Source organism: Chlorocebus sabaeus, chromosome 12 (genome assembly GCF_047675955.1).
Source record: "Chlorocebus sabaeus isolate Y175 chromosome 12, mChlSab1.0.hap1, whole genome shotgun sequence".
In the NCBI taxonomy this organism is placed as follows: domain Eukaryota; kingdom Metazoa; phylum Chordata; class Mammalia; order Primates; family Cercopithecidae; genus Chlorocebus; species Chlorocebus sabaeus.
The window spans coordinates 85,952,088-86,528,803 of NC_132915.1; the positions used below are offsets into that span (position 1 = coordinate 85,952,088).

Sequence of the window (576,716 nt, forward strand, 5' to 3'; positions counted from 1 at the left end):
CATCCCAGCCCGTCTCTCCCAGCCTACCTTTCTTTAGTCCATTTCCACTTCATTCATCACTCTAGTCCCTCACCCTGTTTCATTTTCCCCAGTCTACCTCCCCCAGACTATCACCCTAGTCCACCTCCCCTCATGAGCCTTTCTTTTGTCCATTTCTCCTTTGTCCATCACTCTAGTCTATCACCCAGTTTCACTTCCCCCAGTCCATCACTCCAGTCCCTCGCTCTGTTTCACTTCCCCTATCACCAACGTAGCCTCACCAGCCTCGTTACTTGTTTCCCTGCCTCTACATGAGTCCTTTAGTTTGTTGTCCACTTAATGGAATGACAAATATATAAAAAAGACAAGTCAGATCGTGTCAATCTCCTAGAACACTTGGAATCAAATCCCCATCAAGGGCTCACAGACGTTCAAAAAACTATCTAAGCTCTACTTCCATTCACAAAGAACTAAAGGGGATAGTTTTAACCTGACCTGGCCATATTATTTTTATGTTTCTTAACTTCATCACAAAATAATGTTCTTAAAAGTTTACTCGTTAGTTTTTCATCTAATTACAAGTTTTCCTAGAAAATGACTCAAAATAAGCATGATATAAACATGTTTCTCCATAACCAAACTTCCTTTTCTACATATATAACTATTTAGAAGCAATGTGTGTGAAGGAAGAAATGAACATCTTTTTAAAAAGCCCAAGAAGGTAAAACTTGAGAGACTGCTTGGTATATCAGAAAAAACTTAATCTCTGGAATGAGACCCATTTGAATTCAAATTCTAGAACCATCATTAACTCATTGAGTAGCCAGGTAAAATTTTAACACCTGGCTGAGATCTACTACCCTCATCTATAATATAGAAATAATTATCACTTCTGTTTCTGTGTCCTAGTTAGGATTAAATAAAATACCAGCCATAAAAGCCACCTAGAACTCTGTCTGATGTGGTCAGTAAATAAAGACTGGTTTTATCTGCATTCTTATCATATTGGTGACTACAGCTCTTCATTCCAAAACCTTGTAGAGAAAGCACATAGTGGAATAAAGAACTGTCCTCCAATATATGAGGTATCATTTTTATGGAACAAGGGTATGCTGTTAGGACAGAACTAAAGTTACTGTTTAACAGACCCTGACCATGAAGAAACTTGGTTCTGCCAGGTAGCACTACCCAGCAAATAATGGGACTCCCCAAAAAGGAGTTTAAAACTGAAGCCCTCAAGAGGAGGCAGGAAGGACAGTCATAGGTAAAACTAGATCCTAGATAATGTCACCCCTGAAGTGTTATCATCCTTAAATTTCTTTTATCAGTGCACCTCTGTGTTGCTTGACAATGGCAGATACTTGAAAGAAGATTTTCCCAGAATCTCTCGAGCCATAGCTCTCTAACAATCTTCTTCTCCATTGAGATAGAAACTTGGTGTCCATGTGCAATTATGAAAGTTTATGAACTCCAACATGCATTTTTAGTATCTCAGTAGTTTGCCAGGAGCGTAAAAAATGCCAATATTCTGTGAACATTCTTGTTTACTAATATAATTTAGAGCTCCTAAGTCCTTTGATTGTCCCTAGATTATAATAAGAAAATATCACTTCTTGTGTTCTAGTACTCCCAATGCAAGCCCAGTTTCTTCTTTTAACAGCTTTCCATCTTCAGTAGTAAAGTCACTGCAGTAAGCTGTTTGTTGGCTGGAGACTAAAAGGAAGTAGAGGACTTACTGATGTCTACCCAGTAAATAGTGCCGTTTTGCATGTTCTCTATAACAGCTGGTACATATCTATAGTCTGAGTCCTATAGTAAGACATCAGAATTTAACCAGCCTGCTCAGTCAAAACACGTGGCATAAGAGAAAAAGATGGCTCCAGCCCCTGTGAAACTCTTGCTCACTATGTGACCTTGAGCAATTTGCTCTCTCTCAATCTCCATGCATCCTGATTAAGAATATAGGCTTCGAATTAGGACAGATATCTAATGCATGCGGGGCTTAATACCTAGATGACAGGTTAATAGCTGCAGCAAACCACCATGCTACATGTATACCTATGTAAAAAACCTGCATGTTCTGCACATGTATCCCAGAAGGTAAAGTAAAATAAAAAATTTTGAAAACGAATATAGGCTTTGAATCACACTGATCTGTGTCCAACACCTGGCTCTGCTACTCACTAACTTTGTGACACTGGTTGATTTTCCAATCTTTCCGAGCCTGAGTTTCTTTGTTTCTAAAATGGCGATTATAGCAATCATTCATTCCCCATAGAAGAATTCCTCTAAGACTATTATGGTCATAACTCATAACTGCTAATTGCAATACCATATGTACAGTGCTTAATCAAGTGCCTAGTACACTGTAAGTGCTCAGTAAATGTTCCATCATTATGATAATTAGAGAAACATATTCTAATCCTAGAGAAACCCTATGCATATCAGCTAGTGTCTTCAATTCTGTGTCATTAGTTGAATATCTGGCTGCGACATCGCTATTTTCTCAGTCGTTCAAGCTAGAAATGTTTGTTTATTTAACAATGGGTCATTTGGGCTCCTATCATGAGTCAGGCACTTTGTAAATTGTTGGGATATTTTGACCCCAGGACAGATGTATTTCTTCCTCCCATAGTTCTTAGCACTTGCAGAGTTGTCACACAGTTACCAAAATCAATTGATTTTGTTGCCTAAATATCTTTCAATCCCACCTTCTCCTCTTACTCCATCTCACTCTCACTAGCTCCTCAGTGCTAGTTCGTCATCTCTTTGCTGGATGATCACAGCAGCCTTTTCACTATGCTTCCTTGATTCCAGCCTCACACTTCTCCAATCACTCTTCCCAATCAGTCACAAAGTAGTGCTTTACTAAAATACAGGCCTCGTGCTTCCCAGAACAAAACTCAAACTCCATGGAATTTTATATGCAGTCCTTCATTATCTGCCTCTGTTGACCTCTAGCTTGTTTTTTGACCACTTTCCTACATGGGCAGGCTCACGCCACACAAAAGCAACTTAAAATTACCTATTGTGCATTTGCTTTTCATGTTTCATGCTTCTGTGTCATTGGAGATGCAGTTTCCTCTCCTCAGAATACCTCTCTCCCTTACTTCCTGGGAAAACTAGTCCTTTAATATTTATTTCAAATGTCTCCTTGAGTGTGACTCAGAGTTGATCACTTAATCTTTTGAGCTATCTTTGTTCCTTGAGCCCACCTCCAGAGTAAAACTTACTACTCTTGGTGGTGGTTTCTTTTCTTTCTTTCTTTTTTTTTTTGAATTATTTAATCGTTATCAGCTCAAATGTCATCTCCTCTGGGAAGACGTCACTGACCACTCCCTACCCCCAGGGACCCCAAAGCCATAAATTTCCATGCTATATTGTTTTTCATATGACTCCTTGCTATTTACAAGTATAGCTCAATGAATCTCATAATCTTTTGCAAAATAACCATATATTTATATAACTATAAAGCAATTAGCAAATTTTCTCATACTAAACATTAAGAAACAGTACGCATCTCATTGTATGTAAAAACAAAACAAAAGCATTACCATCTCAAGTAAATACTGGATTAAAAACATGCTGACTATTCAAACCTTAAAATTCTCCACAGTTTTATCCCTAGGTGAAGCCAGATCAGCAAAGAGTGGTATCCATGGACCATATTCTTTGAGGTCCCTAAAGATTGTCTTTGTGGAATTATGATTTAGCACTAATTTTTCAGTGTTCATTCAGACTAAGGCTATATACAAAAAAAACAGATATTTGCAGAATATCTTTTGGACTCTTGGTTAAAGTGCTGCTGAGAACATCTTCCAATGTATTCCTCAGTATCCTTTGTGACAAATTCATCTCAGAAGTGGAATCCAGGATAACATGTGTATCTGTCTATACTTTCTTCTACTAGATGCCAAAAGATAGATACCCATTATGTTTCTCTCCTTGCCTAGGGTTACAGGAAGCTCAATGTTAATTTTGGCACTAAATTGTTGAAACCTTACTCAACCAAGATTTTTAAAAATATGCTTTTGTCTTTCCTTTACTAACTCCTTGCTTCTTTTCTAGCTCTTAATATACGTCTTTTCTCCCCTACTGATTAAAGGATTTGTGGCAAAAGGAGAATAAAGAATGTGGTAGTAAAAGCAGCATGCATTTTGCCTTTGTTTTGTTCCCTTTTGTTGTTTTTCATTTTATTTCAAAATGATTTCAAACCTACAGAAAAAGTTTCAAGAATAATATGAAGATTTCCCATATACTTTCATCCTGATTCTCCAGTCATTAATATTTTGCCACATCTGCCTCTCTCTTTGTCTCTCTGTCTATCTGTTTCTGTGTGTGTTTCTGTATCTCAGTATGTCTACAGTACACACTCACACACATTTACACACACACACACTTTTTTCTCCTGATTGATAGTTAACTGCTCACATCATGGCCCTTTACCTATGAATAATCAGGGTATACATACTAAGAAAAAGGATATTCTCTTACATTACTAGTTATACTGTCAAGTTCAGCCATGTAGTATTTGTTTATTATGTAATATACAGTTCATTCTCAGATTCTGCTAATTACCCCAAAATGAAGAACATGTTTTTGGTTGTTTATTTGTTTGTTTGTTTGTTTTTGAGACAGAGTCTCCCTCTGTCCCCATTGCTGGAGTGCAGCGACAAGATCTTGGCTCACTGCAACATCCACTCTCCAGGTTCAAGCAATTTTCCCACCTCAGCCTGCTGAGTAGCTGGGATTACAGGCCTTACCGCCATGCGCAGCTAATTTTTGTATTTTTAATAGACACAGGGTTTCACATGTTGTCCAGGCTGGTCTCGAACTCCCGTCCTCAACTGATCCACCCACCTCGAAATCCCAAAGTGCTGAGATTGCAGGTATGAGCCATGCGCCTGGCCGGAAGCATGCATTTTGGAGTCACACAATACTAAATTTCAAGGTCATTTCTGTCCGTTGCTAATTGTATAACTTTAATCAATTCTACTTTAAGTTATTTCACTCAAAATCATGATAATAACATCTCTAGGTGTGGTTTTAAAGATTATGTGTAAAATAATATTCACATAAGCGTATCTACCACATTGCTTAAAATTTAACAGGAAACAATTTTAAATTATGCGTGTGTCTCCTCAAATCCTTTGGGAAGTGGGCAACAAATGCACAAATGGGCAAATGATAAAAAGGTGAAATAACTATGAAGACAACAAGATTTTTCATCATCAAATGTGTAGCAAATGATAAAAAAATTGACTGTGATGGCTAGAATGGCTTCATAGAGAAATAAAATGCTGAGCTTTAAAGAATGCATAGGATAGAGATCGAAATTCTCTAAAGAATAGCCAGGCACAGTGATTCATGCCTGTAATCCCAGCACTTTAGGAGGCCGAGACAGGCAGATCACTTGAGATCAGGTGTTTGAGACCAGCCTGGCCAACATGGCAAAAACCCATCTCTACTAAAAATAAAAAAGTTAGCAGGGCATGATGGCAGGTGCCTGTAATCCCAGCTATTTGGGAGGCTGAGGCAGGAGAATCACTTGAACCCGCGAGGTTGGAGGTTGTGGTGAGCCAAGATTGGGTCACTGCACTCCAGCCTGGGCGATAAAGTGAGACTCCGTCTCGAAAATAAATAAATAAATAAATAAATAAATAAATAAATAAACAAAATTTTAAAAACTTTCTGTAAAGAATAGAAAGAGGATATTCTGGATAGTGAGACTTAGCAGGAAAGAGTAAAGTGAGGAAACCCAAAGCAGGCAAACCTCACTGCAAGTTTATCAACAAAAGTACCCCAATATGTATTATAATAATAAAAGTTAAAAATTCTGAAGACTCCTGCTCATACGACTGAGAGTCACTGAGCACACAATGAAAAGTTAATTTCCTAGAATATTAAATGGGAAAAGAAGGATGATGTTTGATACATTTCCTCCCTTCCCTGATTTCAAGTGATTGAAAATGTAAAAATGCAACCAGAAGTAGCTCTGAGAAACACCAGGATTACCTATACACCCTTCTGAAACTGAGAAGCAGATTTACGGAATCAGAACAGGGACTGGACTGGGTGCTTAGCACCAATTAGGGCTGCACATGTGAAGAAGGGAAGAGAAAGATCCAAAATCTCACAAGATAGGAGGAGAGTGTAGATCAGAACCCACCACCTTCTCTGACTCCAAATACAATGCTCTTGGCTTGTCTGCACACCAATTCTTCTCCATCTCCAGGTCACTGCATTTAATTCTATCCCATCTGAGTATGTGAAATGGAAGCTTATTTAGAAAAATCTTTTTATCTGCCACCTCCTGAATCTTAATTCATCGTAGTGCCAAAATGTATAGTAATCCACAAAGCTGAAGAAGGCTGCATCATGTTTAGGACTTGTTCCTTGCTCATTTGGATGGCTGGATCAGAAACAACAGAAGAAAGAATGCTTGTCTCTTGTGAGTTTGCCAACTGAGTATTTGGATTCAGATGGATCACACGCAACACATCAAATTGTTTTTAGCTCAGTAACCAAACATTTGATTTTTTTTATCTGCACTAATTCCAAATTTTATAACGTTGTTGAAAGTTGCTTGTGGATAAGTTCATACATACTTGAAAAAGACGCAACCAAAATACATTTCTACTTGTCGGGTGGGGCTGAGACAAAGGAAAGTGTGTTGGTAGAATGAGGGTAAATACTTCTTCCCTGGCAACAGATTTTTTAAAAAATTTAGAAAAGATGTAAGTGATGATCTATTATGGAGATGAATAATAGATTTTAGCAGACAACTACTCTCTATTGGAAAATGTTATGAAGAATCCTGAAGCTATACTCCAGCAATGCATGAGAGAGGGTCTCCATAGATTGAGGATTTCTGCCATGAACATAGGAGGTATCAGTGGCACACACAGATCAGGCATAAACCACCTCTGATCTGACCTAATGAAATCCTTTTCTAATGACAGACAGGGACAGTGGCTAAACAGACTCTGTACTTAGGTACAGAGCCTAGATTTCCTGACTTCACTTTCATGGTTTTCATCATTCTAGCACAACTTAAAACGTGGTATCTTCCAGTTTGACAAAGAGAAGACTCACCAACATCACCAACATATCAAGCAGTTTCTTCAAGTGTTTTTTTCTTTGAAACAAAACCAAAACAATCAGTAACATAAAGTTTCCTCCTATTCTTGAAAAAAAATGGTCCAGACAGGCTCATAGACGTCAATGTGGCCTTTCCACAACATCTCAACTCTTAGCCACACTCCCAAGAAGAACTTGTAGATTCCTCATAGATGTTCTCAAGTTAGAAGGCAAAGCACAACCCTTTTTGACTTTTTCTAATTGATGTTTGTTTGCAGAAAGAGTAAACAAGGCCCAGATTTTTATTCATCTGTGAGGATGTGGGTAGCTAATTTTTCTTTGAGCCTGCCAGGTTCTACATTATATAAGGAAGACTTTTAAAAAGAGGAACCCTGCATTAATTTAGAGAGAAACCAGTTAGACCAAACATGCTTGTAACATATGGGAAGAGGCACAGAAGGCATGAGTTGTTCCGGACAGATGAGCAGAGGAGGGAGGGTAGGGTAGCAGAATTCTCCCTCCATTTTCTGATCACTGTGGCTGATCTCACCCAAACAACCTCTTCTTAGAACTTCAGAGCCACAACTGGACAGAAAGCTACCTAGTCTCTCTGCCTGCCACAGCCTCACTCTCTTCTTTTTTTTCTTTTTTTTTTTCATTTGACAGAATCTGAGCCAAATGGCTCTGCACTTTCCCTGCACTGATTCAGAGCATATTCAAGTCATCTAGGGAAATGCATCTCCCTACATGCGCTCATGCAGAAAAATAAACATGTAATACTAAAATCAAATTTAGGATTTGACCCCAATTTCTAGGATCTACTGTGTCTTCCAGGAGGGGATAATGGTATAACTTGGGGCTACATAAAAACAAGTCCTAAAAGTATAGCTTATAAAATTAAAATGGTAGAGGCTGGGGTCAATGCTAATGCCTGTAATCCCAGCACTGTAGGAGGCCGAGGGTGGTGGATCTGTTGAGCTCAGGAGTTCAAGACCAGTCTGGGCAACATGGTGAAACCCCGTCTCTAAAAAAATAATAATAATAAATAAAATTAAATTAACATTAAAGTGGTGAATAGTGAGCAGTCCAGTGATCTGCCACCTAGGTTGGACTTGACCTAGAAGATATGAATACTAATCCTGTCTTTAACACACACAAAATAGCTGTATGTTCTTGGGTGAGTTATTGCCTTTTCTGGGGCTAATTTCTGGCTCTATAAATTATCTCCGCCATCCAGCTTTGTTGCTCCCAGTCTCCTACAGAACCCTATATTCGCTTCCATTGTCCCATTGTTCCTGCTGTACTAGGATATGATTATGTGCTTGGTCTGCATTTAAAGTGGAGAGAATCTGGGCCTTAGAAGCAGATTTGGATTGGATTGCTGACACCAGCCCCCAAGTGTATAATCTTGAGCAAGCCATTTAAGCCAAGCCTAATTTATATAAAGGGGAGTAAACACCATGGTATAATGTCTCCTCACCAAGGTTCTTTTAAAGGTTAAAAGTCAGAGCACATATAAAAATGCCTAACTATGCATAAGTATAAGATTCGCAAATCTTACCTTCCCCCATCTTTCCTTAATATGTAGCATAAGCTGAACATATGGTGGGTATTCCACAAATCTTATTAGGGAGAATGAAAGGGAAGGAAAAAGAAGGAAAGAAGAGAAAGAAAGAGGCAGATGTGGAAGAAAAGAGGAAATGGTATTAATCATGCTCCCCTCATGAGCCTGTCAGTTTCTAAGAAGCAGCTATGGCATACTCATATCTCCATCTTCAATTCCTAGTACCAACATTAGTATTTGCATCTGCTCAATTAATATTTTAAACTGGATATTATTAATCTTTAAAATGAGGAAATGATATATGCTGTGTTTCACCCTATAGGTGTTCTATGAGGATCTAATGAAATGTTGATTGTGAAAGTGCTTTGTAAACGGTGAGAATCCTGATGACTGAGTCAAGGTCTAGCATGTATTATTAGGCCACACTATTTGTCTCAAGTACCTGTTTGTGTCATCGAATAAATTTAGAACTGAGGAACCTATTTAAAACAGGCAGCACTCAGAAATAAAGGAAAATACACAGAAAAATTTCATAGGACTTTATGGAAGGGATGCATAGAGAACAGAGATAAAAACCGGATTAGAAAAAAGAATTAGACCATGGGTTGGCTGAGAAAGAATCATATATTACATTATATAAAGAAGACTTTTAGAAAGAGGGGCGCTGCATTAATTTAGGGAGAAACCAGACAGACCATACATGCTTGTAACATATGGGAAGAGGCACAGCAGGCAAGAGTCATTCTGAAAAGATGAGCAGAGGAGGGAGGGTGGAGAGGCAGATTTCTCCCTCCATTTTCTGATCCTTCTGGCTGATCTCACCCAAACAAAGTCTTCTTAGAACTTCAGAGCCACAACTGGATGGAAAGCTCATAAAGAAGCTGAGAACAATATAGGGGCATGGGGAGAAAAAGGATGGGGAGGGTGGGAAAAGTTGTCTAACTAAACCCTGTATCACTTTGGGACCCAAACAAGCAGCCCTGCTCTCCAACTTCCCCAAATGAAAGAAGGCATACTTTCCTCCATTTGCAGGAAGGTGATGAACTACCACATAGGACTGGGGGGATGAATACCACAGTAAGTAAGTGTAGATCTGGGCCTGGTACAAAGAAAACATCCAAAGAAGATGCCTGTGTGGACAACTTTGTACCAAATCCTCAATGCAGAAGTGAGAGACAATGCTTTATCAAAGGCCTTGGTAGTAGACCCTAGTGGTTCGGGGCAGGTAGACTGCACTGATTAATAAACATGTAAGACAACTCTGAAAGCCAAAAATTATAGGGTTGGGAAGGGGGTACATGGTAAAAGGATAGAAGAAACTTGATTTTTTTTTTTTTTTTGGTATATCTTATTGCATTAGAAGCCAGTTTTAATGTAGCTATGTCTTTTTTTCCACCTTGAAGCTTCTAAGTAATGTGGATATTTTTTCATTCATAGACAGCATTTGCCTGAATCAACAAATATACGAACTGTTAATTTAGTTGTCTTGATTTTTATGTTTCCCTGTGGCTTTGCAGAGAGCTGGTCTAATTATTATATATATATTTCACTTCACATATCGTTAATGTCACCTAGTTGAGGCTGTTGTGGCCAGCTTCATTTTAGAGATTAGTGTCTGCTGCCTAAAGCAATCCATGGATTTCCTGAGGCCAAACTGTTGTGATCCTAGAGATCCTTACAGGGAGGTAAGAGCAAGTTCCCTCTTCCCCATGTATTTTTCCAGAACCAGGATGACCTCGGGAACTAGATCTCATAGGAGACGATGCATCTCTAGGTGGAGGTTACAGTCTGTGAAATGTAACCACGAGGGAGAGGGTGGGCAAGAGATATTTCCTAATGGTCAAGAGCATAGGCACTGGAACATTGTACCTGAAATCTCTGAACTCACGTCAGTATGACCTTAGGAAATTTAGGGATTGCTTTAGGCAGCAGACATTACTTTTTTTTTTTTTTTTTTTGATATGGAGTTTCCCTTTTGTTACTCAGGCTAGAGTGCCATGGCAGTGACAGCTCACTGCAACCTCCGTCTCCTGGGTTCAAGCAATTCTCCTGCCTCAGCCTCCTGAGTAACTGGGATTACAGAGGCCCGCCACCACTCCTGGTTAATTTTGTGTGTGTGTGTTTTTAGTAGAGATGGGATTTCACCATGTTGACCAGGCTGATCTCGAACTCCTGACCTCAAGTGATCCACCTGCCTTGGTCTCCCAAAGTGCTGAGATTACAGGCGTGAGCCACTATGCCCGGCCACTAATCTTTAAAATTGAGGTGACCATAACTACCTCAGCAATATGGCATTAAGGATATGTAAAATAAATAATATAAAATAACTAGATCAGTAATTAGCAGGAATAAGCTCTCGATAAATGACTAATAACAACACTATTGTCACTTCTGTGGTTTTTTGCCAACAAAGATCAGAATTAGGGAATAAGTTTGACCAAAAGAGCTAATCCTTGCCCAGGAGACAATCCTACCTTACTAAAGGATTCCTTCCTTTCAATTCACTGAAATTTCTGAGCTCTTAATATTGATGAGGCATTACAAAGGTTATAAAGATTATTGAGGCTTGCCTGTTTTTTAATCACCAGAGCTCAAGATCCATGAGATGAAAAGACACATTAACAAAAATTCTGTGAGACAGAGCAAAGAGTAATTGCACTCAGTAGTGTTAAGTACCGTTTTGGTCATTCAAAAAAGGGAATTATTTTACCTGACTGGGGAGTTAGAATAGGCTTTATGAAGCAGGGAGGTGTTTGACAGTACTGGAAGAAAGCATGGAGTTTGGATAAACTCCATGCTTTTGGGTATGAAGGAAGGACATTTTTGTTTGAGGAAACAAAGTGCAAAGATACACAGATTAGCTTATATATTATAAAAGGGTTGAGAAATGAGGCTGAAAATGTAGGCTAGGAGTACAGGGCAAAAGGTCTTAGAATTTTCTAAATACTATAGGCAATGGAGGAACATTAGACATCTTTCTTGAGGGGATTGTAAATTATCTGAAGATGGATTATTTGAATATTTCAACATCATAATGTTTGAGCAAATGGTGGATAGTGGATGGATAAATGAAGACATGGATGGATGGATAGATGAATAAATGAATGAAATAATGGTTATGGAAGATATACACCCAGCTGTCTTGTACTCATCTGCTTGCCAATTAAATCATAACATTTAGTAAATGTTAAATAAATTAATTGTTCACAGACTGTGCTATACATTATTTGTGTTTTGAACTTGGAGTAAATTCTCTCTTTATCATATTAAGCCCAGGAAAGACTATCTCCATACTTTGGAGAGATTCATTTTCTATGTACTGTACTCTACCTATTGGAAGTCAGGGATTTTTTTTCTTAGTCATTTTTGTTGAGTCATTGTCTTTATTTTTATAAGAAGGAGCACAGTTCTTTAAAAATTTGGACCCCCAAAGCCAATTTTTATGTTTCCCCAAGCACTGCAATTGAGGCCATTCTGCCTGGCTATTAATACTCTAATGGAACATTGTGCCCTCTTACAGAGGGGAAATCAGACATTGTGCTGAGCTGATTAGAAGTGATGGCATGGAGCTTCTTCCTGAGAACGGAAGTCTTGTAACCTCAAATACCAAGGACTATAAATCTCAGCAATATATAATGGTAATTGGTTTGAAAGGCCTAATCGACACAGAGAACGGAAGCCAAGTGCAGAATACTCAGGACTGGAAGCTCCAAGCCTCTGCCTCCTTCCAGAAGGAGATGTGTCATTTTCTCCCTCGGTGCTAGGAACAGCAATAAAGGATTTCAAAAGTTGAGCCTCGCTAAATGTCCAGACTAGAAGCCCTGGGGGGTGGTCAGTAGGGTCTAAGATTGAAGTCTACCTGCAGCACATTAATCTGGGGACCTGGTAAAAGCACAGATTCCTAGTTATCATGTTTGACATATTGAATCAGAATCTGTAAATTTTAGCCCAGTGATTAGTGGGAATTTTAACAAGTTTCCAGCTGATTCTTATGCACAATGATGTTTGAGGACCATATTGGCAAACATCAACCCCTATATACTCCATGAGATCTTCCTACGTCCCCTACCTCTATATTATAATGAAAATATCTCTGTTCTTGAATTTAGCCAACCCATGCTTAAATTTCATGTGAGTCACCTACTTAATGAGCAGGCTATAGGAAAGCTCTGCTTTCTTTAATCATATTTTCTTCATTTGGAAAATGAAGAAATTAATGTTCACCAAGCTAGATTCTCGTCAGGATCTAAAATGATTTGATAGTATTTGAAAATGCTGGGACATGGCAGAGATCCAATAATAGTAGTCACGAGCTTGAAAACCATGTATAACTTCAAAGGGCATTAAAGACAGATTTGGCTATGCACCTCTGAATTTAACGAAGTCAAATCTGTTTTGAATACAGATACAATACAATTGAGATAGAAAGAGTTGGAAAGACCTTGACTGGACTTCCAGTTTCATTGTTTATTAGCTACAGAGACTTAGGCAAGTCACATAGCTTCTTTCAGACTCCAATTTGTCATCTGTAAAATGGGCATATACCGCCTGTTTCTCATACTGTGAGAATTAAGGATATTTATGAAATGTAGTTGGCATGTGTATTAGTTCGTTCTCATGCTGTTATTAAAAAATACCTGATACTGGGTAATTTATAAAGAAAAGAGGTAAAATTGGCTCACAGTTTCATAGGCTGTACAGGAAGCATGGTGGTATCTGTTTTGGGGGAGGCTTCAGGGAGTTTTTACTCATTTGGGAAGGTAAAGCAGGAGAAGGCATCGTATTCGAAAGGAACAGGACCGAGAGAGAAGGGAAGTGCAACACACTTTTAAACTACCAGATCTCATGATAACTCACACACTATCATGAAAACAGCAGCAAAGGGATGGTGCTAACCCATTTGTGAGAACTCTGCCTTCATGATCCAATCACCTCCCACCAGGACCCACCTACAACACTGGGGATTACAATTTGACATGAGATTTGGTGGGTACACAGATCCAAACCATGTCATTCCACTCTTGACCCTTCCAAATCCCATGTTCTTCTCACATTGCAAAATATAGTCATGCCTTTCCAATAGTCCCCCAAAGTCTTAGCTCATTCCAACATTAGCTCAAAAGTCCAAAGTTCGAAGTTTCATCTAAGAGAAGGCTAGTTCTTTCTGCCTATGAGCCTGGAAAATAAAAAAATAAGTTAGTTACTTCCAAGCTAGAATGGAAGTATAGGCATTAGGTAAATACTCCCTTTCCAAAAGGGAGAGATAGGCCAAAGGAAAGGGGCCACAGGCCCCATGCAAGTCAGGAACCCAGCAAGGCAGCCATTAAACCTTAAAGCTCCAAAATAATCTATTTGACTCCATGTCTCACATCCAGGGCACACTGGTGCAAGGGGTGGGCTCCCAAGGACTTGGGCGGCTCCACTCCTGTGTCTTTGCAGGGTTCAGCCTCCATGGTTTCTCTCATAGACTGACACTGAGTGCCTGTGGCTTTTCCAGGCACATGGTGCAAGCTGTCAGTGGATCTACCATGCTGGGGTCTGGAGGATCGTGGCCTTCTTCTCACAACTCCACTAGGCAGTGTCCCAGTGGGGATTCTATGTGGGGGCTCCAACCACATTTCCACTTTATACTGCCCTACTAGAGGTTCTCCATAAAGGTTCCACCCCCGCAACAGGCTTCTGCCTAGACATCCAGGCTTTTCCATACATTCTCTGAAATCTAGGCAGGTGTTCCCAAGCCTTGACTCTTGCACTCTGAGCACCCATGGGCTTAACATCATGTGAAAGCTGCCAAAGCTTATGGCTTGTGCCCTCTGAAGTAAGGGCCAGAGCTATACCTGGGACCATTTTAGCCACAGCTGGAGCTGGAGTGATTGGGATGCAGGGACCAGTGTCCAGAGGCTGTGCAGGGCTGTGGGGCCCTGGGCCTGGCCCAGGAAACAATTATTCCCTCCTGAGCTTCTGGGTCTGTGATGGGAGAGGCTGCTGTGAAGGTCTCCGAAATGCCTTTGAGGCTTTTTTCCCATTGTCTTGGCTATTACCACTTGGCTCCTTTTTACTTATGCAAATTTCTGCAACCGGCTTGAATTCCTCCCCTGAAAAAGGGCTTCTTTTTTTCTTACCACATAGCCAGACTGCAAAAGTTTTCCCAAGTTTTACACTCTGCTTCACTTTTAAATATAAACTCCAGTTTCAGATCATTTCTTTGCTCATCTATATGAGATAAATTGTTAGAAGCAGCCAGCTTACCTCTTGAACTCTTTACTGCTTAGATAGTTTTCCTCCAGATACCCTAAATAATCATTCTCAAGTTCAAAGTTCCACAGATACTTAGGGCAGGGACACAATGCCTCCAAGTCCTTTGCTAATGCATAACAAAAGCAACCGTTAGTCCAGTTCCCAATCAGTTAGTTCCTCATTTCCATCTGAAACCTTCTCAGCCTGGATTCACTGTCCATATCACTATCAGCATTTTCATCACAACCATTCAACACGTCTCTAGAAAGTCCCAAATTTTCCTTCATCTTCCTGTCTTCTTCTGAGCCTTCCACACTCTTCCAACCTCTGCCCATTACCCAGTTCCAAAGTTGCTTCTACATTTTCAGGTATCTTTATAGCAATGCCCCACTCTGTATTAGTTCATTCTTACACTGCTATAAAGAAATACCTAAGACTGAGTAAATTATTTTTAAAAAGAGGTTTAATAGTCTCATGATTCTGCAGACTGTATAGAAAGCATGGTGACATCTGCTTCTTGGGGGGCCTCAGGGAGTTTTACTCATGGTGGAGAGCAAAGCAGGAGCAGGCATCCTATATGCAGGAGTAGGACCAAGAGGGAGAGGGACGTGCTACACACTTTTAAACAACCAGATCTCAGGATAACCCAGTCACTGTTACAAGAACAGCACCAAGGGGATAGTGCTAACTGATTCATGAGAATTCTAGCCTCCTGCTCCAATCACCTCCTACCAGGCCTCACTTATACCACTTGGGATTACAATTCAACATGAGACTTGTGGGAACACAGATTCAAACCATATCAGTATGTATTAATTCTAACAGATAAAACCAGTGATTATGCCACAAACTGGCTTGAGGTGGGACTACTGTAGCTTCTCTTCACCTTCTTTAGCCACAGTGCAATTACTTGCTGTTGAACAACTGAAGTTTTCTCAATTACATATAACAGTTCATGGAAGCTAAGTTTTATGTTCCCGAGCTACCTTTTCCCAAACAGATAGCTACATAAATCCCTCGCTACACACACCTCAGTAATGAAACTATGGAATCACTACAAACTGTACCTATATATTACTTAATACCTATGTATATTAGTCCAATCTTGCATTGCTGTAAAGAAATACCTGAAGCTGTGTAATTTATAAAGAAAAGATCGATTTTTCCCATGATTCTGCAGGCTGTACAAGAAGCATGGCACCAGCATCTGCTTCCAGTGAGGGCCTCCTGAAGCTCACAATCATGACAGAAAGTGAAGGGAGAGCAGGCAGTCACATGGCAAGAGTAGCAGCAAGAGAGGTGGAGAAGGTGCCAGTCTCTTTTAAAACAGTGAGATGACGCATGAACTGAGAACTCCCTCATCACCAAGGGGATGATTCAAAGCTATTCATGAAGGATCCACCCCCACAATCCAATCACCTCCTACTAGACCACCTACCCGACATTGGGAATCATATTTTGACATGAGATTTGGAGGGAACAAATATCCGAACCATATCCCTATGGGCACTTGAAGAAGAAGTTAACCTCTCTAAGCTTCCCTTTCCTTCTCTGCAAAACAGTTACAGTGATTGTACCTTTATTATGTACCTATATTAGCTAGGATAAGTGATGTTTGATGTTGTAATAGATAAACCTTGAAATTCGAATAGCATTCTTATCACAGTAAAAGACTATTTTTTTCTGATGATTTCTGATCACTGCCTATAAAAAAGTCACTTAACTTCTCTGTTCCTCAATTTCTTTGTTAGTCAAAATAACAATTGGCTGTTTTTAGGAGTTATTTGTCAATGCCATCTTTCAATGACCTGGGCTCCTTCCACTTTGTTGCCTCTACTTTCAACACATTATCTCAAAGTTTACTGTAGAAAGAGAAGGGAGAACATTAGTATGGAATGCCAGAGACTCAAGTGCCTTGGCCCAGAAGTGACACACATCCTTTCTGCTCATCTTTTGTTGAACAGAACCATTCACATTGCCCATCTAGATGCAAAGAGGGGCTGGAAAAAGTCCCTGGCAAGGAAGCTGTTTACCAACAACAACTTTCCTTTGTGGAAAGAGAGCACAAATCTCTGTAGAAGGAGAGCACAAGTCTCTGTCTCAGCCAACATTACTATCTTGTAAAGTTGTTGTGAAGACTAAATGGGAAAACAAACATCGAATGCTTAGCACAGAGCCTGGTACATAGAATATAATCAATAATTGTTAATGGAAGTCATCATCTTAAAACTGCAAGTTTAATTTCATTCTTTGAAAACACTGGTGGAATCCTTTGGATATTAATGTATTTATTTATTATTATTATTATTATTATTATTATTATTTTGAGATGGAATCTCACTCTGTCACCCAGGCTGGAGTGTAGTGGCATGATGTCTGCTCTTTGCAACCTCTGCCTCCTGGGTTCAAGCAATTTTCCTGCCTCAGCCTCCCAAGTAGCTGGGATTACAGGCGTGCACCACCACACCCGACTAATTTTTGTGTTTTTAGTAGACACAAGGTTTCCCCATGTTGGCTGGGCTGGTCTCAAACTCCTGACCTCAGGTGATCCACCCACCTCGGCCTCTCAAAGTGTTGAGATTACAGGCGTGAGCCACCATGCCAGGCTGGATACTAATTTAAACACCAGATTGACTATCGTGATGATCTATCTGATTTTTGTTTAATTTTTATTAATTTATTCAAAACACATTTATTGAGTGAACCAGACATTTCCTGTGACCATGCATTATGTAGAATGGAAAGAAAATGAGCATTAACATGCAGAGAATTACATAAGTCATTATTTAAATTACAGTTTTGATGTTACATGAAATGGAAGTATAGAATTTTTTTTTTAATTCTTTCTATCTAGAGGACTTATTTAGGATATCAAATTTAATAGTCTTCTCTGAGACCCAAAGAATAAATGGAAATTAGCCAAGTGAAGTGAGGTACAGGTTTTAGGCAGAAGGAATGATGTGAGTTTTACTTCTTACTAACTCTGTCCATCATTCAGTTTGGACAGCAGACCTGATGGAATATTCCAAAGCATCATCAGCTTTAAAAATATAAATACATTTTAAAATTCTGGTAAATGTCTACAAGGAAAACTCACAACTTACAAAGAACACATAGCATCCAAACACTTTAGTAGCCCCAAGGAACTTACAAATGTTTTCATCCACTTACAAACATTCTTCTTCTCTAATCTTTGGAATTGTCGACTGGTTTTTCTGTACGTAACTTTTCTCAGCCTGGTTCAAACCTCTGAGTGTGTTTGAAACAGAAACATTTCTGTGATTTATACTACCCTTGGATGAATATCTAGTCATCGCCAGTTCTATCACAGCTCTCAAAATGCAGAAATAGTGTGTGCATATAGATTCCTAAGCACACACACAACCACACACATGCATTGTATTAGTCTGTTTTCACACTGCTATACAGACCTGCTGGAGACTGGGTAATTTATAAAGGAAAAAGGCTTTGTTGACTCACAGTTCAGCATGGCTGGGGAGGCCTCAGAAAACATAATCATGGCAGAAGGGGAAACAAAGCACCTTCTTCACAAGGTGGCAGGAAGGAGAATGAACGCAGGGGGAATTACCAAACACTTATAAAACCATCAGATCTCACTACCATGAGAACTGATCTCATGGAAAACTACCCCCATGATTCGATTGCCTCCACCTGGTCTCTCCCGCGACATGTGGAGATTATGAGGATTATAGGAAGCTGCAATTCAAGATGAGATTTTGCATGGGGAAACAACCAAACCATATCATGCATGCACACACAGAGTAGGAAAGTGTCACTGAGGGTGGTAGAGAGCTAAGTAGGCCTAAGGAATTCAGGCCCAGGCTCTGCCACTTACTAGTTGTAGGGTCCAAATTTCTTAGCATGGCATTCAAAGCCATTCATGATTTGAAACCTACCAAAATTTGACAGCTAAGCTCCTTCCACCATTCTCCCCTCTGTGTGCCCTTGGTTACAGACAGAGCAAGCCTCTACAGGTCCTTGGCATTTTCTTTATGCATTTTTTTTTTTAATACATGGTGTGGACATCCACTACCTGAGATGCTCTCCATAAGCTCAGGCTTCTGTCCTCACCACTGCCACACACACTTCTACTCAACTCCTACTCAGTCTTAAGATGGATATCAGCCCTTTCATTAATCATTTTCCAACCTTGATTTGCCTCATACACTGCACCAAGTAAATTAGGTTCCCATTCTCTGTGACCCTATCCCTGTACTTACCACACTAGTGCTATTTTCTAACCACTTATGTGTCTTCCTCTCTCAGTAATCAATACAATTACCATGGCATGGGCAGATTGTGTGTGTGTGTGTGTGTGTGTGTGTGTGTGTGTACATATATATAGTTAATCTTGGCACCTAGCATGGGATCTTATACATGATATGGGCATTTAACCCAAGGTTGTTAATCAAATGCCTATTCTAGTCATTTGTCCACCCCAAACCTCAGTTTTCTCACCTGTTGAAATGAAAAATCATACTTTCCCTATGTAGTTCATCTATCCTCACACTAAATGAAAAAATGTATGTAAAGTGCTTAGCAAAGATTCTGTCACATGGTAAGGAAAAGTGAGTGAGTGAATCAGCAAACATTTGAGTGCCTACTATGTCCTGGATCACGAATGTAAAAATATTTTTCCAGTGATAAGCACTCATAAATAGAATCGTACATTTAATAATCACAGTGTGATTGTTACAATATTAAGACAAACAGGTACATATGTTTTTTGCCTGTTTAATTATAATAATGCTAATAATATGAATAACCCTGTTCAAGTTCTTGAAGAATAATGAGGAGAGTAAGAAATGTAGAGTTTGCAAACATTGGAGTTCTGAACCAGATGATAGCACTCAATGCATAACCAGTTATGAATTCCAGGGTTAGTGAATTTAATACATTTTATATCATTGCAAATGTTTGCTCTACTCCCAGGGAAGATTAAAAATAAAAAATTCCTGTGTTTGGCTCAGGAGCTTCCTTCTCTCCTGGCAGTATGCATCAGACTAAATGTCACAAGAATATTTCAGCATATGTGGGTAAATATTTACACTCATTTTAAGCAGATATTCCAAATTCCTTGTTGTTTTTCAGCAGAGGCCTAAACCTGGTGGTAAAAGTCATGAATAGAACTTTTTCATTCTCACTAAGTGAGAAGGGGATTTTCAGCATTCTTTCCTCCAGGGTGCTCTATTTTTCTCCTTCCATTCTCTTTGGGTTGAACTATTGGAAGGGAGAACTGGCCCTCTGCCATGGATCTCTCTACCACGCCACTTCAAATTATTGCTCCACGGTCCCTGGGAGCCACTAGAAGATTCAGCTGCAAGCTCAGGAAAAAAAAAAATATATATATATATATATATATATATGCAAAATATATACATATGTATATGTATATGCAAAATACAATGTTTCGGCCTTGGATTACAAAATGTGAACAATGACTAAGCTTCTGATTCTATGAGTAATGAGAAATAATGACTGGAACAAATTAAAGATTGTACTTGTTCTAATGTGGAGAGCAGAAGGGTATATCAATGGGAGAACACTGCTGGGATGACAGGTTGATACTACACAAAACTTGGGTGATAGAGATTTTTGTGTTTATGGTACACTGAAATGCTGTCTCTCTGTGTGTGTGTGTGTGTGTGTGTGTGTGTGTGTGTGTGTGTATTTTCCTGGAAATTTCCCTTGCTTTCCAAAATCCCCCAATAGTAGAAGCTCTCCCTTGCAGAAAAGGCATAAAGATCTCTGTTAATAGAGCAAAAGAAGACACTAGGCAAAACTTCACCCTGGTCCAATAGGCAGGTGAATCTTCACTGGTGCCACAGAGTTGACCCATGATGAAGCAAGATGACTCAGTTTTATGCCCTTGTATTTGTTGGTTATTACCTGCAGGGTCCCCAAGAAGTTTGAGGTTGAGGGCCATCAGCAGTATGTAGAACTCCTTCAAAACTAGGTAGATGAGAATTTGAGACTTGATTCTCAAAACAATGGGTAACCACGAATGGATTCTGAGTAGTAAAAATTCGTCACCACAGCTGTCCAGTGGGAGAGTAAGTCAGCAATGCATACTACAGGATGGTTAAAACAGGCATTCAATAAATATTAACAGATTGCATGTTCTTATTACAAATTAATTTAGCATAGCTATAGGGTACTGCTTAAGAATGTTGGTGTGGAAATAAGACAGCCCTTAGTTGAAGTGTTAATTCTTCCTTTTGCTTTTACTTTGTGATATTGACCAATTCATTTTATATTTTTAAACCTTTCTTCTCCCATGTAAATTGAGAATAAAAATAGTTCCTCTGCCATAGGGTTATTGTGAGAAGTAGATATAATATTGTATGGTCTTAGCCCCAGTTCTCCAGAAAACAAACTTGTTGCAAGAAATAGGTGCTAATGCTTAATTTGGGCAGATACAATCCCAGGGTAGCAAGAATGTAGGAGAAGGAAAGTGAGGCATGGAAAGGTGGACAAAAATTCAAAGTGACACATTACTGAGCTGCTCACTGTTTCATGATGAACTGTAAAGAGACACAGCTGTACTATGAGAGATGAACCCACATGGTCATATGAGCCATCTCAAGGCAGTAGTATAAAGAATCTACATCCCAGAGCATTCCATGTGATAGGATTTATTCTTTTGGCTTTTGTTGTCCATAGTTAATACTCTATATTTCTGGAATGCTCTATCTATCCCTTTGGAAAGTTGCTAAGAAAACTTAATTTCCCACCCCAACCCACACTCCATGCTGTGCATTTCGTTTGTATCTGAAACTGGAAAGAAAACCTGAAATTCAGGGCATGTAGTTGTTGGGTATGGCTTTGCACAGAAATTCAAGGGGTAGGGGTTGATCCTTCTGGGGAAGCTGCCGGTCAGCTCCAAATGGAGCCAGACAGACCCGAGCAGATCTTCTTGGCCATTGTATTAGTTAGGGTTCATAGCGTAGAGAACATAACAACATAACAAATAGGATACAGATATAGATATAGATGATATAGCTATAGATATAAATATATAGATGTAGACATAAATATGGATATAGGCATAATATTTATTATGGAAATTGGCTCATGTGACTATAGAAGCCAATAAATCCCACCACCTACCATCTGCAAGCTGGGGAACCAGGAAAGCTAGTAATATAATTCAGTCTGAGTTCAATGGTCTGAGAACAATGGGTAGGGTTCTCCCAGTGGTGTAGCTCCCAATCTAAGTATAAGGGCTGCGGAATCTGTGAGTTGAGGTGGAGGACCCCACTAGTATAAGTCCTGGAGTCTGAGGGCCCAAGAATCAGATGAATGATATCCAAGGGCATGAGAAAATGGATGCTCCAGTGGAAGAAAAAAGAAGAAAATCGCCCTTTCTCCAACTTTTTGTTCTATCAGGTTCTCAACCTACTAGTGCTGCCCACCCACATTGGTGAGGATGATCTTCCTTACTCAGTCTACAAATTCAAATACAACATCCTCAATGACACACACAGAAATAATGTTTTACCAGCTATCTGGACAACCCTTAGTCCAGTCAAGTTAACACATAAAATTAACCATTATGGCCATAGAGGCAAGCTTGTGAATAACACTTTAAAAATGATGTGATTTGCTGTGATTGCTGAGGTGCTACCAGCATTTTGAGGTCCTGCAGGGATTAGCACTAAGAGAACCCAATATGGCACAGAAGATGTGTCCAACACAGCCAGCCAATAATTGAGCACAGTGTCTGGCACATAAAAGGCACCTCATTTAATAAATATTAGTTATTATTTTCTCTTTTATTATGCAGTTAAGAACTTTGATTTAAAATTATTATCTTTATGCTAAAGAGCATAGATTGAATAGAGGAGAATAAGACTTTCAGCAAACTTTGGAATAGTTTTTTTCTTTTTTTTTTTTTTTGAGACAGAGTCTCGCTCTGTCGACCAGGCTGGAGTGCAGTGGCCGGATCTCAGCTCACTGCAAGCTCCGCCTCCTGGGTTTACGCCATTCACCTGCCTCAGCCTCCCAAGTAGCTGGGACTACAGGCGCCCGCCACCTCGCCCGGCTAGTTTTTTTGTATTTTTTAGTAGAGACGAGGTTTCACCGTGTTAGCCAGGATGGTCTCGATCTCCTGACCTCGTGATCCGCCCGTCTAAGCCTCCCAAAGTGCTGGGATTAAAGGCTTGAGCCACTGCGCCCGGCCCAGAAGATATTTGTGAATCATAAGTTGTGTTGTTATGAGGACTTCATGAGTTAATCTATGTAAATTGCTGAATATAGTGTATGGTACAGAGTATGGACTGAATAAACATTGAATTTTATTGAAATATTTATTGAATAAATGGGTAAGTGAACAATGAATGTCAATCTTGGTTGGTCTGAATTGTAGAGCATTAGAACTAGAAGAGTTCTTACATATTGGCTGTTCAAACTTCCTCTTTTTATAGAAGACAACATTGAGGCTCATAGAGGCAAAACTACTCTTCTAAGGACCAACAGTTAGCTAATGGCAAAACACTCAAGGATAATTGATAATATTTTAATGTCTTGCTCAAATTATCTATTGATAATACTCTGATAATACAAATAAATCTGGTAATTATAATAATAATAGTTATCATTTCTCTACTACTCAGAATGTGTCAACCACGTTATGCTTGTGTGGGGCGTTTACTATCCCCATTTCACATACAGGGAAAATGTGATTTCAATAATGAAGTACCTTGCCCAGCTTTCCAAAGAAAGGTCGGAAATCAAACATAAGCTTTGCTGTGTCTAATTCTCTTATGCTTTATCTCTGTGCTACACAGATGTGGTGTTTGATGATAATTATTTCATCTTGTCATCCTTGCAAGATTCACGTGAAAGGAGGAGATGGAAGTCCAATAACATATGACAGGAAACAGGGGCATAGAAAGAAAGCAAGAGAAGTGAGCCATGGACCAGCAGAAAATTTCAAACCAAGATTCCTCTTGCCTCCATCTGCTGAATTTGCCATTTGTTACAACAACAACAAAAAAAATCCCTTCTGGGAAAGACTCACTCAATTCCAGATACTTTTCCAAGACATTCTTGGAGCTGAGACTAGCATATCCAATTTGGCAGTGCGAAGTGTGATTTTAATTAGGCCATTTCCCTCTGAGGGCTGGGGGCTTTGCTGGCTGAACTTCATAAGGGAGTCTGTGGGTGGGCAGTACACAAGGAGCTCAGAGGTGAGGAGCATTCAGAACAAGCCTCCCAGAGGGTCCTGGCTGTCGTTTTGTGAAATTTCCTATATTTCTTCCTCCTCTTAAAGTAATTGGAAATTGCTGTACTTGGGGAGAAATGTGGCTTCCCTTGGATAGGAATGGGCTTTAGAACTTTTGGATAAGAGCCAGCTAATATCCAGGGCATTTGTTTTCCAGCCACGGGACTCCTGTGTGGATCAATCACTCAATTCAGACAGGTGTCCACCTTTCTTGCTCAATGAAGTCCCTTCTAGGCCAAGAGAGGCTGGTTATGCCACTACCCAAGTAAAAAGTTCATGTTTCCTCTGTCCATGAAATAATGTAGTCCCAACATTCTCTTCTTCAGCATGTCTAGTGATTTAAGGGTTTTGATTTCTACAAAGGAGAAACATACAGAGATATATCGTTGGCGTCTGACTCTATCTCTTCCATGCTACAAACCCAGCTGCACAAGCCAAGGTTGTGATCACTCAAAAGGGACTGACTAAAAGCTGCCCAGAGGATGAAAACCAAGTAGCTCTCAGAAAACCTGAGACTCGGGAGAGAACCTCTTACACATCTTCCTTGATTCGTTATCATTCTTTTGAAAACTGGATATTCACCTTTCATTTTGAGAGGTTTGAGGGAATTTTTAAAATGCAAACCCATTCACATTGATTTTCTGCTTTAAAATACTCTAACAGGTCCTTAGAATACTCATAGTAAGGACCTTGTGATTGCATCAAGCTTTCTTTTTCTTTTTTTTTTATTGATACAAGACATTTGTGCATTTATATTGGGTACACGCATATTTTGTTCCATGCATAGAATGTACAATGATGAAGTCAGAGTCTTTTGGATATCTGTCATCCTATTTGTTGGGAACATTTCAAGTTCTCTCTTCTATTTCACAATAGCACCAAGCTTTCTTTTTGCTGTGACCTTCACATTGCTCTCCAGCTTTGTTTTCTCTTCTTCCGCCCCACCCCCCATGCTTCCCAAACCAAATTTTGCCCTTGATATTTTCATACATTATTTTCACACTTACTGCAATATCCTTTAAGCCCCCTCTCTCTCCATCAGTGGGCTCCCCTTCGCCTTCATCCTCATCTCTAGTCCTGTCCCACTTGCTTGGCCGAACTTGCTAGGCTAACTTCTCGTTCTTCATATCTCAGATTAGAAGTTACCTACTCTGAAAAACTTTGCCCAAATACTCTTCTTTCACTCACTGAAAAACCTGGAACACTGAACCACACCCTCTTGCAAGGACCTGTCTTAACATCTATTTTAGCATTCAACATGCTATATTGTAATTGCCTGTTTAATTTGCTCTCCTCCACTAAATTGTAAGCTCTCGTGAAACTAAAGACCAAGCTTGTGTATTTTTTATTTTTTTTTTTAATCATTGTATCCCTATTTCAGTGTCAGGTATATTGTAGACATGCAATAAATATGTGCTAAATTAATGAATGAGACCCCAGAGGGTATCATGTAAAACATTTAATAATCTTTGTTATTTCCTGGGGATTAAATACTTCTCTTAAAGATATGCTGAATTGGCCAGGCACAGTGGCTCACACCTGTAATCCCAGAACTTTAGGAGGCCGAGATTATCTGAGGTCAGGAGTTTGAGACCAGCCTGGCCAACACGGTAAAACCCCATCTCTACTAAAAAAAAAAAAAAGTTAGCTGGGCATGGTGACGGGCACCTATAGTCCCAGCTGCCCTGAAGGCTGAGGAATGAGAATTGCTTGAACCAAGGAGGCGGAGGTTGCAGTGAGCTGAGATCGTGCCACTGCACTCCAGCCTGGGCAACAGAGTGAGACTCTGTCTCCAAACTTTTTTAAAAAATGCAGAATTGGAGGGTTGGTGCAACTGTTTTTTCAACCAACTTCAGGAGTACATGTGCAGGTTCATTGTATAGGCAAACTCATGACTTGAGTGTTTGATGTACAGATTATTTCATCACTAAGGTATTAAGCAGCCTAGTACCTGTTATTTTTTATGATCCTCTCCCTCGTCCCACCCTCTGATAGGCCCCAGTGTCTGATATTCCCCTCTATGTGTTTTCATCATCTAGCTCCCACTTACAAGTGAGAACATGTAGTATTCAATTTTCTGTTCCTGCATTAGGTTGCTAAGGATAATAGCCTCCAGCCCTATCCATGTTCCTGCAAAAGACATGATCTTGTTCTTTTTTATGGCTGCATAATATTCCAAGGTGTATATACATTACATTTCCTTTATCCCATCTACCACTGATGACCATTTAGGTTGATAATTTTTAAGTAGACAGTAAGGGCTGTTGGCAGTAAACACTGAGATTTTGGAAAATTTTTGGTAAACACCGAGTTTTGATAATATTTTAAAATATTGACCTAAAGTATGGCAAGTACAAGTGTGAGTGAGTTGTATTTGGTCTGGAATCCTATTTATGTGGTTGCTCAAAGAATATGTATAAGCACATTAATCTGATTGTATACCTTCGTATTCACCAATAGAGAACTAAGGGCCTAGGACACAGAAATTTTGGTAGAGATGAACCTAGGTATATCCAAGAGGTCATGAAACTTAGCTAAGGTGAGAGAAGCTGCCCTTCTGTGTTTCTTCAAAGGGAAGGGTGCTAAGCTGAACCTAGAAAATTATTCAGCAAATTTAAGAATGAGGGAATAGCCAAAAAGAGAATCTGGCTAGAGGAGAGCTTATATGTGGTTGAACTAAGACAATAAGAATAACTGGAATACAAGAATTATTCAGAATTAAATTTTATAAATGTTGTCTTTCTAGTCTGTGTAGCATCCTATACTTTAAGGAGCATTGACAGATTCCTAAAAGTCCTGGGTAAGTTCAAAGCTGGTTCATAACCATCTCTTAATCAGTGTTAACAACATGAATGATACAATGCACCATAATCTTATGGAGATGGTTATAGAAATAAAGACCTCATGTAAGAAGCAATTTCTAAGCATCAGGCAAAGCATTGACATTTGACTCCTCTCTTAGTAAGAGTTCTTCAGAGAGAAACAACTGATAGAATAGATAGATAGATAGATAGATAGATAGATAGATAGATAGATAGACAGACAGACAGACAGATACATGTACATACAGACAGGAAGAGAGAGAAAGGAAAAGGAATTTATGAATGAAATTAGCTCACTCCACTATGAAGACTGCTAAGTCCTACAATAGGCTCTCTGCAAGCCAGAGAACCAAGGAAGCCTCGAGTATGGCTCAGTCCAAATCCAGATGCCTCAAAACAGGGAAGCTGGTAGTGTCACTCAGTCCAAACCTGAAAGCCACAGAACCAAGGATACTGGTGGGGTGACTCTCTGTCTAAGACTGAAGGCCTGAGAGCCTAGGGGGTCACTTATGTGAGTTCTGGGGTCCAAAGGCCAAATAACCAGGAGTTCTGATGTCCAACAGCAGGAAAAGAAAGCAACATGTCACCCTTTCTTCACCATTTTTTCCATTCAAGCCTCTGACTGATTGACTTATCTGACTGCTCACATGGAAGGCAGCTCATTCCCACTCAGTCTGCCAACTCAAACATCAGTCATCTCCAAAAACACCTTCACAGAAACACCTAAGGCAACACAATTATTCTAATCAAATGCCAAAATACCTGGGTTTCCCTTTTAGCCAAAAAGGGACCAGCGCAGTGCCTAGTGAAGCATTGAGAATAATTAATTATTTACCAGCTGCCTGGATATTCTTTAATCCAGTCCGGTTTACACCCAAAACCAATCATCACAACTTCCAAGTTCAAATAACCACCATGACTCAAGTTATTACTCTCACTGGCTTCTGTTCTGATACATTCATTTTTTTCATCAGAGAAAGGAAAGAAATTCTTTCTTCTCTTAGGTATCCTCTATGGCTTCTTAACTTAGCAGAAGTTAACAATAGCTGCTCATAAAAATAATAGGCACAAAAAAGCAGCAGAAACCTCGGCAGAGGTAAATGCCCCATCTGACATCTTTGAAGAGAGTAGTGGATCCCCCAGCACGGAGCTTGAGATCTGAGAATGGACAGACTGCCTGCTGAAGTGGGTCCCTGACCCCTGAGTAGCCTAACTGGGAGACATCCCCCCCAGGAGCAGACCAACACCTCACACCTCACATGGCAGGGTACACCCTGAGACAAAGCTTCCAGAGAAAGAATCAGACAGGAACACTCACCGTTCAGCAATATTCTATCTTCTGTAGCCTCCGCTGCTGATACCCAGGTCTGGAGTGGACCTCAAGCAATCTCCAACAGACCTACAGCTGAGGGTCCTGACTGTTAGAAGGAAAACTAACAAACAGAAAGGGCACCCACACCAAAACCCCATCAGTACATCACCATCATCAAAGACCAAAGGCAGATAAAACCACAAAGATGGGGAAAAAGCAGGGCAGAAAAGCTGGAAATTCAAAAAATCAGAGTGCATCTCCCCCTCCAAAGGAACGCAGCTCATTGCGAGCAACGGAACAAAGCTGGATGGAGAATGACTCTGATGAGTTGAGAGAAGAAGGCTTCAGTCCATCAAACTTCTCAGAGCTAAAGGAGGAACTACATAACCAGTGCAAAGAAACTAAAAACCTTGAAAAAAGAATGCATGAATGGATAACTAGAATAATCAATGCAGAGAAGATCTTAAAAGAACTGATAGAGATGAAAACTATAACACGAGAACTACATGAAAAATGCACAAGCTTCAGTAACCAACTCAATCAACTGGAAGAAAGAGTATCAGCGATTGAAGATCAAATGAATGAAATGAAGCGAGAAGAGAAGTGTAGAGAAAAAAGAGTAAAAAGAAATGAACAAGCCTCCAAGAAATATGGGATTATGTGAAAAGACTAAATCTACGTCTGATTGGTGTGCCTGAAAGTGACTGGGAAAATGGAACCAAGTTGGAAAACACTCTGCAGGATATCATCCAGGAGAACTTCCCCAACCTAGTAAGACAGGCCAACATTCAAATTCAGGAAATACAGAGAGCGCCACAAAGATACTCCTCGAGAAGAGCAGCTCCAAGACACATAATTGTCAGATTCACCAAAGTTGAAATGAAGGAAAAAATCTTAAGGGCAGCCAGAGAGAAAGGTTGGGTTACACACAAAGGGAAGCCCATCAGACTAACAGCAGATCTGTCAGCAGAAACTCTCCAAGCCAGAAGAAAGTGGGGGCCAATATTGAACATTCTTAAAGAAAAGAATTTTCAACCCAGAATTTCATATCCAGCCAAACTAAGTTTCATAAGTGAAGGAGAAATAAAATCCTTTACAGACAAGCAAATGCTTAGAGATTTTGTCACCACCAGGCCTGCCCTACAAGAGATCCTGAAGGAAGCACTAAACATGGAAAGGAACAACAGGTACCAGCCATTGCAAAAACATGTCAAAATGTAAAGTCCATCAATGCTAGGAAGAAACTGCATCAACTAGCGAGCAAAATAACCAGCTAATATGATAATGACAGGATCAAGTTCACACATAACAATATTAACCTTACATGTAAATGGACTAAATGGTCCAATTAAAAGACACAGACTCGCAAGTTGGATAAAGAGTCAAGACCCATCAGTTTGCTGTATTCAGGAGACCCATCTCACATGCAGAGACACACATAGGCTCAAAATAAAGGGATGGGGGAAGATCTACCAAGCAAATGGAAAACAAACCAAAAAAAAAGCAGGGGTTGCAATCCTAGTCTCTGATAAAACAGACTTTAAACCACCAAAGATCAAAAGAGACAAAGAAGGCCATTACATAATGGTAAAGGGATCAATTCATCAGGAATAGCTAACTATCCTAAATATATATACACCCAATACAGGAGCACCCAGATTCATAAAACAAGTACTTGGAGACTTACAAAGAGACTTAGACTCCCATACAATAATAATGGGAGACTTTAACACCCCACTGTCAACATTAGACAGATCAATGATACAGAAAGTTAACAAGGATATCCAGAAATTGAACTCAACTCTGCACCAAGCAGACCTAATAGACATCTACAGAGCTCTCCACCCCAAATCAACAGAATACACATTCTTCTCAGCACCACATCACACTTATTCCAAAATTGACCACATAGTTGGAAGTAAAGCACTCCTCAGCAAATGTAAAAGAACAGAAATTATAACAAACTGTATCTCAGACCACAGTGCAATCAAACTAGAACTCAGGACTAAGAAACTCAATCAAAACCACTCAACTACATGGAAACTGAATAACCTGCTCCTGAATGACTACTGGGTACATAACGAAATGAAGGCAGAAATAAAGATGTTCTTTGAAACCAATGAGAACAAAGATACAACATACCAGAATCTCTGGGACGCATTTAAAGCAGTGTGTAGAGGGAAATTTACAGCACTAAATGCCCACAAGAGAAAACAGGTAAGATCTAAAATTGACACCCTAACATCACAATTAAAAGAACTAGAGAAGCAAGAGCAAACACATTCAAAAACTAGCAGAAGACAAAAAATAACTAAGATCAGAGCAGAACTGAAGGAGACAGAGACACAAAAAACCCTCCAAAAAATCAATGAATCCAGGAGCTAGTCTTTTGAAAAGATCAACAAAATGATAGACCACTAGCAAGACTAATAAAGAAGAAAAGAGAGAAGAATCAAATAGAGGCAATAAAAAATGATAAAGGGGATATCACCACCGACCCCACAGAAATACAAAGTACCATTAGAGAATACTATAAATACCTCTACACAAATAAACTGGAAAACCTAGAAGAAATGGATAATTTCCTGGACACTTACACTCTCCCAAGATTAAACCAGGAAGAAGTTGAATCCCTGAACAGACCAATAGCAGGCTCTGAAATTGAGACAATAATTAATAGACTACCAATCAAAAACAGTACAGGACCAGAGGGATTCACAGCCGAATTCTACTAGAGGTACAAGGAGAAGTTGGTACCATTCCTTCTGAAACTATTCCAATCAATAGAAAAAGAGACCAACTCATTTTACAAGGCCAACATCATCATTTTACAAGGCCAACGTCATCCTGATACCAAACTCTGACAGAGATACAACAAAAAAAGAGAATTTTAGACCAATATCTCTGATGAATATCGATGCAAATATCCTCAATAAAATACTGGCAAACAGAATCCACCATCACATCAAAAAGCTTATCCACCATAATCAAGTGGGCTTCATCCCTGGGATGCAAGGCTGATTCAACACACGCAAATCAATAAACATAATCCAACGTATAAACAGAGCCAAAGACAAAAACCACCTGATTATCTCAATAGATGCACAAAAGGTCTTTGACAAAATTCAACAGCCCTTCATGCTAAAAATGCTCAATAAATTCGGTATTGATGGAACATATCTCAAAATAATAAGAGCTATTTATGACAAACCCACAGCCAATATCATACTGAATGGGCAAAAACTGGAAAAATTCCCTTTGAAAACTGGCACAAGACAGGGATGCCCTCTCTCACCACTCCTATTCAACAGAGTGTTGGAAGTTCTGGCTAGGGCAATCAGGCAAGAGAAAGAAATAAAGAGTATTCAGTTAGGAAAAGAAGAAGTCAAATTGTCCCTGTTTGCAGATGATGTGATTGTATATTTAGAAAACCCCATCATCTCAGCCCAAAATCTCCTTAAGCTGATAAGAAACTTCAGCAAAGTCTCAGGATACAAAATTAATGTGCAAAAATCACAAGCATTCTTATACACCAGTAACAGACAAACAGAGAGCCAAATCATGAATGAACTCCCATTCACAATAACTTCAAAGAGAATAAAATACCTAGGAATCCAACTTACAAGGGATGTGAAGGATCTTTTCAAGGAGAACTACAAACCACCGCTCAGTGAAATAAAAGAGGACACAAACAAATGGAAGAAGATACCATGCTCATTGATAGGAAGAATCAATATCTTGAAAATGGCCATACTCCCCAAGGTAATTTATAGATTCAATGCCATCCCCATAAAGCTACCAATGAGTTTCTTCACAGAATTGGAAAAACTGCTTTAAAGTTCATATGGAACCACAAAAGACCCCGCATTGCCAAGACAATCCTAAGCCAAAAGAACAAAGCTGGAGGCATCACGCTACCTGACTTCAAACTATACTACAAGGCTACAGTAACCAAAACAGCATGGTACTGGTACCAAAACAGAGATATAGACAAATGGAACAGAGCAGAGCCCTCAGAAATAATACCACCCATCTACAGCCATCTGATCTTTGACAAACCTGATAAAAACAAGAAATGCGGAAAGGATTCCTTATTTAATAAATGGTGCTGGGAAAATTGGCTAGCCATAAGTAGAAAACTGAAACTGGATCCTTTCCTTACTCCTTATACGAAAATTAATTCAAAATGGATTAGAGACTTAAATGTTAGACCTAAAACCATAAAAACCCTAGAAGAAAACCTAGGTAATACCATTCAGGACATAGGCATGGGCAAGGACTTCATGTCTAAAACACCAAAAGCAATGGCAACAAAAACCAAAATTGACAAATGGGGTCTAATCAAACTAAAGAGCTTCTGCACAGCAAAAGAAACTACCATCAGAGTGAACAGGCAACCTATAGAATGGGAGAAAATTTTTGCAGTCTACTCATCTGACAAAGGGCTAATATCCAGAACCTATAAAGAACTCATTCAAATTTACAAGAAAAAAACAACCCCATCAAAAAGTGGGCAAAGGATATGAACAGACACTTCTCAAAAGAAGACATTCATGCAGCCAACAGACACATGAAAAAATGCTCATCATCACTTGCCATCAGAGAAATGCAAATCAAAACCACAATGTGATACTATCTCATACCAGTTAGAATGGCAATCATTAAAAAATCAGGAACCAACAGGTGCTGGAGAAGATGTGGATAAATAGGAACACTTTTACACTGTCGGTGAGACTGTAAACTAGTTCAACCATTGTGGAAAACAATGTGGTGATTCCTCAAGGATCTAGAACTAGAAATACCATTTGACCCAGCCATCCCATTACTGGGGATATACCCAAAGGATTATAAGTCATGCTGCTATAAAGACACATGCACACATATGTTTATTGCAGCACTATTCACAACAGCAAAGACTTAGAATCAACCCAAATGCCTATCAGTGACAGACTGGATTAAGAAAATGTGGCATATATACACCATGGAATACTATGCAGCCATAAAAAAGGATGCGTTTGTGTCCTTTGTGGGGACATCGATGCAGCTGGAAACCATCATTCTCAGCAAACTATCGCAAGAACAGAAAACCAAATACCACATGTTCTCACTCTCAGGTGGGAATTGAGCAATGATATCACTTGGACACAGGAAGGGGAGCATCACACACTGGGTCCTATTGTGGGGAGGGGGGCGGGAAAGATAGCATTAGGAGATATACCTAATGTAAATGATGAGTTAATGGGTGCAGCACACCAACATGGCACATGTATACATATGTAACAAACCTGCACGTTGTGCACATGTACCCTAGAATTTAAAGTATAATAATAAAAAAATTAAATACTTATGTATAAGTCCAATAAAATATGTATCATATATGTATTGTAAAAGTTATAAAATGCAAATGAAATAAAATTAAAGAAGACTTAAATAAAAAAAATAATAGTAATACGCACAATTCTTTCTATTTTCTAGTGTAGTAATTCCCAATGTGATTCCTCAAAACACCTATTGTAAGAGATGTTAATGAACATGAAGCAAAAACCAAAACATTTCCCGGCAAAAAAAGTTTGGGAAATGATATAGCCCCCTCTTAGGAAGTCACATTGCATTTCAGGATGTTCAGAACCTTGATAAGTCCTTTTAAAGAAAACTATCAGTCTAAAAGAAACTATTTGACCTTAGAATTTATCTTTTTGAGAAATACTAAGTTAATATTTCACAGAAAAACATGTATGGAAGCTCTAGAACCTCACCTAAGGACTGTGATTGTATGTTCCCCAATATCTGTACCCAATATTATGTTTATATATTTTAAAATCAATTATTTATCTATTGGCTTGTCAAAAATTATTTTATGAACACACAGAGTGGAATGATAGACAGTGGAGGCTACAAAAGATGGGAGGGTCTGAAGAGGGCTGAGGGGTGAAAAATTGTCTACTGAATACAGTGTTTAGCATTTGAGTGATGAGTATACTAAAAGCCCACTTTTTATCACTATACAATGTATGCATATGAGAAATCTTCCCTTGACTCTGAAAATACATAAAACTTAAAAAACTAAAGTGTAAAAAAATTATATTAGCTAGTCATTTATTATTATAAATGTGGTCTATTTTGTATTGTCTTTACCGATTGAGATAAAATATATATTCTGCTTTATTAGGAGCTAGAAAATTAAATTCCACAAAAGTGTTCCCTAAGTGCAAGATGCTGAGTTATACATTGATAAAAGGTCAAAAATAACAATAGTATTTTAAATAATAATGGTTACCTTTTACTGAGCTCTGAAACATGGGTCAAAAATTATCTTGAGTATTTTTACAACTGTTTTCTCATTTAGTACTCCCAACAGCCCTATGAAAATGGTGTTATTATTATTCCAGTTTTACAGATGGAGAAACTGAGGCTCAGAGAGGTTAAATAACTTGCCCAAAGTCATAAAGCTAATAAGTGGTATAGTCTGTGACTAGTTAATTGATGCTCTTAACCTCAAGAAATTCATCATCTATATCACAGAAGGGATGGGGTTTAAACATACCAAGTCTATTTTAAATTGCTTCCAGGAAAATAGTGCTTACTGTTTCAGCTAAGACCAGTGTGGATTCTCTGCCAAGGATAAGCAAAAAGTTATGGAGCCTCCCAGCCTTCATTTAAGCAGCAACATACAAGGATGAGATGCAACAGATGCAACCCAAGTTGAGCACTGGCTTCATGGATCAACCTTTCCTGGTAGCACTCAAGAGAAGACTTTCTTTTTTTCAAGTGTGAGGGTAAGTAAGCTGTAACCAAGTGGTTTTGTATTCTCAAAATTATGAGTTTGGCTTTGAGGTCTAGCAATCTATCAATGGTATAGTCACACATAATCTTAATTAACTTCATGCAATGCATATGAGAAAATATTTGTCATTTGAAAGCAAAGCAAAATGGGCAATGACTCTCGGTTAACTTGGAATTGTGAAACAGATGAAAGAGATTGTCCTTATTGTAAAAGCTCCACATGGGCCGGGCGCGGTGGCTCAAGCCTGTAATCCCAGCACTTTGGGAGGCCGAGACGGGCAGATCACGAGGTCAGGAGATCGAGACCATCCTGGCTAACATGGTGAAACCCCGTCTCTACTAAAAAAAATACAAAAAAAAAAAAAAAAAAACTAGCCGGGCGAGGTGGCGGGCGCCTGTAGTCCCAGCTACTGGGGAGGCTGAGGCAGGAGAATGGCGTAAACCCGGGAGGCGGAGCTTGCAGTGAGCTGAGATCCGGCCACTGCACTCCAACCTGGGCGACAGAGCGAGACTCCGTCTCAAAAAAAAAAAAAAAAAAAAAAAGCTCCACATGAGATATGAGGAACCTTCCCAGCTTTTGACTAATAGAAGTCCTTCAAAAAGGCAATAGAGCTGCTTTCATTTGAAGGCAGAGGAGCCGTGAAACAAACATGATCATGGCATTTTCTTCTTAGAATACTTAGTAACTTTCCATCATACTCAGTGTCATGAATCCATATATTTGAATTATGAGGACTTACATTAGTGGGCCCTTAATTCTCCAGCAATGTCTACCACACTCATTCCTTAGACATCTAAACTCCCCAGTGAGATTGAATTCCCTGCAGTACCTGGAAGATTCCCAGGACACTCTTGACTTTTCACATGCCTTTCTTTTAAAGCCAAAATTCCTTCCCACTCTTTCCCCATTCTGCCTGGCTACTTACTATCACTTCATTTATTTTTTTAAATCATGATTTTTTTTAACTTAGTCGACAACTTGTTTGGGGTATCTAAAATAATGTCAGAGCAAGGCAGACTTGAGAAAATTGACCGAAAGAAATGAAAAGCAGTTAAAAAAAATAGAAAAGAAAATGTTTATGAGAGATAAAGGAAATAAAACATAAATACAATTGGTGTCACCAAAAATGTGATCTAGATAAATAAAACATAAAAATAAAATAAATCAAACATTTGATTATATCACACTGTTGTTTAATACATCAAAATGTGTGCTTTACCAAGGCTGAACTGTATCTTCAAAGACACATGAAACCCTCAAATTTTCTGCAGTGCCCTTCCTTTCTAGTGGGGGAAACTAATATTTATTAAATCAATAACTTGGAGTACTCTGAAAACAAATTAGATTTCCTCAAAAGATAGAAAGTTCCCTACCACAGACAATGTTCCTCACTACAGATAATGTTCATGGAACTGCTAAAAGTATGGGTACTTTTCTGGTAAATGCAACAGCATTATATGCAAACGCAGTAAGGAGAGTAAGTGGAGATGGAAGGAAAGAAGCAAAAAGAAGAAAGTCTCCATTGGAAAGTACACAGGAGCATACCATGAAGAAATTTGTCAATACAGAAAGGCTTTGGGCACTTTTGTCAAAAGTTGGCAATTTTTTTTTTTTTTTTTTTTTTTTTTTTTGAAACAGAGTCTTACTCTGTCACCCAGGCACCCAGGCTGGAGTGCAGTGGCATGATCTCAGCTCACTGTAACCTCTGCCTCCCAGGTTCAAGCAATTCTCCCACCTTAACCTCCCAAGTAGCTGGGACTAAAGGTATGTGCCACTACACCTCACTAATTTTTGTATGTTTTAGTAGAGACCGGGTTTCACCATATTGGCCAGGCTGGTCTCAAACTCCTGACCTCAGGTGATCTGCTCACCTCAGCCTCCCAAAGTACTGGGATTACAGGTGTGAGCCACCGTGCCTGGCCAAGGATTGGAAATATTTTGACATTTTATACAAAAGAGGGGACATACTCAAATATTTGATTTGTTTTAATTTTCTTTCATTTTTCCTGATTGTATTCACAGTGACACCAATTATATGTATATTTTATCTCCTTTGTCTTTCATAAACATTTTCTTTTCTAATGCTTTTAAACTGTTTTGTATTTCTTTAGGTCAATTTCCTTAATCCTACCTAGCTCTGATCTTATTTCCACCAATAAAGATGGTGCTTTTAATGCAGGTTTAAACGACTGTTACATTTTTCACTTTTATTTCATTACTGATCTTGCTTGCTGCCTTGCTATCTGCTTGCTTGTTTATATTTCTGTTGTTCCTTGTGTCTTCAAATATTTTTGATCCCTTAAATCATTAAAACAATTGTTCATATTCTATAAATTCAGCCAAATAACTGGTAACAAATATAATTTCATCTGACAATATTTTCAAAAGTATTTGTCTTAATTTAATTTAATGTAACTTAATTTAGGAGAGCTAAGTAATTAAACATGAGGCCAAAGTACATAAGAAAGTGGCAGTCTTTTATTGCAAATATGCACACACTCTCCAGGAAGGTTCTCTGGTCCTCAGGTGTGGGGGCCAGGGAAGTTGCCCCCGCTCTCTGGTGAAGTTCTCCAGTCCACGAATGCGGGGGCAGAAGAAGTCACCCCGGCTCCCCCAGCAGCGGACTTTTATGCATTGGTACTGGAAGGGGGAGGGCAGTGGGCGGGATAAGGGCATGATACGGGCGTCTCCATAGGCATCGCCGGGTAAGTTTCGATTTCTTCGGATTGACGTCAGCAGGCGCCTGCTCAGTTGATCTGCATTTTCCCCTGCGCGGGTAAGTTGGTGATGAAGAACCCGGAAGCAACATGGATTGTGCCTTCTTGTTCACCTTCCTCCATCTTGTCCCTTCTCCCTCACCCAAACAGTATTCTTCAATTGCCTTCCCTTTGTAAGTTTTGTTTTACCTTTTCTTTTTGTAGGTATTAGTCTAAATTCTATGCTGTCTCCCCTTGTATTATAATCTTCATTGAATAACATTGGTTTTTTTTCTTTATCGGTTTTGTAAAAAAATTAATGGTGGTGGGAGAAAAGTCCTAGGAGTAGTAGGAGAACTCACCAACTCATAGTCTAATACCTTCTAATATGGAATAGTATGTGTATATGTGTACATAAAGGGAATGTAAAAATGAGAGACAGAAGCATAAGGTTTATGTTTCTCCTCTTTGTTTTCACTGAATTCTGTTGATACTGGAGAGAGGAAGGAACTACAGCTACATCTATTTTTCCATCTTAAAACTCACCTATGCAAACAAAGAATTTCAAAAGATCATTCTAGCTACACTAAACAGGTTGAAAGTAAGATGGGAAAGGAAGCTGTAAGAAAAGTGTAGGTAAAAAATGATGATTGCTGGATTGGAAATAGAATGAAGGGAATGGAAGTAAAACTGACAAAACATGATGATTGTTCCAGACTCTACCGCCAATAGCCTGTGATGTTTTCAAGAGTGGAAGCTATATGTATCCATACATATATATTTCCAAGCATTTAAACCAATCACTAAGTAAATAGCAATAAGTCTTCATTAAAACCAGACAAGAATTTATATTTTAATTCCCATTAATTTAAGTATTGTCCCAAATTAAATATTTTCTATTTCTTTTCAGAAACAACTCAGGTCACAGCAAGAGGATTTGTTTTCACAGCAAAAAGGATTTGTGTGAGAACTTTTTCTTGGGGATTGCTGTGAGATATTTTATGTCTGTTTTCCTAAAAGCACTTTAATGCTTTGGAAGTAACCATTGTGGATAAGTCATTTCACTCTAAATGCCTGTTTGCACCTTTTAAAAAATGGGAATAAAAGTAATAGTATTTATTTGACAGGTTTTACTTGGAAAGAGTAAGTAAATATTCAGTGTGCTTCCCACAGGCCTTATTTGGTCTAGACATTTCTCAAGGGAGCTCCCACTTGCTCTTTCTTCCTCCTTTCTCAGAGAAGCTATCAGGCCTGTTTAGACTGTCATCTTGGACGTTTCATTATAATTTTTGCTTCCCTTTATCATAGCCCTTCTCACAGAGGTATGCAATTATATGTTTATGTGCTTGTACCTCCATTAGGTCACAGACTATGCCATTTTATTCTCATCTCTACCAATACCTAGACATAGTAAGTCTTTAATACATTTTAAATGATTAAAAATTGATTCTCAATTTCAGGCTTCATTTATCATAGGTGGGGATGCAAACACCCCTCCTGGTCCCTTTTCCTAGAAACCTGAGTTAAAGAAAGGCCACCCACAGCCTTTGATCTCTGGGGTGAACAGTGAGGCTCATCAGTGACAGAAGAAAAAAAGAGTTGTGTCCATATTTGGAAAAGCATGTCTCTCAGACATATGGGTTTCTATGAGCAAGAGTCACAAGCTATCATGTTTTGATGAGTCATAAATATCTTTGGTATCAACCAGTTCCAGAAGAAAATTGCTTTAATTCATGGAAGAATACATTCCATCAGAGAAGAAACATATTTCTGAAGCAGAATATAGCACCTTAGGAAAACAGATTCTTTAAAGGTATAAAATAAAGCAAAATTGCAATATCATCTAATAGCAAGAGACTTTTTGTTGTTGTTGTTGTTTGTTTTTGTTTTGTTTTGTTTTGCTCTTTTGAAAGGGTAATTTGTTACTTAGTAAGCCCTTTATTTTTATTTGGGAAATTAAATAGTTGTAACTAACCCAATGGAATTGTGTTTTGTAAATGTTGGCCTCTTATAAATCAATTTTACTTCCTTCTCTCTAGTGGTGCTGTAGCTCATCCTAGGAAGACAGTCAGTTGGCAATTGTTTTCTGAACTCCTGCAGGGTTCTCAGCAGCCCATTAAGTGATGGATGGTTAGAAAACTGATGACTGAGAATGTGGGGGAGGTGTGTCTACAGTTAGTCTAGTCACCATTTTATTGAAGCTGGCAGAAGAATTATTGCGTTTCTTGAACTCTAGAAATTATTTGATGAAACCAGAATATTTATAAGCTAATTTATTCTTATAATCAAACTAAATCATATTAACTAAATTTTATCCCTTCTTTATTATAATGAGCAGATTAGCTGTGTTTTTGTGAAGATTCACTATGCACTGGATACTTTTAATTAATGTAGATATCATTTAACTCTTTTTTTTAAGGTTATTGGGGGTGAGTTGGCCAAATTCAGCGTGGTCCAGGGAAAGTCGGAATTGTCTTATTTGATTGATAGATCGATTCCATTTTTCTTTAAACAATTTTTTAAATTATGCAAGCACTACATTATGTATTTTTTAAAGACCAAAACATTTTTAAAAAGAAGTAGCAATCCCCTTTTGTTACTTGGATTATCATTTTTGGAATGGCACTTTTTAACTCTCTTACCTTTTCTTAAAAAACATATTATTTATTTCTTTGTTGTTACATTTTCTTTTGAGTTCTTACAGAACACAAGGATTTATATTTTTTTGCAAACACACCCATCATCTTTCAATCATGATCTTACAAGTTTAATTATATCACAGTTTCTGGTTTAAATAATTAAACCACTCAATGTCTAGGATATACCCAGATTAAATATCTGGATATAAAGTGTATGCCACTGCACAAACTTTCTTTATTCTATTGGATAAAATTGCATTCACAACTTGTATAGTTCTGATTATGTAAATATTGTGCTTGGCTGAGTGCTATGAATTAAATGTTTCCCCACCAAATTTCAGTTGTTGCTGATGTGATAGTATTAGGAGATGCAGCTCTTAGGCTGTGATTAGGCCTTGAGTACTTTGTCCTCATGAGTGGGATTAAGGTGCTTAAAAAAAAAAAGGGCGGCCGGGCGCGGTGGCTCACGCCTGTAATCCCAGCACTTTGGGAGGCCGAGGCGGGCGGATCACAAGGTCAGGAGATCGAGACCATGGTGAAACCCCGTCTCTACTAAAAAATAGAAAAAAAAATTAGCCGGGCGCAGTGGCGGGCGCCTGTAGTCCCAGCTACTCGGGAGGCTGAGGTAGGAGAATGGTGTGAACCCGGGAGGCGGAGCTTGCAGTGAGCCGAGATTGCGCCACTGCACTCCAGCCTGGGCGACAGAGCGAGACTCCGTCTCAAAAAAAAAAAAAAAAAAAAAAAAAAAAAAAAAGGGCTACATGCAATTTTAGTTTCCTTGCCCTTCCACCTTCCTGCCATATGAGGACATGATATTTCTCCTCTTCAGAGGATGTAGCCTTCCCCAGAAAATCAAACCTGCTGGCAACATATTTTGGGTTTTCCAGCATCCAGAATTGTGGGAAATATTAAAAACAAAAATCATATGATGATGTCAACAGATGCAGAAAAATCTTCCAATAAAATTCAACATCCCTTTATGATAAAAACTGTCAACAAACTAGGCATTGAAGGAATGTACTTCAAAATAAGAAGAGCTAACTATGAAAAACCCACGGCCAGCAACATACTGAATGGGCAAAAGCTGGAAGTATTCCCTCTGAAAACCAGAACAAAACAAAGATGCCCTCTCTCACCATTTCTATACAACATATTACTGTAAGTCCTAGCCAGAAGAATCAGGCAAAAGAAAGAAATAAAAGGCATACAAATATGAAGAGAAGAAGTCAAACTATCCCTGTGTGCAGAAAATATGATTGTATACCTGGAACACCTTGCAGTCTCTGCCCAAAAGCTACTTGATCTGATACACAACTTCAGCAACGTTTCAGGATACAGAATCAAAGTACAAAAATTAGTAGCATTCCTAAACCCCAACAACATCCCAGACAAGAGACAAATCAAGATGCAATCCCATTCACAATAGCCACAGAAGAATAAAATACCTAGGAATACAGCTAGCCAAGGAGGCGAAAGACCTCTACAATGAGAATTACAAAACACTGCACAAAGAAATCATAGATGACACAAACAAATGTAAAAACATTTTGTGCTCATAGATACAAATAATCAATATTGTCAAAATGGCCATACTGCCCAAAACGATTTACAGACTCAATGTTATTCCTATCAAACTACCAATAGGATTCTTACAGAATTAGAAAAAAACTATTTTAAAGTTCATATGGAACCAAAAAGGAGCCCAAATAGCCAAGATAATACTAAGCAAAAAGAGCAAAGCTGGAGGCATCACATTACTGGACTTCAAATGATACTTCAAGGCTACAGCAACCCGAACAGCATGATACTGGTATAAAAACAGACACATAGACCAATGAAACAGTATAGAGAGCCCAGAAATAATGCTGCATCCTTACAACCATCTGATCTTCAACAGAACTGACAAAAAAAGCAATGGAGAAAGAAAGCCCTATTCAGTAAATGGTGCTGAGATAACCGGCTAGCCATATGCAGAAGATTAAAACAGAACCCCTTCTTATATGATATACAAAAATTAACAGAAGAAGGATTAAAAATTTAAATCTAAAGCTAAAAACTATAATAACCCTGGAAGATAATCTAAGAAGTACCAATCGGAACATAGGACCTGGCAAAGACTTCATGACAAAGATGCCAAAAGCAATTGCAACAAAAACAAAAATTGACAATAGTATTTAATTAAACTAAAGAGCTTCTGCACAAAAAACAAAACAAAACAAAACAAAAAAAACACTAACATCAGAGTAAATAGACAACCTAGAGAATGGGAGAAAATTTTTGCAAAATATGTATCTGACAATCGTCTAATATCCATAATTTATAAGGAACTTAAATTTACAAGAAACAAGCAACCCATTACAAAGTGGGCAAAGGATATGAACAAACACTTTTCAAAAGAAGGCATACATGTAGCCAACAAGCATATGAAAAAATGCTCAGTGTCACTAATCATTAGAGGAATGCAAATCAAAGCCACAATGAGATATCATCTCACGCCAGTCAAAATGACTATTACTAGAAAGTCAAAAAACAACAGATGCTGGCGAGGTTGTGGAGAAAAGAGAAGGCTTATGCACTGCTGGTGAGAATATAAATTAGTTTAGCCATTGTGGAAAGCAGTTTGGTGATTTTTCAAAGAACTTAAAACAGAACTACCATTTGACTCAGGAATCCCATTATTAGGTATATAGCCAAAGGAATATAAATCATTCTACCATAAAGACACATTCGTGCTTATGTGCATCACAGCACTAGTCACAACAGCAAAGACATGGAATCAACCTAAATGCCCATCAATGGTAGACTGGATAAGGAAAATGTGATACACACCATGAAATACCATGGACACAAAGAAGGGAACAAGACATGGAGGTCTATTTGAGGGTGGAGGATGGGAGGAGGGTGGTGATTAGAAAACGACCTATCAGATACTATGCTTATTGCCTCGGTGATAAAATAATGTGTACAGCAAACTTCTACAGCATGCAATTTACCTGTATAACAAACCTGCACATGTAGCCTTGAACCTAAAAAGTTAAAAATAAAAACAAAAAAACAGAACTGTGAGAAGTCAAGTTCTGTTTATTATAAATTTCCCAGTCTCAGGTGTTTTGTTATAGCAGCATAAATGGATTAAGACACTAAACCACCAGTTTTTGCTCTGTGATCACATTTCTGTTTTGGTATACTTTTTTGTTTGTTTCTTTTTATTGATGTTAATGATTGCCTTGAGAACAGCAGGGGGGATGTTTGTCTCCATGATTCAATCACCTCCCACCAGTCCCCTCTTCCAACACTGGGAATTGCAATTTGACATGCGATTTGGGTGGGGACACAGAGCCGAATCATATCACCTCCTCACAAATACACCTGTAAATGTTTTAACAGCTACCTGAGCATCACTCAGCCCAGTCGTGTTGATACATAAAATTAAACATTGCACCTTTATTTTCAGTGGAACACCTTTCAATAATGCTTTTTCCATTAAAAGATGTGTGGTCAAAACTAGTAGTTACTCAATCAGTTATAACGTTTTAAAACTTGAATATATCTCTTCCAGCATCCTCTGTCTTCTGGATTCTATGTGGATTAGATTTTCCCTAAGCCTTTTAATCATTGGTTATCCTGAGATTTTTTCCCCTTCACAGTCCTAGAGATTTGTATTTCCTCTTTTCTCCTACATTGGAACCTAAGATTTCTTGAGTTCTTGCTTTCCTTTTTCTTGGTTTACTGTCTCTTTTTTTGGAGCATACCCTCCAAAAATATTTTTGGAAAAAGTATGAGTAAAAGGCAAATTCTTCAAGATCACGAATGTCTAAACCTGTTTTCATTTGAAAATTAACAGGTAGAGATAATTCCCATATAGAAATTAAAGTTGCAAATCATTTTTCATCGGAAGTTTTAATGTATCACATGCATTACATGCATAGGAAAATTCTAATAATATTTCTTTTTTCTATACTTTGTTTATATCCTATTACACCTTTTCTTATTTTTCCTATAACTTTTGGTTTCTACTTTATGTTTCTGGGGTTCTGAAAGTTTGCGATGATTTTCCTTATTGTGTGTATCTTTTGATCTATTGCAGAAGTTATCAAAGCTTTTTCGGAAGGATCCAGATAGTAAATATTGTAAGCTTTACAGGCCATACATTCTCTATCTCAATTACTCAGCTCTGCCATTGTAGTGTGAAAGTAATTGCAGCAATATTAAACAAGTGGGCATGGCTGTGTTTCAATAAAACTTTATTTAGAAAAATAAGTCGCAAGCTGAATTTGATCTATGCTCTATAATTTGCTGCCTCTGATCTATTGTGTCATAGACCTAGTGTTTACTTTCAACATGAAAATTATTTAGATTGGGGATTTGTCATTTTTCTCTGACATTGTTCTTCCTTTTCATCTGTCTTCTATTTCCGGAACTACAATTAAATAGATTATGGTGTAAAAAGTTTGATTTTATGTATTTTCTCCTTTTTTCCACATTTTTGTATTTTTGTTCTTTTGTATCTTCAAATTTATTTAATTAGGAATTTTCAGAGAAAGAGAATCAATGGGATGAGAGGCTTTCTGTCTATCTATCTATTATCTATCCATCTGTTTCTCTAGATTCCAAATCTAAAATGTGGATCAGCATGCTTGAGACTTAAAAGAGTTTATGATCCAGTTTCATTCCAAAAGTGGCAGCCAGAGTTCCACGGAGAGCTGATGATGCAGATGAAATTTAAAGGTAGAGTCTTGAAGACTTTTTTACTCAGGGGAGGCTCAGTATTTTATGATCTAATCAAGCCTTCAATAGATTGAGACCAATTCCCATTATGGAGGGCATCTTGCTTTAGTCTTATTCAAAAACACCCTGTCAGAAACATCCAGTATAATGTCTGACCAAGTATCTGGGTATCCTGTGGTCCAGTTAAATTAGCACATAAAATTAACTAACACATGTTTCTTCTATCCTATCTATTTAAATTTTGATTCTGCTATTATATATTTAATTTTCAAAAGCTTGTTCTTATTTTCTGAATACCCTTCTTTCATAAGATCCTACCTTTTTGCTTATTTGAATGCTGTATATTATCTTATTTCTATAAGAACACTATATTTGTTTAGCTTTCGCTTTTTATTTTTAGTTTGTTTTTCTGGTCTTTACAGAAATTCTATTTTTTGAGCTTCCATTTTTAGTTTGCTCTGGTTTCTGCCTTTCATGTTAGAGGATTTACTCAAATATCTGCCAATCCTTGAGTATTCATTCATCAATACGATTTAAGGTAGTGAAAATTTACTTTGAATTTCAGGTTGTGTAAGTGGGACTTTCTGACTGGTGGGCCTCAATGAATGATGCTAAAACAGGGACCTGGCCATATTATTGGGGATTCCTTCAAATGTGAATATCTGTACAGTTTTAGTCTGGTCAAATTTCTTAGACAGACACCTTTCACTTTCCTTGATTTTGGGCATATAAACCAGCTTCCATCTCGAAGGAAGTCAAGTTGTAGAAAAGGGAACTTAGCAGTCTTGCTATTCAGGTTGTAGATTTTTGTTTAAGTTTCCTATTTTTAATATATGTCTTATCTAAACCTCAGCTTTGTCCTGGGTACCCACATCAAGAGCATCTTTAGTTTCACTTCTCCAAAGAGTAAGATTCCCACATTCTTTCGGCCTGGTTGGGGGAAGAGCAGCACCTGGCATTCTGGCCAGGGGAAGATATCTGTAATTATAAGTTACAGATTTATTTAAAAATTAACTTTAAAAATTAACTTTCAGTGAATCCTCCTCTTTTCAACTGTCTCCTCATTCCTCCCTTGTAAGATACCAGGTGACTTTCCTGAGTCTTTGCAAAGTTTTGTGGCATGAGTCATCTTGTTTCTTTTGATCTTCATGCTCCTTCAGTCATTTGGGTTTCTGCTTCCTCCCCACTGATGATGTGGTTTTCATTAATCCATCTGCTTCCTATCTTCCTAAATTTTGTTGACATACCTCATCTGCTTACTTACACCTTCTCTTTTTTTCCACTGGGTACTTCTGGATTTATACCATGTTTATTCCTTTACAGGCATGATAATGGCATTTCAGAAGATCTAAAGAAAAATGTACGTCCTAAGTACACCATACTTAAATGAAAAACAATAACAAATATTTATTGTTTTCCTGACACATTCCACATACTTTTATATGCATCATAAATAGAGCAAGAAACAAATGGCATATTGTCTCTGCCCTCTCAAATCTTTATTGTAGTAGAGGGAAATAATAAATAAAGAAATAAATGTACAAAATAGTTTTTGGTACTCATAAGTATTGTTTTTAAAAGACAAAGCAAGGTAAAGGGTAACTGGGTAATGATGGGAGGGATCTAATAAGACAGGAAATCAAAAAATCTTTCTCTGAAGAGGTGATATTTAAACAAAAACCCGAATTAGTTAAGGATATGAGGCAAGTTAGAAATTGGGGGAACATATTTCCAAATAGAGGGATCAGCAAAGGCCTCATGGCAAATATAAACTGGACACTCGAAATGGCAAAAAGACAAATGTGGCTGGGAGGGAATGATCATGAAGAAACAGACCACAAAACCACAAAGGCAAGGAAAGACCAGATCATTTGGGACCTTCTGGATCTTGGTAAGAAGGTTGAAATTTGTTCAGAATGAGAAGGAAATGTTAAAATCTAATTTTCTTTCTTTTAAAGAAATTTATTTTTGCCATTCTATAAAGACTAAACTCTTGGGAGCTTAGAAGGAAAGCAGAAAGGCCTGTTGAATACTATTGAACTAATCCAGATGAATGAATTTCATGTCTTGAACCCAGCTGGCAATGGAGGATAAAAGTAGTGAGGTGGTATCAATAAGGCATAAATATAAGGCACTTATATTGCTGGTAAAAAAAAAGACTGAGAGAGAAAAACAGGTTGAGGAATAGATCAACAAAAGTCAAAAGGTTCCTTTTAGTACATACTACTTTTGAGAGATGTCAAGTATCAGTTTAACTATCTCAATTTATAGTGGTCAGTAATGACATTTAAAGTTGTAGAACCAGATGAGATTACATAGAACAGGGATCTACAAACTATAACCATCAGTCTAAATATGGCCATTGGTTGTTTTTATTGGAACATGAAAACATTTGTTTTTGTATATTCTATATGGCAACTTTTGCACTACAATGGCAGAGTTAAGTAGTTGCAACAGAAACTATATTGCCCTAAAGTTTGAAATATTTACTATCTGATCTTTTATGGAAAAAGTTTGCTGACTTTTGACCTAGGGAGTAATCGAAGACAAATAAGAGAGTCAAGGATCAAGTTCTGGAGTTCACAAACATTTAAAGATTGGAAAGATGAAGGTGACCCAGCAAAAGACACTGAGAAGAAACAGCCGGCGAGGAAAGGAAAACCAGGTAGATGTGATATCCCAGGAACCAAGTACATTCTTAGGAAGAGTATTTAACTATGACAGATGTTGCTGAGAAGCAATCCAACATGAGGATGATGGGACTTGGCAAGATGAATTTGTGGTAACCTTGACAAGAACAGTTTCTATGGAGCAGCAGCAATGAGGTCTAATTGTTGTGTGTTCAAGAGAAAATGGAAGGTAAGGATGTGAAAACAATTAATATAAAAAAACTTTTCAGTTTTGCTGTAAACACAAGCAGAAATATTAGATTGTAGCTGAAAGGAGAAAAGGTGTGAAAGGAGAAGAGGTGTGAAAGAAGAAAGTACAGGTTGGTTTGCTAAGAAGGAGACTTTAAGACAGAAATCAGAGTACAGAAAGGTTGTATTTTCAGAATCAACATCTATGGAAGGGAAGGCAAGATTGGATAAAGAAACAACCAATGAGTCAAACAAGAAATCACAAGGGAAATTTAAAATTATATTGAGGCAAATGTAATGGAAACAGCAAAACAAAACCTATGGGATGTAACAAAAGTAGTTTTAAGAGGGAAATGCATAGCAATAAATGTCTACATTAAAAAACAAGAAAGAGGGGCCAGGCGTGGTGGCTCACACCAGTAATCCCAGCCCTTTGGGAGGCATGGGCAGGTGGATAACTTGAGCCCATTAGTTCAAGATCAGCCTGGGCACCATGGTGAAACCTCATCTCTACAAAAAAATACAAAAATCAGGCCATGGTGATACGTGCCAGCAGTCCCAGCTACTCAAGAGGCTGAGATAGGAGGATTGATTGAGCCCCAGAAGTGCAGGTTTCAGTGAGCCAAGATTGTGCCATTGCACTCCAGCATGGACAACAGAGTGAGACCCTGTCTCAAAACAAAACAAGAAGGAAGATTCAAAGTAACTAATCTAACATTGCACCTCAAGGGACTGGAAAAGAGGAGCAAACTAAACTCAAAGTTCGCAAAAGAAAAGAAATAGTACAGATCAAAACAGAAATAAATCAAATAAAAAATGGAAATACCATAGAAAAACAAATAAAACTAAGAGCTTTTTTAACAAAAATAAAATCAACAAACTCTTAGCTAGACTAAGTAAGGATAAATTAAAAACAATAAATAAAATCAACAATGAAAGTAGAGACATTGCAACAGTTTCCTCAGAAATAAAAAGGATCATAAAGGTCTACTATGAACAATTACATGCAAACAAATTAAATAGCCTAGAGGAAATGGATATATTCCTAGAAAAATACAACCTACCAAGATTGAATCAGGAAGAAGTAGAAAGCTTGAGCAGAACAATAACAAATAAAGAGATTAAAGAAGTAACAAAACACCTCTCAACAAAGAAAACCCGAGAAGCAGATGGCTTCATTGCTAAATTCTACCAAACATTCAAAGAAGAATTCATACTAATACTCCTGAAATCTTTCACAAAATAAAACTAAAGGGAGTACTTCCAAACACATTTTATGAGAAAAGTATCACCTTAATACCTAAACCAGACAGATATATCACAATAAAAGAAAATTACAGGCCAATTTCTCTGAGAATCATTGATGCAGAAATCCTCAATAAAATATTAACAAATTCAATGTAACAAAAAGATTATATATCATGATTAAGTGGAATTTATCCTCGGCATGCAAGTTTGGCTTAACATATGCAAATCAATAAGTGTGGTACATCATATTAACAGAATGAAAGCTTAAAACCACATAATTATCCCGCTTTACACAGAAAAAGCATTCGACAAAGTTCAACATTCTCTCTTGATAAAAGTCATCAACAGTTTATATATAAAAGGAAAGTTTCTCAACATAATAAAGATCATTTATTTAAAAAACTTACAACTAATGTTATGATCAATGAAGAAAAACTGAAAGGATATTTACTACAATCCTACACAAGGCAAGGATGTTTACTTTTGCCTTTTTCATTCAACATGGTACTGGAAGTACTAGCAAGACTAATCAAACAGGAAGAAAATGAAAGAAAAGGCACCCAAATTGGAAAGAGAAAAAGAAGTAAAATTATTTCTATTTGCAGATGACATTTTATCTCTAGCAAACCCCAGCGTGTACACACACACACACACAAATATACAAAAACACATACAAACTGTTAGAACTAATAAATGAATTAAGTAAAGTTGCAGTATACAAACTCAACATGCAAAAAATTAGTAGCATTTTTATACATACATAACAACCTAACTGAAAAATACATCAACAAAACAATCACATGTATGATAGCATATAAATACCTAGGAATAAATGTAATGAGCAAATAAAAGATATGTACAATAAAAACTATAAGACATTGATGCAACAAGTTAAATAAGACACAAATAAATGAAAAGCTATCCTATGCTCATAGATTCAAAGAATCAATATTGTTAAAATGTTCTTGCTATTCAAAGCTACATACAGATTCAATCCCTACAAAAATAGCAATGGCGTTTTTCACAGAAATAGGAAAAATAATTCCACAATTTCTTAGGAACTAAAAAAATGCCACAGCAATTCAAAGAAAGCAAAACAAAATTGTAGCATTATACTTACTGATTTAAAATTATTTTATAAAACTATAGTAATTGAAACAGTATGGGTACTGCCATTAATATAGACATATCAACCAGTGGAATAGAATACAGAGCCCAGAAATCGATTTGAACATATAGGGTCAACTAAGTTTTGACAAGGGCACCAAGAGAACACAATTGGGAAAGAATAGTTTCTTTAATAAATAGCACTAGGAAAACTTTATTTCCATATGCAAAAGAGTAAAATTGGATCTTTATACCATATGCAAAAATCAACTCAAAATAGATAAAAGAGTTAAATGTAAGACCTGAGACCATAACATTCCTTGAAGAGAGCACAGGAGGAAAGTTCCTTGACACTGGCCTTGGCAATGATATTTGGATACTATACCAAAATCTTAGGTTGTATAACAATAAATAAAAAATATTACTACATCAAACCAAGAAGCTTCTACATAGTAAAGGAAATAATCAAAACATGAAACAGCAACCTATGGACTGGGAAAAAATATGTTTACAAACCATATCTCTGATAAGAAGTCAGTATCCAAAATGTATAAAGCACTCATACACCTCAACAGTAGAAAAACAAGCAACCCTATTAAAAATTGGGCAAAGGACCTGAATAGAGAAGAAGGCATATAAAATGGCCCACAGCTGTATGAAAAGGTGCTCAACATTATTAGTTACTAAGAAAATGCAAATTAAACCCACTATGAGTTATCACCTCACATTCCTTAGGATGGCTATTATCAAAAAGTCAAGAAATAACAAATATTGGCAAAAATGTTGGTGTGGAGAAAAGGGAACCCTTGTGCACTGTTGGTAGAGATGTAGATTGGTGTAGCCATAATGGAAACCGTGTGGAGCTTCCAAAAGAAATTGAAAATAGAACTATCATATGACCGAGCAATTCCTTTTCTGGTCATATACCAAAAGGAAATGAAATAATCACTCCATAAAGATATCTGAACTCTCATGATCATAGCAACATTATTCACAAATAGCCAAGATATGGAAACAACCTAAGTGTGCCTTGACAAATGAATGGATAAAAAAATGTGTGTGTCTGTGTGTCCTCAATAGTCATTCAATTTTGTCATTCAATTGTATATTGATTATCTGCCTTATATACACACACATACACAATGAAATGTTATTCAACCTTAAAAGTGAAGACCCCAGCATTTGTCCCAAAATAGATGCGTGTGGATGATATTGTGCTAAGTGAAATAAGACAGGCACAAAAAAATTCCATAATCTCACTTACATGTGGAATCTTTAAAGAAGAGTAAAAATATACAGAGATGGAGAATTAAAGAGTTGTCACCAGGAGCTGAGGGTGGGAAGAAAATGAGAAGTAGGTTAGAGGTTACAAAGTGGAAGATATGTAGGATGAACAAGGCCAGTGATCTATTGTATAACATGAGAATAATAGTTTATAAAATTGTGCCGTATTTGCAGAGAAAAGGGAAGTGTGCAGTTTTCTATACCAATGTAGATCCATGTCAAAAATTAAAAGTGAACATTCAGAATGATAATGGCTACTGAACATATTTCTAAATTGGATAAATGTGCAATTATTTTAAGCATATTTTAATTGGTACATCTAGAAAATATTTTTTCACATTCTCATAAAAAGAAATTTATTTTTGGTCCAATTTCCCATTTTTATCTCCATGGCATATAAAACACATCTTTTAAAATTGCAATGGAAGAAAACTTTTGGAGGTGATTGATTTCTCTATTACCTTGATTGAAGCAATGGTTTCACAGATATATGCATATATCCAAAGTCACTCTATTTATACATAAATAAGTACAGTTTATTTTATATCCATTATACCTCAGTAAAACTGTTTAATAGTAATAATAACACAAAATCACAGAGAAACAATCTGTTTTGGTAGTTTTTTCATATAAATACAGTGATCTTAAAAAAATGATTGAAGAAGTTAGCTGACACAAAATCCAATAAAAATTTCAGTCAACTTCATGGGGAGCTCTGAAGCTGAGATGGCCTTCAGAGACATCCCTGGATGATAGAAGCATGTCAGACCTTTTGATGCAGTCATTGATCAATCAGTGGATGTGGGTTGCTCAAGAAAGGGAACACCTGTGGGCAAGGTGGCCCTGCTCCACTCAGGCAATTCCTGAAGAAGCCTGACAAGTTAGAGCTCTCAGCCAGCAGCATTCCAAGCCGCTAGAATATTAAATCTTTCATTCCCAAGGATGGAGCTGGGAATGAAGGCAAGATGAAGCTAGAATTCACTTCAAAAGGGGTTTTAAAATAGGAAACCTCCTACTCTCTTCTTCCCCCATCGCTTCAATGCCTCTCTTGCATTGTCCTTCATAGTCCTGAAAATTTTAAATTTCCCTTCAGACTCGAAATAAACTGGACTTTGTCTTCTGCCTTATCCAAAAATGATGGAAAATGCTTGCTGTTTTACTATCCTGGCTTGGCTTTCTTTCTTCTAAAGAACATTAATATGATTATTAGCTTTTTCTTAAGGAATTATGGATTATTGTTTTGATCCAGAGGTGCTTCTCAAAAACTGCTGGTCCTCCTCCATATAAAATCTAGCATAAGGGAGAATAAGTGTAATGCAAATTCAAGGGCTCGTAGCTTTGGCCTTTGAAAATAGAGCTGAGTTAGAAACTAGATTAGATAGGAAGGAATTCTTATACTGCTTCATGTCTCTTCTTAAATTGTATCTATCACGTTCCTTTCATCTAATAAATGTTTCTTATTTTTAGTCTCTTTAACAAATTTGGAATCACAGGTGGAAATAAATTCATCAGACCTCTAATCCAACCATCTCCCCAGTACAAAGACACCTTGTGTAAATGATTTGGCTAGGTGTTATCCATCTCTGTTTGCATGAATTGAGGAGTGGGGACCTCAGCAAATGTTCAGTATTGAGTAAAAATGATTCTCCCTATAATTTCTATCCCCTAGTTCTAGTTCCACATTTACAGAATAGGTGTAATTTCTCTTCTGCATTAGAGCCTTCCAGATTTCTAGGTAACTTTCAATCCTCTTTCCCTGCCTACCTACCTTTAATACTCCTCTTCTGGTGGCTAAATATGTCCCTGATGTTCATTCAATGTAGCCACCCAACTGCATATTGATTATGTGTCTTAGGCCAGGCACAGGGCTACATTCTTGAACTGTATATAAATCCAAAACACCAGAAAGTAGTTTATAGTATTTTCATTATTCTAGTTGCTCTCTTGGGTCATTTCTAACTAAAATGGGGTGTTTCCTCTTGGTTAAAAATTTATTCCTTGCTTCTCTTTCTTTCTCAGGTTAGATTCTTTCCATACAAAATCTTAACTAACAGACACCATTTACTGAAGACTCACCCTATAAAATGTGCTATGTTCACCACTTTACAATCATTTCCTCAGTTCATATTTACAAGAAACCTGGAGGTAAGTATTTGTATTATCCCTTTTTTAACAGGTTAAGAAACTAAGTCTTTGAAATGTTAGGCGACTTCACCAAGATCTAAGCCAGTCAGTAATGGAACTGATTGTCAATCCTAGGTCTGTGTGGATTGATAGGACCTGAGCTCTTAGCTACAAGGCTGCTCTTCTCTATAGCCTTGGCACTAAATAGCATTCAAATGCCAGTAACCCCCAAATGTATATCACTTCTGTTGTGGGTGGAATTATGTCCTCTCAAAAGTTACACTGAAACACTGATTGCTTTAATACCTCAGAATGTGAACTTTTTTGAAAATAGGACTGTGACAGACGTAAGTAGTTAAGATGAAGTCGTACTGGAGTAGTTGGACCCTTTATGCAGCATGACTGCTATCCTCATAGGAAAAGGGAGATTTGGACTCAGAGTGAAGGCCATGCGAAGACAGAGGCAGACACTGGGGTGATGCTACTGCCAGCCAATGATCACTTGGGCCCACCAGAAGCTGCAAGTGGCAAGAAAGAATCCTTCCCTGGGGCCCTTCAGGGGGTACAATCCTGCCAATACCTTGATTTCAGACTTCTGGTCACCAGAACTGTGATACAATAAATGTCTATTGTTTTAAAGCACCTAGTTTGTGGTACCTTATTATGGCAGCTCTGGAAAATTAATCCCCTCAGGCCTCTGTTTTGAGTTTCAATGTCACATTTCCAACTGCTCCACAGCATTTTTCTTTGACGGCATCGTAGGCAGACACTATTTAAATAGCCAGTGCTGATTTTGCAAGCTTGCCTGCTCTCTCTTCCATGATCGTCTTCCAGTGCTTCCTCTTCTCTGTGCATTACACCAATATCCACACAGTAACTCACACTTGAAAGATTTCCACTTACTTTTCAAATATGTATTATGTGGCTGCCGGCACTGGGAGAGGTGCTAGGGACAAAGAAGAAGAGAACAATTAAAGTAGCTATCACTGTGCTAGTGCTTACTATAAACATGACATCCTTCTAAAGGCTTTGAATATATTACCTAATGTATTCCTTGCAACAACTCCATGAAGTAAGACTAGTCGTATCTCCATTTGACAGATCAGGAGATGAAGACACAGAGAAGTCGATTAGCTTTTTTTGGATCACACAGTTGGCCAGCAGCAGAACCAAGATTTGAACCCAAGCAATCTGGCCCCGTGGTGGTGTACTTAATGACGGAGATTTTCATTTTCTTGGGAGAGAACAGCTCCTGCTTCAAGGATTATACATCCTTGTAGAGGAGCTAAACTATTAAAGTACTTTATAAGTGAGTGAATATAATGTTATAAACTGTGATACGTGACGGGAAGGGAAATTAAACAGCATTAGAGGAAAGGCAAGAGGATCAATTTCCCTGGAGAAGAGATGCTCAAGCTGAGACCTGATGAAGGAGCAACATTTCGCCAGGTTAAAAGAGGGGAAAAGGGAATTATTAGGCAAAGGGAACAACATATACAAGGCCTTGTGATGGAATCAGACCAGACATTTCTCCCTTCCTCATACCCCAAGTCCAACTGATTGCTGAGTGTTATTGAATTTGTTTTCTAAATATTTGTCACTTCCCCACAAGTCCACAGTCACTTCTAGACTACTATAATAACCTTCTAACTCTCTCTGTGCATCTACATTTGACTCTCCAATCAGAATGCTGTACAGCAGCAATGTTTATAATTTACATGCAAGTTTTATTGGGTCTCTCTTCTGTTGAAAACTCTTCAGTAGGTTCCCCCTTCCATTAAGCATGCAATCCTAACTATGTATCATGATGTTGTGTACATCTGAGATTTCAAGCTTCTACTGTCTTTTCCTTAGCTCTGATAATAGCAATACGTATCCCCTGACTTTGCCTTTGGAGAACGCTTCTTTACCAAATACTTCAGGAAATCATGGTGGCTCTCTCAGTTGCGGGATTTTCTCTCTAGACTGCAAGGGCAAGCCCGTGACCAAGAATTGTTTGTTTACTGCACAGCATCTCATGCTGCTCTGTTTGATGTTGATGGTGAAGATCAAGTTTAGGCCAGAAGCAAGATGCAGAGGTGTATATGTACTCAGTAGAGGAAACTTCTCTTCTTCCATTGGAATATATAGCTAGGAAGTTGTATGGGGCCATATGTAGCCAAAATCCCTCAATCTCTAACACCTAGAAAGAGTCCATCTGTAGGATGAGAGAATGTGGCTAAAATAAAGATAAAAACACATATGAGAGTTGAGAGTCTAGGCAGCATGATCTGAGTTCCTGGATCTGATTATTTCCAAGGCAAGTGTTACTCTTACATTTTTTTCAATATGAGCAAATACATTCCTTGCTACCACCCCCCACTCCACCACCCCTCCAACACACACACCTTTTTCCCATGCATACTTTCTTATTCTCATGAAAGTTAGGTTATTTTTTTCAGTAACTTGCAACAAGCTGGCCATTATTATAAAGGCATGGCTTTCAGCACCCTGTCTGATCTGTTTTGGGTCTATTTCACTCTGTTGCATCCAAATTTGGCAGCCTTTCCTTGTCCCTTCACTTTCTGCAGGGGCTTCACAGATTCATATGTTTATCCTGGAAGCCTGTCTCCAACACTCCTCTCATCCCTTTCTATCTAACTCCTGTATAAAAGACTTTCAAGTCCTCAGTTGGTCTTCTCTCACCCAATAGGTAAGGTAAGCTTGGTCAGTGCATTCATAGCTTTACTTACCACACAAATAAGTATTTGTGTAGTTAATTGTTAAATTTATGTCTCTTCTACCAGAATGTATAAATTCCACACAGGCACAGACCTGACATCTTATTTAAAATTGAATCAGAAAAAAAAAACTAGATAAATTGAAGTTAAACAAAACTAAAAGCTTTCATGATTCAAAAGACAGTATCAACAGTTAAAAGCAATCATAGAAAGAGAGAAAATATTTGCAAATCACACACCTGATAAGGGATTAGTGTCTAGAATATATAAAGAACTCCTACAACTCAACAACAACAAAAAAAGAAGCTGGTATTAAAAAAAGGACAAAATGTCAATAATAGACTGGACAAAAAAGTGTGGTACGTATATACCATGGAACACTATGCAGTCATAAAAAGTAACAAGATCATGTCCTTCGCAGAGACATGGATGGAGCTGGAAGCCATTATCTTCAGCAAACCAATGTAGAAATGGGAAACCAAATACTGCATGTTCTCACTCAAAAGTGGGAACTGAACAAAGAGAACACATGGACACAAGGAGGGGAACAACACACCCTGGGACCTGTCACTGGGGTAGAGAGGTGAGGGAAGGAAGAGCATCAGGATAAAGAGCTAATGCATGTGGGGCTTAATACCTAAGTGATGGGTTGATAGGTGCAGCAAACCACCATGGCACACGTTTACCTACATAAGAAACCTACACGAAGATGGCCGAATAGGAACAGCTCCAGTCTCCAACTCCCAGCGCGAGCGACACAGAAGACCGGCAATTTCTGCATTTTCAACTGAGGTACTGGGTTCATCTCACTGGGGAGTGCCAGACGATCGGTGCTGGTCAGCTGCTGCAGCCCGACCAGCGAGAGCTGAAGCAGGGCGAGGCATTGCCTCACCTGGAAAGCGCAAGGGGGAAGGGAATCCCTTTTCCTAGCCAGGGGAACTGAGACACACAACACCTGGAAAATCGGGTAACTCCCACCCCAATACTGCGCTTTAAGCAGACAGGCACACCAGGAGATCATATCCCACACCTGGCCGGGAGTGTCCCACACCCACGGAGCCTCCCTCATTGCTAGCACAGCAGTCTGTGATCTACCGGCAAGGCAGCAGCGAGGCTGGGGGAGGGGCGTCCGCCATTGCTGAGGCTTAAGTAGGTAAACAAAGCTGCTGGGAAGCTCGAACTGGGTGGAGCTCACAGCAGCTCAAGGAAACCTGCCTGTCTCTGTAGACTCCACCTCTGGGGACAGGGCACAGTAAATAATAACAAACGCAGCAGCTCTGTAGACGCAAATGACTCTGTCTGACAGCTTTGAAGAGAGCAGTGGATCTCCCAACACGGAGGTTGAGATCTGAGAAGGGACAGACTCCCTGCTCAAGTGGGTCCCTGACCCCTGAGTAGCCTAACTGGGAGACATCCCCCACTAGGGGCAGTCTGACACGCCACACCTCACAGGGTGGAGTACACCCCTGAAAGGAAGATTCCAAAGCAAGAATCAGACAGGTACACTCGCTGTTCAGAAATATTCTATCTTCTGCAGCCTCTGCTGCTGATACCCAGGCAAACAGGGTCTGGAGTGGACCTCAAGCAATCTCCTACAGCTACAACCTACAGCTGAGGATCCTGACTGTTAGAAGGAAAGCTATCAAACAGGAAGGACACCTACACCAAAACCCCATCAGTACATCACCATCATCAAAGACCAGAGGCAGATAAAACCACAAAGATGGGGAAAAAGCAGGGCAGAAAAGCTGGAAATTCAAAAAATAAGAGCGCATCTCCCCCGGCAAAGGAGCGCAGCTCATCGCCAGCAACGGATCAAAGCTGGACGGAGAATGACTTCGACGAGATGAGAGAAGAAGGCTTCAGTCCATCAAATTTCTCAGAGCTAAAGGAGGAATTACGTACCCAGCACAAAGAAACTAAAAATCTTGAAAAAAAAGTGGAAGAATTGATGGCTAGAGTAATTAATGCAGAGAAGCTCACAAACGAAATGAAAGAGACGAAAACCATGGCACGAGAAATACGTGACAAATGCACAAGCTTCAGTAACCGTCTCGATCAACTGGAAGAAAGAATGTCAGCAATGGAGGATCAAATGAATGAAATGAAGCGAGAAGAGAAACCAAAAGAAAAAAGAAGAAAAAGAAATGAACAAAGCCTGCAAGAAGTATGGGATTATGTAAAAAGACCAAATCTACGTCTGATTGGGGTGCCTGAAAGTGAGGGGGAAAATGGAACCAAGTTGGAAAACACTCTTCAGGATATCATCCAGGAGAACTTCCCCAACCTAGTAGGGCAGGCCAACATTCAAATCCAGGAAATACAGAGAACGCCACAAAGATACTCCTCGAGAAGAGCAACTCCAAGACACATAATTGCCAGATTCACCAAAGTTGAAATGAAGGAAAAAATCTTAAGGGCAGCCAGAGAGAAAGGTCGGGTTACCCACAAAGGGAAGCCCATCAGACTAACAGCAGATCTCTCGGCAGAAACTCTTCAAGCCAGAAGAGAGTGGGGGCCAATATTCAACATTCTTAAAGAAAAGAATTTTAAACCCAGAATTTTATATCCAGCCAAACTAAGTTTCATAAGTGAAGGAGAAATAAAATCCTTTACAGATAAGCAAATGCTTAGAGATTTTGTCACCACTAGGCCTGCCTTACAAGAGACCCTGAAGGAAGCACTAAACATGGAAAGGAACAACCGGTACCAGCCATTGCAAAAACATGCCAAAATGTAAAGACCATCAAGGCTAGGAAGAAACTGCATCAACTAACGAGCAAAATAACCAGTTAATATCATAATGGCAGGATCAAGTTCACACATAACAATCTTAACCTTAAATGTAAATGGACTAAATGCTCCAATTAAAAGACACAGACTGGCAAACTGGATAAAGAGTCAAGACCCATCAGTCTGCTGTATTCAGGAGACCCATCTCACACGCAGAGACATACATAGGCTCAAAATAAAGGGATGGAGGAAGATTTACCAAGCAAATGGAGAACACAAAAAAGCGGGGGTTGCAATACTAGTCTCTGACAAAACAGACTTTAAACCATCAAAGATCAAAAGAGACAAAGAAGGCCATTACATAATGGTAAAGGGATCAATTCAACAGGAAGAGCTAACTATCCTAAATATATATGCACCCAATACAGGAGCACCCAGATTCATAAAGCAAGTCCTTAGAGACTTACAAAGAGACTTAGACTCCCATACAATAATAATGGGAGACTTCAACACTCCACTGTCAACATTAGACAGATCAACGAGACAGAAAGTTAACAAGGATATCCAGGAATTGAACTCATCTCTGCAGCAAGCAGACCTAATAGACATCTATAGAACTCTCCACCCCAAATCAACAGAATATACATTCTTCTCAGCACCACATCGTACTTACTCCAAAATTGACCACATAATCGGAAGTAAAGCACTCCTCAGCAAATGTACAAGAACAGAAATTATAACAAACTGTCTCTCAGACCACAGTGCAATCAAATTAGAACTCAGGACTAAGAAACTCAATCAAAACCGCTCAACTACATGGAAACTGAACAACCTGCTCCTGAATGACTACTGGGTACATAACGAAATGAAGGCAGAAATAAAGATGTTCTTTGAAACCAATGAGAACAAAGATACAACATACCAGAATCTCTGGGACACATTTAAAGCAGTGTGTAGAGGGAAATTTATAGCACTAAATGCCCACAAGAGAAAGCAGGAAAGATCTAAAATTGACACTCTAACATCGCAATTAAAAGAACTAGAGAAGCAAGAGCAAACACATTCGAAAGCTAGCAGAAGGCAAGAAATAACTAAGATCAGAGCAGAACTGAAGGAGATAGAGACACAAAAAACCCTCCAAAAAATCAATGAATCCAGGAGTTGGTTTTTTGAAAAGATCAACAAAATTGACAGACCACTAGCAAGACTAATAAAGAAGAAAAGAGAGAAGAATCAAATCGACGCAATTAAAAATGATAAAGGGGATATCACCACCGACCCCACAGAAATACAAACTACCATCAGAGAATACTATAAACACCTCTACGCAAATAAACTGGAAAATCTAGAAGAAATGGATAATTTCCTGGACACTTACACTCTTCCAAGACTAAACCAGGAAGAAGTTGAATCCCTGAATAGACCAATAGTAGGCTCTGAAATTGAGGCAATAATTAATAGCCTACCAACCAAAAAAAGTCCAGGACCAGATGGATTCACAGCTGAATTCTACCAGAGGTACAAGGAGGAGCTGGTACCATTCCTTCTGAAACTATTCCAATCAATAGAAAAAGAGGGAATCCTCCCTAACTCATTTTATGAGGCCAACATCATCCTGATACCAAAGCCTGGCAGAGACACAACAAAAAAAGAGAATTTTAGACCAATATCCCTGATGAACATCGATGCAAAAATCCTCAATAAAATACTGGCAAACCGGATTCAGCAACACATCAAAAAGCTTATCCACCATGATCAAGTGGGCTTCATCCCTGGGATGCAAGGCTGGTTCAACATTCGCAAATCAATAAACATAATCCAGCATATAAACAGAACCAAAGACAAGAACCACATCATTATCTCAATAGATGCAGAAAAGGCTTTTGACAAAATTCAACAGCCCTTCATGCTAAAAACGCTCAATAAATTCGGTATTGATGGAACGTACCTCAAAATAATAAGAGCTATTTATGACAAACCCACAGCCAATATCATACTGAATGGGCAAAAACTGGAAAAATTCCATTTGAAATCTGGCACAAGACAGGGATGCCCTCTCTCACCACTCCTATTCAACATAGTGTTGGAAGTTCTGGCTAGGGCAATCAGGCAAGAGAAAGAAATCAAGGGGATTCAGTTAGGAAAAGAAGAAGTCAAATTGTCCCTGTTTGCAGATGACATGATTGTATATTTAGAAAACCCCATTGTCTCAGCCCAAAATCTCCTTAAGCTGATCAGCAACTTCAGCAAAGTCTCAGGATACAAAATTAATGTGCAAAAATCGCAAGCATTCTTATACACCAGTGACAGTCAAACAGAGAGCCAAATCAGGAATGAACTTCCATTCACAATTGCTTCAAAGAGAATAAAATACCTAGGAATCCAACTTACAAGGGATGTAAAGGACCTCTTCAAGGAGAACTACAAACCACTGCTCAGTGAAATCAAAGAGGACACAAACAAATGGAAGAACATACCATGCTCATGGATAGGAAGAATCAATATCGTGAAAATGGCCATACTGCCCAAGGTAATTTATAGATTCAATGCCATCCCCATCAAGCTACCAATGAGCTTCTTCACAGAATTGGAAAAAACTGCTTTAAAGTTCATATGGAACCAAAAAAGAGCCCGCATCTCCACGACAATCCTAAGTCAAAAGAACAAAGCTGGAGGCATCACGCTACCTGACTTCAAACTATACTACAAGGCTACAGTAACCAAAACAGCATGGTACTGGTACCAAAACAGAGCTATAGACCAATGGAACAGAACAGAGTCCTCAGAAATAATACCACACATCTACAGCCATCTGATCTTTGACAAACCTGAGAGAAACAAGAAATGGGGAAAGGATTCCCTATTTAATAAATGGTGCTGGGAAAACTGGCTAGCCATAAGTAGAAAGCTGAAACTGGATCCTTTCCTTACTCCTTATACGAAAATTAATTCAAGATGGATTAGAGACTTAAATGTTAGACCTAATACCATAAAAATCCTAGAGGAAAACCTAGGTAGTACCATTCAGGACATAGGCATGGGCAAAGACTTCATGTCTAAAACACCAAAAGCAACGGCAGCAAAAGCCAAAATTGACAAATGGGATCTCATCAAACTAAAGAGCTTCTGCACAGCAAAAGAAACTACCATCAGAGTGAGCAGGCAACCTACAGAATGGGAGAAAATTTTTGCAATCTACTCATCTGACAAAGGGCTAATATCCAGAACCTACAAAGAACTCAAACAAATTTACAAGAAAAAAACAAACAACCCCATCCAAAAGTGGGCAAAGGATATGAACAGACATTTCTCAAAAGAAGACATTCATACAGCCAACAGACACATGAAAAAATGCTCACCATCACTGGCCATCAGAGAAATGCAAATCAAAACCACAATGAGATACCATCTCACACCAGTTAGAATGGCGATCATTAAAAAGTCAGGAAACAACAGGTGCTGGAGAGGATGTGGAGAAATAGGAACACTTTTACACTGTTGGTGGGATTGTAAACTAGTTCAACCATTATGGAAAACAGTATGGCGATTCCTCAAGGATCTAGAACTAGATGTACCATATGACCCAGCCATCCCATTACTGGGTATATACCCAAAGGATTATAAATTATGCTGCTATAAGGACACATGCACACGTATGTTTATTGCAGCACTATTCACAATAGCAAAGACTTGGAATCAACCCAAATGTCCATCAGTGACAGATTGGATTAAGAAAATGTGGCACATATACACCATGGAATACTATGCAGCCATAAAAAAGGATGAGTTTGTGTCCTTTGTAGGGACATGGATGCAGCTGGAAACCATCATTCTTAGCAAACTATCACAAGAACAGAAAACCAAACACCGCATGTTCTCACTCGTAGGTGGGAACTGAACAATGAGATCACTTGGACTCGGGAAGGGGAACATCACACACCGGGGCCTATCATGGGGAGGGGGGAGGGGGGAGGGATTGCATTGGGAGTTATACCTGATGTAAATGACGAGTTGATGGGTGCAGCACACCAACATGGCACAAGTATACATATGTAGCAAACCTGCACGTTGTGCACAAGTACCCTACAACTTGAAGTTTAATAATAATAAATAAATTTAAAAAAAAAAAAAAAAAAAAAGAAACCTACACATCCTGCACATGTGTCCTAGAATGTAAAACAAACTATGATTTAAGAAAAAAACTTTCCAAAAAAATGGGTAAAAGACTTGAATAGACATTTCTCTAAAGAAGGTATACAAATGGCCAATAAGCACATGGAAAAGCCCTCAACATCTCTAATTCCTAGGGAAATGCAAGAAAAAAAAATCATGATAAAACACCACTTCACATCTCTTCTGAAGGTTACTGTTTAAAAAAAAAAAAAAGCAGCAAATAAGTGTTGGTGAGGAAGTTGATATATTGGAAGTCTCACACGTTGTTGGTGAGAATGTGAAATGATAAAGCTGCTGTGAAAAGCAATATGGCAGTTTCTCAAAAATTTGAAAATAGAATTACCTTTTGATCCAGCAGTTCTACTCCTGGGTATATATCAAAAAGAGCTAAAGCAGACACTGAAGCAGATGTCTGTATGCCCATGTCCACAGCAGCATTATTCAAAAGAGCCAGAATGTGAAAGAAAACCAAATGTCCATCAGTGGATCAATGAATAAGCAAAATGTGGTATGTAAATGCGATGGAATATTACTCAGCCATAAAAAGGAAAGAACTTTTGACACATACCACCACATGGATGAACCTTGAAGACATTATGCTAAGTGAAATAAGCCATACTCGAAAGAACAAATATTGTTGTATTTCATTTATATGAGGTACCTCGGAGCCGTGAAATTCATAGAGACAGAAAGAATAATGTTATTTGCTAGGGACTGGGAGTAGGGAGAATGGGGAGTTATACTTAATGAGTACAGAGTTTCAACTGGAAAAGATGAAAAAGTTTTGGAGATGGATGGTGGCGATGGTTGTACAAATGTACTTACTGTTTGTGAATTGTACACTTAAAAATTGTTACAATAAAAATTTTGTTATGTATATTTTACTACCTCAAAAACTCCACTGTGACATAGAAGAAAAAAATGTACAAACTACTTTAAAGCCAAAAATAGGACAAAGACATTATGTATATATGAGTATAAGCCTATTTTCCTAAAGAAAAAAGTGTAATCAAATATATACCTAGAAAAAAAAAAAGTCTAAAATCAATCCATTAATTGTGGTTATTTCTGGGTTGAAAGTATGGGTGATAGATTTTTAGTTTCTACTTTATACACTTAGTTACTACTTAAATGCCTTAAAATAAGTATAAATTGCTTCTAGTGTTAAGAAGCAATCAATAAACATATTTTCATTTTGAAAAATAAATGCAAAGCCTGAAATGAAGTACAAAACTTTCTGTGTGGGCTGGCCAGAGCAGGTTGAAGATGGCTATCAGTTGCCAAGTTTGGGATGCTGTGCTTCTAATTTAAGATGAATATATCATATGCCAGGCCCCCAACAAGGTGTTTTCTAGCTTCATGTTAATTCTGGAAAGGTAATTACTCCCACAGCCTGGCAACCTACTCTCTGGGGATTTTTCTGGACAGAGCATGTTTTTCAATACAAAAGCAAAAATGATGGGGAGGTTGGAACTTTAGGAGACTAAGCTTAGAAGTAACCTTTTGTGGCTGGGCTATTTTAACCCTTCGCCATTCATCCCACACATAGCATACCACAAGTTTGTCTAACCAGGAAACCCGACCCATGAAAATCAGGCCACAGGTGGAAAGTGAGAGGTGGCATTCGACTGGAAGAAAGGATGTTATTGTTGGTGAATCACATCCGGTGGGAGCTTAAGGGACAGCTAGGGCACTGCCCTGGTCTTGATTTTGTCACTGATGGGACATAAAGTTCCCAATGAAGTCAAGGATGAGACTCTGCAAACCGTGTTGAGGAAAATGACTACGTATGCAGAGAACAAAGTAGATTCTTTAATGATGCCATGGCTTTTAGTGAATGGGAAAAGGACTATGAAGAAGAGGTTCAGGTGTGAGTTTGTTTTGGAGAGAATATGGGGAGGAAGATAAAAAAGGGTCCTTATTCATAAGTCAGACACACCTAGCACTAGTTTTAGGTCTGCCTTAATTAGATCTGGGGTTATGGGCAAATCATTTAATATCCTTGAATTCCATTTCCCTCTGTGAAATGAGGAAGTTGTACCTGGTGACTTTCAAAGTGTATCTTAGTGTAGAGGCTACAGCTTAATTGGGCTTCAGCTCTCAGCTGTGCCACTTACCAGCTGTGTGTCCTGCTTAGCCCTCCTGCATAGCAAGGCAGGCCAAGCCTGGGGCCTGGTTCACTGCAGGTGAGGTGCTCACACCAATGCTGTTCACACCACCGTGAATGTAAGTGTGTCCCACCCACTATATTGCTTTCGTAGTGTCTGTAATAATTATATGTGTTTATGTATATAGACTACCCAAATTGTGGCTAGTCATGATCATGTGGACCTACCTGAGTGTGCACAAGGCTTTAGAGATCATTCTTACTCCTTAGCTAATTGAGGCACAGAAAGGTTAATGAACTTGCCCAAAGTCACACAAGCACTAAATATAAGAGCTGGGATTTGAACTCAGATTGTGTATTGTCAGATTCTTTGCTCCTATTGTGCTACACTGCTGCTTTTGATTAAAACGTCTCAAGAGCACCTCATTCATTTTTTCTGTGTAACACAAATCAAAAGCAATTTAACACAAGAAAACACTTTTTAGCTGCCTTGACATTTGTGCTACTCCAGACCTTTCTGCAAAGTGTTCAAACCCCCACCATGTTCGAATTATCCTAGCTGGAAGTTTGCATTTAAGAAGCTCCTACTTGAGCTGCAGCATGCATTTGACGTGCATTTTTGAAAATGTGGGAGTTTTCAAAATATTCTAAATTACTTACCTAAGGAAATAAGAGAGAGAAAATGGAGGAGTCATGCTGATTAATATTTGAACATAAACAATTATAAGGAAAACGTACAGAGAATGTGAACTGATAGAATTCCTTGCCCCATACAATGCATTTCTAAGCCATGGAGGTTTGCCTTCCTCCATACTTCCTGTGTACCCTTCTCATGGCTTTCCTGCTGCTTCAACTGAAAATCTAGATGAGCCCTCATTACAGCAACTCCATGATTGGTATCTCCCTCACATACTAGACCAAAGCTGGTTGCTTAATTCCTTGGTTTTTCCACTTCTTTGCTCCAGAACCATCCACGATTCCTGTTTCTCTGCTGATATTTAAGTTTGGCACTCAAAGTTTCTGTGATCTAGTTCTAAGCCACAGTCTCTATATGATGCCTCACCTGTTTCTCCTTTACCTATTCTTTGTTTCAGCAAATCTTGCCCATCCCATGTTCATTGAACATGTTCTCTATCCTTTATGCTTTTGCATATACTATTCTTTTTCCCTGGGATGTCCCTCTCTTCATCCTACATTCTCAATTTCCACTTTTTTCCAAATCCTACACCCAGTGTTATCTTTTAGATGGCCCCTTACACACAGACTCTGTCACCGATTCTCTCTCTCAATCTCTGAACCCCCATCTGCATGGCTGGTTTCTCTGTTACAGCTCTTTCCATTTTATTCAGTCTCCAAAGTGGAAAGTTTAGGCATGTGATTGCCTTACTACTCCATCTAGCTACCATCCTCTCACTCACCCAAGACAGAAATAGAAAATGCTGAGTGTCTGGGAGAACTGAATACAGGACCCAGATATTTTGATGTCCCTATTTCTGCATCAGGAATATGTATTCAACATTCATTCCACACATATTTATTGAGTAACAAGAAGTGCACCAGAACTTGGAGACTCATTCAGAGTAAAAGCCAAAACTTTACAATGGCTTACAAAGCCCTGTGCAACGTTTTAGTCTGCTCTGTCCTGTCCAGCCACACTGGCAGCCTTACCATTCCTCGAACATGCGTGGTGTAGCCCCACCTCTGTGTTTCATACCTGTCCCTCCTTCCTGCCCATGATAATGTTTCTCTAGTACCAACCTGCCTCATCTTTCACCTACTTCAAGGTTTTGCTTACATGACCCTTCTGCAATGAGGCCTTCTCTTACCACAGAAGGTAAAATTGCAATCACCCCTGATCCTGACACTTCCTGTCTTCCCCTTGATTTACTTTCCTCCCCAGTGCCTACTATCTTCTATGCTTTTTCTATTTATTTACTGATTCTGCCACTAGAACATTAGCTGAAACCCTTAGGTATAGAAAAATACCTTACACATAATGAGAGTCCTATAAATATTTGTTGAATAAATCAATGATTACAAAGTTAGAAAAGACATGATCAGTCTTCACCCTCTTGTTCCTCATGGACCACTGAGAGGATGTGGTCTACTCAACACTCAATAGGAGAAGTGTTCTTGTAAAGAAATAAGGGTAGGTGATACTGACGAGGACAGTCACAGAAAATAAGCAAATCATTGTCCCTGCCTTAAAAGAGTCATAATTTTCTGGCCAGGCTCAATGGCTCACACCTGTAATCCCAGCACTTTGGGAGGTCGAGGCGGGCGGATCACGAGATCGGGAGATCAAGACCACAGTGAAACCCCGTTTCTACTAAAAATACAAAAAATAAGCTGGGTGCGGTGGCGAGCGTCTGTAGTCCCAGCTACTCAGGAGGCTGAGGCAGGAGAATGGCGTGAACCCGGGAGGCAGAGCTTGCAGTTAGCCAAGGTTGCACCACTGCACTCCAGCCTGGGCGACAGAGAATCCATCTCAAAAACAAAACAAAACAAAACAAAAAGAGTCATAGTTTTCTAGATGAGCTAATGATAATTAATAAATAAATGGCAAGTGATGTGAAAATGACCTTATTCAAAGATAAAATAAACTCTCTTTTTGTGCACATCTTATCCTTTCCACTTGTTTATAAACTCCTTGAGGACTTAGTTCACAGCGAATGCATTATTTTGTCCCCATTGCTCACTTCTCATCTCCCAGTTACAATGTCTAGAGGGAGGGAGCATGAAAGAAGATGCTTGGTGGATGAATGAATGGATTCTGAAACAATATGCAAGCATATGATCCCTCTCCCCCTTAAGCATCATAAATACCACTGGTGATTTGGCTGTGAGATGACTATATTTTTCTGTTTATCCATTTGGCTGGCACAGTAAGAAGGGATTTCACAGTCATTCACTCACTGATATATGGTGTGATAAAAGCAGGCATCTGCCTGTGAGCAGCAGTTCTCCATAAAGCTATTCTGAGAAAAACAGGTCCAGTAAGCTGAGCTCACACCCATTACTGGAGATGTATCCAAATTTATTACTGGAAGTAGTATTAGAGGAAAAGTTGACACAGCCTTATCCTGGTCAATTTCATCAATGATTTGGAAGACATGAGGTCATCTAAGCCAAGGAAACCATGCTGCCTTCATACACCCACTGAAAGGCTTGATGTGGGCTCCTGGATGGTGAGGGGATACTGCCTCTTTTAGAATGACATTCTTGTTTTAGAGAAATAGATGATAAAACTGGGGCCCAGAGAGAGGAAGTGATTTGTCTAAAGTCACAGAGCTGCAGCAAGGTTAAGCCTGAATTAGATCCTAAATGTGCATTCTGAAGAGTCCAGGATTTTGCTTTACTAGTCTGCTTCTAGTTGCAAGCTTTTCAAAATAGTTTTGTGCCCAAAGCAAACTCAAGACACACACTTGGTAATATTTTATGTGGTTGTCTCATTTAAAATGAAACATGGCTTCTTCATAAAAAGTTTCCAGTTACATGATTCTTGGGGTAAATGGCCCCATAAAGATAAAAATGGTGATGATCTTAGTAGAGATATCAGAAAGGCCACTGTGCTCTCATTAACACACACACACACACACACACACACACACACACACCACACAGTCTAATAAGGGTATCTTAAATCACCCTGGAGACAGAAGTCAGGTCATTACAAAGGAAGCTAATAATCATGAACATCATCCTCACAAAAGACAAAAGTCAAGGACATGTAGTCTAACTCACCATCTGATACATATTTGTCATTGCTTGCATATCACCAATGACAGAACCTAATACCCACTGGAAGCTTTCAGTTTTAATACTGATAGCACTAGTACAGCTATTTTTTAATATTTAGTTCTTCTATAACAAGAAGCCAAAACAAAAATAATAAAAGTCCAGAAAAAAAATTAAGTCAAGAGAAGACTTAGTGTCAGGATGATACACAAATCAACTTATCTTCTATCCAGCACATATAACATATCTACCAGTAGTGACCTGTCCCAAGTGCTAGGGATGCCAAGGTGCCCCTATCTGCCAAGGTGGTTTAGAATTGCAGTTCTGAGAGTACTAGTAGCAAAAGTAAATAAGTAAGTTTGACTCATACACTTATAGTGTCTATAGGGACTGGAGAATTGGGAGGAGGAAGGGGACCATGATTCAGGGCAAGAGAGATGCCCAAGAGTCACGGCTACATCCTCAGATGCCTGGTCTGGACACCTCATTTTAAACTTCCATAAAACACGTTTGAGATTACTTGGCTAGCCAAGATCAGGATCTAGAGTATAAGTTCCCCCTAATCAAGGATTATTCCTGATTCATTCCTGTCTCTCCAATAATTAGCTAGCCTTGACACTTAGATGATACTGAACGTGTGTATCCTGAATTACTGAAGGTGGCATTGGAAGAATTACACAAAGAAACAGATAATTAGGAGACAATAAAATGTGGTTTAGACTCCAAGTGCCAATAAACTGCAGACTCAAGAAATTGGTGATGGACGGAATATCAAGAGAGATGTCTTGGGAGGAGCATGGTTTGTGCTGGATTTTGATTAATGATAATCCTTCTCGTCTGTTTGGTAATTTATAAGGCATTTCTGTATTCACAATTTCAATCTAGCTCACAAACTGTGAAGTTGGCAGGGCTTATGTATCACCCCCACTGTAATGGGGGCAACCGATCCTTGAAAGAATTCACTCACAGATGTGCCTCGCTACAGTATTATTTGTGCTTCACATAGGCATTTAGCCATGATTGCCTTCTTAATGTGTTGTAAATGTGAGCAAAATTAGACAATATGGTAAATTGCTTGCCAAGATGATCACAATAATTCCACTGTTCTTGTATGTCCACCCTTTTCAATATGTCTTGGTCATCCTTCCTATTAAAAAGTAGAGATTTGCATTTCTCTGATGGCCAGTGATGATGAGCATTTTTTCATGTGTCTGTTGGCTGTATGAATGTCTTCTTTTGAGAAATGTCTGTTCATATCCTTTGCCCACTTTTTAATGGGGTTGTTTGTTTTTGTTTTTTTTTTTTTTTTTTTTGAGATACCATCTCACACCAGTTAGAATGGCGATCATTAAAAAGTCAGGAAACAACAGGTGCTGGAGAGGATGTGGAGAAATAGGAACACTTTTACACTGTTGGTGGGATTGTAAACTAGTTCAACCATTATGGAAAACAGTATGGCGATTCCTCAAGGATCTAGAACTAGAAGTACCATATGACCCAGCCATTGCATTACTGGGTATATACCCAAAGGATTATAAATCATGCTGCTATAAAGACACATGCACAAGTATGTTTATTGCGGCACTATTCACAATAGCAAAGACTTGGAATCAACCCAAATGTCCATCAGTGACAGATTGGATTAAGAAAATGTGGCACATATACACCATGGAATACTATGCAGCCATAAAAAAGGATGAGTTTGTGTCCTTTGTAGGGACATGGATGCAGCTGGAAACCATCATTCTTAGCAAACTATCACAAGAACAGAAAACCAAACACCGCATGTTCTCACTTATAGGTGGGAACTGAACAAGGAGATCACTTGGACTCGGGAAGGGGAACATCACACACCGGGGCCTATCATGGGGAGGGGGGAGAGGGGAGGGATTGCATTGGGAGTTATACCTGATGTAAATGACAAGTTGATGGGTGCTGACGAGTTGATGGGTGCAGCACAGCAACATGGCACAAGTATACACATGTAACAAACCTGCACGTTATGCACGTGTACCCTAGAACTTAAAGTATAATAATAAAAAAAAAAGTAGAGATTTATTCCCTCCACTTTGATTTTGGGCTTGGCCAAATTGTGAGTTCCTTTGGTCAAAAAATTATTAGCAAGTGCAACAATGGCAGAGACTTGAAACGTATTTATGCATCATATTTTGCACTCTTGCCTCTGATGAAATCCTGACACTACAACTTGTAGGAGCTCAGGTTCACCTGATTGAGAGGCACCCCAGAGAGTAGTCTGCCAACTGCCAGTCCTGAGGGTGAGGCCAACTGAGATCATCCAGCTCTAATTGAATTGCCAGCTAACCTCAGTCATTGTAAGTGACCCAAAATTAACCCAGCAGAAGAAACACCCAACAAAAATTGCTAACTCACAGAACTGTGAAAAAATAAAATGTGTTCAAAGCCTCTAAATTTTATAGTGGTTTTTAGAAAATGATAGACAACTGATGCCCGGGATATCAGTAAAACATGAAACAATTAAAAATAGACCTTCTTGGACTCCCTGTGCCATTAAAAACAGTAGAAAGGTTTTCTAATGAAACTAAGTAGTTTGCAACTATTACTCCTCTCTATTTATGGACAGATTAAAAAGGTGAATTAATCTGGAAAAGCACCCATTTCTGATGTTAAGAAGCCCTCAAAGCAAATTATTTATGTAGGACCATTGTGCCTGGCATCCACTGAGATATTCATTCCAGAGATCCTGTTCAACCACAAGTCTCCAAATACTAGTGACTGTGGGAATGGGGTGAGAGGATAGCCCCTAGAATTGATTTGAGGAAAAACGTCTTTCATTATATTCAAGATTGTGATAGCAGAGGGACTGTAAGAAAGTCTTGCCTTAAGATACAACATAGCCTTGGTCAAAGAGATCAAGGAAAAGTAAAAGGGGCTTTATAAGAAATAATCACATAATTCACAGTGCTCACAGGCGCACTTCTGAGCACAAAGCTCTTAAACTATTAAAATAATTATATAATTTTTCAAATGTTTATTTGTTGCCTGACAGACTGGTTTTATTATACTGTCAAACCTATAAAATCATTCTTTATAAAAGCTGTTTCCAAAAATTAAATTATCTTTTAAAATAGCTTAAGTTCACATATACTTACAGAAATTATTTTTTAAATTCATGTATTGATTATTTGAAAAGAGGAAATGATAACTTTTATCAGTGGATATTTAGCTGATATAATGACTTTCTTAGTCATATTTTTATCTAATTTAGCATCACTGATTTTTCTAATGCTTTTTGTTCTCGGTATGGTCCTTTTAGTTTTGATATTTCCACTAAATTGCTTGCAGTTTTTCTCAGAGATCTGCATTATGGTCAAGAAATGTAAAATTGTTGATACCCTCAATTGACTTTACTTAGTAAACCTTAGTATTGAGAAAATACACTCTACAGATGCCAAGACACCTGCACATCTCAGAGCAATTTATGCTAAGTAGGAAAAATTTTCAACTCTATTTTTTCACATTTAAATGTGTAAATATTTCAGCACAAATATGTTTTACAAGTACTCTTTTCTCTCAATTTAACCAGATGGTTCTTTCATCAAATATTTTTACAAGACAAAAACTTATAAAATAAGTATCTCTATTTATGATGCTAAATTTAGGTGCTACAAAATTGTACATCTTCTCAATTTCATTCTAATTCAGCACTAACTATAAATTTATCTGATTAACAATAGGATCTCCTTTAAAAGATTGTAGCTACACAACTAGATGCCCCCAAATGGCATTCGACTGTACCTTCTGCCACTGCCCATATTTAAGCACCGTCATCTAGTCGTTTTCCCAAAATAACCTTTACAAATCTCTTGAAATGGTTTCAAGAATCACAGTATTTAATTTCTGTTTTATTAAAGATGCACTTTCATTATTCGATTTTATTAAGACTGGAAGGCTTTATCACAAAATTAAAAACCATTGCCAAACAAAGCAATATGTAATTATAGATTTACATCAAACAATAAATGATTTTTAAAAAGACTGCAGCAAGGGCATTTCAGACCACTTTCTGTGGAAGGACTACTCAGCCTTTGTTTCCCGTCCGTATTCATGCACATATCACCTCTTTATTTCTCACTGACCTGCCTGGCCATTTCCTCCATTTCCTGGGCTGTGGCAGGGGCCATGAAATTATTGCATGGTACACTGGTGGCCAGCAGGGGCAGCATTGTTGAATTATTTTTTCAACACCTCCAGACACAGGAAAGGTGGATTTTGCTAGCCAGTCCTGCTTGTGTGCTGACTCTGAAAGGAAAATGTTGGTTATTTTGTGTGGAAAGGTTCTAAAAACAACAACAACGACAAAACGGACTACGGATGATTGTCATTCAGATGTAACTGTAAAAGGAAGTCTGTGTTAAAGGAAGTCGTCTGCATTGAATGTGTCTCATACACTACAAGCTGAGGCCATGGTAAAGTCTGAATATAATGTGGAAGCCTTACACACCCTCCCTAATTCAAATGCAACTTTTAATAATGATACTTTACTAAAAATGAAAAAAACCTTGAACAAATTGTAAATTGGATGGGACAATAGGATAATTTGTCCCAGGTGAATTAAAGTATTTGGTCACCTGAATTTAAGGTGTTTCCCTTCTGTACAGTATATCTAAAAAATCTCAGCTGAAAATATTATTATTTAATCAGCCTTGAGTAGATAAGGGAAAAATAATTAGTACAAATATTGGGAACCATAAAATGTTTGCCTTTATAACCAAAATCAGACAATTTTTATGGACATTCTACCTATGTTAAAAATGTGTTCAGAAAAGAAGGATGACTTCTCTCTTGTTTGTACAAGTACCATACAGAGGCAGGCTGAAATACAGATCATGCCCTCCTTCTAGTGTTTTTGCTTTTGTTGTTGTTTTTGTTTACTGTTTCATTGGATTTTCTTGTTATTGTTTTAAGATGTTTAAAACCCTTCAACAGGCGGCCAGGCGCGGTGGCTCAAGCCTGTAATCCCAGCACTTTGGGAGGCCGAGGCGGGTGGATCACCTGAGGTCAGGAGTTCAAGATCAACCTGGCCAACTTGGCAAAACCAAGCTCTACTAAAAAACCCTTCAACAGATGCTCCATAGTTGCAAGGTCAATGTTCGAAATCCTCAACATTTTCCTCAAGGTCCACCATGATCCAGTCCCCACCTATCACTCTAGGCTTCTCTTTTATGGGCCTCTCCTTTATGTTCTTTCTTCTAGCTATGCATGATTATTTTCATTTCTTGTAATGTGCTACATGCCTATATGACTTTGCACATTGCTGTTTCTGTCTAAAATATACTTTAGCTCTTGCCTTTTATTCATTTAACAAGTAATATTTTTGAGTGTCTATGATGCATTTAAGACTATGTGCTAGACATCCTAATTCACTTCTGTATCCCTAGCGTCCAGTACAGGGCCTGAAGCATAGTGTGTTAGTATGTACATAATGGGTAGATAAATAGGCACTAAGTGAATTAGGCATTTTTATTAATTTGAAGAATGTACAGGAAGCACAATGGGATGAATCACATTTTTCCAGGTAAAAGGGATCACATGAGCAAATAGCATAGAAATAGCCTGAGAGATTTCCTTCTTTTCCCCCTCTTACTCTTTGGCATTCTGTCATTTTGGTCTATCACAGCCGAGAAGGGCAAAAGCAGTAGTAGGAATGTGATCTTGACCTCACACCATATAATCATTCTTAAATTTTAGCTAATTACATAAAATGTCTTAATATAAAATTAAAAAGCGGATGATCAGGTGGTTACAAATGACAGTATCACTGGTGGAAATATGACCCATCTTCAAGGACAAGTTTCAATTTCACCTCCTCCAAGAAGCTTTGCTTCATATGCAAACCCACTACAAAAGGTTGTGATCACTTCTTCCTTTTTGTTCTCCATAACCCGTTATATGTACTTTTATTTATTTTTATCTTGTATTTATAGTGATTGGCTTATTCTTGTATCTTTCTATCCTTCAGCACACTGTGAACTATCTGAGGACAAAGTACCACAACTCATTCATTTTTGTAGCAGGTGGCAACATGTCCTCAGTATTTGGTAATTTGATTGGAAAGTTTAATCTATTATTTTGATGCATTTTAATATCAGCATTCTCACTAAACAGCTTGAAAAATGTAGGACTATCATATCTTATATGTGCGTAATGCTTTTCACCCATTTGTCATTGGCCTTCAGTCACATCAGTCTGTATTTGGTTCCTGAAATACACCAAACTTTCTTTTATACTTAATATACTCCACACAAATTGGTTCTTCTGCTCATAACATCTGTCTTTTCCCCTGATGTGTGCACTTGTACACACACACACCACACACACCTCCTTCATGGCTGCCTCTTTCTCAACTTTTAAGTCTTAATTTCAGGGTTAGCTGTTCAGAGAGGCATTCCTGGACCACTCTACACAGACTTCCATTTCCAAATATCGTTATAGCCCAAACCCTTCAGAACATTTTTCAGTTTATAACTATATACTTATAGTATATAAGTATATATATATAGTATATAGTATATACATTATATATAGTATATAGATATTGTATATCATCTGCCTACCCAACTATATTATAAGTTGCATGTTGGCATGTAGGCCTGTTTTATTCACCACTTTATACCTGGTGCTAAGCACAGTATTTGACATATATTCGGTGCTCAATACATATTTGTAGAATGTATGAGCTTCAAAGTGCTTTTACAAAACTTGGTACGTCTTCCAACGCTTCCTGCATTCCTGGAAATTAGAGATGAGGGATGAAGCCATTCTCATTTTACACAGAAGGATAGTGAGCCATAAAGGAATTACTAACACCCCGCAATAAATCTGTGGAGAAGCTATTCCAATCTCCTGGCCTGTAGCCCATTACATACAATTCCAGTTCAGGTCTCCCACTCCTTCTCCAGTCTGTTTCCAGTTTGAAAACAAAGTTAACAAGTGCCTTTAGCATGACTTTGACCAAGGACTTCTCATGAGACATGTTGAGGGATCTCAAATGCCTACTTGGGAAAGCAGCCTTCAATCAGAAGCAGGCACGTGTTGCAGGCTGTGAAAGGGGAAACCTTCTCTGTGTCACAGCTGAAAGCACTACTCTAGATATTTAAAGCAAGCCCTCTTTTTAAAAATTAATGACCTGAAAGGGGAGAGAAGAAGCTGCCTATGTAATGTGGAAAGAGGAGCTGAATGACCACAGCCCTGGGCCCTCTCCAGATGATATCATCAGCCTAGATAATAAATTTGTAACAATGTGGCTGAAAGAAAGGAGACATAATTTCAAAATAAGTTAAAGAAGCTGGTAGCAGTAGAACCAAAACTAAGGATTTTTTAAAAATCTGGTAGACACAAATCTTCTATCGCCTGGGTAGTTAGATTATCCAGAAAGTAGAGCAGAAACTACAGTCATTTCTGAGTCTTGGAGCCTACTTGTTACCAGCCCATCAGAGCAGGCAGAGTGGTAAGTGGGCCTGTCTCTTTTGTGTGTCTGCTAAACATGCCCTTCTAGTTTCAAAAAGGATAAAGGAGAGAATGTTTAAGTTATGAAAAATCAGTCACTCACTTAACATGAACCATTGCCTAGGGATTCTCATAGATCCTCATAATTATAAATGTGTGATAAGTTAAAAAAAAGAATGAATGCATATGGTTGAACATTGTAATTAGTTATGATGTAATCAATTGTGAAGCACAGATCACTACCTCTCTCATGTCAACTCCAATATTCTGTGGTGATTCCCCTGCCCCACAGGTAGACTGGCAGCAAGAGGTTACATATATTTATGACGTGGTCATCTTAGCTAAGCACAGTCAAAGGATTTACTGGCAAAGTGCATTTTTTTTCTGTTTCCTTCTTTCTCCAAGCCACTGTCATTTCTCTCCTAGCCTACTATAGAAACCTTGTGATGGTGTTCCTACCAACATACTTCCTTCCTTCCGATACAATTTTAATAGTCAGTTGGCATTTAAAAATATTAGTTAGGGAGTTGGGGCATGGTAGACCATGCCTGAAGTCCCAGCAACTCGGGAGCCTAAGTTGGAAAGATTTCTTGAGCCCAGGAGTTCCAGACCAGCCTGGGGAATACAGTGAGTCACCATCCCCTCCCTCTGAAAAAAAATGTACTATAAGTTCATTTTTGTTACTGCTTTGCCTGAACACTTAAATGGTTGCCCATTGCTTCTTGAATAAAGACCAAGCTCCTTCTGTGGGTGCCATATTATACCCTGTGTCTTCTGATATTCATCTACCTCTCCCATCTCTCCTTAATTTTCTTGAAATTTAAAAGATGATGTGGCTAAAGTGAACAGGAAGCCATGTGTCTTTAAGACATATATCTTTCTTAAGACACATATCTAATTAAGAAATGTCTTTAAGAAAGACACATTTCTATTCTATAGTCTTTTTATATCTCTGAGCTTTCACATTTACTGTTCCTTTCATGTGGAATGTTCACTTCCTTACTCAAACCTGGTTAATTCTAATACATGCTTCACCTACACACACACACACACACACACACACACCTTTTCTCACAATAACCTGGCATCCCCCTCTCACTTGGTCGACCACTTTCCATTTATAACTGTATGCTAGTTTCTATGACTAATTGTTTAATTGCATGTAAGGCAGGAGTGGAGGGGCAATGCCCATTTTATGTACACTGCTTCTTTCCAGAGATTACGCAACAGGGTGGTCAGTAAATATTTGCTGAATGGCCAAAAGAAAATTTACCACATTTTTTATGACTTTGGGAAGTGAAAGACATGAATTCAATTCTGAGGAGCCTCAGCACATTACACTAACCCATAACAAAGATGATAATGATGATGAAAATTATGATCACCTACCCTTTATTAAGCCCCTTATACCTAATACTAGGTAGTAGGCGAAGAGATAAGGATTTTCTCTATATTTCTCACTTAACTCCTTCAAAAGTGCTATGAAAACAGAGGCTCAGAGAGATTACGTGCTTGTACAAGATCATATAGTTAGAAAATGCCAGAACTTTGATTTAAAACCAGGGCTGGTCAACTTCATAATCTGTTTTGTTTTTTTTTTTTACAGCTCACCACAGGGTGAACTATACTTCTACTTTAGAAGTAGTTTCCCTGCAGTCTGGGAATAACTAACTCAAGGAACATAGCTGTGGATGTATGGCAGAGATGTGATCCTTATGGATAAAGGAGAGAAAGTCACGAAGAAGAACGGGGATTTTGTAGAAGAAAGTGTGCACTGTGTGTTGGTGGGCACATGAGGAGTAAACACAATCTCACTGATATTTTCTTGACAGTAAAAACTGAGTTATGATGGTGTATTACTATTTAGAAATATTAGAATATAGGGTGTAAGTTGCAAGAAAGAGATTGATATCTGTCTTTTGAGAATCTTGCCAGATGACTGGTGGAGAAAAGTTTAACAGAAATCAAACATCTGGTAGAGATTTTCCCAAATTTGCAACCCTCTTCTTACCTACCCCCACTCTAGCCTCAGTAAAGTTCTTCCTGTAGAAATTTCTAAAATTGATGAGAAACCAAGTATTTTTAGAATGAATCAATAGCTTTTTAAAATCTGTTTTTATTCTTCTAAAGTAGCTTAATAAAAATAACTTCATGAATTTTTCTTAATATTTTAAATCTTAGAAAAGTGAACATAAAATATTCAGTGGAGACATGTAAATGAATGACGTTTACCACTACATTATTTTGAGAAAAAAGGATTTGCTTATCAAATAAATACACAATTTTGATATCATTGGAAAGAATGTTTAAACACTAAGAGAATGAGCTATTCTCAAACACTTTACGTATCAACTACTGATAAATTTACTACAAATCACTCTTTTTTATTGACTAAGGTACGTCCCTAGAGACACCTACTTGGCAATTTGTTTGAATTAACATATGTTTTTAAAAGACAATCTACATTTATTTTTAAACTTTGTGTAAAAATTTAAACTTTGTGTAATTCAAAGCACTACAGATTTATACCAATAGCTCTGTATTAGACAAAATTAAGAAGGCTTCAGAATGTTTACATGTCTTCCATTTGGAATTCTAACAAGAGCCACAGAATCTAACCCTTCCTTCCTTCCTTCCTTCCTTCCTTCCTTCCTTCCTTCCTTCCTTCCTTCTCCCTCCTTTTTTGCTTTCTTCTTTTCTCTTCCTCCCTCCCTCCTCCCTCCCTCCTTCCCAGCTCCTTCTTTTCCTTTCTTTCTTTTCTTTCTTTCTTTCTTTCTTTCTTTCTTTCTTTCTTTCTTTCTTTCTTTCTTTCTTTCTTTCTTTCTTTCTTTCTCTCTCTCTCTCTCTTTCTTTCTTTTGTTCTTTCTTTCTTTCTCTTTCTTTCTTTCTTTCTTTCTTTCTTTCTTTCGTTCTTTCTTTCTTTCTCTTTCTTTCTTTCGTTCTTTCTTTCTTTCTCTTTCTTTCTTTCCTTCTTTCTTTCTTTCCTTCTTTCTCTTTCCTTCCTTCCTTCCTTCCTTCCCTTCCTTCCTTCCTTCCCTTCCTTCCTTCCTTCCTTCTTTCTTTCCTCAGGCATGAGGCTTTTATGAAATATTTATTATGTTAAACTGCCTTTAAAAAAGAAACTCTACTTCTATTAGATTGCTTCTGTAAGAATCTAACCCTAGAATTGGCTGAGAACGTTTCCGGATAATATACCTTCCCCAAACAAAATTTGTTATTCAAAACATGGTAATTGAGAGAGCATCACAGATTCTCAAATCAAAGGAACAATTTTAAGAGGAAAAATCTGACATGGTATTGAGGAATGTGCAGTGCATTTTATCATTGAATCTTAACAGCAACCCTTTAGGTTGGCCTGGTTATTCACATGGTGACAGAAGTTCAGTATTCTGATGGAGCAATGCCAAGGTAACATATTGGAAGGAGCTCAAGCACAACTCACACCCAGGTCTCCCAGGCTGTGAAGACCAACCTAATTTGCCTTTAACCAACTATAAAGACATTGCAGGGGGAAGGTGAAAGCATAAGCAAAGGAGTGATTAAAATTCCCATGATATTTCCTTGCTCAAGTTCAACTTCCTTTGCACCAGTGTCAAAAGCAGTTGCTGAAATAAATAATATTTTGCTTATTTTTTACATTAGATTAATTCATTTAACATTTCAAAGTTAAGAACATCTAAAAAAAGATTAGAATAAGATTTATATACTGAATATCACCAATTGCCCAAATCAATACTAGACAAAAATGTTGAAAATTTTCGTTTTAAAAGTAAACAACAAAAATAAAGGTTTAAAACAAAATAAAGAAAATAAAATGTTACTTTCATCAAAAGCCTTTGAATTATCTTCTTCCCCATGATAAACCTATCCAATATAGCTTTCCTAAGTATAATTTGAGTTATCACTTTCCTCATTAATATAATTCCTACATAACAGTGCTGCTGCGAGGGTTAGAGGAGATAAAATATTTGAGCACAGTGCACTTGGTCTGGTTCACAAAAAGCATTCGGTCAGTGTTTGCTCCTGTGCCTTTGTTCTATTATTTTCTGTTTGTTTCCATGTTCAGACCAATAGTGACATTTCAGGGATAGTATAATAGCAACACATAAGCTGACAATATTTCTATGGGTCCAAATGAAAAAGCATTCAACATGATTATGCTTTATGACCTGTAAATTTTCCATGATTATTCATGTTCATCTAAAGGGAATGTTAGAGGCTTCCTGATCCAAAAGTCACACATTACAGGTTCAGAGATTGGAGATGACTTTCCCAAGGTCATCAGTGTTTAAGTGGTAAGTGTTTAAGAAAAGTTTATTTTGAAGAGGTCTGGAGTGTGATAACATTCTTGATAATTCATTTTCAGAAGACCTAAAGTGACAAAAAATTTAATTCCAAATTAGGATCTTGAATTCCATTACATAACTTAGCCATCTTAAAAACTCCACTTTGCCCAATGGATTCTCGTTCTTAATTCCATGCTGCTTAAACCTGGCCATAGTCAACCAGCAGAAGGCAACCCAATTTCCTTTCTATATTCCACTACATATTGGCAAGAGTATTGAATTTTTATGAATGCAGACCTGTTTGAGGCACTGGTAATAAAAGACTAAATGGAACCATTGAGTTGCTAGCATTCAGAAAGATTTATCAGTTCCTTAAACACAATGAAATAAGTATTGCTATTCTCCATGATAATTAAAAGAACAAAGTTGCTAGAAGGAGCCTAATAGATTACCTTCCCAACACAGTTGTGGTGTAGGTGGGAGAACAGAGGTCTACCCAAAGAAGAGGTATAAGTTGCCCAAGGTCATACAGTGAATCATGACAAAGCAAGAACTAGAGTTCACAACCCTTGGGTCTCTAGTAAATAAACAGGCAAAAATACATGCATGCATATGTACATAAACATTCCCTTAAAAAGCATTCTTCAGCCACTTATAATTCACTTTGACATCTTCTTTGCACAAATCCCATTGTATAGCTATGACCTGAACAGGAAGAGAGTGACATCACTTCTAGAACATCTGCCCCTAGTGGATAGCATCAAAGACCCTAGCCAAGGACACCTCGGATCTCCTTGGACATGCTGGTTCAGCTACTTGCTTGGCTGCCATCAGCCTGACTCACAGCTTCAGAAATGGCAAGATGTGCACAGTAAGGAATGGAACAAAGTCATGCCCAAAACTGAGTCGAGTTTGCCAAAATCATCCCTAAACCCCTTTAGCTAATTGGATATTGCTGGAGGGGACCTCCATTCTGCAGCTGAGCAACAAAAATGCCTCCAATGAAGACTTAACCTCCCAGAAGTGAGCTGAGATCATTTCTGGCAATGTAGTACTCCTTATTTATTTTTAGATCAATAAAACAGAACTCATTGGCTGACTGCTGGGCTCACACAAATTATTTGGAAGCTACAGCTCTAAAAAAAAATGTCTTCCAAATAAGTGTTTATTAATTTGTCGCTGTCTACATTATTAAGAAAAGAGATTAATTAAGGTATTCACCAAGTATGGCTTTATTATTTTGTTCACCAAATATTTATTGAATTAACTTCAATATGTCAGGGGCTATGTTAGATGCTAGAAAATATAAGTTAAGAACACCTTATTCTATCTCTTCTAGATGTCTATGGAGATGCACCTTTGAAAATGTAACTAACAATTTTTCTGCGGTTCTAGAAAGAGGGGATTATGTCAGTACTAGGAGAGTACACAGTAAGGTTATCTAGCCATTCCAGGAGGTGGTGGAGAGGTTTTTATCAAGGAAACAACATTTAGGATGAAACTTCAAGGGGAAGTTCAATAAAAACTGAGAAGGATGTTTCAGTCAGAGGAAAACATATCAAAAAGATCCAAAGATGAGAAGACTTGGCAAATGTGAGGAATTGAAGGGAATTATCATGTCTAAAGCAATGCGATGAGACTGGGGAAAACAAGCAGAACCAAAATTATAAGAAGCCTTGAAGGCCGCACTAGAAAACTTTAACTTAATCCCAGTAACCAATAAAAGCAAAGAATGGTTGGGAGCAAGAGTGGTATAATCTTACATTCATTATATACAAGTCAGTTAGACTGCAAGAGAGGAGTTATTTAGAACTGTAATGGCATGGGGACTAGTTAGAGACTGCCTTAGTAATCCAGGAGAGAAATGATGTTGAGCCGAGACCCAAGACCAGCACACATAGGGACAAGTGAAACTTTCTGAGCTCCTTCAGAACCACTCAAGCAGGAAGAAGCAAAGGGCTTCCAAGGAAAGGATAATCACCAAAGTGAATAGTGACTGTAGAAGCCTTCTGGAAGAGTGACACATTTGGGTGTCACCAACAAAGAAGAGAACCAAGAGAACTAGAAAAATATTTTAAGTGGAGGGAATGGGGGCAAGAAGTCCTACATTGTGTTTAAGAGCAGTGAGTAGTTATGTTTTGGGAAAGTTCTTAAGTGCCAAGCCTAGGAACTTAAAGAATAGCTTAGAGGCTGGGCACGGTGGCTCATGCCTGTAATCCCAGAACTATGGGAGGCTGAGGCAGGTAGATCACAAGGTGGAGACCATCCTGACCAACATGGTGAAACCCCATCTCTACTAAAAATACAAAAAGTTATCTGGGTGTGGCGGTGCATGCCTGTAGTCCCAGCTACTTAGGAGGCTGAGGCAAGAGAATTGCTTGAACCCGGGATGCAGAGGTTACAGTAAGCTGAGATTGCCCCACTGCACTCCAGCCTGGCAACAGACTTCGCCAAAAGTCTCAAAAAAAAAAAAAAAAAAAAGAGAGAATAGCATATAGGTAGTGAGTTATTTAATAATAAAGAAATTGTTTATTTTTTTTGTTTCTTGTTCATTTGCTGAATGTGTGTGTGTGTGCGTGTGTGTGTGTGTGTGATTAGCAAATGCTTTTGTTCAAAATTTATTTTTAGTCTTTTTGAGTCTCCTTTTTTCAGGAATAACTCTTGTGAACTATATATTAATAAACTTTCTTCTTTTTAAAACTCAACTTGGTAGTACTTTAACTTTTAAAAAGGACTTATCTAAGCTATATCCCTGCCATATTTTTTGTTTCTATATTTATCTTAACTTTTTGTTTGCTCATGCTTCTCTCTTCTCTAACACAAAAACAAACCTTAGACTAGGAAATATGAACATTTATTTAACATTATTGAAGTAACCTAACTTACACTAGCAACCACTATCACTTTCAGTACTGCAACTTTAATAGAATCATTTCTCTTAAAATTTCACAGGACATACAGTTGTCCATTATCATCATTGTCATTAACACTGTTACAGCCGTTGCCATATGAAAAGAAGATATAGAACATTTAACTATTAATCAATATAACAAAAATTATCTTTACACATATTATTATTCACTTAGAAAATTCAAATTATTAAAACTTTTAAAACTGCCACAAACTATTAGTAAATTCCCCCAATTATATAAAACTCAATTTGATAAACTAGTAGAAAAAAATAAAACAAAGGTAGATCCTTGCCTAATTTCAGAGTATAATAAAATTTCACTTGGACTTAAGATTTGGCTGAAAAAGGGCCGGGCGCAGTGGCTCAAGCCTGTAATCCCAGCACTTTGGGAGGCCGAGTCGGGCGGATCACGAGGTCAGGAGATCGAGACCATCCTGGCTAACCCGGTGAAACCCTGTCTCTACTAAAAAATACAAAAAACTAGCCGGGCGTGGTGGCGGCGCCTGTAGTCCCAGCTACTCGGGAGGCTGAGGCAGGAGAATGGCGTAAACCCGGGAGGCGGAGCTTGCAGTGAGCTGAGATCCCGCCATTGCACTCCAGCCTGGGCGACAGAGCGAGACTCTGTCTCAAAAAAAAAAAAAAGATTTGGCTGAAAAAGTAAGAAAAGAGGAGGAAGGAAGGGAGGGAGGGAGAAAAAAGGAAAAAAAACTCATTGGAATAAATGAAGCCACAAGAAAATAGAGATTAACATTTTTACATCTTGACATTCCAAAACATTTTTATATGTGACATCGATGGTAGAAATCATAAGGAAAAGGAGTGATATTTATGATTATATCAATTTTAACTTTATTGCTAAGGAAAAGACCTAACATCAACATGCTTAAAACACAAATAACAAAGAGCTATTACCAATTCAAATTTAACAATAAATCTCAACAATGATATAATTACATTCTTACAAGAAAAAAATGCATGTATTTCAAAAATTCTGGAATGATTTTCAACAAAACATGAAAGAATATTATCTTTGAGTTGTAATATAGTGAGTAATTGAAGATCAATTTAAGATTTCTGCCTTAGTCCATTTGGGTTGCTACAACAAAATACCATAGACTGGGAAATGTAAAAACATCATAAGTTTATTGCTCACAGTTCAGGAATCTGGGAAGTCAGGGCACAAAGTCAGGATACCAGCAGATATGGTGTCCGGTGAGGGCCCATTCCCATTAAATGGTGCCTTCTATGTGTCTTCACATGACAGAAGATGTGGACAAGCTTTCTCGGCTTTCTTTTATGAGGGCACTAATTCCATGCATGAGGGCAAAGCCCTAACGAACTAGTCACCCTCCAGAGGTCCCACCTTATAATACTGTCACATTAGCATTTAAGTTTCAACATATGAATTTGGGGGCATGGGGGTGCAAACATTCACACCACATCATATCCTTACATCCATTTTCTTTTTTTTTCTAAAATAAACATGCATCATGTGAACATGCGTGTGTGTGACTCTGTGCCTGCTTCTATGTGTTGAGATGATGTGTAAAATAGAGATCACCCCATAGAAAATACTCAGTAAATGTTACATCTCTTTCATTTATTCTTACATTCATTCAGGCATATATAATAAATGATTATCTTGCAGTATTTCATTATATGATGTTATGAGGTATTGGCTAAAATAAGATAAAAGAAACAATAGAATAATTTCTATTAATCAAAGAAGTGTCTACTAAATTCCTACTCTGTGGCAGACATTGTACTAAATGCTCAGGACATAATGGTAAGTAATATAAAGTCCCAGCAATGGAAGAGGGCATAATTTGGTGACAGAAGTAGCTGTACAAAGGAAAAAAAAAAAAAACCATAATACAATGTGGTAAGTGACAGGACAGAGGCTGCACAAAGTGCTAGAGAGCACTTAACTATGCTCAGGAAAATCAAGGAAGGTTTCCTGGAGCAGATAACAACTGGTCTGGGGTCTTTCCATGCTTGGGTGGAACAAAAAGATAACAAAAGAGCTTTTCAGGTATAGGGAAAAACCTACCCTTCTTTGTCTGGAGGACTGAAACTTCCTGTAGAGAGAAAGACTGAGAAAGCCCCTGAAGATACCCTCCCTGACCCATGGCCAAGAAGAGAGCCTCAGTGTCTACAGCACTCTCCATCTGGGCATCTCACAGCAGTCCAAAAATTACTTCTACTGGGGGAAAAAAAGAAGAAGAAGAAGGAACCCCTGTGGGTTTGGAAGGTACTTTTCCTGTGAATCACTGCTCTGCAACACCCAAACAGAACCTCAGGCAGAGGCAGAATGGGATTTCCCTAGCGCCAGCCAAAATAAAGGTTTGTTCAAACCTAAGATTTAGAGGAGAAAAATGAGGACTTTGTCAGTCTGATGCTGGTATAATCAACCTCATCTTTTTCAATTCAGTCGTACTGTTAGTATACAGATTTCAAAGGATTTGGAGTGGTAACATAGTTGGGGTGGGGGCTACGGAGCAGGATTTCAGAATTAAAGAGACTGTGGGTTAAGCCCTTGACTGTTTTAGAGATCTTTGTTCTAATATCAGTTCTACTATTGTTAGTTTGGGGAAAATCCTTCCTTAGCACACTTTTTTTCCTATTAAAATATGGCAGTTGAATTACACTTCTTTGTGTGATTCTTAAAGCTAGGATTCTAAGAGTCTGTTTAGATGCATTGCAGCCTAACAGATCTCTATAGATTTGCATCATTTACTGGGAGACCCAACCATGTTGGCCAGACCATGATGAGACCTGTCTTTGCAGGAGACAGATGAGCTCACATCTTCACAGGTACAGATGCCCTTTGGTGATAGATTGTATTATTTGTCCACAATTTTTCCTTCCCACCGTGACCTTGACATTCTTCTTGTAGGTCAGGGCGCTTTTCTTGGTTCCAATGACTAGAGCTGAATCTTGTCACTGACATGGGCCAATAGAATATGGGCAGAAGTAACTGTATGTGTCAGCTTTAGTCAATTAGCCTTAAGAGATGTGGCAAGCATGTATTAGCCTTTTGGAGCTTCTTTTCTCCACCAGAAGAATAGTATGTCCCATAGAGTTATTGCTGCTTCAGTCTGGGTCATGAAATAAAGACATGTGGAGCTGACCTGAACCCACTCCTAAGCCAAGACCCCAGTATAGCCCAGCCAAGCCTAGCAGAGCTCAGCCACATGACGATACACAGATTCACATATATCCCACAACTGACTTTCAGCAACCTATGAGCCTACAATAGATTTTTATTATTGTAAACCACAGATTTAAGGGTTGTTTGTCATGCAGCAACATTCTTTTAGCCAGAAGTTGACCAATGCAGTAATCCTTTTTGGATTCGATTCCATAGATTGTCCTATAGTACTGGGAAATGGGGAACTGCATTAATTTTCCATTGCTATTATAACAAATTAGCACAGATTTAGTGGCTTAAACAATACAAATGTATAACAGTTCTGAAGGTCAGAAGTTTGAAATAGGTCTCACTGGACTAAGTTAAGGTACTGTCAGGGATGCATTCCTTCAGAAAGCTCTAAGAGACAATCCATATTCTTGTCTTTTCCAGATTCTAAAGATGACCAGCAGGCCGAGTGCAGTGGCTCATGCCTGTAATCCCAGCACTTTGGGAGACTAAGGTGGGTAGATCACGAGGTCAAGAGTTCAAGACCAGCCTGGTCAAGATGGTGAAACACCATCTCTACTAAAAATACAAAAAATTAGCCGGTCATAGTGGTGGGTGCCTGTAATCCCAGCTACTCTGGAGGCTGAGGCAGGGAACTGCTTGAACCCAGGAGGTGGAGGTTGCAGTGAGCCGAGATTACACCACTGCACTCCAGCCTGGGAGACAGAGTGAGATTCAAAAAAAAAAAAAAAAAAAACTACAACAACCAAAAAAACAAAAACAAAAACAGCATTCCTGGTTCTTGGGCCTTCCTCCAATCACCAATGCCAGCAATGTTCTTTTTGTGCTACCCTCTTTCTGATTCTTTTCTTCTGCTTCTGTCTTCTAGTTATAAAGACACTTGTGATGATACTGTACCTACACAGATAATCCAGAATAACCTTCCCATCTCAAAGCCAACTGATCAGCAATCTTAATTTCATCTTCATCATTAATTTCTCTTTGATCTGTAACCTAACACATTCACAGTTTCCATAAATTTTTAGGGGGCCATATTGGGGGTCGAAGAGGGTATTATTCTGCTTAACACAGGAACCACAGCTAACCCTGTACTCATAGAAGAATCAGAGTGGAAGAAGTATTTATTTATGGGGCTCTTGCTGATTGCTCAAGACTTCAGCCTAGAAAGCAAATCAAAACAAAGACTAGGTATAACAAATCCTTTTAGTGCCCCACATTTTATACCCTTATCCTATCTATTACCTTAGTGCAGCTATGATGGACAATTCAAAATGCACTCAAAATGCAAAATGCAACAAAAATGCACCTTCAGCAGTACACCACAATATCTCTCCACATTTCTTCCTCATGGCCTTCTCTGGAACTGTAGAAGTGTACTCAACTCTTATGCAAGCATAGCCTTGACCAGTTAGGTGGAAGCTGATGAAAGAAGCCCCCAGCCTTCTGGGAACAAGGGGCCAATGCTCAATTTTTAAGATTCCTCCAAGCATGTCAGCAGGACCACAATAATTATAAATTCAACAGCCCACAGTTGATTGGCGTTTCCTCATTTCCTGCTACTCTCTGTCCATTCTCACTCTACTTCCTAGGATCATCTTCCAATTAAACTGCCTGATACCCAGTCCTCAGACTCTGCCTTGGAAGGAGAACAAGCTTAAACACAGAACAATTGATATTGATGGAATTGACTGAGAAGCCATGTATTAAGGTTGAAAGAACCCTAAAGGACATCTAGTCTAGCTTGTGTGAGACTGTCTGGTCCAGCTTGTGTGAGCCAGCAAGGCTTAGTCTATAATATCCCGTACTGTGAATTGTCTATTCTCTGTTGATGTACCTCCAGGGATGGGAATACCACTTTTGTGAGGCAAATCTTTCTCATGCAAACAGCTCTCAATGAAAATTTGCTTCCTTGAGAAAGGCTCTCATTTTCCCTAGTTTATGTTTTTAAATGCATCCATAATGTCATATATTCTTCCTTATGAAAATACTCTGAGATTTAGAGACAAAAAGGGATATAATCTAAAACTTCTTTGTTTATGTTAATGCCCCATGGCTTTTGACCATACCACACATAATCAGATATTCTTACTATTGATGGAATCTTCTTTTAAGTATAAAAAGTTCATAACTCAACTGTTTCATGAGCAAACATTGAATTTTTGCTTATGTAAAACAATGTGAATTTTTTTCTTAAAAACGTGGATTTCAAAAACCATCTATGTCACTTGTTTGCTCTGTCTCCTTGGGGAAGTGTTTCACTCACCAATCATCAGTGTCTTCATCTGTAAAATTAAGATAATGATACTCACGTCAGAAGGTTGTCATGAGGACAAAATCTGTTTCCTAATGAACTACCTGGAAAAGCCTCTGAAATGTTATGCTCAAATAAATGATTCAACTTTAGTTCAAACCTCTAACCAAAGAATGGAACTTTTACACATGGGACTCGAACAAGATTTACAATACATTATGTCTTCACTTTGAAAAGACTAAGACATTTCACATTGAAATGACAAAGGCCATGGTTAATTATAGTGCTAAATGTTTAATGTGTCCTTTAGTTTGATCTGGTTATTGATAATATGAATCAATCCTATTGCATGGGACCAAAGTATTGTTCCATGTGCTGACACTTTTGCAGTCTGCAAATCCTGGATTTTGCCACACTTGTCCATTTAGCACCTCCCTTATATAATAAAAATATAGTAGATTTCCTTTTTGATCATTATGTAGAAGGAGAAAACTGAGGGTCAGAGGGAAAAGTACTTATTGATTCCGTGAACTGTTAGCAAAAAGCCAGTTGAGGATATGAGGCAGAGCAGTACTGACCAGTGTAAAGGTCCTGAGGCCAACCTTGGCCTATTCTGAGTAGCACAAACACTGATGTGTCATTACACAAGTGAGTAAGGGGAATAGTGGTAACAAATGAGGTCAGATCAGCAGGGGTCCGATTATACGGAACTTTTTAGAATATGGGGAAAAGTTTACAGTTTACTTTTAGTATGATGGGAAATCTCAGGAGGTATTCGAAGAGGGGAGTGGCAAGATCTGATTTCTGTTTTTTAGATCACACAGTGTCGTTAATTGACTGTGGAGAGTGAGTGTGTCCAAGGGAGACTGGTTAGAAGGTAATCACAGTAGTCTATGTGAAAGATGATAATGGCTTGGAATAAGCATGTTAAAGGTAAAACCCAGTCAGGTTCAAGAAATATTTTAAAGGTAATGCAGTTAAAACGTGGGGTTGAATTGGATGTAGAATGTTAGGGAATGCAAGGAATGAAGGAGGATTCCTGCATTTTTGGCCTGAGGAATACAGAAAACAGTGGTTTCATTCATTGAAAGTGGGAAACTGTGTAGAAACCATGAGGAAGTCTCATTTTGGAGATACTACATGTGAAATGTTTATTCAATATGTATGCAATATATTTGTATATTTACATATATGTCACTTATGTAATTGAAAGTATCAACCTGAAGATAATTGGTGAGGTCACACTAAGTAGAAAAGATATGTTGATGTCATCAGCATATACATGGTATTTAAAGCGCATAATCCAGCGGGGTGTGGTGGCTCACGCCTGTAATCCCAGCACTATGGGAGGCTGAGGCAGGTGGACTGACTGAGGTCAGGAGTTCAAGACCAGCCTGGCCAAGATAGTAGAACCCTATCTCTACTAAAAAATAGCTAGGCATGGTGGCAAGCACCTGCAGTCCCAGCTACTTGGGAGGCTGAGGCAGGAGAATTGCTTGAACCTGGAAGGCAGAGGTTACAGTGAGCTGAGATCATGCCACTGCTGCACTCTAGCCTGGGTGATAGAGCGAGACTCAGACTCAAAATAAATAAATAAATAAATAAATAAATAAATAAATAGTCCATAAACCAAGATGACTACTCAATGAATATGTGTGTTAAAGTAAGAGAGGACCTGAGACTGAGGCTCAGTCTCCTCAGGTTGTGGAAGAGGAATTTAAAGTCAGTGGAGGATACAGAGAAACAAAGGCCAATGAAGTAGGAGGAAACCAAGAGAGGGCAGCAACTTGGGAGTTAGTTGGAGAAAGTATTTCAAGGAGGGTGTAGGTGACAGTGTCCATTGATGCTGGTGTAACAAATAACAGGAGGATTGAGAATAAGTATAATGGCATCTAGCCTATCAGTGTTCTCTGCAGGAAAAAGACCTCTTTCATTTTGTTAAACCCACTTCTCAAACTTGTTTGTCCTAACAGCACTTTTCTTGTTAATATCAATGACCATGCCTCAGAGTAGTCAGTTTGTAAAATGTTGGTCTAGACATAAGGAAAAGAGAAGGACTAAACTCCCGTAACTCCTATTCTACCTGTTTCTTCCATTTTTGTTAAGAAAGCCCTGTGAAAATCATCAAGAAAGACAAGATGGTATGCAATCTTGCAAATGTGTGTGCCATTCTGTCTGATTTCGATTGGGCAAGGCCTGGTTTCTTGGGCATGAGAAGACCTCACATATGAAAATTAAGCCACAAGCAAAATCCAAACCACAGCATTCAGAGGTTCCCTTGTCACAAGCCAGGTCTGAAGTTTGGCAGGGGTGCTTGAGAGAACCTTATGAAGGGTGAGCAATACCTTGCCTGGCCTCAGCACTGCCCTCCCTTCCCAGAGTCCAAAGTTCTACTGTTACTTAGAGAAGTGTCAGGAAAAAAAAATTCTTTTCCAGATCATTGGCAAATGTTTGCTCAGACCTATTTTTGGGTCATTAGCTCAACACTGCTGTCTGTTCTTCCCAAAGAATTAGAAGAGTGTTTCAAAACCACATTCATTTGCATCCTTGTCTTTTTATTCCTCTGTTGTCCTCTATTTGCTTTTATCACTTTTCTCTGTCCTTCTTTATTTCTTTATCTGTTCGGATTCAAGATGGATTGTGTCTGTCATGGCATGGAAAAGGCCTGTTGTAGCCAGAGCAAAGAGGAGTTGCTTTGCTATAGCACCGATCCTTGGCTTTCTTCGCAACCATTGCAAATGGCTAGGTCATTGCATACAATCTGCATAAAAACAGCTATGCAGCTGCAACCAATGTAGAAACCTCCACCAATCAAGACAGAGCCACTTATCCCTGTTTAATGTTATGCTCATGCTCACTAATGACACACTTTTTGTGAGACAGGATCTTTGCTATAAAAGCAAAGGACTGGGGATGTACAAGTAATGAAAATATAGCTGCAAGTTTCCATGCAGGTTGCTGTCACAACATTCTCATTGAATCCTTACAATCACTCCTTAAGGTACAATGTAAACATCATTATTCCCATTTTACAGTTAAGGAAACTGAGGCATATTGAAGTGATAGGACTTGCCCACGCCAGTAACAACTGGGCTATCAGCTCAGGCCTTCCTTTCTCTCTGGCCCAGGGTTTTCACTTATGTTGACCTGAGGAGGGGTAGAGAGAGAAAAAAGAAAATAATTTCTGTCTTTTAAGAGCTTATAGTGTAGAATGGGAATTTACTTATGAACATGAATTGATATAAGATAAAATACCTATATCATTTTGGTAAAAATAGACTTCAAGCACATTTGTTTTTATGTGGTTCATATCTACTACACACCATGCTGGGCACTTTTCATGATCCTTGAAAGCCAAACAAGCTTGCCATGTGTCCTTTTATGTAAATAGAAAATGCATACTTTTTTCTTTACCTTCTTCTTTTTGTTAAAATTCCCACTGAATGTCCTGTTCAGTGACACAGAATATTTCTATTGTCATTCTGGCCATAAACAAACATACCACATAAGAGTAATCAATATTTACTCCCAAATTATTTTTCCCAGATTAGAAAAGTACTGTTTTGATTTGACAGCTTAAAAATTATATAAAAGTGCTATTAAAAATTATATCACTGAGAGTTGCATAAATAGAAGCTCTCTCATCATCTTAAAATATCTTCCCAAATGTTTTTTTTTTTTTTTTCTGAGTCAAAAGGTCTCCCTAATTTGGCATCACAACTTGTACAGGGATGGAAGAAGAAGCTTTGATTTACCACAGCAAAATACAATATACTCTTGTTTTGAATTACCTTCAGAAAACTAGAAATTTGGTCCTACAAAATCATGTTTCAACTGCAAAAGGTGGGGACGTCGATGTCTTGATGAACTGCAGTAAATATTAGATTCTTTTGGGAGGCTTTCTTCTCAGCTCCCACCAGCAACCTCAGTACTAAGTCAGGTTATATTTTAAATAAGGATGTTAGCCACTGTTTCCTGGATCTTCACTCAGGCTATGCAGAGAGGGGTGAAGGTAGCTTTTTTCTAGCCACCCTATCTCACTAAGGATGATGGATGACCTTGGTGAATGTATGGTACTCTGGTCTTTTATGCATCCCTCCTGACTTCAAAAATAAGGCAAAGGGATCAAGTATGACCATGGAATGAATGTGAAGTGGCCAAAGAAAAAAAGAGAACAATAAGGAAGGAAGGAAAGAAGGAAGGAAGGAAAGAAGGAAGGAAGGAAGGAAGGAAGGAAAGAAGGAAGGAAGGAAGGAAGGAAGGAAGGAAGGAAGGAAGGAAAGGAAGGAGGGAGGGAGAAGGAAGGAAGAAAGGAAGGAAGGACAGCTTTCACTCTGTCCCTTAGGGAGGTTTTCCTGCTCACACATCAACTTCAGTTAGGTGACTATTTATTTTCTTACAGCATCTCATGCTTACTTCTATCAAAAAAAAAAAAAAAATCACAGCAATAACAGTCATAGCTACCACTGAGTCCTTACTATGCGTTATTTACATTTTCTATGTACTTATCTAACTGCTTTGTCAATATTAACTTACTTAATCTTTGTAATGATCCTCTGAAGGAAGTACTATTTTTATCCCAGGAAGGAAGGAAGAAAGGAAGGAAGGAAGGAAGGAAGAAGAGAGGGAGGAAGGGAGGGAGGGAGGGAAGGAGGGGAGGGAGGGAGGGAGGGGAGGGAGGGAGGGAGGGAAAGGAAGGAAGGAAGGAGGGAAGGAAGGAAGGAAAGAAGAAGGAAGGAAGGAAGGAAGGAAGGGAAAGAAAGAAAAGGAAAGAAAGAAAGAAAGAAAGAAAGAAAGAAAGAAAGAAAGAAAGAAAGAAAGAAAGAAAGAAAGAAAGAAGGAAGGAAGGAAGGAAGGAAGGAAGGAAGGAAGGAAGGAAGGAAGGAAGGAAGGAAGGAAAGAAAGAAAGAAAGAAAGAAAGAAAGAAAGAAAGAAAGAAAGAAAGAAAGAGAAAGAAAAAAGAAAGAAAGAAAGAGTCCAATTTCCAGTAAACTGTTTATAGCTATTTATCAAGACATTCATTGTGCATACAGCTAGAGAAGAATGAAAGTCATGGGCTTACTCCTTTAGGAGGCCAACTAATCCTTCTTTAATGGCTGGTACAAGGATTTGTTTCTCTCCCATCAGTTTTAGGCTCTGAAGGGCACTCATGTGTTCCACTGAATTATACCGGATATATTAAATTAATTCTATTAACCAGCTTATCCTCTAAATCTTTAACCAGGCTCTAATGCATATACATTCACTGGTATAAATGACTTCAAGCAATTTTAGAAATTGCTCATTGGGACTGTAGTTACATTGAAAGGTGAGCCAGTCTCTGACCTTACTGCATTCCACAATGTTAAATAATCGGCTAAATGATTGCAGCCCTTTTTCGAAAGGAGTTACTGCATTCTCCTCTTACCCCCTCTCACTCCTTTTCGAGTTTGGAATTTGCCTTCAAACCAATTGTAGTACTTATGAACTCCAACCAGCAAAAGCAAGAGATGTGAGAGGCAAGGCCTCCACTGAAGTCTGAATATAAAGAAATGCAAGATGTGTTATTTCTAAATCTCCCATTTCTCTGGCTGTTTCCCTGCTCATCTCCCCACACCTGGTCTACACTTTCATACTGTCCTCTAGGAAGTTTTTCCTGCTCACACATCACAACTTCAGTTAGGTGACTGTTTATTTTCTTACAGCATCTCGTGCTTACTTCTATCCAAAAAAATCACAGCAATAATAGTCATAGCTACCACTGAGCCCTTACTATGTGCCAGATACTTATCTAAGTGCTTTGTCAATATTAACTTACTTAATCTTTGTAATGACCCGCTGAAGGAGGTACTATTTTTATCCCAGTTTACATGTAAGAAAACAGAGTGATTCAGTAACTTGCTCAAGAACACAAAATCAGTAGGTGGTAGAACTAGTACTAGACCTAGGTAGGTGGTCTAATTTAATCATAGTAATTAATATTGTTGAGTGACTCTAGGTGCAAATACTAAGTTGTTTATGCACTTTATTCCATATCATTATGCTAGCAGTCCTGTTCTGTAGGGATTACATAATAGACCTATTTTATAGATGTAAAAGTAAAGTGATCTGCTTGAGTTCACATGCTGAATAATGAAGCCAGGATTCCCAAGCCCAGGCTCTTAATCACTCTGCTTTAATATACAGTTTTGCAGTTGCTTATTTATTTCTCCATCAGATTTCTTTGTGTATAAATCATCTTTGCTGATTCCCGTCCACAATACTTGTGATATGCAACATTTATAAATACTGGCTATGCTCACCTGAACTGAATATATTTTGAAAGTTAGCCCTGTAAATTTGCCTCCTCAGGGGAAAGAGAACTTCAAAGAACAGGAGTCCATTTGTCTTAGCTTTTTCTATGTATTTGCTCTGCTTGTTTCACCTTTCTGAAAATTGGTGGACATACAGAAACCTCCCTCTCTTCCATTCCCATGACAACATGTAAGTGTAAGTTGTGTTTACCAATGCTCCATTGTATAAGACAGGACTATGCTGATGTGATGTGACACAATTCCTTGTGTGTCATGCCAAAACTGTACCAAGCAATCTTAGGAAATGTAAAGATTGTGTGTGTGTGTGTGTGTGTGTGTGTGTGTTTTGACACAAGATTCTTCTCTATCAGCAGGCTGGAGTGCAGTGGTGCCATAACAGCTTACTGCAGCCTCGACCTCCAGAGCTCGACATTCTCCCACCTCAGCCTCCAGAATAGCTTGGACCACAGGTGTATGCCACTATACCAGGCTAATTTTTTTTAAATATATATTTTTGGCAGAGATGGGGGTATCACTATGTTGCCCAAGCTGGTCTTGAACTTCTGGCTTCAAGAGATCCTCCTTCCTCGGCCTCCCAAAGTGCTAGGATTGCAGGCATGAGCCACTGTGCCTGGCCTTGTTGTTGGCTTCAGAAGAGCAAACGTAGAATCAGAATATCTCACATTTGAGCCTATTTTCTGGATGTCTTACTCTGGATAAATTACTTAACTTTGCTGTGTTTTGATTGCCTTGTACAAAAAATAAGAACAGTATTTACCTTTTAATATTCCATGGTGATTAAATAAGATGATATTCATAAAGTGCTTGACACAGTGCCAATAAGAGATAGCAACGATGATGATTATGCATAGCTAAGCAATCTTTGCTTTTCTCCTACTCACCTCCTGAACATTTTCTTTGCGGCCATGTGCCCAGATTCATTAGGTGTGTTGTTACATACACAGAATGTTTTATGGGTGAGAAGCAAGAAACTATTTCAATAATAGTCTTACATGTATTGAGTCCTTGCTATGTGCCAGGCACTGTGCTGAGCTCTGTAGATAAACACACTTAATCCTTACCACATCCTATGAAATTGGCACAGCCATTATTATTCTTTACTTTACAAGTGAGGAAACAAAGGATTAGACAGTCTAGGCAACTTGTCCAAGGTCATGCAGTTAGTAAGTAGCGTGAATGGGATTACAACTGAGGCAGTCAAACTCCACAGTCCGATCCCTTAACCAACCTGTTATGCTACACTTTCTTCCATGTAATCTTGGGTTGAGTCTCTGTTTTTAAAATGGGTGACAAAGAAGAACAAACACTTGGAAGGTCAAATTTACCCAGCTGTAAGTAACATTTGGGACTTGGCTTGCCAACGTGGAAATCTGTTTGTTTGCAAGCTTTTATGAGTTCATTATTCAGCTCTCTTCACTGGCTGTCTCCTGTGTATTCCTTACAGATGATCTTCAGTGGACTTGGGGGTTCTGGGAAGCAGCTGGGTGTTTCCCATAACTGCCTGTGCACTTCTCTGGCACAGGTGTTAAATGTTCTCAAATTTGACACAGATAAAACCTAATGACTGTCAATTGGATTCTTGACACGGGACTCTCAGTTTTCCTTCTCTCGTATTTTACTACACTTCACAAGTGATGTTGATGACTTTCTAAGCCTGCTTTGAAATCTTATTGATCATGTAATTAAAAGATCTCCCAATCTATGTCAGAAATCCAATTTCAATAAAACTCCTGCTGCCTAGTTTAACATAATTTCAATCCACAATTCTGCAGAGATGCCCTTCTCAGGCTATGCAGCCATTATGTTCAAAATATGTAGAGAGTTTGAAAGGCTAATTTTAGCATGGGTCACAGCCTACATTACAGAAAACATTGCCAGCATGCATCTTCTCTTATGTTTCTCTCACTTCCAGGAAAGCAGTATTCTGATTTTTAAATAGTTCCACATTCAGAAGGCAATTCAACTGGAACCAGGAACATGTGTTCCAAAGTGGACTTGCAACTTCTAAGAGGCATTATACTCTCTGTGCATGGCAAAATGGCTCAGTGAAGGACCAAAGGGACTCATGGGGAAGCCACAATTTGAAAGATGGCGAATGTACATTGTCCACTCATTCATTAATCAAATGTGTTACAGGTTGTTGAGATCCAGGCCACATTTAGGTGATGGTATAGTTAGTTAATCTATCAACTACGCACTATTTAGAGTGATAGCGAAGACTTTCATATATGAGATATGGCAAAGTAGGAAAAAATAACTGTAGCCTGAGATTCAAGACATATGGGTTATAGTCTTTCATAACTCCCAGTGTCAGTATCTTAGCTCAGGCTGCTATAACAAAATACAATACATTGAATGGTTTAAACAATAGACATTTATTTCTTACAGTTCTGGAGGCTGCAGAGTCCAAGATCAAGATGATGACAGATTCATTGTCTGGTGAGGACTCGCTTCCTGATTTTCAGATGGCCACCTTCTTATTGTATTCTCACACAGTGACAAAAAAGAGGCCTGTGGTGTCCTTCTCTTTTTATAAGGATACTAATTCCATCACAAAAATCCCACTTTCATTTACACATTTAAACCTAATTATCTCCCCAAAGCCCCACCTCTAAATACCATCACATTAGGGTCTGGGCTTCAACAAATACATTCAGAGTGGTGGGACGGACACAATTCAGTCTATCGCACTCAGTAGATCCTGCCCCCTCTCTGTGGCTCAACCTGACAATCTGAATTGATAACACGGGTCTGAACATCCCCTCTGTATGAACAGGTTTCTCCTTCTGTGTAAAGCCTGCATGAAGCATTGTGTACTCCCACTCTCAGAGCAGTTTGCAGCAGGATGCAAAGTCTGAAATCACTAAAAAGCGAGGAAGAAAGGCATGACTTTCAGCTCTGTTTTCAAGGAGAATAACCTCACCACTCACTGGCCCAAGGGGGCAGCCAATGTTTCCAGAAGTCTGGTGTTAACTGATATCAAATCTGAACCCTAGTGAATTATAAGGCCAATTTTCCAATCAATTCTGGCTGAAATGCAGAACGTGTGTTGATATTTAGGAACTGGTGAGCAGACTAAGCAATAGAATTGCCAGAGTTAATTCCTATTACCATGTTCTGGACCCAGAGCAAGTCCTACTAAAAAAAAAAGTTTTAAAAGTCTGGCAGTATTGCAGAGTAAAAGTAATAGTAATTCAATCTGGATGTAAGGAATGCATTCAAGCCCATTTCCAAATCAGCAACAGGCAGGCAGAGTTCAATCTTTGATGTATTTTTAACATCTCATAAAACGGGTGCATTTAGTGTTTTAGTTATTCTTTAAAGGAGGGGATACACAGTGAGAAACAATGGCAAAGTTTTCCTTCACTATAGAAATGAGTTACAGACGGCTTTCTAATGTTGGTCCACCCAACCAGTAGTTGGAGGCTTTATATTTTATTGCTGCCATTTAAGGTTACAGTGTAGGAATTAGAACTCCCCAATGTCATGCCAGTGTAGGGTGATTCAGTAGCTCTAAGTGTCAATTCAAAATTCCATAATCCTCTTAATGATTACCAATAGTTGAGCACCTACTGTTTACCTGGAATAATGATGGTCATTTCACATAGAGCTCCAACTACTTAAGACATCATGAAGAACTGTTATTATCCTATTTCATAAATAAGGAAACTAAGACTCAGAGTAGCTAGGTAATTTGTCCAAGGGCTTATAGCTTTGGGATTTGAACTCAATTCTGTCTGATTCTGGAACACATGCTGATTGTCAAATTCATAGTCACAGAAAATGGGTCACAGGTACACTCTGGATCAAGCACTTTGGGTACCTGTGACCCGTTTTCTGTGACTATGAATTTGACACCTTGTAGTATTTGAAGCACCTCTCATGAAGCTTGCCTCTTCACCGGGTCATGGTGCAGAAATAAAGTAACTGGCCAATTAATTAATAAAGGTAGAATTGAGCATAAGAAGTTTTACTTCATTTAGACAACTTAAAATTTAGTGCTGAAATAATGTTTTTTTCTAGTTATAAAAGCAATATGTATTCATTTTTAAACTTTTAGAAAATCACAAAGAAGAGCATAGAAGTTATGCATCATCTTACAGCTATGAAAAACATAGCTAACATTTCTTTTTCTGAATTACTTAATGGTTAGGTGATCAAATTATAGAGTCAGACAGGCTTAGGTTCAAATTCTAGCTCAGACAATTAATTGCCAGATGGATTTGCATAGAGAGGATTCATTTTCTGTGTGTTACAAATAACTTCACTTTTAAAATTAAAAATAATAGCCAACACTTCTATAGTATTTACTTTGTACCAGGTAATCTTCTAACACTTCATAGATATAAGTTTTTTAATTTTTACAAAAAATCCTATAATATGGAAACAAATGTTGTCCCCCCTTTGCCAATGAGGAAACTGAGACAAAGAAAAGTAAGGTAATTTCCAAAATCACATAGCAAAAAAGGAGGGCTGGAATTTGAATCCAAGGTTTCTGACTCCACAGCCTATGTTCTCAAACATTAATGACACTACTGCTGGTATTGTTTAATGTTATTTCTTTCGTGATTTTTATTTTACAAAATTAGAATCATATTGAACATACTGTTTTGTTATCTGCTTTCTTCATTTAACAATATGCCTTGAACTTCTTTCCAAGTCATTAAATACTTTTAAGGAATACAATTTTTTTTTTATGTCTGTGTGGTATCCAGTGAATGTCTAAAATGTAACTAACTTAGCCAAATTTCTATTGTTAAGCATTTTGGATGTTTGTGATTTTTCACTGTAATAAACAATACTGAGATGAACATCATTGTGCGTGCATTCTCTGGTTATTTCTTTTGGACAAATTCCTAGAAATAGAATTGCTCTGTCAAAAGGATACAGCATGTTTTATATGGATATTGGTATTTTTTGTGATTGTTGAGAAATTGTGGATCTCTCTCTGTAACCTTACCACATCAGGCATACTGCTGTGACAAGGGAACTGTTAAAAAGTCACATAACTAGAGTTAAGACACACATTACACAGAATGTAGTATTGATTATATACAAAACCAATGGTTCATGAGACCAAACTTCTTGCTAATTCAGGTTGGAAAAATGTAATAACTACTTAACCCTACATGTTGAAACAACCCTACTTCAGGGTCTGGAGACAGTGATCCATTGTATCCATTGTTCAATTTCCCATTGTATAAGGTTCACAGCCTGCTGAAGGGAATAGTGCTTGGTTGAGCAATTACTATGTGTCAGGCACTTAATTAGGACCTGTAATAGTGCTTCATTTGGCATTGGAAAATATGCTTCACAGACAGGAAGCTCAGGGGTCATTTTACTTGCCCAATGCCATAAAGATAGTAAGAGGCAATTAGAGTGAGACCCAGACCCACCTGTCCCCTAGTTTGCTCCTTCTGTATGCCACCACATCACCCTAAAAGTTTACCTTCCAGGAGGAAGTGCCACTGTGATCCTTCCCCTGCTTCTAATCTTAGTCTACTATGCAGTTCTGGTCTCCCATCCAGTAACCTTCACCTGAAATCTTACCTAACCTAAAAACCTCACTGAATCAATTTCTCCTGTTATCACTATCAATATCAAGAAAATTGGGTGTGTATAGGGCAATAACCTCATCCTCATTTGCCCAGGAATATCCTGGTTTTAGCACTGAAAGTCTCTTATTTCAGAAATTCTTGGTCCCGAACAAACAAGGAAAACTGGTCACTCTCAGTGTCAACTAAACAGTAAAACCTGGGTCAAATATTCACAGATTTGTTTCTGTATGAATTAACTAATTTTTTTTTTACATTTATTCACTGTCTCCTTCATTCACACCTGTTCACTGAGTAGCCATTTCATGCTTAAGTTTGTACTCTAGCTGGGATTCAGAGAGTGGTAAAATTTTACTTTCTTTTTCCCCTGGGTTAACAGTTTCCAGGAGAAAAGTATCAGGAAAGCATAATTAAACTGTGGGATAAATGCTACAATACAATATGGAATAGGCACTAAAGGGGCACTGGGAGGGATCACCATTTGGGAAGATCAGAGGCGGTTTCCCATAGAAGGGGATATTTGTGCTGAGTATGGTGGGTTCTGTGGGATTTATGCAGTGGAAAGCATGGGGTGACAACGGAGGACAGGGTGGTCCAGGAGGAGGGAACAACAAGAATAAAGGCTAGGAGAGAAAGGAATGGTGCATTTAGGAAACTTTAAGTGGTTAAGTATTGCTGGGACATAAGTGAAGTACTTTAATAGCAGGATCCTGGTAATTGAGAGAAGGGAAGTAGAGGTAGAATGTGGTGAGCAAATTGCTGTCCATTACAGAAAAGGATAAGATTAGGAGGAGAAAAAGTGATGAAAGCCTATATTAGGACATTATGCAGAAAACAAGAGGAATTGGGGCTTGGTATTTGGGGACTTCATTCAGCGGGCAACAGTCACCCATTTGTTCATTTATTCTCTGATTTGTTTATTCTATAGATATTTTTGAACATCTACTAAAATGCCAATAATATTCTAGGTGCTGGTAATACAAAAATGAATAAAAAAGAGGCAACAGTTCCCCTCTTATGAAACTAACATCCTAATAGAGATCTGACAAAGAACAGAAAGCATATACAAGTAAAGTTCATTTCAGAGAGGAATAAATAGAGCATAAATATAAAAGGAGTGATGTGACAGCTAGTGGCTGGATAACAAGTTCAGATTGGGTTGTTAGAGTAAGCTTATCTGAAGAAACGTCATTTGCACAGTAACAGGAAAAATAAGAAAAGCTAGCTATGCTAAGGGAGTAGAAGATTGTTTTAGAGATAGAAAAGAGCAACAGCAAGACAAAACCTAGTTCAGCATGTTGGAAGGATAGACACAAAATTAGTGATACTGGAATATGGAAAAGAAAAAGGAGACAGGGCAGGGACAAAGTTGGAGAGATGAACAAAGGCTAGTTAGAATAACGACCTGTGCAATGGAAACTTATTGGAGGTTTATGAATGAAGGAGTGATGTCATTCAAGCTAGGACTTTCTACACACACAGACACACAGAGTCACATACATCCATGTCGACCACCATTCAATTTCTCATTGCATAATTCTTCAGTTTTATGGCTGTGGGGAAATCATTTAACTTACCTACTATGTGCCAGGCATACTACTAGTTCTGTGGACATAGTGGTGAGGAAAACAGATACACTCCCGTCTCCGCAGATTCTTGTCTCTCTGAAGCTCAAGTTGCTGACCCAAAATTGTGGTGATGATAGCTCTCATGTTGTAAAGATGGTATGATGATCAAATAGACAAGACAAATGATAAGTAAGACATCTAGCTCAGTGCCTGATACTTAGAAAACGTCCAGTAAATGTTGAGAAGTTTCCACTTCCATTATGAACCCATCATTTATAAGGCAGCTCAAGGCCTTCTCCTATTTTTAGCTAACGTGATCTTAGTTCAGCTCAGTTAAATTTTTCAATCACAGATCACCCATTTAGTGAAATGATACATCCATACTTTGGTACTCCCATTACTCCCTCAGAGTTCCAAGGGCTACTAATTCATTTCAAACCCCAGTTCTGATTATTCTAATTCTTTTTCTAAATAATTTGTTACAAAGTTATAAATATAATGAGAATGACCAGAGGTCAGCGTGTCACCAAATGTCTTGTGTAGCAATGATCAAGAGCAGTGAAACATATATGTTCAGGGTAGAAGGTGAAGCTGAGGCAGATGCCATATGGAGAATCTTTTAGGCTCTGAATTTCTATTCATTAATTTATTTTATTATTTATTTATTTATTGCAGGTTGCATTTTTTTATTTGTAAACTATATTTTCTTTGAAACATACAAAAAAACACCTACTTACTTCACTTCCTGGAACCAGCCTTTTGCAGGGCCACGCACTATCTACTAGCTATCGGGAAAGTTTACTAATTACCAGTTCAGTGCATGAACAGGGTCACAACATTTTTGAAAGAGCTATCTCTGAAGTTTTTTCCTGTGCTTATTTTTTCATGTTAAAGAATTATTAGAAAAGTGAATGTTTGTTGCAAGTTTTCAGAATTTCTTCCAACTTGCGTCAACTCCAAAGGGATTTTGCAAGTTCCTCCAGTCATGCAGGTTCTCAGATTTGGAAATCTCGCATTATCAAACAACCACTCCTCAAATTCTACTGTGTGCCAGATATTACATGCCAGGAAGTGGTTCACGAAGATGACATGAACTAGAATTCTGCCCTCAAGTCATTTGTATTCCAGTAAAAATGACTTCCCACTGCCTTCAAGCTAAAGCCCAAACTCTAAGCAAGGCCTCGGAGGCCTTGGCAGGCTGCTTCTGCTCCACTTTCATACTTCTTCCTCCTCTGATCAAATAAGAGCTCTTCTTCCTTGGACATTTCTTTTTTTATTTTTTAAATTAGTTTTTAAAACTTCTGTGGGTATATGGTAGCTGTATACATTTACAGGGTACATGAGATGTTTTAATATACATATGTAATGTGAAATTAGCACATCACGGAGAATGGGGTATCCATCCCCTCAAGCGTTTATCCTTTCCATTACAAATGATCCAATTACATTCCTAAAGTTATTTTAAAATACATAATTAAGTTGTTATTGACTACTGTCACCCTATCATGAGATCAAATAGTAGGTTTTTCAATCATTGCAATCTTTCCTCTCTTTGAATTTGTCTCAGGTGATTTACCAGAAACAATTTCATGCAGTGAAAAGAACACAAACATCAAATTCACACCCTGAAACTCATTTGTTGTGTGTTCTTCTGTAGGTCAATTTCCCTTACTCAGTCTCAGTTTCCCTGGCCGTTAAATGAGTAGGTGGGGCTATATTATCTCTACTCTTACTTCCATCTAGGATTCTAGTGTCAAAAGTAGAATGGACAGGACATATCAAGAAATGTTACTAGACGTCTTCTCAGACAAAGGAAAATGAACTGACTTTCTTCTGCTCATTCAAAGCCATTTTCCCAGAATGATGACGATGAGATCAAGAAAGATGGCTCAGAACTCTATGCATGCTATTTTTCTCCTTCTGTTTCCTAGTGGACATCTAATAACACTGATTGAAGACTTACTCAGTGTCAGGCATCAGCTCTCACATCCTCACATCAATATGGCGATGTGTGGATTAGTATTTCCAAGCTACATGTGGCTAAATGGAGGCTCAGGCAGGAGACTTGACTGAAATCTCATAGTAAAACCATGAACTCAGGATGCAAACAGGAGCTCAGGCTCCTCCCAAGGCAGCACAAAGTTTCCCCTATTCAGCCCATGTCCTGTCTTTGGTCCTTATGCCCGAGCCTCCATGCAGATGTGACTGCCTAAGGAGACCACATAATAAGAATCTCAGTGACTAAGTGCCGTGCCAGCACACGTTTACAGTGCCTGGCTCCCTTCTTCATGGTGGGTAGGGGAGAGATCTGGCTCTGTACGTGATAAAGGGAAACCACAACAAGGCAATCCTTAGAACTATAAAACCAAATTAAATCATGGGTTCTGGCTGGGGATTTAAACATCTTAGCCGCTCTAATTTCTCTAGAGAAACTGGGAGATCAAGCCAAGTCCCATCATGCGCTCTCTTCTCAGTTATAGAGTGTTTTGTCCTAGGTTTTCAATCTGGTTTAACTGTGTCATTTGGGGAGGTGAAAACTTTCCAGGATGGAAGAAATTAATTTTCTGAGCTTGAGAAGGACTTTCATCCCTCAGTACGCTCTGCTAACCATGCTGGAAAACTAGGACACTGGTGGGGTAAGTGAATAAGGTGGATGGCTCCTGTTTTCTGAGCGTGGGCCATTCTCTGATAGCTTTACACAGGTTAATTTTCACAGCAATGCCATCATGTCATCACGTAAGTATTATCTTCATCCCCAATTTAAGATAAGGGAACTGAAGCTTAGAGAAATAAAGTAAATAATCTAAGGTCATGCTGCTAGCAGAGATGAAGACATGATTCTAACTCTGGATCATCTGACACAAACACCTTTCCTTTTAAACCTCATGACTATCTCACCTGCACCTCCCATTTTAGAATGACATGTGGATCCCTGAGTAGAAATGAAAAACAAGAGCCCAACCTGCCTCAAAGGAGACGTTTAGTTTTACAGTTACTTGGACTTGAGGAGCACAGGGAAATGCAGATGGGCAGTTAAGACAAATGTTCAGAATAGCATTGACACCAACATAGAAAAAAACTCCCACCACAAATCATTTGGTTGGAGGAAGTGCACAACCAAAGCAGAATTTAAGAAGAGAAAAGGGCATAAAGATAGAGGTATATGCATGTTTTGTAATTGATAAGAGGTGATATACATAGTAAATAAGCATGAAGATCCTGTATCAAGATCAGAATCTCAGCCCTACCCTTACTCAAACAACCTTGAACAAATTATCTGTTCTCTTATTCTTTCTCTTTATCTTTAAAGAGAAAATAAAAATATTGCAACCTAACAGGATTGTAATGAAGACTAAATGAATTCATATCTATAGAGAACTCAGAAGAGTATCTGGCACATCGTCAATGATATACATGTCTGCTAGTATTATTTTGAACAATTGTATATACATGTAATTTATATGCCATACAACTCACCCATTTAAGGTGTAAAGTTAAATGCTGTTTGCCATATTCATAGAGTTGTTCAATCATCATCTCAATCAGTTTTAGAACATTTCCATCACTCTAAAAAGAAATGTTGTATCTATTAAAAATAACTGTTTATTTCTAACCCCCTTGCCCTAGACAATCACTAATTTACTGTCTCTGCAGATTGGCCTATTCTGGATGTTTCATATAAATTAAGTAATACAGTATATGGTCTTTTGGAACTGGCTTCATCATTTAGCATAATGTTTTCAGGTCTCATACACGTTATGGTATGTATCACTACTTTATTCTTTTTTATGACTGCCTAATATTCCACTGTGTGGCTATACAACATTTTATTTATTCATTTATTCATTTATTAGTTATGGGTGTTTCTACTTTCATGGCTACTATGAACAATGCTGCTTTGAATAACCTTGTTTTATTTTCATTTTTCTTCCATATAGAATCAGGAAGGAAATTGTAGGGGGATACAGAAACTTTAACTTCTTCAGGAGCTTCTAGACTATATTCCAGAGTCAGCGATACATTTTTGTATTCCTGCCAGCAATGGATGTAGGCTCCAATTTTACACACCCATGTTAAGACTCGTTACTGTCGGTCTCTTTTATTTTAGCCATCTCAGGTGACGTCATGGGTGGCTGTGATGGTAACTAATTATGGTTCTGATTTGCATTTCCCCAATGGCTAGTAATGTTAAAGTTGACAATCCTTTTATGTAGCCACTGTATATCTTCTTTGACGGAATGTCTATTGAGATCCTTGACCCATTTTTTAAAAATTAGATTATTTATTATGTTACTATTGAGTTGTAAGAGCTTATTGACACAAATCTCTTATTAGATATATGATTTGCAAATACTCTATCTCATTCTTTGGCATGTATTTTCAATTTCTTTACGGTGTCCTTTGAAATACTGGATTTACTTTATTTTGATGGAGCCCAATTTATCTATATTTTTTCTCTTGTCATGGGGGCCTCTGGTGTCACAGCTATAATGACTTTGCCTAACCCGGGACAATGAAGTTGTACTCCTATATTTCATTCTAAGGGTTTTACAGCTTTAGAACTCTCATTTAGGTCTACAATTCATTCTGAGTTAATTTTTGTGTATGGTGTGAGAAAGGGAGTCTAACTTCCTTCTTACCCATGTAGATATCCAGTTTTCCTAGCATCATTGTTGAAAATATTATTCTTTTCTCCACCAAATTGCCTTACACCTCTGTCAAAATTAATATGACCATAAATACAAGGGGTTTTCTTTGAGACTTTAAATTCTGTTTCATTCGGCTATATATCTGTGCTTATGCCAGTAACACACTGTCTTGAATCCTTTATTACTATAGCTCTGAAATAAGTTCTGAAATCAAGAAGTATGAATTCTCTAACTTTGCCTTTCTTTTTAAAGCCTCTTTTGGCTTTTCTGGCTATATATATATATTTTCACATGAATTTTAGAATCAGCATGGCAATTTCTAAAAAACAAACAAACAAAAATCTACCTGACATTTTTATAAGAACAGTGTGTTTAATCTGTAGATCAAATTTGGTGAATATTGGGGTCTTAACAAAGTGTCTTTTTATTCATCAACACGTGATGTCTTCACATTTATTTAAGTCTTGTTTGATTTTTTCAACACTGTTTTATAGTTTCTAGAGTATAAGCTTTCTATTTCTTTTGTTAAACGTGTTCATAAGTGTATTATCTTTTACGATGATATTATAAATTAAATTATTTCAATTTTATTTTGGATTATTTATAGAATTATTATGAAGATATAACCACACTCAGTTTAATCATTTTTAAGTACTGCTAATAAAAAAAATACATATATTTAAAAAATTCTATTACACACACATAATTTAGCTTGGAACACATGAAATTGCTGATTTTTTAACTTTTTCTGGTTTTCTATTGTTCTTGACTTTTAAAAATAGATGTTTCATATGGTCAATCAAATAAGTAGTGTATCTTGGAAATTTACTCCAGACACTGTGTTGATAGTTAGTTGCTTTATTTCATTTGTTTCACAAAATAACCCTGTGAGGTGTATTATATGCGACCCCCCCATTTAAGCTTTCTTATTTCTGAGGTTCAGGGATGCTACATAACTGGCTCGGACATAGACAACAGGTAAATTCAGAGTTGGGACTCAAAATCGATATGCCCACCTGCAAGTTTATACATTTGGAGTTTGTCTATATGGTAGAATATTATGCATGTTACTTAAGATCATGAATTGCTAAAAGAAAGGGGTTGTGCTTATTACTTTGGAACGTGAGCTTTGGAACTCATTCTGAGTTTGAACGTCTAATATCATCATTTACTGGGTGTTTGACTTTGAATTGAATACTTTTCCTCGGTAAAGTGAAACTACTAATTCTGGAGCCTCAGGTTGTGAAGATTAAAGCTGATTATACCCACTGCATATGACACAGTACCAAACATATAAGAGGCATAGAACAACCTGGATCTGCCATTACTATACAGTTTATCAGAGCATTCAAAGAGTTTTTGTAATAATTGACTCATTTATTTTTAAGACAATTAAGATACCTAATAAAACATTGATAATTGCAATGGTTTTATAAGTTAATTGTTTGGGGACATTAAACTATAAATCAAGAAAAATAGCAGTTACATGATAAATACAAAACCCAAACTCCTATCCTCTGACTTGAAGTTTAATGCTATGCTCAAAAGACTAGCTGTAATGCACAGTGGTCTGTGCATGGCCGGAAAGTAAAAACCTCTGGGAATTAAAGTACTGGTATAAATAGGCAGTTTGCAAGCAAATAAATTAACATAAAATTAATAAATCAATCAAATTATTTCTGGTCACAGCAACATCTCCCACCTCAAATGCTATCTTGCAATGTGGCCTTGTCATTCTTTCATCAATAGGTAATGCTCTTTCCTCTTCAATTAAAGCTGAGCTGGTCATCTAATTTTATTTGACTAATACAACATCTCAGAATTGATGTATAACTTTCAAAGCTAAGTTTTAAAATATATGCGGCTTCCACTTTCATATTTTGAAATGCTTCCTCTAAGAGAAAAGCCACCATGTTGTAAGCCCCGGGTAACCACACATATAGTAGTAACCTACATGAAGGACAACCATAACCTACATGAAGGATCCTTGGCTGATAGCTCCAGATGAGCCTCTAAACAGTAGCCAACACTAACTGCTACCCATCTGAGTAAGACCAGTTTAGACTAAGCCTAGTCAATATCAACTGAAACAAAATAAAATGTCAGTCAAGCCAAACCCAAAACTTTGACCCACTGAATCATGATCAATAAAATGTTTGCTGTTGTAAGCCACTATGCTTCAGAGTAAATTATTATGCAGTAATAGATTGCCAAATAGCCTGAAATTCTCAGGTAAGAAAACAATGTTAGAATGTTATTTATTTCTAACTTGACACTGCTAAAAACATATACCTTTTCTACTTTAACAACCCTATTCATTCAACCATGCCTCCTTGCATACATCTATCCTTCCAACAAATATGTTATGTCTGCCTGCTAAGTTTTAGAAACAGTGTTAGACCCTATGGATACAGAAATGAATAGGAAACATACATTCCTGTTCTTGTATATCTGTATCACTAAGAAGAAGGAACAGACATTGAATAGTAACTACAAGTTAATAACCTGAAATCACATAGCTTTTAATAGAGAGTGCTAGGCTTTCTACAGGTCAGGGCTGACTCTCCCATCAGGGGCCACTGGCTTGCAAGGATGGCTACTTATATTTCAGTTATTACTATTGGATAATAACAACCTCCTCCATCCCCTTTTTCCAACAAAACAATGGCATAAAACAAAAGTCCTATTATAGCGATGAATTCTGTGAGACAGGGCATAGAGAAGATGCTGTGTCTCTGCTCTATGATGCCTGGGGCATTAGTTGAGCAGAATTTTAAGCAAGGGATGACTTGACAGCTGGGGGCTGGAAAAACCTGGAGACACCTTCCCTTATGTGGTTTGCATTTGATGCTGATTGTCAGCCAGGATCTTGAATGGGCTCCTCAGCCTCAACCCCTCTATGGACTCTCCATGTGGTATCTCCATATGGGCTCATTCAGGCTTCCTCATGGGATGGTATCTGAATGCCAAGAGTAAATGTCTCAAGAGAGATTGAAGTAGAAGCTAGGGAACATGACTTTTATGACCTAGCTTCAGAAGTTAGCAATATCACTTCCATCACAGTGACAATCCACTCGTATATAAGAGGAGAGAACATAGACCTACTACTTGATCAGAGAAATAGCAAAGTTTCATTGTGAGAGAAACACATGAAATAGGAGAAATTGTTGCAATTATCTTTAGAAAATATAATCTGTTTAAAAATATATTTAAATGCTATTTCTTTTAGATATCCATAGACGAGAAAAACAAATTTATAGTTCTTAATTCTGAAATGTAAAAGCCACTCGCATGCTAAGCCACATGAAGGTTTAAGAGCATCTGTATCTCTTAGTCCCAGAGTGCCTTAGGAGGAAAGCACAATTTTCATCATTGCTGTAACTCCTTCCTGAGAAAAGAATCAGGGGTCTGTCTCTTTATTCATGATGTGATGATGGAAAGACATAGATTCTTCTAATTGACTACAGCTTCTGAAGGAAAGTAACCACTAAAATTACAAGAGAGGATCCATGAGAACATATATTTGAAGAAATCACAAACTTTTATTAGATCAGAAGGCCCAAAGGAGTTACCTTGAGTATAAATTCCTCAATACATTCATCAGTTCACCTCCAGGATATTTTCTCTGCTTCAGTTACATGACTGTCTTTCATGTTTCCCTCTAATCCTAGAATTACTTACCTCCACCCTGGCATCTACTCAATGTATTATGGTTGCTTGTTTTTTTGTATATGTCATTAGACTGTGAGCTCTCTGAGAATAGGCCATAGTTCTTATAAACTCGTATGTCCTCAACATCTAATTATCTTATTGTTTAGAACACAGTGTTTTTCTATAAATATTTGCTTCACAAGTGCATGAGATTTTCAAGATTAAGCAGTTGGAATTATAATCATGTGCATTATCTCTCACTAACTGCTCTAACTAGCTACTGGGTCCGGGTTCTACTACCCGTGAGAACTATACAACCAGTGAGAATTTCCTCATTAGGACTACCTGAGTTATAACAAAATTTCAAGAAAAGAATTGGCTGATTCTAGGACTGTGGAAGGAAATATAAAAGATGAGACTGGAACATTCTGTAGTGCCAAAAAGGAAAGAACTCAAACAAACAAAAGAAACAGACAAATCTCACAATGATGGGACATATCAAAAGGACACAGAAGCTAATTGAAAGAGTTTGCAATGGCCAAAACTGTAACAATTTGAGCAACCAAATAGATAAAACAGTATTGGAATATAACCTTAAACATAAGATAAACATCCATGACTCTGTACTGATGCAAATAAATGATTGAATAAGTAAATTGGGGAGAAAATACAAATGCCAAGACAAATTTCAAATAATTTATGTAGTTACTCTGCCCTCAAGGAGGTGGAGAATAATTTCCACTTCCCAATGTGGAAACTACGTTTCTTCTTCTTATAGTGGCTTCTTCCAAAGAATATGATATGGAAGGGGGAAAATAAAGAGTAACTTTTCTCATGAAGAACTTGACAAATGGTACCTCAGCCAGGTGTTCAAGGTTAACATCCATAGTCACAAACCAGATTGATAGTATATATAATATATGCTATGGCTTTAATGTGTCCCCTCCTCTGAAATGTATGTGTTAAAAATTTAATTCCCAATGCAACAGTGCTGGGAGGTATAGAATTTTGGAAGATGTTTAGGTCATGAAGTCTTCACCCTGATAAATGAATTAACACTGATGAAAAAGGCTTATGGAAGTGAGTTCTCCCTCTTTTGCTATTCTATCATGCGAGGTCACAGAGTTCATCCTATTTTGCCCTTCTGCCTCATGCCATTTGAGGTGAGGACATGGCTAGAAGGCCCTCACCAGATGCACCAGATGCTGGATCCTTGAACCTGAACTTGCTTGCCTCCAGAACTGTGAGAAATAAATTTATGTTCTTTATAAATTTCCCAGTCTGTGGTATTCTGTTATAGCAGCACAAATAGACTAAGACAGTACTCTCAGTATGACTTGATGAAAATATCTCTGTGATTTTCCTCCTCAAAATGCATACGTCCACTCTAATCATGAGAGGAAAAAAAAAAAAAAGACTGAAGGACATTCTATAGAATACCTCAGCAGCATTCCACAAAGCTGTCAAGGTCATCAAAACCAAGGAAAGTCTAGAAAACTGGCACAGTGAAGACAAGCCTAAGGAAACACGAGGACTAAATGTAATGCATTAACCTGGATGGGATCCTGAGACAGAAAAGGGACATTAGGTAAAAACTAAGAAAGTCTGAATAAAGTATAGACTTTAGTAAATAATAGTGTATCAATATTGGTTCATTAATCATGATAAATTTATCATGTCAATGTAAGAAGTCAATCAATAATAAGGGAAACTGGATGTGAGGTATATTGTAACTCCACTATCTTCACAATTTTTCTGTAAATTTACACCCATTACAATGGAAAGATTTATATTTAAAAAAAAAATCCCAAGGAAACACATACTTTAAAACCCAGAGTTTTCCAGTTGAAAACAGAACCAGTGTAAGCCATCAACACAGCAAAGCCAATAAGTGGAGGACTCTTTTAATCTTTCAATATGATGAAGCACTAGCAGACTTCATGTTCTGATTGTCCTCTTGGTCACTGAAGGAATTGCAGCAGGGGAGTATGGGAGGTGGGCATAAAATTATCTGAAAACTTTTGTTTTAAGATCTGGTGCAAAGATTTTCTGAAGTCTAGAGCAAAACCAGTTTCAATCTATGTAAATATCAGGAAATTAAATTCCATATGTTGCATGCCAGATGCTTTTAGCTGCCGCAGCTGTGCACAAACAGGGAGCAGACAGTTTGGATTTCTAAAGCAATAGAAGTGCCATTCTTTGCAAAAGGGAAGGCTATGGCTTTCAGTTGGAGATTAAGGGGTAACATGTATGAGTGACTTGATTCCAGCAATCTGACAAGTTAAATCACTGGACAGTTGGGAATTCCATGTGAGGCTTAAAGTTGGAAGAATCTACTAAGGGTGTCATAGTCTTTGGAACCAGAGATTGCTTTGAAACATGTTTATTCTAGAAATTGTATTTAAAATGCACATGTATAACAAGGAAAAGATGGGAGGGAGATTTCCATTATAATTCAATATGGAAGATCAGCATGGAAAAATAAGAACTTCATCAAAATGTAAAAAGAAAAGGATAATAAAATTTGCTTATTGTGGCCAAAATTGACTTGTATGGGACAGCTTTTAAACTTTCAGCAGGTGTCCCAAATCTCTCCAATGCCTGTCCACTTAGTTTAAATGCTTTGCAAAATCTGAAGATAGCACAACCCCTGGAAGTGCTAAATGAAATAAAGAGTAGAATAGGAACATTTAGGAATTAGACATAAGAGGTGACATATAAAAATTAAAGGTCTTACTATCTCATGGGAGGATGAGGAGCTTGGAGATGTAGAAAAGGGACTGATTTTTCAGGATTTCTCAGAATAGAGACATCAATTATGCTTTCAGCTCTTCCTCTAAACACATTGTTTCTCTTGAGCATAAAATAGAGCTTAGACATTGACATTAAATTTCTGAGTTTGAATCCCAGATTGTCACATTGTTAACTTTGTGACTCTCGACAAGCAATTTGATCACTCAGTACCTCAGTCTCTTCACCTATAAAATGGGCACCACATCTTTCTCATGGATTGTGTAGAAAATTCAATTAGCAAATGCCTTTAAAGAGCTTACCCCAGTGTTTGGCACTTACTCAATAAACACCACCTATTATTTTCTTTTCTAGTACTGAAATGATATTCAGAGTGCCCTTTACAGTCTAGAATGCTAATCTGAAACCAACAAAGAAGGATTTTAAAGAAGTTAGTGTGAGATCCTGAATATAATCTCAAGCAAATCAATTGCACAAGATTGGAATGGTTTTGTGGATTTGGGTAAGGATTTGTGGAATAAGAAGCCTAAGTCAAAGTCGCATTTCCAAAGACAGTGCAACCTGGTTAGACTAGTAGGTTGTCTAATAATTTATGGAGTCAAAACACATTCAGAGCATTGACTTTATTTTTGAGCATCTCATTTTAGAAAGATATTGAAAATCTAGAGTCCTCAAAAAAGACTAAGTAATATCATAAAATTCTGAAAGTCATGTTGCATGGAACAGTTGCCTGAGAAGTTTGTAACCAAGGAGAACAGATACTTCATGGGGTACACAATTACCTTCTCCAAACACTTGGGAGATATCTATGCAACTAACTGTCAGAACCACTGAAGGGCGCTTTGAATGACAGGATTGGAATCATTTTTAAAAACCTCTATATCTGAGTTGGCCCTTGCTTCTGAAATCCCCAACACCCTTTTCTCCATCCTCATTCACAGCAGAAGCCCTTTTGTTCTTCCTGTTTCATTAAGAAAATGGAATCAATCTGAAGATAATTTCCACAACCTCTCACCTACCTCCCTGAATATATAAGAATATCTACATTCTAACCTATTAGCTATCCAAGACCAAGATTTCCACCTCATCAGTAGACGCTATCCTCTCTCTCATCTAGTCAAAGACATTACTCAGGCAATTCTCCCCTCTTTTCTCATGAATGATTAATTTTCTCTCTCTTCGGGATTCCTCCACTGAGCATGCAAAATTGTTATTTCTCCTATTAACAAAAAAAAATGAGATCATTTTTTCTTGTATCACCTGCATATTATTTTTCTTTGTCTTCATGGAAAAAACTTTGGTTACCAATTTCTCCCCTCCTCTCCTCTTTTAAACTCTTTTTAGTGAAACTTTTACCCACACTAACCACTCTAATCAAAGTAATCAGTAATTGCCATGTTGCTAACTTCAGCAGTCAATTCTCAGTACTCACTTTACTTTACTCATCAGGAGCATTTAATAGCGTGTATCACTCTCTTCTTTGAAGAACTTTCTTCATTATTTGCCAGGACAGTCCATCCACCTAGTTTTCTTTCTTCTTGTCCAGACGCTCCTTAGTCTCCTTTGAAGATTTTTCCCAATCTTTGCTGTTTTTAAACATTGAATGTCTAAGATTCAATTCTGGGATCGTTTATCCTTATCTATACTCCCTAGTTAAGTTCATCCCATTTCTGGTCTTTAAAATACCACCTTGGCCAGGTGCGGTGGCTCACGCTTGTAATCCCAGCACTTTGGGAGCCCAGCACGGGCAGATCACTTGAGGTCAGGAGTCTGAGACCAGCCTGGCCAACATGGTGAAACCCTGTCTCTATTAAAATTACAAAAGTTAGCTGGGCGTGGTGGTGCATACCTGTAATCCCAGCTACTTGGGAGGCTGAGGCAGGAGAATCGCTTGAATCTGGGAGGCGGAGGTTGTAGTGAGCCAAGATCATTCCTCTGCACTCCAGCCTGCATGACAGAATAAGACTCAGTCTCAAAAATAAAATATAAAATAAAATAAAAATGCCATCTTTATGATGACTCCTAGATTTTACCTACCGCCTGGAAATATTGCACCTGAACGCCAGACTTTTATAACAATTGCCAACCCAACAACTGCATAGAGATGTTTCATTTTGCATTTAAAATTAACTTTTGAGAACTTAATTCATAATATTGTCCCACTACCCTTGCACTAAAACTGCCCTATCTGTAATTTTCCACATTATAGCCAATGAAAATGCCATCCTTTTATTTCTTGCGGCCAAAAAACTAGCAATCTTGTGATCATTCTCTTTCTCTCTCTCTCTCCAACACATCAATCCTCATTATTGAACCTTTACAATATATCTAGAATAATATCACTTCTCACCACTTCCATGCCTATCTCCTTGGTCCAAGCTGCCATATTCTCTCACCTGAACTATTAATGATCTGTTTAACCTGACTCTTTGCTTGTTCCTTTTAATATCTTCTCAACAAAGCAGCTAGCATAGTCCTTTTTTATAGACTTTTTAATTGACAAATGAAAATTGTACATATTTATTGTATAAAACATTTTTTGATATATGTATACACTGTAGAATGGCTGAATTGAGGCAATTAACATATGCATTACCTCACATACTTGCTTTTCGTGTGGTGAGAACACTTGAAATCTATTCTCTTAGCAATTTTCAAAAATACATTTATTAACCATAGTCAGCATGTTGTGCAATAAACCACTTGAACCTATTTCTTCTTTCTAACTGAAATTTTGTATCCTTTAACTAACATAGCCCCAATCCCCCACCTCCATCCTCTGTAACAAGCATTCTACACAGTTTCTACGAGTTCAACCCTTTTACGTTCCACGTGTGAGATCACTCCATATTTGTCTTTATGTGTCTGCCTTATTTTACTTAGCATTGTCCTCCAGGTTTATCTATGTTGTAACAAATGACAGGATTTCCTTTTTTCAGGCTAAATAATATTTCATTTTGCATATACACATTTTATTTATCCATTCATTCACTGATGAACACTTAGTTTGATTCCATATATTATCTATTGTGAATAATGCTGTAATTACTGTGGGAATGTAAAGTAGTCTTTTAAAAATGAGTCAAATTGTGGCACTTCTTACTCAGAACGTTCCAATGGTGATCCCTCTTACTCAGAATGCAAACCCGTGTCCACACCATGGCCTGCAGGGTTCTGCATAGTTTCCTGCCCCATACTGTCTCTTTGGCCTTATATCCAACTACAATCTTCATTTTCTCTCTCCACTTCAATGGTGTGTTAGCCTGTTCAACCCAATAGTCAGTGTCTCACTTTTGAGTCTTTATAGTCATTGTTATATCAATTTTGAGCTTTCTCCAAATAGCATCATAGTTTTATTTCTAATATTAACACAGTGATATCACTTCAATTCTGCTTCTGCCTCTGTTTGCAGATGACATAATCCTATATGTATGAAACCCTTAAGATTTCCCCAAAAGCTATTAGAACTCGATAAGCAAATTTAGTAAAGTTTACAAAAGTCAACATACAAAAGTCAGTTTTGTTTCTAGATAATAACAATAGCTTATCTAAAAAGGAAATTTAAATTTAAACATGATTCCACGTACAATAGAGTCAAAAATATGATACTTAGAAATAAATTTAACCCAGGAGGTCAAAGACTGGTACATTGAAAGTTCAACTGATCTTTGACAAGAGTAACAAGAGCGTAATGAAGAATAAGGAGTTTCTTTTATAAAGAGCATTGGGGAAAACTGGATATACACATTCAAAAGAATGAAATTGGACCCTTCTCTTACCTTAAGCTTAAAACATGAAACAATAATACTCATGAAAAAAACAAAGAGAAAAATAAACCTTTTACACATTAAACCAGGCAATGATTTCTTGGATATGATGACAAAAGCACAAGCAACAAAAGCAAAAATAGACAAGTAGAATGACATTAAACTGAAAAGCTTCTGCATAGTGAAAGGAACAACCAACAAAATGAAAACTCAATCTGTGGAAAAAGAGAAAGTATTTACAGAACATATATCTGGTAATGGGTTATTATATAAAATATATATGGAACTCCTACACCTCAATAGTAAAAATCCAAATGATCCAATTTTTAAAATCTAAAAAGGACCGGAACAGACATTTCTCAAAAGAATACATACAAATAGCCCACAGATAAATGAAAAGGTATCTAACATCACTAATCATCAGGGAAATGCAAATTAAAACCACAATGATATATCACCTCACACCCATTGGGCTTATCATTATCAAAAGAACAAAGTACAACCTGCTAGAATTACTATTATCAAAAAGACACACGATACAAGTGTTGGCAAGGATGTGGAGAAAAGGGAACCCTTGTACACTGTTGGTGGGAACGTAAACTGGTGCAGCACTATGGAAAAAATGTGATAATTCCTCAGAAAAATAAAAACAGAATTGCCATTCGTTTCAGCAATCCCACTTCTGGGTATATGCCTTAAAGAATTGAAATCTAGACCTTAAAGAGCTATCTGCTCTCAGGTTTATTGCAGCATTATTCAGAGAACCCAAGATATGAAAACAACCTAAATACTCGTTGATGGCAAGTGATAAATAAAATATGGTGTATACATATAATGGAATACCATTCAGCCTTAAAAAAGAAGAAAATCCTACCACTTGTGAAAGCATGGCAGGACTTGGAGGACATTATACTAAGTGAAATTAGCCAGACACAGAAAGCGAAATACTACATAATCTCACTAATGTGTGGGATCCTAAAGTAGTCAGACTCATCACTTGCTAACCATGTGACATGGTTGCAAGAGGCTGAGGAGATGTTGAAATGGAGAGGTACTGGTCAAAAAGTACAAAGGTCCAGTTATGCAAAATAAATATATGCTACAGATCTGTTATACAACATAGGACTTATGATTAACAATACTATATTGTATCCTTAAAATTTTGCTAAGTGGATAGATCTCATGTTAAGTGCTTTGACCACAAAAAACAAAGCAAGTGGGAGGTGATTTTTGGAGGTGATGGATAAGTTTATGGCATTGATAGTGATGATGATTTCTGGGATATATACTTATCTACTTAACATATCAAATTGTATACATCAAATATCTACAGCTTTTTGCATGTCAAACATATCTCACTAAAGCTGTTAATAAAAAGAAACATGATATATTGTTTACATCTTAAAATAATCAAAAAATCATAAGTCATCCATTTTATGGATGAACCACTTATGTTCTAGAGGTTGAAAGTAATCTGTTCCATGTCACATGGTTAGCAAATGACAGCAAAGGAAACTAATGAAAATAGCTCTTTCCATTAAACCACTCTTAATCCTGGCATGAAGTTTGTATTTGTGTAACATCTTGCCAGAAATAACTACTTTCTTTACCTATTCTCCCATAGTTGAAGTTTAAGTAAAAGAAGGTTCACTTTATTGTGTTTCTAAGGATGTGTTTATTGTATTAGGCACATGCGTCTTTTTAACCTAAGCAAAATGTTATGGTTTTTTTTTTTTTTTAATTTTATTTATTTATTTATTTTTTACTACAGTGTTTCTGAAGAAAGAGAAAACATAAATCCTTAAATAATTTCATGCTTTATTATATATATGTGTGTGTGTGTGCGTATATATATATACACACACACACTTAAGGAGATAAGTGTGTGTGCGTGTGTGTGTGTGTGTATATATGCATGAGTAGACAACAGCACTTTAAAAAACACTGTGCTTTATTGCCATTAGCTGAAACGTAGAAACTAAGTCCCATACAGTTATATCTACCAAGGGTTATAGATTTGATCACAGGAAGGTGAACTAATGAGGGCCCAAGGTGATGATGATTCAGTAGCTGAGCCACAGACAGAACCTTAAAAGCTCCTAAATTGGAGAGCTGAGTGCTCAATTTATTTGATGGTGACAAGGGAGAGACCTGGAGCTTGGTTCATAAATGTCTTTTTCCTTGGGATTGTGTAAGGAGCACATGCAGCTGAAGTCTTGGGTTAGCTGACCTCTGGCAAGGGCAGGAAAAACATCTTAGTCCCCCCTCATGTAGTTTGTTCCTTCCCTTAGGCACAATGTATATTCTGCTAATGCTTTGAAATGAAAATAAAACCACACATTTCCAGCTACTGAAGGAGTTCCCAGAGGAAATCCAACAACCAACATCAGGGATAGTCACATCCTAGGCATTGCATCCAAAGTCTTCATAGAATTCAGCCTAGCCACCGGGCCTCCACTCCATCCCTCACTAACACCCCAGTGATAATTTTAAAACCTCCTCTCAACCTACATTCTCCATGTTAAGACACTGCATGACTAGATTTGGTCCTAATTTCTTTACTTTTCCTTTTTTTCCAACCCAAATGGAAAATTATCTCAAAAAAGAAATATCATGGGCCTCTGATGTCATTATGAACAGTGTATGTGTATCAGAGTGATGTGGATGGTGATGCATTTGCTTACAAAAGTTGGGAGGATAAGGAGTGTGTATGTGAGTTAATCAACGCAAGGTGAAAATACTGGTGGAAAAATCCAGCCACCTGATGACTAAAATTTCTTTAAATATAGTATCCATGACCCACGTTTCCAGAGAATTTAAAACAGTGGTTTTCCATTGACCACACAAATCAAATTTCAAAGAATCACATACTTAAGTGTGCTTTTATGGACTTGACATAAAAAGAAGGACAGAGAGAAGGGACCAACACAGTTCAGAATGATATATAAATAGCCCTAGCACACGGTGTGTGTGCGTGTGTGTACGTACGTGTGCGTGCCTGTGTGTACGTGTGCATGCATGCATGCAAGAACTCTAAAACTTGTTAGCCTCAAGGAGAATATGAAATACATAGGGCCTGCCAAGATATATGGTTTCTTTTACATTACCTTATCTTACTGGGAAATCTCTCTGCCTCTCCCAGCATTCAAGATACAAAGGATTTAAAACTCAAGTTGGCCAAGAAAAACTACCATTTCCAATCTCACTCCTGTGGGGCCCAAATCAACACTACTTGTCAAAGTAACTTCCGATACCCATTGCTCACCAAATATCCTTTGCTTTTGAAACATGCATAGATCACAGTTTTGGAAGCCAACATTTTCTAACTGTGGCTTTCTGTTGATGCTGGAGGAGGGGAAAAGGGCAACACAACCATGGGTTTCCTAAATGATTCTGAAGTTTTTGTCGGCACTGGTTACAAAATCTTGGGACTCTTCAGCTGTTTTGTGCAATGCAAATTCCTCTTAGTCTTTCTCCAGTTATCTTTATCTTGTTAGATGTAGGTGTTCTGTATGACACACATTCCCCAGTTCCTCTTACCTCCCTTCATTGAGGAACATCTTAAAACTATTTGCTTTTTGTACTTACTCTTTGTATGCCATATTGAATTTGTGAGTTTTTCTTATGGCTTTTTTGTATTCCACATTTTAGAATATGTTTCTATCTTTCAATCAGATTTTATAATTATTTTATTTCCAGATTTTCTAAGAGCAATTGAGGTGGTGTGGAAGGTAAAGTGGATCTCTCTGAAAAATAAAGTCAGGCAGTCTTGGCCTATAAATTTCCATTCTCCAACTTTTTTCCTGTTTTGGTCAAATTTTTCAGGAAGTTGATCCTTGATATTTTTAACCTTACTTTAACCACAATTTAAATAAATACGTAAAGTTTTATTAACAGAATCATTCATGTATGGAGTCCAATTATGAGTTTAATTGTTATTTCTCCTCCCCAACATTCTGCTTTGAACAATTTTATCTCTTAAACCTACTGCATCTAACAAATAAAACATTGTTTTTCTCATGCAGATAACCCACATCACTACAATTACTTAATGTAACTCTATTCTAGATACACAAATATTACATTTTACTTAGTCTTTATGACATGCTAAGAATGAATGCCTTATTCCACAGGGCTTTTTGGAACAACAAAAGTAGTTGGTAACTCCAACATAACATTCAATGTCCCAAGAGGTCCAGAGATAACCTATTATAACATGCATGTATTCAGTTATATCACAAAAAAAGTTTTTAATATCTCAAACCAAATTAAGTTCAATGAGCCTTTGAATCTTTTCCACATTTAAATTTCTCGCCCTCTTCTTTTTCATGAGCTCCATAACTACATATTCCACTGCTTATTAGAGAGCTCTTAGATTCCCACTAGAATCTTTACATTGGCATGAAACTGAGCTCATTTTATCTCCCTTCTAGTCCCTATCCCAATGAATTGTCTAATCATCCATGAACCACTTAATCAGAAACCAGGAAGTTATTCTCAACATGCCTTTGTCCCTTAGCCCTCATGCCCTGTCATTCCCAGAATCCTCGTAAGACTACCTCTTCTACCTCTTCAATCTTTCTCATATATGACATCCCCACTCGACTCTGCCTAAGTTAGGCCTTTTGAACCTCTCATCTCAATTTCAATGACCTTTAACTCCTCTCTGTATTTACAATTCTGTCTCTTCTGCTCTACATAGTAACCAGCGTGATATTTCATTATCATTTATTTTACTCTGTTATTTTACAGCTTAAAACTCTTCACTTCGAAGTTCCTCATTGCTCTCAAGTGAATTTCAAGGAATTCTTTTTATTAGATTCAGGCCCATCTATCTTTGGGCTCATTGCCTTCCATAAGCACCCTCTGCTACAAACATACTATAAACTTCTTTTAATTCTTCATACCAGACCCGCTCTCGCACTCAAAGGTATCCAATCCTTTATATACACTGCTTCTTTTGCCTTGGGCACAAAATTTTTTACCTTTTTAATACCTGCTGGCTCTGTGCATTTATTAAACAATGATTAAGTCCTTTCTCCATGTCAAGCATTGTGCTAGGAAGTTGAGATAAAGAATCAGACACCAACTGTGTTAGTCTGTTATCAAACTGCTATAAAGACATACCCAAGACTGGGTAATTTATAAAGAAAAGAGTTTTAATTGCCTCACAGTTCCACATGGCTAGGGAGGCCTCAGGAAACTTACAATCATGGTGGAAGGTGAGAGAGAAGCAAAGGCACATTTCATGTGGTGGCCGGCATGAGAGAATGAACAAGCAAATGGGGGACAAGACCCTTATAATACCATCAAATCTCATGAAAATGCACTCACTATTACAAGAACAGCACGGGGGAACTTCCCCCATAATCCAATCATCTCCCACCTGGTCCCACTCTTGACACGTGGGGATTATGGGGATTACAGTTTGAGGTGAGATTTGCATGGGGACACAGAGCCAAACCACATGACCATTCTTTTGCTTCAAGAGTCAGAGTGTAGAAAAGGAATGAGAGAAAAGTATAAACAAATATGTTAGATGGTAAGCAGGAGCAAACAAAATAACATAAAGAAAAAATGTATGGTAGATAAAGAAATTTAGCTTTATAAATAAACAAAGCTAAGAGACACAGAGATAGAAATTAGGTGTGAAAGGTTTTACAAGTCTGAATAAACACTGCTCTTACATGCCAAAGATTAGTGCATCCATCCTTAGATGATGACTGGGGACATTGGTTCATAATCACAGTATAAGCAGTTGTAGCAAATTCTGTTAAGGGTTTCTTTCTTTCTTTCTTTCTTTCTTTCTTTCTTTCTTTCTTTCTTTCTTTCTTTCTTTCTTTCTCTTTCCTTCCTTCCTTCCTTCCTTCCTTCCTTCCTTCCTTCCTTCCTTCTTTCCTTCTTTCCTTTCTTCCCTCCTTCCTTCCTTTCTTCCTTCCCTCCTTCCCTCCTTCCTTCCCTCCACAATTACAATAATAGATAATCTCGGAATTAGAGCAGAACTTGAGGTTATTTTATCTTATTTTTCAACAGATGTTTTCATCGTAATAAAATTCTCAGCATGGGGTCTTCCAATCTCTGCTTGAGTATCTCCTATGATAAGGATCCCCTTCAACTTTCAAGAAACAAATAATGCTAAGTCTAGAATTAAATAACATGTGTTCAAATCCTGGCTTAGTCATGGATTGATCATCAGAATGCAGCCACTTCAATTTATCTTTCGAATGCTCCTCGTGTATATTTTAGAAATGAACCCTAGATTACAGGGCTACTGTTGAAAAATAGAGAGATAAAGTATGTGAAAATTCTCAGCACTATAACCAACCTTAGTAGGTACACAACAAACAGCAGTTCCTTGAACTTTATGATGCTTTCCTCTTTGGCAAAATACCTGTTAAGATTTTACCTGTGCTTTTAGGTACCCAAAATACCCTTGATATTTCTGCTTTCATACATTGCCAGTAACTATAAAGTTTGCCATCTTGCTCATTAAATCTAACACACACACAACACACACACACACCCCTAGAGATGCATAAATGAGTGATTTTGGTGTGTAAAATAAAATACAACAAATGTTACTGTTATAATTATTCAGCTGCCAGGGTGTTTTTTAATGGTACTCAGATGATATGTGACAGAGGAAGCTCTGAGGTAAATAAAATGAAATTTTGCAAACTTGTAAATGGTTCATTCAGCCTTATTCTTTAGAGAGAGAAGAAACCTTCACTTTTCTCTCTCTTTAAAGAATGAATGTTAAAATACTCTGCAAAATTTTACATTCAGCAATTCAGGAAGTGTTTTTTTGTTTTTATGGGAGATACATATATGTGTGTATATATATATATATTTATATTTATATATATATATATTTCTAGGCCAGGACTCATTCAGAGAGATAGGAAAAAAAATATTGGAGTAATTGCATTGTCTTTTACAAGTCTTTATTTTTACTTGAAAGTTTTGTAAAGATGACAACTTTATGTATATTCTTCAATGTAGTGTCAGCAGCAACCTAAACAGTGCTTTGCCTAGAGTAGTTGCTTAAGAATTATTTAATAAAATAATTCTTGTAACATAGGCTGATATTCAAAACATTCTTAGAATGAAGGGTAGCTTGCTAAAGTAAGATGCCAATGATTCATGCATTCTTGTTTAGGTGATGTACTTTAACATGATAGCCTTCATTCTAAGATTGTTTTGTAAAGGGTGGTGCCTTGAAACAGAAAAATAAAGGAAGTGTTCAGACACACATGTACGCGGCTTGTATCAAATAATGTGGACAATACATTTTTGATTGAGGAAGGTTATTAATATAATGACATGTTACATTTTTTGTCTTGTGATAAAGGATTTTGGATAGTTTTGTTTCCTTCCCTTTGATTGTCCTATGTTTATAAAGATTGGTGTTTTAAAATGATATATATATTTTTACATGAAGTTGATTAGAAAAGTCTTTCTCATCCCAAGAAAAATGTTCTGTCATAAGTATATTTGTCATAAGTATATTTGCAATTGGCATTGCCCCACATCAATTTCCCCTAAAACATTTTATTGAAATATACCTCGCTAAAATATCCACTTAGCCCCAATCATCCTACTAACTTCTGAATATTTAGTTTTAAATAATTATTTTTATTGGGTTTGTGTAATACAGTTGTCCTTCGAAAACTTGATTTAAGCACATGTTAAGAAATGGTCTTGCATTGCCCTATCTAAACAATAAAATTCTCTAATTCTTTCCACCCCAAGCCACCCCCATTCTTTAAAATGGTGTTGACATAAAATCCACATTGCTTCTAAGAAGAAAAAGTGGGGATGAGGGAGTGGAGTATCAAGCATTTCTCAGTAGGAAAAAAAAACATACTATAAAAGTATCTTAAATTTGTGTTTTCGTTTTCCAAAGACACAAAAAAAGCAAAAAATTCTGGTGATAATAATAAAATGTGATGTTTGTTGTTGATTATGTTAATTTTAAAAATCAATTCAACAAACATTGAATGCCAAGGTTTGTGGGGCATATCGAGACAAATATATCATCATGGTCATTTTTCGTACAGTCTTCAAACAGCATACTAAAGACAGAGCTACAGATAAGCTTAATCTGGCACAAAATTAAGTGTAGTAAGACCAGTAATGCAGGAGGCAGAGGAAGAGACTTGCTATCAGCTAAGAGCAATTACGGGATGGCTTAAAACAAAATGGTAGTTGGAGTAAATCTTGAAAGTTGGCTTTCTTTTAGAAATACAAAAATAGTGAAGGATATATATTAATACATATGTGACTTATGAAATAACATGGTGAAGATGTGAGTGCAGAAATGTTCTGGACTCATTTGAGATTTCGTAAAAAAGGGGAGTGTTTTCAGTGGATATAAAGTTTCAGTTATACTAGATGACTGAATTCTAGAGATTTTCTGTAAAATATTGTTCCTATGGTTCATAATACCGTGTTGTGCATTTCAAATCGTATTAAGAGAGTAAATCTCACGTTAAGTGTTCTTACCACCAAAGTAACAAGTACAAAGACAAAAACAAACAAAAACAAAGGGATACAAGAAAACTTCATAAGGTCTTGGATATATCTATTACCTTGATTTTGGTAATGGTATCATGGGTGTTTTCATATGTCCAAATGCATCAAACTATACATTATATATGTGAAATTCTTATTATATCAATTATACCTCAATAAATTTCTTAAAAATAGTACCTTGAGAGAGTCTAGCGTGGCATGTGGAGGACAGAGGAGTACAGTGTGAAATGAAACTGAAGGCACAGGTTCAAATGGGACTCCGGAGTCTCGACACTCTTGGTAAACTTTAGACTTAATCATGTAGACAATAATGCATTTTGAAAGAAGTACATGCTAGAGATTTCAGAAGAAAGAGAGTTCGGAGGCAGGACAGCTATCTGGGAGGCAATTTCAACAGAGCACATGGGATGATGAAAGTTTGGACTGCGTCACATTCAATGACGGTGGGAGGAGATGATGGAAGAGGTGAACCGTGGAATGGAGGAATCAAGGAAACATCAGTGGAACTCAGCCACACATTACCTTGTGTTGTGGGTTGAATTGTTTCCCCCCCAAAAAAGATACATTGAAATTATAACTTCTGGTAAATCAGAATGTGATCTTATAATAAGAGTATTTGAAAACATAATCAAGTTAAAATTAGATCATTAGAGTAACCTAAATCCAGTAACCAATATCCTTATAAAGGACAGAAAAGAAGACACAGAGACACACAGAGAGGAAGTCCACATAAAGACAAGTAGATATTGGAGTGATGCATCTACAAGCCAAAGAACTCCAAGGAGTCCCAGCAGCCACCAGAAGCTAGGAGAGAGGCATGGAATAGATTATGTCTCAGATCCTCCAGCATGAACCAACTCTACTGACACTTTGGTTTTAGACTTCTGGGTTCTACTGCAAGAGAATAAATTGCTGTTGTCAAAGCCACCTAGTTCATCGTACAGCAGTGCTACAAAATTAATACAAACTAATGTACCTTGGTATAAATTTTTTATCTTTATACTCTGTCATTTGGGTTCTTTAATGTTCTACTCTGGGCCAGACTTCCATACTTCCCTCATAAGGCAAAAGAAATAAAGACACAAGAGTATTCTATGTATGTAGTTAGGTTATCTAGTACCTTGCAATACTTGCAATCAAAGCCCCATTGGCTCCTCTCACAGCACAAGTCTGATTCAGGCCTCTGGATGGTGTCTTCCTATCACACAAGGATGCTGGGACACAGATAGGGTGCTGCTCAGATCCCCTTACAGAAATAAAGGACTTTTTTTTTTTTTTTTTTTTTTTTTTTTTTTCCCAGCTGCTAAAAATGCTGCTGGCTGACAGCCTAAGCTGTCAGCTTTCTTTAAGAATTGCTCTTCGATGAAGAAGGTAGCAAAGCACCCTTTCAAATGAGTCTCCATTCCTAGTCTGCATCCAGTTATTGGTCTATGCAGGAGTATAAATGCTCAGCCTTCAGCCACAGCTCAGGACAATTCTTTTTCTTTATTATTATTATTATTATTGTTATTATTATACTTTAGGTTCTAGGGTACATGTGCATAACGTGCAGGTTTGTTACATATGTATACTTGTGCCATGTTGGTGTGCTGCACCCATCAACTCGTCAGCACCCATCAACTCGTCATTTACATCAGGTATAACTCCCAATGCAATCCCTCTCCCCTCCCCCCTCCCCGTGATAGGCCTCGGTGTGTGATGTTCCCCTTCCCGAGTCCAAGTGATCTCATTGTTCAATTCCTACCTATGAGTGAGAACATGCGGTGTTTGGTTTTCTGTTCTTGTGATAGTTTGCTAAGAATGATGGTTTCCAGCTGCATCCATGTCCCTACAAAGGACACAAGCTCATCCTTTTTTATGGCTGCATATTATTCCATGGTGTATATGTGCCACATTTTCTTAATCCAATCTGTCACTGATGGACATTTGGGTTGATTCCAAGTCTTTGCTATTGTGAATAGTGCTGCAATAAACATACGTGTGCATGTGTCTTTATAGCAGCATGATTTATAATCCTTTGGGTATATACCCAGTAATGGGATGGCTAGGTCATATGGTACATCTAGTTCTAGATCCTTGAGGAATCGCCATACTGTAGACACAATAAAAAATGATAAAGGAGATATCACCACCAACCCCACAGAAATACAAACTACCATCAGTATAGAATACTATAAACACCTCTACGCAAATAAACTAGAAAATCTGGAAGAAATGGATAATTTCCTGGACACGTACACTCTCCCAAGACTAAACCAGGAAGAAATTGAATCCCTGAATAGACCAATAGCAGGCTCTGAAATTGAGGCAATAATTAATAGCCTACCAACCAAAAAAAGTCCAGGACTAGATGGATTCACAGCTGAATTCTACCAGAGGTACAAGGAGGAGCTGGTACCATTCCTTCTGAAACCATTCCAATCAATAGAAAAAGAGGGAATCCTCCCTAACTCATTTTATGAGGCCAACATCATCCTGATACCAAAGCCTGGCAGAGACACAACAAAAAAAGAGAATTTTAGACCAATATCCCTGATGAACATCGATGCAAAAATCCTCAATAAAATACTGGTAAACCAGATCCAGCAGTACATCAAAAAGTTTATTCACCATGATCAAGTAGGCTTCATCCCTGTGATGCAAGGTTGGTTCAACATATGCAAATCAATAAACGTAATCCAGCATATAAACAGAACCAAAGACAAAAACCACATAATTATCTCAATAGATGCAGAAAAGGCTTTTGACAAAATTCAACAGCCCTTCATGCTAAAAACTCTCAATAAATTCGGTATTGATGGAACATATTTCAAAATAATAAGAGCTATTTATGACAAACCCACAGCCAATATCATACTGAATGGGCAAAAACTGGAAAAATTCCCTTTGAAAACTGGCACAAGACGGGGATGCCCTCTCTCATCACTCCTATTCAACATAGTGTTGGAAGTTCTGGCTAGGGCAATCAGGCAAGAGAAAGAAATCAAGCGTATTCAGTTAGGAAAAGAAGAAGTCAGACTGTCCCTGTTTGCAGATGACATGATTGTATATTTAGAAAACCCCATCATCTCAGCCCAAAATCTCCTCAAACTGATAAGCAACTTCAACAAAGTCTCAGGATACAAAATTAATGTGCAAAAATCACAAGCATTCTTACACACCAGTAACAGACAAACAGAGAACCAAATCATGAATGAATTTCCATTCACAGTTGCTTCAAAGAGAATAAAATACCTAGGAATCCAACTTACAAGGGATGTAAAGGACCTCTTCAAGAAGAACTACAAACCACTGCTCAGTGAAATACAAGAGGACACAAACAAATGGAAGAACATACCATGCTCATGGATAGGAAGAATCAATATGGTGAAAATGGCTATACTGCCCAAGGTAATTTATAGATTCTATGCCATCCCCATCAAGCTACCAATTACTTTCTTCACAGAATTGGAAAAAACGGCTTTAAAGTTCATATGGAACCACAAAAGACCTCGCATTGCCAAGACAATCTTAAGTCAAAAGAACAAAGCTGGAGGCATCACGCTACCTGACTTCAAACTGTACTACAAGGCTACAGTAACCAAAACAGCATGGTACTGGTACCAAAATAGAGATACAGACCAATGGAACAGAACAGAGTCCTCAGAAATAATACCACCCATCTACAGCCATCTGATCTTTGACAAACCTGAGAAAAACAAGAAATGGGGAAAGGATTCCCTATTTAATAAATGGTGCTGGGAAAATTGGCTAGCCATAAGTAGACAGCTGAAACTGGATCCTTTCCTTACTCCTTATAGGAAAATTAATTCAAGATGGATTAGAGACTTAAATGTTAGACCTAATACCATAAAAACCCTAGAAGAAAACCTAGGTAATACCATTCAGGACATAGGCATGGGCAAGGATTTCATGTCTAAAACACCAAAAGCAATGGCAACAAAAGCCAAAATTGACAAATGGGATCTAATTAAACTAAAGAACTTCTGCACAGCAAAAGAAACTACCATCAGAGTGAACAGGCAAACTACAGAATAGGAGAAAATTTTTGCAATCTACTCATCGGACAAAGGGCTAATATCCAGAACCTACAAAGAACTCAAACAAATTTACAAGAAAAACAAACAACCCCATCAAAAAGTGGGCAAAGGATATGAACATACACTTCTCAAAAGAAGACATGCATACAGCCAACAGACACATGAAAAAATACTCGCCATCACTGACCATCAGAGAAATGCAGATCAAAACCACAATGAGATACCATCTAACACCAGTTAGAATGGCAATCATTAAAAAGTCAGGAAACAACATGTGCTAGAGAGGATGTGGAGAAATAGGAACACTTTTACACTGTTGGTGGGATTGTAAACTAGTTCAACCATTGTGGAAAACAGTATGGCAATTCCTCAAAGATCTAGAACTAGAAATACCATATGACCCAGCCATCCCATTACTGGGTATATACCTGGAGGATTATAAATCATGCTGCCATAAAGACACATGCACATGTATGTTTATTGCGGCACTTTTCACAATAGCAAAGACTTGGAATCAACCCAAATGTCCATCAGTAACAGACAGGATTAAGAAAATGTGGCACATATACACCATAGAATACTATGCAGCCATAAAAAAGGATGAGTTCGTGTCCTTTGTAGGGACATGGATGCAGCTGGAAACCATCCTTCTCAGCAAACTATCGCAAGAACAGAAAACGAAACACCGCATGTTCTCACTCATAGTTGGGAATTGAACAATGAGATCACTTGGACATGGGAAGGGGAATATCACACACCAGGGCCTATTATGGGGAGGAGGGAGGAGCGAGGGTTGGCATTGGGAGTTATACCTGATGTAAATGATGAGTGGATGGGTGCTGACGAGTTGATGGGTGCAGCACACCAACATGGTACATGTGTACATATGTAACAAACCTGCACGTTGTGCACATGTACCCTAGAACTTAAAGTATAATAAATAAATAAATAAATAGTAAAAAAAAAAATTTCTTAAGTATGTTGAAATCATTATTAGGATACAATAAAAAATTGTGAAAGATACACTTTTTCAAGGAAAGGCTATGAGTTGAGGAGTATGTGAGATATGGCAAGGACACGAGATTTGCAAAATTAACCTAAGTTCAATTTCTGATTAATAGCTGAATGACCACCCCCTTTCCTGCCTTCTTTTCTCACTCTCTCTCTCCACTCTGCCATCTGTCTCTTCATTTGCAAATGGGATATTTACTGCACAAGAGGGTCTTGAGATTTGAGCCAAGTGCCACTTTTAGGTTGATTGAACAGAGACTACTAGGAGGTCTCTTTTAGATAGGGCAATCACCCACGCAAGCTTGCTGATACAGTCCTAGTTTATCTGTTACACTGATTTAATTATTAACACTTCCTCTTTCACTGTCAAAAGCGTCCCAGTTTGGATGATAAATTATATTGTCATCCTATTCATAGGAGACGTTGAAGAAGGGATTCATAGGTAACAAGACAGGTAATGTTATTATAGTAGAATTTCAAATGTGTTGGGGAAAGAAAGCCGGGAGAGAATGGTCTTTGCAAGAAAAGCACTTAAGGAAAAAAGGAGATTGTATATCCTGAGATCTTTACAACAGGAAGCAGCATTGGTCAAAGCCCAGAAGGAAGACATAGAAAGGACTGCTGAAGGATAAAGACATGGGGTAGAAGAAAAGAGGAAAGAGACATTCGTTGAAAAAAACTAACTGCTCTGTGATATGGAGACAAAGATGGGTTGGGAATTTTTGTTGTTTGTTCTGTGAAATAATTTCTCTTTTATAGGTTTATCAACCCAATCAAGAGAATGACCAATCCTACTCTGTAAACCCTTTGGAGACAGAATTTTCCTCTGGATGCAATGAAATTCTCAGACTTTCCTGTAAGGTTGTCCAGTGTATTCAGACGACTTAGGCCTCGGAAAGAAAAATAGACAACAGGGGTTTTTATCGGTGCCGGGACTCACAGAAAAGGCATCATAATCTGTAATCATGAAGAATAGAGCTGTCTCTAGAATTGCATTTGGGATTTGGTGCTCCTGATACGTTCTAGCAAACAAAGCAAAGGCCAAACATGTATTTGAAGGGGCCCAAAACAAGGCAGATTTTACCTAAACAGAAAAACCTCAAAGTATAAAGGTTTAAAAGACAGCTAACATTTTATGAACCTGCCATGAGCAAGATACTGTTTTAAGAATCTTTATGTACATACATAAGGAGTACGTGTACTTCTCCAATAGCCTTTTGATATTAGGATCTAGATGCCATTACTAATTTTATTTTATAACTGAGGATAAGGAAACAGGCCAGAAAAGACGAATAATTTGCCAAAGTTCACAAAGATGAATAAAGTTAAACTAGTATTCTAATTCAGGAATTCTGACTCAAAACACCAGCTTCTGTCTCTTTGTTATATTTCCTCTTGATAGAATCTACAACAGGAATGACTGCAAGAATCAGGACTATCTAGACTGAAGAAGAGAAGATTCAGGACAGACTTAAGCTTTGTCTTTCAACCTCAGAAGAACTGCCATGGGAATAAAGAACTCAGGACAAGACAAACTGAAAGCTATAGGAGAAGCATTGCTGTTCAATATGGGAAGCTCTTCCAGCTATTGAGGCTGTGGGACAGTCATCCAGGGAGTCTCCACAGGCCAACACTGAATGCGAAAATTGCCTGTAAAGGATGCAGAGACAAGCATTTTTCATTGAAAGAAATAATGTACACTTTTCACCCCAAAATTCTCAACTCTTAAAAAAAAATCCCAGAAAGCTATGATTTATGTAGATTCCTATGATGTCTTCAGTAGGGGAAAAAAAAATGAAGAAAAATACTGATGGACAAAATAAGTATTCGACCAGTCAAATGCAACATTGGCATTGAATATGACTGCACAAAATGGATCATTTTGTGATTTCCCCCTATTCTGGTTTCTGTCACCTTCTCACACAATGTATTCTAACCCTAGATTCTTGCGGGAACTAAAATTAAATCATTTAAGAAAGAGAGCTCTGTATGTTTAGTTAATCATATCTTTTGAGAAAAAACTCACAAATTTCCACAGATGCCTTTGGCAATACAATTTGGAATTGTGTACCCTTTACAGTAATGTTTTTACTTAATGTGTGGCTGAATTTCACCAAACTCACTCTTTGTCCTAGGATTGCGTGTCTGCTATGTGCTGAAATTGGGAGTAGAGATATTAATGTGGGGAGTTTCCTCCCTTAAGGAGCTCACAGTCTCCTGAGGAAGAAGGGCAAGCCAACAGGCCCCAAAACACATGTAATAAGGGTTGTAAAAACAGTAAATACAAAGGCCTGTAAAATATCATCTCATCCTAACAAGGGCATGTTGCTATTACCACGGTGAGAAAAAAAAATGGTGTTATAAAGACCAAGATGTCATAGTGAAGAATCTAAACCTGAGTTCCAAGGACCACATCACAAAGAGGCAGGAAGTGACTCAAACTTGGCAAACAACATAGGGTCAAACAGGCTGTAGTCCTGTCCTGCTCCTTATTAGTGGGTGATTGGACAGAGTATTGGCTTGAGAGAACTTGCTGTTCTTTCAGTGAAACGGAGTGTTTTTCTGCTCAACACCTCAAAACAGATGCAAACAGCATCCACACCAAACAAATAACTGTATGGAACCTTCCCAGAATATTTTTTTCCTCCCTTACTTAGAGTGGTGATGTGGAATTCACACAATATTGTGATAACCATAAAATAATAATAACAACAAACTCCTGGATTTGATCCCAGCTCTGTCCTTAATGGGCGATGGACGGTAGGCATGACAGTGAAATACTGTAAGCCTTTATTTACACACCTAGAAGATGAGAATTGTTATGTGACCCACAGTTCTCAGGGTTATTGGTAGGATTCAATGAGATGCTGTCCATAAAACTACTTTCTAAACTGGAAAATGTTACCCCAGCAGTGAGATGGAACAACTGATACAAAACTAAATTGTTAGCTTTGTTCAAAGGAAAAGTCTGGTTTGAGAATGCAGTTAATTACTGTTAATGAGGATCATATTCATAACACCTTTTTAACAGAATGAAATTAGTCACCAATCTCAAGATGCCCCCCTTATCACACCCTATCACATCAGTCCTCGATGTCTGTGGTCACACTTTTCAGTACTTGATGTTTCTTGTTTATTATTTTGCCGTGTTCATTTGCCTGCATTAGAACATGATTGCCTCGTAAGTGCTGACTCTATCATAGTCAGTGCTCCATTCCCAGTGCCTGAAATAGTCATGGTCATGGAGTAAGCACCTCATGTGTGATTATGGAGTAAATACATAGGTGCATTCATAAACAGACTGGATAGAAAAGTCACTTTGAATTAGTCACTTTCACAGTTTAGGGTCTGATTTTCCTTTTCAAGAAAATGAGATCTTTGGACTCAACATTTTTAAGAACTCTTTAAATTAGAATAATAACACACCTAAAAGTCAGATAAACAAAATAAAATTGATTTTGTCCCCAGAAAGAGTATATCAAAAAGTCCAAAATAAGTTAAAACCCAAATTTTAACTAAGACACTAAAACCATACTAGAAGTCTCTTACATTTCTTTCTTTGTCCTCTCATTTACCTCTTTCACTTCTGTCCATGTCTTCACTAAAGCAGTGACTGGATTCTAACAAGATTTAGAGTAGAGGCTGCATATGAACAAGGCCCACTGGGACCAGGACCTGTGATGAGATTTTCTTCCTTAAGGTAGCTCTTATGAGCCATCTCACTTCCTTCTCCATTCTTAGTTATCTGCTTAATTCCCAAGACATGGAGAAGGAAGCACTATCACTGGTTTGAAATATTTCAGGGTCTAGGATGGAAGAGATAAATGCAACAAAAGACATACATGTGGCACCAAGGAGGAAGAGAGAAGGGTCAGGAGGAATCCAACAAGGCTCTCCAATAGAGATGACCCCTGAAAATAGACACTACATGAGCAAAGGCACAAAAACTTGAAGCAGCATGATGAATTCCACAGCATGAGGAATTCAAGCAGATGCCTATGAAAAGAGGACACAGTGAGAGGTGGGTTGTGGTAAGACAGAAAAAAGGGATAGATTTCTCACAGTCTACCCCACCATCTGAGATGTTCTGACAACTTTCACTGTCTGATCCAGTTCTTGGATTCCTGTGAAACTTCTAAGTATTTTGCCTTGTCAGTCCCACCCATTCTACTATGTTTGTTCATGAATTCTCTATGTGAACACAGATTCTCCTCATTCAATTTACAATCCAGTCCCTCTGCACAACTAATGAAAAAAACAAGTAATTGTTGTCAGGACAGAAAACCAACTTGAATTAACCTAGGCAAAACGAGAAAGTTGTTTGTTTTTATCTTATGTAACTGAGAAGGATAGCAGTTGAACTGGGAAAACTGAAAAAATCGTTTTCCCATGAAGCCCTTATCAGCTTTCAGGATTAAATCTTCTCTGATTTAACACCAAGGAAAAAAAGACAGAAAATTTCTTTTCCTCCTAGTTTCAGGGCTTTTTGTTTGTTTGTTTGTTTGTTTGTTTGTTTTTAAGCACAGTCAAGAGTACTGGTTGGTTCAGCTTAAGTTACATATTCACCCTCTAAACCCATTGCTTGCTAAGTGAGATTCTGGTTTTAGTCCAAATTGTTTTGGAAACCCAGTTTTGGAGGAGTCGCTGTGTTCCGTAACATTTCCACTAGAGCACTTACTACTGAGGAAGGGAAGGTAGGAGTTGAAGCAGAGGAGGAATGGTTGAATGGTTGCTCAAAGAAGGGAGGAGGACAGCAGACGTGGACACTGGTACAGGTGTCTTGAGCTAGGTTTAAGCTAGGAAACCCTCCTAATTTGTGTCAGCACATTATCCCTTCCAACTCCCACCAACGGTTATTGTCTCTCTTTACTTTTCTTATAGTGTGATCTGTGCATCGCTGACTTTAAACCCTGGATACAATCATATACATTACCTTGAAAATTAGTCTAAATATGGCTACTAATCTGGGAATCTGGAAGAAAAAAGACTTTAGAATATAAAAAGGATGTCAGAAGCCCATGCAAATGTTAATACCATGGGTCCTCACAAAACCTATTCCTGAGACTCAGAAATTTTACTAAATCTTAATGAACATCTATCACTGACTTTGTGCCCCACAGTGAATGAAGAGAAGACCACCACAACTGTGGATGGTGAAGTAGAAAGGGGCATTACTTCAAGGCAGGTACAGACACTGGAAGAGAGGAAGAAACCGTTTGAAAAAGTAGAAGCATCTGATCCCCTTAATGGAAAAGTGAACAAATCTAGACCCCTCAGGAAGGCTCTGAGAGTATCACTACAGGTCCAAGACATTGCTACTCTCACCGCAAGAATGAACATGCAGAGAGATTAGGCTCTTGGTTCCAGAAGAAGCACCTGGGACATCCCTTTTTCCAGACTGTAGCATCTGTGGTGGCTCTGATGATACTCCTCCATACATGGCAAGGAATGTATGTCAGGGAAGCCTTCTCTGTAGGGCAACACAAGGTCAGACTGACTTATACTTGAGTTCAGACCAGGTTTTTGGAGTCAGGTGGGTGTGTGTAGATATTTTTAAGCTACAAGACTCAGTGTCACCAAAAGAGCCAAACAGCTAGCCTTTCTTCTAGTTTCCAGAAGACACGTCAGTGTACAGGTTTGAGTGAGGAGTATGTTCCCTTGGCCATGATCCCAGGCCCCTCTATGGCTCTGCCAGAGTTGGGATCCGTGGGAGGACACAGCTCATTGTGGCAAACCTCAGCTCCCCGGCATGTCTGGCTCTGGCAACCACCAAAGGTTAAAATAATTTTAATAAAGTCTTAATGAACAGCCCAAAGCCTCAGAGTTATTCCTGGGTCAATGGAGTTTAAGGCAAAATTCTGGCATCAGTCCATTTTGTTAGAACCATTTGCCATCATGGTTCATGCTATCCACTCATCTATGAAATATTTGCAGAACACTAAAATGAGTATTTATAGTAAGTGTAGCAGGGATCACTATGTGCTAAGAACTGTGCTAAGCACTTTGCTGACATTATTTCATTTAGTCCTCAAAACACAGCTGTGAGGTAGATCTTATTATTACTCCTGTTTTACAGATGAGCAAACTAAGGCTTAGAAAAGTGAAGTAATTTTTCAACAGTTACCTGGAGAATAAATGAGAATGAGTAGATTCAAATCCAAATCTAAACAACTCCTTTTCAGGGAAAAGGCCTAGGAAAGAAAAAAAAAAGAAGAAGGAAAAAAAATCTAACCAATTCCAAGTCTGTGTGTTTTTATGCTATGTATGTAATACAAAGTCCTCACATATGAGTCAGGCCCCATGTTAATTATGGGGACATAGAGATAAATAAAATAATGTTTCTATCCTCAACCTTCTCATAGTCTAATAACATAGACAAATAAGTAAATAATTACAATACAGTAGCTTATGAATAATGTCCTATGCAAACCTTGGGAGGCTCTGAAACTACTGAGGAAAGGCAGTTAATCCAGTTTAGAGGATCAGAGAAGGTTTCCTAGCAGGGGTGATTCAGAATGGGATTTAGAAGAATGGGTAGGGCTTAGCCATTTGGACAAAACAAGAATGGAGGGGTCAAGACATGAGGAATAAAGAATTTGATATGTTTAGGAGACTTCTGGGTAGTGCAGTAATGCTCAGATTTACATCAGGCAACAGGAAATCAGCAAAGGAGTTTATTTGGGGAGGGCTGATAGCTGCATATTCAGAAGCTCACTCTAGTAGCACCTTGGGCCGTGGGTTGGCAGTGGAGATCCAAGGGCTAGAATCCCAGTGAAGAGCTGGGCAGGCATGTGTACTCTGTCTCTCTTGGCGTTGACGAGCACATTGTCTGTTTTAGAACTGGCGCACGTGGCTGTTTGTTTTCTATCTGCTCCTTCATACCTTAGTGGTCCTAACTAGTCTCCTGCAGGTCCCTGCAAAGCTATTCAGGCATAGAAACTGAAAAAAAAATCCTAAAGTTTGTGATTTTTTGTGGTTGCAGCTGATTAAAACCACATTTGACAATGCGTAAGGAAGAAAATACCCTGTACTTGATGGCAGCATGTTAGAAGGGACATGAACGATTAGGTGCCTTCCCCTGTATTACGATATCCAATGCTGATCCAGAATCTGGCCTGCTGGAATTCCTTCTGATGCTGGACTATAAGGAAAGATCATCATGAGTCACAGAAAGCCTCTACCTCAACCCCTTCTCACTCTGTTGGGACAGTTAAGCAATCCATATCTTCTGGTGAGCTGATGTCTTTCTTCTCCCCTAACTGCTATGAGTGTGGCAAAGTTTTACATCCTGCTTTGCCTCCAATAGGGGAAGAAATATAGTAAATCACTTTATGGAGGAAAAGGACTGTTGGGATTGATTTACAGGAAAAGAAAGGTTAAAGAAACTATGCAGTGCATAGTTGAACACAGTCTTAAAGAAAACAACAGGAAAGTTTGCAGATTTGGGAGACAGCCCTAGGGTGATGTTGAGGAAAGTAGTACAGGTGATTGGAGATAGAATTCACAGAGAAAACAATGAGGAACTAAGAGGTATTGCCTGTCTGAAGATGAGGATTGTACATATACACTGATTTTCTTATTCCTCATGGTAATACTGTAAGGGAAGTATCGTTAAGCTCCCTTGTGGGAAAAAAACATTCAGAAGAATTGAATTATTCGTCAAAAAAAAAAAGTGCAGCTGTTAAATAATGCAAGTGGGATTTGAACTCAAGTCCGCTAGACTCCTAACCCCTGTTTCTGAACTTACCACATAAGTGAATGAAGTATATTTTTGTGGTTGGTTAATAAGAAATAGACCCTATAATTTGATTAGTCTGATTTTAAACTTTAATAGTATTCTAATTGTGGAAGCAGAATTTTAGATCTTACTCTGTAGCTCAACCACGTAAAAAAGAAATATCATTAGGAGATTCACTCAACAGAGAAGTCAAATTTTCCGTACCCCAAAACCATGAAGAGTAGCCTAAGAATGATCCACCTCATCTTTTGAAAGAGTGTGATAAAGAGAAAAAGTGTCATATTGTCCTGAGTTTAAATTATATCTCTTTCATTTTCAAGCTGAGTCATCTTGATCATGTTATATTTTGTTTTCCCACTTAACTCAGTTATTTCATCTATAAAATTGAGATATTTTATACTTCACAAGTCAATCATTAGAATTAAATATGATAATTTTATTAGAAAGAAATACCTAGGATAGGGTCTGGCATACAGCAGGCACTCAATAAATTCCTCGTGACTTTAATGTTTGTTAACAGGATTAAATGATGATTATGTTATTGCAATTATATTATCACTATTTCCACTGCTACTATTATTGTTGATGTGTCTAAAGTCATTTTCCTTGAATAAATAAATTCTGTTGATTACTTCTAATGAAAATTTAATATCTCTCTTTCTTTGACTCTCCCCTCCCCCACATTCCTTTGGCATTTTTCCATGGAAACAGAAGGAGACTGTTGGAAAAGAAATACACACACACACACACACACACGTACGCAAAAAATTTTGACAGCCAAAATGGTGGAATGCATCTGCCAAAAATCTACAATTTTATGCCAGGGCAAACGTGTGACTTAACTTTCTCCCACCAGGATGGACTTATGCTGTCACAGCAAAAATTGATCTTCTGTTTGTGGGAAATTATAGACAGTTTGTTCTTGTCTGTGCTGGGGGAAAATTCAAGTCTAAAACCTTGCTTGAACATTCCGGCAAATGCTTTCTGCTTCATATCTGTGAATTTTTTTCTCCCACAAATGTTTATTGAACAACTACTATGTGTCAGGTATGTGTCTAGTCACCAGAAATATAACATGAGCAGAAGCATACCTAACCCTTGTCTTTGCAAAGCTTATGGCTCAGGGAGATTGGTGGTGGGATAAATATGAATCAAACACTCATTTAAATACATGACTGGAGCTAGAATGAGAAGCATAAGTAGGGCTTAAATAGGTGAAGAGAGAGGGAAGAATGTTTTCGACACAGTCACATAAGCTAATCTATTCTCTTCCCTACTCATAAGAAATACTTTGAGTTATAGAGAATAAAAGGTTGACAAACTAAGTAGGAGTAACATGAGTTAGGAAGGGAGTGTAGCTCTGATGTATGACCTGGAACCCAATCCCATTATTGTCATTTATAGCTTAATTCAATCTCTCCAAACTTCAGTTTTCTGATCTCTGAGTTGTAAATAATCCCTTCAAGTCCCCAGATAACTAATATATATGTATATAAATCTTCTCTTTCTATCTACACAGCTCTCCATATCTCTGCTGCTTTATTAACTCCTATATACCTCTAAGGTTTTCTTGTAAGTGCTCCTTCCTCCGGAAAGTTTTCTTTGACCTTCCCAGACTAAGGTAGATCCTTCTGCTATATACCCTGATAGCACCATTCCTTTTGATACTGACTACACTGATAATAAAACATTTTTTCATGTATATAATTGTTCAATGTCTGTCTTTCCCACTAAACTTTATGAAGACAGGGATCTTGCCTGCCTTGTTCATCAGTGTACTTCCAGTTTCAGGGACAAGTTTGGGCTTCAATAAATATGCTTGGAGTGAACACTGAAAAAGCCTTTAACACATGCAAGGTACAGAAAAGGCCAGTAAATGGATCTTCCTGTTACTGTTACATAGTTGATGTCAGCAGTACAGAATAACTTAGCATAATAAAAATCTCAGTCAATAATAATAAAGGTTAATTATGACTTAGGTTCACGATGATGGCTTCCTTTTCTCTTGAAGTTCTCAACTTTTCTACCTTAGTTACCTTCTCAGAGGCAAACACTACGTGAACTTCCAACTTCTTTACTGTATTATCTTGCCTCTCCTCATTGCCCAATGCTTCTTACCTCTGAGTAGACCCTGAATTTCCTGAAGGCAGAAACCACCCTACTTGTTCCAATACTCCAAGTGTTTGGCTTGATAAACTTGTGACAGGGAGTGTGAGTTGCCCAAACTCACCAGTAATTATAAACTACTATGCCTGTGCACTTGCCCAACACTTCATAGCTCCCAAACACTCACTTAATCCTCACATTATGCCTGTTTTGTTGATAAAGGAACTGAGATTCACTGACGAAACTGTAGTGCCCATATCAAGTTTCACTGAAATGATTTAAATTAGGAATCTTAAACCTCAATGCCCTGGAGGACCAGGAAGGTACTTAGGTGAAAGTAGTGTTCTGGATAATGGTGTGTAGGTGGGAAGGAAGGTGGGATCGGAGGACCCACATTCAGAGACAAGTGGCTGCTGTCAGTCGCTGGCAGGCCATGTTGCCAGATATTCACTTTTTTTAAATGAGAAATCTGGATTTTTATGTGAATCTTACCACTTTCCAATGTTGGCATCTGATTGAAATTCTTTTAAAGCACATTGCAGTCCAAACAAAACAGCCACAAGCTGAACTCAGCCCCTGGACCACCAGTTTATAAGCTATGATTTAAATTTTAGAATCTTCAAAAATAGTTCATATCGCCTTTCACAGTGGGGAGAATATCAGAGCTGGGTGACCCTGAGATTCAGTGGTGGCTCCTAGGTGTAGGCCACTGACTAACAAAATGACAGAGATTATAGTAGACATTTAAATGTGCTGACCTGGGAAAATTAGAAGCATGTTGCACCCACTCTTAATTTTTAAAAATTGTTGTAGTCCATGAAATCCAGAAGTCTGGAAACCAGTGGTTTAGCACAACCCGCCTGTTTTATGGAAGAAAACACAAAGATCCAAGGATGTTCATTAGATGAGCCAAGCATCAAGTCCAGGAGCACTCACCTCCTGTATGAGGCATCTTGCTTTTCACAAATCTCAGCATCTTCAAGAATATTTACCTTCTGGGCCAGGCACAGTGGCTCATGCCTGTATTCTCAGCATTTTGAGAGCCCAAGGCAGTAGGATCACTTGAGGTCAGGAGTCCAAGACAAGCCTGGGTAACACAGCGAAACCCTGTTTCTGCTAAAAATACAAAATTGGCCAGGTGTGGTGGCACAAACCTGTACTCCCAGCTACCCAGGAGGCTGAGGTGGGAGGCTCACTTGACCCTGGAAGGTTGAGACTGCAGTGAGGCACGATTGGGCCACTGCACTCCAGCCTGGGTGACAAAGTGAGATGCTGTCTCGACAAAAAAATAAATAAATAAATTTTTTAAAAAGGATATTTATGCCATCTCCTTAAGGGGCAGGAGCCCTTGCCAGTTGACATCACTTGAGCAGGTGTGACAGATGCTTTTTCAATACTTATAGCCCAAGTTCCTTCTTCATCCCCTACTGTGAAGCCCTGCTTGGAGGTTCAAAATTGTACTGTGTTGAATTTAACTAAATGTTGGCTTGAGGATATCTATGTATTTGAGTCCTTATGTGCAAAATGCTGACTAGCTGAAAACCTGAGGCAGGAGTAGCTGATTTAAGAGTAGCTGAAAGCCTGATTTAGGAGTAGCTGACTTAGGAGTTGCTCAAAGCCTTAGGAGTAATTGATTTAGAAGTAGCCAAAAGCTCCTACTGACTTAGAAGTAGCTGAAAGTGTGACTTAGGAGTAGCTAACTTAGGAGTAGCTGAAAACCTGACTTAGGAGTAGCTGACTTAGGAGTAGCTCAAAGCCTGATTGCCACAAGTGGCTGAGTCTCTGTCAATGTCAGTAGCCAAGTCCTAGTCAATGGCAAGTGTTCAGCTAATTCAAACAAAGCAAAATGCCAAGTTGTAACCAATTCAGCTGTCTCTGTACCTAATTCATTGAATGTCCATAGTGGTCTACGTTGCAGGCCCCAAATTTTTTAAACTTGCTGCCCAGTTCTAGAATTGTGAATAAAAGCCAGGTCAAATCTTTAAATGAAACTTGTTTTAATTTTGTTTTTTGACAACTGGTAACCCACATCTTTGACAAGGCCTCCTCAAATCCCCTCAGTTAAAATGATGGTTTTTTCCCCTTTCCTGTGCTCCTACAAGGTATGTCTGTCTTTCTGTCATAACTAGAGTCTTATGGAAGAGTTATTTTTGACATACCTGTTTCCACAGAAAGACTGTGAGCCAATGGTGGGCACACCCGTGTGCTATTCAACTCTGCCTCCCTTCCACAGATATGAGCTCAGCACCTTGTCTGAAGAAGTTACTTTAAAATACCTACAGAAGCACCTGTTTTTTAAGGCCTTGTATAGAACTGGCACATAGTGGGTGCTTAATAATGTCTTTTGATTGCTACTCCCTTTGAGAACCTAACACAGTTCCCTGAATGTGCTATGTACTCACTCAAATTTTCTGAATGAATGAATGAATGAATAGGAAAACGCAGCCATCATCAGGTTAAACACAGATCCCTTTTTTGAAAAACCCCAGGGAACTTCCAGAGAGTTATAACCTCAGTTCAAATGCCCCTATCATGAAGTTTGAGTGGGTGTTCCGTGCCAGGTGGTCTCTTGACAGTTGTCCGGGGTGGAGCTGGGACGAAGTTGAGGCGCCTCAGAAGGGCTTCAGCCCAGGGTTATAAGGACCTGAGGCTGCCCTGTGGTCATGAGAGGGAGTGCCTCACTTGCTCCATGACCCCATCCCAGCCTGCCTGATGTTTTTTGTTGTCCTCTGCCTTTTTTTTTTTGTTAGGCAGCATAACAAAACACCATTGACTAGGTGGCTTAAACACTAGAAATTTATTTTCTCATAAATCTGGAGGCTAAAAATCCAAGATCACAGCATGTAGGAACTTGTCCTCCTTCTCTCTGTGTCTTCACATGGTCATTCCTCGGTTTTCTTGCTGCCTGTGCCCTCATCTCCTCTTCTTATAAAAGCACCAGTCATGTAGAATTAGAAACCCCCAACAATTTACTTTAGTGACCTCATTAAAGGGTATTTCTAAATACATAACCCCATTCTGAAGTACTGGGATGGGGAGAATGTAGGACTTCAGTATACAAATTTGGGGGTGAGAGATCAAATTCAGGGCATAACAGCGCCCTCCCGTGCCCCACCAAGCACCATAGCTAACAACTTGTTTTGATCTCTCTGAGAATGGTTTCTACCTTGGGATATTTGCAATTGCAATAAAACCATTAACAGTGTCCATTAAAAGCCAGTTAATGTGGACTTTTACGCAACTCAGTACTACTTGTCCCCACAAGAGATAACAAAATCCCTCTTCTTGTCTTCCACCCTGTACCAGGCCATCACCCTTTTGCACATCCATATCCTACCTACAGCATCAGGCAAAGAAAATTTAGTGTGGGCTAGACATCTCTGGTTATGATATATGATTATTTGTGATGCGAACAGACAAGAAAAGGGGAGAAAGGCCCAGAATCATTTATGTTGCCCATAAAACACAGTTACAGACAGTACCTAGGTTTAAGTGCCCATAAATTCCTGTAAAAATGACTTATATTATAACCACTCCAGAAATAACTAACTGAAGGATGACCAAATATTTAATTCACTGGTGGAGGCTGTCTGTGGATTCTGAAAGGTTGGAAGAGAAAGAACTCTTTACTGAGATCTTCTTCAACTTAGATAACCATGCTAAAAATCAAACCAAAAAAACAAACAAACAAACAAAAAAACCTGCTTTTTTAAAAGTATAATAACAGAATAGGGAACATTGTGATGTTGAAGATTTATAGCTCTATGCAGTTCAGAATATTCCAGAAACGTGCTGGCATGCTTTCTTAGGACATGCATTATAACTCGAGTTGTTCAAGTAGTTCTTGGAATCTCCCCTGTCTTTCCTAGCACTGGAATCACCACCTCAACTCTAGTGAGCCTGCCACATTTTGGCAGGAAGGACGGAATGAGTTAGGAGGAGAGTAAATACAGTTTGAGATGAGAAGAATGGCAAAAAGCAGGACATTTTGTTGGGTCAAGAAGCTATGCCCTTGGAAGGATCAAACCATGCAGGCTCCTTATCTTACAACTTTGTTTTGAAAACCTTTAGGTTGCTGCACTACTCTGAGCAATTTTCTAAAATGTATTTTATTTTATTTTGTGTTTTACCAGTTCTTTCTTAAGTTGTGTTTAAAACTGTCTACTGACTTCATACATTTCAGATTATAAAGTTAATTTTCAGACTTTATGTTCTTTTTTGAAAATTTATTTTGCTTTTATAGTATTTTTTCATAATTGTTTCTATTTCTTGGAACATATAAATCTTATATATGAACATATATGTTTATATAATATATAGTATGTATAAATATACTATGTATTATATAATATAGCATATATTAAATGTATACATTATAAATTTATACATATTTAATTTAGACTGTTTTGTTATCTCATATGCTTGGAGTTGTTAACTATTCTGTTTGTGTCCTTTATAGTAGGTTATTTCCATACATGGTTTTTAATATTCTTGTTGACCTCATTCTATATGGAGGTTTTTGTGTGTGCATCCAGGCAGGGGGAAATTCTAACAGTGGAGCTCAGAGTATAGTGACTGAGCCTAGTTCTGCTCAAAATTTCCAGGAATTATTTAGAGAAGGATAATTAATAACACTTACCTATTCTGAAATGTTCTTTTTTGAAAATTTATTTTGCTTTTATAGTATTTTTTCATAATTGTTTCTATCTCTATTTCTTGGAACATATAAATCTTATATATGAACATATATGTTTATATAATATATAGTATGTATAAATATACTATGTATTATATAATATAGCATATATTAAATGTATACATTATAAATTTATACATATTTAATTTAAACTGTTTTGTTATCTCATATACTTGGGGCCCAGCCTAGTTCTGCTCAAAATTTCCAGCAATTATTTAGAGAAGGATAATTAATAACACTTACCTGTTCTGAAATGAAGATTGTATAGCAAGCATAGTTAATACACCGGACTAGAGTCAAGGTCCCAGAAGATTCAATGGCTCAAGTTTAACAAGATATGAGAAAACCGGATACCATGCTCCAGTGATGAAAAACCATCTACCATTTACTGAACTGGCCAACTTCCTTTCTGCCCTTGGCATTTGGCACATAGTTACCTTCATGGTCTACCCCTTCACTTTTTAAAAATAAATAGATCAGACGGTACAAGAACGGATTTCCTACATGCATAAAGTGAAGTTAGCCCTTCGCTTTAACACGGTTAGCTGCTGCTAGTTCTGCAGGTCTAATTCTCAACGTCATTTCTTCTGGACAGTCTTCCCTCTCTATTTTCCTCAAGACTGGAATGAATATCCTTCCTCTATGTCCCCATGGTATCCCACACTTTCCTCCATCATGGAGTTCATTACAGCACTGATGCTTTCTATCTCTCCCACGATTCAGTAAAATTCTTAAGGACAAAGATCACATTGTTTACAATAGTGCTTTTTAAAATAGCCATAGTATCAGACACTCACTGTATGCCAGAAAGCTGCAGTAAGTTTTTCACATATATTTTATCTTTCATAACCTACAACAAACTTATAAAGTCACACATTTTCATCTCTGCATTAAAAATGATGAAACGGAGGCTCAGAGGTCAAGAAACTTTCTCAAGATGATTCAGCTGATGACTGGCAGAGCTGGGATCCAAATCAAGATCTGTCTCCAAAACTTGTACTCTTAATAATTATATATATATATATATCCAAATAATATATATTCCCCCACTGCCTCAGCATGGTATAAAATGCATATTTAGTGAATCAACTCATGTGAGCTTTTGGGTACTGAAATTTAAAAGAAAAAAAAAGAAAAAGAAAAAAACACCTTTCTAAATGGAAGGGAAAAAGGGGGAAATACAACTTTCTGATTATATATTGCCATATGTGAAACTACCCTCAGGTCTTAAAAAACAGCATTTCCATTACAGCTCATAATTTTGTAGGTCAGAAATTTGAGCAGTTTAGCTGGGCAACTCCTCAACTCCATGTAGCACCACCTGGGATCACTCAATGGTATTCAGCTGATGGCTGGGCTGGTCTGGAGGGCACCTTGGTGGGGAAGTCTGAAAGACTGGGTTCATTCAGATACCTCTCTTTCTCTTTCCATTAAGTCTCAAGGTGCTTCTATGTGGTCTCTCCTGCAGGATAATCATATTTTCTACCTGGCAGTTCAAGACTCAAGGTGAAATCTATCAGACTTCTTCAAGGCTAGACTTGGAATGGGCACAGCATCACTTGATTCTAGGGGAGGAAAATTGACATGCATCTCAGATGAAAGAGTGTCAAAGAATTTGTAGCTATCTTTATTTTACTACCTATGGTGAATTAAATGACAAAGGAGAGTTGTGCAGTAAAAGACCTTTGAATTGAGGGTCTGCAGGGCTTCTCTGGGCTATATCAGGTACCTCATTATATTTTCTCACAGCACTCTGATCTCCTACAGTCTTCTTCACAGGGTATGTAATATGTTCCACTTGACATTACTTGATTAGAGTCTGTTTTCTTCTCTGAACTGTTAGCTCCAAGAGGGCAGGGAACATTTCCATTCTGTATGCCACTGTACACTCAGCAGTCAGCACAGAGACTGACTCACAAAGGGAACTTAAAACATAGTTGTTGGAAGGGTGGATAGATGGGAAGAAGGACGCATGAATCGTTCTTCTAGCCACTGAACTGGATGGCTATGCTTCAATTCACCCTTTGTCAAAAAATGATCTTTGAGGTTTCTCTTAGCCCTGACATTCTGTAATTCACCAGCTGAGGCATATACAATGACTGGAAGGAAAGCATGAGCCAATGATGGGATAAGGTTGCCAAGAAAGCTAATGGGCTCTTAGGCTCTTATGAATGAGGATGCTGAGTCCAGGACAGTGTCTGCTGCACGGTGTTCTGGCCTCTAACTGGAAACCACCTCTGCTTCTGGGCACAGTACTTTAAGAAAGATATTGACAAAGTATAAGCTGTCCAGAAGTCACTATACTGGTAGGTGAAGGACCTAGATGTCATAGAGAAGTTGAAAGCCTCAGGATTATTTTTCCATAGAAGAAAAGTCCTAAGGCTCATCACAAATGTATTCAAATATTCCAGTGGTAGCCTCAAGGCAGAAGTAGACTTGCTCAGTGTAAACCCCAGATTGCAGAACTATGACTGATGAATGAAAGTTATATGAGGAGAAATTTTGGTCCAACAGAAAAAAATTTATAAGCAAGAAGTTGCTTGATAAATACTGTGAGGTTTAAAGGAGGCATGCGTCCTCAAACACCAGAAGTATTCAAGAAAAGAGTCTCAGTGCCTAAATACAGATGCTAAAAAGAGAATCAAAACACAATTAATGATTGGACCAGATGGCCCATACTGCTGAAGTACAAAGCTCGGTGGTATTTGTGGATTTGAAGCCAGAGGACCAGGGTTCCAACTATATCTCTACCACTTTGACATGGTGTTAGGCACATGACTTTGCCTCTTCAATAAGAGACTCTTGAGAATTAAATAGAATCATGCATATAACTACCTAGTATATCAAGTAAGAACAGAGTAGACTTGTAATAAATGGTAGGATTTTTTGTTTTGTTTTGCTTTGTAACAGAGTCCCATTCTGTCGCCCAGGCTGGAGTGCAGTGGCGTGATCTCAGCTCATTGCAAGCTCTGCCTCCCAGGTTCATGCCATTCTCCTACTTCAGCCTCCCGAGTAGCTGGGACTACAGGTGCCCACCACAACGCCCGACTAATTTTTTTTATTTTTTTTATTTTTAATAGAAACAGGGTTTCACCATGTTAGCCAGGATGGTGTTGATCTCTTGACCCTGCGATCAGCCCACCTCAGCCTCCCAAAGTGCTGGGATTACATATGTGAGCCACTGTGCCCAGCCAACAAATGCTAGTTTAAAAAAATTATTTCTGTTAGTATGATTACATGAAAGGAAAAGGAAGGGAGAAAGAAAGCATTTCCCAACATCTGCTTTAAGCCAAACCATGTATGTATACATACATATATATTTAAGCCAAATTATATATATATTTATATATATATATATAGAGAGAGAGAGAGAGAGACTCAGTGTATATATATATGGTTTGGCTTATATACATATATAACTTCTTTTCCTGTTTACAAATTCTCCTTTTGCAAATGAGAAAACTGGGACTCAGAGAACAGAAACAGTTCACCCGAGACACACATATAGGAAGTGGTAGAGAAAAGATGCAAACCCTGCTATTCTAAACACAGAGTCCAATTTCTTAATAAATCAGCCTATATAGCACTCTACAAGTATGCCCTCTTATTCTAATAACCATATTTTCATTAAATGTTATACAAGCATTTGTCCTATTTTCTCCACTAAGCCAAAACCTTTGCAGCACAAGGACTTTTTTCCATATTCTGTTTGTATTCTGTGTCTCTAAGTAAGTCTTTAAATGCCTAAAGGGTCTTAATATTTCTCACAAACTGTAATTTTACTGCAAATTTCTTTCTAGAGAAGATACTTTCGTATAATATTTATGTGGGACTGCTGGTTACTAGGCATTGAAAGCATATTCTCCAAATCATAACTATTTTAATATTTTGGGAGTCATTCTCACTCTACCAACCCAACCTGAATATGCAGATATACCTCCCTCCAAGTTCATCTGTCTGTGCTGCCAATTCAAAACCTGGGCAATTAAAGGTAATTTAAGGGATGCCAGCTTGCCTATTGCTAATTATGTGAATTTGGGCAACTTATTTAACAGTTGTAAACTCCAGCTATCTCATTTGTAAAGTATTTATTATAAGCTGTCTTGTAACAATTTTATGAAGATTAAATGAGATAATACAAGAGAGCTAAAACTGTGCTCTGCAAATTTTTTTTATTTTCCTTCTGGGCACATAAGTAGTTTTTATTGCCCAGGTTCTTTATATCTAAGTGAGGGCATCGGTGCCTAAATCTAGCCAAAAGAATGGGACAGTTGTGGCATAGGCCATTCCCTTCCCTGGACCTCAGAACTTTCTACCCACTAATCCTTCCCTAGTTACCAGTTGGATGTTTAAAAAAAATCCAGGGAAGGACGCTAAGATCCTAGAAGAGATCTGAAATGAAAGATGTCACCCAGAGAAAAGCTGCTCTAGCCACATTGGACTGTGATCACTGTACATAAGTTTTTATTTGGGGATTGTTAATTACAGCAACTAGTATTTCTTGCTATGGCTTACAGAGCTAATAAATAAATGCACCATGCACCTAACATGGTATCTGCCAAATAATACTTTATCATTGTTTGCACTCTTATTTTTCCTCTCATAATTTCCTTATTTTTGGCACAAGATGCCAAAATAAGAACATTTTTAAATAGCAATACTATTACAATTTATAAAGCTTCTCATCTCTGTACAAAAATATATATTTATTTGAATCATGCAACTCCCTAGAACTGGCATGAATTTATTGCCTTCATTGCAGTTAAAGAGACTCAGTACAATTATAGGGAGAGGAAAACATATTTTGTATGAACATTATTTGTGGGCCTGATCAACAAATAAGTGCTTCATTTAGTGTCTCATACCTGGCCATACAGGTAGTTAATGACTATTAAATCACTTCATGTGAGCACACTGGTACTCAGAGCACAGCCCAAGGCTGTATACCTAGTAAGTGATCAAAATAGAAATTTAACTTGAGTCAATGTGTATCTAAAACCTGTGCCCTTTTGAATACACAGGCAGTCATGAGACTGCCAAGATTACACAAGCAGGCTGCCACTGAGCTCATAGAAGACTACAAAAGTGTTGACTCCTAGCCTAGTTCCCCTTTCACTACCTCACATTGCCTTCCTCTGGAGACAAATGATCTATCCCATCTATCCCCTTGTAATTGGTTTCTCAGCTATCAGGAGGAAGATAAAAATCTTTTCCATCTGCATCCCTTCTCAGTGACAACATTGTAGCATAGCAGTTTTTGAGTGAATTAATCAGATTTTAAATATTTAGAATTTACTGTGGTTGCCCCTTTATGAAATCAAATAAACCAAAGGAAATATGCTTCCGACTTTGTGAGTACCAAGAAATAAATATATCTTCTGCAAAGGAAAATATGGGTGCCTTTTGCCATTGAGCAACACAGCAACAGATGGAAGTCAGCGTGAGACACAGAAATCCATGGGTGTTTCCTGGTGGAGATGTCATTTGCCAGAAGAAAGCTGAATCGTGAGGCTGTTTTACAGCAATGAAAATAAACAACTTTATTCAAACATAATTAATCTTCCCCAAAATATTCTTCCTTCCTTGGTGTTTTTGTTCTCACCAGTGTTTGAGGAATCTCTCCCTAGGTTTGAGTCACCAAACACCTATTTTGATTTTTTTAATGTTTTATGTTTAGATACAGACATGTCATTACCCACTGAGAGCTTAGTCATCCTTTCTCAGGGTCACATCAGTACCTCCACCCATCCATGAGTCTAGCTTTTCAGTTTCAATTACCCCTACATCTTTATGTCCACCTTCAACTACAGCTCACCCAGTTGTAAACTGATCCCTATGTATGGCTTGCAGCATTTCATCTTTGTATCTGTGTCTCTGTTCCCTCACTTCTGTTTTTCTTGCCTTTATATTCCTCTACAAAAAATCCTCCCACCTTCCCTTTCTGTTTCTTTTTTTAAAAAAAATTTTTTGTTTTTTGTATAATAACCCATTACCAGAAAATTGCTATAAATACTCTTTTGCCTGCGTTTTTCCAATTCCATTAGTTTTTCACATTAAAAAAAAAAATACATTTCTAAGATTTGTTGAAAGCCAGAAGGCAAAAAAAAAAGAAACCAATATATTTGGAGTGCTTGGTCTGTGCTCAGTGTTGCGCCATGCACCTCACAGAAATTACTTTGTTGAATGCCCACGATGACCTCGCAAAGTAGACTGACATGCTTCTTCACTATTTAACAATTAAGAAACATAGGGCTCAAAGCGTTTAAAGAATTTCCCAAAAGTTATCCAGCCATAAAATAAGTGGGGGAGTGCAGGATGCAGAGCACAATCTCTTTCACTTTTAAATCCCTTAAAATTCCTGGAACACTGCTGTATTCAGCTTCTTTCACTGAGCAAACCAAAAGCATAAATACTGAAAGGATTGTCAAAGAAAAAAGAAACATCCATAATTAACCTTTCTATATGAACCACATTATCCTTCCTTGGCTTCATGGAGACTTGGATTCATTGTGTCTGCATGACATATCAGAGGCTGCTTGACAAGCCAACCATCCCATCAACTTCCTCATTGACTTCCCTGATTTGAACCACAAAACTGGAGAGCTTCATTAATCCAATGTTGCATAGAAGACTTTGAAGATATTCTTGCTCTGTCTTTTAATTTGGAGTCTGTATTAGGTTAAACCCAAGTACATTTTCAACACTCCATACTCAAAAGGTAAAAAGAGAAGAAATAGGAGAAAAAGAAAGATATGGAGAAGAAAAAGTGTACACTATTACTACTTTTTCTATAAAGCACTGTCCTATTCTGTTTCTTCTTACCTTACGTGCTTTTTCATTAACAGTGTGAAGGTGACCTCCTTTGGGAAGAGGGAATATTTTTCTAAAGAAAAAAGTGTTTCATATGCACATTAAGTTCCCAATAAATAAATGTGTGGCCTTTAAATGATTACTCGTCCCAGAGCTCTATATGAGAGTGGTGTTGAAATTCTCCCTGAAAGTTCTATATTTTGTCAAGGACCTTTACTTTCTCAAAGATTTAAAAATCTGGGCCTATCTTATGCCTATAAATCCCAGCACTTAGAATGGCTGAGATGGGAGAATTTCTTAAGCCCAAAAGTTCAAGACCAGCCTGGGGAACATAATGAGACACCATCTCTACAAAAATAATAATAATAATAAAAGTTTAATTAGCTGGGTGTGTTGACACACACCTGTAGTCTCAGCTACTCTGGAGGCTGAAGTGGCAGGATTGCTTGAGCTGGGGAAGCTGAGGCTGCAGTGAGCCATGATTGCACCACCGCACTCCAGCCTGAGCAACAAAGCAAAACCCTGTGTCAAAAAAAAATTAAAAATTAAAAAAAAATCTGATTAAATCCATCAAGTACATTTAAATTAATGTAAATAGAACTCAACTTCATAATAAGATGAGATTAAAACCAGTTCATTACCTTGAAAATTGGTGAATAAAGGGAAAGACTCAACCATTTATCCTGCCCTTCCTATAGCAACTATACCATGGGTTAACTAAATAGTAGGTAATGGAATGTGACTTTTTATAAAAATATCCCAGTAGATAAATGCAAAAAATAAAATAAAATTAGAGTATTTTGAACTCTCCTTCCCCAGTGAATTGATAGATCCAATTACTGATCTTCAACAGCTCTGAACATTACAAGAAAAACAACCAGCAGTCAATGCAGTTGTTGATGGAAGAACTCATCACCACTTCCAATGTTACTAAAGGGATTGAATAGAGTCTTATCAGGCCTTGGATCCTGCTGCCACTTTGCAAGAAATAGGACAGGGGAACACGTTGTTCTGTACTATGAGTGTGTATCAAACACAATCCAGACTGTGAGAGACTTCTCAGATGCCCTAAGTACTCTTGTAGATGAAGAGTAAGGAGAAGTGAGAGTTAGAGGGTGAACCTATAGATTAATAGACTCAACATTAAAAAAAAATAATGAGCAAGCCTAAATTATGGTCTCTAGGGGTGGATACTTAGGTGACAAATCTATAAAGAAACAGAAGGTGATATGGCTTGCTTTGTGTTCCCAATCCAATCTCACCCTGAATTGTAATAATCCCCAAGTGTTGTGGGAGGGAGCCAGTGGGAGGCAAGTGAATCATAGGATTGGGTTTTTCCCATGCTGCTCTGGTGATAGTGAATAAGTCTCATGAGATTTAATGGTTTTATAAAAGGGCAGTCTCCCTACACAAGCTCTTGCCTGCCACCATGTAAGATGTGCCTTTGCTCTTTCTTCACCTTCCTCCATAATTGTGAGGCCTCCCCAGATATGTGTAACTGTGAGTCCATTAAACCTCTTTCCTTTATAAATTACCCAGTCTCAGATATGTCTTTATTAACAGCATTAGAACAAACTAATACAGTAAATTGGTGCTGGTAGAGTGGAGTGCTGCTATACAAATAACTGAAAGTGTGGAAGGGACTTTGGAATGGGGTAACAGGCAGAGGTTGGAGCAATTTAGAGGACTCAGATGAAGATAGGAAAATGTGGGAAGGTGTGAAACTTCCTAGAGACTTGAAGAGCTCAGAACACAGGAAGATGTGGGAAAGTTTGGAACTTCCTAGAGACTAGAGACTAGTTGAATGGCTTTGACCAAATTGTTGATAGTGATATGAACAACAAGGTCCAGGCTGAGGTGGTCTCAGATGGAGATGGGGAACATTTTGGGAACTGGAGTAAAGGTCACTCTTGCTATTCAGAGACTGGTGGCATTTTGCCCCTGACCTAAATATCTGTGGAATTTTGAACTTGAGAGATATGATCTGAAATTGGAACTTACGTTTAAAGGGGAAGCAGAGCATAAAAATTTGGAAAATTTGCAGCCTGATGATGCAGTAGAAAAGCAAAACCCATTTTCTGCAGAGAAATTCAAGCCTGCTGCATAAATTTGCATAAGTAATGAGGAGTTGAATGCTAATTGCCAAGACAAAGGGGAAAATGTTTCCAGGGCATGTCAGAGACCTTAGCAGCAGACCCTCTCATCACAGGCCTGGAGGCCTAGGAGGGAAAAATGGTAACCTGGGCCCCCCTGCTGTGTACAGCCTAGGGACTTGGTGCCCTGAATCCCAGCTCCTCCAGCTATGGCTAAAAGGGGTCGAGGTACAGCTCAGTCCATGGTTTCAGAGGGTGCAAACCCCAAGCCTTGGCAACTCCCACATGGTCTGAGCCTGTGGATGCACAAAAGGCAAGAATTGAGGTTTGAGAACCTTCACCTAGATTTCAGAGGGTATATGAAAATGCCTGGATGTCCAGGCAGAATTTTGCTGCAGGAGTGGGGCCTTCATGAAGAACCTTTGCTAGGGCAGTGTGGAAGGAAAATGTGGGGTTGGAGCTCCCACATAGAGTCCCCACTGGGGTACTGCCTTGTGGAGCTATGAGAAGAGGACCATCATCCTCTAGACCCCAGAATGGTAGGTCCACTGATAGCTTGCACCATGCACCTGAAAAAGCTGCAGACACTCAACGTCAGCCTGTGAAGGCAGCCAGGGGCTGCATCCTGCAAGGCTACAGGGACAGAGCTACCCAAGGCCATGGGAGCTCAACTCTTGCAACAGCAGGACCTGGATGTGAAACATGGAGTCAAAGGAGATTATTTCAGAGCTTTAAGATTTTACTGACTCACTGGATTTTGGACTTGCATGGTGCCTGTGGTCACTTCATTCTGGCCAATTTTTCTCATTTGGAATGAATGTATTTATCCAATGCCTGTACCCACATTTTATCTGGGAAGTAACTAACTTGCTTTGGATTTTACAGGCTGAGAGGCAGAAGGGACTTGCCTTGTCTCAGATGACATTTTGGACTGTGAATTTTTGAGTTAATCCTGAAATGAGTTAAGACTTTAGGGGACTGTTGGGAAGGCGTGATTGTGTTTTGAAATGTGAAAGAGACATAAGATTTGGGAGTCACCAAGGGCAGAATGATGTGGCTTGACTCTGTTTCCCCACCCAAATTTCACTTTGAATAGTAATAATCCCGCATGTTATGGGAGGGTCCTGGTAGGAAGTAATTGAATCACATGAATGGGTTTTGTTTTGTTTTTTACTTCATACTGTTCTCGTGATAGTGAATAATTCTCACAAGATCTGATGGTTTTATAAAAGGTCAGTTTCCCTGCACAAGCGCTTTTGCCTGCTGCCACGCAAGATATACCTTTGCTCTCCCTTCACCTTCTGCTTGACTGTGAGGCCTCCTCAGCCATATGGAACTGTGAGTCCATTAAACCTCTTTCCTTTATAAATTACTTAGTTTCAGGTATGTCTTTATTATCAGCATGAGAATGGACTCATACAGAAGGAGATGACTAGAAATAAGTCAGGAAAGTTGTCAGTTTTGTGAGAGAGAGGTTGGGATACAGGGTTGATTTGAGACAGGGCACAAGGTAGTGCTATTGGAGTACTGGCAAGATTCTATTTCTTAAGCCAGGTGGCAGTCACAAAGTTGCTTTATTTACAGTAACTAATTTTTTTTGTTTTGTGTGCTTTTTTGTATCTCTATTATATTTTATAACTGAAACAATAAAATACCCAATTAAGCAGCTCTCTAAGACTCTAGTTAGTAAATTGAATAGTCATCTTAACCACATATTGAACTCAATAAAGGAGAGTGTTCCTAAATATAGGAAGCATTAATTTTTTAAAAATGAGGTAAGAAAACATTTTCTCCCATGAAATTTGGAATTACACATGCCTAGATTCAGAGTATGTATTAGTCCTATAACTTGTTACTACCTCCTCCACCCCAAGATGTAGTTTCCTCATATTTAAATGAAGAAATTTAAATTTAAATGTAAAAGGGGATAGTAACATCTTCTTCAAAGTTTTTTGGGAGGATTAACTAAGACAATAAGTGAAAATTAAATTAAATGTAAAATGCCTAAAATAATGTTCCTACACAGAAAAACCTCAAATGGCACCTCTGCTTAGTAGAGACAGGCTTTTATAATAGTGCCCTTTTGACTGTGAAACAGTTTCAAACAAGACATAAGTCAGGTATTAGAGTTAGATGGCAGATTTAAATATTTAAGTTCACGATGCAGGTGATGCTCCAGTGCCCAGGTGCATATTCACAGTGTAGTCAACAAGAATCTAAAACAGTTGTCATTAAATGAAAAGCAGACACTGTATGAGAAAGCATTGCCCAGTAAAAAAAAGATACAGACCTCGCAGAATAAAACTAAGCTTTCTCTTCTAAGGCAGGGATTTGCATTTCTACATGGAAAAGTCAAATTGCTACCAGGTACTGCTTAGCAAGGAATTGAGTTTTCTGTTTCTGGAATTCAAGAAATAATCAGTCACCTTCTTATCAGGGCTGTTGTTTAGGTAATTCTTTCATTGGCAAAGAGTTATCCCAGATGGCCTTATGTTCTTTCAAACATCTCTGGTAGAGATGTATTATATGGAGATGCAAAATATGACTAAATAGCTACTATATACAAGATACTAAGCTATATGCTAAACATGCATTATCTATTTTAACACATACACAAGACCAAAGATTCAGATGTTATGGTCTCCATTTCAGCTATGGGAAAAAAATGGAGGTTCGAGAAGTTTAGAAGGTTTGTTCAAGGTCACAGAACTAGTGAATAGTGGAAGTGGGATTTGAAACTAGATGTCTGTGGTGACAATTTCCAGACTATACTGCTTATTGCTTAACATCTCCAAAAATACATAACACCAAATATGGGTAGTAAAATATATATATCGACCTGGGTGGCAGTCACAAAGCCTGTGTGTGTGTGTGTGTGTGTGTGTGTGTGTGTGTGTGTGTCTGTGTGTTTACAGATTTCACAATATATACTGGCTCAAGGCCATGAAGCAATTAAATAACTAGATGATAGAGACAGAATTTTGACCCAGGCAATCTGATTTAAGAAACCTAACCTACATACACACTACCTCTAAATAGAACATCCTCTGGATGCAATTTTTCTTGGGAAATCAGAGAAGCATAACTCCAAATGGAGTTATACACGGAAAAGACATTATACATTATACACGGAAAAGACAATAGTAGATGTACTAAGAAGTAATATAAGTAAAGTGAGATAATGAAGGCTAGAGAAAAAATAAACCAGTGTGAAGAGATGAAAAATAATGAAGATGAGTTTGGGAATAGAATGGTTCAAATAGTCTCTTGGAAAAATTAAAGGAGTGTGAACACTTGAATCAAATGAGATATGGGAGTCCCTTTTCTTTCTTTTAGTGTCTTTCAGCACCACACACCCACACACACACACACGTGTGTGTGTGTTCACATAAACACATATACATTAAGGCATGCATATATACATACACACACAAACATATCCTGCCTTCCTCCTCTAGCCCAAGCCATCAGTCTTGATCAGTTCTGCCTTCATAGCCTGAGGTCACCAGCTCTACATTCACTGTTTCTTTCCCGAGAAGGTTTTACATTCTTCGTTTCATAAAGTGCTTATAAGACATAAACATGATCAGATACCTATGATGATGTTCACAGGCATCATCCGAAAATCTCATTACAACGCAGATCTCTGGGACTCAACCCCATAGACCCCAAATCATCCAGTCTTGTGTGAGAACCAGAAATTGCACTGTTCACCTAAACCCTAGATGCCTCTGATGTAGTATCAGGAGCTCAGTGTCTCATTATTTGGAACTGTTCTACCTATGACACATCAGAAAGAAAGTAGCGTCTTCTGGACTAGAAGGGTAGATTGACTATTGACTTTGAAGCCAGCAAAACTTGAGTTTCAAATCTTCTTATTCAGTTTTTCTGAGCCTTGTTTATCTAATCTATCTATAAAATGGAAAAAATGATACCTACCTTATTGGATTGCTGAAGATTAAATAAGATAATACATGTAAAGTATGTGATAGTAAGTTTTTAGGAGGACCTCAGAACATTCTACTCTATTTCCTCTTCATCTCTCTCATGACATTATCTAAGTAGTTCTGTCCCCCTGATATGGAGAAGGATCTCAGTATGCTTATTGAGTGAATGAATGATGAATGGACTTCCAAAGAAGCACAATTTTTGGAGTTTGGAAAAATCATCTGGAACTAGCCATAAGAGAAGGATTAGGCTAACTACCTGCCAGATTATTAGGCAAGACATGAAGGTTAGAAGACTTGAAAGGAAACAACCCAGTGGGGGTGGGGAACCCAAGAAGAATCTCTACCACCTGTAAATCTTTAGCAAGTTAATTATTCTGTCCGAAAACAAGTTTTCTTATGACTAAGCACATTTCCGTTCTTTGTGCTTAACATAAAGGAGAGATTTAACATACTTTTATCCTTTGGGACATAGTGTAATGAAGTAGTCTAGAGCACAGCTCTAAAGTCAGATTGCTCAATTTTTATTTTGACTCAACCACTTCTTTACTGTGTGACCTTTGGAAAGTCACTACATCTTTCTGAGCCTTAGATATTTTATCTGTAAAAGTGGATAAAAATAATATTTACATTATAAGGTCACTGGAAGGAATACATGACAAAATTCATGGAAAACATTTAACATTGTGCCTATCCCAGAGATAGCACTCTTCAAGGATTATCTTTAATATTATACTGATTTTAATCTTATCTTTTCTATTTTCTTTCTGGAATTATTTAGATAAGTTCTGAGCTCCACACTTTATCTCTGCAAAATGGATTGCAAGTGATATCTCCCACATAAAAGCCATGATCCATGCAATGCTTGCATGCCACCAACAAGAATGAACTCAAGAGAACATCCCAATAAACTATGAAGACTTCCCAGTAGTGCAGTCTACTCAAGAAGGAATGCATTCTTAAGTACATGTGTCAGGTACACTCACCAGTAAGAGTCAGCATGGCCTGACTCTGCTTCCTGGCTACATGGAAACTTTCGAACAAAACCCTGGGATCAAAATTTACCCCAAACTGGTCCACAAAGAGCGGAGCCACAGAGATTACTCATATTATGTGCAGGGAGTTTTATTCTGCTGACATCATGACCTTAAAACTCTTTTTCTTTACCCAGCCATAACCTGATGTTGATCATAAATGTCAGCCACCCTATAAAGGTGCCTCTGCATACCTGCCAAACCCTTGGGTCCCTCACAAGTGCTGCTCACCTTGAACCAGAGGCAGCTGCTGCTTAACCTCTCAGGAGAATTCTCAGCTTTAACAACAAGAGGGACTTTATTTCCACAATCACTTTCCCCTCTTTCTACACTTCCTTCACTGTACTAGGTCACATTTTCGGCATCCCTTCTGTATAAGTCAGGATGGATTATGTTGTAGTTACAGACAACCCTGAAAACTCAATTGTTTAAATTGGCAAACATTAATTTCTTACTCATGTGCCTCTAATGAGATGTAGGCTGATGGAGCAGTCACCAACTTTAATGTTGCTTGTCTCTGTTTCAAAGAATAAACTGCTCTGGAGGGACTTACTGTGACAATTAAATGCTCAACTCACAAATGATACTTATGTCTCGTTGGCTGGAACTAATTACTTAGCTCACCCATCTACAAGGGGGCAAGAATGTGCATTCTGCCACATGATCAAAAAGCATTAAGTGACCAATTCAATGAATAGAACTAATGACTGCTGCTGCTCCTGAAAGAACATATTTATTCATTCATTCAAAACACATCTCTCTACTGAATTCCTACTCAAGCATTGTGCCTGCCCTCAGGAAATTCCTAGTGGGAGAGGCAGACTAGTAACCTGATGCGTGTTCTATTCATGGGCACAAAGAATATATTGGAGTATAGCCAAGTGCCATGGGAATGAGGCTAAGGAAGTTTTCTTAGACAGGGAAACCTTCTTCAAGGTTTCTCAACCAAGCCTTGAGGGATGAATTGAGGTTGACTAAATGAAGGGCTAGGATATTTTTGCCTGGTAAAGGACTCAGTATTGGCAAATGCAAGTAAATACAGCCCGTTTGCATAATCAAATCAGTTCAGTATAGTTGAAATGTTTAATTTAAAGAGGAGACTGGCAGGAGATAAGGCTAAAGTAGTCAGAGAGGCACATCCTGAAGTGCCTTTCTGGTATTTCAAGCCATGAAGGGAGCTTGGTCTTTATTCTAAGAGCAATGGGGTCCCATTCAAAAGTTATCAGGAGGAGAGTTAGTTGCCGTTTTGGAAGATGACTCTGGGAGCAATGTGGAGAATGGGTTAGTGAAAAGACCAACAGCAGTTAAGGAATAGCCAGAATGGTGTTGGAGCTGAATGATGAATGATGATGCCCAGGAAAAAGGCATCACGTTGAGGAGAGAGAGAAATATGTGGCTAGAACCAGAAGGTAGTGAGAAAACAAAATCACAGTCAAGACCTGATCACTGTGAGATTTTCTAAGATACATTAAAGATAACCTTCATAGAGCTTGTACTTTCTTTCCAGAAAATTAATAACTCAAATTGTACCAACAGTACTTAAATGTTGGCAAAGATCATTATTTGTTCAGGAGGAAAGGCAAGATAACTTAAAATTTTAAGCACTTTTCATATGTTTGGTGAAACTGTAAAGTATACTTTAATATTCACTACAAGGTTATGTGTTAGTATTCTTATACCTATTTTACAAAAAACAAAAAACTCAGGTAAATTAACATGCCAGGTTTGCAAGATATGAAGGGAGAGCTGAAATGCACACCATACTTTCCTGAACTCTAAAACCTATGTATTTTCCAGGAGTGTCATATTTGAAAAGACAGAATAAACATCCTTACAGTTATAAGCTGCTTCCCTGATGCTAGTCCTTTTAATAATCATTATTAACACATATTATGGGTCACTTTTTGTGCTTGGTTTAGGCATACATAGTGATGGACTAATTTTATGACTTTAGGGAGCTTGGAACTGTATATACATACAGAAAATAGAAAATGTCTTAGTGTCTTTAGAGAAGTATGGTAAATAAATAGGAGCAGATTGAGTTATAGGAAGATCATGAGATCTTCCATATTGAACTATAAATGTCAGAATAACATTCTATGTGGGGACCTCTAAGAGTGAGGAGTTATGTATTTAGAAATAAGCTGCATACCTGTGGTGTTTGAAACCTAAAGAATATATAGGTTTGCTAAAGACAGAGTCTAGAATATCATACTCCAATTTGCTTCAAAGTGTTTATAGAGATTTTCTAAGATGAGGCTAGGGTAGGTAGTGCTGTCCAGAGTTTATTGACAATAGAATCCTTTTAATAGATAACCTCTCAGAACTGATGTTACAAAGAACACACTTTAATGCGTTTTCATCTAGACCAGCAAAGAGAAGAAGGTTCCTTATTCAGAAGAAAGTAGGGTCTGTTTCAGTAACAACCAACCTCCATCTCTCAGTGGTTTAAAATAACAAAGGTTTATGTATTGCTTTCATCACTGGTTGACAGGGAAACTCTCCCATACGCTGTCACTTAGGAAACCAAGTTGATGGAGCAACCACTATCTTGAATGTTGTCTCTGCACCAGAGGGAAAAAGACCTCTGCTGGATGGGTCTTCAGTTTATCCCTTAAATATTCTGGCATGGAAAAGACACATAATACTTATCTTTACAACTTATTGGTCAGGACTAGTCTCATGTTCCACTGCACCCCAGAGAGATTAGAAGTGTGATCCTACTATATGCAAAGAAAGTTTATCCTACCATGTGGTTATAATTATTAGGTGAGCAGCAGTAGCATCAATTCCAAGGAGAAAGCCTTGAAGAATTCCCTTACTTATAGAGCAGGAGAAAGGATCTTGAACAAAGGAACAAAGAAAGAGATGCATGAAGGATTTCTGGTATAGTTCAAGACACAGATTTTCCTGGGCTCTGATAAAATGCTCTTTCCAGACTTCTCTTCCAAATTTATTTCTCCTTGCAAGGGGGGAGTTGTGTTGCGAGGGAAGTACTGGAAATTCTGTGCTGTCCCATGTTTGGCTATGATATTCCTATTTTAAACCATTTCTCTTCTTTCCCACTTAAGGTCACACCTTTTTTGGATGGGAATGTTGATTCACCATGTTTCCAGCCCTCACCTGTGTCATTCTTTCTTCCTGAAATCCCTCCTTGTTTTTACTTGGTGATCAACTTTTCCTTTCTTTCATGATTTAAGAAGGTTAGACAAGAATCATCCCACTTGACCTTTATTGCTGTCACTCTTGGTGTTCTCTTGCTCAGACTTTGGTGCATGCCTTCACGGAGCCCCACCCGTGGGTGGCCTGCTCTCCTGTCTCCACTATGTTCAACTCTTGTCCCACAGTCAAACACCCTGATCAACCCACAAGTCATTTTTTTTTTTTTCCACCTTACTCAAGGTAGTGTGACATAGTATGAACTACATAGAATTTGGAACAGACAGACAGAGTAAAGCCTTGACTGTACCACTTCTGGTCCCCTGACCTTGGGTACATTACTTCTCACTTCACTAAATCTTTCTTTCCTCATCTCAAAAATGGGGTCCATGATGCAAAGTCTCACAGAGCAGTTGTGATGATGATAGGAGAAGATGGTATACAGGAACAGAATACAATTCCAGTATCAGTTATCTATGACTAAATACCAAACCACTCAAATACTTTGTGGCTTAAAACAAAACAATTTCTTACTGCCCACGAGTCTTTAGGTTTTCTGGGAAGTTCTTATCTGTCCAGGCTGTGAAGACATCAGCTGGCCTCACACATGTGTTTGTAGTCTTCTGGTGGGTCAACTGGGGCTGACTAGTCTAGGATGGCCTCATTCATTGCTTGGCAATTGACTGTCAACTTGGGAGATGGGTCACTTGACCAACCATGTGTCTTACATTATCTAGCTAGCCTGGGCTGGTCTTCATGGCAGCTGGCAAGGATCTAGGAGACAAAGTAAATGTATGTAATACCTCATGGACTTATACTCAAAACTAGCACAGTCACTTCTGCCACATTCTACTGGCAAAGCAAAATCCAAGGCTAGCCCAGATTTGAGGGTTAGAGAGAAAGACTCCACTTAATGGGGGAAGCTGTTAAATAGCATTGCAAAAGACGTGGATACAGGAATAAGTGGAGGTATTAGAACTATTTTGTAAACAATCTATCAGAGTTCCATTTTCTTTCTTCCTCTCTCAAGTCTTTCCTGAATGGTCCTACTGATTGTGAGTTTCTTGAAGTCAGGGGCTACATTATATACATTTCTATTTTTCATATTCCCTAAGCATCCAATGAACAGTACCACTATCATCACTACCATTCATTAAGTGCTGACTATATTCAATGCTCTGTTTTAATCACTTTTTAATACATCACTTTGTCCTTATGACTATTGTCTTTGTAATTGCTACTCTTGACTGTCTTCCCATTCCCATATACTTAGTATATTCCCAGTGTAAATCTACTAAAGGCACTTTTTTTTCTGCCTCAAGCTATTCCATGGGGTTAACACTTGCTTTGTGGTTCCAGGAGATGGGGCCAGAAGTGAATCAGTGAGTCAATCAATCCCGTCTTTGACTTCTTCCAAAATCCACTTCTGTGTATCACCTGTCTCACCTCCAGTTCACCCTACAGACTTGTTATCCTGGGTTGAATTCAGCCTCCCATGAACTCTTGTAATACTTCTCATGCCTCACAGTACCCATATTACTCATCTTGCTCACCCACACACCGCCTACTCCCCTCCATTCACGTCTTTGCATACAATCCTCCCAGCCCTTTGCTTATATGAGTTTATCACAGTTATTTTTCAGATAGAGATACCATAAACTCTATGCTTAATCATAAAGAACAATGATAACAGCAATGTCTTTCTATTGCCAAGTGCTTGTCCTGACATCTCATTTGATTTCTGGAACCACCCAGCTAGATATGTGATGCAAGTACAACAGTCCCTGTTTACAGGCAGGAAAACTGAGGCATAGAAAGGTTTAGTGCCTTGCTCAAAGTCACACAATATATTGATGTTCAAGACAAGAGGAAAACTTGGGATTTATAATGTATAGACCAGCAATGGGTCTACCCTCTTGTCGTTCAATGTGATTTATTTGGAAGTTTCTTACTTTTGTCTAACTTTTTTTGTCCACTGTGCAGCAATGCTAACTCAACATAAACAAAGCACATCTAGTGGACATTGATTATATGCTAAGCACAATTCCAACATGGAAAGCATGTGAAGTCTGTCCATCCAAGGAGAAACACTGGTGTGTTGTATACAAAAGTTATTTGTATTTAGGCAACCCTGGTTAAGCCTCTATCTCTTACTCATCTTGAAATCTTGGGCAAATTGCACAATATGGTTGATCCTCAGTTTCCTCCTTCTTCAGAAGTGAGAATTAACCTTCACACCATAGGTTTATTAGGAAGATTAAATGAGATGATGCAAATAAAGCTCTGACACATTGGAGCCCTTCTGTAGACTATTATTATTGTCAATAAATATGAATGAGGTAAGAATGAGTCATGTTACTCAATTGCTCAACTGTTCCCTGTTCAATCTTCATCACATTTATGTCCCTGTTATTCATTCCATGTTTGTCTGCAAAAGATATAAACCTTTTTTTTTTTTTTTTTTTTGTCTTGCATGCCAAATTCCCAGATGACCCTCCTAGCTCAGAGGGGTATTATGAAACATAAATGATAAGTGACATATTCATTCCAGTAAGTGTCTTTTTTTCACTTAGGTGAAGGTGAACAAGAGATTGAAGGAGCAGTAGCTTAGGAAAACATTGATATCCAAAAACATCAGTAGGGACACAATACTGAGTTCTTGTCAGGAGACCACTACAGAACTGAGCTTCTGATAGTAAATACAGCAGCCTGTATTATGATGCTAAGGGCAATAGTCTGTTCAAATCTAAAATTCTCTGAAGTCAATTTTACATGTGTTGTTGCTTTTCAGATGTTATTTAGATGGATCAGAACTCACTAAAGTTAAAGACAAGTTTAGACAAATGATAAGGATTTCCTTCCAATGCCTCAATGTTGTAATAGTAAGTACTGTGTACATAAAATTTGCTTTGTGCTTCTTTGCTTACAAGCAGTTTTGCATATATTTCTTTCTACTTAGTTATCTAAAGACCAGTGTTAGTTAAAGTAATATTACAGTTCATCTGTAAAATTTGGAGGAGAAGAAATTGGACTCAGGAGGTGAAGTAGCATGTCCAAGTTTGTGGTGTTAATGTGGAAAAGTTGGAATTTGAATGCATGTTCCCTAGCACTAGTGCTTTCCCGCCCCAACCTAGCCACCTTTCAACATCGACGGCTGTATTGGAATAGCATAAAATGGGACCAAAGATGGTCTGATCATTGAATTTTCTTCCAAACTTAGCTATACAGGAAAGTTTACAAAGCATGACTTCCCTCTTGAAGAGTGGAAAGTTGGAAAGCACTGAATGGATCCGTAAAAGACAGATCACTCTGCGAAGGAGCAAGGAAGAAACTGAATAATTCAGTGAACGTTAATGGGCTTTTCAGAACATGACAGCCGTCTGTTCCCATTTCCAAACCAGACGGTCACTGAGCCAGCATTCTTCCTGTCTGATTCTTTTGGGCAGCCTGGAGACAAATAAGGAGTGCTTTCTAGTAGGGTGGAGGCTCCTCGACTTGTGAGAATGGTTGTCTTCCCCCTTTCTGGGTGCTGATTTACACAGATGTTGATTTGCTGGGTGCTGATTTACACAGATATTGGTGGGGCTAAATGAGGTGGTAAGAATCTTGAGGGCTTCTCTCCTTTTGGACCTATTGTTATACACCAGGGCAGTGGAGATATACGAGATACAGTTTCCTGGCCACTTTGTAGCTAGATCACATCTCTGATATCATGATGTCAGTTACCATTATGGATGTTATCTTCCCATCTGTAAAACAGGAAAGCTAGGCTTCTATCTCTGAGCACCCTTTGAGTTCCAAAATGTTACGGTTCTCACTTACCAAATTTTTTCTTGTCAACACCAACAGATCTGTATCATTATTTTTAATGACCACATTGAATACCACAGTGGAAAGTCTTGTTTTGTGTTGCTGTTTTGTTTTGGTAAAAAGCCTTTAGCGATAGACATTTAGATCTTTTTTAGACTTTTGATGTTACACACAATTTTCTAGTGTACTTGCATATTAGTGTATTTGTGCAAATACTTTTGAAGGTGGCTTTCTTGAAAAGGATTGGAGAAGTCAGGGTACATGATATTTTAAAATTAAATTGATATTGCCAAGTTCACTTCCCAAAAACTAATGCCATGAACATTTTATTGCATTAAATCTCAAATGACTCTAAAGACTACTGTAGAAGCAGAACCCCTATCAGATCTTGTCCAGAATATTGATGATGATGAAGATGATGATGATGGTCATGGTCAACATTTGTAATATTCTTACAATGTAGAAGTATTATGCTCTGCATCATTCAGACCTTGTAGGTATTGCACATGAGATAAAGGAAGCACAGAGAAATAAAAGTAACTTGTCCAAAAATAGATAGCTAGTAAATGGAAGAGCCATGATTTAAGCCTGTTTCTTTATGACTCAAAAGCCTACTCTACCACTGCAAGAGTACACAAGTGCTTACCATACACTAGTATTATGAGATGTTCCGCTAGGAAAAACTGCATAGTAAATGAAAGGGTTCTGTGACCAAACAATTTTTGGAAACTTTTTATATAGCCTGTACAATTTTGGAGATTCACAGTACTCATTAACTAAATAAATGCTCTAGGAAGGTGTTTAACCAAGCCAAATAAGCATTTTTCAAACTTACTTGATTGAAAAACCCTTACATTAAAACATGCCTATTCTGAGGAACACACTTTGAGAAATGTTTTCCTGCTTGTACAGTATCTCTATGATTCATCCATAGAATCTCAGGAATTTTTTAAGTTGCTTAATGTCATTTCCAATAAAATATTGACATGGATAACATTCTTCCCAACAACATTTGTAGAAATGGGAGCTTACTACCATATAGAGCAGTGAATTCCATCTTAGGATTCCTCTGTTGTTAGAAAGTTGCTTCTCACAAAGTCGAGCCCACACATCTTTGTGAAATGTAATCATTGGATCTAATTCTATTCATTTGCAGTTTCATAGAATACACTGAATCCCACTTTTCAGATTTGTGTTACCCGTGATCACATCTTAGTCCATTCCTCATCATCTTATCCCTTCAAGGCTCGAATTTCTTACTTGTTCTTATCTGGCTTGTTTTTGTCATCACTTCACTGTCAACATGATTCCCTCTTTAACATACTACTCTTTGTCTGTTTTGGTAGCAAAGTATAATTCCCACAACTGGATACTCCATTCTGACTATAGGTTGACCAGCCGGAATCAGAATAAAACCAGATTCTCTTGCTCTAAGCATTCCATTTCTACTAACATGTCCTAGTTTGGAATAGTTTGGTTTTACAGCCACAGCACGCTGGAAACTCCAAGTGAACGTAAAAGCAGTTCAACTTCTTAATATCTATTAATTTGAAAGGGAGGGGGTGTTGATTGTAGCAACCATTGAATAAAGCAGACATATAGGTGATTATAAAGTTTTGTTCAGTACAGCTCTGACCCCAAAGTAATATTTAGTTTTGTGGTCTCCTGGCTTAAAGAGTTCTCTCTATACTTAGATAAGTTAATAAATTAAGGTAGGAAAGGTGAAGGGAAACAGTAAAAGATGAATTATAGCAATTATTTGGCAAAATTTGCAAGAAAGATAAAAATATTGAAAGTATAGACCAAAGGAAAATAATTACAAACAAAGTAAGAAGAGAGTATAACTTGTATGACCTGGCATTTTGCATATGTCTTCTCTCTTAATTTTCATATCATCAACTATTTTTAAAGTGCAGAAACTAAGAATTTGAAAGGTTAAATGACTTATCCATATATCCAGCTGGTAAAATACAGAATCAAGTTTTCTGCCTAGTTATATTTAACCTTAAAGCCCTAAAATTCTAGAATTACAAGACTTTCCCTCAGAACCCCTAGATGAACCCCCGTGGTCCTGGGGCAGAGCAGCAAAGTCCAGAGAGCTCCACTTCTGAGATGTGCCAAGGGTGCATACTGGGCAAGAAACAACTTTCAAAGACCTGAAATAGTCATGGGAAATTGCCCAATTAATCAGCCTCCATCAAGGCTCTCAAGAACGAACTCTTTTAGCTGACACAATACGAATTAATTCCGAAAACCATAAGCCTTATAGACAACATGTTGGGGGTCCTCTATTAGGCTGCCTTGGACTCCAGGGATTTGGCCTATGAATCTTGTCTCCCTTTGAAATTATCTTATTGCTTCTTGTAAGTTCCTCACATCCCAGGGACACGGCTCCTCTGATGGAGAAGGAGCTACACAGGGCTAGATGATATAATTTTCCTGTGTGGAGGTTGGGATTTGCAAAGTGATTTACCTATGAATTTGATATTATCAATATGATTCATAAATACCATCATTATACATCTATTACATGTCATGTACTATGTTAATTGCCTCATATATAGCATCTCATCCAGTTGTAGGAATCACATTTTGAAGTATTATTATTATTCCTATTTATCAATAAGGGAATTACAAAGTTAACTTGCCTAGAGTTACACAGTGAATAAGGAGTGGTGCTAAAATTTGAATCCAAATTTGTCCAAACCAAAGCCTAGTTAATCAATACATACACTGAAGCATTTCAGATGTTGGCTGCATTGTAATCTCCTAGGTCTTAAATATACCCCAAATCCAGATTCTGATTTAGTGAGTTTTGCGATGGACCAATCACATTTTGAATCTACATTTTGACAAGCACCACGGGATAATTCTGAGCATCGATTTTGCAAAGAAAACTCCCTGAGACTATAAGAAGAGACCCCTCTAACTATGAATTGTCACCTTTCCCTTTCCCCAAAACGTGAATATGATGTTCTTCTAATAAGGAAATATCTGAAAAGCATCAAGGCTGAAAAAAGAAATGCATTCCTGTCTGGAGAGAAGAAAAGTGAGTGAGGCTAGGATAATGAAAGAGGATGAAACGATCCATCCTGAAATCCTAACACTCAGTGATTTCTAAAAGTTTAACCTACTGAGTGGGTTTTAATCACAGTGGTCTTCCTTGGCTTTATCCCACAGGCTTCCTGAATTGCTGGTGGGAGGATTTCCTGGACCAGTAACAACACAGCAGCAAAATGTCGGGAAAGCCATGACTGGTCAGGGGTTCGATTTACAAATCAAACACCTCCCCTCTCCTGCTCTTTTCCAGACTCCTGTACCCAAGAGCAGTGAACAAAACTGGGAACAAAAGTAGCCATGAACAAAAGTAGAATGAGCAGTTTCCCATGGAATATAAAATGTATAACTTATGCATTTCCTGGAAATGCCATAAGAAATTAATATTTGTTACAGAAACAGTGGGGTTGCATTAATATTTTAATGGTGAATGAATATTTAATTCAAAACTCTGGATGGAAGGCAAACAAGACAACCATGGCAGGAACAGTTACACTACCCGGTTAAGGATGCTAATGACTCATTGGATTTGTCAGTGGTAATAATGCCACACAATTTATAAACTATATAGTTCCTTTAACATACTGGTAAACACACCTCGGAATCAAAATCAGGACAAGTTTTTTATTCTTCGAGAGGCAACATGACGTATTGGTTGGAGCAACTATTTGCAATCAGGGGAGCCTGACTTTGGGTACCAAAGCTTTCGTTTACTGGCTGTGCAACCACAAATAAGTTCAATCACCTCTTTGAGCATTATCTTCAAGATAAAATGACTGTCTACTTTAGAGGATTGTTGGCAGCATACATTGTTCATTCAATGTTTCCTTTTTGTTCCTACTAATTTTTGCAATATGGTAGAACAAAACAAAACAAAACTGTGGCTGAAATTTCTCTTAATTTAGCCCCAACTCTATTTCTTTGAGATAGGAAATAAAATTTCAATTTTTCTATTTCCCCTGAATACTTGTATGTGCCTTTCATCATTTCTCTTCAGTGGAAATTTCTGTAAATAGTTGGAGAAAACTATCTTGCTAATTAAAAACCCAGTTCTATCTATGACCACTAAAATTAAATTACAATACATTGACAATACCTGTTTTTTAAATGCATTAAGGTGTCTCCATATGGTCCCACTGTTAATGATTATGTTTAAAATCTAATTGCAGAAAATCAACAAGCTACTCCTGGCAGGTAATTCTACTTTATTTCACGGCTAGAATATGGCCTTGTAGTACATGGTCCCTCTTATCTCTCCTTTGTGGTCCTGCTATACTTTAATAACTTCTGTATTCTGCCAATTTGGACTTTCTATAATTTAATAGTTAAATGCATGGGCTTTAGAATCCAACAACCATTAGATACACATCCTCTCTGGGCTTCTTAGTAGTAGTATAGTCTTGAGCAAGGTAAACCCCCTAGGCCAGGGGGTCCTAAGTTGTAACATTGAAACAATGACACCTATCTCATCACATTATTAGCATCTATGAAATATACAAATATAATAAAATATATTGTACCATTCTAAGTTTCCAGCTTAGGAAACTAAGATTTAGATATCAAGTAACTTACTTAAGTTCATTCAGCAAGGACTAAAACCAAGTCTTCTTGAACCCATTTCCTGTGTACTGAATTTCTATAATACACTAAGAAGACATATTTTTTAAGTGTAAAGTTACAGTCAAAAGTTAACCACAACTCAATGCCATACAATGCATTCTATCTAAGGGCAATAATCCTCAATGTCTTTAGACTGTAGTATTTAAGTGTAGTGTGGTAGTTGCTCATCTCACATGGCCCAATCTGGAAACCAACACACAGAGTATAATAGGCCATTCACAAGAGCTAGAAAGATTACTTTATTGCTTCTATTCATTTTTTAATGAATCCAGGTATTACTGAATTTATCAATTTTTTTCTCATATTCACTATGAATAAAAAGTATTCTAATATTAGATGTTTCTTCCAATCCTAGCTATTGTCTTCTGCTATATCAGTCCTAAGACTCTGAATCTCAGTTGTTTATTTCTTAAAGAGAACATGTGCAGTGATGACATCAGGCCCTATTTAATTCTCACTTCTCTAAGAAATTAACTAAGTGGGACATTAAGAGAAGAATTTTAAAAATAGTCTAGATGGAAAACCCCATTGACTCTACAAAAGCACTCCCAGACTGTTAGGTAAGTTTAGCCAGATTGTACGATACAAAGTAAAAAGAAAAGAAAATCAACAATATTTCTATCTTCTAAAAATGAACAATTAGAAACTCAAGTTTAAAACAAAATACCACCTATCATAGTTCAAAAAAAAAAAAACAAAAAACCCCTGAAGTTTTAGGTTTAAGTCTCCGGTATAAATCTAATAAAATGGCTAGGCACAGTGGCTCACACCTGTAATCTCAGCACTTTGGGAGGCTAAGGTGGGCAGATCATGAGGTCAGGAGATAGAGACCATCCTGGCCAACATGGTGAAACCTCATCTCTACTAAAAATACAAAAATTAGCTAGGCGTGTAGGTACGTGCCTGTAATCACAGCTACTCAGGAGGCCAAGGCAGGAGAATCGCCTGAACCGGGGAGTAAGAGGCTGCAATGAGCCAAGATCATGCCACTGCACTCCAGACTGGCAACAGAGCAAGACTCCGTCTCAAAAAAAAAAACAAAACAAAACAACAACACTAATAAAGCATGCACAGGATCTTTATTAGTACCTGAAAACTACACAAAATTTATGAAAAATAATAATAAATACTTCAATGGTAAGACATACTATGTTCATGAATTGGAAATCTCAACAAAGTAAAAAAGTCAGTGATATGGTTTTACTCTGTGTCCCCACCCAAATATCATCTTATAGCTCCCATAATTCCCACATGTTGTGGCAGGAACGTGGTGGAAGATAACTGAATCATGGGGGCAGGTTTCTCACATGCTGTTCCCATGATAGTGAATAAGTCTCACAAGATCTGATGATTTTTAAAAATGGGAGTTTCCCAGCACAAGCTCTCTTCTCTTGTCTGCCACCATGTGAGATGTGACTTTCACCTTCTGCCATGATTGTGAGGCATCCCCAGCCACCTGGAACTGTAAGTCAAATAAACGTCTTTCTTTTGTAAGTTGCCCAGTCTTGGGTATGTCTTTATCAGCAGCATGAAAAGGGACTAATACAGTAAATTGGTACCAGTAGAGTTGGGCACTGCTAAAAAGATACCTGAAAATGTGGAAGTGACTTTGGAACTGGGTAATGAGCAGAGGTCGGAACAGTTTGGAGGGCTCAGAAAGAGACAAAAAATTGTGGGAAAGTCTGGAACTTCCTAGAGACTTGTTGAATGACTTTGACAAAAATGCTGATAGTGATATGAACAATAAGGTCCATGCTGAAACGGTCTCAGATGAAGATAAGGATGAACCGGAGCAAAGGTGACTATTGTTATGTTTTAGCAAAGCTAATAATGATATTTTGCCCTGCCATAGATATTTGTGGAACTTTGAAATTGAGAGAAATTATTTAGGGTATCTGGCAGAAGAAATTTCTAAGGAGCAAAGCTTTCAAGAGGTGACTTGGGTGCTGTTAAAAGCATTCAGTTTTAAAAGGGAAGCAGCACAAAAGTTTGGAAAATTTGCAGCCTCACTATTTGATAGAAAAGAAAATCCCATTTTCTGAGGAGAAATTCAAGATGGCTGCAGAAACTTGCATAAGTAATGAGGAGCTGAATCTTAATCCTCAAGACAATGGGGAAAACATCTCCAGGACATGTCAGAAGTCTTCATGGCAGCCCCTCCCATCACAAGCCCAGAGGCCTAGAAAGAAAAGATGGTTTTATGGGCCAGGTCGAGGGCCCCCTGCTCTGTGCAGCCTAGGGAATTTGTACCCTGCATTTCAGCTGCTCCAGTCATGGCTAAAAGGGGTCAAGGTACAGCTCTGGCTGTTGCTTCAGAGGATAGAAGCCCCAAGCCTTAGCAGCTTACATGTGGTGTTTAGCCTGCAAGTTCACAGAAGTCAAGAATTGGAGTTTGGGAGCCCCTACTTAGACTTCAGAAGATATATGGGAATGCCTGGATGTCCAGTCAGAAGTTTGCTGTAGGGGCATGGCCCACATGGAGAGCTTCTGTTAGGGAAGTGCAGAAGGGTAATGTGGAGTTGGAGCCCCCACACAGAGTCCCCACTGGGGCACTCCCTAGTGGAAGTATGAGAAGAGAGCCATTGTCCTCCAGAACCCAGAATGGTAGATCCACTGATAGTTTACACCATGCACCTGGAAAAGTCACAGACATTCAAGGCCAGCCCATGAAGGCAACTGGGAGGGAGGCTCTACCCTGCAAAGCCACAGGGCAGAGCTGCCCAAGACCATGGGAGCCCACCTCTTGCATCAGCATGACCTGGATGTGAGACATGCATTCAAATGAGATCATTTTGGAGTTATAAGATTTGACTGCCCTACTGGATTTCAGACTTGCAGGGAGCCTGTAGCCTCTTTGTTTTAACTGATTTCTCCCATTTAGAGTGGCTGTATTTACCCAATGCCTGTACTCCCACTGTATCTAGGAAGTAATTAACTTGCTTTTGATTTTACAGGCTCATAGGCAGAAAGGACTTGCCTTGTCTCAGATAAGACTTTGGCCTGTGGACTTTTGAGGTAATGCTGAAATGGGTTGAGACTTTGGGGGGCTGTTGGGAAGGCATGATTGGTTTTGGAATGTGAAGACATGAGATTTGGGAGGGGCCAGGTGTGGAATTATATTGTTTGGCTCTGTGCCTTCACCCAAATCTCATTTTTAGCTTCCATAATTCCCATGTGTTGTGGAAGGGACTTGGTGGGAGATAACTGAATCATGGGGGCAGGTTTCTCCCAAGCTGTTCTCATGATAGTGAATAAGTCTCATGCGATCTGATGGTTTTTAAAAAATGGGAGTTTCCCTGCACAAGCTCTCTTCTCTTGTCTGCTGCCATGTGAGACATGTTTCACCTTCCACCATGATTGTGAGGCCTCCCCAGCCATGTGGAACTGTAAGTCCAATAACCCCTCTTTCTTTTGTAAATTGTCCAGTTTTGGATATGTCATTATCAGCAGTGTGAAAACAGACTAATAAAGTCAGTTTTCCCCATTTTGACCTGTTGGTTTAATAAAATTCTTGTTGAATCCCATCAGGAATTCTTGTAGATATAGACAAAATGATTCTAAAATTTGTATGGAAAGCCAAGGTATTAGAATAGCTACAATAATTTGGGAAGATAATATAATTGAATAAATTATACTACCTTATTTTAAAACTTATTATGTCCTTACAGTAAACTATACTGTGTAGCACTGATGAAGGGATAGACACAAACATCAGGGGAACAGAACAGAGAACCCAGAAATAGACACACACAAATATGCCCAACTTACTTTGAATAAAAGTTCACAGCATTTCAGTAAAGAAAAGATAGCCTTTTCAACAAGTTGTTTTGGAACAACTGGACATCCATAGACCAAAAACAATGTACCTTGAACTAAATATTACACCTGACACAAAAATTTACTCAGAATGGATTATGGAGTTAAATATAAATCTTGCAACTATAAGAACATTTCACATAGGTGAAAATCCTTGTGACCTAAGGTAAAGTGAAAAATTCTTAAATAGGACACCAAAATCATAATCCATAAAATAAAAAAAGTTAAAACTGACCTTAAAAAATTAATAAGTTTTGCTCTGTTAAAGTTATTGTTAAGAGAATGAAAACACAACCGTAGACTAGGAGAAAATAAGCAAATCACTTGTCTGGCAAAATATTTTTAATCAGAACATGTAAAGAATGCTCTGAGCTCAACAGTAAGAGAACAATCAATCTTATTTAAAAAAAATGGCGCTTTATCACACAAGGAATATAGAGAGAAGATATATACATAAAATATCTTCAACTTCATTTACCATTAGTGAAATGAAAATTAAAGCCACAATAAGATACCAGTACACACTTAATAAAATGGCTAAAATAAAAATTTTCTGGCAATAAGCACTATTAACAATAGCAAAGACATTGAATCATCCCAGATGTCCACCAATGTAGGACTGGGTAAAGAAAATGTGGTACACGTAAACCATGGAATACTATGCAACCATAAAAAGAAACAAATAAACAAAACCATGTCCTTTGCAGCAACATGGATGCAGTTGGAGGCCATTATTCTAAGCAAATTAGTGTAAGAACAGAAAAACAAAATGCCACATGTTCTCACTTAGAACTGGGAACTGTACATTGGGTACTCATGGACGTGAAAAATATTTGTTGTTGTTGTTGTTTTTTTTTTTTTTTTTTTTTTTTTTGAGACGGAGTCTCGCTCTGTCGCCCAGGCTGGAGTGCGGTGGCGCGATCTCCGCTCACTGCAAGCTCCGCCTCCCGGGTTCACGCCATTCTCCTGCCTCAGCCTCCTGAGTAGCTGGGACTACAGGCGCCCGCCACCGCGCCCGGCTAATTTTTTGTATTTTTAGTAGAGACGGGGTTTCACCCTGGTCTCGATCTCCTGACCTTGTGATCCGCCCGCCTCAGCCTCCCAAAGTGCTGGGATTACAGGCGTGAGCCACCGCGCCTGGCTTGTTGTTGTTTTTTAAGTCACCTAGTCTTTGGTACTTTGTTATAGCAACCTGAACTGATAAAGACATACTTTTATTTGCAAGTTCAAAAAATTGAAAATAACTCAAACATCCTTCAACTAGATGGATAAACAAACTAGTATATCCATACAACATAATACCACTTAGCGTTAAAAAGGAACAAACTATTGATACAACCAAAAACTTAGACAAATCTTAAAGACATTAGGCTGTGTCTTTATAATCTTAGAAGATTACATATTGTATGCTTCCATTTATATAAAATTCTTGCAGTGAAAAAATTCTAGTGATAGAACATCACTTAATCAGGTTAGTGGTTGTAAGAGTCAGACTTGGGGAGGGTGTGGCTACTGAAAGTTAGCATGAGGGAGTTTTGTGACGGTGTTGCAACATTTCTATATCCTGATTGTAGTAGTAGTTGTACAAACGTATACAGTGTTAAAATATCATAGAACCATACACCAAAAAAGTACATAGAAAAAGCTGGTGAAATATGAATAAAGTCGGTAGTTTAGGAGTGTTTTGCCAATATCAATTTTCTAATTTTTAAATGTACTATCATTATGTAAAATGTGATTATCAAAAGAAACTAAGTAAATGGTACCTTGGAACTTTCTATGCTATTTTTACAATTCCTAAAATGAAAGAACAAAACTAACTTGAATATCCTACTCATTATCATTTAAGTCTTACTGATTTTTTTCTTTTTTATCTGCTCCTATGAGACCAACAGCTACTGTGTCCTCATAATCTCAACAGTTCTTTTCTCCCTTTGCTATCGTAGACATTTTCAACCACATAAAATCACTAGGTGATTAAGCTAAAGGTGAAAACACTGCCCCCTACCAGTAGTGGATTATTTCTTTTGATAAATGTTCATTGACTGTTCATTATGTGCCTAATTTTACAGTATGTGTAATGGTGAGAATGGGAAGATGGTTACTTAGATAAAGAAAACCAAGTAAGTGGGATAAGAACATAAATTATTGCAATTCAAAGCAGAAGGCCATTTTTGGCAAAGGAAAATAATATATTGCAAATTGGAAACAAGGTAACAACTTTTAATTCATGTATTGGGGCTCTATCTATCATTTCACCAGGAGGAAAGTGTCAACAATAAGAAATAGAAAAAAAAAAAAAGCCAAAAAACACTATGATAGATGATGTCAATGAACTACAACCAAACTTTAAACATCTATCATTCTGTGTCTTCTTCTGGATAGAATTAAGTCATGGAACAGATTTCTGTGAATGCTTACCTTTTTGTTTTTCCTGGAAGAATGCATGAAGTTTACATGGGGGAGTGAGCATGATGGATAGACAAGAAAGGGAAAAAGCCAGAAGCCTGCGTTTGTAAGAGAGTATGCAGTCCTGTTACAAAGTTTCCGTGTTGTCAAGAAAGGAAAGGATCCATACCATTCCCTGCCAGGAGCTGTGCAAAATGCTCTACATATCTAATTTCTTTTAATCTCCAAACACCCCTAAGAGGTGGGAATTGTATCAGCAATAACAGAATTCACCTCTGCCTCTCTTAAACAACAGGTTGTTGTTGAGCAGAGGAAAAAGAGGCATCTGTAGACCTCCCCTCTATGAATGCTGACACTGAGACACCTCCGCTCCAACTGAGAATCCCCTCTCCCTCATTCCACTGTATCTGACACATTCACTTGACCTAGAAAGTCCAAGGCAGAGGCATCCAATGAGCCACTTCAGAGTTATACCATTCATTCCAGGACACATGAAAAGATGCAAATCTCATACTGACTTTTCTGCTTTCCTTCCAGACACACAATGAAGCCTCCCAAATGGGGAACAAGTCATATGCATGGTATACCAAAATGACAATTGTCTACTGTAGGTACTATCATCCCAGTTTTACAGATGCAGGCTTCAAGGTGGAGAGAAGTGAAAAGAAAAATGTCCCAAGGTTGCATAGCTAGTTTTCATGATTCTAGATTTTAGACTATGTAACTGGTTCTGAACACAAAGCCCCAGGTCTTTCCACTATGATTTTCACACCAGTTTTTCTCTCTCTGATGTGGTGCTTCTTATTTTATTTTTACCATTTCCATGCACGCTAGCCTGATTTTCCAACTCCCAAGACTTCCCCTCTCTCAATTCTTTGTGTGTGGGCTTCCTCAGGCCAGAAAGCCCACTTAACTTGTGCCTGAAACAGACCAAAAGTAAAGTGGGAGAATCAATATTTTGGGTGCATCCCTCAACCAATAACAGGTGTTGGTGTGTAAATAACACAGCTTCCTTGCTCCTCCCATAGGTGTTTTTTTTTTTAATGTGGTAAAATACACATAATATAAAATTTACGCTCTTAACCATTTTTAAGTGTACAGTTCAGTAATGTTTAGTATATTCATTGTTGCGCAACCACTTTCCAGAACTTTTTCATCTTACAAAACTGAAACTAAACTCTATGCACATTAAACACTAACTGCCCATTTCCCACTCCTGCCAGCCCTTGGCAATCACAGTTCTACTTTCTGTCTGTAATTTTGACTACTCTAGGTACCTCCTGTAAGTGAAACCATGCAGTGTTTGTCTTCCTGTAACTGGCTTATTTCACTTAGCCTAATGTCCTCAAGGTTCATCCATATGGTAGCACGTGTCAGAATTTCCTGTTTTTAAAGCTGAATAATATTCCATCATATGTATATACCACATTTTGTTTATACAATCATCTGCTACTGAACATGTGAGTTGTTTCCTCCTTTTGACTATGGTAAATAATGCCACCCTGAACATTAAGTGTACAATTATTTTTTTGTTCATTCTTTCAGTTATTTTGGGGTATATGCCTAGAAGTAGAATTCCTGGATCATATGATGATTCTGTTTTTAATTGTCTGAGCAACCGCCATACTGCTTCATATGGAGGCTGCACCATGTTTACGTTACCACTAACAGTACACAAGGGTTCTGATTTTGCCACCTTCTTACCAACACTTGTCATTTTTTGTTTTTCACTCTTATTTTTATAGTAGCTGTCCCAATGTGGGTATGGTCATCCATAGGATCACTTTAAGTGCATGTTCAACACTGACTCCCAGACTTCCCCAGTAGGATGAGAGCTCTAGATGTCTATAGCAGTGATTTACTTAATAACTTATTTTATTGGTTTCCTTTCCTTCCTTGTTATGCTTCCCCACTTCATTACTGCTGCTTTATTGTATTACCTCCTAAAAAAACTATCTACACTAGAACTCTTACCTCAAGATCTGCTTCTGGGAATCAAGACACATATTTAAGATTATTCAGTATCCCTTATAGCAATTGTTAACAACATGTACCTTGATCACTTATGTTAGACTGAGTTGCTTTTCAGCCTCAGTTTGCTGAAAGGTTATCTCCTTCCACATGCAGTATAGAGTCAATATTTTCCTAATTAACTCCATGAGCATAACCAACACTCCTAAGTAAATCCAGGATTCATGCAGCCTACCACATGGATAAGAAATCCCTCAATCTTCACTGTACTCAAGATTCTTAAAACTGTACAACATCAGAAGTAAATGGGAGCTTATGGATCTCTAGAGCAGTTGTTTGAAAATGATGTACCATGGACCTCTAATGTTTCAGAGACTCTGCACATGTCTAAATTGTGCAATAGAAGAAATAAATTAATTGTACATAAAATATCAAGACATTTCAAGTGGGCTAACTTGAATTGCCAAGTTCATGGCTTTTGGTGCAAAACTCTTTTCACCATTTCTCCAATTATCTCTGTTAGTTTAAAAGTATCCAAAGTCTCTCAGGCAATTTTTTTTTAATGTTGTTATATATAGTCACAAATCTATGTCACTCAGGACTTTATCAATACTGTGTCATGATACTGTGACTCCAGATCTCTTATTTTTGTATTAATCAAGACAATAAAAATATTAAATAATTTTCCAAGAAATGTATACCACTGCTTTTATCCTTATATATACACTGGGGGTTCCAGTATAGTCTGATCAAACATAGACAAAGAGAAAATTTTTCATAGCCACAAAATCTTGTAAACCATAGATTTATGTAAAGCCTTCATTGAATTCATAATGTCTTTCAACAGTATCTTGACATGTGTGCTTAAACATACCCAGTTAAAGAAAGCTTCTACCTTCTGGAGAAGTCTCTTTTATTTTAGGATATTTCTAATTCCTATGAATATTTCTGTTTTTACCCCTATTTTGCTAAAATATGCCTCCCTGCAACTTCCAGTCTTCAATCCAAAGATTTTTTTCTCCTTACTCTTTCGGAGCAGCCTTGGGACTTTGTTGTGGTTTCCCAGTGTTCTCCCTCAATCAGGCAAGAACTGCTGCAAGTGTTTGAATCTCTTTGCCTTTTGGCACCCAACAAGAAGAAAATTCCCCTTCTCCAGTGGCTGGCAACAAGGCTTCCTCTCCAGTTTATCTATAACCTATAGCAAAGTGGTGGCAAAGATATGGATTTCACCAAACTTAAGCCTTAAGTGAATCAACAAGAGTAGGGGTAGGAGGGAAGTTAGAAGTGAAGAGAAGGGATAGGCAACTTTCCAACCCCAAAACATATGGCAATCATTTTGAAAGTTCAAGATGGTATTTATTTCATGCAGCAACATTGTCCCAAGAAGAATGCAGGCCAAATTTCTAATACATTAACCCTATATTCAAGTTTTCAGATCATCCCCTTTTCTTCCCCAACCCCACTTCACTCGATGTTAGTTACCCCTCTTTATTTTTTAAAGACTCCCTGTTTTTCTCGAAAACTGAGGCAGTGTAACTGGAATGTTTTAATCTACTATAGCGCCTCTGAATCAATTAATTTCTGCTCATTCTGACAACCGAGGGGTTGGGGTAAAGGCTGAGAGACAGCAATGGTTGGGTGGTGAGAAGTTAGAATGCAGCAGGGAGTGAGGAGAGTGGGAGATGCAACTCCCTGGAGGACTTTAGCCAGGGGAAGATAAATTACCCTTGTGCTTGCTGTTGAGAAAAAACGACTGGAGACTCTGGTATATGAGATGAGCACACATGAGCATTGGGGGAGGGAGTAATTCCTGTCATTCAGAAGGTTAAAAAATAGAAAAAGAAAGAGGCTATTGTACATGAGATTGAGTTCTTGATTTGATTCTCAGCTTGGTTGTTGTTGGTATATAGCAGGGCTACTGATTTGTGTACACCGGTTTTGCAGCCCGAGACTTTACTGAATTAATTTATCAATTCTTAGAGTATTTTGGAAGAGACTTTAGGGTTTTCTAGGTACAATATGATATCAACAGCAAACAGGGATAGTTTGACTTCCTCTTTTTTCCAATTTGGATGCCCTTTATTTCTTTCTTCTGCCTGATTTCTCTGGCTAGGACTTCCAGTACTATGCTGAATAGAAGTGGTGAAAGTGAGCATCCTTGTCTTGTTCCACTTCTTAGGGAGAATGCTTTCAACTTTTCCCTGTGCAGTGTGATATGGGCTATGGGTTTGTGATATTTGGTTTTTATCATTTTCAGATATGTTTCTTCTATGCTTAGTTTGTTCAGATTTTTATCATGAAGGATGCTAGATTTTATTGAATTATTTTCTGCATCTGTTGAGACTATCATATGGTATTTGTTTTTAATTGCTTATGTGGTAAGTCACATTTATTAACTTGAGTATGTTGAACCATCCCTGCATCTGTGGGATGACACCCACTCGATCATGGTGTACTGTCTTTTTAATGTGCTATTGGATTTGGTTTGCTAGTATTTTGTTGAGGATTTTTGTGTGTATGTTTATCAAGAAGATTGGTGTTTCCCTTTCTTTTGTTGCTATGTCCTTTCACAGCTTTGGTATCAGAGTGATACTGGCTTCATAGAATGAGTTGGGGATGCTCTCCTTCTCCCTCTTTTGGAATAGTTTCGGTAGCATTGGTACTTATTTTTCTGTGAATGTCTGGTAGAATTCAGCTGTAAATTTGTCTGTTCCTAGGCTTTTATTTGTTGGAGGATTTTTTTATTATTTATTCTATCTCACTGCTTGTTAGTGGGCTGTTCAGGATTTCTTTTTTTTTTTTTGTCAGCTTTGAAATGTATTTTATTATTATTATCATCATTATTATTATTATACTTTAAGTTCTGGGATACATGTGCAGAATGTGCAGGTTGGTTACATAGGTATACACGTGCCATGGTGGTTTGTTGCACCCATCAACCCGTCATCTACATTAGGTATTTCTCCTAATGCTATCCCTCCCCTAATCCCCCACCCCCAGACAGGTCCTGGTATGTGATGTTCCCCTCCCTGTGTCCATGTGTTCTCATCGTTCAGCTCCCACTTATGAGTGAGAACATGTGGTGTTTGGTTTTCTGTTCCTGTGTAAGTTTGCTGAGAATGATTTCCAGCTTCATTCCTGTCCCTGCAAAGGACATGAACTCATCATTTCTTATGGTTACATAGTATTCCATAGTATATATGTGCCACATTTTCCTTATCCAGTTTATCACTGATGGGCATTTGGGTTGTTTCTAAGTCATTACTATTGTGAACAGTGCTGCAATAAACACACATGTGTATGCATCTTTATAGTAGAATGATTTATAATCCTTAGGGTATATACCTAGTAATGGGATCACTGGGTCAAATGGTATTTCTGGTTCTAGATCCCTGAGGAATCGCCACACTGTCTTCCACAGTGGTTGAACTAATTTGCACTCCCACCAACAGTGTAAAAGCATTCCTATTTCTCCACGTCCTATCCAGAATCTGTTGCTTCCTGACTTTTTAATGATTGCCATTCTAAATGGCTTGAGATGGTATCTTATTGTGGTTTTGATTTGCATTTCTCTAATGACCAGTGATGACGAGCTTTTCTTCACATGTTTGTTGGCTGCATAAATGTCTTCTTTTGAGAAGTGTCTGTTCATATCCTTAGCCCATTTTTTGATGAGATTGGTTATTTTTTTCTTGTAAATTTGTTTAACTTCCTTGTAGATTCTGGATATTAGCCCTTTGTCAGACGGATAGATTGCAAAGTTTTCCCCCATTCTGTAGGTTGCCTGCTCACTCTGATGGTAGTTTCTTTTGCTGTGCAGAAGCTCTTTAGTGTAATTATATCCCATTTGTCAATTTTGACTTTTGCTGCCATTGCTCTTGGTATTTTAGTCATGAAGCCTTTGCCCATGCCTATGTCCTGAATGGTATTGCCTAGGTTTTCTTCTAGGGTTTTTATGGTTATAGGTTTTACTTTTAAGTCTTTAATCCATCTTGAGTTAATTTTTGTATAAAATGTAAGGAAGGGGTCCAGTTTCCGTTTTCTGCATAAGGCTAACCAGTTTTCCCAACACCATTTATTACATAGGGAATCCTTTCCCCATTGCTTGTTTTTGTCCGATTTGTCAAAGATCAGATGGTTGTAGATGTGTGGCGCTATTTCTTTTCTTTGCTTTGCTTTTTTTTTTTTTTTTTTTTTTTTTTTTTTTTTTTTTTTTTTTTTTTTTTTACTTTAAGTTCTGGGATACATGTGCAGAACATACAGTTTTGTTACACAGGTATACACGTGCCATGGTGGTGGTTTGCTGCACCCATCAACCTGTCACCTGCACTAGGTATTTCTCCTAATGCTATCCCTCCCTTAGCCCCCAATTCCCAGACAGGCCCTGGTGTGTGATGTTCCCCTCCCTGTGTCCATGTGTTCTCATTGTTCAGCTCTCACTTATGAGTGAGAACATGCGGTGTTTGGTTTTCTGTTCTTGTAATAGTTTGCTGAGAATGATGATTTCCAGCTTCATCCATATCACTGCAAAGGACATGAACTCATATTCTTTTATGGCTACATAATATTCCATGGTGTATATGTGGTGTGGCATTATTTCTGAGGCCTCTGTTCTATTCCATTGGTCTATATATCTGTTTTGGTTCCAGTATCATACTGTTTTGGTTAGTGTAGCCTTGTAGTATAGTTTGAAGTCAGGTAGCATGATGCCTCCAGCTTTGTTCTTTTTGCTTAGGATTGTCTTGGCTATATGGGCTCTTTTTTGGTTCCACATGAAATTTAAAGTAGTTTTTTTTAAATTCTGTGAAGAAAATCAATGGTAGCTTAATGGGGATAGCATTGAATCTATAAATTACTATGGGCAGTATGGCCATTTTCATGATATTAATTCTTCCTATCCGTGAGCATGGAATGTTTTTCTATTTGTTTGTATCCTCTCTTATTTCCTTGAGCAGTGGTTTGTAGTTCTCCATGAAGAGGTTCTTCACATCCTTTGTAAGTTGTATTCCTAGGTATTTTATTCTCTTTGTAGCAATTGTGAGTGTGAGTTCACTCATGATTTGACTCTCTGTTTGTCTATTATTGGTGTATATGAATGCTTGTGATTTATGCACATTGAGTTTGTATCCTGAGATTTTGCTGAAGTTGCTTATCAGCTTAAGGAGATTTGGGGCTGAGATGATGGGATTTTCTAAATATACAATCATGTCATCTGCAAACAGAGACAATTTAACTTCCTCTCTTCCTGTTTGAATACATTTTATTTCTTTCTTTTGCCTGATTGCTCTGATCAGAACTTCCAATACTATGTTGAATAGGAGTGGTGAGAGAGGGTATCCTTGTCCTGTGCCAGTTTTCAAAGGGAATGCTTCCAGCTTTTGCCCATGTGGTATGATATTGGCTGTGGGTTTGTCATAAACAGCTCTTATTATTTTGAGGTATGCTCCATCGATACTTAGTTTATTGAGAGCTTTTAACATGAAGGAGTTTTGAATTATATTGAGAGTCTTTTCTGCATCTACTGAGATAATAAGGGTTTTTGGCATTGGTTCTGTTTATGTAATGGATAACGTTTATTGATTTGGGTATGTTGAACCAGCCTTGCATCCCAGGAATGAAGCTGACTTCATCACAATGGATAAGCTTTTTGATGTGCTGCTGGATTAGGTTTGCCAGTATTTTTTTTGAGGGTTTTTGCATCTATGTTCATCAGGGATATTGGCCTGAAATTTTCTTTTTTTGTTGTGTCTCTGCCAGGTTCTCATATCAGGAAGATGCTGGCCTCAAAAAAATAGTTCAGATGTGGATATTGGGGAAAAGACTAAAAACAGGCCAGAAAGATTTGATGTCCGGAATGGCAAAAGGAAATCCTAGTCTCTGATAAAACAGACTTTAAACCAAAAAAGATCAAAAAAGACAAAGAAGGGCATTACATAATTGTAAAGGGATCAATGCAACAAGAAGAGCTAACTATCCTAAATATATATGCACCCAATAAAGGAGCACCCAGATTAATTAAGAAAGTTCTTCGAGACCTGCAAAGAGACTTAGACTCTCACACAATAATAGTGGGAGATTTTAACACCCCACTGTCAATATTAGACAGATCAACAAGACGGAAAATTAACAAGGATTTTCAGCACTTGAACTGAGCTCTGGACCAAGTGGACCTAACAGACATCTACAGAACTCTCCACCCCAAATCAACAGAATGTACATTCTCCTCAGCACCACATCACATTTATTCTAAAATTGACCACATAATTGTAAGCAAAACACCCCTCAGGAAATGCAAAAGAACCAAAATTATAACAAACAGTCTCTCAGACCACAGTGCAACCAAATTAGAACTCAGGATTGAGAAACTCACTCAAAACTTCACAACTACATGGAAACTGAACAACCTGCTCTTGAGTGACTACTGGGTAAATAACGAAATTAAGGAAGAAATAAATAAGTTCTTTGAAACCAATGAGAACAAAGACACAATGTACCAGAATCTCTGGGGCACAGCTAAAGCAGTGTTTACAGGGAAATTTATAGCACTAAATGCCCACAGGAGAAAGGGGGAAAGATCTAAAATCAACACCTTAATATCACAATTAAAAGAACTAGAGAAGCAAGAGCAAACAAATTCAAAACCTAGCAGAAGACAAGACATAAATAAGATCAGAGCAGAACTGAAGGAGATAGAGACATGAAAAACCCTTCAAAAAATCAAAGAATCCAGGAGCTGGTTTTTCAAAAAAATTAATAAAATAGATAGCCAGACTGATAAAGAAGAGAGAAGAATCAAATAGGTACAATAAATGATAAAAGGGATATCACCACTGATCCCACAGAAATACGAACTACCATCAGAGAATACTATAAACACCTCTATGCAAATAAACTAGAAAATCTAGAAGTGGATAAATTCTTAGACACATACACCCTCCCAAGACTAAACCTGGACTGTTCAGGATTTCTATATCTCCCTGTTTCAGACTTGGTGGATTGTATGTTTCCAGGAATTTATCTATTTCCTCTAGTTTTTGTTGTTGTTGTTGTTGTGTTGTTGTTGTTGTTGTTGTTGTTGTTTGAGACGAAGTCCTGCTCTGTCTCCAGGCTGAAGTGCAGTGGCACCATATTGGCTCACTGCAGCCTCTGACTCCCTGGTTCAAGCGATTCTCCTGCCTCAGCCTCCTGAGTAGCTGAGATTACAGGAGTGCGTGACCACGCCCAGCTAATTTTTGTATTTTTAGTGGAGATGAGGTTTCACCATGTTGGCCAGAATGGTCTCGATCTCCTGGCCTCATGATCCACCCACCTTGGCCTCCCAAAGTGCTGGGTTTTACTGCGCCCGGCCTCCCTTAGTTTTTCTAGTTTGTGTGCATAGAAGTTTTCACACTAGTCTCAAATAATATTTTGTATTTCTATGGTATCAGTTGTAATGTCTCCATTTTCATTCCTGATTAAGCTTATTTCAATCTTTTCTCTTATTTTCTTGGTTAATCTAGCTAGTGGTTTATCAATTTTATTTATCTTTTCAAAGAATCAACTTTTAATTTCATTGTTCCTTGGTATTGTTTTCTTGGTTTCCATTTAGTTTAGTTCTGCTCTGATCTTTGTTATTTCTCTTCCTCTGCTAGCTTTGGGTTTGGTTTCTTGTTGTTTCTCTAGTTCCTTGAGATATAACATTAGGTTGTCAGTTTGTGACCTTTCTATCTTTTTATTTCAGTCCCTGAGCTTCCCTAGGACTTTTTGTCTTTTTGTTGTAGGTGTTTAGTGCTATAAACTTTCCACTTAGTGCTGCTTTTGCTATATCCCAGAGGTTTTTATAACTTGTGCCACTGATACCATTCATTCTGAAAATTTTTTGAATTTCCATCTTGACTTCATTATTGACTCAAAAATCATGCAGGAGTATTATTTAATTTTCATGCATTTGTATAGTTTTTAGGAAAGCCATTACCTAAGTGAGGTAACTCAGGAATGGAAAGCCAAATACTATGTGTTATCACTTATAGTGGGAACTAAGCTAAGGGTAGTCAAAGACGTACAGAATGGTGTGATACACACCGGAAACTCTGAAGGGAGGAGTATGGGAAGGGAGTCAGAAATGAAAAATTACCTATTGGGTATGATGTACACTTTTTGGGTGACAAGTACACTAAAATCCCAGACTTCATCATTACATGTACATCATCCATGTAACCAAAAGTTATTACTAGCACTAAAGCTATTGGAATAATTTTTGTTTAACAAAAGACAATCTTATTCCAAGAAGATAGAGGACTAAGGTATTAGATGTCTCCCCCACTCCCCTGCTCCCATTCTGTCTTGGGTTGCCTGAAGCCATAATTATGTTTTGTTGCCTATCCATTTACTTCTGCAGAAGTAGCTCCACCCGAGGTGAGCAGCAATATTTCTCAAGAGCAAATATTCAAGAATTCTGGTGGAAAAGACTGAATGATGAGGCTTTTTTTTTTTTTTTTTTTTTACCATTTCCTTCCTTCCTTCCTTCCTTCCCTCCTCCTTTCTTTATTACATTCTCTCTCTTGATCACTCAGTCATTCACTTTCAAAATGTACTAAACAGCTATTCTATGAGAGACTTCATATTAATCATGATAAGAAAAACCAGACTTCTAATATATAATAAAATTCATTTCAAAAGCATTGCCTCATCAAGTCCTCTGCTAGATGCTGGAGATGCTGGGTCTAAGATGACGGACTCATCACTGATTGTGATCTCAAGAAATCCATTGCTCTGTAAGGGGAGACAGATATGTTACTCATTTGTTCAATCATTGAATCCCTAGGTGGGATGCTGGGACTGTTGGCTCTTTTCCATCTTTAACATGCAGGACCATGCCTGGACTCCAGTTGATATGCAATAAATGATGAAACAACTACATTTATTTATTAGAACACCTGTGATGTGTCAGATATTTTACATGTTTTATTGTTAATCCATTTCCCAATCTTGTGACAAAGATGTGGTCAATCCCATTTCATAGATGAGGAAAAGTGATACAGAGAGGTTAGGCAATTTGTCAATCTTAAACATCATTAAGGGATAAAATTTTAAAATGGTAATTCAGGTCTGCCTGATACCAGTGCACATTATTTTCCTACTTTTTCATGTCTTTTTTTCAAAAATATGTAAATAAAAAACTATTAGGTATTTTTTATTTAACATTGATGAGACCTTTCAAATTTAAGAGAGAAACAATGTTCTTAATGGGCAGGAATTTGGGTTGTCGTCTATTTTTTACGACAGAAACCTTAACAAATAAATATGTAAATATAACTGGCATGTCCCCTATGTCATTCATACTAGCCTGAAGTGTCTATAGCATGAATACCCAAATTTTGTTATTTCAAAGGCTCCCACCTGCAAGATTATAGGATCTTAGCACCATCTAGCTAAAATCCCTTTCCAATTATTGTTGCTATCCACATACATTCAGTAGTAACTTATCTCTTATTCTTCTATTTTGGTCCCTTTGTTGACATCTCCTGTAGAAAGTCACTTGGGGTGGTTGTCGCCATTAACATGGCACTCAAGATCCTGAATAACAATTCTGTACTCCTGCTGAGGAAGATTTATGCTAAGGTATTCCAAAATATACTTCCAAAGATTTGTTTATGATTATGACTATGTGCCCAAAGCAATTTGTCAAAAAGATTTTGTTCATGGAGTAACTCACTCATCACATGCTCCCACCACCACCTCAATAGTGAGTTGAGAGCTCCTGGAGTTGCCAACCCCTGCTGTATTTTCTACAGTACACATTGCATCAGACCCAAGTTACATTCCAGGCCTAAAGGAGGAGAATGCTCCACTCCTCAACTCTGCAAGATCTTTATGACATGGCCTGAAGAAAATGTGCTTATATGTAGTAGATTGATTGCAAAACTTCTCACTCCTCTCTGAATCCATGTCCATTGATAGTAAATTCTCTGAATCTGAGTTTTGCCCATGTGATTTGTCCAATGAGGTAATAACAAACTTGATGTAAGCAGAGACTTGAAAAAGAACTTTCAACAACACGCCTAGACAGGACTGCTAGAGGATGAGACGTGAAACAGATGTAGCTGTCCCAGCCAAGGCAATTTTAGATTTGCCAATACTCAGATGATCACCTGAGTCCCAGAAAGACCGGAATGACTGCCCAACCAAAACCAGCCTGATTTAGCAGAACTGCTCATTCAAGTCATAGACTTGTGAAAAATAATTTACAATTTTTCAAACCACTGTATTTTTAAAAATATATATTTTTAATGTTTGTGGGTACATAGTAGGCATATATATTTATGGGTACATGAGATGTTTTGATATAGGTATTCAATGTGTAATAATCACATCATAGAAAGGGTATACATCCCCTCAAGCATTTATCCTTTGTGTTACAAACAATCCAATTATATTCTTTTAGTTATTTAAAAATATACAATTAAATTATTATTGACAATAGTCACCTGTTGTGCTATTGAATGCTAGGTCTTATTCATTTATTTTAACCAGTTTTGTATCCATTAACCATTCCCACCTCCCCCAATCCCCCTACTACCCTTCCCAGCCTCTAGTAACCATCCTTCTACTCCTTCTACTATCTATCTCCATTAAAAACACCACTATTTTTTTAGTGTAATTTATTATACAGCTGTAGCTAATTGATATATTTTGAGTTGTATCACAAATTATCTCATTGAAACAGATTATTTAGCTCCTGCTACCAACATTTCTCTCCAGACAGTCATCCTCCTGTTTCCATTCTCCTGTATCACCCCTTTCCTTTCCACCTTTCCCCCCACAAATCTGCTTAAAAATTCACCTACAGTGCTATCAAAAAGCAGGCGCACATGACCTATTGCCCACTACATTCTCCTGTTCTTAATCCCCAACCCTTCTCCAGTCCCCACTTCTGCATTCACTAAGATCTCTTCTCCTTCAGTAAGAGAGAAAAATAAACACAAGCCTCTCATATAAGTTAATTCATGCAAATAGATGTCTATGGGTCTGCTAAATCTTTCATTTTTATTAAGCAGACATAAATAAGACTAAATTATCTTCAGACTAAGCAAGGATTTCACAACAGAAAAAAGAAATACATATAAACATAATTTACATACAGTCTGCCCTTTGTATACAAGGGTTCTGCATATGCAGATTCAACCAACCATGGGTTGAAAATATTGGAAAACAAAACAATTAAAAAGTACAACAATTTATATTTTATTCTCCTAACACTGGTCTCTTCATTTTTATTTTTTTATGGGATTTTTAATGCATATAATTTCAACTGATATTTTACGCTTAGGAGGTATAGGTACAGGTCATTTACATGGGTAACATGATGTTGAGGTTTGGGACATGACTAATCCCATCATCCAGACAGTGAGCATAGTACCTAGCAGTTTTCCAAATCTTGCCCTCCTCCTAGTAGAAGACTCTTCCTAGTAGATAGACTCCTCTATCTAGTAGTCTCCAGTGTCTATTTTTGCCATCTTTATATCCATGAATACCCAATATTTAGCATCCACTTGTAAGTGAGAATCTGCTGTATATGGTTTTCTGCTCCTGCATTAATTCACTTATGATAATGGCCCTTAGCTGCATTCATGTTCCTGCAAAGGACATGATTTCATTCATTTTAATGGCTAAGTAATATTCCATGGTGTATATGTACCACATTTTATTTCTCCAAGTGACCATTGATGAGCACCTAGGTTGATTCCAGGTCTTTGCTATTATGACACATGCTGCAATAAACATATAAGTTCATGTGTCTTTTTGGTAGAATTATTTTATATATATATATATATACCTAGTGATGGGTTTGCTGGATTCAATGGTAGTTTGTTTTAAGTTCTTTGAGAAATTTCCAAATTGCTTTTCAAACTTGCTGAACTAATTCACATTCTCACCGACAGTATGTCAGTCTTCCCTTTTCTCTGCGGCCTCACCAGCATCTACTGTTCTTTGTATTTTCAATAATAGCCATTCTGAGTGGAATCGCATTGTGGTTTTAATTTGCAGTTCTCTGATGAATTGTGATATGTAGCACTTTTTCATATGTTTGTTACCCACTTACAAGCCTTGTTTTCAAAAGTGTCTGTTCATGTCTTTCACCTACTTTTTAATGGCTTGTTTTTGCTTGTTGAATTGTTTACATTTCTCATAGATTCTGGATATTGAACCTTTGTCAGATGTTTAATTTGTAAATATTTTCTCCCATTCTGTAAGTTTTCCTTTTACTCTGTTGATAGTGTTGATAGTTTCTTTTGCTATGTAGAAGCTCTTTAATTAAGTCCCACTTGTCAATTTTTTGGTTTTTTTTTTTTTTCAATTGCTTTTGGGGACTTAGTAATAAATTCTTTCTCAAGACCAATGTCCAGAATGGTGTTTCCTAAGTTGTCTTCTAGGATTCTTACAGTTCGAGGTTGCACATTTAAATCTTTCATTAATCTTGAGTTATTTTTTTTTTTCTTATGGTGAAAGGTAGGGGCCCAGTTTCATTCTTCTGCCTGTGGCTAGCCAGCTATCTCAGCACTATTTATTGAATATAGAGTCCTTTCTTTATTGTTTGTTTTTGTCAATTTTGTCAAAGAACAGATGGCTGTAGGTGTGTGGCTTTATTTCTGGTTTCTCTATTCTGTTCAATTGGTATATGTGTTCATTTTTGTATAACAACCATGCTGTTTTGGTTACTGTAGCCTTATATTACAGTTTTTAGTCAGATATGTGATGCCTCCACCTTTGTTCTTTTTGCTTAAGAACAATGGAACAATGTTTAAAAACAAATGAGAAAACAATACCAGCATAACAATAATTTACATAGCATTTACATTTTATTAGTTATTATAAGTAATTTAGAGATTATGTAAAGTATACAGGAGGATGTGCTTAGGTTATATGAGAATACGACACCATTTTATGTAAGGAACTTGAGTATCTTCAAATTTTGGTATCTGTAGGAAGTGCTGAAAACAGTCCTCCAAGGATAATGAGGGGTGACTGTACACAAGTATATCATGGACACACACACACTTAGATGTGACTTATATGCATTACGCAGATACCATAAGATTAAATCAATATGAATAAGTAGATGAGATGATGAAGAGTGAAGTCAGAGAAGATTGCATTATGCTATAATACATTGTTACCACTAAGGGCAGATTTTATTACTTATTTTGGCTTCTGCTATACATGAGCATCACACATACCCTTTCTTAACTGCAGCAGATGCTAAATTAGCAGAGTATAAAGTGAAGATGTGTTCACGCCCTCATCCTAAATTGTGATTTTGCCAAGAATACATGAAAAGCTTTGGCTTTCCAGGAACCCATCACTTTTACCTGGTGGGAAACCAGGCCCAGCCTTGCCAGGCTATCCTGGTGGCATAAGAGAAAATCAGTCATGCTCTTATTTCTAAGAAGCTTTTCCCTTTAGCCTCATCTCTCAGATACCTGCAAACAGGTCCCCTTTTCCTTTGATCCATGCTCTTATTTTACCTAAAATAACCCCCAACATCAAGAACAACATATCTTCCTTCTTTTCTTAGTCAAAATGGTCTCTAGATTTTGTGAGCAATATTTTGCTTGTGAAATACTTGATAAGGGCCAACTATAAGCATGCGAATACAGTAAAAGAAGCACTGTACTGGGTGTCAAGAGGCACAGTTCTAATCACAGCTCTATCACCAACTTACTGTGTGAGCATGGACAAGTTATTTTAGGCTGGATTTTTGTCTTATATTTTTGAAATGCAGTGCTTTTGTGAAATGTTCTCTAAGACTTCATCTAATTTCAAAAACTGCATGAGTTGATCCTGAGGTTCTCAAATTATGTCAGAAAGCTTGAAGTTGTACTGCTTCAGGGTCTAGATCTTAGACTCTATTATTATGCCCCTGGTCAGGCCACTGTGATCTTTGGCCTGATCTGCTTGAATAGATTTCTGTTTTGTTTTCCTGTTTCTACTTTTGTATTACTAGAATTAGTTACCCACATGGATTATCAAGTAATGTCTATAAACACAAATCAAATCATGTATCTCCTTTGCATAAGCACTCTAATTGTTTTTTATTGCCCTTACAACAGAATCCAAATGCCAGCTAAACTCAAACTGGCCCTAACCTCCATTACCAACCTCATCTCCTGCCATTCTCATAGGCTGATAACCAGCAAAGAAATAGAAATGCCAGTCTTAAAATGACATGGAATTGGATTTATCCTGCAATCTGAATGAGCCTGGAAGTTGATTCTCACCCAAGAAGCTCAATAAGAAACACAGTCTTGATGACACCTAGATCTTGATATTGTGAGACCTTACTCAGAGTCCACTGGACTTTGTGTGAGATCCAGCCAAGCCAAACAAAACTTACAATCCACAGGACAGTGAGAAAATAAATTTGTGTTTGTTTAAAGCCACTAATGGGGTAATAACTTTTTTAAAAACAGCAACAGAAAATTAACACAACAAATGACAGGACTCATCTGTAAAGATTCCATGAGGAAAGAGGTCCCAAATCTCCTTCCATCTCTTATAACTGTTTCTTCTCTCTTAGAGGCTTTCATCCTACTTTTATGCCAAACAAATCCTAAAATTCAAATTACTCCTAGTCCTGGATGAAATCTCAGCTGATATTACTGACTTGCCCTCATTCATTGTAACATGAAACCTGGGCTTTAGATGTAGCAGGTTGATTCCACTGAAGTCTCAGAATTCATTCTTTTTCCCACCATTGAAGATGGTAAGGATACAGTAGGGCATGTCCAACATGGAGAAGACCCTGTCAATTATAAAATAGAAGAAGCTAGGTGATATTTTGCAAAAAGAAGGGAGCTCAGGGGAGAGAAATGTCTGCAGGGCCTCAAAGTGCTGAGAAAACAGAGTTCTTCTAGTACCAGAGAATATAAATTATATGCATAGGTATGTATCATAGATAACTGTGTCTAGGGGAAAAAATGCTAACCATAAAAGGTGTTCAGGATTACTTTTGGAGGTACTTAGATTTAGGATATTGTATTTGGAGAGCATAGCTAAATTGACAGAAATTTGGAGCATTTCAGAATCTCTGGTCCAACATTCTCATTTTGTCAATGAGTAAACCAAGTCCCAGAGAGCAAGACTTGCCTCATGATCTTTAAAGTCTTTTGGTATCATGAAATTTAGTTTAAATTATTCCTGTTAGACCAAAACCATATGATCATCTCAATAGATGTTAAAAAGAAAAGCACTTAATGAAATCTAACATCCTTTCATGATTAAAAAAAAAAACTCCTAACAAATTAAGTATAGAAGGAAAGTACCTCAACACAGTAAAGGCCATGTGTAACAAACACAAAACTAAAATTATACTTAATGGGAAAAAGTCAAAAAATTTTCAATAATATCAGAAATGTGACAAGGATGTCTACTCTCTCCACTTGTCTTCAACACAGTACTGAAAGTCCCAGTCAGAACAATCAGGCAAAAGAAAGAAATAAAAGGCATCTATGCAGGGTGAGGTGTCTCACGCCTGTAATCCCAGCACTTTGAGAGGCTGAGGTGTGCAGATCACTTGAGGTCAGGAGTTCAAGACAAGGCTGGCCAACAAGGCGAAACCCCATCTCTACTAAAAATACAAAACAATTAGCCAGGCATGGTGGAGCGTGCCTGTAATCCCAGCTACTCGGGCATGAGAACCGTTTGAACACAGGAGGCAGAGGGTGCATTAAGCCCATTTCTTGCCACTGCACTCCAGCCTGGGCAACAGAAAAAGACCCTGTCTCAAAGAGAAAAAGAAGAGGAAGGGGAAGAGGAAGAGGAGAAGGAGGAGGAAGAAGAAGAAGAAGGAGGAGGAGGAGGAGGAGGGAGGAAGGAGAAGGAGGAGGAGAGTAGTAGTATTGGAAGAGGAGGAAATCTCAAAAAAAAAAAAAAAAAAAAAAGAAGAAGAAGAAGAAGAAATAAAAGCCATCCACTTTGGAAAGAAAGAAGTTAAACTGTCCCGGTTCACAAGCAACATGACCTTACATGTAGAAAACCCTAAACTACACACACACACACACACACACACACACACACACACACACAATTGTTAAAACTAATAAGGTGGTTTAGTAAAGTTGTAGGATGTAAAATCAACAGACAAAAATCAGTAGTATTTCTATACACTAACAGTGAACTATCCAAAAATGAAATCGAGGAAACAATTTTATTTACAAAAAGCAAATAAACAAAAAATTTAGGAATAAACTTAACCAAGGAAGTGAAGACCTATACACTAAAAACTATAACATATTGATGAAAGAAATTGAAAAAGACACAAATAAATGAAAAGATATTTCATGTTTATAGACTGGAAGAACAGAGGAACAATAAAATGTCCATCCTACCCAAAAAAACTCTATAGATTCAATGTAGCTCTTATCAAAATACCAAAGACATTTTTCACAAAAATAGGAAAAAATTCCAAAATTCATATTGAACCACAAGAGAACATAAACAGCCAAAGCAATCTTGAGCAAAAAGAACAAAGCTGAAAACATCATACGACCCCAATTCAAAATATAATACAAAGCTATAGTAATCAAAACAGCATGGTACTGGCATAAAAAGAGACACATAGACCAATGGAACCAAATAGAGCCCCAGAAATAAATACATGAATTTACAGTCAATTGATTTTCAGCAAAGGAGACAGGAATACACAATGGGGAAAGGATGATCTCTTCAATAAATTGTATTGGGACAACTGGATATTTAAATGCAGAACACTGAATTTCTCACACCACATACAAATATCAACTTACAATGGGTTAAAGATTTAAATGTAAGACCTCAAGCTGTGCAATTACTAGAAGAAAACAGGGGAATAGCTCTATGACATGGGTCTGGGCATGATTTTTTAGACATAAACCCAAAAGCACAGGCAACAAAAGGAAAAATAGAAAAATGGGATTACTCCAAACTGAAAAATCTTCTTCGCAAACAAGGAAACAATCAACAGAGTAACCTATGGAGTGGGAGAAAACATTTGCAAATCAGATATTTGATAAGGGGTTAATATCCAAAAATATATAAGGAACTCAAACAACTTAGTAGTAAGAAAACACATCACCCAAATAAAAAATGGGCTATGCACCTGAAGAGACACTCTTCAAACAAAGACATACACATACCCAATTAAAAAAATACTTAATATCACCAATCATCAGAGAAATGCAAATTAAAACCACAGTGACATGTCACCTCATACCTATTAGAATGGCCATAATAAAAAAGATGAAAGATAACATGTCTTAGAGAAGATATGGAGACTAGGGGCCCCTTGCACAGTGATGATAGAAATGTAAATCAGTAGAGACATTATAGAAAATATGGAATTTCCTCTAAAACTTAAATCTGTAATTACCATATGATCCAGCCATCCCACTTCTGGATATATATCCAAAGGAAATGGTATCGATATGTTGAAGAGATAACTACATTAACATGTTCATTACAGAATTATTCACAATTGCCAAGACATGGAGTCAACTTAAGTATCCATCAATGGATGAATGGATAAAGAAAATGTGGTGTATATACAAAATAACATACTATGGGCTGGGTGCGGTGGCTCACACCTGTAATCCCAGCACTTTGGGAGGCTGAAGTGGGTGGATCACGAGGTCAGAAGATCAAGACCGTCCTTGCTAACAAGGTGAAACCCCGTCTCTACTTAAAAAAAAAAAAAAAAAAAAAAAATTCGCCAGGCATAGTGGTGGGCGCCTGTAGTCCCAGCTACTTGGGAGGCTGAGGCAGGAGAATGGCGTGAATGCGGGAGGCAGAGCTCGCAGTGAGCTGAGATCACGCCACTGCAGTCCAGCCTGGGCAACAGAGCGAGACTCCGTCTCAAAAAATAAAAATAAAAAAAACAGCATACTATGTTGTTGCAAATGAAATGATTTTCTTATTTTTAAAGGTTTATTTTCAACAATATGAATGAATCTGAAGGACATTATAAGTGAAATAAATCAGGCACAGAAAAATAAATACTGCATAATCTCACTTGAATGTGGAATCAAAAAAGGTGAACTCATAGAAGTAGATAGCAGAATGATGGTTACTAAGGACTGGAGTAGGGTGGTCTGAAGGACATGGTGGTTAAAGGATACAAAAATTCAGTTTGAAAGAATCTGTTCAAGAGATCTATTATAAGACATGGTGGCTATAGTTAACAACAATGCATTGTACTCTTGTAAATTGCTAAGAGAGTAGGTTTTAAATGTTCTCAGAACAAAATTGATAACTATATAGGGTAACATATATGCTAATTAGCTCAATTTACCCATTCCACAATGTATACATATTTCAAAGCAACATGTTTTACATTATAAATTTATACAATTTTGTCAATTAAAAGTATTAATTCAGTAAAATAAATAAATAGTACTAAATAAATGATTCCTGCTGTATGAAATTTTAAAAGGCCCATGAGAAAAACTATCTAAAGAGATTATGTTGAAGCTTTTCAGTAATTGCAAAACCTTATTCATACCATTTTTCTCTAATTCATACTCTGGTCCTGTTTCTCTCTAATTTGAACTCTGAATTTACAGTATGTACTCTTGCTGTCCATGTGCTGAAAAAAACCTGAAGGAAGTACAGTTCTCATCTGAGTCTTCAAATGAAAATCTTTCAGATTTCAGATGTGCTTGTGGCTTATCCTTCCTTGTCACTTGAAAAGGGATTTATATAGCCAAACAGGGGTTCAATCAAGATGTTCAAATCCTGTTTTATCTACTGAGCAATATTTGCACTTTCCCTCATTCAATCACATAAAAAAGCATTAAGTCCTTCCGTGATTAATAGAAGTATTATAGAAAAGAGTAACACAAAATCCCCACCCTCTAGCTCATAGGCAAATGACATGGGAAGAGACTGCTGCTATACCATACCATGTCATCAGTACTACAGTGAAGGGCTCTCCAAGATAAAGATGAAAGGAATAGAGAGTGTAGAGCCTGAGGCATAAAAGAACAAGGTGGGCTCCTTGTACAGAATGATTGCTTCATAGGCAGCTTGGGGATAAATGGACAGATAACAGATGAGGCTGGGAAGCTTGGCTAAGGTCATGAATGCCATGTTAAGGAATTTTTATTTTATTCTGAAACTAATGTACATTAGAGGATATACCTAAAGAAGAGAGGTGACATGGTGATATTTTATTTTTAAGAAAATAATTCTGGCACAGTGGGGAAGACCAATTTCCCATAATTCCCTTAGTCACAGCCATTTTTTTGTTATTGTACTAGAAATTATTCTCCTCATTACAATATGCCCAGTGAGGCTCCTCAGTTGTTTACATAATGTTAGCTACTAATCATTGCTTTCAAAGAATATATATTAGCCATGATTTTAAAAATATTTCCGTAGTATCTGTGCACCCGTATTTACAACAGCATTATTCAAAACAGCAAAATGTGGAAGCAACACAAGCATCCGTTGGTGTATAAATGGATTTTTTAAATGTGGTATATACCTACAATGGAATATTATTTAGCCTTAAAAAGGAAAGACATTCTGATGCAATTATAACATGAATAAACTTTGAGGACATTATACTAAGTGAAATAAGCCAGTTACAGAAAAACAAATACTGCATGATTCTATTTATACGAGATACGTAGAGTAGTCAAGCTCATAGAAGCAGACAGTAGAACTGGTCTATCAAGGTCTGTGGGGCAGGGGAATGGGAGGTTAGCGTTTAATGGGTATACAGTTTCAGCTGGGAAATATTAAAAAGATGGAGATGGGTATTGGTAATGGTTGCATGACAATGACAATATACTTAATGCCACAGTACTGCACGCTTAAAAGTGATTAAAATGACAAGTTCTAGGTTGTTTTGTTGTTGTTGTTGTTTTGAGATGGAGTTTCACTCTTGTTTTCCAGGCTGGAGTGCAATGGCACAGTCTCAGCTCACCTCAGCCTCCACCTCCCAGGTTCAAGCGATTCTCCTGCCTCAGCCTCCTGGGTAGCTGGGATTACAGGCATGTGCCACCATGCCCAGCTAATTTTGTATTTTTAGTAGAGATGGGGTTACTCTATGTTGGTCAGGCTTGTCTCAAACTCCCAACCTCAGGTGATCCCGCCTCAGCCTCCCAAAGTGCTGGGATTACAGGCATGAGCCACTGCACCCTTCCCTGGTGTTTATATTTTATGACAATAAAAAATACGTATATAAATTACTGGCCAAGTGCGGTGGCTCATGCCTATAATCCCAGCTCTTAGGGAGGCAAAAGCAGGGAGATAGCTTGAGCCCAGGAGTTCCAGACCTGCCTGGGCAATATAACAAGACCTCGTTCTCCACAAAAGAAACAAACAAACAAACAAAAAAAGACCAAAAAAAGTGTAAAAATACATATGTGAATTACAAACAAGAGGCAAACTCTAAATCCAGTTTTGTCAGAGTCCTGGAGTATACTTGATGCTATACAGCCTGTCAGTGATTATGCAGCCACTGTCTTCAATTCTTTCTTCCTCTGGATTCTTCCCAGCTGCATATCCCTCCTCAAAATGTGATAGACTTTTCCTCTTCTGGCCTGTATAAAACAGGGACCAGTTCCATTGCTCGGCAAAACTAAAATGACAAGGGAGCTTGTGAGATCGTTTCATACATCCCACATCTTTATCTGTACCAAGAGACAAGCCTGGGCCAACTCTTGCTCATTTTGTTCTGCTGAATCAGGGAAATTCCATCTTTCTTATAGTATGTGGTCACACTAATAGGGCCTCAGGTAGGGGGACAATCTACCAGACGTCTCTGTGTCTCTGGCCTTCTCCCTTGTATTTGGCATGAGACCAGTAACCCAGGTATTTTTAAAGAGAGGGAAAGGGATGACCTGCAAATTGAGCCAGACCAGAGGCCTGAGTTGATAATTTTTAGTCAAAAACCAGAGAGGATGCTTGGTGTAGAGTAGGACTCCAGAAACCTGGTGCCTGCTGAAACGGCACCAGAATACAAAACACCTGAAAAATGGGAGATGCTAGCAGAAACAAACATAATAAAGACAGGGAAGGGAAGCCCAAGTGGCCCGGGTGCAAATTCTGCTCCACGATTTTGGGAAACTCTCTTACCTCTCTGAGCCACAGGAAACCTAACTTATAAAATAAACACTTTATTCTATAGAGTTATGATGCGTAAAGGGATGACAAAATATTGTGTATGATATGCTATAGGTGCCCACAAATGTTAGTTCCTCTCCTCCTGGCATCATATCAAGAGGAAGTCCAGTTCCAAATGATACACTGGTCTCCCCTTAATAGACATCTGTGCATCTCTGTTGCAAAAGATGGTACCACTCAGTTTTCCCCAAATATGTCATCATCTTATTAAATGTCTACTGTGTGCATTGTGATTGTTCATCTCAGATCTCATTCTAGCCTTACGTCTAGCCTTACTTCTGATGCTTGAATTGCTTTTGCTACCTTCCTTTTACTTCTTGTAAGTCCATCTTGTCTTGCAGGTTTCAGCCCACGTTTGGGTTAGGATTGTTGTTGGATGCCTGGCTAGGGCTAGGTGACACAGAACGATTCTTCTGGGACTTCTGGAGCTCTTTCTTTCCTTGCTCATGCCTAAGTGGGTTTGTGCTTCAGTTTCCATGCTACCCACTACTCTTAACTATCTGCTGAGGGGTCATGTGAAATGGGAGAATAGTCAGGGCCTTACCAGTCAAACCAAACAATAATTTAAATTCTCCACATGATTCCAACTCCACCTTGAATACTATCTTCAGAGAATCACTTTTTAAATGCACATTTGAAAAGTGTTTGCTCTACTGGGGAAAAAAAGTCAGTAGATGACATTTGTTCTTCATTTTGTCACATTACCAGGGGCTGGCCTCCAAGGATTTTAAATGTGGACAGGACCTTTGAGATCATTTGATGCACAGGTGGTAAACTTCAATGCCCACCAGGGCCAAGCAGGGAAGGTAAATGAGTGATGTCAGTCAGGAGAGTGAACTGGAAAGGCCAGGTTTTATCTAAAGGCAAAGCTGCTACAGAGGTCCCAAGATTGATGCCCTCTGTGATTGTAGGAACTCTAATGCACCCAAATATTTATATGTTGGCAATTAATATCCTTAAAAATATTAATGTTGGCACTAAATACAAGTGTTTTAAAGATAATGCGTAAGCCAAATAAGCATATTAATACAGTCCTGAACCACCAGTTGGCAATTTCTGACTTGTCCAAACCCTACGTTTTATAGAGATCCAGGACATAGACATATGCTGTCCAAAGTCGCAACAAACAATCCTGGCAGACTGGAATGAGAGCTCAGATCCAAGGCTGATCTGCAGTCTGTCCAGTATACCTCCAATTGCAGGGCCTCAGTGATTCTTTCATCCCATTTGAGAAGAAGAGGAAAGAGAGGATGAAGTGCACTTAGAATGAGGGAGTAAAAACAGGGGTAACCCTGAGGTGGAAAATATGATACCTTTCTCAAAATTTCATCAACTCAACACATTTTTGTTGAACAAATGAAACCTGCTGACACTGTCCTAAGCACTGGGAACTCTACAGGGAACAAAGCAGAAGTCCTTGCCCTCATTACTGAACTCACTTCTATTTCTTGAACGTCTCAATATTTCACTTCCACACTTTCATAATACTCTCCCTTTGATGAGAACAGGCTTCTCATGGCAAAGCCTGGCTAGACTTACTCATTCTTCAAGATTCAGCTTAGATTCTACTTCTTCCAGGAAGCCTTCTGGCATGCACACACTCCTAGACCTGTATCAGATAAACGTCCTGAGACCTCTCAGTGCCTTGCACTTCCCTACTGAAACACATTTCACAGGCAGTCTAACGTCCCTTGTCTCCACTAACTTCTGAGCTACTAGGAGAATATATCATGGCTATCTTGTGCACAACTTACTCTCAGCACATTGAGCAATCTGTAGCACAGAGTTGGTGTTCACTAAATGGAACAGTATCCCTCCTTCCAAGAATGGCAAACCAAGACAATGAGAGTTCCTCAATACCAACCTCTGATAGATTCCATAATGTCCCACAATCCTGGTCTCCTAAAAGCCTCTCCATTATCCTCTACTAGGGACCCCTCCTTGTGCCCAGATCTTCCTGCCTCTCTTTGTTTCTCCTTCCAGTCCCATGTTTTAGTTCTGGAATCAGTCTTTGCTTTATTAGGCTTGTGTTCCCTTTGAAGCCGTGACTACACATGGCCACACAAACCCTGGCATCTCGGCCCCAATCATCAAGATCCTTGGTGACCTGACAACAAAACATCTGGGCAACTGACTCATCTTGGTTTTCTCTTCATGCACATGGCTTGGCACTACTTAGGCACTGCCTGAAAGTTGGGTGCTGAATCCCTGATGCCGTGACAATTTTTCTTTGGTCTCTTGAAATCATCAAGAGCTTGTATACATGGGTAAGGTTTTTTTAATCAGGGAACAGCTGGTTGTGGTGGAATCTATTTGTTGTGCCCACTATTAATTAGTAACATTTTAGAAAGCAGAACAAGAAGAGCAAAGTTTATGACTAGAAGGGAAAATTGGAAGCCATATATAAAAGCTGTGGGTGATGAATATTGGATTAACGTGCCGTGATTGAAGGATTTTTCAGGTGAAAGATGAAGATTTCTTTTCCATGACTTTAAAGGATGAAACTATGATTAGAAGTTTCAGGGAAGAAAACGTTAGACTTCATTCTTTCAACAAAAAGGACCAAATTATAAGATACTCTTTTGTTGTTTTTCAATAAACATTTGTAAAATTCCTGTATTTTGAGCCACTTCATGAACCAGGCATGAAATGAACAGTTATCAAACAGAGTTCTTGCTCTCAAGGAGACTGCAGTCAAATGAGGGAAACCAACACTGAAACAGGAAAATTTGATCATGCAACGTTGAAGTGCAGTGACACATAAACTTTGTGGGAGCAGAGGAGCAGGGCACCATTTAGGGTTTTCAAACCTGGTACTACCAGCTACTGGTGACGTGATCTTGAGAAAATCTCTTAACTTACCTGGTAGGATGATACTAGACCTAAAAGGATTTCATACAAACAACAATTTGTAAACTAAAAATTGACTAAAAAATGTTCGTGTCCACCATTAAATTTTCCCAAATTCACACAGGACTGTCTTGAAAGGTATTGAGATTCTGGTCTTAGGAAGAATTTAAGGAAGCCAGCACCTTCCTAGATAAGGGATGTTTACAGAGAAATTCCTACACTGGGGAGAGGCTTGTATATATTGAGAACCTCTTCTTTACAGTGCCTTGTTTTAAATAAGATTAGTGAATTTGTTCCAGGAAATAGAGAATGTGTTGAAGTTAAGCTAGTAGCCATGTGGCACTAAAAAATAATTCACCTCTAACAATGGAATTGAGATGGCTACCCCTCAACCCTGCCCTGATTAAGAATATTTCAACGTAGATCACCAGCAAGCATAAGTGGTGAGTCCCCTTCTCATTCTCCAGTGATATTCTATCTAGTTTCAGAATTTATTTTCCAAGACTTTGCCTTCTTTCTTTCTTTTCTTGCTTTTCTTGCTTTTCTTTCTTTCCTTCTTTCCTTCTTTCCTTAAGATTGAGTTTTACTCTATTGCCCAGGCTGGAGTGCAGTGACATGATCTCTGCTCACTGAAACCTCCATCTCCTAGGTTTAAGTGATTCTCCTGCCTCAGTCTCCCCAGTAGCTAGGATTGCAGTTATGCACCACCATGCCCAGCTAATTTTTGTATTTTTAGTAGAGACGGGGTTTCTCCATGTTGCCCAGGCTGGTCTTGAACTCCTGACCTCAGGTGATCTGCCAGTTTCAGCCTCCCAAAGTGCTGGGATTATAGGTTTGCAACCTGTCCTTCTGTCTCATCACTCCACCATCAGCAAGTCCTGTTGATTTTACTTTCTAAACCGATTTTTATTCATCTTCAGGCATTTTCTTTGTGCAGCCTTCACTATCTGTCATCTAGCCTCTAGTCCTGTTTTCTTACCTCCAGTGTCCAGTATAATCCCTTCTTTGAACAATAGCCAGAGTGATCCTTTGTAGATGTAAATCCCATCATATTAGCTGCTTATAGAAAACCATTCATTGCCTATCACTGGCCTCAGGATCCAGTCCAAGTTTTTTTAACAATGTGCAAATTATGCTCTGACCAGCAAAAGCAACTGCACTTCTCAAATTATCTATCTCGGCTGTTCCACAGGGCCTTTGCACATGCTGTTTCCTGTGCTTGAAAACATCACCCTTCTCCTAGTCCGAGTGAATCTGTGTTTCTTCATTTTTGAAATCTTCTCAAACTTTTGCCCTCCTCAATTCTCATCTATGTTAGAATTAACCACTTATCCCTTGAGGCTCCAAATGGCTGTATGTATACCTCTATACAGTGTTTGTTAAATTAAGAAATTAAATTGCCCACAGGACCACTTGGTGGAAAAAAAAAATCAGCAAATTCATACATTCGTTCTTGAGCATTTTCTTATTATAAGAGGTCCCAAGCACTTAGCATTGAGCCAAAGAAGAAATTCAGCAAATTTCAAGATTTACTCCCTTTCTTCAACTGGCTCATGATCTTCATACAGGAGCCTGCTAATTAGACTATATAATTAGTGTCATCATGGAGATCTGAAGAATCATCAAGTGAGGTGAGATTTTTCATTTTCCTGTGCCATCTGGGGACATCGAAAGCATAACTTTCCGATGTCATATCATTAACAAAACATTTATTCAAGCAAGAGATAGTACCATTTATGTTTCTGTAGGACAAAGGTACAGAGTAAGCATGAGCTGTTCATCCTTAAAATCTTGACTGTCCCCATAGAGTCTCAGTTGGTGGGCAGGTGGCAGTAGCCAGCCCTTGCATTCTCCTCTGTGGAAGCTGCTGGCCCGTGGCAGTCCTTTCCACCAGGGACCCTATTGCCATGAAGGAGGAGGATTCAGGAGCATATTCGGCTTTTGATGGGCCACCATCTGGAGCTGTTACATTTCTTTCCCCCAGGCAATAAAGGTGTTGTTTGGAGCTTATTAATCCAGAATAACAACAACAAAAAGTATATAACTACATGGAGAATTTAGCTGGCTGGGATGGGAGTTGGCATATGAGTGCTTAACTTTTGAGGGAATGTGACAATTTTTTTTAGGAAATGTGAAGGGCAAGATAGTTACTTCTCAAGGACATTGAAAACCAATAATAATAAGCACCTTAAAATGGCATGTTAATCTTTGTAGCAACCTTTCTTCTACATTGTAAAGATGTACAGTTCCTTGGATTAGAGTCACCTAGACAGGAGAACATAACTGGTGGGAGTCATGGCATTCCCTGATTATGTTGTTGTTGTTGTTGTTGTTATTACTATTGATCTTATTCAATTCCTAATGAAATTTCTAGGCCTAAAATGTGTTTCATTAGCATACTTCATCAAAAAGATTTAGCTGAACTCGTGCTATCCACAGGAATTGTGAAAGAGTAGATTGTGCACTTATATAATAGAACTCAAGAGACCTGGATTTTGTCCTAGCACAGCCCAGGGTGAATTGACATCCCACCCTGTTCCTGCATTTTCCCATCTCTAAGACTAGGATGGGATATATTGGTCATGACAAATTTCTTTCTGGCTCTGCCTTTCTTGGCATCTATATTTCCATGAGTTTTATTATCTCAGCTATATTTCTCTTAACAATGATACTATAATAGAATATTATAAGGAAATAATCAGAGAAAGTTCACTGGAACATCAAAATTTCCATTGTGTTGATCAGGAATACATAGCTCTGAGTTCTGTGACACTTATAAAGAAAGCCTTATAATCAACATTAGTGAAATTGGATGTTCATTAAAATATTGGTAACATTTCTAAAAATAATGATAGCCATGTCAAGCAGGCCACAGAATATATCCATTACACAACTATGGTGACCATAAGGTATCAAATCAAGTGCATTAATTGTACTTGAGTGGACCAGTTATCACTATAACCTTGACCAGTATTGAGATTGTTAGTAATCATAATTAATAATAATAATTTCTATATAGCTTTAAAGTCCATTCAGAACACTTTTAAATTCATACATAGTATTTCTCAGTGAGTAAAGAGAGCAAGCTACTCAGAGGTGAGTTATCATCTGACAGATATTAGGTATGTGACATCAAGATACAATGGTTATAAAGTTTACAGCATGGTGTCTAGCATAAAGTGAGTGCTTGGTAAAAGTTGGATCAATTGTCATTTTCATGGGACAGGTAGGCAGGAGGAGAAATAGTTAGATCAATTTTCCAAGTGCCCCATTTACCACATCTCCTTTAGAATCCAATTCTCCTTATTTCTGAGCCTATGTACTATTTCTATAATAGTATATTAGGAAGGAAGGAAGGAAGGAAGGAAGGAAGGAAGGAAGGAAGGAAGGAAGGAAGGAAGGAAGGAAGGAAGGAAGGAAAAGGAAGGAAGGAGGGAGGGATGAAGAGAGGGAAGGAGGGGAGAGAAGGAGGAAGGGAGAGAGGGTAAGCGATCGGGAGAGGAGAAGGAAGAAAGAAGGAGCAAGGGAAGGGAAGGAAAAGGAAGGGAAGGGAAGGGGAAGGAAAGACGAAAGGACAAAGGAAGGAAAGAAAAAGAAAATTTAAAGCAGGTCTAATGAAAATATGGAGCGTTATCTCTCTTTTTCCCTCATGAAATATAGACTGAGAATGAATCCATTTGGATAGAATGGAATTTCTTGGAACAAGTATTTGTGGTTGGAATGGCTCCTGTAAAAGTTGTGTAACTCTCTATCATTCAGTGGGTTTTGAGCGTTAGAAATGGGCTGAGTGTGGTGTGAGATATGGACACCTATCACAGACAGCTTCATCTTTAAGCACGTACTCTGTGCCAGGCACCGCGCCAGGGACTTTAGTGCACTATCCCATTTGTGTCTCACAATGGTGTTGAAAAGTGGATAATTTTAAGCCTATTTACAGATGAGGAAACAGAGACCAAGTGAGCGCTTAAGTAATTTGCCCAGGGACATGTATCTTGTAAGTGACCGAGCCAGAATTTAAATCCACACTTTTTGTACTCCCAAGTCTGCTTCTAAGTCACAAAGCTTATTCTCTAGTCTTCACATCCTGCTTGGCCAGAGAGGACATTTACATAAGAGGCAAAGCGAAGGAGCTGCCTCTGTGGAGAGACTCCTTTGTATATTGGATCATATCATTTTTTAGAATTGAGTTCTGTGAAGTGAAGGAGGCATTGTCATTTCCATTTCTCAGATGGTGAAACAGGTTCAGATGGGTAGAGTGGCTGGCAGGAAGATGAGGGCAGGACAACTGCTCAGGTGCTCTGGGAATGTTTTCTCAGGAGTTAGCCTTGAAGTTGAGTTAGTGTGGGTTTATTTTCTCCTTTCTAATGGCTGGCAAGAAAGGCGTTAGTGCAAAGTAGTAAAAGCAAAGTCTCTTTGCTTTTATGACTTTGGCTGAAACCCTACCATAACCTCCAGGGAGTCAGTCAGCTTTTGCTGGTAAGCCCCAGACTCTCCATTAGGAAAATATGGCTAAGAATTGTGCTTATTTCAAATGGGTGATGAGAAGATTTGATGCTTTAAAGTTTAGCAGTGTGCATTGTCTTAGCAAGCACCATAGAAATTTTAATTAGCACATCATCGCCATCATCATCATCATCAATTTTACTGTCTAGCAGCAATGGGAACTTGAATTAGCCAGCCAAGATGGAGTCAATTCATGAATTAATGTTCACATGAAAAATCCTAGTCTTACCACCTCTTTTCTGTTTTATCTTAGGTCAGTCACTTGACACTCCTTCCCCTCTTTGGGCTTCAAGATTCTCATCTCTAAAGTGGGGCTAATAAAGATTCCTGCTGTTTCACCCCTTTGGAGGGAGGTCCTAATTTTTCAGTGAGGTAATGAAAGAGAAAGCCTTTTTGCAAACTCTAAAGCGGACTGGGTATATAAAGAGCCTGTGTTGCTAATTCATCTTTAAGTATTTTTCTATTTTTTAAATAACTAAAATTTATGCATAAATATACTTTCATTGTGGATATAAAAGACAAAAATATAGACAAAACGAAAGTCCTCTGGACTCATTTTTATATGCTTACCCTGGGCTCTCCCAGTCTCTTCTTCAGAGGTCCCCCAGTATGTACCATCCCAATCACTGTTTCTATCATACTCAGTTTGCTGTTGTTGTTACTTAATATTTTGCTTTTCTAATGAAATATATGGCAAAGTGGTTAAGTGGTGGGTTCAGGACTCAAACTGCCTGAGTTTGAATTGTAGCTGTATCATATTTTAACAACGTGAATAAGTTGTTTTTCCTGTCTGGTCAATTTTCTTCTCTGAAAAGTGAGTGGAGTGCACAAACTCAGGAGTCTGTTGTGAGGATTGACTAGGTTAATGCAGCACCCAACATTTAGTGATTCTTAGTATATGTTTATTAGTATTATTATTGGACAGGTGAGTTAATGAAGACATGGGTCATACTTGAATCCTTGACACTTAGCCTATTGCCAGGTGCCCAGTGGGGTGATTGATAAACATTTATTCAGTAGAAAAATGCTATGTTCATTTTTATCTGAGGATGCCACTAAGGAGTGTAGAAAGCTCAGTAGAAAGACTATTAAAATGAAAATAGTTTCCATTACTTGAGTGATAACTCTGTACCAGACAAGCCCCAACTACTTAGTAAATACTGATTCATTTAACACTCACAGAAACCCTAAACAGCAGATCTTCTTATTACTGCTCTTGTCTTATCAGTGAGTGAACTGACTCATAGGTTAAGTCTCTTGCACATAGTCATATAGTCAGGATTCAAACCTAGCCAGTGTGTGGCAGGGAGGAACTTTTGTTCCTGGCATAGGAACTTTTCATTTCTCTGCAATCTTGCTTCTCTACCCACAAGAGTTTGTTAACCGACTTCTCATGAAGATGCTGAGTAACTTGGCTGGTAATAACCACCCAATGGTTTCTCCACTTGTCTATCTGGGTTGATAGTGTTCACTCTCTCCCCTCTAAATGATGAATATCATGATGCAGGACATAAAAATCAGTTAATACTGCCTTTGAGAACGTACGCATGACAGTGACCAGGTAGTCTGAGAAAGGTGTTGAGATAATTTGGTAGGTTGAAACCTGATGGGCTGGGTAAGGCTGTTGTCCAGAGAACCGCTTCATACTCATAGCCCATTGAACTTCAAGACCTAGATTACCATCCTGAACTGTGTTCAGAAGTAATACGGAATGACTCTAGAGTGCTGATGAGAATCAGGTAAGAACTGAATGGTTAGGACTCTTAGTGGGCACATCATCTGGGAGTCTTAACAGGATTATCATTGGAATCAGGAAGGAAATTACCAAGTCTATAAAATAAGATGTGAAATTGTGTATAAACATGGGGTAATGTTCAGAGTCATTTAATAATGTATAGGAAAGTGGGTAATGTTTAGAGCCATTTAATACTGTGCAGTTCATAGACAACCAACCAATCAGAAAGGACTTTGATTCTATAGAACAGAAAGGACAGTGGTCCTAGAGAACAACTATACTAGGGCTTATCTGTTGCCCATAAGAGCAGGAACCATATCAGTTTCCATTTCCAAAGTCCTGGCACGTTCTCAAAGAGAAAAATAAAAGATCTGTCTAAAGCAACACAGGAATTTAGTGGCAGAAGTGAGACCAGAGCCTGGACTCTTGAGTCCCATTAGAGTTACTCAATCAGTCTAGTCTCTCCCATGGCCCTACTGAACACTGCAAGAGCAGATCCAAGTGTGAGCTCATCATTTCTCAACATGACAGTGTAAAATAAGTTTAAGTTTCCCTTTCTTCTGAGGAGCACAAAGTAATCTCCATAAACTAGGGCCACTGTCGAAAGTTATTATTATTTATTAACTGTTTGAAATTAGCGGTTTCACTATTCACAATAGCAAAGATATGGAATCAATGTAAATGCCCATCAATGGGTAGACTGAATTTTTTAAATGTGGTTCATATACACCATAGAATACTATGCAACCATCAAAAAAAAATCAGGTCATGTCTTTTGTAGCAGCACAGATGGGGCTGGAGGCCATTATCCTAAGCAAACTAATACAGGAACAGAAAACCAGATACTGCAAGTTCTCACTTATAAGTGGAAGCTAAACATTAATACATGTGAACACAAAGAAAGGAACCACAGACAACAGGGTCTACTTGAGAGTGGATGGCAGCAGCAGGGTGAGGATCGAAAAATAATAGGTACTATGGTTTATTACCTGGGTGACAAAATAATGTATACATCGAACCCTGCAACACACAATTTACTTACGTAACAAATCTGCACATGTACCTTTGAACATAAAAGTTATAAAAATATAAAAATTAAAAGAAAAAAAATAAAATAAAATTAGTGTTTTTATGCATGGTCCAAGTCAATCCAGGGTCTGTATGCTCCCAGGATTATGTGATGCTTTCTCTCAATGTTCATTGTAACAGTATCGCATATGGACCTAAGTTTGAAGGGCTGGCCACTGCTGGTTCCCTTTATCAGTGAAGTTAAGGACTGACTTGAGGCACTGCACAGTAAATCTCCAGTTATCATGAAGGAAATTTCAAATTTCTCATTGCTGTAGTTTATCTTAAAGGTTAAGAAATATGAACTTTGGAGCCAATTGTACTTGGTTTTTGATTGTTGCAAATTTATGCAGTACTCTAAAGATGTTTTTCCCTATAAAATGAAGATAATCATATTACTTGCATCCTAGGGTTCTTATAAAGACTAAATAATGTAATGTATAAACACTCACCCCATAAAACACCAATAAATGTCCACTATTCATAACAATACTAATAATAATTTTAAGAATGAAAAATCATACTAGTCAGCTAGCCAGGCATTAACATATTGTTGGGCACATAATTGACAATTGATAAATAATTATTGATAAATAAATGAATTATCATCATCTGCAATAACAGAAGCAGCATTTTAGTAGGAAGCATATTGGTTAGGAAATTCTCACTTTGGGATGGTTTGGATGTGTGACTTTGGGAGAGTCCTTTCTCCTCTGTGGATCTTTATTTGTGAATCAAGAGTGTTAGATTTAACAAGTTGTAAAGCACTTTCTGTTACACACACACACACACACACACAAACTACAATGAGATGGTGTGTCAGATACTAATGGCTAACATTGTCTTTATATGCCATCTAGCTAAGGTTATGTCCACGTGACAAGTTAAGTAGCAACATAAGGCTGTGCATGACAGTGCTGGCTCAATGGCGTGGGGATTAGGTATGAGAGCTTCAGAAGAGGGAGAGATTAATTCCAATTGGTGGAAGGTATAAGGAAACTTTCCTGAAAGAGTCAGGACTTTCTTCAAATGAATTTTAAGAATTTGTAGGACTCAAGCTAAGGTGTAGGAGAAGCATGACAAAATTCTGGAAGTCAGACATAGCTAAGGGTTATGGAAGTTTCACAGAGTTCACCAAATGTTCACTCAACTCCTATTCAATATAAAACACAGAGGGTAGGCCAGGCACAGTGGCTCACGCCTGTTATCACAGCACTTGGGAGGCCGAGGTGGGCAGATCACCTGAGGTCAGTTCGAGACCAGCCTGGCCAACACGGTGAAACCCTGTCTCTACTAAAAGTATAAAAATTAGCCAGGCGTGGTGGCAGGCACCTGTAATCCCAGCTACTCAGGAGGCTGAGGCAGAAGAATCGCTTGAACCCGGGAGGCAGAGGTTGCAGTGAGCTGAGATCCTGCCACTGTACTCCAGCCTGGGTGACAAGAGCAAGACTCCATCTCAAAAAACAAAACAAAACAAAACAAAAAACAAAAAACACAGAGGGTAAATCCCATGAAAAGTTGCAAAAGGCAAAAGACTCAGGTCTCATCTTCCAGAAGCTTGAAGTGTGGCATAGAAAGGAATACAGGAGTATAAATCTAAAATACAGGAGACAGGGATAAAAACTAATCCTCTAGGAATGATTTCTTTTAATGTTTCATCAAGAACAATGTTATGAAGATATTTGCACTCGATTGAAGTCAAAGCACATAGGTTAGAGTTCTGCTTTGAACATACATCTTTTGGCTAGGTGATTCCGAGTAAATTGCTGCCTCTTTCTGAACCTGGGTTTCCCATCTTTTCAAACAGACAGAGCAAAACCTACCTATTTGAGTTGCTGTGAGGCTGTAGGTTAGGTCCACGCATGGCACAGAGAAGGGGCTCAGCAAGTCATGCTATTCTCAATTGCTGTAGATTGAGCTCATCACAAAGCATTGCTGAATTAGTTTCCCATGAGAAGGTCTTCACTGAAGAAAAATTGCACGTCTTCAACCTCAGTTGATATAAAACTGGCCAATTAGACAGAGATTCTGCAATTTCTGAAAAAAAAAAATTAAAAAAAAAAAAAAAAAAAAACAGATCTGAAAGCATTGTCCATTATATGACTCAAGGCCTCCTCTCAAATAAACCACAAGATACATTTGTCCTGGAATTAAGCAGAAGGGGTTATCAAACGTTTCATTTTCCACTCAACAAAACACTGCAACATGCACTGAATGAAGAGAACGCCCACCATTGCCCATTTCTGATTTCTCACAAAGCTTCCTTTTCCAGGGGATATCGAGATATTTTCCTGATTAAAATTTAAAACAATAGCAAGATTAAAGGTGGATTAGAGGCAGGCCAGCCAAACAGTTAAGAATGTGAACTTTGGAGAGAGATAGCCTTGGTTCAAATGTGTCATGGAATCTCACCAACTTTTTAAAAATCTCATTATTTTCAGCTTCATTTTTTTAATCTGAAAAAATTGAGGAAAATAAGAAACATTACAGATCATAATTTGAGGATTAAATGAATGTAAAATTAAATATATGTAACCAATCAGAATAGTGTCTGTCATACTAAATCATACCTAATTATTATTACTAAAGGAATAATAAATGAAATTTATAAAATAATATGCCTTTTTACAATTTTTTAAATGCATGCAGTGTAAATTAGTGGTCTTCATCTTTAATTTAAATTCTATGCATAAGAAATGCCTTGGGCACCTGAGATTAACAAAATAGGGCACCTTGGCATGAGTCAAAGGACCAGGGTTGTAATGCAGACATTTCTGTTTCAGTTTCCTAGTCTTAAACCTGCAGGAAGGTTAAGAGAGAACTCTAGTTGATTCTAAGCCAACCACCACTGGACACAAAAATTTCAAAAACATACAGAGGAAAACATCCTGAGGTCACCATCTTCACTTCTAGTTTCAGAAGTCCCTGACTCCCAACCCCCTACCTATCCCCTACAGGCAAACAATCTGATCACCAGCTCTCTTTCTGTGCGGCTCTAACCTCAGAACAGCAATACATAAATCACTGTATTAATTTTTGTTTCCGAAGGATCTTGGAGATTCTGAAAACTACTCTGCGCTGTGGGTAAATTTATTTTTCATATGATTTAAGAAGACAGAAGGACAGATAGAAAATTTACGGGCAATTCAGATAAACTGGATTCAGACTTACCTCCTAGTCTTGTGAAGTTAAAAACTTAGTACAGGGTCCAACATACAGTGGGTGCTTAATATGAGGGAGTCATTATGACTGCTGGTGTGATTATTACAATTGTCAACTCTAGTATATATGTTAAATTAATACAACTAAAGTACTGTTGGGGGGAAGTAAAGAAGTTAATGTTTATCCAACACCACTGACATATGTACTCATCACTGTGCAACATGATATCCACGTCTTATTTAATCTTCTAGATAACCCCATGAAATCCATAAAAATGAAAAATGAGATTCAAAAGGTTAAGTGGTTTTTCCTATCGCCTTGAGCTAGTACACAGAGTGCTAGATTTGGATTGGCTGGGCTCTCCACTATTTATTTAGTCTCTCCAGTTCAGTGTTGTTGTTTTTTTCTCCTGCAAAATGGGATGACTGTTAGATCTCCTCTGTAAGTTTGTTATAAGGATTAGATGGGATCGTTCCAATAAACAGCGCTTATATATTGCTTGGAACACAGTGCACACTCAATCAGCATAAGCTGTTACTGTAATTGCTATTTAGCAAAGATAGGATTTGAACCCAATTTATTCTACTCCAAAGTCTACATTCTTTTTAATGACCATCACTTGAGCAACTGATGAACTGTATCTGTCAGGGTGTTCACAGATGCATCATCTGGGAAAACTGAGGCAGAGAAAAAAATTAAATTAATTGTTTATTAAGAAACTAATGGACTCATAGCACTATGATTGGCACCACAGGAGAAAATAAAGAAGCTCTACAATATATATAAATATATATACTTAAATTCAACAGGGGTTGTGGACAAACATCTTTATGCACAGCGCTGAGCTAGGCAGCTGGGAAAGAACACATATGAATGCAACAGTCTCTGACCCAAATGGAAAAAAGAAGCATGCCAATATGTAATTATGCCTAAGAGTTTGCTTTCAGGGTGTGCTGATAGAAATTCAGAGGAAGTTCGACAAGAGCCCAGAGGAGGGAGCCCTTCAGGCCGCTCCGGGAGGGGTGCAGTTAGTTGAAGATTCTCCGAGCAGGTGACAGAACTGGCCCTTGAAGATTCTTGCCTTTAAAGGTCTTCACCCTCGAAAGGTTCTAATCTTGGAGGAAAGATATAAACAGTACACTACACTAAGAACAATGGGAGATCCTATCTCAGTGAGTTCCAGATTCTGTGAGACAGACGATGTTTGCTTTAGGAATTCTAAGATGAGAATTATCCATCTGGCTTGACATAAGAAATACATAGGGCTCTGGCTCCAGAGAAAAGCTGAGGAAAAAAGCTCAAAGGGCCATTAAAATTGAGATCTGTGGAAATGAAGAGAGGGTACTTATTTATTGAGGACCTACTATGTCATGCAACACACTAATCTAGTCCTCATGACAACTCCATGGTAAGGTCACGGAGACTCAGAGAAATTAAGCAATTTGCTGAGAGTCATAGGAACCCAGGTCAGGGTGACTCTGAAACGTACTTTGAACCACCCTCACCCACATTAAAATCAGTATCAATCTTTAGGGCCCTACTTTGACGTTACTGTTCTAACTTCCAATAGAACCTTATGTCCTTTCTGGAAAAATGCTTTTAGTAATTACCAAACAAAATGAACATTGAAGAAGTATATCATAAGAGTAAAGAAACAGAGTCAAAGTACCTTTTAGGACAAAAATCCCCATGAACTTAAAGGAATCCCTGGGGAGGGGGACTGGATGGAAGGAAACTAACTGAATATGGGATGACTAGATGGGAATTGTTGCCTTACTCCAATAGTTAGAGGCTCCATTATATCTCAAATCTGGAAGTGATCTTAGGAATATTTGATTCCAGTTTTTTTCATTTTACATGAGAGCAGAATGAGATCTAAAGACCCTACACAAAGCAGAATTAGATTCTGAGTCACCTGATATTCAAATGATTGCTCCTCTACTAAAAATGATTAAAAGAGAGGGAACACATCCATAAAAGATCAAGTGTTGGAGTAAAAAAGGGATAGCAGCACATGATACATTTTATATGTATATACACACACACACACACGTGTGTGTGTATATATATATGAAAGTCTTATATATATACATATATATATGAATGTCAGTCATAGATCAAGGGTTAGGGTGAGTCATGAACCAATAATTAAATTTTATCTAATTTTATGCACTAAATTAAAAACAAGCAAATACATACATACATATATGCATAAAGCGTTAGAATGGCTTCCAAGACAGATGGAAACAAATAGTCAATGTATGTTCAATGAATCGATAAGTGAAATGTCTTGCCAAGTGATCCCAATGCATTTGGGGACTGAGATCAAGGAGCTCAAAGAGCTATAAGACATGAACTTCATTGTCCCTTCGTTTGCCTGCCTCCTAGAGGAGAGAAATAACTTGGCCTCTTCAAGTTTTGTTTGTCTTTAAGAACCTGAGGAGCACTTTGTCTTTGACAACAACAATAGAACAAATGGTATTCATATATCATTTTTATTGTTTAGATTATACTCCAGAGTATATCTTGTCTTCAAAATAAATTTGCCAAGTAGATATTCCCATTTTAAAGGTAAGGAAGCGGAAGGGAAGAGAAATGAAGTGACTTACTCAAGGCCAAAGAACTGATATGAGTTGAAGGGAGTAGGAAATGAGAAGGAAAAATCTTGTGCTCCCACTGCTGGTCTGAGAATTGAATAATTCCCAGTTGTCTAGGAATACTCAAAATTACTGCATACAATGACTAAAAATCCCCCTGGAAGACATGCAGTTTCTAAATGCCTAATTGCCACAACTGAAGTAAATCAGTAGTCATGATCCAGCCTCTATTGGAGAGGAAGCGGGATTTTGAATGATACAATTTGTGTTGTTCAACACAGCTCTCTTTTTATCCAATGGCAACCTTTTACAGATGACTTGGAGTTGCAAAAAGTCAAAGATTTGCTTAGGCAAATTCTTTATTCATGACATTGTGCATCCAAGATTTTCTTTCCTCCAGCCAGTCTCTGGAAACACATTTAGGTTATGGTGCTATTTTCATTTTATGACTACAGAAACAGAGTTCAAACGTTCTTAGTCTAAGACTATAGAGCAATTTCTTTCTAAACTAGGAAGGTATGAATCTGAGATCTCCCATTTTCAGAAAGCTTCCATGATCTTTGCATATATCGCATTCCAGCTTTCATAGAGGGGATGTCTGAGTCATTTGCTCATCCGACAAATCGTCATACTTTCACCAACAAACATTCTTCCTCCCTGGTTTTCTCTCTTCCTGAAGCGTGTAGCAATGTTCCCAACTCTCAAGAAAGATCTGGAGCAGCTCCGAAGATAAGAGCACTTGGAGAAGAAAGTTACAATTTAGTGGAGTTAATTTCATTGCAGGCTTTCAGCACGCTATTCACATGCAAACTTCACACAGAATATTTTTATCACTACCTTATTGGAATAGATTGGTAATTAATAGTTTGTAATCCACCACTGCTAACACGTTTTGACTTATTAAACACTTGGACAAAATAAAAGAAGATCTGTTTTGCCATAAGGGGGAGCTTTTGAGTTCCATAAAGAGGGGGAAAAAAGAAGAAAAAAATATATTACATGTATGTCCCAGTTCAAAAACAGACCTACAAAGCAGCAAATAGTCAGATCCTTACCTGTGACTTTAACAATTTCAGAGGACCTGAATTGCTTCAGTTGAAAAAATTAGGCAAATTAATATTTTTCTCTCATTTTCTTCCTATAAAATTAAAATAATTTCTAATGACCAACAGAGTATTTTAAAGAATATTCGGGGGAATTCAGAGACCCAGTCGCACTGGGACTACAGCTTCTGAAAGGCGGATGTCCTGGACAGTGCCTTTCTTCTATTTTCTTCTGATGATTCCATAAGGACTTTGGAAACATTTGAGTTAGCTGAAGTCAGCCTTATCTGGGGGCTCAGAAAAGAGGGAAATGGTTCATCATTGTACAACTTTAAGGAAATTCTGAGAGGGAAAAGGACAGAGGAAGCAAAAAAAGAGGGAAAAGAAGAAGGAAAGAGGTAAAGGGAGAGGAGAGAGGAAGAGGGGAGAAGAGTGAGGGGGAGACTGAGAAAAAGAGAAAGAGGGAGAGAGGGAGGGAGGGAGAGACAGAGAGAGAGAGAGAGAGAGAGAGAGAGAATTTTTAAAAATCTAAGAATCAAGTTTCAAGACTCTTTATGTGCTATAGAAAAGGATGAGGTTTACCGGCAAAGTGCAAAGGGGATCCTAGAGAAGAGAGAGATTTTTCTTCCGCCATCAGAAATAATAATAATAATAATAATAATAATAATAATAATAAGTGGGGGGAGTGAGGGAGGGAAAAAAAGCAAGCAAAACAAAACAAAAACAGGAATGTGTGTTTTGAGCAGGAATGAAGAGAGCTGGGAGGACCGTAAGGGGGTGTGTACAGAATTTCATTAAATTGTTACTTTAAGATTGTCTTCTTAAAAAAAAAAAAAAAAAAAGGAAGAAGAAAAGGAGGGGGTGGAGAAACGGGAGCGAAGGAAAGGAGGCAAACGGCAAAGTGAAGGAAAGCTGGGTAGCTCGGCCTCTCCAAACTGATTGATTAGTCATGATCCCCGCAGTTTTAACAGGGACTCATTCAATTGGGAAGGTGGAGCGCTGGGGAGCAGATTAGCATACGCTTGTTTACTCATCTTCTGAGGGATTTTTTCCCCCTCTTTCCTTTCATTTTGAGAAGAAGGAGGGAGGGGAGGGGGGACTGGGGGGGGAGAAGGGGGCTGTGGCTTGTGTTATAAAGGACGCAAAAAATAAATAAATTAGAGCATCTTTTGGGGGGAGGGAATTCAGCGGATCAGTCTTAGAGAAGCTTTTTTTTAGGAGAGAGAAATCATATAAAATAAAATGAAATAAAACAAGGAGGAAGGCAACCAGCTGTTGGGGGGGGGGAATAAGGCAGATAAAGGAGCGGGGAGAGAAATTAATTGCCAACCAGGAGGAGTTGGGCTGTATTTTTCAAAGGTGGGGAGAGTGGAGCACACACCTTGAGGAGGAAAGCGAGAAAGAAAAGAAAAAAGCAAGTGGAAGGGGGGGGCTCGCCCAAGAAGGGTGAAGAAGCGAAGAAAGTCGAGGCGCCGAGGCTCCCAAAGCTGGCAGCTCCGGGCGGCGGTGCAGGGGCGAAGGGGGGGCGGGGGGAACCGTCGGACATGCGGCTCTGGAGTTGGGTGCTGCACCTGGGGCTGCTGAGCGCCGCGCTGGGCTGCGGGCTGGCCGAGCGTCCCCGCCGGGCCCGGAGAGACCCGCGGGCCGGCCGATCCCCTCGCCCCGCCGCCGGCCCGGCCACCTGCGCCACCCGGGCGGCCCGCGGCCGCCGCGCCTCGCCGCCGCCGCCGCCGCCGCCGGGCGGTGCCTGGGAAGCCGTGCGCGTCCCCCGGCGGCGGCAGCAGCGGGAGGCGAGGGGCGCCGCCGAGGAGCCGAGCCCGCCGAGCCGGGCGCTCTATTTCAGCGGGCGAGGCGAGCAGCTGCGCCTCCGGGCCGACCTCGAGCTGCCCCGGGACGCGTTCACGCTGCAAGTGTGGCTGCGAGCGGAAGGGGGCCAGAGGTCTCCGGCAGTGATCACAGGTAGGCAAGGGCGCCCCGGCGGGCGCTGCACCGTCCCTGCGGCCCCAGAAGCGCGCGGGTGTCTGGGCGCTGGTGGCGGGCGGGTCGGGGGCTTGCGGGCGTGTCTGTGCGGTAGCTGCCCCGCGAGTGTTGCAGAGACATCCGGGCGAGCTGAGAGCCTCACTTTGCCCCATCAGTGGAATGGGCACACTCGGAAGGCGTCGCTGCCCGATCCCTGGAAGGAACCTGGGGAGTCCTCCTGGCGGCCCCGCGGACCTTCGGCCAGTGAGGGCTGCTTCCCGGAGAGCCTAGGGCACATAACCCGTGCTCCGAATGGTCAGATGCACTCTCTCCGTTTGGGATGAAAGGGAGGATGACCCAATTGAGATGCTTGTGAAAGGGGACTTGGGGACCGTTGATTTCTTTGACATTTTAATAGAGGTAACTCCCCTACATTAGGCCCCATTCCCCCGAAAGCCGGCAAGGGCAAGGTTATTGTAATAGCCAGGACTTACAAGTCCTCGAAGTACCCCAAAGTTGCTCACTGATTGAAGCCTGCCTCTGGGACTCACCCTCACCCCCTCCCCGCCATCCTATGTCCTAGCTTTTAAAGCACGTTGCCTGTCACTCGGGGCTGGGACGAGACCTTCCTAATGCACACCCCGCCAGCGTTCCCCAGACGCGGCTGCGAAACGGGGCGCTTTTCTCATTTGGAACTTTATGAGCCCGTAATGAATTTGAGTTCTCCCTCCTCAACCTCCCTCTCTCTCCCCTTCGCTGTTCCACAGCAAAGCCTATAGTGAAACCGGACACTTTGCGAGGATTGCAAACCTTAGAAATGCTCCTGCATCCATTTTTCCCCCTCTAAATGAATCTGTGGAAATGCCTTTAATAAAACTGGGGAGCAGAGGTGGGGGCGGCGCTGGAAGAGAGAAGGAAAGTTTTGCCTTTTCTGTCTGGGAGATTCCCTTTCTGCACAAACAATCTTGCCATGTCCTGGGACGTCTTAAAGTGAGAGTAGGGGTTCCCCCTTCACTGCAGCCAGGAAACGTGTGAAGGCGTTTTGCGATCCCACCCCCTCACACACACACTTTCTTAGAAGGGAAAGCTCTGAGCTCTTCGGGCAATTCTGCTTCTTCCTGTCTTTCCATGGCTTGGACTTTCACAGATGTAGCACTGACTATCCAATTGACATGAAGACCCCTTTAGGAGACACACACTCTGCTGCTATCCCAAGAATACGTCTCCCAAAGCCCCCGCTTTCCAGCTATCAAAGGAGAGCGATACAGTGATTCCCCCCAACAACCCACAACTGACGTCATCGCCTGCTATTTTTCCTTTTTTTTTTTTTTTTTCCCCGGGAAGAAGAAGGAAACTGAACTCATTCACTTTTAACTCGCAAGCCCTATTTACCCAGAGGAGGGTCTAATTTGGAACAGAGGAGATGTTATCCTTAATAATAAATGACGATGGTGATAATTTAGGGCTGTAGTGTGTTGAGTTCTCTTTCCAAACATGTGAAAAAGCAAAGAGACTGCTGCTTGGAGGTGATTCTTTTTTAATCTGTAGGTCTGGTTTTTCCTAGTCTTTACCTGTCGTATCAGTGATTTGGAAGGCATTCCCCGGAGAGAGGAGAGCACAGGGTTATGCAGACATCATCAGTGAAAGGGTAGTGAATGCATTTTAGCTATGTAAGTGTGTCTACATAAATACATGTATATACATATATACACATATATATAAAACACCTGGGATTCCACAGGAGACTGCTTTATAAATGTCTATAATTCAGACAAGCAGCCTCTCTTCACACGCATTCTCTTGAGCACTCATTCACTCTCTCACACAAAGATTGTTGCAGTAAAATACTTTAATTGGATGGGGGACGTTAGGTTATTATTGCTTGTATAAAATGCCTGGTCCATTTTATGTGTGGAAATAACATTCCTCTCAAAACGAAAAAAAAAAAAAAAAAAAAAAAAGGCACTGCTGTCGTGTAGCACCAGAAAGCCAGGAGCTTTTCTCCTGAGGATTCTGGTGGATTTCTTTTCCCTCCCCTAGTTGAGTTGGAGCCAGATTTGGCGGTGTGTAAACACCTGGCTCTGAGCCAGAAAAGACTCATTCTGCATATCCTCCACATGGTACAGGCTGTTGGACTAAAAAGAACCTGCTTCTCCTTGAATTAAAAAGCAAACAAACAGAGGTTCTTTGCAGAAGTACTTTTTCAGCTCCCTCCTTCATGTAAGTTTGGGCTGGGAGAGCCAGGATCGAGGTGGGCAGCAAGGATCCGGTGCTAAGGCTCACCCTCTCGCTGCGACCTCAGGTGCCCAGTTTGCTGCCTGACCTCTGCTGGCTTTCTCTGGCTGGGCGTTGCCACTTTCCTAGGAATCCCTGGTCACCTATCTTGAGAGAGCAGTCATCGCTCAGCAGGGACCGCGCTGCTATTTCAGGCAGAGAGTTGCTGTCTTGCTGTCAGGCCAGGCTGCCTTACATCACTCTTTGCTGCAGGATTCAATTGGGTTTCGTAAAGGTCTAATTTTACGGTGCTGTTAACCGGGTCTGTCGTCTGGCAGAGGCAGGCCTTGCCTCTCCTGGTAGGCGGGCTATGCTCCCAGATCCGCCCGGGATGCTATTTCTGCCCCGGTTCAAACTTCACTGACACCAGTTCAGACAGGCGCTCGGAGAGACGGGGGAAGGAGCGAAGGAGCAGTTTGCTTCTGAAGCTCAGAAAACATGCCTTTTATTTTTCTGAAAGGAAAGGAGAAGAATATATATATTAATACATAAAAAAAGAGAAAGGCTTATGCAGGCAAAAACAAAGCCAAAGTTAGAAAGTGCCTGTGTGTAGGATTCTCTGGAGGGTCCACCCGTGGATGGTCTCCAGGACTGAAGAATCCTTTAAGGCTACTGTGAGAAGGGTCCTCAGAGGTTACCCAAGCCAGTTTCCCTTTTGGCCGAATGGGGAGAGAGACACACAGAGAGGGGAGGGGCGTATGCTAGATGACACAGCTCCTCAGCGGCAGGAACTAGGATTTAATCCCTGGCATCTGACTTCCAGGCCTTGCCCCCCTGCACTGCTGAGAGAATGTGTCTCATAAACACCATCACCTCTCACCCCACACGGACCCACCACCCACACACAGCCTTCAGCCTTCATGCATAGCAATTTGGGTTCCCTTTCAAGTAAGGGGATGGGGGGTTGTTTCTGACATATCCCTTTGCTTTTGTACCACACCAGGCAGGAGGAACCAGACCCCTGTTCCTTATCCCCCAACTGCCCCCCCAACACCCCTCCAGTTCGAAAGAAAAGGAAAACAAAAGACTCAATTTGCTCCATCGAGCAGAGGCCTTGAGCAGCAGTTAATCTTGTTAAAGTTTCTCCTGACCTGTTAGATAAGTGAAATGTGGACCCCACAAGTACTGCCCTCCTCCCACCCCTGTCCCACTCCCCTTCCCTTAGTGATTCGGAATTCCTGCTCAGGAGGAGAAAAGGATTTACCTGAATCCCACCCAGCACCTCTGCTGGCTGGCCCTTTTTCTTTTGTTCTAATGGTTGGACTGGATTAAGTGTGCTGGTTACTCCCAGGAATCTTTTTTTCCTTCCCTTCTGCAGCCCCCGCTTCCTAGTATCCACCCAACCCTCATAAAAGAGTGCCCACATTTTCTCCACTTCAGCATTGCTGTAACAGTGAAGGCTGGGTTTAAGTATACGGCTAGGAGTCCATATATATTAACAAGGCTTTCTCCCAATATCTGTAGTCCTACCTGGGATCTAGAATATTGTAATAGTTAGAACTCAGTTTTAGTAGCCAGCTTACGTAAGTAGAATCTCTGCCCCTAACTAACTGTGTGACCTTGGGCAAGCAAGCTAGTTGACTTCTCTGGACTTCATTCACCTTCCTCATGTACAGAATGATGATGGCACAAGTACTCATCTCATAGAGTGGTGTAAATGCTAAGAGAACTTGGATGTGGAAGGTACTTAAAACTGGACGTGGTATGTAATAAGTGCTCAACAAACTTCATTCTTATTAGACATGATTTTCCAAAGATCTCAGTCTTGGCTTTCTGGACTGGGGAACACTTGAAGGTATGAAGAAATTCAACTCTACTTGGGTGCTCCCTTTCCTTGTGCCTGCATGTTTTGCCCTCACAACTACCCTGAGAAGTGTGTATCATCGCCTGTACTTCACAAAAGAGGAATCTGAGTTTCAGAGAGTTGAAATGACTTGGTCTAAAGTCCCACAGGTTCTCAGTGGACAGAGCCTAGATGTGAACCCAAGTCCTTGTTTCCTCTTTCAGCAGTCTTTCTGGAGAGAGAAGAAATGATTCACATGCTCTTCCTTAATCTTTCTGTGGAACATTTCCATTCCTTTCTGCATCTCTGTATGTTGACCATACACCTACAGATTGAAGAGGATGAGAAATGGGTATAAATCTCAACTGAAGCCCTGGATGAGACCTAGCAGGTCTGTTTTTCTTTTCACATCAAATTATTGGACAGACAGGCTGGAATTTCTCTTATATGCTGTGTGATTTGAGTCAAGTCACTTCATCCATCTATCCCTTGGTTTACTTATCTATAAAATGGGCAAAATGACATCAGGATATTTCAATGAAATAAGCATGCAAAAAGTACCTAGAGCAGTGTCAACTTGTATTAGGGACTCGGTCAAGGGTAGCCAGATCTAGGAAGTAGCTGCATCTCTTTTTCCAGTTTCCGGCTTTGGCTTTCAAAAAGTGGGGACTGTTTGTAGGACTTCCTTTCTTGAGTTACTGGGGAGTCTCTCTAGAGTAAATAATGTATCTTGGGGAATAATTAGATTCCTTCAAATACCTTTCTTTCACTTTGATCTTCTCTTCTTTGACATGCTAGGATGACCCCTCGGTAATAAGAGCCAAAGGAGGCCCAGAACCACTGGAACCTGTTAACAGGAAAACGAGTTAGCATTCAGAGAGAGCAAGCACCTCCAAAAAAGGAAGCCACACAGATCTACTGTCGACCTCTTGCTCCTTCCCCAGGTGCTCCCCAAACTCTCACCTTCCCTTGAGCTGCCACTCAGTGAACAACTAGAAGTGATAAAGGCTGTGAAACCTGGGAAAGCACCTCCCATTATTCCCTGCACAGAGGAAGGCAAAATTGAGGTCCATAGATACAGAACTCGGGAGTATGGGTTGTGTATGGCCAGCCTGGACATGAACTCGGTGATCATCTGGGTCAAACAGCTCACTGTGCAACACGAAAGTTGAGGACCAGGGTCACACAAAATTAAACTGTATTCACAGATGGTCCCCTCTAAATAGTCTGAGAGATCATTTGGTCCAGCACTTCCCATTACTGGCTGCACCTGGAATAACCAGCTTTTAAAACATCCTTTGCCCAGGCTGCACCCCAAGGATTCTGATGTTGTGGGTCTGGGGTTGGCCTGGGAACGGGTTGGCCCAAAACCTTCTCAAGTAATTTTGAAGGACCACTAGTGAAAGTAATTACCGATGTAGTCTGACATCCCCTTGTTCCGCAGAGGCCCAAAGGGGAAGTGATGTTCCCTGCTTACTGAGCTGGGTAGTAGCTAAGGCTTTAGGAAAGTTCTGGTGCCCCAACTCTGAAGGACCCCTCTTCCATCCTGAATTCCTCTGATCACTCCAAACCCCTGGGTGCCACAGGTTCTGACATTTCATTTTTTCCAGTGCCATTCCTGTGTGGGACCATGGTGGTCCCCATCTTTACAGGATGCACCTGATGTCAAATGAATCTCTCGGAGTTTTGGAGACAGAAGCCTCTTTGAACAGGAAGAAGGATTATAAGAAAGGGAAGCCCAGCTCTGAGGCATTCACCATTCACTTTGCCCTGGGCTAGTTCTTTAGAAAGATGTGTGTTCCTATTACTTCAAAACCTCTCACCTTGAGATCACTGTAAAACCAGCACTGGCTGCAGGTGTCTCCAATAAGGAAAAGAGAAAATCTCCAGGTACCAGAGGTAGGAGGACTCCCTCTATGGGCAGCTTGTATCTTATCTACCTATGGCCGAGGGCTCAGGAATCCAGTAGGCATCTATTTCTCTCCTCACCAGCCTCCCCTTCTCTGGAACTTAGTTCCCTTTCCCTAAGGTTCTCCTAACTTTCTTCTTACTGTAGTAAGAGCTCTGCTTCTTGCCTTGATGCAGTTACTGGAAGTGCTCAACTGTGATTCTGACACCAGCAGCTGAGAACTGACTTGTAAGTTCCTTGGCTTTTTTGAAGATCTGTAAGTAGGGATTAGGAGATCAGAGTTCAGGTCCTGGTTTGGCTTCCTCTGAGCTGCGTGACCTGTGGTCTCTGACTTAACCACTGGGGCCTTGGGGGAGAGGGTTTGGGGGATGTTTACTCTCAATGTCCCCATCTCATGGGCTGTCATGGGAACCAGGTGAGACAATGGCAGGCGAAGCTGTTGGCTGAGGTCAGACCACAGTGCACAGGTCAGCATGGTTAGGAGGAGCTAGAAGGTGAGAGATGCGAAAGATTAGTGCAATCAAGGTCATTCCTGGAAAGGTGCTTTTATTGTCATCATTCACACTGTAGATGATAAACAGTTATGGAGTTAGCAAACCTTTTCATGCCTGTGACCTCACTGGAGTTCTTTGATGTTGGGACTTCGTAAGTCTGCCAAATCCTGCCACTTACTACTTTATGACCTTGACCATTTACCGCTTCTCTCTGGACCTCAGTGTTCTCAGGATGCAAAAAGAGGGTCAGGGGTGAAATAGGGACTTTCAAACTGTGCTCCCCAATCGTAGGACGCCTCTGGGACAAGGATGAAGGGCAGGACTCTGTCTCTCTCCTTCCCTTCACCTTATCCCACTTAAATTGTGTGATTCTACAAGCTTCTGTTTAAACGAATATGTTCCTCCATTACAAAGAGTTTAAATGGACGTGGACTGACACTGAGGAGTTATTGTTAATCATGATAGGTGTGACATGATATTGTTCTTATGTTTTTTTTTAAAGATCCTAATTTGTTAGAAATGCATAGTGAAGTACTTGTGGGTAAAATTATGTTTTGTCTATTTTGTTTGTTTATTTGTTTAAAAAGCTCCAGAAAAAAAAAAAAAGGTTTTCTGGGGGTAGTGGTATGTGAGACATTAGCAGACTGCTAACAATTGTTGAAACCAAGTGATTAAACCTTGGAGCTTTAATACATTTTTGTTCATGCTTTGGTGTGCCATTGAGGATTTCCATAATACAAAGGTAAAAATACTAAAAGTGTTTGAGAGCCACAGGAGAAAGTGAAGTCTCAGTTCCCTGCGTGTTCTGTGACCTGAAAGGTTTGCAAATACGGAGACCACCGCTTAGAGAAGGTTAGGGACTCTCCCAAGGTCGCACAAAGATTAACTGAAGGTGGTGATGCAGCCCAGGCTTCAGATCTGAGGAGCTCCCCATTCCCTCCTCTCTGTACAGTTGCAAACTCAAGTGAAAATGATTATCCAGGGAGAACTTGAGGGGAATAAAAGTGAAGAGGGGAGCCTTAGGAGGAGCATGGAGAAGGGGCAAATGGAGACTTGCTCTGCAATAAGAAGCTTTTGAGTGAGAAAATTATTTGCTGTATGGGACTGCCCTACATATTGTGAAATGGCTCTGTTCATGAGAATTTCATGGGATCTGCTAGTGATTATGACAGGCCCCAAAGTATTGTGACAATACACACACACATACTCATATACCCACAGGTCCACATACCCTTAGTCCAATTTTTCTGGTTCCTTATTTCTCTCCATCCCTAACTACCTGGAGAGCAATTCTAGAGTGTTCTAGAGCCCTGGGGCAGCGACCTGAGGGAGCACATGTTTACTGAGGAACTATTTTGCAATGGTTGATCACCAGACTCGGGAATCAAACTGCCTGGTCAAATCCTGACTATTGCACCTGCTAGTTGCATGACCCTGGGCAAGTTACTTAGTATCTCCCAGCTTCACTTTTCCCCTCTGTAAAGTGCAGATAGTACTAGCTGTTACTTTGTAGGGTTGTTTTGAAGATTAACTGGGCCTCCATGTGGAAAATGCTTAGTAATGGAATCTAGACCATGCGGTAACCCAGTAAATGTTAACTCATATCAGTATTATGTGTGCCAGTCATTGCCACGTGTTATTTCTAATACTCTCACTAACTCTAGGAGTTAGACATACTTTTCTCTTTTGGCAAAGCCAGGAATTACCTTTTCCTCCCTTACAACTCAGGAAAGAGTTATTGCTGTCATCTTAACATTAAAAAAATTAAAAATTTAAAAAACTAAAATGAAAGGCAAACAAGATAAACACATTATTATGTCATTAAAAAAATTAAAAATAACAGTGCATGCTCATTGTAAAAAAATCTCAGAAATACAAACAAAGAACAAGAGACCAGGTAAAATTTGTCTATTTCCTGCCCAAGCATGCAACAAGTATCTTTTGAGTTTCTGCTCCATGCTGGGTACAGTTTTAGGCCTTGAGGACAGAGTAGTCAACAAAAGAGAGAAACATCTCCGCCCTCAGGGAGTTTATATTCTGGGCAGTGGGTGTTGGGGAGAAGGTGGAGACAGACTATAAATGAATAAGTATATATATCTCATAATGTCAGGTGAATGTTTATAAAGAAAGAGTTGAGAAGGAAGTCTAGGAATGCTGTGTGGGAGTGGGGATGCCGGAGGAGTGAGGAGTAAGATTTGAAAAGAGTGGTTAAGGGAAGCCATCCTGAGAGTAGCATTGGAGAAGAGACCTATGAGCAGGCCTGAGGCTTTCTGGAGAAGGCCACGGTGTATCGCAAAAGGAGGAGCAATGCACTTTGAGCTAGGAGATGTCAGTTCTAGACACTAGCTTGCTGTGTGACTTTAGGCAAGTCACTTTCCCTCTCAGAATCAGTTTTCACATCTGAACATTGTGGTAGCATAGGGATTATCTTCACTAAAGACACTTGTACAGACACCTCCTAAGATTCTATAATCCTCATCAAGGCTGTCCTCAGACAAAACTGTGAAGTCGGCAATAGTTTCAGTTTTCTTCCTTTTCTGGTGTATTTTCCTCCACTAGGTGGTGCCTGTGCCTGTCACCCTCAGGGGCCAATTGTGGACACATTTTTGGCTTCCACGCCTCAGCAACACTGGGAGAAAAAGAAGATGGTACACCTTCTTGCTAAGTACCATTGACTGGTAACAACTTGGAATGTTACTACTCCATTGGTGGATACTCTTTTATGACTGCCCAGAAAGCTTTGTGTCACAAAGCAATGCACCAGTGGTAGAATTTCTAAGACTGACTGAAGACATTATTTGGGGAATATTGGTACTTCCTAATAGCTGGAAGCCATACTATTAATAATATAACTAATTATAGCCCCCACAAATATCCAGAAAACTCGCTGAGCAACTTCCAGTCATCACTTACTGGGTGAATGCTAGCATATTCATATTTTGTAATTTCTTAGGATATAAAGGCCATTCCAGACAAATTCCTGGACCTTTTAGTATTGCTTATCATTTTAATCAGATAACTCAGTGAATTAAAATACCAGAACTCTGGAGTCTGTCATCATTTTCCAGATTGTTTTCCTCTGAAGTATATCCTGCTTCCTCTCAACTCCCTCCTTCTTCTCTCTCTTCCTACTCCTCATACCCAGCTTATTTGCTTTGACCACTTGGATTTTTCTCCAAACAAGATAAAGAAAATGTGTTTGGTTTTCAGTGTTATTTGCCACAAACCCAGGGTCCACAGAACCTGGAAGAATAGAAGAGGTTGCCCTCTTCTACTGTAGATTGTAGAGAACCCTGGTCAGGTCTCAGATTCCAACCCACTTGGAGGAAACTAAGACATAAAAGCTGGGCAGTAACAACTTGGTATATCAAAGTATGTGAGTAGGGGCAGCGTACCAATAGTTGCAGAGCCCTGGTATAGCCTTGTGCGTTTAGGAAGCCAGCGGTCCAACCTGTACCTGTTATCCTTGTAATTAAGAAGTCATTCCTATGTCTGTCCCATATCCATTCCTGTTGCTCTGTGAACATGAAAGGTGGCTCGGTAGAATATGGCCAAATGCATTTGTATGGAGGGGGTTATTTTCCCCAGTGTGACTGCGGATCTTTCAGCTCAGAGGCTGATGAAAGAAGAGAGAAAGCTGTGTTAATAGGCCAATCTTAAGATGCAAGGCACCCAGGCAGAAAACATAAAACATTGGTAAATGTGATACTCAGTTTTGTGAAGTAAACTCCATTTAAGTCCAAAGAAACAAGGTGTGTCAAAGTCCAAAGGACTTACCCAAGCCATTTATTTCATAGATGAGGGACTGAGGGTTGATGAGGAAAGTGGCTTGTCTAAGTCAGTGACCAAGCTGGGTAAGGCTGAGTACCACTGACTGATAACAATTTAAAATGTTACTCTTCCATTGTTAGATACTATTGCATGACTGCCCAAAAGCTTTGTGTCACAAAGCAGACAACTTAGAATGTTACTTCTACATTGGTAGATCCTCCACTGGTAAATACTTTAAAGTCTTAAGCCAGATCTGGGACCACTTGTTTCCTGACTTTACACCCTTTCCCATAGATTAATTACCCATCTGTCTACTAATGGTCATTATTTGTACAGACTCCACTGGGCTCCAGACTGACAGATCCACCTGTCTACTGGAAATGTTAGCATGTTCTACAAACTCAACACTTCCGAAACAATCATCTTTCCTCCAAAATTCCTTGCATCCTCATCTTCATTGGTGTCACCCACTCTAGATTACATCATCTACCATGTTCAATCAGTCTTCAATTCCTGACTGTCCTGCTTCCTTAAACTGTTTATAGCCAACCTCTCTTCTCTGTACCTTAAATCCTCTTTATTTCTTGCTGTGACTATTTCCCTAGTATTACAATGCCCACTTCTCTGAAATTCAATCCCTGCACCCCCTTCAACCTGCTCACCAACATCCAACAGTCAGATCTTTCCAGAATGCAAACCTGACTCTGTCACCTCTAGCTAAAAGCTTTTCAATAAAATCTGAATTATTTGAATTTCCCCCAAATGCACCTGGCTTTTTAATTATCACTTTTTTTACTTGGCTTATCTTCTATTTCCAGTGCAGCATTTTGCAGAATGCTTATGCCTTTACAGGATTTTGCCAGAGTTTTCTGTCTTCTGAGAAGCCCTTCATAACTTCTCCCAAAGTGTAACTTGTTCCGTACCTTATTCATCTGTTCCCACTATGCTTTCTGGACACTTTAATCAAAACACCTGGAATTACGACATTTAATTGTGTACATATTTGAGATCTCATCCATCTCAAGTTCTCTATTGCCTAGCTCAGTATCTGACCTATAAAGGGGCAATATGTATTTTTGTTTAATAAATGGCTGACTGGATAAGAGAACCAGTTGAATATCTAATGATTCTGGGAGAAAGAGCTCAGGAACCTTAGGCATGTTGCATTACGTAACCAAAGCACATGACCTAGCATGTGCGTCACCGTCAGAAACATTACACAGTGGTTAATTCCATTTACCCCTGAGCAAAGAAGTCAGAAGGGAAAAGAAATCTGGCCTTCCAAAACAGAAGGGGGAGGGGAATAGTGTATTTAAGGGCCTCCTCAGCTCACATTGTGGCCTTTCTAATCCAAGCCACATTTTGGCCTTGGTCTTCGTCTCTCAGCCCTGTGCCTGTTTGCAAAGCGTTTGTTTTGTGTGTGCATGGCAGCACATAATCTTAGGCTTTGCTTGCCTCTCAGATTTCCCTCTCTCCCCCTTATCAGTGTCTTTCTGAGCCTCAAGCGTCCTGGCAGTCATATCTGTTACTTGAGTTTTCACCCATTTCCCTCCTTTCTGATAGTGGGGCTTTCTATCTGCTTTCCTTGATTTTCCTTGATCTTGTTAGACCTTGTGATGACCTCAGGATCTGGAATTCTCTATCCACTGTTTATATACCCCTAGGAGAGAAGACACATTCTCAGCAGTAATAACAGTAATGAAAGCAGCTAGCTTATAATAAGCACTTACTATGTGCTGGCACTATGCTGAATGCTACACTTTGAACACTCTGAAATTGGGTTATAAAGTTGCATGACTCCCTGAAGTACCCATGGCTAATGGGTGGTGAAACTGGAATTCTAATCCATACCAGTTTAATTTTATCTCTCTTCATCCTCAAGGCCTAACACATTGCTTGGAACACCGCAATTACTCAGTAAATGTTCCATGAGAGAATGAATATATGAATGACTGAATGAATGAATGATGGTGCCCCCCAGTGGCTAATGCAAACATTTGAAGAATGTAGAATGAAAAGGTAAGGAAGAGAGGGAGGCATAGAGGAAGAAACAGAGGAAAAATCTGAATGAATATTATAAGATTTCAAAGAGATTGGCTAAGAAATCTCAGATATGCAAAGTATATTTTATTTGCAGGTGATTTTCAAACAGAAAGACAATTTACATCCATTAGAGCATTTCCCACCTTTAGTCCTTTGGGAGATATACGGTTGTCCCTCAGTATCCACCGGGGATTGGTTCCAGCACCAACCCCCGCAATGCCAAAATCTGAGGATGCTCAAGTCCCCAACGTAAAATGGCATATTTGTGAATAACCCACACACATCCTCCCATATACTTTGAATCATTTATTGATTATTTATAATACATAATCCAATGTAAATGCTATATAAATAGTTGTTATGTGGTATTGTTTCATTTGTATTATTTTTATTAACTATCATATTTTAATTTATTCTGGAATATTTTCAATCTGAATTTGGTTGAATCCATAGATGTAGAGGCTACAGATAAGGAAGACCAATTGTACACTGATTTCAAAGATACTCTCTTTGCCAAAAATGTTTTTGGATTCCTCTTTTGAGAATCAGTGCCTGGGACATGTTTCCCCAGATATGCTCAATGGAGCCTCCTTGTCATCCTCTGATGAGGGCCCTGATGAGTTCTCAGGCAAATCTTGGAATTATGTGGGTGACCATGCTGAGTGAATATGAGCTTTTGAATAGAAGAGTGACTCTGGAATAACAAGGCTGATTTTGAGGAGACTATCATCAGAACTGATTAAGCCTTGATAGAGGCAGTATTAAGCTCTCAGGACGACCCCTTTACAGAACAGCCGCCCAAGAGGCTGATTAAATCTGCTAAAAACAAATACAATATCTTTACCTTCCCTTTCCTAAATTCTAAAGCTGGAGTAACAGAAACTGCTTTTATCAAATCTGCTCAGTTTACAGATTGAAAAACTAAGATCCATGGATGTTTACTTGTTAAGATAAGCTAAGTGAGTAAGGTTAATCAGCAAATTGGTAGCAAAATTGAAACTCAAATTTAGATCTGTTGACTTTCACATCAATGCTCTTTCCACTGGGTCACTTTATTTTCCCTTACAGTGTGGGGTGATAGTTATAATTATGGGTTTATATTAGTAAGATTATTAGAAAACATCATATAGCTATTGAATAACTTTTTTAAAGAACTTCTTATATGCCAATCTGCTGTCCTAGACATTCTTTAAGGTTCGATGAGAAATGCAAGTTTATTAGGAAAGGTAAATATTCCTTCATTTCTTCCTTCTTTCTAACCATTCATCCTTCTATTTCATATATAATTATTAAGCAATTTTTATATGTTATACATTGAGTTAGGAGATGAGAATTAAAAAGGAGAACAAGGCATAGTTCCATGCCTTGAGGAGCTCCCAGTCCTAGTAGTGGAAGCAGACTGGTAAACAGATACATGACATCATGGTAACTGCTATAACTAAGCAATTAATAGAGTTTTGGGGAAGCACAGAGCAGAAACACTATGTTATGAAACACCCATGTTTATCATGAGGTCTAAAAAGTGCTCTGAAATTTCAAAGGCATAAGTGATCTTTTCCACCTGGAAGGATTGGGGACTTGTTCATGAAGTGAATGTGTATGTAGTTAGAGTGTGTGCTCTGCCTTGTGTGGGGGTATAGTCATGTATGTAATTTTAAACATGTAGCCATAAATCAAATGAGAATAATCAACACTTCTGGATTCATGCCTCAGCTGTAGATAGTTACTCAGAGTATCTTTTAGGACCATGGTGTTAGGAAATTATTGGACAATTCAATATCCATCACCATATGAATCAAGCCAATACAACTCCTTATCTTACCATCTCATAGCATTTATCACACTCTGTTGTGATTTCTTTGGTGTCTGTCTGTTTCTCCCCAATTGTCTCTGAGCTCCTTGGAGCAGAGACTATTTTGGTCTTCATCTCTGCATTATTCCTATTATTTCGCAGAATACTAGTCATGTTGGTAAGTGCTGGGTAAACACTGTTAAATGAACGAACAGATTAGAGATGGCTCCAAATGAGGAATAAGATAAGGTGAATTGAATGTGAGTGCTGTGAAGGAAAGGTGCTTTGAGAATTAATAGCATAGGCCTTAGAAAGACCAAACAGTGAAGGCAGACACATCGTGAGTGGCATTGACTGTGAGATATGGCCCTGGGCTCTCTGAGCTAACCAGTTACCTGTTGAAATATATATGCTTATCATCTTTCCCTGTCTCTCTGCCTCTCTTTCTTTCCAGTGAACCAGTATACCATCTATGCTAGCTTTAAGTCCCTTCCCTGTGGCTGTCCTTCAGCCTCTCCAAACGCATTTTTTTTTTTTTTTTTTTTTTGAGATGGAGTCTCACTGTCACTCAGGCTGGAGTACAGTGGCACCATCTTAGCTCACTGCAACCTCCACCTCACAAGGTCAAGCAATTCTCCTGCCTCAGCCTCCCGAGTAGCTGGGATTACAGGCGCCTGCCCCTACACCCAGCTAATTTTTGTATTCTTAGTAAAGACGGGATTTCGTCATGTTGGCCAGGCTGGTCTCAAACTCCTAACCTCAAGTGATCCGCCCGCCTTGGCCTCCCAAAGTGCTGGGATTACAGGTGTGAGCTACCACACCTGACTATCCAAACTATTCTTAGAGAGAGCTGCTAAAAGCTAGGTGGAATTGTAAGGGATATGTCCATGCTCCTCCTGCAGTCTTCACCTAGAATATAAGAGGAGGAGGATGACACACTAGGTTTTTTTTTTATCTACTGTGCCAAGAAGTTATCAGAGAGCTTCAAACAATGGAGTTACTGGATCTGGTTTATGGTTTCCAAAGATCACTCTGACTACTATGTGGAGAATGGATTGTGTGAGGCCAAGAGTGGAGTCTCAGTTACAGCAGCATCATAATATGGATCTATTGCTGATGTTATGACTTAGTATTTTGGTTAATATAATTATAATTTATTTCTTATTAATATGAATACCAAGTGAAATACCAGAAAAGCACTCCTATTTTAGATCAACAGAGGATAGGGGAGTTTTTGCACTTGGGTTCAGAAGTATTTGATTTGTAAACCCCAAGACATTTTCTGTAAAAATTTGAGGTTGTGCACATTTTTCTGGAGTCAAAGTTCTTTTAAGTTTCTTGAAGGGATCTATGTCCCCCAAATGGTGACTTACATGCTGAAAAACAGGGGGCATACCAGGTCATTTCCTGAAGCTTGTTCCCAGCTCTAAAATATGAACACTGTAGGGGATCTGTGAAAATGAGAATGTTGATGTTGAGTTGTCATATCAGACTGAGCAATTGCACTTTCCTTCATCTGTACCCTTGTTGGAGTAAATAGAATTTGGACCTTTTTTTCCTCTGAGGAAGAATTAGTTTATTTCTTAGAAATATAATCTACAACTTTGTTTATTCAAACTCTGCTTTCTGAGTTTCTCTGAGTTTTTAAATAGGCAAGTTCACTTCAAATGTGGCCTGAAGTGGTCCTGCTCATAAGCATTCACTGTGGACTTTGACCATGAATCCACAAATCCAGCCATCTATCCACCCTTCCGTCAATCTACTCTTCCATCCATTACCCATCTATTAACTCTCCTTCCCTCCCTTTCTTCCTTCCTCCCTGTCCCCTCCTCCCACTCCCTCCATCCCTCCCTCCCTCCCTTCTTTCCTTCCATCCACCCTTCCATCAATCCATCCCCTTTCATCCCCATTCATTCCCTAATCCATCCACCCTTCTTTACTTTCTTCTTTTCTGCTATCCGTCTACCCATCCATCCATTCATCTGTCCATCCATCCTTCCATTCTTCGATACATGTAATCTTCCATTTACCAGGCTTTGTGCTAGGACTGGAGGAAGAGTTAGGAGATTCCAATTCTTGTTTTTATGCCGCTGTGAGTTCTTAAAAAAAAAAAAAAATTCCCTGAGACATCTTCACTGAACCTTGTGCTTCCACAGAGTAGAGTGTGAAAACCACTCATTGAAAACTAATTTGAAAAAGTTAGTGTTCTTCCTGCATAGTTCTATCATTATAAATATTCCTGGTAGTGCTCTAAGTCTGGATCTAGATTACCAGAGGCTCCTGTATCAACAGTAGTATATTAGATCAATAACAGTTTCTACCCTTAGGTTAGTAGGTGCTGGAAAACCAATAGAAAGTTTGAAATGGAGCCCTCTCTTTGAGAAAGGGCAGGCTGAGGTGAGACCAGAGAGAGGAGCTGCCAGTCACTTAGCTTCTGGGACTCTCTTTTCCCACAGCCTCCCAAAGTCCTTGTTTAGTGATGCTGAGCCTTCACGTTCGGTGTATGCCTCTGGATGTATGATGTAGCAGAACACCCTTGTGGCATGAGGTTGTTTCAGTTTCCAAAGCATTTTCGACATGTACCTATCATATTCCCACTCGCCTTGTAAAACAAGCATTTTCATTTAATACAGTGAGGTCTTTGTATTCTCAACAACAAACACATGGTCTAAGGCTCTAGGACACAACCTGCCTTTTTCTCCAACCCCCACTTTCATCCCCCCCACCGCCCGACTCTGTCCACCCTTACAAAGCCCAGTGTTAGCAGAAATATCTGTTTACAAACAAGGGTTCCAAAAGAACAGTATCAGTAGCTCAAACAAGCGTCTGAAACATGCCCCTGATTCTATACTTGGGATCCCTGTGAACAGTGTGTATCACTGGCAGCAGCTTTCACAGAAGGCTTCCTGCCTTTCCATCTTTCCGTCTGTCCTCATGTCTGACTTTCTCTATCTCCTTCTCCTTATTCATTGAAACCATGGGGAGCCTGAACTGGAGAGGCAGTCAGATGCTGGCCTGGGCATTGTGGATATCTAGGAGACAAAGCCCAGACAGGGAGTTGTTTGCAGACAGCAAGACAAACCCAAACACATCCGCCTGCAGTGTCATCTGAAGCAGAAGCTGATTGAAGAAGGATTATTAATTGGGTGGATATAATAGTCACATGATAATCATGCAGCTCTAAGCATTTTTCTAAGGAATCATCAACTGAGGAGCCGCTATTGCTGCTCTCTTGAACTTGAGTCTACTGTAGCTCCCTATTACCTATGCATAACAGCTAATATATTTAATGCATTATGTGTATCGGGCACTGTTCATAAAATTTTGCATACATTAACTCTTTAATCCTCACCATGACCCTCTGAGGTGGGTACTATTATTACTGCAATTTTCCAGATGAAAGATGAGGAATGTTAAGTGAATTTCCCAAGGTCCACACAAGTCAGTGGTGGAAGCAGTCTTCAGAGTGCATATTCTAACTCCTCCACCATAAACCTGTCTAGATTGGGTCTAAATTCTGCAGCCTCACATTCACCTTCCTCCCTAAGCATTGTTTACTACCATAACTTTCCCTCATTGCTTCCACCAGGATTCTCAACCTCAGCACTATTAACATTTTGGAATGCATAATTCCTTGTTGAGGAGTTTGACAGCATCCCTGGCCTCTAGGTACTAGACACAGTAGCCACACCCTCCTCCCCAGTTGTGACAATCAAAAATGTAGACATTGCCAAATGTTCCCTGTGGGCAAAATCTACTGGTTGAGAACCACTGACTTACATGGATTCTTCTGATTAAACGGAATCACCTGATACTCCTAAAACACATATTTCTCTCTCTATGCTTTTTCACATTTGTTTTCCCCCTTGACCTTACAGTGTCCTTGGCCTCCTCCTCATCAATCTTCTCTGTTTCATAGTCTTTCAGTTTCTGAACATCTTTTACAGCCAGAGGAAATACTAACCTGTCTGGTTTCTGATCTGCTTGTTTTTATACCTTTTTTTATTTAAAAAATGGTCACCACTTCCAAACTTTTGATTTAAAGTCCCTTCAAGATCCCTGGAGTCTTGAGTTTAAAATTTAGTTTGTACCATGAATTCCACAATATTTTACAGTCTACCATGTATCAGATCTCAAGCTAATCAATGAGGATATGAAGTCAAAGGAGATAAAATCCCTTTCTTTCAAGGAGTTTATGAGATAGACTCTCAGAGAAATCAAGGGATCTGAAGACCAACTCTCCATCCTCCTTCAGTTGAATAGATGGGGAAACCAAGAGACAGAAGGTAGATGACATTTGCTCAAGGTCAGCTAGAGACCAGGATCAAGGCTGAACTAATCATCCTCTACCTAGTGGAACAAAATTTAAATTAGGAAGCCCCAAAGAGCATCTAAAAACTATTTATCCATTTAGAGCCTTAAACGGTTTTTTGAGTTATTTATAATTTATGATTTTCTAACAGATGTCAAAACAATAGAAATTTAGTAGTGTATCAGACCTCTCTCTTTGAAAATGTGCTCATATTTCACCCTCTTCAGTAATGAATCTTAAGGCTAAATGACTCCAGATTGCCACATGAGCACTGGACAGGAGTCCTGAGACTTAAGTCCTGGCTCTGTTAGCTCAGTGACTATCAAAAGGGATACCATATAATCCCCAGCTAATGATCCCCACCCACCCCTGTGGACTGCCCAAAAAACACCAAAGATTCATTCTTTTCTATGGAAGAAACTTTAGAACTTTTGGCATGTCATTCACAACCCTTTGTGAGTTAGCCTCAGACAGCCATTGTACTTTATTTCCCTCAGTTACTCTGTGCACCCTCAATCCTATCAAAAGCAGATGTCTTTCTCATCTCGAGAGTTACCTTTAGGCGGACTTCACAGCTCTTACCATTGCTCATGCTTCACCTTGTGCTAGAAAGTCTTGGCCCAGCCTCTCCTTCCCCAAATCCTGTACCTCATGCAAGGTTCGGCTCTTTTGAGACTCATCCAGGAAAACTTCCCGGCACCTTCTTGTCAGAATCAAGCAGTCCTTCTGCTGAGCTCTGTTTGCTTATACCTCTACTATAGAACTCGATTTATTTCTCTTTATTTATCATTAAAAGCAGCCCCTTGTCCTGGTGTAATCAGCTTTCTCCTGACTAAGCAGAAATATTTAGAAGTTAAAATGTGAATTCTGGAATCTGATTGCTTGGGATTAAACCCCATCTTTGTCAGTTGGCCAACAGGTTACTCAGGATTAGGCGAGTTATTTGGACTCTCTGAGTCTCAGTTTTCTCATCTGTAAAATCTGTAAAATGGTGATAATAATAATATTTCCCTGTTCGCATTATTGTGAGAGTTACCTAAGTTATCTAGGCAAAGAGCTTCACACAACACCTGGCACATAGTAATCACTCGGTAAGCGTCAGCTGTCATCGCTCTCCCTGACTAGAAGGGTAATTCTGGAGGGCACCAGCCCTGCAAAGCAGAGATCTGCCTGTCTGGCCTTGTCCCTTTCTTATCTCCCTTTGCCATCTTTCTCCTGAAAGGCTCACCCTAGGCTGTGTGGGCCAAGATGAGGTGATGGCAGGCTCATCCGAGAGAGGAGCTTTTTCTCCAGAGCTCAGCCCACACTGTGTGGGCTGTGTTTTTATACAACTTGCTGTAGGCCTGCATCAGGTATGAAATTTATATCATTTGACTTTCCCATGTGGGAATCTTCCCCATTCCTCTTGGCTGCTTACATTGGGTACAGGTGCTCAGTGCCTCCTCCTCCCAGTGCTCTTCGGCAGATGAGGAACCGAGGTCCAAAGATGAAAACAAGGCTGATGACTCATCTGGAGACACAGTTGGCACAGTGCCTGAGGTCTATGGTTGTTAAACTGCAAAAATGGATTAATTCTTTCTTTTAGAATTAATGGATTTCTTTTAGATTAATATATTTTAGAATCAGAAGAACAAATAATATAGTAATAATACATCTATAATAAGGAATCCAGCCTCTCAATTACATTTATTTTTATAACAATGCAATCATAAATCATAATTATATATATATATTTAATTCATTTGCTTTTGGAATAAGGAGCCTATGAAGGTCATGAAGTGACCATGGATGAAAAGAAATTTGCTCAAGATTAATAGTGGCAAATTAAAGCAGAAGTTCATGTCTTATTACCCTCTATATAGAAATTTTTTTCTCTGCATTTTTAAGAAAACTGGTAGAATTTATTTTACCACAGTCATCTTCTTTCACAAATAAGAAAATGGACACCCGAGAGAGAATGTGACTTGCCTAAGTTCTTGCCAACACACAGCTAAGCTGTGTTTTCCTAACTCCCTGTTACTCTTTCACTATTTATACATTCAAACCTAGTGACCACTGATGCCAACCTCCCATTATATAGATGGAAAAATCGAAGGCCAGGAAGTTGAAGGAGCTTATGTGATGTAACAAGGACCCCCACTCTTGCCTCTAAATCAGGGTGACCTCCAGTACTGAGAGGAGCATTTGAAAACTGGATACACAATTTTAGTTAGACAGCAGGAATCACTTCGAGAGATCTATTATACAACATGGTGACTATAGTTATTATTGCACACTTGAAAATTGCTAAGAGAATAGATTTTAAGTGTTCTCACCACAAAAATTCTAATAAGCGTGTAAGATAATGCATACTTAATTAACTTGGTCCAGCCATTCCATAATGTATACATATTTCATAACATCATGTTGTACAGTATTAATATACATAACTTTTGTCAGTTAAACATACAATAATACAAATTTAAAAGAAGAAGAAAAGACTGTTTGAAACCTAAAAATCCACCCAAATTAGGTTTCCTCACAAACCTTGGTCACACAAATCTTTCATTTATTTATCCATTCAGCAAGCATTTATTGAGGTCTTATGTCCTAGCCACAATATGGAGGGTTCTATATAGTGATACAGGCTCTATATAGTGATACAGGGTGGTGACAGACATGTACTCTGTGCTCTCATGAGGCTTACAGTCTAGCAGGGGAGAGAACCATTGGAGGTTGACCTCAGAAATGAGTCATGCTGTCAACAGTTATCATTGCCATAAAAAAAAATTAGATCAACAACTAAACAACCAAAAACAGTATTAGGACCCCAGAAAGACTCAGGAGAAAAGAGACGCTATGCCCTCAACAACTATGTGTGTGAACTATCAAGAAACAGCCCAAGTGTCCTGTGGCTGGTACAGAAAGATGTGTGGGTCAAAAACTGACTACATCTGTGTCAGATAGCAGGTGCTTATCAACATTTATATAACTGATGGTGGAGACTCATGAAGACTGAAGGTCTGCTGGAAGAAATAATACTGGTATTGGTCTTGAAGATCAGAAAAGAGAAAGGACAGGGACAATAGGGAGACATTTCCACCTGTAGGAAACAGTGTGGGCCAAAGTGAGGAAATCTTACTGGGGTCTGTCTACATATTCAGAGATAGGTTGAGACCAATTTCTGAAATGTGAAGTTGATATTGGCCTTTACTCTGAGGGCATCAGAGAAAGAAGTTTGTCTGTTTGAGGGAATAGTGAAAAATAGGATTTTAAGATGATGAATCTGGTGATGCTTCACAGTCTGTATCAGGGAGCGATGAAACTTCTGGACCATGGGCCAGTTAGAAGAGTTTTCCAATAATGGTAATGATGATGGATTAAGCACCAGCTGTTTTTTCATACCCTTTATGGTGCATAATAGGATGCTCATTTTACCAAGTAAGAGAAGAAAAGCTCAGACCAAAATTATGACTTGCTCTAATCTCTGCTCCATGGTAGCAGAGCTGATATTTGAAATCATATCTCACACCCCAGCTTGGAAAGATAAATATCTCTCTCTCCTGATAGTCTGTAAACTTGTGGATAGAATGCTATAGTATCCTTATAACTACATATACAGCATTCATTCAGTTAGAGTCTGTTGAGCACCTACTATGCACCACCATTATGCTAGGCAATATGTGATATATTATTTTAAACTTTAAACATATGTGCATGAACATACACACAAGCAAAGTTACACAGAGAGATAAAAATGGAGTTGACAAGATGAGCCAAGGTCTGATTATAGCAAAACTGAGAGAAAGTTATCATATCAGGGAAGCTTCCTTTACTTCTCCAATAGTATTAATGGCTATTGATGTCTTGCTTTCTGGAGTACTGAGAGGAAAGACCCCCCCCTCCAATATTTTTATTAGTGACATTAAATTGACATGTCCATGTGGCTCTGTAGGGACATGTAAAATATGTTTCTGAGCTTATTAGAAACAGTTCTCTCCTTCTTCAATTCTGTCTCATTTCTCTGATACTTGTCACGTGCATTTGGTTTTTCTTTCCTCACATACATCCTTCATGATGCCCATTTCTTGGATGCTTATTGTACACCAGGCACTTTGATAAGTGTTCTGTGAACAGTGTCTTATTACATCCTTCCAACCAGAGCTACTTCAAGGTCATCACAGAGCCAAAACTTAAAACAGCTGTATTCACTCCCAAATTGTGCTCTTCACTACCAGACTGTCCACTGTGCTTTCACTCATGCAAACACCCTCACATGCATTTCTTTATTTCCCCTTAAATGCATGCATACTTATAAGCATTTTGTCAACTTAATTGGTGCTTTCTACTTGCCAATCATTGTGCTGGCCTGGAAATATGAGCAGTCAGTCATGTGTTAAAATGTTGTCCAGGTGATTCAAGTATGAGGTTAGTTGTGAAAGGGGATGATTAAATAACAAGTAAGAGAACTTCCAGCCCTGACTCTGCCTAATTCAAGGAATGGTGAAGGGTCAGTCTTGGGGCTTCCATGCAGGATATGACAGCAGGATGAACTGATCCTTGACCATTTTCTGGCAAGTGGTATCATTGTCTCCAAGGCTTGATGAGTGAGTGGAGAGAGGAGCTTGTAGATTCTCAAGTCATTGAAATGACCGAAGGAAAGATCTCTCTTCCAAGACAGCCCCAGCATCAGCCCTGCTCAGTCCACCAGGATCTGGTTTGTGCTGTGCAACTTTTAAGCATGAACAAAACTATACTGTACTTCGTTGACCCCATCCCCCGCCGCTTCTTTCTTCTTGGTCTTTTTTTCTTGTCCTTCTCCACTTCCTTTCTTACGCTGATGTGCACCAATTTTAGATGCACTGATTTCATCAATAATGTGTGAAAAAAGAGAGGAATAAACATGCATCTTCATTTCAGAGAACAGTGTCAGAAAGAAAACTTTATGTGTGTATTTAACAGCACAAAAAAGGGGGGAAATAATCCCAATTCTGAAAAAGAAGGAAAGATATTCATTATTTTTTGTGTGTTTGTTTGTTTGTTTGAGACGGAGTTTCGCTCTCGTTGCCCAGGCCGGAATGCAGTGGCGCGATCTCGGCTCACTGCAACCTCTGCCTCCCGGGTTCAAGTGATTCTCCTGCCTTAGCCTCCTGAGTAGCTGGGATTACAGGCATGCAATACCATGCCTGGCTAATTTTTTGTATTTTTAGTAAAGACAGGGTTTCATTATGTTGGCCAGGCTGGTCTTGAACTCCTGACCTCAGGTGATCCGCCCAACTCAGCCTCCCAAAATGCAGGGATTACAGGCGTGAGCCACCTTGCCTGGCCGGAAAGATATTTATTATTAATATACATTTTTGAAAAGTGTAGCTACAATGATCCCTTTCTATGCAAATCAGTATTTGGATTCTCTTACTAAATCGTGGAAATGGCATTATTTATTAGGTGCTTGTTATTGTCAGTTTACATATGAGGAAACTATCAAGGAGATAGAGATTTTGCCCAAGGCTACACAGCTAACAGGGAGCAGAGCTGAGATACACAGACCAGCCTCATGCCACTGTCCATGTGTTGTAACACTTGTTTTGTTGCCAGTGGCCATGTGCCAAGTGCTGTCACATTTGTATTCTCATTAGTTCCCCCACTACAACTGTCAGAGGAAGATGTATCATGTCCATTTTACAGATGGGGAGACTAATACTGGGAAAGGTGCCCTGACTTTCCCATCCATAGCTAGTAAATGGCAAAGCCAGCATTTGAACTCAGATTTACTGGCCTGTAATCCCCCAACCTTTCTATGTCCATGCAGACTGCTTACACATGAGCAAAGGAGGAAGACTGGAGACACAAGAGCCAAAGGGAATTACTGGTGCACCTTGAGCCCTCAAGAGCATTTTGCTGTCACAAATGCATCACATAAGTCTGTGTATTATTAAAACTTACGGGTTTCAGGAACCCTCAGGCATACTGTTCTCAAGCTTGCCTCACATCTGGATAGCCTTAAATAGTTTACAAGGAAATATGCATACATTTATCTCTTTTTTCTCTCAGAAGACATCTGTGAAGTGTACAGAATAAGATTCTTCATCCTAGTGTACATGTGGGAAAACTGAGGTTCAGAGAGGTGAATTAACTTGCCTGATGTCACGCAGCTAGTAAAAAGGGTGAGCAGACCCATGTAGTCAGGGTACTTTCAGGTAACAGTTCCCAGCAAGGAAAAAGAATACAGGCAGGAGAGCAGAGACAGGTGCCATTGAGGGTGCTCAGTCTACTGCTCCATGCCATCCTGAGAAGGGCAGTCTTGTCCTCCTCCTACACTTGCGTGGCCAACACATGGGTAACACCTGAGCTAACCTGACCTTGAGAATTGTTCCATGTAGTTACTTTCAATGCTCCTGCCTCTGTTGTACAAGACACAGAGATGTCCAGAACCCAGTATAACTTGGTATAATCCTCCAGTCCTATATGTCTCCCTTTAAGCCTCCTCCTTCCTCTGAGCCTAAGGCAAATCTTTTGACCCAGGGTGGACCCAGAGGGATGAGGATGCTGAGGAGCAGTCCCCCAGGTACCCTCCTCAGTGACATCCCAGCCTTCCTCTGAATGCCTGATGGTGCTGAGTCCTCCAGGTCATTTTGGTGGGTCTCCCCCCGACTGAACCAAGTGCAGGGACCATGGGTATACTTAACCCAAATCTGTCTGTTTTAATCACTCTCCTCTGGACAGATAAAAGCTTTCCATAGGATTGCTCTCTCAAGCATTCCTCTGTGGCTTTGATACTAGCGATTAAATCATGGAAGGGAAAGCAAAACAAAACAAAACAAAAAAGGAACCAGCTCCAACCTTTAGCTTTTAATTTTTTTAGCCTCATGAAAGAAACCAGATTGTTGACCTAAATTCCCCCTTTCATCCCCTCATCCTCTCACCTCTTCTTGTATTCTCCTGGCAGATGTCCCACAGCTAGTGGGCATCCTTTAATTGAAGGGTCTGAAACTGCCTTTTACCCTGCCCCGCAATGACCTTACGTCTCCCACAGGGGGACCAAGGCTGGGATACCTGGAGTCACTGGGATCTTGGAATCACAGAATGTATATGGAAGGGACCTCTGTGGCCGGGTCTAACACTCTCATATCCTAAGGAAAGGAAGTGAGGAAGCCCAGAGTGGGGAGCTACTCACCCAGAGACCACAGCACAGCATGGCAGACCTGGACATTACAGCCTTCATGGTGGATTGAGAACACCAATCCATCATGGAAAGCATCTTGGTGGGGAGCTTTGGCTCTGGAGTGAGAGCGATGAGAGTTAGAATCGTGATTCTCCCAATCCCTCGCTGGATCCTTGGAGGGAAAATCAATTAACCTCTCTACATCTCAGTTTCCTCATCTATCAAAAGAATGCTAATAAATCCCACTTAGTCTGTGCTTAGTAAAGAGACTACTACATAGAGGCTTTCAGAAAGTGTTTGTTATTATTATCATTATTTATTTTAAAATACCACTTTTTCACAGCAGAAATGTCCTGGTAGAGTTTTTTCTCCTTCTAGATCTGCTCTCCCAATGACAGAAAACAAACAATAACACGAATTGCATATAAATTGCCATCCTTTGCTAATTATCTCAGCCCCCCCTCCCTGCCCCCAGACGGTGATGGCAGAAAGTCAAATGTTATTAGAGATAATTTTATGTTGACTTAAAGCTTCCCAGGAAAACATCCTAGGCAAGACCACAGGAAGAAAGCATAGCTAGAGTCCCCCTCAACTGTGGGGGAGCTTTTGAATTTGAAATTAGGAGACTCAAATTCCAGTTTTTCCTACCCCTTAGTGCTGTGGGACCTTAGGCAGGGGACCTCGCCTCTCTGACTCTCCAGTTTTCTGATCTGTAAATAGTACCTATTGTAGCAGATTATTGTGAGGATTCTAGGAGACACCTTGGGAGGGAAGTTGCTGCCCACATGCCCAACACACAGCAGGTGATTCAGAAACACAGAAACCCCACTCCCCAGTGAGGAACGTTTCCTGTATGCGATGAACACACCACCAGTTTTGCTATCTTTCTGATACACCTTGCTCTACTCAAAACACCCATTGAGTAAATTGAGACATTGCATTGTAACAAGAGAAAAATTTTGAACTGGGAACAGATATTAGGAGATAAGATAGATTTTAGAAAAATTTCAGTGGGAGAGCTTAGAAAACTGGTTGAACGATGGTTTGCTAGGGCAGTCATAACAAAGGACCCCAACCTGATGGGCTTAAACAACAGAAATTTATTTTCTTAAAATTCTGGAGATCAAAAGTCCAAGATCAAGGTGTCAGCCGGGTTTGTTTCTTCCAAGACCTCTCTCTCTCTCTTTCTTTTTTTTTCTCTCTCTCACTGGTTTGTAGATGGCCGTCTTTTCCTTGTATCTTCACATAGTCTTTTCTCTGTATTACTTGTGTCCTAATTTTCTCCTCTTATAAGAACACCAGTCAAATTGGATTAGGATCTGCCTTATAACCTCACTTTAATTTAATTACCTTTTAAAAGACTGTATCTCCAAATACAGTTAAATTCCAAGGTACTGGGGGTTACATCTTTAACATATGAAGTTTGGTGGAACACAATTTAGTCCAACACAATGAAAAAGAAAATGGGAGGCAGCCAAGAGTGTGGGAAGAAAAATCAGTATAGACCTTGGAAGTTAGAGGAAACCTGAGTCAGAAACCATCAGGCAGGTAGGCCAGTAACGGAAGTCCAGATGCCGAAGGACAAGCTCAAGGAGGCACTCCAGATGGACAACTATGCCTGGACAAACTTTGGATTCTAGTGAAGTGGGGTGAGCCCAGTGGAATAGATTACTATTTAGCAATAAAGAACTATCGATTCTTAGTTAATTGTTTAGGTCCATACAGTAGAATGATAAAGACAGCAGCCTCCTGGCTTTCAATTCAATTCACCTTGCTTGTGTGGGTGCTGTAGAACTTACAGAAATCTTTCCAGAGGGGGCCATACCTTTAAACAGCCTACAACAAAACATTTGGCCTTTGACACTTAATGTGGTGACCATGACTAAGAGTCTGGGTATGGGAATTCTATAGACCTGGATTCTGAGCTGTGTTGCTTTGGGCAACCATTTCCCTATCCTGAGCATCAGTCTACCCTGAAGAGGGAACAATGCTGATTGATTTGTTGTGAAGATTAAGCAAGATAATTAACATAGAGTAAACGATAGTAAGTTCTCAATAAAGAGTAAGATACTTTTATAGAGAAGGCAGAAATAGGGAAGTATCTTCCCTTTCTTTCTTTACATAACAAACTCTTTCAATAACAAACTCTACAGCGCACTTACAACATACCAGGCTTCAGGTTGGATGTTGGGCATTTATAAATGAAGCAAACAGCCACATATGTGGGAAGCACAGATCTTGAATGAGTAATTACTCGGTGATGAGGTCGTTTTAGAATGGGGAGGAGTATGAGGAATATACAGGGGGAAGATATGCCTGAGTGGCATGGGGTCTTCAGACAGACTTGCCTTGGGGTAATATCTACCGTGATGATCTTTAGAGAATACCCCCAATGCCCGGAGTATTCTCCCACACTCTGTACAGCCTTAGCCAAGGTTCTGAGAGACTCTTTCCATGCCTTTGAGCTTTTTTCTTTTGTGAATGTTATTCCTTTATGGGATGAGATTGAATGCATAGATGAGAAGAAAAAGAGGCAATGAAAAAAAAGAGACATCAAGTTTCTGGGGGCCTGTGGAACCCTCTTCACATCCAGCCTAGCTGCAGGAAGATGGGGTGCATTAGAAAGATCAGCTGGCCAGGGTTCCAGCGATGGTACTTTCACAGGAGGACCAGGGCAGGCTCCTTTCTTGCTGCACCTCAGCCTCTCCCTGTGTGCAGTGTGCCCAGACACACTTCTGTAGAGGGACTCTTGCATACTTTCATTGTCTAATTCTATGTGCTTATAGCATTGAGACAGGCATATGCTAATTATATGTAAATTGTGTGCAAAATTGCATGTGGCCTTCCATCTTGCCACATGGGACTATATGCCCTGGGATCATCCTCTAGTCCCGCACACATGGTGCTGACTTCAGACACATTTGTACCATTTTTTTTTGTACTATGCCTATATCTTCATGAAGAACTGTGAGGAAGGGCAGTGTGGAGATGTGGGCGTTCTTTTGTGTCCTCCAGAGAAGAGCATTCTGTGTCCTGTATAGAGATCCTCAGAGGAGACAGAACCTAAGCATGCAAGAGTTGGGAATGACATAAGGCATCTCATTCAAATCAACACATATTTTTGAGCACCTTCTCCTTACAAGGAACCATTCTAACAGAGAACAAAAGAGCTCTTAAATTCTAGCAAGGGATCATTTTTATCCCGACCCCTCCTTTTACAGAGAAGGGAAATTAGGTTCAGCAGCATAGAGGAGGTGGTATGACTTGTCCCAGGCAAGGTTACCTGGCAAGTCAAGCCCGATCTCTGGTGCCAAACTTCTGGTTCTGAGCTGGTGATACAGGGATGCTTCCCTTTCAGACCCTAAAATAAGACTACTGTTGATTAAGTTATTTTCATATGGAAATAAAACCCCATTGCCACCATACTCCCCCAACCTTATGGAAGCTCCGTGATTTTCTTTCACTACTTATACTCCAGGTAAATATTTCCCTCTGAACTTGTGAATCCACTGCTTCAAGGTTCTCATTTCCCTTAATGTGTTTCTTTTTGGTTCCACTGAAAACCCTCTCTTTGCCCTTCCTCTCTGCCTCCCATGGCTAAGCCACCCCTTATTTCTTAGCTCTTTGGCGGAATCTGCCTTTTCTCACTTCTTCCCCCTTCTCTCAATTGCAAACAGAGGTGGCCTGAGCCTGGGTCCCAAGCCCCGGCAAGGTTCTGAACTGAGAGCACCCTACAGATGTGTAAACATTTTACCTTGCTAACTAGGCTAGCTGCCTTCCAAAGGCAACAGGAAAACCAGGGACTGGGAGCCCCTGGCAAAATAAAAACCTGCAGAGAGAGAGACAGAGAAGGAGAGGGAAAAAGGATCTTGTTTTAGATTTTAATTTTCTCGTTAGAAGGTCATTCATTTTCTTTTCATGAGTGATAGGGTTAGCTGGGAGAGACAGAAGGTGAGCTAAGAGGTGGGAAAGAGCATGAATGTCATGGCTTCAGGAACCTCTGCTCTCACTGGTTCCCATAATGGGCAGCAACAGATAGATCTGGGGCAACTCACTTCAAATCTGGAGTTGGATCTTAGGCTTTTGAAGGACTCAGTGGGGAGGCAGCTTTTAACATGTAGTCTCATGATATCATCTAAGCTGACGGAATCTATGATTTCTAAGAAGGGTTTGCCAGTGGGTTTGAGGAGGACCGGGGCTTTTTTGAGCCTTCCTTCTTGATATATTGGGCAAAATGCCTTCAGGGTACCCTCTCTTTCTGGCCTTTGTATTTTGTTTCCTGTCATTTCCTCACTCCTTTTCATCCTCTACATTGCCCCTGAACCCTTCAGCATCTTAACAATGAACTCTCATTTGGACAGCCGTTGTATGCGGAGGATGTAATATTCACTATGTCTTTTATGACAATATATTTAGAGATACAGATGAAGGAATTAAGGCTTAGAGGTGAAGCAATTTTGCCCCATTTGTACAACTAGTAACTGCTGTTGTCAAGATTCGAAGTAAATTACCGTGAGTCCAAAGATCCTGATCTTTCTACTTTACCAAGAATACATTTTATTCTCTGATTCTCCCTGTACTTTAGTTATAGAGACATAAGTTAATGCCCTTAATTCTGTTTGTCCTTAAAATCCCTACCCTTTCGCATCTCCTGCTCTATGTAGAATCATTCCCATGCCTGCTGTAGCAAGGTGCTGGACAGGTTACTGGAATGACACAGACATAACCGTTGCTCTCGAGAAGAATACAGTTCAGCAGAGAGGGGATAATGGTGAGAACACAGACAACGCCAAAATCGAAGAGCACGTGTCAAGTTTCCTAAAAGTAAAAAGAGTTCAAAGAAGAGAATAATCACTATTCACAGGGCAGTCTGGAAGAGCTTCTTGAAAGAGGTACCTTGCATGTTAGTCATTGGGAAGTCTAGAATAAAGAAAATCAGACTTGGACCTAGTATGTGACACAGAGCCTCACTTAACCCCCTCCTTTACCAGATAGAGGATCAGGACCCAGAGGACATCAGAGGAGGCACTTGGTGCTTCACTAAGGTTGTCCTGATGGTAAGAACAGGATGACTTTATAAGGAGACTCTGGCCATTTCCTGAAAGATGGTTGAGCAGGAAGTGGGAGGAGAGGTGTAGATTGGCATAGATGCTGGGCCAAGACTGCTGGCCATGTCAGCTGCTAACAAAGAGATTTACACCAATTCTAAGCTCCCACTGCCCACAAAGGAGTGAAGACTGTGTTGGCCTCCTCTATTGATTTTGCTGGAAGCTCTCCATGCTCACTTGATGAGCACTAATGGCAGGTGAACTCCCAGAGTTATGGTGACCACAACAATTCTCCAGCTGAGAGCGGTCACTGTCCTTTTAAATGAACATCTTTTATTTACTCTCCTCTCCCTCTCTTTCTTCTCCCACCTGGCCTCATACATCATCTGACACTTAAAATACACTCTTAATTAGAAAGTCCTCTTCCCCATCCAACAGCTTTGTCTGTGCCAAGGACACTGGGTATATTCCAGAAAGGCTAGGAAATGGGGGTTGGTGAGCATAAAGATAATTAGATCCAGAGAGAATCCGCTAACCTACTTCCTGGGGTTCCCAGAGTAACTATAGAGATGCTTGGCTTGGAACTTCCTCAAATATCGAACTCAAATGTGTGACATGCCCCAGGTAGGTGGCATAGCCCAGATGCCTGATGACTTTGGTGAGGCAGGGAGAGTTGCTATAAAATTAGTGCCTAGGATGGTGAATCTAAGGGTCTGTACCAAGCAGTTGACCTTCAACCTGTCTCTCCATCTCCTTTAACTTCCATATTCTCATCAGTTAAATGAGAAACTTAATGTCACCACCTTAGGGATATTACATGGATTAAGTTAATGCATATACAGACCTTAGCACAATGTCTGGCCTGCCATAGAGGCTTAGGAGATTTTGCTCATTATTATTAAATATATATATATGCTGTCAATGACTCTGTGACTTGAGAAATGCCTTCTATTCTCTGGGGCTCAGCTCTCTCACCTGTCAAACAAATGGTTTGGTGGTGATGATCTTTGAAAACCTTTCTAGTTTAGCTCTGAAGTGTGTTTTCTTTCTTTGGGGATAAATGGCAAGATTCCTGTTAGAGAATGAAGTTCCAGCTTTTCAGCTCCTGACCCTCACTTTTATACCCCAACTTTCCTGACAATTTAATGCCATTGATCATTTAATGACTGCTAATGGCAGATGTGCACTCAAAGTTCTGGTAACTGTGGTAGGGACCTCCCTTCTAAATGAGCATCTTCTGTTCATTATCGTCTCCCTCTGTTTCTCCTTTCACCGTGTATATTATCTTACACTTAAAACACCCTCTTAATTACGAAATCCTCTTCCCCATCCAACAGCTTTGGAAAATGGTTTTCAGATTTTTATTATTATTGCTGCTGCCGTTGCATTTTCATTAGGTGAAGTACCGTTTCTTTAAACAAAAATCTGTCTTGTATGCTTTGTATTCAAAATTAATAAAAGTTACACTTCGCAGGTTAAAGTTGTGATGAGAATGCCCCAAACCCAACTTATTCACTCTCTCAGCTCCTCCAGCCCTTGCCTTGCCCTCGAGGTGGTCCCAGAGGCACTGCTAGGATCCCACAGAGCAGTTGGAAAGCAATGAGTCTAGGATAACCTGATACTGATTTTATCAGAGAAAAATAAATTAACCCCCCTTCCTTTTCCATCCTTTATTTATTAATCTTTCTCTTTTGGGGCCACATAGGGCTGTATGACAAGTGTTCTTATACCTCACGTGACCGAGGATGGGTCGTGGGCATTCACACCACCAGTGACCAAGGCAGCAGAGACCCACGCTACTTTTTCTCCTTGAAGACAGACCGGGCCCGGCAAGTGACCACCATCAATGCCCACCGCAGCTACCTCCCAGGCCAGTGGGTATATCTAGCTGCCACCTATGATGGGCGGTTCATGAAGCTCTATGTAAATGGTGCGCAGGTGGCCACCTCTGGGGAGCAAGTGGGTGCCATATTCAGCCCACTGACCCAGAAGTGCAAAGTGCTCATGTTAGGGGGCAGTGCCCTGAATCACAACTACCGGGGCTACATCGAGCACTTCAGTCTGTGGAAGGTGGCCAGGACTCAGCGGGAGATACTGTCTGACATGGAAACCCACGGCACCCACACTGCTCTACCTCAACTCCTCCTCCAGGAGAACTGGGACAATGTGAAGCATGCCTGGTCCCCCATGAAGGATGGCAGCAGCCCCAAAGTGGAATTCAGCAATGCCCACGGCTTTCTGCTGGACACGAGTCTGGAGCCTCCTCTGTGTGGACAGACATTGTGTGACAACACAGAGGTCATCGCCAGCTACAATGAGCTCCCGAGTTTCCGCCAGCCCAAGGTGGTGCGCTACCGCGTGGTCAACCTCTATGAAGATGATCATAAGAACCCGATGGTGACCCGTGAGCAGGTGGACTTCCAGCACCAGCAGCTGGCTGAGGCCTTCAAGCACTACAACATCTCCTGGGAGCTGAAGGTGCTGGAGGTGAGCAACTCCTCCCTTCGCCGCCGCCTCATCCTGGCCAACTGTGACATCAGCAAGATTGGGGATGAGAACTGTGACCCCGAGTGCAACCACACGCTGACCGGCCATGACGGCGGGGATTGCCGTCACCTGCGCCACCCAGCCTTCATGAAGAAGCAACAGAACGGGGTGTGTGACATGGATTGCAACTATGAACGGTTCAACTTTGATGGTGGAGAGTGCTGTGACCCTAAAATCACCGATGTCACTCAGACTTGCTTTGACCCCGACTCTCCACACAGGTAAGACCTTACCGGGCTAAAGATGCCCTGTTGAAAGTTGAACTTGATGTCCTCCATATTATAGATAAGGCACCTGAGGCCCATGGGTGATATGGGGATTTTTCTGGTTCAACCAGCAGCTTCATGATTGAGGCAACTCTTTTACTCAGGTCATCGTGGAGACCATAGGCAAACAGTTTATTACAGAAATAGGTACTGAGTGCCTACCATGAGCACTCAGTACCTATTTCTGTAGGAAGCCTGAGAGCCCTGTTTCTTCAAAGAGCCCAGAGTTCAAATTGAGTGATATGAACTGAGTACAAATAGCTGTTGTATTGCATGACATAGAGTGGGTGAGAGTTGCAGAGTCCAATATGGTAGTTCCTAGCAACATGTGCCTACATAAATTTAAGTCAGTCAAAGTTAAATAAAACTCAAAATCCAATTCCTGAATTGCATTAGCCACATTTCAAGTACTCTAGCCACAGGGGACTAGTGGCTACCATACTGACAAAGCAATTTGAAACACTTCAATCATCACAGAAAGTTCTGGTGGACAGGCTCAAAGAGCTGAAGTCACATGGGGCTAGACAACCTGGCCCCATGGTCGCAGCTGTCTGTGACTTCCTTATTTTGTAACTTCTTAGAAGCTGTTTCTTCATCTATAAAATGGGGAAAATAATGGTACCTGTTTTGTCAAGTTGCTCTGAGGATTGATAGAGAGGAGACATATAAAGTACACTCTCTTGTAGCACATCATTAATTCTCAATAGTATGTTTATCATTACTTGTCTAATGAAAGGTAATGTGCTGTGTTTAGGGAGTGCCCTAGATGATCAAAGAGAAAAAGTTGATTTTCAGCTTGACTATATCAGGGAAGCCTTCTTGAGAGAGGTGACATTTGAGCAAGGTCTTCAAGAATAGCTCTAATTTGAAGAATGTTAGACAAATCTAGAGATCTAATGAGCAACAAGATCAAAACAATCGGTATAATAGAACAAATCTAGAGGACTAATGTACAGCATGAGGACTATAGGAAGTAAGGTTGAACTGTATTTGGGATTCATGCTAAATAACCAGATTTTAAGTACTTTTGGTACAAAACCAAAAGAAAATGGGTGACTTAAGATAATGGATACGTTAATTAATTTCACTATAGTAAACTGTTTACTATCTATATGTTTCCCATAACATCATGTCTACCTTAAATATACACAATAAAATTTACCTGAAAAAAGAATAGGTATATTTTTGACATCAGAGATTGGGTGGAGGAAGAACAGAGGACACTCCAGGCAGAGGGAATTTCTCATCTACTGCTAAAAAAAAGGACAGAAAAGGGGTCCTTTGGTCTAATGCCTCACTTAGCCTCTGCCATTGTTATCAACTATAACCAGCAATAGAACCCAAAGGTGAACTCAAGAGTAACCTGTATTAAATGTGGGACCTGGAGGAACTAGATTCAAGCCGGAGAGACCATCAATATCCACTTTCTTGTTTTTCCCAGATTCACACTGAATTTTTCTATTCTGTCTAACACACAGGACCCTGGACTTGCTGATGGCTCGAGCACATTTGCCGACCTCTGCAGGTTTTCTGCTGACTCTTCTCTTTATGTCTCTCTCAAAAGAGCAAGGGCCTCCTGTGCATGAACAAAATACCTATGTGCAAAAGAATGAGGATGCTGGCAGGAGAATGCCTTGCCTGGCAGCAAGTCAGAAAGCACCTCAGCTCAGCTTCCTGGCACCAGGAGGGCCCCTGGACTCTCACCTTGGCTCCAAGACATGAGCAGTCCATGTGAAGAGAAGCCTTGGTGTGTGACCAGTCTCTTCCAGATCACAGTGCATTGTCATCCCTGCTTTAACTTGGGCCTTTCCAGAACTTGGCAGGGGAATCAACACAGAGGTTAACATTCACATTTGACTGATGGGAAATAGAGGAAATTTAGAGAGTGCAGTGACTTAGCTAAGTTCATGGGTCAAGAAAATCATTAGGCTAAATCACAAGTGCAAGTCTGTGATCAGTGTGCTCCACTAAACTAGACTCCCAAGAGGTACCTCTGTGCCTGGTCAGAATGGGTGTGGGGTAGAATGGATATAATTGGATGTCATCCATTCATTTGCACATCCATTTATTTGCTCATTCATTCACTCATTCATTCATGCAACAAATGTTTATGCAGCACCTGCCAAGTGCCAGGAAGGTGGGTACCCTTAGCCCTGTTTTGCTTTGAAAATTCAAGATTCAGAAAGATGAAGGGACTTACCTAAGCTCACTCTGCTAATAAATGGATAGCTTGGATTCAAACTCAGGACGACTAGGTTCAAACCTCCCATGGAAGAAGGGTATTTTTTAATCTAAGGAACAATAAGAGGCAGAATTAAAAGACAGGTGATAGGGAGAGTGACGCTACTAAAGTTTTGGGGGAAAAAAACTGTGTATCATTGAGACAGGATGAAGAGCAGCTGACCTTTGCAGAGCACCATGCTGGTGTGGAGGGGCCCAGGTTCCAGATACCTCATAATCAGCAGACAACACTGGCAGGTTCCAAAGGCCTCCTCTTTTCTAAGTCACGGGAATGCATGCCCAGAGTGTCTGAGCGACCATGTGCCAGCTGTGACCGCTTTGACCAGGGCTTGTTTGTTTGCTGGCTGGGAAAGCTGTGTGCCCTGGGTGAGGCCCACCAGGCCACGTGTCATCTCTTGATGATGCTGGGGTTTTCTGGGTTCTGGCCGAATCAGCTCTCTTGTGTGCAGACAGAAACCTGTGGAAGGTTGCAGATAAATTTTTGCTTTGTGAATTTAAACAAAAAAGGGAGGGAGCGAGGGAAGGAGGGAGATAGGGAGGGAGAGAGGGTCATGATTACTTGGTCATGACACAAACACCTCAAGCTCTGAAGGCCTATCCTGTGGGAAAGTCACAGAATTGTTCTATATGGTTTCTAGGCCATGGCTGGGACTAGAGTGTTGCAATTACAGGAGGCAGCTTTGAGCTGAGTAATAGATGATATCATCTCCAGTCAAAATAGTTCTTTTGGGGGAGGGCTTTGTGTGTGGGTGAGTGAGCTCCCCTTCATCAGAGGCATGCAAGTCAGTACTGATAGCCATGCATAATGAGGCCATAGCTAGGATTACAGTTCTGGTGGAGAAAGTGGCCTTGTGGTCTTGGGGTTGAGCACCGCACAGTAATATCTTATTCCATATCATATCAGAAAACCAAATATTGACTGTTTCTCTTCTCTTTAACAGGCATTTATTGGACATGTCTATCCCACCAGCCATTCTGCTCTTCACTGGGAGTGTTGCAATGAGTTGGACATGTTCCTCACCATTGAGGGGCTTCCACTTTTGTGGAAAAGTCATATAGAAACATAAGAAACTCTAATTTGTAAATTTAGCGGCACACAGTAGGACAGGAGACCTAAAAAGCAGAGATTTATTTGACTAGGAAAACAAGGCAAATCAGCTGGAGGAGGCATGATTTGAGTAGGCATTTGAGAATAGGCAGCTTGCTGAGAGGTAAAGATGCAGACTGCATCAGTCAGGGTCCTAGCAGGAAACAGATGGCACATTCAAACAGAATAATTAAGGAGAGTTGAAAGAGGGGCTATTTTCAAGGAGAAGCTATTTACAATGTTGTAGGCGGGATTAAGGATAACCAACAAGGCCTCACACTATACTCTAGGGCAGACAACCATGGAGAGCCATTTACCCCCTTGGCCTATAGGGGCAAGAGGAGAAAGTGGTTATGGGACCCAGAGAGAGGGGCTGTGTGGAGAGGGTTTCCTGGCAGCAGCTGTGGCTCTCAGCAAGGGAAGCAGCCAGCCTACAGCCACCTGACCAGAAGGGAACCAGGAGAGTAAATTCCATGTTATCATTCTTTCTGCCTGCCAGTCTCCTGCCAGTGCTTCCCATTTGATGAATCCAACTGAAGTCACAAAACAAAGGAACCTGTTGATGCAAGCCATAGGTAGCCAGCCTCCCAAGGGCACAGAGCAGGGTGGGGAGTTGATCTGCATGAGCAAGCAGAGATGTCCGGAGCATAGAGACAGCCAGCCCATGAAGAGGGTAGGGCATAAGCCAGGCAGTGGAGAGGGTGAGGAGTGGTGTATAGAAGAGAGCATGGAGTTTAAGGGGTTATTATGGCTGAGATCTAGACCATGAGCAGAGAAAAGTTCAGTTTATCTCATGGAAAACTTTAATGTTAGGCTTAATCCTCTGTTCCTTCCTCCCTACATTCTTCCCACCTTCCCTTCCTTCTGTCCTTTTCTTCTCTCAATAAATATTTGTTGAATGCTATATCTGTGCCAGCCCAATCACTGCCCTCCCAGAGCTTACCACCTAATGGGTAAACGGAGAAGTAAACACCCCACTGCAATCACTGGTGTGAAGGAAGGGTCTACAGTACCAGCTGGGAGGAGCAGTCTGTGTGAGAAGTAAATGCCTTGCTGTGACACTAGCCAGTTAGAAAAAAGACACTCCAGGTGAACTGTGGCCATTCTCTACAGCGGTAGAGAATAGCCAGGGAGGCAGGACTTCATCTGCAGCCATTAGAGATGTCTACATGCAGGTAGAATGCACTTCACACACCCTTTTATAAATGAAATGGAAAACCTGGATAGTAATAAAAAGTTTCAGTGTCAGGAAATACAGGGGCATTTGACACTGAAGACTGTAGCTACCTCATGAGAGAGGATATTGCAACAAAACAACCAAGTTCCTGTTTGGACCCTTCCAAACCATATGCCCTGGCACCCTCAAGTGAACTCACCTTTGTTCATGAATATCTACTCATACAAAATGGGATGGGCAGAAAAAAAAAGACACTTTCCCTACATACTGTTGTCTCATAAGGAAACATTTCCTTTGTCTTCTCTTTATTATTATTTGGGAATTATTTCCTTTGTCGTCTTCTTCTTCTTATTATTATTATTACTATTATTTAATGTAACAAGGGCAATCTCCTGAGGCCAGGTTTTGTGCTTGTTGCTTTTGGACTCCAGTTAGTGTTGTTGGAAGTCTCACAAAAGAGGCTGCGGTAAGTCTTGAGGTCACCCCTGACCACTCTGCTGGCAGCTATAGCCCCCATCAGCCTCTTCCCCTGCTCTAGTCAGGGCCTGCTGACTGATTTGTCCTCTCTGGGTGGGGTTTCCTACTTAATTTCTGATTTGATCTCATGGAGCATAAACTTACTACTTTCCCCTTCCTTTTCAATCTGAATGAGGGACTCTCAGAGCTTAATGGAAGAGTAGATTGGTCCAGATGGGGAGACTTTCTTGCTGCAGATGGGGAGACTAAGCCCTCAAGGAGGGGCAGACACTGATGCAAACCACCCAGTGAGAGTGGGGCTGAGCTGCGATGGAGACCCAGGATCTCACTTCCTACTCCCATGCTATTTCAACTGCTTCCTATAGACACCTTAGACACCAGCTTAAAACCTGGAAAGGTTATATTTAGTATGTTTATGTTCTTACCCATCATCCATATTCTATAAAGACACCTTAGTATCCAGAGAACTGTGATAAATGCTGTAGGGGTCCAAGATATAATCTCTGTCTTCAAGGTGCTTGTATCCTGTGGTTTAATGACATTTTGTTACAGTCATTCCAGAGGAGGCAAGAGGGCGGATGACTAATTTCCCTGTAAACCACATAGCCTATAAGGCTCCCATGAGCTCTGAGAAAGGGCAGGATCACTGTGGTTTGGAGAAGTTAGGAAAGGTTTAATGATGGAGAAGGGACGGCAATAGGCTTCTAGCATGAGCAGGCTTTGTAATAATAGAAAAGAGCTGGTGGGCAGGCCAGACATGTAGTGTTAATGGGGTAAAGAAATTGAAGTGGAAAGATGTTGAGAAGATGCAAGAAAGATGTGAGTCTTGTTGGGCTTCATGCAGGTAGATACCACAGTTTTTTCTTCAGACTGTAGACACTGAAGACTCAGGCTGAGTTAGAATGAAAGAATTCAGGTGAAATAGATTCTAGCCTGGGCTGGGCAGTTTGTTAGCTATGCAATCTTAGGCAAGCCTCTTAATCTCTCTGAGCCTCCGATTCCACATCTATTTAGAGAGAATAATAGTATCTGACTGCCTGGATCACACAGTTGCCATGAGGGTCTCATAAAATAATATCCCAGAAAGAGTTCTGGGAAGAGTTAACCAGCATGCAGATGAAAGGGGGCATTGTTATTTTTTCAGTAACTTTGTTCATTCTTTTCCAGTAATCATGTAAAAGAAATTGCTTGGAATTTTATAATCAGAATATCAGGGTTTACTTAACGTGACTAATATTCATTAAAGCAATAACAGGAGTCAGGTCTGGTGTGGTGGAAAAATTATGCATGCTAGAGACTGACCAGGGTTTGAATCTTGGCTCTGCTCTGCACTAGCTGTCTGACCTTGGCACATTGCTCAATAAGAGTCACTGGTTTCTCATATGTAATAATTGGGTGATAACAGCTATCCTGTGGCATGTCATGACACTCAAATGGAGTCATCTGTGTGAGACACCTGGTATGATACAGTACCTGGCACGTAGTAGGTGCTGGAGAAAAGTCTCCTCCCTTCTTGCGTGTACATGTGGACACCATCTCCTGCCTGTCAGCATTGTTTTACAGAGGCTGTGTTCCTACAGGCTCATAAAAACAGGCCTGGATGAAACTGCCATATACAAATTGAGAGCATTTGCTAAGATTATTTCATTCTTGAAATACTAATTTTTTAAAAAGGACTAGCCACAGAATTGGTATTTTTAAATAAAGACCCTATAACTTCTATCAAACTCATTGAGTTATTGAATTTACACACTGGCTTATTTTTAAAATGACCCAAATGTCTGGCATTGTTAAAGGACATATTTCTGTACAACACCATTCCAGGCAATGTTGGGATGGATCATAACGAGAGATATGCCAGACAGGTGAAGTTACTGTATGTTTCTACCATCTCCAGCCCTCGTGCCTGCTTGAGGGTTGATACACAGACCATACGGATTCAGGCATACTTGCACATATGGTTCGATTTTCTCTGATTCAGTCTGGGTTTTCCTCATGCTTTTCTTTCGAACAAAGTCCACCTTTACTCACAAGTTCCATCTGTGAGCCTTGCACACATATCACTTTGGTCTTAAGAGCAGAATAGAGAGGTGAACTGAATTAAAAGAAGAACTGCTCAAGACCCCTAAAGATGAGGTTAATAAGGAGCTCAAAACAGTGACCTATGAGGAACAGTAGAAGATCAGTACAGTCTAGCAAATAAATAAGAATACAAGTTTTGGAGACAGAGCGTACTACAGTCAAGTCATTTAACAGTTCTGTAACCTTGCACAGGTCTCTTCCTTTGTCAAAGACTCAGTTACCTCCTCTGTAAAGTCAGGGATGAAAGTAACAATCTACTGCATTGGGTGGTTTAGAGGATTGGATGAAATAATACACAGTCAACCCTTTAGGACAGCACCTGGCACATAGTGAGGTCTGAAAATAGCAGTTGTTATTGCTGCTGTTGTTTGGGAATTTCCCTCCTCTGATAGATCTTCTGGCTTCTTATTGTACATATCCCGAAATTCTTAGCCCCTTTTCAATCCTGAGCCCCCTCACTACAATCTCAGTGTGGGAATAAGAGACAGAAGTAACCTAATCAACCACTCTGTACTACCAAAAGTCCTTTTATTTTATCACCCACAGGTTTCATTTTTTTAAATATTTTTTTAATTCCAAAAGTCCTGTATAAACTGAATGCTAATGTATTCATTTTCCCAAGAGATAAGCAGCATGCCACACTAAGTTTAAGCATTTCCAGCAAAAAAGCAAAGGCATGTCTTGGATTCCAAGTTGGGGTTCATTGAATAGTGAGTAGGGAAGGAACTGGAAGCCAGGAAGCCAGGAGGGTACCCATAATATGCTCAGGACTACACCAACCAAGGCTCTCTCTCCTGGCCTGGGACTCTTGCCCCAGCATACTCTGTATTCTCAAAGTTTACAGACAAAAGTTGGAACTCTTTTGTGGGGAGAAGTCAGGAACATGCCAGGATCTGAGGTGCTCCTTCTCTCATCCCCTTCCCAAATGTGTTCCCTGTTCCATCCCCAGCTGCCTGAATGGATGGCAGTACTGGTGCCCTTTTAAGGGCCTCAGTAGGAGGCAGTTGGTTTTTTCCCACCCTGGGTTTGGCATGCTCAGCACTCTCAATTTCCTTTCTGCATCCACTGATGACACTGACCACTCATGACAGCCTCTGCACTTGGTCAAATGCCCTTCCAGGTTAGGAAACAAAGCCGATGGGCGTGCGAGAGAGGGTTGAACTGACAGACGGCAGTACCTTTTGTTTTACTGAAATACATTTTCCTAAGTTGGTTACAGCTCAGCTTCTTCCTTCAAACCTACTGCTGGGCAGTTTTCCACCTCCTGAGAGGGAACCTCCACACCTGCACTCTCACTTTCTGAAAACACAAAACTAGTGTGTGAATAGCAGTGCATTTTGTTCACGGGTTTGTTTGCGTAACTAGAACATGCTCGTGTTTCCCCATTTTTCAGAGGAGCATTTTCTGTCTTCCTCCTTTCTCCTTTCTTCTCTTTCTTTTTCTTTTCCATGTTCTAGGTTGTTTTAGTGGCCTGGTGGTGAAGGGTGGAGGAGCACTGTCTCCGCGTCAAGCTTTTGATGTGTTTGATTCCAAACTTGTGTGAGTTGAGACAGCCAACTGCAGCTCTTAGCCTTGAACTTCACTTCTAACTACTGAACTATTTTTATGGCCACAGAGGGCAATGGTGATTATAACTCCACAAAATCATGAAGTAAGAGAGATGTAAAGCTGGTTTCTTTCCCATGAGGATCCATGGTAGAAAAATACAGTTTGCCAGTGGTTTGGCCAAGCATGAGGAAGGAAGTGACTAGATTCTTCCAGGAACTTAGTGACCAGGATGAAGTAAGACACTTTTCTTCTCTTGTTTCAAATTCTCCATCTGTAAAGTGGGAGGATTTGAGGTTTGTTCATGCACAGATATTCTCAAATCAGACATTGAAATCCTGATTCCAGGATAGTGGAAAATAGAACTAAAGTACAGAGGAAGGGCTTAATGTTTAAAAGGTAGAAATGAAGCCATGCACTGGCACTGGAGACACCAAGGGATATAAGAGACAGACTTTGCCTTCAAAGGATTGACCAGCCTCTGTATCTACTTGAGTACAAAGTGTTCAATGTGGTAATGAGGAACAATTATGCTCTGTGACAAGTTGAAAAAAAAATCCTACTCTTATTTCTCAAGTCCCAACAGTGGCCTTGTGATGGTACCCCATAGTGGGGCAGTCTACATGTCTGCTATTTTATTTTCCCTCAGGCTCCAAATGTGGCATCCTCTTTCCAAAAATCAATTTGAATTTATTTCTACTTTTGACAGCCTGACTTATAATGTCATGCTTTCTAGCATCATTTCTCTATACTTGAACTTCTTGATCATCACATGACTCTCTAAGAGTTGTCTCTCTTTAACCCCAAAGGAGATTCAAATTTGTAGAAGTTACTAGACTTATTCAAGGTCATCCAGAGGGACCTACATCTACTGTATGGACTGTATTGTTTTAATTTTAAATAAATTTGTTTTTTGCCTAAGGTTAAATGATTTGTATGGGGCTATGGTCCAGATTAAAATTTAGACATTGCCATTTTAACACATATTGGTGATTATATAATTCTTGATTTATCCTTTCTAAACTTACTATATTTTAGTTAGCCTTCACATCAGTTATGTGCCTACATGGCTAAAGTCTAGAGCCAAACTATGCAGTCTTCTGAAACAACCTTTGTTCCTAAAACATTGTGACTGCTGCAGCTTATGAAGGAGATGTGATTGTCTTTGCTTAGTTGTTCTTTAAGCATAAGACAAATCACAGGGCTGTCGGTGAGTTGTGCGTATTCTGCTCAATGTGGTCAGTTGTGTTATTTATTAATTGTGGTTTTGATGCTCCAAGAAGGAAGTGAAGTCGCGGGAAGAGAGCTGTGGGCCCTTGAACTTTATAGTTCAGTTGCGAAAATGATCATCTGACATAAGATAATTACATTACTATTGTGTTACTTTTGAACACAGCATCGCAATTCAATTGTTGCACCTCCTTACTTAGCAAGAGGTTCCTCATGCCTTAATGGCTTCTCTGAAAATAAATGAACTCTGAGTTTCTGAGGCTGTCAAAACAGAGATTGGAGTACCCCAAGAGAAGATCTTAGGGAAGTGACTGTTCATCCAATAGTTTGTGCGTGAGTGTGTGTGACTGCCTTCTATGTGCCAAGCACAGTGCCAGATGCTAGAAGTACAACATTGAACATTGCACAGGACACCTGTAATTCTGCCCTTTTGGAATTTCCTGCAGCAAGATAAATAGCTAGTTGGATAATTGCTGTTATGGAGAAGTCCAAGGTGCTGAGCCAACACAGAGAATGGCTACCTGACTCAGACGTAGGGGGTCAGAGTAGCTTTTAGGCTGTGTCCTAGAGGATGATTCGTGTTAACCAAGTGAGTGTAGCTGAGCTTGCCAGGAACCAGGTGTTCTGACACTTTGCTTTCTGTCCTAACAATCTCTAAAATTATTTTCCAAAAGGTAAATGAGAAAAAGAGCAGCTGTGTAGTTTCTAGTAAAACACATGCATTGTAAAATAGGGCTCTTTATTCTGAGATTACTTTTTCTTTTGGAGTACTATTCAAGTACCTTTTATTTTATGATATGAGGGACCTCATACATGGTGGAGTGGTTTTTTTCCCCTTTTGAATGCTTTATTTATCCATCAAAATTACACATCACTGCTGACTTCCATCGCAATGTTTATTATTAGGTTGGTGCAGAAGTAATTGTGGTTTTTGCCATTTAAACGTAAGATTGAAAACCACAGTTTACTTGTGCATCAATCTAACAATATCCCAAAAGTCTAAGAACCTCACTACTGGCACACTCTGCCTCTCTGAACCAGCACCTCCTCTCCTCTGAACCAAATTCCCAGGATTCTCCATCCCACCCATTACCTGGTCCCATCGTGATCCAATCCACAAGGAGCTGAAGGTCAGTGATTTTCCTATGGGTTGGCCTACCAGGAGACTCAGCAAAGGACATGCCACTGGCAGATAAATCTCTTACTGGGTCTAGCATTTAGAACAGCAATAAAGGGGGCTTTGATGTGCAGTGTCTGTGACTGATAAAAGAAAAATACTACAGGAGACAAAATCAGAAACCAGACCAACATTTCAGCTTCCCTCACTCCCACCCTAACTCAGTATCAAATTTTTCCCCATGTATGAATACCACTACTTCTTATATACATTCCTGTTGCTGTGAGACACTGCCAATGCCTCCTTCTCCACTTTCATCACCTCTACTCCATCTCCCAAATTCCTTCAGAAATCTCCCTGGAAAATGTAAACCAGATCATTTTATCCTCTTACATATAATCTGCCGTCGTCTGCTTGGGACTCCCAGGACACTTTCAATTCTCCATTGCCTGGTATATACGACCCTTCCTCATTGTCTTAGTTTGTTGTGTATTGCTTCAAAGGAATACCTGAGACTGAATAATTTACAAAGGAAAGAGATTTACCTAGCTCATGGTTCTACAGGCCGTACAAGAAGCCTGGCACCAGTGTCTGCTTCTGGTGAGGGACTCAAACTGCTTCCCTTCATGCTTAGAAGGTGAAGAGGAGCCAGCATATGCAGAGATCACATGGCAAGAGAATAAGCAAGAGAGAGAGTGGGGAGATGCTAGAGTCTTTTTAACCACCAACTCTCACCAGAATTAATAGAGTAAGAACTCACTACCATGAGAATGACACCAAGCCATTCTTAAGGGATCCGCCCCCATGACCCAAACACCTCTCACTAGGCCCCACCCCCAACATTGGGGTGATTCAATGTGATATTTGGAGGGGACAATATCCAAACTATAGCACAGATGTAACCATTGCTGTCCCCTCCAGCTTCATCTTGTGAGGTTCCTCAAACTTGCAAGTGAGGGCTTGTAGTGTCTTTTCTCATGCTTTTATGCTGCTGGGCTTTCTGGAGCTTCTCCATTTTCTCTATTTCCCACACTTGGTTCAGTATCAAACCAAGGTTTATTCTTTATGTGAAAATCTCAGTGGCTTCTGACCCTCCTTCAGCTGGGTATCATTGCTGCATGCTCTCATTATATTTAACACCCACCCGCTCTATCATAACACGTATGATAAGAGGAAGTAAGAGACTAATGGCTAAGGATCTGGTCGGTAGCATCAAACAGACTAGGGGTTGTGTCCCACCTCTGACACTTTCCAAGTGGAGGGACCTTGGAAAAGTGGTGTCAGCCCTCTTATCCTTGGTTCCATCACTTATAAGTTGGGGATACTCTAGGGCTTTTGAAAAGCTTCAAAAAATATACAAAAATACTTCAACAGTTCCAGTGTATAGTAAACTTTCCCAAATGGTAGTGTTATTAATATTATCATATTATGTTGTGATCATTTATTTGTTCGTCTCACTTTCTTCATAAAACTTCTAATACATTGATAATGAAAATTGTGCTTTTTTTTCATTATCTATAGGCAAAGTTTCTAGCTTAAAGCATGGTATTTTATAGAATCTCAATAAGTGTTGATGAATGAAAGCAGAAAAGAATGAATGAATGATATGTGGAAAGGAAGGAAATTAGGAAGGAAGAAAGGAAAGAAAGAATGAAAGCAGGGAAAAAGGGAGGAAAAAATGGAGGTAAGGAAAGAATGACTCATTCAATAAATAAAGGAATGATCAATTTTAAATTAGTCTTTGATTGATGCTATTACATTTTTCTTTTCTATGTGTCAAGCTTCCATATGAAACCTGTTATTTTGGAAACTAATCATTCAAGATTCCAAGAATTTAATAAACTCTCCCAGCATTTTCTTTCTGTGTCTCTTTTTATAGACTGGAGAGGCAGATTTAGGCATTTTTGACAATGCAACTAAGCAGGAGGATCAAGTCCAGATTGTTAGGGCCCTTGGGATAAAGAACAAAATTCAGGTTTTTGTACTGGTCACAGCTTGGAGAAAGCTTGTTATTTGGAACAAGGATATGGATGCAATAAACATTCTGAGGTTTATCTTGCTTTAATGACTTGCCTTGAGTGGCTTTGATCTTTATATTTGATAATCATTTTCAAATGGTCTGGTGTGTTCTGAGAATTAAGTAGTGGTTCATGGACTTGAGAACCTCCTTGGAAATGACAAGCTACAATCAGAATTTGGAAATGGGCAATTTTACAGAATTTGCTCTATGAGATGGAGAAACAGGACAACCTCCTGTGAAGAAGGTAAACACATTGATCCAGTGTCGGGAACCAGGGTTGGCTGGTGGAGCAGGAACCCAACAGGCATTCAGAGCTAAGGCCAGTTTTCTCTTGATCCATGAACTAGCTTAAAAGAGAATTTTGCGTCTCGAGGGTTTTTCGTGAGTTGAGTACTCTTCTAGGCATTTCCTTGTGCATTACCTCCTTGAATGTTTATATCCCCCTTTCTGGGTTGAATTTTCTAATTCCCATTTCACAGGTGAGGAAATTGAGATACAAAGTGACAGGGTCAGTTGTCCAAGACCACAGAGCCACTTTGTGGAAGAAGGAGGATTTGAATGCCAGTCTGTCTCTCTCTTAAAATCACCCTCTGCTGCCTTTTATTCTAACCTGAAAGAACTGTTCCCAGTCTCTAGCTAGCTTAAAAGTGGTCCACTCTTGGCTGGTGTATAGCTCACGCAAACCCTCCTCCAGTTGAGGGCATCTACACATGGCCAGCACTATCTCTGTGACCAGCCACACCCATCAAGAGCCCAGGAAGCATGACTCTGGCATGACGTTGCTTAAAGATCTCTTCAGCTATCACTTCTGCATAGGGGAAGTCCACTGAAGAGTGACCTGCTTTGAATGGGAATAGAAATTGAGAGTCCTCAGTCTTGACCTGGGCTCACTATAAGCTGTACCATTGAAACGGGAAGGCCAGTGTATTATGCTTCTAGAGGTGAAAAAACTCAGGCCTTCTCACACTTTTTTCCCATGATTTTATTTAAAGGATTTGTTGTTGTTGCTGTTGTTGTTTTGCATTTTGAATGTGGTTCCCTTTTGCCTCTCTCTCAATAAAACAGGCCCTGACAGCCCTCTCATTCAGATTATTACAGAGTTGTGCCATCTCAGGCCAGTGCATTTAGGAAATATGTTGTTGGCACTCACCAACGAGTGAGATGCATAAAGAAAATATTCTAATGACAGTTGAGTTGAGAGAGCTTTGATCTCCCTCCAGAACTGCACTCATGGCTTTGAAATGCAGTTCTGGCAAAGGGGTAAAGTCTGGGCGCCTTGGCAATCAGGGCTGGGCCCCCTGAAACAGACATTCCAGGGGACCCGCAATCTCCACAGTGGGATCCAGGTGCATGGGTTGTGTAGGAAGAAAAGAGACACTGAGACACCACTCTTGAAAGATGGCTCAGGGGAAAGTATCTAAATCAAGAGGGACATTTCGATCTAGCCAACATTTTCCAGACTTTTTTGTTTGTACTGTTGTTTGGTTTTTGGCAAAGGTGGAAGTGTGTAAGGGGGAGGGGTGTGGAGGAGGAATTATGGTCACATATTTTTGGGTACACTTCCTGCACCATCTATCTTACTCTTATTTTGTATATTTGAGGCTCCGAAAATTCTTGCAATTAAAAAAATATATATATATTTAACCTTGTTTAACAGACCATGTCCCAAACCCATTTGATTCAGCAACATTTTTCTTTAAATATTCATCTCTTTCTTATAAATTTAGCCTTCTGTAGACCATGATCTGGAAGACACTAATCTATTTCACAACCTCACTGAACAGGTAGGGACCCCAAGCTACAGAACAACCAGCAGAGTATAGTGAGGAGTGGTCAGATATTCAGACAATGCAGGTTCCCACACCCAGGTGTCCAGCTGAGGGAGAGAATGGAGGCTGCCATCCTTCCCATGATTTGTTCTCTAAACTATGCAGGGAACTGTGTCCACCTGAAGGAAAAGGTGACTTTACTTATGATACAAAATTGCTGCTATACACGAGTGACATGTACATAGGTTAGAGCAGAGCGGTTTGTTGGCAGGCTTTTCTATTCCCTGTATTAGATATATGACCTCGGGCAAGTCATTTCCCTTCCTTGAGCTCTGGGCTTGCTCATCCTGTTTTGAAACTATGCAATTTGAGAGAGAGGCACTCAGTAGCTGCCCATCGGTGGTGGTTCTCTCTTGAAGGATACTTTTAAGTGATATGGAGATAATAAAGATTTGGTCCCAACTGCCAGAAGCTCATTACCTGATAGAAAAGATAGATGCTCACACAGTGAATATAACCCAAAGCAGAGTGATAAGTACTGGAATTAAAAGTAGGGGGCACAGAGGAAGGAGGACTCATTTTCAGATAGAGGTGATGATGATGATTTGAGTGTTCCTAATAATTTTCATTTTGCTAACAATAATGCAATAAAAGGAGCCTATTCTGATCAGTGATGCCTTCTCTGTGCCAGTCACCATGCTAGGCACTTAACCTGTGTTGCCTCTAATCCTCATGACATCCCTGACAGGTGGTAATCATCATCCCTACTTTACAGACAAGGGTGGTCATAAGAGGATACATAGAGTGCATCACATGTAAGCTGGACTTTGCAGGGTTCATAAGATTTAAAAGGGCCAAGAATCAGGAATAAAGATTGCAAGGCAGAGAAGGGAAACTAATGGACATGCTTAGGGTTTGGGCATAATTGGGAAAAACTAGAGGTTCTCAGAATAAGATAACCAAGAGAACTTGAGTGATTGAGGTTGTAGGAGGAAGAAGGTTGGGTAATGAGGAAGAGACACTGAAAGCTGAGACTGGGAGAGCCACCCAGAGGCAGATTGTCAGTTTAGCTTCTTTCCCAGCAGGAGAAAATAGGAGACCAGGATATGGAGGGCTCACATTTTCTAGTTATGTGCTGGGACTGTGCTGAGCTATCTTATTTGATCCTGTTGGGATCTGCACGAGCTAATTGATACTCAGAGACTTAAACCTACTTGTCCACAGATATAGGTCTATCTGTCCAATTCTGAGTAGCAAAGCTTCTACGCAGATTAAGCCACACAGATTAAGCTACAGATAAATACACACAGATTAATCTACAGACTAATACACACACAGAGTTGGACAGACAACTTGCCGATAGATATAGGTCTGTCTGTCCAACTCTGTGTGAGTTGGGGATTTTGATTGATTTTTCTGGGAAGTGAGTAATGTCTGTTTGTTTGGGTTTTGTTTTAAGAGATGGCCTATTGCTCTATTGCCCAAGTGGGAGTACAGTGGTACAATCATAGCTTACTGCAGCCTTGAACTCCTGGGCCCAAGCAATCCTCCTGTCTCGGCCTCCAAAGTAGCTGGGACTATAGGCATGTGCCACCATTCCCAGCTTAACTTTTTAAATTTTTTGTAGAGATGGGATCTCCCTGTGTTGCCCAAGCTGGTCTCAAACTCCTGGCCTCAAGCATTCCCACCGCCTTGGCTGCCCAAAGTGCTGGGATTACAAGCATGAGCCCTGACATTTTAAAGTACATTTGACCAATTTACAATGTATACACAGCCTTCCCAACAATTGCAAAATGGAAGTCACGTGGCCATTTTCCTTCTCTCACCTTCACTATCCCTAGACAGTCGTGGTCCTTCTGAAGTTGACCTCCTGTGCTTTCTCTTCTATCTTGTTGACGAAAAAAAAAAAAAAATCCTTTCAGGGCATAGGGGTAGGAAGGTAAATACCCACATGGACTCCTGTCCCGAAGATTTTCCCCCTGATATATTTGAGAGACACTCAGCCTGGCTCTGTATTAGTGGGAAGACCTCAGGCAGCAAAAGGAAAACTTTCATCCACAGAGCTGTGTTGTTGCTTTTTTTTTTTTCCTTTGGGTGGGTTCCCCTTGGAGAGGTGGGGAAGAGAGAGGCCAGTGGGGCCTGGATTGCTGCTGTGGATTCTTCCGCCTTAGGGAAATGGAGGCTTCCCAAAGTATGAAAAAAAAAAAAAAAAAAAATCATGTACAAGCTAGGGAGAGGCTCCCACATCCCACTTCTCTGCTTTGGGCTAGGATGAATACCACTTCTTGAAAAGATTGGCTTCTGCAATTACCACTGAATAAACAACCAATTAAAATGTCTCCCCTGCCCCTACCCCACCCTTTTTCTCTTGAAGCTTTCTCATCTCAGAGCTATGGGGCAGAGGTGGCTTTCTCTAATAACATTTGTGTTCTCTGCCTGAGAGAACATTTGATGGAAATGAACAAATCAATTAGAAAATAATAAATTATGTGGAAAGGGCTGATCCAAGAAAATCTCAGCTCCTCTGTGTTTTCATTCTCCTCCCATGCATTGTTTCCCCTTTCACTGTGGGCCTGGGTGAGCTTGGAAATGAGGGTGAGGTTGTGGGAAGAGTTGGACACGTCTAGATTTGTACTTGGCCTTGTCGCCAGTTGTGTGATCTCTGAACCCCTGTTCCTTCATCTGTATGATGGGGATAAGTGATAGGAATAGCTAAACATGCACTGGGGCTTTCTACATGCCAGGCATTATTCTAAGCCCTTTACGCTCTCTTTATTAACTACCTTAACCCTCTGAACAGCTGTATGGAGTAGGTACTATTACCACACTCTTTCTGTATATAAAGAAACTGAGGTGCAGGAAGTTAAGTACATTGCCCAGGGTGGCCCAGCCATAAAGTGGAAGAGCTGGCTTCAAACCCAGGGTTGTAGCTTAAGAATGAGCCATCTCACCCACTCCGTTGCATTGCTTCAGCTACCAAACAGGGATGAGACATGTGTACCTAGCACAGGGTCTGGCATACAGCAAATGCTTAATAAATGTTGGCTGTCTCTTTCCTCGTTCTCTTCCCTGATGACAGAGCAGACTGAATAGAATTCCTCACAAGGCTTCCAGCCTAAGAAGTTGAATATGGGCTCTTGGGGAAGAGAAGGGCTCAGCAGCGAGATTTCAGGTCAATATCTGAGTTTGTGTGGCTATTCTTGGAATTAGTCAGCTCAGCCTAGATATAGATGTAAGCTCTCCTGGGCCCACCTATATCTCCAACTCATGTTTTTTGTGAAAAGTTGTACAAATTATGGTCACAGGAATGTTTGGTTTCGTGAGCTTGGGGCTTTCTGTGACATGGGCGGCCATGACACGCTAGGTCTCAGATGTATCCTGTTCACAGCAGGGTAGAGGTGTAGGTTTTCCACCCACAGAAATGCTCTGTGGAGCATCAGGCAGCTGTTACTAATTTCAATGTATTGATAAGGAAACCAAGACCCCATTAGTCAGGAATTATTGAATTTGAGACTGAGAGTTAAGTATTTTTACTCTTACTTTTCCCAATTTAATTCAATTCCATCAAAATCTACTGAGGGCTCACCAGGTATCAAGCTTTGTGCCAAGAACTGGGCAAACAGAGATGAATAAGGCACCTCCCCTTCCCCCAGGTGGTCACAAGTGTGTATTATATAATAGAAAAAGGAAGCAATTTATTGAAATGGCAAATGAGAGAGAGTGCACTGCTAGTAGGAGGTGGATGAATATGGAGATGTTAAAAGGGGTGCAGGTGAAAAGAGCATCAGGGAAGTCTTCCTGGAGGAGGGATACCAGAACAGACTTTGTATTTGTTCATCAGAGAACAAAATGCTGATCAGAGTCCCAGCAGAGGAAACAGCATGAATAAAGGTACCAATGGGATAATGCACCATACAGGGTGCAGAGATGTTGTCTGTATGCAGTGGGGTGCTCAAGAGAGGTTGTAAAGAGAGATGAGGCTAAAGAGAAGCCTGTGTCTTGGAGGCCATGCTAGGAACTTGGACTTTGTCTTTCATATATGGGGAGGCCCTTCTATTATTCTAAGAGGCGATGAGTAGGAAACCATCATTAATATGTGCTACTGGCTGGGCTCTGTGAGAACTCCTGGGGAGAGACAGCATTAAGAAAAAGGAAAACACTGCCAAGTAGCAGCTTGAACTTAGTTAGGTATGAAGAAGGTTCTCTAAGCCTCTGGAGATAATGATACTACCCTACATCTCTATTCATAAGAAGCCTAACAACTTTGGCAAGCCTCTTAAACTCTCGAGGACTTAATTTTATGATCTGTAAAATGGAATCATCTTACTTATAATATTATTGGGGGAATTCAATAAGGTAGTGTTTATAAAGTGCTTAGCAAAGTGCCTGGCACACAAAGTAGCTCTAAATTATTTGGAGTGTGCCTATTATTTAAATAGTATCTTTTTGGGGGCATGATAACAGTCAAGGTTCTTTTTCTGTTTCAGAGCCTACTTGGATGTTAATGAGCTGAAGAACATTCTTAGATTGGATGGATCAACACATCTCAATATTTTCTTTGCAAACTCCTCAGAGGAGGAGTTGGCAGGAGTAGCAACTTGGCCATGGGACAAGGAGGCCCTAATGCACTTAGGTGAGTCTTAGAAACTCCTTCAGGAGGCAACTGGAGTAGCACAGTAATACATTTAGTGCGATGCTGATCATTATTGTGATCATGATTGGTGGTGGTGGTAGTCGTGAGGGTGAAAAACCCATTTATTTATCACTTTTTAATTTACAAAACTCTTTAGCATCCTTTATCTCATTTTGACCACCAAGCAGTTTTCTGAAGGAAATAGCACCATATTATTAACCATGTTTTATCAATGAGGAAATGAGACCCAGAGAGGAAATGGGGCTTATCCAACATCATACACAAGACAGTGACAGTCACAATTGGAATCTAAGTTTCCAATACTGTCCATTGTTTGCTTTCTCCTTATACCCTCTGCCTCCTAGTTCCCGCAAATATCTTGTTAGTCTGGTAACCACACTGTACTGGCACAGCCAGTCATGGGTTGGCTTGAAAGACACCAAAGAGGCAAGAAAAAGTGAGTTCGCAAGAACTCCATGTTCCTCCATGTTCCACCCACCAACACCAACAGGAACTCTTCTTACATTCAAATTATACATATCCATAAACAAGACATAAGTTTGTACAAACCAATCACCAAAGGTTAGACATGACAACAGTTTCTGAACCAGGCCCTGTAAGCAAACATTGTAGTTCTTTAATTTTATTTTTTCCATGCTCTCTTCCAGGACACATCTATATGTAAACATGCATTTTTCTAACTGTACATTTTAAAAATCATAGCATAGATGAAATTCTGTGTTCTTTTTTCACTTAATATTATACTATCTACTTTTTTTCCCATGTCGCAGAAGTCTTTTCCTTAATTTCCCACACATTTTTTTTTCACTTAAAATCACAAAAGAAAAGCACCCTTCTGGGTTATTTCCCCCTCTCTAAAGATAAGATTTTTAATAGCCACATAATATTCCCTTGAACAAGGGCACTGCCATTTATTTAATAATTTTCCCTTTGGTAGAATGTTCCCATTATTTACAAGAATGAATCGTGATGACTCAGTGAACATCTTTATCTGAGAATATTCAGGCTCAGCAGTGACAGTGCTGACTCTATCCTCAGGCCTGCCTGGTCTCCCGGTGAAACACAGTCCAGTAGCTGCTCCATTGCTATTCTGTCTTGGAAATTAGAAATTCAAATAATGGAAGTTTTGCTGAATGAAACCATAGATTTAGTTTCCTCCAGACGACTCTCATGTCTCAATTGTTTTTTAGAGAATGAAACCAATTTGTGTGTGCGTGTGTGTGTATGTGTGCCTGTGTGTGGTTGTATAAATAAAGATAAATACAAAGATAAATATCTACTTGTTCTCAGCTGGGAGGATTTTATGCCCCAGGAGACATTTTGCAATATCTAGAGACATTTTTGCTTCTTACAAATGGGGGAATGCTACTGGCATCTAGTGGGTAGAAGCCAGTGATGCTGCTAAATGTCCACAATGTCCACTACAAAGAATTATGCAGACTAAAAAGTCAATAGTGCTGAGATTGAGAAATCCTGAGATAGCTGATGTATGGGTATCTACATAGGCATATGTAGATAGGCAGATAGACAGACACAGACAAGCGGGGTTGGGCAGAAGAGAGCGTGCAGCTTAGGCAAACTTGAAGGTGATCAGCTTATATCACATACCTAGTATGATGTATGGAAGTAATGCTAGACTAGAGCCAAAATTCGTGTTTGTTTTCAGCTGTGACTTTACTTAGCAGTATGGCCTTAGGCAATTATCCTTCTTCAGGTCTCAGTGTCCTTCAGTATTAAGTAAGCAGGTCCTAGGAGGCCAGAAGACTCTAAGGATCCTTCTCAATTCTGAAATTCTGTCCTATTAGAAAAGCAACTGAAAGGGCCATGATCAGAGTCTGAGAAGGATTGAGTAGCAGGCTTCTACAGTTAGAAAAAACTACTCCTGATAATTCCATAAATTTCAGAGACTGGCTCAGGGCCAGGAATAAGGGAGGCTATAAATCCATAGCATGTTATAGTATTTCAGGATGATGTCAGGCTCAAGTTATTTCACCTTTTAAGAGAAGCAATGAAACAGGACTGGGGCCCAAGTGCTGTCACTCTGTGAAAAGGGGTGAGTTGGGAGGGGATGAGGTAAAGCAAACAGGGTTAGCCTAGACATTAAGTCTGCAATCCAGTCATCATCCCTGGAACGGTCCTTTCCTCTCATTACCTTAATAATGAAGCTTCATGGAGAGACAGAGAATCATTGGCATTATTGTAGCTGCTTATTTTAGAGCTCACCAGAGATGCAAAGTCCATTTTCCACAGTCACAAGGCCAGTGTGAAGCAGAACAAGGATTGCAACCCATGTCAGCTAACTCCAGCTGGACTCCAGGCTGCCCTCTCCCTATCCCGAGAGATGTTGCTCATGAGTAATTCCTCTGCAGTAGCCCCAATCAAACCCAATTTATTACAACCATATTTTTCCTCTCTTTTTCTGCTGTTACACCATGATCCCTGGAAAAAGCCTTGGGTGGGAAGCAGATTATGTTTCATGTTGTGATTGACAGAAAATAATTGAGAAAGATTTCCTGTCTCAATTTCTCTTCCTCCCTGCCTCTGCCTGCCCTCTTCTCATACCCAAGTGCATGTGCACACCCACACACTCACATGCCCTCTCACACGTCTTTATCTTTGTGTTAGAAACCTCTAAGCAATTCAAAATTGCTCAGAAATTCAATCTCAGAAATCAAGTCCTCCAGTGACCCTAATATGGAGACAGAGTCCTTCTTCAAAATCAGAGACCTCTGCATGGACTCTATGAGTCCCTTGACCGAGCAAGCACACCATTCCAGAGGTTCAGTCTAAGATGAAACTCCCATGCCCATGTGGGGCTTGCCAGCTCAAATCAACAAGACCCTACCTCCTCACTATTTTTATAAGATGCTGCTCTACACCTAAAGTGCCTACTTTCAAGGTTCACAGACCTGAGTTTTAACCTTCCCCTAAACATTGTTAAATTTTAAAGTTTAATTATCTCTCTGCCAGCCTATATGCATCTTTCCAATGCCTAACATGAACACAGCACAAATACTACCCATAAATTCTGCTGAGATCTGTTCTGTCTATCAGCCCGAGCCAAGCAATTTTCAATTTTCTGAGGCATGTGGTATAGACCATTGCTTCTCAAACTAGAATATACAGACAAGTTATTCAAGGCTCTTTTTAAAATACAGATGGTACTTCTGTAGGTCTGGGGTGAGGCCTGAGATTCTGCATTTCTACTAAGCCCTCAGGTGATGATCATGCTGCTTGTCCTCAGGTCATGTACTTGATGTATGGAGGTGCTATTCTAGCTGCTCACACTAGATTAGCTAAACCTCACAAACTTCTTTAGATGAGTTAACATTCAGCAAATATTCAACACACATTTAATGAGATACTCAGCTCCAGGCCCTGTGATAGTCATTAACTATAGACTGTTGTTTAAGAGTCCTGCTCAAGTGACATTAGCTAGTATGAAAACTGTTATAATAGTGAATACAACATGGTGCTGACCTTCATGAGTGTTCATGCTCTTACAGCATCAGAGATGAAGATATGAGGTTCAGAGATGCTAATTAATCCACTCGATGTCACAGAGTTAGTGAAGGCAAAATAAGAACCAGAACCAAGATCTCTGACCCTGAGGGCTTTGTCTAGACAAGAATATGTAGAATATTTGGAAATAAGAGTAGGCTTTACTTTGTAAGGGAGAGGTTGCAGCAGAAAGGTTTACTGGCCCAGAAATCAGAATTTCTGAATTGCTCTCCATTGAAATAGTTTGAAATCACCTTGGGTAAGTCCCTTCACTTCTTTAGGCATTGACGTTTTCATACAAAAAATGAAGGAATTGTACAAAATGACTTTTGAGATTCCTTCCTGCTCTGATAAGTCATGATTCATGTCACAGGTTGTAACAGCTCTCAGGGCAATGGAGTACTAGGGTGGAGAAGCTTGTGTTTATTTTGGGCAGCATCTCTTTATCCCTGGTGGACTTGAGGGTTCTTGTAGCAAGAAGCAGAGTACCTAGTTTGCCTGATTCTCTGGATTTCCCCTTACAGGTGGCATTGTCTTGAACCCGTCATTCTATGGCATGCCTGGGCACACCCACACCATGATCCATGAGATCGGTCACAGCCTGGGCCTCTATCACGTCTTCCGAGGCATCTCAGAAATCCAGTCCTGCAGTGACCCCTGCATGGAGACAGAGCCCTCCTTCGAGACTGGAGACCTCTGCAATGATACCAACCCAGCCCCTAAACACAAGTCCTGCGGTGACCCAGGGCCAGGAAATGACACCTGTGGCTTTCATAGCTTCTTCAACACTCCTTACAACAACTTCATGAGCTATGCAGGTAGGGCCCTACACTCTGTAGGGTGAACAGGACTGGATGTCAGATGTGGGATCCAATCCTGGCTTGGGGGAGCCTTGAACGAGCTACTTACCTTTTCTAAGGATGGAAGGTCTAGCTCTGCCACTCATCCACCTTATGTCTTTGGGTTATTCTCTTTCTGGGTTTCACTTTTCTCAAGACAATGGAATTGTTGGACTTGCATCTCCATGATCCTTCCTAAATGTGCAGCACATTTTTCTAAGCTCGTGGTTGTTGAACTTTTTTTATTTAACCCATGTGTCCCTTAGATAAGCATAAAACTCTCACATTCTCTGTTATTATGTTTTACAAGAACAATAAGATTGCTTTGGATTTTGCAAAGATAAAATCATGACATGAGATTGGGTATGATTTTTTTTTTCCTAACTGAATATATCTCATCATAGTCCATTTGTATACCACTAGTAACAGTGTTAGGAGCATTAGGGGATACCCTACACTTCCCTTTAGCACAAGATACATCAAGGCCTTTGAGCCCTTTTAGCACCTTTGGCAAATTAGAACAAGACACCCCTTCCTCAGGGCTGTCATAGCCCTTACCACTGCACCTTCAGCTAAGAGTTTTTGTGTTTGTCACAATGCACACAATCGCACATGGCAGGCCAGCATCAAATTCTGTTATCATACTCAACTTGGTGTCTCTTTCCCCGCTAGAACAAGCAAATTCTATCAATGAAAAGATTTCATCTAATACATCATTCTATTCTCAGAAGTTAGCACAGGGGCCAGTGCTTAATAAATGTTTGTTAGGAAAGGAAAAAGTAAAGAAAGAAAGGGAGGAGAGAGGGAGAGTTGGAGGGAAGGAGAAAAATGAATAAATTCTCTTATAACGGGTATATAAAATTTATTATTTTCAAAAGCAATATTTCTACTCATGTAACAAAATATTGTCCAGAAGGGCCTTTAATATTCTCTCTCTCATTTAATTCTCACAACAAATGTGTAGAGTTAGAACTATCCCCACTCTGCAGATGGCAGCATTGAAGCTCACTGAAGTCATTTGCACCAAGTCACATATCTGCCTCCAAGTATTTTTCTCTTTTACTCTTGTATTTCTTCTGAAGACAGCTAGCTGATGGTTGAGTGGGGAAACTGAGCAACTTGGGTAGCTTTTACACTCTATTCCACAGAGATGCTTCAGGGCACTGCCCTGGTGGCTATATGAGTAGGGCTTTAGGTTCTCATTCCTGCTGGAGCCAGGGAAAGCGCACCCACTTTCTGACTATTTTACATTTCTGTTGAGGTTTTGCCTCATTGCATTTGAAGAGAGGAATTTGCTGCTGGAATGCAAAGGGTTCGGTGATCCCCAGTGGTTCTTTCTGCTTGTCCATTTGGGCTGATGACCCCTGAGGGCCTCTCCAGTATAAGGTTCATACAGTCCAAATCTAAATTAAAGTGTCAATAACCCACCTCTGGTACAATTAAGAGTCTTAGATTTGAGTGTTCAAAAAAGACCAGGGTGCTGTGTATTTCCTGAAAAGCAGATTCCCACTGGGCTCCCATTCCCAGCCAAGCTGACACCCCACATCCGGTGCCCCATCCCCTCATACAACATTGCTTACGTTCCATTTCTGTAGCACCTTTTCTTGGCCAGCTCAACGTACATGCAAAATAAACAATAACATAAGTTTGGAAGTTTGCCGGCCTCTTAGGGGTTAGGAGCTGCCACTAGCTACCAGACCCCCATAAACTAAATCTTTTTTTGTTCCCCTTTGTACAGATCTAAAGGGTGATTGATTTACTGTTTTTTTTAAAGGAACCCCTCAGCTCAGTGACCCATTAACAGCAGAACTAATTCACTGAGCTACGATAACAAACTTACACCCACAAAAGCATATTCAAGGCGACCACGAGCTTTGAAATGTTTGTTTTCCTTAGGATTTCTGATAGATGAGGTGACAAAAGCAGCTGGATGAAATTCAAAATGCAGAACAAGACTGGGTTCTCAGGGCTGCGGAGAGCCACCATGAGAGCTCTCTCCATCAAGACAATTGGGTGAAGACATTGCTGGGTCAACTTCTTGTTGCTTTATCTTCCTGGGTGCTTCTTCCTCAGGCTTGATCACTGGTAGGGAAAAGGTTTGTGGCTCGGCACTGCCAACAGAACTTTCTGTGAAGATAGACATAGTTTGTATCTGTTCTGGCCAGTATGGTAGCCACTACCTGTACTACCTGTGTGGTAATTGAATGATTGAAATACAACTAGTGTGACTAATGACCTGAATTATCAATCTTATTTTAACTAATTTAAATCAGAATAGCCACACGTGGCTGGTGGCTACCATATTGGTTAGCTCAGGCCTGCAGTAATTCTTGAGTACGTGTGATATGCCGGACACTGTATGAAACTTTTCATAGGCTTGTCCCATTGAATCCCCAAAGTAACCCAAGGAGGTGCACAAGTTTTACAGATGCAGAAAATGTGGTTCAGATAGCATAAGTATCTTGCCCAGCATCACAAAGTTAAAACAAGGCAAGGTGAAACCTAAACCCAAGTGTTTCTTACGGCAGAACCTGTGTTATTAACTAGCAGGTATCTGCCTCATTTTCTGGTTCTGGGGAAGGTTGAGAGTGCCCCAAATGCTTAGATCAAGCAGGCACCAGGCAGGTGATGGGGGGAAGCCTCATTCAGTAGGCAGGCTGGACAGAGCTCCAGAGGAATATAGTTACGTGGAATTCTTGGGTAACTCTTGGAAACCTCAGCAGATAAAATAGCAGCAGACTCAGTTCCACTTTCTGGAGATAATAGGCTATAAGAGTTCCTGGAGGAGGACACTCTGGTCCTCAAAAATGCAGGAAGCCAGGCTTTCTCTAGCCTACAGGAGCAAGTGTCTTGTCCCCATCTTTCTGTGTGTCATGGCTTCTTAATATGCACATAGATTGACCCAGCAATTCCACTTCTAAGGAATATATCCAAAGCAAATAAATCAATTGGTATGCTTGAAGATTTAACCATAAGAATGTTCTTAATGATATTTGTTTCCTAAATATTTATTAGGCATTTACTATATGCCAGGTATAGAAAAAAAAATGTATGAATAATTAGAAACTGCTTACGAGCCCAAAGATAATGGATTGCTGAAGTGAACTGCAAGGTATTCATGTGATAGAACATTATAGGGCCACTAAAGATGACAGAGAAGAAGGCTGAAGGACATGAACAGAAGTGGAGTAACATGGTGGTTCAGAGCATGAAATTTGGAGTGAGGAGACTAAAGTTGAATGTTCCATGCCCAGCTTTGATCTTCAGCAGTTTACTTGTCCTCTCTGAGCCTCAGTTATTTCATTAATACCATTGATGATAAGGATGCTTGTCTTGCCTGATTGTAGGTGTAACAGTACAAGTGAAGCCCTTAGGTCTGTTATTGTTCTAAATGCCGATCAATGATAGACTGGATAAAGAAAATGTGGTACATATATACCATGGAATACTATGCAGCCATAAAAAAAGAATGAGATTATATCTTTTTCAGGGACACGGATGGAGCTGGAAGCCATTGTCCTTAGCAAACTAACACAAGAACAGAAAACCAAACACCACATGTTCTCACTAATAAGTGGGGGCTCAATGATAAGAACACATGGACACATACAGGGGAACAACACTCACTGGGGTCTATTGAAGTGTGGAGGAGGGAGAAGATCAGGAAAAATTACTAATGGGTACTGGCCTTAATACTTGGGTGATGAAGTAATCTATAAAACAAACTCCCATGATACAAGTTTACCTACGTAAAAAATCTGTGCATGTACTCCTGAACTTAAAATGCAAGTTAAAAAAAAAAAAAAAAAAAAAAAAGAACTGTCCTTGGTATCATAATTAGTGCTCAATAAATGATGATTAGTAGGATTATTCATTGACTGCTTAATGTGAAAAGGGTCAGAAAGCCATATGTATCGTGTAAGACCTATACATATGTATGTGATAAGAATTACAGAAATTTACTGTAGATATTTACGTCCATATACAAACAGATATATATACATACATATACACACATATACCTTAGACATCAATTTTATTATATATAGGTAATGAGTTCAGGGTAATGTTTATTTTTTGTAACATTTTCGACATATTCCAAATATTCTACAGTGAATTTTTTATTATAAATTTATTATCTACATTTATTATTATGACTATTATTACTATCATTATTTTTAAAAACATCAAAAAGACAGGGAGTTTTACACAAGGCAACTTAGTTATCCATTCACTAGACATTAGTTAGCTTGTTAAATGCTCTCATCAGCTTTATGAGACAGATAACATCTTATTCCTCATTTTATGGTGGGTGAAAATGTGGTTGACGGGGGGTCAGCATTGTGCCCAAGGTCCTAAGTGGAGTGAAGGCATGGTGTTCATGTCCTGAACCTCCATGCAGTGGGGCCTTTCAGCCACAGGTGAACATTTGTTCTTGAGAGCAAGCTTCAGTTAGCAAACCCAGGGTACTGTATCAACAGCGTGGGGACTAGCATAGGCTTCCCAGTGCTGAAGTCCCAAAGTTCTTTCTGCTTTGGGACAAGATGCAGACAGAAGAACAAGATGAGCTGGCCAGTCCTGGAGACCAGAAGAAGTGGCCATAGATTTCAAGAGGGTAGGCACTGGGGGGACGGAAGCCGAGTGGGGCCGACTCTAGACATTAGCTAATTGAGACAGAGTTTTTGTGATAAATGAAAACCCTTTGGTACCTCTCCCAAGATTTTGATAGCTGCTAAGTCTCTAAGTAGTGCACCTTGGGATAGATTTCGACTTCAGCTTTTCTTTTTTTTTTCTTTTGAGGTGGAGTCTTACTCTGTCACCCAGGCTGGAGTGCAGTGGCATGATCTCAGCTCACTGCAACCTTCGCCTCCCAGGTTCAAGTGATTCTCCTGCCTCAGCCTCCTGAGTAGCTGGGATTACAGGCATGCACCACCACACCTGGCTAATTTTTGTATTTTTAGTGGAGACGGGGTTTCACCATGTTGGTCAGGCTGGTCTCGAACTCCTGACCTCGTGATCTGCCCAAAGTGCAGGGATTACAGGAGAGAGCCACTGTGTCCAGCCTCAACTTCAGCTTTAAAGTTCAAATACATTCCTGTCTCCCTACTAGGTTCCATCACCTATCCATTTTTTCAAACTTTTTTTTTAATCGACAAATGTGAAAATGTTTCCTTTTTAGGTTATAAAAGAAAAATATACTTTTTTGCTGTGGGGGAAGCAAGTAAAGTAGATATTTATACAGGGAAAAAAACCTACTGTTTTTCAGCATCATTCATTTTGATAAATGCTTTTTGTGCTCTTGCTTGTTGAATTCTCACAAATTCATGGTTTGGAGTTTATTTAAATGCCCCCAATTTATGCACGAGGGAACTGAGTCTTAAAGTTATCTCATTTTTTGGTCATGCCTGATTAGTATTCTGTTCTATGTCTGTGCCTTAAAGTACACAGCCATTTCCCTGTAAATGAACAGATGTGCTATTTGTAATATTTTCACCATTATAAATTATGCTTCAAGAAACATCTTTGTATGTCTATTTTACCCATGTTTATCCCAGAGTATCTATCTTTTGAATCCATAAATTCCTTATTGTTAGATCAAAGAGAATGCATATTTTATATCCTGAACTTTTTTCCTGCTTCCAGTTTTGTAACACTCACACATACATGAGCACACACAAGCATACACACACACCACATACACACTATTTCCAATTCCCGTTTACTAGCATTTATCATGGGACAGGCATTGCTCTTAGTACCCCACATCCCTGCACCTTGGCTGTGTTTTGAAATGAGCAATCGTATTATCATCACTGTCTTCACTTCACAGATGAGGTAACTGAGGCACTGGGGGCAGAAAATCACTTGTCCATTTGACTCCAGATTCTATGTGCGCTAATCTAGTCTCATGGCCATACTTCTTCCCTTAGCCATCATGCCCTTTTCCTGCATCTAACCTATTCGGTGGCTTTTCCAAAGCTTTCGAGATGAAGTCAAAAGTTCATGGCAACAAAGAAAAAAGTGTCCAATTATCTGGCCCTTTTTGGACTGAGGACTCTTTCCTTGCAATAGGGAGCCATAGAATGTTTGGTATTCAGGAGTTACATGGTGGGATCTGGGTTTGAGAGAGATTTACTCGATTATTCACTATACTGTGTTTCTTAAGAGACACTGGGCTCTTCTGCTTCTCCTAATGTGTTAAAGACTTACCTGGGGTGCTGGAAAGGAGATTGGAAAAAATTACTAAGGGGATTTAAGGCAGCTTCTGTATAGAACCTCCTTTACACCTCTGCCCCTTCCCTAAGCTGGATTCTCAAAGCCATGTCTAACTGTCCAGCACCTGCCCAAACGTATTTAATGTTGGTTTGATAAGAAGAAACCAGTATATGCTGCAGGATTCCCAGTAGCAGATTTATTTTAAGATTGCAAGAGCCTTGTGCTCCTCTGTCTGGGGCCTAGCTGTGGGCTCCCTGACCAGGTGGACACCTCTGGGAAGTGGTGTTTTTGGAAATTAAGCCAAAACAGTGCCTTGTCCTGCCCCTGGGGCAGTTGAATGAAACTGCTGGAGGGAGAAATGGGAAGCAAGCGTTCTCCCTCAGGGCCAGGTCTTAGGTCATACCCTGGAAAAGAGATTAGGATCAAAGGTCGTTAGATCCAAAGACACCTGAGAGATTGTGTTCCAAGCTCCCTTAGCCTCAGACTCAACTCCCATTTATCAACCACCTGCAGGATTTTATATCCATACAATGTCTCATTTATGCTTGAAAAGAAGTTCTCATATTGATCAGAAGCACGGCCTTGAAGTCAGGACTGCCTGGGTTCAAATCCCAGATGTATCCCTAGCTTTGTGATTTTACAATAGTTGTTTACCCTCTGTCAGCTTTAATATCCTCTTCTGTACAATAAGGAAAATAGTAATGCATACTCCAAAACTCGAGAGAAAGGAAGAGGTTTACCGTGTCTAAAGCACAGTGGACCAATGGCAGCACTGAGTGGGAGATGTTACTACTCATATTTTCAGCATGCACACTACCCTGGCTTGTTCCCAGGTCTGCCTGACTCCCCGGCCTGTGCTCTCTGCCTAGGGCACCATGCCTCTGTAGTCGTGCAGCACTTTCTCCTGCAGCCCCTCTCCTTTCTTTTCCAATCTTAGCCATGCAATCTGATCAACCTCAACTATCTCCTTTAGAAGACTTCCTGGTCACCTGCCTGTCCCTGCCCCCACCCATGCTGTCTTCCTCCCTTATCACTGATCGACATCACGGACTTTAGCAGCCTTGTAACAACCTTGACTCATACACTGGACTGGTCTTGACCTCATAACTAGACTGGTACTTCTTCATGGGCAGGAACTTTTAAAGTTTCATCTTTCCATGCCCTTGGGCACAGAGCGGAAATGTAGTAGACACTCAGAAGATTTGTTTGAAGGGCAATATCACCACATCAGTTAACAGTGAAATTAATAAATGAGTAGATGAAAGAATGTGAAGGAATGAGTTGGAACCAGAGTGCATCAATGAATGAATGAATGAGTGAGTGCATAAACAAGTGAATGAATGAATGAATGAGACGTATTGAGTGGGGGTTGAGGGAGGGAGGAAGTAATGGAATTGTTGACTTAGTACCCGGTGGATCTGGGGGCTGTGGGAAATAGCTCGTCTTGCCTGTGTCCTTTGCCATGACCTCCGGGCTGCTCTCTTCCCAGTCTCAGCCATAGTTTTTCAGTTCCATCCACTCTTCCCTCCCTCCTGTTTCCTCTCACCTGTCTCCAGAAGTGATGACTACACTAATTTGTTCACAGGTCATTAACTCTTGAGCACTGGAAGAGGCCAGCCCTGAGTTGGCAAGGAACGACTTGGGTGCTGGCTCTCGGGCCGCCAGGAGCCGTCATAACTCTCTCGTATGCCTGCCTGCCCTTGCAGCATGATGCTTATCTCTCCCTCTGCCTGCTTGCAGATGACGACTGTACGGACTCCTTCACGCCCAATCAAGTTGCCAGAATGCACTGTTACCTGGACCTGGTCTACCAGAGCTGGCAGCCCTCCAGGAAACCAGCGCCTGTTGCCCTCGCTCCCCAAGTTGTGGGCCACACAATGGACTCTGTGACACTGGAGTGGTTCCCACCTATAGATGGCCATTTCTTTGAAAGGTGAGTGTACCCTGTGTAATGTTGATCCCTTTCTCTCTCTCCTGCCAAGAAGAGGGAAACTTGGAAGGGAAGCTGACTTGGAGAGGGATTTTTACTGCATTTCTTGTTCTTGTTCAAAAGGTATCTCCACCACCTAGCATGCTTTAAATTTGGGATCAGGGAATAAATAAATGGTTGTTAATAGAAACGAATAAATAATAATAAATATTTTTAAGTGAATGGGTACTTAGATTCACTTTGTTATTAGAAACTTGGAACCCTCTTTTGCTACAGACCTCCTCTGGGATGGAGGTACTAGTCTTGTCTCCATGAGCTCAGGAGTTGTGATTGCCTGGGCAAAAACGTTTATATTATATTATATTTTAATTAGATTATATCATATATATACTTATATATGGATATATATGTGTGTGTATCACGTTTGTATATAAGTACATATTTACATAAAAGAATACATATACAAGGCCGGGCACGGTGGCTCACGCCTATAATTCTAGCACTTTGGGAAGCCAACGCAGGCAGATCACGAGGTCAGGAGTTGGAGACCAGTCTGACCAACATGGTGAAACCCCGTCTCTACTAAAACACAAAAAGTAGCCGGGCATGGTGGGGGGCGCCTGTAATCCCAGCTACTCAGGAGGCTGAGGCAGGAGAATCGCTTGAACCCGGGAGGCGGAGGTTGCAGTGAGCCAAGATGGTACCATCACACCCCAGCCTGGGTGACAGAGTGAGACTCCGTCTCAAAAAAAAAAAAAAAAAAAAAAAAAAAAAAAAAAATACATATACATATATAACATATAAACACAATTTTTGACTGTGCCAATTTTTTTTAATTATTTTGTAGAACTAAAGGTAGCATTTTTATAAGACCAGGGAATGATAAACTAAGGCACAAGATACCTCTGTTCTGCTGCCCTGACTGTTCATTAACCACATGGCCTTGAGAAGGTCACTTTCTCTCTCTAAGCCTGATTCTCCCTTCCCTGAAAACTGGGTCTAATGATACTACAGTGGCTTGAAGGTGGAGACCTGAATCAAATGGTCTCTTGTGATACTTTCCCCCATATAGACTCCTTGAGGAGCTCAAGCTCTAAGGGGACCAGATTTAAAAGGGTCATGAAAATAGACCAAGGTATTTGCATCTATTTTGGAATTTTGCCATAATTCAGGGAAGATTAGTGTATTACCCCTACGTCCAGCCCTTCTTTGGGATGCCTCATCTACTAATGGTGATATGTTAATGATGGCAAAAATAATAACCATGCTAACAATTAGTTAATATTACTTTATTGTAGTTGCTGAGATCTATCAAGTGCTTACTATGTGAGGGATTCTCTACCAAATGCTTTACATACAGAATCTTATGTAATCTTTCTGGTAACCTTGTACAAAACGAATCATCTTCCTCATTTGCTAGATAAAAGGAGAACTGGAGCTGAAAGAGGCTGAAAGGTGACCAGAGGGCCATAGAAAGTGGTAGGGACTGGGCTTCAGCTCCTGTTTTGTATTGTGTTATCTCAGACTCCTATGTGCTTTCATTAAGTTGTTTCAAAACTAGAATTGGAGAAAAGGCATTACACTGCCCCCCGCAAGAAAAAATAAATAAAAGTCACAAAAAGAAGCAAGAAATTCTCATTTACAAGTGTATTTGTCTGCATTTATGTGTATGTCAAAGACATATTAGGCAAAGGACCTAAATAGACACTTCAAGACACACAAATGGCCAACAGCTATGTGGAAGAAATGCTCAACCTCACTAATCATCAGGGAAAGGCAAATTAAAACCACAAAAAGATATCACCACGCCCCTGTTAGAATGGCTATTACCAAAAAGATGAAAGATAACAAGTGTTAGCCAGGGTATGGAGAAAAGGGACCACCTGAGCACTGGCAGTGGGAATGTAGGTTAATATAGCCATCACGGAAAATAGTATGGGGGTTCCTCAGAACATTCAAAATAGAACTGCCATATAATCCAGGAATCTCAATTCTGTGTATATATGTAAAGAAATTGAAATTAATATGCCAAAGAGATTGCTACACTCCCATGTTCACTGTACATTATTCACAATGGCTAAAATACAGTCAACCTAGGAGTCCATCATCAGATGAACAGGTAAAGAAAATGTGGTACACAGATGGTCTCCAATTTATGATAATTTGACTTCCACTTTTTTGTCTTCACAGTGACGAAAAAGCAATATGCATTCAGCATTTCTTTGAGTATTAAGATGGTATAAACCTATTTTAAGTTGAAAATATCGTAAGTCAAAAGTGCATTTTCAACTTACTGTATTTTCAACTTAAAATAGGTTTATTGAGTGAGTCCTAACCCCATTGTAAGTCAAGGAGCATCTGTATATACACAGTGGAATACTACTATTCAGCCTTAAAAGGGGGAAAATTCTGTCATTTTCAACAAAATGAATGAACCTGGAAGACATTATGCTAAGTGAAATAAGACAGGCACAGAAAGACAAATAACTGCATGATCTCACATATATGTGGAATCTAAAAAAATTGAATTCATAGAGGTAGACAGTAGAATGATGACCACCAGAGGCAGGTGGGGTGAGTGGGGAAAGGGACGATGTTGATCAAAGGGCACAAAGTTTCAAGTAGATGGGAGGAATAAGCTTTAGTGATCTGTTGCACAGAATCGTGACTCTAATAAATGATAATACATTGTATATTTCAAATTTGTGAGAAGAATAGATTTCAAATGTTTTTGCCAAAAAAAAAATAAGTGTGAGAGATGATGGATTTGTTAATTTGCCCAATTTATTCACTCCACATTGTAAACAAATATCAAAACATCACACTGTACTCCATAAATATATACACAATCATATGTCAATTAAAATAAAATTTAAAAATTTTTGAAAAATATTTGATCCCAGTACCACATAAAATGTGGGCACTAATTTTTCATCACATTACCGTCAGTACCTGAGTCTAGAACCTTCTTTGGCAGCTGGCGAATGTGATCATCAGGGCAGGCACTTCCTACGCTCTCTGTAGAAATTCCCCTTCCCCTGCCCCAGCCATCCTCACTGGGAGCGCAGAGCTGGGTTTGGGAAACCTCGTGTGACACTTCAGAGCTTTCCAGCAGCCCATAGATTTATTTATTTTTTCTGTGGTGATGAGAAGTATCAGACTTTTGGTCAAGCCTTGGCCTCCATTCCACTTAAAAATGGAAGTTTTGTAAATGAAGCTTCCTGTGTATGTATTTAATTTATATTTCATAAAGCAGTTATTGTCCATTAAATAAATACCACCTGATTGTTGGAAACCTATTGGAGGGTTAATTGTTGTGTAATGAGATATGTCTCTATTACACAGTGTCCTCAGCTTCAATCAATATGTTTTTAATAACCTATAGTCAGTTGGTTCTTGAGGCTCATACAATCGCTATTCTGTTCAGTTTAAGATTTCATAACATAGTTATCATACGTTAAATTAAAACTGACATTTCCAAAACATATCTAATTAGAGTTAGCAGCTACATTGACCATAGTCTATGGCTAAAAGAAGTCAGTCCACAAGTTCAATAAATTGTTGTAAAGAAATGGAACTGTCTTTAATGTATATCACTCTCCCACACAGATGGAATTTATACTCATGCAAGTTGGCTTAGTAGAAAGTGTACAGGCTTTAATGTCAGGTCATCCATTTCCCATCCTCAGCTTTATCATTCCCAGTCAATGGGACCTTGAGCAAAGCCATCTCACCTCTGATCCTCTGGGTCTTCTTCCATCAAAATGTGCTAATCATGCCCACGTCACCTAGCTTTTGTGAAAAATTCAGCAAGATAACTGTGAAATGCCAAGCACACACACTCTATGTTCAATAAATATCAGCTCCCATTTTGTGCAACATTTTCCAGAGCTGTTTAGCTACTTGAAAATTCCCTTTCTCTGCAAAGCCTCTGGTGTTTTCCACTACATCCATCAATGCCAACCTCTCGCCCCTGGCCATCCTCATGTCCTCCTGCTGTTCTCACATCTGTGGTCTAAGAGAATACAAGGGTTTCCCTTAAAAAAACATATTCAGATCCTCCCACAGCCTGTGTCCTCACACATGGGCAACTGAATAAATAATTCAAGGCCACCCCTGGTTTTCCTAACTCCTTTATTTTTATCTGTCTTGCAAACACGTGTTGACTGGGTGGTTTCAGTTATCTGACAATTGGCCATGGTGTATTGGAAATAGTACTGGACTGAAAACCAAGAAACCTGGGTCTGAAGTCTTTGTGACCTCATCCATTCCCTCTGCCTTTGGCCTCAGTTTTCTGATCCGTAAGTCAAAGAAGTTCTGGCCTTTCTTAACCAAGGTTCCTCTTCTAAATTTTAAGATGTGGAAAATGATTTAAGTAACTATTTCCTCATTTCTCCCAAAGATGGCACATAATAAGTACTATTTTAGTTTCATAGGAGACAAGTTAATTCATTATATATAATGGATGCCTTGAAGAAACACTGTCCAATAAGATTTGCTGCAATCATGGAAATATTCTATATCAGCACTAAGATTACAGCCATTAGCCAACTGGGGCTTGAAATGTTATGGTGTGACTGAAGAATCAAATGTCAACATGTATTTATTTTTAATTAAATTAAATTTAAATAGCCACATAAGGCTAATAGCTGCCATAGTGGACAACACATACTTAGAGCTTTAAGCTTTGATTTTCATGAAACCCAAGAAAGAAAGATGAGCTCTCCCAGCTTTGGTATCCTGCATGTCTATGATTTCATTGTGCATGTTTGTGTATGTTTATGTGTAAATATAGGCACCCATGAAGACAAAATGAATGCGAAAGTTAGGAAACACATACAATTCCTAGATGTGTAGGACAGGACATTATACATATGCTTCAGCTGGATGATAATTTGTGCACTCATCAAAGTATTTATTGGGAGCCTGGGACGTATCAAGAATTCACTGAAACTCAGGTGGCTTTATGTGTATCGCCCACAATAAAACATCTAAGGGATATAGAAAGAAGGAATGAATGACCATCAAGGTCAGCGTGGTTCCTGAATTCATCCCAGAACATTTGTAATCCCAGTGTCAATCTAAAGCCAGTCATGTGACTCAGAGCCACTAAGCGTGGATTGTGGTCATCCTAAGGGAACTCTGCCTTCATTAGCAGTGCTGAGGAAGTCTCTCTCTCCACTCCTACTTTTCTGCATATGAGTATATTTGTATAATTGTTATTATTGCTACTCCAAGAGTAACTCATGTATTTAAAATATTGAGAAAATTTAGAAAACCAGAAAGAGTAATAATAGGGGGTGGGATCAATCATCCTATATTCCATTTCCCAGAAATTGCTGCTGATAATATTTTGTTTCATAAGGTTATTTGAACATTGAGATACTGCTGTAGATTTAGCTTTGGATGTGACTTTTTCATTTAATATTATAGCTTACACATTTTCCATGAAGTTGCATAATCTTTATAAATATTTCTGCAATAACTGCTTGCCATTCCATTAAGCATATTAACCATGGACTATTTAATGATTATCTTATCACTGAATATTAATATTAGTGTGCTTGCAAAATTTCCACCTACATATGGGTTCATACTTACAATGATAAGGCTGAGAACGCAAAACCTACAATTTGAAGGTCTGCACTAGGTTAGCCATGAGTATTAGCACATGCCTAAGTGACTGGTATCCATCCATTCATCCATCTATCCATCCATCCATCCATGCATCCATTCAACTGCTTATACTGACCAACATTATAAAATAAGTTGTGTGCTGTGCCGTGTGAGATAAAAAGATAGTTATTAGATATTGACTTTGTCCTCAAGGACCTCACAATCTTTTGGGGGAAACTCTCTTGCATGTCGAAAAAAATGTCTTCACAGAGGAAATGATGTCCAAGGTGAACTCAAAGGAGGAGAAACATCAGCCAAGTGAAAAAATTCTGCAGAGGGGATTTGGGTAACATGACACAACATGATAGGTAGGCACAGCTTATCGTGGAGAGAAACAAAGCTAGAGTGAAGGAGAGGATAGTATGAAAGAGGATTGAATACCACATCACAGGGCATTAGGGGATAAAATCACAGAAAGAGGTAAGCAGGGGCATAACCTGTTCATCTTGAGGTTTGGGGATGATCTCCTGTCAGCTGTGCAGAGGAGGAACAGGGAGAAACCACACACTGTGATGCTTACAAGCACAAGGTTCCTGACTGTGTGAGCCCAGAGGCATAGTGAATGTCTCTGTGAGGGGAAAGCCATAAGGCTTCAGACCTGGCTTCTCCCTTGCATCCTTTCAGGTAGCCAAAGCACAGAGGTTCTTCCAGGAATTATGATAGAGTTATCATGAGGACCATTGCACTTTGAGAAATAACGGGTTGTGCTGGGACATTTCTCAACATCTTCCCGAGATTTCATTTCCAGTCCCTCTACAGAAGTCATTCAGATTTGCTGTTTTTGGTTCACAATAAGACAGGAGAAGAGGACTCATTCCTCTCCCTTCTCCACAACTGCCTCATAAACAGATGCCAAAACTGGAAAATGAGTAGGATCCCAGAGACTGCTATGGCCAAAGGAAGATTGAATCCAGATACACAAGACACAAGTTGGTAGGCGAAGCCATCGTAATATTCCACTTCTGGGACTGGTCCCATTGAGGGATTGGCTAGCCCCTTGGAAAGCTGCTAAAATGAATTAGATGGCATGGTAGAGAAACTGCTTTTGACTGTAAAATCAAGGAGTGACTCATCCATCCACAGAATGTCAAGGCTGGAAGGTTCTTTAGCCATCGTTTAATCCAGCCCTCTTATTTTCAGATGAAGGAACCATGCCCTCTTCGTATTTAATGCCTAAAACACAGGATGGTGTCTGGCACATAATAGGTACCTGATAAATATTGTAAAAGGAGTAAACTTTGAGAATGAAATGAAGCAAAAGGTTTTCTCATAACTACATTGCAAATCCTCAGTGGAACTTTACATGCCTGATAAAATTAAAATTACCGCAGGTGGTGAGTCTTCAGCCTGTTGACTTTGTGCTGCTAAAAATCAGAGAAATGTGTACATCATCAGAACAGAGGCCACTTAGGCCCAAACGAGGTTCTTGCTGGGCAATGGGGAGGCATTTCACTTATGGTTATTTCTAGAAGCCTTGGCATATGTAGGGAGGAAAGGGGGAAACACAGATTTGCTGTGTCCTCTGCCCCATTGACTCTGGCCTAGACCCATCAGTTGCTCATTCAACTGTTCCTAAGTCGGTGCATTTTCCCTCTTTCCTTGGCCTCCTAGAGAATTGGGATCAGCATGTGATCTTTGCCTGGAAGGGAGAATCCTGGTACAGTATGCTTTCAACGCCTCTTCCCCAATGCCCTGCGGCCCATCAGGACACTGGAGCCCTCGTGAAGCAGAAGGTAAGTCAGCCTTCTGGAAGCTCACTGACAGGTGGAGTGTGCAAAGAACAGGTCTTTCAATGTATATGGAGTAGTATGATTTTTATGGGTCTTTCTCATGTATCATTTCATTTGATTAACATCATCCTGCAAGGTTAGTAGTCAAGCGCTCATCCATTTGACAAACACTTTTTGAGCACCTGCACCATCCTAACATGTTCTCATATTACAAATGAGGAAACAAAGACACTAAGATATTAAAGAGGCACCCAAGGCCACACACCTGATACAAGCACAGTGTCTTGGGGGTATTTATATATCCTTCAGTCCCCAACTGCTTGTAGTTAGTTACAAACAAGGTCACTTTAGAGTCAATACAAATATTTTGGGGCTTCAAGGCATCGGTGGTCTTTGATTCTTCTTCTGTTATTTCTTAGACTATACAGAGCACTTTCACATGCATTGCAACTATTCCTTTAATTTCTTCTATGTACCCTCTTTTTGAGATCTATTTACCTGTAAGACACTTAATGGAAGTGCCTTATGATTGCCACTGTTATGGGTTCCACCCACTATCAGACTTTTCCCTACTCAGGAGTGTCTCACCAGCTTCCCAAGGAACCAATGATCTCTGTGCTTTCTTACATCATTATTGAAATTAAGAGAAGAATACCTTTTGCCAAACGCTTGTTGTCACTTGGCCTCAGAACCAGGCTGTCAGAGGCTCCATACTTTCCTCTTATTGTTTCATCTCCCCATCACTGGTCCTCTGGGTTGTGCACATAGACCCTGCCCCCACCCAGTCCCTCTTGCTCCTCTGCAGGTCAGCTCATGCCAGCAGTCACTGAGCGAGCACACTATTACACCAGTGCATCAGAGGGAGCGGAATCAGTCTTCTCACTGAACACCAGTGAGAACTCCTCCGCTATCCTCTATATTTTTAGAAAGAAGGTTGAAAAGAAAAAGCCAGAGATAGAATAAAGCAAGGGGGAAGGATCAGAGAGGAAAGTGAAGTTGAAAAACGACGGCACCGCACTTTATTTTTTAAAGTAGCTTAAAATAAAAATGAGAGTCAAACTTGGGAAGTCTAAACAAATCCATCTGGAATGTAAAGCAAGAGGGATGTCTGGGAAAAGCCCTCAGTTCAGCCTCACAGAATCACAGGCTGTCAGACCTGAGAGGGACGCCTGGGGTCATCAGGCCCGGGCTCCCCCCAAGTGGAGGAATCCCCTCTATGTGCATTCTCACTGAGGTTCCCTGGCGCCTGTTCAAGCTCCAGTTTTTTAGAAAGTTCTTGAAATCTGCAATTGTAATTTTTCCACCCAAACTGAACCCACTTTGGGTTGTCACAAAGAATGTGTCTCTGCCACCTGACAACATTTTGCATACTTGCATCTAGTGAACCCGTCTCACTAGTGACCAACACAGGCACTATATGCTAGGCACTGTCGGGCACATGCGCAAGGCAATGTTGAGTGTCTGCTAGGGAATTCAGATAAGTAAATGGCCAATTGCCATTCAATGTGAACAGGCTTATGGTAATAGAAGTACCAAGTGGTGCTGGGGGCCCGTAAGAAGAGGACTTCATTCTGAAGTGGAAACTCAGTCTTCCCACGAAATATCACAACATTGTTAACAAGGTGCATCTGAGAATGTGAAAAAGTTTGGTATGTTCACAGAGTGGCTGTTTTCTAAATCTAGTTCAGAGGCTTATGGGGTTCCTGGAAACTTTTATAGGGTGTCCTCAAAGTCAAAAGTATTTTCATAAAATTACGTATGACGTCATTTGCTTTTTCCACTCTCATTCACTCCTGAGAGTCCAATGGAGCTATCTGATAGACACGTGACATGTGATGTCATTTGTGCTCTGATAGCTAATGGAACACACTCTTATGTATTCTTGAATTTTCAAATTTCTTGGTTTTAGTTTACAATATGGAAACTACTAATAGATATAACCTGCATAAGCAAAAGTTCAGTAAGGCTGTAAGAGTTTAAGTAGGTTCAGAACATGTGAAACAAGGTGGAGGTGGCAGAGGTAAGACTCTAGGTGAGATGGATAATGGCCAGGTGAGGAAGGGTTTGGATTCACACAGAGGGCAATGAGAAAACCACGTGCCTTAGGGCATGATATACGGTATGACTTGGGTGTCGTAAAGATTGTTCAGGCTGCTGTGTGAAGAAGAGATCAAGAGAATTTGGTTGCTGGAGGAAGGGAAGCAGCAAGGTGGTTGTTGCCAAAATCCAGCTGAGGAATGATGGTGGGCTGGTGAGGTCGGTGGCTGTGAGAATGGAGAGAAGTTTATGGGGTTGAGAGGTACTTGGAAGGTAGAATTAGCAAGATTCTCCCCTGAGATGTCTCTGGCTAAAATTATCTTGCTTTGTTCTACCACTTGTTTGAATAAAATTATTTCCAGACATCTCCCCACACCTACATCCAACACGACTATTAGTTGGTGAAGTTTCCTCCTAGTTTGTTCCTGACCTTCTTAAAGCATAATATGCAGAATGGAGTTCAACCGGAGGCACTGAGGTCTCTGGTTCCCTGAGCCAATTCGGAGCTCCAAGGAAACCCAGCAGCCCCGGGTTTTCCTCCTATGTAAATTTAGTACATGTGGGCCAGGAAAAGACACTGTTCTTTTTTTAGAGCATCCTATTACAGTCTCTGTGATCCTTTTGGCTCAGACCCTTTTAATATCCTTGAAGAAATAAACTTTTCCATGAGCCAAACTCTGCAATTTATTCCTCAACTCATTGTCATCCTATTTATCTTTGCATGTTTAAGTTTTTGGACTTCCCAAACTAACTTAAAACACCCAAATTCATGAGCAATGCCAGACATATCTGTAGGATTGGGGAAAAAACATGGGGAGTGCAGGGGAGAGAAAGGAGGAGGATTGGATCATGGTCCCAGACCTACTATTGATGTACTCTGTGCCCTTGAGTGAGTCACATAGCTTCTCTGAAAATGGCATTGTATCCACAGAATGAAAAGTTTAACTATAATGTGTCCCTTCCAGCTCTAATATTCCATGGAGCTGTAACTTCTTTTCATATAATCCCATATTAACTAGCAGAAGACTCTTCATTTGACAAATCTTTATTGGAAATCTACTGCATTTCATTAACTTCGTTTCAAAGAAGGTAAATACAGTCATAGAACTGTTTGCCTTTGTTCATAGACAGTGGTTGTGCTCCTACGTCTTGAGTAAAAACTGTATTTCATACATAAATATTTTTGAAATATTTGATGCCATGTTATATCTGTAGCCTATAAATTAGATAAATATAAATTTCTTGATCTGACTGACTCAAATCCCAGTTAAGATCACTTATGCAAGTATAAAATAGATCCCAAGTGTTAAGTTTTCCATGAGAGATTAGCACATGGCACTAACTGTTTTCATTTTTTCTCATTTGTGTGTTTTCTCTATTTTTCTACCCAGAATATTTCAGGTGTTCTTAACTATTCACCTGGAAAAAAGCTTGGCAGCAAGTTTTTATAACTATATTTGTGTCAACAGCTGCAGTGTGTATATACATAGATATATAATGGGTGCCTGTATGGCGTTTCACAAATGTAAATGTAGATCAGCATGAGTATGTATAAATATATATGTCTATACACATATATGACCTTATTTTTAGTGGACAACTTATATAAATATGTAATTTTTCATTTAATCACCATATATACAAAAGAATATCTATTAATAATGAAGTAACAGGGCTTCTGCGCTTATTTCTCTTTTCTTCTTTATTCTTTTCTCCACTTCCACACTTCCTCCTCCCCTTTCCTTATCTCCTTCCTTCCCTTCTCTCTTTGTTTCTTTTCTTCAGCTCCTGTCCTTACCTTGCAACTACATGTCCAATCAATCTACCAGCTGTGTTCATTTTTCCTCCTTTGGAATTCTGACTTGCCATCTCCCTTGCATGTTTTTTTGCAGTTCATGTATTGTCTGCATTAGTCCAGTACTCTCTAACTGGTTTCACAAGACTAAAAGCTCCCTGAGAACAGAGATCATGTTGGCAAACTTATTCTCTTGGAGCCTAGCCTACCTCTGGACACACGCCTGGCACTGAATAGTTACTCTTTGAATGCATGGAATGAATGGGTGGATGGATGGATGGATGGTGTCTGTGTCTCTAAACAGTGTTTTTTCTTTTATTTACTTACTTTCTTTTTTTTTTTGAGATGGAGTTTCACTCTTGTTGCCCAGGCTGGAGTGCAGTGGCGTGATGTCGGCTCATTGCAACCCCTGCCTCACAGGTTCAAGCAATTCTCCTGCCTCAGCCTCCCAAGCAGCTGGGGTTACAGGCATGTGCCACCACACCCAGCTAATTTTGTATTTTTAATAGAGACAGGGTTTCACTATGTTGGTCAGGCTGGTCTTGAACTCCTGACCTCAAGTGATCTACCCGCCTCGGCCTCCCAAAGTGCTGGGATTACAGGCGTGAGCCACCACACCAGGCCAACAGTGGTTTTCCTAAAAGGCAACTCTGATGTCACTCAGTTGCTTAAAATTTCTCAGTAGCTCTTCATCTATTTCAGTATAAAGTTCAGTTTCCTTAATGTGGTATACAAACCACTTCACAATCTTGATTCTACTTAGCTTACCAGCCTCAGCATTTGTGGCTCTACTATTGTACTCAAAACCATGGTAACCTTAACTGACACTCTCTCCCAACTGTTTTCATGCTTGGAATACCTCCTCTTACCAATATTTTCCTTGTTAATACCTCCCTACTTTCCAGGACAGAACTAATATATTTATGAGAATCTATTAATGATCTCATCCTTTTCGAGGTTTACAGCAACCCTGAGGTAGGTAACATTACAGTAGGTAACACAGTAAGAAACCCTATAACTGATATTTTAACCCAACTTTCATTCCTTCAAAGCCTGGCACACTGCCTGGACCAACAATATCATATTCTACTCCCTGCCAGGGAATTTCTGAACCATCTGAGTCTCAGTTTCCTCTTCTGTAAAATGAATTTCATAAGACCTGCGTCACAGACTTAGTGCCAGCGTAAAAAGACCTGAGGCGTGTAATGTCCTTGGCACAGTGCCTGCACATTGAGGATGGGCAACTCGTGAAGGCTGGCATTATTAATGAGGTTGCTGCTTTGGTTATGGTTACACTCAGTGCCTCTAGGGACTCTTTTTTACATCTAAGGGTTTGTCTCTAATAACCAGACAACCACAAGCTTTCTAAGATTTCTAGTCCTGTTTACTTGCTTGAGTATAATGACCAGACTCACCTTCCTGTCCTTTGGAAGCATTTGGTTCCTCTGTTGATTAACAAGAAACTAGGCAGGAAGGATGAGCCAGGCAGATTTGTCATCTTTGCTCTCCTGTGGCTTCCCACCACTGATAATCATTTTCTCTAAGGAAGGGAGAAAGATTACTTTATCCCTTGCCAGTTGCAGGAGAAAGCCCATGGAGGGGTGGAATGTTCACCTGGCACCCACCATCAGGAAGCATGCCTTAATGTTCCATGCTGTAACTTTTAACTCGATGTTAACCGGATAGAAGGTCCTTCCTTTAACAAATATGTATTGAGCATCCACTATGTGAATTCTCTATGGACCAGGCACACTGTATTAAGCAAAAGCTGCATGGCATTGAGTGAAACAGCGCTCTTTGATAGAGACAAAACGACAACGATTTTGTCTTACAGGATTTTTATGACAATCAGATGAGTTAACTAATGACTGGGAGTTGTGTTTCATATACTGTAATGTGCTGCCTTCAATGAAGTTGACTGAATGAATAAGTGATACATGTGTGTCAACGTCCCACAAAGTTAAGAGAGTCAGGAACTCAGTGGGTTGGAAAGTAGACAAGAAGAAAGGCTTCAGCTAGGTGGGGAGTCCTACTGGTGTTTTTTCCCTAAACTACAGGTTGCTTTGAGCCAGCAGTTGCTGCAAATAATGAATGAAACTAGCCAAGGAGAGATAGAGGAAATCTTGTAATTAAATCCATCTTTTCTTGCTCTGATGCATTATATCTAAGAAGCCTTTGTGATTTGCTCACCCCTCCTTCTCTTTTCCTCTTCTCTTCTCCATCTCTACTTGGTAGCTTCTCTCTTTTCTTGGCTAAGTAGAGGCAAGGAGGTTAGAGGCATTTACAGCCTTCACTGGCATAGTTTTTTCACTCCAAATAACTTTCTAGTGTTGACATTATAGTGATTCCTGTTACCCTGAAACATTACCACAAAGCATTTTTAAGCAAAGATCTTTTTTTTTTTCCTTATTTGCTTCAGAAATGTTCATGGTCACCACCACCCTCCCAACAAACCACTGATGCTGAAGAAAAAAAGAATGTGCCTAGGTGGGCATGGGGACACATGCCTATATTCCAGCTACTCAGGAGGCTGAGGCAGGGGGATTCGAGCCTGCAATGAGCTACAATCAGACCATTCCACTGCAGCCTGAGCAATAGAGCAGGACTCTGTCTCTTAATTTTTTTTTAAGGTGGCTAGTTGGACAACTTGAGGTCCTTCATCTTACCATCTGGTCTGTCTCTCTCATGAGGCTCCCTTAAACAAATTAGAGCCAGTCACTACATTGAGTCCTGGTTCTTTTTCTCAGTAGTGCAAGGAAGAGCTCTTTGGGAGTCTAGATGTGATCTCAGCAGAGAAAAATTCAGAAGTCGCTGCAGGCTGAGATCAGTGGGGATGAGGCATCATCTCCCTAGGGAAAGAGGAGAAGAATCCCTCCTTCTTTCTCCCTGCTCCTCACCCAACCCTCCCCTTCCTGAATCAGACAGAACAGAGCGCAGAGAAGCTCAGTGGTATGGAATGACCGCATGTAGAGAAGGGGAGGAGGAGAGATAAGAGGGCTCCAAGGCTGCCTTCCAGCTCTGTTGTTCATGGTTCTAGACAGTTTCCTCCCAGGTCCTCAGTCTGCAGGGTGGATGCTATTTATGCTCACATATTCTTTGCTGGTCAGGGGGTGGGGTTAGGATTTCTGTCATTCCAAGTAGGTTTTACCAATGGCAGTAACACCTCAAGGATTCTAATTTATTCTAGAGTTCCCTGCATCCAATAGGGACAAGAACAAAGAATGCAGATTCCAAAATGAAACAAAACTTGGTTCCAATGCTGACCTTTACACTTCAAGTTGTATGAACCTGATCGATTCACTCTATATTTGGAGCCTTTACTTCTTTTCATCTTAGGCAGCACAGCCTCCTAAGTGGAAGATGAGGAAGGAAAGTTTGAACATTGACTCAGTAATGAGATGAAAGCAGTTTGACTGAATGTCTGGTGATTCCTCTGAAATCTGTATTGCAGGGGTTCAGATGAGATGGATGCTGTGTGTATAGCAAATTCACCAAGACACCAAGAACTTTCCTCTCCTTTTCCCCTCTGTCTAAGTTCTAGTCAGGCCGGTTTCTCCTGGGGTCCACAGGAAACTCCAAGGATCGGAATAAAGCTCTTTCTTCAAGAACTCATTCCCTCATCTCTTCTACGTAGGTCATCCTGATGTTGAACAGCCCTGTAAGTCCAGTGTCCGCACCTGGAGCCCAAATTCAGCTGTCAACCCACACACAGTTCCTCCAGCCTGCCCTGAGCCTCAAGGCTGCTACCTCGAGCTGGAATTCCTCTACCCGTTGGTCCCTGAGTCTCTGACCATTTGGGTGACCTTTGTCTCCACTGACTGGGACTCCAGTGGAGCTGTCAATGACATCAAACTGTTGACTGTCAGTGGGAAGAACATCTCCCTGGGTCCTCAGAATGTCTTCTGTGACATCCCACTGACCATCAGGCTCCGGGACGTGGGCGAGGAGGTGTACGGCATCCAGATCTACACACTGGACGAGCACCTAGAGATCGATGCTGCCATGTTGTCCTCCACTGCAGATACCCCACTCTGTCTACAGTGTAAGCCCCTGCAGTATAAGGTGGTCCGGGACCCTCCTCTCCAGGTGGATGTGGCCTCCATCCTACATCTCAATAGGAAATTCATAGACATGTAAGTGCACTCTCTGAATAGGGAGTTTATTAAGTGGGTGGGTTGTGGAGAAACATGAGGCAGGTCAGAGAGGCCTGGACAGGAAAGGGAAGGTTCACCACAGCCAAGACTCATTCTATGGATTGTAACCCATCATTGGGTGTAGATTTGTCTTAACATGGCAGAGTTGATATCATGGGAAGAGCAATGGGAAAGGGACCACTAGACCTGGATTTAGTGACAAATCTGATGTGTGACCTTAAGCCTCATAAGCCTTTCTTAATTTTAGTCATTCCAATAGTAAATGAAGGAGGTTGGATGAGAGTAGCAGTGAGAAAATCATTTATTACTAATGAAAGTAGAAGAACTGAAGTTTGCGAATGATTTTCTTTTTATATTAAATTGAAGACAATTCATGCATTTTTATTGCTTTTTCCGTGGGTGAATCAGGGGTGAAGTTATAGTAGATTGACTGGGGGTTGGGCACAGTCCTAGGTATTTGCACAAAACGTGTGCTGGAAAGTGAACATCAACTTTAACAGCGTTTGTTTTTGTCTTATTTCCTGAGGCAGAACAGTGGTTCAAACCCACTTGATCCTTAAGGCCTTTGCAGCTTTGGGTTTCCGTCACTGTTTTTGGATGCTCACTGCTCTTATGTGAAGTAGTACTTGTCTTTCATACTCACCTCTCAGCCGGGGAGGTGGCTCACACCTGTTATCCCAGCACTTTGGGAAGCCGAGGCAGGCAGGTCACCTGAGGTCAGGAGTTTAAGACCAGCCTGGCTAACATGGTGAAACCCTGTCTCTACTAATGATACAAAAGTATGCCTGTAATCCCAGCTACTCGGGAGGCTGAGGCAGGAAGATCGCTTGAACCCAGGAGGCAGAGGTTGCAGTGAGCCGAGATCACGCCATTGCACTCCAGCCTGGGCAACAAGAGTGAAACTCCATCTCAAAAAAAAAAAAAAAATTATTCACTTCTCAAGCCACCTCTCTATTACTTCTTCCCCAAACATCCTCAGAATTTCTGTCTTAGGAGGAAGACCATCTTATAATGAAGTCATTGGTGCTTTTCCTGTGTACTAGAAAATGGGCTAAGGTCTTTGCATCTTTTACTCATTCCATCCTCTCCACAACCACAGCCATACTATTCTTATTTTACAAAGAAGAAAACTGGGGCTTAGAGATGTGAAGTCACTCATCCAAGATCACACAGTTAGGAAGTGGTGAAGGTAATGATTGGAATTTCGTTCTGACTTCTAAGCCAGTGCACTCAACTGGTGCTCAATTAAAGATATGATTCCAAGTTCTGTTTTAATCTACAAAAAGGATAGAGTCTTCGCCATCTAATTTGGGTGTCAATGGTTTCTATAGGCCTTTTGTGGCTCTTTATTTGGTTCTAAAATAATGTAAGACAATCTCCGCTCTGTCTACTTGAAAATATTCACTAAGCCAATCATTAATGGAAACCAAGTTCTAGAGGAAACTTTTAATCTTTTTAAAGGGCAGAACCACTTTCAAACACTTTACCAGCACTTCCTTTTACATACTAGCAATTAATGTGCACATCACAGGCAAACTCTTGCTAATTCATTGAATCAAAGATGAGGAACAGCTGTTTAAGAACTCAGAAAGAGCACTTGGTTTGTGTTTGAGAATGTACTTAAAATTTAAAGGATAGTCCTGCCTTTAAAATATTCCATAACCCTGTCTCTTCCATCTCCTCACTTGTCTAGAGTGGTAGAGTTCTATAAATATGCTTCCACTTAAACTTTCTTTATAAAACAATGGAGGGAAGAAATAATAGATGTTTTAAAATCTCAGTTTAAACTCAGCTTTCATTTTTTTTGCCTCAAGTTATGAGCCTGTGAGAGCTGCCATAGGTTGATAAGTGTGAAATGGTGAAAATTAAACTGAATAAATGAAAGCACCCTTAGTGATTTAGCTTAGTTCTATTCTCAGCTAAATCTCAGCTAAATCACTAACTGCATCTACCCTCTTAGGTGAGTCACTTGTCCTTTCTAGTCTTCCGATGCCTCAACTTGGCATGCAGGAGGTTGCACTAGGTTAGTTCTTCTCTTTTTTTTCTTTCCAAGACAGAGCCTTGCACTCTTACCCAGGTTGGAGTGCAGTGGTGCGATCTTGGCTCACTGCAACCTCTACCCACCAAGTATAAGCAATTCTCCTGCCTCAGCCTCCTGAGCAGCTGGGATTACAGGCATGCATCACCACGCTGGGCTAATTTTTGTGTTTTTAGTAGAGATGGGGTTTCATCAGGTTGGCCAGTCTGGTCTGAGAGCTCAACTCGTGATCTGCCTGCCTCGGCCTCCCAAAGTGCTGGGATTACAGGCTTGAGCCACTGTGCCTGGCCAGTTCTTCTCAATTTGGATTGCACATTTAAAAACTGGGACATTTAAAAATTGCCTGGGTCTCCCTTGTATCCCATTTCCACTCTCTATCCCCTCAGATATTTATTTAATGGTTAAGAATAAGTCCTGACCATTAGAACTTTTAAAATCTCATAAGGTGATTATAATTTGCAACCAAGTTTAAAAACCAGTGCAGTAAAACAAGTTCTCAAAGTGTGGCCCCAGACCCACGGCATCAGTATCACCTGGGAACTGACAAAGGCCAGGCTCTCAGGCCCCAGTCTAGCCTAGTGAATCAGAAACTCTGAGTGCAGGGCCTCTCCAGGTAATTTGGATGCTAGTTAAAGTTTAATAGCCACTGCTCTAAATTGTCTCCAAGGTCCAGAAATCTCCAAGTTCTCTTTCACTCAGGCAACTACTTGCTCAATTCACAAATATGTACTGAGAACATTCTATATGCCAGATGCTGCACTGGAAACAGTATTAGGATGACTCAGACCAGTCCCTTTCCTAAAGGCACGCAAACTTAAGTGCTGAACTCCTACCTACTTTGTAAAAGTGCTACATACTGTGCCAAATCATCAGTATTGAGGTCGACACTCTTACACACAATTTGTTCTTTCATTCACTCTCCAAATATTTCTTTAGTCCCTACTATGTGACAGGCACAAGGGCTAGACTGAGGCTTTCACTGGCCTTCCTCTTTTACTCTTTTGTGTTTCAAGGAGTTTATTGGAGATCTGGGCTGGGCTGGGCTGGACTTCCTGACCTGAATGTTCTCTGAGGCTGAAAAAAGAGAAACACATCCTTCCAAATCAACCTACCATTTCAACTCCTTTATCTCTTGGTAATTTGAGTTCTGAACCCCACCACAAATACCTCTTTGTGTGTGTATGTGTGTGTATGTGTATTTTGCTGCTTTCACATTTTTTCCATATCAAATAAGTTGGCTCTTATACAAGTTCTATATAAAGACTGTTTTGGAGAAAAAGAGGAGAGGGAAAAAATGCTTTCTTTTTCTTTCCTGACTCAACCCATTACATGATTCCCTTTGACCTTTGTCTTCATTTTTTTTCTCTCAACAAAAATATTTATTCTTTCTGTTATCTACACTGGAGATAGTTTCCCAAGGTATGACAGTGATTAAGAGAGAGTCTTCTGTGCTTACCCCATGGAAACTTCTAGTAGACTGATTACTTTTGGCCAGGACAAGAAAGAAATGTGGAACATCTCCATCTCCTTTAAGTGGAAACCCCTCTATTGAATGAGAAATGCCACTATCAGAAGAAAGGGGACCAGTGCCAACTCTGCTACAAACTCATCATATGACACAAAGACACACCACATCACCTATTTGGACCTCAGTTTCCATATCTGTACAATGAGAGGACAACACATTAAGCCCTTCTCTGTGGGCAGACACAGAGAAGTGTCTGGGGTTACAGGTGATTCATATACTTTTTTGTAGTAAAAGGAATTCAATAGGGATTATCTGTAAGAATTAGTACCCAGAGGAAACCTCACTGGCTCTGGATGCCCTTCTGAAATGTGGACCACAATAATAATGACAACCTTTACTAAGTATTTCCTCTGCTTTAAGTGCCTTACAGACACTTCTGAGGTAGATGAAAAAGCTTAAACTCAGAGAAGTGATTAAACTAACCTCATACAGCTAGTAATGGCATAGACAGGCCTCAAACCTAAGTCTAATTCCAAATTTCACCTTCCTAACCGCTACTCACACTACCTCCTACTGCAGTAATGTAAAGGCAGAATTTTAGAGCTGAGAAATGCATCCGATCTGGTCAAAGCTCTAAATATAGCAAGCGGAAGACAGGCTTACAAGTCAGAGGCCACTAGTCCACAGTCAGTCCCTGTGGCCCACCCTTGATGTCTTGGTGTCCAATAACACAAGTTACACAGGCAGTTCTTTATGCTTCTGACTGGGAAGAAATAACAGGGAAGCATCTTTTTCTCCACTTGACTATCAAGTGCTTCTGTACTGAGCACTGTGCTCCTTGGCCTATATGAAATCTTCAGATTTCTCCAAGAAGTAAATACTCTGGACAAAACTAAGAAAGAAAAGTATAAAGCAAACCAGGAACAGTGAACAGTAGCTCACTCTCGTTATCCATCTACTCGTTGGTCTGTCTCATTCATCCATCACTTCATGCAACAAATATTCACTGGGTATCTATTAGCACTATGCACTATGTTAAGAAATGGTGATCCAGTGGTGCTGAAAACTCAAGGTGCTCACAGTCTATGGGAAAAGAGAGGCACAGGCAAGCAGTGCCATTGCAGTAAAATAATATTCTAATGAAAGAAACAGAAACACAGAGTCAGAGGTTTCTAACACAAACTTGGATGAATTGAAGTCTAAACTTAGACCTAGAATGTAAACACCTTGAGGGCTAGATTTTTTTCCTCTTTTTCTCCGAGTGCATTCCAAGCACCTAGAACAATTATAGACACATGGTAAGCACTGAGTAAATGTTCTTTAAATGGTTCTGGAATGAAGAATGAGAAGGAGTTTAGCATTTGAAGAGAAATGGAGAAGCCAAAATGTAATAAGCTTGTACTTTGTGTCAGGCACTAAATAGGGACTTTACATAGATAATCTCATTTGATTTAATCATCCCAACAACCCCACAATGTAGGCGGTCCTATCCCCAGATTACAGAAAGGGACTGGAAACTCAGAGAAGGAATGTGGATTACCGTTTACAACTATCAAGGGGCAAAGCTGGGATCTTAAGTAGATCTGTCAACTCCAAAGTTAGTGCTCCTGATCATTCATTCTCTGGTTGAACAAGCATGTTTGTTTATGCCTCTGTTTTCTTAGGATCCTCAATTTGGAGCTAGAAACACTCTTAAAAGTCATCTCTCTCAACTGGCTTATTCGTGTATCCCAATTTAGTCATCTATTAATTCTTCTCTCACATTCAGACCTGTAAAGCTTCCAACACAATCTATATCTATTTTATCTCACCTCCTTGGCATTCTCAATATAATTCTTTGGGGAAATGAATAGACATAAGGAAAGGAGATGTTTATATGATCTGGGTGGACGTTCTTGTGTGTCCAAATTTTACAAATCAGATCCAAATTTCTGCCTCTGAATGTCAAATGCTTTGAACACCCATCAATCAGAAACTTTAGTTCATTCATCAATTCACTTGCTCGGCAAATATCTGTTGACTCCCAACATGAGCTTAACTACTTTCTAGCCTCTAGGGGTGCAATAATGAATACAGCAAGAAAAAGTTTTTGCTTTCGTTGATTATTACAATGTAGTTGAGGAGAGATAAAAGAAGCATGTTATCGTATAATATCTCAGTTGGAAAAGAATTAACAGGCGGCCCTTATATGCTGTTTCTATGGCTCTCGAGCTGAGTCACCACTTTCTTTCTTTCTTTATTTTCCCTGAGTCTCATTTCTTTTTATAGCTCTTTCCGTTTCTCACCCTGTCATCCATCCTTTGTTCTTGTGTGTATTAATTTATTCATTCATCCATCCATCAACTAGTGAAAATGTAATATAATCCATGTTAAATAATACTTATCCCATTTAACAAGTATTTATTAAATGTCTGTTCTGTGCTAGGAATACAGCCCTGATTAATAGACGTGATCTCTGGCCTCATGAGCACACGGTTCTAAATGAAAAATATTATACTGCAGCATGAAAAGTGTTATGGTGTGAGGAGCACGGGGGGCAGGGGGCTGTGAGAAAACATGGGAAGGGTGTCTAACCCAGCATGAATAGGTAAGGAGGGCTTCTTGGAAGAAGAGACATGTAAACTGAGACTTGAAGGATGCATAACAGCTGATCATTGAAGAGGTTTACCACAGTTCAAATGGTTGAAACTAAGTGGATGTTCAGTCAAGATTGATAAATGAATGAATAAATAAATGAAGGGAGAAAAGAACAAGCATACTGCCTGTCAGAAGGGTGTGCTCAACCACAGATCAAATGTCTAACTTTGGGATGGAAATTGTATTAATTTGGGATATCTATCTACTTCAGTTCTTAGATATACTTCAATCTTTTTAGCTGCTGTACAATATCCCATAGTATGAATGTGCTACAGGTAATTTAGCCATACCCTTAATGGTGGGCATTTAGGTCACTTCATACATTTTTCTACTGCAAGCAAATGTTGGAGTCAGCATTCTCATACAAACATCCTTGTAGGCACATGCATGCATGCAAGCATTTCTCTAGGGTCAATACTGAGAAATTGCTGGTGATAAGCTATGGGTCTTTTTCATTTTAAGGGACACAACTATGACATTCTGGGCAGGTGAACTAGCTTCCACCCCACCAGCAGTGTGTGCCAAGACCTGCTATTTTGTATCATGACTGCTTATTATTTGGCATAATGGAAGTATTTTTTCTTTGCACTTTTTTTGCCCACTTTGTTGGGAAAAATATGACTTCTCGTTGACATTTCTGTTATGTGTTCTTAAGTAAGCATCTACTCAAATACATTTACTGGATAATTGCATTTCCTGTTCTGTGACTTGTCTATTCATATCCTTAAGATAGGCCTCGTCTTTAATCTCCTTCACATCTCAATTTCTCATTCATTAAATTGGGATTTCAGCGTCAGCCCTACTGCATATCCATTAATGTTATCAGAATCCAGGGTGAAACAGGAAGTTAAGAGGGAAATAGCATTTATGAAGAAGTTACTCTGATTCTTCTTTTATGTATTGATATATTTATCAAATGCTGATTTAGTACAATCCCTTTGCTGAGAACCATGACACATTCTGAAGATACAACAGGTAACAAAACCAACCCAGTTTCTGCTCTCAGCAGAGCTTAAATTTAGTCACTGTGTTAACCACCTTCACATTGCTAGTATTCTTGTAGCATTTACTACTGGTAGCACTAACATTGCTGCTAACAATAACTACCATGTAGTGAAAACCTCATATATGCCCAGTACTTTTTTATAAGTCTACCAACGATGTTTAGGTATTAGCATGCCTGACTTCTCAGATGGAGAAGCTCAGACTATAAGACATAAGGTCATGATTTAAGATGCCCCAGTTAATAGATGCTAAGGCCAAGTTTTATATACCTTTGTCTGACCCCAAAGGGTATGCCTGGCAAGAAACAGAGCACAGTCATTGTCATAATGTCTGACAAAGGACAAGATGGTATCTTGATGGGTGGAGAAAATGAATACTAAAATTAGATCTTCTTATTTCCAAAAGCAATAGAATAAACACCAAAAAGAGAATAAAGCAAAATTTTTTTATTGTTTTTTGAACATTTAAGCAGATGAGGAGGAGGAGGCTTAGGAAGCGTGGACATGGCCAAACCAGCATGATTTCCAGTAACCTGTTGCTGAAATGCATGATTCAGGCTGGACCCCTTCCTGAGCAGGGCCTTCTCCCACGCCTGCTCAGCATGGTTTTACCTACATTCTGATGTCCCACCCACCAGAAGAGATGAGCAGCATCAGTAGAGAGAGTTGTTTTTCCAAGCCCAGAATGAATACCACTGCTCTTAGCTCAGGCCAGGGGAGCACATAGTCAGCACAATCTCACTCTGGTTCTGGAAACCAGGCATTATCCACCTATGACTCCCTCTCATCAGTCTTGGGCCAAGTATTTCTCAGAATGAAATATGGGTTCTGGGAATATTAGGATAAGCAAAAGGGCTTAACAAAATCACCTGATCTCCAGGGTCAGCAACAGCCATAGAAGTGCTGTCTCCAAGTGCCTTCTCAATTTTGAAAGGGTGAAGGGCTCCTGTTTGGTGCTAATACCACCAAAACTGCTTACATAAATTTTTATAGATTACTCGAATACACTACTAAACTTTGTAGTGAGTGAACCATTATAGGTTCTCTTCTACAGATGGGCAAACTGAGACCCATAGAAGTTAAAAATTGAACTAATAGCTCCATTGATAAATTTATTCATTTGTTTGTTTCTACATTTATTCACTCATGCATTTAATAAGGAGTACCTTCTGCATGTCAATGTTTGTACTGGCAGTGTAACTCTGAATCTTATAATCTGGTAGGAGAACTGAATAATAGCACACGTAAAATTATAATTACAAACTGAAGACTATTATTACAAGACGTTATAATAGAGTATAATTCCCCATTAAATTAAGAGAGAGTCTGTAGAAGATGAGTAAAGAGATAAGAAGGGGCCAGACTATTATAAAAAGACAAAAAATAACAGATGTTGGCAAGGGTGTGGAGAAAAGGGAACTCATACACTTCTGGTTAAAATGTAAATTAGTACAACCTCTATGGAAAAAAGCATGGAGATTTTTCAAAGAATTTCAAATAGAACTACTATTTGATCCAGCAATCCAGTCCTGGGTATCTACGCAAAGGAAGATAAATCATTATATCAGAAAGATACCTGCACCCGTATGTTTATCACAGCACTGTTCACAATTGCAAAGATATGGAATCAACCTAAGCATCCATCAGTGGATGATGGGATAAAGAAAATTGGGTACATGTACATAATGGAATATTACTCAGTCATAAAAAGGAATGGAATCTTGTCGTTTGAAGCAGCATGGGTGGCACTGGAGGATATTATCTTAAGGAAAACATCTCAGACATAGAGAGATAAATACCTCATATTCTCACTTACAAGTGGGAGCTAAATAATGTGTACACATAGACATAGAGTGTGGAGTGACAGACAATATGGACACTCAGAAGGGTGGGGGAATGGAAGGGAGTGGATGATGGGAAATCACTTAATGGGCACAATGTACATTATTCAGACCATAGCTACCCCCAAAACCCTGACTTCACTCTGTCGTCTATGCATGTAACAAAATTACATTTGTACCCCATAAATTTAGATAAATAAAAAAAGAAGGGGCCAGATTATGAAGAGTTTGTGGCTCATGTTGAGTTTAGATTTATTCATTGTGAAATAGAGGGACTAAACTAATCAGTTCGGAGCTTTTATAATACTGCCCTGGTACTCTGTGACGAAAGGATTGAGGAAGAGTGAGTGAATCCATTTAGGGTTGACTGCTGCAGTCCAAACCAAAGATGATGATTATTTGCATAGAAAAGTGAATGAATTGGAGGTATGTTTTAAAGGTAGAACCAACAGGATTTGGTGATAGTTCGGATTCAAGCAGTTTAATAAGAAGTAGCTGTTTAATGACTCTCGAATTTCTGGTTTGAGTATCTGGAATGAGGGAAATGTTATTCCCTGAAATAGAGGAATATATTTTAATTTATTGTTTTGTTGGGCATGGGGTAGATCAAGAGTTCAGTCTTAGACATATTGTGTTTGAGATGCCCATGGGTCATAAGAGAAGAAATGCTAAGAAGACTGATTAAACACATAGGACTGAAATTGCTCATGACTGGACTGGAACTATTGCCACACAACGCGTGTCTACTTACAACATGCTAAGAAACCTCTCCTCAAAGTAACAGAATCTTTTTCCATAACCATAAAATTACTATCTCATCCACCGTATTTTCTTATCTTTCAGCTAATCATTAAAGATAAAATAATCTGCTCAATCCTGATGCCATCCAAATAGAAAGAAAGCAATACTCTATATGGAAAATTGTGTGTAGCTAACATAACCCTTCCTGTTTTAGAATGATTTTGAAAGGCTTTGAGAAGGTGTTTTAAATGTCTATTTGAATGAATTATCCAAAATGCATTAGGCCTGTCCTCCATATAATGATAGGAAAAATGTAATAGGTCTTTACAACGGACCTGACACAGTGCCCATTAATAAATAATCTCAAACAGTTATCCTAACGTCCTCAACAGATTTTTTCCCCCATTCTGTACAAGATGCTCAGATAAACTATGTAACAGGCCCACATACACCCAGCTGGTAAAATAATGGGTTTGATGACTCTATGCTAGGACTATTTGTGTCATTATACAAGTCTAATACAAGTGTAATAATTATATCCATCATTTATTGGCTATGTACCAGGCATTGTGCTAAGTGCTTTAAAAAGTTTTTCCTATTTAATCCTTTTAAAAAATTCTTTGAGCTTTTATTATTAGTTCCACTTTACAGCTGAGAAAACTAATGTTTAAGGACGTTAAGAAACTTCCCTCTGGAAGAGTTAGAGGTAAGATTCTTAGCCACTTCAACCTTGTGCCTCTTATAAACATGCATGAATAAACTTGAGTGGAAAGAAACTTCCTGGCATGCCAGACTATTGGTTAGAATTGAGATGGTTCTCCTGAGAAATGATCACAGCCTAGACATTGAAGTCAGGTTTTTTAAAGAGCAAGGTTATAGATAGAAAAGAAAATGAAGGCCAAATGCGGTGGCTCATGCCTGTAATCCCAACAATTTGAGAAACTGAGGTGGGAGGATTGCTTGAGCCAAGGAGTTCAAGACCAGCCTGGACAGCATAGAAAGACCTCATCTTGACAAAATAATAATAATAATGATAATGATAATAACAATAATTATAATAATAATAATTTAGCCAGGTATAGTGGTGTGCACCTGTGGTTCCAGTTACTCAGGAGGGTGAGGGAGGAGGATCACTTGAGCCTGGGAGGTCAAGGCTGCAGTGGTGAGCCATGATTGTACCACTGCACTCCAGCTTGGGCAACAGAGTGAGACCCTGTCTGCAAGAATAAAAAAAAGAGAGAGAGAAAATAAATGTTGTTACCTTGGGGAAGGGGATGATGGGTCTTAATCATCCAGCTGCACCACATTGCTAGAGGAAATGTGTCTATATCTGTCAGCAGAAAAACAGATAGAGCAATTGTGATATGTCCAAATGTTTCTATAGATTTCTATGGATTACTAGTTGCATGACATATTAATATCAGTTCTGAGAGGGAAAAAGAGGTCTGTGTGTTTGCAAGGAATCCTAGTTTAAACTCTGTTCAAGAGGCCTTGTTCTGCAGAACTTCACAAAACATGCTACTTTTCATTGTGAATCTCCCAGAGATTGCTGGAATGCTTTATGTAGTCTATTCTGACATTGTTTGAAAAAGGTACGCTGTTTTCTTATCACATATCATAGGACTGGCATTACTGAGGAAGCTCCTTTGGAAATGATGAGTTAGTGAAATCAGGTTGCAATGCCTGTCCTGGTGTCACCTACTACTTTGTTATTTTCTGTTCACCCTGGGGGTAGGTAGGATGGACTAGACTTGGTTGTGCTGCTCCAATTCCTGATTTTTAAGAAAACAAATAAATGAAGAGGAAAGAGAAGGAAAATAACAGCTGTCAGAGCAATTACAGATGTGAGAAGAATGGAGGAATTTATCTCACACTGGGCATTGGCAAGAGGAGTGGACAAAATCTATTCAGTCTGTGCTTGGAGACACTGAGAATCATGAGGGCAGGTCTTGGTGGGTTTATGTTGTGTCTGTTAAAACACAACCTCAGACACCACTTTAGAGATGCTGAATTTGGAATGAAGAGATCTGACTCCCACACCAGCACCAGCCTTGCTGTGGAACAGGTTTCTTCCATTGTTTGAGCTTAAGTTCCTTCCCTTAGACAAAGTGGGTGACTGTCCATATAGTCTAACAAGGAGTGGTGGGAAAAACTGATAAGATAATAGGCTTGCAAGAACATGATGCAATCTTGTGAACTATAAAGATTTAAATGTTCATGATTCTTTCTATTGTCTGATTTTTCACTAGGCTTGTTCTTGGCCAGAGCCATGACAGAGAGTATGTGCAAAAGGCAAACACTCTGGCACACCCAGACACACACACACCAAGCAGTTTCCCATAAACTCTAACAGGAGTTGCTATGCTTCAGTGTTGGGTTAGAAGGAAAAGAAATTGTACTTTAACCTTTGTAACTCAGTTAAAGAAAAAATGAGAGAAAACCCACCACGTGCTGGCCCTGGATCAGGAGACCTGGATTCTAGTATTGGTATCCTGAAATTTTGCTGTGTCCTTGATCAGATGGGTCCCCAACTGTGGGCCCAAGACCCCCTTCTATAAAATAAAGGGGTAGGTCAAAACTCCGACATTCTGTTCAGATTATCCTTTAGCTCTCAACCGTGCTCAGTGCATCTAATTAAGTAAAGACGGAGGCAGCAGGTTATATGTCACTTTGTTAGTAAGTCTGAACTTTGAGTTTGGAGGCTGGCCATGTAGATCTAAAGAAAGCCTCCAGGCACAGTGGGACTCTCAGGACTCCACCTAGACCCAGCCTTTCTCTTAGGACTTACAAAGCTCTTCCTTGATAAGACAATTTCAAAATGTTTTGGTGCATTTTTCCTGGGTGGCATTTTAACTTGACACTGAGATACTAGAGGTGGGGGCTGTGTAATATCTGCCATGTTATTCTCTATCCTTAGCTTCTTGTGCAAGGCCAGACATCATGTAGATGGTCAATAAATGCAGATGAAATAAATGCATGCATGCATGAATAAATTGATCAGTAAACCCTGTGGTACATCAATAAGTGGCCAGAAAATCATGATAATATATACCATATCTGGTATATTGGAGGTCTTTCTTTTAACTTCCAAAGTGGATTAGTTACTTGAGGATTGAAAGGACAAATGAGAATCTTATAGCATGGTCACTGCTCCTCTTGGGGCCTCAGCTCTCTTATCCTTAAAGCAAAGGCATTGGGCCAGATGGTGTAATTCTGTGTTTCATTCATTCAACAGGCAATTATTTAGCACTGTCTGTGTAACAGGTCCTATAGTAGGCAGTGAAGACAAACCAGTCAGTAAGGGACATACCAGCCTTCCAGGAGCTTAGTCTACTTAATGTGAAAGTAAACACATAAACAAGTGATATCTAACAGTGTGAAAGATGTTATGTTAAGGGAAGCACATGGGCTAAGAGCTCCTCACTCAGCTTCACAGGTCAGTGAGAATCTCCTGAAAGAGGTGGCAACTAAGCCTAGGCAAGAAAATGAAGCCAGGAAAGGAAGGTGAGACTGCTTGCTCAGGGTGGTGGCTGAGGGTAAAATTTCAAGAAGAGAGTTTGAGCAAAGAGGCCAGAGAAGTTGACAGGGGTTAGATCATGATAGTTCCAGAGTTCATTGCTGTGACGTCTGGACTTCATTCTGAGAGTGGTGGTGAGCCGTTGAGTGTCTGTAAGGTAAGAGAAGATCTTCATTAGATTTGGTTTTAGGACATCTCTTTGAGTGTGTGTGTATATCTGGATAGAAATAAGGATGGAGGCATAGACCATAAATGGTAAAGGAGGAAAAGCAATGTTGGCAAACTGAAGTAGATGATGACACTTGTCCATGGTAGTCAAGTGGAAATGGAGAGTACTGGATGGGGCTGAGAGATATTAATGGGAAAAAATACCTGGATAACTAATCAATAGCAGGAGGCAGGTGAGTGTATTATGAAAGATGCCTGTGTTACTGGCATCACTGAAACACACAATGAATGCAGCTATAGAGGCATATTTGGGTTGGGATGAAACAAGGAGGAGTTCAAAAGTGCCTTCCAGTTGCTGGCCTGTGAATCAGAGGCAGGCATACAGGCACTTCACCTTCAGCCACAACACTTCTTTCCTATGTAGAGATACAGGAGCAATTGAGGCATACATGTGCAGGTTTGCATGCATTTGTGTGTGTGCATGTACATGCATGCGTGAGTACCTGCATGTGTGTGTGTATGTGTTGGGAGCAGGCAAACAAAGACCTGTGAGACCACCTCTTTTCATCATCCACTGATTCTCAAAGTGTAGTCCAATGTTCTAAAGAGGTCCTGAGGGGGATCGGGGGTTAATCTTCCATAGAACTAATACCTATAACGTTACAAGACTCAGGCTTTGTTTTCTACCCAGGATTAATCATTTACTCATGGGCTTTAATACAAGCCAGACACCACCTCACTGTGCAAAGCAATGCCAGCTCCCCTTCCATTCTGATGCTGGCTTTTACATTCTTGTTGTCAGAGTGGGAACTAGGTTTTTGCCCCAGTTTCAAAATCCTATGAAGTGAAAAGTTTAGAAACTTCCATCCAGGCATGTTAGTCAAAAATGCCAGGACAGCTGGACTCTGCCATTAACTTGCCATATGACTTACCGCCATTTGTTTCCCATCTCTGGGCTTTAGTATCCATCCCACAATGAGATACTTGGAGTAAGTGATATTCAAAGTCATCCAGCTCTGATTTCTACATATTTGTGTTTCCTTCTTGAGCTAAGCTCTGTGTATACAAAGTCAGTCTCCAAAAATTTTAAGCAGAGAATTTTGAGATGCTCAAACTTCCTACTGTCTAGGAATTAAACTGAAAAACTCTCAGACCTGGAAAGAGCATTGAAGATCATCAACGCCAGGACTGACACTTGAGAGACTGACATATGAGAGAATTGAGTTGAAAGAGAGGAAGCCACTTCTTCAGAGTCACACAGCCATTCAATGGCAGAACAGAGAATTGAAGTTAGCGCTCCTAATTCCCAGTCCAGGTGTTTCTTCCCCTGTGTAACAGAGTGCTGGACATTGGCCAGACCTTGGGACTCACATTTGAACTCGGCTCCCTCTGATCGTAGAGAAGTCTCCCTTGTTTGCTCAGAATGAAATCTTAGAGAGCTGACATAGTAACGTCATGGCAGCTGGTGCGGGTGACGGGGTTGGTATAGGAAATGAGAGAACGCATTTGGCTAAGCTCAGGTTCATGTGACCCTCCAAGAGCCTTCATTTCAAAACAAACTCAACCTTTTAGGTTCAAGTTCTCTCTCTCATCAGAAATGTGACTTCCTGCTTCTAAGAAGCAAGGCTTACAAAAGGGCTCAGAAGACTTCGTGGACATCAAATAGCTCTTACAAAATAGTATTTTGATGAGTTAAGTGTAAATGAATCAGAAACATAAGGATTACATTTTCCCCAAGTGCACATGGGTTTCAGAATTGAGGGGAAATGTAGTTTGCTAACTGCACACTGGCTTTCATGGAACTCAAGCCACTCCTGGGGAGGGTAAGGGGAGAGAAGAAAGAGAAGCCCAGTCCCCAAATGGTTTAGATGTGGTGCCAAATTTGAAAATGCTGTTGGGTTTGCCCTCTGCCAGTAATAAAATTGCTGGCCACCCAGAGAGGCCACAGGGAGGAGAAAGGAGATGGCTTTCCTTACTGGCCCTTGGCCCTCCACAACTGTGTTCAGTTAGTGCCGCTCAATCACCAGCTGTCACTGGGGCCCTCCGCTGGACTCATTGGCCCTGACTTGGCCTCGATTTTCACACTCTGCAGCATGCCTTGTTTACCTCCAACTGTATCTGGTGTTTTGGCTCCCAGAGTCCTTGGCGACCGGTCAGCTTGTCACAAGCCCCTGCTCTGTAATCGAGTGACCTGTCCATCACCAGTAGAATGTTTGGGGAAGCTGTCACACATCGCCTTTGGTTGCATTCAGGAAAAAACAAGAGTTCTTTGTAGATCTTTTCCTCTCTCCCTTCTTTAATGCTATCCAGGTGTGGAGTTTCCTCCAAACTGTTAAATGTCTTCCCTTCAAATCTCAGTCTGACACAAATTACCAGTTAAATCTCAGGACTGCTGTTACCTTATCCTGGGATTTGAAGCTCTAGATCTTTTATAATTTCCACATTGTCCCTCCATTCTTTCCCTTCTATTTTGTTTTATTGCACCAAGAAAGTAGAAAATCATTTCAATTGGTGGTAAAAGATGATTAAAACAAAATAACAAAGGCCTTGGCCGCAAACTGTTAGTTTTATTAAATTGGCTACTGTGTTTTAAATTAGTACCAGGGCAAATCTTTGGACAATTATATCAAAGACTGCTGGAATTAATCAGTCACATGTACACAATTGCTTCTTTCAGAGCCTTATACAGAGTAAGAATGGTGTTGCCAGTAGGAAAAGAATGAATCTTGCATTACCTGTGTGAGAGGGATGGACCCTAGCCCCATTGAGAAGGAATCCAAATGCCCAGTGGAGTCCCAGATCTCTATCATCTCATTTTTCATTTATTTAATCCAGACAATGGGTTGGAGTTCACAGTGACCACCAGGAGAAATAAGAAGATGGATGTTGCAAGGCAAAAGGCCATTTTCCCAAAGACTTTTTTCTTGGCACTGAGTCCTCAGCATGACAGCTTTGCTTTAATAAGGGGGCACCTGAAGTGGAAAGGCTGCACAGTCTACTGAGTAGCTGGGTCCAGAAAGAGGGAAGATGGGTGTGGTGGGATCCCAGGCTATACAAAGACTGGATGCAGATTCAGTATCTCAACTATTGTTAGCACATCTAAGTTCTGACTTCTACAGCTGGAGATAGGCTGGAGGCTTGGAGAATTACTGCATTCAGTTCCTTGCATTTACAACAGTGATCCTCCGTCACTTGATAACTCAAGCCCCAACATCTCACCTCAGAGCCTCCTGCCATCTACTGCATACTCCACCCAACTATTTTAGCAAAACGTTTCAACTTCCTTTGGTTTACCCTGAATTTCAGTCCAAATGAACTGTTCTTAATCTAGAAAAAGTTTACCTCTGTCTTGCTTTATGCTATTTCTACTGTGCAGAGCACCATATATGCGTGCTTTCTCGAACAATTAATTCAACAGATATTGCTGAGAAGTTATTCTGTGCTAGGCAGTGGACCAGGCACAGAGATACAGCAAGGAACGGCTAATGTTCTCTGTCCTTGAGACACTTAACATACACCAAGGTAGTCAGGCATTCAACATGTGATTGCAAAATGTGTGTTCACGTTTGTAATAAAGTATGGGACACTAAGGACACCTGTGGAAGGAAAACAACATAACCCAGGTATCAAAAAGAAACCTCCATAAGCCTTTCTCATTATTTAAACCACTATTTGGTCTTCCTCTGCTAGCACTCTCCAAACTCTACTTTGTGTTACATTCACACTCTACTTGGTTTATCCTCTCTTTTGCCCTTTGAACTGTTTGAAACCAACGGCAGTATCTTCTTCATCTTTCAGTCCTCCATTTTGACTGAACTTCATACATTTTTTAAAAAATTGAACAATAAAGGTGATGTCCAGAGAAAAATAGCTGATTGGGCCACAGTCACAACAAAAACTAATAAAACAGTAGCCATTTTTTTTCTGATACTCGGTCCACAGTCAGTATGTTAAACTATCTTTCAAAATATTGCTTCCCAAGAGCATACAATACTTTCTGTCCAAGATCCTTAACAACCACTCCCACCACCAATAAAAAGTGAGACCAAAGGACCTCTCAGTCAACAGAAATAAAAGGTTTCCTTAAAAATTCAGAGTAATACTCAGACAAAATTGGAATTAAGGCATACATAGTCATCACTCAGTGGGAAAAACTGTGTGTATGTAACTTTAATATGTGAATATTAAGAAATAAATTCTTTTGAGAAGACAAAATCACATCTCCAAGGTCATTCAGTAAAGAAGGACATTTTGTAAGTTTTAGTTCTTTTTAAATAAAATAGAATATGAAAATATCTAGAATACTACCAAAATTTTGTAGGTACTCCATTTATTCCATCCTACAGGGAATATTTGGTCTCTTTGCCTTCAGGTACTGCCTTTTCAACTTTCCTTCCAAACTAATTATCAATACTGCTACCTAAATGGTCTTCCACCAAACAAGTATGATGATGTCATTTGCTGGGAAAGCCAGTCCTTTCCTCTTTCTTCTGATGACTTCTTCTGACTTTCTCCAGTCAAGCCAGTGTACCTCCTTGGGAAATTTTCTCACACTCCCTCCCCATCATCCAGGGTAAGAAACCAACCCTCTGTGCTCCTACAGCACATACATTTTTTAGGCTATTTTAAAGCCATCAATTTTAATGTTGTCTCTTCCCTGCCATCTAATGAGCATCCTAAAAGCAGGACCATATTGTGTTCATCTTTGCATCCCATAAACCAGTGAAGCCTATTTGGATGGCTAAGTGTAAGGACATCTAAAATAATACAAATATATTTATTCAGAAATTTTAAAAAATAATCAAAGTCATAAATATAATCAGCTAGCATTAAGCTACTATCTGGATTTACTTGCCAGTCTTTCTTCATGAACACTAAATATGAAGTGATATTACAAATTTGTGATCTTATATTTATACAAAATAATGTGTGTATGTGTGTTTATACATAGAAAGATACTGAAAGGATCCTCACCAAAAAGTTCCTGGTAGCTGTCTCAGGGTAGTGGAATTTGAGATTATTCTACTTTAATTATTTCATATAGCATTCTAATTTGCTATCATAAACATGGATGATCTTTATTTTTTGGAGAAAAAAAGCAATTGCGATTATATACTGTCACTTCCCAGTTTCTAAAAAAGTCAGCTTCCATTCTAAAGATATGTTAGAGTTGAAACTACTGTTCTCTACCTTTCGTCATTTAAAATACATATAATATAATATAATATAATATAATATAATATAATATAATATAATCTGAGTTTCACCTTCGTAAAATATTTTAGAACCATAAAGGGAAGCTTGTTTTATCTGCAAATAGTTTTTGTGGTCTGTATTTTACTGGATATTGCTATATGGCTCACTAGGCTCTGCTCATCCAAAAAGTCAGCTCAATGTCATGGAAAGAAAGGGTTCTAGAGTCAAACAGCATGGTTTAAATCTTGTTTTATAATTATTATGTCTCTGACATTGAGCAGATGACTGAACTACACTGAGTCACAACTGAGAAATTAAAATAATTTCTGCCTTTCAGGCTTATATTAGAAATAGTTGGAAATTTTGGTAAACTAACTAAACTAAAAACATTTCCAATATGAGCATCCATTGGATATTCTAGATAAAATGTTACAGATATAACTAGCATCCTTTAAAATGCATGACTGAGATCAGAAAAACAGGAAAGGATATTTCCAGGGGCAAGACATGCAAGAAATAAAATAGAACTGGGAAGTGAACAGGTAAGCCCTGGATCTAAATTTTTGGTTGGTATAGTTTGGATAAAGGAGAGCTATCAGTTTTGGCAATTGAGTGGCTTGAATATTTTTGAGATGTGGCTTTCCAACTCTGCAAGGTAGTGTATTGGGACTAACACTTTTAAAATAAGGATTTTAAATGAGATTTTCAGGACCCCTGAAAATCTACATGTTTAGTGAAAGGGTGTACTAGGGAAAAAATATGTATATGCATATGTCTAGCTACCTACCTTAATAACATGACAATTAACATGATTTGACTTAACCGTCATTAAGACTTACTATCTTTGCCTAGGATGTAAGTGGAAATTTAAAACCATTGTCTTATACCCCACAAAGACTTCATGTTTGAATTTATACTGCTGAGTATGGTGTGAAAATGCCTGAGCTAAAAAATTAAGTGGAAAAAAAAAAAAAAAAGATTCCAGGTTAGTGATGTTGCAGGGGTACCTAGACATTAATGTAAAATCACTCTGAGGAAGGACATGGACTTGACCCAGGGAGCCCATGATTCCCACAGATTAAAATCCACTGAACATGAAACATCTCAAAATTTAAAAACATAAAAAAGAGTAAACAAGGAATCAGTAATAAGGGTCAGAAAACAACCTAAGGGCTTTTTACTAAATTTTGACTTTAGTGAGAAGTATACAAATTAGTATTTTAGAATAAACAGAATACAATAACAATAAAAAATAAATAGAAAATACAATTTTCGTAGTTAAAATGAACAAAGAAGAGACAAATAATGGAAGTTTAAAAATTCGATAAATCCAAGTGAAGGGAAGAAAGGAGGAAAGGAATAAATAAGCAAGGAAAAAATGGAAACGTAAGTCATTATACTAATCAGATTAAAGTCAATTGGATGAAGATGGAGATTCTCTAGTCAGATTTAACTCAAGAAAGTTTTGCTGAAAGGTTAAAGGTAAAAGTGGGGACAATATTTACCAGGTACATGCTAACCAAACAAATTAATACTGTTTTCAGACTAAGGAAACATTTGGCAAATATGTTACTGTGACTAAAAAAAAGTCACCACATAATGATAAAAGGAAGATATTATGATTTAAAACCTGAATTTACCAAATAATGTGACCTGGAAATATACAAATCAATGACTTTTACCTAAAAAAAAAAGATAAATGCACGACATTGTGATATTTTAACACATTTTTCTCAATAATTTATAGATCAAGCAAACTAAAATATAATAATAATCTAGAAGATTTTGAGCAACACAAAAAAGTTTGAGCTGATAAAAATTTATAGAACCCTGATACAGAACCAAATTATGAATATTTCCTTCTAGAATAGAGATGCAGACTATTTTTTAAAGTTTTTTTTTTTTTTTACCACGTCCTAGGCCACAAAACAAATTTAAACAAATATCGAAGTATCAGTATCATATAGAACATGAGCTCTGTCCACAATGCAGTACATTAACAAACAAAACACAAACAAATGAAAAAAGGTGAAACTTTTGAATCAATGGGATTTCTAACAAATAAGCAGAAATCTTAGATATTTGCCAACAGAATTCAGCAATGTATTAAAAACCACATACAATGTTAAAGAGGTGACTTTAATATTAGGTGGTCTCTTAATGTAATTCACAATATTTGTGAATTAAATAATTTTTAAAACAGTGATTTTTACTAGATGTAGAGTATTTTTCAAAACCCTGTAAAATCAGATTCCTTCAGGATGAAAAAATTATAGTAAACTGGGAATAAGTAAAATGTAAAAAGTATCTTTTTGATCACAGGGTTATATTCAGAATGCCCAATTTTGCCATTGGTCTCCAGCCTAGTGCAGTTAGACAAAACATAGAAACAAAAAAAGTCTGAGGATTGAAAAGGAAACAAAAAACTATCATTATTCCTCATCTACTGGAAACAATATAGAAAAATTACTAAGAATCAACAATTGCTAGAATGACTAAAACAGTCTATGAGGACTTCCAAATACAATATAAATTTATATAAAACTCAATTATTTTTTATTATCCCCAAACTATTAGAACACAAATATACCTACATGTAATTGTGTAGATGTGTGTGTGTATGTGTGTGTATGTAAATAGCTAGATAAAAAGCTATTATTTACTATAGCACTGACACCTATAAAATGCTTAGAGTAAGGCATATATTGCTAATAAAAAATCATCACAATTTTTATGAAGAAAGCTTTAAAACTTTACTGAGACTATAAAAGAAGACCTAAATAAATAAAAAGATAAACTGTGCATAAATGGGAAGACACAGTATCATAAAGATGCCCTTTCTCCTCAAATACACTGATACATTCAATGAAATTAGAATCCAAATCTCAACAGGCATTTTTAAGGATGAAGCTTCACAAGGAGGTTCACATGGAAGAGCAAAGGGCTCTTTTGAAAAGGGAAACTATAGCATGAACTTACAATGTAAATTAAGACTTTTATATTGCTATGGAAATTACTATAGACTGCTACTGATAAAACAATAGATAAAAAATAAACCAATGAGGCCAGGCGGCGCAGCTCACGCCTGTAATCCCTTTGAGAGGCCAAAGCGGGCGGATCACCTAAGGTCGGGAGTTTGAGACCAACCTGACCAACATGGAGAAACCCTGTCTCTACTATAAATACGAAATTAGCCAGGCGTGGTGGCGCATGCCTGTAATCCCAGCTACTCGGGAGGCTGAGGCAGGAGAATTGCTTGAACCCGGGAGGCGGAGGTTGAGGTGAGCTGAGATCGCACCATTGCACTCCAGCCTGGACAGCAAGAGCGAAACTCCGTAAAAAAAAAAAAAAAAAACCAATGAAACAAGATAACCCAGAAAAAAAAAAAAAATATGAAAGTACTGAAATGATATATGCAAAGGCAGTATTGCAATTCAGTAGTGAAAGGATTAACTGTTATCTTAAAGAGATGGACTAGTGCTGGACACATAATCACGTGATTTAAAAAACTATACTGTGGGCCAAGCACAGTGGGTTACGCCTTTAATCCCAGCACTTTGGGAGGCTGAGGCAGGTGAATCACCTGAGGTCAGGGGTTTGAAACCAGCCTGGCCAACATGGCAAAACCCCATCTCTACTAAAAATACAATATTAGCTGGGCCTGGTGGCATATGCCTGTAATCCCAGCTACTTGGGAGGCTGAGGCAGGAGAATCGCTTGAACATGGGAGGCAGAGGTTGCAGTGAGCCGAGATTGCGCCACTGCACTCTAGCCTGGGCAACAAGAATGAAACTCTGTCTCAAAAAAAAAAAAAAGTATCGTAGGTGCTTGAAACCATATAGGTACCAAACAAAACCTTAAAATTATTGAAAGGAAATAAAAGAGACTATTTTATGATCTTAAAGTAACTTTATTCAACAACCTATGAAAAACACAAATCATGAAGGACGTGAAATTCTCTTATCAACAAAGCAGCATAAACACAATGAAAAATTAGGAGTCATAGAGTATGAAATGGTATTTGCAATGGCTTTAATTATGAAGAATTAATATCCAGTATATGTAAATATACTTACATATTAATGTATAAAAGCAAAAGCAACTTAATTTAAAATAGGCAAAAGGATGAACAAACAATACGCATGATTAGAAACCTACTTGATCCACAAACATGTGTAAAGATACTCAGGCTTGTTAGTAATCAGGGAAAGGCAAAATAAAACAATAATTAAGTATCATTTAATAACCATCAGATTGACAAAAAAAAAATTACATATTTGGCAGAATCAAGTGCTGGCAAGGACCTGAAGCAATGGGAAGCATTTGGGTAGATGTGTTAATTGATACAATCATGTTGGTAAATACTTTGGCAATATCTAGTAGTTGAAGATGCAATTACCTTAACCTATGATACCATTTTAGCCTTTTTTTCCTTCAGAAAACTCTTGCTGTGTGCACAGAGGAAACGAACACAAATGTTTAAAGCAACATTGTTGTAAATAATAAACACAGTGATTAAATAACAATAATAGCAATAATAAAAGAACCAACCTAGGTATCTATCAAGAAAAGAATGGCCAAATAAAGTATAATATAGTCATACAATAAAATATTTATGTTAGTGAAAATATGCCAGATCTATTTGTAGCAATATGTGTGATCTCAAACAATGCTAAGGAAGAAAGAAAAACAGCCAGCTACAAAATAAGTATAGTATTTAAACATCTATGAAATTTAAAATATGTAAAACAATACATATGTGCAAAAAGTATAAAAATGTGCATGGGATGGAAATGAGATACAGGAGGAGCATACAGGTGGGTTTAAACTTGATCACTATTTATTCCTTTCACACCAAAAATAAAAGATATGAAGAAAATATGGCACAAAGTTATAATTTGACAAAGCTGTATAGTAAGCCTATGAATATTGGTTATAGTATAGTCTGTACTTTTCTATATAACTGAAGTATTTTCTAATTAAAACAATAATAATAGCATGTATAGTCTTGGCACATCATCTCAGGCTCAAAAAGTGAATGTTTCCTTCCCTTCCCATTCTTGGCTGAAGGCTTATATACCAAGTGCCCAGACATACCCTCTGGTTCTTAGCTGAAGGCTAGACTGGAACACTTGGGCTCTTCCTGAGCCAAAGGCATCCTAGGTGGTCCCATCTTATGTCTTCTAACTCAGACAATCTGGGTGATAGGTCCAGACCTACACACATTCTCAGTACAGAATTTTAAATGCTGAAGCAGTTTGTAGCCTGTGGAAAAGCTCAAGACATAAGGATACAACACTACACTCCTCATTAAATTAGAACCATGGATTGCAGAACTAATCATCACATCCTTCCCAGATTGTTCTTTCATAGATTTTTAAAAATGGATGGACAGAAAGAGGAAATGTCTTGTCCATGATCAATGAGTCAGCAGTAGTATTTCATAGGGAAATACTATGAAATTAATATACAAAAACAAAGATTTGGAAGTCACAAGACACAAATTCCAAATCTTTCAACTGGTCTTGGTATGTAAGCTCTTTGTGATCCAAAACAAAGTCTTCTGATTTCTGTTCTGCTGTACTTTCAGAAAGCTTGGGGCTTCCGTCTTTGGAAAGCACCGTCTTGGAATGGAGTTAGACGGAACTGGTTAAAGTCCCTACTCCATGACAAAAATATTGTGACTATCGGCAAGTAGCTTAATCTTCCTAAGTGTTGTTAGTTTCTTCATCTGACAAGGAGGATAATTATTCAAGGGATTGTTCTTTTGGTTGAGACTGTACATACAAAACATGATACATAGTGCCTAGCATATAATAAGTAGGCAACACATAGAAACTATGATTACTGTTTTTATTCCAGAAGATGGAGTTTTAAAGAAATATAACACAGTTTAGTTATAGAGACTATTTGAAGAGATAGACAATGATAAATGAATGCTATGATATGGAAACAATAGGATCAATAATGAGTATTTAAGGAGCTCAAAGAGAGTTTTCTGGAAGAAGCAAAATAGGGTAATGAGGCTGTCTCTCCCCTTCCTCCTATATGACTTTTATGTTTCTTATTTGACCTTCACAGTGGTATGGGACAAGAATCAAACATCCTAATTAAAAGACAGAAAAACAGACCCCCGCAAAATCACATGACTTGTCTACAGATTTCAGATAGGTTTTAATTGACTTATCATATTAACTACATACCAATACGCTTTAATTTATGCATTTTAAATGCATATTTAAGCTTAAGTCATAAGGTGCTTACCCTTTTTATGTATGTATTAATATTTTAGATAATGATTTCACAACCTGTAATTAAATTTCAGTGTAAGTTGTGCTCTAAATTTGATATACATTTACCATCAATATGACTTTCTGAGGCAGAATACTGAGATTATTATCAATCAGAAATGCCAGCATTTTTGTTTCTAATTATCAGAAATACAACCCTCTGGCACATATGCCATTTGCGATATGTGTTAAAGAAAGATAGCTAAATGTAGAAAAAGGTGTTTTGTTTTGTTTTGTTTAAAAAAGAAAAAAGGCATGAGGGCCAGGCACAGTGGCTCATGCCTGTAATCCCAACACTTTGGGAGGCCGAGTGGGGAGGATCACTGGATCCCAGGTGTTCTAAACCCGCCTGGGAAACTTGGTTAGACTCAGTCTCTACAAAATATATTTTAAAAATTAGCCACTGTGGTGGTGCATGCCTGTAGTCCCAGCTACTAGGGAGGCTGAGATGGGAGGATTGGTTGAGCCAGGGAGTTTGAGGCTACAGTGACAGCTATGACTTCTGCCTGGGTGACACAGCAAGACTGTCTTAAAAAAAAAAAAAAAAAATTGCAAAGATTCTACAGAACAACCCTTCAGAATAGACAAACAACTTCATCACATTAAAATATGTTAGCTACAAACATAAAATATTCAGATGCAGACTTGATGATTTACTACTAATGATCGTTGAAGTTTAAAAAGAAAAAACTGAAAATGACATTCAAAATTTGATGAAATAAATCAGAAGTAGCCAAAATAATCACATCTCAGATGACCTGCTAAAATTTTAGTTCCAAAGAAAGAGTAAATTGGAAATTTCAGCTTGGTAGCAAGCTCCTGTTGCTGCAGTAAATGAAAAGATTTTGAGCTGGAGAGTGACCCTAGATTTAAGAATATTCTGATGATGTTGGCAAGACTGGAAACAGGATATGGTCGAGGCAGGACATTAAGCCAGAAGCTGCTTCGGTCATCAAGATTGATATATGGACCACAGGAGAATTGAAGAAAGGATGATGTAGAAACTCCTGAGTGGGGAGAATTGAGAGGGCTTAGGGTCCATCTGAATGTAGGAGGCACAGGAGGGGAAGGAGTTCAAGTGATAGCATAAGGCTTTCCAGATGGTTTTAGGAGCAGCTGAAAGGCACAACTTGACAAAAATGTCCTACTTTTAGATCAACAATGAAATAGGTTCTAACCTCCAGCAAAGCCTTCAGAAGCCACTAGCTTATCCTTCTGAAGGAAATCTATTCTACCTAGGTTCTTGAGAAAAGAGCCCTCATTTAACATTAACTCTGACTTTAACTTGGGGAAAATATAGTTTTATCATAGAAATTTTTCTGTGGAAAACATGATCTTTTTAGTAACTGTTGTACCCATCCCACTGTCCCCACCTTTTAACTTTAGGGAGTGACGGGCTTTTATTTTTCTATCTGAAAACGCGTGATAGCAACACCTTCCTCAAAGAGCTGCTTCAGCTTCTGGAAAACAATGAAATATGAACCACACACACACACAGCTAGAAGAAGGAAGGTTATTAAGGTTTCTGTACTAATCAAATATGATGTTGGTGGATAAGAAGGAGGTCAGTGGGTGGAAGTTACAGGGACACAGATTTCACCCCAGGGTAAAGAGAAACCTTCTGGGATTCAGGATTTTCAGAAGCTGAAATGGGTTACCTGGAAAGAGAGCAAGTTGCCAGGCACTGGGGGATGTTCCAGCCAAGGGAAGTAGCAGAAAAGATACTTTTCATCAAGCCGTGGCACACATGGTAGATCATGGCTCCATGTTCATGGGTTTGCCTAACCAAGATGACATTACTTATTTGTCTCTCCATCTCTTCTAGTAAGGGGACCATAGCATAAATTCAGTGGACAAGGATGTTGATAATTAACCATTAATTGTAATGGATTAACATTTATTAAATGTTTATCATAGGCTGGGCACATATGTGCTTTATAAATGTTCTCACACTTAATCTGCAGATAAATGCTGCGAAGCCAGGTTTATGACTGATTTGAAATAGGCTCAGAAAGGTGAAACACTGGCCCATGACTTCCTGGCTAATAAGTGAGGCAGCCAGGACAGAAACACATGTTTTCTTGTCTCTATGTTGAAGTTTATTGAGGAAAAGGAGGAGGAAGAGATGAGGCAAGAGTAGAGAGAGGAGGAAAACATTCACAAATATTAGCCAAGCACCTTAAATATGATCAGCCATAAATCACTCATGACACATGCCAGAAGTGAAAAACACAATGTAGACAGGTACTTTTCATACTCACCGTTTTCCAGAGAACTACCCCTATCTACTTAGACAATGACTGGATAGCCCCAGTGGACTGGGATGTAGTCTAAAGAAAAGTTCTTATTTTATATCACAACGTGGCCATTTAAAAAATATAAAACATGCCTCCGTATTTTAGAACAAAATGAACACACAATAGAATGCATGTCATATTTATCATGTAACTTTGTGTATCCCCTGGGATTGTTAACGTTTTTCTCCACCCCACTCCAGTTTTAGAATTATCACCAGATGAAGTGTATGCTCATTAGTCTAGATGTGGATAAAGTAGCCAACAAGCTAAATGAAATCATAAACCCTATAATTCTATCAACAAAATAGGATTCGAGGTTTACAAAACAACCATCATTCATGCATAAAAATCTCTCAAGGTATTTGTATGTCCACCTATTTCATCTTCATTGGCAGAGCACTAAGTCTCCAGGGATTTTTGGTCTACCCACAATATTAGTAGTTCCAGTGCTGCTGAAACAAACTCCCTTTGGGGTAATACATCCAATATTCTCAGGAAAGTTGTGTTCTTTCCCAGAGTCCTTCAATGCTCATAAACTCCAACTCATTATTGCGTTGAGAGTCTGAAGACATTCTCCATCCATTGCCCCTGCACCTGTTATCTTGCTGGCCTTAACCAAACAGCCCAAACCCTAACAGCAGCTGAAATAACAGATGGGCAGGAGAACTTGAGATTTTTTGACATCATCCTTTTGTTTATGAAATCCCCCCCAACTCTGGAATCTGATAGGAATTCTCTTCATTATCATTTTGTGATTTTTCCCATGGTACTTTTTTATTATTAAAAAAAATCTTATTAAAAAGAATAGATACAGAGGTAGATGAAAGACAGGAATAACATCTTCATTTGAGAATGGTCATAAAGGAAATAGGGAGGGAGATGTGGTCATGTGGAATTGACATGAACATATATTTGCCTTGGAGGATAATTGGCAGTAGCCGTGTTCATTTGGTGGTTTGTTTTTGAGGAAGTCAGAGCAGGTACTAGGAGGTCTTTAGGTCGAGGAGAGATGCAATCTAGGCAAGATGGAAATCTGGCAGGAAGCAGTCCTTGGAATTGTGATTCCCAGGACATGACCCGACTTTGCAAGGGGCGAGGTTATTAAAACAGACCTAAAATAGGGATAAGATAGGCAGAATATAGGATATCACTTAATAGCATATGATTATAAACAAGTTGCTTTACCTTCCTATGCCTCAGATTCACCATCTGTAAAATCAACATGTAAATACTAGCAGCCATGTAGGGATGTTTTGATCCTCAAATAAGAAATTCATGAAAAGTGTTCAGCCTAAGGCCCCATATTCTATTAATAGATGCTGTTATTATTATTATTATTATTATTATTATTATTATTATTATTTTGTCGAGAGTGAAAGAAGTAGGGAGAAGCAAGTGGTAGGGAGGCAGAGATCCACTGTACATGCAGCATCAGAAAGGGGTTTGCTCACGTGTAATGGAGTTTCTGCTCAGGTTTTAAAATGAAGAAACATGATCACACCTAAGAATTTGGTGTGGTGCTTTCCCACCTCTGTGCTTTTGTTTATATTTATTTTTCCTGAATGGCTTCCTCACAAACATCTTCATTTTTAGTCATTTGCCATCTGATACTTTTCCAACAGGGTTGCTGTATAGGTTAAATTAAAGAAAAAAACAACACCTAGTAAGTACATAGTTATCAGTCAATTGATGCTAGTTATTACTGTACATTTTAGTGTAGTCCATTATACTTAGCCAACTGATGTAACCATAGTGGACAATAGAAAGTATTGGATAACTAAATGTGCATTTGATTTCACAAATGAGCAAGACTGATAGAACGTACTCCGGGGGTCAGTTTACCATTCTCTCCTTGTCTGCCCAATATTGTAATTGTATAATTATGTCTTCTTGGTATTTTCCAGGGATCTAAATCTTAGCAGTGTGTACCAGTATTGGGTCATAACTATTTCAGGAACTGAAGAGAGTGAGCCGTCACCTGCTGTCACATACATCCATGGAAGTGGGTACTGTGGCGATGGCATTATACAAAAGTAAGTAGATCTAATTAAAGAAAGAAGAGGAGGGATGCTGATTAGGTCAAGAGATGGTTAGGGTGCTGAATAGAAGAGCTTATGACATATTCTTCGATGCATGAGCTGTGAACTACTAGTGGTCCCCAGCAGTCTCTGGTTTGGTCTCCAAACAATTTGCTGAACTCAGAAGTAAAGCTATGACTATTTTTTTGAACACATACATTTTGCAACTATGTAATACAACATATGATTGAGACAGAACTACCCTTATGCACCTACTATCATTTGCTCTTGCTCTCAGTTGCTTTATGTGTGCTACAAGGATTCCATTAGTTTTTTCCGTCCCAGTCACAGCACACATTCAGTTAACAGGACACAGTTCATCTAGGTTAAAACACTTTTACGTACTTTGCTGGTTACCATTCACATTTGTGAAAACTGCATGTTTATTTGTTACCTCTATTGTATCATATTATATAACAATTTACAAAATGGGTCAAAGGTTCATAAAGATAGCGAAGTATTTTAACTCACTACAATGTTTAACCCATAAATAATAAACAGTACTCTGGAGTGAAAATTGAATGTGTATATGAGTACACTGAGGCAAATGAATCAGTAAGTGTGGATTTTATGAGATTATCAATCCATTCATCCTCTTATTCTCAGGACAAGATGCTATGCAACTGGCAAATAGGGAAGGGGAGCCACCAAGACTTTTGCATTGTTTAAAACTCAATAAGTAAAGTTTTAAGCGCTTTTCCTCCAGAATAAGAAAAAAAGTTTTCTAGCACAAAATTGAGAGTTTTGTCTCTAGAGGTGGAGAAGAGACCAATAATCTTTCAAAATTATATCTCTTATTCCTAAATTATGTTCCTCATTGCTAAAGTGTTTATCTGCAAGTCACACTATTGCTAAGAGACTTTTTAAACTATGGACAGATTTAATGATAAACATTACATGTGGAGAAGGCAAAACAAGCTATTGGCAAAATTCCTTCATTAAATAGCACTGTTGGGTGTCACATAATATCTGTGCAATATGGAATTGCAATTTCTATTTCTATAAGGGGAGGGGTGGTATGAAAAAAGAATTTGCTTCACAGTTGGATGAAACCACTGATGTGTAGAACATGAATCAACTCATAGGAGTAGTACATATATGAAAGACACACACTAGATGACTCTTTCTTTCTGTTCATCACTAACATTAAGCTAGAGGGGAAGAACAATTTAATTTGTTTCTGATGATTTTGTGGTATGGAATGTAAACTGGAAACCTCTGCTTTAGGATGAAAGGACCAGCTAGGAATACAGCAAGGGTGATGCAGTAATGCAAGTGAAAAGAGCTGGCATATAAATACTCATCCACATAGACATCAGTTATTTGCCAGCAGTATTCTTTCTGAATATAACTTAATATTCAAGGCAATAGAAATGTTGCAAACATGATCAGATCATTGGCAAATTATATCTTTTAAACTTGCTGTGTAAAAAGATAGCAGTATGTATAAGATTCTGTTCCTCTTTGCTCCCCACGCCACAACTAAAGTTTGCCAACTGTTAATGAAAAGGTACTAACTCAAGTTATTAAAATAAGAAATGACATTTAAAAAATTGGCACTGATAAGGCAAGTAATTATTTGCATAATCTCAAGTGGCTTTCTGAAGCAGGAACATATATTTATATCATATATACACACACACACACACACACATATATATATATATTTCAGGCTCATATATTTATTTCTTAAATGTCCTACACCTGAAATTTAATATCTGAATTGTCAAAATGTTTAAGATTGAAGAGATTAGTGTAAGGGTTTTTAAGTGTTGCATTATAGTGCAAATCAGCTGATTGCCAAGAATTTGGCTCCTCAAGTACAGAATAGAAAGCTCCTCACTTTGTTTGAGCTATTTAACATACAATGCTGTGTGTATTTAAGATCCACATTCATATGTAGCAACAGAAAAAGAATATATAGTTTCCAATGCAGTAAAATTGGGGAAAGGGGAACTTCCCGCTCTTCTCTCCCACATTAATTCATCAAATTCCAGGTTTTAATACAGCTGCTGTCTGATTGAACATTGAACAATTAAGCAGAGGGCTCTCCATGGAGAAAGTACCCCATCATTTGTGGGTCCAATAATGAACTTCATATCTAGAATGTCCAGAAAACATTTGCAGTCATTGCTGATAACTCATAATTGTGATTTGGGAATTTCTAATTTAGCCCAATTTTTTTTCAAGTCCCCAGATTTCGATCCTCATCTGCTGCTCATCTCAGCTCATGGTGGAAACAGATATAGATGCATTGGTTAAACACTGCAAATGATATCATTCTTGCTGATCTAAAACTATTAGTATCATAATTATTATTAATTTTAAATAGTATACTTAATTTAATACAGTTTTTTTTTTTTTTTTAGTATTTTTACCTAGAATTAGTGTCTTGCATAAACATCAAACACATGTTCAGTCACCTGTAGATATCAAATATTTGTTGATATACTTTGTAGGAAACTAAATATAGCTTACGGATGTTTCCCTAAGTGGGGATGGGGAGTGGGGGGAAGGAAAACTTTGGGGAAAAGAAGGGATATCATCTTAGCTAATAGGATTTTTCCTGGAATGATGCAAGTTAATTTGCTCTGTCTGTAAAAGAATTTACGAAGAAATATGGATAGATGCAGCACTCAGTGAGGCCCTTAATGGATGAGTGCTGTCTTAAATGATCCATAGCAGCAGGTCCTACGTTTCATAGATCGGGTAAAGGTGAAGGCAATGGATGAGCGTTTTGATAATGGCAATAATATTTATATACACTTCTTGAGCCTCTACTGTTCATGAAGCACTGTGCTACATTATTGTCTCCTTGACTTCTCCCACCCAACAGCCATGTGAGATAGGTCTTATTATAATACTTTACAGATAAACAACTAATGCACAAAGAGATTATAGAGGTTTTCTCAAGCTTCCATGTCTGGTAAGCTGTAGAACCAGTATATGAACAGAGGGCCCAAATTCTCATCTGGATTCCCCATTGCATTGTTGTGTGATGTGACAACTCTGCAAAACTAACAAGTAAAGGAGTGGCTACATGCTGTCTGTTATATCCTAGACACTGTGCCAGAAACTGGGGTACTAGGATGATGAAGACTCTGTCACTTCCTTTGGCAAATTACAGTCTCTTATAAGGGGCTCTCAAGTAACAGGCAAAGGCAGTCAGTTGACAAGTGCTGTGATAGATGGAGCAAGATGTCTATGGACACAGAGAAAGATGGCCACCCGCTCCAGCCCCAGAGGTCAAATAAGGTTTCGCAGAACCTCTTTATCTAATGATAGATCTGTCATGCCTAGAAGATATTTGTAGTGACCCGAATGTTTTGTTTAAACCAGTAGAACACTGTTTGGGTGGCAATGGAAGGGAGGTTGAAAGTAAGCTTTGTGGCTTAGGGAACCAGCCCAGGTACTTTTTTTTTTTTTTTTTTTAAGTCTTTTCCAAACAACCCATGAATTAGCTTAGAAGCACAAGGTCATCAGCAATTTCCAGCAAGCAAGATCCACTGCCAGAGAATGCTGAGACCAGGTAGAAATACAAACTTCTTTGCTCATAGGTGTGCAGACAGGAGAGGACTTGGGTGGCTCTTTGGAGATCAATGCAATGCCCTAGACATCCTAAGGATTGATTGCAAGGCATTATCCTGCTACTCTGACACCTCTTAAAAGCAACAAACATTGTCCAGTGTTAATTGCCTGGCTGAAAGGAGAAGTCTAAGGCCTCTTCCATGCTGTGACAGGTCCCAGCTAGTCTCTGGGGAGGGAGGGACAGCTGTCACACACTCTGCAGAGACCTCCCAAAGCAAAGTGGGAATGGGGACTGTGACTCCTTGAGCATCTTCTATGTGTCACCCACTGTGCTGACCACTTTAAGCTACTCAGAGGAGTAGGACTAATTATCTCCATTTTAGCACATGAGAAAACTGAAGTTCAGCATCCACAGGAGCACTGTTTAATGGATTTTTCTGCAATGATGGAAATGTGTTCTGTGCTGTTCATTACAGTAGCCACTAGCTACATGTGGTTCCTGAATACTTGAAATGTGGCTACTATGACTGAGGATTGGAATTTTAATTATAATTCATTTCAATTAATTTAAATTTAAATCATCACAGAAATATCAGATCAAGAGGTCAAGTGACTTAGTCAAGATTATACAGTTAGTTTGAGACATGGGGTTCTAAACCCAAGTGTTTTGTTTTTTAAAGGATGATCATTTTCCAGAAAGCAATAACCCATCCAGACTTTCAGGTTTTGCTCTTCCTTCTTGTCACCTAAGCCCAATTCAAAGATCATTGCTCATTTTCTGCCCATCCCAACCTTTGCAAAATCATCCTTAGGTGATGGAAATAATTCCAACAAAAACAAAGGGAGCATTAGTATTTCTTAACAGTGTAGTCTCGCAGCCCTTGGAGTTCTTGACACCAAGAAATGACACACCCAATGGAGAAAGCAAAACTTTCCAATGGAAGGGTGACTAAACTTGAATGTATGAATGAAAAAAAAAAATTGTTACCTTTAAGTATATTGGGAGAATAAGAAGGATATCAAGGCAGGGAGTGGTGAAGGAACAGAATCTCTACACTTTCCTTCAAATATGCTCTTTTCAGATCAGAAACAAGAAAATGTCCATGAGACTTCCTAGATGCTGTGAGAGCAAGACCATTTATTTGTTCATTAGTTCTTCCATGTGTTACTCCCATCTGACTTGTTAACTGACTCAGAGAATCTCAGAGAATGAGTTGGAATCAGGAATTCCACTTTGTCATCAGAAACACAAAGCAAAGCAAATGTGAAAGTATCTTATAAGTCTACACCTTTTAGAAATCTCATCTTGAAGATGAAGAAACAGAGACTCAGACAGAGAAAGGGATTTGTGCAAGGTCTCACTGACAGTTCATGGCCCAGGGAGGGACTTTTCCATGTCCAGCCATGGTTTTGAGACTAAATTGGCACATTTCTCTTCCATATCTGCTCTGCAGAGACCAAGGTGAAGAATGCGATGACTTGAACAAGATCAATGGTGACGGCTGCTCCCTTTTCTGCCGACAAGAAGTTTCCTTCAATTGTATTGGTACGTCTTTTTCATTTCTCGTGGCCTTCATGAAGAAGTGAACGGTGCAGAATGGTTGGTTAACAATAGTTATGACTAAATGATGATTCACCCCTTTGTATTACACCTGTTTATTGAGTGCCTCCTACGTGCCAGGCACTGTTTTCAGTATCAGGAAATACAGCAGTGAAAAAACAAACAAAGCAATCCCTCAAGACCTTAAGCTCTCATAGATGATGCCAGTGACGGGTAACTTCTTTTGATCAAGCTTTACCTTACAAACATCCCTGCTTTTCTTCACGCTAAATGTCCGGGATGGGTATTACTGGAGATGTTTTAAGGCTTTTATTCCTACTTCAGAGATAAGAAAAAATCAAATGCCAGAAAAATTTCAAAAGTTGTCCAGAGTTATATGGGTCAAAACTGATTAAAGACAGAATCAGAACTTGAACCTGATTTTGTCTGATTCTCAAGCTCAACTCATTTTGCTTTGCAACCTCCAGCCGGGATCCAGGAACTACCAGGGTCCCCTCTGCAGACTCAGAAACTTGGACAGTCTCTCCGATCTGAGAAAGGAGGAATAGCAGACCAGCCTGTGTTTAGGAAGCAAATGTCCTTTTCCCACCTTCACCAAGCCGTTTGGGAAATTTGTTTTCCTCTGCCTTCTCTTGGAGTCTGGCTGATCTTGTTGTTTCAGCCCCACTTGGGAGGCCCTGGTCAGCCCCGGGCTGGTAAACAGACAGGGCTTGGGGGGCAGGGGTGGAATTTTGAGCTGGCCCAGATGAGATCATACTTCCTTTAAGATGCAAATCGATACCTGAAGATCAAAGGTCCCCCAGCTAATCCCCTGGGCTGGAGGTGAAAACTAATCACAATTCATTTGCAAGTACAAAAGACAGAGGTGCTCTATCTGAAGAGAGAAGGGGCAGTTACAAGGGGATGAAAACCTTCGTGGGAAGATTTCTCACTGACAGGCAATTTTCCAAGACTAAAGAGGAAAAGATAGCATTGCATCCTCGCATCTGCAGTGCATTACAGGGGTGCATTTAGACATTCTCCCAGTAGATTGTGAGCTCCGTGACGGTGAAGACCATATATCACGTGTGTCTTATTCAATTCTCAGCACACATTTGTTGAGCACCTACTATCTTCTTGGCACCCAGTAGGGGCTAAGCAACACAATTGAAGTGCTCTGTAAATATTTATGGTTGGAAGATAGGAAGATGCCCCAGAAGGAAGGACACGGGAGTTTCTAGGCAGGGCCTTGGGTTTTAAATTGCCAAAACATTTTCTTTCCTCTGTGGATTTGAGTATGGTCTGGTCCGTAGTAAAAGGTTGATACTAGCCTAGTGGTGTGGTGGAAAGAACTTTGGATTAAAATTAGGAAAACCAGGTTCTAGTGCCAGCTGTGCTGAGAACTTACATAAATCTGGCCAAGTGGCTTCCTTAGTCTTGGCCTCAGTTTACCTACTGTAAATTTTTAAATGATTGGGTTAAGTGGTCTTAACTTAAACTTAAGAGCCTTATCTGCGCTTCTGTTGTGTGATTTTTTTGAGGTGAGTGACTGAATTCCTTCTAATTGTGAGCTCTACCTGAGCCAAACTCTTACCTTTGTCATCATCCTTATGGCAACTAACACTAGTCCCAGACCATGGTGAAAAATATCTGCCTATTTAACTTGCACTGATGTGGCATGTAACTTATCTGCTTCTGGAAAGAAAGTAGGATGGGATGAAGGTAGGATGTGGTACCCTGAAAAGGATGCTTGAGCCTTGACATTCATCTGCTGTGTTGCTTTAGAACTATGCAACGATCAGGAAAAATAAGGACATCTCTAATAGGTAGAAGCTCCTCATCCATGGAAGGGGTCTGCAAACTGTGGTCCCTAGGCCATAACCAACCTACTCCCTGTAATTGTAAATAAAGATTTATTGGCACACAGTCACACTCATTACTTTGCATATTGACTGTGGCTGCTTTCATGCTACAGTGAAAGAGTTGAGTGATGGCAGCAGAGATTCCATGGCCTAAAGAAACTAAAATATTTATTATCTGGTATTTTACCTATGAAGTTTATCAACCCCTGTTCCATGGATTTGGGATATTTTATATGCTTGTTTACTGGAGCCAGGTGCAGATAGTAGGTGAAAATCATAATGTGGTTCACCATTTCTTATTAACAAAAAACTGCATTTTAAACATACAGTGTAGCTGGAAGTGGTGATGGGCACGTACAATCCCAGCTACTCGGGAGGCTGAAGCAGGAGAAGCACTTGAACCCAGGAGACAGAGGTTGTGGTGAGCCGAAATCGCGCCATTGCATTCCAGCCTCACAGAGTGAGACCCTGTCTCAAAACAAAATAAAAAAGATGAGGGAGTTTCTGAGAGGATGAGACTGAGATCCTCCTAGGTTCATTTTGTAGACTGTTATTCTCTACCAGATTCTGTGTTCTGCTGCTGATGATGATATTTGCTGAATACTTCTTATATACCAAGCACATTTATAAACTCTTATTCTCATAACAACTCTTTTACTGACAACTATCCTTTCAAAAGAGGAAGTTGAGGCATGGGGTGATGATCTAAGGATACACAGTTAAGTGGTGGAGCTGGAATTTAAACCCAGAGAGCCTGACTCCAGAGCTCACTATGGTAAGTTACCTGCAAAAAAGGATAGCTCCTGGTCTTGCAGGCTTTCAGGGTGAATGAAAAAAAAATATTGTGAAACAAGTCATGTCACAAATTAATGGAACGGAATACAAAACCGTCAGTGGTGTGGACAGTGTCCAGGGAAGGCTCTCTGTTACCCCTGTATGTTGAGTGGAGTTTATGTTAGAGGAAAGCCTTCAGCTACGCCCTTCACTGGCCACTTAAAATCTCATTATAGACACTCACAGAGATACAGGCATTCCAGAGATCCCAGCTCCCAGGGACTACATTCCAAGGACAAATCGTGTAGCTCAAGTCTAGAAAACTATCTTCCTCTGAAAGGAACAGCTGAAAAATAGACAGTGAATCCTTACTCCCAGCAGACCAATCTTTAATGAGTCAGAGAAATGAAACAAGTGTGGGAGGCTGTGCTGAGGTTGACATTGTTTCCATGATTGCATTTGTTAAGACAGTGGTCAAGATAGCAGCCAGGAGATCAGGCATACCGTGACTTAGATGTGTAACTGGCTAAGCCTCAGTGTTCTCATGTAGAAAATGGTAAAAGTCCTAGAACCCAACAGTGGAAGATATTTACCAATATTTTTGGATGCTTTCTATCAGAATTTCCTTCCTAGACTTAGGAGATAATTATTCTAATAAGGAAAAACCCAACGCTTAGTATAGAAGTTGATTATCCAAGCGTCTCCTCCCGGTCTTCCTGGTAGCTTGAGTGTGGGTATATAAAACCTAGGCTTTCCCTCTGCCCTCCAATCAGACACACCAACCCAAGACTTTGAATTGGAAGCTAGTAGTCCTTAGACTTAGGGATACTGTAGACACCCTTTTGCTGAGGATGGTGGGAGTAGCCACATCCATATCAGCCTCCTAAGTACCAGGGAAAGCATCTAGCATCAAAGCTGAGATAGCTATGCACAGCACCAGCTCTGGATCCACTCACTAAACTAGTTTTGGGACCTAATCTTGGGCTTGGAATTGAGTTTCAGAGCACACAGTCCTGGCTCTCCAGAGAGTGTTCCATACGTACCCAATATTCTTCGAATAAATTTTGCTTGTTTGTTTTGCTTAATTTATCCAAAGTTGTTTATTGTTGACTGTCACTCAGAGTCTTGACTGAAAATTATTGCCATAGATAATGTGAGATTTAACCCCATTTCTAGCAAGTTGGATGTGCTTGATGCACATGAGCTATTACTTTTTTCCATGTGTGTTTGTGTGGAATGTTGGGGGCACAGGATACCAGCAACAACTACCATTTATGGATACCCACTAAGTGATAGGTTCTTCATAGGCACTTCTGTTTTCTGTGAACTACAGGTGGTCTCTTGTTTCCATATGTGAGATCTGAGGTCTCTTATAACATCTTCACTTGCACCAGGTCACACAGCACACAGAGGTGTGATCCTGTCTCCAGTCTGAGTAGAGAACCCTGCTTTTTCTACTCCTCTGCCTCTCCATTTGAATGACTTTCTTCCTTCCTTCCACCATTCTTTCCTTTTTCTTCTTTTCTCTTCACCTCTTCCTCTTCCCCCCTTTTCCTCTCCTCCTCCTCTTCTTCCTTCACTCCTTCTTCTGCCTCTTATTCTTCTCCTTTTTCTCCTTCTCTTCCTCTACCTCTTCCACCTTTTTCTCCTTCTCCTGCTTCCATTTAGAAAGGCTGATGTTTTCTCTGGCTTAGTAACACCAGCGTTAGGGTGGGTGACAGATTTATGGTGACATTCCCATTCACTTTTCAGAAGCCCACACATCCGGAAATATTCCCAAGGTGCCAATGTGTTATTATGCAACACCCTGGGGACTTCCCGTTCTCAATTTCCCACCCCTGGTGCCCTCATCCCCCAGCACATAATAAGTTGCTTGTTAAAATGAACACCACCCACATGACCTCCCAAGCAATGCAGGCTTTATCCCCTTGCAATGTGGAAGTTATCTTGTCTTTTTTCCCCCTCTTTTAAAAATATAACATACACCAGGCCTGAGGTTTCAGTGAAAAAATGTGATATCAGTAAAATGATAACTCCCTGCAACAGGCACTGGCTGCAGGCATTGTTCACGGCATTGGGAATTCTGTCTCTAAAGCACTGAGTCATAAACTACAGACAGGCTGCTGATAAAAGCTGAAGGAGGTGGGGTAACAGTCAAATTAGTCAGACAAAATGTGAAGGGTCCCCAAAAGGGGTTATACTTTGTAATATATCTTTAGCTGGTGCTGGAAGCGTGCTACCTTCTGAGATGGAATCTAGTGCATTACAGGAGATGCAGCTGTGGAGACGCCCTCACGTTCTGTTTTGACTTCCCACCCTGTATTCTTCAGCGTAGCCGGGTCCAGGTCCTAGTTTAGACCTAGAGGCCTCCTGGCTGCAGCTTAGCATCTCAGAGTCTCAGTTTCTCCCTTTGTGAAATTAGGGAGACTGGACTGAGGACTCTAAAGCTTCTTCCCTCACCTGATACTGAGGAATCTCTGATTTGTCAAACAGCTATTTAAAGGTTTTGGGTTTCAAATCCTGCTTGACGCTGATATATAGTTAAGAAAACAAAGCGAAAGGGACCCCCACGTCGTCTTTCCCAGATGTGGAGGCATTCCCTGTGTGTCTCTTTTTCTCCCTCCTTCCACACTCCTCTTCTCTCCCCTACTCCTGCTATTAGCATCACTTTGTGATCCCTGACACAGCATCCCCAGCCCTGTCCTAGAGCCAAGGCCAGTAACTCAATTAGCAACCCCCAGCCCCAGCTCCCTCCCCTCCTCTGTGAGGCACATCAAGCGGGGGAGAAGAATCCGTCAGCCTCCCCACCAGTTGCTGGGAGGGGCAGGGGTTCACCGAGGCTTGTGGCCCCTCTGTCAGGCTGCTCTGGCCTGCTCTGAGCCAAGGCGAGAAAGGAAAACAAGAAGATGAATCGCCCCGTCTCCTTAGTGGAGGTTCCGATGAGACTTTAGAACAACAGTGACTGAAAAGGAAAACAGCATCTGCTGGAGGAGAGGGGGAAGAGTGGGCTCTGCTGGGAGTTGCATTTATTATTATTTTTCTTTCTAACAATGTGAAATCATAATAGATGATCCACCTCTCACCTTAAAAAAATTAAAATTAAGAAAACAAAATAAAACTTATCCAGACTGCATGTATTCAATCAGACCTCCCTCTGTGGAAAACGTAGTAACTTTTCCCAGAACACATTTTTGAAATAAAGCTTCCCTTGGTTTGAAGGCAGGCCTATGAAAAAAGAAAAAGAAAGAGGAATATAGGTGGGGGTCATGGTGGTAGTCTTTAAGGCGATGACGAGGGTGATAATACGTCAGCTAGATTGGTGGCATTCTTAACACCGAAGTAATGACATAGGGTATCACTGTTAAGAACACGGATTCTGGGTGGAAAGCCCGTCCCTGACGCTTAGCTTGTGTCACAGTTTTCTCATTCATAAAATGGGTTAGTAAGTTCCTACTTCTTAGAATTATCACGAGGAAAAACAAGTTTATATTTGTAAAGCATTTAAAATGGTGACACCTGACAAGTATGTCAGTAGATGTGTTTGCTACTGATACTATTATTGTCATAATTAATATTTTATTTTTAATTTTAATTTTTTATTTTTTTGAGACAGAATCTCACTCTGTCACCCAGCTGGGGTACAGTAGCATGATCTGGACTCACTGCAACCTCCACCTCCCGGGTTCAAATGATTCTCCTGCCTCAGCCTCCCAAGTAGCTGGGATTACAGATGCGTGCCACCACACCCTGCAACTTTTTGTAGAGACAGAGTTTCACCATGTTGGACAGACTGGTCTCGAACTCCTGACCTCAAGTGATCTGTCTGCCTTGGCCTCCCAAAGTGCTGAGATTGCAAGCGTGAGCCACCATGCCCGACCAATTAATATGATTAATTCAGAAGTTGTATCGTCTTCCCAGAAACCCTATGAGATAAATAATGTTATCCCTGTTTTGTAGAGGAAAAAACTGTGGTTCAGAGAGATTTAGTAACTTGCCTACAGTTACACAGAGAAATAGCAAACATGAGATTCACAGCATCTAAGCAGAGTCTACACGTTTTAACCATGAAGTTATTCCGTTTATTAGATACCCAACTGTGCCAGTTTTTCTGCTAAGAACTCTTTGTAAAAGTGATTTCATTCACCCTCCCAGCAACTCTGTAGAGTCAAAATAATTACACTATTTTGCTGATCAGAAAATTGAGGCGTTGAGAGTTTAAGTGAATATCCAAAGTCATATAGCCAGGTAGGTCAAAGAAGGAGACTTCAGAGTTTGTCTGCCCTGAAGCCTATGTCCAATTCCAGACTAAGTCTTGAAACAGCAAGAGAGTGTTTCTCCTTTCCACTGTTTCTGTTTGGTGCCATTGAACCACAGCAGGAAACAAAAGTGAATGCACATGTTCTTGTGCCATTTTCATGAATCATGAAACAACCATTTTCAGTTATTATCACCCTATAAATGTTCCATGGCATAAAGCTCATACCCCCAATGGAAGGTCATACTGTATTTTAGGCTGTATTTTTATTTTTAACAGATCACCCTCCATTGACAGTAGCCAAATCATTTTTTTTTTAAGCATAAAATGTGTTTGGCACTTAATAGGGTTGTCATAGCAATGTTGGAGACAGAGGAGCTTGAGTTCAAATGTCTATTGGTTGCAATTACTACATGGGTCATTTTAGGCATCTCTCAATCCCTCTGAGTCTCAGTGTCCTCTTCTGAAAAATGGACGTAATTATAACACCTACAGTTTTGTTTAGAAAAAGAATGAGATAACATCCATAGAGTGTTTAGCACAATGCACAACAGTTATTGGACAATCAAGGATGTCAGTTAATGCCACCTCTTCTTCCCCTTCCTCATTGCCTATCTCAATTGTGAGTGACGCAAAGGCATTCGACCCATCATCTGCAAAAATGGTCCTGAACCAAATCCTGATGCTAAATTACAGTGGTACCATTTGCAAAATGACCGAACCTCCTAGTTCTCAGTTTCCCCACTGTAAAATAATGAGGGAATTTGATGAGCTCCCAGGGAGCTTTCAGCTCTGATTTTTAGGATTTAAATCCCAGGTTGTTATTGTTTTAAAACTGGTGCATTTTAAAAGAAATCAGGGCTTGGGGAAGAGAAAGGAATTCCTTTCACCCAAAGGGTCAAAGGGGGTCACTGAGGGGACAAAAGAGCAGGAAAAGGAGGCGATGGGGCGGAAGGCTGACGTGCGGGCAGCACCAAAGATCTGAAGTACTCAACAGGGAGGTCTGATGGATGCATTCAAACACCCTTGAGTCAGCACCGGTTAGGATCAAGCTTGCCATCCTGCCTCAGACCAAGGCTTACCACCTCCTTTGGAAACCCGGGAGGCCTACCCCACAGAGAGGCAAGGCTGGAATGAAAAGAAACAGAACGGCCTCTGACGCCAGAAGGGAGGAATTCTAGCCCGCAGCCCAGGTCAGCTTCCTGACTCTCAGGAAGGGGTCAGGCTCAGGGAACCGACTTGGTGCTTGCTTGAATGTGAGGAATCGAGACCAAACTTTGATGTGTGCCTTTGAAAGGCAGCCAGAGTCCAAGGCAGGTGAATCTGGGTAGCCAAGAACAAGGACTTCATTGTGATATTTAAAGTGACCAGAAATTCATCTGCACATACATGTGCCTTGATGTACATCTGTGCAGTTATGACTGAGGCGGCCTGGGAGAGGGTAGAGGCCTCTGGGCTGGGTATCAGGGTCTTTTCTTAGCTCCCGGCTCTCCGTTGTTTCTTGGAGTCCATGTTGGGTTGGAAGAGACATTTAATATTCATGAGCTGTGATCTCTACTTGAAGGGAGTGCCCTGAGGGAAATTGAAATATTAAGCAAGTGAGGGATATAGACCTAATTGTATCCTCCTTTTCTTTTTGGACAGAAAAGTAATGTGCCTAAAATAAAATGATGGATGGGCAGTAAGGATTGTGTGAAAACCTCACTGCTAGAGCCTGCAGGAAAAATCAGCTGCTTGCCCCAACATGTGCAGTCAGACCCAGGTAGAAGATTCTGCAAATTGGCTGCCAGATGATGTCATTCATTCATTTAGTTCATATTTTTTGATGCCTGCTGTATGCCAGGCACTGTGCTTGTTTCAAAGAAAACAGCAGTGAAAAAGGAAGGCCAGGGAGGTTAGGAAAAAGATACAAATAATTATTTTAGTGTCATTGTTGAAAATGACACTAAGTGGAAATACTTAGAAGTGTATAACCAAAGGGCCTCCTTTACATTGAGGGGGTCAAGGAGATCTCCTTGAAGATTTGACATTTAAGCTGAGACTTGAGGGTGGAGTAGGATGTGAACCCATTAGGGAGATATGGAACAGGTAACTGAGCAAGGATTGCAAGAAGTTCAGACTATTTGATTCCCAAGGCAGAGAAGAACTTTTGAAGAGGGGAAAGGAAGTCAGCATGGCTGGACTGTAGTGAACAAAGGAGGCATGAGGCGGAAGTCTAGCAGGCTCTGATTTCTCAGGCCCTTGAGGACTATGGTGAGGCTGCTATTTATGGCATGAAGGAAGGAGAAGGAGACTCAAGCATGTGCCTTCTACACTCTCTACCAAGCCCTGCCCTGGGCATAATAGCCATGTGCATACTTGCACAAACCAGGCATCAGTAAACCACCACTCATGGCCAACCCAACCTGCTGCCTGGTTTCATAGACAAAGTTTTACTGAAACACAACTATGCTCCTTTGTTTACATATTTGCCACTACAAAGGCGGAATTGAGTCATTCCAACAGAAATCTTGTATGGCCCACAAAGCCAAAATATTTACCATCTGGTCCTTTACTGAAAAGTTGTTGACTGCTGGCAGAGATGGATGAGTATACAGTTGGCCTTTCATATCCTTGGATCCTACATCCTCAGATTCAACCAATCTGAGATACAAAATATTTGAAACTAACTGACTAAATAAATAATAACACTACAACAATTTAAAAACAGCGCAAATAGAAAAACAATAAAGTATTTCCAATGTATTAAGTGTTATGAGTAATCTAGAGATGATTTAAAGTACACGGTAGGGTGTGCATAGGTCATAGGCAAATACTAAGGGACTTTGTATAAGGGTCTTGAATATCTTCAGATTTTTGTGTCTGAGGGGGTCCTGAAACCAATGCTTCAAAGATACCTAGAGATGACTGTATAAGCAGGTAAAAGTATAGCCAGTTGGGCAGAATAACGCAGATGAGAGAGAGAGAGCGAGGAGTGAGAATCATTTCATCCATCTCCCTCCTGAGTCTATACGAGCATAGCTATAATTTCACTGACTCCTCATGTATTTTACTTCCACATCTGTGTCCCTTACCCTTAAGGGAAGAAGCCATACCATCTACCCTCGTGTCCCAACACCCAACTTGAGCCAATCATTGAGACACTGAAGAAAATGACACTTTGAGGCTAAAAAGGGTGGCCAGAGCAACCCAAACAGATGACTGTCCAAAAGGCTCAGGCAGCATCCAGGATCCTCCCCTGACCAGTGGAAAGGAATGTGTTCATATTTATGGAGAACTTGCTGCAGTAGCTCATTTCAAACCCACAGCACCCCTGGCTGCCAGGCATTGTTAACACCATGTTCCAGGTGACACAACAGAGCCCCCAAATGTTTCAGTGACTTTTGAGAATGTGGCCTCCATTCAATAAATATTTATTGAGCTGGGAAACCACCCACCAGACAAGCAAAATCTTCCTGAGTGCTGCATCTTATGCCAGGCCAGCTGCCTCACACTCCACTTAACCATCCTCTTGATTTTCCCAAGGCTACAGGAAGGTGGGGGCCATTATCCCCCATTTTACATGAGGAGAAATTGAGGCTCAAGAAGACAAAGTGGCTTATTCAAAGTAGGTGCTTATTAAGTGGCAGAGTTGAGATTTGAAGCAAGATCTGCCCAACTTCAAAACTAAAGTCACCAGATGACCTCCTCCAAAATATGAAACCTTTAGAACAAGAAAGAGCCAGTAAGAAATATACAGTCAATCCTCAATATCTTTGGGGGATTTCTGCCAGGACCTCTGTGATTACCAAAATCTGCGGTTGCTCAATTCCCTGATATAAAATGGAGTAGTATTTGCATGTAACCTACAAACACATTCCTGTATACTTCAAATCATCTCTAGATTACATATAATACCTAATACAATGTAAATGCTACATAAATAGTTGTTATACTGTAATGTTTAGGGAATAAGGACAAGAAAAAATGTCTATACATGTTTAGCAAAGATAGAATTTTATTTTGCATCTCTTGAATTCACAGATGGAGAACCCATGAATATGGAGGGCCAACTGTATAGACTGCATATATTTCCATCCTTTTTCCATCTCACCATCTCAGACAAAAGTCATAGTAGTATACATAACTCAAATTATTAATTTAATTAAATTAATTGGATAAAATTCACTCAAGCTTTTTGTCTATTAATTCCACTGGTTAATCACATTAATCCTATGAGGTAGTTTTAACATTATACGGGCATTATAACTAAAGAAATGGAGGCGCAGAGATGTTACGTTCCCAGTAAGGGATTCTAGCCCTGGAAGTCTCTGGCTCTTAAGCCCTCAGGCTTAACTACTAATTTATGCTACATCTCCATCATTAAGGTTATCTAATAAAGTGTGTACTCTCAAGAGCTGAACAGCCTAGCAGCAAACAGATAATGAGAAGGGGAAACAATGCACGGAGCTAAAGAAATCTTCACATAACAAAAGGATCCCAGGGTCTTTTTAAGAAACACTGTCTGAAGTGTTTGTTTACAGATCATTAAATACTTAACAGAGGAAGAAACTAAAAACCACCAACTTTCTCTTGGCCAATACTGATTAAGTACCAAAGAGATGTTAATATAAAGCAAATAAGAAATTATAATAGTTATTAAAGGACTGAGTTTTTTTTTTTCATTTTAACTTACTGGACAGAAAGATAAAATAGCCTAAGTCCAGTGTCTGTCGCTCTGCCCTCAAGCACACGGTTGCTTTTCTCTCTCCTCCAGGCAGCAACCATGGTGGTCCTGCAATCAGTCTAAAATGCATGTGACCAGGCTCACACTGGTTTTTGTCTATATTAAGCACCTGCTGCATACAAAGCTCCGTGCAATGCAGGGTTAAGCAGCAGAAACCTTTGTTGGAGGGCTACTGAAGGCAGTGGTCATTAAAGATATGAAGGGATTGGTGTTAGAGGCCCCCTGGGAGCAGTGGAAAGCCCCTGGTAGGGGGTTGGTGAGCCTGGGAAATATTTCTGGACAGTGGGACTCAGATAAGACCAGGTTTTACACTCTGCCACTATAAAGGTCCAGACAGAGGGCTTTTCTTTATACAGTGAGTGCACCAGTCCTAAAGGAATCTACTCCAGAGAAGTCACAGGGGGATGAGTGGGCAGTTCTTACCCCATGGCAAGCAGTAGTTTCTGGGCAGAGGTATGACATGATGAGAGCAGTATTTTAAAAAAGATCAACCTCCCTGAATGGGATGCTCTTCAAGGGCCAACAAAATACTCTTGGCAAACTGACCCAAAGAGAGATCAGGGAGATTTTAGCTTTCAACAGCAGTCAGAAACTCAGCCCAAATTATCCATAAGTTTAAATTAAACATCAGCCGCCATTGGCAGGACTCTGAAAGGTCCTGGCTGGAGCTGGTCCCTCAGTTTAGGAGTCCAAAACCACGTATATAACTTGAGTTCAGCCTCATTACCAAGGAAGGGGCCGCACGAGAGTCTGAAATCCCTTTTCCATTTGTCCATGTGCTTTTTGCCAAGAGAACTTCTAAAGGGACAGGGAGAGAGGAAAAGCTGATTGACCTGCCCCAAAGCACAAGGACCACTTGTCTGCCTCAGGCTTCATCCCCCAAATACCTTTTTCCACCTGAGAAGTAGGAGTGCTTTCTTGACTTCATAGGATTGTTATGATATATTGTTTTATTAATTTATAAATTTATTCATTCATCACATAGGCTTTTATTTATTGAGCACCTCTTACGTGCCAGGTTCATGCTAGGCACCAAGGATGGCTGTGTTTGTGACAGTTCCTGTCTTCCAGAAAGTGATCAACAAATATTTATTATTACGGCTAACAAAAGTAAGACAAAGATTATTACAAAAGTAATAATCTAGTTCTTACTCACAAGTAGAGAGTGACCTGTCTGTCCCTGGAAGAGACTGAGCAGAAATTTGACAATCATTCTTTAGGGAAGCCATGCATGAGATTCTATTAAATAGCATGTTCAAACAGAAATATTTCAGTAGTTTCCTCTTTTGTCTTATCTGGCTCTTTCTTGAAATTCAGAACTCCTGGTACCTGTGAAGTGTTAGCCTCTTCTGTTTTTCTTAACTTCTCTGACCATCCCTCCACAGATCTTCTTTCACCTACTCTTTAAGTATCAGCAGTCTCCAATGTTCCATAACAGGCACACTCTCATTCTCCATTCTCTCCTTGTATGACTCCAAAATCTCTATCTTTAGTCTGTGCCTTTTTTTTTTTTTTTTTTTTTTTTTTTTTTGACCCATGAACTTGTATATCTAATTGCTCTACTTGGACGCCCCACGGGAACTCACATTCAACACATCTTACACAAAGCTTGCCATCTTTCTTTCCAGACCTGCTGCAAGTGTTTTCCTAATCTCAACTGGTGGCGCCAGTAGCCAACCAGACATTTAGACAGAAGCTTGGGAAACATCCATAACTCTTCCCTCTCTGCCATTTCCCACATCCAAATAATTGCGATTCTTCCCATGTTACTTTGAAAACGTTATCTTGTCTTCGTCCAAATCAGTCTGTCTCTCCCTATGATTATTACCCTACCTGAGGCCCCCTTCAGCTCCTGATTAGGCTTTTACAAGAGAACGCTTATAAAATGAACAGGTTGCTTGTTCATCTTTTTGCTTGCCCCAATCTACCTGCCCATAGGTGAGAGCAAGCTTCCTAAAGTGCAGACACCTTTTGTTGCTCTCCAATTGAGAGTGTCAGGTGGCTCCATGTTGCCCTTGAGATAAATTCAAATTCCTTACTGTGGCATTCAAGGCCTTGCATGATCTGAGCCCAGGATTTGCTTTTTTTTTTTTTTTTTTTTTTTTTTTTTTGACAGATTCTCGCTTTGTCGCCAGGCCAGAGTGCAGTGGCGCTACCTCGGCTCACTGCAACCTCTGCCTCCTGGGTTCAAGCGATTCTCCTGCCTCAGCCTCCCGAGTAGCTGGGATTACAGGCATGCGCCACCACAATCAGCTAATTTTTGTATTTTTAGTAGAGATGGAGTCTCACCATGTTGGCCAGGATGGCCTCCATCTCTTGACCTTGTGACCCACCCACCTCGGCCAGGATTTGCATTTTATACTCCAACACCGTCTTGTACTTTATACCTCTGACCTTGTTTCTGGCCTCACCTCATTTGCTCACAGAGTCCCCCTGCTGGAATATGCTCCCCACCATCCGTTCCTCCTCTGAGAGATAAAACCCAGGTGTTGCATCCTAAGGGAAACCTCAAATCTGGGTAAGATTGGAGTGGAGGTCCCTCTTCTGTGCTTCCACAGTATCTTGTACCTCAGATCAGAATCCTGTGCAGTCATCATTTACATATCTCACCCCTCTCACTAGGACCTGAGTTCTTGGAGCGCTGAGACCTGCTTTAATTCATCTGATTTCCCAGGAGTTAGTCCAGGGACTGAAAAATAATTTGCAGTTCAGTAAATATAGGATAAATGAGTAAAAGAAGGATGTATTTCTTAAGAGACAGTTTGATTTTTCAGGCAAGAAAGTGTAGTTGAGCCTTGCTGGTCTTCAGAGTCAGACAATCCTGTTTGAATCGGAGACCTTCCCCCTTAGCTGTCATCTCGGGCAGGTTATCTCGGGCAGGTGGTGGTTTCATGCTCAGATCCCAGAACTGGGCTGCTTGTATCCAAATCCTAGTTCCGCCACAAAAGGGGTGGGGGCTTCTTTAAAACGTTAATTTTACTATATCGATAGACTGCAAAGGTAGAAAGTACCTTATCTTAGCCAGCAGTACTTTTTTGAGAATTCTTTTACTAAGTAGAGACCAGCTCAAACGCTGCCTTTCCTTCTCTATCTCTGTACTGACAGAGGTCGTTACTCTTCGGTAAGGTCCAAAGGCTTTAGAATTTTAGAAGAATGGGTGGGTGGAACCAGTGACTTTGGTGGTATTTGGATCACCCCATAAGACTCTCGGATGGCCCCAAATTGAGCTGCTTTTTAATACCAAATCTCAGTCTGCGGCTTGCTTCCATTTGGGGAGAAAGCCTAATTAACTCGTAGCTGGAAAGAACTGCAGGTCTGCCACCCCCCAGGCAGAGAATTCAAAAGGAAGTGGATAGCTGTGTAAATAACACTGCTTTAAGGGGCATTTAAGCCAATGCTCTTTGTTAAGGAAATTGATGGCTTTGTAAGTACTGCGTCTGAAGGGAGTACTTGAGCTGAAGGTCCCCATCTCGCCTCGTAAATTTCCTAATGGACTGTGGGCCTGGAGGCTGGGCCCAGCGTGTTCAATCACTTGCCAACAAAAACTCGGATTTCACTCTAAAAAAATTAAAAACGTTTAACCAAAACATAAGTTATTGAGCCTGTGCAGTTTAACTGTGGCACAAGGTAGCAGAGACAGATTACTTCCTTTAAGGAAAGGGAAACTCCTGATCTTTTACTTTTAAAAAAATTGTTTTTTAAATGCTGGATGTGGTGCTCCGTGCTTTCTCAACAGCTTCTCATTTTTTTCTGTCCTCATAACGGTTGGGAAGATAGTCATTATTTTACCAATTTGCCAAAGAGGAAACTGGGATTCAGTGCTAAAGTGTGCTGGCCATTGACACCAGCTAATTAGTGGAAAGCCAGGTCGTGATCACAGTTCCATCAGGCCTCTGAGCCCCCAAGTAATACCAAATCGTAGGGCATCCCGGAGAGAATCAGATCAACCCATCTCATCAGATTCTCCTGAATATCCACGTCCATACAAAATAGATTAACTGGATAGCATGGGAATGACTTACCCTATTGAAACCTCAATTTCATTGTCTATAAAATGGGGATAATAATAGTACCAAACAACACGGGGCTCTTCTGGAATTGAATGCATTATGTATTTGAAACATTTAGCACAATGCCCAGCATGAAGAAAGTTATCCAGTTATTCATTTCACAAATACACTAAATACAATTTTAATTGAGGAAGTGGATGATGCTATAGGAAGATCTAGCGAGGGGCCATTAGCCCTTCTGGGGGTGGATTTCCAGATAGGTTTTTGAGAGGTTAAACTATGAATAAAGGACAAATGGGGACTAGCCATAGAAAAGGCAGCTCTGGGGATTTGAAGAAAGCTTCTGCAAAGGTGGGGAGGTGAGAGGGAACATGGTCCACTTGGGGCAACAACAATTTGTGCCCGGAGCTTAGACTAGAGTGCGTTCGAGAAGAGAGAAGCTTGCAGAATCAGGCAGGGACCTTGTACATCTTGTCAGTCATCATCAAGCTTCTGTCAGGAAAAGTTGAATGAATAACTCAGTATGTTCTAAGGCAACCACTTTCAATTTTAGACCAACCGGACTTTGTTAGAAGAGTTTTCCACTGTGTCCTTCCTGATACTTCTTTTCTTCAGGTTAAACATCTTCATACCTATATGATTATTGTTCAGGGTTGGTGCCTATCCAGGGTCCTGTTCTTTGACCATATCCTACCACATCAGTGGCCCAGAATTGGCCTCTTCAGCCATGACGGGTCCAGCTAGGACTGGAGACAACTTCTCTGGCCTCTAGCTTGGAATCTATAGCCAGTGACTCAATCGGCGGTCTCATGCTTTTGTTTGGGCAAACACATCCTTCATTTGGCGGAAACTGACTTCAGAGTGACCACTGCTTCTTGGAACTTTTGTGAACATGAATAGTTATGATTACTCTTATCATCTCTGATCAAAAAGGGCAATGGTTTTGACTGATATTTTCAAATGTTCCCAGTTAAGTCTTAAGATTTAGGACCAAGCCGGGCGCAATGGCTCATGCCTATAATCCCAGCACTCTGAGAGGCTGAGGTGGGCAGATCACGAGGTCAGGAGTTTAAGACCAGTCTGACCAACACGGTGAAACCCTGTCTCTACTAAAAATACAAAAATTAGCCGGGCATGGTGGTGTGTGCCTGTAATCCCAGCTACTTGGGAGGCTGAGACAAGAAAATCGCTTGAACTCCAGAGGCGAAGGTTGCAGTGAGCTGACATTATGCCATTGCACTCCAGCCCAGTGGCAGAGCCAGACTCCGTGTCAAAAAAAAAAAAAAAGAAAAAAAAGGCCGGGCGTGGTGGCCCAGCCCTTTGGGAGGCCGAGGCGGGCGGATCACGAGGTCAGGAGATCAAGACCACCCTGGCTAACACAGTGAAACTCCGTCTCTACTAAAAATAAAAATAAAAATAAATTAGACGGGCGTAGTGGCGGGCGCCTGTAGTCCCAGCTACTCAGGAGGCTGAGGCAGGAGAATGGCGCGAACCCAGGAGGCGGAGCTTGCAGTGAGCTGAAATCGCGTCACTGTACTCCAGCCTGGGCGGCAGAGCGAGACTCCGTCTCAAAAAAAAAAAAAAAAAAAGAAAAAGAGAAATGATTTAGGATCAATTTATTTCTGTGTCTCTCCTTCCTTCCTTCCTTCCCTCCTTCCTTCCTTCCCTCCCTCCCTCCTTCCTTCCCTCCCTCCCTCCCTCCTTCCTTCCTTGCTTCTTCACTCCCTCCCTCCCTTCCTTCTCTCCCTACTTTCCCTCCTCTTATTGAGAGACGGGAAAGACATATGCACATCTTGTTAAAGAAGAAAATTACAGTTAAGCAATACAAATCAGAGCATGTAGATTTAAGTTATTATAGCACTTTATTTTAAGGGCTGAAGAGTAACCCATTCATTACATAAGAGAAAGAAAACTTACCCAAGAGCAATCCTGTGCACCCTCTCTTTTCTGTTCTTTAGAGGACTGCAGCGTGTCTCATCAGCTTGGAGATAGAAGACACTATGGCTTGAATGGCTCATCTTTTTAGACTTATCTAAACCATACAGCAGGAGGATGGTCTCTGAGGTGAACCAAACCAGTCAGAGCTCAGTGGGGGAGGGATCCATTTTAACACTCTGGTTTCTGCATGGGAACCCTACCAAGAACATAGCATGCTGCGGTCACCTTAGTCACAACCAGCTATGCCAGATTGGGGTAACTGGCTTGGTTTTCATGTGGTGTCTGACTCATCCTCGAGTCCTTGGCCCACTGGTAGACATAGCATCCACTTGTCCAAGCTTCCTTCTTTGCTGGAATCTTATGCATGCCTTATCAGAATGATGGGCTGCTTGTTTTACTGGATTGCAGAACAGATATGCAGATAGATAGATAGATAGATAGATAGATAGATAGATAGACTTTCATTTGCATGCCTTGTTTTACTTAATGCTTACAAACATGCATTTCTCACGGAGCAATTTTTATTTGACATTGAATAGTCCCAATATTTGTATGATAAGCCTTAATCAACCAGTCAGAACCCTTGACCTCTAACGATTATGCAGCATTCAGTGAGTTTCTTAATCTTTCTAAGTTTCAGTTGCCACTTTTACACAGAGAAGTATAGGAACTAGAATCATACAGAATGTCTAGAGAACCTTGCAGTGTTAAACCGTTCATTTGTTCAGCAAATATTTCTGATTATCTTCAACGTACTAGTATCTGAATGCAACAATGCACACAACAGCCTATGTTTCTGCTCTCACGGAGTTGCCATTCTGTTTTAGAGAGAATAAAATTATCAAGTAAACATTTGAAGAAGTTAGATCACGCTATGAAGGGAATAAAATAGGCTAGTGGTATAGATATTGTAGTGAAGGTGAAAACTATTTTTTGATAGTGTGTTTAGAAAAGTCCTCACTGAGAAGGTAATGGTTGAGCTAAAACCTAAACAAAAAATTAGAAAAGCCATTTGATAGTTGGGGACATGAGTTCTGGATTGTATCTGCAAAAGTAAAATGTGAAAACAACACTACTTATAGTTTTTATGTTTGAGTAGTTTTTAGTTTTCACAGCATTATTTTACTTTATCTTTTCACCCACTTTTGAAAACGGGTAGGAAATGTAATACTGTCATTTTTTTAATAAGCAAAAAGAATCAGATGCAGAATGATGATGTATGTTACTGGTACCATGAAAGTAAGTTAGCAACAGAGTTGAGGCACACACTTTAACTTCTGGCCCTTTATTCCATCTGCTTTTCATTATAGTTCTCTGCGTGTTTTTCGGAATGGGTTCATCATCTACAACCTTCTCGATCTTCATTTTGCTGATCATGTTTCTCCAACCTTTTTTTTTTTTTCATGTTTTCCCTCAACTGAATAACTGATTTAGTGATCAAAGGGGAAAATGTCAAGAACCAAATATATTTTAGAGTGACACAGCTAAAAGGGATCACAAAGCTACTTGATTTAACTATTATTCTATACAAGGGGAAACAGCAGCCCAGAGAGGGAAAGTGACTTGTCCAAAGTCATAGGGTTGATCAGGGTATCTATTCTAATCTCCAGTTCCCTTGACTCCCTGCCCATTACTGTAGCAGATGGCAGGGTTTGAGAAAGTGTCCCATTTGTTTCTCTCTCTCCCTTTCTTTCTTCCTTCTCTCTCTGTCTTTTTTTAAATATGGAGATACAATCACACTAAAACTGCTGAAACTCCCTTTGTAGTTTGCCATCTTTTATTACCCTCCTTCTTTGCCACTTTTCGCACGCTCTCTGCATATCAATGTTTTGGATTGCTTTTTTCCATTTATTAGCTTATATTATCCAGGCCAAATTTCATTTCGTTATTTCCTGCCCGTACTTTTATAGACCTTTGGGTCCTAGGTATTGCTCTTCCTTCTGTTTGTTGTTAGAATGCCGGCCTATCTCTTGGCTGCTATATAATTCATGTAGCACTGGATTTTACCCCCCTTTCATATCTTGAGATATCATTGAAACCCGAAAGAGAACTGGCTGAAAGTCATTTAGGGCTTTGAACATTCTGCTCTGTTGGCTGCATTGTCATTTATAAGGATTACTATCTTTGCTTACAATCTTTTTAAGCCATTCAAATTACTATACTAAATTCGAGGTGATGTAAATGCATCTTCAAGTTCCAATTCATAAGACTGTCAGGTCTCTTTATTAAATTTTAGTCTAATATGTGCTACCTTTCCTATCCAGATATTCCATTTCTTTTCAAATTCAGTTAGGATAGAAAATAAAACAATATTTAAGACAGATGGTGAGGCATGATGTCTCATAGGAAAAAAAAATACATTGTGAGACAATTTGTGTAGAATTGAATTTTCCCCCTAATATGTGCTTGGATTTATGCTCTGAACTCTTTCTAATTAATATTTTCATAAAAATTTTTACATAATACTACTAAAGCAGATTGAAATCAGGTTTGAGACATCTTCAGAATCATTGATAACAGAGATTCTAAAGCTCCAAAAGAACTTTGTTAATTCATCATTTACTGAGTACCTGCTATGAGACTGACACTATCCTAAGTATTTGGGATATTAATTAAAGTAAGACAAGGGCCAGAAATATCTGAGAATTCAAGAGCTGTACAAAATCATTCATTCATTTATTCACTTATTCATGTATTTTTAAACATGACATAATATAGCCAGGTAGTTTTTTGTTTTTTTTTTTTTTTTTGAGAGAGAGTCTCGCTCTGTCGCCCAGGCTGGAGTGCAGTGACTGGATCTCAGCTCACTGCAAGCTCCGCCTCCCGGGTTTACACCATTCTCCTGCCTCAGCCTCCTGAGTAGCTGGGACTACAGGCGCCCGCCACCTCGCCCGGCTAGTTTTTTGTATATTTTAGTAGAGACGGGGTTTCACCGTGTTGGCCAGGATGGTCTCAATCTTCTGACCTCGTGATCTGTCCGTCTCGGCCTCCCAAAGTGCTGGGATTACAGGCTTGAGCCACCGCACCCGGCCAGCCAGGTAGTTTTCTTGATCCTAATGGAAAAGATGCACTTTGAAACATCTTCTATAAAACTTGTGTTGGTTGTATGGGAGCAGGGAACAATAATAAATAAATTTATTTTTATTTTTTATTTTATTTTATTTATTTTAAATAAAATAAAAAATTATTTAAGATAGTGAATACTACTATAAAGGAAATAAAACAATATGGTATGCTACTTTGCATTGGGGATGGAGAATTAGAATGTGAGCTAACTGCTTGTTGTTTGAGAAAGTAATATTTGAAATGACTGCTAAATAATGAAGAGGTCATGAGAAAAGCCAGGAAAGAGATATTCCAGAAAATGTGAACATCAAGTTCAGGTTCTTGGATGCTTATTTAAGGAAGAGACACTTGTGTGGATAGATGTCTGTCTGGATGAATGAATGAATGAATGAATGAATGAATGAATGAATGCATGAATGGAAGGTCATGAGCAAGGAGGACAGTAACAGGAGATGGAGGGATAAAGCAGGGGCTTTATCCATAGGCCTGGATACAGACTTTGAACTCTTCCACATGAGATGATAAGCCATTGAGGAGTTTTAGATGAGCGGCATGGCGTGGTGCAGTTTATGTTTTTAGAAGAGCACTATAGCTATGTTCTGAAGGAGGGATAGTTGGGAAACAAATGGTTGAGAAAAGAGAAGCAGATAGGCTGGTTAAGTGAGAATTGCAGTAATGATGTTGGCTTGAACTAGGGTGGTAGTGATAGAACAAAGTAGATCTATTTGAAATGTCCCAGGGAAAAGCAGCCTATGAGGTGTACTGATGGAGTTTGTGTGGTGTTAAAGGGTGAGCTGAAAAAAAAATAAGACAGGTGACTGGGAAGGTTTCGGTTTGGTCATTGTTAAGCTATGGTGTTGTCATTTACTAAGGTGGAGAAAAAGGGAATGTGGGGAGAAATCAGGATGTTTATTTGAGATACATTTTTTGATGTCTTTTGATGATTTTTTGATGCCTTTAAATAGGTAGATATTTAGTAGGGATATAATTTTAGGCAGTTGGGATTCAGAGAAGAGGTCATATCTAAGGCTATAAATGTTTCAGTCATTGGCACAAAGAGGTTTTAAAATTTTTATTTAGAAACTGAGACAGGATAAGAAACTGTAGGTAGAAAAGAAAAAGGGGTCCCCATCTAACCCTGAAGTCTGGCAACATTTCATGTAGAGTTAGGGAAGGAGAAGACCTCAAATGAGTCTGTGGGGGAGGAGCCCAGACGACTAGGATGACATGATGTCATGGAAGTCAAGAGAGGGAGGACTGCAAGAAGAAAGAAGGGGGTTACTTCTTTATATGCTTCAAAGCAGTCTAGCAAGATGAGGATTTTTACATTATGCTCAACTTTAGCAACTTTTAGGTTGATGGTGACCTTAATGAGATTAATTTTGGTGGAGTGGTGAGTATAGAAGCTAGACTGCAGCGAACCAATGGGTGAAGTGTAGGAGACAAAGTGGATAACACTGGTTTAGAAGACGCAATAAATTTTACTGTGAATCATAGAAAGAGAAATGTGGGGTAAGAGAAATAGTATTTAGGAGATGTATAACAGAATGAAAGGAGATTTACATTTTTGTTAATTTAAAAACTTTGTATATTTCAAGAGTTTTTAAATTTTTAGATCTTTAGATGGGCTATATTCTATTTTGCTGATTTGGGAGACTAATGATGTAGGAAATAAAGGGAAATGGTTTGTGCCAAACAAGTAGTGATGTGGAAAAGTGAGAGATGTCATAGAGCCGAAGTTGCTAGAATTAAATCTTAATGGAAGACTCAAAGGCAGGACCAGCCTTTCAGGCTAAGGAAGTAAGGGCAGATGCTCTGAGATGTGAGTTCTGGGAAAGAAGTGGATGTATTTGATGGTGGAGATGTGGTTGGAACTAAGAATGAGTAGGAAAGTTGGAGCTAGGATACAAAAGGACTTGAAAGCTAGTTGGGGAAGTTAAAATTTTGTAGGAGTCTATTAAGTATTTCAAACAGGCTGGGCATGGTGGCTCACACGTGTAATCCCAGCACTTTGGGAGGCCAAGGCAGGTGGATCACCTGAGGTCAGGAGTTCGAGACCAGCCTGACCAACATGGAGAAACCCTGTCTCTATTAAAAATACAAAAAATTAGCAGGCTTGGTGGTGCATTCCTTGGTGATAGCATCCCAGCTACTCAGGAGGCTGAGGCAGGAGAATCAGTTGAACCCGCGGAGGTTGCGGTGAGCCAAGATTGCGCCATTGAACTTCAGCCTGGGCAACAAGAGCAAAACTCCGTCTCAAAAAAAAAAAGTATTTCAAACATGAAAATATTCATAGTTTAGATAAATCATTCATAGATTCATGGGCTGTTTTATAAGAAGGTGAGGAAGATACAAAACCAGTTTTGAGTGTGTAAGGGCTAAGTAGACAGAATATGAGGCTGTGCTACAGGTGCTTTCCTTGATGGGCCTGAGTGTAGAGTTAGTGTGATAATGTGACTACTTCCAGGGATGATCTTCTTTTCCAGTGCCTTCAGTTTGGTGGAGGAGGCTTGATTCTCACAGTGAAACACAGGGAGGAATTTCTGGTCATATGAATATGTGGCCAACCTTTGAAGGAACCAGAAACCAACTTAAGCTCCTCAGATTCAGTAGACCTAATCAGCATCTGAAGCTTGTTAGCACATTCATCGTTCCTTAGGAGCCCTCACTGCCCTGTCTTTTGTACTCTGAGCAGGCTGATCTGGATGAGGAGGTTAAGAACAAACCCTGGTTTGAATAGAATTAAATGAGGTCAGCAATGTGGGTTTGACACGAAGCCTTTGAAAGATAGGCTATATAAAGTCAAGATATTTCTGTCCCAGAGGACACATATGCCAATATATAGCCACCTCCTGGCCCCACCCAAGCTTCCCCTTTGTAAACCTTCAGCAGGTAAGCACTCCTGCTCCCCCTGTTCCAAGAAACTAATGTTTAAGTACAAAGATTGCGCTTGTTGTGTGCGGGGGTTTTTCTTTTTGTTGCTGTTTGGAAGAATTGTGATGTGGCATAAAGACCGTTGTTATTGAACCCATTTATAAATAAACAGCTGAACTTAAAATATTCTACTTTTTTTCTGGCCTTTAAAGGCCTTTTTGAGAAGTAATCGTTGGACTAAAAGAGAATATCATAATGTCAATCACTGTTTTATTATCTAGAAATAGAAATAGACACTAATTTCTCAAAAGCTGTCCTATCTTTATTTGCAAGAAATTTAGAAAGACAGGTAAATCCACTCATCCTTTGGAAGGAGGTTCATTTCAGAAGAGTGCACTTTCAAACTCTTTGCTTTCTCCTTAAGCTCTAAATTAGTGACTAAGAACCCTCATCTCCCCATCTACAGGTAGTTTTGTGTATGTTTGGTTTTCTTTTTGGCTCATCAATGGGCTGGAAGATTAGTAACTTCAATAGCTTCCCAGACTAGTTATATTTAGCCTATACCAGTGAATGTTACAAAAAGTGAAATCAGAGATTTCCAAAAGTACTATTGAGACTCACTTAAGGGTAACCAACTATTTTGCTCCCAGAATTATATATTGAAAATTGGGCCAGGCATGGTGGCTCATGCCTATAATCCCAGCATTTTGGGAGGCTGAGAGGGGTGGATCACCTGAGGTCAGGAGTTCAAGACCAGCCTGACCAGCATGGTGAAACCATGTTTCTACTAAAAGTGCAAAAATTAGCCAGACGTGGTGGCGGGTGCATGTAATCCCAGCTACTCAGGAGGCTGAGACAGGAGAAATGCTAGAAGCCGGGAGGAAGAGGTTGCAGTGAGCCGAGATCATGCCATTGTATTCCAGCCTGGGAGACAGAGCGAGACTGAAGAAAGAAAGAAAGAGAGCGAGAGAAAGAAAGAAAAGAAATTGGGTCTGATGAGGTGGCATGGTGCAGTGAATTACAAATTGTAACACAAATTTATATTTGACATGTATTATAAATTCAAGATCCATCAGTCTAGTCTTATCTGTACTGGAAATTCTCTCTAACAGCTTCAGAAAATCACTTCAGCCTTATGAACCTCAGCTTTCCCATAAGTAAAATGAAATAATTGCTTTCAACTTCATGATCATCATCATCATCGGCCACTTATTGACCACTTGTTACGTACTAAGGACTTTACTTGCATTTACTACTTGTTGTGAGTTCACAAAGGAAGAAGTGGTGGCTATTTTATTTATTACTATGTGCTTATAGTTTATCATTGTACCTGGCCTATAGAAACAATTAAGTACATATTTTTGGTTGTTATATACTTGCCTTTAATATTCAGTGACTTGAGCTTCATAAACATTCAATCCTTCAACCATTATTCAGATGAGGAAACCAACAAATTCTATGCAATTTGTTCAAATAAGTAGAAACTGACATGTGTGCTAAGAAAAATCAATTACAACACCTCATTGCCTCTAACAGTGTAAAAGTTGTGAGTACAAAATAACTTTCTCATTTAGAAAAATTTTCAAAGTCTCCTCATTCCTAAGGGATAATTTCAATTTCTTTAACATGGCATTGCAGTCCTTTTTGTATCTAGCTTCAGATCAGTTTCTCAATGTATTAGTTCCAGGTTTTACTGCATTCCCTTACTAAGTATTGGTCAAAGTTTATCCTTTACTCAGACCCCTCTCTTTGCATGCTCAAATTATTTATATCCTCTATGATGTTTCCCTCAAATTATTTTGTCAAGGAAACCTTCTCTCATTTTCCCAAGAAGTACTGATAGGAGAAAGTCCTGTCCTGATTCATCAATGTATTTCCAGCACCAGCATGACAACAAGTAGATGTTAGTATATTGATTAAATGAATTTATAACCTTCTCCAGTTCTCATCTAATGATTAGGAGATATTTTAGCTGGGTATTGCAATAGCCCTCACTCCTAAAATCTCCAGAAAGCTTTGGTAGCTGTTATGTGTTGCTCACTCATTGCTGAAATAATAAAAAAATGAATGACTGGGTTCTTAGTGTTAGCTGGGCATCTCAGAAATATTTGAGAAGCAATCCCTTGGGGTTTAATTTTGAAAACTGCAATCCCAAGGTTTGAGGAAATTTTATAGTGAAGCTGATGAATCTTTTAGGAAAAGTAAGACATACCCTATAAGAAGGTGCCTCTGTTTTGATGAAATCTGGTTTGTAGTACTATCATGGTATGGTTGCTAATAGCATTACAAAAAAGTACACAAGCACCTAATTAGTTTAGACTATGTATAATTTGGTAACAAATGAACTCTAAGATAAATCCATTGTTAGCTTTCATTTGTCATTCATCCAGTCATATATTCCTCAATCACTGGCTTGGTGTCCCCTTTACTCTGAGCACTGTTATGGGTTGGAACTACTACTGTGAAGGACTCCACAATTCAGTTCGCAGAGATCTTGTCTGCCTGATAAGGAAACAGACCCACAGATAGACAGTAAGGAAACTGTGTTGGAAGAAATCTGGGAACTGTGAGAACACAGGAATGACACTCAGCAAGGGTGGGAGTCAGGAAAAAGGGATGAAGAATAGAGAAGACTTGCAAAAGAGATACTCTAGATGAACCTTGAAGAACCAGTGGGAGTTAGCAAGGTGAAAAATGGAAAGCGCATTTCAGGCAGAGAAAAATAACCTTTGTAAGGGCATGGAGAAATGAAACAGAATTGTTGGTGTAGAATGTTCATGAAGAGGTCAGTTTGTGGATGATCTTGTATGCCAAGCTAAGGAAAATGATCTTTTTAAAAATTATTTTTATTTATTTTTATTTATTTATTTATTTATTTATTTTGAGACAGAGTCTTGCTCTGTCTCGCAGGCTGGAGTGCAGTGGCGTGATCTCAACTCACCGCAACCACTGCCTCCCGTACTCAACCGATTCTCTTGCCTCAGCCTCCCACGTAGCTGGGATTATAGGCACACACCACCATGCCTGGCTAATTTTTGTATTTTTTGTAGACCCAGGGTTTCACCATGTTAGCCAGGCTGGTCTCAAACTCCTGACCTCAGATGATTCGCCCACCTCAGCCTACCAAAGTGCTGGGATTACAGGCATGAGCCACCATGGCCAGTGGAAAATGATTCTCTGTAAGTAGTGAGGATCTATCAAAGGAGGAGCATGGTAAGATTCCTATGTCAGGTAGGAGAGTTATAGCCAAAATACCTTAAATTATCCCACTATCTTGGAGAATACACCTTATCTCAGGCCTTGTTTGAAGAACACATTGACTTCAGTTAGCTTTTACAGTAACCAATAACTTACGACTATCTGTTCAACATTTTGAAATTGATGAGAGTCAATGTGAAGGCAAGTTTCTTTGTGAAAATTATCCCTGATATCTTGTACTGAGAAGACACGAATAATTTAATAAACATTCAATCCTCCAATATAAATAAAAATAGGGTTAGATTATCTTCTCTATAAGGGTAAGATCTAGTCTCTAAAATGACTTAATTTCCTTAGCAAAAAACCTCTCAGAATGACAGAAATTGGGGTTAGATTTTAGTTCTTCTAAAGGCTAATTTCTTCCTGATTATGTTTAAGACCATAATAAATTTGTCTGCTAGGTCAGCAGAACCGGAGAATGGTTCCTCCCTTCTCCAGCTCTGACTTCTTTAGCCTCTTTAGTTATTTTTGTCATGTATTCACCTGAGTGATTCCAGTGATGTCATAAATTCCCAAAGTTTCTAATCCAGCTAAGTTAATTATTGTCCACTAGTTGTATTGAAATCATTCCAATATAAGTCAGTATATTATTTTCTTTAGGTTGTTACCTTTTTCTTTTTTTCGTTTACTTGCTTCCTTGACATTTATATTGAAAATAGCTCATGCATCCTCTTTGATCATTTCTATCCTTCAAGATACCTTAGGGTCTGGGGCTGGGTAGAGAAAAGTAGAATCTCTAATTAAGCAGACTTCTTCTCCAACTCCAACCTCATTAGCATCATTATTAAGAATAGACCCTTTGTCTTTAAGACCAGTATTATTTTTCCATCTCAGTCTGTTATGCTATTTGATCATCCTCAGAACCTTGTTGAGAAAGTCTAAAATGTAATTTTGTTTTCATTTTATATATGGGGAAACTGAGGCATGGGGAGGTGAAATACCATGTCCAAGATTAACCAATAATCAGAGATAGATCAGGAGCTTGAATCCAGGGTTTCCGACTTCAAGGATAAGAACTCTTAACAATAGCGCTAACCTGAGCCTTTGCTTATACTTCAAGGTAAACTAATCTCATTTTCCTAAGATTTGGTCTTCCAAGCCTTCAAATGAGAATAACAATCTCTGTGTCGCTTAAATAGTGTCCTGCAGACGTGCCTCAGAAACTCAGGGACATGGCATTTCACCTTGATGCCCCAGACAAATGAAAATAAAAGTCAACTGGTGGCAGTATCAACTATGTTCACTTACAGAAAGTCCATCTGCCTCAGGCTTTTGAAGCTGAACTCTTTTCTTCCAAAAGGAAAAGAAAGTTTCTGGCATATGAAATCTCAACTGGGGAAGACAGACTTTGCTAATGGCACCCCACCCACATCAAGTCTCCTAGCTGGATAGAGCAGATTTCTAAATGTGTCACCACGTGAAAGGGAATGAACCTGAAGTGAGGAATTCCCTGATGTGAGGGGAAGATGGCGTGGGATGGAGAAATCAGAGTGCCCAGTGCAATCCCACTATCAGCTAGTCACCACCTGGCTTACAGCTCCATTTCCTTCTCCCTAAGGCGCAGTCTAAAGAAAACAGTCAAAGAGTGCAGAGTTTAAACTATATTTGGATGAGAGTATATACATCGGGGATGCCAGATTTTGGTCATTTATTCGTTCATTCAACACATATTTATTGAAAGTGTATTATGTTTTCAGAATGTATATGTGTATAAAAGTGTGTGCATGTGCACATGCATGTGTATGTCTGTGTATAATTTTCATAGTACCTCTCACAATGAAATGTACTGTATTATTATCAATGCCACCTAGCTACTACATGGAAGTTATTTGACCTTGGTATTGACTTCAGACTCTTTTCACTACAACCTGCTCAGCATCAAGCAGAAAGTATTTAAGGAGCACCAAGTAAATTGATGTAATGAAAACAAGACCAGTTTGTTTTAATGTTTTGTTGTTGCTGTCTTTGTTTTTTCTGGCTGCACATTTGTATTCCATTCCTCACTCTGTTCTCTTCTGTGCTTGGGGCAAAGGGAGTAGAGAGGGAGAGAGAATTCCCCAGACACGGGCTGGCAGATGTAGCTGAAGGGCCCCCGGGACACTAGTAGCAACAGAAACTGAATAGCTGTGTCCAAGGATGTTATTTTAAAAAGGGACTCACAATAGCTTTGTCAGCAGAATCTTGGAAAGAAACTGCACCTTCTCTCTTTCTTTCTCTCTCCCTTGTTTTCTTTTTAACTCCATCTTTGTTTTCTGTCTTTTAACTCTTCCTCTACCTCTCCATATATCATCTGTCTACTTATCGACCTGCCTACATACCTGTTTACCTACCTATGTCTGTTTCTACCTTTCCTCCATTCTCAGGTTCTGCTGACCTAGCAGACAAATTTATTATGGTCTTAAACATAATCAGGAAGAAATTAGCCTTTAGAAGAACTAAAATCTAACCCCAATTTCTGTCATTCTGAGAGGTTTTTTGCTAAGGAAATTAAGTCATTTTAGAGACTAGATCTTACCCTTATAGAGAACATAATCTAACCCTATTTTTATTTATATTGGAGGAGAAGATAGTGATACCAAGAGTTAGGCACCCCTATGATCTTATTTCCAAGAGGCTGTTTTTGTCATTCTGTAGCTATGGCATGTAGGGGGAGGACTTCTCTGCTAGGTATAAAAAGGCCAGTCTTCTACTTCTTGCTCTGCTACCACCTGTCTCTGTGACCTGGAAGCAGATGCCTTCCTCCTCGAGCTCACAGTTTTCCATTAGATAAAATGGGTGAAGGGGCCAGCATTGTACCCACAGTCATCTGAAATCACTGCAACAATGCTGGGTAAACATCATTACCTCCATTTTTTTTCAGATGATGAAAATTAAGTTCAGAGAGGTTAGGTTATTTTATTTATGTCATCTTTGTAGTGCTTATAGGAAGCAGAATTCAGATTTGTACCTGCTTCTGCCTGATGTGAAAGCCCTTGCTCTTTTCAGTTCTCTGTATTGAGTTTCTGAAGAGTATACTCTGGATTTATGACTGGTCACTCTTGGATTGGGCCTAGGTTATATGGTATGTAGAGAGGCCACATTCACAAGAGGTTGGAGCTACTGAGAAGTGCTGAGCCTATATTCTTTCTAGGGTTGAACTGCCATGAATGCTACTGGTCACTTATAACGAATTGATTTATTCTGTTTCTTTTACTCGTTCTTTCTTTCTTTTTCTTTTTTATTTTTTGTTTGTTTGTTTGTTTGAGACAGGGTCTTTCTCTGTCACCCAGGCTGGAGTGCAGTGGTGTGATCACTGTTCACTGCTGCCCTGATCTACTGGGCTCAATAAATCCTCTCACCTCAGCCTCCTGAGTAGCTGAAACTACAGGTGTGCACCACTGTGCCCAGCTAACTTTTGTATGTTTTGGAGAGACAGGGTATCATCATGTTGCTCAGGCTCATTAGATGGTTCAAGCAATCTACCTGTCTTGGCTCTCCCCAAAATGCTGGGATTACAGGCATGAGCCACTGTGCCCGGCCCTATTTGGGCTCCTTTGATAGTATTTCACTAGGTAAACTGTCACCAGAAATAAACAAGGGATTTTGCAGCTTGGAAGAAGTTCAGCATTCTGCTGCCCCTGAATCCAATGACTTCTTTTCAGATACTCAAGGTCATAGAAATCTGTCTTGTTTCTCCTTGGTGGGGGCTCTTTCTAGCTAGGGGAAAGTTGCTTGAAAGTGTTTCAAGTGAGCACTGATTTCACAAGCTGATTTAATTCCTCCATTAGAAGCAAATCGACCCCTTAAAAGAAGAGTATTTTTTTTTTCTCTCTCTCAGTGATTATTGTAGGATGTACAAAGCACATTTATGTTCATTTCCTATTAGAGTTCTATGGTTATCCTGAGAGATTATCCTGGTTGGGACTATAATTTCTACATTATAGATTGGGGAAGGGGGCAGAGGCCAAGAAGTAAGTGAAGCCAGTTGTGCAAAGTTACACAGCTAATATAAGGGACAGAAACCAAACCCTGGTGTTTGGCCCTAAATTCAGTGCCCTCTCCAGAGCTCCACTCTATTATTTTGTGGAAGAATGTTCTAAATCAAGCAGAAGCCTTAGGGTGACCGTATATCCTGATTTGTCTGAGAGATTCAGATTTTCCCAGGATGTGTTCCTTTTGTTTGGACATAATTTTTAATAGCACCACTATCATATTCAAAGTGCTCTAGTTTGGATGATAAATTATATAGTAACCCTAAGACACTGGCTAGCAACTATATTTCAAGGAGCTCAGAATCTTTCAGAAGTCCTGCAACATGTAGACTTAATAGCAGCACAGTGTGATAAGTGTTAAGATAGAAATCTTTATAAAATAGGCACCCACACAGGAGGTGGTATTTAGCTTTGCCTAGAAAGTTGGGAAAATAGCACAGAAGAGCTGGTGCTAGAATTAGTAAAAAGGTGGACAAGGTGATCTCTTTTGGATGGCCACATTGAGGTTTTTCCTTGTATTGTTCTGTGTTGAAATATCAAGAAACATGCATAGGTCATACCTACTTAGAAGGCATCCTACTGCTCGCTTTGTGCTTCTGTTATCCTTGTCCTTGCAGCTAAGTGAGAATCATTGCAACCGACTACAGCTTTAAATCATTCCAAACAGAAGCCCTTGCTGTGGTTTAGATGACATGGGAGCTTGAGAATTCACTTGGTCTTTAACTGAAACTCCTAGGGTATCTGACCAGCCCTTAGAAGCCTATAGCATTAGACAGGAAGGGTTCTTGGCATCTCAATAGTGTAACCTCTTTCTCTGCTCTGATGGTTGAGCCCAGTGAGGCAAGGAGACTTGTTCAAATTAACAGAGCAATTTGGTTTCAGATCTGGAATTGAAGCAAGTGTCCCTTGTAAATCAGTTCATGTTTTAATGCAAAACTGAAATCCTCTTTGGAGTTAAATAACCCCCAGTTTGCATCTGTGAAATTCTGTTGTGTCAACTGCACTCAGAACTTGGAAAGTGAATGCCTGAGTTGGAGACCCAGATCAGGTATTAACATACTGTGTGATATTGGGCAAGTTATTAAAGATGTATGGAATCTCAGTTTCCTCATCTGAAAGAATAATATCTTCCTCACAAAATTTTTATGAGGAATATTTGGAGTAATGAAGGTGAAAGTGTTTGTGAACTTTTTATTACAGCGTAGACACACAACACGAGGTCTACCTTCTTTACATATTTTAAATGTACAGTCCAATATCGTTAACTCTAAGCACACTATTTTACAGCAGATTCCTATAACTTTTTCATGTTGTGCAATTGAAACCATATACTCACTGAAAAGCAACTCTCCATTTCCTCCCCCTCCAAGACCCTGGAAACCACCATTTTACTTTCTACTTCTATGAGCTTCCCTACTTTAGATGCCACTTATACGTGGAATCATGCAGTATTTGCCCTTCTGCGACTGGATTATTTCCGTTAGCATGGTGAACTCAAGCTTCATCCATGTTGTTGCAGATGACAGAATTTCCCTTTTTTTAAAGACTGAGTAATAGTCCATCGTGACTAATGATGATGGGCTTGACAGTGCCAACGGTTTTGGTGGTCTGATTCTACAGCTGCTGATGATAGCTGAGGCCAAAGAACAAATATTTATTTGTTCTCTCCCTTTCTATGTCAATCTTCTGCAGATGAACCCAGCCGGTGCTATTTCCATGATGGTGATGGGGTATGTGAGGAGTTTGAACAAAAAACCAGCATTAAGGACTGTGGTGTCTACACGCCCCAGGGATTCCTGGATCAATGGGCATCCAATGCTTCAGTATCTCATCAAGACCAGCAGTGCCCAGGCTGGGTCATCATCGGACAGCCAGCAGCATCCCAGGTAAGATCCTAACCATGTGTGACATTTCCTGCAGACATTCAAAATCTCCGCTATGCCCCACAAGGCTACTCACCTCTAAGGCAGTGTCATTGGATGCGGCCACTTGAGCATATCTTTATTAAATGTACTGTTAGGGCTTCATGAATACCATTTGCAAAGGATTCGATCTGGAATTGTTAGGGCAGGGAACATTGTATGATGGGGTAATGACTGTCCTCCTATTTCCTTGCCTGTGATAACTAATATTTGGAGAAAGAACTCCATTTTGCATATACCATGTGTTTCAATGAGGTAAGAATGAATTTATATTAGAAGTCCCACTTTTTAGGGGGTGCCAAGCTGTGTACTCCCTGATTTAACAGTAATTCTACAGTAATTTGCTATGTGGCCTTAGACTAGTTCCCCTACCTCTCTGGGCCCTATTTTTCTCCCTCATCCTTAAAATAAAGAGGAGTTGAGCTTGTTGATCTCCAAGGGCCTTCCCAATTCTAAGAAGCTGTGACTCATGCCTCAGTCCCCTAATGCACTATTTATGTGCCACAGTTCTTCTCCCGGGGACTGACAGCTTAGTCCAGGGAGTGAGAGTTTTGGGGCCACCAGTGCTTATATGATTCTAGAGATGGCCATGCTGTCCCGAGGGCCCCCTTTCCAATTATCCTGCCAAAGAAGCACCTGCCTTCCCCAAGACTCACATTTCTCAGGGGCATGACTCAGCGCTTCTGGTTGCCTGGCCTAGTGGCCTTTCAGAGACCAGCCTGCCTCCTGGCCTTGCAGATGAGCTGCTATTCCCAGACATTCCTTTCTAATACTGCTTTCTTGATTTAGGTTCAGTGGGGTAGGCCTGGCTTCTAGATGAAAGAAAGATATGACCTTCCTCTGGGGTCCAGTGAAGAATCACTGGGTGAGGTACAGAGTAGGACTACCTCATTTTTAGTTGTTGCATGTATTTGATTATTTCTTCATTCATTTTTTGTTTATGTTTACATTACTAAAGCCTTTATTCATTTGCATTTATTTTTGAATGCCCTCAGGAGAGTGGAAACAAATGGTAACATGGCATTTCCTGATGCTTAATATGTATAGTGCCAGCCTGCTGAATGAATGAATCAGTGCATGGATAGATGAATGGCTAGGGTTCATCCTCCCACTGTGCCACCTCTGTGCTTGGTGGAATCATCTGTGTGGTTGCATTTATCATACTGAACTCTGAGGTATCTGTTTGTCTGTCTGGCTCCCCCATTAGGCTGCTGGTTCTTTGATAACAAGTTTCAGTTTATTCATCTTTGTCCCCTCATCTTCAAGCACAGGCTAGATAGGTGCCCAGCAAATGTGTGTTTAATTGACTGTAGATACACACGCATACACACACATACATCCCATTGCCACATGCAAATGAACGACACTGACAGAAAACACTCAAACATTGCCTCTCTATCACATAGAATGTCCTGCTTCAGAAACAACAAGGCTGGGGCCAGCAAAAGAAACAGGAATTCCAAATTCAACACTAGCATCCAGTTCTTAGAAATGTTTTAAAAACAACCTTCAACCAAGAGAATTATTAACACACTCAGAACCTCCCATGAGCAAGAGTTGAGGTAGCAGCTGTGCTTAAAAATCACCCAAAGGTTATTGCGACTAATGTGAGAAAAGGAGAGAAAAAATTTCCCAGTCTTAGCATTTGAAAAGAAGCTACATGGGGCAATTATTCCAATCTTGTAAGGAGGGGCTGTCAGGAATTACTGGTGATTATCTCTTCCTAAACAAAAATCCAATTTAAAAAATCATTATAAATACTAGCTCTTCGATCTACAAAGAGGAGATGAGGAAACAAAATCATCCTATTGAATTATTCATTGTAACCAATTTTATTTTAATGAAATCGACTAGGTTCCATTACTCTGGGCTTGGACATAATCTTTGTTACAAGGAGATTTCAGCTGTAACTAAATTTGCCATAATGAGATCAGCTCACTGGAGAATACAGGGTCAGGGGAGGGAATATGTGTGCAGGCTGGGTGCAGGGCCAGGCCGAGGGCAGCGGAACAAAAGTCTTCTGAATTCCTCATCTGAAAGCAAGTACCTAGAAGTCATTCACACACACACACACCCTAACACCACCACACACGGGCACAGGCACATGCATACACATGTACATGGGCACACAGTCACACACACACAGACACACACACACACACAGAGCCTGCATAATTAGAGGTAAGGGCTATTCCTGAAGTGCAAACGTACCTTCCTTCCAACAACAGAGAATGAGGAGGAAATATAATTGTGCCCTTCTTTACCTTGTACAGTGATTAGAAGAGATTGGTGGTTAATTTTCACCCTGTCAGGGCTTCCAGTGAAGATGTTGATAGCTTGAGAGGAGGAGCTGGGAGACTCTTAGAAGTCGGGCTTAGGAAGAAGATGGGAATTGTATCATGTGCTTCTCACTTTCCCCCCAGATGCTCATACTCTCCCTCTTCTCTCTCCCTCTCTGTCTCTCTCACACACACACAGACACACACACACAAACATACATACACAAATTTACACACAAAAAGGCCCTGTAGGAGCATGGGAATACCAAAGCAGATAGAAGAGAATAGCAGGAAGGAAATTGTAGTTATCAAGGTCCACCAGGCAGTGGACACATGTATGCACATTACAGCCAATCTCCTTGTCATTCTTCAAGGTAGAAATTGTTGTCTACCTTGGAGAAACTGAGGAACACAGCGGCTTCACTATAAGTTACATAATCCATAAGGGAAGAATCTAGGATTAGAAGAATCTCATGGAAGATGAATGACAGTGGGCCCTTGGGAACCTGAGGTCACATTCAAAAGTTGGAAGTGGCTGGATTCCTGGAAAACTTCACTGCAAAACAAGCAGAAAGACTCCCAGATGGATAGATCTCAGCGTTGAGTGTCACTCTGCAGACCTCATGAGGTACTTCAGTTCTCCTTGAGCAAACTTATAGTCACTGCCTCTACCTTCAAATTCAGGCTGTTCCCATTCCCTGACAAGGTGGCCGTGTTCCATGATGCCCTGGAGTTCCTTAGGACACTCCATTAACTTAGGGAATGATGAAATAACCTAGTCGTTCCCATTTCCTCTTTACAATTCAGTTCGGTCCCACTTTCTATCTTTCCCTGATGCAATAAAAATGATAAACGCAGATGTTTATTGGAGTTATGTGCCTAGTTCTGTGCTAGAGCCTGTTGAAGATACCAAAGAACTGAAATACCCAGCCTCTGACCTAGTCACTGTACAGGAGTTAGGAGTGAGAATTCTATCAAGGGCACATTCTTATCACAATAAGTCTGCAGGATCTCTGTGAGTACTACAAAGAAACAGCATGCGTTGTACTATATGGCTTGAGAATATTGAATAAAACTTCAGTTTTGATGCTGTAAAAGTCTGCCATATCTAATGGTTTCCAGTGTTTCTCGTTCATTCTTTTCAAACAAGATTCCCAAATTTGGTTAAGGCAAAGCTAACCCTGAACATTGAGTCTCATATCCAAACCTTATCAGAAGTATCAAAACTTCCTGGTTGTGCAAATTGGGTTGAATATCCTATAATAAGAGACATTCTTTGGATATTTTGGCCATGCACCTTCTTGGCCCAGCTGGAATTAAGAAGTTCCTGAGACAGAAAAAAAAATTGAAATTAACCGAAAAAATCAAGTTATCTCTCTTCTGGGAACCTTAGAACCTGGTTTGGTTTAAGTGCTTGCAAAAATCTCGTATTGTTCTTATTTTGTCTCCATGTTTCACATTTCTCTAATGCTTTACACAAAAGGCTTCCAAAATGAGATGTTGATATTCCTTCCTTTTACCCCCACCCCCAGCATTTCTACCAAAGTCTGTTTCCTCCTATCCAAACATTTCCTCCTTTGCAGCGGCCTGAGTAGGAAATGGAAATATTAAGACTATCTGGAATTTACAGTGCTCTCTTAAGGGATTACAGACCTTCAGTCAAGCAACCAATTTATTTGGTTAATCCTTTGAGGGTAAAACTTAGACTAAGCATTTTGAGGGCAGTAGTTTGAGGGCAAAAGTAAAGAAAACTTTTCAAAGAATGAGAACTATCCACAGTGGGATGGAGTGCCTCGTGATATAAGAAGTTCCCCATTATAAGACATTCAGGCTGGGCAGCTGACTGAACAGAAGATTCCCGCACTAGAAGGCAGGTGAGACCTAGGTATGCCTCTTTTCTTTGTAATTTATTCTCTGACTTTATGTCCCATTAACCCACAATTGGGTATATTAGTCCTTGACCACTTCATTTTGAGTTACTATTATTATTCCTTGGCCCATTCATAATACTTCATGCCTCTGCTAGAATACAAACCAGGCTGGGCGCGGTGGCTCACGCCTGTAATCCCAGTGCTTTGGGAGGCTGAGGCTGGCAGATCACCTGAGGTCAGGAGTTCGAGGCCAGCCTGGCCAACACGGTGAAACCTCATCTCTACTAAAAATACAAAATTTAGTCGGTTTTGGTGGCAGGCACCTGTAATCCCAGCTGCTTGGGAAGCTGAGGCAGGAGAATTGCTTGAACCTGGGAGGTGGAGATTGCAGTGAGCTGAGACAGTGCCATTGCATTCCAGCCTAGGTGACAAGAGGGAAATTCCATCTCAAAATAAATAAATAAATAAATAAATAAATAAATAAATAAATAAATAAAATACAAACCATACTACGCCTTGCGATATAACAATTTGTATTAATTTATTTATTCACTTGATTGAACAGAAATATGTTTGAGTCCTGCACTGATGAATGTGAGAGAGAGCACGGCCGTTAATGAGGTGAAGTAGAAATCATGCACATCTGGCTCTGCTCTCTTAAATTCCGTTCTGACATGGAAACCTTGAGTAAGTTACTCTTCTGGGAATCTTAGTGTCCTATAGAAAATGAGAATGATAACATCTACCTGGTAGAAATTAAGATGAATGATGTCTACCTGGTAGAAATGAAGGATGCAGAGAAAACACTCTGGGCTCGGTTTGTTCACTTGATGGGAAGTACAAATGTTAATTTCCTGTCTTGTTCATGTCAGGTTTCCTTCTTTGCACTCCCCCCAAAGCTGGCTGTAGGGACCCACACAGAACAGAAGCTCAGTCAACATTTTGATGAATTAAACATTGTTGCGTCAGCAAATGTTTACTACATACTCAGAACTGCAGCAGGCACTTTGAGAAGGTTCAAAGAAGTACTGGTTCTTTTTCTGCCTTCATAAAGCTTACCATGTCATCAGAAGGGTGTTTTCAACTAGAAATAGTAGCCAAAGACGCAAGAGTGTAAGATTTAGAGGGAGTTTCCCCGAGGAAGAAACCACACTGCTATCAGCTTACTCAGCCAGTAGGGATTACAGCCAGTGTGTAAGACAGAAAAGTCCTTTGCCCACTTTCAGAAGATCCTAAACAAATTATAAAAATAGCATTTGTCAACTTCTTCCAGGCTTTCCACCAAATTTCATGAATCCTACTAAAGCTACTACAAAAGTAGGAATCATTGTTCTCACTTTACAGATTAGGACACAAAGACTCAGAGAGCAGAGTAACTTGCTTCAGGGCTCAACTTTATAAGGGGCAGGACCAAGATGCAGACCACTGTGTTCATAATACAGCTACAGGACCAGGCAGCTCAAACCTGCTCCAATGACTGACACATGAGAATAAGCTAGAAGAGCTAGTGCCTTTTGCATCTTTTAATATGTGGTATGCATTAAGACCTACCGGGAAAGTGGGCATTCCCTCTCTCCAGTGCCCAAAATACTGCCCTATAATTTTTGCCTACTGCTTAGATCTCCAGGTTTTGGCACCCATTCTTTCACCCATTGCCCTTTCCAGAGAGTTTTCTAAAATGTGTGTATGGAAATAAGAGAGACACATAAGTGTTTTAAGTTGCCAACCCTTGCATGTAAAAATGATTTCTTAAATTTTGGAATATCTGCCTAATTATAGCAAGGATATGGGGAGAAAAAAATAATAAATGCACAAATAGGAAGAAGAAACACAAAGAGGAAGAAGAAACTTCGTTCAATTTACAAGCTATGGGCTATACATAGGAAACTTTAAAATGTCAGTGAAAGAAAAGTGTAAAATGTGCATATTTTCTTTCTTTTTATCTTTTTCTTTCTTCTTTCTTTCTTTCTTTCCTTATTTCTTTCTTTCTTTCTTTCTTTCTTTTTTTTTTTTTTTTTTGGCAAAGTCTCACTCTATCCTCCAGGACAGATGGTGCAGTCTCAGCTCACTCCAGCCTCCACCTCCCAGGTTCAAGTGATCCTCCTGCCTCAGCCTCCCAAGTAGCTGGGATTACAAGCCTATGCTGCTATGCCCAGCTAATTTTTGTATTTTTAGTAGAGATGGGGTTTCACCATGTTGGTCAGGCTGGTCTCAAACTTCTAACCTCAAATGATCCGTCTTCCTCAGCCTCCTAAAGTGCTGGGATTACAGGTGTGGCCACTGCACCCAGCCAGATGTGCATATTTTTTTATGGCTGCCAAGTCTGAGGCAGGAGTGGAGAAGCCATTCATCTGTGTCTTCCTCATCCTTGTCTCCAGAGCAAGGGACTAGATACCCACTAGGGTATTGTATGGATACAAGGATAAGAAATCTTTCCACGTATACTTACGATGCAGTGTACAAAGTGCTCAGAGAGGCGGACCCACAGGAGGACGGGGAGAAATGATTTTTGAGTTTCAACTAAAAGGATAAGCTGGAGGACAGGAGAGGGAGGAAAGAATCGCATGATGGGGGCTGCAAGGGGCATATCCAAAAGAAGGTAAATAATAAATGAAGGGGAAGTCAAGAGAGATGAGCTAGGAAATATGGTTAGGAAAATCCTGCCAATGCTTGGAACTTGACATTATCCTGAGGGCAGTGGGGAGTTTTTCTGAGTTTTTCAGCAGGAGACTAACATGGTTGGACCATTGAAAGAAGAACATTGACAACTGTTGAACACTTCTTACATGCCAGACCCTGTATTATTTTACATAGATTTCAGAACAACCCTGCTGAGAATTCTTAATATTCCTCTCTCAAAATGAAGAAACTGAGTCTCAGGGAGATGAATCACCCCACCCATGGCACTCTTTCTTCTATTTTCTTTTGTTATACCAGGATACTGGTATTGCATTAAAACAGCCTCACTTGGAAATTCTGCATTGATAAGCAATTCTGCAATGCTATTTAGAGTGTGCTATTTGCAAAGGGCAGGAAGAAATCCTGTACTCTATATACCCAGTGCTGAAGTCACTTCTAAGGGGCTCTCTGTCCCTTCCTTGCCTGCCCTGCCTGCTATGGCCTTCACCAAAGCACTCATCTCCTCTCATTAGTGAAATGAGAGAGCTTTTGCCAATGGTGGTGGAATGAGGAAAGGCGAAGGGAACATGCTGAAATTTCAGAGACAACTCCAAGCAGTTTTCCCAAATACCCAAGGGATCTGCTTTCTCCTGGTGGTTTCTGAATAATTTTTCAAGAGCACGTGTGCAAGTCATCTAAGGAGACAGAACAGAAAGTACCATGGTCTAGTTCAGCCTGTCCCATGGTGTGGGGCACCCAAAAATCCCTCCAGGAAAGTAAAAGTCAGAGCCTGCCTCAGAAGGGAGCCCACTAAGTTGGTCACTATAACCACCCCCAAAACTTGTCATGAAAACCTTGGGCTGTGGGAGACTTTAAATCTACTGAATCTTATGGGGCCTCAGCAAAGAGATCTACTAGATTCTGCTCCTGGCTGTCTCTTCTATTCATCCTTTGGTCATTTACCCTTTCAATATCTGTTGAAATCTACAAAAATCTAGACACTCTGATTGACCCTAGAATTTGGACTGAAAAACTCTAAGTGACTGGAGCTTTATAAAAAAATGAGATCTGGGGATCAGATCAACCTGATTTTCACTTACTAGCTGTGAGACTTTCAGCAAGACAGATCTCTTTGCCCCCAACCCAGTTTTTTATCTGTAAAATAGGATTAGTAACATCTCCATGGCAGTTGCTTGTCAAGGATGAAACAGAAATGCAGTTTTCCTTCTGGTAGCAACCAGCAAAGTTTTAAAGAAACATTTCTGTCTGCCTGTGAAGTTTTGGCAACTGAGGAACAAATCCAATTAGGGACAACATGTGGACTTTTCTTCTAACAGAATAGTATTTGGGGCATAGAAATGTAAGCAGAGAGAGACTTTGAGAGTCTCTTGGTCTTACTTCACTTAATAAAGACTTGATTTTGATTAAACAACTTCCCTGAACCTCTCAATCCCATCTGTTATAAAATGATTCTGGTATTTGGATTCAAAATCAACAGAATCTTGTGAATCTTCTGTGTACAAAGCATCATTTTCAACATGAGGTTGAACAAAGCAACCACTGATGTCAAGCAGTAAGTTATGTGCCATGGAGGAAGGAAGACACCAAAATAGCTTCTTTCGATAAGAAAAGACAAAGCTTGCAAAGTGCTGTGATATGTGGACAAATGGAGTTAACCTTAGAGATTAACCTTTGAGGAGGAAGGGCGAACCTGAATAAAGCGACAGGTTATCCAGAAAGTAATTTTTCTTTCCACTTGGGGATTTGGGAGAAACTTTAAAAAACATTGTAGTGTAGCCATATTGTTTCACAGAGGAAGCATAAGCTTTGAAGCCAGAAAGACCTAACTTGAGTACTGTTTCTTACCAACTGTCTGATGCCTGGCAAATGACTTCAGTATTCTGAACCCCAGTTGTTCTCATCTTCACATGGTCCTGCTGTCATTCTGTGAGATGGTATGAGGATCCAATGAGCTAACATATATAAAATGTCTAGTACATGGCTACGTCTTGCAAGACATCCAATTCGTGTCAGTTCACATCCCTACTAAACCATGTTATTCCTGAGCAAATTGAATCTGGAGAAGGAACAAAAATGTGTAAGAGAGGAAAACAATGAAGGGATGAGCCTGGCATTTGTAGGCATACAACAAACACATATTGATTGATCGGGGAAGGTGCGACGTGGAACAGTGAGATCCTGGTTTGAATAGCGAGTCTTCATTTTTCAACTGACACTTCTTGACTTGAAGCCCAAGAATAAGCAAGGCTTTGTGGTTTGGGGCTGCTTCCACTGGTTCTGCATGTGGACTAGACACATCCCTGCCAACCCCTTCCATGACCCATCTAGGAAGATTCCTTGGCCTCTCTCTTCCTTTTTCTTCCAAACCTGGCCTACTCCTATCTCATCGCCTTCATTCTCCACATCCTCTTCCTCAGTCTTAGCTTCAGGACCAGAAACCTTTCTTTTATCCCTGTCATTTGTTCTGGCTCCCTTAAAACCCTTCTCCATTATTGTCTTTAATGTTCTTCTCTTTCTTTCTTTCTTTTTTTTTTTTTTTTTGCTATTGTTTTGTTTTAAGTGGGGTCACCGGCATTCAGCCAGCATGGCCTTTGCTGTGTAATTTAGTTTCATGTTCTGTACCCAAGAAACATGTAAAAAATGTAAACAGCATTCACTCTCCTGGGCTGTAATGCACTTAGGAAGCAATAGCCAGTTGAGCTTGCTGAGCCTGCTGCTTTGGCGGTATTGAATTTTGTCCCTAAAACCACATACTCATTTCTCTAAGTCTGAAAGTAAACTTTCTCAAGCCAGACCCAAAGGATGGGGTTTTGAGAGGAGTTAGAGTTTGGCTGTACACAAGATTTTGTTTTTATTTGTGTGTGTGTTCATTTGTTTTTGTTTGTCTTTCAAGCCCCCTCCTCCCTACTTTCTGTTCCTCCCCACTCTCTATTCCTCCCCATCCTTACTTTGATAAATTAGCCTGGGTATGTTACCTGTAGAATGAGACCAGAAAGGGCCTTCTGCCTCCTCTTAAGAAACTCCTACCATGATTTTCTTAAACCCTGGGTAATTCTTCAGCCAGATCCAAGCACCAGGGTATCCTGGGTATATTTGTACATGTTTGTTTTCCAGAGAGAAATGGGCCCAGTGAGGCCCATGAGAGATGTCCCTGCTGAGAGGTTCCCTGTGCCAGGACAGTCCAAGAAAGTTTTCCCTGGGGCTCCTGCCCACCCCAGAATCCTTTTCCAAACATGACTCATATGTGCAGCTGGTGGAAGGGGACACTTCCGTGATGTCTGCATTTCTCCCCTTCCTGGAAGAGAGACCCCTGGGGAAGTCACAGGTTTGGGAGAGATCTGGTCTACTGTCAAGGTACTGCTTTCAGAGATGCAGATGCCACCTGGGTAATGCCCACATCTGCAGTGCAACTGACTGGTAGCAAGGGCTCCAGGAAGAGAGTATCAATTTAATGCAACAGGAAGGAGGAGATAAACTGACATGCACCATGGAGCTACGGTCAGGAGTTTATGTTTCAGAGACAGCAAAATTGTATCAGTGTTCACAGACCAGGCTCCAGACTATCTGTCCAATAGAACCTTCCATGATGATGAAAATGTTCTACATATGAATGTCCTGTTCAGTAGCCTCTAGCTGCCTATGATATTGAGCCCTAGGAATGGGGTTTATGAAACTGAGGAACTGATTAATTGGTTTAATTTTAATTCATTCAATTTAAATAGCACATTATGTGGGTATTGGGCTCCCCTACTAGACAGAGCAAGTCTAGAGTACATCACATGCCAGGGCTGCTACTTGCATTGAGATCTCGAGCAAATTAATTGGCCTCTCTGTGCCTTAGTCCTCTCATCTGTAAAATTAAATAATTAAGGGGAGATGGTGAGAATTCCATGGGATAGCATACTTAAAGCACTTAGGACAGTGCTTGGAATAGAGTAAGTACTACCTAAATTCATTCAGTTCTGTCATTGTATCACATCTTTTTTTTTTTTTTTTTTTTTGAGATGGAGTCTCACTCTGTCGCCAGGCTGGAGTATAGTGGTATGATCTTGGCTCACTGCAACCTCCACCTCCCAGGTTTTTCAAGCGTCCTGCCTCAGCCTCCTAAGTAGTTGGGACTACAGGCATGGACCACCACATCCAACTAATATTTGTATTTTTAGTAGAGACAGGGTTTCACTATATTGGCCAGGATGGTCTTGATCTCCTGATTCCATGATCCACCCGCCTCGGCCGCCCAAAGTGCTGGGATTACAGGTGTGAGCCACCACACCCAGCCTCTCCAAAGATTTTTTAATGACCTTTCTTTTTCCCAGAGTGAGATATGACATACTAAATTTTTGTAATTCAATGTTTTAAATTTTTTAAGTCTGCATAAATTCTCACTGGAGGACTTTTGCTTTTGGAGTATATTCTCCATAATTCACAAGAAATATTGGTCTCAGTGATTTCTCACCTGTGAAGCTTTCTATTTTGTTCCCCATGGTTTATAAACTCCAAAAGTCTTGGCAGACAAGGCCACACACAATCTCTACCTTTGCTTTACAGCCCACTGCCTAAGAGGCACGTTCCAGGCAGTATGGGCCAACTTGCAATTTCCAGATATGTCTTGGGGTTTCCTTTTCTCCTTCCTGGAAACACCATCATTTGCTCCTCTACCTTTTTAGGGCTTAACTATCCTATAGCGTTTAGCTCAAGTGGCTCCTCTTGCATATCCCTCCCCTGACAACCTCAGACCATGAGCAGCCTCCCTCTTCTATGTACAGAATACTTCTGAAATTATCAGACAGGCTTGAGCACAAGCTGCCTTTCAGTGTGCATTGCTTGTGTCCACAGCTTTTCATACCAAATGACTGGTGAGCAGCTAAGGATCTGGCCCTCATCTTACGCTTTTAAGTATTTCCCATGCCCAGCACAGGGCCTGCTGTGTGGACAACACTCAGAAAATGGACTCATTAAATGATGTTGTTGGGAACAATATCTGCTGGGTGTTACCTCCTTTATAATTGGATTAAATTTATAAATCAGTGTCTACAAGTGATTCCCTTATGTTTCCAGGTTACAGCCTCCTATTAATATCATAGGTGATCAAAGCAGGCAGGGCCTTCTGAACTCTCCTGGTTCATCCCTTCACATTACAAAGAAGATAAGTGCTGCTGTGTGAATTTGGGGAGGAAGAGGACCTGAAAACCCATCCTGAACCCAGACCTCAAGTTCTTTCTGCTACTCTGTGCCTCCGTAATCCATCATCACCCCCGGAATGTTCACTGCACAATGAGAAGGGTTTTTTGGTAACTGTTTTTGTATGCTTACTACTGTGTGTTCCAGCATCAAGAACAGGGCCTGGCATATAGAGTTTCATGATAAATACTGAGAAATAATTTTTTTTTTGTCTGCTAACAGCTTTGGGCAAAAAGTAGGAAACAGCTTCTGGAGGCTGAGTCCCAGGAAGGAAGCTCTACCCTTTGCCTCTTGTTATTGCAGGAAAGATTGGGGTCTAAGCGATTTTCCTGTGATTGGCTTCCTACAGAGATGGATGGAAACCTAATGGTCTTCCTTTCTGACTCGAGAATGTGGTTCACCTTCAGAGAGATCTCCCAACACAAGGCCCAGCACAGAAGGGTGTGAAGGAGTAAGAGGAAGAAAGAAGGGAGGAAGAAGAGGTGGAGGTAAAAGGAAAGAAGGAATATAGAATTAAGAGACAGAGGAAAAGGAAGGACTACACAATAACAACAAATACCAGTAATAACCATAATATAAGAGTAATTACAGAAATTGATAATGATGAGTAGAATAATCAGAATGACTTGGCTATCAGGGTGATTACATTAGGTAGGGAACTCGACACTGTTTTTTAATACATTTAAAACTGTCAACCACCCTATGAGGTAACTACTGTAATTTTCACTGATTTACAGAGGCGTAAATCAAGACTTACAAAGGTTAGGTCACTTACCCAAGTTCTACAGGTAGCCCAGTGGTAGAACAGGGAAGTCTAGAATTTGAACCCAGAACCATGTCCCTCTATAGCCAGAAAGAAAGAAGCAGCAAGTTATAAAGGGGGAAAATGTCAATTTTGTACTTTAGTGAGTAGGGTGTATCTAAATATTTGCATGTGCAAGAGCTCTTTGAATCCTCACAACCCTACAACATAGGTACCATCATTTCATTCTGCAGTGGAAGATATTAAACTTTATGAAGGGTTCAAGGCCATGTTGTCAGTGAATGGCAGAAGCTGAAATTCCAACTCACATTCCTTTGATTTAAAATGCATGTGGCTTCTGGTCCTCAGTGAAAGATTCAGGCAAGTGGCAGGTGCAGGGGTTGTTGAGAAGTTCACATTGTGGATCCCAGATTCCCAGGCACTGCATCTCAGAACAGCTGCTTCAACACCCTGCTTTTGTGCAGATGTCTGTTGTCCTGGCCAAGGCTGCCACTAGGGGAAAGCATCACTCTGGAAGGTCCTTGTTCCTCAGAGAACTCTGCTGATAGAATGGTGGACACATAAGTCAATAGTGTCCATTGCACCTGTGGTGGACAAAGCTCCCCGGTTTGTACATCACAGTCACTGTTTCTACCTCTGAAACGTGGAAGGGCAGGCCAGGGAGAAATGCCACTTTTGTCTTTAAAAATGGGAGTTCTTGTTTGAATTGGAAGGTCTGCAGGACACTGTTAAAAACATAAGTGACTACTGTCCGCCTGTTCCTCACATACATCACTGCATTGCATCCTTTGGAGACTCTTCCTAGGAAAAAATCAAGCTCGAGGCAACCTAGACAAGAGTACTGCCTCCTCTTCAAAAGCAAAAAGAAGAGAGCGAATCATGCAGCAATTCCCAGCCCTTACTCATTTAGGCTATAAGAGGGGATGGGAGGACCCTGAGGTCTGCAGTGAGAAGCAGGACCCGGAGACAATGCACTCTGCATGATCATCTTGGCATCTAGTGAGGTTCCCTGCAGGTAATATGACTTGTACTTCATTTTCAACACAATCTGGAACACACAGCTCTTAATTTGGAAAGCTGAATAACAGGAGAAAGGGGGATGAGGGGAGGAAACAAAAACAACAACCTGGAAACTTCTAGTTTTATGAACTTGAGAAAGTCTTGTTCTCTCAAGACAGATGTTTTTAAGTAAAAAATCACTCCTCTGACCTTTCTTGAATAGGCCAGTGTGGTCAAGACTGCCATTAACCACTGTTCAACTATTTGTAACCAAGGGTTTCGGTGACCAGGCACCGAACTTGGATGTGGTCATCACTTTTCTGATTAACCTATGAATGCCCAGGGGCTTTGATTTAAAATCAAAGGACGAGGAGAGGTGTAGAAGCTTCCTAAGACATTCCCCTTTAGTCTTAGTAGCTCTGAGCTGAGTGATGGAGATTTCCATGTTTTAGTGCTTTACTCCAGGGTTGGCTGTGTGTCTGAATTTCACTCTAGAGCCAGCAGAGAAAGCATCTGGATTAAAGCTAAGTAGATGTGTGTTTTTTATCTTCAGTGTCTAAATCTCAGTCAGTTTCAGGTTTGGGGCTATAGAGCAGAAGGCATTACCCAGCCCTGTTCTAGGATTATGGTGTTTTCGTATTCTGGTCCAGAACTTGGAAGTGTTTCAGTGCTCAACATACTGCTCTAGAACTGACAATGCCTCTGGGCGCTGAAATAAAATTCATGATTTTTCAGGATTCTTATCTGGAACTGGAAATGCCTTGGAATTTTCTACTGCTGGCAGTAGCTCTGTGCTCCTGTCTAGAGTCTAGTGTTTATCCTGACTGAAGTTAACAGTGCTCTCTTGATCTGATCCAGAGTCTACACTGGTTTTATATTCTGATCTAGAATTTGTAACATTTCATTAATTTCTTTCAGAACAAATGCAAAAATAAAGTTTAAACTACAGAAAGTTAGCAATGTATTTTTTAAAATAACATGCTCAGAACTGTGTTCACAGCAATATTCAGCATCTCAAACTTATCCTTCACGCCTCTGCTGTTCACATTATTTGGAAAACTGGGTTTGTTATGGCTTAGCTGTGGCTGACTTTTTCTCCTTCACTGGCCTTTTTTTTTTTTCTTTTTTTCTCCAGTTCCTGCTCTCTAGAGCCCATTTGATATTGATATTAAGACCTGGCCTTCAGACATAGATTGCCTCAGCAACTCCCTTCTCCAAGCCCCTCCCTCAGCCTTCACGGCACTTGAACGCAGAACCTACCGCATTTCTCTATGAGTGTTTTCTTGCTTCGTTCTTCACCTCCTACCCCCAGGGGTTTGGGAGCTTTTAGGAGAAGGAATTTTTATCTTTATTGCTTTCGTTCCTTTGGGGTCCATTTTCTTCATGCGGACCATGGGAATGAAGAACCTAACACATCAATAAGTGCTAAATAATGTTTGTTGAATGAGTGAATGACTGAATGAGAGAGACGTAGAAACATTTGAGCCTAGTCTGGACAAGAAAAAAAAAATGGTTCTTTCAAAAGAAAACAGATCCCTGGGAGCACCCAAACCACTGCCTCTCACCCTGTAAGAATATAAGGAAGGTTTTGCATCCCACTCTTTTAACCCCATCAGCATCTAACTCTTGGAGGTAGCACATGTGCTGTGAAGTCACCCACGGACCATCTGGCTGGGGATCCCGTGTTCCTCCTCTGCTGCAAGAGATTACGTAAACTGGACGGCAGCCTCCAGATGTTAGCAGTTTCTGCTCATTTTTTTCCTCCCTTTTCAACAACAATAATAATAATTAAAACAAACACAGGCCTCATCCCCCACCCGCACCCCTGAAATTACAAACAGGTGGGCCCAGATGTCCTCCCCTTTCTGTCCAAGGGAATCCTAGTCTCGAGACCCCGTCGCCAGCCCTCAGCAGGGCCTGCCCTGGGCTGAGCCGGACAGTCATGCCAGCTGCCCTGTGGCTCAGGCCGCAGTCTCCCGAAAGGGGAAATGGCCGTGTCATGAGAAGTCTCTGTGCCAGACTTTCCCTCTCCCCACCTCCCACCCCAAAGCCTTGGCCTCCAACTTAAATGGATGTATTTTGGAGGACTAGGTGGCTTAAGAGATTAGTAATGAGATCCCAAGTCTTTCAGTGCTGGGTCAGGAGTTCATAGGCGGGCCTGGGCGACTAGTGAATGGCATAATTAGGGAGACAGGGAGCAGGCCTGCGGAGGGCCCGTGTGAAATGAGCACAGCCAGGCCTTTAATGGCAGCAGTTGTCAGCAGCACAAAAGGCGACCGCCACATCCGACACTAATCACTCTCCCTTGTTAGAGGATTTACTAGCTGGAGGAGCTCGAGCCCCCTGCCCATCTCCTCCTCAAAACGGGCATCCAGGAAGAGACTCGGCCCGATGCCTGGCTGTACTGTCTGCAGAACAGAGAGCTGATGCCAACCCCACGGGGTAGAGGTGTGAGAACTAACATTTCATGCAATATAAATGAGTGACTAGTGTCATTATTTTAATCAGTACTTCCACTGCTATTGTGAATTTTCTTTCTCCATTTGAAAAAAGGGGGTGGGGTGGGCGATGCATCTCCCCGTCACAATGACACCATAAGGATGGTGTCCATGGAGGTGAAAGCATTTGGATATTTATCATCCTCACCGTTATTGTCACCATTCTCATTAAGATCAGCATGTACACCGTGTAGGTTTCTGTTTTCTCATCTGTAGAATGGACTGGGAATAGGAGATAGACTTGAAGTAACACAGACTTCAACATCCACTCCTGACAGGTGTGGCCTTGGTGCCTTCTTTATTACCTCTGAGCCCAGGCTGTTTATCTGTAGGACAAACAAGGAGGAGGATAGTAACACTGGCTTCCCGGGAATGTGGGGATTCTATGTTTGGAACATAGGTGCTGGACAGTAAATGATGGCAAAGAAAACATGTTAGCTTTACCACTTTCATGAATGCTGTCTTAGGCCTCTAACATAAGCTTTTCCCTTAGAAGAAGGTTGAGACATCTATCTGCTGTCCCCCAGAAATCCTGAACCTGTGTGTATGAAATTGAGCGATTTAATGAGTAGTCTCTAAGAATCGATTCTATGATTCTGAACCATATCATTTCTAAGAAACTTAGTTTCCCTACCTGTAAAAATGTTAGTATGCTGTAGGGCAATGATGCCTTATATGATTTCTATATTCCCTTTCCATTGAAAGCCTGGCTTTTCCTCCATGATCATTTGGCCTGGCCAGGGGTTTGCACCCTAAATCCCAGGATTTCAGACTTGTGGGGAGGTGCCGGCCTGAAGGGTATAAGACCCCTAAGGAGTGTGAAATGCCTAATGTGTTAGGGACAGATCCCTGGAGCAACAAGGTGCTAATCAGCCCAGAGCTGAGCCCAAGGCTGGAGGGCATCCAATGCCAAGTTATCTTATCAGAAAGTGTCTCCTGGGTGGAGGCCCTGAGATCTGCTGCTATTTCTAGAACTCTGGGAGGGAAGAAGCCATCTCTCTGTTTCACACTCTGGCCCTGCACACAGGAAATTCTTCTTTCCTTGATTGTCTGTCTATGCCAAATAATAAATCCTCATATTGAAAGAAAGGCAAACCACCCCTCCCTTTCCCCTCTATCTCTTTAAGGCAGGCATCAAAGGGGAAAGCTGCTCTGGAGGCCTGGGGAAAGTGATAATTGTTTCTAATGGTTGGTAAAAGAAAGCCTGGCTTCCTCCTCTCTTTTTGCTGCCATTGCTATTAAGTGTGTAAAAAGGAGGTGTATGTGTGTGTGTGTGTGTGTGTGCGCCTGTGTGTTGTGTTGTGTATCTGTTAACCCTTGGTTTCCCTTAAAGTTTTCTGTGTTCAGTGGGTCAGTTTGGAATTAGAGGCATAAGAGGGAAGCAGGGACAGGAGTAGGAATGAAGAGAAGATCCCAGGTAGGAGAGGTCTATAGTGCTCTGCAGGTAGTGGGAGAGGCCCTGAACCTGAAGCTGGAAGATTTGAATTGTGTTTATTCATTATATGCATTAACTGAGATGAGACATGTAAAGCGTTATTGTTGTTTTATTCAACAAATATTTGCTTAGTATCTAAGCTGGACCTTCCTCTACTCTTAATACTGAAGATAGAAATGGTAAAAAGCTCATTCTTCTTGAACTTGACCAAGTTCAAGAATTGCAAATAGGGTTCATCTTCTAGGCCAGTTCTGAGCAATTGACAATGACTCCCCATGGTGTTTTGTTGAGATGGATTTAGAGGCCTACCTTCAGGGATGCACTATGTAATTACTGGTGCCTGTCTTGTGCAATGGATGAGAGAATGATAGCACTGATGTCACATGGGAATGAGTCCTGGTTCTCCTGGTCCCTTTCCAGCACTACATGGTTATTATTATCTCTAAACATTGGTCTAGGCCCTATAGACTTGGATTTCTAGATCTAATGCATCAACAGTGAACTGCCTATAAAGCCTTGAAAAACCCATATTAGTTTAACATAGGGGACATTCAGTGAGCCCTGCCCAGTAACCTGCATTAAACACTGATGAAAAGGAAAGAGAAATCAGGCATAGGCACTGTCTTTGAAGCTCATATGTGGAGATTCAGATGGACATACAAGGAACCGCAATGCAAGTATATTACACCAAGGGTGTGGACCAAGAGTTATTGGGAGGTCAAGCCATGGAGTAGGTAGAGAACAGACTTTGAGTCAGATGAGCATGAGTTTGACTGCTAAGTCTTGACAAGCTGATAAATGCCCACCCAAATCTCAGAGTCCTTTTATCTCAACTGGGGATAAAGATGCTTATTTCACAAGATTATTAGGAGGGTAAAATGAGATAATACACAGGCAGCACCCATTTTGGGCAGACCATCTTTAAGAGCTGGTGCCGGCCAGGTGTGGTGGCTCACACCTGTAATCCCAGCACTTTGGGAGGCTGAGGCGGGTGGAATACCTGAGGTCTGGCCAACAGGGTAAAAACCCCATCTTTACTAAAAACACAAAAAGTAGCTGGGTATGGTGGCAGGAACCTGTAATCCCAGCTACTCGGGGGGCCGAGGTAGGAGAATCGCTTAAACCTGGGAGGCGGAGGTTGCAGTGAGCTGAGATCATGCCATTGCATTCCAGCCTGGGGGACAAGAGGAAGACTTCGTCTCAAAAAAAAAAAAAAAAAAAAAAAAAAAAAAAAGAGCTGGTGCCCTCGCCCACTCTCCCAGGAGAACACTGAGGAGGGGGAACACCATCTGATAAAAAGAGCAAAGCCTAGTTTATGGAGGAGGTTTTATTTCACCTGGACCATTCTGTGTCCAGGTTCCCTGAGACCCTTTACAGCTGTAGTCTTATAGGCTGTCTCTCAGCAGGCTTTCCCTTCTGTAGTCCTCAGGACCCTTAAGGATCTTGGGGGTTTATATCAGGAAATCAACTTCTGTCCTTCTTGCACCCTTGCAATTCTTGAGAAATAACCCTGCATTGGAACTGCAAGCCTGAGGTTAAAATGTGGCCTAAGGAGAAATATTGAGAAACACTGCCTGGCCGTGTGTGTGTGTGTGTGTGTGTGTGTGTGTGTGTGTGTGTCTGTGTGTCTGTGTGTTGCACACTCGTGCATTTATGCATATTGTTATTGTCAGTATCCATCCCCGCACTCCTCCTCCCCATTCCTTTTTCTATTTTCTTCTATAAGGCTCATTCGCAGGTCCCTTTGGGTGGAAAAAGGAAATTGGAGAGGTTGGGCTAGAGGCTTGATGAGCACTTCCTCCCTCCCATGATTGACAAAAGGGCATGTAAATCTGTAAAATCGAAATTCAATGGAAACCTCATGGCATGTCCCCTGTGTGGGAAAATACCAGAGCCCCCGCTCCCCCTCTTCTCCCTCGTCTCCCTGCCTTTGTGTACATCGTGTGTGGGTGGAAGATAAACTGGATTTTAAAAAACCCTTTGAAAGCAAGACATCGTTAACTCCTCTAATTGAAAGCAGTCTTCTGCAAAGGAGGGGGATTTGAAGGCGGGTGCTGGATGTAGCGGCTGGCAGTGCACTGAGTGGACAAGAGTCCCTGGGTCCTGGAGCCACAGAGTCCTCTGTTTCTGCAGACCTGGAAGTCACCACCAGACATCCTGGCCCATCACAGAAGAGCTTACTGTATATGTTTAAGTCAGTCTCTTCTCCCTTCACCGGGCTATGTTTCTCCATCCATCAAATGTCAGAATTGGAGTAAGAATTTCCGAGGACCCTCCCAGCTCAGACATCCAATGATCCCAAAGCTCTGGATGAAGGATTTCCTCAGCTATTTTGCAACATGCAATTGCAGACACGAAAAGAGAGAGAGAGAGAAAAAAAACGCATTGCTGGAAAGGCTGCAGTAAACTTTTATGTTACTGTTCTGATTGTCTTTGTCTAAAAAGGTGTCTTGGAAATTAGCCTTCAGCTTCAGAGAAAGGGACCCGTAAGTCTCAGAAGTCAACAGGATGTTCACCTGCTGCACGGTGTGGTTTTGTTGTTGTTGCTGTTGTTGTTTGTTTGTTTGTTTCTTTGCTTGTTTTACACTTAGAGTCAACATTCTTTTCTGCAGCATTCACCAGAGAAGCTGTGAATCAAAAGCCAGCAGAATGTCAGGACTGAAAAGCCCTCTGGAGATGAATTCATCTTACTTTGTCTTTCCATAAATAGGAAGAGAGAAGGTCAGAAAAAGTGAGCAATTGAGTCAGTTCTAGGAGGCAGGTCCCTTGCCTGGCAGTTGCAGGTTCTTTCTGCCGTATCACTCCACTCCAGGGCAGACCTGAAAAGGCCTGTTTTGGTCTGTTGAAGCAGCTTCTATTTCAGGAGCCCCAGGGGAAGACAAGAAGTCCCAATTCCATCTTCCATGTGGCTGAGATTAAGACCCCACTAGCACAGATATATCCATTCTCTTGTTTAAAAATCTTATCACAGCCCTGAGAGGTATGTAGGCAGGCTCTCTTGAAGTTAACATCCGTGGTTAAGAATGTGGGCTAAATTTGTGCATGGATTTCAATTTTGGTTCTACCGCTAATTAGTTGTGTGACCCTAGGCAAATTACTGGGCCTCAATTTTGTTATCTGTAAAATGAGAATCATTCTAATATCTACCTCACAGAGTCCTTGTGAACACTGCATGATTTAGTACACATGAAGTCCTTAAAACAGTGCCCAGCATAGAATAGGCACCTGATACATGTTGTTGCTGCTGCTACTGCTGCTGTTGCCTGCTGGGTCCCTATTATTTCCTGTGTGCTGGGAAATCTGCTGGGATTTATTTGAGGATAAATAAAACATGCTTCTCACCTTGGAAGTCTTCAGAGTTTAAAGAGATGAGACTGGACACTAAACAACTATAATCTAACTTGACAGGTGCTGTAACTGAGGTATAAATAAGGAACTATATGGACACATAAAAAAGAGCAATTAATTCTGCCTGGGGAGTGAGTAAAGGCTTTCAGAGGAGGGATGATATTTGAGAGTGGCTTTGAAATGCGTGTAGTATTTCACAAAATGGGCAGTGCAGCAGTGGTCGGGGTGGGGGTTCTGGGCTCCAGCATCATGGAGGGGGAGTCTACAACATGTGGGAGAAAGAGTTGTCCAGCTTGAAGGAGACATCACTGTATAGATGCCAGGGAAGGGAGCACAGAGAGCAGTGAAATTGGAAGCTGCTGAAACCAGCTCCTGAAAGCCTTTGTAAGCTGTGTCAAGGGAAGGTTCCATCCTGTGGATCGTGGGCAGCATGGTGGGTGGATAAGTAGCAGGGTGGTATGGTTAGTTTTTCCCCTTTGGAAAGTTAATTATGGGGAGCATTTTTATGAATGAATGTGGTGGGACCAGAAGCAAAAAGACTGGTCTTTGGTGCCCTTTCTCCACCAGAGGAAGCGGAGGTTTCGGTCGAGTCCGAGTAGCAATTGTGTTGCTTTGTAATTAAGTATACAGAACATGGAATTCTAGAGATCAGTCAACTCCTAGTTGTGATATACAACTGGATATAGGACCTTGAAAGGGTTTTTCAAAGCCTCTGAGCCTCATTTTCTCAACAGAGAAAAATGCAGTGGCTCTAATCTCCCAGACTATCAGGGTTAAACGATATTGTGACTATGAAACCCTTGGTGGATGTTATGACTGTGGGTGTCCTTAAGCTCCTGGGGCCCTTAAAGGTCATTGAGTGCAACCATTCAGTACAATTGCAGAGGGGGAATTGGAGAGTGAGAGAAATGTCCAGTTAATTTGTGACAGAGCTGGAATTAAGCCAGGTCTTCTACTGTCCATGGATGGTATTTGAAGGAAACACAGATTATCTCTGCAGATAATGGAGAGTCGAAGGGATTCTGCTAAAATGAGTGGCCCTCCCTCAAGGCCAAGTGGAAAAGGGGTCACTAGCCTTTCAGTTCCTCCAGGTGCTAGGATGAGGGTAAGAAGCAGTCATCTGCCCAGCTTCCATAAAAGACACAGGGCTGGGTATCTTGGAGAAAAGAATGGTGTTGAGCACTAGAATTGCTGTCTGTCATTTCTGCCATGATTTCTTGGGGGAAGAGGCATAAATGTCACTGGAGATGTTTCTACATGGCAAAAATAGGATCAATAAGGTACAGAACATAAGTGAGAAAAGTGCACTATTTCTGGGAGACAGAAAATTTTGCTTTTTCATAAATATGTTGCTCCATATTGGCTATACATTACTGTGCAAGATACCTCCCCTCCCTTGACCACTGCAAAGGGGAATGGTCTCAGCAGATAACCTATTCTAGTCCCATCTAACTTTAAAATAAGAAAGATTATAGGCGTTGCTACTTAGAAGAAACAGTAGGAGAAAGTGGAGCCAGGAGTCTCTCTCTCTCTGACTGTTGGAGAGGACTGTCCAATGGTACATAGGCTTTCTATAATGGAAATGAGCTGTATGTCCATGAAGTAATCAAGAGGCTATGTCATCCCTCCTCCAACCTGAGAGGACCTAAGTGAGGGTGCTTGTCAGCCCAACCACATCTGCTCTTTGCCTAGCACTGCTATATCAATTTATTTTTCCCTTCACTTATTTTATGTAATAAAATATTTAATGTATTTATACAATAATAAATGTAATTATTTATTGTTGTCCCAGGACAACAAAGCTGTGACCTGAAGCCACCCCAGGGACCAACTATTTTCTTAGAATAAGGGCTGGGGAAGCTGCTTGGAGGGACCTGCTAGATTGCCCAGGATGAGAAAAGAAGCAAGCAGGTTTTCTGCCAGTGTAGACACCATTAAAGCTGTACCAGGGGTTCAAAGAGTCAAATACTTTCAGGCCAGTGGATCAACATTGAATGTCAACATTTTAGTCATTCAAAGTAATAATTATTTATTTTTTATTATGGGAAGAGTCATTCAAAGTAATATTTATTTTTTATTATGGGAAGAGCACACCATGAGATCTACCCTCTTAACAAATTTTTAAGTGTATGGTACAGTATTGTTCACTATAGGAACAATGTTTTACAGCAGAGTCCTAGAAATTATTCATCTTGCTTAACTGAAACCTTATGCCTATTAGTCACTGATCACTTTTTCCTTCCCCATCCCCTAGCAACCACCATTCATTTCATCTTTGGTTCTATGAATGAGTATTTTAGACACTTCATATTAAGTGAGCTAATGCAGTATTTGTTTTCCACGTCTGGCTTATTTAACTTAGCATAACGTCCTCAAAATTCATTCCTCTTATTGCAGATTGCAGACTTTCCTTTTTTAAGATCAAGTAATATTCCATTGTATGTATATATCACATATTCTTTATCCATTCTTCCGTTGATGGACATGTAGGTTGTTACCACATCTTGACTATCATGAATAATACTGCAATAAACACGGGACTGGGCAGGACAGAAAAACAGGTTTCAGCTCCATAGAATCTCTCCTTATCTCCTTTTCCATTTCCCTAAAACCGAAAGCCTAGAGGTTGCCAGTGTTTCTAGAGCAGTCTTGATGTGTTCCACGAGACAGGGAACAATGTGAAAGGAGGGAGCAGGTCTCGTTCACACCAACATGGCAGAGAGGGGAAAAAGGGTTACTGTGTTACTTCCTGACATCTCTAGGGCTGGAAGGCTAGGAAGAACCTCAGCATCACTGGAAGGATGGAGTATGGCTCTGCATGCGGTATAAGAAATGTGCAGATTGGGAAGGGGGAAAAGGTTGAGAAAGATTGGGAATGTCACTGGAGCCAGTGTCACTGAAGAAACTGGAGGAAGGGAGATGATAAGTGAAGAGGAGCTTAGGGGTGATGGTAGGGAGAGCTAAAGAGGCCCCTAGAATGTGTGATGTAACTCTCCTGCATGTCTCCTCCCAAAACATTCAGTAAAGTCAACATTGTTCAGCAATGCTTTATGGAGTTGGATTTGCCTTTTTGGAAAGTGAAAAAAGCCCGAAAAAACAAAAAAACATGGGTGGGTGAAAACAGAGCATCCCCATAAAATCAGTCACCTTGAAGATCACACTTGTGTCCTTAGTGACCAACTCTGTGTCATGGCAAGGCTCTTTTGTTTGCAGTTATCTGAAGCCTGGCATGCCATATGCCCTCAGTAAATAGCTGCTGAATGAGCAAATTCACTCAACGTCTATGAAAGCAGGAGGCTTGTAAGGGTTTGCCTCTCTCTTCCTCTCCAGCCTCCCTCCACTTCCCCAGGAACATAGATGATTTTGCAGATCAACTAGGGCTTTGGGCAAAATTTCAGCTGGATTTGTTCATTCTTCTCTGATCTGCTTTGACTGTCCTTGGTCAGGATTGCAGCCAACTTGAAACAAACACAAAACAAAATAGGAAAGCAGAAGAATAAAATAACACCAGTATATTCCTCTAAAACCCTGTCTAGTGCTAATAGAGCTCACAAGAGGAAATAGTATTTAAGCAATAAGAAGGCTTTGTTCATGTCAAAGACTCCTGTAGCCATGAATGTTTCAGATGCAGAGATAAGACCCACCCCCAATCCAGCCTTCAGAGATGTGCTTCACCAAGCTCTGCTGGGAGACAGACAGCTAAGAACACAAGGGGAAAGAATTCCGAAATGATACATGTCGAATTGCTGGCCTGGATTTCAAATTCCATAGATAGTTTATGCAAAGTCTTGCACTGTTGTAAAGTGTAACACAATCCACTGGCAGATCTGCCTAAACCTGATCCCAGTTGTTTTTGAGAAAAATAAATAAACTTAAAAATGTCTTCCAGCCCATTTAAATGGCTGTGTTCTACCCTTAGCCTCCTCAGTGTGAGGCTTCTAGAGATCTGAATAACTGAAGCCATCACCTAATTCCTAGGCAATGGGGTAGTTGATTCATAGCATGTTTCTTCTCAAGAAGTTACCAGTGATATTCAGAGAATTAATATTGTGCTCTCAGAACCCATCAATTTCTAGGGCCGGGGTGAGGGAAACTTTGGCAGCTAACACATTTCAATACTTTTTGATGTATTTAAAGCAATGAAACTCTTTTCTTAAATGAAATATTATAAGGCAGCTTGGTATCTAAAACAGGTGAGTGGAGATGCTCTGTTTGAAATAGTAGAGTGGAAACTAAGTAGATCTTCTCTACATCATGATCCCCTGGCCAACTTCTTCATGGAATCCAAGGAATCCATGGAAGACACATGAAAATCTGTTGTATAACCCAGCATTCAGATGTACAAGGTAAACTAAGGGCCAAAAGATAAGACAACTTGTTCACAATTGCATACCACATTTTGGTTATCTGTATTATCTGTATTATACTTGCAGCTTTACTATAAATATGAAATTACTTCAACAAAAGGTTTATTTAAAAATAAAAGTACTAATGCTTGCAACTGCAGATTATGATGCAACCATGTGCTTCGATTAGTGTCTACTTATTACAAAGATAATTGAGACTTGGCATTTTCCAAGACCTCCTTGAAGCCGGAACCATTGCAAGAAGTAATGGAAAGAGAGACATTTGAGTTTGCACAGATTTATAGATGGGATTCCCAGCATGGCACATAGCATAGAATATAGATGGGATTCTCAGCAAGATGGTGCCAAGAGTAAGAAGGATGGGCTGTCGTAGAAAATTCAGACCTGGTCCAGGTCATTGGAGCCCACTGTACTGAACACATTGTTAGGAAAACTGATGTTGATGGTTTTATATCTATTTTCAATGGCTTTCTAAGCTAACAGTTTGGGTTTTTTTTTAATTTATAAAATTACATAGGATGATGTAAACCAAAACCACCTATGTATAACAGGTTTATGGGCCACCTGAAGTTGACAACTGTGCAAATTTTTTCATATTTGCTTCATGTCTCTTTCTGTAAGAAAAATAACACACCACAAATAAGATTGAGGGCCCTTTATTTCCTGACTCCCAATGTCATTCCCTTCCTTGATACATAGAAACAACTACCACCCTGAATTTGATGTATACTTCTCTACTCTATTTTTAATTCACATGAATCGCTGGGCAATATATAGTTTTGCTTTGTGTTATTTTTATAAATGACGTCATGATGTACTTATCCATTTGCACCTTGTTTCTTTTTTTCCACTCAATGTTACGTTTTGCGATCTCTCCATGTTGATGGCTGTGAGCTTACCATTAGGGCTTCCTTTTCATTTGACTAGAGACCATACTGAGCCAAGCATTAAAATATTTTTATATCATCCTTGTATATGAATCTAGTTTATTTCTCTTACTGTTCCTTTGTCATAATAGAGTTCTGTCATGTGAATATTTCATATTTTATACATTTCTCCACCAACAGGAGAACATATAAACTATTTCCAATCTTTTCCTACTATATTTATTGTAGAAATGGATATTCTTAATCCTTGTGTATACTTTTCCATTTTATTTTTGTTTTTGCTTGTTTTAGGTGTTTATGTTTGTTTGATCTTGTTGAGGATATATCACTTTTTTTCAATAGCATATGAGATCTTCAGGGCTCTCCAGGTCAGCCGTACTTTTCAGATGAGTAGAATGCACTGAGAAGACATGAAATGACAGGACCAAATTCACAGGGAAGTTTTGAGAGAGGAGCCACATTAGAGACCAGAGGAGAAGTGTCAGTTAGGGATGACCTTCTACCAAAGGCCTCACCAATGTCAAGGACAGCTCAGCTGTTCCTATCCTCTTTCCCTCATTACACTGTTTTCTGTTTATATTTATATATGTATTTGTAATTACTTGACTAATATCCACACACATTGCCTGCTCTAAGTTCTTCAGCATCTGTCTTTTTTTATCATTTTGTCCCAGAGTGTTTGACAAGCAATAGTTACTCAATAAATATCATTCGAATAAATGAATGAATCAGTAAACAAAGTGATATTTGAATATGCAAGAAACTCCTAAGTTTGAAGAATCCTGCTTGTCTATAAATGTTTCCTATTTCTTTTAATACTGTTTGGTATTATCTATCATTGAGGATGAATTTGTGTGTGTGTGTGTGTGTGTGTGTGTGTAGGGGTGTGTGTGTGTGTGTATAAAGTGATGGAACTGATTTTCTTTGTTGTTGGAGAAGCAAATGCTAATGTTTTCACAGTCTTTTCTCTGTTGTAATATCACTTGGAGCACAATTTACAGATTTCTTCTAAAATCATCTGCTTGACATTCAAGATTCTATGAGATCTAATTATTCAACCCACCTTTTCTGCCACTGTCCCTCAGCCTCAGTAGTAACAGGCATTTTATCACAACCTAAGCATTCTGGGTTTCTGCTTTCCTCTGAGCCTTGCTTCTGTTCCCTCTGCCTGCAATGCCCTTCCTCTTATCACTGCCCTACTCTTCCAGGCCCAACTCAAATATCATCTCCTCTGGATTTGTCTCTGTGAGAATATCTCTGTCATCTCTACCATCAAAACACATTATCTATTATATCCTTAAAAGTGCTGAGGATTACCTCTTCTGCATTAGAATGTGAGCTCCTGGACCAGATTCTGGTCTTTTCATCCTTGTTTTTTCCTGTGGTGCCAAGAGCAAAATAGGTGAACAGTAAAGGTTTGTAAAATTGAATTTAGTTGAACTTCTGACACTCTCTAAAACATGATTTTTTTTTTTTTATGTTTTTCCAGGTGTGTCGAACCAAGGTGATAGATCTCAGTGAAGGCATTTCCCAGCACGCCTGGTACCCTTGCACCATCAGCTACCCATATTCCCAGCTGGCTCAAACCACTTTTTGGCTCCGGGTAAGCCGAAGCTCTGAGAGCTCTGGAATCTCCAGCAGCGAGCCACAGAAAACACTGACTCCCATGACCCTTTCTGAAGACGGGTTGTCTACCTGCTGAGGGTGTTAATTGTAAGAACAGGGAACAAAACACTTAGCAGTGTGATGCTTCCTGAAATGGAATCCTAATTGCTCATGGAATGCCCCCACTGAGCTCTTGTTTTAGCAAAGAGTTTGGGATACATCTTGTCCGCCTGGAACCTCCTATTCGTTGTTCAAAATCTTTTAAAATTATCTTCTCCTCCTTGAACCTTTTACTGATCACCAGAGAAAGAAGTGACCATTATCTCTCTTCTTGTCCTGCACATGTTTGGTCACTTGTAGGAAGGCATTTGTCACTGGTATTACAGAGCTGTCTGGTCTTTCTTTCTGGCTAAGGATTGTGGATATTATTGCATTTTGGCTGTGTGTCACTGACCTACTTTGAATTCCCAAAAATGCAAGGGCCATATCTTCTTTAGCTTTCTCTCCTCAAAGCCGAGTGCAGAGGTTGACATGGAGAAGTGAAAGATAATAGTATTTACTGTTGTTTTGTGGATTTTGGTGTGGACTGGGACCTTTGCTACACACTTTACTCTCATTATCTCATTATCTTAGTAGAACCTCACAACAAGTCTATGATGTACCTGTTGGGTTTTTTTTAATCCACCATTTAGAAATGATGGAACTTAGACCCAGAGTGGCCCACCCATTCACTCACTGTCACACAGCTAAGTAGGAGCAGAGCAAATATTGAAATTGGGTTTCTGATCTCAGAGCCTGTGCTCTTCACTGTTACGTTTCATTGTCCCCCTTCCCACCTTGGACCCCTGATGAGTAGTAGCCCAGTTCTTAAAAAGGAAGTTTCTCCTCAAATGCACCCCAATGTGGCTGCCTCCCCACCACATGACTGAGTGCACATGTGACCCTCCTATTTCTTTGCAATTTCAGGCGTACTTTTCTCAGCCAATGGTTGCTGCAGCTGTCATTGTCCACCTGGTGACAGATGGGACATATTATGGGGACCAAAAACAGGAGACCATCAGTGTGCAGCTGCTTGATACCAAAGATCAGAGCCACGATCTAGGTAAGCATGCTCTCCTGGGCTTGGCTTGCTCTTGGTACCTGCTTCCACCTCTGCACCATGACTAGTTGTGAGGATCAGCTTAGAATGAGCTCTTCCTTCCTTTCTCCCCTTTCTTGCTTATTTTCTATTTGGCATTCTGGTTGCCCTCAAATCAAGATGTGGTGATGTATCCAGAGAAATCTAGAGCTGGCAGATACAGGGATAAGGAGTCAATGACCAAGCACTCCCTTCTGCCAGCCCCCTTTAACCTCAGATATCCCATATTATTCCCCAAAGACCCCAAGAAGGAGGGAGACTGAGTAAGAGCCATTTCCCCATTGTACATATCACCACCTGAGACCCAAAGAGAGGCACTGAGAGACCCCAAGTCACATGGCAGGTCAGGAATTACTAGTTAGATTTTCAGTGTCATAGCCTATTGCCTTTTACCCTATAACCAGGAGTGTTCATGACCCTCCACCCCAAGTGGGGACTGTATCACCAATACAACCTCTGGAGAAGTTTCCAATGGGAATAGGAATAGGAATATTGTAGGAGTAGGGAGGCAGTTGAGGAGTCAGGTTCTACCATGGGAGGGCCTGCCTAAGGGGAGGGCCTGCCTAAGTGCAGGGCCAAGGGGGAGGACAAGGGCTGGACTTGCCACTTGTACCACCCCTTTGCATACCCACATGTACTGAGGTTCAGAGAAGACAGCCTGAATCCAGAGCTGACAGCTGAGGTTTGGATCCTGTCCCCACCACTCACTCACCTTGAGAAGGTGAGCAATCTTCCTGCCCTCAAAGCACGTTACTTAGAGGCTCACTTGCTTCATATACACAGCAAAGACAATGATATCCACCTTAGAGTCCGAGTGCGCTATTATTTGACACTGCTGTAACCATGCCTAGCACAAGATCAGAACCTAAGAAATTCCTATTGTCGCTACGAGTTTCCTATGACACCTTTACACTTCCAGTCTACCCTGGAGAGCTCTGGGCAGCCTGGCTACTCCAAGCATTTGGAATTCTTGGCCAGTACTGAAGCCTGGACTTCAAAGCTGTGCCCAGACCATTCTGTAGAGAATGCCTTTCACAGACCTGTATGAAACAAGCAGGAAGGGGTCATTTCAGGGTCAGATAAAAGCCAAGGGATCAGGGAAGGTTTTCTTGTTTTGTTTTTATGCTTATTTATTTAGTTACTTTTAAAGACAAGGGGAACCTATGAATAAGGAAGAGAAAGAAAACCCCTCTGGACTTAGCAGGATTCCTGGGAAATTTCCCTAAGTGAGAAACAAATATTTTCGTAGTTGTTGTTGCATAGCCCAGGGCTCTGAGGAGAGGTTTTTCAGCAGAGTGGGGAAAAGTCTGGTTCCACAGAAGCTCTTTGGATCCTGCTACTGATGCCTGAGGCCTTTCTGATTTTCCCCTCCACCCCCACCATCACCATCTTCCTCAGTCCACGGCATCCCAGGATTCTCAGAGCCAGCTTCACCTCTGGAACTGAGAAGGGCACCTGCTTCAGGCTTCCACACGAGAGACTTCTCCTTACATAGCAAGCCTGCCAGGACATGGTTAGGATTATACCATTTTTTGGATGTGAAAACTGAGTTTTAGAGGCTTTCTGGAGTCCCATTATTAGGAAGGGGCTACACCATCATTTAAACTCAGATCCGCCCAACACCAAAGCCAGCTTCCGTTTTGCCAACTATATCTTGCCACAGCCTTCCTTTTCTTCTGTCCCTTGTGTATCTTTTCTCCCTGGCCCTCTCCCTTCCTTCTTGGAGAATGGGAACCTGCTGCCTGCATTAAAAAAATACGAAACAAAACTGAGGACTCTTAAGTGAGGCAAGCTTGGATTCTCCTTAGAGTTTTAGCCATGCCTGGGCTGTGTTCCTCTGGAAAACCACCCCTGCCCACGATTCTCAACCTCTTCTGCAGACTAAGCAAGAGGTCCTTTCCTCTCAGGGCTGCTCCCAGGTTCACAGATTACTTATGAGAGTGGGCTTTTTACCCTGGGAAGCGCCTGTTGCTATGAATTATTTCCATCACTTTTCCAACTGACCAGGCAGGCAGCCTGAAACCCAGCAACTCAGACCAACAAGCCCTACAGCAATGTGGGAGGGAGGTGAGGGCCTGGGATGCTTGGCTGAGGGGTGGCCATTTGGGGGAGGGAGAGGGACTTTGGGCAGTAGGTAAAGGGGAAGCTTAGGGGGCAGGGAGGCAGGGGGATTGGAAAGATTTGGAACCAAGGAAAAAAAGGCAGACAAAGAAACTTTCAATCAGACTCAAAATCCTCACCGGCCGCCCAATGGTGCTTTTGTGCAGTGACATGAAAGGGTCTGGGGGCTTCGGGAAGGGCCCGTTGGGGAGGGCGTGACTGGCCTTGAGTAATGAGCCTGGCCCCTCGGCCCCTCTGTCTCCCCTGACAGGCCTCCATGTCCTGAGCTGCAGGAACAATCCCCTGATTATCCCTGTGGTCCATGACCTCAGCCAGCCCTTCTACCACAGCCAGGCGGTACGTGTGAGCTTCAGTTCGCCCCTGGTCGCCATCTCGGGGGTGGCCCTCCGCTCCTTCGACAACTTTGACCCTGTCACCCTGAGCAGCTGCCAGAGAGGGGAGACCTACAGCCCTGCCGAGCAGAGGTAAGGGACGCGCAGCAGACTCGCCCTGGGCCACTTGTAGCCGAGTGGAGACAGTGTGATTTTGAAGCTGGGTAGCCATTGGTGTGGCTGTAAAAAGTCTGTGCATTTCTCCCTTCTCCATCCATCCTCTGGCCTCTGGCCGGCTCTGCCTTTGGGCTTGAGAGGCCCATGAGTCTCTGAATTCCTAGGACAATTGAGGGAAGCAGGGTTGTGTGGTGAAAAAAGAACCTCCTTCACCTGGCTTGCAGCGGCAGAATTGACAATAACTTGCAGGGTGACCCTGGAAACATCAGTTTCCTTCTCTGAGCCTCAAGGTCCTCATCTGAACAAAAAGAGGATTAGCTCTCTTTTATCTCTGAAATACTGGGATATTCTGCTTCCTAGGTGGCACAGGCAGGAGGCTTAACCTTCCTAACCAAGGGGGATAGAGTGAGACTGGTATTTGCATCATCCTAGTTCACCGTGTGTTTCAGGGATAGGTGAAATCTGTCTTCCACAAGCCTAGCTCCTATGATGTCACGAGTGGTCTAAGAGCCTGTCTTTCAACTGCATGACATCACTCCCTCAGTGCTTTTGAGCTAGCATCTATTAATGTACCTAGTTTGGAGCTATAAGGGAGTGGACTTTCCTGAAAAGAATACAAGTTTTGGGAATACTCTTACTTGGGTTTGAACCTCCACATTGCCACTTCTTGAATGTGTGTTCTTGGGCAAGCCACTTCAGTTTTCTGGGTCATAGTTTTCTATTTTGGAATAAGCAGATGAAATCTACTCCACAGGGTGGTTGTGAGGGTTAAATGTTGCACTACAGATAAAAGTGCTCCTGCAAACTGTTAGGCACTATGTAAACATAACGATTTTAAAAAGAATATTTATAACCACCTTTTGATGATGATGGTGCTGCTTCTGTGCACAGAATTTTGTGTAAGGTTCTTAAAGTTGGAGCTGGAAAAAGCTTCAGAGATTATCTCATGCATCTGACATGTCCAAACTTCTGTGTTACCATGTAGAATCACAGGACCCAGAAAGGGGACAACTTGTGCAGAGCTGCACAGCGTCTCTCAGATTTGTTTCATGAGATCCAGAAGAAGAGAGAGTTATGATTTTTGTCGGCTCCGCAAGAGTGAGGCTTTCTGAAAGTTGATTCAGCCTTGCCCTGTATACCTGGGGGGTAAGAAAAGAAAAGAGAAGAGGGGGACAACCAGCCTTTCCCACGCCCCTGTTACCACAGAGGACACAAAAGGTGGTTGCAAAATCCACATTGTTTAGCACCCACTGTCTCTAGCTTCTGTTGTGCAAAGTCTGTCGCAATCTTTCAGAAGCAAGAGCTTCTTAAATATAACTCATTGTCTTATTTCACTCTAAGAGGATGTTTTTATCCCTTGTTTTCCAGACCCTATAAAAATAAGCTAATTCTCAGAGCCTGGGGAAACCATGTCAATGGAAATCCATTAGACCTTTTCCACAACACTTTCCCATTTTTAACCAGCCTTCCTGACCATCCATAAGTTGACCGAGGTCAGGACTGACTTGTTTGAATTCTCGATGAATGGTGTCTGTGCCCTAAGTAAACAGCAGGAAATATTTAATGACTGAAACATATCGATCTATATGTATTTGTTAGTTCTTTGGTTGTAGGAGGAACATTGAATGAGGGCAAAGTGCTGCCCTATATCTGACTAATTATGTGACCTTGGATTAGTCATTCCCCTTCACTGGGCCTCAGTTTCCCCATCTTTAAAATGATGATGGTGGATTGCATGGATTCTCTGCAGTTCTTTCCAGTTCTAACAGTGTGTGATTCCCAACAGCTAGGAAAGATGAGAGAGGACAGGAAGAGACAAACACTTGTTGAGCCCCTAATAGATAGGAACATTATCTTATTTTATTATTGCACTTCTTCTGTGAGGTATGGCTCAGAGAAACAGAGCGAGTGAGTCATGACCATCCAGGCAGTAAGAGGCAAAATCCTACTTTGTCTGTCTCCGAAAGCCATTCTCTGCCCACCACAGCAAGGCACGAGTATCAGAGAAGAGGAATTTTCACAAGTGGACCCATATGCTCATTTATTCAGAGGAATTCTGAGTAAGGGGATGGAGCGGCAGCTCTGAGGTCTTTGGCTGACTTGTCCCTGAGCTTGGATCAGGCTATGACAGGCTGAGTCTTGAGGGCTGAGGCTGCAGAGCAGCAGCACCTCCTCCTGAGCGCCCCAGTGGGGAAAGGACAGCAGCTGTTCATGGGGAGCTAAAGAGGCATTTACCAAAACAAGCAGGACTCTGCAAACATGCAAATGCATTAAAACAAACAAACAAGGGAGGAAAAGAAAGAAAAATAAGCAGCAACTGTAAAGAGCCATGGGATGTTTTCCTTCATTCTCAAAACACCAAAATAAGTAGCGTCACTTTTTATAGCACAAATTTCAGCCGATTGTAAGAGAAACATCCCACTTTACCCTCAGCTGTTTCCCAGGTAGTGAAAAGTACTGTTTCTCCCCTCCCCTTCTTGTCCTCCCTCCCACAACCTTTCCTCTTCTCCCTGCATCTCTCCTTCTCTCTCCTCTCCCTTTTCTCCCACCTCTCCATCTCTCTCTCTCTCTCTCTCTCTCTCTCTCTCTCTCTCTCTCTCTCTCTCTCTCTCTCTTTCTCTCTCTCTGTCTCTCCTCCTGAGAGCAGTGTGATGCCTACTGTGCTGCCTTGGGAGGAGTTCTATAGCAAAACCAGTTTGGGTAATGTGTTCTATCCTAGCTTCAGGGGTCTCCAGTCTCTTTGCAGTACTTGGTATAAATTCAGAGACCCAAGAAAACAGGATCAGTTTTCAAAGGAGAGGTCCAGTTGTGCAATTCTAGTCAAATCTCAGCCCCACACCAAGTTGTGGAAAGGAGAAAAGGTGGGGAGGGGAGCACAGTGGTGGGGTGTGGGGTGGTTAACAGGCTTCTTTAATGAGAAAAACTACAGTGGTGATATTGAGGCTCCAGTATTTGTCTCTCACACACACACAAACACACATGCACATATATCATGTTCATCCACCCTTGTGGTTCTTAACAGAAATTGAATAGTTTATTATAAAATTGAATGGACCATGTATTTAGAAAAGTAACTTCCTTCCCTCCTCCCTCCATTTATTCTTCTTTCCTTTCATGCTTCCTTTCTTCCTCTCACCTCTTTTTCACATTCTCTTTCATCCTTTATCTCAAACTCTTCCCCATTTCTACATGCTTGTCCATTCAGATAAAGGCAGTTCTGATTGAGAGCTAAATTTTAGAAGGCCAACTTTGGGGGGAAACAAATTCTTCACATGGCTAGATTAACACTTTCAGCCACGGAGAACTTAGACTGTTGTTTGTTGGTTGGGGGTGGGGGTGCCCAAAGACCGGAGCCAAGTATTTCTAGAGTCTGTGCCTTGATGAGACCCCATGTGTGGAATATCCCATTACGTAATGATACAGGGATTCATAAGTAGGATTTGGAACACAGAATGAAGCTGCTCTTGGCCAGAGACCACAGATTGCTCAGATCGCTGCCATAATCTCATTCAACTTCCCCAACCCGCAAAGGAATTAGTGCCTCTCAGCATATTGATTGAGAATCACATCTGGGGAATATAACTGCAAATGGAACTGCTGTGCCTAAGCATGTGTATGTCTTTGACTATGCCGAATACTGCCTGACTCTTCTCCAAAATATTGTCCAATTCACAGCCCCATCAGTGATCTACCAGAGTTCCAGTTGCTCCATATCCTTGGCAATGCTTGAGATTACCAAAGACTACTTTTTCCTATTTTTCTTATTTCAAAGGGCTCTGAAATTATAGATCTCTGTTGTTTTGTTCTCATAAAATCATGAGGCCTGAAGGTGGGGAGGGCTCTCAAAGATTTCCTGGTTCTGTGCCCTCATTTGAGGATGAGAAATCTAAGGTCTAAGCAAGGGAAGTGATTCACCTAAAATCACCCAACAAGTTAGGCGGAAAACCAGCATTGGAATCTAGTTCTCAGGAATCCAGTTATCTTTCCTCTCCATCAGAGATTTCAAGACTGGTGTTCCATAGACCATATTAGTCCATAAACAATCTCTCTTTGGCTCTATTAGTTATCTTCTTTAATTACTTGCCAACATTTAAATATCAGGAGAGTTCATATTAAAAACCAGAATTCTTCTTGGACCTCTTTAAAGAAATGAGAAGCTTTGAAAACATCAGGCCCTCCATCCCACGAGGCAACCTTCGACTGGAGCAAAGCACTCTGCTCTCTGACCAGGCACATACCCTCTCCTCAACACACCCCACTCAGCTCACCTGAACCCTGCAGACCACTGAACTTGCATCGTCTAATCTTCAAAATCTTGCCTCCATACCACAGCACACCACAATACTGGCTCCTGAAAATCCAGGGTAAAGAACCTTTTAGGATCATTCCCCCAGTAGCCTCATTTCTGGGTAGAAAATGAGGACCTAGCACAGTAGCTCTTTCACCGTTTCACTTCCTAAGTGAACTTGCAGAATTGATGCCAAGAACAGTTTTCCCTGCATTTCCCAATGTGGAGCACGTGTCTTTTTTGTTGTCCCCATCTGAGCAACCCAGAATGATTTATAAACAGCCTTTCTGTTATTATCTCTGCTTCCCTATGGCATAATTGCAGCTAAGTGGCAGGGCACAGCAGTTATACTGTGAGTCGTGAGTCGAGGAACAGAACCAGGAGAGGAACCCTTGCCAGCCCTTTAACTTCTGGCTTTATGCGGGTTCCAGAACTCTCCAGGTATCCTCTGTTATGCATGACTGGAGTCCGTTCTTAGTGACAGTGGAGACAGCAGTGGGGGGGTTGGCTATTGGATCAGATACGGTTTTACCTCTATGTGGAACTTGAGTCCATAGGTAAATACATTAAACTTGTAGATAAGAAGAAAAGAAAAGAAGTTATTGAAGTATCTGATTAGCTCTGCACCCCAGGGACCTCCACTTTTGCCCAGGTGTGAGAATTTGGTCTATAGAATTACCTGCATCCTTTCCCACTCGTCCATCCAATCAGCCACCTTTCTCCCTTCAGAGAAGTGTCTTCATTTTCTCCTTCTTTTGTTATTTTTATTGACTTCCCATCACTGTTATTAAATCCTTCCCTCTTTTTTTTAATGAAGCAGCAGAGCCTTTTCTTTATTTTGTTTTCCTTGTTTTGTTTTTTGTTTTTGTGTTTCAGAAATGACAGGGCTGTATCACAGAGTTATTTGAGAGGGTCAGTCAGGGTAATGTTTATCATTTTTGGACAGTGTGTTCACACAATCTTTTCCAACCAACAGGATAGCAAAGAAAAATGAGCAGCGACTTAGGGGACAAACTGGCAGATCTCCACTGGAATTCTGTCCAAGCTGAGTGCCCTTGGGCAAGCAATTTAAAACTCTTAGTCCTAGTTTCCTGTTCTTGAAAATGGGAATAATATCACTACCTCAAGGAGTTCCTGTGTGGAATGCAAATAAGGTGATGTAGGTGAAACAGAGTGGCCAATGCCTGACACATATTACCTCCCTTATCCCTTTTCTTCCTGTTTTCAAGCCTGCAGGCCAGGTGCAGACAGATGTGCTGAAAAAGCAGGATGCCTCAATCCCTGAAGTGTATTCTGGAAGGCAGTAGTCCTAAGAAATGTCCCATGAAAAAAAATGTGATCAGAGTTTAAAAAATAACGTGTACCTTAGCCCCTTCTGGAAATTTTCAGTGGGTTATCCAAATTATTGAGAAGTCCTGCAACTAAGAAAACTAACTGGTTTCATTAACTCAGTGCTACCCCTACTGATCTGACCATGAGATCTTTTGGTCAGGTGATTCATGGGACCAAGGACTTTTCTTTTTTTCTTTCTTTCTTTTTTTTTTTTTTTGAGACAGAGTCTCGCTCTATTGCCGAGGCTGGAGTGCAGTGGCGTGATCTCGGCTCACTGCAAGCTCTGCCTCCCAGGTTCATGCCATTCTCCTGCCTCAGCCTCCTGAGTAGCTAGGACTACAGGCGCCCGCCACCACACCTGGTTAATTTTTTGTATTTTTAGTAGAGACGGGGTTTCACCGTGTTAGCCAAGATGGTCTCAATCTCCTGACCTCGTGATCCACCTGCCTCGGCCTCCCAAAGTGCTGGGATTACAGGCGTGAGCCACCGCGCCTGGCCTGTTTTTTCTTTTGTAACAAAAAGAGACAGAGAGACTCATCTTCTCAAGTAGCTCCATAGTTCCAACAGCATTTCTCTCACTCTCTCTTTTTTAAAAATGTTTGTTTATTTATTTATTTATTTATTTATTTATTTATTTATTTATTTTGATACACAGTCTCACTTTGTTTCCCAGGCTGGAGTACATTGGTGTAATCTTGTCTCACTGCAACCTCTGCCCTCCAGGTTCAAGTGATTCTTGTGCCTCAGTCTCCCAAGTAGCTGGGATTATAGGTGTGCACCACCACTCCCAGCCAATTTTTAAATTTTTACAAGAGACAGGGATTCACCATGGTGGCCAGACTGGTCTTGAACTCCTGACCTCAAGTGATCCATCTGCCTCAGCTCCCAAAGTGCCGAGATTTCAGGTGTGAGCCACCACACCTGACCTCAAAGGATTTCTCATACATTGGCCTTTCTAGTCTACAAACACACCAACCTCCATCCTGTGCTGGAATTTTGTACCTGCTCTTCCCTCTGCCTAGTTCTGCCTCTGCCCCAAACCTGTGTATGGCTTATCCCTTCATTATCCAGGTAGTAGTTCAGATGTCCCTTCATTATCCAGGTAGTAGTTCAGATGTCCCTTTCTCATGGATCCCTCTATAAAGTGCCTTGCCCCTCTCCACCACCTGTCACTCTCTATAATTTCACCTTGGTTTAATGCCCTAACTGCATGCATCATTATCTGAAATGATCTCATTTATTACTTTTCTTTGGCACACACCCTCCCTCCTGAAATACATAGATAACAGGCATCTTGTTTATCCCCTCCTTCCACTATATTCCCAATGTATAGAACAATGTCTGGTGCTCAGTAAAGCCCCCAGTGAAGGTCTGTTTAATAGATGAATCAGTGGATGATGTTTTACCCTGTTGACAATCCTAAGAAATAAATTATTTTATTACTTCCACTTTACAGATAATGAAACTGAGCCTCAGGATGTTATATAAATTTCCAAAGTCAAACAACTGTTAAATGGCAGAGCAGGGGCTGGAGCCCAGATTTCCCTGATTGATAAACCTTGTGCTCCTTCTACCCTAGAAAATGAAGCATTTCAGATATTCATTTTCTTGTGAAGAACTTAATGCGCACAAAATAATTGGGGAAGGCACTGTTTATACTTTAATGGCTCTGCAACTTAAAGAAGAAAATTATCTTTCCCTCTGGGTCTTCAAAAGAGCCCAGGTATCTTCTGGGAGTGCAGAGTAAGAATGCCCAAACTGCTAGGCACAGGTCAGAAGAACAGCTTGGGAGCTAGTAGCTTACAGAGTAAATATATTTAAATTGGAACCATGTGGTTCCTTCCCCTGGTGCTTACACAATGTGAACAGATGCCTTGTTTGGTGTCAAAGCCCTTGTGTTGACTCCACAGTTACAGCCTCTTTGAGGTCTCCACATGGTACAACGCTGAGGCTGTCAGGACTAAGAAAAAGGGCTGAGAATTGGAGTTGTCTCAACAAGTGTTCCCTAATGCCAGTTGCCCTGCATTTCAGAAGGAGAGTATTGGAGAACTGCAAAGCTCCCATCAGTGAGGGTCTCAGACCTAAATTAAATGCTTGACTTTTTCTGGGTATTTAAAAAAGTAAATTGGTTTGTGATGTGTTTTGGAAGCTTTTAGCTCCCCCCACCTCCAGACTTTATTTCTCACTATGCTTTTGAGTAGAGGATAGAGAATAGGAATAGGTCACAGTAAAACCCTTAGTTGGGTATCATGAAACTGAGAGAAAACAAAAACAAACAAACAAAAAAAAAAACGTGCAAAACTTTTCTGACACTGGTTTGGCCAAAATGTCTGCCTGTCTCCTAGATAAAAACGGGAACAGAAAAGCCTTGAGGTTCTGGATGCAAATCTACCCATCTGGGCATACGATAGGCCAGGTGTTGGGGGTAGACACAGTCAGAGAGGCAAAAGTCAGAGAAAACTGCCCCCTCGAAGCTTTTAGTGTTAGGCAGAATCAACCTCTTTAAAGTGTTTAAGAGCTGTTGCAAGGCACCATCACCATTGGTTTCCTGCCATTTAGGAAACATCTGCAAGGAATTTTTATTGGCACTGCAAAGTACACCAAGATGAAATAGGCATTTTCTCTGCCCTCAAGGACATTCTAGTCCAGAAACATGGGACAAGGTTAACAACAAGGCCTTTGGAGTCACCCCTCTGGATGAGCACTTAAACAAGTAACGTAATCTTGCCAGTCCCCAATTTATCCAACTGTAAAATGAGTAACACTTAACTCATAGGGTTGTTGTAAGGATGGAGTGAGCTCACGTATATAAGCAATCAGCAAATAGTAACTAATATTATTGAGTGCTTGCCTAACTATAATACAAGGGGAATGATCATCCAAGAATGAGGATTTGATGCTGTTTCTGTTTGCATCCTTAAAGATTAGCCTGCAATCTGGTATGTTCCACTGGCACTGAGGAACTGAGTTTGTAATACATCAAACATGAGGCAACAGCCTTAGAGAAAGAAGGGTAGAATACCCATGAGGGCGCTTGCCAAGGGACACAAGGGAAAGCTTCCTATGGAAACTTGCATGATGCTTAGACCTAAAGAACGGGTGGAATTCAGACTGGCAGAAAGGTAGAATTCAGAGTTGCAGCAAGATGCAAGTCATAGTCTCCGTACAACTCTACTAATGATGTGTAAGTTACTTCACAGTTTATAAAAGACTGCTACCTCCATCATCTCAGTTGAGTCTCGTGGCTGTATGAGGTTGGCCAAATTTGAGAGTATACTGAATCTCAGAGATGTGATGTACCTTGCCAACTAGGTAATAGAGCATAGGTGTATTTATAACATCAGCTACCACTTTTATTTATTTATTTATTTGTTTGTTTGTTTGTTTATTTATTTATTTATTTATTTTGAGATGGAGTTTCACTCTTGTTGCCCAGGTTAGAGTGCAATGGTGCAATCTCAGCTCACTGCAACCTCCGCCTCCTAAGTTCAAGCTATTCTCCTGCCTCAGCCTCCTGAGTAGCTGGGATTACAGGTGCCTGCCGCCACGCCCTGCTAATTTTTTTTTTTTTTTCTTAGTAGAGACAGGGTTTTACCATGTTGGTCAGCCTGGTCCTAAACTCCTGACCTCATGGTCTGCCCAACTCAGCCTCCCAAAGTGCTGGGATTACAGGCGTAAGCCACCGTGCCCGGCCCAGCTACCACTTATTGAGTGCTTAGCATATGCCAGGAGTTCTGCTATGCATTTTTTTCTAAACTGATTTAATTCTCAAAATGGTCCTTGTAAGTGGGTACTCATAAAATACAAAAAGGGCCGGGCGCGGTGGCTCAAGCCTGTAATCCCAGCACTTTGGGAGGCCGAGACGGGCGGATCACAAGGTCAGGAGATCGAGAACATCCTGGCTAACATGGTGAAACCCCATCTCTACTAAAAAATACAAAAAACTAGCCGGGTGAGGTGGCAGGCGCCTGTAGTCCCAGCTACTCGGGAGGCTGAGGCAGGAGAATGGCATGAACCCAGGAGGCGGAGCTTGCAGTGAGCTGAGATCTGGCCACTGCACTCCAGCCTGGGAGACAGAGTGAGGCTCCGTCTCAAAAAAAAAAAAAAGAGTTTTTGCTCAACCTGGTGCCTGATAGAAAAATACAATAAATATTCACTGTAATCATGATGATCCCCTTCTCACAAATGGAAAAACTGAGGCTATTCAAGGTTTAAATCTTGATAATGTACAAAGCCTTCAACTGGCAAGATTTGAACTCTGGTTTGTCTGTTGCCATACCTTGCGCTCTTAATGAGAAATTTTATTCACTGCCTCTAGGGTCATCTTTACCCTAGCCAGCACCTCTTTCTGTCCACAGTCTCAAGCCCCCTGAAATCTTAGAGAAAGAGGCTCTTAGCCTTTATCTTCCAACTGAGTGTGGCTGTCCTGTGAGGAGACTCCTTCTTCCCCTTTTGTTTCTTTCCTCCCCAGCTGCGTGCACTTCGCATGTGAGAACACTGACTGCCCAGAGCTGGCTGTGGAGAATGCTTCTCTCAATTGCTCCAGCAGCGACCGCTACCACGGCGCCCAGTGTACTGTGAGCTGCCGGACAGGCTACGTGCTCCAGATGCGGCGGGATGATGAGCTGATCAAGAGCCAGGTGTGTGCAGGTGCTGAGCTCAGAGCCTCTCTGCAGCCCAGGGAAGGCTTACTGGGTGTTGAACATGTTCTCTGCTAAATACCCAGCAGCACTTAAAATAGTGCTGCCACACAGTAGGTGCTCAATAAATATTTATTGATTAAATGAATGAGTGAATGAATCAATTAACCAAGCAAGCAGTCTGGAATCTCTAAGAAAAAGGGTTCCTGTGCTGACTGGTGTTCTACACAATACTTGCCAGTGTTTTTGTATAGGTTGCAAATCTCCAAGACCATGGGGCTGAGTATTTTGGAATGAATATCTTACAGTAAGAACTCTGACATAATTGAATGGGCTGCTTTAGGACGAGGTGAGCCCTGACAATGAGATGTTCATTCATTCACTAATTCATTACAAAGCATCTGTTCACTGGAAATTGGATGCTATACTAAGTGCTAAAGAAGAGGAAGCCATTAAGATAAACCAAGTCCCTCCTCTGAAGGAGTTTCATGCCTAGTGGTGGAGGGAAAGTCAGACAACTCATTAATAATGACCCCACTGTGTGACAAATGCTGTCAAGGGAAGTGTAGGGTGTTGTGGAGGTACAGGGAGATTCAAGGGAGGTGCCTGGGAAAAGTGACATGGAAACAGGCCACTAGACAGATCAGCAAAGGGGTGTGTGTTGGGGAGAAGGAAGAAATACATAAATATATGTACTAGGCACAGGCATGGATAGTATGTGGAAGCACATTGATGAGAAAAAAAAAAAATCATGCCACAGATTGTTTGTTTGTTTGTTTGTTTGTTTTCTTTTTCTATACTCACCCAAGCAATGAGGCTGGAAGGGCCAGCTGAATCCACTGGTGCAGGGCCCTGTCGGTTTTGTCAGGAAGTGTGGGGTTGATCTTTAGGACAACAGGGAGCTGTTGCAGGAAGTGACATGGTCAGATCCTGGTGACAAAGTCTCTTCTAGATACTCTATGTAGGTGTAGCTTGGAGTTCAGCAGTAAGACTGGTAGCAGGGAGACCCCCTCAGACAGTCATCAAAGGAGTCATGGAAGATAGGACGTGTCCTGCATGAGATTAGTGGTAGTGAATGATTTGGAGTGATGTGACAGAATGTTCCTTCAGCAAGATGGTGCTATAATGTCCCAGGTGGGGCATAGGGGAGTGGGACAGGTTGTCCTGGGATTTGAGGATTTCCGTCACTAAATGTAGCATTTTCCAGGGCTGGCCAGTGGACTTTGCCTTCAAACTGCAAGCACACAGGGCACCTTCCGTATTGTTGGGAATGCCTATTTGTACAGAACTTCTGGACTTGCTCTTCTTAGACACCTACTTCTGTGTGTCAAACTTGGCAGGCCTGAACTCCTGTAGAAACAATGAAACTATTTTGGCAGTGAGGGACCTCACTCAAGCACACATCCCTTTGATGTGTGCTTAAGAGGGAAAATGTCCTTGCTTTTAAATCCCAGATCAACATTTGGCATCTCCAGTCTCTAGGATTTAGTGGCTTCCTCCTTGAATGAAAGCCTCCAGGCTGCAATGATTGTCCATCCCTTGGCTCCGTAGCATGGCCTTGCCCTCCGCCCAGCTCTGCCATCTTGTAGTTCGGTTCAAATCTCCATTTACTCTTTCATTTTTCCTAGGCTTTTTCTGACTTTGTGCCTTTCTCTCTTGACTATTGAGCCACTAAATCTCAGAGTAGGGAGTGGATCTTTGAGCAGTTCTTGAGTTCAATCCATCCATTTTGCCAAAGGGAGAACTCAAGTAAGGAAAGGAACTTGCCTGTGGTCTGATAACATGGAGGAAAAACATCCAGGTCTCCTATAGCCATCGAGAGTGCCTACTGTGTGCCAAGCACTACAACAGGTTCCTAGTAACTCCCCTAGAGCTAATAAAAGACACAAAAATCAACACTTGATGTCCTACCATTGAACTGTATTTCACAGTCTGTTTTGTGAAAGAAGTCATCATGCCCTTTGAGGTCTCAAAACCTCAAGATTCTCACAGTGAAATGGAAATCATGATCTGGGAGACTCTATACACAGCAGTTAAGAGCATAGCCTTTGGACTCAAGTCCGACTTATCCTTTTTCCAGCTGGTTAACTTAAGGCTGATCATGTAACGTCTCAGAGTCTCAGTCTCTGTGTCTTTAATTGAGAACTGAAATATCCAATTCATGCAATTATTGGGATCATTAAAAGTGAGCTAATGTTAAACACTAAGCATTGGTCTCCTAGTACCTGGACGAGACTCTGAGCTGTCACCTTGGGAAGAAGGGTATTTCTCCACATCTAGGGCTCAGTCTGCCACTCCTCACTATGCACGCCTCTGCCTTTCAGATGGGACCCAGCGTCACAGTGACCTGTACAGAGGGCAAGTGGAATAAGCAGGTGGCCTGTGAGCCAGTGGACTGCAGCATCCCAGATCACCATCATGTCTACGCCGCCTCCTTCTCCTGCCCTGATGGTACCACCTTTGGCAGTCAGTGTTCCTTCCAGTGCCGTCACCCTGCACAATTGAAAGGTATCAAGAACGCCTTCCTCAGCTCAGCCTTCCTCTGTCTATAGGAAACCTAGAGGCTACGTCCAGGCTCTCTTTCTGGCTCTCAAACACCAAGAGTGGGATGGGGTTTTATCTGTGCTCCTGACTTCTTCCTACCAATTGTGTCTATGTAAACTGCCCTGCTGTGAAGATAAGAAAGAAAAAAGAGTATGGATAATTATGACAGTGAAGCCCTTTCCAAGACCTTGGAAATCTTGCAAAAAAGAAAAGAAAGAGAGGATAAAAGTGAAGGAGGGAGGGAAGAAGGAAGAGAGAAAAAGAAAAAAGAGTTGCATTTGGGACTGATGAAATGAATTCACTCGTATGATTAGGGCCAGTAAGCCTTACGAAGTAAGTGTTACTATTATTCCCATTTCACACCAAGCCTCAGAGGGTTTAAAGAACTTGCCCAAGGCTGCACCATCAGTGGTGGGGACCATATTGAAGCCCAGGTCTGTCTTTCTCCAGTGCTGGCTGCTACTTATCAAAAGGGGCCAGCTAGGCAGAGAAGAGCAGATATGGACAGGAAGCATCTGGCATCCTCCTGAGCTAGGCACCAGGGCTATTGAGAGGAATAAGACTCTGGCATACCGGAGGTCACATTTTAGAAAAAAGTGAGTAGTTGGCCTGGGTGTCCTAGAATGCTGGGATTAGATGTGGAATGTATTAATAACTCCAGACTAGGAAATCACACTTCTCTCAATCAATCAGAGGCCTTTGGGAAAGGGAAGTGCATAAATTAGCATTGATTATTACAGCCCTCATTGTGGCTAATAATAATCGTTAATCAAAACAATGCATATCCTTCCACTGCCAGCTGTGGTTAGGGAAGAGTGACCTGGCTGGGGAGACAAGGCCTTAGGAGGACCATCATTCTAATAGTTGGTGATCCCAACTTTGCTTTTCCTTTGACTGGGCAAAGGTCCTGCTGCCTTTCTCTTGAACTTGATATTGCCACCTAATTTGCCCTCCTACCCTTATCTCAAGCCAGGGGGTAAAGAGGTGATCAATGTCAACTTTCCTTCTTTTACTTGCTTCCCTTTTCTCCTTTCTACATTTTGTTTTTCCTTTGATCATAACATAGTTTAAACAAAAAGAACAATAATTTTTTTAAAAAATCTTTTATTTTAAGTTCAGGAGTGCATGTGCAGGTTTGTTATATAGGTAAATTTGTGTCATGGAGGTTCATTGTACCGATTATTTTATCACCCAGGTATGAAGCCTGCCTTAATACCCTTTAGGCATTTTTCCTGATCTTCTACCTCCTCCCACCCCCTTCCCTGTGAATAGGCCCCAGTGTTGGTTGTTCTGCTCTATGTGTCCATGTGTTCTCATTATTTAGCTCTCACTTATAAGTGAGAAGATGCGGTATTTGATTTTTGGTCCTGCATTAGTTTGCTAAGGATGATGGCCTCCAGCTTCATCCACGTTCCTGCAAAGGATATGATCTCATTCTTTTGTATGGCCACATAGTATTTCATGGTATATATGTACCATATTTCCTTTATTCAGTCTGTCATTGATAGGCATTTAGGTAGATTCCATGTCTTTGCTATTGTGAATAGTAAAAGCACTAATTTTAAACAGTCAATAAATAATAATGATAATGACCAGCTTGAAATCCTTTCTGCCCTCAGTTTTTGCCCCACCTGGCCCTCTCCTCTATTCGTACCTCTTGTTCTTCTTAATCTGTCTTATTCCTCTGTAACTTCTGTTAAAGTCTACCCCTTACCAAGTCAATCCCTATGTTCCTTGCCATCTCCCCGTACCAGCCCTTGGCTAATGTAGCCTCTCGATTGAGTGCTTGTCTTTATTCCAGTCCAGCTGGTGCATTTTTGTTTCCTCCAAACAATATAGTGGCCAATATTCTTTCACATTCTAACATGCTAGAGATGGACAAGAACTCAGAGATGGCTTTGGTTTAAGGACAAACAAGTTTGGTGATTTGTTCAAGGTCACAGGTAAATTCATACTTTATGCATTCAACAAATGAATACCAAGGACCTGCTATGTGCTCAGCAGTAGGCTAGGCTCTAGGAGTAAAGAAGGTACAAGATACAGCCCTTGCCTTAGGATCTAGAAAGTGCCAACAACATGAGGCAAGTGCTTAGAATACCAGATTGAAGGTCTGAATTTCTCTCCTTGAGTTCTGTTCTATGTTAATTTCAATCTTTACGGCACTCCAAAAGAGACTCGATCTCCTGGGTAATCTTTTAAATGAAGTAATAAAAATAAGTACCTCTCTTTTGACACTGCTACAAGTTCACAATTATTTTAATGCTCATTAGAGATTGGAATTTCCTTAGCCACATTTGTAGAAAGGCTGAGCAGGATGTATTTCTCTGCAGTAAAAGATGAACAAGTGAATTTACAGAGTCCCAAAACTTGATGTAACCTAATCTCTAATATCAACACCTCTACCAAGAGATATTACCCTCTACCAGGAATTTCAGGCTCAGACATGCCTTCACTTCATGTCTTGAATCATGTTCCCCCAGGAAATACAGTGGGGGAATGAGGGCAGAAGATATGGAACTGACAAAAGTCAACAGGTTCTCTTCTAAAGCCAGTTGCCACTGTGGGCAACTAGAGCTCAGTCCCTCTGGGAAACTCTGGGAGATGGTGGAGAACATGCCTCAGAGTTATTGCAACTCTGGAAACTGGCACATGAATCCAACAACTCCACCATTAGTTTAGTGGTGCTTCCAGGGGCATTAATTCCTTGGTACTTTAAACTCGCCCTACATATGGACAGAGTAAGCATCCATGACCAGTATAACAAGCCTCAGGCAGAGAGTTGGCAGTGCAGTAAGCATCTTTCACAGTATACAGGTCAGTGCCAAGAAGACATAGGAAGGGCACGTCATGTATCATACGCTACTTTCTTCAAAGCCACATTGTAGATGCAGGGTAGTGGCTACAGCTGGTGCACGGAAATACTGCCCGGCTGAAAACTCTCTTGGAGTTTGTTGCAGGGATGGGGGGACATATCCATGGTCCTGAATCACCAGTGCCTGCTTTAGCTGTGGTGCACTGCTAACTCATATTCACCCTCTTCCAGAAAGCACATTTCTGGTTTGCATTTTCTCTCTTGATTAGCATTTTGGAATCTTTATGTTCTCCTGTCACAGAAGAACCATGACTTTCACTTCATAATTTACAATATACATAGCTAATACAATGTACATATTTAGAGTCCCAACACCTTTTCCACAGATACATTATCTCTCTCGGGCAATTTGAAGAGGGTGTGCTTCCTGTACTTTTTATACAGCTCCCCTTCTCACTAATCTTGTGCTTTACCTGGGCACCCCAAAGCAATGACTGCCCCGATTGCAAGGGCAATGCAAAAAGAAGTTTGTAGACCCTGGTATTCTGGATGCTTCTATGCTTCTATGGAAACCAAATGAATCACCTTTCCGCACACTTTACTCTTTTTACTTGATGTTAAAATATCTATAGTTGTCAGTCTCACAGTTTATCAATGTGGAATCCCCTCTGGGGTTTACAGACACCAATCTGCCTTGTGCTAACCAGATGAGTCATACTGACGAAGAAGAAAAATGACAAAAATGAGAAGGAGTAAATGGAGAAGCATATATAAAATTGCAAAGTACTTTCTCCCCTTTCTTCCTTTTCCTGCTTTTTCTTCATAGTACTTGGCACCTTCTGGCACGCTAAGTAGTATACTTTTTAGGATAACTTATTGTACTCCTCCCTGTTCCACTAGATTACAAGCTTCAAGAGAGCAAAGCTATTTCTATTTTGTTTTATTTTATTTTGTTCACTGTTTTTCCTTCAACATATAAAAGTATCTGGTGCAGAATAAGCACTAAATAGATGTTGGTTGAATGAATGAAGACTTCTGTGAAGATTCTTTCAGAGCTACTAATGAAGATGAAAAGAAGAAGGAAAGTGGGAGGAAGTGGGGAAGTGAAGGAAGGAAAGGAGGGAAGAAGGAAAGAAGGAAAAAAGTTAAGAAGCAAATAAAGACATTGACAACACTTTCATGGGCACTTTTCATAAATGTTGTTTTATTTCATCTTCTGAGCACCCTGAAAGGCAGAAGCAATTGTTTGCTTTTCACAGATCGGAAAATTGAGATTTGATGCTTCCAGAATGAATAATAAAAGCCCTGCTGATCATATGTAGTAGCCTACTTCCCATTAAAAACAACCATCTCTGTAGTTAGACAGAATTTGTTTTGAACCTCAGTTTTGTCTTTTGCCAACTAGAATAACTTGGTCGAGTCACCTCTTTCTGAGTCTTCATTTCCAAATAAAGACTGTCATACTAAATGCACTGTTTATTGTGAGAATAAATAAGATTGCATATCAGAAGCCCTCGGTACACAGTAACAGCTCAATAAGTCCTTGGTACACAGTAACTGCTCAATAAATGTCAGTTTTCTCCCTACCACTCCACCCCTCCAACCTGCAACTCCCTGAGCTTCCCAAATGCTTCAAGCCCTGGTTGTCAACACCATTCAGTAATAACCAGGAAAAGGAGAGTTTGGTGGAGAAATACAAGTTTCAGGTCCTCCTCTATTTGTCTCGGGAAGGTTTTAGGCAGGCTGTGCCTCGATAATATATGAGCTGGCAGTGAAAAGCCTAACTCCCGTGTTTTACTTTTATTTGCAACGTTCCCCTTCAGACCAGCTTCCCGATGGCAATCAGCACTCTGTCAGAGCTGGCACAGGCTACGGGGGAAGTGCTGCTCTTTCAGCTGCTTTGGCAAAGCTTCACTGAGCACCAGGACCTGAACAGAAAATCAAACCTCCTGATAACACAATGCTGTCATTTCCAGGCACTGCTGTTGGGAGCTGGGGGAGGTGGTAAGCAGGACAGATACAGGGGTGCTGGGCCCAGGGGGAGAGTGGCAGCTTGACGTTATACACTCACTGATACAGAGGTTGCTGTAGTTTCTGGTATGAGCTTTTGCTGCCAACTATTAGAAGGCAAGTTCCTCCATCTCTGTGTTCAGATGTCCACTTGTAAAGTAAGAAAGATGGATTCAAGGATTGTGAATGTGTCTTTTCTATGCAGCAGAAGAGGCTCAGGATCAGAAGTCAGAAGCCTTGGATTTTAATTCACTGTAGACATGGGGGTAATTCACTCCCCCCATTTAGATCTCCTCTTCTTTGTGGCAGCTCTCTTGATCTCCCTAGGCTCCTCAGTTGGAAGTAGAAGGGGTTGGAATTCCACATAAGGGATCTCCTGGTTTGTCAAGTCAGCTAAAATCCAAGTGGCTATGCATTAGCTTGGCTAGCTTGGCTATCAGAGACTCCTCCCTCCTCTATCCCTGCTTGCCCTTGTCTTCTAGGCAACAACAGCCTCCTGACCTGCATGGAGGATGGGCTGTGGTCCTTCCCAGAAGCCCTGTGTGAGCTCATGTGCCTCGCTCCACCCCCCGTGCCCAATGCAGACCTCCAGACCCCCCGGTGCCGAGAGAATAAGCACAAGGTGGGCTCCTTCTGCAAATACAAATGCAAGCCTGGATACCATGTGCCTGGATCCTCTCGGAAGTCAAAGAAGTAAGTGGGGTTGGAAATGCAAAATCATGGGCTCTGGGAGGACAAGAGTTAGGTTCAAATGCCTTGCACTCATTTCTTCACTGGAGGCAATGCCTGCCATTCATCCCATTCTGTTCTGTGAGAAGCTAGAAGGATTTGTTAATAATATTAGCTTTGGGTCAAACAGAACAAACTTTAAGTTTCAGCTTGGCTGCCTAATGGCGATGTGATCTCAGGCAAGTGACTTTACTTCTCTGCACTTCCTTTTTTTTTTTTTTTTTTTTTTTTTTTTTTTAGCAATAAGAAGGGTACGATAACAGTTACAACATAAGGTTCCTATGAAGAACAAATGAACATGTGCATGTAAAGTGTTCACAACGTGCTTTGCACATAGTAGTTGTTCAGTAAATGGTGGATAATCATAGCATCATGGTTCTAACACCCATCAGAACACTCTGTAAAAAAGGGGAGAGAACCTGGAGCTGGAGGGGCCTGAGTTTTGTGTCAATCTACATGTAGCTGGAAGCCTGACATTTCTGCCTGCTCTTGCTAAAAGAGTTCTGTGGATGAATTATCCTTAATCCCTACACAGTTCCCACCACCACCCAATAGGTCAGGTGGAGAATCAAAAATGGGAAATAGGAAATGGGGGCCCAGCTGGTGGTGTTCATACAGGGCATGGATCTAGCCATTTGGTCCTTGAGATGTCTCCTCTTTGATCCTTTCCTTGAAGACGGGCCTTCAAGACTCAGTGTACCCAGGATGGCAGCTGGCAAGAGGGAGCTTGTGTTCCTGTAACCTGTGACCCACCTCCACCAAAATTCCACGGGCTCTACCAGTGCACTAATGGCTTCCAGTTCAACAGTGAGTGTAGGATCAAGTGTGAAGACAGCGACGCCTCCCAGGTAAGCGTCCTGGAACTTGAGATTGATACCATGGTCCCTTTCCTTTCTGCTTACCAAAAACTAGCCTATACTTCAGGAACCACTTTCTCCAAGAGACTGTCTAACTAGGCTCATATGGTATAATGGCAGTGTCACCAGTGCAGAAGTTAAGAAACTGGGCTCTAATTATCTACTTTCATAATCTCTCTGAACCTCATTTTCCTACCTGCAATACCATATTTTATTTGCTCAGAGATTCTTAGCTTTGAATTTTTTTAAGCATTGGAACTTTTATGAAGGAAATCATACATGGAATCCCAATGTATGAAGTTGATAAAAGTTAAGTTCCTCAAACAGGAATGGCCAGGGCTCTTTTGCCAGTTTGCTACCACCATTACCACCCATGTTGGTCCTTGAAGTATTTAAAATCACAAGACTGCCACTATACTTAGACATCAATTGGCTCCTGAAGCATAAGGAAAAAGGGGACCATATTTAGATGAGAAGTACAGTTTTGAGAACACCATGGAAGAAAGGAAGAGCAGAAGGAGAAAGGTTTGAATTTTATCTCAATGCACATGTAACTGAGAGCAAGTCCAACACTTCTGCCTGCCTCTGCTGAAGGAATTTTCCTCAAATCCTACACATGCTCAAAAGGACAGTATGGGAATCAAGAATAGGAAAAAGAAACAAAAGGCTGAGAAAACCTTAAGTCCACAAGGAGCTCCATCTCCATCAAAGCAACCATGTAGAGTTGATAACCCAAGTCCTGTGTTTCACAGGTGTGCAAGGATCATCAGCCAGGTGGGGACAGATTTCAGTGCTGGCATCGTCTTCAATCAGTCTTTATTGGTCTTTGTTATTTCATATTAGCCTCCAAATACCAGGCACTACCAAACCACCATTCTGAATCCCTCTCCCTCCCTCCACATCCAAGCAATTACCGAGTCATACCCATTCTCCCACCACAGCGTCTCCTGAAGCTGTTCTCTTTTGTCCTCAGTGCCACTACCCTGACTCAGGCCAACGTCATCTCTTTGATGAGCCACCATGCAGCTTCTTGATCGTTTTCCTGTTTTCATTGCTGTGCCTCTTTCCAGTACCTTCTTCACATTTCAGCCAGAGTGATTTGAGCAATTATGTTAATCTCTCTGAACCAGGAGCCCCCATCCCTTAGAATAAAGTCCCAACTCCTTAGGGTGGCATTTAAGACCCTTCCCCCATACCAATAAGATGGATCTTCCTCCCCCACCTCTGCATTCTCTACCTTAAAAAGAGTTATCCTTGTACCTTTTTCAGCTGCCTGACACCTCATCTTCCTTCGCAATTTAGCCCAGGCACGCTTTCCTGCGGGAGCCCTTCCTCAATGTCCCTTCCACTGCTGGGCTCCGTGGCCCTCCTCAGGTTTCCCCTGTGCCCCTCCTCAGATTCCCCCTCACAGCATTGGCCACACTGCGTTGTCACTGCCTGCTTTCATTCCACATCCCCACACTAGGCTGTGACACAGTCCTTCACTGCATCTGCACCCGTCCTTGTGCCTTCAGCACTTAGGACAGTGCCAGGCACATAGTAGGTACTCAGGAAATGTCACCAGAACTAAGGGCAGGAGGAAGGACCACAATGAACATCAAAGGCAGGTTCCTCCTTTTACAGATGAGAAAACCAAGACTCAAAGAGGTTACTCAATTCCCCATGGTGACACAGCTGGCATCGGCCGAGTCACAGTCAGAATCCAGGTTCCCCTGTCTCCAACTGTAAATGGGCTGAGTCCAGTAGGCACCACCTGAGAATCTTGCTCTCATACATTCATGGCATCTGTGTCCATTCATGGGAGTCATTCCCATCCTTGACTGCCAGGGAGGCAGAAGCCAGTACTGGAACAAACAAAGGCTAGAAATTACCATGGCCTCTTGCAGGCCGATCAGCTTCCCTCTCACTCCCTTACATAAAACTGTTGCTAACAGTTACCCAAACTAATGAGCCAAATAATATTCTGGCTGCGGTCATGTTATCAAACTGAAACTCAGCCTGCCTGGGGCCTTCCAAGTAACTTTCATGGCCAGTTTGTATTTAAAGGAGAAGAAAATGTAAATGTATCAGATGACTCAAGCAGCTCTGTTTGACAACTAACAGAGAGGCTAGTCGCAAAGGAGCAGGGTATTGCTCGTCTGCTTAAAGAATGAGGGTGTGTGTGCCAAATGGACTCCTAATACAATTGACATTTCTACTTTGTACTGAAAATGAATTTCCTCTACCCTCAGACCAGGGGCCTGAGAGCCAAATCTAGTATTCACCTCAGATTCCCTCTTGCTGCCTATAAACATAGCAGAAATGCATGGCCCAGAGCATCTTGAATCAGCTTGTATGGAGCAGGGATTCTTTGCTTTCCAAACAAGTTTCAGATCCTGACGGGAAAGGACAAGGGCTATTGTAGGGGAGATTCACACACTCTCTTCCACTGCCACTAAAAGCAAATAAAAACCTCACTTTATTCATTCTTTGGGAGCCAGTATAACACTGGATCTGTAGTTTAAGTTCAAATCCCAGCTTCATTACCTAGTCACTGGAGGCCAAGTTACCTAACTCTTTAAGCTTCACTTTCCTTGTATATAAAATGAGGAGAAACAATACTACATACCTCATAGTTTGTTTGTGAAGATTAAATGAGGTAATGAAAATAGAGCATGTCTATGGGTACCCACTGGCCTTGTGCAGTGCAAAACCTATGCAATCATATGTGGTAGCCCCGGGGACTAGACAAATGAACTAGCCTGCTTTAAGGTCACTCCAGTGGTGAGACTCCCTATGCTCTATGTGAGCTCCTGGAGGGCCTAGAAACACAACAGATTGCAACCTAGCCCTCTGCTGGCTAGCTCTAAATACTGAGAAGTTTTCTGTTCTCTGCATATGGCTAGTCAGTTTTCCCAGCACCATTCATTAAATAGGGAATCCTTTCCCCATTGCTTGTTTTTGTCAGATTTATCAAAGATCAGATGGTTGTACATGTGTGGAGTTATTTCTGAGGCCTCTGTTCTATTCCATTGGTCTATATATCTGTTTTGGTACCAGTACCATGCTGTTTTGGTTTCTGTAGCCTTGTGGTGTAGTTTGAAGTCAGGTAGTAGGATGCCTCCAGCTGTGTTCTTTTTGCTTAAGATTGTCTTGGCTCTATGGGCTCTTTTTGACTTAAAACCTAGATAACAGTTTGATAGGTGCAGCAAACCACCATGGCACCTGTATACCCATGTAACAAACCTGCACGTTCTGCACATATATCCCAGAACTTAAAGCAAAAAAAAAAAAAAAAAAAAAAACAACAACAAGAAAAACAAAAAACAAACAAAAAACTGAGAAGGAGGCACCCATCCTGCATGAGGCCAGAGTGTGGAGTAAAGAGACCAGCATAAGCCGTAGTCAAACCCAGTCCCTTGCTTAAATAAACCTGTAGAATAAATAGTACTGTAGTTCCTGTAGACCAGCACTTCCCAGTAGAACTTTCTGCCATGATAAAAATGATCCATATCTGTGCAAATGATGACCACTAGCCGCGTGTAGCTATGGAGCACTTGAAACATGGTTGCAGCGAATGAGCAACAAAATGTTAACTTTTATTTAATTTAAAATATTCAAAGTTGAAGGTAAATAGCCATACTTGTACAGTGGCTACCATATCAGACAGTCCAGCTCTAGCACTTATGGTATTCTTGTCTGTTTAAACCAGGACAGAGAACCTTAATGATATCAGCTTTCTTTGTCTTTGTTTTTGAGTGTCTAATGTGTACCAAGTTGCTGCTGCAGGCTTGCTCTCTTTTGACAGCTCACAACATACAGTTGGAAAAGAAACAGAATCCCCATTTTACAGATGCAGAAAGAAGGCCTGGGGAGGCTAAGTTCTTGCCCGTGGCGACAAAAGAGCAGGTGGTGGTCTTTCTGATCTCTAGCTCTGCTCTTTCCACTGCTCCCAACATTTTCAGGGCAGACCAGCAGCGAAAGGCAGAGATTTTATCCCCAGGGGGTGAGGAGCTACTCATCTCAGGGTTTAATGCAGCTCAGATGGCCCTAAGCTGGTTGATGAGATAACATAGGCCTGGCTCGCTGTGAGAAGCACTGTGGGGGCTTTATAGGTGATTCAGGGAGTGGCCAGCCTTGGGATGGGGACGGGGTCTTTGGAAGATGCATCAGCAGGGGAGGAAAAAAGCTAAAGGTGCTTTGTGGGCAAAGTGATGCACCTAATGATGGATTTCAGCAACTCAGCAGGAGCAAGAGAGAAAGGGTGTGGTGGAATCTACAACACACCCAGCTCATTGCACAGATCACAGAAGGTGTCTGTGAAAGCCTTTCTGCCACAAGGGGTGTAGACCTGCACTCTCCATTTGTGAGCCCTGCCAAGAATGAGGTATAGCTCACATATGTGCAGTGCCTCAGCTAGGTTTTCATTTCCGGGTTGTTAAATGTTTGGCCAGCACCCAGGATGTCCTAGAGGAGTTCAGAAGAGTCACAGACCCATGTGATGTTAGAGGTAGGCAGGACCTCAGAGACCCCCACTGCAGCCAGCTTGTTTTACAGATGGGAGCCCTAAAGCCCAGAAAGGGAAAGAGACTTACCCTGAGTGGTACAAGCAGAGCCAGGTCTTAAACTACGTCACTTCGTAATTCACACTTTCCACTCATCCTCCCTCGTGGGGCAACATGTCACCCCTGTACCTACCTTGGAGGATACAAAACGCATATGAGGGCATTGACTGGGAACGGAGATAAATGATTCACAGCAGTTGAAATATAACGAGCACTTACTACGTGCCAGTCACTGGGATGAGCACTTTAGACTGATTGCTTCATTTAAGCCCCATGGCATCTGGCATTACTGCCCCATTTTACAGATGGGGAAGCTGGTGTAAACTGGTTTGCCCTGTCTTATACAGCCAGATGTGGTGGAACTGACACTCTCGTTATTAAGTCAGCATGCCTCCAAATCTTAGCCATCTAGCTCCTGCACTTGCTGCCTGGGTTTTTCTTGCTCGGATGCTGCTACATTTCTTCCTGCTATTATTTTGTTTATTTTCGTGTCTTCTAAGGAGAAGAAACCTAATACTTCTCCCTCTTTCTTCCTCTTCTCTTCTTTTCCTTCTTCCTACTAGGGTACAACAGCTTACAGTCAAGAGACATGGTTCTGACATTGGCAACCTCTGTGACTTGGGCACATTACCTCCCCTTTCTGGCTGCTGTCATTTCTAAAATGTACTGCTGGTGGGGTTGATTCTAAACTTCTCTTAGAGACAGTACAGTAGAGTAAGTAAGAACCTCATCTGACAATTACAGAGCTCAGTATGTGTGTTAGGCTTTAAATGCTTTATATAAATGGACTCATATGATCCTCATGATCACTCTCTCAGGTAGTAGACTCCATGACCATTTAGCAATCAGGGAACTTGAGGCATAGCAAAGTTAAAGAACGTCCCCAAATCTACCCAGCTGGGAAGTTGCCAAGCTTGCCTTTGAATTCAGGCAGTTTGACTTACACCCAGGCGCTTAAAACCATGACACGAGCATCATTCGAAAACTCACTTCTTTGCTTTCTAACAGTCAGTTCCCAAGTCTGCAAAAATAATATAATTTCTACTCTACTGTATTGTTCAAGTGATTTTTAAAGCACTAAGCATGTTATAGGTGTTTGATAATATTATTATATGCCTTCAGCTCTCTGTGGATCTGTGTAGCTAAAGCAGCAGGGGAGTTAGAGCTCAATATGCTCTTGTAAAAACAGATGCACAGGCACAGAGAGGCAAACTGTTTTGCTGAGAGATATTCAGTCCTCTTATAAGAGATTTCACCTTAGCATGAAGAATTGTACATTTGGAGTCAAACATACTCAGTCAGTTCCCTGACAACACCCAGAAAAAGTACCCTCTGGTCTTCCCAGATTGGAGCTTCAATTATGCCAGATCTTCTCTGGTCAAACTAGACTCAGTCAGCAATAATCGACTACGAAGTTCTAAACCAGGTGGTAGGCAATTTCTGAATGCACTAGCATCTACTCTTAAAGAAGGATTTAAAAATCCAAAGAGGCTCCAGAAAGTCTGCTGTGCAGAGGGCACAGCAAGGGCAAAGATGTGGAGGTGGGAAAGCAAGAAAAGTTTGCAGGAGAAACAAAGCGATTCACTTGTCTAGAAGGAAGGATATGTACATAGCAAGAGATGGAGCCAGAAATGTCATCTGGATTCCACTGTAGAAGCCCTGAAGTGCCAACCTACCAGTATGCCTCGTTCTGAAGGCTAAGGTGTCTTAGCAAAAGGATGCTATATATTTTTAAAAGCAAATTTCGCAACACAAAGTACCAGATGAACTGGACAGGAGAGAGATAAACCAATGGTAGCAAAACCAGTGCTTTATGCTCCCACCTTTCATTCATGGTGGGGCCTCCCCAGTGTGAAACTCCATGAGCAGACTCCGGCTACTTCTAATACATTCTCTGTTACAAACTAAGCTCTCCAGCCAGCCCTGGCCCAAGTAGTGCTGAGGTCTGCAGCCCTTCAGGGGCAGGAAGCCAAATGCATCACAGGCCCAGGCCAAGGCTCCAGGAAATTGGGGTCAATTTCCTACTCCCCAGAGGGCCCAGGAGAATCATGGGGCCTAGAGCCTGGGGCTCTGAGAGGGAGAGTCTGGGTTCTTTGAAGCCACATGAAGCTGCGTAACTTTGCCATGAGCCCCTACAGAACCTCTGGGAGTGAACTCTGCAAGCCGCCTTGCAGCTGCATGCTCAAGATGGGCCACCCTTCTCCCAAGGCCAGAGAGGTTTCCATTGCAATTGCACCCTCCTTCTGCCGGCACAGGAGAGGCCTGGAAAGGGGCCCCTTTCTCTTCCAATCCTGTATCTTTGCAGCTGTTTTCTCACATAGGGGAGCCGCCTCAGCTTACATCAGTTCTTTTAAGGAGTTTATTCACTTTCTCATGCATTCATTCATAATTTATTCCCTCATTCATTCATTTCTTCATTTACTCACTTGTACATTTATTTCCTCATCCACGCATTCATTTATTTTCTTATTTCTTAAAGAAATACATTCTATCACTCTCCACCAATTCTTGTTATGAACAAACAAGAATTAAACAAACAATTCTTGAATGAACAAAAATGTCTATTAAGTGATGAATGAATGCACTGAGCGGCCTGGACCTGTTAGGCATTGTGGAAGACCCTGAGGATACAAGGTTGAATAGGACACCGGCCTGGGGCTTGAGGAGCTCATTGTCTGGTTGCAAAACCGATGATAAACAAATAGGTAATGTCTTGTCAGAGACATTTAGGTAGTGCCCCATGCAGAATTGAGGTGGCATGAGAGCAGGATGGGTTGTGCCAGATAAGGTGTTTGCAAGGTAGACAAGGCGGGTGGGTAGGAAACATAGCAGACGGAAGGAGCAGTGAGCATGAAAGCACAACATGTGATGCCTTCACGAATGCAGGCAATTTAAACTGAAGTTCAAGGTTGGTGGTGGTGCTCTGGAGAGCAAGAAACTGGAGAATTAGGCAGAATTAAGGCTGGGAGGGTTCTGGAGCCAGCACAGGAGTTTGCATGGAAACTGAAGGTCACAGGAAGCCATTGCATAAATTTTTGCATTGGTGGAGCACAGCCAGCTCCACTGGCCTCATGTCAAGTTTCTCATCTTATTATAAGCCTGAAAGGGGTAGAGAATATATAGCTTGTTCTTAGATCCTTCAGAATGTGGGTCCCCTGCACAGAAACCACCTGTGATTCTCCATTTCTTTTTCGTAGAGTCTAAACTACTTACGTTGGCATTTAAGGCTCCACACTTTATCTGTTACCAGCTCATCTTCCCCTTCTTCATGCCTTGAGTCATACAGTTAGAACCACACCAGGCCCTCCAACATGCACTATGTTTTTCAATGTTTGCACATGCCCTTCCATCTTCCAGGAGTGTCTTCTGTTCCTTTTCTCCCTGTAATTCCATGCATCCTTGAAAATCCTTTTCCATATATCATTTCCTCTAAGTGGCCTTCCCTGATTGTCCCCTCATAACCAGTTACTCTTCCTTGTGTACTCACAGCGCTGGTATAATATTTAACCTGCCTCACTGAGCACAGTCACAGTGACATGGCTGGTGGCTCACATGACTGCCATTCCCACTAGCCCGCAGAGGCGGGCACTGGCTCTCTTCACTTCTGCACCCCACAGAGCTGGGCACAGATTGGACACTAAGGAATCTTACTTGAATTAACTTTCTGAAATTTGGAAGTTGGAAGGGGACTTCAGGAAGGGATTATGTCTTCAAGCTGCATTTGCCTAATGCTTTGCAGAAGATAGAGAAACTGTAGTTCCCTGTTTTAAAGAATTGGGAGGAAAGCACAGATATAAATACCCCCATATCACCCTCTTCATGCCATTATTGTTGGAATGGAATGGAATGGAATAGAATGGAATGGAATGAAAGAAAGAGAAGATCAGGAAAGGAAAAGAAATGTCTTGGAAGAAAAAGCTTCTCAACTAGACTCAGATTACTTAGTCAACATATGACAGAGCCCTGACATAGGATACTTTCTCACTATTTAAGAGGAAGCAAACTTTAGTGCTCCTCATTAACCCATGCACTTACTCTCTGTGTCAGTCAGGGAGCTGATGGGCTCCTACCCTCGCAATTAAAAGAAAACTCTCACACACAAATCAAAACTATAATTGACTCTGATTGAAATTTCTGAAAGACTACTAAGCTTGGACTTGGGAGTCTGGCATTCTGAAAAGCCTTGAGCAAGTTTCTTCCTGGTCTGAGTCCTCAGTTTTCCAATATGTAAAATGGAAACACACTAACAATACCTCCTTTTCAGGGTGGTTGAGTTTCAACCATTGTTAAGAAATTGTTTTGGAACATTTCAGAGCTCTGGAGAGATGAAAAATTGTTTTCTGTTTTATTCTGAATAGCTTATTCAATTGGGGCTGGTGTCTCTCTTGGTCCTGACTGTGTTTCTCTGTTGTTCAGGGACGTGGGAGCAACATCATTCATTGCCGGAAAGACGGCACCTGGAGTGGCTCCTTCCATGTCTGCCAGGAGATGCAAGGCCAGTGCTCGGTTCCAAACCAGCTCAACAGCAACCTCAAACTGCAGTGCCCTGATGGCTATGCCATAGGTATGATGGGCCCAAGAGGGGAGCAGTAGGAGGGGAAATTCCTTCCAGCAATTCAGGGCTAATGCCTGGGTGGGTCATTGAACACCCTGATCACATGAGTCCCTGCATAGGCACTATGGAAAGAGAGATGAATGAGTGTAGACCATGCTCTTCCAAAAAGAGAATCAGGGACACGGATATGGTGACCCACTGGTGGGTGAGTGTAAACAGTTACACCAGAATACAGAAAAGCTGTCAGGTGCCTAGGTGGGGGGGACACAGAAGACTCCCAGAGGAAGGGATGCTTACGTGGGGATTTGAAAAAGCTTGTCGGGGAAGAAATGCTATTGCAGGCAGAATAAACTCTGTGACTGAGGAGCAGGAGTTATGAAAGCACATATCACATTTAGGGAAGCAATAGTAGTCTAGTACAGCTGCTTTTATTATTAATTTTAAAATTTGCATCATACTAAACATTCATGAGTACCTGATATAGTTCAGGCCCTTCGTCAAACACTTGAAAGGCATTATATCTTATCCTCGCAATAACCTTTAGTAGATGAGGGCATCAAAACTTGAGGGGATAATGGAACATGCTCCCAAATCCTGAGACCCATCCCATTCCAAAGCCTGACTTTTTTCTGTGGCATCTCAGCTGCATCCAAGATGAGCATAAACTGCATTTTCAAAATACTCTTTGTATGGTGACAGGCCAGCTCAAGAAATACACACAGTGAGGAGAGACAAGCTGGGGATGTATGCCAGGGATTTGCCTCGTTGAAACCAGGTATCTGGACAGATGCGTTAATCACAAGCACCACAGCTTTCCAGGGTACTCAGAGTGCAAGGAGTGTGACCTCATTTAAGGGCAGTGATGCTGACCTTTTGGGCTGATTCCCTAATTGACCATGATGAAAAGCCTAGGGAACTGAATGTCCTTTCTCCTGGCCAATATGATTTATGGAGCAATCGCCAGGGATGTCTGGTGTAGAAGGTTATCTGAATGTGCAGAGACCCAACATGATTTTCATCCAGCAAACAGAGTTATCACTGCATGTCCAGAAGCAAGGCCTGTGGTTGGAGAGAGAAAGTTCATGGGGACTGTCCGTCCCTTTTTGAAGATGAAAACACATGCACTCAGATAGCAGAAGTTCTTCACCTTAACTTACAGCGGGAATCAGCACTCTTGCATTTAGCCCAAGACACTGACCCTGCATGGGTCAGAAAACACCAAAGCACATGATTGCTCTAACTGATGGTTTGGAAGGTACTTTAAGATCTTATACAGCCACTAATTCATCTTGTGTGTAAGTTCTTATACAGCATCTTGTGATGCTGACCAGGAGGGTTGCAGAGAGATGGGATCTTACAGGACCTGCTAATATAGGCATTCTAGAAGGTGGGGCAACAAGTGTTGCCGTGGTGAGCAGCATGGGCTGCATCATCCCAAGGCCAACACTTTCTTTCTCCTTTCCATCATTCCTGATAGGTGTGTGTGGTCCTGATAGGTGTGTATGTCTGTGAGGGGGTCCCAACCTCCAGCTCAATCATAATATGCAAGTGAATATTCATTCATACTCTTAACTGGCATTGAGTGGCCCTGTGAGAAAAAGCCTAATTAAGTGACCTTTAGGGAAAAACTACAGAAACAAATTTGCTGCATATCTATACCCACTGACACATTCAAATACATTCACATGTTCATACATAAACACATGCCACATGCTGAAATGTTTCATAACCAAACAGCCCCAAACACATACATCATATAGTAAGCTCATGCCTAACACCTACGCATCAGCCAAATACCACACAAATGCATCACTCACACAAACACATACACACACAGGTAGCACATAAACCTATACATAGCACTCACATGCAGTACATACAAATCTCATACTTCAACAAACGCAAACACATTTTATGTCCCAAAGCATGTCAAACACACAGAAAGATGAACAAAAGGCAAACAAATCTCACAGACGCATTTACACATTTTATTCACATGTCTCAACTGTATGCAAATGAGTACAATACCTGGCTCTCTTCTCTCCATCAGAACAGTGGAGAAAAAGGGGAAGGGGTGGGAAGGTGGTATTTACCTACTTATTATTTTCATGGTCAAAGCAGAAAGGGGAAAAAATCTATGTGATATTGCAACCTGAATTAACTCCCCTTTCCTGTACCCCAAGTCCCCACGGCTGGTGCCCAGCTGTCCATCTTATGAACGTGATAATCCAGGGCAGATGATGAGTGCATAGGGACACTGGAGGAGAGCAGAGAGAAAAAGCCACACAGGGAGACAGGAAGGCTGAGGATGAAAGTGAGAAGCAAGGCAGGAGAGCAGTTGTTGCTCATCCACTCCTCAGCCCCAGCTGTATCCTCGCTTTCCTTCAAATGCCCCTGACTTCCACCTCCCAGGCTGAGCCCTTCCCTGGGGAGAATCCACTTTGCCAAGGAGAGGGATTTGATCACTGGCCTTATAAGCAGGGGTGAGATATCTGTCGGGCTTAGGGGCTGGAGGGCACCTTCTGGAGTCACCCAGACCAGCTCCCCCTACGTGCCTCCCCCAGGCCACCTGGGGAGGCTTCTGTGGCAGTTATGAGCCCTCAGAAAGTTGCTGCTGCTGCCACCAGGGCTGCCACCCTCCCTGCGCCTCCCGGGAAGGAGACGCAGAGGCCTGGTGAGATCACCACTCTGTAAGGATGCCAATTACGGCTCATATATCACAACACAGCAGCTTGGTCCTAAAGCCCCAGAGCTGGCATGGGGGAGGGGAGCCTAGGAGAAGGAGACGCAGAGAAAGAGAAATTAAGACACGACTGCTGCATTGGACAGCAAGTGTCTCCTGTTTTGACCACGGTTCTTTTTTTTTTTTTTTTTTAATTTTATATTTTTTTCTTCTCTTGGGATAAGATAGCCTTTGTCTATTTCTCAGAGGCTGCATTTTTTTTTTTAAAGAATTTTATTATCACAGCCTTGTCTCATCTTTGCTACCTAAAAACTCCTTTAGAACTGGTACTCACGATAAAGCATACCCCATAAGCAGTTCCTCTGATTGCTTAGGGATCTTTGCTCCTTATTCTCATCACTCATCGTTTTTGTCTGCTTGTGTTGTCCCCATTTCTTGTCTCTCTGGCCCCTCACCATCTCTCCTGCTTCGATGGCTGCCTCCTTCTCTCCTCTCTCCGTGTGGCTGCATTGTATCGATTGTGGGGCCTGGAATTAGAGATGTGGCTCTCACCTCAACAGCTTTGTGCCCTGAGCTTTGTGCCTTTTGGCTCTCCAGCCTGTGAAACGGGTGTCATGACTGAAATGGGCTGGATTTGCAGGGAAATCAGGTAACATAGGAAAACCACTGGGTGGGGCCAGAAATTGCCCCTAGTCAGACTCAGTGTCCCTGTGTGTGAAGTGAAGGGCTTCTACTCAGGAGGCCGAGGCGGGAGAATCGTTTGAACCCAGGAGGCGGAGGTTGCAGTGAGCCGAGATCGTACCACTGCACTCCAGCCTGGGTGACAGAGCGAGACTCTCATAATTTAAAAAAAAAAAGTAAAAATAAATACAAATTTAAAAAGTGAAGGGCTTTTAAACATGGCCCTGCCTCTGCCACTCCATCTTTGCTCTTTCTTTAGATTTGTGAGCCTCTTAGACTACAAAGGATGATAAGATGGCAACAGGAAGGGCACTGGATAGATTGTATATATATACATATACATGTATATATGCCTCTATATATATTGCATGTTTATGTGTGTATGTATATACATATCTGTTTGTGCATGCCATGTTAGTCATTCAGCTTTTCATGGACTCATTACCTGATTTTTTTTTTACATCATATATATATATATACACACACACACACATATATATTCTACGTATATATGTATATTTGGAAGGGGGCTTCTAAAATAGCTAATACATACATATGTGTATTTGGAAGGGGGGGGCCTTTAAAATAGCTAATAGAATAGGATATTTAAAGAAAAGAGGTGACTTGCTCCTAGTGTTTGGAGGGTGGTTTTGATACTGACAGAGAAATGGCCTCCTTCAGGCCCAGTCGGATTCTGACCGGTTGTTTCTTTGCCCACATGAATAAATAAATGCCTCTTTGGGGTACTGAGTACTTTCCATGGACTAGGCTTGATTTTTCAGATGACCGCAGGATGTGTAAGGTCAGGGTAGAGAATGAATGAGTTGAATTAGAGTCAACTTGTCAACCCACAGTCTGGAAGTCAACTATCTTCACACAAAAGTTCCTGGACCAAGGGCTTCTATGTAGTAGCCCTATCTCTGTTAGTCATTTACCCCTTCTTTGACTCATTATCCGATTTTTAAAAATTCCTTTATCCATTTAATTCATAATTTACTCATTCACTTATCCATTTATGTACTTACTTCCTCCTTTATAAGATACCTAAATGCATATTCATCTGTCAGTCATCATGCCATTCATTTATCCATTAATTCACTCATTTCCTGATCCATTGATGTATGTATTCATTCACTGTCTCTTACACTCATTTCACATATACTTATTGAGTGCCTATAATCTGCCATGCATAGTGCCAAGCTCTGGACATAGAATGGGGACCATAGGTAGTACTGGCCCTATAGAATTATAGTCCAGCAGGGAAGAGAGCTATTGATATCACACTCACCAAGCAAACAGGAAATGGTCACATGACAATTCTGTCATGGGCACCTATGAGGGGCTTGGCCTGTCAGGAAACCATGGAGGTCTTCTCTGAGCAAGTGGCATGCGATTGAGGTCTGTGGGATCATTAAAAATGCACTTGTTGGAGTGGGAAGGGTCTTTAAGGCACAGGGAAGGGCAGGGATGAAACCCTGGGGAAAGAGAAGCTGGTATTGCATTTATGTGCTCATCATTCACTCAGCCAGTGCTCTGAGCTCTCCTTGGGTGTCAGACACCGGGTTAAACTCTGAGATGAATCAGGCACATCTAATGATGGAGTACTCTCACTCAGTTGTGAAAATCAGGGCAAACTTCTTAGAAGAATTGAACTGGCCCTTGAATAATGGATAGAATTTGGTTATGGGAAGGCAGATTGGGGGACATTTCAGGATATGGGATGAACAAGAGAAGAAGGACAGAGGCTGAGAATTGTGGGACTCAGATGGAAAACCAAGTGTAGAACCAACCAGAAAGTGAAGGTGGTCAGTGAGAGAGAAGATTGACCAGACTGCAGGAGGCACTGAGTGCCTAGCAAAGGGGGCTGTATTTTGTTCTGGATGTGGGGAGCCTTGGAAAGGTGTTTGAGCAGAGGAGGAGCTTGATCAAACTAGGGTCAGGGCCAATGAGGGTGGCCGCAGGAACCAGCCAGATGGGAGGCATGTGAATGGAGTCAGGGAGACCAGAGGTGGCCCTGCCTGGGGAGCCTTCTCCTTCCCACTGCCTTGAGGTTGGGTAGCTGAGTCCACTGGGGACCAGGAAGTGGCAGGGCCCACTCTGCAGGAGGACAGTTTGCAGCTGTCGAGGGTCTGGGGCCTGAGCCGCTGCCTCATGCTGTGCTTCCCTCAGGGTCGGAGTGTGCCACCTCGTGCCTGGACCACAACAGCGAGTCCATCATCCTGCCAATGAACGTGACCGTGCGTGACATCCCCCACTGGCTGAACCCCACACGGGTGGAGGTGAGTGACCAGGGACATCTACCCACCTGCAGCTAAGCGGGGGGAAAATGATATTGTTAAGCACTTGCTATGTCCCGGGCCTGAGTTCATTCTTTCACATATATTATCTCATTTAATCATCACACCTGCCCTGTGGGTGTGTGTTGGGGGGAGGTGGGGTAGAGTGGGGAGGAGACTTACAATCATTTCTCTAGTCTTTAATACTTTCTCTCTGTCAGGTCCTACGTGAAGGGCCTTTTATTTACTGTCCCACTAAATGCTGATGTCAGCCTAGGAATAAACTGTGGCACCAATAACAGAGGTAGGGAGCATAGAGCCGGGTTTCAGACCTGAGTCTGTCTGGCTGGAAAGTCCATAATCATAATGATGGTGTTGTGTGGCTTCTCTGGTGCCCTCCTGTGTAGCCTTCCACTTTACATAGCCTAGGTTTCTGGTATCTTTCTCCAAGCTTTACCTGTTTCAGGGAAGGCAATTAATAGGTGTCCAGCAAACTAGTAATATCGGTTGTTTGTGGAGAACCTGCCATGTTCATGTGTCCAGTGCTTAGCACGAAGACTCCATTTCAGCCTCAGTACAGTTGTATGAGACCGGGGTCATTGTTTGCATTTTCTGGTTGTGGACACTGAAATCTCAGAAGTGAGGTGATAGACCCTGAACCAAGGCTTGAACCCAAACCTGAGTCTGAGCCCTGTGTGTTTCCCATGGTGCCAGGCCGGCATGCCCCCAGCCAGATGACTACAGAGGCCCCCACCTTGGGGCAGTGTCGGTTTGACTTTGAGATTGGCTTTTCCCACTCGCCTTTGTGTCACCCAATCAACTGGGGCCCCTGGAGCTGATGTAGGCCCTGCTTTTGTCCCCCAGGACATCACAGGTCCAGGCCTCATGTGTCACTCTGGGCACTGGCTCTTCACCCTGGAGAAACTGAAAGAAGGAGACCGGGGTTGGGGCGCGGGTGAGGTTTAGCTCTATGTCTCTCCACCAGACTACTGCCTGGGGTGCTGAGAGGCCACGGAGCCAGGGAGCTGCCATCTGCCTGCCTGCTACAGATCACGCTCTGGATGGCTGGGCAGAACCTGATACTGGGTGTACTGTTTCTCAAATGCGCTGAGGGCACAATTGCCAGGGCTTACTCAGCACTCTGGGCGTATAGACCTGGCCAGACCTCCTCCACTCTTCTGTGTGCCCCAGCATACTCCTCCCCTCCTTTTTGCTTCCTCTTTCTCTTCTGCTCTCTCTTTTCCTGTCTCCATCTTACTCTAATTTTTTTCCTATCTCTGTTTTTCCACTCTGTTTTTCTCTCCTGCCTCTTCTGATATACCTTTCCCCTTGTTCTGTCTTCCTCCCTCCCACACTCTCCTTTCCATCATCCCCTCTGTTTCTCTCTCCCTCTGTCTCTGACTCTCTCCATATCCACAAGATAGCCCTGTTTCCCAAACCTCAAGCTCTGTCATCTGTTTCCTCCACCATTCCTGAACCAGAATTCCTGCACAGATTCCCCTGAATGCCCCATTGCATCCTGATATGCTCACATACCCAGGCATGCAGGGATCCCATATGTCAGAATCTCAAGGCAGCTAGAGAAATCAAGAACAGGCTCCTCATTGTACAGATAGGGAAACTGAGGCCTATAGAGGAAGGCGGCTGGTCTACACAGGCAGCACAACTGCAATGACAAGCTGGACTTGTGATTGGCAGTTCCTTCAATACTACCAGCTCTCCTTCCTTTTCCCACCCTAACTCCCACATACCCGAAAGCAGGTGAGTTTGACTCATACACAGAACAGACATAGGAGACCTCCCTCTCACCCCGGTATCAGAGATCTTCTTGGCCTGGCCCAGCCTCCCACTTAAGACCTTTTACCTACCCCCTGGGCAAATTCCCACCCTTCCCTCTGTGAGCCCTGGGCACTAAAGAGTTCAGTTATAATTCACTGTGAAATAAATCCAGGGATTTGAAAGCCTGAAAGCTTCCCCCTCTCCCCACCATTGCACACCCGCTGCCTGCCTGCCCCATCCCCCACCCAGTTCCCTGGTCTGCCTGCCTTTATTGATGCTGGCCTACCGAGAGAACCATAACGAGGTTCAGACCTCCACTGGTCTCTGGAGGCCTCATTATCCAGGAGGAAAAAAATGTGGTAGAAAAAGGGAGGAGGGCGAAGGGCAGAGATTGATGATTTCCAGGAATAAGGCAGAGAAGTTGGCCTCTGCTGCACCCTTGCCCCTTGTGCGGTGAGAGCTACAGAAATAGAGCTGCTGGTGCAGGCATTTCCAGGCCAGAAGAGGCCCTGGATAGCTCCTCTGCTTTCTGGGGGTCTGCCCGCGAGCACCAGTGCAATTTAGATAGCTGGGGGTGAGGCTCTGCTCCAGCTGCTGCCACTTTTATCCCCAGGGTAAGAGAGTGAGAGTCAAGAACTGGCATTTACAGGGCACTTGCTGTGATCGGGCACTGGGTCAGGCACCTCCAATCCTTTATTTCCACCCCCACCCCCTACCACACACGCATAACCACACACATATGTCCCTATCAGGTGGGTATTAGTCTCTTCCTGCTTCCAATGGAAGTAATGGAATCTCAGAGGTGGAAGCTACTTGCATAAGAGAAGTTGAAGAGAGACCCAGGCCAGCCTGATAGTTTACTTCAGCTATCCCTGCAGCGTTTACGAAATGTAGAGTAATAAAGGCAATACATTTACTGATGGCTTACCAGGGATATGCTGGCAAATAGTTAACAGCTGGCTCTCCACAAACATTAAACTCTGATTCGTAGCATTTCCCAACTTCTGCGATACAAATATTCCTACCGTGGTGGATTTCAAGGTTTGCAGGTTGCTGTCACTGAGCACAAAGTTGGGAAGATCCAGGCACAGTTGGCTCTTGAGAGCCTATGCAAGCCAGCTGTGGTCCACCACTGACACTTAGTCAACACAGGCTCTATTTTAAGTCCTTTACATATATTGACATGAATGAAGAGAATGAGGACTACTTAGATGAGTGGTATGTCAACATTGAGATCACAGGTCATGATGAGGACACCAGGACAGTGAGCTTTGTGAAGGCAGGACCATGGTCATATTAGTTACCATAGTACCTCCCTCAGTGCCTAGCACACAGCAGGTACTTACTAAATATTTATGATTGCTGAGTCAGGTGACCAAAGTTTTAGTGTAAGCTCTGGCGCCTTCCTGCTGTATGTCCTGGAGCAAATCCTGTCACTTCTCTAGGCCACAGTTTACCTAGTTGTGAAGTGAGAGCTAGGCTTCACTCAGAAGTCACAAACTGAAATGCCACCTGAACCAGGCAGGTGGAGAAATGAGTGAAGCAGGCCAAACATACATCTTTTGTACATTAAATACTGAGCCAGCCGGGCACGGTGGCTCATGCCTGTAATCCAAGCACTTTGGGAGGCCAAGGCAGGTGGATCATCTGAGGTCAGGAGTTCGAGACCAGCCTGGCCAACATGGTGAAACCCCATGTCTACTAAAAATACAAAAATTAGTCAAGCGTGGTGGCGCACGCCTGTAATCCCAGCTACTCAGGAAGCTAAGACAGGAGAATCGCTTGAACCTGGGAGGTGGAGGTTGCAGTGAGCCGAGATTGTGCTACTGTGTTCTTGCCTGAGCAACAAAGTGAGACTCTGTCTCCGAAAATAATAATAATAATTAAAAATAAACACTGAGGTATATTAGTAGTAGTATTTACTGTAAATATTTTGGAAAGAAAGACTTGCAGAAAAATATAACACCCATACACATACTACCCAACTTAAGAAATAAAACCTTTACAGATACTGTTGAAGTTCTTTTCTATTTTTCTTTTTTTCAATTTTTTAATTTTTTTTTTTTTTTTTAGTGGAAATGAGGTCTCACTATGTTGCCTAGGCTTATTTTGAACTCCTGTCCTCAAGTGAGCCTTCTGTCTCGGCCTCCCTCTTTTCTTTTTTATTGAGCTATAACTTACTTCCTTATCGTAAGTGTAAGGCATTATAAATTGTTTTGTCTGTGTACACTCATGAAACCACTACTCATATTAGGATGTGGACCTGTCCAAATCTTCAGGGAGTCCTCCCTCCCCATGCCAGGCAATTTCTCCAGCACCAAGATAACTGCTGTTTTGTTCTCTATCACTATGGATTGGTTTTGCTAAATTATAAATTTATTTGTAGACTTGGTCCCTATCTCTAAGAATTGGTTTTGCTTATTTCTAAACTTCATATAATTGGAAATCATGAGCCATTTTCATAAGTGTATTTTCAATTTCTATAAAGAGAAACACAATGTACCTCCTTTTTTGTGTCCTAAGCCTTCTTTTTCTCAGTCCCCTTCCCTGTACGTGCACTTTTGAAAGTGATTAGAGGTACAGAAAAGTCTTCCTCTAATCTAATAAACAAAATGATACAAACTCAATAATAGGTGGAAATGCCCCTCAGGTTCAATGCTGGAGAGACTGCAGGGAATGGTGGGGACTATGGCAAACTATGGAAAACACGGTTGTTGTTTTTCTGCTTCCAAATGGGGACAGCATTAGCCAAGTGCAGCAATGTGGAAATGTGGGCCTCCTGTGGCCAAATTTTTCATTTTTTCTTGGGTACAAGAAACCTGGCGTTTTTAAAATTTGAAATATCTTTCTTTTTTAAAAATTTTGGCAACTAATTTTGACTTTTTAAAAACACTTGTATGCCAAACCAAACATTTCTGTGGTTTGTGTAGCCTAGAAGCTGTTGGCTTGCAACCTTTGGATGAGACAGACTATTCCAGTCTGAAGATCTAGAATTCTGGGGTGGCAGCCTGTCTCCCATCAGTTCCTAAGAAATAGATCCAATTTGCTCACACATCGTCCCTTGCCCAGGGATGCTGAGAGTGTTTCACAATAGAAAGTGCATCTCCCTATCCTCAGAACCTTATAATTCCTTTAGGTGCTGAGACCTTGGCTTTTATAATAGCTTCTGGAAAAAAAAAAAAAAATGGGAGGAGGAAAGAGAGGGAGGGAATGACTTAAGGAAAGGAGAGATAAATTGCCATTTATTGACTATGTCTAATATGTAGACATGGTTTGCTAGGCAATTCTATATACGCCACTTCATTTTGTCTCCATCACCCCCCAGTGAGGTAAGGATTATCACGTTACAGATGAAGAAGCTAAGGCTCAAAGAGGTTGTCATTGCCCAATTCACATAATGAATGTGGCAGAATTAGCTAGCTAATTGCACGGCATTCCATCCTGCAAGGGCAACCCTCATACATGTCTTTCAAAAATGTGCAACACATGCAGACAGAGAATGCAAAATTCATTTGTGAAAAGAAGGTAGCTTTGTGAAAAACCCTGCCGAGTGTCTAAAGGTCAGAGGCCGAATGGTTCTGAGTGACTGTTAAATCCAGTCTAACTGACATAGAGATGGAGAACTAAGTGCACTGGAGGGGAAGCCCATGGACAAAGAGATGCAGCCAGAATCTACTGATTTTTTTATTCATTTATGGACACGCTCATACATTCGTTTATTTGATTGTTCATTTGTTCATTTACTTATTCAATAAACATCGAGTATGCACTTCCAAGTGGCAGATACTCTTCAAACATTAGGAATACGAAGTGGGAAAAGCCTAGGCTTTTAAAAAGCTCTCCCTGGAAAGAAGCTAGAAACTCGGTGGCTGATAACAAAAAGCAAATAATTAATAATAATAATAATAACTGATATGATTTGCTCATAGCAGGTCCCAGAAATCAAGGGAAAAAGCTAAGGGGAAAAGGGCTCATCTTAGAAGACATCCAGGAGAGGTGTCAGATCTGGGCTTCTGGATGAGGGGGCTCTCTTAGATGCCTTCTCACATATCTTTGGCTCTGCTTGGGGCCTGTCTTCTTGGACCTTCATCTTTTAGATGCTCTACCCCCTCCAACATTTGTCTCAAAGGGCCTCTCCACCTTTCTGAACTTTGGTCTTCCCATCGGTCAAAAAAGTAAGCTATTTTATACTTACAGCTTCAGGGGATGGTATACTTTGAAGGAGATTATGGTGTTCAAAGCCTAGACCTTAAAACCAGATAAATGTGGGTTTAATTGCTGACTGTCACTACCTATGTGTACGATTTGGGGCAGGTCATTTAGCTTCTCTGTGCCCCAGTTTCCTCTTGTGTAAACCAGAGTCAAAAATAGTACCTATCTCATAGTTATGGTGAGAATTACATGAGATGAAAGCTCCGAGCCCAGGGCTTAGAGCATAATATTTATTAAATAGAGAATTTTGTGCTGATGAGGATGAGGATACTGGTGGTGATGATGGTATTGATGTTGGTGGAGGTGGTGATGTTAGTGATGGTGTTTTCATGCTGCTGCTGATGGCAGTGGTAGTGGTGCTGCTATGATGATGATGGTAAAAAGAAGATGGTGCAGATGATGGTGGTAGTGTTGGTGGTGCTGTTGATGATGATGGTGGTGGTGGTGATGATGATGGTGGTGCCAGTGGTGTTGATGATGATGACAATGATGATGATGGTAATTTCAGCCAGGAAGAAAAGATAGTCTGTTCTTCCTACCACCAAGGCAGGAAATGAAAGCCCTCTTACAAAACCTTATCTGAAAAAGCTGTGACTGGGCTAGATGTCTCACTGGAATCAAGAGGAAAAAGGCTGACATTTGAGGGGCCCCATCTGGGATCTCCCAACTTCTCCTATAAACAGCCTAGCCATTCCTTCAGCTCCCACTGCCTGTCCCCTTTCCCGGTTCTAGCACACAGAGGGGCCCTGTAGTGAGACAGGTGGGGCGTGCAGCCCTGAGTAATAGTGGAAAATCCAAAAGCCTTGGAAAGATAAATAGGCTTATGCAGATAGTATAAAAGTCCTTTTTCCAAACTCACGTCAGGTAAACCTCAACTGACAGAAACTTGTACAACCACACCAAGACACTCCTACAGATGGATTAAATTAGCCCTCAGATAAACAGGGGAAGGCATGGGCATCAAATCCCTAGTGAATTCTAACTCTGCTGTTTTCTACTTCTTGAACCTTTACCAAATGCCCTCCAACATCTATGGATTTTGACTGGGAACAGACTGTCATACTGAGAGATGAAAATCTGGTTAAGAGAATGAAAGGAGATGATCCTCTTCACCCAGCCCCATGGCTGGGAGGCAGAGGGGGAAGAATATAGCTTAACTGGAAGAAAGGAATACTGAAACAACCCAAATTCCCTCATTTGTATTTGTATCACATTCCTTCATGTATTTCTTCACTGTGCTCCATGCTTCACCCTGGAAGGATACAGAAATGTCTACAACTCAGGACCTGCCCTCAAGAAACTTACGCAATTGATACTAGGTTTACCATTTTCACATCATTTATATGAATGCACCATCTCAACAAGTCTATTAAATTTTCAGTACCCATCTTATGGATGAGAGAACCAAATCTCATAGTGGAAATGTACAAAGCAATTGCAAATCAGAATTGTAACCACATCTGTCCTATATCATGTCCCATGACTTTTCCCCTATACCAGTTTATGCATGTATTGGGGACAGGTAGACAATTTCAACAGAAGTAGTAAGAGACAAGATAGTAGATTTCACATTGCAAGACTGATTGGAAGATCATCAGGTTAAGCTCTTTCTCCAAGGTCTTTGATTTACTTGGAGGATGAGAGTGGCTACATTCAGCCTATACTAAACTGGTCCTCTAAACTAGACTTGTTTAGAGGACAAGTCTAGTGCTTGACCTTAGATGATCTTCTGATGCTCTAGAAGACAGGAAGACAAGTAAATAAATTATTGTCCATTGGTAAGATCATCTCTCTTTTGAGAAGAATCTGTTCCTTTATAAAATAAATATTTATTTAGCATCCCCTGTGTGCCAGGCATTGCTGAAGGCATGGCATATCTAATGTGAACCTGACATGCTATGGAGCAGAGAAGAAAGGCACCCAATCCAGTCTTAGGGTCACCTGATTCCCTTTGTCACAACCTCGCCAAGAAACCTAATTACAATTTGGCTCCCATATAGGTCTGCCCTCAGGGAGAGAATAGGCTGTTTACATGAATTTTCTACATTCTGGCCCATGTGACTGTTCATTTTTTAATTAAAATTAATCAACTGGCCTCTCAGTCAGTCAAACAAGCTCTGATCATGTGGACTTCCATGGCTGTTTGTTCACAGTTGCCTCTCACTACACATCTAAGCATGTACCATTTTATTTCATTTTATTCTTTAAAGAAATAATTGTAATCTGGCATGAAAACTGGGGCATCTATGGAGAATAGAAAAGGGAGCTTCTAGGAATTTTTTTTTTTTTTTTTTTTTTTTTTTTTTTAATGGAGTCTTGCTCTGTCACCAGGCTGGAGTGCAGTGGCTCAATCTCAGCTCACTGCAACCTCCGCCTCCCGGATTCAAGCGATTCTCCTGCCTCAATCCCCCAAGTAGCTGGGACTACAGGCACATGACACCACACCCAACTAATTTTTGTATTTTTAGTAGAGTTGGGGTTTCACCATGTTGGCCAGGATGGTCTCGATTTCTTGACCTCGTGATCCGCCCGCCTCGGCCTCCCAAAGTGTTGGGATTACAGGTGTGAGCCACCGCACCTGGTCAAGCTTCTAGAATTTTTATGGTAGCTGTATCCCTGATACTATGTTATTTTTCTAGTCTTATTTAGCTTTCTCCTTTCACCCACTTTAAAAAATATCATCATGTTGGATTTTATGTTATGAGCTTTATTAAATCATTTCTGAAACAATTGGTTATTTTCAAATCCTGGTTTCCCTACCTAACAGCTATGGAGCATGGGGAATTTACTCTCTTATGACATAAGATTAATGCCCACCTCACAGCATCATGGCAAGAAATAATAAGATAATGCATGCAGTAATTAGCACAACAAATATACTCAATATATTTTAGTAGTCATTATCATCATCATTATTATTTTTAAAGAGGAGGCTATAAATAAGTGCCTATAAGCTCTGCCTGATGGGGCTAGGAAAAGTGCCAAAGAAGACATAAGTTTTGAGCAGACATTGAAAAGATTCTCAAAGTGACGAAATGGGGAAGGGCATTCAGGGAAGGGGAAGAGCAAGAACGAATTCACCGTGGGCAACCTCAGGGAACTGTGGGCAGACCTGTATGACATGGCAGCAGGTGACAGCAGAAGGGGTTCTCTGCCTTTCCAGGGTTTTGAACTATAGGTTGGTTCATAATAGCCCATTTACTCTCAGGCTGCAGTGTGCATTGGAGTCATCTGACAGGCTTGCTAAAATGCAGTCTCAGGGCCTGGCCTCAGAAAATCCAATTCATTAAATCCAAAGCAGGTCTGAGGAATCTGCCGGTAATTTAACACACTCCCACGGCAATGCTGATGAAAGTGGTCTTCAGCTCATGCTTTAAGAAATGCTTCTCCACGCTTTTCTCCCATCCTCCTGCTGTAGCCACACACATGTATGCACACATACACATGCAAACACACACATGCGCATGCGCGCGCACACACACACACACACACCCCTCCTCCCCCAACCTTATCCCAACTCCACGAATGGGTTGAACATTAGTCGAGAATTTTCTGAAGGGCCTTTCTGATTGTGTCTCCACCCCCAAGTTCTGCTTCTCCTCAACCCTTGTTCCTGCCAGGGAAATACAGAACCATGACACATACGGTGAACACAAATATTATTTTAATCTTATGGCTCCTGTTATTGCAAGTACCCAGGCAAGTTCTCCATGTAAAAGCCAGGGTGAGGTCAGGACTTGGAAGGTCCCAGAAGAGGTGGGGTAGTTGAATGTGATGCCAACATGGAGGTGGGTCCCTCCCAATCCCAAGCCCATCTGACCTCTCTCTCCCTCTTCCCACAGAGAGTTGTCTGCACTGCTGGTCTCAAGTGGTATCCTCACCCTGCTCTGATTCACTGCGTCAAAGGCTGTGAGGTGAGTAACCAGGAAGGCACTCCTCAGTTCCCTGGAAATAATCCTGCTGTTGTTATTGTTATTGTTATATTAATGTTGGCTATCCTTTGCCATACCTACTGAGTGTTGAAAATATCCATTTAGCAGACTTCTTGGACAGGGATTAGCAGCCTCATTTTACAGATGATGGAATTGAGGCACAGAGATATAAAGAAGCATATTAAAAGGCATAGGGAATGGAGCTGGGTTCCAGGCCAGGCTTTTGTGGCTCCAGAGCCTGTGGTCTACAAAATATGGAATCTGTAAGAAAGGAAGGGCAGGAGGCTATAATGATTTACTGTCTAGAATATGCTAATGTTGGAAATTTACCAACATTGTTACATTTAACCTTTACAGAGTCATGTGAGGTGGTTTTCTTTTTAATTTCCATGTTACTGATGACCCTTACTTGCAGACCTATTCCTTCTGCCCCACATCTTAGTCATTTACTCATGCCTCAACCCTAGAAGGAATATGAATGCCTTACACCTAACCATTGAGCTGAAGTGGAAGAGCCTTTATAACCCTTAAATTCTATGACTTCACAGTTGAGCCATTCCTTAGAGCTTGGAATTATAGAGATCTGGATCGGTGTCTCAGTGACAAGCTTGGGAGGACTCAAGAAGCATGGTTCTTGGGACATCAGCTGTGTCCTGAAGGGAGGGCTGTCCACGGAACTCAAAGACATTTCTGCACATTACTCTGCCCCTTGTGGCTCTTCCCAGCTGGCAGTGAAAAAACGGTCCCAAATCCCTTCCAGGTGGATGGCCGAATCTCTGTGGTTCATCCAGAGCCCACTGAGGAAAACGCAGGTGAAAAGGATCAGACCATGCCCTAGAAAAATTTGTATTTGATGAAAGTATTAGAACGCCAGAACCAGAAAGACTCTTTTACTAATCTCAACTAACCTTTTATTTTTAAAATGGGTAAACAGAGACCCAGGCAGTGGCTGGATCTAAAATTTGATGGAATGCCAAAACTGGGAAGGCTCTTAATTTGATCTAGCTCTATTTTCTTGGTGTATAGAGTAGAAACCAAGGGCCAGAGAGGGGATGGAATGTCCAAGTTTGCACAGCATGATAACCACAAAGACAAAACATGGGCCCAGCTCTTCTAACGTCCAGGCTGGTGCTTTTCTCCTGCTGCCTGCCTATGATCCATTCCCTAATCTGTGTCACAAGACAGTCCCTAGGTCATACATTTTTTTCTCTGCATTGTTGAGGGATTTCCTGAGGGCACTTGACATTGTACTTGACTTTAGGAACCCCATTCTCCCAGGCTTCAATTAGGAATGGCAAAATCAAAGCCAAGGCCCTGTGGCTGCTGCTTACTTCTATTTCTTTGGGTCAGTCCAGCATTGTGGGAAAAGAAAGCTTGAGTTACCTGGGCACTCATTCTGCTGAGTCAGTGGTCTGGGCAACCAGTGTGACAGCGGAATTCAATCCTTCCTTGGACTCAGCAGTGAGACCCAAGAGACCCTCACCTGTCAGACTCTGAGCCCTGTCAGTGATGTTTATCGCCTTTGCCCTTGCAGGTGCCCCTCATCTCCTTTCCTCTTTAGCTTTGTTCTAATAGTGCCTTGTCTGGAGCTGAAAATTATGCTTAGAAGACATACAAACTCTGGGACTATCAACCTCGAGTATCCAGAGGTATCCAAGATAAAGAAAGGGTTTGAGGACCCTTGAGCCCCTGTTTTCTGTACCATGCTGGGTCCAAAGTGATCATTCACTCACTTGTTCATCAAAGCTTCACTGAGAACCTCTTATATGCCAGATACTGTTCCGGTTCTGGGAATATATTGGTGTTAGTCCAATGAAAATAGTATTATGCTCTCCTTGAGTCATCTATGATATCTTATTGCCTGTCATCCATCCATCCATCCATCCATCCATCCATCCATCCATCCATCGTTTTAATAAATAACCATTTGTGGAATCTATATTTGATAAAGTTTTGCACAAATACTAGACATTTTGCTAGCAATCTAGGATACATAAATGGATGATGCTCACATTATAGTGAAGGATATAGACAATTAAAGAGATAACTTTAAAATTCTGAAGAGCTATCACAAAATCAAATACAAGAGGTTATGGCAGCACAGAGCATCCTGAGGCTATTAGGGGTGGCATTTTGGAGAGATATCATTTGAGCTAGATCTTGAAGGATGGTTTGTTTGTCTGAATGCGTTACTAGTAGAAGTAGCAACATGAGATACACCAGAGACAGGAGAAATCTCTAAGTACCAGAGCTTTTCTCATGTTGTTCCCTGTCTCTAGAAATTCTCTCTTCTCCACCCCCATCTAATTAACTCCTACTCATCTTTATGATCTCAGCTGAAGCGTCATTTCCTCAGGGACACCTTCACTGAGTTCCCTGTCTAGATCAAATCTTTCTACTCTTTAATAGCATCACGCACCTCTTCTCCATAGCTCTTATTAGAGTTGAAATTGGTTAATTAGATGTGTGATTATGTGATTAAAGTCTGTCTCTTCACCAAAGTATAAGGTCTGGAGGGGTAGGAACTATATCTATGTCGATTCACTATTGCATCCCTTTCCTTAGCATAATGTGTAACACATAGTAGGAATTAAATACATAGGATTGAATAAAGATAAATGGATGGATGGATGGATAGGTGGATGAAAGGGTATGGTTGCAGGAAAGAACATATAGGGTAGACTAACTAGTGATGGGACTAGAGAATGTTTTTCAGGGCTCAAATAAAAAAGTACCACCTTCATTTAATTTTTCTCTTTTTCCCTAGCTACTTCTTTACCAAGCCAGTTCGTTTAATTCTAAGGAAGGGACAATTAGTCTCCATCATTATTCTGTTCATTTATTACATAAAAAAGAACATAGCCCACAGGCAGACCTCCCGAGGCAGGAAGGAAAAGAAAGGGTTTATCCTTCATTGTTTGTACCCCGCTGTTCTAATGTGAATGTGATGTGTTCATTCTGGTGGTCACACAGCAGAGTCACATCTGAACTCACAGCCATGTGCATGCATACCCACATACCTGAGCTCAGGTCTTCCTTGCTCTTAGAGCTCTGTCTAGCTGTGATCTTTTTAGGACTCTAATAGTGGAGTGAGGAAATGAAATCTGGCATCATGAGTTCAGGGTGCAAAGGTTCTGTGAGTGAGAATTTGGAACACAGAGGCAAAAGCCAGGAATGCCACCTGGGATGGAGCTTGGTTCTTTCTGGAGCAGTGAAGATGGGAAAGGGAGATCACTGGATCACAGAAGGCATGCTTGGATGCAAAGATGTTAAACCAATGACGTCTCTTTCCCATGAATGAGTTACTGAGCTTTAGAGACCCCAACCAGCACTTTAATCAGAGTGGTTTCACTTTCATCTGCTTTCTATATTGAAATGTCACACAATATTGCATTTGATGGTGAGGAGAGGGGTAGGTTCACTATTTTGAGAAATCATTGGACTAATCTGGCCTCTTTATTTCATTAGTGGGAGTCCTGAGGCCTAGAGGAGATAAAGCTACTTAACCAAAACCACGAAGTAACCACCCCATTGGCTGAGGTTGGGAGGACTAGAACCCAGGTTTTCTCAATCCCTGCCAACTGCCCTTGACACTATGCCAGTACAGTTACATCCCACTGTAGAAACATTACTAAGAGCCAAAGTTGTGTGCAGCCTTAAATGAGGTGATTGGGAGGCAAAGACAAACTAGGCATTGCCCATGTCCATGAAGAGCTCACAGTCTTGCACCAGCTACAGAAACATAAACAGACCACAGAATACAATGTGCTAGCGGTTGGGATTAGGAAATACAAGTGACTGGGGAATCCAAGAGACTCTTGGACATTCCCCTAAAAAGACTCTGGGTTCAGATAAATAAAGGCTTGACTCTATTATCTTTTCTTCATCTTGGGTGTGTCCCGGGGTGGAAAAACACATAGAAGAAAAGAAATAAATCAGCATATGCTAGAACAGCCGAGAATGATGAAGTAAAAAACCATAGAGCCAACTTAGATTTAAATCACTTACTCTGACTGTGCCAGTGTGATTTTGGGCAAGTCCCTGTCTTTGAGTCTCCACATCTTCATCTGTAGAGTGAGAAGAACAATACCTACCTCACTTATTGTTTGGAGAGCAAAAGAAGAAAACAAACATGTAAAACATGTGACATCAAGTATATCTGCTCTCCTTGTGAGAGGGAGCCCACCATCACACACAGACCATGATGCCAAATTTCTATGAGTTCTTACATTTTATCTTTTGTTTTTTAATACTTCTTGGGGCAGTTTACATTCAGCTTCCTAACATATTTGCATATATTTTGTTATAAATTATGTTTTTAATTACTGCTGAAAAAAGTGGGAGAAGGAGGCTCACATTTCCTGGTCATGTCTTTGAGTAAAATGAGCCCTCTTTCAGGAAGATGTAAGTCATTTAATTTGTGGTTTTGCATACCCAAGCACACAAGAGTATGTAACTCAGCATAACTGTACTCTAGTTGGAAAAAACTGGGTAAGAGTCTTTATGAATGGTACAAAGAAGGATAAGAGTCTTTATGAATGGTAGAGGTGATAACTTATCCAAGGGGGTGTTGGGGATGTGAAGCCTGGCCAGCTAATCGTGGAGGGCTGTGAAAAGATGACAGACACCCGAAGGACTGCAGATGTCAGCTCCCACTCACTCCAGGATGCTAACAAGGCCTCATTTCCTGCTTCTCTCTCACTTTCCAGCCCTTCATGGGAGATAATTACTGTGATGCCATCAACAACCGAGCCTTCTGCAACTATGACGGCGGGGATTGCTGCACCTCCACAGTGAAGACCAAAAAGGTAGGCCAGAGTGCAGTCCTCGACAGCTGCCTCCTGCCCGCTTCTCCAGCTTGTGGGGCCAGGATCACTCCTACATGGCTGGACAACCCTTGTCCTAACTGTGCCAGCACTGTCCACAAGCTTTATTTCATTTTATTTTTTTATTCTTTTGGTCAGTAGTTGAACTAATATCATGGGCTAGGCCCTGGCTGATTTTTACAGATGTGGTTCTCAAAGCTTAGAATCAGGTACAGAAGCAGATAATAAAACTGCAATACATACTTTCAGAAAGGAAGGATGAAGTGCTTGGGGGGCTAGGCAAGAGGTCAGAGAAGGTGCTGCAGAGCAAGAGGCATCTGCACTGAAACTTGAGGGATAAGAGGAAGGGGTGAGGAGGTGGTCAAAAGAATGGTGTCTGGAGCAGGACACTGGCATGTAAAATCCCAGAGAGAACATACATTTTTAGGGGGTAGGGCTGAAGTCTAGGAGAGAGAAAATAGTACATCCCTAATGAGGTCATTTACAGTCTTATGAGCATTTAATTATCTCTTATTTGTCATACCTGTAGAATTAGGGAAAGATGGTCATGGTCATGGTTTTTTTTCTTTATATTATTTTTTTCTTTATTCTTTAATCACCCAGGAGTGATTCAAGTGTTTATAGTAAACCAAAGAAAAAACATTTGATAGACGCATGTTAACCCCTCACAGAAAAGTGGCCACCTCCATTTTTCTCTGACTGCCACTGAGACCAGAGTGAGGAGCCCCAGCCAAGAGTTGGGAGCGAGGTGGTAACCCAGCCAGCCTGGGCTGAGAAGCGTTCTTGTGATGAATGAGTTAATGGAAAACTATTTCTATTTTTATATTCCTCTGCAATCTGAGCTGAAAGATCATTTCATCTGTGTCATTTTAAAGAAGGGGGAACTGAGTTTCTGAGACAGGAAAAGCAAAGAATCATAGTCAGTCATGCCTAAAGAGCCCTCTATGACTATCTTGGCCCAAACATTTCATTTTATTAATAGGGGCACTGAGGCCCATAAAAGAGGAATGATTTGTCCCAGGTGACAAAGTGAGTGATAGAAAGAGTGAGGTTCCTGGATTCCAATCCCAGTCCCTTTATTTTGCAACATCCTTAGGAGAGTTGGTTTCTTCAAGAAAGAAGCTCTGACCCAAAATACAGGAACAAATAGGACAAGACCCAAGGAACACATTCTAATCGAATGGCTGTTACTGAATCTTTTGGTTGAGGAATAAAGATTCTGGGATTGTCCAGGATCAGTCAGTCCCATGTGGGCAACACTTTTCAGATGCCTACCCTTCTTTGGTTTCGGTTTGGTTTTGATTTTTGATAGGACACTGAAGGTGTACAATTTTTGCTTAAGTAGGGGACAATAAAATTCATTTTCTGTTAAGGAATTTTATCATTTTTTTCTAATTATGAAATAATGCATATTGGAAAATTCAGAAAGAAGAAAACAAAAGAATTCACTTATCATCTTAAAACCCAAAGAAAACCACTGCTTTTTATTTTGGTGTATTTTATTCTGTGTATTTTGTTAAGTGTGAGGGTATTTTTGTCTATGTATATATCACTGCCTTTCTAGCCTGCAATCTTGTTTTGCTTAGTTTTGTTTACTTAGCATAGGAAATCTTAGACATAAGAATTATTTGCACTGAGCACAGTGGCTCACGCTTGTAATTCCAGCACTTTGGGAGACCAAGATGGGTGAATCACTTGGGACCAGGAGTTGGAGACCAGCCAGAGCAACACAGGCAGACCCTTGTCTCTACACATAATAATAATAATAATAATAATAATAATAATAATAATAATGTAGCTAGGTATGGAGGCACATGTCTGTAGTCCCAGCTACTTGGGAGACTGAAGCAGGAGAACCACTTGAACTCAGAGAGGTCAAGGCTGCAGTGAGCCGTGATCATACCACTGCACTCCAGCCTAGGCGATAGGGTGAGACCCTATCTCAAAATTTAAAAAAAAAAGAAAAAAAAAATCTGATAGTAGTATAAACGTCTCAGCTGTATTTTTTGCTGCATTGTTGTTTATTATATGGTTGTGATGTACGATAATTTATATAACAATTTACTTCAACTCTTATTTTTAACTTTTGGATTATTTTTTCTTATAACTAAAATGATGCTCATGAGCATCTTTGCACATAAAATACTTTTATAGCTCTAATTATTTCTTTATCGTTGATCCTTACAATTGAAATGCTAAGGGAGGGGTATAAGCATATTTAAGGCTCTTGATACCTGTTTCCAAATGAATATAGTGAACAATATTATCCATTTTCTTCCATTGGAATCAGCCACCTTTGAACGTGAATGGACGATGAAGTTTGTATTTGAAACAGAAGTTTGTACGGAATTATGGCTCCATCTGACACCAGTGGTTGGAGAAAGAGCAGCTCTATTTAAAATAACGTTCCTACCTATTGTAACTTAGGTACTAAAATATGAAATATGAAGCTGATTTTTTTACAGAGAACTTTCCAAAATGGATTCCTCTCTCTACGGAGTGCATTGTGGGAATATGAAGTCATGAGATTGAGGTTCAGGTGCAGATTCCAAATATTTATTTATTTATTTATTTATTTATTTAGAGACGGAGTCTCGCTTTGTCGCCCAGGTTAGAGAGCAATGGCACGATATCGGCTCACCGCAACCTCTGCCTCCCAGGTTCAAGCGATTCTCCTGCCTCAGCCTCTCAAGTAGCTGGGATTACAGGTGCCCACCACCACACCTGGCTAATTTTTGTATTTTTAGAAGAGGTAGTGTTTCACCATCTTGGCCAGGCTGGTTTTGAACTCCTGACCTCATGATCTACTCACCTTGGCCTCTCAAAGTGCTGGGATTACAGGCATGAGCCACTGTGCCTGGCCAGGTTCCAAATTATTATAGTAACTTTACCATATACATATTATTTGAACATCAAGCCACCATTTTGGCTCTCTGTTCCCGTACTGAGTTCCAGTGCAGCAATTTCAGATTTCCAGGCCCTGAGATAAGCACAGACTCTTCACTAAGGAACCCCAGAACCGGTTCTTTTCTAGCTCTGATGCATTTCATACTCTTTTTTCTTCCTTGTCTACCCACATTATAAATGTAGTTGGGCTTTTTATGTTAAGAAATCCTCTTCTTCCACTTTAAATTCTTATTTCTTCCTGTTGGCTGAGGGTGTAGAATGCAGATGGCCAAGCTGCCTTCATCCAATGAGTTGAATGTCCATTGAGGATCTCTGTGTACTCAGCACCAGACCAGGTTGTAGACAAGCAGTATTTCTGCCTTTGTGAAATTTGTAGTCTATTAGGGGAGCCTGTTATTAAGCATGGAGCCACACAACTATTGCATTTAATTACTTTTGTGGAAGAGGCAATGATGAGGAAGTGTGAGATTTTATGGAGAACAGCATGAAGGTCCAAGAAAGCTTCTCTGAGGAAGGGACATTTACATGGAGATCTGAAGAGGGAGCAGGAGTCTTCCTGGTGAAGGTGAATAGTGGTTGGGGGTAGAAGAGGAAAGGTCTCTTAAAACTGTACATGAAGTATGGATTAGAGAGACTAACGGCCTCCTTTATGGCAGATAGGACTTTGCCATCATTATTTCAGTTGTGGACAGGTGTTTGGGGCTTTTCAGATGCAAGATTCCTAGAAGTCTGACTTCTGGAAAAGAAAAGTGTCTCAAATTAAAATCACACTTCCTACAATTTAGATTTCCCAGTTGGACTTTTAAGGGAACTTCAACTTCTTGAAACTTTTCTCCTCTTTCTTGGACACCCCCAAATACTCCCTGCAGTAGACTGGCTTAAAGGTGGTGATAGATGGAGACAATAAATAAGAACACAAGACTTCCCCAAGTGAACCACTGCATGTTTCAGACACTCTGCCAGACACTTGGCCTCTGTAATCCTCTTTAATCCTCTTGTCAACACAGAGAGGTCACTATTCTTATCCCCATCACACAGATGAACAAGTCTGGGCTTAGAGTACATATGGGACTTGCCCAAGTTCACTTGGCAAGTGAGTGGGGAAGCCCAAGTTTGAACCCAGTTCTGTCTGACTCACAAGTTCTGCTTTTTCTCCTGCATGGTGCTGAGTTTCAGAAGAAAGCACACGGGGTGCCTATGTCCTCAGCACACCTCGGCATGACCCTCCCCATTCTGGTTGGAGACATTTCACCATAAGCCCAGACTGCCAGGGACCTTGGGGGTGGGACCCCTCCCTTGGCAAAGAGGAGAGCAGTTTTTCCCAGCAGCAGCAGGGATGGAGTTGGGGGAAGATAAGTCTCCCAGCCTTCCCATCATCCTGACATCCCCGGCAGCCCAGACAGGAGTTTCCCCTGGGCATCCACAGGACAGAAGAAAGTGCTGGTTTCTGTTTCCATCTTCCACCTTAGGAAGCCTCTCAGAGAAGGAGAGAGGTTACTTTCCTTTCATGCCTCTGCCCTTACCTGCTGGACCTGTTTAGGTCCCACTTGTCCCCTCAGCCCCAGTCCCATATCATGAGACATTCCCTTCCCTTATGCACCCAGGCTAGCACTCAGAGAAACTCACCCCTGGGTGACTTTCAAGCAACTTTCTAAATTATAGAAATTCAGTTAACTGAGCACTTACTATGTGCTGGGCTATGGCTGGGATCTCTGTGCATCTCTCACTTAAATTCCAGAATGTTTCAGCCAAGTAGAACGTTGAGGTTGAGGGAAGTGGAATCATTTGTACAAGGTGACAGAGCTGTGTTTGGGATTTAGGATTTCCTAACTCTGAACGAATGGTAATAGCTAAGAGTTATTGCTTTGCTTTACATGTCATTTCATTTCATCAGCACAATAACCCTGCTGTAGATGTTGTTCTTTTTTTTCTTTTTCTTTTTCTTTTGAGATGAAGCCTCACTCTGTCACCTAGTCTGGAGTGGCTCACTTCAGCCTCAACCTCCTAATAAGCTCAAATGATTTTTCCACCTCAGCCTTCCAAATAGCTGGGACTACAGACACACACCACTACACCATGCTAATTTTCATATTTTTTTTATAGAAAGTGGTCTTCTTGGATTGCCCAGACTGGTCTTGAATTCCCGGGCTCACATGATCCTCCAGCCTCAGCCTCCCAAAGTGCTGAGATCACAGATGTGAGCTGCCCTAGGTGTTATCTTTTTAATCCTCATTTTATAGATGATGAAACTGGGGCTTAGAAGGGTTAAGTTTACACAGTTAGCAAGTGGTAAAGGTAAGATGCAAACCAAGAGAACTTAAGCTGCACAGTACCTGCCTGTAACCCCTGGGAACATCCTTTTGCAATGGGCTTGTGTCTTGCCCAAGCATCTTGTCCTGCCCCTTGTGGGTAATCTTCTTGCTTTGTAGACCTCCAGGAATGAAGTTCGTGGTATGAACTCCAGGCCCAGAGTTAAGCACTCAGCATCTTCTCCCAGACTTCCTTCTTGCCAGTTTTCCACCTAAATTTCTTCCTGGTTCCCAGGGCTAGGGCCTCCGCGATGCCTTGGCACAGCATGATGACTGTCTGCTCCCTTCATTCTCCCTCCCGTATTTGTCTGTACAGACACCAGCTGTTCCCCACATCCGCCTTATGGGGTGACCTGGACCCGGCTGGCAGACAAGAGCAAGACAGTGCAGGAAACTCTGTCTGACAGGGGTGTCCAATTTCCCACCCAGACACCTGCCTGCAGTGTGAGGCAGACAGGAAGGGGCAGGACTCAGCCTCTCAGGATGTCAGTTTATTATTTTCCTGTTGGAGCCTTGAGGAGCCTCAAATACAAAGCAGATTTCCAGAATGGTCGCTCCAATGGTTTCCCTTCATGACAAAAAATATTGAGTTTATAATTGGAATCATTCTAAGTAAGCATGTGTTGGGGTGTGAGGGAGAAAAGGGAAACAACCTTAACATATTCAACATACCAAAGCTTTCTAAGGTGTGGTGGCCTGGAACACTAGTTGTGGTCGTGTTTCAGATGGCTGCTAAGAGACTGATTCTTATAGATGTCTGGGGAGTTGGGGTATAGTCCCGGTTCTGTGACTTATTAATTCTGTGACCTTGAGTAGGCCAGACTCACTTTGGGTTTTTATGTCTTGATATTTGAATTAGATTCCTGTCTAAGAACTCAACATACCAAGGCTTTCTAAAAATGTGCCTAAGGACTCTTCAGATGGCTTCCTGGATGAGTTGGTCATTGAGCAGGAAGCGGAGGGATAGTTAAGACTAAGACCTACAGAGAATAAGAAGAGGTTAATCCCAGAAACACATCTCAGCACAGGATGGTGCACCCAATTCATGCAACTATGTGTAGGGCTGCAATATTTGCTAAATGACCGATTTGCTAAATCTTAAACCCTATCTAAATGAGAACATGGTTTCTTAAGAAAGGACATTTTACCCAACATGTAGCACATTGGTCATTGGTCTAAGAAGGTTAGTGATTCTATAAGATATGGAAAAATAATCAACATCATTACATGGAGAGCAGCCTTCTTAGCAGAGTGGGTGATAACCTATATCAACAAAGGGCTGGGTGTTGAGTAGCTGACTTGGGGATGTACATCAGTGTCTCTTCTTGAGCCAGCAGCCAGAATAATCCTTTTTGTTGTTGTTGTTGAGACAGAGTCTTGCTCTGTTGCCCAGGCTCATTATGTAGTGGCACAATCTTGGCTCACTGCAACCTCCGCCTCCCAGGTTCAAGCAATTCTCCTGTCTTAGCCTCCTGAGTAGCTGGGATTACAGGCACGTGCCACCACACCTGGCTAATTTTTGTTTTTTTTAGTAGAGACGGGGTTTCACCATATTGCTCAGGCTGGTCTTGAACTCCTAACCTCGCAGAATAGTCCTTTTAAATCAAGTCAGATCACATCACACCTCAATGCAAAGACATACAGTTCCTTCCCATTTTACCTGGAGTGAAAACCTAAGTTTTCCCAATGCCCACAAAGCCCTTGGGAAAATGTGGATGCTTTTCCCACCCACATTGCTTCTCTGACTGCCCCCTTCCCACTGTCTATGCCTTTTCTTATTCACCTCTGGCCCTCTGAACTCCTTGCTGTCCTTAGCTCAGCTCAGGCATCCTTCTACTTTACAGCCTTTGTCACTGTGTCACTGGCAATTTCTTTGACAGAGAACCCTCTTCTATTCATCCTCATGACTCACTCCTTCACCTCTTTCAAGTCTTTGCCCAAGTGCCATGTTCTCAATGAGTCCAACACTGACCACCCACCCCACATCACCCTGGCACTCCCACATTCATTTGCTTTGCCTTCTGTTTTGTTTTTTCTTTCTTCCCTAATACTTATCACCCTGTAATATACTATAAAATATATGTATTTATGATCAGATGATCCCTACCCCTCTTGATGCTAGAATGCAGAATTAATGAGGATAAGAATGTGCTTCTTGTTTGTTTATTGATAGATTCCAATTTCCAGTGTACCTCAATGTTTCCTGTCCAATAGTACGTACTCAACACCCACAAATAAATACTTTTTGAAGGAGTGAATTTAGGGTAGTACCTGCTGTGTGAAAGATACTTTACTAGGCCATGAGCAAGAACCTGGTCCCAGCTGCACTGAGTTCATGTTTTATGGATGAGTAGCCAGACATTTTAGAGTATGGCAAGTACTCATGGAGACACAGCAAGTGAGGAGGTCAGCGAAGTTTCCTAGGGAAGGCAACAACAAAGGCAATACACGAAAGGTCCAGAAGTTATTTCCCAGATGAAAGGAGTAAGGGAGGACCCGAGATAGGGGTGGGAGGGAAAAGGGTATCTCTGGCCAGAGGAACAGGCTGTGCAAAGGCCTAGACACTAGGGAAAGTGTTAAGGAAATTATAATTCCCTGAGTATGCCCAGAGCATGGTGCAAGGGGAAAAGGGATGAAAGATGAGCCTAGATGGATAAGCAAGGCTTTTATCACCCAAGCCAGGGAGATTGAACTTTATCCAGAGGCCAATGGTGGTATTCAGGAGAATCTGAAGCACTGAGCCAGTCTAGGGAATCCCAGAAGGCCTTTTAGAACAGGGAGTAGATATGCTTAACTTGGAGGATTAGTAAGAGACAACAAGCAGATGGCTAAGCACACTAGACTAACTCTTCCATATTCAAAAATTACTGGCTTCTGGAATGTTATTAAATCCCATCCCTCCCCTGGCCCCCCGCTTTGGAATGTAGCCCTGACTTTTTCCTTATGGATGAAGTAGACACTCATTTTATCTTGGTCCTATGATGGAATCCAGCCCTTCTATCCCCAAAAATTATCAGCATAGTTATCAACATTATTACCACCACCATAATCATCATTACCTCACTGTCAAAACCATCACCACTATCACCACTAGCATCATCATTTATTGAGCACATATTTTATGCCATGCATTATGCTAAATGCTTTACTTGCATTTCATACTTTACCCAGCATGCTTCTGTGTGGTAGGACTGTTAGTACCTCCTTTTTACAGATAGAGAAACTGAAGCCCAGAAAAGGGAAGTAACTTGCCTTATAGCATACACCAAATTCAGCAACAGGGCAAAGACTCAAACATATCTTTTTCTCCTCTAGGCCAGTGCTTTCCTCTAATTTACCCATATTTTTTCCACTTTATCTTCCATTTATCCACATGACCACTTTATCTTCATTTAAACAAGCTTCTGTATACATTAACTGTTCCATGTTTTATGCCAGGTACTGTATCCATCCTACCTTTAAGAAACTTACAGGGGAATCCTTGCCCTTGGCGTCATGCCTTTATCTACTTGGTCCTCATGAAATCTTTCCATCAGCACTGTGAAGACCCTAAGATTCAACCAGGTGAAGTGACCTGCCAGTGATGTGGCCCCCACAGCCAGCAGGAGACAGAGTCAAAGCTCTCTGACCATCAGCACAACATGACTCTTGTCCCTCCTCAACCAGCACCCCCACCATGCTCTGCTAGTTACCTCCCTGTGGAGTCTGAGTCAGAATCCAGCCCCTGCATGTCTCTCAGCTCTAGACAGGATCTGCAGCCAGGGCCTTGTGGTACAGTTGCCTCAGCTGCATTCCTGAGCCACTCACACTCACAGATGGAGGTGTTAGCCTCAGCAGCTCACCCAGAGGGAGAACCCATGTGCCGGAGCACCCTCTCTAGCCCCGAGTAAAAAAGGAGAGAATCCTGGCAGTCATGGCCCTAGCTTGCTAACAGAATCCCAGAGTGGGTGGCCAAGCCATTTATGGGACAGCCTAGCCACATGATGCTGCGAATCCCCAAATGTAAACTGGCCACCATGGTGTTCATGCTGTGGGTGGTAGGTTTTCTTGGGAGGCCGCCTCGGGGAGAAGGTGGGGAGCTGCTTGGGGAGTCAGGGAATCTGGCAGTTGGTCTCAGAGCTCTGATTTTATCAAGATGTGATTCTTCTCTCCATGCCTCAGTTTCTTCATCTGTGAAGAGAGGACCCTGACTGCTGCTCTGCCGTCCTCCTGGGGCATGGTGCTAAGGAGTGCCAGGCCACCTGCCAGTCCACTGACTCACCTCTTTGCATCTTAGTTTCCTTTAAGATGTAAAATGGGGATAGTAAGAATAGTTACCTCTTAGCATTGCTGGGCAGAGTGAGTAAGATAATGATACACATTGAGTTTAGCTCAGTGCCAGGCACATAATAAGGATAAAGGTTATTGGTGATTAAAAAGACAAAGCAGCAGTCAGCCTTTTCACGTTGTGAAGAAAATACCTTTTTTCCCCCCTTCTTTTTACTCTCACTTGCTGAAAAGCTCTCAAGTGTTTGAATTGGGTTTAGGAATCCTGCATCATCAACTCACTGACTGGTACTGAGGCCTGGGACAGGTTAGTTTTGCTTTAAACATTCTGAAACCTCTATTTTCTCATCTGCAAGATGGGTAGCTAATAGTGATAGTCTCACAAGGTGGTGTGGAGTCAGAGAGCTAATATATAAAAATCATCTGGCATGTGGAAGGTGCTTTGGAATCACTAGTGTGTGTACAATGGTATTCACCGCTTGAACCTGCATGAACAGGTGTCCCAAAGTCCTTTCTGGGTTAGACCTAGGAATACCTGAAAATCTCTACCCTTTTCTTCTCAGCTTTATATCTGTGATCAGTGAGGAAGCTTGTAACAGACAAGGCTCTGAACAGGCAGTTCACAAAGAGGCAACAGGAGGGAAGAAAACACCATGTGTCTCCTCTACATTGGGTGCTCTGAGTGCTAGGCTGAACCTGACATGACTTCACTGACTCCTCACCAGAGCCCTGCGAGGTCTTGATAAAGACTCTTGTCTTACACATGGGGAGGCTGAAGATGCCAGGGACTTGCTGAAAGTCATACAGTTTCTGTGTAAAGTCTACAACATACTACTTACAAGCATGTAGTGGAGACAAGGAGGCTCTGGATAGGCCTCCTGAGACCAACCCTCCTAGGCTTTGTCATATTCTGATTGAGTTTCCTTCAGTGTTTATTTGGGAAGTGCTTAAACTGCCCAGACTGGCCTGGGGAAGGAAGAAAAAGGTGATACCACCCCAGCATAGCCAGAGTGCCGAGACAGGCCTGAGAAGCTAACTGGCGGCAAGGCCTTGCCAGCCAACAATTTTGGAGAAGCTGATTGAACTGGGGAGGGCAGGAAGGGAAGCATTCAAGACAGGATTTGTGAAGAAATTCTATGTTTCAACTTCCTTTCTGGCCAGGTCTTTGCCTTCTACCTTTCTCAGACTGAGAAGGATTTTCAGCCAGATGGGAAGTTAGACGCTATGAAAATCAACTCTTGTTATAGGTAGGGAAGCTGAAGCTCAGAGAAGGGAAGTAACTTCTCTAAAGTCACCCAGCAGCCGACTGCAAGAGTGGAGGTTCTCTGATTTGTATTCTGCCTGCATATTAATGCATTCATTTGCTCATTCATTCATGGGTCATTGAATGCATAAAGACTCAGTTCAACAACAGTCATGGTCCCTGCCCAGAGGGAGCTGACATCGAAGTAAAGAAGTAATTCAGTATTAGAAGGGTGTAAAAATAAGATGCTGTGATATGGTATGAAGGCGATGGTGCTATTAGATTGGTGCAAAAGTAATTGCCATTTTTGCCATTACTTTCAATGGCAAAAACCACAATTATTTTTGCACCAACCTAATATCTTTGGTCAGACTACTGAGGGAGGTAGTGATACTTGAGAAAAGACCTGGACAATGAAAAAGAGCTGGCCAGGGAAGGGCAGTCAGAGTGGAGGACCATTAGTGGCTAAAGACACAAAAGTAGGAAAACAGAGTATATGAGGAACCGATAAATAAAGAAGCCAATGAGAGTGAGGAGGAGAAGGGAACCATGTAAGATCTGAGAATTATATAGAAATCAGATCATGCGGTAAGGACTTTGGATTTTATTCTAAGACATATAATTTTTTGAATATTTGCCTTGAGTGAGGTGCAGCAGAAAGCACAAAAGATAAAGCAGACATGAAACCATCCCTAATGGGTGTTTGAGCTCAGTGGGAAAGTGTTACAGACAGAATTTTAGAGAAGATATTAGAGGTAACTGGATCGTGCTAATGATAGAATGAGAGCAAGGGTAGGAGACAGGGATGGATAAAGCACGGGGGAGTTAAGGACAAGGAGATTGTTCAAGTGTGGAAGGTGGGAGGTGGGGGACAATAGGCAGGAAAGATGGTGAAATACAAGTGAGTGAGAAATTTGATTCAGCATATATGTATTCGGCACTGAGCATCTCAAAGGTGTTAGGTCATGTGCTGGGACTTTTGCATGTTTCTTCTTGCTTGATCCTCACAAAAAAATGCGATATGAAATATGGTATTTTAAAAATCCTCCTTTCATAGATGTAGAACCTAAGATCATGACAGTGGAGGGATTTTTCCCAAAATCGTTCACCGAGTGTGAAGCAAACAAGGATCCCAACCCGAATCTTCTGGCTTTCGTGATAGTACTGTCCACACTCTACCCCAGTGGTTGGATTTTGACTTGGCTTTCCTCTCAGTTTCCCTGTTTGGACTGGAGGGTTTTCTCTCTATGACACTTCCAGTTCTAACATTCTGTGCTTCTCTTCAAGGTAAAATGAATAGGAGCAAATATTCTAGATTCTAGATGGAATATCCTAGATGTATTCCACAGAGTCACAGAGGCTGGAAAGTAAATGTCCTAAACAGAGAACAGCAAGTAGCTGTGAGCAAGAGAGGTGCTGCTTGGAAAAAGGGACTGTGGAAATGCTTACCACAGCATCAAGCACTTAGGAATTTAAACTGAAAAGAGAAACAAAGACTTGTGGTAGCCATAAATACAAAGAGTCAGAGAGAGATGGAGCAATGCATAGAAATTTATTCATTCTGTGGCTTAGGCCCTGTGAAAACAGAAATAAACACGATTGACCTGGTCCCTGCCTTATGGGCCACAGAAGTGGTGGGAGGATAGACCAAAAAAATAAAGGAAAGGGAGCGGGAGAGAGAAAGAGAGAGAATAATTGAGCACTTAGCATATGTCAAGCACTGTGTGAGGTGTTTTCATGAGTTATTTCATGGATTCCTTATCACAACCTCAGGAGGTCTACACTTTTATTTTTCCCATTAAATGAATGAGTTCATTGAGACCCAGAGAAATTGTCACATGTTCAAGGTCACATCTCAAGTAGATGAGAGAGCTGGGGTGTATACTTTAATCTTTCTGATGTTCCATTCTATGTTTTAAATTATTGCAAAATTTCAGGATGGAGAGAGGTTGGGAGGGAAAGTGGTCAAAGAGGCAGAGAAAAAAGAAGAGCTAGACATTGAGAATGAGTACACAAGTACATGGGAGAGAGGGATAGAAACAAAGATTCTCTCTGAGACTACGTGACCACTTGGAGACCCTGCCCAGGCAGGAGGCAAATGAGGTCATTAAATCCATCTGCGCAGATTGGAGACTCTCTGGGGAAAGTGATATGCAAATGTCATGATGCAATGAGGTGAAATCTACTTGCGTTAGTTCAGGCGGGGACTCAAGCAGGGACTGCACTGTGCTCTTTGGAAAGATAGATTATCTGCTGGATGGGGAAGACACTCGCTCTGTTGGGCTCTTCCTATCAGTTTTCAGAAAGGAAAGCTGGCCAAGGTCACAGAACACATGAAGGAACGAACTGGAAACTGGATTGAACTCAGTCCTCTCACTTTTTCGTATGCTAAAATCTGCTTCCCAGGTCCTTCAAATTTTGTGCAAAACCTCCATATGATCTATTCCCTACTCAGGATTCCAAGCCTCCCAGAAGGTGGTCTAGCTTCCCTGAGACATGCTTTTTGTTTTCATCATTGCCTACTAAAATCAAAGTGACTAATATGTGCAGAGACTTATGGTTTCTCAAAGGACACTTCCACATCCTTTCTTTCACTTGATCACGTATACATCAGATATTCCATTACACAATTCTATTAATCGACTTTGCTATAGTGCACTACAATTTTCCACCCATGATTTTACTCAGCTCCTATAGTTTACAGTACAAAGTGGGTCTTATTATATCAGCTCTACATAGGGACCTGAGGCTCAGAGATAAGTAGCCTGTTTTACTTTAAATACCAGATTTGACACTTATTATTACTTTTGGCAAATTCTTATTCTTTTCTGAGCTTTAGTTTCCCCATCAATAAAAGGGTGATTGTTACAGCATCTGTCTTACAGAGTTATCAAAAGTGTTTTCTTGTTTGGAAATCACTGAGTACATTGCCTTACCCCATAGCAAATGCCTGACCCATAGCAAGTGCCTCTGTAAATGAAAACTGCTGTGATTATGATCATGGTGCTCTCGATAAAAGTTATCACCAGGATATAGCAAGAAGCAGAACCATGACTTGAACTTGAACCTTCTGCTCCTCAAATCCAGTGATTGTATCGCTGCCCCCCACTGCCTTCCTGATCATTACTGCTTCAGACCAAACTGCCTGATTCACTTCTTCTCTCTTTCTGCAGGTCACCCCATTCCCTATGTCCTGTGACCTACAAGGTGACTGTGCTTGTCGGGACCCCCAGGCCCAAGAACACAGCCGGAAAGACCTCCGGGGATACAGCCATGGCTAAGGAAGGACAAGGAGTTGTCAAAGAATTCCCAACGCCAGGACCCGCATCCCTTTGGTATTGATTTCACAGTCAGCTGCTCAATGGAATGGCCTCTCCACACCAGGGATCCTTAGCACCCAACCGGTCTGCCTTTAATTTTACCCAGGAAGGACTCACAGTGGGGTGAATGAACCAAGTTTCGCCATGCTGGATGATGAAATGGATTCCCATCCCAAAGTCTGAGATGGATTGCATATACAGTGTGCAGTCCCAGAGCCTCCTAAAATTCTAGCCATTTGTCACACAACCACAGCAAGAAACATGTTCTATATCTAGAGTGTGCCCATCTGTGGTTAGTACACATGCATGCATACACACCCATACAAACATCTGTGTGAGGGCAGTTCTGGAGATGAGCAGAGAGAGACTGGAATAAACTCAATCTTTTCTTTCCCAAGCTCCTAGCCAACACTATCCTTGGGAGAAAGAAATTTGCAGAAACTGCTAAGACCAAGTGTGGAGATGTCAAGATAGTTCACACCCTGAGGCTCGGAATATGTAGGACATGCACAATTGTACAGTCCTTTGGGATTGGCAGTGAAATAGTCTGTGATCACCTATCTTCTAGGGAACTAGGAGCTAGGAAGAGGTAAAGATTATAAGGTATGCAAAGCGCCCCAATTCTTCTGCTGCCATGGGGGATTTTACCCCAACTCCAGGGTTCGAGGCCAATCTGAGAATGGCTTAGGATTGCAATGTCAAGGTATTATGTCAGCCCCTTGCTTGAGGCTTGAGGTAATAATATCCCTCTAGGACTTACCTGTTCCCTCAAATCTTGCCTTGGGACCACATTTGCTGCTACTTTTCCTGCTGCTCTATCCTATACATTGAATAATCCAAGATGGTAGAACTAGGTTAGGAAAAATTCCACACAACCAAACAGTCTGCCTTAAAAGTGACCCACATTTTTCCATAGCTCCTCACTTTTTAGCCCTTCTGCAAGAGAAAAACCCTTATGGGTCCACATGGTGAGAAGTTAAGTTTCCTGTAAGTGGGCCTCTCACCCTGGAAAGGAGTTGAGGGACATCAGATGCTGGAACCCTCGCTGAAAGTCCAGAATGTCTAAGCCAGTGTTAGATTTTGTAAACAAGTGGAACAGTGTTAAATTTCTATGATGTTGGAGCCATCCAGAGACTATTGGAATTGTCGAGACTCTTGGATTATTATCCTTATCCTAATCTTCCTAGCCCTTCAGGCTAGAGTAGGCTTTGGTCCTGAGAACTTCGCTGTTGCTCTGAGGAGATATAATTCTGGGAGAAAGAATCTTTTATAAGAATAGTATACATTGTTCTCGAGAGGGCCATCAGAAGCCAAAGAGTTCACAGCCTCAGCACCAACAACTCAACATGGTCATCGTGTTTCCTATATGGTTTTTCCAGCTACCAGTACTCCCTTCCATACCTGTGACTGGGCAATGCTTTTCTCTCTCCCATGTCTAGCCTCCAAAAGTTAAGTGAAAATTAGCCAACTGTATGTGGAAGCCCCCACTACTTTGGGGATCTCTTTGTTTCTTTTCAGCCAGGTACTTGTCCACTCCCTTTGAATTAATATGGGAAGAAATTAATACAGGATGAACTGGAGAGAAAGGTTGAGTGTGACATGCTTTCTGAAACCTGGAGCTGGGAATTGAGGTGAAGGGAAGGTCTAGACTAGTTATATCACATAGGGATTACTGTAAATCAAGTCATCTCAAGTCTAGTGAAGACAGCCAACAGAAACAAAACCTAGCGTAGGGATAGAAAATACCACGCACGTGTGCAGCCTCACCTAACTCCTGCATCCAAGGCAGGTGTTGTTAATCTATCATAGTCTTTTTTCAAGAAAAAAAATGGGACCAAAAATAACTTTAGGAACCACCATATTATATCACTCCCAGTAGCACTTAACTGGTGATCAAAAACGCTTGAGAAGACATCTATTGGCCATCTCTGGCCAATTACATTAAGAAACATATCGCCGAGCGCAGTGGCTCACGCCTGTAATCCCAGCACTTTGGGAGGCCGAGGCAGGCGGATCACGAGGTCAGGAGATCGAGACCATCCTGGCTAACACAGTGAAACCCTGTCTCTACTAAAAATACAAAAAAAAATAGCTGGGCGTGGTAGCGGGCGCCTATAGTCTCAGCTACTTGGGAGGCAGGAGAATGGCCTGAAATAGGAGGCAGAGCTTGCAGTGAGCCGAGATAGTGCCACTGCACTGTAGCCTGGGTGACAGAGCGAGAATCCGTCTCAAAAAAAAAAAAACACACATCAAGGTGCTTTTGGCACAGGTGCCCACAAATACGGATGCAGTGCTGAGATAGTTTATGAGACTTATACCATTTCACAAACTCTGAAATTGGGTTCCATATTGGCAAGACTGCAACAGTTGATTAGAATAATCCTCTATGCTTTTTCCTTACAAAACCATATCTCATTTATATCCAGACCATTACTTCACTGTAATTACAAGGACCAATTATTAGCAAGAAATAAGAATAATATTAGAAGAATCAATCCTATTCTGAACCCCTCTCCAGTATCTTCGCACTCTTGCCAACTCTCCAGGCCTCTCTCCTGCTCTAGCTATCAGCCTGTGTGATGTTAACTTAGAAGGTACAAGCTAAGAAAGGTAACAGTATCAACCCTCCCAGTTGCTTAATTATACCCATAGGTAATACAAAAAACTTTGAAGACCCAAAGATGACATTACTAATGATGTGATTTCAGGAGCCACAAAAGAACCTTACCAGCTTCCCTCAAATCAGTCCTTATCCTCTTTCTATCTTCACTCCCATCATCATCTATTCCCACACTATCCAGCTAAGCAAAGATTCCTGGAGGCTGACTTGTATCTTCAGACTCACAGAGTGAATTCAGCTCTTCTGAATTAAGACCCACTCAGTCTCTTTCATTCAGACCCGTTGCTAACAAACATATATTTGCCAAGGATATCAGGCAAAAGAGGCTACTTGATTGGTGGCCAACCTCATACCCACGTGGAAGGTATCATTAATAGGGTCTTTTCAAACCTTAGTGGAGGAGTGTCAGCTCAATTTGAGCAATGCATTTATTCCCAGTTTCATTTTCCTCCTGGGAATTAACTCATTGTTTCATTCCTTCAGTCATCTTCTGTTTAGGTGACCGGAGCACTGAGAGGCAGCTCTGACGCACTATTGTGTATCAGCAGCTCAAAGGCCCTAAAACACTGAAGGTTCTGCATTTGAAGTATTAGATTGTTAGCAGCAAAAAAGAAAAGATGAGGTGGACAGTTCTCTAAGCCCTATTTAGGGAACCTTTTCCAAGTCACAATGTTAACTACCTACCCAAAGGATTTGCATTGCCCCCCCAGATTCTGTGCCAATAACCTTTTAAGGAAATACAGTCTTTGGGAAATCAGTTTCGATGGTGAATTGGGGTGTCAAGGAAGGGAAAGATTAATGGTCATAGATGGTAGGGCTTTGAAAATGTAGGGTATCAGCTGCCACTCCTGGCTTCAACACATTGAGTCACTGCCTAGACGGTTCTCTTGGTCTTATTCCCACCTCGGCCAATGCTTAAACGCTATTTGTTGAAAATAATTCTTTGAGACACATTTCAGCTACCTCCTTTCCAGGTTCGATTTAACTTGGTTGCAATTGTCAATTTGTTATAGGTGTTACCTGTGTGAAAGAAAGAAAGGAAAGAAAGAAAGGAAAGAAAGAAAGGAAAGAAAGAAAGAAAGAAAGAGAAGAAAGAAAGAAAGAAAGAAAGAAAAGAAAGAAAGAAAGAAAGAAAGAAAGAAAGAAAGAAAGAAAGAAAGAAAGAAAGAAAGAAGGAAGGAAGGAAAGAAAAGGAAGGAAGAAAAAAAAGGAAGGAAGGAAGAAAGGAAGGAAATTATAAGGTCAAGTTAACAGTTTTGAGGTTTTGTGTTTTTTTCTGGAACTACTTCAAGTGAGAAAATAAAAAAAAATGGTGACAAAGCTGTACAGATAGAGATTAATAGAAGACAAAGAGATTAAAAGGAAATAAAAATGCATGATTAAAAAATAAGAATAAAAAACCTATTTTTATGTTTCCTAAAGGAAATTGTTTATTCTACAGACTCAGTAGGTAGACACAAACATAAACATTTCCCTAGAAGACATAGAGTGGGATTTGATAACACTGTCTGTTATTTTCTGTACATTGTGGTAGGTCCAGGAAATACGACATTTTCTCCCTTGATGTGTTATTGTTGTTGTTGGGGGGGTGGGCATTTTGTTTATTTGTTTGGTGGCAATCAGTGGTAGTAGGGAGTGGGAGGGCTTGATATTGTTTTTTCCAGATACTAAGGGGACATATTGTGTCGTTGTGCTTTTCACGTTATAAAATGTTTATATTTACCAGTACAGCACTGGGCTTTATAAAGACTGCACTCAGAACCACACTGCACAGTCCAGTTTTTTAAAAAGCTGCTACATGATCAGACAGGTAATCCCAGTGAGTTTTGAGAAACAAAGCAAACGAAGTAAACAACAAACATAAAAACCAAATAGCAAATGAATAAAAGCTTGTTCTTGTAATTTATTCAACTTTTGCCAATTCCTATGAATCACTTGCTTTTTAAAAGAAATGTATAATAGCCAAAAGAGAAATTATGTCCCTATTGTAAAGAACTTAGAATTTTTGACTCCAGGCAGCAGTTTGCTCAGTGATCTTTAACAAGTTATCCAGTTGCCTCTACATTTGCATCAGTTTCTCTAGCTGCAAAATGGGGATAATACTATATACCTACCTCAGAGTGGGAGGGCAGGAGATTTTGAGGCCCTGAGGTTTTAGGCGGGCTGTGAGGGCCAACGCTTGACACAAAGTCCATGGATTATTATTCAAGAATGCACAGGCCCATTGGCCTTTTCAGAAAGACAAGGAGTGCTTGTTTGATATTTCAAGGAATAAAGCTGGAGCTCCTGAATTGTAGTCCATCTTAAAAGAGAGACCTGTATTGGAGAATATTTTATTGTTTCGGCAGATTTGATCTTACCCTTTACCAGTTTTATGATTTGGTTTAAAGCTGATTATGTCCTACAATGTCAAAGTCAGCTAACTGTCGTCTACTTAAGACTTCCAGTCATTTTTAACTTACAGAGGAAGGGAGTCTCTAAAATCTCTTCTTCAGAAGGCACCTCACTTCTCAGACTTGAAATTCCACATCAAGTGTTCCATTAAAAGAAGATAAGGCATTCTGAGTGCAAACAAATGGGGGCTTCTTAAACTACACACCAGCAGTCAGTGAGGAAACCTTTGAACAATTATTGAGTTGCTTTCTTGGGTCTCTATAATCAATAACCTGTCCGCAGATATCTATCTATATAAAGATATTATATATAAATATAAATTTACATATATATGCACATGTATATATAGTTGTACATATATGTGTGTATATATATACTTAAATGTAATATTTACAAAATAAAACTGTGATCTCGTCTAGAGAAAATGTATTCATATTACAAACTGCTCTTCCATATTTATGTATCATATTATACCTTTTTATTATTGTTATAATTATTATGGGTATTTCTAATTAATATGATGTTGAAACCTGTTTGGCACCTTCTGGAAGCTACCCAAAAAATGACACTCCATTGAAGTGCTTAAAAGCTGTTCTCATAAGAATTCTACTGGCCTATGGTAAAAAAGAAAAAAAAAAAAAAAGAAAAAGAAAAAAGACACAAAGAAAACAATCTAAACACCAAAAACTAAACACAATTCCAATCCTTTCTCTGTACCTCACGCGCATAAATTTGCTGCTCCTATGTTTGGTTTTTTTTTCTGTTTATGTGTTTTTACGGATCTAAGTTAAATCTTTTGGCAATATATAAAAATGTAAATAGTAAACTTTATTTATTAAGAATGTCATCTTTTTTTAATTTATATTTACACAATTGTTCATCTAATTTATTTTTTCTATACAGTTTTAAATACTTAGACATATTTTACTGTTCATGATATTTTTATCCTGTTCTTGTGGATTTGTTTTTCCATACTGTTTTCTCTTATCTCAATTACAGGTTGGATCTCACAAATAATAATGTCAGAGACAGAAATATTTTGCCACTGTTGATTACTATACTTTAAAGTTCTATATTATGAAAATATATAATAGCTTGTATGCTTCAATGTGGTGTTGTGTGGTTTTTGTCTCTTGCAGAATGATAAAGGGCTGTCATATATACACACTAACATGGAGAGAGCCCTGGAGCCTGGAACTGGACAATCAACGACAGCACAAGATTTTATCCAATATACATCTATTCCTCTACAAAAATTAATTCCTGAAAGCATCTAATTTTATGTATGCAAAAATTGAAAAACTTTCTTACATGTTATAAGAAAGTTCTGGGAAGCTAAAGCATGTGTCACTCTTGGTTACATACCGCCTTTTGCACACAGCCTTTAATAATATACTTCCAGATGTAAATGCTGGTATGGTCCAAAGACACAAACCAGTGCAGTGGTTCCCAAGTGCTAAGCTGTGGATCAGAGCTAGTTCATAACTAAGTTTTCATTTGTCTAAGGCAAAATGTGGGATAAATTGTTCATTCTTGTGGAGTTCTCTTTTAAGATTAACTCTTTCTTAGTCTTCTGGTATTACAATATCATATATGTATCCACACACACATATGCATATGCAGGCGCATATATATATATATATCCATACACACATATATATAATTTTTTTATACGTGAAAATGAGCCTGCAGCTGAAACTGAAATGTTGCTGCTTTCAATCTGTCTAGTGTATCTCATTGTTCATCTTATCACCAGATAGTAGCTATGTGATTTTTGGAAAATTATTTAATGGCTTTAAGATTTAGTTTTCCCATAAGTGATATGAAAATAATAAAAGTATCTCATAAGATTTTTGCTAGAATTAAATGAGACAAATATGCAAAGTGTTTAGAACAGTGCTGGACACATTATATTATCTCTTGTTATGAGTACTATAAGACCAGACTTACGACAAGTAATAATACACTAATTTTTCTGATATCTACTTATTTTATAAGATAATAAAAACAAAATGCATAAATCATTCAAGAGCTTGCACAGGCATTTTATGGAGTAAATTTATTGGCACTGTCCACTGAGCTGCTAGCTGGCAGTAACAGCATAAGGCAGGTCAAAATATGTGTTTATCTGCTGATAACTACATTTTGAATTTTTCACAAAAAGGCTGTGTGGGAACATCAATGTGAATTATATAGAAGGGCAGGGATAGGGAAGTCAAGAACTACTCATAGTGGGGTGGCTTTTTTTGGACTCTAAAAATATAACTCGTGGAGAAACATGAGGGAGACAACTAAAAAAGAAAAAAAAAAGTCATTTCTAAATTCTTCCAGATAACCGGTTATTTTCAAAGTAAAATAATTGACAAAAGAAAAATGTTTTACACAGTTCTATTCAATGTAAAGATTGAAACAACATTTAGACAATCAGCTCCTGAAAAGAGGCCAATATTTCTCAAACAGAAAGATTAAAAGATGAGAGTTTTAATGTGGGTTTTCATATTCCTTGGTTTTGTCTCAAGAGACAGAAATTCATGGGGAAAAGAGCTTCCTACTGCAAGATGAAAGATCTTAAATCCAGTATTTTCTTCCTTCTTTCTCCAGCCCTAAACACACACACACGCGCGCGCGCGCGCGCACACACACACACACACACACACACACAGAGTAATGGAGAGTTCATTGGACTTTATTAATCTGTCAAATGGGAAATTATTTCTTTCTCACTTCAAAGAAGGCAGAAATATTCAGTATTTTGATTCATTTATATTTATAATGCAAGTTCTAGAATTTGTCTATCAAAAAAAATTAATGTTTAAGTTTAAAAAATTTGGAGGGGAGCATTCTATTATGCTGCACTGGCATTAGTAAATCTATTCAGTTCTTAACCTTTAACACCAGAAATTAAAAGTTTGGACAAAAGCAGAGATTCTCTAACCTTCAACCATAAGAACCCTTGCTGCTTTGCTTTAAACTCTAAAGGAATGATGTTTGAGGTGAGAAATAGCGGTGCCGTACAGAAGCATGGGTTAGCAATGGGGGAAACCAAGTTCAAGTACCATCTGCCCTGTGACTTGGGCAAGTCACTGACCTTTTCAGAGACAGAAGGAATTGGCAATGAGAAAAAGCAAATGGTGTGTTTAAGCAAATGGGACCAGCAGGTGCATCCTTCTAAGTAAGAAAAAGCGTGACACTTTCAAAGAACTGAAAAAAGCGTCAATGTGTTTAGACAGTAGAAAGGGTAACAGTGGCCCAACTAGAGGATGGACAAGTCACCAAGAGCCATAAAAAGGATTTGGGGCTCTATCTTAACAGCAATGCAGAGCTCCTGAACAAAATTTACATGGTCAGATTTGTGGTTGAGAAAAGTCCCTCCAGTGGCAGTGTGAAGGAGTTGACCAACTGATTAATTTTAGATGTGTTTTTTTCTTTCTTTTAATTAATAGACTGGGTATTTAATTAAAAACTTATTTCTTAAATAAGTTTTTAGTTTATAGAAAAATTGAGCAGGAAGTAAAATTCACATTAGATTTCACTTTTAAACAATAAAATATTGGAACAAGAAAATCTAGCTATTTTCTAGGACCAGCTATCAGGAAAATAAAGAAACCTAAGACCATGTGATCAGGTTTGTAGGTTTGGAAATTCAAACAATGTTTTTGATGACTCCTCAGTGATTTTGTCATAGGGTCTCAAGATGAGAGAGGAAGGCTTTGGGAAAGGGGTCAGAATAGAAATAGGTGAGATCTGGGATCATAGCCTCTAACATGCTGTGTTACCATGCGGTGCTGGTAATGTTCTCTTTCTCGATTTGGGTGCTGTTTACACAAGTCTGTTCAGCTTATGAAAATTCACCAAGCCCTTAAAAGTTTACTTACTTTTCTGTATGTATATTATATCTCAGTATAAAAAAGTTTTAAAAGAGTCATCCACAAAATTTCTCCATAGAAAGAAGACATTTTTCCAGAGCAATTGGGGGAAGGAGAATAAGACACCATTTAACTTCAGCCACAAAAGTTACCCCCCTATAATTGGCATTATAGGGCCACAAAAATTGGCCCTATAATACCTTTTGTACTATAAAACTGGTATACAGGGGAAATGGCAAAGGGGAAAGGTTAGCAAAGGTTCCTTAAAATACAACAGTTTTATAATACAAAATGTAGAGCAGGGAAGCAATGTGTGTTAGCATTGTGGAAGTATGAGTAGGTAGGAGTCCTAGTTTCCAGTTCTGCTATTCTGCTTTATGGCCCTGTGATCATTGACAAGCCACTTAACCTTTAAGCCTCATGACTCCTCATCTGAGCAATGAGGATAATGATTACCAAGATGAAGATGAGATGAGCTGTCTGAGCCTGTTACTAACTGAGCACCATGATGGAACACTAAGAGATGCGATGGAGAAGCCAGTGAAGAAGCAGCCAAAAGAATGGAGTTTATCCCCTGAGGAACCCCATTCTACCCCAAACAGAGCTAGATTAGTTTTTAATTTGCTTTACCCAAAGATATTCCACGTGCTGACAATGAACTCCTGTCACTTTTTTTTTTTTTTTTTTTTTTTTTTGAGACGGAGAGTCTTGCTCGGTTGCCCAGACTGTGCTGTGGCACAGTCTTGGCTCACTACAACCTCTGCCTCCCAGGTTCAAGCAATTCTCCTGCCTCAGCGTCCTGAGTAGCTGGGATTACAGGTACCTGCCACCATGGCTGGCTAATTTTTGTATTTTTAATAGAGACAAGGTTTTGTCATGTTGGCCAGGCTGGTCTCAAACTCCTGACCTTCAGTGGTCCACCTGCCTCGGCCCCTCAAGGTGCTGGGATTACAGGCATGAGCAACCATGCCCAGCCCCTATATCCAATTTTGATATCTACCTTCTCCTTCACTGGGTTTTATATCCTTGAGGGGCTGCCTCAGATGTAACTGAATCAGTCAAACATTTTCAGAAATTTGGGCCGCAGAATCCATTCTTCAAGTGCAAAATTTATTTGAAATGCCAAGTCAAAAGAGCTTCTCTAATCAAGAGGGGTGGGGTAGCCCAATTCCTAGTAGCTCAATTCTATTTTCTTCAGAGCTTTAGGGTTCCAAAGAGCATGATGTAAAAGCAATTGGTCTCATCTACTCTGTTTTACAGATGGGGAAATTAACAGAGGTTTCATTCAGAACTTGAACTTGCCACTTGCCCAGAGCCCCTGAGTAGAAAACAGAGTGACATCACTGACTAACTTGCCCCTGCTGCTACCTGGTACCTGGGCTCTCCCCCCAGGGGTCTTGATGGAATGCAGAGATCTGTGGAGTTTAGAAACCTGGGCTCCATGCCTAGGGACAAAATGAGGGGGATTTGAAGGCAGTGAAGGACCACAGTTTTTGAGATGCTCTGTTTTCTTTCTTCTTGACATGCAGCCAAGCCACAGACTACCCTGGGAGTGGGAAGTTTGTTATCCCCATATTTTTCTGAGGCTGAAACATGTATATTCCAGCCTGGGCTACATGCTTAGCTGAATGTTTTTATTTCCCTCTTTAATCTTTGGCACTCCAAACAGAATTTTTCCCAGAGGCTGCAGAGATGGTGACCAAGTCTCTTAGACAACGTCTGGGTGTCAGCTTGTTAAAATCATATTAGAAATAGTTTTTTCCATATATATACCACTTTATACCACAAAAACACATTTGTTAACTTATGAAAGTATTCATTTACTCAAATATTTTTGAACAATTGTTTATTGAGCATTATTATGCACAATTCATTGGACTAAAACACTGATAAGAGTGGTGGCCAAGATAGACATCCACAGCCATTTTCCTCGCAGAGTATCCAAATATTCCAAACACAAAGACAAGCAACTAGCTCACTGGAGTGCAATGTGTGGGGTGTTGCAAATGTGGAAAGCCATTGCAGAATAAAATGGCCAATATTGCAGGCAGAGAAAACAGCATGTGCAAAGACCAAAAGGGTGAATTAGGGCATGGCTTGTTTGGGGAATGGTAAGTGTTCAGGCCACCAGGATCTCAATTTGAAAGAAGGGGAACCAAGAAATCACACTGGGGCAGAAAGGTGCCAGGTGATGTCAGAGAATTAGAAAGAGACCAGTTGCCAAGAGCTTTGTAAATGCATTTCTTGGTTTGGGTTCCTTTGGAAGCCAACAGTATTAGTTCATTTTCATGCTACTAATAAAGACATACCCAAGACTGAGTAATTTATAAAGGAAAGAAGTTTAATGGACTCACAGTTCCTCACGGCTGTGGAGGTCTCACAATCATGGTGAAAAGTGAAGGAAGAGAAATGGCATATCTTAAATGGTGGCAAGCATGGGAGTTTGTCCAGGGGAACTCCCATTTACAAAACCATCAGATCTCATGAGACTTATTCACTACCACAAGAACAGCATGGGGGAAACTGCCCCATGATTCAATGACCTCGACCTGGCCCAGCCCTTGACACATGGGGATTATTACAATTCAAGGTGAGATTTAAACCCTATCACCAACTCTGAGGCAAAGGTTCAAGTACAGGTATATTATCTGGATGATGATTCCAATGAGTAACAGGAGAGGAGATGGTAAAGACGGTAAGGTCATCAAAAGAGGTAGTATTATCAAATACATTACTACTGTGATCAGCTGCAGCTTAATCACCCTGGGGACGGATTCTGTGAGCCAGGAGAAGACACACTCCTCAGAATTATCCCACCTGAGATGTTAGGAAACTGGAGTATTTAATCCAATCATGCCCATCAGTGGTTGAGAGATTTCCCTGGGGCATTAATCCCCCAGCACATCTGTCTTACCTGCTGGTGGGCAGAGTGGGCTTGGGCTCAGGCCACCAGACAAAGCTCTCAGGCAAAGAAAAATGAACAGTGGCTATGGGAAGTCATGCTAGAAGATGTTACAGTGGCAACAAATATGGGCAGAGCTTCAGTCGGATCTGTTACAGCACTAAAGTGGTTGGACACAATTGCAAGGGAGATTAACAAACACAGAAGCTTCTAAGAAAAGAGTTGTAGGAACAATTTTCAATTTTGAAGTAGATCCCTTTGTGTGAAATAAAGATTGCAAGGGAGAGCCAGGATTCACTAGGACCAAATGGGAAGCAGGAGTAGTGGTGGAGGTGAGAAATGATCTGATAGTGCTGAGGCAATGAGAAAAGGAAGTTGGGATCAATAGAGTTATACAAAGTAGTAGGATAGCATAAGTATAGGTTTTATACAGAGGACTGAGAAAAAAAAAAGAGATGATATGATTTAGGTAAAACGCACATACATCCCAGGGTGTTTAGGGGCCAAAAAAGTAGCCATAAAAGATATAAAGGCCACGAGGAGTCAAATCGATACCAATTCATTTTTCATAGAATATGGGAATTGAGTGCAAGAGATATAGGCCATGACAGACCTGGGTAGTTGGATGGGTCCTTCTCACAATTTAAATCCACAGAAGACTGTCCAGAGAGTTCCCTGGATTAACTTCCGAATAAAGTAAAGAACTGTTTGTCCATAGCTCATGACACCTTTGAGTTCTATCGAGGCTGAAATCAATAGAACCTCTCAGAGCTATGGACTTCTCATCACAGTGGTCAACCCCTTGTTCTAGACCAGCAGTTCTCAAATGTTAGCATGCATCGAAGTCCTCTAGAAGGCTTGTTAAAACACAGATTTCTGGGTCCCACTCCAGAGTTTCTGATTTAATAGTCCTGGGGTAGGGCCCAATAATCTGTATTTCTAAAAACTTTCCATATGATGTGATTGCTGCTGATCAAGAGGGCAACGCTTTGAGAACCACAGATGCCAGTCCCTTCAGCAATCCACATACTCACATACTCATATCCTAGGTGATAGGGATTCCCAAAATAATAATAATTTAAAAAATCACATGACTCCTTCCCTCAGAGAATTCTCTGTCTGTTGGTGCAGATATGAGTAAATGCATCTTTAAATTCCAATGTCAAAGATCCTCAGGCTTGAGGGCAAGAACATGTTGCCGACATGGAGTTTTGAACATGAGTAGGAGCCGCGCAGATCAAGAAGGGAGAGATGGGTGGTCCAGGCGCAGGGGGAAGCCTGGACAAAGGTTTGTGGGTGGGAGGATGCACAGGAATGCACTTAGAGAACTGCAAGCCATTAGGTGTGGTCAGAATATTGTCTAAATGTGGTTAATCCCAGGAGATGGGGCTGCAGAAGAGCCCAGGAGACTTAGAGGAGGTAGCACTTGAGCTATGTCTTCAACAAATGGGATTTTAGAAAAATAAAAGAAGGGTAGTCTGGCTGAGAAGACCTCAGGCACGCTTGATTTCAGGATTCCATATTTTCTCCTCATTGGTTTTATATTCCTCTTCCAAATGTATAAGAGAGCATAGAAGTGGTGTCCTTTCACAAGAGTTTGTCTAAGAGCTGGAGTGGTGCTCTATGGTTCTTCCTGGAGGCCTGTTTGAGCTTTGCATGGAAAGGAGTAGCTCATTCTCCTGCATACCCTTGCATCATATCGAACACATTCCTTTCCAGGATAAAAAACATGTCAAGGTAACACAGACCACATGTAAAAAGGGAGGTGACCAGACATCCTATTTTCTTCAATCCTTAAAACAGTGACATAGTGCATCTATCCATCCATTCATCTGTACAGACACAGACACACACACACACACACACACACGTACACGCGCACACCATACCAGCACAGACCAAGGAGGTGAAATCTGCAAGGACCAATTTCAATTTCAAAACCTCTTTCCAAGGAACCAAAGACAGAACTTAGTTTCCAGACATTGTATGCACGATCCAAGACCTAAACCCAAAACTTGATATTTCTCTTCCACTAGCAGAATGGTTTTCCCTCACGTTGTTACACATATTTCTTTGTGTTGATATTTTAAAAATATTTTCCACAAAGCTCCCTGCCAAATGCTTTCATCTCAAACATCTGCAGTTCTCCTGGAACTCATGTTAACACATACAAGGCATCAGTTGTTGGGACCTCATTCACCTGTAAATTTGTCTTCAGAGCCTGAAATTTGTACATGTTCACTCTTTCAAAAATACTGTTGCCCAAAGTTTTAGCCTACCTAAACCCTTCACAGTATATTCTACCTGCCTTGCTAGGCTTATCTTTTACTATCATCCCCATCCACTCCCTACCCACTCCTCAATTTTTACAGCCAAACCAAACTTCCTTTAGTTACCTTACCTTGCAGTGTTCTCTTAGTTCTGAGTTCTGGAACATCTGCCCTTATCTATACATACACACACACCTCACTCCTCTTTGTTCTTCATTTTAGAGTTTAGATGAGCTCATTAATGATCATTATTATAGCTTACGTTAATTGCAGACTCACTATATGACTGGCATGAAATTAAGTACTTCACACATAATCATTTACTTAATATATGCAAAAACCCATTGACATCATAAATATCAGTATTCTCATTTTAAAAATGAGGAAATTGGGGCAAGAAATTTTAAATAAATTTCTCAATGACATATGACTAATAAACAGATGAAATCTGAATTTGAACTAAGGCAATCTGTTTATGAACTCAAAAACATAACAATGCCTAATGACATTCCTAGAAGGCTTCTCTGAGCCTGACCAAGCTAGAAGGCTTCTCTGAGCCTGACCAAGCCTGGAAACCCTGTGAGCCTGCATCAGCTCTTATTTCCTCCACAATTGTCTTAACCACACTATGGTAATTGTTTACTTATTTCATTCCTTAGATACACACAGAAGCTGCCTCTTATTCAACCTGTATCCCCTGACATACAGTAGGTCTTCTGTGATTATTTGAGGGAGATATGAATAAATTTGAACAGAGCCTGAGTCAAGTACCATCCATGAAGAAAACACATGCTAATCCAATTAGTGATATAAACTCCAGGCTGAAACTAAACCAATTAAGAGAACAAAGTTCTTCAGCATTTTAGAAAGGCCTGTTAACATAAAAATCATACCTCAATTACCAATCTTTCTCATTTTTCATTAAAGAAGCTGTCCTCCAAAGACCTCCAACTGCTAAAGCTTTCCAAGATGAGTATGTTCTAGAGATAGCAAATTTGACTTTTTAAAAAATCAGTAATTCCAACTCTTAGCACATCCAAATTGCCTGTTTGGATAATGGAGTCAGATATGGAGGAGAGTTTGGTTAATCGAGTAGAAAGCTAAGGTTTAAAGCTTTGAGGCCAAGTGGGGAATTGGAACAGACAGAAGGACAGTTAGGCACCTGACATGTAGTAGGTATAACCAACACTAACCCCACCACCGAGGACATGGGTCTCAGCTTTCAATTGGGAAATGGGTCTCAGCCTTCGTAGGCTCAGAGGTGAGGGGTTGCCAAACTCCTTCTCCTCAGGCTGAGATGGGTTCTACAACCTGAACCTGCAACTGGCAGCAAGGAAAATGAGGTGGCTTCTTGGATTGACCCGGTCTTCTTCTTTTGACAGTCTCAGGTTCCAAATGAGACAGTTTCTGGTCACCAGTTAATTCACAGAGCTGATGATTAGCCAGACTTCTAGGTTTAGACTTCATTGTGTGACAAGATTCAATAAGACATCTGACCTCTCGATTGTCATCGATCTTGGTCAGTTAGGAATTTGGTTCCGTTATCTATGTTCACAGTTTTTCTGGTAAAGCAACAGTATCTTTCTCTTTTCCACCCAAAGCTAGTCATTTTCTTTTCATCCTTTATTCTGATTTTTGCTTTTCTTCTTTGAGCTTCCTACCTTGTTGCAATTAGCCAGAAGGAAACTACAAGCTGAAAGATTACAGGCTACCCTGCTACCAGAAAGATACCTAAAAATCCCATTGCACTGATGCTAAAGTCCAGACATTGCTGGGCTACTGGTCCTGAATGATCCGGCCTGGCCCTGTTTAATCCAGTAGCCACATGTGTCTACTGAGCACTTGAAATTCAGCACTGGTTAGTCTGAATTTACATGTGTTGCAAGTCAAAAATTCACCACAGATTTCAAAGGTAATGAGGTTTTTCTCATAATAATTACTGATATTAATCACATTAAAATGTCACAATTTTAGATCAAACAAAATACATTATTAATTTTAATTTCACCTGGTTATTAAAAAAATGTTTAAATGTGACTATTAGGGGGCCAAGCGCAGTGGCTCATGCCTGTAATCCCAGCACTTTGGGAGGCCAAGGTGGGCGGATTACTTGAGGCCAGGAGTTTGAGACCAGCCTGGGCAACATGGTGAAACCCCATCCCTATTAAAAATACAAAAACCAGCCAGTGTAGTGGTGCATGCCTGTAGTCCCAGCTACTCCGGAGGCTGAGGCACAAGAATAACTTGAACCAGGGAGCCACAGGCAGTGAGCCAAGATTGTGTCACTGTACTCTAGCCTGGGCAACAGAGCAAGACTCTGTCTCAAAAAAAAAAAAAAAAAAAAAAAAAAAGAAGTAAAGAAAAACAAAAATTAAATGTGGCTTTCAGAAACTTTTAAATTACACATGTAGCTCACACTTTGTTTTTATTGGGTAGCACTGATATGACTGATAATATTCAGCCTCCATTCCTACCATTCTTCCTTTCACAATCTGTGCTCAAGGTATGCTGAATTTCTTCTAGGCTCACTAACCTTGCAAGTTCTCTATCACTCCCCAGCGTTTATATATCTGGAACATTCTTTCATTCTTTCATTTTCATCATCTAGCCTTATTCATCCTTTAGGCTGGAGTTCAAATATTTCTTCCTTGGAGAAGGGTGATATGTGTTCACCCTTCTAAATTTTAAGGTAGGGGCCCCTCTCTGTGACCTCACGACTCCCTTTGTTTCCATTCATCACAGTACTTGCCAGGCTGCTGTAATTGATTTTTTTTCTGCCTCTCAGGATTGTAAGCAACAAAAATAAAGCAATTGCTACTATACATGGTACATAATAGGTATTCAGTAAATACCCAAGAAGTGAATGAAGAAAGGAAACCTAATCTGATCATGCTGCATCAATGGTGCTACGCACTACAGACCAAATCTGGTCCTCTGCCTATTTTTGTAAATAAAGTTTTGATGGATCACAGCTATGCTCATTTATGTGTATACTACCTATGGCTGCTTTTGTGAAGCAGAAGTCTGTAGCTGTGACAGAAACAGTATGGCCCACAAAGCCTAAAGTATTTATTATATGGCTTTTTAAAGAACAAAGTTTAAGCCAGGTGTGGTGGTGTAGTCCCAGCTATTTGGGACTCTAGTCCCAGGTACTTGGAAGGCTGAGGCAATGATGCCAGGAGTTCGAGGCTGCAGTGACTGTGCCTTTATGCTCAAGCCTGGGCAAGAGTAAACCCCATTTCTAAAAATAACACAAACTCACACACACACAAACAAAAAAACATAAGTTTGCTGACCCCTGTCCTAAAATACAATGCCCAACTTTTCAGAACATATCCCTGCTTATCTGTTTGGACTTGTCGGATAGTGACCCCACTACAATACCTCTCCATTTTAAATGTACTGAACTATTGGAAGTGCCTGGAAATCTCCTACATTCTTGTGCTCATCTATTCCATCTCCAGACCACATTGTGGGTCTCAACACTCTATATTATCTAACTATTTTACATAGTATATAAGAACATGAACATGTATTCACTTATAAGACTTTATTCTGAAGAGCAGGTACAACCCATTCATTCAACATGTATTTATTCAGTGCCCAAGATGTGCCATGCCCAATTTCAGGAGTTGGAGATAGAATGGCCACTGTGCTTATAACACTTAGAACCAAATAGAAGACTATCTCTCTCAATTCTGTGTTTCTACTGACCAAACCAGTGACAGGCATGTTGTAGTCACTTAGCACATGTGTAAATGAATGAATACTTTTTAACTAGAATCACACTTCTATCTTTATTTAATGCTATAAGCAGCAAGATGAAATTAAGGGTCAGACTTGATTCTATTCCCAGCTTTGACAGGCAGGCAGGCAGGCAGGCAGGCAGTAAATAATGCTTAAGGACATAGAGTTTGAAGGAAAACTGCCTAGGCTTGAATCCCCCACCTTTGCCACTGGCTCTCTGCGTAATCTGAAGCAAATTATTAGATTGTTGTGTGACTCATTAAAGTGGGGATAAAAATGTCCATCTTAAAGACATGCCATGTAGATTAAATGAGCTAAGGTTATAGAGTGCTTGACCAGTGCCTGGTACCTACTGAATGCTTTACTAGTGTTGGTAATCATTATCATTGCCATTGTTATTGTTATCACTGCCTAAGCAAGGTCACATGACAGTTCTAGGAGCCTCATTGATAAAATGGGGACAACAGTATCTGTTCTGCCATGGGAGTCCAATTAGAGACATCAGTAAGAGACTTTGTAACCTGTGAAGTACTCTCCAGATGTGAACTGTGGTGATATCTCCCAGATGTGTGGGTCAAACCGTCACTGACACATCTGCAAGGAGCAAACATCTGGAGGCCTGGCATGTTATCATCTCATCTCAGCCTCTGCTGTCCTTCCCCCCTACTCTAGCTCCTTTCCCCACACACCCCTTTTCCCACCCAAGGGCAGCATGCCAGTTCCAAGGTTGCAGTGAGAAAAATAACATTCTTCTGTTCTCTGTCCAGTGTGGAAATTCCATCTCTTTGCAGTTTCCATCATGTCAGAGTTGCACTGAGGGTCCATTAAGGCTCCTTATGGGAAGGGAGGAGTGTATGGAGAGAGAGAAGGAATGGGAATCCCTTTTACTGGGATTTTTACTAGCACCCCTAGATGAAATCTTTCCATCCAGTCACCAAAGTGCTTATTGGGTCATGGCTACTGCTAGGAGGTGATTTTTTAAAACCAGGCTAACAGCAAAAGAATGCCTCATTGAATCAAAGTACACATCCACTGCAATTTTTTTTCCAACCATTTTTTTCCTCTTTGCTTTCCCAAATACAACAGTGTCTGGGTTAGTTCTCAAAGCAGTTTTGAATTTAAGGCTGAGATTGCTTCGTAGGGTGTCCCCAAAAGGAAGTCAACTGAGTTCAACACACATTTATTTTGCATCAACTTTTTTTCTGGGCACTATGCTGGGCAGTAGAGGTCTGGAGGTGAATGGAGCATTGCACTGTAATTATGGACTCCACAGACTCTGGGAGAGATAAGTCACAAAACCCAGGGCTTTCCAACATGCTAAGTTAGGACTGGTGCTTGGGAATTTCAGACGAGAGGGCAGGTACCAAGACTTCATATTACCTGAACCCAGTACAGAATCAAGTATATATTAGGTCCTCCATAGGGATGTCATGAATGATTAAATGAGCTCCACCTCTGAGGGTTCAAGGAAGGCTTCCCAAAGAAAACAGTATTAGATCATGGTTGAATATATATGTCATGGTTCATAGGCTGCAAGAGGCAGCTATAGTTTGGCCCAAAGGAAAGTTGCTACAAATGTTTGAGAGGGCTTGGTTCATAGGTTTCAACCTGTGAGGGAAGGCTGGAGAAAGAGACTTGAAGAAGCCAGATCATTCCAGGGTCTTAGTAGCAAAAACAGATTAAAAAAATCTAATCCAGGCTCTACAGTTCAACACACTCCAGCTGTTCCTTTCTTGTATCACTCTACTCAAAGTTCAGAGTGTTGGGAGTAAGAATCTAGTTGGCCACATGCAGGTCTTATGCTTGGGTAGCCTGCGATGGAAGAACATAACACTTTAAGTTCTACCAAGATCATACCCAGTGAAGCTGAGGTGGTTCTCTACTCTTTTCTTCCAAAAAGAATCAGGCATTGATCAGAAGAAATAACTGTTTCTGAGGAGCCAATAGAGAAATTGCTACTGTCCACTAAAGCAAGAGTTAGGCAGAAGGAAAAAAGCTGGCAAGAATATACATACCTATGGAAGCAGAATGGGTAAAGATATGGAGGTCTGAAAAAACAAGGGATGGGCAGGGAACTTGAAGCAGCTTAGGTATAGGGCATAAGACAAAAAGGTCTTATGAACAGGGTATGAATAAGGCAGAGCATGACAATACTTAAACTCCATTCTGCACTGTGGTGTGAATGTGATAAGGCAGGAGGCTATGGAACCCAGTGTCACTGTTGCCTGTGTCACTGCTGCATGAAAATATTGTGTTATTTTAGCTCAGCATAAAGAGAAGTTCTATGAATGAGACATCCACCTGACATCAGGTGAATAGATTAAACAAGTCCAAATACCATTAACCCAATTACAGATGTGCTGAGTGGGTTCTGAACTTGGCTCATTCCCAATTGGAAGTTTCACTTGGAAACTCAAAAGTAACAGGGGCAGAAAATTCTCATCCACACCCAATGTACCATGTCCTCAGCCAACCACAGAAACCTCTGTGGCCCAATAGTCATCCTCTGTTCTGTTTTTGTTTGTTGATTTTGTTTTCAGTGTAACCCCCAGCGTCTTATGTAACAGAAAATAAGGTTGAGTGAGAAGTTCTTTCTCCCTAAATTTAGATTTAGGTTTTGTGGGAACTAATAGTGATGCCAAAGGAATGAACAAGAGAAAAAAAAAAAAAAAAAAAGAAAAGAAAAGAAAAAGAAAAGCAAACCACAAACCTTTATGCAGCACTTACTGTGTGTCACATTCTATGCCAGGCCCTTTCTGATTTATTTATAGTGTCTTCCTTACAAGGTCTGAGTGAGGTAGACACATCTGGTGATTCCTTTTTTTTGGGGGGTTGGGGGGAATAAATGGAGCTCCAAGTCTGCTAAGTTTCTATGTTTGAGGAGGCTGAGAGTTGAACTCAATTTGTCTGACTCCAAAGATTAATATTTATTCTTCAGAATTTCTCCTTCCCTTAACAATTCCTTACGAAGGTGTTTTGTTCCCTGTAACAGGGACCTGCATCTCATCTTGGTTGCCTCTCAACCTGTAACTCTCTAGTGATAGAAAGCTCATCATATTATCCTCCCCTCCCCAAAAAGCAGCCCTTTATATGAACACTCCCTAAGCAAATCTTTTGTCTTAACTCTATTCCCTTGAACTCCAACAAAGGGGTGCATTCCTTCAGCTGCATACTTACTATTGCAACATCTGAAGATGGGGACTGGGCCTTGGTGTATCTTCCATGTAAATGGACAGACTCTGTGTGCTCTGGTTGGAAAGGCTCTTGGGAATCATTCATATTTGTGATTCCCAAATATGGCATGTATCAAAGCCATCCTGGGAAAATTGCAAAAACACAGAGTCCCAAGACATAATTGGAATCTCAACGAATGTGGCCCAGGAATCTGTATTTTTCCCCAAGCTCCCAAGTCATCTGGATATTTGAACCCAGTTCCCCAAATTATATCGCATGGAAGATCAAGATCCAAAGAAAGAAAGAAATTTGCCTAGGGCTACACAGTCAATGAGTCATGCTTTTATTTTCTGATAAAAAAAAAGGCCAGCCTTGATGATCTTTGCAGACCGCTCCTCTAAGACTTGCCTCTTGTTCTGCCCCAGGAAGGCTGTTCGTTGACTGTGGAGTTGAATAGATTGCAAGTGAGTGAAGAAACTACGTCATCCCTGATCATAAAACCTAGTGAACTGCAGCAAATAGGCTGGTATTTGTGCTACAGAACTGCCTGGGGAGGCTAACCCACTTGGCATTTGCCTTGATTTCTGAGAAGAGGTAAAGTTTTTCCCCTATTATTCTCTACTTGCCCAGAGGTCAGAAAAGCAGATGGACCTGGGGTTACCATGGGGTCAGGAATGCATTGGAAATAAAACCAAAAAACACTCTACTCTTGGTTCTGGCACCTTTATGATCTTGAATGGGTACTTTTTCATTTCTGGCCCTCAGTCTCCATATTTATAAAATGGGAGCACTGGCCTCTGGAGGAGTTATGAGAATGTTGTAGAGTGACCATGTTTTAGGCGAGAACTGCATCCTGGCTTCTTCCTAATGGCATGGCTCCAGGCAAATCACCTAAATTCCCCGAGCCTCAATACTTGTTCTGTAAAATGGGAGTGTTGACAGTTACAATATGGTGTATGTCTGACAACTAAATGAGATACTCCAACCAACATGCTTAGCACAGACCCTGGCCATGGAGTGTTCAACAAAGGGCAATTGCTGCTCTGGTCATTACTGAAATTTGTCCTTCTAATCAGAATCCCCAAGAGATCAGCCTCTCTGACCAAGGAGGAGAGCGCTAAGGCCTTACATTTGATTAGACTTTTCCAGTTCCTATACCCACCATCTCTTTAGTCCTTCAGTGGCTCCTTAGCAAATTCATGAATGAGCATTCTAGTAGACTCCAAAATGAATTGGTCTGGGACTCAGAAGAAAGAAGCCCACGGTCTACTCAGGCTTGAAGATCCTGCATGAACACAAACCCACATATCAACCTCTATTTCCTCAACTACAAAGGGTAGATCATGAGCCCCATTCCAGAAGACTTAAGTAAAAATGACTTTGAAACTGCATGGAGCAGTATGAGCACACATTTCTTTAGTATCTAATGTATGATTTAACCTATGGGCCCTGGAGACATAAAACACAGCCCTATCCAGGAGCTCAGATATATTAGGGGAAAACAAATATCTAAAGGCATAACTAAAACCCAATGGGTTAAGTAGGAACGTCACACATATGTGGGGATTATGAGAACTGAAAGGCGGAACTCCTGTCCTGAATTTGGGGCTATGGTCAGAGCAATTTTCCTAGAATAAGTAACACGTCTGCTCCAGGAGTTTGCTCTGTAAACATCCTCCTCCTCTACAAATACATAGAATTGTTTACCCTCTCCTTTTCCAGTCGCAGGCCCTAAGAGATTGAAAAAACAATTAGTAAAGCTGAAGGATTCTTCAGTAAATTTCTTGTCCGGCTAACCTGTTTATGAAGAGACCCTGAGGGCAAGACTAGGGAGAAACTAGAGTCCAGCAGCCTGTTAGTGTCAGGGCTGGGTCCAAAATCTGAATTCTGAATTACCCATTTGGGGTGCTTGTGACTACCTAAACTGACAACCTCCCCAGTCTCCCTTTCTCTCTCTCTCTCTCTCTCACACACACACACACACACACACACACACACACACACACACACACACAGAGAGGCATACATGCCTCCCTGTTCAGCAGAGCACACCTGTAGCCCCTTGCCCTCCCCTGCTGCCAACTCTTGTAAAACAGGAAAACAGAACAGCTTGGCTTTGGCTATAACATGTACAAACACTTGGAGCAAAGTTTCCAAAGGGAGACAGACAGTGAACGCCTTTCAGGGTCTGGCAGTTTTATGGGCAGAGGCCAATTAAAAAGCATACCCCCACACAAAGCCCTTGGGTTTTGTTTGGCTGTGGCCTTCTCTCCAGGCCCCTTGTAGGCTGCATTGACAGTGCAAATTGGAAGGACCACTGTTCTTGAGGGATCCTGGACATTCACAGTGCTGCTGGGGGATCTTCCTTCAGGATTTCCTCATTTGAGGCATCAGACTCAATTTCAATGGGTGCTAGCTATGGGCTAGGTCCAGGGCAAGGCTCCAGGGTTCAGAAGGAATTCTAACCAGACCATGCCCTTGTGTTGCTCATAGTCCTTTGGAGAAGAATGACATTGAGTGAGGAAAGGGCTAAAATGAAAGTAGGGAGTCCCCATGTGAGACCTCGGAGAAGAGTTATCAACTCCTCTGGGAGAAGGCAGAAGGCCTCAGGAAGCCAGTGTATGACATTTAGGGTGGATCTGCCCACGCTGGAACTCCACTCCCACCAGAGGGAGAACACATGCAAGTGATGAGAGGGGATGAGCAAAAGGCATTTTTGAGACTTTTATGTGTCTGGAGAGTAGGGAGTTGAGTTCACAAATGACAACAATCAACATGTATAAACTGCCTGTTACATGCCAGGTGCTGTTGTAAGTATCTAATGTAAACTGACCCATTTAATCCTGAGAAAAACCTTATGGAGGACTATTTCCTTTAAGTAGCAGAGAGATAAACCAAGGCATGAATAGGCTGTCACCTGCCCAGGGCTACTGAACCATCAGCATCCCATGGTTTGTGTGGCCAGGACAGGGACTCAGGTTGACTCTGGGGCAGTAGAGTTGGCTGGGAATGTGGTGTTGCAGAAGAAGCTGAGTGTTAGGGAACTCCAGGTCTCCTTGCTCTGCGGCAACCTGGTTGAGACTATGACCCTCTCTAGACTGGCCAGAGACAGTCATCCTGCTGTTGTCAATCTCAAAGGGAGGTAGCGAAGATAAAAGAGAGATTAAAATGCTCTTTGTACCTGAGTCATCATCTGATATAATCTTTCACATCCATGACACATAGATCTCCCCTAGTGTAGTGGGGGCACATGGAGAACCCAGGGGGGCCCACAGAGGTGAACGGCTCAAGGTCACATAGCAGCTCTACTTCAGGAGCAAGACTAGACCAGAGGTCTCTACCTGAGGAGACAACAGAGTATAGTAGTTAAAATTCTGGAGTCCAGTGAGATATGGATTGAAATCTGGTTCTGCCACATACTAGCAGCCTGAGACCAGAAAGTTTCTTAAATTCCTTCAGATTCATTTCTCATATCTTTGAAAAAAATGATAATTTATACATCACGGAGTTGTTAGAAGTATATGAAATGATATTTATGTAAAGAATGTCTTATGGTAAGCAATGAATTAAATGATGATGGTGATGAGGATGAGGATAGTGAAGATGAGGAGGAAGAGGAGGGAAAGGAGGAGAAGGAGAGAACTCAGCACTATTTCTATAAGTCCAGTATTTTACACTTCCACAAAATTCTACACTACTTACGTAAGCCCTTTGCTATGGTTCCCACACCTGCATTTGAAAGTCATAGCACATTTGTGCATAATTACACTCAGGGCCATGAATGGTTTTCACATAAAGCTAAATTATATTCTCAGCTCTCTGATGTCTCAATGACTGTTTCTGAATGATGTAAATCATGCCTCATCCATGCACACTGTCCGTTGAACCCATATGATTCATCATTCACTTCATGTCCCAGCTAGTTCTGCCCAGTGTAACACTCAGTCAGCAGTGGGGAAAGGTAAAACCCAAGTCATCAGGCTTGGTTAGCGAATCCTACTGAGTCACCTTCCTTGACACCTCTCAGATCCAGCCTCATCACTGCAATGGCCCTAGCTCAAGCTTCCTCATCTTCCTCCTAAACAATACCTATAGTCTCCTATCTAGTCTCCTTGCCACTAACTCTCTCCTCCCCACTGTCCTACTTTGCACCCCGAAGGGGCTTTTGAAAATGCTTATCTGCCCATGTCACACCTCTACTTTCAGTCCAGTGCCTTCCAATGGTCAATGTGGTCTGGCTCTGACAGCTTCTCCAAACACATCCTCCATCTCCCTGACCACACCACTTGTTCACTATCCCTCAAATATGGCACACTTTTTCATCAATATGCTTGTCTCTCTGTCCCTCATGCCCTTTTTCTCCTACTCTACTTACTGAACTCTTATAAACCCTTTGACTACGAAGGTTTTCCTGATGATGACTTGCCTTCCAATGGCAGAGTTCATTGCACCCACCCTTTCTCATGTAAAGAAGTCATTTTAGGACTAGCACAGTGGCTCATGCCTATAATCCCAGCACCTTGGGAGGCCGAGTTGGGAGAATTGCCTGAGTTCAGGAGTTTGAGACAAGGTTGAGCAGGATAAAGAAAAATTACAATACAAAAAAATTACAAAAATTAGCTGGGTGTGGTGGTGTGTGTCTGTAGTCTCAGCTACTTGGGGGACTAAGGTGGGAGGATTGCTTGAGTCTGGGAGGTTGAGGCTGCAACGAACTGTGTTAGTACCACTGCACTGCACTCTAGCTAGGGTGACAGAGTGGGATCCAGTCTCTTAAAAATAAGTCACTATAATAACTATTTATTAAGAACTTTTGTTTTCAAGTACCCAATGACTTTATATACATCATCTAATTTAATCTTCCCAACAGTCTTTGAAGTAGTATATTTATCCCTTTCACAGATGAGAAAAGTAAGACTTAGAGAGGTTAAGTAAATGCCAGCTAACCTGAGCTTATTAGTTAGCAATATTTGTTGAGTTTGCCTCCTAAATTTCTCTTAAGGGTCAGCCCCGCCTCACTGTAAATTGCACAGCCAATATTTAAACCCAGATTGGTTTGACTCCAGAGTATCTGATTTTATCACACTGTATTTAGTTAGCTAAATTCTGGGAGTTCCTTAAGGGCAGGAGCTAGATCCTGTTCATGTTAGTACCCCAAACCTGGAAATCAGTACTCAGGTATTGGTTGGAAGTTAGACTTAGTTTTTGACTTAAGATGGAGAAGAGAGGTACTGCACTTAGTAGCCCTAGCAGGTAGCGTGCTTACACAGTACTCATCATTTGGAATTACTTTGTCTGCTCAAGTTTAGATCTCAGTATTTCAATACCATCACTTACTATCTACAGGATTTGGGGCAGGTTATTCAGTCTGCCTAAACCTGAGTTTCTTGAATTGTAAAATGATCACCACAACAGCACATGACTGTTTTGCCCATGGTTAAATGATATAAGTATGTAGAGCCATCCGTATGATGAGGATTCCTTAAATGGTAGTTACCAGCATTTGTCTGTAGGGCACACTTTATCACAAAGTCTGCTGAGAGAAGATATTTCTTTACCATCCAGAAGGATGAGGTCATTTAGGGGTGATTTCCTATGCAACCCTAACACACACCTTTGTGTGTTCACAACTTCTTTATATGGTGGTGAAGACTACACAAGAAGTCTCATTCTTGCCAGCATATTGTGACATGAGCTTCCCTGACAAGTTCCATGGCAGCGTATGGATCAATCTGGTCATGCAGATGCCAGGGCACCATACCTCCCAGCTTCATTTACGTGTCAAGAATGTTTCTTTTTTTTAACCACACACTTCTCTTTGGGGGTCTTGTTATTGCATTAAATTCCACTATGGTGACCACTTCTCTTTGAGTTAGGTTTTTGACACTAGTTACAATTCACATAGCTGACAGAGCTGTTAATTATTAATTCTTTCTTTTAATCAGAATTATCTAGGCCTTTCCCACCCAGATTTTCCTGGATATCTGCCCAAGACTCATAGTATTATGCATATTGTCTCTGTCAGGAGAAAAAAGAAAAAAATAAACAAAAACACTATATACTGCATTGGATGCATATTAACTCCTTTATCATTCAAGCTGGGAAACAACCCCTTGAGGTGGGACCAGCATTGACTCCACTTTGTTGATAAGAAACCTGAGGTCAAGTTACTCCCTTAAGGGCAATAGCTGGTGAACAGCAGTGTTGTCAGACTCAAGCTAAATCAGGCTCAGACCACCACACCAGCACACTGAGTGTTGTAATTTTCTGCAACCGTTGAGCTAAATTGTTCCTCAGGTTGGGTCAAGACAATGGAAAGCTACAGCAACCGGATAGTTCTCTGAAAAACCTGGGACCCAGGCCCAGCAAACTGATAGCTCTCTGAAGGCCCATGTATACCCAGGAAGTGGTATACACAAGAGGCATTTAGAAGCTCCACCTGTATACTTAGAGAAACATAAACCCAATAATAGTAAAATTCCTGAAAAAGTGCCTTAGAGCTTAGACTGTGAGAGGTTGAGAAGCTTCCCAGGCACCAAGGTTGGAAGAATCCCTTTCTGCCTTGTTTGCTTTTGTGTTACCTATTTCCCCATATGAATCTGAGTCCTGGGGGCAAAAATGTCCTCAGTATGTAGATTATTGGGAAGGGGATTGTCAATCTCATCAACATTCACCAAATTGAGAAGTGAAGTAGCCATTGTTTTTTCTTTTTTACTCACCACTATACAAATGAGGATAGGCATATTTTGAATGGCTTATGTTTTATTGATAATCAGTATCTTTTCCTCTTGTGAAACCCCACAGTGCTATACTCTCTTCTCTTCACAGGTGTCATCTTTGCATTATGATATACCTGACCTCCATCCCATCTGCTCAAGCTAGGTAGCCTCTTTGAGCTAATACAAAGGTGTTAAGAATTTATAACACCTCTTTGTACTCATTACCCTCCCAGGGAAGGGTATACTGGAAGCAGTGCAATTATCATTTAAAAGGAGATTTCAATTACACCTCAATAAAGCTGTTTCAAAAATAGATACATAAAGGGAGATTCTAATGTTGGAATGTCTCCCCCTAAGCTACCACCACCTCCTTCATGGAAAATGACAATGGTACCACTCTCTTTAGGGCCTTCTCCAATCCATTCTTCACCCTGTAGTGAGAATGATTTTCTTAAAGAGCAAGTTGACTATTTTAGTTATATAAATAGTCATGGATGCTCCAAAACAGTGTCAAGCTTCTTTTCCAAAGCTTCCAATGCCTTGCCAAGCTCCCAGCCTCACCTTGCCAAGCTCCCAGCCTCACCTTTTGACACTTGTTACTTTGATCCCTACTCTTAAGGAAAGTTTTCAGTCCTTGAAAGAGGTGTACTCTCTCTTGTCTCTGGGCTTTTGTTCATATCCCCTCTTGCTGGAGCAAATCCCATCTTTTTTTTTTTTTTTTTTTTTTTTTTTTTAAGTTGTCAACTAGGCTGGAGTCCAGTGGCACCATGTCGGTTCACTGCAACCTCTGCCTCCCAGGTTCAAGCAATTCTCGTGCCTTGGCCTTCCAAGTAGCTGGGATTATAGGCGCATGCCACCATGCTATTTTTTATTTTTTGTATTTTTAGTAGAGATGGGGTTTTGCCATATTGGCCAGGCTGGTTTCAAACTCCTGGCCTCAAGTGATCGACCTGCCCTGGCCTCCCAAAGCGCTGGGATTACAGACACGATCCACCATGCCTGGCAAGCAAATCCCATCTTTTTCACCTCTCTGTCTGGCTTATTTTTCCTCATCCTTTGGGTTTAGGTATCACTTTTTCAAGGAAGCATTTCAGGAGCCCTCCAGTGTGTCTCATGCTCCAACAGTGAATGCAGAGAACCTCCATTCTTCCTCTAGCACAGCTTGAAATGATCAGACTCCTTCTCTATAATTTCCACTGGGCCATAAGTTCCCTGAGGGAAGGAAGCTTCTCTGTCTTTAGTTGCATATGCTCTGTGACTGGCACAGGGTAGATACTCAATAAGTGAATAAACAGAGGTCTCTCAAGAACATTCCTTTGGTAAGAAATACTACCCAAGCAGAAAGAGAGACAATAGGAATTTTTAATGCATGGACAGGCCTGCAGGGGACTCTGGGCAGACTCACAGGTAGCAGGAAGAGGCAGGGTCCCACAAACTCAATAATGTCCAGCAAAAAAGAGAGAGAAGTCCTTAAAGACCCATGCTTCCTCACTGCAACCATCCTCAGAGCTTCCTTCCTGGTGCTGAAGAGGTCAAAACTGTGTCCTCTAGGGGTCAGGTCAAAACTGTCCCTCCATAGGTCTCCTCCAGGGGTCCATGGCAGGAAGAAAGCAGAGTGTGGCAGGAAGGAGGAAGAAGAGCAAAGGCCGCTTGGTCTCCACCTGAAAACTTCTGCCTCAGGATTGACAGCCATCCATAAGAAAAGGTTTAAAAAGGAGAGACTTTTGATAGAGTCAAATAATATCTTTGAAAAAATAAAAGATAGAGAAAAATGAATAATTCAAAGGTCTCTGGACACTATCCACAGGAGAAACCATTTGCTTTGGCCTTGCTGGCAAGTTTCATCTGCTAGGCCCATCCTCAGCTGTCCCCCAGCCCACCCAGGCCCCAGGATCCAGGAGAATACTGCTCCCCCTCCCATGGAGAGTCTCTGTGCTCACGGAGGGTTATACCCTCCCTCACCGGCCCTTGGACTCCCCGTACGTGTTCCGGGCCATTGACACCATCTTCTCCTCACATGTGATTTTGGTGTCCTTGAGGATGCTGTACCACACCATGCCTGCAGGCCGGACCTCCTCGCTGCGGCAGAAAAGATAGGGCACCGTTTCCACACGGCTCTGGATGTAGGCACTCCGCAGGAGGCTGGAGCAGTGGCTACTCACCCTCTCCAGCCGCCGTAGAATCAGGTGGGCCTTCCTGAAAGGTAGGATGAGACAGCCATGATTAAAGAAGCTCAGATCAAGAGTTAGGCCTTTGAGGGAGTGAGTAAATGTCAACAAACAAATGAGAACTTCTTCTCCCAACCATTTCCTATCTATTCCGGATCGGAGTGTGGAACTTCAAACACTCACTCAAAAATTACCCCAGAACCTGTCTTCTTCAATTGTGCAATGTGTTAAAAAAAAGGAACAAGAGTCATAGCCTTTAACCTAATATTTTTACTTCTAGGATATGGGAGCCCTAGGAGTTTGAAGGTGACCAGCCTTGGACTCTGATCAAATAGATATTATTATAATGATTAAAAAGCAACAAGAACAACTAAAAGTTATTGACACCATATGCTAGACACTGGGTATATTTTAAATTTTTTATTTAGCCTCTATAACTATCCTGAATGTATTGTCTACCCCCTTTTAATGGGTTAGGAGCTCAAGCAAGGCTCAGAATAGTGACACTACTTGACTAAGGCAAACATCAAGTTGGCCACTGGAGTTGGAAATAATCTAAATCTAGGCCTGACCACCCACAGTCCCTTTCTAACTGTCTGTGTTCTCATTTCATGAACTCTTTCACACTCTTTTCTCCCAGTCTGGAAACTTTGAAATCTTGCCCTTTGTGATTCCCTTTCATCAAATATATATATGTTCCCAAATCAGAACTTTTCTGTGTCTCATTTTTTTCCATCTTTAAAAAAATGATGATGGTCTTATTCTCAAGTTGAGTATGAGAAATGCCTAACGCCTGATACAGAGCTCAGAGTAAGCTTCTAATAAATGATAGCTACTCTTATAAAGGATTGCTGGAATGAGCCCTCAGGATCAAGGTTACGCTGAAGACTAGCCTTACCAATAATCATTCTGTACTATGGAGGATAACCTTAAGAACTTATCTAGAGCCCTATAGGGTGCTGCTGGGAGAAATCTGATGGCTGCATAGACAAATAAAGCCAGGAAGGATTGTTGCAATCACCTAGTCCAGGGTTTTTCAAAGGTGGCACTATCGACATTCTGGGCTAGATTTTTTTTTTGTTGTGGGAACAATCCTATAGGACATTGAGCAGCATCCCAGGGCTCCACCTACCACCAATAGTACCCTTGCCCCAGTCGTGAATTGTCAAAATTCTTTAGACATTGAAGAATTTTCAATAGCATCCTTGCCCCAGTAAAACTGTCTTTAGTCATTGCCAAATATACTCTGGGAGCAATATCACCCAAGTTGAGAACCACTGACCTAGTCTGACCCACTTTCATTAAAAATGTGGAAACTGAGGCTTAGAGAAGGAACAGAATGTCTTTATCCCAGGTCACATTACAAGTCAGCTTCAGTGTAAAGCTGTCTGTCTCCATGTGGAAACCACTTTTCTCTATGTTCCAGCATCTTCAAGATGCCCAGGCACCCTGGGAGGCTACATGAGAAGTTCTCTCTCCTGCTGTCCTCTCCATGCCCCTCTGATACCACAGGAGGGAAAGAGTTTTACAACAACAGACCCCACAAATGGGAGACTGTGTTAGGCACCTGCATAGCAGCTGAAAAAGGACCGGGCTTATGTGTGTACATTTTGTGGGCACAATTTATGAGGTGCCTTTCAAAAAGTCCTCTTTGTATAGTTCACCACTTGGGTGGAATATTTCCTGAGGTGCCAAGAATTCATCACTTCATAATCACACTCTAGCCACAGTCCTCTTTCCCCTTGGGCAAGTGCCCCCCCAAGAGGAGCCTGAGGAGTTTCTTTTCCATCCCTTCTCACTTGAGTTCTTGCTTCATTCTTTAATAATTCTGTGTCCTGGGGACATTTACTTAACATCTCTAAATCTGTTTCTTCATTTGAAAAATGAGACTGTTGTGAAGTTGAAGGAGATAAAGTCATTTCTTGCTGATTTACTGAGCATTTATTATGTGGCAGAACTTCTGGTAGAAAAATGGAGATGATAATACGAGTGACAAAAGCAATTATAAAAGAAGTCACGAGAGCTGTGTGAAAACAGAGGAAGGTACTTAAGTAGGATCAAGGATGTCCAAGAACACTTCCTATTATGTGTGAAACATGTGTTCAGTCTCCTAAAGGAATAGGAGTTAGATAAGAAGAGTAAAAGGCGGCTGGGCACAGTGGCTCACGCCTGTAATCCCAGCACTTTAGGAGGCCAAGGCGGGTGGATCACAAAGTCAGAAGTTCGACAGCAGCCTGGCCAACATGGTGAAACTCTGTCTCTACTAAAAATACAAAAATTAGCTGGGCGTGGTGGTGGGCACCTGTAATCTCAGCTACTCAGGAGGCTGAGGCAGGAGAATTGTTTGAAACCATAAGGCGGAGGTTACAGTGAACAAAGATTGTGCCACTCTACTCCACCCTGGGCAACAAGAGCAAAACTCCACCTCAAAAAAAAAAAAAAAAAAAAAAGTAAAAGTAAAAGTACAGAGATTAGAGATGCATAGATGTTCTGAGAATCTATGGCTGCAATACAGTATACGAGTAGGGACACAAGGAAAACTGGAAGGAGCCAGAGTCAGGCTGCCGGAGCCTAGCAGCTAGGACAGTGGTTGTATGGAGTAATGATACATCCACAGGCTCCAGAACACCGACTGCTCAGGTTCAAATCCCAGCTCAGCCACTCACTCTGTGGGATACTGAGTGAACTGCTTTACCACTTGTCCCACAGTTTTCTTACCTTACCCACAAAATGAAAATAATAACTGTATCTACCAAAGTGTTATTTTTAAAATAAAAAATTAACAAACACATAATAAACTGTCAATAAATGTTATCTATGATTATTGTCTTGAGAGTAAGTGGGAGACTTATTGAAATATTTTAAGAAGCAAAGTAACAGGTTTGGAGCTGAACTGTTTAAAAATACTTCTGGTTGTTTGAGGAGAACTGAGTGGAAGGAGGCAAAACAGAATTAAACCAAGTGGAGGCTGGGAGTGGTGGCTCATGCCTGTAATCCCAAAACTTTGGGAGGATGATGTGGGTGGATCACCTGAGGTCAGGAGTTTGATACCAGCCAGGCCAACATGGTAAAACCCTGTCTCTACTAAAAATACAAAAATTAGCCGGGTCTTGTGGTATATGCCTGTAATCCCAGCTACTCGGGAAGCTGAAGCTGGAGAATTGCTTGGACCCAAGAGGCGGAGGTTGCAGTGAGCCGAGATCGTACCATTGCACTCCAGCCTGGGCAACAAGAGCAAAACTCTATCAAAAAAAAAAAAAAAAAAAAAAGTAACCAAGTGGAGTGCACAGTGAGGTGTTAACTGTTTCCCATTGTTGTACTTACAGGTGTTGGTTTGATTTTTCTCTATACTGGTAAAAAAAAGCTTCTTTTCTTGGTTTGCTCATCTATGCAAAGGGAACAGCAGATGGCTCACCTCATAAAGTTATAGTGAGGGTTAAGTCAGTAAATGTCAAACTCTTAGAAAATTACTTGGCACAAAGTAGCACCTGATGCATGCTAGAAAGTATCATCACCATTAGCATTACTACCACCACCATCACTCTCATGGCCATCATCATTATTATATATCATTAGGTGTATTTTGTGTACCAGGCCCTGCGACTGATATTAACTAGTTTAAGCCTTGGGTATCTTTATAAGTCAGTGACAAGAGACAGGCAGACAGAAATATTAACAGCCTCTAATTCGGGGGCAGAGCACTGGGCTGAGGAACACTAAGCATGCTGTTCTGGGAATATAAAAGATGGACATCAATCCTCAGTTTGGAGACTCAGAGTAGTCTCTCAAGAGGATGTCACACCTAAGCTAGGTCTTCAATAATGAAACAGCATTTTCAGGTAGATGAGAAGGCAGAGGAAATTGCCCATCCCAACTTAGACTGGAGAGAACATAAACCACTAGTTGTTTGAAATAACCAGTGCAAAGAATAGGTGGGAGACCAGTGAGCTTGGCAGGGATCAGACCAGGCAGACTCTTCCAAGTCATGATGTAGTATTTGGATTTTATTCTGGGCAATGGAGAGACATTTTCTGATTAGACAGTCACAGAAGTAAGCGATAAATATAAATAGAAAATGATGTTGGAAAAGACAATTCTTCCAACATGCCCAAATGCCCTTCTTCCAAAGGAACAGACAAAGCCTCCTTTTGCATGGATTAGGAAAACATATTTGGAGTGAGAAAATGATTTTGCCTTTAAGGAACACCTTGAGTTAGTAACAAAGGCAAAGCTAGAACCAGGGTTCCTGATTCCAGAGTCAAGATGAAGTTTTGGCTCTGGAATCCCAGATTTAAATCCCAGCTCTATAAATTACAGCTATGTGGTTTGTGAGCAAATTCTTCAATGCCACTAACTCTTAGTTGTAGCATCCATAAAATGAGAATAACAATTTTGTTGGGAGGATGAGATACTACGGACAATTTGCTTAGCTCTAAGTAAATGTTAGCAATGATTGAAAGCAGAATATTACAGTGAAAAGGACACAGGCTTTAGAGCCCATAAGGGCAAGTCACTTCACCTTCCTAAGCCTCAGTTTTCTCTTGTATACATGAAAATAGAAATATTTATTTTGTAGGGCTGTTGTTAGGTTGAAATGAAATGATGGCTACAGGCATCCAGCACAAGACTTTGTACATAACAGGCACTGAACCAATGTTTACATTTAGAAAACAAAGGAGAGGCCTGGCGTGGTGGCTCTAGCCTGTAATCCCAGCACTTCGGGAGGCTGAGATGGGCGGATCACGAGGTCACGAGATTGAGACCATCCTGGCTAACAAGGTGAAACCCCGTCTCTACTAAAAAATACAAAAAAACTAGCTGGGCAAGGTGGCGGGCGCCTGTAGTCCCAGCTACTCGGGAGGCTGAGGCAGGAGAATGGCCTAAACCCGGGAGGCGGAGCTTGCAGTGAGTTGAGATCTGGCCACTGCACTCCAGCCTGGGTGACAGAGCGAGACTCCGTCTCAAAAGAAAAAAAAGGAAATAAAGAAGAATTCAGAAAGTGAAGCCATGGAGAGAAGGGTTTCAGGTGCTCAAAGGCTGGGAAGGAGAAGGAAGAGTGGGAGTGAGACAGACCAAAGGCAAAAATGCTGTCTAATAAATTGTAGTCAATAGAGATCCATAAATCAAAAGGCCAGGCGTGCTTCAAGTTTTCCCTGGAGGGGAAATCATAGGTCAGAGTGACCACTTTTCTCAAATACCAGAAATGAAATCTTCCTCATTGGAGATAGGACCCACTGGGATAGGAAGCAAGAGGTGAGGGAGGGCCACCACATACTAATTTATTGTTTTATCAGCAGGTGAGACTGAGACAGGAATCGCTTGTGAAAGAGTCAGGGGCTGGGCCCAAATGCCACTTTTCTGGGAACAATTCTATTCCCAGCAGCATTCCCCAATCAGCTGTTGACTCACTAATCAGACAGGACAGAGACCCAATTTCTAAGGGGGCCCTGAAATGGAGAAAAAGAAGACAGGCAGGAAGAAAACATTTCCATTTGCCTCCCTCCCTCCTCCCTGCCTTCTGGAGTTGAGCTTAAGTGTCTCTGAGTTAGCTGACCCCAAGTTTAATAAGAATTGAGGACATGATGTGGTTGCACAAAAATGGGAACATAACCTTCAGAAGTGGAGAGGACAGAGGTTAAGGGAAGTAATGGCTTTATTCATGGTGTCCTCGTCAGGCTCCATCTGGAGAACCTCCAACACTTCTGGTAAGAGGGACACATGTAAACTGAAGCCAGATCATGATGCTGAGGGGTGTCTCAAAAGCAAGCCTGCTGAGCTGAAAGCAGGAATGGAGAGTGCCCATGGAAGAGGAGATTTAGGCCATTAGTTACATTGTTGTAGCAACAAAAGACAAATGGGCAACAATCTGAGGGTCAGGGATGATAATGACTATAATTTATTGAGCACCCACTATGTGCCAGAAAGTGTACCTATGCAACATTATTCTACATCTAATCCTCAACACAATTTTAGAGTCTACAGGTGATAAAAAAGAGCTTCAAGCCAGTCATTGATTTGACCAGGGTGACAGGAGGAGAGGGCGAGGTTTCAATCCTCTGCTGTAAGGCACCAAAGCATATGACACAGCCACCCTAAAACTACCAGAAGACACATTTGGCTCAAAATAATAAAAAATGTAAAGCTAAAGTCCTCTAAATTTAGAATGGGTTATTCCATGTGGCAGTGGGTTCCCCATCACTGGAGGTGATTAAATCAATTCTGTTTTAGAAAGGGGTGTGCTACAGTGGGAGTCGTAACAGGTGTTTGTCATTGTTGTTTATTTGTTTTTAATCTAAAAGGCATGAGAGCCTTGATCCACAGAGAAATATCATCTGATGACCACTCACTTCACAGCAAAATTTGCTGTGACACAATTGCCAAGTACTGAATTCCTGAGCTGAGAGGACCACTTTTGCTGAGGCTCTATTCATGACTCAAAGTCACACTGAAATTTCATCTTCAGGAAGCCTTCCAGATCTTCCCAGCTATCATAAGTCATGTTTTCCCATTTGCTGCTGAAGCATTTTATTTATTTGTGGAGATACATATCACATTTTTTCTTAGTTGTGCACATATCTTGGGATGCGATGTGGTTTCACAGCACACCAGTTGAATATCAGAAGACAATATTCTAAATTCAGACTCCAACACTTAGAGTTTAGACCTTGCAACTATGGACAGTTTACATAACTCCACATGATTCTCTGTTGCTTAATCTTCAAAATCTATTGTTCAGGAGATTAAATGAAATATAAATAACTGGGCCAATAATAGATGCTCAACTAATATTTCCCACCTGCTTCTTGGACAGCGTAGTTCTCCTCTGGTGTCCAGCTCTTAACTATGCAAGAATAACGAATTAATAAATGCAAACTGCCGGGTGCGGTGTCTCACACCTGTAATCCCAGCACTTTGGGAGGCTGAGGCGAGCGAATCACTTGTGGTCGGGAGTTTGAGGCCAGCCTGGCCAACACGGTGAAACCTCGTCTCTACTAAAAATACAAAAATTGGCCAGGCGTAGTGGCGGGTGCCTGTAATCCCAGGTACTTGGGAGGCTGAGGCAACAGAATCGTTTGAACATGGGAGGCAGAGGTTGCAGTGAGCTGAGATTGCACCACCGCACTCCAGTCTGGGCGACAGAGCAAGACTTTGTCTTGGGGACAAGGGGAGGGAGGGAGGGAAGGAAGGAAGGAAGGAAAGAAGGAAGAAAGAAAGGAAGGAAGGAAGGAAGGAAGGAAATGCAAACTGACTTGAAGTGAGAAAATTTTCAGTCCTTAGCTTTCAAAACACAGCAACTCTTCGGCAAGGGTCAATAAAGGGATGAAATGGCACAAAAGTATCATGTGGACCTAAAGAAATAATCAGGCAAGTGGGCAAAAGGTTTATGTGGATTTGTTTATAATAACAAAGAAATTGTAAGAAATATGTTGGTTGTTAATACAAAACCAGATTAATGTGTGATACAGTCACATATTTGCATGACTAAAGGACCCTTAAAAAAGATAAAACATTGACATATGTATCTGCGGGGAAAAACTTGTATGGCATATTATTAAATAGAAACAGGCAGATATTAGAACATAGTTCATGGATTTGTTAAACATAGTAGAGATGGTAGAGCTATGGTTGTAGACATGAACATATTCTTAAACCCGTATCTGTTTCCCTATCTCCATGCATTTCCATATCTGTATATGGAAATACATATGTACACTGTTAACAATGCAATCTCTGGGGTAGGGTTGGGATTATGTGGCCGAGAGGTGCACAATTTTCATTATTTTATATCTTTCTGTATCATTTGGATCTTATATAATGAACAAGAATTATTTCAGAACAAAATCAAATGAAGGTATTTTCATTTTAAAATATGAATATATACACATGTATTTTTAAGCTGATGTGATGAACTTGTGCAATGAAGCCATGGTTTTATGACTTTCCAGTAGTTCATCAGGGTTACTTTCAAAATAAACCTACATCAAATTTAGCCTCAGCTTGCTCCTATCCAACAGAAAGTCAAAAGCTCAGATACTGCCACTGGTTACATACCTTTAACACCAGGTTTGAAATGTGATTTGTAAGGTGACCACTGAAAATGTTTGCATTTGCTTTTTCTTTTCATCCACTCAGAAGAAATCATAAGACTTTTTCAAAAATGTGTTCTTTGATGACAGAAATGACTGAGTCTCAACTGATCCAAAGCTATTTCAGTTGGAACTGATAGGAACTTCAAGACAATAACTAACCTTGCTATATACTATCAGTGGGGAAAACAGATCCATGGGACACTTGTTCAATGTCCAAAGTCAGTGTGTTTTGTTAGTATTTCTTTGTTAGTAATAGTTAGTTTGTATTAGTATTAGCATTTGTTTCTTAATTGAAGGTAGAATGGAAGATACCTTTAATTACAAGATATGCCAATGCTTTAATAACAGCCATTCAAGAAAAAAGGAATACAATGCTTAATGTACATGTCCACTGTGCACAATCCGTCCTGATTTTAGAAATGCCAAAATATACAGAAAAAAGTTAAAAGTGCCTCTGAGATTACAAGATTATGACCCTAGAAGCCTAAGTCTGCTCTTGTTCCCATTATCTTAAAAATTCCGAGAGTTAATTCAACATATCCAAAGAAGCAGCTAACACAATCTTGGAGGAATATACAGTGACATCCCAGGCTTGTTTGTTTTCACTAAGAACACAGCAGGGGATGTGTAACTCTTTTCAAATCCCATGGCATGTTGAGAAAGATCCTGTGATAATTTCTGCAATCTGTTCCTAATGCCTGCCATGGAGGCAAGAGGAGCTGACATCATAAATACATCATTCCTGGTCCAGATAGATCAATTTCATGGAAGTAAAATGTCCTCAAGAGCTTACTGTCTCCTCTCTCTCGATATGCTCAAACGTAACTGAAAGTATAGAGAAGTCCAAGAGTGGTCAAGGATGTTCTGACCCGAGAAAATTCTGGTCCCTGGCCACCTATGAGCTCGGTTTTTCAAGTCTCCTAATAGGAACCTTATGGCTGGGGACAGCTGGGTGTCAGCAGGTCTTCTTCGAGCAGCTGTTTGCAGTAACCTGTGATCATAAGAACTAGGCTCTGGGGGACACTGGCCTGATAGATTTATTAGGCAGAGGTAAGAGATGTCCTTTTGTCACTAAATCTTATAGGGACACATATGACCACAGATATAGGAAAGATTTGAAAACATTTTGGGGTTTAGTGATTACATAGTCGAAGAGAATCCTAATAGAGCTCATCTTATGATATCAGTCCTCAGTGTACTCCTGGAAAAACCTCTTATCACTCTAGCCAACCTGGGTCCCTGAAAAACAAAACGTGCAGGGCTGGAGGTGAAATGATACTAACGATGTGTCTGTTCTCTGGTCTTTATGACCTTCAGCGTTTTCTGGTTCCTTGGCTTCCCAGCTGGAAGAGACTTTGGAGTTCAGCCCTTTCATGTTACAAACGAGGTCCAGAATGGGGATGGCTTGTGTCCAAGGTCACACAACAAGTAGGTGACAAGGCTAGGACAGAATCCCTGGGCTCCTGGCTTTGGAGAAGCATCTTGCCATCTCTTATTTACACTGTGATGTTCTGCACACTTGCTAATCCTTGAAAGGCAGAGCAAATTTATCCAAATTGCTCCTCTGTTTAAAACATTTATATGGCTTCTGGGAGAAAGAAGAAACTTGTGAACAGAACTCACAAGAGCCATCATGATCCGTCCTTTGCTAAACAATCCAGCCTTGTTGTTTTTGTTTGTTTGCTTTTCCTTTTCACCTTGAACTCTCCTCTTTCACTTTGAACTCTCTTCTCCAATAAGATTTACATTTTTAACTGAAGTATATTCTCTTACCCAACCTTCTCTCATCTTTGCATTGGTAATTCCTTCTGATGAGAAGACTCTCTCCCTTCCACCTGGAGGACCCTTCTTCATTCTGTTTCTAAACTTAGAAACGTTCTTTCTTTCACAAGAATTCTTCCTTGAGCTCCAGGTCTGGATTAGCTGCTCCAGCTTTCTGCATCTGGAACCTGGTCACTCCAAGTGTGCTTTTGGGGCCAACAACATTAACATCACTATGAGAGCTTGTTACATTGCATTTTTTGGAATGTTAAAAGACCCCAGAGTTCATGGAATTCAGTAAATGTAGAATCTCAGGCCCAACCCAGACTACTGAGTCAATTTAGATTGTAACAAGTCCCCAGGTGATTCTCAGGCACGTTGAAGTTTGAGAAGCACTGCTCTAAAATGCTCGTCCATTCACATGCCAAATGCCACTGCAATTGCCGGCTGACCAGTCTTTTCCTCATTAGATGCTGAACCTTGTAAAGGCAGGATCTGTCATCTTCACTTGTATTTTTAGCCTCCAGTACATGGCCTGACATATAGTTAGCACATTAAATGAATGAATGAATCAATCAATCAATGAAGTGACATATCTTCAAATCTTTTAATATTTGCAAGGACATTGCATTTCTTGGAATGTTAGAAGACCTCAGAGTTCATGGAATTCAATTGTTTCCAACTGTGATCTAAAGATTCTTGAGGGCTTGGAGAGACCTAAGGGATGCTTGGGATTGGGTGGGGTGGAGGGGCATAGAAGAGGAGACCCAGCAGGTGGGACTCCAGGCTACCCACTCCAGTTTCTACCAGAACAAATCTTTAGTCATCTGGTCCACACATTTAATCATCTCATTACCCAATTACTCAACAACGAATTACTTAGCACCTACTTATAAATGTGAATACGACATAAGGGATCACTAACTACACATAGTTTACATTGTAGTGGGGAAGACAGATAATATGTAAGTAAACATACAAGCAATATAAGATTCTAAATCTAGTAAGTACAGGAACGATAGTTAAACCATGAAGGTGTGACAGAGCAAATGGGTAGACATTTTAGAGAATTCTCTGTGGAGGTGGGCTGTGATTCCATGTAAGATTTATTTAGGAAAAAAAAAAAGCCACTGGTTAAAAAAAAATAACACTGTTCTAGTTCATCCTGGTCATGTTATAGGTGAGGAGACTGAAGGCCAGAAAGCGGCAGAGCCCAGGGTTGCACAGTGAGTTTATTAGCAGCACCAGGATAGATTAGGAGGCAGCTTCCTTGATTCCTGCTGACATAATCAGTGTGGGATGTTGGAGCAATCTCAGATATCCTCCTGGAGACTAGAAAGACCAGAGGAGGAGGAAGCTGGGTGACAGGGTGGGGACGTTCACAGACAGTTGCTGGTGACTGCCTGACTAGGGGTTAGCGGGTTATCACAGTCCATTACTGAGTGGATTGCCCATCCTTTGTGGGCAGCCTGGCGGCCTTTCCAGAAGATTTATGTCCTGGAGGCCCATAAAGGATTCCAGGGGGCTGTAAAGACAAAGTCAGAAGTGGAGCTCTGGTTTAGCTTCCACACAAACTCCCTGAGCCCTCTGGGAAAGCCCAAAAGAGTGGAATGCCTTCCTCTGTCCATAGGCAAGATGGCAGCTGAGAAGACTCACACAGCAGCTTTCATCTGGGGCTCTTCACTTCAGCCTGCCAGTCCCGCCCTCTTTTAGGTTTTATCTAAAGAACCTTCCTTTCATGTGCAAGGGAGAAAGTTAAAGTCCAGGACCCAACAGAACTGATAAGGCCTTGCCCTGGGGTGAGATCCCTTTTATCCCTGGACCAAGCTCTCATCTCTGTCCCTGAGAGCCTAAAATTCTTGGAGGGCCATTGCAAATGTTCTAAGGGCTCAAGGTGAGAGCTCAAGGCAGAACTGGCCTCCCTGTCAAACTCTGCACAACTCTGGGCAGCTCATTTTGCCCCATGGGACCTCAATTTCCTTATCATCCAAAAAATGGCATTAATACCCTATATGGTCATTTCGAAGTTTTTAAAGCATGAAGTGCTGCCCACTAAGTATTTCAGGAAGTCATGTGATTCTCTCCAGTGCACCAATGCCACCCTGGCCTAGAATGCTATGCTGTGTTCCTGGGACTATTATCACAACAGCCTCTAGAGCCTCACTGCCGCTTTCTTACCTTGACCCCTATAATGAAGCCAGAGGGGTCTTTCTCCTTTGATGATGTGATAATATTATTCCTTTTTGTGAAAAACACTTGAAAAGCTTACCATTACCCTAAGGAGATAATACCAACTTCTTAACCTAATTTAAAGAGCATTCAGGATCTGGCTCCCACTGACCTCCCCCTTATTATCTCTTACCACTCCTGCTGTCACACGCTTTGTTGCAACTACACGGAAATTCTTTAGTTGCTCCAAACACAGTGTTTACCAAAGTGCAGGCTGAGTTCTTCTAGGGTAGGGAAAGGATTTTAGGTGGTACTCAAGATGATCACAGACCCAATATTAAACAAAAATGAATCACGTTTGCGAAAGTGGTTAGATTAGCTCTTGCATTCTCTTCCCCTCTTTCAGGTTACTTCAAAAAGAAAATATTGGGCCGGCCGGTGGCTCATGCTTGTAATCCAAGCACTTTGGGAGGCTGAGATGGGCGGATCAGTTGAGGTCAGGAGTTCGAAACCAGCCTGGCCAACTTGGTGAAACCCTCTCTCCACTAAAAAAATTTTTTTTAAATTAGCCTGGCATGGTGATGGGTGTCTATAATCCCAGCCACTTGGAAGGCTAAGGCAGGAGAATCGCTTGAACTCAAGAGGCGGAGGTTGCAGTGAGCCAAGATAGCACCATTGCTCTCCAGCCTGGGCAACAAGAGCGAAACTCCATCTCAAAAAAAGAAAAGACAATCTTGGTTTGGGGCTGTGTCTTTAACACTTCTCTAACTAATCTCCCTTTTGAAGGGACAGCCTCAGGCTCTGCTAGAATTGAACAACATTGTTTTCTGTTTTTTGTCTTGTTCCACTTTTGTTGATTTTGTCCATTGTATTGAAGGGTTAAGTTTAATTTTCTGTTAAGGGGAGATGGTGTTGGTTTTTCCTTTACAAGATAATGTGTTTTCTGTTCAAATACATTTTTAATAAGAAGTGAATCTAGGAAAGAAATACAACATAAAATATATATGGTGGTGAGATGGCAAAAGTCATAAAAGTGGTAGGCAAATGATCCAAAGTTGAGAAGAAAACTTCCACTGTCATGTAATATTTTCTCTTCTGAGCATTCCGTCGGGTAGTCTCTCTACTCCAAACACCTATCCTCCCCAGCAACCCTCACTTACCTTACCCCAACTCAAACCTTAGGCCTCAGGCTCTCAGCCCCAGTGTAGCTTCATTGGGTGACCTAGACCAGATGCCTATGTCTCATGTATGTTCCCAAAGAGTTCTGTTCTTCTGCTATCATGACACTTATTTTTCCTGCTCTACATAACTGCCTGTTTAACTACCTGCAACAGGAAGTTATATATAGGTAGCAACCATTTCTACCTTTTTACCATTGCATTGTCAGCAGCCACCACATAACAGGTGCTGTTAAATATATGCTGAATGGATGAATGTTGCTAGATGCAAGACATAAAATGCAGCCACCATTGCATATACTGCTTTATGAAGCTTTAGATGATAGTGACTGTGCCTTAGTTCTGTTTGAATCATTGCTGGTTCCTGGCATAGTGACTGGCATGCAGGACAAAAATAAAGCCTTCATACATGTTGAATTCATCAATTTATGCAGTCGTGTTCACTAATGGACTTTAGTCAAAATCATAGCTATTTACTGTAGAAAAACTCAGACTTCTTATAGAAAACTGAGAAAGGCCCTGGATTATGCATCATGGCCCCGCTGCTGTTCTCCTCCGTGATCTTGGTTAGGACACAGGCCTTCAAAGAGCCTAAGTTTCCTATCTGTAAAACAAGGTGGGAGATGAGCAAGGAGAATGATTAATGCAAACAGCATCAATGCCCTTTCCCTATTAAACATTCCAGGAGTGCAGGAATCTAAAGTTCCAAGATTCTTTCATTCTCCCTGCTCATTTTCTATTTTTAGCCTTGACACGACTAAGGTGATAATCACCCTTATTTACTTGATAAAGCCTATTCTCAGCCTATGGGGAAAGGGTCCAGAAAAGTCAACTGGAAGCAAAAAGAATATGCCCTTTCAATCACACAAATACGCCCATACCTGGGCCCCAGCTCATCCTCACTTCTCCAGACGAAGTCGCCAAATTTTTCATAGTGAGAGTTGTAGTGGTGCTGGACTCGGAACAGCATCGAGGCTGAGACCTCCATCAGGGTGTTGTAGGCCATCTGCTGCTCCTTTCCACTTGTGTACCCATTGTACAGATTGTAGATCTTGTCAGCTATTTCTGAGAGGTCAGAAGGGCAGAAATTGATCACTGGGTGGTGAAAACAAGTAAGGATATAAGCATGGGTTTCAATAGGAAAGGCACAGTGGTGAGATAGTTTGCTTGCATAAGCTCTGGGAGCAGACAAACCTTAATTGCATCAGGAATACGTTATTGACTGGTTGTGTTTGGTTTCCTGTCATCTGGAGGTAATGATGTCTATTCTGGAGGTGCATTGGGAGAACTAAATTAAAGAGTGGATACAAAGCACTCAACACAGGGCCTGGTACAAAGTTAGTGCTCATAATTGCAAGCTTAATTATCAATATAATTATTGTACCTGTGATTTTACATACAATTGGCTTAAATAAACTGTCTTGGATAATCTCAACGCCCTCCTTCTATTTCCCCTTTGTTGTATTTCCAACACATTTCTGTGATCAGGTCTGATAGGTCCCCGTTTGAAACACCTTTCAAAGAAAATCTAAAGGCTTCTGCTTGCTGTTCATGGCTATTCCTACTGCTTCAGTTACTCCTGCTAATGAAAGTAACTTCAATTCAACATGACTAGAAGGTATATTCTTTCAGCTTCAAAAACTCCGATCGAAATCTCTATGTGGCCCTAAATCATTACTGACAACAGTTGCCTCTAGGAGAATCTGGAAACTTAGAGTAAAAATGGGAGGAACATTTATGTTACCCTATTTTCTACTCTGATTTTTATTTTTACTTTTTTTTAAAAAGAAAAAAACAATGGACATGTGTTATTTTAAAATAAAAATTTTTTAAATTTATGAGGAAAATAATTTAAATCCCCTCTCCTTTGGTAGCATATAAAACATTTATAATTGAGTTTATTATTGAGTCGTCTGCAGAAATGTCTGTCTCACCACCCACAATGTGAATTCCTAAAAGGTGGAGACCATGTCTCTACTGCATTGCTTGAACTTTTGAGAAATAATTGTTCAACTTTAAGTAGACCACCAGGACTTATGAGCCACTGTCACATGTTGCTAGACTTGATGTAGAAACTGCATCTACACCATGTTCAAGAACTAAGTATATGGTGTATCTGATTAACTAATTGTACTTTTTTCAGGTGTTTTTTTGCCTGCTGTTTACGTCATGAACCGGAAGCAGGAAAACATTTAATCTTGCATGCTAACTGACTGATAATCACTGATGGTAGCTCTCTGCTGAGGATTCTGAGGCCACCATGGGACTGGATGGAACAGTATGCTGTGATCTGCTAATGATATCTGCTATGGGCACCACTAGGTGAAATGGTCTTCTAGGTGCCATCTCTTTACTACTCTAGCAAAGACAAGTGGGAGAAAATGATTGGTCCCTGAGAAATCTAGGCCAAGGGACAAGATACAGTCATGGGGCTCTGACTCCCTACCATTCCCGGCCTGTAAGTCAGAACACAGATCAACTCTCTAAAAGAGGGGGAAGTCTTTCCACTGCCAAAGACATTGCTAGTCAATCTTAATTTTTCCCTTCATGACTTTGATTAATTTAGCTCCATGTTCCTCCCGTTCCCTTAGTGCCTTCACTTTCTTCTCCCTGTGCCAGTGTGTTGGTGTATGTGTGTGTGTATGTGTGTATGTTTAATGATTAGTGACTGTTGGGTACAGAACTTAGGGGAAATATGAGAGTTACCTTGGAGTTGAAAAACTAGGTCACCTACCTTCTGCCTTGTTGTCATCTACCAGTGGACAGGCCGTCCTCAGGGTTACCGTGCTTAGCTCTGAGTGCCTCCCTCGTGTATCCACAGCATACAGAGTGAACCTGCAGCACAGCAAGAAAACAGAGCACCAGGCTGTGACTTCATAGAAGGCCCTGGGAGTTGCAGGGAAGAACACAGTCATGGCACATTAGGCTACAGGAAAAATGATTTTTAAAAAAGAATGATAATTATAAAGCATTTGTTGAGCACTAACTGCCTACTTGGCACTTTGCACTTCATCTCAGCCTAAAAGGGAGGGATTTTTTTGTCATCCACATCTTGTCAATGAGGACACTGAGACTTAGATTGTGTATCTTTCCACTGTCTCAGTTACTGAGGAACAGAACGGGGGTACTGAATTCAAGCCATCTGAGTCCGGGGTCTGAGAAGTGAGCCCTAATGCTATCCTTTATGGCTGGATATATCAATTTATATATTCATTAATTTACTCATTTAAGAAATATTTATTGAGCATTTACTCCACACCAGGAAGTACTTTAAGTGCTAAGGTTATAAAGATGAACAAGAGAGTCAAGGTCACAGATCAAAAAAGTAAGTAAAAATCAAAAAGTAAAAACAAAAAAATCAGATAATCGTTTAGTGTGGAAGAAAATATACCAGAATAATGAGAAAAAGACTAATGCGGGAGCATGGGGAGTATAAGCTCCAGAATGTAGCCCATGAAAGCCTTCCTGAAGAAGAATCTTTAGGACCTAAGACCTGAATAGTGAAGAAGAACCGGTTTATGGAAGGAAGACCTGGGGAAAGAGCATTCTATGTAGGAGGCTCAGTAAGTACAAAGGTCCTGAGGAGAGAAGGAGCCCAGACAGTTGAAGAAATGGGTAGCCAGTATGGCTGAAACAAAGGGAGATGAGGTAAAAGGTTGGTGGGAACCTTGTAGGCCATGCCAGGGAGACTGGGGGTTAATCTGGCTATAAGGCATATCCCCACCTTTCTGTGATGTCATCCGAAGCTCCATGCTATATTGGTGGGAGCAGACACAGCCTGTGTGGCCTTAGAAGGGAAGAACTGGTAAAACGTAGACCTGGTAGATTCAAGTCTAATCCAGAGCACTTAATTCTTTCTAGAGCAGCCTCTGTCCTCTGTCCTATCTTGGGGAAGCTCTGTGACCCTTATATTCCCAGATCTCCAAGTTCTAGAGTTAAGCAAAGTCTAAGAAGGGAGCAGAAACGACTTTCTAGGTGATGTGAGCCTTAGAGGCCAATAACAGTCTGAATAGAAGGGTTGAGCATCTGAGTGTTCTGTCTGCATCATGCCATTCTTTTTCACTAGCTTTTAAGGGTAGAGGCAGTAGTGTGAAGTGGGTAGAGGGTTCCCTACATTAAGTAGAAGAGACTGGGGTCCTAATGGCCCTATTTTCTTACCTCCTCCCCTGCATCTCAAAGTATCCCATGTTATAAAATAGGCAAAACACTATGATTACCAAGTTTCAGAATGGTGAGCCCTGATTGGTCATACTTACTTGCACTTAATAATTATAAGTTGGTTATACAAATTAATTATTAAGTGCTAAGACCCTAATATGTGTCAAGCACTGAGCTAAGAGTTACCTACATTAACACAATTAGTTCCCTGACACAATCCTAAATGACAGGTACTATTACTCTCTTTATTTTTATGTGAGGCTCAGAGAGGGGAAAGAGCTTGCCCAGAACCACATGGTAATTACTAGGATTGGCAATTTAAACCTTGGTTTCTCTGACTCTAAAGTTCATACATGCAACCACCATAAGCTGTTGTCTTCTGATCACAGTTCTATAGAAACCAACTCTGTAAAAATGTGATTCCATTAGCTACATTTGCTGAACCCCAACTATGTTGAAGCAGTGCCATCTCATACGTTTTCTGATCTTATGAAAACATGCTAAAATAATCACCCTCATTATCTACACCTTTCAGAAGATAAAACTGAAGATTAAAAACATTAAGCAATGTGTCCAAAGTCACAGGTTCAGAAAATTAAGGAGCCAGGACAATCATCTGTCTTACTCTAAAACCCACGCTCTTTGTTCTCAGCTGCCATTTTATTGCTCCCACTTGCAAGCTCAGAGGATCAGATCTGGGTTACCTACATGGGCTCTGCCAGCTTTGACTTTCCATGACCTGAGGCCTCAAAGGTTGTTTTAATAAAGGGTACCATGAGTCAAAACTTCTTGGTACAAAGGAAGCAGGGGGTGACAGAGGAAGGTACCCGGTCTTGGAGATGGCCATATGTGGGTTCATATTCCAGTTTTACTGACTAGTGTTTTGAACTTGGGCAAGTTGCTTCACCTCTCTGAGCTCATGCACCTCTCTGCACCCAGCAACCATGATAGAGAGACTGCCACCCACCTCACAAGTGCAGTATGGATAGATGTGAAATTTAAGTGCACTATGAGGTAAGTTATCATTGGAAAGCTGTGCAGAAGGGTTGAGAACAAGATCATAAATAAATTCGAGGAGGTGAGAGTAGCAAGTGGCAAGGTGGGAAGTGAGAACAGCATTGGGCAACATTATGTAAGCACTTATCATCCACATATGGACCCATCTAGAAAGTGGCAGAGGCAAGATGTAAACGCTAGCATGCATGTCCCAGAGTGCATACACTTCAGCTTGGGTACAGCATATTGTTGTCATTTAACACAGTGCTAGGCACATAGTAGGCACTTGATAAATACTGATATGAATTAATGAATCAAAGCATACCATCTCTCATTTCTCAATTTTAGTTTCTCCATCAATAAAATGAGGTTAGTTTCACAGACAGTACATGGTTGTCTCAAGGATGACATGGAGTGATGCATGAGAAAGTGGCTTGTAAGACGAGGATTTTTTATAAAGACCATACATAGAGCACTTATTTGTGCAAGACAATACATTTTTAAAAATGCTTTCTTGGAGTTAGAAGAGAAGATATATTTCAACCAAGGGAAACATGGAAGGCTTGTAGTGAATAGAATATATGAATGAAAGTTCAAAATATGAAAAGTAGGAATATGTTTTAACACTGCTTTCTCATAGGCCACTTATGTTCCTGTGGTGCTTCTGCAATCCATTTCCTCCACCCAAGAGGGCCCAGGGTCATCTCGCTGCTTAGCCAAGGAGCATGAATAAGAGAGCCCCCACCATGCTGGGGAAGAAGTGGTCTTAGGTATTCATGCCATAAAAACTGGGTAGAATCCTTGCTTTCTCCAATTGCTGGCTGAACATTCTTTGGGAAGTCACTTCACCTTCTTTGACTCTCAGTCTCCTCACCTGTAAAATAGGGTGAAATTATCCATATCTTGGGGGTCAAGACTCAGTGATACAATGACAATAATAGACCCAGTTCAATCTTTGCTCCCTAAAAGGTAGCTTCTATTTTTGTTATTATAGTAACCAAACATGCCAGTGGGGACCTCGGGATGGAGGAGGCCTCACGCAACCCTGCTGGGGGGTGGAGAAGGAGGAAGATGTCAACCTCACAGTCCTGGGTCAAAAGTCACAAGGCCATGTGCTTTCTGCCTGTCTCAGATGTAATTGTAGAACTGTTCCAGAGGCACATCTGAAAGCTGTTAGGGGACTAGGCAGGGCCTGGAGGCGTTATTTGTGAAGGGGAGAAAGTGGCAGTCCCTGATAATGAAGGAGAGAGGGAGAAAGAGACAGAGAAAGTGGGAAGTAGGGGAACAGAGACCAAGAAACAGATACAAATATATACCGCAAGCAAATCCATACAGCAGGAGAGTGAAAGAGGGAGAGCCAGGGACAGAGAGAGACAGAGACAGAGAGTGAGGAGAGAGTGAGAGAGAGGGAGAGGGAGAGGGAGACGGAGAGAGAGAGTAATCAGACCTCTGAGTTTCTCAGGATCAGAAAGAGTGTTAGCTTCTCCCTGCTCAGTTCTGTCATCGTCTCTCTGAAGCAAGCTGAGGTTCACTGATAATTTGAACTATAACTCCTGTACCATCAACTCCCAATCATGATTTTATAAGTGAAGAAATCAAAGCCCAGAAGGAAAAACAACTTGTGCAAAACCCACTTGCCAATAAGTTCATACTAAAGACTCTGGCGTTCCTGACTCCTCCTCCAGTTCTCTCTCCTACATTTCCATGCCCTGGCTGATTGAGGTCCAAGTCTACTTATGGGATGCTTTCATTATGAAAGAGGTGGCTCATGGATAACACTGGATGGTCTATTTAGGAACCTGGAGCTCCAGGCCCAAACCATTGCTATTCCTTTGCTTGGCCTTATTGCAGGGGAAGGAACACTGGCCAAGGTGGCTGAAACCTGAATTTGAGTACCAGCTTGTCCACAGACTGCGTGGTATGAGATCTTGCATACCTAAAGTAATACAGCCTCAGTGTATTGGGAGGTTGAAATCCAAACAAACACACTGTGTGGGGAAATGCCTTGGGATGACTACTCCAAAGTATTTTTCAGTGTTTCACTGTCATCCTCAGGACATCATCTTCATCATCCTTAGGACAAAGGCCATCACTCTCAGGACAAACTCCTCAACTTGGAACTCCCTCATTTGAGCTCTGGTCAGAGGTCTAGGTGTGCTTGCTGACCTTCCTCCCTACTCTGTTTCACAGCAGAGACATCTCCAGCTGCTAATGGTTCCAGAACACAGATCCCATCTCTGAACCTTTCCACCAGCGGCACCCTCTGGCTGAGTCGCTCATCCCCTTCTTCACTTGACCCCTTTCCACCTTGTCCTTGAAGCATCACTCAAACCTTACCTCCTCTGGAAAGCCTGCTTTGACCTATCTGAAAAGCTGCTTAGCCCTCCTTTTCCCCTGCATGGTGCCCATGCCACATGGTGCACGTCACACAGCTAGGTCAGCACCCCTTCACTTCTTTCTTGCCCCTATGAGTATGTGACTGTCTTCAGGATCAGAATATGGTTCTGCTCATCTCTAAACACCTACACCTGGTGCGCCAATGCTCAGCACACACAGGTCAGAATGAATATGAGGCTCATTTCCCTTTCCTGGAAATCAGTCTTTCCATCTGTAAAATGAACAGAAGATGACTAGATTGAAGGGTTACTAAAATGAATGGAATAACAAGAGGGCTAAAGGCATGGCTTTGGAATCAGACAATTTGTTGTTAAATTCTGGCTTCTCATACATTGGTTTTGTGTAGCCTTGTCTCAATGTACTTACCTGTACAATGGGAATCATAATATTAAAACTCACCATGGAGGGTTCTTGTTAGAATAAAAGAGAGTGCAGCATGGAAAGTGCTCAGCACAATTCCCGACATATGCTATGCAATAACCAATAAGCAATCAATCGCTTTTGGCATCATCATTAGGGTTAGTACTAAGCCACTGCCCAAGGCTCTGACTTCACCCCCAGTGAGAGTAAGTGGTCCCAGTGGAGATCAGAGGAGGGTGGGTAGAAAGGAAGCTGTTGTTGGTCCCATCCAAGACCCCCAGACCTCCTCACAGCAGGGGTGAGAGAATGAAACCAAGAAGTTAATTGGCGGTGAGAGCTTCTCACAGATCTGACAGGGGGTAAGAGCAGGGACAGAGCCCTAGAGGCCCACGTCAGGCCCGGGTCCCCGAGAGTACAGGAGAATGCGTTTGAAGTCTCTAGGCCAACGCCTGCTCTTCCCCAGCCGCAACATGATTTAGGCATTCTGGGGAGGCAAAAGTCTCCTCGCTGATTTGAAGCGAAACAGATGTTTCCAGGCCAGAGGCCCAGGTCTTGTAAAATGCTCCTTCCCCCAACACAGCTTTGGCAAACAACTTCCCGTTAGCTCACGCCCACCCCTCCCACCCCCACTGCCATGGCTCCCCTCCCTGCCACTTCCAGCACAATGTGGCAGACAGGGGCAGTAGGAAAAGCACCCAGTCCCAGCGTAAGCTTTGGGTCTGAGAAGCTGGATGGCCAGGGACTCCTCAATGCCCATCTCTATGCCTCAGCCTCCCATCTCTGCAGTGAGGGAACTGGACCAAGATCACTGCTGAGGGATAGGTTAGATCTAATTTTCTAGGAACTGAGAGTTGTTTTTTCTTCGATAGAGCTGGCGTTACACGTTCCAGACTTTTCTCCACTGGATTCTGTGTCAAAGAGCATGGACTTACAAATAAGACTGTTCTGGATTTGAATCTGGACTCCACCTGGGCAGTAGTAAGAAGCTACTGAGCAAGTAGAAATTTAACCATTGAGCCTCAGTTTCCTTATCTGTAAAATGGGGACGAAAGTTTTATCTTGTGGGATTGTGAGAATGAAATCAGAATGCAATCTCCCTACCCATAGTTTAGGTTTCTTGTGAACAAAATCAAGTACTGTATATTTTCCCTTGTACTATTCATGATGCCCAGACAGTCTGGATGCAGAGAAAATGTGTAATAGTGTTTGTGACTGATTTCTGATGGGAAGACTGCTAGACACTCTGAAGTCCAAAGCCTCTGGTTCTGAATCCAGCTCTACTCAAGTAGGAGAAAGAACGTTTCTGCTTTTATGATCACAATGAGGCAGGGTGTGTAGGGGTTAGAACAGACACTGGAGACCTGCTACCTGAGTTCCAATGTTTGTTCTACAACCTACTATATTTATGACCTTAGGCAAGTTAATTGACCTCTCTGTTCTGTAGTGTTTCTTGTCTTTAAAGTGTGTGGCCGGGCGTGATGGCTTACACCTGTAGTCCCAGCACTTTGGGAGAATGAAGCAGGTGGATCGCTTGAGCCCAGGAGTTCAAAACCAGTGTGGGCAACATGGTGAAACCCCATCTCTGCAAAAAATACAAACATTAGCTGTGCATGGTGGCACACACCTGTAGTCCCAGCTACTCGGGAGACTGAGGTGGGAGGATCATTTGAGCCTGGAAGGTCGAGGCTACAATGAGTTAAGATGGCACCACTGCAGTCCAGCCTGGCCACCAGAGCGAGACCCTGTCTCTAAATAAATAAATTAGTAAAAATAAAATGTATATGATAATATTATCTATCTTGAAGGGATGTTAGAGGAATAAAGTTCATGAAATGGTGCTTGGCACATGGTAAGTGGTAAGTTAGCATAACTGTTATTCAATGTGCATGTGTTTAAACAATTCATCTCTTCTATAATGGCTTTAAAACAAGACCTCTGCCCCAGTTCTTTGACAGTTCACTTTGAATACGGGCAGGCTCATGAGTGCTTTGACCAGTAGAGCAAAATGGAAGGGATGTCGTGTGACTTCTGAGTCTGGGTCATTAAAGGGGATGCAGCTTCCACCTTGCTCACTGAAACATTCTCATTTGGAACCGTGAGCCTCCATATAAGAAATCTGAGTGCCCTGAGGCCACTGTGGTGGGAGGAAGACAAGCCATAAGGAGAGGCCGTATGTGGATGCTTCCGCAGCCCTGGTACCTAGGCTCCAGATGGATGAGTAAAGGGGCCATCAGATAATTCTCACCCAAGCAGGCAAGTTCCTCCCAGCTTTGGAATTCTTGCAGTTGAGGCCCCACTCTTCGTGGAGCAAAGACAGCCCAATCTGCTATGTACTGTCTGAATTTCCAACCCACAGATCCACGAGCAAAATCAAATGGTGATTTTAAGCTGCTAAGTTTTGGGGTCCTTTGCTGTGTCATCAATAGTAACTGCAACAACTAACAAACATTGCAAGCAGGATCAGCAAACTACAGCCCATAGTCCAAATCTGGCCCACTGCCTATTTTTGTAAATAAACCTTTTACAATCACACTCTTTTGGTTTGCTTTGAATGCATTTTCTATGGCTGCTTTTACACTACAATGGCAGAATCATGTAATTGTGACAGAAATCATAGCACCGTCAAGGCCTAAAATATTTACTATCTGGACCTCCAGAGGAAAGCTTACTGACTCCAGTGTAGAGCTTTGAAAGTACTAAATGGAGTATCTTTTGCTTACATTATTTCATTTAATCCCAAGGTTAGAAATCATTCCCATTTTACAGGTAGGCTCAGAGAGTTCAAGTGACTGATTCAAGGTCACACAGCTCTCTAACTGCAGGTCTAATGCCTCCATGGTCTGTTGAAGATCTAGACTCCATTTTGAGTAATAATGGCATTGGGTAAGTCCCACCACGCTCTGCTCTCAGTTTCCCAGCCTAAGACATGAGGGTATTGGGCGAGTTGGTCTGGAGAGGCTGCCAAAATTCAGATGTCCAAACATCCCCCCAGCTGAGTGCTAGCTACCAGGCAAAGTATTTCTGTTCCCCTTTAGTCTAGGAGTACCAAAGTGAGGCGTGAGAATGAGTCACCAGGGGCTGCTATGCATCCCTGCTCACTCTCACAGGCAGCCACCCACTCTTGAGCACCAGAACCCAACTTTCCTGTCTCCCAACTCAAGCTGACAACCCATGCTTTCTGCCAACATAAATATTTAATTCTAGTGCCTGGAACAAAGAGACCATCTTGGTGTTAAGGACTCCCATCCTACATCCTAGTTTCTACTTTCAAAACAACTCAGTCTGAGGCATGATTGGGAGGCCCTGGCTTAGAACAAAGGTAAAGCAGTTTGTGGTTGGGCTGCAAACACCAGCTCCCCACATTTGCACTCCCTTCAACCCCTCAAGCTGTATGAGCTAACAGGCAAAGAATCAGGGGAGTGGGGAGCTGGCAGGGAGAGCTCTGCAGGAAGGCCAAGTCTGGAAACCAGTGTTGGTTCTAAGCTCAGGCAGAGGTGACAGCAACCTGGAAATAGTGCTAGGCATCCACTGTTCTGACTGCCAAATCCCCTGAAATTCACTGGTATGTGAGCATCTCCCTAAAATTCATAGTGCAGTGAACATCAGAACTCAGAAACAAATAATTATAGTATTAACACTTAAAATTAAATGCATGTAAATTGATTTACAATTAAAGTGTATTGAGTGTATCTCCAATACCTGAAGAATGAGTGATTATCACAGCAGTTCCACTCTGTGTGCCTTGCCATAAGTGAATGCCTACAAGGTGCTAGGCATTCTGCTAAGCAGGGAAGAAACACCTATTAAAAAAAAAAAAAAAAGAGTGGGGATTTTGCTGTCACAGAGCTCACAGAAGAGCAGGGAGATGGTCAAATGAACAAGAAATGGGACGCAGTACTATAAGCTTTTCAATAAAAATGTATTCTTGCCCCTATGTTTGCTTCAAGTGTGTCTGTTCTTCCTTCTTTCAAAACAGTGGATTAAGCCTTAGATATGAGTTTAAAAGCTACTATGAACTAGACTTTATCTTGCTGGATCTTCTGTCTGCTGCAAACTGGGATTGTCAACCACCTACAGGACTCTCATTTTTTTTGTGCGAAAAAAATGATGACAATTCTTGCCCTCTCCATTCTGAAAGCCTTTGAAGAGTGAATGAGACAGTGGATTTAAATACATAAACACTATGTAAATGATCTGTGTGAGTGTATTCATTCATTCATCAAATATGAGTGACTTGATCCCTCTTGAAAAAAAAAAATGCAGGTTGGCATGTTTCTTGGCTTTAACAACAATGACTGTGTTTGCCTTTCTTTTCTTGGTCTTCTCCTGTCTCTTCCTCTCCCCATCCTCCTTCTTTTCCTCCTCCTTTTTTATTCAGGGTGTGGACTAAATGATAACACATAATTGTACTAGCTATAGTACTTAATTGGAAGATGTTTATATTTTAATAGGCTGTTTTAGGGTAAAGCAGACACAGACTAACCTTATAGTCTCAAGTTAAGGAACGAACTGAACACAGAATGCCCAATTATTCTACTCCAACTTGCATTCCAGGGATCTTTGAAGCAAATTATAGGCTTTAAAAAATATTTTTATTGTATATTAGACAGCATCTCTGAACTCAGATATAAATAATAATTTTTAAAGTGACTTCAGTTATAGAAATGACTTTTTCAGAAGGCATCACTTGGAAGTATGTTGAATTGAGAGGCAGAGGATATGATGTGTAGGTTTCACCTTGTCATTAACTAGCTATGTGGCTTTGGTGGCATTATTTGCCCTCTCTGCACCTCAGTGACCTGTCAATAACCCCATGGTGATGGTGTGAGGACTAAATGGTGATTATGGATGTAAAAGTGCCTTAGAGATTCTACACACATTTCCTGGGCACATACTCTGTATCAGATACAGTGCTAGAAGCTTTTACACAGTTGTCTTCTGTTCCCTTTACAACTGCCTAAGGGGTGTGTATTATTAAATCCTTTTTACAAGGAGTCAAGTGAGCCTTGGAAATTTGGATTGACTTTCCCAAGGCTACAGAGATAGTAGTAGTAGTTCAGCCAGGCCCCAACATAGGTCTACTCACTCAAAGTCCAGTGCTCTTTCCAAATGGATAAAATTATTAGGCATTCATTGGTCCCAAGTGGGTCTTGAGTCACAGTTCAGAGGAAGTTAAAGTTTATTAGGAGGATGAACTCCATGTTCCCAACTTTTGACAAGGAAGAGATCTTACAACAGGAACACACTACTGCTCCTTTCAACACTGACATCACTTCTCTTCCCACATCTGACCCTAAAGCCCTTTTCTTCTTCCATGGTGTCTTTAAGATTGAATTTTGCCAAAGCCAAGCTCAGAGGAGGAGAAGCCAAGCAGAGGCCACCAACTTGGATTTACTCTTGGCCATTAAGTTAGGGAACACTATAGGCAGAATGGTTCTTATCTACTCCGTTCTGAGCTGAACTCAGTTCCCGTCTCATATGTGAGTTCTTCTTTCCATGAGTGGAGGGGTGGGAGTGGGAAGAAGAAACAAGCCCTGTGCTGGGGAGTCTAAAAGACTGAGTTTGCATAATGACTTTCTCTATTTCTTGTTTCTATCATCTCTGAGAGTCTTAGTTTCCCTATCTGTAAAATGAAGTCAACAATACTTGCCTTCCGAGATTGTTATAAGAATGAACAGCATGAGAAATACCCAGAACAGTGCTTGGTACAATAAATGTTATCTTGCTTGTCTTGCTTACTTATGATACTCAAGTAAGATAAAATGGAAACAGTGCTTCTTTAAAACCAAATCCCTGCACAAAGGCAATGGTTCTGGAGGGCGTTGTTTTTCAAAAGATTTCGTTAGAGCTCCAGTTCAGCCACAGCATGTATAGGCAAATCATGCCATGTTTGTGAGCTTCAGTTTCCTCATCACTTACCCCATGACAGCAATATCCACTTTTGATCATAGTTAAGAAAACTAGAAACAATTTACACACTGAGACACTGGCTCAGCTGGAGCCTGAACTCAGGGTTGTCTATTGTGACCTTGGGTGAATTTCTGCCCCATGGACTTTGCTTTATTTTCCTATTTCACAATGGGTCACCAGATGTCTTCACTGGTGAATGATAGCAAATATTAACTCCAGTTAGTGCCAATCTTCTGTAAGCTCTTCCACCAAGACAAAGGAAGAGGAAACACCGAAAACAAATTCTATAAGGTGGTGTTATCATTATAGAATTTGTCTGATTAAAACCAGATGAAATCCAACATCCCTTGTATAGATACAACACAATACTAACCAAACTGGACAACTATAAAAAAAGACTATACTCTATGACAAAGTAGAATTTGATAATAGAGATATCAAAGTAGAAATAGACAATAGAGATATCTATTTTTACCATTTCTATTCTACATTGTACTGAAGGTTCTAGACAGGACAATTTAGCAAGGAAAAAAAAAAGCATCCAGATAATGTGGAGAAATAGGAACACTTTTACATTGTTGTTGGGACTGTAAACTAGTTCAGCCGTTGTGGAAGACAGTGTGGCAATTCCTCAAGGATCTAGAACTAGAAACACCATTTGACCCAGCCATCCCATTACTGGGTATATACCCAAAGGATTATAGATCATGCTGCTATAAAGACACATGCACACGTATGTTTATTGCGGCACTATTCACAATAGCAAAGACTTGGAACCAACCCAAATGTCCATCAATGATAGACTGGATTAAGAAAATGTGGCACATATACACCATGGAATACTATGCAGCCATAAAAAAGGATGAGTTCATGTCCTTTGTAGGGACATGAATGAAGCTGGAAACCATCATTCTCAGCAAACTATCGCAAGGACAGAAAACCAAACACTGCATGTTCTCACTCATAGGTGGGAATTGAACAATAAGAACACTTGGTCACAGGGTGGGGAACATCATACACTGTGTCCTGTCGTGGCGTGGGGAGAGCATGGAGGGAGAGCATTAGGAGTTATACCTAATGTAAATGACAAGTTAATGGGTGCAGCACACCAACATGGCACATGTATACATATGTAACAAAACTGCACGTTGTGCACATGTACCCTAGAACTTAAAGTACTAAAAAAAAAAAAAAAAGTTTATGGTAGGAGGCCTGGCACAGTGGCTTACACCTGTAATACCAGCACTTTGGGAGGCCAAGGCGGGTGAATCACCTGAGGTCAGGAGTTTGAGACCAGCCTGGCCAACATGGTGAAACTCTGTCTCTACTAAAAACTCAAAAATTAGCCGGGCATGGTGACACATGCCTGTAATCCCAGCTACTCAGGAGGCTGAGTCAGGAGAATCACTTGAACCTGGGAGGTGGAGGTTGCAGTGAGCCTAGATTGCGCCACTGCCCTCCAGCCTGGGTGACAGAGTGCGATTCCATCTCAAACAAAAACAAAAACAAAAACAAAAAAACAAATAAACAACAACAACAGAAAAAAAACAAAAAACAAAAAAAAACTCCAAAAAAACAAAAAACAGTTTATGGTAGGAAGTAATAGTTAATTGCTCATTTAAAACCCATGTAACATTTTCTTGACTACAAATTATTTAAGTTGTAAGATTATTAAATTTTCAGTTTAATACTAGTATCCAAAAAAACCAAGAAAATCAACAATATAAACATGAGACTATTCTCATATCACTTCCAAAAGATATTATTCGAGCAAAACGACCAACGACTACTTAATTTTGAAAAGATGTCAATAATCTCTTCTAAGATTGAAGAAAAAGGTAATTTGGAAAATTCTCTAAAAATACTACTGCTGGTAAACTGAGTTTACTTTAACAGCGACAATAAAAAAGGCCCAAGCCATCCTTAAAATCTAAAAAATAAAAAATAAAAAAAAAAGCATCCAGATAAGAAAAATAAAGGTACTACAATCTATTTTTGTAGAGACATAACCTTATATGTGGAAAATAAAAAGGAGTCCACAAAATATTAGATATAAAAAAAAGTTCATATTTCAACACAATACAAGCTATATACAATAGACCCACAGCTAATACTATACCAAACAGGGAAAACCAAAAAGCCTTTCCTTTAAGATCTGGAACAAGAAAATGATGCCCACTTTCATCACTGTTACTCAACATGGTACTAGAAGCCCAGCTAGAGAAATCAGACAAGAGAAAGAAATAATGGGCATCCCAATTGGAAAAAAGGAAGTTAAGTTATCCTTATTTGCAGATGATACGATCTTATACTTGAAGACACCTAAGACTCCACCAAGGAAAAAAAACATTACAACTGAAAAAATCAGCAAAGTTGTAGGATACAAAATCAACATACAAAATAAGTAGCATTTCTACATGCCAATAATGAACAATCTGAAAAAGAAATGAAGAAAGGAATCCCATTTAAAATAGCTACAAATAAAATGGAATAAATGTAATCAAAGAGGTGAAAGATTGCTACAAAAAAAAATAAATAAAACATTGAGGCAGAAATTGAAGAGGACACGCAAAAATAGGAAAGATATTCCATGTTCATAGATTGAAAGAATAAATAAAATGTCCATACTACCCAAAGCAATCTATAGAGTCAATGCAATCTCTATCAAAATACCAATGACATTTGTATTAGTCAATTTTCCTGCTGCTGATAAGGACATATCTGAGACTGGGAAGAAAAAGAGGTTTAATGGACTTACAGTTCCACATGGCTGGAGAGGCTTCACAATCATGGCAGAAGGCAAGGAGGAGCAAGTCACATCTTATATGGATGGCAGCAGGCAAAGAGAGAGCAGAACTCATGCAGGGAAATCTCTCTTTATAAAATGATCAGATCTTGAGAGACTTATTCACTCTCATGAGAACAGCACAGGAAAGAATCTCCCCCATGATTCAATTATCTCCTACTGGGTCCTTCCTACAATACGTGGAAATTCAAGATGAGATTTGGGTAGGGAAATGACCAAGCCATATCAACATTCTTCAGATAAACAGAAAAAAAATCCTAAAATTCCTGTGAAACTACAAAAGACCCAAAATAGACAAAACTATCCTGAGCAGAGAGAACAAAACTGGAGGAATCACATGACCTAACTTCAAATTATACTGCAGAGCTATAGTAACCAAAACAGCATGGCACTGTCATAAAAACAGACACATATACCAACAGAACAGAATACAGAACTCAGAAATAAATACACACATCCACAGTTAACTCATTTTCAACAAAGGTGCCAAGAACACACACTGGGGAGAGACCAGTCTCTTCAGTAAATGGTGCTGAGAAAACTGGGTATCCATATATCAAAGTGTTATCTTTTGCCATATGCAAAAATCAAATCAAAATAATTTAAAGAGTTACATCTAAGACCTCATATTATGAAACTTCTACAAGAAAACTTTGAGGAAACTCCAGGACATTGGTCTGGGCAAAGATTTCTTGAGTAATAGCCCAAAAGTACAGGCAACCAAAGAAAAAAATGAACAAATGGGATATCAAGTGAAAACTGCACAGCAAAGGAAACAATCAATAAGTTGAAAAGACAGACCACAGAATGGGAGAAAATATTTGTTAGCTACCCATCTGACAAGGGATTTATAACCAGAATATATAAGCAGCTCAAACAACTCAATAGGAAAAAGATTCTAACAACCCCATTTAAAAATGGGCAAAAGATCTGAATAGACATTTCTCAAAAGAAGACATACAAATGGTAAACAGGTACATAAGTAAGTGCTCAACATCATTGATCATCAGAGAAATGCAAATCAAAACTACAATGAGATGTCATCTCACCCCAGTTAAAATGGCTTTTATGCAAAAGTCAGGCAATAACAAATGCTGGCAAAGATGTGGAGAAAGGGAAACACTCATATGTTATTGGTGGAAATGTAAATTAATATGACACTATGGAGAACAATATAGAGGCTCCTCAAAACACTAAAGATAGAACTACCATATGATCCAGCTATCCAAGGAAAGGTATATACCCAAAAGAAAGGAAATCAGTATATTGAAGAGATATTTGTACTCCCATGTTTATTTCAGCACTATTCATTATAGCCAAAATGTGGAAACAACCTGTGTCCATCAACAGACTAATGGATAAAGAAAATGTGGTACATATACACAAGGGAGTGGTATTCAGCCACAAAAAAAAAAAAAAAAAAAAAAAAAAAAGAAAGAGAGATCCTACCATTAGAAACAACATGGATGGAACTGGAGGACATTATGTTAAGTGAAATAACCCAGGCACAGAAAGACAAATTTTGCATGTTCTCACTCATTTGTGAGAACTAAAAATTAAAAACAACAAAAAAAATTGAACTTATGGAGCTAGAGGATAGAATGATAGTTGTTACCAAAGGCTGGGAAGGTCAGTGGAAAAGAAGGGAAAAAAAGGGGTTGGTTAATGGGCACAAAAATATAATTAGATAAAATGAATAACATCTAGTATTTGATAGCAAAAGAGAGTGACTACAGTCACAACAATTGATTGTATATTTAAAAATAAAAGCATAATTGAAATGTTCATAACACAAAGAAATAATAAATGCTTGAGGTGATGGATACCTCATTTACTCTGATGTGATTATTACGCATTGTATACTTGTATCAAAATATCTCATGTACCCATAAATACATACACCTACTATGTACCCATAAAAATTCGAAATAAAAAAGTTAATTAAAAAATAAGTTCAGTCAAGCAGGTTACAAGATTAATATACAAAAATCAATTGTGTTTCTATTTACCAGCAATGAACAATCAGAAAATAAAATTTGAAAACCATTCCTTTGTTCAGTATTAAAAAACTGTATTTACAGAATAAAAAAAAAACCACAAATAAATTTAACAAAACAAGCATAAGACTTGAACACTGAAAACTACAGAATATCATTCAAAGAAATTAAAGAAGGCCTGCATAAATGTGAAGACATCCTGTGTTCATGGATTGGAAGACTTAACACTGTTAAACTGGAAATATTCCCAAATGTATCTGTAGATTCAAAATCTCTATTAAAATATCTGACAATTTGTTTTACAGAAATTGACAAGCTGCTCCTAAAATTCACATGGAAATGAAAGGCATCCAGAATAGCCAAAACAATATTTAAAAAGAAAACAAAGCTGGAGTACTTATACATTCCGATTTCAAAATTTATTACAGAGCTATGGTAGTCTAGACTGTCAGATACTAGTATGAGGACAGACGTAGATCAATGAAATAAAATTGACAGCCCAGAAATAAACTCATACGTTTATGGTCAATTGTTTTTCAAGGAGGGTGCCAAGAAAATACAGTGGGAACAGAATACTCTCTATAACAAGACCCTTCATCAAATGGAACACTTGGGTAGCCTTGTCAAGTGAATAAAGTGGGATCCCTATATCACACGATACACAAAAATTAAAATAGGTCATTAAAGACCTAAACGTAAAGGCTAAAACTATAAAACTGTTAGAAGAAGACTTAAGAGAAAATTTTTATGATCTTGGATTAGGCAGTAGTTTTCTTAGATATTACATTAAATCTTAGATATTACGTTATCAAAATTTAAAACGTTTGTGCCTCAAAGAACATAACCAAGAAAGTCAAAAGACAACTCACAGAATTAGATAAAATGTTTACAGATTTCGTATCTCATAAAGGTGTAATATCTAGAATATATAAAGCAGCATTACAACTGAACACTTTACAAAGCACAATTTAAAAATGGACAAAAGATTTAGACATTTCTCTAAAAAAGATATCCAAATGGCTAATAAGCACATGAAAATATGCTTGACATCATGTTATTAGGAGAATGCAAATAAAACCCACAATGAGACATCACTTCATACTCACTAAAATAGTTATAGTCAAAAAGACACAAAATAATAACTGTTAGCAAGGATATGGAGAAATTGGAATCCTCATAAATTGGTGGTGGGAATGCAGAATGGTGCAGCCACACTGGAAAACAGTTTTGTAGTTCCTCTCAAAGTTACACACAGAGTTATCATATGACCCAGCAATTCCGTTTCAAGTTGTCTAACCAAGAGAACTGAAAACGTATCTCCACAGAAAGACTCGCATAAAAATGTTCATAGCAACATTATTCATAACAGCCAAAAAGTGAAAAATGACCCAATATCCACAAACTGATGAATGAATAAACAAAAAGTGGTATATCTAAATAACTGAATATTACTTGCCATAAAAAGGAATGAAGTCCTTATTCAAGCTACAATATTCACTGAGCCTTGAAAACATCCTAAGTGAAAGAATCCAGACACAAAGGACATACATTGTATGATTCCATTTATATGAACTGTCCACAATAGGCAAATTCCTAGAGATAAAAAGTAGATTAGTAGTTGCCAGGGGTTGGGAGGAGGGGGCAATGGAAATCACTGTTAATGGGTTACAGAGTTTCTTTTTGGGGTGATGAAAATGTTCTGGAATTAGTTGTGACGGTTACACAACTTTGTTAATATCTATAACATAAAATCTACTGAAATGTAGCCTTAAAAAGGGGAATTTCATGGTATGTGAATTATATGTCAAACAAACAGAAAAACCAAAACCAAGGGAGTCAGAAGGATCCTGCCTCGTTAATGATGGCATGGTTCTCCTTTAGCTTTAGCTTTTTTATTTCTAAGTTTGAGCAACATCTCCCACCCAACCCTTGGCACCTATTTCCTCATTTAAGTAGAAAGTGTTACTTATAGAGGAAATAGGGAACCTTCAATGAAATCTTAAGTGAATAGCTATGTCTTTTTAAAATTTGTAAATGTAGGATCCGAGGACTGCAAAGGAACTATATGGTGCAGAGTTTAGGGTCATGGTCAAATAAGTGGAGAAAATCCTTTGTTTAAAGATTATCTCTGCTGCTTGCAGGCTTGTGACATTGGGTGAGTACTTGGTCTCCTTCAGCCTTAGTTTCTTTGTCAGTAAAATACACATAGTTCCATCTGCCACACTGGGCTGTTAGGAGGATTCTGTAGTGTAGATAAGATGCCCTTAGCTCATGTCTTAACAAATGGTAACAGCACAATACATAGTTATTATAGAACAACCGTTCTTAATGATCCTCATCAGCATTTCCTATTTTTTGGCCAAACAGAAATAACTGTATTCAATCTAGTGGGGGGATTCACCTTCAACCTCTGGCGTGTTCCCAATAATATGCACATCCTCCTCTCTCTGCCTGGAATAATTTCTCCCCAGTTCCTTCCCTCACCTCCTTTTCCATGAAGTTCCCTTTTTAAATTTTGACTATACACCAAATGCTACATTCCAAATACCATTTACCTAGCTTTATTTTTTCCTTCACAAGATTTATAATCTTCTAATATATTATATAATTTACTTATCATATTTATTGATTTTGTTTGTCACTCCCACTTGAATACAAAATTCATGAGAACAGGATTTAGTCTGTTTTATTCACTAATATATCCCCAGTGCCAAAAACTGTGCCAGACCACATAGTAGGACCCCAAAAAATGTTTTTTGAATATATATGTGTGTGTGTAAAATACACATATGTGTATACAAGTATACATACTTGTTTATATGTACTTGTTTATATGTACACACATACTTGTTTATATGTACACACATGAGCCTCCATCAGTGTGGATCCCTGAGTGACTGTTGGAATAGAGCTTCCTGCCAAACTGTAGTAGATATGTCCAGTGAGTGACAATTAAGGTTTTGTTATGCTATGCACTAAAGTTTTTGTGTTAACACAGTTTAGTTTAGCCTATCCTGACTTACACATGCCTCATTCACAGATGGAAGACAACAGGGAGAAACCCATTCTAGAACCATTGATCACACAATCATGTATTTTGCACATATTTTAGGTCAGGCATCTTGCTAGGAGCTTTACATGAATTGCCTCTGATCTTCATGTTGGCCTGTTAAATAACGGTTATTATCACCATTTTATAATTGAAGAAACTAAAGCTCTGGTTTGGCATGATTTGCCCAAGCTGATCCAACCAGTAATTGGCAAGCCAGGTTTTAAATCCAAGCCTGATTCTAAAGACCACTCTCTTTCTGCTACAATTTGAGCCCCCATGGGACATTTTAAAAATGTCCTCATATAGAAAACCTTTGAAATGATGAAGCGCATATAATGTGCTAGAAGGCCATCTAACTTCATCACAATCCCATGAAGTAGGTTTTATCATTGTCTTCTTTTTACACAGGAAGAAATACGAGCAGTGAGCTTCAGTAACTATCTCAGTATGTCCTGGCTAGAATACACAGAGCAATGATTCAAACCCAAACAGCATGGCTTCAGAGCCAGGGCACTTAACCTTCTGCCATGCCACATCTCAATTCTTTGGGAATTCCTGTCTTAACCCATGCCATGCAATAATAATTCCATATTCTTCTTGAAAAGTACAGAGAAAGGAGAATTTCTTGCCTTACAAGGGGCAGGTGTAGAAAAATCACCAGGATTATACTGTGGAATAAAGAATGTCTGAAATGAAAGTTCAATGCTTTACTCCAACTCACTGTTGACTGCCTGACTCTTCGAGCCAATAAGCTCAAAGAGGTCAGTAGGTTTGGCGATAATATAGGAACAATGTGATAATATTCCTTTCCTTGGGTTACAGGGAAGTTCTTGCTTTTTACCTCAACAGGCCTTATCCTCCTAGGATTGCGAATGTGTGTGTATGTCTGGCCATATATACAATTTGCATATGGCACTCTGAAGTAAATTTCTAACTAATATTACCTGCTAGTCACTGGATATCTCCTTTGGATGTCCAAAGACATCTTAAACTCCTGCCTTCACACTCCTCACATCCCCCAAAACTGTTCTTCCTGTCATCCTCCTCATGATGGTAAATGGCAGCAACATCCATTTAGTCACTCATTCATGTCCTGGGTATCACCCTCAACCCTTCCCTCTGTCTCACTCCCATATTCAATCAGTTTCCAAGTTCTGTTAAGTCCATATTTCAACAATTTATCAAATGTATTTGCTTTTTTCTCCATTGCAATTGTTCTAGTTCAGGCTGCAATCATTTCTCACCCGGCCAATTAGAACCATCTCCCAACCAGTCTCTCAGGCTTCCGCTTACATCCCACACCACCCTAATCTGCTCATCACACTTCTCCAAGGGTCTTTTTCTGAAATGGTTATCTGCTCAAAGCTCTTCAATCTCTCCCCACCATCTATAACATAAAATCTATTCTCCCTAAGCTGGTTCATAAAGGGATTTGCCATCAGGACTTTATCTCCTAACTCCTGCCATCCTCCTCTCAACTTCTCAGCCTTCATTATATGCTTCAGCAATACCAAACAGCATATTGTTTGCCATTGTCCTTCAGCCTATGGGCTTTTGCTGTGTCCCTGCTGAATTTCTCTCTGCCTGTAATGCCTGTCACCTCTCTGGGGAACTTCCACTCCTTCACATGTCCCTCCCTCTGGGAAGCCGTCTCCAACAGTTGAATTAAACTAATGTAAGGGCTATAGTTTTAGTATGGAGAAGAAGAGCGCTCCCTTTTCTGTACTTCTTTTAGTGTCTTGCAAATAACTTCATTATAGCTACATTGTGTTTCTTACACTATCTTCTCCACTAGGCTGTGAGCTCCTGAAAGGCCAGGGCTGCATTGTATCTGTCTGTCTGTGTTCTTGAGACAGGGTCTCAGGGTCTTGCAATCCTGCTACCTCAACCCCTGAGTAGCTGGGATCACAGGTGCATGCCACCATGAACAGAGTTTTCTTTTCTTTTTTTTTTTTTTTGAGAGAGAGATACAGGGTTTCATTATGTTGTCCAGGCTGGCCTTGGACTCCTGGCCTCAAGTGATCTTCCCACCTTGGCCTCCCAAAGTGCTGAGATTACACGTGCCAGCCACCATTCCCAGCCATTTTCTGTCTTTATATAGCCAGAATCTGACACATAGCAAAGGAGTATTAAAGATACGCAGAATAAGTAAACAAATTAATGGTTGAATGTATATTTGTCAGTGTGTGGACATTATGATAAATGTCATAATGTATATCTATATAAACAAATATATATACATATACACACACACACATACACATACACACACACACACATCTGTATGGCTGAGGGTGTGTATCCCTAAGCCTGGTAATAATATGGGAGGATGGGTAAGTGTGGCATGCATGTATGTAAAGTGGCAACGGAGCACACGGTTATGCATTTGGTTTTCTAAGTCATATAAATTTTTGTGAGGATTATATGTTTGCTATTCACTAATTGTGATTTGAACACAATACCATCATCTCTCTAGGACTCACTTCCATCAATTGTAATGTATAGATATTGATGTTACTAGTGTCCTGCAATCACTGTAAAGTATCAGTAAAGGCTTAGCAGAGTGACTGGCCCACAGCATTCAATATGTTGGTCACAATTATCTTCCTTGAGAGCAGTTATGTGGTCCATTCATGTATGGACGTTTGTGCTGAAACATATCCCTGAGTACTGAGTATTCATGTGCGTGTTGCGTATATGGTGGTGGGGGCAGAATACGAGAAATCTCATGACTAACATATTGAGTGCTGTGTGCCAGTTGAGTCTCCACAGAGCCTTTGTACTGGGCAATTTTGTTTCTGCTTTGTTGTTTGTTTCCCATCTCCTACTGCTTTGATGCTCGCTCTCTGGGACACACTGCTGGGGTCTCTCCTTGCCTATAGGGATCAACTTATCATTTCTTCCCATCAGCCACGTGTCTGATAAGTAAGTGTGAGGCACAATGGATGCGATATGCCTGATCTCTATTTTCCTAAGAAACTTGCAAAGGAGGTGCCTCCTTAACCCAACTGTGCAGACTGTATGAAGAGGCTCAGAGAAGGTCACTGTAGGTCTTTCCCTGCAGTCACTATGGAGGGAAAGACCTAGATACAGACCCGGCTCTGTGCTTCTGCCCAGTTTTAATAGGGAGGATGTCACATTTGAGCATACCCTTAGCATACCTGCCTGAGATGTGGCAGAGCACAAGTTTAAAATTCAAGTCTGTCTGCCTCCACCATGAAGGCTGCATACTCTCTATCATGCTGTCCCTCTTTACTAGAGCCAGCAGGTTTGATTGCTGCTTTGAACTCAGGCAACCCGGTATAGCCTTTGTCTAATATCTCAGAGCCCCAGCCACCAACCGGCTTCCTTTGCCCATGAAGATAAGCCTTTCTGGTCGACTGGACACATCAGCCTTAGAAACCTTGAGTTACTAGAATGGGGGCAACTGGCTGGCTGGGTACGGCTGGGGCATCTGGCCCTGATAAGACCTCGCCACGGCTGGACAAGCTCTCAGAGACGTAAGGCTTTGCGTAAGCACAAGATTAGAAGAACACATTATTAAAATATTTATTTTCTTACAGGTATTGACATAAAAGGGGGAAAGAGTTCCCAGAAGACAGATAACATCCAGTGGTACTTTTTGTGACTTGGTTTTGAATACATGGTTATACAGAAATTAAATTACTATTGATAATAAATAATAACAATACAAGCTGCGAGTTGTCAGCTGGAAGCAGCTGCAGTTTCAATTTGCTTACGTATGAAACTAAGGACGATGGCGCCAATTTAAAAGTAAGCAAGCAAACAAACACAAACCTACTTTGCTCTGTGGATTTGATGGATGCAGATTCAGGAGAGTGGTTGTGTTTTAGGAGAGATGGGAGGGGCAGAATGGGGCTGAGAAGGTTACTTGATGAGAGGTCTTCAAGTGTGTCTTTAATTTCTTTTAGGAGAAAATAAAGAGCTCTGAAGCAAATGTGACAGTACTGACATGCAGTAATCCTGCATAATGACACGTGGTGGCTTATTGTACTTTCTCCATACTTTCTTTATTTCAGTATTCATGATTAAAACAAATGAACACATCCCTGACACCTATCAATTTATACTTTGCAAAGCGTATTGCACAAATAACCTTGAAAGCAAGACAAAGCAGGGTTTATTGCCCACATTTTACATTCAGAGAACTTGATGTTTGCAGGGAGGGTGGGAAGGGGGCTTTTGAATCAAGGACGCATAGTAGAAGAGTGATAGAGCTGGCACTTAATCAACTGCTTGTCCAGGGCTCCCTGTGCTGCATTCACCTTGACTTTGAAGACAAAACTGCTCCCCCTCTTGCAGAAAAATCTCTGTGAGGTTTGTATTGGTCCAAGGACTAAGACGGCATTAAGGCACTTTGGATCTCTAGCTTCTTGGCCAGTCCAGCCACCTTCACTTATCTCTGGTCTGCAACAATGAGTCTTGACGTCATTGGCTCAGCAAACGTTTCTCAAAGGCTAGATATGAGGCTGGGACTTCTAGGCAGTTCCTTACAGCAGCCTGCTTCACAGTTCCTATCAGCCCATTCCCTCTGTGACCTCCCTCACCTATTCTCTTTCCATAAATTTGGTTGCTGCCTCCAAGTAGGGTTTTCTACCTTCCCACACCTTCCTCAGACAGAACATCCAGTGTAAGGTGAGGCAATTCAGGGTAGAAGTTCAAGTCGAGAGTGTTGGCATCAGAAAGACCTAGATATGGACCTGGCTCTGTGCTTCTGCCCAATGTTCATAGGGAGGATGTCACATTTGAGTATACCCTTAGAGAATAAATGTTTGTTAGGTAAATAAAGGCAGGAGGAGGTCAGGCCTGGCGCTAAAAACCTCCTTGCTCTCCCAAGCTTTTCTTTCTCCATAGCCCATGATTTGTGGGGCTTCTGTTTTATCATCTGTAGAATGGGGATAATAAGACTCTCAGAATAACATTCTTTGCTTTCACTTTTGTTTGTTTTCCTTACCTAGCCATTGTTACTCCTTGTTTTGGAAGCATGGTACCTATATCCACTAACAAACTATTTCTCCAACTCTCAATGTGGTTTGGGTGAGACTGTTCCTCTCACGTTCCTGCCTCCCACCAGAGGAGTGGTGACATAAGCCAAGCAAGGCAGCGAGAGTTCCTTCTTGAGGATTGACAGGGGTGCTGGAAAAGGGGTTTGGTGTGTTTCTTTCTTTCTGAGATTAAAAGCATGAAGGACCATCAAAGTCTACAGTTGCTAGGTTCCATCTTCATCCCCCTCATAAGGAAAACTCACTTCAGAATGCAGCCAACACACAGCAAACTTCAGGAGAGAGAGAGAGTGTCTTTTTTTTTTTTTTTTCCCTGAGACAGAGTCTCACTGTGTCACCAGGCTAGAGTGCAGTGGTGCAATCTTGGCTCACTGCAACCTCCTCCTCCCGGGTTCAAGCAATTCTCCTGCTTCAGCCTCCTGAGTAGCTGGGACTACAGGCGCACACCACCATGCCCAGCTAAGTTTTGTATTTTTAATAGAGATGGGGTTTCACCATGTTGACCAGGATGTTCTTGATCTCTTGACCTCATGGTCTGCCTGCCTTGGCCTCCCAAAGCGCTGGGATTACAGGCAAAAACCACTTCACCTGGCCAAGAGACAGAGTCTTATGACATCATTTGAACTCCTGGATCCAGCTGGGGCTAAAGTCAGCACACCTGTTAGACTTCCCAGTTATATAAGCAGATACATTCTATTTTCCATAACAACTTTGATATGAGTTTCTGTCAGTTGCATCCAAGAGTCTAAACTCATGTAAATATCCTTTATAAAGTTGTTGTGATGATAAAGCAACATAATGTTTTTAAATCACACATTTAACTTAGTATCTGGCACATTTCTAAATATTCAAGAAATGGTAGGGTAGGTAGTTGTTATAATTAGCAGGACTCTAGTGAACTCTAGTCCCAGAATGAAGATTGCTCCTACGATTGGCTCTGCAGCTCAGCCTAGTAATGAGCAAACAAAACCTCTGCCACTGCCTGGCCACACAACGTTGGTTAGGTCTCTTTCTATCTGGTGCGGAACCAAATTTCCAGGCTCTGGGAAAGACCCATACCTGTTCAGAAGGGACTAGCTTCTCATGCCTCTGAGTGTCAGTACCGAGGACATGAAGCCGTGAATGACACTATCATTATCAATCCTTTACTTGCTGTTATCCCCACTGGTATGTGAGATTTCTGGGGAAAGAAACCACAACTCATTCTTCTTTCAACCCTGCTAGCCTCATATATACTAGTGGCACTCCCAAAGACTTTATTTCCTTTTTCAGAAAGAGAGGCAAGCTAACTATGTATAAAAATTAGAAAGGAAAAAATGGGGACTTTTACCAACTCGAATAGGCTTACATTTTGTTTATCGTCCACAGGACATGTTAGGAGAAAATTTCCTGGTTGTCACTAGTACTGCTGTACCTTGGGCCCACCTCAGAGGAAAGGAATTGGAGTAGAGTTCTTACCAACCAGCATCAGGAAGGATGTTCACGTACACAGAGGAATTGTCTGTGGATCATCCCTCACCCTCTGTTAATCTCCCTTCTTTCTTCCAACTCTTGCCTATACTAGACCTCACTGGCTCTCATCCAGGCTTTGGGAACAGCTTCCCAAATTACTTCCTATAGTTTGGTCCCACCTCTAATCTGCTGCTAGTGTATTAGCCAGAGTGATCTTCCTGAAGAGCAAATCTGACAATGTCAACTGAGCAGCTGGCTCACGACCCTTAATAGCTCTCTCTACTTTCAAGATAAAGTCAACACTCCTTAGGTTGGCAAAATAGTCCCTTTATGATTTGAGCCCTACCAACTTCTTTCATCACCCAGATTTGTTCCCTTGCACCAAAATGACTTGAGTAGGGGTTGCAAATGTGCCATGTTGCCTTGCTTCTCAGTAACTTTGCACAGATAACCTCCTCTTCTTGGAAAATCATGTTTCCTTTTCTTGCTATCTGCATCTTACTAATTCTGATCATTCTTTAAAACTTAAATAAAATGTCATCGTTTCTGGGTAGCTTTCACTGGGCTGAAAGGCATTCTCTCGTCTGAGCTCTCATATCATTCACCACATTTCATCGTGAGTTCCATGGAAGCAGAGACAATGTCTTGTTCATCTCTGGGTTCCAAGAATGTAGTGCTGAGTTGTACAGAGAAAAAGGCACTTGAAAACTAATAGAGTAAACAAACACTAAATGTTAATAGGGAGGGTGTCACATTTAAACATACTCCTAGAGAATAAACGCGTGTTGGATAAATAAAGGCAGGAGGAAGTCATCCCTACCTGCTAAAAACTTCCCTGCTCTCCCAAGTTTGTTTGTTTGTTTGTTTTTCCATAGCCCGTGATCTGTATAATGTTATAGAACCAGTTCACCAATTTCAATTGGCTTGAGGTATAGTGGTTTATGTATACAACTGGCTCCTCCCAGCAAAATGGAGAACTTTTTAGGGCAAACCATGCCTCGTTCCCCTGTGCCCCTTATAAAGCTCAGCAGGAGGGAATATAGTTCAGCAGGTCAGAGCCTGAGCTCTGAGGTCAGAAAAGACCTGCTTTCAAATACTAGTTCTGCCAGTTATTCCATTAGTGACTTTGGCCAATTTATTGAACTTTTGTGAGCCTTCATTTCCTTATCTCTTAAGTGAGAGAGGAAAAGTATGTGACTCATAATTCTAGCTACGCTAATATGTGATATTATATATATTCACTTATACAATACATACTTATTGAGTGCCTCTGTGTTTGCACAATTGAGTGTACACAGATAAAACAAACACTATACCCCATAAACTGTCAAGTCTAACAGGGAACATTAATGCACACATAAATCTGTATTGCAATGTTTGATAATTGCAATAAAGAAAGGAGGTAAGGTACATAATTTAGATTATGGGTCCTGGGGATGCCATTCTGAGGATGTAGATTTAGGCTGAGGCTGGGCACTGTGGCTCACACCTGTAATCCCAGCACTTTAGGAGGCCGAGGTGGGAGGATCACCTGAGGTCAGGAGTTTGAGACCAGCCTGACCAACATGGCAAAACCTATCTCTACTAAAAATACAAAAATTAGCTGGCCATGGTGGTAGGTGCCTGCAATCCCAGCTACTCAGGAGGCTGAGCCAGGAGAATTGCTTGAACTGGGGAGGCAGAGGTTGCAGTGAGCTGAGATCACACCACTGCACTCCAGCCTGGGCAACAGAGCAAGACTCCTTCTGAAAAAAAAAAAAAAAAAAGATTTAGGCTGAACACTGAAGGATGAATAGTGTTAACCCAGGGAAAAGATTCAGCATGTTCCAAGGCCCTGTGAAGGGGAACAGCACATGCTGTACTAGACTCCTTAAATGCTAATGTGACTTCTGGGGATGCTGGATCAGTTAATAACTACGAAGTTGGACTCTCGAGACAAACTGTCTGAGTTCACATCCTGGTTCTGCTACTGACTTGTGGCATGGCTTTTGGTAAATTTTTTTGACTTCTTTGGGTTTTGGTTTTCTCATCTGTAAAACAGTGATAATAAAAAACACTGTCTCATTGAGAAAGGTGGATGGATTAACTTATGGAAATTATTTAGAATGGTGCCTTATTTTTAATTGAAAGCAATCTTTATATAATAGCCATTCATATCATTTATTCTTTTATTTGCACTCCAAAGTATTTACATGAACACTGTCATGAAGAGAAGGCAAAAGTCTTGCCTGAAGTAAGCATATTCAGATTGTGGACTGAAGACGAATAAGGGAAATTATGGGAAGTTAAATAAAGTCCAATAAAGCACCCAGAACTCATTTGTCCTCTCTGTAAATGGCATGATTCTTGCCTCTAAAAATGGCATATTTCATGATGCCAATGGGTATGCTTAAGGGGACTCCCCTTGGCCTGCCATTGGTTATCTACATTGGAACAAGGTTATTGAGATTCCTGGAAGAAAGTTGTAACTCAAGACAATGTATTGTTCAAAAATTAACAAGATTAAAGCAAAAACAAACAAATAAAAAAACTCTGGGGTTTCCTCTCCTTTTTCTTTTTTTAAATGATTTTTTGTGTTGATTTAATATCTGTGTAGAAGCCAGCAAAATTACTGTTTGTTTATCCTGTAGCTTCTGAGTGTCTTCTTTGCCTCTTTGCTCTCTCTCTTCCCCCTGTTACAGGCTATAGATATGATTAAGAAAGATCTATGTAATGGTGTTAAGTTACTACACTGTTTGGAGGAGAGATTTCTGGGGACAGGCCTGCGATAAGGGTGAGAGGAGTTGGATCCAGTCGTGAGAGTCAGATAGGCAGCTCACCCACACACAACCTCTCCACAAGCGAGACAGCTTCCCGGCCTTTCTTGCTTGTTTTAATCTGTGAATGTTTCCCAGAAAGAAATAGTAACTTCTCCTTTTTCTGGCAGGGGTGCCTGCTGAAACTCCCTGAAAACAGGGCCTCTCCCTCCCCTTCAGGCTGGCCTCACACATGCTAATGCAAATCAGTCCTGACCCAGCCAGGGGTCTTTGGGAAGGCTGCCAGGAGCTTTAGAACAAACATGTGAAGAATGTTATTTCATTTCTGGCATCCCGGGGAAAGAGGGACAGAGAGGGAAGTTGGGCAGTGAAGGCGGTGGAGGGGGGGAATTCATATGAATGTTTACTGCAATAAGAGTGAAGCAAATGGAAAGGACAGCAGGAAATTCTTAGGAATAAAGAGCCTACTAGGTGCCAGAAATGGACATATGGAATATTCGGTTTTAATTTCACACGTACACTCTGAAGAAGAATTTATTACTCTCACTTTTTGGATGCAGGAAAAGGCTTGGTCTCCAAGGTTAGGCAATTTTTCAAAGGCTACCCAGCTACAAACTGGAGAAGTCAGAATTTGAAACCAGGTTTTTACATTTCAAACCTTGGGCTCTGTCTTCTCACTAAGGCTGACTTATTGGTTGTCCTTTGATAGAGTCCCAAAGAAACCCGCGAATGCAACAGCCCTACATGCTATGACCCCCATCATCTGTCTTCTCCTCTCCAGCCCTCTGCATAGTTCTAAATCCAGATTTATTCTCTCAGCCAGACCCCAAACTAGTCTCCCTACCTGCAGTCTCCTCTATTCTAACTTATGCACCACGGAGATCTTTCTAAAACCCAAGTGTGGCCTTATTACTGCTCTTCCTTAGCACACATTATGAGGCCTTGCAAGTCCTGCCTCTCTAACCTCATATACTATACATTTCAACTGCTCTGAACTTTCTGTTGTACCCCATATGTGGTCCCTTCAATATCCTACCTCCCTGCCTTCATTTCAGCTATTCCTTCTGCCTGTGATGCCATAACCTCCCCAGTTCTAAGTGTTCAATTCTATCCATTCTTCCAGACCTAGCTCAAAGGTGCCTCCCCAAAGGCACACTGGCTGTTAGAGATCACAGCCTCCTCAGAACTCCCATGCCTTTATTATGGGGCAAATCACCTTCTACCCCTAAGATGATTAGCTGCTTAAAAGTTTGTCCCTAACACTGGGCAAAGCTCTTTCAGTCTCAGCCATAAGACTTTGATTTCCAGCTTGGTCACTGCCTAAGAGAGAAGTGCATAAGAATACACAAGTGCGGATTTTGGAGCCAGAGAGCTTGTGTTAGAATCATGGTTCTGGCCAGGCACGGTGGCTCACACCTGTAATTCCAGCAAGTTGGGAGGCGGAGGCGGGCAGATCATCTGAGGTCAGGAGTTCAAGACCAGCCTGGCCAACATGGCAAAACCCCATCTCTAGTAAAAATAAAAAAATAAAAAAATAATTTAGCTGTGTGTTGGGAGGGGCACACCTGTAATCCCAGCTACTCAGGAGGCTGAGGCAGGAGAATTGCTTGAACCCAGGAGGCAGAGTTTGCAGTGAGCCAAGATTGTGTCACTGCACTTCAGCCTGGGCGACAGAGCGAGACTCTGTCTTGGAAAAAAAAAAAAAAGAATCATGGTTCTTTCACTTACTAATTAGGTGACCTTGGGCAAACCATTAAGCCTTCCTATCTTAGTTTTCTTGCCTGTAAAATATGGATAGTATCTACCTTAGAGGGTACCATATTATTAAGGTTCAAAGAGTTAGTGGACCAAAAGATCTTAGCATAATGAATGGCATGTAATAGAGTTTGATAAATGGTACATGATAGCAACGATTGGGAGGCAGGGACCACATCATTGCTATGTTCTTGACTGATAACTACGCTGTTTACATGACAGACTGTCTTCATTCATTCAACCTGTAATACCTATTACCGATCTTTGATGTTTGCTAAATTAAGTACCTACTAAGTGCCAGGCCATATGTTATAGATTTACAGGTAACTAAACCATGGTTTCTAAAACCTATTCTACTCTGAGATTACAGACAGTTTTCATTCTCTCTGCTAAAGAGAAACATATTAGGTATAGGTTCAAGGAATAGTAGAATAAAAAGAGAGGGAGGAAAGGCATCTCTTGTTATGTCAGATGATGGGGGAAAACAACTCAAACTAGCCAGATCCCTTGTCCAAAGGGCTTCTGGGAGATGCTCAGGAACAGAAAAACATGAGTAACTGCACAGTGGGCAGGACAATTAGCCAAGCATGAGTCTCCTTCAAGGTCATCACTTCAGTTGGCAGCTAAAGACCTACTTGAGGTTGGGCGCCGTGGCTCACGCCTGTAATCCCAGCACTTAGGGAAGCCGAGGCCTGTGGATCACCTGACGTCAGGAGTTTGAGAACAGCTGGGCCAACATGGTAAAATGACGTCTCTACTAAAAATACAAAAATTAACTGGGCATGTTGGTGGGTACCTGTAATCCCAGCTACTTGGGAGGCTGAGGCAGGAGAACTGTCTGAACCCAGGAGGTGGAGGTTGCAGCGAGCTGAGATCGTGCCATTGCACTCCAGTCTGGGCGACAAAGCAAGACTCCGTCTCAAAAAAAAAATAAAAAATAAAAAAAATAAAAACTACTCAAGAAAGATCTTGCATGTACTTGGTATGGTACGTGTTTCATATTGTTCCGGACACTCCATGCTTGGAAGCTCTGCATGTGTATTTGTTTCACAACAAAATTCTAACATGGAAAATAGCAATACTCTCACTGTATAGATGTGGAAATTGAGACCCAGAAGAAATAAGCATCTTATACAGCCAGAAACTGTCTGAGATTTGAAATGACCCTAGAATAATCTGACTCAAAACCCCATGCTCATAGACTCTCCGATACCCAAGAGGATCAGGGGCAGATGGGTGCTTGAATCTAGTACACGAGAGCAGCAGGTAGGCTATAGTAGAGGTGAAGAGCCCTGGTTCAGCCCAGCTCTGGCTCTGGCTCTCTGGGTGACCTGGGTCAAGCCCTATCTCCTCCCTGGCTTTAGTTTTTCCCATAAAGAGAGAGGGTTTAGATCAGTGGTGTTTGCAGTCTCAAGATCTACTATCCTGTGATTCAAATATGAAAGTGGAATAGGGTTGTTGGTGGATGGTGGAGTCTGTCTTTGGGGGAAAGGAGAACAGAGCAGCAAGAAAACTGCCAGAAGTCTGGATTCTGTCTCACCTCTGACTCTCTACACATCATTAATGGTGATCCCTACAGTCCACTAACACCTTTCCAGTGATGACTCAGGACTGCTCACAACATTCTTCACAAATGGAGGTGGGAGTGGGGGGAAGGCAGCCCCTCTATGTGCAGTGATGGACCCACAGCCAAGATAATGAGAGCAGGGAAAAGTTAAGAAGCCTGGCCTCTAGCCTGGTTTCATTCCTAGAGTCTTAAATGATCAAAGCAGAAAGGAACTTGTCTATCTGAGCCCCTCATTGCAATGAAAAGGAAACTGAGGATTAGAAAACTGAAGCTCTTTGCCCAAGGCCCCAGGTGGATGGACAGCAAAGTTGGGCATGCAGCCTACATGGGGCTTGTGATCCCACTCCAGACACCTCTCTCTATGTTGAACTAACTGGGTGCTTTGTTCCTGACAAGGAACCCTAAAGTAGAAAGTGATGGTCACAGCCCACCAGTAAAAGACAGAAGTCAGAAGTCAGGATTCCCATGTGTCATTCCTGGCTCTGCCTTGACTATGATGCCAATGAGTCTCTTGGGGTCTCTGCTTCCTCATCTATACACTGAGAGAAGTGACCTACATAAGAGTTCCCAAATTAATGATCTCCAGGTGAATTCTCACCTACAAAATTGGTGTATTTGGCCAATTTTAAATTGGTTGCCAGCATGTAATAATTAGGAGGTTTCACATAAGCATCTAGATTTCTGGCTTGGAAGATGTATTAACACCAAGTCAGCAGTCTCAAATGGTAATCAGCAGCTGGAACTAAGTATTCTCTGTGCCATGCCTAATTTACTGCAGTCCTCACTACTCTCTATTATCAAGCATCTGGCCACACTGACTCATTGCCATCACTGGAAAGTTCCTTCTTATAAAGCATGGCTTAGAGTTTGCCTCATCCCTAACAGCTCCCTGCTGCCCTGAGCATGGGGCTCTCACTGCCCACCGAGACTGGCAGCTCACTGAAAGTCAGTAATAGAACATTTCCTGTGGTGATCCAAAATCAATCTGCCTTATAGCCTTGTACCACTGTCCCGCCCTCTGGAGTCACAGTGAACACATCTGTGCCCCTTACCCCTGTGTAACTCTACAGAGGGTTGAAGACATTGGTTGCACCCTTTTGTGTCTTTTCTTAACTTGAATAAACATTCAAGGTCACTCAAGTGTTCTTCATGGTCATCATTTCTAGGGCCTCGGGGACCTGTTTCCTCTCCTCTAGGCATTGTTCAGATGCTTGGCCTTCCCGTTGCAAGTCAACTCTTTCCTGCAGCAATGAAGCTCATTCATACCACCAACTCCCTGGAAGCTTCCCCATGTTCCTCATGGAGCCCAACTTGGCTGATGAGGTCCTTGCCTGCCTCCATAGCCCCAAATCTCCTACTTTGCCTGGCCTTCCACATTCCAGCTATACTGTCTGCTGCACCGTTGTCTCTCGTACCCCAGCCTGCTCACAGTCTGTCCTCTGTCCCAAATCCTCTTTTCCCTCATATTAGTTTCTTAGGGCTACCATTAAAAGACACCACAAATTTGGTGGCTTAAAACAACAGAAGTGTATTCTCTCAGAGTTCTGGAGGCTAGACGTGCGAAAACAAGGCATCTGCATGGCCATGCTTCCTCTGGAGGCTCTTGGAAAGAATCCTTCCTTGACACTCTCAGCTTCGGATGGCCCCAGGTGTTCCTTGGCTTGAGGCGGCATCATTCTAATCTTAGCCTCTGTCTTCACATGTCTTCTTTGCTCTGTCTTTTTAGAGTGACATCAGTCATTGAATTAAGGAATTAACTTAATCCAGTATTACCTCATCTTGATCCTTAAGTAAATATATCTGCAAAGACGATTTCCAAATAAAGCCCCATCCCGAGGTTTCAGAGAGATGTGAATTTTTCAGGGACATTGTTCAACCCACTGCAATCCATCCTCTCACTTCTTCAGAAGACTTGCAGCAGAAGGTTCCCCTGGCTGGGCTAGTGGCTCTTCCTTGGTGTCCCCACAGCCCCTGGAGCATGATATACAGTGTCAAGTAACAACCTGGTCCCTTCTCTGTATTCAACACCATGAATATGAGCTCCACGAGGGCAAATACTTTGGTTTGGTTAGTTCTGCAGCACAAGTGCCTACCTTACTGTGAGGCACCTCCTAGATAGTCAACAAATATGCTCTTTTCTTGAACACTGTACATTGCAGTCAGTTATGAAAAAGTTGTTTCCAGATGTTTCCTGAGACTGTGCTGTTCCATTTTGGCCCAGCACATTCGCTATTCAGAGCAACACTTGCTGGTCCCCAAATGTGTGTGGACTCCATCCTTCCCCCTTTTATCAATATCAAATGGCCCTCCTGGCTCTCAACTCAACTCAGCCTGTTCTCCAAACCATGGTCAGGGTTGTCACCACAACACACAGGTTAAGACACATCCTGTCCCTCCTCCAATGCCCTTCCTGGCTCCCCTCTGCCTGCAGGAGAAAGCCCAGCTCCTCTGCTCAGTATTCAAGGCTTAGCCCTCCAGAGCAGCCTCAGCTCCAACCCCCTCCCCATTCCACGAGGTCACATGAGCAGTCTGTGCCCTGTCCCTCTGGAACCCTGGCTGGTGTCCCATTCCTGGATGGAATCTTGACGCAGTGTGAGGAAAGAAATAGCCTGCTTGAGAGTCCCCAGCAGGTTTTAGGAGCCTCACTGTCTGTCGGCTGAAAAACAGCATTATTTTTCCTCTACGAGTCTCTCTTGGCCTGGGATGCATGGCTGTATTTGCTTCTGGCTTGAGGACAGCTATTCCCCTCTCCCAGGCCCCAACTGTGCACTTTGGAGAGGTCAGTACGACCTGATGTTAGATGGAATTGAGTCGCCAGGCTGCCGTACTTGCCCCCATCCTCTAACCAATTAGAACTGGACACCATAGCCAAGGGAAGTTCACATTCCACTCGAGTTTGGGGACATCGGTCAGCCCCATCCCTACTGAGCTCTGAGACCCTTGGCCACACCTAAATTGCCATTCAGCCCAGAATCAGATAATAGGCACAGATCCTTGTACTTAGGCTGGTGTGGGGTGTGGGGTGTCAGAGGAGGAAAGTGGAGAGAAAAATGCACAGGAGGATAGAAGAAGAGAGACCCTAGGGCTGAGAAAGACAGGGACTGAGAAGTGATAAGAAAAGGAGAAAGAGACAGGGGTACAGACACAGAGCAAGTAGAAGAGAGGTACACACAGACACAAAAAGACAGAGACAGGCCAGGCACTGTAGCTCACGCCTGTAATCCCAGTACTTTGGGAGACCAAGGCAGGTGGATGGCTTGAGCTCAGGAGTTCAAGACCAGCCTGGGCAACATAGTGAGACTCCTAATCAAAAAAAAAAAAAGAAAGAAAGACAGAAAAGAAAAAGACAGAGAAAGATGGACAGGAAGCCAGGGTGACACGAAGAGGGAAGTAGTGTCCATGACCAAGAAAGAGAGAACAAGAAAGAAAAGAAGAAGAAACAGAGTGCAGAGGGGGAAATAAAAGGCCAGGCAGAAACAGTTTAAGAAAGAACAAAAGGAGAAAGCAAAGGAGAGAGGTTACAAATATGGGAGAGGAGGCAGGGAAACAGGAAGAAAGAGAAGGAGGAGGGAAGGAGGGAGAGAGGAAGGGAGGGAGGGATAGAGGAAGGAAGGAAAGGAAAAGGGAAAGGGAGGGAGAAAGGAAGGAAGAAGAGAAGGAAGGAAGGAAGGAAGGACGGAAGGAAGAAAGGAAGGAAGGAAGGAAGGAAAAAAGGAAGGAAGGAAGGAAGGAAGGAAGGAAGGAAGGAAGGAAGGTAGGGAGGACAGCCAGGGAAGAAAATGAATGGAGGGAAGAAAGGAGGAATAAAATGAAATAAAGAATGAAAAGTTCACAGTGGAAAGAAAAAGCCAGAACAGAGCAGTACAAGAACCCTATCAAGCCTCTCCTGGATTCTTTCCCTGGTGTGTCCTGGATAAACCTTGGGCTGCAGCCCAGGCCTCTGGTCAGCATGGAAGGTTTCCTGTTTGCTCCCTTCTCACAGGAGCTGAAAGTCCCTTCAGGGTCCTATCTAGGAGGTGGCCCAACAGGCCCACTGAGCATTGGGTCACTGATGCTAAGAGAAAGCAGAAACATCTGATCTTAAGCTGAATAAAATTCTTTCACCTGGACTAGATCCTTGCCTCTCCAGTTGCCAGGGGCTGGAGACCATCTCCTTGTCCCCATCATCTCTGGAAATGCACAGTCTCAGGCTGGGTGTGGTGGCTCACACCTGTAATCCCAGCACTTTGGGAGGCTGAGAAGGGTGGATCACGAGGCCAAGAGTTCGAACCAGCCTGGCCAATGTGGTGAAATCCCGTCTCTACTGAAAATACAAAAATTAGCTGGGCACAGTGGGGCATGCCCGTAGTCCCAGCTACTCAGGAAGCTGAAGCAGAATAATCGCTTGAACCCGGGAGGCAGAGGTTGCAGTGAGCTGAGATCACACCACTGCACTCCAGCCTGGGCAACAGAAGGAGACTGTGTCTCAAAAAAAAAAAAAAAAAAAAAAGGAAAAGAAATGCACAGCCTCTGAATTCATGAAAAGTTCATTTGAGACGGCCCCTTTCAAGCCCTCTTCTACAAATGGAGAAATGAAGGCCTCCAAAGTGGAAACCACTTGCCAAAGGCCCCATAGCTGCTGAGGGCCAGAGACAGGATGACCCTCAGCAATCTCACCTCCTATCATCTGGACAAGCACTTTTGAAAGCCAGCCCTGGAGGGCTCCTGATGACTTTCATGCTGTTTCCAGTAAATTCTGTGCTGATTTTTGGCATGAAGAAAGGAAATGAAGAGGGTAGGGTAGGAATGTAAATAAAGGGAAACATTGGGATTTCATCTAATATATAATTATAGTATCCATGGTGGTGGCCCTGGCTGCCTCTGTGATGTGCTTCCCAGGCTGTGCCCAGGAGAGGTGGTGTCCTGAGGGTGGTGGACAGGCCAGCAATGCTCCATCCAAAGCTCCCAGCCCCCTGGGCTTTTGGAATAGGATTGTTGGGCCAGGAGCCTGGACTTGTTTGCTGAAACACATGGGAGTCTGAGAGTGCTGGGAAACAGCTCAGCAGATGAGAGCTGGGAATCAAGGGTATCGCGCAAATGACAACGGGAGTCCATCCCTAGGGAGGAGCAGGGGTTCTCATGCAGACCCCATGTACAACTGTGTGTGTAGTGCTGTGAGGACGGCAGGGAAGGGACAAAATTTGAAATTCAATGGTAGCCATGTAGCTTTTGTGTGAAAACTAAAAGTTTGTTTTCCATATTGTTTCCAACCCATTTGGGCGTGGATCTTTGCATAAAAGATCCCTGCTCACAGCTTCCACTCTGACCCCTGTCATTGCTATATGCCCAACTCTTCTCATAATTCAGTGTGGCAATTTTCAGTTCAGGCAGTGGAGATAAATGGGCTGGAAATCTGCCTCTACTTACTAGCACTGTGGCCGTAGTCAAGTTACCTAGCCTCTCTGTGCCTTAGTTGCCTTATCTGTTAAGTGAGAATAACAGCAACTACCTTACAGAGTTGTTTTGAGGATTAGATTAAATAAGGTTTATAAGAAAGAAAGAAAAAGAGAGGGAGGGAGGGAAGTAAGCAAGGAAGGATGGGGAAGAAAGGAAGGAAAGAAGGAAGGAAGAAAGGGAGGAAGTGGGGAAGGAAAGGAGGAAGGGAAGGGAAGCAGGGAGGGAGAGAGGGAAGGGGAAAGGAGGGAGCCAAGAGAGGAAAGTAGACAGAGAAAGATAGAAATAGAAACATAGAAACCTAGAGACAGATGTAGAGCTATAGTACTGGACCACAGCCTGGCACATAGTGGGTGTCTCCTGAATATTTGGTGAGAAAGTGAGTAGGAAATTTTATATTAGTGAAGGGGAGAAGTCAGTGTCTACAGAATTTCTACATTGACTTGAAAACGTGTTCAAATCATTCAACAAATATTTACTGGATTTTTACCTAGTGTCAGTTACTATTCTAGGTACCAGGGATAGAGGATGAACAAGGCAGACACAGACCCTGGTCCAGTGTCCTTCTAGTGAGAAAAGATACACAAAAACAAGTAATAGAGACTAAATCATTACAGTATTAGTGAGTACCATGGCTTTGTGTGTCTGTGTGCACGGCAGGTAGGTAGATACAAGTGACAAAGGAAGGCGTCTCTAAGGAGGCAACATCTAATCATGGACCTGAAGGAGAACAAGGAAACACACATGGAAGAGCCAAGGGAAGGACATCCCACGGAAAGAGAACAGTAGAGGCAAAGACCTTGAGGAAGGAAGAGACTGGTGCACTCTAGCAAGCGTGCCTGCAGAGTGGTGGGTAGGGGCCAGTGTGGGAGAAGAATGCCAACCTGCTGGAAGGCTGTGAACATATGGTGTTAGCAGAGGCCATCCTACGTGTGACTGCTTAGGTAATGTCTGTCATCACAAACAGTAGTCACAGTGGTTACTCCTCCCCCTGCTGCCATTTGGTAAGCACTGACAATGAGCTAGACATTATCTTGTCTTCTTTACATATTTCAGTTCACTGTATCCTCATAACCCTATGAAATAGATCCTATTATGATTCAATTTTACAGATAAAAAACTGAAGCAGGCTGGGCATGGTTGCACATGCCTGTAATCTCAGCACTTTGGGAGGACGAGGCAGGTGGATGGCTTGAGCCCAAGAGTTCGAGACCAGCCTGGGCAACATGGCAAAATCCCGTCTCTACAAAAGATACAAAAATTAGCTGGACATGATGGCACATGCCTGTAGTACCAGTTACTCAGAGGGCTGAGGTGGGAGGATGGCTTGAGCCTGGGAGCTTGAGGTTGCAGTGAGCTGTGATTGCATCACTGCCCTCCAGAACCTCAGTGACAGAGCCAGACTGTCTCAAAAAGTCAAAATGAAACAAAAAATCTGAAACAGAGTGGTAAAGAAACTTGCCCAAGGCCACACAGTGGGTAAAAACCCACCTCTGTCTGATTTAATAGGCCTAATTTAAAATTATGTGTGTGTGCTAGTAGTGGTAGGGGATGGAGATACACAAAGTCTATTGCCTTTCCTGTTGCTGCTTTTTGAAAAACATAGAGTGGCACTGATAACCCTTTACATGTATACACAACCTTATGAAAATGTTGAAGCAAATTTCTGTCTACTATCCAATTTAATTTGGGGGAGGTATGACAAATTATCTCCATTTTATGGATGAGACTGATTATCTCCATCTTACGAATGAGAAGGATGAGGTGTGAAGCACCCCCACCTGCCATCTATAGGCTGTGATCTGAGTCTTCGGTCCCCAAGTCTGGTGTTCTTTCCATTGCAAACAGTGTCATTTGCAGTTAGGAAGTTCTCTTCCACTCATACCTCACCAGGTGCATTGAACAGCACATGGGAGGAGGGGAGGGGAGGTGCAGGTGGGCATTAAGAATCAGCTTGGGTATGAATCTCAGCTCTACCCCTTCTCATTATGTGACATTGGGGAAAATGATTACTCCCTCAAGCCCTAGCTTTCCCATCTGTGAAATGGGAGAGGATAAAAATAACAATACCCTATCTATAGGTTTATCATGAGAATTGAATTAGATAGTACACATACCTTAGAATGGTTCCTGGCACATAGTGAATACTCAATAAAATATTATTATTACTAGCAGCATTATCCAGAAAGTCCTGGTGGTACTGGGCATCAGAACCTCTGTTTGGAGTCTCCATTCCCACCTCAGTGTGCAAGTCTCGGAACTCACTGAACTTAACCTTTCCATGTCACAAATAACACTAAGACCAGAGGAGGGGGAAGAACTGACCCAACGTACCACTGAGAGCAAGTGTGAAAATTTCTGTCAGACTCCCAAACTCAGGCTTTTTTTTCGCAATGCCCTCCCTTCTCCAGGGCTTTGCTTTTTCTTCTACTCTTCCAATTCTACCCACCCCGCTAAGATAGAGCCTCTGGCCTAAGCCTCTGTTCCCACCATGGATGTTGGCACTTGACTACTGTCCCCAGGCTCCCTTGGCTTTCCTTTCATAGAGCTGAAGCCAGGGAGGTGAGGGCGGGTCTGGGGCAAGCCTCTGAATGTGTGGGAATGCATCCCCCACCCCAGGAATCAGGCCTGGTTGCTGCTGGCATGCTTGCTGAGGACCCTTTGGCAGCCTTCCACAATTAGAGAAAGGCAAGGCAGCCAAGACAAGACAGAGGCTAATTACCTTGGGTAATAGGAAATTGGAGAGCAGCTACAAGAAGGGTGTCTGGGCCTCTGGCCAGGCAAGGGCAGGGACCATGGATGCCCAGTCAGGCCTGAGCCATTGGCCCTGAGTGGAGACTTCTGCTCAGGGTCACCCCTCGATTCCAACAACCCACCCACGGCAGCAGGAGCTGGCCCTGCTGTCAGACCTTCCTGGGACCCTCTCCCTCTGCTGCTCTTGTTTGTTTTCATTCAAAAGCAAAACAAATGAAACAAACAAGGAAATTCAATTTAAACAGGGCACGGGTGCTGATGTTTCTGTTTTGTTACACCAGGGTGAGCTTAGGACAGAAAATCAGCCTTGACTTTCACTCGTTCAATTATTCTTACCCTGTGGCGCTGTGTAAAGTTACATGGATGGATGGGGCTAAAGAAAAAATTTGCCTTCCTAGGTGGGGTGGAGAGAGGGAGTTGGGGTTGGAGTGGGGCCAGAGAGAGGGAGAGAGGCCAAATTTCAAGTAAAAAATAGGACCAAGAAACTGAGATACACTTATAGCAACATAAACTAAAATAATGAATAAAAAGACAAAGAAAGGAATGGTAGGGAGAATGACAGACAGACAAAGACAGGAAGCCATACAGAAAATACTTACATGGAGAGGGAATAAAAGACAAAGAGAAACAGGCAGAGACACAGAGAGGCACAGTAGTGCAAAATAGATGTGAGAGAGCTAGAAAAGCTGGAAGGGCAGAAGCTCAGGAAAAGGAGAGAGGGGATGAAAATAAATCCCATGACAGAACTCATGAGCTAGAATCTCATGCACCTTGATTTTAAAGATGCTGACATTGCAGAACAGGGAAGGAATCTGAACATTTAATCCAAGGTCCCAGAGGCAGAACTAATAGCAGGGCATGAGCCCAGATCCCCTGGTGGAGAGACTAGTCCTCCACTCTCCTGCCACCTGAATCCTTTAGAAGCATGGGTGCAGAATTTGGTGTCTGACTGTGCTTAACTACACCTTGGGCCATTCTGAGACCTCTCTCCTCTGCATCAATCCTCTCCTCTCATTCCATTTCTCCCAAAAGGATTCTGGATGGTCGTTCCTTCCAAGGATAGCGGGACTCCAACTTGCCTGATAAGGGCCAGTTCCTCCAGAGCTGTGCTTAGAAAAGACACTGATAACCAGGGATTGAGAAGAAGAGTCAGGGGAGAAGAAGAAAGTGGGTAACACTTCCTGCAGGCTGCCTACGTGCCAAGAATTCAGGTAAGCCTTGTTTGTGGAGTTTTCAAAGTCAACCCTCTTCCTTACAACCCTTTGAGATAGGGACAATCATCAGCCTCTTTTTCCAGAGGTAGAAATTGTCTCATAGAGCAGTGAAAAACCTGCCTCGGGGCAGGTTATGAGCATGCGTCAGAATCAGGGTTCACACCCAGCCCTGCCTGTCCCCAAGGCCTGTGCTATTTCTACTGCCACACACAGTCTTTTTGGCTCAAGAGGAAGAAGAATTTGGGTAAAAAACGAGCAAGCAGAAAATGAGAATCCCTAAGAACTGACACTGGAACTATTTTAAAACTCCAGACCGAGCTGGTCAGACTCCATGGGAGGAGAGCCGCCAATGGGATAAGAGACCGTTCCAAATAACACCCTGGTTCCTGGTCAGAGCGGCCTGGATCCCAGGGCCATTAACATCATCCATTTCAAAAATACATAAATAAAATAGAGAAGTGTTCAGAGTCAGAGATGACAAGCTCCTGACAAGCACATTTCCAGGACAGAGGAAGAAAGAATGTTCCATACTTTAAGAGGTGGAAAGGAGGGATGGTGTCAGGCAGTGAGGAAAAGAAGGGGCAAAGGAAAGTGTTCATCACTTTTAAAGAATGTCAGCTGATTTGTCAGCTCTCGGTGTTAATTGCTTTCGGGATTCCATAAAACATTTCATTGCTCTCTACATAATGGGGCTGCAGGATTCCAGCCCAGACGACATCAAGCCCCTACAGTGTCACCCAGAGATAGGGTTACTCCTTATGTATTAGTGAATAGGAATCACCCAACAGGACACCGTCCTTCTCTGCCAGATGCTGTATCTTCTATCATTTGGTAGATGGATGGGAGAAAGTTGAAATTATCACAAGGGCAACAACAGCAACATTGATAATAGCTAACACTTCTTAGGCTTCTACTGGAACCTCATCACTAGACAGCTTTTGTCCATGATCCCATCGAGTCCTCCTGGGGTCCCAGTGAACCAAACACCATATTATCCACATTTTCAAAGAGAAGGAATTGGAGACTCAGAGGGTTAGGCAGCTCACTCAGTGTCACAGAGCTGATAAAGGACAGGGTCAGGATTTGAATCCAGGTCTGTGTGTCTTTAGTCTATAACCCTAAGGAGGGGAGAAACCGGAAGCCATCTATCAGAAAATCTTTTGAAAATGCCATTCACTTTCTTCACAGAATTATAGTTTTCAGAGTTAGAGAGGACTTAATCTCTCTTAATGTAGTCACATACTTGTGTTTCACTTCACACATGTCATTATCCCAGAGCCCAAGGTGTTGGTGAGTGCTTATTGATTAAGTGTCTAGAGTTGTGCTGTCAAAGTCAGATCCCAATCCCACTACTCATCATGAGGATGGTGGTCATTCTTTAAGGCCTAAGGTACATCCTAAAACTTTAGTAAAATTTGCCCAGATGTCCCACTGGAAGACGTAGAATTGTATATTTACTTTGAGGATTCCATTCCTAGAGCATTCACTGCCCCCCAAGTGACTTAAGATAAAGCTTGGGTCCCAATATCTCAGAGATAGTAGGTTGCAGAGTCAGGGGCAGAAGACTCAATTGCCAGCTTTTTTGACATTCTTGAGTTTGGTGACCCAACACATTGGTTGTTACCAAGGAGCCTGAATATATCAAGTGTTCAAAAGGGTGAGGAAGAGGGAGGGAGAGGAAGGGGAAGATGGGTTGTGTTTTGAGGTGAGCAAGGTTCACAGATTGTGGAGGGACTAACACTTATTGCGCACATGCTTGGAGATACCAAGCCAGGGTGTTTCTCGTTTAATTATCACACATTTCTACAAGGTGGGTTTTATTATTTGTTTTACAAAGGCTTTATAAGAGACTTAGGGGGTAAGGCAACTTATCTAAAGTCACTTAACTAAAAATGTCAAAGCCAGATTTGAATCCATAGTCTGTGGCCTTTCTCACAATCATTAAGTTATGTTATCTGAGGATAGGACTTCTGTCTTAGTCTCATTCATATCCACAGTGCTTAGCACAAGACCAAAACACAAGAAATACTCAGCAAATGTCTACTGAATAAGTAAATAAGTTATGAATGAGTGAATGAAGTAACTGATGAATGAATAAATTAATGTAATGAAGGAATATAAGAGCAGGTGAATAGATGGATGAAGAGATGCATGAATGGAGGGAAAGAGGGAAGAAGGGCAAGAGGAAGGGATGAATGGAAAATAGATAAATCTTTGGGCAGATAGATAGTTAAATGGAGGAAAGAATGAATCCCTGAATGGCTAAATACAGTAATAAATAAATGAGTTGAATAACTGGTGAATAAAGCTCAACTTTGTAACAACTTCAGCTTTCTAAGTTGATAAGGGAGGTGGCCTATGGTTCCATAATTAGGGTATACATAAGGAGAGTTGGTCTATGAAGCTCTATGTTATAGCTTATGATGGTTGCATCCAGATCTAAAAACAACACTCACTGAGGTAGGAAATAAAAAGTAACAAATGAGCTCCTTTTCTCTTCCAAAGCTAACAAATGAAGCTCAGAGTGATTATCTCTTGCATCTTCAGAAGTTTGCGGTGACTCCAATATACTCTACAAAGGAGTGATAATTGCACTATTTTTAAAAGGCTAGCTGGATCTATTAATAAAAAGTATATATTAAATATATATCGGCATATATATCTCAGTATGCATATTTCATATGTGTATTTCAGTGTATATGTGTCTATATATCAGATATACTAATCTAATATTTAAAGAGAAGAAAGGATACAAGAAGTAAAAGACCACTAGGCAGAGATCCCTGTCCCAACCATCCTTGATAACTTGATCGGTGCTCTTGAGTAAACACTCTTCTCTCTCTGAGCTGCAGATTCCTAATTAGCAGAAGGAATGGTTTTAAATTTCTGGTCTCTCTGGGCACTTCAGCACTCACTTGGTGTGATTCTGTGATCCATTGTGGCATACTTCTCAAATGGACACTTCTAAACCTTAGAATCTCAAGTTGCATATATAGGCTAGCTAACAAAACATTTGGCTGGCCTGCACAGAATAACTCATGCCATTCCTCTTAGGCTTAAAATCATCCTGTCTGCTTCATGGTCCCCACACACCCAACACATCTTACTTGTAGAGACCGTCAGGCTCCAGACACTTGAAGATGACCGAGTAGATACTGACTTCAGGGACCTCTCCATGGCTTCGACCAGCTGCTACACAAGATGTGCCCAGGCCAGAGAGTAAGTCATCAGCAAAACTCAGGAATTCTCCTGGAGGGAGAAAAAGAAAGATGAACTCCCCAGCTCAGGCCATAGTGAGCACATGTTTTTGCTGTCATTCAAACCTATCAAATGTCTGGATACCATTATCAAGAAAAATAATGGATAGAAAAAGCAAAATATATGACAATGACACAGATTTGTATTTAGCCTTGATGACTCTTTGTTCATATTTATGCACAATCTTTTCATCCATCAAGTGGAAATACTAATACCTACCTTTATAAGATTGTAGCAAGGCTCAAATGAGGTAGATTATTGTGTAATAAAAATGCATGAAAAGGTAGCAAGGATATTATGCTTTTTTTTCTGTAACTACTCTGGCCTTGTCACTGCCATTCACTTCCTCTTAACTCCTTGAGCAAGACTCCTCTTTCTTAGGATTGCATTTTCCTTCTTTGTATAATGAAGGAACTGGACTAAAGATGTAAAATAATTTTCATGCCAATTTGCCAACATTATGCATGGGTACTGGATTCATGGAGTGTTATACTGAGATGGACAGAGACCAGCTAAGGAGGAAAGAGTTCTGTGATTGATTAGTGATGAAGGTCATGGAACCTTCATCGTGTACTGGATGTACATGATGTCACGGAACCTTCACCATGTACAGGATGGAACAATGGGAGACTATGTGCCACATATTTGTAATCCTCAAACTCCATCACTTCTTTAATTTACTTTAAATCTAACCATTGGGTTTTAAGTAGTAGTGGAAGTTTACTAGAAACAGGACTAATAAAGAAGTCTAGGAAGTAAAGAAAACTAGAAAGAATAACTGAACATCTAGACTCTTGGGATCTAGTCTTAGTTCTGCTGAGAATTTGCTGTATAGTCATGGACAATTAAATCCTCATTTTTTGTGCTTTAGTGTTCTCCTCTGCATGGTGAAGGTGCTAGAGTCATTATTAGGATTCCTGAAAAAATAAAATAAAAATATAGATATGAACAAAAATTAAGTTATAAGGACAAACACTGCAGTACTATTTATACTAGCAAGAATGTGGAAACAGCTAAATGTCCAACTATATAGAAATGGCTATATCAATTGAGTTCAATGATGCAATAGGCTATTTTATAGTCATTTAAAATAATTTGTGGAAGAATATCAAGGGGTATTTATGACATAATGTGAAGTTAAAAAAACAGGTTACACTATTACAAAGTAATCTCATTTATGTAGAAATTTTATATGCACATACATTTAAAAACATAAGGAAGAAAAAAACAAAAGTTTAAGAATGACTCTGGAGAGTGACATAATGGGCACTTTTTCTATCTTATTTTTGTTTATCTCTATTTTAAAAATTATCTTCAATAAACATATATTGCTTTTGTAACCCATAAAAATATCAATAAAAATTACTTAAAAATAAAGTAAATGGGCCAGACTGAATGGCCTCTAAGTTCCCCTCCAATTCTAAAATTGGATGATCTAGGAAAAAAACTGACATATGAGGTATTTTTGTACCACACAGTATAAAATGATATGAGGCCTCTCAACTGTTGTTTTCTTCTTTTCTTCTTGCCTGATAGAGAGTTCCTCAGAGCTCTATTCATGTACAACCACAGTAATAAACCAGAAAAGGATGTCAGCTCCATTACATCCTCTCTACCTGGGATTAAGAACAAGACAATGTCATGAAACCATAAAGCAACAATAGTGTTGGCTCGTATTTCAGAAGACTAGGACTCAGAGCAGCCTGGGGGTGCTTCTCTACCAAGGACCTGATTGAGCAGAATATACAGATCACTTCCTGTTGGTCTTTCAAACAAAAGTTTCATTCTTTATTTTTATTTATTTATTTTCATTTTTTTTTTTTTGAGACAGGGTCTCATTCTGGTGCCAAGTCTGGAGTGCAGTGGTGCAACCTCGGCTCATTGGAGCCTCTGCCCTACAGGCTCAAGAGGTCCTCCCACCTCAGCTTCCCAAATAGCTGGGACTATAGGCATGCACCACCACACCAGCTGACTTTTGTATTATTTGCAGAGATGGGGTCTTACCCTGTTGCCCAGGCTGGTCTCAAACTCCTGAGCCTTGGCCTCCCAAAGTGCAGAGATTATAGGCATGAGCCATTGTGCCTGGCCCAAAAGTTTCATTCTTAAAGAAAAACAGTTTTAAAAAGAAGAGTTTCATTCTTCCTCTTACAAGTGAATCTTGCAAGACATATCTGACTGAATTGGCCAGATGGACCTGGGATTCAGCCGAACAACAATTCTAGAAGGTATTTGCTCCTATAGTCCAATAGAACAGGTCTGATGGGTACTGTTTTTCGGTTTCCATTTTTCACAAAGATAATATATGGTCCATAGACTTGACATGTAGATGCTAGATTTAGGATCAAGTGTCTAAATCAGGGTAGTGTTGGCAACAGGCAATTTCAGCTGCTACTGCAAGACAGACCTGAGACTGAGTACTATTTCCACCATGGGTTGCATGTCCTTAAACTCCTCAATGTCTTCATTTTTCTTTTTGTTACAAGGAGTTGACAACACTCTTATGCATTTGGAGTCTACAAAGTAAAGCCAAGGGTCTAGAAAGAGACAAAGATGCCTAGAACCAGAGATTTGTCTGGAAAATGAAGTCATGAATGAATCTTTTATTCAGCACAAATTTTGGCATCCCACACTTCTTCTGTAGGCTTCTTATATCAGGTTCTTTCACAGTACAACCAGAAACTAACAATATGTCCATTTCAAAAAATACCACAAATTCCAGAGCAATGTATGCGATAAAAAGTTTTAAAAAAAAGGGGGCGGGGAGCGAGAAGACATGGGATTATTTGCTAGATGGAGTGAGGGTCTTATTTCACTTGGTTTCTCAGGATTCCAAGTCTGGCTACATGTGTTTGTTTTCTTTGAGCTTGGATCCATGTCTGTCTGCTTTTCAATTTGTTTCCAGATAGCCAATGAGAGAGTTGGATCTTCATGAGTGTATTCGTCATTCTCATAGTTCATAGCAATTCTTCATAGTTCTATGAAGAAATACTTGAGACTGGGTAACTCATAAAGAAAAGAGGTTTAATTGACTCACAGTTCTGCAAGGCTGGAGGGGCCTCAGGAAACTTACAATCATGGCGGAAGGCACCTCTTCACAGGGTGGCAGGAGAGAGAATGAGTGCCCAGGGATGGGGGAAAAAGCCCCATATAAAATCATTAGATCTCATGAGAGCTCACTTACTATCACGAGAACAGCATGGGGGAAGTGCCCCCATAATCTAATCAACTCCTACGAGGTCCCTCCCAGGACACATGGGGATTATGGGAACTACAATTCAAGATGAGATTTGGGTGAGGCTACAGCCAAACCATATCAATGAAGGAATTCAGTATGTTTCTGACTTGTGTTAATTACCTGTCTTTAGATGAAAAGATGGTTGACATTCATTTTCAAATGGGAATAGCTTTCCAGATATTTCCATGAATTTCAGAATAATTTGGACCATGGATACAAGCCCCATAAATATGTCAGGTCAATAAGATTGGTATGATTCTATGTTCTGAAAAATTCTAAGGTTTGCAGGTTTAATTCAAGTGAAGGAACTGGCTCACCTGCAGTATATGCAGTATAACTAATCATACCAAGATCATTATAAGGATATTTAGTGCTCAGTTCTGGTCACAACTGTATGAATAATCATCTTCAGATGAAAAAGTTAAAAGGAAGGCAACAGACATCTAGTACATAACTTTTCTTTTTTCCATTTAATCCTCACAGCAATCTAACAAGTTAGATTTTATCATCCCCATGGTAAAGCTGAGGTTAATGTTGCAGTTAAAAAGGAAGAGAGCTGAGATTAGAACCCCTATTTTTTCAGTTCCAAAGATATACCTTTTCTTTTATACTATGCTGCCTCCTAGAGAAAGTTTGAAAATGATAGTATCAGAAAGGGAGGTTTCTCAATGCTATTCAATTTGCAATTGAATTCCTGCCACTCTCTTAGCTTGAGGAATGAGACAATAAAAGAAATGGTCCCTGACCTTCTACAGCTTGTAATCTGACAACAGGAAGGGTTGTTAAATACAAGAACAAACCTATAAAGTAAATTGTAAGATTGCTTTTTTTGGCACTGGATTTCAGAAGGTTTAAATGCAACTTAGATGAAGACAGGTGAATGAAGTAATCCCCCAGTGTTCTTCCTCACCCAGTGGAGGGGGTACTAAGAAAGGCCTGGGGGCTTCTCTATGCACAAATGCAAATCAATGCAATTCAACACATGTATTGTGGTTCCACAATATAACATACTCTGCATCTGGCAACCATACAACTGAATGAGCAATAATATACAGAGCAGTGGTTAAGAGCCTGGGCTTTAAGTTTACTCTGCCTAGGATTAAATCCTAGTACTCCTTCACTTACTGCTTGTCTTGGACAAGCTTCTTAACTCTGTACATCTATATCCTTAAATGTAAAATGAGGAGAATCATAGTATCTAACTTACAGAGTTGCAAACATCATATAAAATACTGTATCCTGGAAAACAGTAAGAGCTTAAAATGTGTATTAACTATCACTGTTTTTGTTTTTCTTATTCTTTTTTTATTTTTCTTTTTTGAGAAAGAGTCTTTCTCTGTCACCCAGGCTGGAGTGCAATGGCATGATCTCGGCTCACTGCAACTTCCACCTCCCGAGTTCAAGCAATTTTCCCACCTCAGCCTCCCAAGTAGCTGGGATTATAGGCGCCCACCACCATGCCTGGCTAATTTTTGTATTTTTAGTAGAGACAGGGTTTCACCATGTTGGCCATTCTGGTCTTGAACTGACCTCAGGTGATCTGCCCATGTCAGCCTCCCAAAGTGCTGGGATTACAGGCATGAGCCACCATGAACAGCCTTGTTTTTCTTATTCTTGTTTTCAACATAACAGAGTAGAGATAAGGACTCTTAAAGATATATTTTTATCCAAGCTTCTGCTTTTACAGGTGACAAAACTGAAGCTCAGAGAGGGAATGTGACAGGTCCATGCCCATACACTCAACAGAAGGAGATTTGGAACAAAAACTTTGTGTCTTGACTCCTGGCATCTAGGAGATAACTTGTATCAGCCAACCTATGAGATAAAATCACTGAGAATTGAAAATCTCTCAAAGCTAACACAGGAGCCCTTCCTCCCCAATTTCTGACCACTTTATTCAACATGAATGTGACATACAGTCCCTGGGCAATTACTATGCACCAGACGCTGTGCTAGGTACATGGTTCCTCCTTGCCATCTTCTTAAGCCTGGAATTTCTGAGAAAGACACAAAGTCTCCAAGAGATAGGAGCTTAGTATGTTTCTAATATATCATATATTTTAACAGTGGTTTGCAGATTATAACATAGAGAACTCCAGGGGCAAGGATGAACACTAACAGGAGAGAGATTGGGGCCAGTCTTCCACATACTCACACTGACCTTCAACTAGATCAACTCTAGTTTGATCTCTTTTATATACTAATGGTCCATGTTTTTATTTAGTTTTTTACAAAACTGTTTATAAAAGTTGGTTTTAAAGTTTCAGTGCTTAAAGTGTTTGAATTCCAGAACTGTGCTACATTCTCTGAGAGAAATACAGAGGCTTGGGAATGCTACACCTTAATTCAAGGATTTGCAGCTACTTAGGGGCAGAATCCAGAATCAAGCCCATTGTCTTGCATCTGAGCCCCATGCACCTTTCACTAGGACACTCTACCTGGGAGGCCTCTGTTCCCACCTCCCTGGTGCCTTGTTAGGGTTTTATAGTAGAACCCTCCTAGAACCCAGGCTGCTGCCTCTGCCTCACCCAACTTCGTCCAAGTCTCTAACATTTTTTCCTGTTTTTCTTTTCTTGAAAACAGATAGGGAGTTGGGAGTCGCTGTACAGGAATGTGCCTGTTCCCCATTACAGCTCTTCTGGGGCTGTAACCCGAGTGGGCTGGGGCCAGACCCCCACACATTTCTTTATCCACTCAGACTCTAGCCTTGCTCTCATTACCTTCTGCAGAAAATGTTAATCATGATTCTGCTGCAGCTTCAGAATCAACCTGACAAAGCATGGATCAATTTTTCTAGAGGCCCCACTTTCTATCCCTCAATTCCCTCTCCCTCTCCTTTCAGCAGTCCCTCAAACCTTCTCCTTGTTTCCCCTCTCTCTCTCTTTCTCCCCTCACCCTCTTGCTTCTGAATGAGTTGAGGTCACAGTCAAAGCTGGCCACAAGAGCAAATTGAAAACAGGTTGGGAGAAAAGCAGCAAAGAAATTCCAGAATGGAAGGAGCAGTGGGAGTGGGGAGATGTGGGGGTGGGGACAGCTAGCCTTTTAGCCCAGGTGAGGAAAAAGGTCCCCAGCTCAGGGCTCCACACTCTTTTCGGGAAACACCAAGCGGATTTAGGAGTCACCATTCTGGGCCTGGCCTCTCTAACCTGCAGATGCTCTTTGTCATGGTGCCCAGGGAGAAGCACGGCTCTCGCTGCATTTCCTTTACTTGGGCAACTGTAGACATTCATTATGAGAACGTGTCAGGGACAAAATGCATCTTTGAGGGCCTCACACCTATCAGCTGCAGTTGGTTTGTTTCTTCTGAAACATGGTATTATTTTAAATCTGAAGAAGCAGTGTGTAGTGATCCTCACCTTTATTGTAATGGCAGTAGGAGGTACTGGAAAGATAGTGGGTTTTGGGGAGCAGATGTCACCTAGTTTTGAAGTCAGGCCTACCACTTATGAACTATATTATGTAGAGATGGATGATTAAACTCTCAGAGACTGCTTCTTCATCTGAAAAGAAGATGATCCTATCCATTTCAGAGAGTCAGGTAAGGATTGAGTAAGATAACATTTATAATATGTCTGATACATGAATAGCTTACAAATGTTACTGCTCCCCTCATCCCTGCTCCCTCAGGTCTGAATAATTTGTCTGATGGCAAAATTTTTAGTTATCACACTCAGTGGCTTTAGGTGCATTACGTCATATCTAACTCCCTAAAATCTTCCTGTTTTTTTTTTGCAAAAAGAAGTCGTTTTGGATGGAAGGAAGGAATGAAATAAGAAACAAAGAAAGAAAGGAAGCAAAAGGAGAGGAAATGAAAATGTTATTTGGCTTTTATTACACGGCATCAACAATGCTAGACATTTTTACTTATATTGTCTTGGTTAAATATTCAAAACAATCCATCTTGCTTAAAATTCGATAAAACCTAATAAATTCAGTGAATTGTGCCTTTGCAGATGAGGAAACAGTTTCATCTATAAATAACTTTCTCACAAAAATCTACCTAGGAATGGCAGACTAAAGGCTGAAGTCAGGACATTTAGTACCCAAAGTCTGTGCCTTTCCTACTACACATTTCCCTCCAGACTGCGAGATGCCTGGGGCAGGAATTTTGTTTCAGTCACCCCTGTGTTACTAGTATCCAGCATAGGGCTGATGATGCTGCTATTTACTGAATGCTGTGACACTGAATTTCAGTGGTTGAAGCCTGGATCTGCTCCCATTTACTCAACATCAGCACCTGGCATTAGAACTCTCTCTTGGGATAGCCAGGCTGCCTCCTGCATAACCTTTCAGGAGTAAATAGGACACAAATAATACAGGAAAGGAGGAAATGATGTAAAGATAAGGGCTCCAAAAAAGGCAACAGTGATCTAGCAAATACCTACTGAGAGTTCCCGTGTGCCAGGCATCGTGCTGAGCCTTCAGGCTCATCCTTATGCTTGCCCACTAGTGGACATCTGCTGGTTTGACTGGCTATAAAGGCACACCTCTTTCTACCAATAGCACCTGTTTTCCTTTGGGGAACCAGCTCTCCCCCAGTCTCAGTGTAACAATTTAGGTAGAGCTAAGGACCCTTCTATCCTTCAGAGACTGGCACGTGATCAACAGCCAGACATTTCATGTCAAAGGCCAAAAAGACAAGTGACCTAGGCTTAATCAGACTAACTCCAGGAACAGACACCAACCAAGTCCTGATGACATTATTTGAAGCCTTGGACCCAGTTGTGCCTGAGGTCTACATCTACCCTTGGGTATCTCAGATACATGAGTTACTATTTTTCCATTTTTGCTACTTTCCATTTGTTTTCTGTTCCTTGCAATCAGGAGTCCTCTCAGATACAAATCCTATGACGTATGTTTTATGATTGCCATTTTATAAATGAAAAAATAATGCTCACAGATCTAAATCAAGTTGTCCAAAGTCATACTCTATCTAAACCAGAAGGCTGGAATTCAAATACAAAGCTGTACTCCAAAATCTGAGCCTTTCCTATCATAAAACGCTGCCTAGGGTGAGGGATATAAAGACTACTAATCAACAAGAATTCATGGGATATCTCCAGTGTCCTGCTTCCTCCAGTCCCTTCCTCCTCACTGCCTGGGCTCCTTTCCTCACTCACTCATTCCAGCCATGCTGACGTTCTTCCTCCTCTTCTAACGTGCCAAACGTACTCCCACCACAGGGCTTTTGCACCTGTGATTTCCATGGAGCCCTCTTCCCCTTATCATTGTATAGCTTACTCTCTCTCCTTTCCCAAATCCTTGCTCAAATATCACTTGCTCAGAAAGGCCTTCTCCGGCCACTCAGTCTACAGGAGCATTCACTATCACCCTTTACCCTCTTTACTCATTTATCTTTACAAAATTTATCACTGTCTTTCATATATTAATGGATTGATATATTGCCTGTATCCCCTGCTGTAAGCCCTGTGAGTAAGAGAATTTGTTCACTTAGAATGGTGCCTGTACACAGCAGGTTTTCCATAAACATTCATATAGTGAGTGAATGTATCTGCTGTGTGCTGCAAACTGAGCTGATTGCTGGGAGCACAAGCATAAAGAACACTTTCGTTTGAATTCCCTGGAAAGCAGAGCTTAAGAACAATGGCTTGGGTGCAAAAGGTTTATTTGGGAAGTGATTCCAGGGAGCAGGCAAGGGGTAAAGGGCAGAGTAAGACAGGGAAGAGAAAAAGTCAATATAAAGGCACATCTTCAAGTTTGCTGCTGTACAAGATGGGACCTAATTCTTCAGGAACCTTTTAAGGAGGGAACAAGATACCCCCCAGAATTGTCTGGCTGGAGGTCGGGGAGATGGAGCACTTACCTACCAGTTCCTGATTCCCATTGGTTGAGTCCTGTTTTAGTCTATTCTCATGCTGCAATTAAAGACATATCTGAGATTGGGTAATTTATAAGAAAAAGAGGTTTAATGAACTCACAGTTCCACATGGCTGGGGAGGCCTCAACGTCATGGTGGAAAGCAAAGGAGGAGCAAAGACACACCTTACATGGCGGCAAGCAAGAGAGCTTGTGCAGGGGAACTGCCCTTTATAAAACCACCAGATCTCTTGAGAATTATTCACTATCATGAGAACAGCATGGGTAAAACCTGCCTCCATGATTCAATTATCTCCCACCAGGGTCCCTCCTATGACACATGGGGATTATGGGAACTACAATTCAAGATGAGATTCAGTTGGGGAAACAGCCAAACCATATCAAGTCCCTCACCCACGAGTGTAATTTCTCCACACTTTTTTAAAGTTGTACTTGCACACAGGCCTAGGGAGCTCCTTCAATCTCTCATAAGGCTGTGGGGCAGAAAGTGCAAGTGTGCATCTGAGGTCACTGGCAGCACAAAGTGAGCCTGAGTGTGCACAGAGCTGCTCACCACAGCTGCAGCTGAAATAGCCATGGGCCAAGAGGATATGGCATGGCCCCAGAGGCATCTGCTATAAAGATACAGTCTCTGCCTTTAAGGAGTTTGTAGAAAGAGCAACTGACTTGTCTTCCTTTCTGAGGTCTAGGACAAACTTGTTAACCTCACTATTGAAACAGTTCACAAGCAGTTATTGAACACCCTCTAGGTGCCAGGGAAAGGACTACAACTGTGGTCACAGCTCTGAACCACAGGAGCAAAACCTCTTCCCTGTGATGCTCACATTTTGCAAGGGAGAACAGCAAGGATTGCTTTTACGTGCAGCCAACCAAGGAGTCCTGCAAATTATGATTAATACTGAATTTAATAGTATTAACCTCAACATTAATATGCACTTGGCTTATAAAGCCTTCCTTTTTCTACAGCTGGATTAATTAGAGCCATAAAAGCCCTCGTCATCCCCGCTGTCTCGAGGACAAATGATGCTAATGCATTTGGCTGCAGTGGGTATTGCTAACATGTGTGAGGAAAGCTGATTTGGGGACCAGACTGGGGAGAAGGGGGAGGGATGAAGGAAAGCCAAGTTCCCCTCCCCCTCCATCACTCTTTAAGGACCACAGTGTGAGTTCACTGCCTTTGAAGCACTCATCCATGGAGGGTTTTCTTTTCCTTTTTTCCTTTTTAAAATTCCATTCCCAAATGTTATATCATTGTAAAGTGGAAAGAATCAACTGTACAATGTGCTTACCATCAGATTCTCAGTTCCCCTAATACTTCCAACTTTCTCTGGGTCAAACACTTAATTCAACATCTCCCTCTCTGTACAAAAAGGCAAAAACCACGAGGTTGCTGACGGTGGGCCCTAGGAGCCCCTCTGTCCACAAATGTGATGAAAAAGCATAGTATCTGGCAGGGTTGAAGTTATTCTTCTTATTTTGTGAAGAAGAAAAGAGAGGCTCAGAGAGTTAAGGCAAGCTGTGCAAACACACAGCTACTACCTAGCAAAGCTAGAACTTGAACCCAGGTTGATCCAATTCCAAAGCCTGTTGTTTTTCCACCACAACAGGCACTTCTTAATTGCTCTGTCTCTGTGAACTTCAGTCTCCTTGTCACTAAAATAAGGATTTCAGGGCCAGGCACAGTGAGTGTCTCATGTCTATAATCCCAGTTCTCGGGGACACCAAGGCAGGTGGATCACTTGAGGCCAGGAGGTCAAGACCACCCTGGGCAGCATAGCAAGACCCCATCTATAATCCTTTAAAGGCTTTATAATCTGCAAAACATGATGCATATGTCAGTAGTTGTTGTTAAGGAAAATTCTCAGTGCCAGGTAAGGTAATAAAAATGCCAGGTCAGTACTTCTGATATGTATGCCAATGTTCAGCTCCAAGGACATAGCAGGGCACAAAAAATGGGATAGTGAAGGATCTTTAATAACCTGGACACATAGCCATCTTAAACGCAGAAGAATTTGAATGCCAATAAGCTAACTCACTTCACACACAGAGAAAAAAGTTGGGGTATGAGGATGCTATGCTGCAGGAAAATGTAGTCCTGAGATGAGAGCTTCCGCAGCTCTTCTCTAGTTCTCTAAAGAGCTGGCTGCTTCTGTTCCATCATCTCAGCTGAAGTTCCATCCCTTTAGAATCCTCTGCACCACTCCAACTAATGCAAACCCAAACTGCCTACTCTCAGTTATGCCCCACCAGAGAACTCTTGATTGTATTCCAAGCACTAGTGATAATTTGTAGTTACTGTGTTTGTCAGTTTATTTACCTCTTTGTTTGCTTTTTATTATGAAAATATTAACTTCATGAGTTTAGGAGCCTTGTCCATCTCGTTCATGATTTCTCCAGTGTCTAGCAGAGTGTGGGGGGCGCAGGAGCTATTCATTAAAGGTCGATTGAATGAATCAAGGCAAGGGTGATGCTGGAGAGGTAACTCATGACTCAGTCAAGGTTTTGTAAACATGTGTGGACAACTGATGTTCATCCCTTAAGTTTTTGCTCATACCTGATGTCTTTCAAAACGCTCTTCTTGGTCACTCCTTGCCTTCACCTGGCAAAATTTAGGGCCCCTCAACTGAGTTCCCACAGCTCCCTGTGTCCCTCACTATTAGAGTCCGTAACTCATTGTCCTGTAATTACATATGTAGTTGTCTTCCTCCCCTCAGGCACTGGGAGGATTATGGAAAGGTACCTGGCCTGTCTTAGTCAGCACCTTAGCCCTAGTGCCTAGGCTTATGCAGAACAAGTGAGTCAATGAACAAGCATGGCTTCCTTTACCCACTGGAAGAAAGTCCCTGGGGTGGAAGATTGGGGGATGCTAGGACCTCACTATGCATCAACCTTGGAGTTGTGTTGGAAACAGCAATCCCAAGAGGTCACTGGGTCTTATGCAAAAGAGCACTGGGTAGAGACTCAGTGCCCTTACCTCCTTGTGAGATTCTGTACAAATAAGTTCATCTCCTCATCCACCACAGCACATGACCATAATAGAAAGAATGCTCATCAAGTTCTCCACCAGCCTGTACCTGATTCAGTCTTGCAACTCACCCAACTCCTGTTTATTTTCCTCTATATTTCCCTATCACTTTATCTATCTGCCAGACACCACACCCCAGGAAATCTCCCTAATTGATATGATTGTTTATTGATGCCTGACAAACCCTGGAGTTTCTGCCCAGCCTCACCCTTTGCTACAGCACCTCAGCCACCCACACTGGCTACCCATTAACCCTTTGACTTTTCTATCCCTGTGCAGTGAGCATTGCCCTTCTCTTTCCACTGCCCTCTCCTTTTGTAAAACTCTTTTTAGTTTACAATGTATGCCTCCACCACCTTATTAAATTTAAGCTTCACAAGTGCGTGATGAGGTGGGCACAGCACAATGGAATTGAAAATTTCCATTTAGGGGAAGTTGAATCTCAGGAAAGGAATGTGTGTAGCTGAAGAGGTACTGGAACCAGATCACACATTTCTAATCCCTGATCCGGTGCTGCTGTAACTCTAACTTATGCTCTTGTCTCCTCATCCAGACTATGAGCTGAGCCATGACTAATATAGTCTTACAGCCACCCCCTGCAGTGGCTAACAAGGAACCCGCCCTTACTGTGCCCCTCCACACATGTTAGGCAATTCAATTCACTAAGACACTGATATCAAATCTCCTTTGAGAGGGAAAAGCAGCAGAACAGACAATATTGTGCTCAGCCCTGGATTTGAATTCTGGCTTTGCTAAATGACTCTAAGCAAGTTACGTCATCTTTTTAAGCCTCACTTTCCATATCTGCAAACTGAATGTGAGAATATCTGTCTCTAGGGAATCAATGAAATCAAATGAGAATTAATTTCGATAGTGTATGGGAAGCACCCAGCACATTGCCTTGCATATGGTAAATAATAAACAGCAGCTTTGCTATTATCACTATTATTATAAAAAATACCAATTCATGAAACACTTTGCGTGGGGTAAGCAGAAAGGAAAAACTCAACAAACTAGGGAAAGTGAATTATCCTCATGTATTTCGCACTTTTTGATCCTCCCAAACCAGAACTGCACAAACTATGTGTCCAAAGATTAAAAACAGCTGAATGCCCAAACTTCCCTCCCTTTTCTAAATATACACTTCAAAGCCTGCCATTAACTAGTAGCTGGGATATCTTCAGTAGATAAAGGAGACTGTTTGTCTATCTTCTTCTCCCCTAGGGTGGGAGAAGAACCCAAGCTCCAAACCCAAGTCTGAACAGTACTCCCCAAAGGCAATCTCTGGGAATCCAAAAGCACCACTGGGATTGAATGAGGTCCTGAGCCCATCCCATTCCCCACACTCACTTCTCCTCCATACTCGCACTTGCACGCACACAAAAAGCACATCCCCCTCTCCACTCCATCCCTGGAGGCAGCAAGCCTCCAGAAGGGTGGGGAGAAGGCCTGGGCAAAGATGAGTCAGGTTTTCTGGTCGTGCAAGCAACACCATTTAACCAGGCTGAGGTGAATCACTGAGAAGGAGGTGGGACCTGGGAGGTGGCAGAGAGAGGTAGATTTCCAAATGTGTGTGTGTGTATGTGTATGTGTATGCGTGCAAGTATGTGTGAGAGAGAGAGAGACAGAGAGACAGGGACAGACAGGCAGAGAGACATAGAGATGCACACAGAGAGACAGAGAGAGACACACACAAAAAACAAACACAGAGAGAAGGAGACACACAACACACAGACACAAACACACACACACAAAGAGAGAGAGAGAGAAATAGATAAAGAGACCAAGAGAGAACTACAGCCAGAAAATACTCAGAAAGACTGAAGCAGAAACTGAGAGCCACAGTGAGAGACAGAGGAGAAATGGAGAAAGAAAGAGAGAGACATAGATAAGAACACATAGGGCCAGAGGCAGAGAACCAGAAATAAAAATGCAGAAAAAAGACAGTCAGAGAGAAGTGCATAGAAGGTGAGAGACTTAGAAAGACAGAGATAGAAATAGAGAGACATAGACAGGAGTTGGTGAGGAGACAGAGAGAGAGAAAAACAGAGAAAACTGCAGTCAGAAAGACCAAGACCAAGGCAAACAAGGAAAAAAGAAAGAAGGAAGGAAAGACGGGACGAGGGAGGGAGGGAGGGAGGAAGGGAGGAAAAATGGAAAGAAAGAAAAAAGAAAGGAGAAATAAAAGAAGGGAAGGAAAGAGGGAGGGAGGGAAGGAAGGAAGATAAAAGAAAAAAGAAAGGAAGGAAAGAAGAAGGGAAGGAAGAAAGGAAGGAAGGAGGGAGGGAAGGAAGGAAGGAGGGAGGGAGGGAAGGAAGAAAGATGGAAGGAAAGAAAAAAGGAAGGAGGAAGGAAAGAAGGGAAGGAAGGAAGGAGGGAGGGAGGGAAGGAAGATGGAAGAAAAGAAAAAAAGGAGAAAGGAAAGAAGAAGGGAAGGAAGGAAGGAAAGAAGGAATGAGAAAGAAAGGAAGAAGGAAGGAAGGAAAGAAGGAAGGAAGGGAAGAAGGAAGGAAGGAGGGAGGGAAGGAAGGAAGGAAAGAAGGAAGGAAGGAAGGAAGGAAGGAAGGAAGGAAGGAAGGAAGGAGGGAAGGAAGGAAAGAAGGAAGGAAGGAAGGAAGGAAGGAAGGAAGGAAGGAAGGAAGGAAGGAAGGAAGGAAGGAAGGAAAGGGCAGGGCAGGACCAGCTAGAAGGGCATCTTCTGGAGGTGGATGCTCTTGAGTGACCAGGGCAGCTTTACTTCTGGTCTCACCTCTCCTGGGGGCAGATGATCTGGGAGGAGAAGCGGGGAGAGTGAGGAGGTGACTGGCATTTCCATCCAGATCCCTCATCTATCCCTCCTACCCACATGTAGAGGTATTCACTCTATTAAAATGACTCCCTTGCTTCCTCACTTATGTTAAAATTTTCCTTTAAATAAAGAAAAGGAAACAAGGTCACCCTTCAATCCACAATGAAAACTATAAAAGAGTTTTTAGGCTTGGAAAATTTAGCTGGTCAGTTTTTCCTACTGTTTAATAACTGCCTTGGGTTATACTGAACGAGTAAACATGTTTTACAAGCTTCTAATTCATACCTAACCCTGTGAGTTAACAGCTTTACATAATATATATATACACACACACTCACATACATATATACACACATACATATACTATATATACACACATGCACACATACATACAATGTAACATATATAAACACATAAATACTTACATATATGAATATATGAGTATGTTCGTATGTGTAATCTTTCCAATTTGTGAAGCTCATTAGGGTTTACAAAGCACTCTCTTTCCTCATTTAATCCTCACGATAATCCTGTGAGGTAGCCAGTTTAGGATTATCACCCCCAGTTTACAGGTACTTGTGGTTAAGGTAGAGAGACCAATAACCCACAGGTCTCTAAGGCGTCACAGTCCACATCACAGTTCTGCCCTCCATAGCCCCACAGCTGACTTCATGAGCTTGAGTAGGGCAGTGTCCACTTCTGGACCTGCAAGGACCCAAAGTCATGGGGATCCTGAGGCATCATCTGTTTCAGGGCTTCATTGTACAGACAGGAAAACTAAAGCTCAGAGTATTACTGCTAGCCTATGGGGTGCCTCTGTGCAAATCAGAAAAACAATAGAAAAATAACAATCATCTCTTTCTTAAGATACTTCCCTCCCTTGTTCCAATATTCTGGTTTGTTAGAACAAGACACTTATCAATGATTAATACATGTTTATGATGTCTACAATTGGAATGCTGAGCTTTGCAATGTGGTAGCATCGTGCATTGCAAAACCTGTGCAACTGTATCTGACATCCCCAGGATGGGGGTCCAACCAAGGTGAGAGCAAAGAGGACGGTAAGGGAGAAAGAAGGGAAGGTGAGATGGCGAGACACCACCTGACTCTCTGAGGTCTAAGAAGACAACCCATTTTACTTAAAGGACATTGAGTTAATAATAATAACTAGTGTTTATTAAGCAGTTAATCTTTTCTGATACTTACAGTAACCCTGTGAGAGTGTTTCATATTGCTAACTACTACTTGTACTTCCACCTTGCACTCTCAAATAATAACAATATTATTCAGAATAACAGTGACAATTGATACACTTAAGCATTCACAACGTTAGATACTATGCCTAGTATTTCATGCACTGCATCTCATTTCAGCTTAATAACAACAATATGCCAGCCTGGGCGACATAGAAAGACCTCATCTCTACAAAAGTACAAAAATTAACTGGGTGTGTTGGTATGCATCTGTAGCCCCAGCTACTCAGAAAGTTGAGGTGGGAGGATCACTTGAGCCTGGGAAGTCAAGGCTGCAGTGAGGCAAGATAGTACCACTGCGCTTCAGCCTGGATGACCAAGTGAAATCCTGTCCCCGTCCCCCCAAAAAAACCCAAAAACACAAGTTAGTTTATTTCCCTAAATTTACAAATGAGTATATCAAGATTCAGAGAGATACACAAACTTGCCTAAGGTCACCTGGTTAAATTGCACAACTGAGATTTGACTATTATGAGGGAAGAGTAAAGGTCAGAGACACTTTCACATCCTCTAAAAGTGATTGAAATGCTTTACATTCTCAATAATTACTAACTATGCTAGCACGTCAGAGCACCCTACTTTGCATATGGGGCATCAATATCTCTGACTTCTCATCCCATGTGCTTTTAGTATCTGATAGTCTACTCTTTCTTTTAATCGCATTGAGGCTATTGATGAATGGAACCATCTAGATCACAAATCCAGGGAGTCTCTGCTCTGGGGAAACAATGTTGGTTCCCGCTCAGCTTTTCCCTGGTGCCCAGCTCGCCTCCCTGTTTCCACCTCTCCCTTACTGGATGCCCAATCAATGTAAATGGATCTGAGTAGTCATTAGAATTTATTTTTTAAGAAAAGCAAGGCAAAACCAAACCAAAACCAGAAGTCTGCTACAACATGCAAAGAACCACCTTCGGATTCCGACAAAACTGGGCTTCCTACCTTTAGCATCCTCTTGTGTAAAACAGGAATAAGAAGTGTCACCACTTTAATAGAATGTTTCAAGGATTCAGTGTGTAAAATATCTAACCCAGTGCTTCTCCCTAATGTATAAAATGTATTTCCAAAACAAGAAGAAGTGGCGATGGTTCGGGGGCACTCATGTTGCACTAGAACTTTACAGTGTACCTGGTATTTTCATATCCATCAACTCCTAGGCGATCCAGCTAGAGCACCTTCTCTCTCCCTTTGCTGACTACACTTCAATGACTGCGCCCTCCTTGGTGCTCCTGAGCACGCCCCAGGGGCTTTGCTATTGCTACATCCTCAGTCTGGAGCAGTCTACATTCAGCAGGCCACATGGTTCACTTCCTCCCACTTTCAGGTCTCTGCTCAAACATCACACCCTCAAAGAGGTTTGTCCTGATCACCCTAAATAAAATGGTATCCCCCCAACCTCTACCCTCATACCCTATTTTTTCTTTCAAACACATAGTACTCTTTGACTCTATATTACACATCTACCACTTTACCATCATTGCCTCCCAAAACCCTGCACTGGGAACATAAGCTCCATGATAGGAGTTTGTTCAGTGCCCTCTCCTCAGCTTCTAGAATAGTGTTTGGTATGTAGTAGGTGCTCAATAAGTGGTTACTAAATGACTTAACTCATAGTTGTTCATGAAACTCTGAGAGGCTAGCAAGGCTGGAATTCTGATTCGCACTTCACATGTGAATAAACTGAGGCCCAAGGAGGTGAAGAAAATGTTCTGAAGTCCTTCAGCCGGTGGATAACAGGAGTGGGACTAGCAAACTGAGCTGCCAGACTCAAATCCAAAGCTCTTTGTATTTCACCAACTTGTATTTCCTACTATTGCTCGCTCCCCTTCACCTCCAATACACTGGGGAATGGGTGTTATTTGGGATTTTACCTCTTAGGCGGGAAGCCCCAGAGATGGAGGAGTGAGGAGTGACTTCACATGTTCTCCACCCAGACATAGCCCTTGCTAGAGTCTCATGAACAAACTAGAGCTCTGGCCCTCATCTGGGAGCAGGTAGACCAGCCACTAGTAGCCAAAAGGAGGAAGGGATTGATAAATAGAGAGAATGTGGGAGGAGGGCAGGAAGGGGATTGCTGTAGCTATCTCCAAGGCTCCAAAAAGCCAGGCAGGAGAAGTCCAATTACCCTTTCAGAGTAATTTCCGCACTATAAAGAGGTGATGACTTACTTCACTGCCCAGAAGTTTCCATTTGCCAACTAGGGATAGCCAAGTCCTGCAGGGGAGGGAGTGACTTACTGACTCTTCAGCTCCCTGGAGAGGAAAGGAACCTGGGCTTGGACGTAGGCTCAGCTCTGACTTGCTTTTTGACTTTGTGACTCACCTGCCCTCTCTGGACCTCAGTTCACTCATCATTTAAAGAATTCTGAGGCCTAGAAAAACTCTGGGGATTGGTTTAAGGAAGATGGCATAGAAAAAAGCATGTGTCATGGCATGGGCCAACTGTTGGGTTCCTTGCTATAGGCCAGGCACTGTGCTTGGTGCGGTACATACACAATCCCTTTAACATTCACAGAGATTCTGTGAAGTTGGCACTGTGATGCTCATTTTGAAGATGAAGAAAGGGAGATGCAACATCAGTGAGCATCTCCAAACTTACACCGATAGTGAGTAACTGTTTTGAGATTAGGACCCAGAGCTATCCAGGCTCTCCATAATTTGTCCCCCTGAAATGCAGAGTTGAAATATTGTCACCTGGCATCCTCAGAGTCAGAGCTGGGGACTTTAAAGTCCAATTAAGTGAATCTCCTATTTTCCAGATGGAGAAACAGGCACAGAAAGGAAAGTGACTTGCCTGAAGACACATAGCAGGAGGAAAACAGAGTCCAATTAGAACCAAACCAGACTTTCTACTGAACTAGAAAGTGAATGTCTGTGCTAATGGCAGTCCACACTCCATCATTATTGTCCAGTTGGTGGGCAGCCTGTTGGTTTGAAGGGCATGAGTTCCTAGAAGTATGCCTCCCATCCTCCCTCTGGAACACAATATTCCTGGACCCTGGCACCAATGCTGGTGCCTGGTGGGTATTCAGAATATTTTTGAATTAGCGAATGAATGGATTCCCAGTCCAGATTCACTCCTCTCTTATTGTTCTTGGCACCTTCCCACATTGGTACTGTTTCAACTTGTCTCTCTGTCTAATATGTTCTTTTTGTCCTGCAAACTCAATCCTCAGGTCCCCATTTAATGTTCACATCCAATCCCACCACTTCTCTTTCTGCTTTAGTTTACAGAGACCTCATTAGCTTATGTACCTGGACAAGTTTCACAACTTTTTTTTTTTTTTTTTTTTTTTTTCGAGGTGGAATTTCACTCTTGTCACCCAGGCTGGAGTACAATGGCGCAATCTTGGCTCACCATAACTTCTGCCTCCTGGGCTCAGGTGATTCTCCTGCCTCAGCCTCCTGAGTAGCTGGGGTTATAGGCATATGCCACCACGCCTGGAAAATTTTGTAATTTTTTTAGTAGAGACAGGGCTTCTCCATGTTGGTCAGGCTGGTCTCGAACTCCCAACCTCAGGTGATCCGCCCGCCTCAGCTTCCCAAAGTGCTGGGATTACAAGCATGAGACACTGCATCCAGCCACAACTTTCTAAACCTCCGTTTTCTCACCTACACAACAGGGATAGAGATAGTAACAGAGTCTTCAGAAAGCTGTCGTGAGGATCAGTGATGCTAGATGAGCTTGGTGAGCACATATTACACATTCATTGCATGGTAGTGGCATCAAAGTCAACATTGTCATCACCTCGCCCAGTTCTACAGCCTAAAGGAATTTCCATATGTTCTGCTCACTCTTCTAGAACTTCAATTCCCACTGAACGTGTTCCTTTCAACAAGACCAGTCAATTTTTTGTGAGGGGTACAGGTGTGTGTGTGTGTGTGTGTGTGTGTGTGTGTGTGTACTAGCAGCCCGCCATTTGGGAAGCACTAACTCATGAAGGTATCATCAAAACCCTTGCCCACATGGCACCTCACAGTTTACAAAGGACTTTTTTCTTTATTTTGAACCTTACAGCAGCACTTCAGAGCAGATGATTTTATTTTTGCCTTATAGATGAGGCAGTTGAGTATCAGAGAGGGGAGTTGATTTGTCACAATAAGTAGAATATGCAGAATTACTATAAAGGATCTAAGATCTGGAACCAGCTCCACTGACTGTCAAATATTCTTTCCTCAGCATCTCTATACACAAGACAAAAGGATAACTAGAGGGCGAAGAAGAAAGTGTTTCTATTGAAGGAAGTGCTAGGAAGAAATCAAAAGTCAGGGCTATTGGGCAAGGAAGAGGTAGCTTGGGAGATGCTCACAGGTGTCACCATCCAGGTGGCACTTCTGAGTGTGGACTCAGTATCTGCAGCTTCATTTCCATCCCATACCTCTCTTCGATCTCTGAATTTTTTTTATTAAAATTGAAAATTTATTGGACAAAATATAATTTAAGAGAAGGAAAGAACAAATCATGAACCAGTAGAAAATATTTGCAAATAAAAAACCCAACAAACTTAAAAAATATATATACTCTGGATACATATCGAGAATATATTTTAAAATCTATAAACTCAATAGTAAGAAAATATATACTTTAATTAGAAAGTGGGCAAAATACTTGAACAGACATTTCACCAAAAGGCACAGATAGATAGTAAATTATACACAAAAATATAATCAACATAATTAGATACTAGAGAAATTCAAATTACAATCTCAATGAGATGCCACTATATTAGTATTAGAATTCCTGCAACAACAATTCTGACTAAGTATTGATGAGGATGTGAGGCAACCGCATGTTTTATAGACTACTGACGGAAATGCAATTTTTTTTTATTATACTTTGAGTTCTAGGGTACATGTGCACAACGTGCAGGTTTGTTACATATGTATACATGTGCCATGTTGGTGTACTGCACCCATTAACTTGTCATTTACATTAGGTATATCTCCTAATGCTATGATCTCTGAATTTTTAAACATGCTCCGCAATAAGCTGAATTCTCATTTGGATATTAATATGAATCCTAGCTTTCCCTGTTTTTATTATGACAGCACCCTCACTTTGTTCATGGGTTGACCCCTTAGGAAATGGCAAAAACTAAGCATAAGCCAAACACTGTTTGGTAACGGTTGGTTTAGAGTTATGTACATGAGATCTAGATGTGAGGGAAAGTATGCTGAAGAGCTTCTAAGAAAGGTTTCCTCTCTCTCTTATGATGGAAACAAAGGGATAGAATCCATTTCTGCTACTGAAAGTGTCAGCATATGTGGCTAGAAGCCTTGCAAACCATTCCTTGATCAGCACCAGATCACCATCTTGCTACTGTCCTGAGGAAGGAGCCAATAGATGGTTGGAGGCAGAAACAAGGGCATTACAGAGACCAAGAGCTGGGTGCCTGATATACCATATAGGGATACACTCTACTTTTGGACTTCTGGTAGCCTGAGATAATACATTTTCTTGTCTTTTAAATTCATTTGAGTTTAGGTTACTGTTACTAGCAGTCAAAGGCCACTTGACTTCCTGTGGCTCCTACATGCAGGCTGCTTAGTGACCTAAGAAGTTTTCATTTATGGTGTTAACGATCTACTGAATAGACATCAGAAGTGATTAGTTACAAATAATAAAGATGAAACATTTAAGAATGTTTGGCTTTTTTTGATAATTTAGACCAATATCCCTTAAACTTTATCATGTATCACAATCACCAGTGATGTCTTGCTAAAACACAGACCGTGGGAACACACCACTGGAGTTACTAATCCATTAGGCCTATGTTGGGGGTTAAGAATTTAATTTTCTAACAAGTTCCTAGGTAATGCTGTTGCTGCTGGTCTGAGGACCACATTTGAGAAGAACTGAGTTAGACAACTATATAATAATTTCCCTTATCTTATTAACATATAAATATAATTTCTTGAGCAGGAGAACAGGAAGTAGAACTACATCTAGGAGTCACACACCTGGAAACTTCTAGGGGAATGTGACTTGCATTGACTACCACCCTTACCCTGTGTATTGCAGAAATAAAGGTTGAGACTTAAGGCTCCAAATATCTACTGTTTCAAACTCAGAGAGCTTAGGATATAGGTACAATGATTGAAAGAGAAACAAAACAAGTCTCCAGTCTTTATATCCTGCAGGAGGTAGCAGCTAACATGTAGAGATCAAAAAGATACTATTATTATTAATGCATCATCGTCATCATTTACACTTTATAAATTCCTTCTACATCATAATCTCATTTAATCTTTATAACAACATTGTCATGATGATCATTATGATTATAAATAGAATGAGGGCCTTTTCTCAAAGATGGCAGATAGGACGAAGGACTAGCTTGCAGCTCCTGCCTGGACAGACACAGCAGCATGGGGAGACTCATATTGTGAACTTTTGCTCCAAGAACTACTGCAGGAACATACCAGGAAGCCAAGAGAATCCACAGACCCTTTGAAGGACTAGATCACTGCTGCAGTCTCCCTGAGATGTCAAAAAACTGTGAATCGGCTTGCTTTCTCAACAGAGAGGCTTGTGGTCTGGGGCAAGTTTCCAGCCCTGGCTACCAGCTTCCTGGAAATAGGCTTGGTACTGTTGGGGAGCCATAGTGAGAGTGAGACTGGCCTTTAGGACTGTGGGCTACATGGGAGCGGGGTGAGGCCTGTTACTGCTGGCTTTAACTGGTGTTCTGGTGACCTGTATGACTCAGTAGAGGCAGCCATAATCCCTCTGGGAACATAAATCCATTGGCCTGGGAACCACACCCCCATTCCCTATAGCAGCCACAGCAAGCCCCATCAAAGGACAGGATGAGCTCCGACATGCTTATCCCTGCCCCCACCTGCTGGTCTTTCTCTAACCACCCTGGTAGCCAAAGACAAAGGTCATAATCTTTTAGGAGCTCTATGGCTCTGCCTACCACCTGAGAAACCTGAATACTTAACCAGGTGTCCCTAGGGTAAGTCTGCATCCTCCCAATAGGACCACAGCTGACATACTCTTGAAAGTGTCATCTTCTGGCTGGAAGCCAACCAACACAAACCAGCACACTAAACAAAAACACGACTGAGGACCATCACAAATTCCACTTCACTCCCCTGCTACCTCCACTGGAGCAGGTGGTGGTATCCATGGCTGCAAGACTGGAAGACAGATAACATTATAGGACTCTTTGCAGATACTCTTCAGTACCAGCCTCAAGCCTGGTAGCTCTGCTGGGTGGCTAGACCATAAGAGCAAAACAATCACTACATTTCAGCTTTCAGGAAGCTCCATTCCTAGGGAAGGGAGCACTCCATGGGACAAAGGAATCTGAACAGTGGCCCTTGAATACCATATCTTCCCTCTGACATAGTCTACCCAAATGAGAAGGAACCAGAAAAACAATTCTACTAATGCGACAAAAGAAGGTTGTTTAACACCCATTAAAGATGATACCAGTTCACCAGCAATGGATCCAAACTAAGACAACATTTCTGAATTGCCAGAAAAAGAAATCAGAGGGCTGATAATTAAGCTAATCAAAGAGGCACCAGAGAAAGGTGAAGTCCAACTTAAAGAAATAAAAAACATGATACAGGATATGAAAGGAAAATTCTTCAGTGAGACAGATAGCATAAATAAGAAACCATCACAACTTCTGGAAATCAAGGACATACTTAGAGAAGTGAAAAATACACTGGAAAGTCTCAGCAATGGAATTGAACAAGTGGAAGAAAGAACTTCAAAACTTGAAGACAAGACTTTCAAATTAACCCAATCCATCAAACACAAAGAAAAAATAACTTTAAAAAATGAAAAAAGCCTCCAAGAAGTTTGGGACTATGCTAAACATCAAACTTAAGAATAATTGGCGCTCCCAAGAAAGACAATAAATCTAAAAGATTGGTAAACATATTTGAGGGAATAATCAAGGAAAACTTCCCCAGCCTTGCTAGATCTGCACATCCAAATACAAGAAACTCAAAGAGCACCTGGGAAATTCATTGCAAAAAGATCATAGCCTAGGCACACCGTCATCAGGTTATCTAAAGTTAAGACAAAGGAAAGAATCTTCAGAGCTGTGAGGCAAAAACATCAGGTAACCTATAAAAGAAAACCTATCAGATTAACAGCAGATTTCTCAACAGAAATCCTACAAGCTAGAAGGGATTGGGGTCCTATTTTTAGCCTGCTTAAACAAAAGAATTACCAGCAAAGAACTGTGTATCCAGAAACATTAAGCTTCATAGATGAAGGAAAGATACAGTCTTTTTTAGACAAACAAATGCTGAGAGAATTCACCATTACCAGGCCAGCACTACAAGAACTGCTAAAAGGAGCTCTAAACTTTGAAACAAATCCTCAAAATATACCAAAATAGAGCCTCCTTAAAGCATAAATCTCACAGGACCTATGTAACAATAACACAATTTAAAAAAAGAAAACCCCGAGGTATTCAGGCAACAAATAGCACAATAAATAGAATAGTACATAACATCTTAATGCTAACATTGGATGTGAGTGGCCTAAAGGCTCCACTTAAAATTCACAGAATGGCAAAATGGATAAGAATTCACCAACTGAGTTTCTGCTGTCTTCAGGAGACTCACCTAACACATAAATGTAAGGTTAGGGGGTGGAAAAAGATATTCCATGCAAATGGATGCCAAAAGCAAGTAGGAATAGCTATTCCTACATCAGACAAAACAAACTTTAAAGCAACAGCAGTTAAAAACACAAAGAGGTACATTATATAATGATAAAAGAACTAGTCCAACAGGAAAATATCACAATTATAAGTATATATGCACCTAACACTGGAGCTTCCAAATTTATAAAACAATTACTACTAGACCTAAGAAATGATATAGACAGCAACACAATAACAGTGGGGGACTTTAATACTCCACTGATAGCACTAGACAGGTCATCAAGACAGAAAGTCAACAAAGAAACAAAGGACTTAAAAACTATACCCTACAACAAATGGACTTAACAAATATTTACAGAACATTCTACTGAACAACTGCAGAATACACATTCTATTCATCAGCACATACTATATTCTCCAAGATAGACCATATGATAGGCCACAAAACAAGTCTCAGTAAATTTAAGAAAAATTAAAATTATATCAAGTACTCTCTGTCAGACCACAGTGAAGTAAAATTGAAAATCAACTCCAAAAAAATCCTCAAAACCATGCAAATACAT

At 40.6% G+C, this 576,716-nt stretch overlaps 3 protein-coding genes and 2 long non-coding RNA genes across 8 annotated transcripts in view; 1 reads left to right on the top strand and 4 right to left on the bottom strand.

Moving 5' to 3' along the window:
• Positions 1–216,721: 216,721 nt before the first annotated feature.
• Positions 216,722–219,127, bottom strand: LOC103218948 (uncharacterized). The gene is made up of 3 exons (XR_012094867.1): positions 219,036–219,127; positions 217,477–217,559; positions 216,722–217,159 (listed from the first exon to the last, which is right to left on the bottom strand). It is a non-coding gene; the product is annotated as an uncharacterized lncRNA (long non-coding RNA).
• On the top strand, positions 218,592–467,566 carry PAPPA (pappalysin 1). Its single transcript, XM_073021874.1, has 22 exons — positions 218,592–219,423; positions 251,696–252,758; positions 272,036–272,181; positions 276,228–276,521; positions 284,499–284,691; positions 291,976–292,097; positions 299,561–300,059; positions 329,182–329,310; positions 334,338–334,429; positions 366,850–367,043; positions 394,837–394,950; positions 395,919–396,054; positions 398,462–398,675; positions 408,791–408,959; positions 411,284–411,467; positions 416,808–417,018; positions 417,731–417,902; positions 426,872–427,019; positions 432,544–432,653; positions 442,484–442,555; positions 447,283–447,381; positions 461,298–467,566. Exons 1-22 carry the CDS (start codon positions 219,009–219,011, stop codon positions 461,403–461,405), a joined length of 4,884 nt encoding a protein of 1,627 aa, XP_072877975.1. The 5' UTR covers positions 218,592–219,008; the 3' UTR covers positions 461,406–467,566.
• On the bottom strand, positions 348,785–427,960 carry LOC140712981 (uncharacterized). Its single transcript, XR_012094868.1, has 6 exons — positions 427,881–427,960; positions 383,459–383,636; positions 382,437–382,577; positions 382,073–382,219; positions 351,968–352,184; positions 348,785–350,542 (listed from the first exon to the last, which is right to left on the bottom strand). It is a non-coding gene; the product is annotated as an uncharacterized lncRNA (long non-coding RNA).
• Positions 462,628–463,860, bottom strand: LOC103218947 (protein PAPPAS-like). The gene is given in 3 exon segments (XM_073022227.1): positions 462,628–462,694; positions 463,212–463,413; positions 463,689–463,860. Coding segments are annotated over 3 exon segments (441 nt in total).
• A 22,908-nt stretch (positions 467,567–490,474) lies between the features above and the next one.
• Positions 490,475–576,716, bottom strand: part of ASTN2 (astrotactin 2) — a 987,199-nt gene continuing 900,957 nt past the window's right edge. For all 4 annotated transcript variants that reach the window (XM_007968251.3, XM_007968252.3, XM_007968250.3 and 1 more), the window contains 4 exons: positions 551,238–551,379; positions 507,234–507,334; positions 505,381–505,564; positions 490,475–491,329 (listed from right to left, as the gene is read on the bottom strand). In XM_007968251.3, the coding sequence (XP_007966442.1) occupies positions 491,092–491,329; positions 505,381–505,564; positions 507,234–507,334; positions 551,238–551,379 (665 nt within the window). In that variant the 3' untranslated portion in view covers positions 490,475–491,091. The remainder of the gene's footprint in view (positions 491,330–505,380; positions 505,565–507,233; positions 507,335–551,237; positions 551,380–576,716) is intronic.

Bases quoted from the DNA above. Each gene is read 5' to 3' on its own strand.
- PAPPA (XM_073021874.1), top strand. From the start codon at position 219,009: ATGCGGCTCTGGAGTTGGGTGCTGCACCTGGGGCTGCTGAGCGCCGCG. The intron at 272,182-276,227 runs GTGAGTCTTAGA...TTCCCCTTACAG, and splicing joins GGAGGCCCTAATGCACTTAG to GTGGCATTGTCTTGAACCCG. The intron at 394,951-395,918 runs GTAAGCCGAAGC...TTGCAATTTCAG, and splicing joins AAACCACTTTTTGGCTCCGG to GCGTACTTTTCTCAGCCAAT.